Source organism: Saccopteryx leptura, chromosome 10 (genome assembly GCF_036850995.1).
Source record: "Saccopteryx leptura isolate mSacLep1 chromosome 10, mSacLep1_pri_phased_curated, whole genome shotgun sequence".
Taxonomy (NCBI): Eukaryota; Metazoa; Chordata; class Mammalia; order Chiroptera; family Emballonuridae; genus Saccopteryx; species Saccopteryx leptura.
The window spans coordinates 12,053,721-12,630,436 of NC_089512.1; the positions used below are offsets into that span (position 1 = coordinate 12,053,721).

General features: G+C 47.1%; 2 protein-coding genes and 2 non-coding genes across 9 annotated transcripts; 2 read left to right on the plus strand and 2 right to left on the minus strand.

The window, feature by feature from the left end:
- Nucleotides 1-2,238: 2,238 nt before the first annotated feature.
- TRNAP-GGG (transfer RNA proline (anticodon GGG)) lies at nt 2,239-2,314 on the minus strand. The gene has a single exon. It is a non-coding gene; the product is annotated as a tRNA-Pro (tRNA).
- A 5,314-nt stretch (nt 2,315-7,628) lies between these two features.
- Nucleotides 7,629-426,275, plus strand: ULK4 (unc-51 like kinase 4). 2 transcript variants are annotated; one of them, XM_066351269.1, is made up of 37 exons: nt 7,629-7,815; nt 11,868-12,061; nt 19,601-19,700; nt 21,747-21,886; nt 24,273-24,435; nt 32,365-32,466; nt 33,192-33,275; nt 35,566-35,641; nt 37,849-37,941; nt 40,475-40,590; nt 40,721-40,790; nt 41,566-41,662; nt 42,741-42,845; nt 45,606-45,666; nt 46,984-47,165; nt 48,438-48,484; nt 52,960-53,038; nt 74,585-74,692; nt 82,328-82,411; nt 94,816-94,977; nt 106,051-106,233; nt 116,520-116,647; nt 130,070-130,206; nt 135,143-135,264; nt 135,410-135,466; nt 144,852-144,903; nt 145,006-145,100; nt 152,333-152,384; nt 152,481-152,625; nt 171,074-171,166; nt 188,049-188,097; nt 229,513-229,618; nt 272,688-272,854; nt 278,647-278,745; nt 308,929-309,114; nt 423,864-423,949; nt 426,085-426,275. In XM_066351269.1, the coding sequence occupies exons 2-37, from the start codon at nt 11,924-11,926 to the stop codon at nt 426,143-426,145; spliced, it is 3,825 nt and encodes a 1,274-aa protein (XP_066207366.1). In that variant the 5' UTR covers nt 7,629-7,815; nt 11,868-11,923; the 3' UTR covers nt 426,146-426,275. The 2 variants fall into 2 exon arrangements, with proteins under 2 accessions (XP_066207366.1, XP_066207367.1); XM_066351270.1 differs by lacking the exons at nt 144,852-144,903; nt 145,006-145,100.
- LOC136382678 (U6 spliceosomal RNA) lies at nt 130,605-130,712 on the plus strand. The gene has a single exon (XR_010747302.1). It is a non-coding gene; the product is annotated as a U6 spliceosomal RNA (small nuclear RNA).
- A 4,280-nt stretch (nt 426,276-430,555) lies between the features above and the next one.
- On the minus strand, nt 430,556-467,805 carry CTNNB1 (catenin beta 1). Of its 5 annotated transcripts, XM_066350316.1 has the most exons (17): nt 467,622-467,805; nt 456,117-456,163; nt 455,043-455,137; nt 443,958-444,018; nt 443,287-443,517; nt 442,831-443,084; nt 442,465-442,703; nt 442,173-442,374; nt 440,917-441,061; nt 437,427-437,530; nt 437,010-437,348; nt 436,632-436,790; nt 435,169-435,288; nt 434,012-434,162; nt 433,804-433,925; nt 432,760-432,820; nt 430,556-431,837 (listed from the first exon to the last, which is right to left on the minus strand). In XM_066350316.1, the coding sequence occupies exons 4-17, from the start codon at nt 443,968-443,970 to the stop codon at nt 431,629-431,631; spliced, it is 2,349 nt and encodes a 782-aa protein (XP_066206413.1). In that variant the 5' UTR covers nt 443,971-444,018; nt 455,043-455,137; nt 456,117-456,163; nt 467,622-467,805; the 3' UTR covers nt 430,556-431,628. The 5 variants fall into 5 exon arrangements, with proteins under 5 accessions (XP_066206413.1, XP_066206411.1, XP_066206409.1 ...); XM_066350314.1 differs by lacking the exons at nt 455,043-455,137; nt 456,117-456,163 and having other exon boundaries at nt 430,556-431,153; nt 431,617-431,837; XM_066350312.1 differs by lacking the exons at nt 455,043-455,137; nt 456,117-456,163 and having other exon boundaries at nt 430,556-431,312; nt 431,617-431,837.
- Nucleotides 467,806-576,716: the final 108,911 nt, after the last annotated feature.

Below are 576,716 nucleotides of genomic sequence, written 5' to 3' on the forward strand. Positions count from 1 at the left end.
TTTGTAACAGAGAACTCTCAATTAGAATCATCTGCAGATTCTTTGCATTCATAAAGGTAAGACTCGGGAGTGGAAGACATTTCTTCAGGAAAACTCCTCAAGACCTTGCTGATGATGGAAGACTAGATTAGGTCCCAGTAGAAGGAGGTGATTAATGGAGAGAGAATCCAGGTGCTCCGTCGGGGGACATGAGGGGACTTACACAATTTCCCCCTCAAGACAAGGAAGAAAGAGGGAGAAAGTTCTAAATGGCATAGAAGAGGTAAGAAGGGAAAACCTCTCTCCCAGGGTGGAGGGTGATGCACGGTTACTTGTGGGAAGGGTGCCTCAGGGGCATGCAGAACATAGATAGGCCACCCTTGATTTTGTCCATTTAAATTACATATATATGTAAATACATATTAAATTATATGTATGTAATATATAATTTTGAAATATATTTATTTAAGTTCTATGATGTACAGATAGAATGCATAGTAGTTACATGGTTCCAAATGCAAACTACAAATCGCATGTCTTATACCTACCTCTGCACCCACCCTGCCCTCCACCGAGTCAACGGCTACTGTCTTCTTGTGCTTCCTTCAGGGGATGATGGAGCTATTCTCTGTGTATACAAATACTTACATATGTTACTGCCCCCTCTTTATCTTCCTCTTCACAAATAGTAGTATATTATACTACGTGTTATACATTTTGGTTTGTCCCTTTAATAATTAGTCTTAGACATATTTTCATTATCAATACACAAAGAGCAAATTTATTTCTAATTTAATCAGTCTCTTGCTGATGGACATTGAGTTATCAATTTTTGTTTTTACTACAAACAAGATTTTTGTGCAAAAGAATGTCATTTTGCACATAACAAAAAAAATGTCATTTTGCAAATGTATGCATATTTCTTTTGTTTTGTTTTTTTAATTTTATTTTTACTTTATGGTAAGGAAAGATTTTTATTTATATTTTTTACAGAGACAGAGAGTGAGTCAGAGAGAGGGATATAGACAGGGACAGACAGGAACGGAGAGAGATGAGAAGCATCAATCATTAGTTTTTCATTGCGCGTTGCAACACCTTAGTTGTTCATTGATTGCTTTCTCATATGTGCCTTGACTGCGGTCCTTCAGCAGACCAAGTAACCCCTTGCTCGAGCCAGCGATCTTGGGTTCAAGCTGGTGGGCTTTTGCTCAAACCAGATGAGCCCGCGCTCAAGCTGGTGACCTCTGGGTCTCGAACCTGGGTCCTCTGCATCCTAGTCCGACGCTCTATCCACTGCGCCACTGCCTGGTCAGGCTGCATATTTCTTTTGGACAGATGTTTAGAAGTGGACTTGCTGGGTCAGTGGACATGCACATTTGTCATTCTGATAGATAATGCCATGCCAAAGTGCCTGCTTTCCGACCCCCTTACTGCCACCATGTCTAACAGTCACTTTTACGTTGATTCCTTTCTGTGCTGTGACCTCCCTCTGTTGTCACATCAGTACAAGTCTGTTTCACACAGGAACATGGGCTTTGGAAATGAAGAAGAAAGGACTGTCAAGGCACGTGCAGAGCAGGGCCAGAGGCAAATAGCATGTGCTGGAGATAAGATGTGAGAATGGACCAAGAATTTAAAAATCTGATGCAAGAAGTGGCCAAAAAACAAAACAAAAAACCCATAATTTCCCTGTAAATCTAGTCCACCCAGGAGTTGCTACAATATCTGTGATGGATACTAGAGTGATTAGCTCTGCTATTAAAGGTAAAAGACATCCTAGGACGTTAGAGATTTTAAGGGCTGTGAATTAGTATTATAAGGTTGAACACCTCCCATCCCAGAGGGAGGTGGGGTCTGGCTCTTCCCGCACGTTCACACTAGCAAGCTGGTGCTGGACCCTCCCTGGCCTGCCAGACCGATGGGTGCCTCAGTTCTGAGGCTCCCAGACTCCAGCTTCTTTTTTTTTTCTTTTTTGTATTTCTCTGAAGTTGGAAACAGGGGAGGCAGTCAGACAGACTCCCGCATGTGCCCGACCAGCATCCACCCGGCACGCCCACCAGGGGGCGATGCTCTGTCCATCTTGGGGCGTCGCTCTGTTGCAACCAGAGCCATTCTAGCACCTGAGGCAGAGGCCACAGAGCCATCCTCAGCGCCCGGGAAATGCTGCTCCAATGGAGCCTTGGCTGCGGGAGGGGAAGAGAGAGACAGAGAGGGAGGAGAGGGGGAGGGGTGGAGAAGCAGATGGGCACCTCTCCTGTGTGCCCTGGCCGGGAATTGAACCCGGGACTCCCGCACCCCAGGCCAACGCTCTACCACTGAGCCAACCGGCCAGGGCCAACTCCAGCTTCTGTCTCCAGGACAACCCATTCTCTGAGTGGGTAACCTGTCAATGGAGCACACCGTATCTTAGAGAGACCTGGAGACCCAGACACCATGGCCAGCCTCTGTGTCTTGTTCTCTTGGGAACTTCCAATTTGAAGAGCACTGAGGAACCATGACCCGCCCTCTGCATTGATACACCTGGCTAGTGGATTTTTTCCCCTTTTTGTTTCATTCATCTGCTTTCATCTAGTAATGCTTTCCTTCTAATTCCACTGGGATCATTTTGTTATTTTTCTAAGTTTACTGTCCTTGAACCATACCCAACAACAAATGATTAACAAACCCACAACCATGGTGAGTAACTTCAAACCACCGTTCTCAGGAACTGGCAGAGCAAACAGGAAGGAACACAGAAAGAGGAGTTGGAAGATTTGAACATGTCAGTTAATAAGCTTGAAAATGTGAACAGGAAAATTTTAAACCCAACAAATAAAAATGTATCTTCTTTCCAACTCTTATAGAACACTTACAAATATTAAATATTAGACCACAAAAATTTCAATAAATTCCTCAAATTAAGTATCATACTGGCCAACAACAAAATCCACTCATTTGCTAATTAAAAACAAACAAAAATCCCCAACTCTTAAATATCTCTGAGGTTAAAAAATGAAAATGCAAACTATGAATTTGAAACTGTACCTTTTCATATCTTTAAAAATATTAATTTGGAAGGTTCAGTTTGCTTTCTGCATTGCTTTTGCTTCCTAGTTTTATTAGTTTATTATTTACTTATTTCATTTTTAGAGAGGAGGAAGAGAGGGAGAGAGAGACAGAAGGGGGGGGAGAGAGAGAGAGAGAGAGAGAGAGAGAGATGGGGGGAGGAGCAGAAAGCATCAACTGCCATATGTGCCTTGACCAGGCAAGCCCAGGGTTTTGAACCTGCGACCTCAGTGTTCCAGGCTGACACTTATCCACTGCACCACCACAGGTCAGGCTGGTTTATTTTAATCTCATTCATATTAACCTCTGTCCCTCATCTATATTAATAGTTCTGGCCTATGTTCATATGCAAGAGTAAGGCACTAATAGGCTCATTCAGTGTTAATTTCATGTTTCAGGGCTTACTGATTAGTGAACTTCATTTTGTGGTGATAAGGCACTGAGATAGCTCTTCTGTTGGGAGACATTCTCCTCTTGCCAGATGTGGATGTTTTGTTTTGGGCAAATCTCTTTTCCCAGCAAGGAGCCTTTCAATCTTTTCACTGAAGATTAGAAGACTAGCTGCTGCCATCGTTCTTTGTAGGAAAACCTCATGGCTCAGAAGACATGCTCCATCCTCCACTGCTCCAGGTCCTTTGCTCTGGTTGTTTCAAAAGTACTTCCAAGTTTTATCCTGAAAGCAGAAGCCACTGCAGGGAGACACTGTTCTGGGCGGTGAGGTCAGTTAGTAATGCAGGCAAAATTCCCTTCCTCTATCACCGGGATGAGGATTAAATGCTTCAGGACTCGTGCTACTGGCTGAGTTAAATCTAAATATGAATCCTCTGCTTATCTGAAGCCCAGTGCCTTCTGTCTTCCAGAAATGTCTCCAACTGCCCATCTCATGAAGGATCCTTGTTCTTAGTTATATTTTTAACCTTGATTGAGTCGTTTCAGGCTGCGGAGTGTATTTGGGAGGCTCTGTGGTAAATTCATGTGTCCAGTCCTCATTTTGATTATGAGTGCAGATTATTTTATGAGGACAGTTACAGCCTTTTGAAACCCAGTGTCCTCTTTTGGCTCCCTTCTAAGGAAGTGGAGCATCTTTCTTAGCTTCCCAGTTGTCACAGGAGTATGTGAACTCCTTCTGCGTGGGGCTTCATATTTAACTGGCTTTCTGGAAGGGCTACACCCCAGGTATTTCCCAGGGTGGATAAACCTGGATTTATAACTGTTCTACCTTTATACCCAAGTGTAGCAGTGTCTATGGAAGCTTCTCTGCCGATCTCTACTGTGAAAGTCTCCCCAGACTGAATAGGCCAGAAAGGTTGAGTGCTTCCCTGAAGCTTATCCATCCGCACAGAGCCAATGTTACTGAACCCGGCATGGTGTGATGCTATCCGCTTATATGCAGGGAACATGAAAAGGAATCACAGTGTTCACATCGGCACAGGTCTCTGCAGTGCATGGTGAAGACCCAGGGGCTGCACTTCTTTTAGGAACAGACTTTTCTTGACAGTATGGTTTGTTTTTTACCTTCTAGCCAGTGAAGATTTAAGGTTTATACTTTTCTCTTTAATAGCAACTGGACTACATAAAGCTCGTTTTAGGGGCCACCCTGCGCACCTACAGTCCTTCAGAGCCTTCAAAATATGTACTTATTTTTGTTCTAACTTCTCTCCGAAACCTCAGTGAATGTTCTTATTTAGCTCTCCTTTTCTCTAACTTTTTTGGCTAACTTTACATGTATCAGTATTATTATTTTGTACACTGCTTTGAATAATTTTTTTCTCCTTGTCAACATCTAACAGCGCTTCCCCCACTAAAAGGAACTTTCTGTGTGCCTGAATGAAGAGGTTGTGATAAGATGAAGATGAAGATGAAGGAGAAGGTATTTCTGAGAAGAGGATGTTGACAGCCTAACTCAGCATCTGGTATCCTTCACGTCAGATTCATTCTCACCATCCATAATGAGAAGGAAAATGTAAAATTGTGATGAAGGCAAAGGTCATTCACAAAACATGATGCCTCAGCTCTTATCCTGATCAAGAACCTAACTAGAATTCAGCTGTTTTCTGTTATGGAACAATGTCCAGGTTTAATCTCTGGACCAGTGGTGGTCACTGAGCCGGACCCTTGTACTGTCTTGCTTGTCTTTTGTGGTACTGTCTTAAATTTGTCTATAGCAAGAGCGCTTACATTCTTCTGGGTCATTGGCACCTTTGAGAATCTGATCAAACCCATGTAATTCTCTAGCCAGAAAAACGCACATTTGCACAGAATTTTAATTGTTTCAGCAGGTTCATGTATTGCCTAGAGGAATCCAAGGAACCTAGGCTAAGAAGTACTGGGATTTGATATTGTTTGACATTAACGCTTAGGCTGCTATCAAAACTCCCAATAAACTAGAGTTGATATCTCATTTTATGTTTTTATTAATTAGGAAGTGATTTATGAGAAAACTTGTTTTCCATATCAAAGCTGTTCAATACAGGCATATGTTGGAGAGTAGGTTCTAGATCAGTGGTAGTCAACCTGGTCCCTACTGCCCACTAGTGGGTGTTCCAGCTTTCATGGTGGGCGGTAGCGGAGCAACCAAAGTATAAATAAAAAGATAGATTTAACTATAGTGAGTTGTTTTATAAAGACTTATTCTGCCAAACTTAGCGAAAATCCGACATAAAGTACTTGGTAAGTAATTATTATTATATGCTTTAACTTGCTGTAACTCTGCTTTATAAATTTTATAAAGTTCCAGCCCTACTTTATAAATCACCATTACTGTGGAACCAGTGAGCGGTTAGAAAATTTTACTACTAACAGAGATACCAAAGTGGGCGGTAGGTTTAAAAAGGTTGACTACCCCTGTTCTAGATCAATAAAGCCAGTATCAAATAAAGCAAGTCCTGGCCCTGGCCGGTTGGCTCAGCGGTAGAGCGTCGGCCTAGCGTGCGGAGGACCCGGGTTCGATTCCCGGCCAGGGCACATAGGAGAAGCGCCCATTTGCTTCTCCACCCCTCCGCCGCACTTTCCTCTCTGTCTCTCTCTTCCCCTCCCGCAGCCAAGGCTCCATTGGAGCAAAGATGGCCCGGGCGTTGGGCATGGCTCTGTGGCCTCTGCCTCAGGCGCTAGAGTGGCTCTGGTCGCAATATGGCGACGCCCAGGATGGGCAGAGCATCCCCCCCTGGGGGGCAGAGCACCGCCCCTGGTGGGCGTGCCGGGTGGATCCCGGTTGGGCGCATGCGGGAGTCTGTCTGTCTCTCCCTGTTTCCAGCTTCAGAAAAATGAAAAAAAAAAAAAAAATAAATAAAGCAAGTCCTAATCTTTTGCTGGAGGGTCTTGCCTTGTAAAAAATGCAACACCTGTGAAACACAATCAAGAGGATCACAATAAAACGAAGTATGCCTGTATACAAAACTGACAATAATAATGTAAGATGCCTGAGAGGGCAGGAGGGTTAGACGTGAAAGAACAAGACGTGATTCACCTGAGATCAGAGGCACAGTTAGTTAATCTACATACAGGTTTGTAAAGCCTGGTCCTTGCTCAACATCCACATCACCTGGTGACTTGATAGAATTGCAAAACTGTGGGCCTCATCCAGAGCTCCAGAATCAGTAGCTCAGTGCGTGAGGCCCAGAAATGTTTCTTTAACAAGCACGCCAGGTGGTTTTGATGCTCAAGTTTGAGAAGAACTGTGCAGACTTGAATGGCAGGAAGAGAGGAGCTGGAGCTAACGTATTTGAAGGTAGGAATTTGAGGGCGCGGAGTTTTCACAGTTGTAAGCAATCAACTCGAGATCAGAGGGCAGATACAAGGAAGTAACCCTTCGCCTGCTCTTTCCTAAAGGCCGAGGAACCCGAGGAGCAGGCTTCTGAGTCCTCAGATACCCACAGGAGCTCCGGAGGGCGTCAGAAAGGAAAAGGATGGAAGGAAACGGGAAAGGGCAGTGAGGCTGTAAAGAAACGATGAGCCTGACCTCTGGTGGCACAGTGGATTAAGCGTTGACCTGGAACGCTGAGGTCGCCGGTTCAAAACCCTGGGCTTGCCTGGTCAAGGCACATATGGGGGTTGATGCTTCCTGCTCCCCCCCCCCCGGCTCTCTCTCTTCTCTAAAATGAATAAATAAATAAAATTTTAAGAAACGATGAGATCCCGGGGCTCCAGAACCCCCAACTATGTAACCAGTGTCTAGGTAAGCCCCACCACATGCCCAAGATCCCCGACTCCACACCATGTACGGATGGACTAACGGTCCGTCTCCAACGCTTACTTCCGGCCCCAGCCAATAGGAACCAAAACCGCTCAGCCAGTCAGCGTCCTGCGCTTCTTCCGGCGTTCTGCGTGCTGCCCTGGAGACGGGACGGGCGAATCCAAACGCGGAGGGGTGCTGAGCTCGCAAGGCCGGACGCTGACGCCAGCAGCCACGCTTCCCTCCAGCATTTCCTACCCTGGTTGAGGGTCGGTGGAGTCGTCCTAAGGCTGGGCGCGAGGCCGTTTGGGTTGAAAGCGGTGCCCCAGCATAACCACTTCCAGGCCTCAGCCAATAGAAACCGAAACTGTCCAGCCAATCAGTGCCCTGCGCTCTTTCCGGCGTTCTGCGTGCTGCCCTGGAGACGGGATGGGCGACTCCAAACGCGTAGGGGCGCTGGACCTGCACGGCCTGCCGCTACTTCTTTGGGTCCCACCTTACTCCTTGCTTCGCCCCCAGCCTCTGGCCAGTGGCCCCGTCCTGTGAGGATAGGGTCCGAGACGTGCGCCCTGGGGAGAGCCTCCTGGTGGGTCTGTTGCATCTACCCACCCAGGGACCAGGTGAGGGGGAGTTTTAGGGGCATGAATCTGGGTTCGCTGCTCCCTCAGCCAGCGGGATAGAGGCTGCAGGTCTAGAGGGGCGCTGCCCACTCCCTCACTCTTCTCCCCCCCCCGCCGCCCCTCCGTCCGCCGTCAGACGAAGTTTAAAACCCGCAGTTAATTCGGTCTCTACTGTGCTGCGAGGAGGCGCACCTGTTGAGTGCTTAGCAACATACCTTGCCGCTTAACAAAGTGCCTGGTCGCCTTTTAGGTCTTCGGGAAAGGGTGACTTGGCCTGCGCTTCGCAAAGTTGAGCGTGCATCCGGAGGGCGAGTTGAAACATTGCTGGGCCTGGATTCCAGAATTTCGGATTCAGTATAGGTCTGCGTTAGTTGGCGAGAATTTGCATCTCTGTCGAGTTCCCAGGTGTTGCTGATGCTGCTGGTGCGGGAGTTAAAGATTTTGTAGGTGGGAATGATTGAGAGGAGGGTTCCAGGCTTTACCTGCGTGCCCCTTATCACCTGGTCTGTTCCAGAGTCTGTTGAATGTTAGCCCTACCCCCTGGGTTTCAAATGCCTCATTTGCTTGTATGTGTGATTTGTTCTGGTTTCTGACTTCTCAGATTATCTGGGTGAATTTTTAGATTAAAAGAGGTTTAAATTATGCACCGCGTTTATAGAAAGTGTGCAAGACAAAACTGTGTCTGAAAGTTACACGCCTGGGTGAGAAAACGATGGAGAAATCCAAGAAACTAATACCGTAACTGTGGATGTAAGTCAAGGGAGTAGGAGATGTGGTTGTTACAGGTTCTTGGAGGGATTTCGGGAATGGCTGGCAAAGGGCTTTTCTGACCTGGGTTCTGAGTACAGCGGTGTACCTATTATAATAATTCATTAAACTATACATTTATTTTGTTGGGTTTTCCATGTTTGTGTTTTGTTTTATAGTTTAAGAGGTAACAAATTTTTTGAAATTGATATTGGGAAGTCTAAGGTGAGGGATATCCTGAGATTGAATAAAAAAGAATCTTAAAGTCATGGAATTTCAAATTGGAAGATAACTTAGAAGATCACCTTGTTTTCAAGAAATTAATTACTCATTTTACATAAAAACTTCAGCATCTTTTGCTGATATATTTGAAACTTTAATTAAGGTCTCATTTTTTTTTTTCTGGTGTAGTATCTTCATTTTAACAGTGTTGATTTGGTCTTATTTTAGGTTATATTACATATCATGTATTGTTTACCTTTTGCCACGTTACTCTTGTTTAGGCTGCATTTGGGTGGGTCATGAGTCAGGATTGGTTCTTATTAATGAATAGTTTTTAGGGAGGGGAGGAATGTAAAAGGAACTTAGTAAAACTGTTCATTAAAGAAAATGGATACTATCTGTGCCCTTTTTTGGTTTCTATTGATTTAAATTCAGAATTCTCCCACATACTTTCTGCTTAGAATTTTTAAAATTTTCACTATCATTAGACTGGTTTCTTCTGATTTGCTCTAGATTCTGGGTTTATAATTCAAATAACTAAATGTAATTACTAGCCTGTATATTTTTATAGTAGAATTTTCTCCATTTTACAGTAAGTTTTAGTTTCATTAGACAATGGAGTCATAGAATTTGTTATTCCTAGATTCTTAGATTACTGGTTTCCTATAATGAGACAGGGGTCAGCAAACTACTGCCTACTGGCCAAATCTGGCTCTGCTTGTTTTTGTATGGCCTACAACTGAGGATGAATAAGATCTAATGTACATCATACTGATTATAGTCAACAGTAGTACATACTTCAAAGTCACTAAGAGACTAGATCATAAATGTTTTCACCACAAAAAAGAAATGATAATGTGATGTGAAAGAGGTGTTACTATGTAAATATATCAAATCAACATGATATAATATTACATGTCAATTATATCACTAAGATATTGAGATATAATTAACACATATAAAATGTACCCTTTTAAAATGCACAATTTAGTAATTTTTGGTGTATTAACAAAGTTGTACAACCATTAGCATTATCTAATTTCAGTACATTTTCATCTATCCCCAAAGAAACTCCGTACTATTAACTTACTTCTTTCTTGCATTCTCTGTTTCTAAGGAATGTTGCTATAGATTCTGACTTAAACATAAGCTGTGTTTACAGAGGCTGTCTTACTGCTTGGATAATTTCTGGGATGTTTTCTATAGTCTAGTGTGGATAATTCTCCAAAAGAGATGCCAATTTAAAAGATATTTTTAGTTGAATAAATACTTTGATTATATAAATATTTTTAATTTTAATTTTTATTTATTTATTTATTTTTACAGGGACAGAGAGAGAGTCAGAGAGGGATAGATAGGGACAGACAGACAGGAACGGAGAGAGATGAGAAGCATCAATCATCAGTTTTTCGTTGGGACTCCTTAGTTGTTCATTGATTGCTTTCTCATATGTACCTTGACCGTGGGCCTTCAGCAGACCGAGTAACCCCTTGCTCGAGCCAGCGACCTTGGGTCCAAGCTGGTGAGCTTTTTTTGGCTCAAGCCAGATGAGCCCGCGCTCAAGCTGGCAACCTCGGGGTCTCGAACCTGGGTCCTTCCATATCCCAGTCTGACGCTCTATTCACTGCACCACCACCTGGTCAGGCATATAAATATTTTTGAGACTATGTTAAGATACCAAAATTACTATTTCACTTGACTTATAAAGAAAATCTAGTCGGATAGAAGATTACATCAAATCCTTACTCATGAAAAACGGGATTTTATTGGTCAAGAAAATGAATTCTTTTAACTGCTTATATTGTAGATCAGTGGTAGTCAACCTGGTCCCTACCGCCCACTAGTGGGTGTTCCAGCTTTCATGGTGGGCGGTAGCGGAGCAACCAAAGTATAAATAAAAAGATAGATTTAACGATAGTAACTTGTTTTATAAAGATTTATCCTGCCAAACTTAGTGAAAATCTGACATAAAGTACTTGGTAAGTAATTATCATTATAAGCTTTAACTTGCTTGTAATTCTGCTTTATAAATTTTATAAAGTAAAGTTCCTTCCCTACTTTATAAATCACTATTACTGTGGAACTGGTGGGCAGTTAGAAAATTTTACTACTAACAGAGATACAAAAGTGGGTGGTAGGTATAAAAAGGTTGACTAACCCTGTTGTAGATGATCAAGTGATTGGTTTAAAAAAATCTTCACTTAAAACAGGAGTTAGCAACAGGCCTTAAATAATATATAAATGAATTGAGCTTGGGCTATGTTCCAATTAAACTTTATTTACAAAACCAGGTAACAGGCTGAATTTGGCCTGGAAACCAGTAGTTTGCTAACTTCTGACTTCGAATAATATTGTTTTATGCAATCTCTGTGGATTAGATGGAAATACTGTCATTTGTTTAGAGAGTATTTTTACATACATTGTTTCATTTGCTTCTCCTAATTTGAGGGTTAGTGGGACATATATTGCCCATCATTATACAGGGATCATTATACAGCAACTCATTGGCAGGAGCTGCTTTCCATTGTGCACAGGTGTCAAAGAGGCATTGGCTAAAATTGCCTTCGTTTGCTGATTTTGGTACGTGTGTTGAAAACAGCTGTCATTTTCCCTATTTTTGTTTTTAGGAACAAAATTCAACTTTAGGAAGCTGAATATGGGTTAGGGAATTGTTTGTTTATTTTCACCTTAGCTTTTTATCATCCTACAAAAAGAAAGACACTGGCATCCAACACTTACTTGCAGGTGAATCTTCAGAATTTATAGAATTGTTAGATTTATTTACATATTAAATATCTTAGGGCCCCTGGTCGGCAAACCGCGGCTTGCGAGCCACATGTGGCGCTTTGGCCCCTTGAGTGTGGCTCTTCCACAAAATCCCACGTGCGGGTGCTAACTCGATAAGGAATGTACCTACCTATATAGTTTAAGTTTAAAACATTTGGCTCTCAAAAGAAATTTCAATCGTTGTGCTGTTGATATCTGGCTCTGTTGACGAATGAGTTTGCCGACCACTCTGACCTAGGCTAATTAATCATGCCATTAACTGGCCTTTATGTGTGTCACTTTTGTTTCTGATTCAGGAGCTGGCGATGCTATTAGGCTGGCATTTTGTCAGGTGTGAGAAGCCGGCCCAGAGATGGAAAACTTCATTCTGTATGAGGAGATAGGCCGGGGAGCCAAGACCATCGTCTACAAAGGGCGGCGGAAGGGAACGATCAATTTTGTAGCTATTCTTTGCACTGATAAGTGCAAAAGGCCTGAAATAACCAACTGGGTAAGTCAAGTGTGTTCCCTTCCCTCTGGCAAAGGACAGAGCTGTGACTGGGGAGAATAAGTGGCAGGAAAACAGTGTATTGCACCCACCATAGCAAGTGCCACGTTTTCAGTCTGGACGGGCCTCCTTTCGTCTGTTTAGTGCCACCAGTCCTGAATGACTGATAAACATACCCAAGTCATTAGCAGCTCGGAGTTCTGTTTGCTTCGATCAGAGTCAGGGAGAATATAGTCTATGTTAGATCATTTACTTTTTCATTGAATGTATGATTATGAAGCTTTCCAAAGGGAGGACTTGGGAGAGAGCGACTTGGGTTGAAATAGCTGGGCCACGTCACAGCCCCAGCTCCTTGGACCAAGCCTAACCCCCTCCCTTTTTTTTATTGTAGTAAAATACACACAACACAAAATTTACCACTTTAACCATTTTTAAGTGTGTAGGTTGGTGGTATTGAGTTCATGCATATTGCTGTGCAGCCATTACCATCTCCAGAACTCTTTTTTTTTTAAAGATTCTAATTATTGGCCCTGGCCGGTTGGCTCAGTGGTAGAGCGTCGGCCTGGCATGCGGAAGTCCCCGGTTCAATTCCCGGCCAGGGCACACAGGAGAAGCACCCATCTGCTTCTCCACCCCTCCCCCTCTCCTTCCTCTCTGTCTCTCTCTTCCCCTCCGTCAGCCAAAGCTCCATTGGAGCTAAGATGGCCCGGGCGCTGGGGATGGCTCCATGGCCTCTGCCCCAGGCGCTAGAATGGCTCTGGTCGCAACGGAGCGACGCCTCAGATGGGCAGAGCATCGCCCCCTGGTGGGCATGCCGGGTGGATCCCCGTCGGGCGCATGCGGGAGTCTGTCTGACTGCCTCCCCGTTTCCAGCTTCAGAAAAATACAGAAAAAAAAAAGATTCTAATTATTGATTTTTAGGGAGAGGAGAGAGAGAAAGAGAGAGAGAGAGAAGGGGAGAGGAGTAGGAAGCATCAACTCCCATATATGCCTTGACCAGGCAAGCCCAGGGTTTCGAACCGGTGACTTCAGTGTTCCAGGTCAACGCTTTATCCACTGCGCCACCACAGGTTAGGCCAAGACTTTTTTTAGAGGAAGTTTTAGGTTCACAGCAAAATTAAGAGGAAGGTAACAGAGATTTCCCATATACTCTCTGCCCCACACATTCATAACCTCCCCCATTATCAGCACCCCTGCAACAAGGGGCACATTTCTTTTTTTTGTTGTTTTTTTGTTGTTGTTGTTGTTTTTTTTTTTTCATTTTTCTGAAGCTGGAAATAGGGAGAGACAGTCAGACAGACTCTCGCATGCGCCCGACCGGGATCCACCCGGCACGCCACCCATGGGGCCATGCTCTGCCTACCAGGGGGCGATGCTCTGCCCATCCTGGGCGTCGCCATGTTGCGACCAGAGCCACTCTAGCGCCTGAGGCAGAGGCCACAGAGCCATCCCCAGCACCCGGGCCATCTTTGCTCCAATGGAGCCTTGGCTGCGGGAGGGGAAGAGAGAGACAGAGAGGAAAGCGCGGCGGAGGGGTGGAGAAGCAAATGGGCGCTTCTCCTGTGTGCCCTGGCCGGGAATCAAACCCGGGTCCTCCGCACGCTAGGCCGACGCTCTACCGCTGAGCCAACCGGCCAGGGCGGCACATTTCTACAATTGATGAAACTTACCTTGAAACATCATAATCACCCAAAGTCCGTAGCTGACATTAGGATTCACTTTTGGTGTTGGACATTCCACGGGTTTGGACCAGTGTATAATGACATGTGTCTGTCATTACGGTACCTACCACACGAAGAGTCTCATTGCCCTAAAAATTCTCTGTGCTTTCTCTACTCCCCTTTCCTCCCCCTGCCACCCCTGCCTCCCCCTACCTCCCTCTAACTCCCCCTGCCTCCCCCTGCCTCCTCCTGCCTCCCCTGCCTCCCCCTGCCTCCCCCTGCCTCCCTCTGACTCCCCCTACCTCCCCCTGCCTCCCCCTGACTCCCCCTACCTCCCCCTGCCTCCCTCTGACTCCCCCTACCTCCCCCTGCCTCCCTCTGACTCCCCCTGCCTCCCCCTGCCTCCTCCTGCCTCCCCTGCCTCCCCCTGCCTCCTCCTGCCTCCCCTGCCTCCCCCTGCCTCCCTCTGACTCCCCTGCCTCCCCCTGCCTCCCTCTGACTCCCCCTACCTCCCCCTGCCTCCCTCTGACTCCCCCTACCTCCCCCTGCCTCCCTCTGACTCCCCCTACCTCCCCCTGCCTCCCTCTGACTCCCCCTGCCTCCCCCTGCCTCCCTCTGACTCCCCCTGCCTCCCCCTGCCTCCCCTGCCTCCCCTGCCTCCCCCTGCCTCCCTCTGACTCCCCCTACCTCCCCCTGCCTCCCCCTGCCTCCCTCTGACTCCCCCTACCTCCCCCTGCCTCCCTCTGACTCCCCCTGCCTCCCCTGCCTCCTCCTGCCTCCCCTGCCTCCCCCTGCCTCCCTCTGACTCCCCTGCCTCCCCCTGCCTCCCTCTGACTCCCCCTGCCTCCCTCTGACTCCCCCTACCTCCCCCTGCCTCCCCCTGCCTCCCTCTGACTCCCCCTACCTCCCCCTGCCTCCCTCTGACTCCCCCTACCTCCCCCTGCCTCCCTCTGACTCCCCCTACCTCCCCCTGCCTCCCTCTGACTCCCCCTACCTCCCCCTGCCTCCCTCTGACTCCCCCTACCTCCCCCTGCCTCCCTCTGACTCCCCCTGCCTCCCCCTGCCTCCTCCTGCCTCCCCTGCCTCCCCCTGCCTCCCTCTGACTCCCCTGCCTCCCCCTGCCTCCCTCTGACTCCCCCTACCTCCCCCTGCCTCCCTCTGACTCCCCCTACCTCCCCTGCCTCCCTCTGACTCCCCCTACCTCCCCCTGCCTCCCTCTGACTCCCCCTGCCTCCCCCTGCCTCCCTCTGACTCCCCCTGCCTCCCCCTGCCTCCCCTGCCTCCCCTGCCTCCCCCTGCCTCCCTCTGAATCCCCCTACCTCCCCCTGCCTCCCCCTGCCTCCCTCTGACTCCCCCTGACTCCCCCTACCTCCCCCTGCCTCCCTCTGACTCCCCCTGCCTCCCCTGCCTCCTCCTGCCTCCCCTGCCTCCCCCTGCCTCCCCCTACCTCTCCCTGCCTCCCTCTGACTCCCCCTACCTCCCCCTGCCTCCCTCTGACTCCCCCTACCTCCCCCTGCCTCCCTCTGACTCCCCCTACCTCCCCCTGCCTCCCTCTGACTCCCCCTACCTCCCCCTGCCTCCTGCTGTCTCCCCCTACCTCCCCCTGCCTCCCTCTGACTCTCCCTGCCTCCCCCTGCCTCCTCCTGCCTCCCCTGCCTCCCTCTGACTCCCCCTGCCTCCCCTGCCTCCTCCTGCCTCCCCCTGCCTCCCCTGCCTCCCCCTGCCTCCCTCTGACTCCCCCTGCCTCCCCCTAACTCCCCCTGCCTCCCCCTGCCTCCCCCTGCCTCCCTCTGATTCCCCCTGCCTCCCCCTGCCTCCTCCTGCCTCTCCTGCCTCCCCCTGCCTCCCTCTGACTCCCCCTACCTCCCCCTGCCTCCCTCTGACTCCCCCTACCTCCCCCTGCCTCCCTCTGACTCCCCCTGCCTCCCCCTGCCTCCCTCTGACTCCCCCTGCCTCCCCCTGCCTCCCTCTGACTCCCCCTGCCTCCCCCTGCCTCCCTCTGACTCCCCCTGCCTCCCCCTGCCTCCCTCTGACTCCCCCTGCCTCCCCCTGCCTCCCTCTGACTCCCCCTGCCTCCCCCTGCCTCCCTCTGACTCCCCCTGCCTCCCCCTGCCTCCCGCTGTCTCCCCTGCCTCCCCCTGCCTCCTGCTGTCTCCCCCTGCCTCCCCCTGCCTCCTGCTGTCTCCCCCTACCTCCCCCTGCCTCCTGCTGTCTCCCCTGCCTCCTCTGCCTCCTCTGCCTCCCCTGCCTCCCCTGCCTCCTGCTGTCTCCCCCTACCTCCCCCTACCTCCTGCTGTCTCCCCCTGCCTCCCCCTGCCTGCCTCCCTTTGACTCCCCCTGCCTCCCCCTGCCTCCCCCTGCCTCCCTCTGTCTCCCCCTACCTCCCCCTGCCTCCTGCTGTCTCCCCCTACCTCCCCTACCTCCTGCTGTCTCCCCCTACCTCCTCCTGCCTCCTGCTGTCTCCCCCTACCTCCCCCTGCCTCCTGCTGTCTCCCCCTGCCTCCCCTGCCTCCCCCTGCCTCCCTCTTTCTTTCTTAGACTGAATAATATTCCATCATGTGTATATGCGACGTTTGGCTTATCCGTTCACCTGCATGTAGACATTTGGATTGCTTTCACGTGTCATCTGTTGTGAATAATGCTGTGGGAATATGGGTATGCAAATATTTTGAGACTCTGCTTTCACTCCGGTGTGTATATTCCCAGAAGTGGAATTGCTGGATCCCATGGTAACTCCGTTTACTTTTTTGAGGAACGTCCATACTGTTTTCCGCGGAGGCCGTATCATTTAACCTTTCCACCAACAGTGACTAAAGGATCTCGCTTCTCTACATCTTTACCAATACTTGTTACTTTCCATTTTTTGTTTTTCTTGAAAACAGGCGTTATAATGGGTGTGAGGAGATGCTGGCTTTTGAAAGGAGTGTGGACAGTTGAGGGGAGATGGGTGTGTGTGACATGATGCAGGTTAGTTGTTGGGAACACAAGGAGTCTCTTCTGGTTAGGTTTTCTCTGAGACGGAAAACGAAGCCATCCGTTAGGAGCGGCAGGGATGGGCAGGCAGTGTTCGGGAAAGCGGTGTGAACAGTTCCTTGGAGGACTGGCTGGCTGGAGCCATTTGAGACGGGATCATAAGCTGAAGGAGGATCTGTCGGCATGGTTTGTGTCTGCTTCAGCTGTGTGGGTGTCTACAGTGTGGAATTTGCCCAGAATTGGAGTCCTAGAGTGAGCGAGCTGGACAGGAAGTGAGTGTTGGTCACGCACTGGGGTGTGGGGAAGAGATGGACATAATGCAGTTATTAGTAAAAACCTTGCACTGCTGCCCAATAGAAGTATAAAAGGGGCTACAAATCTAATTTTTAAGTTCATAGTAGCCCCATTGAAAAATGAAAAATAGGTGAAATTAAATTTTTTTCCTTTTTTTCCAATTGAGAGGAGGGGGGATAGACTCCTTGCACACGCCCTGACTGGGATCCGCCCGGCAACCTGTCTGGGGCCGATGCTCTGCCCATCTGGGGCCGTGCTCACAACCGAGCATCGAGCATCGTAGCGTCTGAAGTAGAGGTTCCACAGAGCCATCCTCAGCACCTGGGGCTGATGTGCTCGAACCAGTTCATCCTTGGCTGTGGGAGGAGAAGAGGGAGAGAAAAAAAGAGAGGAGAGGGGGAAGGGTGGAGAAGCAGACAGGCGCTTCTCCTGTGTGCCCTGGCCGGGAATCGAACCCGGGGCCTCCACACGCTGGGCTGATGCTCTACCACCCAGCCAACCAGCCAGGGCCATAATTTTATTAATTTATTTTATTTACTCCAATATATCATATATAGTGTGTTATTTCAACATGTAGTTGATATAAAAGTTATTAATATTTTTCTTTTTATTTTTTTATTTTTCTGAAACTGGAAACAGGGAGGCAGTTAGACAGACTCCCGCATGTGCCCGACCGGGATCCACCCGGCATGCCCACCGGGGGCTATATTCTGCCCCTCTGGGGCATCGCTCTGTTGCATCCAGAGCCATTCTAGCGCCTGAGGCAGAGGCCAAGGAGCCATCCCCAGCACCCGGGCCATCTTTGCTCCAATGTAGCCTCGGCAGCAGTAGGGGAAGAGAGAGACAGAGAGGAAGGAGAGGGGGAGGGGTGGAGAAGCAGATGGGTGCTTCTCCTGTGTGCCCTGGCCGGGAATCAAACCCGGGACTCCTGCATGCCAGGCCGAAGCTCTACCGCTGAGCCAACCGGCCAGGGCCATATTTTTCTTTTTCGATGTGCAGTATTCAGTATCTGGTGTACATTTTACACATAGAGCTTGTCTCTGTTCAGACCAGCTGCTTCTCCAGGGCGCAGCCGCCCTTGTGGTGTGTGGCCCTGTATTGGACAGTGCAGGCCCCAGATGGGCGGTTGAGGTGGGGGCCGAGGGGCCCGGGGTCTGAAGAGGGATAGAGGGGGTGTCGGGTCGGTGTGCTGGCCTGAGTTCCGTTGGCATTTCCAAGGCTCTCCCCCTTCCCCTGCCCGAGTCAGTGGGTACCTGTGTAAACATGCTCACCAGTGGCCCCCCATTCTGTAAGGGCCATATCATCGGGGCTTGATTACAAGCTCCTCCTCAAATTCTCTCTCCATCTTTACTTTTGGTTTTCTCCTCATCTGTTTTCTAAGTTACATGGATTCATTTTTATTTATTTGTGTTGCAAATGTGAACCCGCCTCGTCCTTCCCTAGTGTACCGTATTCTATTTTAATAAGAGCTCCGTATCTCCACAAATCGTGGGTCTGTAGTCTGCGTCCAGTGAGAGTAGAATTTGGATGTGATTTTGTTTTTTTAAAGAGAACTGGAAAACAAGAATTGAGAGCGTTTTGGTAGTCATCAGCAGTTCTGGGTTTCAGCGGTTTGCTAATCACACATAGCTGTGGTTTTCCCATGAGATTTTAAAAGGAGGGAGCAAAAATCTCCCAAGCAACTTAGTACTTTTTAATGGCAGGCTTCTTTCTGCATTTTTATTGTTGAATTTTTAATTCACTCTTGACCTAATAGAAATGTACATTTTAAGATCTGTGTTCATTTTAATGATTCTTCTTTTAATAATCTAAGTGAATTGATGATATTAGGATTCCTTAAGAATGTTTTTTAAAAAAATTGTAGACTCCTGAGAGTTCTTTTATAAAGTATATTATAGAGGGACTACATTATCATTGTAGAAAGTTTGGACCATATAGAAAAATAAATAAAGGAAAACAGCATTCTTCTATTACCTGAAGACAGTGATTGTTACATTTTGGTTTGTTTCTTCTAGTCTTTTCTCCTGTTAATTAAAAAAATAATTTTCTAATGATGATATCATATAATTTTGTTTCTTGCCTTTTCACTTAGTATTATAACTATCATTTTTCCATGTTGCTCTGAAATTAAGTAAACATTTTAATGCTGGCATAATATTTTGTAAGTTGATATATAGCTTATTTTACTATATTATTGAGCGTTTAGGTTTTTTTACATAGTAAATTTTTAAATTCCTTTTATGAAAGTAGTGTGTACTTAATATAGAAAATAGAAAAAAATAGAATAAAAAAGTAATTCTGTTCATTACAACAGCTTTTTTGGATGTATACCTTTTGGCCATTTTCCTATGAATAATTTATTTTTTTGCAATATTGTATTTACCCAAACATACAAAACTATATTGCACAAGTTTTTAAAAAATCATTTTTAAAATTGCGCACTAAATTAGCATTTTTCCATGTGACCTGCCTTCATATCCATCATTTTGATGTCCGTAAACAATTTCACCAAATGAATTTCATTATTTTCCATTTCCCAATTGCATATTTACGTGTTTTTTAATGGATGCGAGAGTTTTAAGGACTTTTTTAGTGTGAATGTTGTGTCTTATAGGTTCGCCTCACCCATGAAATTAAACACCAGAATATTGTAACTTTTCATGAATGGTATGAAACCAGCAATCATTTGTGGCTAGTAGTGGAACTCTGCACAGGTAAGCCACGGTATTTGGTTTTAAAAAAACATGGGATGTAGGTTTTGTTATTTTCCTTTCTTTTGCAAATGTAAGTGTTGATATTATTGACTATGTTAACTTGAAAATCTCGTTTGATGGATATTAGGGAAGGGTAAGGAGCTAAGATGTTTGGTAAGAGGAAGATTTATTTCATTTATTTTTATTTGTTAAAATTTTTTTTAGAGAAGGGGAGGCAGAGAGACAGACTCCTGCATGCTCCCTGACTAGGATCCACCCGGCATGACCACCAGGGGGCGATGCTCTGCCCATCGGGGGCCCTTGCTCTGTTACAGCTGGAACCATTTTTTAGTGCCTGAAATGGAGGCCATGGAGCCATCCTCAGTGCCTGGGGCCAACTTGCTCTAATTGAGCCATGGCTGCAGGAGGGGAAGAGAAGACAGAGAGAGAGAGAGAAATGAGAGGGGGATGGGTGGAGAAGCAGATGGTCACTTCTCCTGTGTGCCCTGGCCAGGACATCCACATGCTGGGCCAACTCTCTACCACTGAGCCAACCAGCCAGGGTCAAGAGGAAGATTTATGTAAAGTTCAATTTGGTATTAACTTTGGCATCAAAAGTTAGTAAACCACTTACATAAAAATTTTGAAATGTTGTTTAGAGGTAATTTATCAAACCAATTTTTCCATTTAATGAAAACAAAGTAGGACAACTAGCTATTAATTAGCTCATTAGTTTATAAAGTGATTTTTTTTTTTTTTTCTGAAGCTGGAAACGGGGAGAGACAGTCAGACAGACTCCCGCATGCGCCCGACCAGGATCCACCTGGCACGCCCACCAGGGGCAACGCTCTGCCCACCAGGGGGCGTCGCTCTGCTGCAACCAGAGCCACTCCAGCGCCTGGGGCAGAGGCCAAGGAGCCATCCCCAGCGCCCGGGCCATCTTTGCTCCAATGGAGCCTTGGCTGCGGGAGGGGAAGAGAGAGACAGAGAGGAAGGAGAGGGGGAGGGGTGGAGAAGCAGATGGGCGCTTCTCCTGTGTGCCCTGGCCGGGAATCGAACCCGGGACTTCTGCACGCCAGGCCGACGCTCTACCACTGAGCCAACTGGCCAGGGCCTAAAGTGATTTTTTTTAATGAACTGAATACTTGCTGTTTATAAAAACTTAAGCAATGTGGAAACATATAAAGATGAATCAACAAATAACACCACCTAGGGATAGAGAAGTAACACTTTAGCGTTCTTGTTACAGCTTCCTAAGACTGTATACAGGGAGAAAGGTGACTGAATACATAGATACTCTCTGGCTTTTAGTTTCAGTGTCTTCAGGGAAAAAAAATCTTAACAAGTACCACAGTTAGTATACTTCTGTTTTTTCACTGAGTAAAATGAAGATTCATTGTAATTATATCTAGCTTTATGAGTCTTGCCGATTATATTGGCATTTAGATTTTGTAAAACTTTGATGGCAGAGGTGTGACGGGGACTGGGGAATGGTAGAGAGATAGAATTCCCCAGGTGTCTGCCTTTGGCCCGTTATTTCCTCAGTAGTGTGCACTAAGGGAATGATTTTCTAAGGGGTATGGAAAGGCCCCATTTTTTTTCTTTTTCTTTTTTCTTTCTTTTTTTTTTTTTTTGCTCTGCAGTAGTTTGCAGAATGTGACCTAACTTTGCACAGGAGTAAATGTGACTCTAAATTTGCGTAATATGATTTAAGTGCATTGTTTGGGTTAGTGTTTACCACAAAATTTTGCAGCTGTTCAATTCCTCAGGGCTCTGGAGCGAGGAATCCCAGCACCAGGGTGCTTCTTCCTGCATCCCACCTGCTCACGCCCGAAGCAGCCCCAGACCGCACAGCCGGCCTCCCTGGGCTGGCCCTGAGTGTGGACATGGATTTCTGATAGGGTGCTTGTCCTTCGGGTTCGTTTGCAGGTGTGTTCCCCCAGGAGACTCTCCAGGCGCACTTGACTCGATCCCTTTCTTCATCCCAGGATCTTCCAGCATGCAGCCTCGTGGAGGCACTGTGTAATGTTGGGGGGCTTAAAATGGGTGACTTGAATCCACTTGCAGGTGGTTCCTTAGAAATGGTTATTGCTCAAGACAAGAACCTCCCAGAAGATGTTGTAAGAGAATTTGGGACTGACCTGATTACTGGATTGCACCATCTTCACCAGCTTGGCATTCTCTTTTGTGACATTTCTCCTGGGAAGGTAATTCATGAAAGCTTCGATTTCCTAACTGCTTGTGTTCTTAAGGTACTGTGCTTCCTCCCAGGTCTTTTTATTGTTGGATACAATTTTAAGTATGAAACATCTTGAAATTTTAACATTTTTTAAATAAAAGGAAACTATATATATTTTAGCTATCTGTTTAGCTCCCTGTTGAAGTCCTTCCAGAATGCAGAGCCCCCCCCCCCCATTTCAGAGCCCAGGGAGTAATTATAACGGCTGAGGTGTATTGCCAACGACGAGGTCCACAGACCTGTGAATAGGGCCCTCCATTCTTAGAGTACACAGCTATGAGCCATTACTTCAGTTTGGTAGTGAGGTTTTTGGCTATTTATGTATGATTCCTGATATTATAGCTACAATGACTTTGTTGTTGTTGTTAAACTAATTATCCATAACTACCCGTGCTTCCATGTAGTTGTCAGGAACCCTGTTTGGCTTCTTAGTCACAGCTGACAGGGACATTCAGGAGCCGTGTGCCCTGGACAAGTTCTCCCCCCTCTCTCTGTCTTTGTTTCTTGTCTCTGACATGGAGACAGATGTTTCAGGGTGATTGTGACGATTACATGTTAAGTTTGGGAGAAGCTTCTAGGACACTTTCTGGTACGTAATGTGCCCTGAATCAGGGACATCAATTATCTTTGTAAGTACATGATTTTAGGGATTGTTTTATTACTGGTTTGAGTTGCTACTGTTCTTTTGGTAATGGGTATATAAAAAAGTGAAAAGTTGGATATTTCCTTGTTAAACATAATTATAAGCCATCGGTGTGAGAACACAATTAAACCTAAAAAACTCCATAAAAGCTCTTGTAATGAGTAAAAAATCCTTGTTTGAAAGTCATATACTCGTCATATAAAGTCTCTAGCCACTTCGTTGTGGTCACAGCCCTGAAAGCAGCCAGGAGTGGTACGCAAATGCATAGGTGTGGTTTGTTTCAATAGAACTTTATTCTTGGACTTTAAAATTTGAATCTCATATAATTTTCACGTGTCAAGAAATATGACCTTATTATTTTTTCAACCATTCGGAAATGTAGAAAGCACTCTTAGCCGGTGGCTGCGCAGAACCAGGTGCTGGCTGGGGTTTGAGGCTGCCCTGTACTGGCTTCTGTGTGGGAGTTGTTTAAATGGGGTCTGGCATCAGCTGTTTATAATCTAGGAAATTCAGGCTGGTTTGTGATGTAACTTTTATTCTAAAACTGGGGTTGGCAGCGTCGGGCAGGGTGCCCGTTTCTGTGAACGGTGTTCTATTGGAATACGGCCTCACCCTTTCATTTGTGTATGTTGGTGGCTGTGGTGTTGAGTAGTCGACACCAAGACTTATGGTTTGCAAAGTCGGAAAGATTTACTAACGTAAAAAAAAATCTGCTGGCCCCTCCCACTGGTTCTCAAAGTGCGTTCCGCAGACCAGCAGTGTTAGTGTTACCTGGGACTCATTGGAAATGCAGGTTCTTGGACCCACCCCTGACTTGGTGAATCATAAACTCTGGATAGGGACTAGCAGTTTTTCTTAACTATTCTCCCAAGGGATTCTGGTGCTCAAAAACATTTAAAAGTCCCTGTAGACTCTTAACAGACATCCTTAGTATTTGTGGTTAGAAGTTAAGGGCAAACTTTAAATTGCTTTTACAAACCAAAAGCCAGCTTACTCATTGAAACTTCCCATAAAGATTTTTAATGACTCTGGAGAAAAAAATTCAAAGTAGTAGAACATTGGTTTCTGGCATAGTTTCAACCATCAACATATAACTTCTAGTCACAAATGATATTAGCAGACTTGAGTACGGAGCACCTGCTAATCACTGTTCAAACTCCTTTGCATGATAACCTCAGTTAATCCTTCCAACAGTCTGAAGTTAAGTATAATTTTTTTCATTTTATAGGTTGAGAGACTGTGATTTAGAAAGGTCAAATTAAGTAAATTCTTCAGGTCAGATTGCCTGTAAGTGGCGGTGGGCCTACAGCTCACATTTAGGTGTCTAACTTCAAAACCTTTGCTTTAATTGTACATTGTAGGAACAACACCTCTGACAGGTGGGTTTTCAAATCCTTCTTCAGCTGCAGTGAGGATGAGAGAGTATAGCTTGTTCCATATACATTGTTCTTAAAAGCCTGAGGTTTCCCTGTGTGGTTATATAATGTATGCATTATATACATCTGAAAATGGACAATTTAATATTTGGTTCTATTGTTAAAATGTTGGATTTATTTTTCTTCAGCTTTTTTTTAAAGTAAGCATTTCATCTTTTGAGTTGTAATGAAATAAAAAAGCCACTGCTCACAATGTTTTATGAGGTAATAAGAGGTACTGATGGAAGAGTTTATTGAATTAGCTTCTGACCGTGTGTACCTTTTAATCTGCATAGATACTCTTGGAAGGGCCCGGCACACTGAAGTTCAGTAATTTCTGCCTGGCAAAAGTGGAAGGGGAAAATTTGGAAGAGTTCTTTGCTTTGATGGCCACTGAGGAAGCAGGAGGTGATAGTGGGGAGAATGTACTGAAGAAAAGCATGAAAAGTAGAGTCAAAGGTATGTGGAGAGTTTTAAGATCCTAACTCTAACATTGATAAGAGTGTGGTGGTTATGGGGGGAGGGGGGAGAGGGAGAGGGAAAGGGGGAGGGGGAGGGGCACAAAGAAAACTAGATAGAAGGTGACAGAGGACAATCTGACTTTGGGTGATGGGTATGCAACATAATTGAATGACAAGATAACCTGGACATGTTATCTTTGAATATATGTATCCTGATTTATTGATGTCGCCCCATTAAAAAAATAAAATTATAAAAAAAAAAAAAAAGATCCTAACTCTAGTTGTGGGCCGCCTAAGTTAAATTAGGGGATAATGCTGACCTTTCGTTAGTCAAATAATGTATGGAAAATAGTGATGACCAGAAGTCTGGATACAAGCATGGCTTTGTCGATGGCCTGAAGGTTTCCTTGTGGAACTAATACAGTGTAAGGCACGAGGAACCCCTGGCAGCCCGTCTCTTACCCTGAGCTTTCTCTGTTGCTGACTACTCATAAGAACATAGGGTTTTGTCATAGAGAGGTTTTGTCTCCCTTCTGGCCATATTGTCAGCACTTAGTACAGTGCCTGGCACACACTAGTGGTTCAGTAGCTATTTGTTCAACGTTGTTGAACAGCTGATATTTGCAATTAAGAAAGATTATCAGGGTTTCACTTTTGGGAGGTGATTTTTTTTTTTCAAGGGAGGAAGGGAGATAGAGAGACAGACTCCTGCATGCTCCCTGACCAGGATCCACCTGCAAACTCTGTTTAGGACCAGTGTTCTGTCCATCTGGGGCCATGCTTGTAACTGAGCTATTTTTAGCACCTGAGGTGTAGGCTCCACAGAGCCATCCTCAGCACCCAGGGTCAATGTGCTCGAACTAATTGAGCCATGGCTGTGGGAGAGAAAGAGAGAGAGAGAGAGAGTAAGAAGGGGGAGGAGTGTAGAAGCATATGGTCGCTTCTCCTGTGTGCTCTGACCAGGAATCGAACCTGGGACATCCACATCCTGGGCCAATGCTCTACCACTCAGCCAGCTGGCCAGGCCTGGGAGGTGATTTTAACAGTGAGCTAGGGCCTGGGGTGTTAGCTGTAATTAAGAGGAGAGTGTGAAATGCTATTTCTTGCACCAGAACTTACGAGAGCAGCAGTAAAGAGCTTTGCTCTTCAAGTTCCCTGTAAGAGGTACTTGAGATGTTGAGGCCCTTGAATCTCTAGTCTGTTCACTATTAACGAAAGGGCTTCATGAGAGAGGGCAGCATCCTTAGGCTTGATTGTTACATGGCTAAGGATGGAGGAATGAGGGAAAGGGATGGGAGCAGCAGTTAAATGTAGGCCCCACAAATATAACGAAAGGTAACTTAACTTTCGGGGCCAGTCTTGTATGTGATAAAATTTCATGCCCAAGGAGGAGGCTTGGCATGAGATTCTCAAACATTTCATATGATGACTGGTGTTCTGTGAAAATTAATATTGTGGACTATGTTAGTAGAATATTGTTTTAAGTTATTATTTATGACTTTATTGTAGAAAAAAGAAGGTGATATATTTTAGGAATGCATATTTGAAATAGTCCCTTTTAGTAAGGGGAGGATGTCTGTGTTGTGGACAGATAGGTCAGTTTCTAGCTCAGTTATTTCTGAGCTAGAATAGTTAGAACTGTCCCCATGATGGGGCAGGTTAGCTTCTTTGACCAAGGATGGGAGACACTCTTGTAGCCATTAGTCCTGATCTTCAGGTATCACCAAAGTTATTGGCTACTCACCTTCACATCCCTGTGGTATGAAAATAAAAGGAAAAATAAAACCACTGCTCTTTCTCTAGAGCCTTTGAGAACTTACACTCTTAAGTGTGGCAATGAACAAGGCACTTGAAATAAAAACCTTGCATTTGACATCTGCAAGTGATTGGGTATTGTGGTGGGATTGACAGAAGTCACAAAGGAGCTCATACTTTGTATGAGTGCAGAAGTGCTCATACGATAAAAAACTCGTGTATATAAGAAACATTTTCTGAATAATCTAATGGTAACCACCCCTGGAGAAACCAAAACTGAAACACATAGCTTAAAAAGAAGAGGAAATAGAGGAAAGAAGCATGGAATACCACCAAACCAACCAACCAATCAACCAACAAACAAGAAAACCCTGACAGAAATACAAAGGTGAAGAACCAAAGGAGACACAGAGCTACCCGAAAACAAAACATAAAATGGCTATAAGACATCGCATCGTAGGGGTTCCTAAAGGAGAAGAGAATGAACAAGCAATAGAGAACTTGTCTAAAAAAAACTATAGCTGAAAACTTCCCTAATTTGATGAAGGAAAAAGTCATGCAAGTTCAAGCACCAAGTTCCGTTGAGGATGAACCCAAGGAGGCCCACACCAAGACGCATAATTAAATAGACAAAGTTAAGAGACAAAGAATACTAAAAGCTGCAAGAGAAAAGCAATTAATTACCTACAAAGGAGCCTCAGTAAGGCTGGTATCTGACTTCTCAACAGAAACACTTTAGGCCAGAAGGGATTGGCAAGAAACATTTAAAGTGATGCAAAACAAGAATCTACAACAAAGTCTACTCTACCTAGTAAAACTATCATTTAAAATTGAAGAAGAAGCCAAACTTCTTAACATATTTTATGAAGCCCACATAACCCTGATATCAAAATCTGGCAAAGACAATACAAAAAAACAACAACTACAGACAATTGTCTATAATGAAAACAGATGCAAAAATCCTAAACAAAATACGAACAAATTAAATACAACAATACATAATGATCAAGTGGGGTTCATGCACAAGGATGGTTCAACATATGTAATTTGATCAATGTAATTACCACATCAACAAAACAAAGGACAAAAATCATATCCTATCAATAGATGCAGAAAAGGCATTTGATAAGATACAACATTCATTTATGTTTAAAACATTCAATAAAATGGGTATAGAAAGTACCTCAACATAATAAAAGCCATATATGACAAACCACCTGCCAACATCATATTAACTGGTATAAAACTGAAAGCTTTTCCTTTAAAGTCAGGAACAAGACAAGGCTACCCATTCTTTCAACTGTTATTCAACATAGTACTGGAAGTCTTAGCCAGAGTAATCCGCCAAGGGAAAGAAATAAAAGGTGCCCATATTGGGAAAGAACAAGTAAAGGTGTCACTTTTTGCAGATGAACATGATCCTGTATATAGTAAACCCCAAAAACTCCACTGAAAAACTATTAGAAACATAAATAAATATAGTAAAGTCATAGAATACAAAATCAATACACAAAACTCTACTGCTTTCCTAAATGCCAACAATGAAACTTCAGAAAATGAATTGAAAAAAGAATTTCTTTTACAATTGCTACAACAAAAAAATAAAGTACCTAGGAATAAACTTAACAATGGAGGTAAAGGACCTATATAATGAAAACTACAAAGCATTATTAAAAGAAATTGAAAAAAATGCATTGAAATGGGAAAATATTTTATGTTCATGGATTGGAAGAATCAACATAGTAAAAATGGCCATATAATCCAAAGCCATATACAAATTTAATGCAATCCCCCTTAAAATCCTAGTGTCATTTTTTAAAGAAGTAGAACAAAACCCACAAGGTTTGTATGGAACCGTAAAAGACCCTGAATAGTCAAAGCAATCCTGAGCAAAAAGAATGGAGCTGGAAGTATTATACTACCTGACTTCAAATTATACTATAGAGCCAAGATAATTAAAACAGCGTGGTATTGGCAGAAAAACAGACATACAGATCAATATGTCTGTTTGACAATAGAACAGAATAGAGAGCCCAGAAATAAAACCACATATGTATGGATAAACTGTCTTTGACAAAAGAGCCAAAATCAAACAACGGAGAAAAAGCCTCTTCAATAATAGTGGTGTTGGGAAAATTGGAAAGCCACATGCACAAGAATGAAACGATTAGAGTTTGTCCCCATGCACAAGAACTAATTCAAAATGGATCAAAGACCTAAATATAAGGTCTGAAACAATAAATTACGTAGAAGAAAATGTAAGTACCAAACTTATGGATCTTGGCCACAAAGAACATTTTATGAATTTGACCTCAAAGGCAAGGGAAGTAAAGGCAACAATAAATGAATGGGACTAAACTAAAAAGCTTTGACACAGCAAAAGAAAGAACAACAACAGAAAAGGCAGCCAACCAAATGGGAGATGATATTCATAAACAACAGCTACATTATGGGGTTAATATGCAAAATGTATAAAAACACAACAAACAAGCAAACAGTCCAATTAAAAAATGAAGAGAGGAGGGCCCTGGCCGGTTGGCTCAGTGGTAGAGCGTCAGCCTGGCATGCAGGATTCCCCGGTTCGATTCCCGACCAGGGCACACGGGAGAAGCGCCCATCTGCTTCTCCACCTCTCCCACTCTCTTTCCTCTCTCTCTCTCTCTTCCCCTCCTGCAGCCAAGGCTCCATCGGAGCAAAGTTGGCCCAGGTGCTGAGGATGGCTCCATGGCCTCTGCCTCGGGCACTAGAATGGCTTTGGTTGCAATAGAGCAAAGCCCCAGATGGGCAGAGCATCGCCCCCTGGTGGGCATGCCAGGTGGATCCCGGTCGGGCGCATGCGGGAGTCTGTCTGACTGCCTCCCCATTTCCAACTTCAGAAAAATACAAAAAATAAATGAAGAGAGGATCTGAACATACACTTCTCCCAAGAAGATGTACAAATGACCAACAGATAAATGAAAAGATGCTCATCTATGCTAGCTATTAGAGAAATGCAAATCAAAATGACAATGAGATACCACCTTACTCCTGTTAAATTGGCTGTTATCAACAAGACAGGTACTAAGTGTTGGAGAGGCTGTGGAGAAAAAGGAACCCTCATTTACTGCTGGTGGGAATGTAAACTGGAACAACCATTATAGAAGACAGTATGGTGGAACCTCAGAAAATTAAGTATAGGATTACTGTATGACCCAGCAATCCCTTTGCTGGGTATCTACCCCCAAAACTCCAAAACATTGGTATGCAAAGACACATGCACCCCCATGTTCATCGCAGTATTATTCATGGTGGCTAAGACATGGAAACAGCCAAAGTGACCCTCAACAGAGAGATAGAGAAGGTATACATATCTACAATGGAGTACTATCTCAGCCATAAGAAAGGATGACATAGTGCCATTTACATCATGGATGGACCTTGAGAACATTATACTGAGTGAAATAGTAAATCAGAAAAAGCTAGGAACTATATGATTTCATACATAGGTGGGATATAAAACTGAGACTCGTGGACATAGATAAAAGTGAAGTGGTTACCAGAGGGAGGGAGTAAAGAAGGACTGAGAAGGATTTGACTTAGGGTGATGGTCACACAAAGCAGTCAACAGTTCAAATGCTATAGATACTCGCCTGAAACCTTTGTATTCTTATTGATCAATGTTGCCCCATTAAATTTAATTTCAAAATTAGAAAATGAGAAAAAAGTTAGGGAGTTGGACTAGATCAGAGTCCCAAACTTCAGGTGCAGGGAAGTTATATAAATGAACCAAGTGGCCCAGTTTAAGGCGGAGTGGTGGGGGTTATGCTGAACTGGGCCCAGTCCTGGCCCAGTGTTGGTTTTGCCCAAGAGAAGCTGGAGATCAGGGCTGATTGATGAAATGAGTTTCAAGTTGAGAACCTCCTGCCTGCAGGTTAGATTTCAGGTTTTCAGATTTAGTTCCTGACGGCCCCCGTTCTCATGGTGGCTGTGCAGGTGCATATCACTGGTCCTCAGCTACAGGGAGTAATAAACCACGGCCCCAGCCCCTCGAGGAGGAAATCATTGCTGCTTGAGCTGAGGACCAACTTCCCACGGGCTGCACCCGGCTGACAGCCTAGCATGGCAGGGATACTAAGCGGGCCCGTTCCTGGAAGACACTGGATGGCCAGCATTGGGCTGGGAATTCCCGATGACCTTGCCAACCCTTTCGTACAGTGCGTGCCAGTCTAGGGTATTTCCATTCCGTCTTCCTTCCGTTGGGGTCCGGCATGTGATGCGGTCCGGCCAGCTCACCCCCTTTTTTCTCACAGGCATTTTCGATGATGGCCCTTACATGGTTCATCTTTCCTGGTGCCTGCTTTTCGGAGGACCCAGGCTGACCCGGTTCTTGTCTCCCGGCACCCCTGCCTCTTGCGTTGGGCTCCAGCTGCACCCCATATCTGCAGTTCCCTGTGCATGTCCAGCTCCACACCCTTGTTCCTGCTGTTCTCCTTGTTTGGGGGGCCTCCCCTTCCGATCTTCTCTCCGGGGTCAGTCTGCAGGAAACCTGCTTTGTCCCTCTGGTTGGCAGGCTTTCGTCGGCTCCATTCTAGCGTCAGTTCCCGTCTTCTATTGCTGTGATGATCTTCTGTGCATAGATCTCTCACTGAACTCGCCGTTGCAGTCATTACTTTCCTGTGTTTGCTCTTCTCCACTTGATTGTGGACCTCATATTCATGTGTTTGTTACTGCATTTACTTATTAATTGAACACTTATTTACTCAACAAGAACTTAGGCGTGTTTTAGGTACTGGGTGTATGGGTGTGAACAAACAGGCAGATCCCTGACCTTCGACCTGACCTTGGGTGGTAAATATACAAGGCAGTCAGGATACAGATAAAGTATTACAGAACTGTATACTTGAAACTAATATGATCTTATTAACCAATCTTACCCCAGTACACTTAATAAAAATAATCCGTGACCTCACTGAACTTACATTTCTATCTGGGGAAGATAGACACATTGAACAAATACTAGTGAACTGCCTGTTAAGTGTTGGGCAGGGTACCTGGGCCTCCTGGGGGTCTTATTTGTCTTTGTTTCCTCAGCATCTAGCAATGTGCAGACACACAGACCCTCCGTAAGCGTTTGTTGAGTGAGCGCATGTGGGTATGGAATGCGATAGTCCAGCAGAATGTCACCTAGGAGAACTTTAAAGCCATGCCTCAGGACACCAGCCGCTGATCTGGCTGCGATGGGCCCTGGAGATGCCGTTTGCTGGAATTAATCCAGGGGAATTTTGCGCTCTAAGTGATTCAGTTTACTCACTTCGTGGAAAGAACGTTCTTATTGGAAGATGAGAGGCATTAGGCGAGTGGAAAGATGGTGCCCCTGGGAGAGACCGGGAGCCTGGGGTCGGGCGAGTGCTCTGAACCGGCTCAGCTGTGTGACTGCAGGGACAGGAGGGGACCCCTCTGAGGTTCAGTTTCTCTCACCAGTAATAAGGGAACTTCTAGCTCTAGAATTGGGTATTTCTGTGTGATACTAACGTTTGTGCAGAGTGTGTGTGATACATGCCAGCGCTGTTCACTAATATTTCCTGTTCTCCTGGATACGGGGTCGGCTTGCGTCTGTGCCTGGCCGAAGCCAGCGAGTGTGAGCAGGAGGGACGTGAGTCACTGTGAGGTGGGGACGTTCAGGGCCATGTGCAGGGCCGTGTGCTGTCCCCTGCCTTGATGACAGGAAGCATCTGTGGGACGGAACCTCTGTCCCCCTGGGCCTTTGTCTCGGGATCAGGGCCCTGGGCTGACGTGTGGTGGGCTGGAGTTTGAATAATAAATAAGCCTTATTGTTCAGCCCTTGGGGATGTGGGCTTGTTACCGCTGCATAACTTAACACATCCTCATCAAGATATTATAATCAAAGGTTCTTTTGTTTTGACTATTTAACTTGTTAATTTAAAAAAGGATAATTATACCTGAATGTGCAACACTGCTAACTTAGCTGGATTTTTGAAATCTGTCTATATTTTTACATATCCTTGTAACATGGAACCTTCAAATTAGAAAACTGAAAAATACACATGAAATTATATTCACGGGCATACTTTCCTCCCATGTTTTTTTTACCTCATCAGGTTTCCGGTAGGTAGGTCTGTGTTGAGAACAATACGCATGCCTAACAAAGTTGTTCTTTATACTTTGTTTTTAGGGTCACTTGTATACACAGCCCCGGAAGTGGTGAAGGGGACTGACTTCTCCATCGCCAGTGACCTCTGGTCTCTGGGCTGTCTGCTTTACGAAATGTTCTCAGGTGATTACTTCCTGGTTCAGTTTAAAGTCGGAGCTGGACAGACACAAAGGTTAAATCTCTAGTTTGCAAACATTTTGCCTATGAGATGTGAAAAACCTGGTTTTTCAAAATTTTTATCTGTACTGATTTTGGCTGGATTGCTTGTTATCTAGGCATATGCAGATTCCCAGGAACTTTTTGATACATAGGTATTTTTTATTTTATTTTTTATTTTTATTTTTTGTATTTTTCTGAAGTGAGAAGTGGGGAGGCAGAGAGACAGACTCCTGCTGCATCTGACCGGGATCCACCCGGCATGCCCATCAGGGGGCGATGCTCTGTCCTTCTGGGGCATTGCTCCATTGCAACCGGAGCCATTCTAGCCCCTGAGGTGTAGGCCATAGAGCCATCCTCAGCGCTTGGGCCAACTTTGCTCCAATGGAACCTTGGCTGCAGGAGGGGAAGAGAGAGAGAGAAAGGAGAGGGGGAAGGATGGAGAAGCAGATGGGCACTTCTCCTGTGTTCCCTGACCAGGAATCGAACCTAGGACTTCTACATGCCAGGCCAGTGCTCTGCTGCTGAGCCAACTGGCCAGGGCCCATAGGTATTTTTTATGTAATCATCTGGAATGTTAAAATAAGTATTTTTATAAATTTTGTAATCTTGAACTATCTTCAGTGGAGATTTATCTGGAATTATTGGTGATAGTAAACTTGTTTAATTGACAAGTTTTCATGTAATTGCAGGAAAACCTCCATTCTTTTCAGAAAGTGTATCCACATTAATTGAAAAGATTTTTTATGAAGATCCTTTGCCACCTATTCCAAAAGGTAGGATTTTTATCATAAATGCAGATAATTTACACTGTACACTGACTAAAGATACATTTTATTGTGTATTTTTATTGATTCGTAATATCCTTAATTTATATTTTAAAAATAATCTCAAATTTATATTTTTAGAAATGTTAGCATTCCCTTTGCCGATTTGTTTTTTAAATATACTGAAACGGAGAACAAAGCACAGAATTGTGTTTTCCCTCATTTAAAAAGCAATTATTTTGTGTTCCTGTATGAAAAGATACAGGTTTAGAAAACTCAAACTATTTATTTTTTGTGTATGTACTTTTTACTTACTTTGGATTCATGTCCTTTGTAGTTATTTCTAGTTAGTGTTTGAATAATAAGAAATCAGACATTCTCAGCCCTTGTCTTGATGAATCAGAATGCTACCCCGACAAGTTTTTAAAGTCTTTCAAAAGAATACGGTTGTAGTATTTTAAGTGTTGGAATTTTAATCATATAAATTGTGATTAGTGTAACATCTATTGTTAACAATTTTAAGGAAAGAAGAACAAAAGGAGGCACAAACATAAGAAAGCACTTTGCTGTCCACCAGTGTTTTGTTGTTTTTTTTACAGAGACAGAGAGAGAGAGAGTCAGAGAGAGGGATAGACAGAGACAGACAGGAAGGGAGAGAGATGAGAAGCATCAATCATTAGTTTTTCATTGTGACACTTTAGGTGTTCATTGATTGCTTTCTCATATGTGCCTTGACTGTGGGGCTACAGCAGACCGAGTAACCCCTTGCTCGAGCCAGCGACCTTGGGTTCAAGCTGGTGAGCTTTGCTCAAACCAGATGAGCCCGCGCTCAAGCTGGCCACCTCGGGGTCTCGAACCTGGGTCCTCCACATCCCAGTCCGATGCTCCATCCACTGCGCCACCGCCTGGTCAGGCAATTCACCAGTGTTTTTTGCCCACTGGTCCGTGGATCTGTACAGAATTTCTGGTGGACTGGCAGTGGTCTGTGGACCAGTGGTTGAAAAATACTGCTGTACACCACAGAAAAAGTGCATCTTAAGACGCAGAACCGAAAATAGGACTTTACAAAAAATAATGTTGGGAGTTTGTAAAAGAAAAAAGTTTTTGGAAGTCATTAATGGAAGAAAGAGGAATACAGAATATTATCAATATTTCAGAAATCACCCTAGGTGAAAAAAACAAAACTCTGGCTATTTTGAAAGTAGTCAATATTTCTTAAAACAAAATACTGCATTTCTTTTTTTTCTTTTATTAACTTTGTCTTGGTTTTTGTATAAATCACATTGTATTTCTTATAATAGTGACTTTTTAATACAATATTGATAGTTGTTTTCTCCTATAAGTTAAAGATTTTTATGCCGGAGTGAAGTCTGAAAATGAAGGTGCCAGGAGTCCGGTCAAGATCTGGCTGGTGGCCCCAGCTTGGTTACAGTATTTTCTGGTCCCCCGCCCGGCTGTGGCCAGCGCGCCTGAGCATGCCCTCAGTTCTCACTGCCTTGTCTTTGGTGGCGATGTCTTTGGCCATTGTCTTCACGGACACTTTTTTTAACCATTACTGATCATTTGGCCATGGTATATAACTAGACATCTAATTTAAAAAGGCAAAATTTGGGAGATTAAGGAAACTGGACAATATCATAGTATTGTGATGCTTATTATTTTCTCACTAAAAATAAAGAAAAGAGGATTGAAAGTATTTTAATTCTAGTATATTATAAAGCAAAGTGGTCAAATTGATGCCTCAGAAGACGAGGCCATAATTAATAGTGGGAGACAAGGGATGAGTTTGTGAGGCTGGTAAACCTCACTGGGCTTATTCAATCAAGTCATTCCAGAGCAGTGGTTCTCAACCTGTGGGTCGCGACCCCGGCGGGGTCGCCTAAAGCCATCGGAAAATACATAATGCATATCAGGTATTTACATTCCGAATCATAACTGTAGCAAAATTACAGTTATGAAGTAGCCACCAAAATTATTTTTTGGTTTGGGGTCACCGCAACATGAGGAACTGTATTGCGGGGTCACGGCATTAGAAAGGTTGAGAACCACTGTTCTAGAGGTTAATCAACACTTAGTTTTTGAGATTTATGTTTTTTGTAGTCTAGAAAAAAATGTTCTTTAAAATTGTTTTTGTGCCTCTCTTCCTCCTATTTAAATAGAAGCTGTATTGTTATTAGTAGATTGTTTTCTTTAAATAATTTATGTGCTTAAGATACTGTGACTTTAAACGCTGATGTCGGGTATGTATTCATTGACTTACTGCTTTCCCTCCCTTTTTTGGGAATTCATTTGTGTACAGATTCTTCTCTCCCTAAAGCTTCTTCAGATTTTATTAATTTGCTTGATGGTTTACTTCAAAAGGATCCTCAGAAAAGGTATGTGTGGATGATAATTTGACTATGAATGGATAGTGGAATCTTTTTTTTTTAATTTCATGGACTTTTTACTGCTGACATAGTATTGTTCAAATTACTTGTTTTAAAAAGGAAATCTGAGTTTACGTCCAGTGTTTTCTCTTTGCATGTGTTTGTAATCATGAGGAATTTCAAGTTACTTTCTATTTTAATGTATTAAATAGTTGTACAACCCATCTGTAGCTGGATGGGTTGTCTTGTGACTCCTGAGTCCAGCCAAGCACTCTCGTTCTTCCCACTGCAGACTCCAGGCCAAAGCTGTCGTACACCTTTGAACTAGGGATGATGTGTGGAGAGAGTTAATGTCAATAACACTAACTGAATAGTATTTTAATGCAATATATTTTTATGCTACTCTTGTCTTAATGGGGATATCAAGCGACAGGGTAATAGGCACAGTGTGAATTTTCTGTGTTGTGGAATGGGGTGGGGGAGGGTGGGGGATGGGAGAGGGGAGGGTTCCCCTTCCCCCCCCCCCCCCCCGGCCTGGTCATGAGGGTCCCCCCCACCCCCAGACCTGGTCATGAGCAGCTGGTTTCTAGTTCTGGTTCTGCCACTAGGTACTAGGGGAAGGGGAATGGAGGTGGTTGTTAAGCAAGTATTTGGGTTTCTGCTTCAGGGGGTAAAATGATGAATATCTTTAGTATAACATATAAAATAATCTGTTCTCTATCTTCATTACCTGTAAGAGAGAATTTGCAGAAGGACAAACTGGTTCTCGTATAAGTTGTAGGACAGACCTCCCTAGCTCACGTAGAATGCTTTTAGGATTAGTGTTATTTTTGGTAGATAATCTTCTAGACATCTTTTGATAGGATATATATTTTATTTAGGATAACATATCTACATTTCCACATATTTATATCTTTATATTACCTGCTTTTATGCACAAGTGGAAGCACTCTCAAACCTTCTTTTTTCTCTCTATAGATCTGCTTAGTCATTTTGAATGGCTATAGTGTGGACTTGTGATGACCTATAATAGCAATAATAACAATAGACACATACAGTGTGTCTTAATTTATAACATCGTACACACTGCTAAAATAAACACCCTTTTGAGTATTTTGGTTGTTGTTCAAGTGGGCAATTACCTCTTTTGGATAGATTTCTCTAAGTGGGGTTGCTGGCCAAAGGCTAAGAATGTTAAAAAGTTTGATTGATTTGCTGCATTCTAGGAACACGTGCTAAATGGTTTACGCTTCCAGCAACATTAGAAAGCTCTTGCTCTACCGCTGTTACCTGCTGTGGGCTTTGTTGCTCTTACACATTTTTGCCAATCTGATGAATGAAAAAGAAATTCCACTTTCCTGGCAATTTTATTTCTCTGTTAGTGAATTTCAAGAGCCCTTGAGCAAAAGGGATATTATATGTGATTGCAGATTCTTTAACATTAGTGTTTTAATTTTCTTCAGTGTAGTTTTCAATACAGAAGTTTTGAATGATTAATCAAATTTAAATTACTTTGTTTTTAAATTTTAGTCAGGCTTGACCTTTCTGAGTCTGATGAGTATACCTAGAGGTATAATCTATTAGTTATAAAAGGTAATGCTTTGAAAGTGAGTCTGGGTTTTAGATAAAGCTGAAAGGCATTTTCATGTGGGTGAACTAGCTAGGTAACATTTTTGACACCTAAACAGAGGTGTGACTGTATATAGTCATGAAGTTGATATTCTTGTTTATTTCTGAATGAAGTTCTGAAAGGGAAGTTGGAAAAGTGAAATGTGTAACACAGGTAGGGTGCCTAGAATAATTATTATAATCTAACCTCACTTGGGACATAAAAGAAGACAGAATTACAGGTTGATAATATGTGATGTTTACTTTCAAATCTTAGATTACTTATAGATTTCCCCATTGGCTGTTTTGAAAACCTGAGATGTTTTCTTCAGTCTCCATGGACTGCGGGCCCGAGACTTCTCTAAGCTTAGTTGTTAGTCTCTTTCATTCTGTACCGTGGAATTATTCTGTACTCTGAATTATTTGGAAGTTAATTGCATACTAAACAGAAAGAGTAGAGTATGAAACAATCTCAGAGGTATGTTTATATGGAGAGGCTTATACTTTTTAAAATCTGACTTATACAACGGACGTATCCTTGGCATACTCCATGCTAAGTCATGCTAACTCATGCTAACGTAGAATTTTAACATTTATGTCTTACAAAGATTCACGTGGGCAGGCCTACTGCGGCATCCCTTTTGGAAGGATGCTTTTACTAGAAAAGATCAAGACTCAAGCTCCGAGGATTTCAATGTCAGGTAGGATTAACTTATATTTGTGTGTGTGGGGGGCATGATTATTAATCACTCATGCCCATTGCTCTGCTAATAATGCAGCATCAATGGCAACAACTTCTACACTTTCATAATAGGAAAGTGTTTGTTTAATGCCTTTTTAAGTCATGACATTTTTTTGTGTGTGTTCTTGATTTTGCTGATTTTTGTGTTCTTGAATTAGCCAGTTTTCTGATCCGTTGTTTAAACTGCAGTTAGTGATACAATGTCGTAGTTCTTGGTTCTGTTTACCAGCTGTGAGTGGCTTCCCACCTTGTGAGCACATGGTGGGAATCTCATTTCCCCCTTTTTAGTCAGGCGTGGTCATGTGACTTGCTTTGGCTAATGGAATATGAACAGAAGTGATGAGTATTATTTCTGGATAGAAACTTCAAGAGCCAGGATGTGATTTGCCACAGTTCTCCTTCTGGTGAGGTAATTGGGAAGACAGTGTCAAAATGGAGTTTCTGGCCCTGGCCGGTTGGCTCAGCGGTAGAGCGTCGGCCTAGCGTGCGGAGGACCCGGGTTCGATTCCCGGCCAGGGCACACAGGAGAAGCGCCCATTTGCTTCTCCACCCCTCCGCCGCACTTTCCTCTCTGTCTCTCTCTTCCCCTCCTGCAGCCAAGGCTCCATTGGAGCAAAGATGGCCCGGGCGCTGGGGATGGCTCTGTGGCCTCTGCCCCAGGCGCTAGAGTGGCTCTGGTCGCAATATGGCGACGCCCAGGATGGGCAGAGCATCGCCCCCTGGTGGGCAGAGCATCGCCCCATGGTGGGCGTGCCGGGTGGATCCCGGTCGGGCACATGCGGGAGTCTGTCTGACTGTCTCTCCCCGTTTCCAGCTTCAGAAAAATGAAAAAAAAAAAAAATTAAAAAAAAAAAAAAAAAAAAAATGGAGTTTCTGTGGGGCCCAGGTCTTTAGTGACCATGATGGGCATAGCTTTCCCACCAGCCTTCACGGCCATGTGCACGAGGGAGACATAACTGAGGAGATCCTGAGTCACTGAGGGGGTATAAGGCACCGCCGCGTAACCTGGCTCATCCTGACTGATACAATTCATTTCTGTCATAAATGTATTCTTAGCCCAGGACACTTACAAAAGGGATGGTATTTGGACAGCAGCAGGTGAGGAGTAGCTAAAGATAGAGGGAAAGTCCTGATAATTGACTCCCTCCCCCAAACCATTCCGTGGTAAATGGTTGTCTGAGTCTTAATTTCAATCTTGGCAAATTCAGTGCATTGGAGAGAGAAGTCTGAATTGTACAGTCTGTCCCAAACCGGAGTTTCTCTGGTCCAGTCAGCTGCGCTCTCACCGTTGGATTAGCTCCTACAGAAAACCAGGCTCCGGTCCAAAGTGTCAGCAAGTCACACCACCTCTGACCCTCGTTTGTCATCTTCCTTATAATCTCTAAGCCTTTCGTTTCTTTTTCCTGCCTTATTGCCCTTGATAGGGTTTTTTCTTTGTTTGTTTGTTTGTTTCAGTAGACACTGAAGTGATGAAAATGGATGTCCTCGCCTGGGTTCGGACTGTAGGTTCAAAGCCCCTTTCTCATGAAGAGCGATGAGCCGGAGGTTTTTGTAGCTGCCCCTTGTCAGTTTGAGTGAATGTTGAATTTTATCAGGTGTCTTTATGAATTAGCTGATATGATCGTGTGGTTTTTCTTCTTTAGACTCTCCTGGATTTTTTCATAAGTTGCTTCTCAAATATCGAACCAGCCTTGCATTCTTGCCGTAAGCCCCACTTAGTCATTGTTTATAGTTTTTATGTCCTGCTGGACGTGTCTGGGGCCGAGTGGCAGGAGGACAGTGGGAGGTGAGAAGGGAGAGCGGAGCAACAGGGATTGGCCTCACGTTCTTGGTATCATAGCTCTTTGGTTAGAGAAGAGGCTGCCCCTCCCTCAGAGTTCTAGGCACCGGCCGGAAGCTGCCGCTGTTCCCAACGAGCCACATGCGGCTCTTTGGCCCCTGGAGTGTGGCTCTTCCACAAAATACCACGTGCGGGCGCTACCTCGATAAGGAATGTACCTACCTATATAGTTTCAGTTTAAAAAATTTGGCTCTCAAAAGAAATTTCAATCGTTGTACAGTTGGTATCTGGCTCTGTTGACTAAGGAGTTTGCGGACCAGTGCTAGGGGATTTCCCCTGCTCTGACCTGAGGGGTTCCCTTTCCTACGCTTGGAACAGCACTAGAGGGCTTCTCTTGGGGCGGCCTGTGAGCCCAGACTGGGCGGCACCAGAAGGCGAAAGTCAAAGGGAACCTCCCTCCTGGCTTACTGGTACTTTGAGTACTGCTGTTAACTTTTCAGAGATAAGGTATATAGACTTCTCCGTACAATGCCCAGCTTATAGCGGCGCTCATTTTCACTACTCAGTGGAAAATAGTACTTTTCTAACTCCGTGGCTTTGCCAGATGTCACGTGTAATTTACTTATCTTTTCCAACCTCTTATTCTGCACAGAAACCTATATAGAAACCTTAAAAAGTAAGTTTGCGTTGACTGTCTCCTCTTGAACAACAGAAACATCACGGAGTGTTCTGGACCACGAGACTCCACGGAGCTGTTGAGGAGCCCGCAGAACGGACAGGGCGGAAGGGAGAGGAGCGGTCAGCGGCGGAGTCATGCTCTGAGGCTAGGTGGGTTTCATCTGAGCACGCTGCTTCTGGGAGCCCCGCCCACGGGGGTCTCTTTCCTTCAAGCCTGTCTGTTTGTGCCTGCTCACGACACCTTGTTCCTTTATGGGTGATGTTCTCCTTTCTGCCACAGAAAACCCAGCTGAGCTGCGACCTAACAATACCCTTGGGGGCCAGACGAGCGAGTCCATGTTTCTGCTCAGGTATGTGAGTGACAGAGCAGCGAGGAGTCACAGCGTCGGTTGTCCTGGTCTTGAACACTCAGGATTTTAAAAACCTTTGTACACTCTCTGGCAAATCTTGTGAGCTAAGTAAGTATTTGTATAATGAATGGATAAATAGATAAGTGAAGAAAGGTGAGAATCCTGTTATTTGGGAGTTTGAAGGAATTCACTAAAGACTCTGGCGATCTGAGTGAATTTCTTAAACTGTGAAAAACTCGAAATCAGAGACCCAGGGTAGTGGAGCGGCCCATTGAGAGCACGGCAGTCATTGGTAAGTGGAGGAGAAGCGTGAAAAATAGATGCAGATTGTATACAACTTGTCAGTTGGTAGCAAGATAATTTCCCATGTTGGACATTTTCTGAAATAAAATTGTAAATATTATTCACCCTTTGTGGAATATTTAATCTGTTTTATTATGTTCATCCTGCTTATATCAGCAGACATTTAAAAAATAATAAATTCAGTGTTTTAAGGGTTCTAGGAAAAACAGAAAATACCGACTAGAGCATAGAAGCTGTACACAAAAGAAACAATAAAGTAAGCAGGAAATTACTTTAAGAGCAGTTGTAAAAATAATAGGGCCATGTAAACACAAGTTAAAGTGTAAATGTTTTTTATATTATAGAATGAGGTCACATAGAATTGTCATATTCTACCATTTTTCATGAGATGTGTTTTTATTTTTCCCAAAATATATTAAACAGAGGGTAAAGTTTCTGAATCGGAATAACGTTGGCCGGTCTGTATTTTCAGCTCTCGTCCTACTCCGAGAACCAGCTCCGCGGCGGGGTTGAGTCCCGGCGAGGACGTGACTCAGAACGCTCCGCAGAGGGCTCCTCCGCCGACCAAGGTGAGCAGAGAGGGCACTTGTTCTCTTTCCCCGTGAGATACAGTTTCAGAAAAATAATTGCAAGTTGATCTCTGAACTGGGTTCGTGATTACAGAATTTACAGTTAAGTCATTTCCTTGATTGTCATTGGTTTTTCTAGTAAGTATACTTGAGAGGTGCATTATAGTTTTTTTGATAACAGCTTTATTGAGATGTAATTGACATACCCTGTAATTTACCATATAAAGCGCACAGTTCGGGGCCTCTGCCTTTTCGTAGTTCTACAACCATCACTCTCTTCCTCCCACAAATAAACCTGTGCCATTAGCAGGCCCTCTCCTCTTTCCTCAGTTTCCCTTCCCCTTGGCAACTAATCTGTTTTTTTGTCTTTATAGATTTGCCTATTCTGAACATTTTATATAAATGGAATAATGCAATGCCATCTTCTGTGACAGGCTTTTTTCACTTAACAGAATGTTTTTAAGATTGAGCCAGATTGTAGCATGGATCAGTACTATGTTTCTTTTTATTTTAAAGTAATATTTTCTTATTATATACCACACCGATTGTTTGGTGAATGAAAGATTAGAAATCATGCTGGTAATTGCAAAACTACTTTGCCTCGTCGTAGTTTAGAACATCAAACTACAGAAGATCTGTTTTCTAGTCCTAACCTCATCTGGTAAACTCAAGCAATTCATTAAACTTTCTCTGATCTTTTTGTTTTTCATCTGTAAAAATGGGAACAATGACACATACGACTCGGGATTTTTGTGACGATTAAATGAGACTGTCTGTGAAAGTGTTTGAATGGCAGCTGAGATGCCCTGATATCGATGACCTTTCTCAGTGGTGTCTTCACTCAGCACCTTCTGAATTCAGGCTCGTAAAGCTCTTCATTAGTCACAGAAACAAAGTCCAATTTTCGTTCTTTTTTTTAAAAAAATTTTATTCAGAAAATTAAATTTAATGGGGTGAAATGGATCAATAAGGGTAGATAGGTTTTAGGTAAGCATCTCTGTAGCACTTGAACTGTTGATTTTGTTGTGTGCCCATCACCCACAGTCAAATCATTTTATGATTTTCGTTCCTGTTTCAGACCGCAAGCGGACACCTGAGTCAGCAGGACATGGAATCCCAGATGAGAGAGCTTATCTACACGGACTCAGACCTGGTCGTCACCCCAATTATTGACAATCCGAAGGTGCGGAAAGACGCCGGGCCCACGGCGGGATGCGCACTAGATTTCACTGAGGACTGAAATCTGGGTGGTCGTGTCCTTTCTGTCCCTCTCATCAGCTTTGATTCCATTTGCGCAGTCTGCGTGTCTAAGCCCCGCCCTGTGTGTAACCCTCTCCTCTTCCTGCCGTGGGAGCTTTATTCCCTCTGCACCAGCTCTGCCTCCCGTCAGTCTGTGCGCTGCTGACTCATGCAGACCTGCATTTCTCCACATGGACTGAACGTGGATTCCTCCACATACTCTAGTGCCATGCTTTTCAACCGCCCGTCCGCCCGCCGACCCATGCCGGTCCGCCTTCGTGCTGGTCTGCGAAAGAGTTAACCGCCATGATATTGTATGATGAGAGACCCACCCGTCTGCGCCTGCGGACTGGCGGTTGAAAACCATTCCAGTGGAGGGTGTGCTACAAAGGCAGATGGCCGTGAGCACCACTCCCCGGGTGGGTGGGGTGGGCTGGTTGCACGGAGACCGTGCCCCCTCATGGCTGTCCGGACTCAGGCTGGACGGTGGCAGACAGTGGCAGCCTGGGGACTCATGGTTCACGATGCCCCTCTACCCCAGTGTGATTTTTGTTGCTTCATGTCCTTTGGGATGTAATACTGTATTATTAGGGGATGAGGACTCTCCTTAAAAACTGTAATTCCTCAGACTTTTTGTCTCCTATTGACTTCTCAGTCTTTTTGTCTCCTGTTGACTTCAGTCTCCGACACATTCCATCACCATTTATTCTGTATTTTAATTTTTTAAAATGTCTTTTTCTGTATTAATTCATGATGGCTTCCTCTCATCTCATTGGGGAAATATTACCATAGTTTATAAAAAATTGGTTCTTGGATGCCTGTTTATTTACTAGAAAGACAACATTTAGTTAGATTACCCAGCTGTTTTTCATAATGGAGCTACTTTTTATGAGTTTAGATATCTGGCAGAGTAATGCCCTGTATTATGCCAAATTTAATGTGTAACGGGGCATTTTCCCAGTGGACCTTCTAGAACAATTTGTCATATATATATATATATGACATATATGTCATATATTTTTTTTAAATATGACTTTTTTTAAACCAAATTCTCTATTATTTTATCCTATAACCACTTTTAATTGTTTCTGGAAAATGTTTTTTTTTTTTTTTAATTTTATGATTTTATTTTGAACTGATTTTAGACTTATAGAAAAGGTTCAAAAATATTAGAGTTCCTATCTACTTTTGACCAGTGTCTCCTCGTGGTAACGTCCTCCGGGACCAGGGTATTAACATTAGTGCAGAGCTGTTAACTGAACTACCCAGGTTACATGAACGTCACCAGTTGTACCACTGATGACCCTTTTCTGTGCCAGGATCTCACGTTTCTGTTTCCGTCCCCTTACTCTCCCACTGTCCTTGTCTTTCATGGCCTTGGGGTAACTTCTTAATCTTTCCTTGTTTTTCATGACCTGACACTTTGAAGTGGTCAGGTATTTTGTAGACTATCCCTCAATTTAGATTTGTCTAAGCGTTTGCCTAGATGAGAATGAGGTTATGCATTTCTGGCAAGAACACTACCAGCAAAGATTTTAAAAATGCACTATAGATTTTGAAGAAGTGAGACATTGAAATGATGGTTCAATTTTTTATTAAACGTCTCAAGAGGAAGCACTGCAGCTGTTCCAAACTCATGGATCCAATAATGTGTTTTCTTACAAGAAAAGCAAAGCATGCACTTTCCTGATGGGGCCGTCACGGCTTCCTGGAACTACGTCTTCTTGGATTCAGCCATCAAGTCCTATCTATTCCTAAGACTTCAGTCCACACTCTGCCTCTTCCATAGACCCTGCCCTGACCACATTAGTCTGTAGTGCTTGCTGCATTCTCTAGCGCTTAAAAATATTTCTCTCGTGAAATGTTTTGTCTGTAATTACGTCCTGCCTGTTTTGCACTGTTAATTTTTTTTTTTTTTCATTTTTCTGAAGCTGGAAACAGGGAGAGACAGTCAGACAGACTCCCGCATGCACCCGACCGGGATCCACCCGGCACGCCCACCAGGGGCGATGCTCTGCCCACCAGGGGGCGATGCTCTGCCCCTCCGGGGCGTTGCCATGTTGCAACCAGAGCCACTCTAGCGCCTGAGGCAGAGGCCACAGAGCCATCCCCAGCGCCTGGGCCATCTTTGCTCCAATGGAGCCTTGGCTGCGGGAGGGGAAGAGAGAGACAGAGAGGAAAGCGTGGCGGAGGGGTGGAGAAGCAAATGGGCGCTTCTCCTGTGTGCCCTGGCCAGGAATCGAACCCAGGTCCTCCGCACGCTAGGCTGACACTCTACCGCTGAGCCAACCGGCCAGGGCCTGTTAATTTTTTTTTAACAAATGTTTGTCTTACTAACGGGAACATCAGCTCTCTGATGGCAAGATCCTGTCTCTTCTACCTTTGTAGCTTACTCTGTCGGGTACCCAAGACAGATTCTGTTTGATGACTAAATTTCTAACCCAGAGGTAAATTAGCTTATAAATAAGCCAAGATAGGGTAACTCTTTCATGAAGCTTTATTTTCTTGCAAATAACAATTGAAATGTTTTTATTTTTATAAATGATCTGTATTTGTATATTTAATCTGAAGGGGCACTGTTGAATTATTATTGCTTATAAATTTTATAGCATGCTTTTCTTTCCTCATTGATTTATAATCTATAGGAGATTAAGCATGAATCAATGTCTGTCCCAAAAGTTATTTTTTATTTTTCCAACCGCAGATAATGAAACAACCACCACTTAAATTTGACCCCAAAATATTGCATCTCCCAGCGCATTCAGGTAGGCTCGTAAAGGGGTTTATTGAACATGTAGACGCTTTGCAGACAGAAATTTAATAGCGAATGGAATATTCTATTCACGAATAGCTAAATTTCTATGTTCTTGCCAACTGGCTGTTTTCTTGGCAGGCTATGCAAATGATAAACAACCTGCACTCCCTCTGTGCCCGCCTGCACCCTCACTCAGCCAAGTCCGGGTGTGGGAGAGTTCCTGTAAAGCTGGGTGGGATTTCCTGTGAAGTGGGCGGGCCCCTCTCCTGCCTTTGCCCTGTAGAGCCCATTGAATTTACAGCCCTGACGGGCAGCTGTGGGTGTGGAGGGTGGAGACACGGTGAAGAATGGAGATCCTACCCAAGGAAGCCTGGCCAGTTGAGGGCGGGGCCCGACGGTCTGCTCTATGGGGATGGTGGGGAAGGGAGAGACGCTCAAAGGAAGATTGTTACCTTTCCTTTCGCCCAATGGAAAGTCTGATTTAGGGTGAACATCAGACATTTTTTATACCTTAAGTTTTGATGTGTTTTGTTTGATAAAGCTGTTAAACTAGGTTTGGAAAAACTTCTTCACCGTAGCTGGAGTGGGATCCATGATTTGAAATCAAATCAAAGTAAATTAAAAAATATTTAAAGAAAGGCATGCCAAGTAGAACCACTATTTATAAAAACCTAGAGGATTATTATTAAAATAATATTCCTTCCTTTTTCCCCTTTACTCTGAGTTATTCTGGAAAATGATTATTAGTTTAAGTGGTTTGAAGGGGAGGGTCAGCCAAACCAGGGTAACTTTGGAGGGTATCTCTTTTCCCAGTTTTTGCCTTTAGTTTGGACAGGGATTTGGAGGTGGGACGCCCGGATGATTTCAGCTATCATAGTAATCTGGTTATGTTTACTAGTAGTAATGTCATTGGAACCTTTAAGAACTGTACAATGTTTGGCTTTTCTAATATTTTAAGGCTAGATTTATTTATTTACACAAAGACTCTTGCTTTTCACAATACAGTTTTGTTTAACTTTGCATTTTGTTATGTTCTTAGTTGCAGAATAGTTCTCCTTTAGGCGTCTGCTTTTTTATTTAGCTTAGCTCTCTGGTGGCATTGTTAAAAAGGTCTCCTCCAAAGGAAGAAAAGAAATGAATAGAGAAGAGTAAAATAAAAATAGTGTCAGTTTTGGAGTATTTGGGGGTTTTGACATTGTGAAGCCACCATGTATATGTTCATTGTCCTCAGCTGTTGAAATTCTGTGTTTCATTTGATTTCTCTTGTAATATTTTCGACAGTCCTTTTTCACGTGAGACCTACTTTTAATATTTTTTTTCTCTTTAGTGGATAAATTGGTATTACTAAAAGACCAGGATTGGAATGACTTTTTGCAACAAGTGTGCTCACAGATCGACTCCACCGAGAAGACCGCGGGGGCCTCCCGCGCCAAGCTGAACCTTCTCTGCTATTTGTGCGTGGTGGCCGGCCAGAGGGAGCTGGCCACCAGGCTCCTCCACTCCCCCCTGGTGGGTAGTTAAGTCGTGACACGAAGACTCCTTTCACGGCCCTTGCAGCATGCCTTCTGCTCGTGCCTTTTGTAATATATATCCAGAGAGGTTAGGACAAGTGCTGAAATATTAATTTTTTTTTTTGTTTTGTTTTTTTTGCATTTTTCTGAAGCTGGAAACAGGGAGAGACAGTCAGACAGACTCCCGCATGCGCCCGACCGGGATCCACTCAGCACGCCCACCAGGGGGCGATGCTCTGCCCACCAGGGGGCGATGCTCTGCCCATCCTGGGCGTCGCCATGTTGCGACCAGAGCCACTCTAGCGCCTGAGGCAGAGGCCACAGAGCCATCCCCAGCGCCCGGGCCATCTTTGCTCCAATGGAGCCTTGGCTGCGGGAGGGGAAGAGAGAGACAGAGGAAAGCGCGGCGGAGGGGTGGAGAAGCAAATGGGCGCTTCTCCTGTGTGCCCTGGCCGGGAATCGAACCCGGGTCCTCCGCACGCTAGGCCGACGCTCTACCGCTGAGCCAACCGGCCAGGGCTGTATTAATTTGTTTTAATCACAATGAAAAAGTGATTTGTCAACATGATCGATTTGTCAAAATTATCCCCTGTTTAATCCTGAGTTCTAAAAGCAGTTGAGTAGGCAGTGATTTTGAACTCCTCTTGTTACTACTCTGGCTTGCATTTTAAGCTAACTTGTACTAGGTGTATGATATTTTTCTTATCTGAAATCATAAGACAGATCTTTTTTTTTTATATCAGTTTCTGGAATGAGCTGCCCATGTGGAACAGAGGTTCCTTTATTGGGTCACCTGGGAAGGTTCAAGGCTTGTGATGTGACACGTAAGGGAGACACTGAGTCTTGAAGACGCTTTTCCTGTTTCCAGGACTGCAGGGTTCATCAGCAAGACCGTGGGCGCTGGGCGGAGCTTTTGAAGTCGCCCCAGGGGTCCGGGGTGTTGGCCACAGTGGGGCCTCTGGGAATGGGCTTAGAAAGAGAAGTCATTTGCTTGCAGGATAGTTTCAAGGTTACTCTTTTTTGTACTTGTGTGTTTATGGGGTGGGAGGCGGACACATTTAGGGAATGCAGCTGGGTATAAGAAACTGAAAGTGTTCTTGGGTTTTATTTGCATCTTAGTCGTGCACTCGGTGCTTCTGCATCTCTGTGCGTCAGTGCCTTCGTGCTGCGGGAGTCCTGTCCAGCTGCACGCAGGTCTGGCTTCTTAGCTCAGCGGCCACTCTCCGTGTGGTGTCGTGAATGAAGTGTACGTCTTCATTTTTCATTCCAGTTCCAGTTGCTCATCCAGCATTTGCGAATAGCTCCAAACTGGGATATGTAAGTAACATTTATATCTTAATGATTTAGTCTTCATTCTTTTATTTAGTTACAACAAATGTATTTATCAAAAGCACGTCATAATTCTAAATACTTAATCATATTCTGAAGTAATAATGACTCTGAACCATAGGCAATTTCTACAAAAAGATTTGGAAATAGCCCTTATCCTAATACGATGCGTATGGTTCTAGGATTATATAAAGCAGGTGATGACCTCTTCCTGAGTCTCAGCTTCCTGGGGAGTCTGTCTGGGACGATGAAACTGCATAGCATTCGGATTCAGACAGACCTGGATCCCAGATCTGCCCCCTGGACAAACTTGCTTTAACTGCCGTGCCTCGGTTTCCTCATCTGCAAGATAGGGAGAGTGTATCTACTTCATAGAGTTTTGGTAATAATTAAACTTTGAGTGAGATAAGTAGATGAAGTACTTGCACAGTGCCTGGCTCTTAGTGGGTGCTTAGTGTACAGGGTATGAAGGTTGTAGTTAGTAATCCTGTGTATCTCATGTTGTTGTTAGGAGAAGCCCGTGACAACGTGAGGGTGAAGGGCTTTTGTGAAACATGGTAATGGTGGGATATCAATTATTCTTCCAGGCTGGCAAAATACGGGAAACAAGTGTTCACGTGATGCTTTTTGGGATAATTATTCTTATACATTTTCTAGTTTTACTCTCGGAAGGTATAAGCTGGCATTAGAAAATAGGATTTTTAGCTAATTTCTGAGCATGTAAAATGTTGAGATGATTTGTGATATGCACATTAAGAAGAAACCAACAAAATCTAACACTTCAGCTAAAACTTAAATTATTTCTTTGAATAGGGTGCCCCCTGCTGACTTAAAATAGGCTTTCTTAGTGCTTTCAAAGTACTGCTTTAACTTAGTTTTTCCTGTTTTCTCCAATGGAAGTTTAATTGTAAAACACTTAATTTGAGGAAAACATAGACAAGCCCTCTGCTTAAAACCTTATTTTATTCTTTCTGTCTCTGCATTCAAATACCACTTCTTTGAGGGCGGCCTTCTCTGTCCCCGGTCCTATCATCCTAATAACATCTGTTAAAGGTCCTTAATTCAGCTGAGGGCTCACTGTGGCAGTATGTGTGTGTATTTCCTGGCTTCGTTCAGCATACAGAAAAACAAATAGAATAATGTAATGCAATTTACAGATTATGTTATTGGTATATGATTTACAAATATTTTCTCACATTCTGTGTGTGGGTTGACTTTTCACTGTGTTGCTAGTACCATTTAATGCATAAAAGTTTTGAATTTGTAGCTTGTAACTTTTGGTCCACTGTCCTACCAAGTCTTTTTCATACCATGCCAAGATCTTCTTTTTTTTTTAATTTTTAAATTTTTTTAATTTTTATAAATTTTTATTAATGTTAATGGGGTGACATCAATAAATCAGGGTACATATATTCAAAGAAAACATGTCCAGATTATCTTGTCATTCACTTATGTTGCATACCCATCACCCAAAGTCAGATTGTCCTCCATCACCTTTTATCCAGTTTTCTTTGTGCCCCTCCCCCTCCCATCCACGAGGTCTTCTTTAATCTGCGTGGTAAGAGATTTGAATAGCTAATTGGAGAAGGATTGGAATCCATAGGAACTGTTTCTGTGTGTCAGAGGTTGAACAACACGAGCGCCTCCCTGCGGTTCCTCTCTGAGTCCGACCTGCTTCCCTCCTGGGGCTCCGGCCTAGTTGTTTTCAGAACCTGAAGAGTGAAGGCTGCCTGGCTGGTCAGCCCCGACGGCGTGCGGGTGCCTCTGAGCAGCTCACTCTCACCCTTCTTTTCCAGCTCACTCGCACCCTTCTTTTCCAGCTCACTCTCACCCTTCTTTTCCAGCTCACTCTCACCCTTCTTTTCCATTCTTTTCCGGCTCACTCTCACCCTTCTTTTCCAGCTCACTCTCACCATTCTTTTCCAGCTCACTCTCACCCTTCTTTTCCAGCTCACCCTTACCCATTCTTTTCCAGCTCACTCTCACCCTTCTTTTCCAGCTCACCCTTACCCATTCTTTTCCAGCTCACTCTCACCCTTCTTTTCCAGCTCACCCTTACCCATTCTTTTCCAGCTCACTCTCACCCTTCTTTTCCAGCTCACTCTCACCATTCTTTTCCAGCTCACTCTCACCCTTCTTTTCCAGCTCACCCTTACCCATTCTTTTCCAGCTCACTCTCACCCTTCTTTTCCAGCTCACCCTTACCCATTCTTTTCCAGCTCACTCTCACCCTTCTTTTCCAGCTCACTCTCACCATTCTTTTCCAGCTCACTCTCACCATTCTTTTCCAGCTCACTCTCACCCTTCTTTTCCAGCTCACCCTTACCCATTCTTTTCCAGCTCACTCTCACCCTTCTTTTCCAGCTCACTCTCACCATTCTTTTCCAGCTCACTCTCACCATTCTTTTCCAGCTCACTCTCACCCTTCTTTTCCAGCTCACCCTTACCCATTCTTTTCCGGCTCACTCTCACCCTTCTTTTCCAGCTCACTCTCACCCTTCTTTTCCGGCTCACTCTCACCCTTCTTTTCCAGCTCTCTCTCACCCTTCTTTTCCGGCTCACTCTCACCCATTCTTTTCCATTCTTTTCCAGCTCACTCTCACCCATTCTTTTCCGGCTCACTCTCACCCTTCTTTTCCGGCTCACTCTCACCCTTCTTTTCCAGCTCACTCTCACCCTTCTTTTCCAGCTCACCCTTACCCATTCTTTTCCAGCTCACTCTCACCCTTCTTTTCCAGCTCACTCTCACCATTCTTTTCCAGCTCACTCTCACCCTTCTTTTCCAGCTCACCCTTACCCATTCTTTTCCGGCTCTCTCTCACCCTTCTTTTCCGGCTCACTCTCACCCTTCTTTTCCGGCTCACTCTCACCCTTCTTTTCCGGCTCACTCTCACCCTTCTTTTCCGGCTCACTCTCACCCTTCTTTTCCAGCTCACTCTCACCCTTCTTTTCCGGCTCACTCTCACCCTTCTTTTCCGGCTCTCTCTCACCCTTCTTTTCCGGCTCACTCTCACCCTTCTTTTCCGGCTCACTCTCACCCTTCTTTTCCAGCTCTCTCTCACCCTTCTTTTCCGGCTCACTCTCACCCTTCTTTTCCGGCTCACTCTCACCCTTCTTTTCCAGCTCACTCTCACCCTTCTTTTCCATTCTTTTCCGGCTCACTCTCACCCTTCTTTTCCAGCTCACTCTCACCCTTCTTTTCCATTCTTTTCCAGCTCACTCTCACCCTTCTTTTCCGGCTCACTCTCACCCTTCTTTTCCGGCTCACTCTCACCCTTCTTTTCCAGCTCTCTCTCACCCTTCTTTTCCGGCTCACTCTCACCCATTCTTTTTCAAACTAAAATAAAAGATTCTTATAAAAACTATTTTTTTTTACAACCAATAAACTTTGTCAGATCCCCTGAAGTGATATGTAATAATTTATTGGCTTTCTGTTCTTCTGGATAATGAAACAAACATCTCACTAAAACTATTATTTACTAGTATTTATTAAAATAGAACAAGATTTGTAAGACTTATGGTTGTAAAACTTTGTATTAAAGTGGATATATACATAGTGTGAGACAAAAGTAGGGCTACAGTTGTATGTGTGGAAAATAATAATACAAGAATAAACTCTGTTTCATGTACTCGTAACTGTAAACGTACTTTTGGCCTGCCCTGTATGTTTAACACTTCTGACATTATTTACCACTTATATATAAAATCACTGGTCTGCTAACAAATAGAGACCGTTAGCCAAATACCTCTTACTCAGAAGTAAAAGGGTTAGTTGGTATGTCTTTCTCTCTGGTTAAGACCTTTTGAAAATGTTGTTTTCCATTTTACTGAAAAAGCACAACTTGTTCCATTTGTCACTTTTACAAACAGGACTGCAGAGGGCCTGCTGTCCAGGTCTCCCCGATACTCAAGCGTTCCTCTGGGCTCTGTACGTGGGGGAGTACAGGCTCGCCTTGCTCATTCCATTTTTTTTTTTTTTTTTTGTATTTTTCTGAAGTTGGAAACGGGGAGTCAGACAGACTCCCGCATGCGCCCAACCGGGATCCACCCGGCACGCCCACCAGGGGGCGATGCTCTGCCCATCTGGGACGTCGCTCTGTTGCATCCAGAGCCATTCTAGCACCTGAGGCAGAGGCCACAGAGCCATCCCAGCGCCCGGGCCAACTTTGCTCCAATGGAGCCTTGGCTGCGGGAGGGGAAGAGAGAGAGAGAGAGAGAGAGGAAGGAGAGGGGGAGGGGTGGAGAAGCAGATGGGCGCTTCTCCTGTGTGCCCTGGCCGGGAATCGAACCCGGGACTCCTGCATGCCAGGCTGACGCTCTACCACTGAGCCAACTGGCCAGGGCCTGCTCATTCCATTTTTATCTCATGCTAATGCTCATAATTGGTCAGTGTAACTGTCCTGGGGGCTGGTTTCCTTCGTCCCTGGCTCTCCTTTCAAAGACTGTTTTCTCTCTGTTCATAGACGGGCCAAGGTCGCTCGCGTGATTGGTTTACTGGCCTCACACACAGCTGAACTTCAAGAAAATACACCTGTTATTGAGGTAATTACTTTTATTACTGAAATGTTATGAATGACAGAAAAGATTGTTCTTCATTTTGTAATTTATTTAGAATGTGCAGATTTCATTGACCTTCACAAACTTCTCTGTGGAATTGTGCCAGCTGTTGTAAAACGGGAAACTCATTCGACCTTTAGGCTTAAATACAGCTGAACGTATAAAACGTAGTGTTATTCAAGGTGGTGTGGCAGAGCCGCAGGCCTGTGGGCCGTGCCTGTCATATCACCGATGTTGCGTAAGGCCTGTTGCACGTCGGTAGACGTCGTGGAAGGTGGTGATGCGGGGGGTGGGGGGAGGAGCTTGTGCACAGCAGACAGTTGGCCCAGGCTGGAGCTGAGAGGCTGCGCACACCCCCTGTGGGGTCCTTGGCCTTGGCTCTCCCTGTGGCTGCGGCTGTGGGAATTCCTGCAGGTCTGGGCAGAGGGCGTCTGCGGTAACCCGGGGCTGTCAGTCGCCCTGGGCAGTGTGCCCAGAATACGCGCTCCATGCCTGTGGCCCAGTCCCCGGCAGTTGCTTTTGCCACCGCCACCCAAAGCATTTGGCCCGGCAGTTCCTGAGCCACATGCGTCCTTGTGCCCGTGGGCTAGCACTTCCCCCTCCCCAGACTGGGCGCCTGTCAAAGTGTTTCCCCACCTCCTGTGGCTGCCCCTTATTAAACATGGCACTCCCGCCACCTCCATAGAGAGAGGCAGAGGGCGTTCATCCAGACTCCAGAGCCTCCCGCATCCTTCATTCCTGCGCGGTTCCCTGTAGGACATTTGCCACATTTGCCAATGTTTGAGTAATTTGAAATGAAACTTGGGAAAAATCATACTTATTTCATTTAAAAAAGCACACATTTATATTTAGCTCTCTGGGCCACTGTTGTGAATTAAGCACACTCCATTGAGACCTGAGTCTTGTTGGGTAATGAGGAGTTTACAGAGGAATTGGAAACAGCCAGGTGTGTTACTGCGTGATGCCTTCTCTTATTCAGTTGTCTGTGATACCTGAAGCAGCCACTAGAGGGCACTCAAACACTGCAAACCAAGTTTCTCCAGTTTAAGACTTGATCTTTCAACTTCAGGAGGAAGCAGGCTTAGCATAGATATGGTACTATGTTTCATCTTTCAGGGTTTTTTTTTTTTCCTTTTTTAAAATTTGAGTTTCTGCTCTATGAAATGCAGTTGCATTCCATTGGTGATTAATACCATTTGAGATTAACGAGGGCCAAGGCATCCTCTCCAGAAAAGTGCAGTCAGACTTGGGAACCCAGTGAAGCCCGTCGGCGAGGCTGAGGTGCCGCGCGCTTGAGACCAGATTTCTGTGCAGCCCTCAGCTGCGTGGTCGTGGGTCATTTTCAATAAATTAGTAATAAAATTTCAGGTATGAGATGAGTCCTGATTTCTCCAGTATGGGCAATAAAAAATTGTATTTGAAGATCCTACAGACACTTCGGAACCTCATTTTATTATTCATTATTCATTTTTGTTTCCCACAATGCCTAGCAGCAACGTAATGTGTATTTAAAGCACCCAATTAGTGTTGAAAGATGTAGTAAATGGTTAAAAGAATGATAGGCACATGTGCCAGTGTGATTGGTTAACAAGAGGCAGGCAGGAGAGACGGGGGAGTCGTCGTACTGCCCTTAGGTGTAGCTCCGGTTCCTGTCCCCTGAGTCTGCTGGCGGCGGCTACCGGAAAGAGCTGGTCATCACCTCTTCTGTGTGTTTAGAAGCACTTACTGACTTTATCTTTTCCACAGAAAAATAGCTTGATTCTTAGGCTTTTCCTCCTGGATAACACATGTATCATGGTGGTTCGTGTATGTAATAACTTTTAAGAAATATTCCTGATATTTTGGTACATATGTGTAGTTTCAAGCATGCAGCGGATATGTTTTAGGAAATTGAATATAGAACCCAAAAATTTAGAGCTGGAAGAATATTAACAGACATTTCCAGTTGGACGCCTTCATTCAAGGTTTTTGTTAATAGAAAATGTCCACATACATGACAGTAGAGACTGGAATAACGAGCTGTCACTCATTCCCAGCAATTATTAGCACATTGCCAATCCTGTTTGTCATCTTATCTCCTGCCCCCTCCTTCCCATCTCGTCTCATCTCCCTCATTCTCTCTCCCCTCCTTCTCTCTCTCCTCCTCTCTCTCTCCTCCTGTTTCTCCTCTTCTCTCTCCTTTTCTCCTTTTCTCTCTCCTCCTCCTCTCTCTCTCCCTCTTTCTCTCCCTCCTTCTCTCTCCTCCTCTCTTTTCCTCCCTCCTTCTTTCTCTCCTCCTCCTCTCTCCCTCCTTCTCTCCCTCCTTCTCTTTCTCTCGCTATAGTTTTTTTGTTTTAATTCCAGACATATTTTACTCATAAATACTTCAGTATGTGTATCTAACAAAAAAGGATTCAAAAAAATAAACCCACAGTACCATTATCACACCCAACCAAATCAATAGTGGCCCATTGAGGGAATGTCATCAATATCTCGTCAGTGTTCAGCTTTCTTTTTTTTTTTTTTTTTTTTTAATTTTTTAAAAATTTTTATTCATTTTAGAGAGGAGAGAGAGAGAGAGACAGAGAGAGACAGAGAGGAGAGAGAGACAGGGGGGAGGAGCTGGAAGCATCAACTCCCATATGTGCCTTGACCAGGCAAGCCCAGGGTTTCGAACCGGCGACCTCAGCATTTCCAGGTCGACGCTTTATCCACTGCGCCACCACAGGTCAGGCCGTGTTCAGCTTTCTTGATGGTTCCCTGCGTGTCCTTTTCTACTTTTTCATCGGGCCACGGTTGAATTAAGTCCTGCACTGCATTGCATTTCGATAGGGTGACTCTTAACTCTCAGTTTCAAACATTTCCCTATTATTTTTTAGTGCCATTTATTTGCTAAAGACAAATTGTCCATTATAGCCACAGCTGGGATGTCAGACACTTTATTCTAAACTTTGGGGGTTCTTGAAGATGGTCCTCTATCACCTGTACTTCCCGGGAACTGCTGGTTAGGCGTGCAGCCTTGATTAGGTTCAAGTTCGGTTGTACGGAGGGCAGGTGGGAGTGCTTCACAGCTGGCATTGTGTGTTCCCCGTTCTCACAGGGACCGGCGGGCGGTGTCTGGCAGCCTCACTGTTAGTGGTGCTGCAGGTCCACTCTGGCCTGCAGGTGTTGTCAGCCTCAGCACCGTGGACTTCCCCGTCACTCTGTTACTTAATGGTTTTAGCGTCAGTGATGATCATTGCTCCGGTGCATTAGTCCTTTACGGTTGCAGAAACGATCATTTTCTCATTCTACAGTTCCTTTCTCATTTAAACTGGGGTTTTGTCTTACACAAGAACTTTCCCGTATCAACTAATTGGTTATTCTAAAATACGATTTATTTAGCAAAGGCAAGGAAAAATGATTATTTCCTTTTATAGACCAGTTTTGCGTTGGTGCCTTAGTAATCCCGTTAAGTGTTCAATGAGAATTTTTTTAAAATTAAGAACCTAATGTTTTTATATATATATATATGTGTGTGTGTGTGTATACATATATATATATTTTAGACCTACATTAATGTATGTTTTATTTATTTACATTTGTATTCACCAACATCAAGCTTACTTAACTTGGTGAGAAAGTACAATGCAGGCAGTGTAGCACAGTAGAGGCCTCATGGTCTGGGTGTCACTAGTGAAAATCCAGTTCACTTTGAAGCTGGGAAACATGGTCAGAAGGGATGAGACTGGGTGGGTATAGAGCAGCTCAGTTTGGGGAAATTGAAATGGTTTTCTTATTACTGAGCTTTGAGTATTATCTGTCTGTCTATCTATCTCTTTATCTATCTATCTGTCAATCATCTACCTGCCTGTCCATCACTGTTTAGCTGTGTATCTAAGTACCTGTCAATAGCTTAGAGTTTTTTTATATATTCTGGACGTGTCCTTTATCACATACTATGGTTTCCAGTATTTTCTCCCAGTCTGTGGCTTGTTGTTTCATCCTCTTTACAGTGTCATCCAAAGCAGAGTTCTGAATTTCATTGAAGTCCAGGGTATAAAATTTCTCTTCATGGATCATGCTTTTGATGTCATATCTTAAAAAAAAAAAAAAAAAATCTATGTCTAACCCAAGGTCAAAAAACGTTTCTCCTATGGTTCTCTCTAAAATTCTTGTAGTCTTAGATTTTATATTTAGGTTGATGATTCATCTTGTGTTAATTTTTTATGGGGTGTTAGGTATAGACCGAGATTCCGAGGTTTACGGTTTTTGCATCTAGTCAGCATATATTTCATGGGCTCTTTCTTCCAGCCAAGTAACGGGAGAGGTGCTGGAGGCACCGTGCGTGGGACAGCTGTCGTGTCTGCCCTCGGGGAGCTGCGGCACGGACACGGGCGTCCCACAGAGACGGTGGAAGTAGTAAAGGGGACCACGGAGGAACAGCGGGCACATGGGGAGGACACTCAGGAGAGCGCGTCAGTGGAGGGAGGAGAGGGTCGTGTGCTGTGGAGGAGGGAGCAGTCATTTCTTCTTCTTTTTTTTTTTTTTTTTTTTTGTATTTTTCTGAAGCTGGAAACGGGGAGAGACAGACTCCCGCATGCGCCTGACCGGGATCCACCTGGCACGCCCACCAGGGGCGATGCTCTGCCTACCAGGGGGCTATGCTCTGCCCCTCTGGGGCGTCGCTCTGCCGCGACCAGAGCCACTCTAGCGCCTGGGGCAGAGGCCAAGGAGCCATCCCCAGCGCCTGGGCCATCTTTGCTCCAATGGAGCCTCGGCTGCGGGAGGGGAAGAGAGAGACAGAGAGGAAGGAGGGGGTTGGGGTGGAGAAGCAAATGGGCGCTTCTCCTATGTGCCCTGGCCGGGAATCGAACCCGGGTCCCCCGCATGCCAGGCCGACGCTCTACCGCTGAGCCAACCGGCCAGGGCCATTTCTTCTTATTCTTTCCAGAGTTCCGTTAAGTTGAAAACAGAGATATTGATGGGATTTGGCAAGACGAGTGTTTTTAGGGACGCGTGCGACAGAAGCCAGATTGCAGTGGTTGTCCAGAACACCAGAGGCCAGCAGACGAGGTTTGGTTGTGAGGGCGAGGCACATTTCCTGCTGGTGGGAGAGGGTCCCTCCAGAGGGAGGCGTGGAAGGCAGAGGCCGGACGGGGCTAACGGAAGGTGTGTAATGGGCAGCGGGGACTCACCAGGGTAACTGGCCTTCGCTCAGGGAAGGGACACTTCATCTGCTATCACAGGAAGGGAAGATGAATAAAGGTAGCTGGGGTGGGGGGTAAGATTTGGGGGTGCGTCTGACAATGGAGCTCATCAAGGTCACCGTCAGAGGGAGGGGAACGAACGCTCAGGGGATTTGAGGCAGAGGAGAGGACAGGGGACAGGTCATGGCAGAGATGGGAGAAGCTGGTTCACTAGGGAAAGGATCGGGTTTCACAGAAACCGAGGCTGTGAGTGAGGTGGAAGAAACCGGTTTGCCTGGTTGTGTGCCGATCTCCAGAAGATGCTGGGTTTCAGTCGGAGGGTTGAGTGGGAGGGTTGAGTCAGCTGGAGGGGGAGAGCGGCTGCCTCCGTACCCTCTCCCGGCTGGAGGGGGAGAGCAGCCGCTTCCGGGCCCTCTCCTGCGTCGCCCGTGGTTTTGAGTCTAACACCCAGAACCCAGTCTGTGTGGGAAAGAAGGTGGTAGGCTCCTTGGCTTGGATGGTCTTGTTGAGTTAAAAAAATAATTATTGCTGGAGGGCTTTGAATAAGGATTTTGAAAATTTGAGAAGGAGACGCTGTCAGGGTCCCTGCGTGTGGCTGGGTGGCTGAGGTGGGCAAAGGGCAGCAGGGACCCGAGGGGTGAGTTAAGGGACTGTGTGGTCCAGGTGCCGGCCTGTCCTCACGGATGTGCGCTCTGCTGAGGTGAGCACAGGAGGACACGTGGAGAGGAAGGTGGTGAGCCAGGAGCCGATGTCCCCAGTGGACAGGAAGAGTGACAGCGGGGGGTTCAGGTGTGAAGGGCACTGAGGAGAAGGGGCTGTAATATGATACGTGAGACCCCAGGTCACAGGTCCCACAGCAAGACCGAGTTTGGGCGTGGTGGCGGGAGTAAGGAGACCGTCCTCATCTCGCTTGGCAGACACTCAAGGGAGGGGCAGGCTTACCTCCACTGCTTGGCAGGGCAGCAGGAAGCGGAGAGAGACATGGATTTTCCACCAGAATCTCAGGGAAAATGACCTCTCTCTGCTTTGGATAAAGTGCTGTTTCAACCTGGCCCGCCCTCAGGACTCGGTTAACCACGGTGTCACGTGTTTGCCAGTGTGCGTGACGCCCGGCCAGAGTGTTCCGCGGCGGGGGGGGAGGGGGACTTGCAGTACATCAGCCCACCACGTTCTCGTTAATACTTCTCTTTCTCAACCCTGCACTTGAGCAGGCTCTTCCCGTTGATGGCATTTTGTAGACGTGGTTCCAGATGTTCTCCTGAAAGCAGGACCTGTTTGCTGGGTTCCTGCTTCCCCGTTTCCATGGTGATCATGCGCTCCACGGCTATGTCGGCTGTCTCCTCCACAGCTGGGGGGCAGGACTGTAGGTGCCATCTTCACGCCAGGTGCTGTGACCGGCTCTGGCTTGTTGGCCCTGAGCCGAGACCGGTACCATTTATACACCTCACGCTGTTAGTGTCCGTGAATCTGCCCTTGTAGCTCCCTGCTGAATAAACATCCTTTCCGGTTAGTTTTTGGACGGCATGAGAAATGCATTTGTTGAGAATGATGAAATGAGTGGAACAGCATTGAGGTCTTCGTGCAGAATGGAGTGGACCCGGCCAGGCCTGTCACATTAGGCCAGGATGCTGACGAGAGTGTCATTTGGGGACCTGCCACATTCGAATCACTCTGCATACAAATGAAACATCTCACATCAAAGGATTCTTAAAAGGCATGCTTCCTAATATTTTATAATGATAGAATTCATTTAATTTCCTACCTGACATCTTGTGGAACAATTTTTAGCTTCTGTGTTTTTAGCTTTGACTAATTTTTATGCTCCTTTTATCCAAACTGTGAATATACCTTTGTTACAGTATTTTTAGGGCTGCAGTTGTGAGGCTTATGTATTTGAATGTGGTGTAATTTAGTAATCCTTGGGAACCTAGCAAAGCATCACATTTAATTTTCTATTAGATGAAGAAACATGGAAAGAGAATTGGTGAGGGAAAGAATTGCAAAAACACAGCTAATCAGAGTTGATCCCCGAAGCAGAAAAATGCAATTTAAAATGAGCCGCTTCTGTGTTTCTGTTATTTGAGGAGTGTTGAAGAGATGACTATTAAGAATATAGTAACAAGGCCCTGGCCGGTTGGCTCAGTGGTGGAGTGTCGGCCTGGCGTGCGGAGGTCCTGGGTTCGATTCCCGGCCAGGGCACACAGGAGAAGCGCTCATCTGCTTCTCCACACCTCTCCCTCTCCTTCCTCTCTCTCTCTTCCCCTCCTGCAGCCAAGGCTCCATTGGAGCAAAAGATGGCCCTGGCGCTGGGGATGGCTCCATGGCCTCTGCCCCAGGTGCTAGAGTGGCTCTGGTTGCAACAGAGCGACGCCCCGGATGGGCAGAGCATCGGCCCCGGTGGGCGTGCCGGGTGGATCTCAGTCGGGTGCATGCGGGAGTCTCTGACTGCCTCTCCGTTTTCAGCTTCAGAAAAATACAAAAAAAAAAAAAAAAAAAAAAGAGTATAGTAACAAGTAAATAGTAGTAGTTATATATAGCAAGTTCAGAACTGCCATACTGGAGTCATGTTCTTTGTGCCATAACTGTCACCTATTCCACCACGGTAAAGACTCGGTTTTAATAAAGGACAACGGACAATGGTAACTTGGTTTCTCAAGAAAACATTTATGTAGTGGGCATAATCGTGTTCTGTTCCAAAATAAAAATGTCTTTTAGTCCTCAAGATATATATATATATATATATATATATATATATATATATATATATATATATATATATGTATATATATATATATATGTATAGTTTCCCCCAGACATATCGACATAGACATAATCTCTAGCAGTAGGTGCTCACGTTAGGTACGGAAGGGGGGAGCTTCCAGCAGAGGGCGGAGGTCCTGGCGGACACGTCCTGGCGTCCATGACTGCTGTGGCTCCCTCTGCCTGAGCCAGCATCTCCCCCACCTCTGTCGGCTGCAGTCCGTGGTTGCCAGAGGGACGTGAGTTAGGTGGAAGGAGGGGTGCGTTTCATCTCTCTAGCTGCCGAGAGCACTGGCCGCAGCCCCCACTCTGGCAGAGACACTGGCCAGAACAGCACGGTCCTGTTCCCATCGTTGTAGGGAGATTGGAGAGCGAGGCCCCGCTGGCGGCACGGGTCTGGCTTTGCCCCGCCTTCCCTCAGCCACGCAGCTGCCGCCGGTGAGCACCACCACGTGGCCGGCGGTCAGGAGGCGGAGTTCGGAGGCCAGTTCTCTGATACCGAGGTGACGTCTGAATCCATTGTCCCTGGCAGTTCCAACAGTTTCTTTTCTAAATTTGAGCAAATCCCCCCCCCCCCCACTATAAAGCTAATAGTCTGTGAAGCTTAAATGGCTGCTACTCAAAATGAAACCTTATCACTTATTCATTGGTCAAAGTATACGATATTGGCATTCCAACAGCCTTCTTTTCCAAGAAAGAAAGGATGAATCCAGCTGTTGGGTGGATGCTGTCATTTCCAATATTTGCTTTCACAAGCCCTTGCAGGAAAAACTGGAAAATGAACCCTTTCAAAGGAGGTTATATAAGCCATAGTTCCTAACACATGGTGTGCTCAAGTTGGGATAATTGAGTGATGGTTTATTTACAAAGGAGTCACTGACTGTGAGGGCTGGAGCGGTCATCCAGGGTTGGTAAGATTGGACTTGTTCTTACCTCTCGGCCCACCGAGAAGGAGGGTGGGGGGGCTGTGGCTGCTGGGGCCCCGAAGGAGCTGCATTTAGGAGGCTGCTTGAGAGGGGCAGTGCCATGGGTGGTGGTGTGGGCAGGGGGCAGGGATGGCTCATCCGTACCTGGAGTAGGCCCCCGTTCCCGTGAGGATAATATGTCCCTTCTGTGATCCGAGGGTTAAAGTGGGTCAGCCCGCCAGGGATGGCCGCTGGCCCTCCAGGACACGGAGCCGCGTCGAGTCCTGGGCTGGCTTCTGTCCGTGGCCGGCTGGGCACTCAGCAGTGGCAGTAGCCACGTCAGCCCTGGTGAGTGGCGGCCCACCTTGCTGAGCCTGTGTACAGCCCTGTCCTTGCTTTTTATGATTGTTTTTCTCATCGTAGAACATGTAGTAGGAAAAGCTATACTAAGTAACGGCAAGACTCCCACAATGGAACCCTGACCACTGGGTCGTGGACTGTTTAGACCAAGCAAAAGCCCCTGGAACTGGAACACCTGCTCTGCCTGCACCCCCAGTGACAGTAACCCTGGGGTCAGTGACTAGGGATCAGGGCCACTGAGGACCGGAGGTGCAAGGACTGAGTGTCCCACCACATCCTGATACGACGTGTCTGCTTAGGTCAGCATGAAGCCGTGCGGGTCGTAGAGAATGACTACAGATTATTGCAGATTCACTCAGGCAATGATGCCTGTTGTAGCTACAGTTTCAGACCTGGCATCTTTACTGAGGCAAATCAGGACAGGCCCTGGCAGCTGGTCTACTGCCCCATTCTAGTCAGTAAGTAGAGTCAGAGGCTCTGAGGGCGGCTGACCTCAGCATCCAGGCGTTTCCCTCTCAGATAGCATCTCCATCCAGCACAGTGCCCGAGTTTCCCAGGGCGGGGGAGAGAGTATGGAGCGTTGACTCAGGGATGCGCACATCATTTCTACGGTCAGGCATTGCCTGGGACGAGTCACACTGCCCCATCCAACTCCGAGGGAGCTGGGGATTTCTGTGTGGTCTAGGGAGGGAGGCGACTGACAGTGCAGTGCTGTCCCCACTCTTCAGTCGGGCTCTGCCTTAGGAGGACACGGCAAGGTCAGAGCTGTAGAGAGGGTCGGGACCAGTCAGGGCCGGGGAGCCCCAGGAGGCCCGGGGAGCAGGCCCCTCTCGGAGTCCTCGTGGGGCCCCTGCTGGGATGAACGAGTGGACTTCAGGGCCGGGAGCCCCAGGAGGCCCGGGGAGCAGGCCCGTCTCGGAGTCCTCGTGGGGCCCCTGCTGGGATGAACGAGTGGACCAGTCAGGGCCTGGAAGCCCCAGGAGGCCCGGGGAGCAGGCCCGTCTTGGAGTCCTTGTGGGGCCCCTGCTGGGATGAACGAGTGGACCAGTCAGCGCCGGGGAGCCCCAGGAGGCCCGGGGAGCAGGCCCCTCTCGGAGTCCTCGTGGGGCCCCTGCTGGGATGAACGAGTGGACTTCAGGGCCGGGAGCCCCAGGAGGCCCGGGGAGCAGGCCCGTCTCGGAGTCCTCGTGGGGCCCCTGCTGGGATGAACGAGTGGACTTCCGCTGTCCCCTTACTCCCTGTCCCTCCACTCACTGTTCCGATTTCTGAGCCGAGAGCCTTGCTGGCGGAGTTTCGGTCATGACCCTACCTGTGACTGTGCCACACGGTGGGAGAAAAGATGTTTCCGAGGGGGCCAAGGACCCTTTCAGCTTCCATTTTTGGAGGACAGAATGCTTGTTTTGTAATCCCACAGACTAAACACAGTGCAGGAAAAGTATTTTCCCAAAAGGAGTCTGAGCAATGTTAGGAAGAGGGGCTGGATTACTGGTAACCAAAATGACAGATTTCTTTTACAGTTGAAAATTGTTGATCTCTAATTAAAACAAAACAAAACAAAACAGAACATAGAAAGTTGGTATTTTGTGTAACTAGTGCTTCCAAACTTTTTATATGACTGTAAATGGCTGGATAAGAAACCTACTGAGGCCCTGGCCGGCTGGCTCAGTGGTAGAGCATCAGCCTGGCGTGTGGAAGTCCCAGGTTCGATTCTTGGTCAGGGCACACAGGAGAAGCACCCATCTGCTTCTTCATCCCTCCTCCTCTTGCATGTGTGTGTGTGTGTCTCTCTCTCTCTCTCTTCCCCTACCTTCTGTAGCCATGGCTTGATTGGAGCAAGTTGGCCCTGGGCACTGAGGGTGGCTCCTCAGGTGCTAAGAAGAGCTCGGTTGCTGAGCAATGGAGCAACACCCTAGATGGGCAGAGCAACACCTTAGATGGGCAGAGCATTGCCCCCTAGTGGACTTGCTAGGTGGATCCTGGTCGGGATGCATGTGGGAGTCTGTCTCTCTGCCTCTCCTCCTCTTACTGAATAAAACACACACACACACACACACACACACACACACACACACACACACACACACACTGATGTATTTTATTTGCTTTTCTTGACAGTTCATTAACTTTAAGAGAAGGAATCTACCAGTTATAGGTTCTTTATTTTTAGGTCTCAACAGGGAAATGACAAGATAGCAGTCCTTTCTTCTTCCTGATTATCTAGTTTTAGGAGTTAGGTGCCAATTATAGATGCCAATTTGTGTGCGGTTACCCAATCACCAGTGCAGAGAATTAGAGATGAAAGACTGTGTTTACAGAAGATGATATTAACAGTTTGATGTCAGGATGTCACAGAGAGAGCTTCTTACAAACACTGCAGCAACACTGCAGTCCACTTTCAGTTATTAAATACGGAGCAGAATTTTATCTGGTCAAACAGGGGAGCCACCTTTCTCCTCCTGCCTCGCGGGCCTTCCTTTATGTCTCCAGAGTTTGTTCTCTCTCTTTCTCTCCGTCTCACTTTTTTAAAACCAATACTTGTGAAAATGAGGAGTCTACAGGTGTGGTTTTACCTGCCAACACTTAATCAGAGATACCGGTTCCCAAAGAATCTGAGGTTCAGTAGAAGATTTCAGAAAGGGTTCTGAGGCTTACACTGCTGCTGTTTTCTGTCCCCTGGCTGTGACTGGGGCACCGACAGTGCTGTGCTGAGGAAGAAGCCGCTTGGGACACACGTGCCTCTCGGGATTCTCTGTTCATTTGCGAGGGTGGATGCTCTTCCTTCCGGGGTTAGGCAAGAACACAGAACGGACTCGGGCTTAAGAGATTACGGTGCGATGGCTGCGGCTGTATTTCCATGGGGAGCAGTTAACTAGGGTGTTACGAATGTTCCTTTGGTCCAGTTAAATACTGACTGAATAGGCAGAGTCAGATACTTTCTGCATCTGGAATTTAATTCAGCGTCTATTTGTAGTTGTTAATGTATGCTCATTAACACGGACAAGTAAAAACTGTATTGTGAGCATAGAGAATAAGCAAATTCTATCTATGCAAGTCTTGGAATATTAGTTTTATAACTGCAGAACTTCCAAGCCCTGGCATTCCTCCTGGTTCATCATCTTCCTGCCTTCCTGCCTTCCACACTAGCGACTCAGCCCAGGGTCATGAAACTGAAGCCAGAAGGGGCGTGGCTCCACCCTGTCACCGTTGTTATAAAATGGGTTTGATTTCTAAGTAGTTTAAGAATAGTGATATAGGCCTGACCTGTGGTGGCGCAGTAGATAAAGCGTCGACCTGGAAATGCTGAGGTCGCCGGTTCGAAACCCTGGGCTTGCCTGGTCAGGGCACATATGGGAGTTGATGCTTCCTGCTCCTCCCCCTTCTCTCTCTCTGTCTCTCTCTCCTCTCCCCCTCTCTCTCCTTTCTAAAATGAATAAATTAAAAATAAAAATGAAAAAAAAAAAGTTAAAAAAAAAAAAAAAAAAAAAAAGAATAGTGATATAATTTTAAATTCTTTTTTTGTAGCAATCAGTCCCTCAGTCAGGCTTGTGGCTGCAAAAGGATTGTGTTCACTAGGGAAATAGAATGGTGTGGTTATGCCTCAAAGTGCAATAGTATAAATAAAACCTCCAAACCTCATTTTCCTTGACTTATGTTTTTCAAAAACTGCACACAACTGAAGCATCATATTTGTGTATCTATCCTATTTTTGTCTCTTTCAGTTTTAATGTTAGAAGGCCAGGCGAGCCTTTAGACTATAAGAAAACGTGCGTTAAGAACAATAGCCGTATATTACTTGGATTTCTGAGGTTGAAGAAGAACTAAACCAATATATATTACCCTCTTTGTTCTGTTTAGTATCGGAATTTTTGAGTGCCAAAAGTTTGAATTTTTCTCCTTGGTATTTGTCATTTATGTGGTACGTTTGTTTATCATGATTACAGTGTTCCTTTTTAACATTAATATTCCTTTAGAGTTTTAAAATAACAAATGGAAAATCTATCCAAATAACAGTGCAGAGAAACATTATCTGCTGTGTCCTGTGTGATGCTATCCCAGAGTTAAGCGGGATGTCGGCGTGCTGTGCCGTTGCCGGCATGGATCATATGGTGTCTGTCTGCTCACAAGGCGCCGAGCTCCTAAGCAGTTTCTCTTATGCTGGAGGCAGTCAGACAGTTTTATCTCTTTAAGGATCTGCAGCACTAAGATGTTTTTAATTTCCAGTGACGCTTACTGATCCCGAGTGCCAGTCAGTGGGTTATAAAATGGAGAAACGCTATAAATCCCTGTCACCGACTTTGTGAAGCGGAAAGCTGGATGTGGGTTTTGAATTTAGTATGAGTTTGACAAAAAAAAAAAAAATTAAACCCTTTGTTTTGAGATCATTCTAGATTCACATGAGGTTGTAGGAAGTAATACAGAGAGGTACTGTGTATGCTTCATGCAGTTTCCCCCAAAGGCAATATCCTGGAGAACTGTGCTACAATGTTACAGCCAGGATATCAGACAACATCCTGGAGAACTGTGCTACAATATTACAGCCAGGATATCAGACAGCATCCTGGAGAACTGTGCTACAATGTTACAGCCAGGATATAGGACAACATCATGGAGAACTGTGCTACAGTGTTACAGCCAGGATATGGGACAACATCCTGGAGAACTGTGCTACAGTGTTACAGCCAGGATATGGGACAACATCCTGGAGAACTGTGCTACAGTGTTACAGCCAGGATATGGGACAACATCCTGGAGAACTGTGCTACAATGTTACAGCCAGGGTATCAACTTGGAAACAGGGAACAGTTTCAATGCCCAAACCGTCACTCTGCCCTTTTTAACCATGCCCACTTTCCTCTATCACATGTCCTTCCTGTCCCCCACCCCCTGGCAACAACGAATCTGTTTTCTATTCCTATACTTTCGTCATTTCGAGAACGTGGGGTAAATGGAATCATATGGTGTGTAACCTTTTCGGATTGGCTCCTCCCCCCCCCCCCCCCCCCATGTTTAGTATAATTCTCTGGAGAGTCATCCAGGTTGCTGCGTATGACAGTATCTTGTTCCTTTTTATTGTGTAATAGTATTCCATAGCATGATTGAACCACAATTTAATTACCTGTTGATCTGTTCCTGTATGTGCCCTGACCGGGGATTGAACTGGTGATCTCTGTGCTTCAGGATGATGATCTAACCAACTGAGCTGTCCAGCCAGGGCTTAAGTCTACTTTTTATCTAAGTCTAGATTCTGAAGACTTTACCCTATTTTTTTTTTCTAGTTTTCTGTTTTACATTTAAGTGTGTGACCTATTTTTTTTTTTTTTTTTGTATTTTTCTGAAGTTGGAAATGGGGAGGCAGTCAGACAGACTCCCGCATGCACCCAACCGGGATCCACCTGGCACACCCACCAGGGGGTGATGCTCCACCCATCTGGGGCACCGCTGTGTTACAACCAGAGCCATTCTAGCACCTGAGGCAGAGGCCATAGAGCCATCCTCAGCACCCGGGCCAACTTTACTCCAATGGAGCCTTGGCTGCAGGAGGGGAAGAGAGAGACAGAGAGGAAGGAGAGGGGGAGGGGTGGAGAAGCAGATGGGCGCTTCTCCTGTGTGCCCTGGCCGGGAATAGAACCTGGGACTCCTGCATGCCAGGCGGACGCTCTACCATTGAGCCAACCAGCCAGGGCCAGTGTGTGACCTATTTTGAGTTACTTTTTGTTTTTCCTATGGATAGCGAGTTGCTCCAGCACCATTTGCGGAGACTCCATTGGATTGCTTTTGCACCTGTGTCAAAGATCAGTGGGCCATTCCTGTGCAGAGCTGTTTCTCAGTGTGTTCTGTTCCCTGGACCGATGTGTCCATCTCTGGCTATGCCGCGCAGTCTTGATTACGGTAGCTATAAAAGTCTTGAAACCAGGTAGAATAATTTCTAACACTTTATTCATCATTTTTGAAATTGTTTTGGCTCTTTTAATTCTTTTGTCTTTCCACATTTTAGAATAATCTTGTCAATATCTGCAAAAGATTCCTTCTTGTATTTGATAGGAATTGAGTTCAAGTGAGCCCAACACATTGGGGAAAATTGACATTTTCACTATGTTGTCTTCCTGTCTATGAATATTGTAGCACCTTTGTTTTGTATTCGTTTATGATATGGTCAGTCAGGGGTAACCACAAGAGGAGACAGAGGAGAGCCTCAAAAAAACGCAGTTGATTCAACTCACAGGTGCTAGAGACAGGCATGCGCCATCCAGGGCCACGTGAAAAGCCACCAAGGAGGCAGAGCCAGGAGTGCGGGGAGTGCTTAGACCTGCCTTTACTGGGATTTCCACGGGCAGGGCAAGGCGGGCGGGTGAATAGTTCAGGATTGGCTGGTCTGGATAGTTCTGACAGGGTTTGGGTTATAGATATAGACTCTAGTGGCATGGTAACTGGCCCTGGGGTGATTAAGGCAGAGCAGTACAAATATTGATGGACTTATGACCTATGCAATTTACGACCATTCGACTTTACGACCACAATCGCTAGCCATGACTGCTCTGCGTCTGGCAGCGCAAGCATTGCCCAGCTGGGTGTACGACAGTGCGGACCAGCTTCCGGCAGCACTGCCATCTCCGCGTGCACCATTTCAACTGTTATCCCAGACTCGGTACAGCAATTTGTGTTTTGTGTCTTGGATATTTTTCATCAAACCCCTCCCAAGATGTCTACCAAGAGGAAATTGTCTTTGCAAATATTAAACCAGTTGTACTGGTAATGCAGTGTTTTATTTAAACCTGACAAATGTAAAAATAAGAAACAAAATGGTGTAGAGATGATACAAATGGCATAAAATGAACAAAGAAAATTATGATATAAATAATATGATATGATATAAATAAAACAATAATAAAAGAAAATTATGATAAAATATGACTTAAAGATTTTTATAACATCATTTCACAGTACTGTACATATAGTCTACTCAACTTACTACCAAATCATGTTACGACCAGTCTGTCAGAACCAATCGTGGTTGTAAGTCGAGCACTAGCTGTATTGCTTCCTGGGGTGCATGGACCAGAGAGAGGAGGCGTGGCCCTGGATTGGTTAGTTTGTCTATCAAAGACATGCTCTTGGATGGGCCCTTCACCTTCTCCAAGACTTGCTTAGCTTCAAGAATGGCTTTCTCGCCTGACCAGGCAGTGGTGCAGTGGACAGAGCATTGGACTGGGATGCGGAGGACCCAGGTTCAAGACCCTGAGGTCGCCAGCTTGAGCACGGGCTCATCTAGTTTGAGCAAAGCTCACCAGCTTGGACCCAAGGTCGCTGGCTCGAGTGAGCAAGGAGTTACTCCGTCTGCTGAAGGCCTGCGGTCAAGGCACATATGAGAAAGCAATCAATGAACAACTAAGGTGTCTCAATGAAAAACTAATGATTGATGTGTCTCATCTCTCGCTGTTCCTGTCTGTCCCTATCTATTCCTCTCTCTGACTCTCTCTCTGTCTCTGTAAAAAAAAAAAAAAAGGCTTTCTCTCCTAGCCAGAATGTATTTTTTTTTAAGGATGGCAAAACATAATATACAGAAAATAAAATACACAAAATTCATCTCTCCATTTCTTTAGATCTTTGATTTCTTAAACAACTTTGTGTGGTTTCAGCATACAGATCCTGTATAGGTTTTGTTAGATTTACACCGGTTTTTAATTTTTTTAGTGTAAATGATATTTTTATCAGATTTTCACGTGTTCTTTGGTAATATGTAGAAATACAACTGATTTTGAATGTTGATATTATATCCTGCGGTCTTGCCAAACTCATTTATTAATTCTAGGGGTTTTTCTTAGATTCCTTGGGATTTCCTATACTGCCATCTGCAAGTAATTATCTGTTTCATACTTGGCGAGATACGATCATTGGTGTTATTTTAGTTATGTCCTTTTGTTTTCTGTTCACTTTCTGCCTAGTTGTTTTATCAGTTGTCAAGAGAGGGGTGTTGGAATCCACAATAATAATTGTGGGTTTGTTTCTTACAGTTTCTTGGTGGTTCTTGCTTCATGTATGGTATAGCTTTTTGTTTGGCATATACACATTTAGGATGATGACATGTTTTTCTTGGTGGAGTGAGCTTTTTATTATATAATGTTTCTGTTGGTCTCTGGTATTTCTTTGCTCGGAAGTCTACTTTATTAGAAATTAAGACAGCCATTCCTGCTTCCCTTTGATTATTGCTTCCAGATAGTGTTTTTTTCCTATCTCTTTACTTCCAGTCTGCCTCTACCAGTGTATTATTTAATGTGAGTTTCTTGTAGATAGCATATACTTGGGTCATATTTTTATCTTTACTAATTTGTGAGTATTTACTTGAATTTACCCTTTATTTTATTTATTTATTTTTTGGGGGGGGTATTTTTCTGAAGCTGGAAACGGGGAGAGACAGTCCGACAGACTCCCGCATGCGCCCGACCATGATCCACCCGGCACGCCCACCAGGGGTGATGCTCTGCCCCTCCGGGGTGTCGCTCTGTTGTGACCAGAGCCACTCTAGCTCCTGGGGCAGAGGCCAAGGAGCCATCCCCAGCGCCTGGGCCATCTTTGCTCCAATGGAGCCTCGCTGCGGGAGGGGAAGAGAGAGACAGAGAGGAAGGAGAGGGGGAGGGGTGGAGAGGCAGATGGGCGCCTCTCCTGTGTGCCCTGGCCGGGAATTGAACCTGGGACCCCTGCACGCCAGGCCGACGCTCTACCACTGAGCCAACCGGCCAGGGCCCTACCCTTTATTTTTTAAGTATAGTTGTTATATGATATGATAGTAGTTTCAGGTGTAAGATATATTGATTCAACACTTGCTCACCTTACCATGTCATCACTACACTCAGTCTAGTCCTCAGCTGTCACCGTGCATCTGTGTCACAGTTTTATTGACTGGCATTTGTTAGGGTGATATTTTTAATCCAAGTCTGTCTTTTCATTACTGCATTTGGATCATTAACATTTAATGTAATGATTGATGATTGATCTTAAGTCTGCCAATTTGGTTTTTTTGTTCTTGCTTTTTTTTAATTGGTTTTATATAAGTTACTAAACTATTTTTATAATTATATTTTTATTTTTAGTGTTTTTGAGTATATTTCTTTGTATAGAATTTTAGTGGCTACTCTAAGTATTATATACATACACACATGTAATACAGTGTGTCCGTAAAGTCATGGTGCACTTTTGACTGGTCACAGGAAAGCAACAAAAGACGATAGAAATGTGAAATCTGCACCAAATAAAAGGAAAACCCTCCCAGTTTCTGTAGGATGATGTGGCAGCATGTGTGCATGCGCAGATGATGACATAACACCATGTATACAGTGGAGCAGCCCATGGCCATGCCAGTCGAGATGTGGACGGTACAGAGGAAAGTTCAGTGTGTTCTGTGGCTCGCTAAATTCGAATCCGTGACCAAAGTGCAACGTGAATATTGGCGCATTTATAACGAAGTGCCACCACATAGGAATAACATTACTCGGTGGGATAAGCAGTTGAAGGAAACCGGCAGTTTGGTGGAGAAACCCCGTTCTGGTAGACCATCAGTCAGTGATGAGTCTGTAGAGGCTATACGGGATAGCTACCTAAGGAGCCCTAGAAAATCTGTGCGTGAGGCCACATCGAACTGCACTGAATAGGTATGAAACTGAGGGAAAGTTTTCCTTTTATTTGGTGCAGATTTCACGTTTCTATCGTCTTTTGTTGCTTCCCTGTGACCGGTCAAAAGTGCACCATGACTTTACGGACACACTGTATATGTAGTCTATATGTACATAATTATACTTAACTTACTACTGTCTAGTGGTGTCATGATTTATATAGTTCAAGTGAAGTATAGAAAACTTACCTTTTCAACACTGTACCTCCCTCATTTGTATGTAATTGTCTTAAGTATATTCTCTAAATACATTTAACTCATAACTAGCCATTTTTATATTTGCTTCAACCATCAAACATAACATAGGAAACTTAACAGGAGAAGTAGAGCCTATTGTATTGAGCCATTTTTGCCTATTATTTACCATAGGCTTGCTTCCTTTCTAGTATTCCAAGGTTCATTCTTTTATCATTTCCTTTTTCTTTAGCCATTTTTTTTTTTTAGGGTAGGTGTGCTGGTGATAAATTGCTATTTTTGTAGGTAAGAAGATGGCTGAACTTTATTAATTTCAGATGATTCAGTATAATGCTGGAGGATGGTCAGTGAAGGTCAGAGGGAAAGTTATATCCATAGAAGGGAATACTCCTCACTCAGCAATAAAGAGAACAAACTAGTGACACATGCTAGAGCAGGGGTCCCCAAACTACGGCCCGCGAGCCACATGCGGCCCCCTGAGGCCATTTATCCGGCCCCCGCTGCACTTCCAGAAGGGGCACCTCTTTCATTGGTGGTCAGTGAGAGGAGCATAGGTCCCATTGAAATACTGGTCAGTTTGTTGATTTAAATTTACTTGTTCTTTATTTTAAATGTTATATTTGTTCCCGTTTTGTTTTTTTACTTTAAAATAAGATATGTGCAATGTGCATAGGGATTTGTTCATAGTTTTTTTTTATAGTCTGGCCCTCCAACAGTCTGAGGGACAGTGAGCTGGCCCCCTGTGTACAAAGTTTGGGGACCCCTGTGCTAGAGCATGGGTGAATCTCAAATGTACATGCTAAGTGAACGGAGCCAGAGAAGAGAGGACGCAGTCTATGGTCCCATCTGTATAAACTCTAGAAAGTGTGAATTAATGACGGAGGTAGGTGGGCGGCTGTCCTGGGAAGAGATAAGGGAGCGGGATGCAGTGATGGATTACCAGAGGAACTCGAGGAAGCTCTGGGGCGGGCTGCTCTCTTGATTGCGGTGATGGCTCCACAAGATGTATACATGTGTCAGTTTTATCTAAGCGTACACTTCACACACGTACAGTCTACTGTATGTCAGTTGTAACTTAATAAAGCCATTTAAAAAATACCCCACATCAACAAGTGTTCCCCTGCTATGTGACTGTTGTGCATCTTCGCCCACGTGGGACCCCAACTCCTCCGTGTGCTTGTTTGCAGAGTGAGGCCAGTGCTCACGTGCTCGGATATTGTAACATTGTCAGATTGCTCTGGGAGTTTTTAAATGCTGCCTTTTCGTATTTTTGCATATATCTCTGTCAGTGATAAGAAGCAGTCTTGTCTGGGCCGCACACTGCGAGCCACATGGTTTTAGAGCGGCGCTTCCACACCGTCTTACGTACAGTATGGATATTCCCATGTTAGAATGGGCCGTTATCCATGTGCCACTCTGAAACCATTCTCCCCTATGTCCTGGTCACATTATGATTTTGATTTTAACCTGTGTTCTCGCATCTGAATTCTGGTAATGGATGTGTTTGGTTTTCTTAGCCTGACTCCTAGGAAATAAACTACATTTGATAAATGCTGCTCGATTTCCAAGTGGACTCTAATGAAACTTTGGTACAATATTTCTGTTCTCAGATTTTTTGAAGGAATCATTTAAAAGTTGAGTGCAATGTAAGAATGTTCCAAACTGGTGTGTGCTGAGTCTTACTAGGGATCTGACCTGGTGACATCCGTGTTCAGTTCCTGGCTTTGTGTGAACTGGGTGGAGAGGGGCTGGCCCTCTCATGCTGAGTGTCGTGTCTCTGAAGATAGAGCAATAATTGCCCCACAGGATCAGGGATACGGTGACAGACCCCGGTAACTGATAAGTGCTAGCCAGGTGCAAGTTTATTCTACTGGATATGTTTTTACCTTCATCAGGGTGAGTCACTATTTCTTTCAGGAATGAAGCCCATAGTTTGAAAATAATTTGGAACCTAGTTCTTTTTTTTTTTTTTTTATTTTTATTTTTTTTTTATTTTTTCCATTTTTCTGAAGCTGGAAACGGGGAGAGACAGTCAGACAGACTCCCGCATGCGCCCGACCGGGATCCACCCGGCACGCCCACCATGGGGCGACGCTCTGCCCACCAGGGGGCGATGCTCTGCCCATCCTGGGCGTCGCCATATTGCGACCAGAGCCACTCTAGCGCCTGGGGCAGAGGCCACAGAGCCATCCCCAGCGCCCGGGCCATCTTTGCTCCAATGGAGCCTTGGCTGCGGGAGGGGAAGAGAGAGACAGAGAGGAAAGTGCGGCGGAGGGGTGGAGAAGCAAATGGGCGCTTCTCCTGTGTGCCCTGGCCGGGAATCGAACCCGGGTCCTCCGCACGCTAGGCCGACGCTCTACCGGGAACCTAGTTCTTAAGGACGGAAGGTGAACTCTTGTAGCATGTCTCACCTTTTGCGTATAGATTAAAGAATTGAGAGATACATGTGAAATGACATAATTTTTTCTCTTTCCAGGCAATTACTCTCTTAACTGAATTAATTAGGGAAAACTTCAGGAACAGCAAATTAAAACAGTACCTTTTACCGACCCTCGGGGAGCTGATCTACCTTGTGGCCACCCAGGTGAGACTGTCTGATTAACTCAGTTGCTCTTTGACAGGTTCTGAGACATCCTGGCTGACAAATGTTAATGTCCTATAAAAGTCTGCAGACTTTGCCCCTCAGAGCGTGCCTCAGGAACTCGGGGGAAATCTGACTTTCGGAGGAGTGAGGGTTAGAGTCTTTCCTTCTCGCTATCTCTGTGTCTGTCTGTCTGTCTGTTATCTTTCCTCTCTTCCTGTGCCTTTTTTTTTTTTAACTTCAGAGCAGTGATTTTTCAACCACATGCCACAAGAACTTCTTAAAAAAATGCAATACCTGCCTATTTAGTCAGGGTCCCTGATCTCTTTTCCCTTATAGACTGTCAAATAACAAAAATGACAACAGTCAACACAACAATAGCCATCCAATGTGAATGAATCAAAAAGACATTTTTTAATCAGATTGTCCAAAAATTTATTTTTTGGTGTGCTGCAGAATTTTAGTAATTAATTTATGTGTGCCATAAGATGGAAAGGGTTGAGAATTGCAGCCTAGAGTGTAGGAGGTTTTCAGGTCATATTTTATTGAAGTCGGTGGACTGAAAGTCCGACAGCACTCACTCCCTGGTTGCTGCCATCTCTAACCCTTCACGATCAGAGGAGGCCATTGCTTCTTAGTATAAAACCTCCATTCAGTCTGTAACACTGCTTTGTGCTGACAGAGCTCATGGCCGTGAAGATGTGACTTACTTCTTGTTACAATACGGAAGTACTATTAAATTCAATAAGGGAGAACTTAGTTTCATTAATGTGGTTTTTCAGAGTATTCTTAAATATATTGATAAATTATGAGTTATTTATCTCATTAAAACACTCAAGAGGAGAGTTTTAAATAAGTTTAAGTTATTACGGCCGTTCTTACTGTATTTCTGATATTTTGGTTCTAGAACTTGCTTAAGTGTTATATAATCCGAGTACTCTCAGTATGTAAATTAAACTGACTTTTCTGCACAATCATCACTTTGAGGCAACCCCAGTAATTGCTGTAAAACATCAGTATTTAAAATCATTTAGCTCCGTAATTAGTATTGATAGCTGGTACAGCAAATTTTTTATTCTTCTTTCTTTTCATAAATGTCTAGGCTATTCCTGGCCCTTTGCATGTCAGAATAAATTTTGAAATCAGCTTGTCCAATTCTGCAAATTATTTTTTTTTTTTCAGAAAAAACTGCATTGAATATGCAGATCAATTTGGGAAGTACTGATATCTTTATAACTCTGAGACTTCCAGTGAATATTTGGAATTGTGTTTCAGTCCATTAGGAACATATTGGTATATTTATGGTATTTTGTCCTCCAAGGCACAAAAAATGGCATTTTCATACATTTAATTAATTAATTAGTTGATTTTTTTTTAGCATACACATGAGAGAGTGAGAGAGAGACACACAGGAAGGGAGAGAGATGAGAAGCATCAACTTGTAGTTGTGGCTCTTTAGTTCATTGATTGCTCTCTCATATGTGCATTGACTGGGGGGCTTCAGTCGAGCCAGTGACACCTTGTTCAAGCCAGTGACCTTGGGCTTAAATCAGTGACCTTGGTCTTTAAGCCACCGGCCTTTGGGCTCAAGCCAGTGACCATGAGGTCATGTCTATGATCCCACGCTCACGCCAGTGACCCTGCACGGAAGCTGGTGAGCCTGTGCTTAAGCCGGCAACCTTGGGGTTTTAAACATGGGTCCTCAGTGTCCCAGGTTGATGTTCTATCTGCTGCACTACTACCTGGTCAGACCATACATTTATATATATATTTTAAAAAATTGTATTTTGTATTTTTCTGAAGTGAGAAGTGGGGAGGCAGAGAGACAGACTCCTGCATACGCCCAACCGGGGTCCACCTGGTATGCCCACCAGGGGGCGATGCTCTACCCATCTGGAGCATTGATCCATTGCAACTGGAGCCATTCTAGTGCCTGAGGCGGAGGCCATGGAGCCATCCTCAGGTCCCCGGGCCAACTTTGCTCCAATGGAACCTTGGCTGCGGGAGGGGAAGAGAGAGACAGAGAGGAAGGAGAGGGGGAGGGGTGGAGAAGCAGATGGGTGCTTCTCCTGTGTGCCCTGGCTGGGAATCGAACCCGGGACTTCCACATGCTGGGCCAATGCTCTACTGCTGAGCTAGCTGGCCAGGGCTTTTTTTTTTTTTTTTAATTTTTTATTTATTTATTTATTCATTTTTAGAGAGGAGAGAGAGAGAGAGAGACAGAGAGGGATAGAGAGGAGAGAGAGAAGGGGGAGGAGCTGGAAGCATCAACTCCCATAGGTGCCTTGACCAGGCAAGCCCAGGGTTTCGATCCGGTGACCTCAGCATTTCCAGGTCAACGCTTTACCCACTGCGCCACCACAGGTCAGGCCTAGCCAGGGCTTTTAAAAATATTTTTAATAAAGTTAGAATGTTGTCTAAGTTTTTTGGTTCTAGTTAAAATTTTTTTCCCTTCATCTTAATTGAGCTATAACTACATGCAATAAATTGCACGTTTAAAGATTACAATTTGATCAATTTTAGTATCTGTTTATCTGCACGAAACCATCACCACATTTAAGGAAATGACATATATATCACCCCCAAAAGTTTCCCCAGCACCTTGTAATCCCTTCCTCCTGCCCCCTTCCCTGCACCCTCTCCATGCCCCCCTCCCTGGCCCCCTCCCTGCCCCCTCTCTGTGCCCCCTCCCTGCCCTCTCTCTGTGCCCCCCTCCCTGTCCCCTCTCTGTGCCCCCCTCCCTACCCTCTCTCTGTGCCCCCCTCCCTACCCTCTCTCTGTGCCCCCCTCCCTGGCCCCCACCCTGCCCCCTCTCTGTGCCCCCCTCCCTACCCTCTCTCTGTGTCCCCCTCCCTGCCCCCTCTCTGTGCCCCCCTCCCTACCCTCTCTCTGTGTCCCCCTCCCTGCCCTCTCTCTGTGCCCCCCTCCCTGCCCCCTCTCTGTGCCCCCTCCCTACCCTCTCTCTGTGCCCCCCTCCCTGCCCCCTCTCTGTGCCCCCCTCCCTACCCTCTCTCTGTGCCCCCCTCCCTACCCTCTCTCGGTGCCCCCCTCCCTACCCTCTCTCTGTGCCCCCCTCCCTGCCCCCTCTCGGTGCCCCCCCTCCCTACCCTCTCTCGGTGCCCCCCTCCCTACCCTCTCTCTGTGCCCCCCTCCCTGCCCCCTCTCTGTGCCCCCTCCCTACCCTCTCTCTGTGCCCCCCTCCCTACCCTCTCTCTGTGCCCCCTCCCTGGCCCCCTCCCTGCTCCCTCTCTGTGCCCCCCTCTCCCTGCCCCCTCTCTGTGCCCCCCTCCCTGCCCCCTCTCTGTGCCCCCTCCCTACCCTCTCTCTGTGCCCCCTCCCTGCCCCCTCTCTGTGCCCCCCTCCCTGCCCCCTCTCTGTGCCCCCTCCCTGCCCTCTCTCTGTGCCCCCCTCCCTACCCTCTCTCTGTGCCCCCCTCCCTGCCCCCTCTCTGTGCCCCCTCCCTACCCTCTCTCTGTGCCCCCTCCCTACCCTCTCTCTGTGCCCCCCTCCCTACCCTCTCTCTGTGCCCCCTCCCTGGCCCCCTCCCTGCCCCCTCTCTGTGCCCCCCTCCCTGCCCCCTCTCTGTGCCCCCCTCCCTGCCCCCTCTCCCTGCCCCCCTCCCTGCCCCCTCTCTGTGCCCCCTCCCTGTTCCTCTCTGTGCCCCCCTCCCTGCCCCCTCTCCATGCCCCCCTCCCTGGCCCCCTCCCGGCCCCCTCTCTGTGCCCCCCTCCCTGCCCCCTCTCTGTGCCCCCCTCCCTGCCCCCTCTCCCTGCCCCCCCTCCCTGCCCCCTCTCTGTGCCCCCTTCCCTGCCCCCTCTCTGTGCCCCCCTCCCTGCCCCCTCTCTGTGCCCCCTTCCTGCCCCCTCTCCCTGCCCCCCTCCCTGCCCCCTCTCTGTGCCCCCTTCCTGCCCCCTCTCCATGCCCCCCTCCCTGGCCCCCTCCCTGCCCCCTCTCCATGCCCCCCTCCCTGCCACCAAGCAGCCATTGATTTGCTTTCTGTCTTGTAGACAAGTTTGCATTTTCTAGAATCTTACATAAATGGAATGATGCCCCATCATGTTCCTACTGTTTCTAAAAGTAGATCCTGAGAGTCATTTTCCCTGGTACTTCGTCTAATTGGATAGAAACGAGGCTATTCGAATAAAGCCTATGTCTGTGACCGTGACATTTAACCACATCTTAGGTTAGCAAATCTAAAAAAGGAAATTCTGTCTCTGGGTTCACGAAAATCAACAAGTTTTCATGAGACGAGGGCTTTTGTGGACTTGTCACTTTGAATATATGTGAACCTGGAAACCTTGAGTCAGTGCTGACCTGGTGAGACTGACTCGAAGTGACGGTACTTCCCGTCTATAATGGAGACCGAGGCCTGTCCTGGTGACGCTCTGATGACACCCCAAGGTCACACGCTCGAGGGCGGAAGACCAGAGCGTGATTCTGCAGAGGAGCAGATAAGGCAACAATACAGTCACAGTTTATGTATTTTTTCCTTTCTTTTGTCCAGGATGCCTCGCACCTGAGTCCAGGTATTCTTATTTTATAATTTTTTTGTCAAGCCCATAATCACCTCTCACCTGAGCTCTTGTACAGGACTCCCAGACAGTCTCCTTGCTTCACCCTTGTGTCCATGAAAGTCTGTCTGCAGATCTCAGCCAGAGGAGCATGCTGACAACCCTGAGAGACCATGATGTCACTCCTCGAGCCCTCTGGAGCTTTTTGTCTTGCTCGTGGTCATGTGTCTCTCTGGTAGCCTGCTGGGCCCCCGTGGGCTGCCTGCCCGGTGCCTGCGTGACCTGGGCCCTCATGCACTGTTCGCGTGTACCTTCAGCCACAGTGGCCCCTGGCGCGCACGTGTGTGCTTCTGCCCGCTCACCTCTGCGCTCGCTGCCCCTCCTGCCCGCCGTGCCCCCTGGTGCTCGCGTTGTCTCTCCGTTCAGATGCAGCCCTGCAGAGAGGCGCCTGGCCAGAAGCAGTATGAGAGGGAGCCGCCCTGTCACCGTCTTCATCTAACCCAGGGGTCCCCAAACTTTTTACACAGGGGCCAGTTCACTGTCCCTCAGACCGTTGGAGGGCCGGACTATAAAAGAAACTGAACAAATCCCTATGCACACTGCACATATCTTATTTTAAAGTAAAAAAACAAAACGGGAACAAATACAATATTTAAAATAAAGAACAAGTAAATTTAAATCAACAAACTGATCAATATTTCAATGGGAACTATGGGCCTGTTTTTGGCTAATGAGATGGTCACTGTCCGGTTCCATATGTGTCACTGCTAGACGTAACAAGTGACATGATGCACTTCCGGAGCCGTGATGCGTGCGTCCCGCATCACTGTACATGAGCGACGCCGTGCTTTGAAGACCGCCACATACAGTACTCTCACTGACCACCAATGAAAGAGGTGCCCCTTTGGAAGTGCGGCGGGGGCCGGATAAATGGCCTCAGGGGGCCGCAGTTTGGGGACCCCTGCTCTAACCCCTTACCCACCATGTTCTTCCTCATTGCACTCAACGCCGTCTTGACTTGCTTGGTTTACTGCTTCTTTTTAAATCCCTGTCCCCACTAAGCACTGTTACAGCAGGAAATTTATCTATTCTGTTCATATCGGTGTGGCCCTTGTTTAGATCCTGGCACATAGTAGGTGCTTTTCTCAAGGATGAACTAGGGTGGGGCGGGAGTGAGCAAGGAGGCGGGGCTGGAGAGACCGGCTGGGGCGTGGTCATGGAGGGCTCCTTGGCCAAGATGGGTGGGATGTCTTCGTCTTGCTCCTATGAGCAAGGGGCAGTCATGAAGGCTTTCAGGAAGGGAAGTGATGTCATCTGATTTCAGTGCCAGAAGTCACTCTGGTTTACATGTGGAGAAGAGATTGGGGAAGAGCAGGTTCTGGGAACCTCGGGGGATAGTGAGAACCAGTTAGGAGAGAGGAAGGGGGGTTGCAGGGAGGAGAAAGTCCGTGGGGTTGAGTGAATACAGCTTACGGTCCGAGGGGGGACTGTAAGAGAGAGAGCACACTGGGTTGAGTGACGTGGAAGCCACTAACTCGACGAGAGCTATTTTGTACGTTTGTGCATTTTACCTGGAGTGAGGGGACCGAGGTGAGATTGCAGTGTGCTGAGGATTGAGTGGGATGTGAGGAAGCAGAGAAAGCCAGTGTGAAGCGAGATGGGCGCTCAGAGCAGCGAGGGGTGGGGCTGAAGAGGCCCTGGTTGAGTCGGAGGTGGGAGCCGGAGAGCCTGTCCGTGTGGAAGAGGAAAGGATGCTGTGGGGACAGGACGTTGCGGTTGAGGAGCAGTAAGCGCTAGTCCATAACCCAGTGGCCCCGAGGAAGGCAGGATGGGACCGGGATCCAGCCCCCACGTGGAAGGGCTGCCCGCCCGCCCCACTGCAGCCCCTGGAGAGCAGCTGGCCACGGTGTGGGAACCTTAGTTCCTTTCTCATAGCTTCCTTGATCTCTGGGAAGGAGGAAAGAGGGACTTGGTAAGAGAGAGAAGCAGGCAGTGATGTGGAAGGTCCCTGGGCTTGCTGATCCTGAGTCACTCATGGACTCCCTGTGCTCTCGCTGACACCCCTCTGTGGGCCGAGTGCAGGCCTGGGGGGAAGGAGCCGCCAGCCTCCCCCAAGGTCGAGTGGACCGGGCCAGGGAAAGGGAGAGGCGGTGGGCTGGGCGGAGTGGTTAGATGACAGACCGGGGAGCGAGAGTAGGGAGAGATGGGGGGAAAGCAGAAGGGTGGGTGGGAAGGAGGGGATGTGGAAGTTTGTGGAGGGCAGACGCTGTGTCTGGAAGTGAACTGGGGCTGAGTGAGTGGTTGAGCTGGAGCAGGTTGGCATGGTAATGTTGATTGTGAACATGAGTGGACTTGTATGACTGAAGGTACAGTTATGACGGGTCACAGTCCTCATCGTTGCTATAACATACATTTAGATCTGGAAGGCACCAGTTCTCACATCTGGACAATCTTAAAGAAATATTTTCTTTAAGCAGAACCTAATTTGTGTGGCTTCAAAATGATTCATTTTTTTCTACCTTTCTGGCCCCTGGTTCATACTGTGATTTCATTCGCTCTGCAGCATGAACGTTCTAGTGGTTATTGCTCTAATTTGGTTCTCCCGTGAGAGCGTTATCGCTGAGGTCATTAAACTGAGTGTGCCTGCTGATCACCACGGCTTAGTTTCCTTCAGCACGTTGTCCTGCGAGGTGACTTTCCGCCTTCCACTCGTGTTTGTGAGCCGTCCTGAGCTCGCACCGGACGCCGTGTGCTCTGTGCTGCCCAGTCCTTCCGAATCGTGTGCTGATTTTAGGTGGGACTTTCTGTGTCATCATCCTCCATCACCACTCGAGTGGTGTCTCTGTCAGCCAGACCACATCGCCACTCCCCAGTTCTCTTCATCTAGCTTCTGTCGAGGGGGTCGCATCAACGTCACACGTCACATAAGGAGAAATAGAAATATTGTACGTGCAATGCAGCAGGAGACCCCTCATCAGACCATAATTGTCAGGTGGTGACTGATACCTCTGCGGGAATATGAAGACGTTTTAGATAGTTTGTGTATTTGAAACTGTACCTTTCTCTTGAATGGGTTCGTGTCCTTTGTGCTGTAACCTTCATAGCCTTTTCTTGCGCTTCATTTTAGGAAGAGAGGAGAAAGCGCCCCAGAGAGTGCTGGACTGTCCCCTTGGCTGCTTACACGGTGCTAATGAGGTGCCTTCGGGAAGGGGTAAGGCTCCTTTGTTGTCCTCTGTAGCCGCCTGGGCTCTAATAGCCCTCCAGGCACTGTGCCGGGATTGTAGCCTGCAGGGGTGCGGGAGCTTGTCAACCAGCAAGCGCTCCTGAATTTAAATAATCCCGACAAGCCACCCTCGGCAGTGACCCACGGTGGAGCAGGTGGAAAAAGGAACCGGCTTTCTCGTTCACTTTTGTCAATGTCTTATTTTTTAAAAAAAGATGATAGCCAATGCAGACAACGTAAGTAGTAGCTTTTAGTTCTATGTTCTTAATCCTTCCCCGCTTTGAGAGTTACCGACACACCGGTTTGGTAAGCAAGGTATTTGCAGAAATTTTTCTGTAAGCCTCAAAAGTGCCATGATTATCTTGTCAGGTTGCCATTTTATGGTTCAGGAGCAGGGAACCTTCCACTCCTATCCACTGGTTGTCACACTAAGCAGTATTTGTTATGTAGTGTGATTTTTTTCAGTTTATTCACAGCCCTTCTGATGCTGTTATTAATGGCTGAACACCAGCCAGCTCCCCAGCCAACCAACTCATACGTGTAGCTCCTTTGTGTAACTTTTAAAGGATTTAGTAACTGACCTAAAAGGTTGGCATTTTCTGTCTGCATTAAACCGTTTGACATTGTTTCACCCAAGGCAAAGCCATAGGCTAAAAATGTTCCTTAAGGAATGAAAACGGTATGTCACAATAAACACCTTCCTTCTGAGTTCATCACTAGCTGGTAATAGAATAATGTTCCAAGTGTAAAATGCTCTGCAGCTTCCCCTCCTGGTGATCCCGAAATGAAGTTTGAACACTTTCTCGCCTGTAGGGTTGAGACGCAGTCAGTTGTCACTAAGGGATGTGAATGAAGCCAGTAAATTGTGTTTCATGTTTGTCTACAGTCAGAAGACATGTGTAGCTCACAGATGACAAAGGTGACATTTCTATTCACACTCAGATCCCATCCATTGTGGGAGATAAGATTATAAAGTGAAATACAGTGTGTCAAGTAAAGAAGTGCAGAAGAACAAAGTATAGGAACGCAAAGGAGAAAGGAATCTCCCAGGAATTATTTTCAGTGTAAAGAAGATTTTTAAACACTTTGTATCTTCAGTTTTTTAAACTTAGATTAATGCCTAGTAAAAGATGATTAATTCTAGTTCATGAGGTTGTATCCTTTATTAAATATCTTCTGTCCTCCCCATCCCATATGTTTTACTATGTATATAATATGAAGGATAATGTTTGCTATCTATGTGTATTGTTCTTAAGTTATTGTTAATAAACTGTACAGTAACATTGTTTTGTATTTCCGTAACATACTGGTATTTTTTTGTCTTGGTGTGTATGGCAAGTTTTGTGTATATTTCATAGAGTGGTGGGGTGGGGAGTCAGAACTCTGTAATTTATGAAAATTGTAGGTTGTATATTTGAAAAGCAGTAACATTTGTGCTTCAGCAGCGTGTATATTAATGTCCCTGTAACACAGATGAATTATGGGGTGATTATACCACCTAGAAAAGATTCCTATCCTCACACAAACCAACTGGAACAGTTCTTTTGCATATATTTCTAATGTATTCAGGACATAGTTAAAGGTAAATAATTTTTAAGCCTTTTTATCTTCAACAGTTGAAAAATCTTTTTCCATATTGAAAATTTTCCCCAGCACCTACTGGTGTTTCTGAATCAAGTTCTTTTCTTGTGAAATATATCTCATGTACAGAAGAGTGTATGGCACGTGAGTGTGTGTAGGTAAGAGCACGCACTCTTTGACACTCACGCTGAAAAACAAAGAGCTGGGACTCAAGGATTCTTCTCTGCTCCTCTTGGATTGCAGCTTGTTCTTTCTTTCAGGGAGTGAAAGACTTTGGTGATAAACATTCTCCAGTTACGGTTTTTTAAATTTTGTTTCCATCTTTCTTTCTTTTTTTTTTTTTTTTTTTTTCATTTTTCTGAAGCTGGAAACAGGGAGAGACAGACAGTCAGACAGACTCCCGCATGCACCCGACCGGGATCCACCCGGCACGCCCACCAGGGGCGGTGCTCTGCCCCCCAGGGGGCGATGCTCTGCCCATCCTGGGCGTCGCCATATTGCGACCAGAGCCACTCTAGCGCCTGAGGCAGAGGCCACAGAGCCATGCCCAGCGCCCGGGCCATCTTTGCTCCAATGGAGCCTTGGCTGCGGGAGGGGAAGAGAGAGACAGAGAGGAAAGCGCGGCGGAGGGGTGGAGAAGCAAATGGGCGCTTCTCCTATGTGCCCTGGCTGGGAATTGAACCCGGGTCCTCCGCATGCTAGGCCGACGCTCTACCGCTGAGCCAACCGGCCAGGGCCTGTTTCCATCTTTGACTGTATTGCTAAATATTTCATGGATTGTTTAAGGCTGAACTTTATATAAATGGAATGACATCGACCACTTTTGAAACCTAATTCTTTTGCTTCAAGTTAGGCTGAGGTTGATACAAGCTGATTGTGCAAATGATATCTCATTGATAGTACTGTATACGTGTTGTTCGGATATGTCTCAGTATACACATGCATGTGTAAGCATGTGCCAGTTTCTGTTCCCACCAGCAGGGTATAGTAGTACCCATTAACCCTTATCGTTTCCAACATTTGTATATCACATTTTTGTCCATCGCATAGGCATTAAGTGGTTTCTCACAATAGTTTTAATATGCGTTTTCCTGATTACTAATGAGGATGACCATCTTTTCCTATTTATCTTATTTATTGGGGTTTCCTCTTTAGAAAATCAATTTTTTTCATTGCTTTATAGGATTTCTGAAATTCAACACCCAGGCTATTGTTGTAAAATGTTTCAAATATTAGAAAAAGAAAACTATAATGATCACCTTTATTTCTATTACCTAGATTCAAGTTTTGGGGGCTTTGATTTGCTCTTTTGCCTTACTTATTGAGATTCTTTTCCACATCAGAACTTAGTACAGCTAGTGCTCGACTTACAACCACGATTGGTTCCAACAGACCGGTTGTAACATGATTTGGTCGTAAGTTGAGTAGGCTATATGTACAGTATTGTGAAATGATGTTATAAAAATCTTTGTCATATTTTATCATAATTTTATTTCATTATTGTTATATATCATAATTTTTTTGTTCATTTTATGCCATTTGTATCATCTCTACACCATTTTGTTTCTTATTTTTACATTCATCAGGTTTAGGTAAAACACTGCATTACCAGTACAACTGGTTTAATATTTGCAAAGACAATTTCCTCTTGGTAGACATCTTGGGAGGGGTTTGATGAAAAATATCCAAGACACAAAACACAAATTGCTGTACTGAGTCTGGGATAACAGTTGAAATGGTGCACGCGGAGATGGCAGTGCTGCCGGAAGCTGGTCCACACTGTCGTACGCCCAGGTGGGCAGTGCTTGCGCTGCCAGACGCAGAGCAGTCGTGGCTAGCGATTGTGGTCGTAAAGTCGAATGGTCGTAAGTTGCATAGGTCGTAAGTCGATCAGTATTTGTAATGTGACTTGCTGAACATGGACTGTTAACCCTGGATTTCACCCCTTTTTCACCCTCTAATCTCTGCATTGGGAAGAAAGCAGTGTAGAAATTTTACATCTTCTTCATCTTCTTTTTTTCCAGTGAGAGGAGAGGAGGCAGAAAGACAGACTCCTGCATGCACCCTGCCTGGGACCCACCCAGCAATCCACTAGGGGGCGATACTCTGCCCGTCTGGGGCATTGCTCCGTTGCTCAGCAACTGAGATTTTCTTAGCACCTGAGGTGGAGGCCATGGAGCCATCCTCAGCGCCTGGGGCCAACTCTCTCCAATAGAGCCATGGCTATAGGAGGGGAAGAGAGAAAAAGAGAGTGAGAAACAGAGAAAAGCGAGAGGGGTAGGGGTAGGGAAGCAGATGGGTGCTTCTCCTGTGTGCCCTGACCGGAAATTGAACCTGAGGACATCCACACACTGGGCCCATGCTCTACCACTGAGCCAACTGGCCAGGGCAGACATTTTACTTCTTAATTTACTTCTTACATTTTATTTTGATATATTGAGTTCCCAGAAGGCAGTTTTAGTTTTAAATGATAAATTTTTGTTTCTTATGCATAGAAAACTAGGTTTGTCGTGAGATTAATAAGTATAAAGAGTTTTCTAGTCAAATACATGGGGACACTCTGGGTTAAACAAGATTGAAGGGATTTGCGTATTTTCCACACTTTTCTGAGGTTTGAATTATGTTTCTACTTGAGGGGAAATTGTATGTGACATTTTCAAAGTTCTCTGGCCATGGAACTGGCCTCTCCTGTGGTTTAGTGGGGGATGTACTCTGGGAGAGGAAGCTGTAGTCTAACACTGAGATATTGAGACTTAATGACTTTGTTAAACTAATTTTCAGCTTTTTTTTTTCCCCAGTTTTTTTAAGGTTACCTAAGAAATTATGACATTGTTTTCCAAACACATCAACCTTCTTTGTGAACCTGATTTCTGTAACTTTAACAATGGTGGTAGAAATGTGAGTCAGATGTTTTTGTCTTCATCACAGATGTAAGTACTCATGTGGACAGACAGAATGCCTTTAGAATGAGTGACTCATGGTAGAACACACAAAAAATAGGACAATTTTGGTATAACTGTTTAAAGAAGAGGGTTGTGGTATAGAAGGACAAGTCTCCGTAGTGCAGAGTTGGGGCTGACTTTTTAGAGGCTTTGGGCTGGGAGTCGAAGGCTGCGGACTGCAGTCCCAGCTGTGCAGCTTGTGAGTGGTTTACTATTGGCCGAGCCCTGGTGCCCCTACCTGGTCATGGGTCCTATACAGAAAGGTACCTGTGCTCTGTGATCTTCCATATGATCTCTCTTGGGCCTCCACTGAGTCTGACAGTCTTCCCTTCCATAGCTTTGACCTTTGTATTTGTACACAATAGCAAATAACAGTTCCTTCCTTGGGATTCTTATTGTAGCGATGTCAGGAGTATTTGGCATTGAACTTGCATGACCTATGCTCCATATCTGTACAGAGTAGGGAGGCTGAGGAAGTTGGCTTTACTTCAAGGTATTAATTTTATCAGGGTAGGTAGCAGCCTACTGTACAATGCCCATAGAAACTGGAAATTGCTCCTGGAGAATTTGCACATGTTTAGAGGAGAAAGTTAATTTATACATTTGTATCTAATCAACCAGATTTTTATAGCCTGCCCGCATAATAGTCTGTATTTAATTAGGGGTGCTGAACTGACACCTGCAGTATGTTGTAGTTAAAAATGTGAGGTTCAAAAATAAATTGTTGGCTTTATTCTTTTCTGAACAATTGCTACTAGATGATTTCGATGTAACAGAATTCTTTAAAGAGGAAATTTAATTTTCATTTTTCAATTACAATGCTCTTCCTTTTTGTTTTTGGTAGAAAACTGGTGGTAAATAGCTTATGTATTTAATTGGAAAAGACTGGGATTGAATTAAAAAGAAGTAATAGAGATGTTAGCCATTCTATTATCTTTGGGATGTTGAGACGCTCATTACGTAAAACGAGGAGAGAAATGAGTTCAAGTTCTTGGGTTGTTGTTTTTTTTTTAAGTTCTTGGGTTTTGATAAGAGTTATAATGCACAGTCGTAGTTTCTGTTTTTATTATCGTCCCAGTCTAAGTTTAGTGTTTGTGATAAGAGGTGTGTGTGCCTCTGCGGCTGGCTGGCTCTGTGTGGGTTCTCAGTTCCCCTCACTTTATGGCGTGGAAGCGGGCAACATGGACGTCGGGTAGGAATGATGCAGGGTTTATGAAAAATTATATATTATTCTCCCTATAAACAATTACTATGTATAATATTCTGATTGCTATTATTAGTGGGCTGCAAAAGGGCTAACCAAGTGTGGAGTTGTCTAATGTGTCTTGACGTGAACCTTTGAGAAGGACAGGAGGCAGCCAGCCATCCTGAGTGAGCCCTGAGCAGGTAGACCAGAGAGCTGGTGTGTAAGCTGCACGAAGCATGGTGTTTTCACTGCAAGGTGGGGTTTTGTCCCATCTTTCCTCCTGTGCCAGGCAGCTTCACGGGTGTGTGTGTGTGAGTGTGTGTGTGTGTGTGTGCGTGTGCGTGTTCCAGGATGTGGCTTTGCTGGTGTGCTGGTGTGGACGTGTAGGAACTGATGAGATAGCAGCTGTAGTATCTTTCAAGGATTAATATCCATTGGATCTCTGTGTTAAATTTGCATATTCCTTTGACTGTTTTATCTCATTGCATGCTTTGTGCTCTTAAAATCTGTAGCTCTTCTATTTCTTTCTCATTTGATACCTGTCCTTAGGGTCTTTCTATTCATCTTTTTATTTTTATTGTTAGCTTAACAGTATTATGGTTAGAAAGAATGGAGTATGTACGATTTTAATTCCTTGGAATTTGTTGAGACTTATCTTATGACTCAGTGTGTGTATATTTAGATGGAAAAAAGGTGAGTCCTGCTATTGTTGGTTGATGTGTTTCTTTTTGCCCATGAGGTCGGGCTTGCTAATCTGATAGATGGAAATAGATATAAATCTTATGTGTCTATGTTAATTGGTTTCTGTCTGTTTTATTAGCTACTGAGATGTATGTTTAAATTGCCCTTTTTTTGGGATAGGATTGCAATTTTGTCAAATTTTGCTTTGTGTATTTTGAGTGTTAGTTATTGGACATTTAGAAATTTTAGATTGCTTTTCTCTTGGTTTATTGTAAAAATTACCATGAATGCATTTTGCCCAAAGTCTGTTCTGTCTGATGTTAATATAGTTATACCAGCTATCTTTGGGTCAGATCTGACTGGTATATCTTTTTTCATTCTCTTATTTTCAGCCTTTTTAACTGAATAACTATATTTTTGATGTTTCTTTATATAGTTGTATTTTTAAAAAAAAAAAACTTGTTTTCTGGTCATTTTCTCTTAACTATAGTATTGAGTTTGTTCAAATTTATTATAATTGTTGCTTTGGTTGGATTTATAGTTACCATTTTATTTTTTGCCTCTTGTACCATCTTTTTTGTGTTTATTTTTTTTATGTCTTTTTGTTTAAAAACTTTTTTTTTTGTATTTTTCTGAAGCTGGAAACGGGGAGAGACACTCCTGCATGCGCCCGACCGGGATCCACCCGGCATGCCCACCGGGGGCGACGCTCTGCCCACCAGGGGGCGACGCTCTGCCCCTCCGGTGCGTCGCTCTGTTGTGACCAGAGCCACTCCAGCGCCTTGGGCAGAGGCCAAAGAACCATCCCCAGCGCCCGGGCCATCTTTGCTCCAATGGAGCCTCGCTGCGGGAGGGGAAGAGAGAGACAGAGAGGAAGGAGAGGGGGAGGGGTGGAGAAGCAGATGGGCGCCTCTCCTGTGTGCCCTGGCCGGGAATCGAACCCGAGACTTCTGCATGCCAGGCTGACGCTCTACCACTGAGCCAACCGGCCAGGGCAAAAACTTTTTCTTATAATTACTATTATTCTTTAGTGGTTATGCTGTTGCTGTTTTTTTTGTTTGTTTGTTTTTTTTTGTTTTTTTTTGCATTTTTCTGAAGCTGGAAACGGGGAGGCAGTCAGACAGACTCCCGCATGCGCCCAACCGGGATCCACCCGGCACGCCCACCACGGGGCGATGCTCTGCCCATCTGGGGCATCGCTGTGTTGCAACCAGAGCCAGTCTAGCGCCTGAGGCAGAGGCCACAAAGCCATCCCCAGCGCCCGGGCCATCTTTGCTCCAATGGAGCCTTGGCTGCGGGAGGGGAAGAGAGAGACAGAGAGGAAGGAGAGGGGGAGGGGTGGAGAAGCAGATGGGCGCCTCTCCTGTGTGCCCTGGCCGGGAATCAAACCGGGGACCTCCGCAAGCCAGGCCGATGCTCTACCACTGAGCCAACCGGCCAGGGTTGTTGTTTTTGAAATACATTTTTGTCCGTGAATACAATTGTAGGTGGATGCTATCCTTAGCGAGGGAAGATACTGTTTCACCATCTTCTGGCTGCAGTTGTTGTGATTAAGAAGTCAACTGTCAGAGCAGCAGTGGCTCCTTTAGCTTCTCCTGGGCTTCCCCTCCTGTGGCTTCCTTTTCCCAGCAGGCACCTTCCGTCCTCCACTCTGATCAGGGGAGAGTCAGGACAACGGTGGAGTTGTTTCTTACTCCCATCTATCATACGAGGCTGACTCCTACTTGTGTGGGCCTCTGCCTTGCCTCGCACGCCTCTTGTTCACCATGTTGGACAATGTTCTGGGGACAAAAAATTGCTGAAGTGCCCTGGGTACCTCCCAGGGTTCTTGACTACACAGTCACTGGCCTAAGAATTTGGTGCTACTTTAAGAATTTGATGCTTTTAAGAAGGTTTGTTTATTTTCTTATTTTTTATCTAGCATATTTAATTGTTTTTAGAGGGATAGAGTTGTCCAGATAATCTAGCTCACTATATTGTAAGTAAGGCATGAAAACTCTAGTATCTTGATTGCATGAGTTACTAAAAGAATAAACTATGTAAAAATAAACTCCACGTACCTTTAGAAGAAAGATTATAGTTTTTTAAAACTAAATCTACAAATGTGAAAATAATTAATCCCAATATTTTAGATACTAATTTTGTTTATTTTTTTAGAAGTAGGCATATAGATTATAATTAATTGGCAGCAGAACTTTTTTGTTGTTAAGACTGCCTTCAATACATTAGATCTTCTTAACACCACTGAAACATAGTACAGCTACTCATTAAAAGCATAATTATCATAGGCGTATTTCATAGGATCGTTTTCTAATCATCATAGCTTTTATCCTCATTATGATGAAATAGGTCTTTGATTTAAATGACAGATATTAGTTCAGTTCAGTTATCTCTTCCGAAGAGTTAATTAAGCAGAAAATAGGCCCAATCTTAGTACTGGTGAGGTGTCCACAGGGGACCCAGAGGGACTGGGATGGCTCATTTCAGGCAGTGGAATTGGCCGGACAGTCTCCCTGAGGTTATAGAACACAGGGATGACACATGGCCCCTTTCCAACCTAGGGGCTAAAATAGTTGTGGTTTTCTAATGCCAGGAATGAGTGCTCTAGGAATAGACTGACAGTTGGGATGCAGAGCACATGTAAGATATTTGAGAGGTCCTGCATAATAGCATCCCCCCACCCCTTACTCCCGGCCACTCAGGGGGACGGTTCAGAACCTAAAGAGGAGTGAGACGGAGAGAGAGGCCTGTGGGACGAAAACGGCGTATGTGAATGTAACGAGAGCTGGGACAGAGGACATAGCTAATATCTGTGGGCACATAGGCTTCCTGATGTTGAACTCCCACATTAGGAAATCATAGCACCCCTTTCTAGCTCCCTCCAAGCAGAGTCCCTCTCCAGGGTGGTGGGGGTGGAGTATAAGAAGACCGCTCTGTGTGGTGGGCCTTTGTTCAGGGAAACGGGGGAGGAGTTGAGCTGAGCTCTGAGCATGCCCAGTTTATTCTTTCCCCTTGGGTAGAGTTGAGTCAAGGAACAGAGAGGCGTTAGAAGTGTTACATCAAGGTGTCCTAGCCCCATGGAAGGCAACATCGGGAACGGGGAGGGAGTGTTTCTCCAGCCCTCATTCCCAGAAATGACGTGTGTCAGAGTTTGAGGAATCTCAGGTGGCTTTGTAATCTCTTCTCTAGCAGCCTTACAGTTCATGCTGTCTGATACTAGTAATAGGAAGAAAAGCCAACACATTGAGAGTCCACTGCTTCTTATGACTTCGACTGAGTCTTCCTGGGTGTAGTCTCATTTAATTTTCAAACTGGGCCGTGCCCTATGACCTCAGTTTATAGTTGGTGGAGCTGAGGCTCAGAGAGGAAAACGGGTGAGGAGTGTAGCGGGTAGAGTGTCAAGTGACGGCCTGAACCTACATAGAGTTCAGTGCCTTCTCTCTTCTTAAAAAATATTCTTTTATGAAAAATATATAAATTTGGCTTGAAAAGTCATACACACATAGAGTAATAATCCAAACAATGCACAGTGTCTAAAGTAGAACTAGTGGACCCCCTGCCCACATCCCCCACTGATTGTAATCACAACAAAATACTGCGTATCTTTCTGTGCTCCTCCTTTGCTAGTATATTTGTGTATATTTTTTGTTAGCAAACATAGGATTATATCATACATATAATAACTTAACATATTTTTAAATATTTTAAGTTGATATATAACAATATAATCAGATATGCAATGTGTATGTATTGCCAATATTTTCTCCCCGTCTGAGACCCTGTGATACTTAATGGTGTCATTATGAGCAGAACTTTATAATTTTGATGAAGTTTAACTTAACCATTTTTTTCTTTATTCTCAGTGACTTTTTTTCTTTTTTCCTCTAAGAAAGCGTTGCCTATGTTCTTTGTGATCTCTGCCAGGAGGGTTTTGGTTCTAGCTTTTCCGTTAAAGTTTGTGCTTTGTCTCAAATGGATTTGTGAATATAGAGTTTACCCAGATGTGTTTTGTGGTCCAGAATATGGTCTAACATGTGATCTTGAAAAGACTGTTTTCTACTTTTGTTGCTGAGAGTTCAGTGTCAAAGTGGGGTTGGTCCTGTTCTCCTAACTGACTTTCTGACTACTTTTGTCAGTTACTTATATGTAAGGGGTTTTCTTGCCAACAGCCTACATTTGGGTCTTGCTTTAAAATAATCTAACTTGAGAATCTCTGCCTTTTAGTTAGTGTATATAGACCTTTATATTTAGTATGATTGCTATAATGCTTGGCTTTAAAGCTGTAGTTTTGCATTTGTTTTCTGTTTTGTCTGTTTTTTAATGCCTTTTTTTGATTGAAATTTTAATGATTCCATTTTATCTCCTCTATTAGATTATAATTTTTATAGTATCTATCTCTAATTTATCATAGTTGACCTCAAATTATGATATACAGATCCAGATATAATATACAAGAACCTTTGTAACAACCTTACACCAGAATGTACTGTGTATAATGATTTGCTAATTCATATATACTGTATAGAATTAAATATAAATTCTACACCATGATACATATAGTATTGTCTTTCTAGCCTCTCTATTATTGTACATTTTAATTTTTAAAATTTATTTATTTACTTTAGAGAGAGAGGAAAGAGGGGGAGAAACACTGACGTGTTGTTCCACTCATTTATGCATTCGTTGGTTGATTCTCAGTGAATTGAGACTACGCTTCGACTAACTGAGCTACCCGGCCAGGGCCGAGTGTATTTTTCTTATAGGCAGTTGTATTGTTTATTGCTAGCCTTTTGATTTGGGTTATTTTATATGTTCTACTTCTCTCTTTATCATGCTATGCTTTCTTCTTCTTTCTTGAATATACGAACTATATCTATAATCTCCATTTTAACATATTTCACTTCTAATTTCCTCCTGTGTCATTTCTATTGATTGAACTTCCTTATTCTCATGAGTCATATTTTCCTGCTCCTTTGCATGTGTGGTAATATTTAATTGGATTTCAGACATTGCGATTTTTATATTTTTGGGTGCTGGAAGTTTTTCTGAATTCTTTTAAGTACTTTTGTCCTTTTCCTTAGACTCCTTTTTTTTTTTTGTATTTTTCTGAAGCTGGAAACGGGGAGAGACAGTCAGACAGACTCCTGCATGCGCCCGACCGGGATCCACCCGGCATGCCCACCAGGGGCCACGCTCTGCCCACCAGGGGGCGATGCTCTGCCCCTCCGGGGCGTCGCTCTGCCGCGACCAGAGCCACTCTAGCGCCTGGGGCAGAGGCCTAGGAGCCATCCCCAGCGCCCCGGCCATCCTCGCTCCAATGGAGCCTTGGCTGTGGGAGGGGAAGAGAGAGACAGAGAGGAAGGAGGGGGGGGTGGAGAAGCAAATGGACGCTTCTCCTTTGTGCCCTGGCTGGGAATCGAACCCGGGTCCCCCGCATGCCAGGCCGACGCACTACCGCTGAGCCAACCGGCCAGGGCCTCCTTGGACTCCTTTGAATTACTTGTGGACAGTTTGATCCTTTTCACGGCTGGCTTTTAAGCGCAGTTAGGACAATCAGAGCAGCCCTAGGGTTGGTGTGGCCCCACCACCGGGGCTGTGCCTTCCTTAGGTGTTTCCCTGGTGGCCCATATTTAGATGGTCTTTGGCCAATTGGTCCACTGATCCTCCCCAGCCCTGAGTCATTGCTTAGGATTGCTTTTCCTGCTCCTTATGACTTTAAAATTATTTTCCAATTCTGTTAGTTTTATGTTTATTTTCCATAATATTTCAACCTTTTTATTAAAATATAATTATATTATGCTAGGTTATTGGTAATAGTTTCATAATAGCCTGAAAGAATGATCGCACCTCCTAAACTAGCTAACACATCCATGGGCAGATAATACTCTCCTGGTGTCAGACCTCTGTTTGCAGTAATTATGAATAAATGACATGTCAGTGTTTCTTATACGAAGTAACACCTTGTTGATCACCTCCTCCTCCTGTGCTCTCCGGTTCTCTAGGAAGAGCGTGTTGTGAACCACATGGCGGCCAAGGTTATTGAAAACGTCTGCACTACCTTCTCTGCTCAGGCGCAGGGCTTCATCACGGGAGAAATTGGACCTGTTTTATGGTACCTGTTCAAACATTCCACAGTGGACTCCCTCAGGATAACAGCAGTATCGGTAAGGGGAGCACCTCCCGGGCCTGTGTTTGTGTCTAATAGTGAAACCCCAAGCTTTAAAAACTATGCCAGAAAGAGAGTACATTTGACTGCTCAGGTAGGAAACAGAAATCTCAGAGTAATAGTTGCTGAGAACAACTTGATCTTCTCCTAAAGTAGAATTTTCAGAACAGAGGCTGGAAAACCTTGGCACTGACAGGAAATTCCGTCTGGTCCTTGTGGGACCGTGGCATCATGGTGTCAGAGACTATTTGGAGGTAATGCTGGGAAGCTGACAGTGGATAGGGTACAGGGTTTGTCTTGGTGTATTTCCAGTGCCCCTGACTTTTCCTGTTAGCTCCCTCTTTCAGATTTCATCCGAAATGGGTTTATCCTGTGGGTCAAATGAGTTCCTTCTCGTGCATCTGTCTTTTCAGGTTTTGTATTTTGATTCGTTGTCTACTACTTTGTTCACAGGGACATCACTTGGTATAAAGGATAATATGTATGAAGACGTGTTCACATGGTTGTATCAGTTTAATAGTCTTTTGAAGAAATGCAGCCCTCTCTCCTAGGCTTTGTTTGCATACCCTCCTTGGTCACTAACCTCACCCTCACTCTCCGCACTATGTGGCGGCCTCACCGTTTCCTTCTGCTCCTTCGGCACCTCGCACTGTGGCGCTTTCATACTCCCCTCCTTCCTGGAATCCCCAGTCTGCACTTTCCCCCCGGGCCCTCGGCACCTCTCCCCCTGTGTCCTCGGTGCCTCTCCCCCTGCGTCCTCGGTGCGTCTCCCCCTGCGTCCTCGGTGCCTCTCCCCCTGCGTCCTCGGTGCGTCTCCCCCTGCGTCCTCCGTGCGTCTCCCCCCGCGTCCTCGGTGCCTCTCCCCCTGCGTCCTCGGTGCCTCTCCCCCCGCGTCCTCGGTGCGTCTCCCCCCGCGTCCTCGGTGCCTCTCCCCCCGTGTCCTCGGTGCCTCTCCCCCTGCGTCCTCCGTGCCTCTCCCCCTGCATCCTGGGTGTGTCTCCCCCTGCGTCTTCGATGCCTCCCCCCCTGCGTCCTTGGTGCATCCTCGGTGCCTCTCCCCCTGTGTCCTCCGTGCGTCTTCCCCTGTGTCCTCGGTGCCTCTCCCCCTGCGTCCTCCGTGCGTCTCCCCCTGCGTCCTCGGTGCCTCTCCCCCTGCGTCCTCGGTGCGTCTCCCCCTGCGTCCTCCGTGCGTCTCCCCCTGTATCCTCGGTGCCTCTCCCCCTGCATCCTGGGTGCGTCTCCCCCTGCGTCCTCGGTGCCTCTCCCCCTGCGTCCTCGGTGGGTCTCCCCCTGCGTCCTCCGTGCGTCTCCCCCCGCGTCCTCGGTGCGTCTCCCCCTGCGTCCTCGGTGCCTCTCCCCCTGTGTCCTCGGTGCCTCTCCCCCTGCGTCCTCCGTGCCTCTCCCCCTGCGTCCTGGGTGTGTTTCCCCCTGCGTCTTCGATGCCTCTCCCCCTGCATCCTTGGTGCATCCTCGGTGCCTCTCCCCCTGTGTCCTCCGTGCCCCTCCCCCTACGTCCTCCGTGCGTCTCCCCCTGCGTCCTCCGTGCGTCTCCCCCTGCGTCCTCGGTGCCTCTCCCCCTGCGTCCTCGGTGCGTCTCCCCCTGCATCCTCCGTGCGTCTCCCCCTGCGTCCTCGGTGCCTCTCCCCCTGCATCCTGGGTGCGTCTCCCCCTGCGTCCTCGGTGCCTCTCCCCCCGCGTCCTCGGTGGGTCTCCCCCCGCGTCCTCGGTGCCTCTCCCCCTGTGTCCTCGGTGCCTCTCCCCCTGCGTCCTCGGTGCCTCTCCCCCTGCGTCCTCCGTGCCTCTCCCCCTGCATCCTGGGTGCGTCTCCCCCTGCGTCCTCGGTGCCTCTCCCCCTGCATCCTCGGTGCCTCTCCCCCTGCGTCCTCCGTGCGTCTCCCCCTGTGTCCTCGGTGCCTCTCCCCCTGCGTCCTCGGTGCGTCTCCCCCTGTGTCCTCGGTGCCTCTCCCCCTGCGTCCTCGGTGCGTCTCCCCCTGCGTCCTCGGTGCGTCTCCCCCTGCGTCCTCGGTGCCTCTCCCCCTGCGTCCTCGGTGCGTCTCCCCCTGCGTCCTCGGTGCCTCTCCCCCTGCGTCCTCGGTGCCTCTCCCCCTGCGTCCTTGGTGCATCCTCGGTGCCTCTCCCCCCGTGTCCTCGGTGCCTCTCCCCCTGCGTCCTCCGTGCGTCTCCCCCTGTGTCCTCGGTGCCTCTCCCCCTGCGTCCTCGGTGCGTCTCCCCCTGTGTCCTCCGTGCCTCTCCCCCTGCGTCCTCGGTGCGTCTCCCCCTGCGTCCTCGGTGCGTCTCCCCCTGCGTCCTCGGTGCCTCTCCCCCTGCGTCCTCGGTGCGTCTCCCCCTGCGTCCTCGGTGCCTCTCCCCCTGCGTCCTCGGTGCCTCTCCCCCTGCGTCCTCGGTGGGTCTCCCCCCGCGTCCTCGGTGCCTCTCCCCCTGTGTCCTCGGTGCCTCTCCCCCTGTGTCCTCGGTGCCTCTCCCCCCGCGTCCTCCGTGCGTCTCCCCCTGCGTCCTCGGTGCCTCTCCCCCTGCGTCCTCGGTGCGTCTCCCCCTGCGTCCTCGGTGCGTCTCCCCCTGCGTCCTCGGTGCCTCTCCCCCTGCGTCCTCTGTGCATCTCCCCCTGCGTCCTCGGTGCCTCTCCCCCTGCGTCCTCGGTGCCTCTCCCCCTGCGTCCTCGGTGCCTGCATCCTCGGTGCCTCTCTCCCTGCGTCCTCGGTGCGTCTTCCCCTGCGTCCTCGGTGCCTCTCTCCCTGCGTCCTCGGTGCCTCGCCCCCTGCGTCCTGGGTGTGTGTCCCCCATGCGTCCCAGAGAGGAAGGACATCCAATGGGGACGACCCTGACTCACATCTGCCGTATCAGTGAGTACATTTCTATCCGCGTGGACCTAGCCTCTCTCAGTTCTCACTCTCCTCTTAGCAATGATGGACCGTCTCTTCTGTCACAGACAAACCTCTCATGTTTCTCCAGATTCCTTCCTCTTCCTTTTTTGGGTACCTCATTCAAATGGTTATTTTTGCTCTTTCTTAACACTATTCACCTGTTATTATCTTCTAGAGCCTTCTAATCAGCATTCAGGTATTCTTTGTCCCATTACAAAAAAGAAAAAGAACGCACGTACATCAACATATCAGAAGGACTTGAGGCTGCATTCCTCTTTACAGCCATACGTCTTTTTATTTTGCCTCAACCTTTTAATACATAAAGTTCACTGATGTACAAAAATGTGAAAGTGTGACAGTGACTACATATGACATCAGACTTGGTGAATACACACCCACCCGCAGAAAGTCTGGCGTGGAAACATACAGGAACGCAGACCAATGCTTCTGAGAGAGGCCAGCAGGTGTGTGCTGCGCTCCACCAATCACAGACCGGCATCTGCTCCAACCTCGGTAACTCAAACCAGGGCCCCTGCCAGGACTGGCAGGGCAGCGTCCTCTCGGGATGAGCCAGCACAGGTAAACCCAGCACGGAGAGTACTGCATGCTTTAGTTTAGGGTAGTCATTCATGAGGCTGTCACAGTCCCAATAGCAGGAACAAATCCCCTGCTCTGCCCACGATGTCCTTTTTCTCTAGCCAGTGTTGTCCTTGTTGTAGGGGTTTCTGTCATCAACCGCATTATTGTCTCCCCTGGTCAATACATTGACACATTCATTTTCCTTTTCATGACTCTTTAAGACTCAGTGAACTATAGAACCCTCTCTTCCTTGTATGCTAAACACAACAATTTCTCCCGCTCGTATGGGGTCTTCAGCTTGGTTTGTGAGAAAGAGAAGTTCTCCCCTGTGACTGGCGGAGTCCATGCTGCCACTGAGCACCACCACAGTTGGCCTGTCACCCCCAGATATGACCATTCACCCCTTCAGATCATTAGTGCTGAGGAGGTAATTGCTCCAAAATTCAGGACTTGATGATAGAGCTGCTGCTTGTTCGTCCCTCTACATTGTTTAAAAAACCTAGACATAGTGTGGGAGGGCCAGTGAGGGGCCTGGTGAGAGGAGGGTGCGGTGGGACCGGCGGGACAGCTGGTGGGGCTGAGCTCACACTGGACGGGAGCCGGCATGTTTCTAAGGGTTATCGTCAAAAAGAAGGAAGTTAGCGTCGGAAATTATTGCTTCTTTCTAGCCCGTTTCCTTCAACCCAACATGGTGTCTGTCCTAAAAATGTCCCTGAAGCTGATCCTGTTGAGACCTGCGCTGACTTTCATGTTGCTGGGTCCTAGATATCTATGGGTATTTTTCTGTTCTTATCTTAAACTTACCTACGTAATTTTGAAGATCAAGGGTTAACTATCCTGCTCAATGAATATCATGAAGCAAAGGATATATAGCACCTCTCTCTCTCTCTCTCTCACATACACACACACACACACACACACACACACACACACACACACACACACACACAAATCTGCTTCAGGAGCCACGTGATTGCAAAATTACAAAACCTAATTGTGGTGTAACTACGGAGAAACCATCAGAGAGGTTCGTTACAAAGCGTACCAGTGAACTTCCTTGAGGCGTCTCGGAATCATATCTTAAGGCACCGTTTTAATCCTGGGCCTTAAAAAAAAACACGTCTTGCTTTAATTGGGATACTGTTCTTGTATTCATCTTGATACCAGCACGGTTTCTTTTCTTGGCAAAGTTTTTCCCAGTGGTTCCCACCCAAGTCTTGTACTTCCTAGCCCTTCCTTCCTCTGACACAGGAAGCTTCACTCGCTCGTCCTCGGTTCTTGTATTCTGTTCTTAGCATTCATCTTAATAATTAATTTTTCACTGAAATGTTCCCAGTTGTCCCCAAAATGCCCTTTTACTTTTTTGCTCCAGGATTCTATTCAGTGTCATGTGTTACATATTGTTCTTATGTTATTTTAGGGTCTTCCTTTATGTGTCAGTCTTCCTTGCTGTGTACTCATGCCATTTACAGTTTTCAGGACTGCAGGGCCTTTATTTTGTGGGGCGGGGCTCCACCTGGGCCTGCCCAGCACCATGGCGGGCGCCTACCGGTACCCCAGCCTCTCTGATGGTGGCCGTAGGATGACCACAGATTTGTATCATTCTTTCTCTAGGATAGGCTAGCAGATACTTTTTAGGAAGGGCCAGATAGTGAATATCGTGTGCTTTGTAGGGTAAGCTGCACAAGGTCTCTGTGGCATATTGTTTTTGTTAGTTTTGTGTTCTGTCTCTTTGGAAATGTAAAAACTGTTTTATTGTGCTCTCCGTAGCTGTACAGAAACAGGCCTTTGGTGCTGGCTGGTATTCTGCTATAGGAAGCTCTTCCCCTTCTCGCACACGTACGTGTGTGTGTGTGTGTGTGTGTGTGTGTGTCATTTTGGTCTTGGGTGCCTGTTTTCTGCAATGGGTTGTGGCCTGTCACTACGAGTACTATTATAATGTACTGTTTGGATGCTCAGTCACCCTAGGTTTGGCCAGTGTGACCCTTCAAGCTGGCCTCTGTATTCTGTTGATCTTCTGTCATTGAACATTTCATTCGTTTTTGACACCATGTAATGTTCTGGGCTAATTTCATACTTTCTCCCGGCTAGCCCTGGAATCCATTGTGTCTCCAAGGAGCCTTTGGTATTTAGAGAGCAAGATATGGGGCCTCTTTGTGCTTAGTGTTGTGGGGTGGCATTGTATCTAGGCCTTCTTAATAAAGAACTAGAAAAAAATCATGTATTCATAGACTGATGGACGTTTATAATTGTTCACGTATAGATATGTCACTGTACATGTTTGAAACAAGACCCGTGCGTGCACATCGGAACTTCCGGGTTTAGTCCAGTTCCTTGGGGTTCTTGCTAGCCTTTCCTTTCGTGTTGGTAAATCCCTTCTCAGACAGTATTTTCTTCTTTCTCATGGCTGAGTGATACTCTGTCGTATGTACACACCCCATCTTTTTTATCTGCCCACCCGCTGGACACTGAGGTTGTCCCCCTGCCTCGGCTCCTGTGAGTCATGCTGCAGTGACCGTGGGAGTGCAGGCGTCGGCTGAGGCGCTGTTCTCCTTTGTGACTGATTAGGAAGATAAGACGTTCCCAAGAACCCCAGATGACAAGCAGTGCCATGAGGAAAGGGGCACCTTTTGATTTTTGTTAGGGAACAGTATATATTTAGTGCTTTGCAAAAGTTTATTTTTCAGTATATTTGTTTACTCAGGAACTTGGGAAATGGTAGTAAATATGGACATTATTAATAAACTTTTCCTGTAAAGGTTTATTTCCATAAAGTAATTTAAAAAAATGTCTAATACAGTCGTGGCATTGGAATATAATCAAAATTCTTATAAAATAATATGCGTATATTTGAAAAATTTGCACAGCAGAGACACAAAAGGTGGGAGGCTCTTCCTTGTCCTTTTTCTACCTGTCACCTCTCTGTCTCACTCCCCGGGGACAGCCTGTGGAGAGGGGCCTCTCCCTCTCACTCCTGGGGACAGCCTGTGGAGAGGGACCTCTCCCTCTCATTCCCTGGGGACAGCCTGTGGGGAGGGGCCTCTCCGTCTCATTCCCTGGGGACAGCCTGTGGGGAGGGGCCTCTCCCTCTCATTCCCTGGGGACAGCCTGTGGAGAGGGACCTCTCCCTCTCACTTCCCGGGGGACAGCCTGTGGAGAGGGGCCTCTCCCTCTCACTCCCGGGGGACAGCCTGTGGGGAGGGGACTCTCCCTCTCATTCCCTGGGGACAGCCTGTGGGGAGGGGCCTCTCCCTCTCATTCCCTGGGGACAGCCTGTGGGGAGGGGCCTCTCCCTCTCATTCCCTGGGGACAGCCTGTGGAGAGGGACCTCTCCCTCTCATTCCCTGGGGACAGCCTGTGGGGAGGGGCCTCTCCCTCTCATTCCCTGGGGACAGCCTGTGGGGAGGGGCCTCTCTGTCTCACTCCTGGGGACAGCCTGTGGAGAGGGACCTCTCCCTCTCATTCCCTGGGGACAGCCTGTGGGGAGGGGCCTCTCCCTCTCATTCCCTGGGGACAGCCTGTGGGGAGGGGCCTCTCTGTCTCACTCCCCGGGGACAGCCTGTGGAGAGGGACCTGTCTCATTCCCTGGGGACAGCCTGTGGAGAGGGACCTGTCTCATTCCCTGGGGACAGCCTGTGGGGAGGGGCCTCTCTGTCTCACTCCCCGGGGACAGCCTGTGGAGAGGGACCTGTCTCATTCCCTGGGGACAGCCTGTGGAGAGGGACCTCTCCCTCTCATTCCCTGGGGACAGCCTGTGGGGAGGGGACCTCTCCCTCTCATTCCCTGGGGACAGCCTGTGGGGAGGGGCCTCTCCCTCTCATTCCCTGGGGACAGCCTGTGGGGAGGGGCCTCTCCCTCTCACTCCCGGGGGACAGCCTGTGGGGAGGGACCTCTCCCTCTCATTCCCTGGGGACAGCCTGTGGGGAGGGGCCTCTCCCTCTCACTCCCGGGGACAGCCTGTGGGGAGGGACCTCTCCCTCTCATTCCCTGGGGACAGCCTGTGGAGAGGGACCTCTCCCTCTCACTCCCGGGGGACAGCCTGTGGAGAGGGACCTCTCCCTCTCATTCCCTGGGGACAGCCTGTGGGGAGGGGCCTCTCTGTCTCACTCCCCGGGGACAGCCTGTGGAGAGGGACCTGTCTCATTCCCTGGGGACAGCCTGTGGGGAGGGACCTGTCTCATTCCCTGGGGACAGCCTGTGGAGAGGGGCCTCTCTCCGTTTCACTCCCTGGGGACAGCCTGTGGGGAGGGGACTCTCCCTCTCACTCCCGGGGGACAGCCTGTGGAGAGGGGCCTCTCCCTCTCATTCCCTGGGGACAGCCTGTGGGGAGGGGCCTCTCCCTCTCATTCCCTGGGGACAGCCTGTGGGGAGGGGACTCTGTCTCATTCCCTGGGGACAGCCTGTGGAGAGGGGCCTCTCTCCGTTTCACTCCCTGGGGACAGCCTGTGGGGAGGGGACTCTCTCCGTTTCACTCCCTGGGGACAGCCTGTGGAGAGGGGACTCTCCGTCTCACTCCCCGGGGACAGCCTGTGGAGAGGGGCCTCTCCGTCTCACTCCCCGGGGACAGCCTGTGGAGAGGGACCTCTCCCTCTCATTCCCTGGGGACAGCCTGTGGAGAGGGACCTCTCCCTCTCACTCCCCGGGGACAGCCTGTGGGGAGGGGACTCTCCCTCTCATTCCCTGGGGACAGCCTGTGGGGAGGGGCCTCTCTGTCTCACTCCCCGGGGACAGCCTGTGGAGAGGGGCCTCTCCCTCTCATTCCCCGGGGACAGCCTGTGGGGAGGGGCCTCTCCCTCTCACTCCCCGGGGACAGCCTGTGGGGAGGGGACTCTCCCTCTCACTCCCGGGGGACAGCCTGTGGAGAGGGACCTCTCCCTCTCACTCCCGGGGGACAGCCTGTGGGGAGGGACCTCTCCGTCTCACTCCTGGGGACAGCCTGTGGGGAGGGGACTCTCCCTCTCACTCCCCGGGGACAGCCTGTGGGGAGGGGACTCTCCCTCTCACTCCCCAGGGACAGCCTGTGGGGAGGGGACTCTCCCTCTCACTCCCTGGGGACAGCCTGTGGGGAGGGGCCTCTCCCTCTCACTCCCCGGGGACAGCCTGTGGGGAGGGGACTCTCCCTCTCACTCCCCGGGGACAGCCTGTGGGGAGGGGACTCTCCCTCTCACTCCCCAGGGACAGCCTGTGGAGAGGGGCCTGTCTCATTCCCTGGGGACAGCCTGTGGGGAGGGGCCTCTCCTTCTCACTCCCTGGGGACAGCCTGTGGGGAGGGGACTCTCCCTCTCACTCCCCGGGACAGCCTGTGGAGAGGGACCTCTCCCTCTCACTCCCTGGGACAGCCTGTGGGGAGGGGCCTCTAGATTTTCACTGTTCCTCTGGGCATTGCCTCTCCCTTCCTGGTTCTAATAAGGTCACATTAGCATTTTCAGAAAGATGGGAAGTGAGGTTTAGCATAAAAAATACATTTACTTTAAACATTTCATTTTGCTGGAAAATTGACTTTATACCAATCAACACTTGTTTTCCTGATTTTATCATAGCAGTAACTTTCAAGAGGAAATTCATTCTTAGAGAGAAAAAATATATTTTAATTTTTTCCTGAGGTGTTCAAGAAAATGAAAATATTTTTCAAAGTCTATCTTTTCTCTCCCTCCCTCCTGCGGGCCTTCCTTTGACATCATAATAATGCTCTTTCACTATGAAGGTTATATAGCTGTTTCAAATATAAATCAAGAGGGAGGTTATCTGACATTAATTATAATGAATGGTTTTGTGAAACTATTTCTGGCTTAAGTTTAGTTCTGTCTTTGAAGTCTCCAATGGACACACAGAATATGACCATCCCTCTCTTTTTAAATCTTTTAAGGTCACCTGACCTGTGGTGGCGCAGTGGATAAAGCGTCGACCTGGAATGCTGAGGTCGCCGGTTCAAAACCCTGGGCTTGCCTGGTCAAGGCACATATGGGAGTTGATGCTTCCTGCTCCTCCCTCCCCCTTCTCTCTCTCTCTCTCTCTCTCTCTCTCTCACTCTCTCTCTCTCCTCTCTAAAAATCTTTTAAGGTCTTCATTTTGTTTATGGAAGCGATTTTCAACCTTTGTCATCTCATGGCACAGATAAACTCATTACTATAATTCTGCCGTGCAGCACAAAAAGTAATTTTTTGCTTGTGTTGACTGTTGTCATTTTTAAATTGGACAGTTGGAGGGAAAAGAGGTCAGTGCCCTGACTAAACAGTCCAGTACATCGTGTTTTACAAGTTCTTGTGGCTTACCAGCGCGCCCACCGCAGCACACCCGGTTGAAACTCGCTGGCGAACGCCATGAAACTCAAAGGCCCTGGCTTGGGGGGCCCTGGCTTGGGGGGCCCTGGCTTGGGGGACCCTGTCTGCTCCAGCCCACTTGGTGGCTGGCTTCCTCACTCTCAGTGCGTTCTGCTTGCATCAGACTGCTGGCCTCTCCCAGGGCCGCGTTCTGCACCTGCCTGCCTGTCGCCTCTTCCTGTGGCCACGTGAATCCTTGTTCTCTCTGGCTAGAACTTCCCTGACTGTCCCGCCCATCCATTGCCCACTCACCTCTGGAAACCGGCTCAATAGCATCTTCCTTATGTAGCAGTTGCTGGTTGTTGATTTGCTTTTTCTGCATTTCCGAGTGTAATTACTGAGCTCACTTTTATTATGTACGGCACTTGTCAAATTCTATTAGTTTCTTATTTACATGTTTTATCTCTAATATTTGATGAGCAATTTAGGAAAAATTCAGGGGTCTGATGACCTCAGTTTGAACTCCAGCTTTGCTGCTTACTGGCTATATGTTTTTGGACAAATACCTAAATATTTTATGCCTTAGTTTTGCCACCAATAAAATGGTGTTAATAATAATACTTACATATTGTTGGGAGAATTAAATGAGATATTGTTCAGATGTTCTCAGTGTTCTTCATACACTAAACAATAAATGTTAGATAAAACAAACTTTTATGACTGTTTTTATTATTTCACAATTATTAGAGAGAAAAGGGGAGGGAGGGGAGAGTGAGAGAAAGAGAGAGAGAGAGAGAGAGAGAGAGAGACAGCTATTTGTTGTTGTACTTAGTTGTGCATTCAGTGGTTGATTCTTTTATGTGCCCTGACCAGGAATCGAATCCACAAGCTTGGCGTATCGGAATGACGCTCTAACCAACTGAGCTACCCGACCAGGGCCCTTTAATGATTATTTTTCCAGCCCTTAGCTTAGTGTCTGCTCAGAGAGGGCACTTGACAATATTTATCACTTCAAGGGAAGTTTTTCTGTCTAGACTTAGGAATTAATTTATCAATTTACTTAGCTCATCGTAATTTGTATGACTATTATTGTAAGAGTCTCAAATGTTGTAAAACAACTTTGGTTTTCATGTGCAGCTGGATTCTTGTTTTAGTTTTAAATGTGTTGAAATTTTCCAACTTTCTCAAGCCAGAGTAAGTGGCGGAGGAGCGAGGCAGCACCGTCTCTGTCTCTGCCCAGGAGCTGGTGCCGCCCCCCCCCCCGTGTCCCCGCCCCCCGTGTCCCCCCCCCCCCATGCTGCACGGGCGTCGGCTGACCGGTCTGACCCATCTGCTCTCCTGTCCCTGCAGGCCTTGTGCAGGATCACACGCCACTCTCCCGCTGCCTTCCAGAACGTTATTGAGAAGGTGGGCCTGACCTCGGTGATCAACTCCCTGGCCTCGGCCATCTGCAAAGTTCAGCAGTACGTGCTGACCTTGTTCTCGGCCATGCTGTCCTGTGGGATTCACCGGCAGAGACTGATCCAGGAAAAGGTTTGACACAGCTTTCACCCGTTACTCTGCTTCAAAAATTTTCTTTCCTTCCGCGGTTTAGTGGACATGTAATATCATCTCTGTAGAATTTATTTTTCATCCCAAGGGACCTTTTTGAACTTTGCCAAACCTGTGTGCCGTGGGCCATCCATCTGAAGATGTTATGAGAGTCCCTTAGTGATTAAAATGGAAGTCCAGTAAATGGCTCTGCCTGCCCATCCCGGGTCAGTAATAAAAGTTAGGAGATGAGCCCGTCCTCTGTGCTCGTGCTTCCCATGCCGCCTCCTCCTCAGCCCCCACCTCTTTGCCTGCCCTGGTGGGGGGGGGGGCTTAATATTCTGACTCATTTGTATTCCTTTCCTTGTCTGATGCTCAGTCAGTGCAAATCACCTCTAGAGCCCTTTCCTCCTTTTTTTTTTTTTTTTTTTTTTAACGTACGGTAAGTCCTCTTCTAATCCTTTGCTGTCCCGTTATTTTATGTACAGTAGTTTATAAGTCTTGAAGTCACAACAGAAAACTGCAGAGCTCGGCCCTGGCCAGTTGGCTCAGCGGTAGAGCGTCGACCCGGCGTGTGGAAGTCCCGGGTTCGATTCCCAGCCAGGGCACACAGGAGAAGCGCCTATCTGCTTCTCCACCCTTCCTTCTCTCCTTCCTCTCTGTCTCTCTCTTCCCCTCCCGCAGCCAAGGCTCCATTGGAGCAAAGTTGGCCCGGGCGTTGAGGATGGCTCCATGGCCTCTGCCTCAGGTGCTAGAATGGCTCCAGTAGAAATGGAGCAATGCCCCAGATGGGCAGAGCATCACCCCCTGGTGGGCATGCTGGGTGGATCCCAGTTGGGCACATGCAGGAGTCTGTATGTCTGCCTCCCCTCTCCTCACTTCGGAAAAATACAAAAAAAAAAAAGGAAAAAAAGAAAACTCTAGAGCTCTACAGAAGTCTATAGGGCAGGCTTCTCAAAGTGTCTTCTTCAGTCCAGAGTGTCGGCATCTTTGGGGAGTGTGGTGGAATGCAGACTCGAATCAGAGCTGACATTGTAATGAGGTCTCTGGGTGACTTGTTTTAACTATGTGCTCTGGGAAGCCCTGTCCTAGAGAATTAGTGTCCAGGGAGGTGTTCACAGGTGAGAAATGGACCGCAGTGCATTAAAGAGATCATTTCAATTGTACAGACTTTCCCATTTTTTCATATGCTCATGTGTATTGTCAGTCTTCATGGGGGGGACGCAGTGTGTACTGTTTTTTTAAACTTATTGGGCCAATTATTCTTTTCTGGCGGGCAGATCCCGGTCAGGGTGGGGTTTTGTAGAACACGCTTAGTGAGAACGGACCCACGTCAGTGTTTGCCGTGGTGCCTCTGCGTTAAATACAACACTGACTTTCAGTCTTTATCCTAAAAGTGAAAATTTCAGTAATTACTATTAATAACGGTCAGGTTTGCATAGTAAACTTGGTCTATGAAAGTCAAAACTGAGAGCAAGCCACTTATCTGCAATTAGTCTGGTTTAGACTACTGAGAAATTTGGACCACAGAGAAAGTATTTTATCCAACAGTCTGTGTATCTAATTTTTGCTACTAAATTTTCCAAGCCATTAATGTTGTCCTTGTATTAGAGAAAGTAGCACTTGAGTAGTTTTACTGTGTAAATGATGACAGTAGAGGCTATGAATTTTAGCAGTTTTTTTAAAATTTATTTTTATTTATTTATTTTTTGGTATTTTTCTGAAGCTGGAAACGGGGAGAGGCAGTCAGACAGACTCCCGCATGCGCCCGACGGGGATCCACCCGGCACGCCCACCAGGGCGATGCTCTGCCCACCAGGGGGCGATGCTCTGCCCCTCCGGGGTGTTGCTCTGCCGAGACCAGAGCCACTCCAGCGCCTGGGGCAGAGGCCAAGGAGCCATCCCAAGCGCCCAGGCCATCTTTGCTCCAATGGAGCCTCGGCTGCGGGAGGGGAAGAGAGAGACAGAGAGGAAGGAGGGGGTGGGGGGTGGAGAAGCAAATGGGCGCCTCTCCTATGTGCCCTGGCCGGGAATCGAACCCGGGTCCCCCACACGCCAGGCCGACGCTCTACCGCTGAGCCAATCGGCCAGGGCCCTTTTTTCTTTTTTTACCTGAGCCCAGGCATGGATTGATTTCGTTTCAAATACGATATTTCACAAAGCTAGTAAAACCAGAGCTTGGTAGTTGGGCTTCTCTGAGGTGTGTGAAGTTGGGGAGATCTGGGGGGAGAGGGAAGGCTGGGGGGGCCGTGCGTGGGCAGCAGGGATGCAGGGCCGTGGCGGGAGGCTGGGGAGGGGAAGAGGACCTGGATCCTGTAGGGTCGTGATGTCGGCCTTCCTTAGGGTTTTGACTCAGTGTTCATTGTTTTATTTTTCTTTAAAGAGAAGTGCATGCATTGGTATATCCTGGTGGGTTACAGGGGCAGGTATACTAGCCTTATTATTGCTAAATTGAGGTGGTCTCAGGTGTTTGGTTGTGGACAGGCTGGAATGAGTGGAAGGGGAGGGGACCCAGGAGCAAGGGCCAGGTGTGCTGCCCCCTGGTGGACAGGGAGAAAGACCTGCAAAGCTGTTTCTTTTGGGGGAACTGATGTCTGCATATCATTCAGTCCCCCAAGGAGGCCCACGCCATTCAAGTAAAAGAAATGACTATGTACTGCAGAAAACTTAGAAGAACCTGAAAAAGGGAACAAAATCAACTGTAATCTCATTACCCAGAGACAGTTGCTGTTAAGACATTGGTGTATTTTTATTTTTCAGTCCTTGTTTCTGTGTATCTGTTTTATGCTCACATTTATAAAATTAAGATCAAAATGTGTATGTTGTTCAGTATTCCCCAACAACATTTATAAATTATTATATCATTTTCACTATTTTTGGTGCTGTGATCATTTCACCCTCCCTCCCACCATTGAGTTGTTCGCCTCCATCTCTTGGTCTGTGCTCACCCTGACGCGGGCCGTCTCCTGTGGCACACACTCAGGGTTCAGCTCTGATAGGGCGGGTGTGAGGGCTGAGCCACATCTGTGCACACACTCAGGGTTCAGCTCTGATAGGGCGGGTGTGAGGGCTGAGCCACATCTGTGCACACACTCAGGGTTCAGCTCTGATAGGGCGGGTGTGAGGGCTGAGCCACATCTGTGCACACACTCAGGGTTCAGCTCTGATAGGGCAGGTGTGAGGGCTGAGCCACATCTGTGCACACACTCAGGGTTCAGCTCTGATAGGGCGGGTGTGAGGGGTGAGCCACATCTGTGCAGACACTCAGGGTTCAGCTCTGATAGGGCAGGTGTGAGGGCTGAGCCACATCTCTGCACACACTCAGGGTTCAGCTCTGATAGGGCGGGTGTGAGGGCTGAGCCACATCTGTGCACACACTCAGGGTTCAGCTCTGATAGGGCGGGTGTGAGGGCTGAGCCACATCTGTGCACACACTCAGGGTTCAGCTCTGATAGGGCGGGTGTGAGGGCTGAGCCACATCTGTGCACACACTCAGGGTTCAGCTCTGATAGGGCGGGTGCACGGGGTGAGCCACATCTGTGCACACACTCAGGGTTCAGCTCTGATAGTGCAGGTGTGAGGGCTGAGCCACATCTGTGCACACACTCAGGGTTCAGCTCTGATAGGGCAGGTGTGAGGGCTGAGCCACATCTGTGCACACACTCAGGGTTCAGCTCTGATAGGGCGGGTGTGAGGGCTGAGCCACATCTGTGCACACACTCAGGGTTCAGCTCTGATAGGGCGGGTGTGAGGGCTGAGCCACATCTGTGCACACACTCAGGGTTCAGCTCTGATAGGGCGGGTGTGAGGGCTGAGCCACATCTGTGCACACACTCAGGGTTCAGCTCTGATAGGGCAGGTGCACGGGGTGAGCCACATCTGTGCACACACTCAGGGTTCAGCTCTGATAGGGCAGGTGTGAGGGCTGAGCCACATCTGTGCACACACTCAGGGTTCAGCTCTGATAGGGCAGGTGTGAGGGCTGAGCCACATCTGTGCACACACTCAAGGTTCAGCTCTGATAGGGCAGGTGTGAGGGGTGAGCCACATCTGTGCACACACTCAGGGTTCAGCTCTGATAGTGCAGGTGTGAGGGCTGAGCCACATCTGTGCACACATCAGGGTTCAGCTCTGATAGGGCGGGTGTGAGGGGTGAGCCACATCTGTGCACACACTCAGGGTTCAGCTCTGATAGGGCAGGTGCACGGGGTGAGCCACATCTGTGCACACACTCAGGGTTCAGCTCTGATAGGGCAGGTGTGAGGGCTGAGCCACATCTGTGCACACACTCAGGGTTCAGCTCTGATAGGGCGGGTGTGAGGGGTGAGCCACATCTGTGCACACACTCAGGGTTCAGCTCTGATAGGGCGGGTGTGAGGGCTGAGCCACATCTGTGCACACACTCAGGGTTCAGCTCTGATAGGGCGGGTGTGAGGGCTGAGCCACATCTGTGCACACACTCAGGGTTCAGCTCTGATAGGGCAGGTGTGAGGGCTGAGCCACATCTGTGCACACACTCAGGGTTCTGCTCTGATAGGGCGGGTGTGAGGGCTGAGCCACATCTGTGCACACACTCAGGGTTCAGCTCTGATAGGGCAGGTGTGAGGGCTGAGCCACATCTGTGCACACACTCAGGGTTCAGCTCTGATAGGGCGGGTGTGAGGGCTGAGCCACATCTGTGCACACACTCAGGGTTCAGCTCTGATAGGACGGGTGTGAGGGGTGAGCCACATCTGTGCACACACTCAGGGTTCAGCTCTGATAGGGCAGGTGTGAGGGCTGAGCCACATCTGTGCACACACTCAGGGTTCTGCTCTGATAGGGCGGGTGTGAGGGGTGAGCCACATCTGTGCACACACTCAGGGTTCAGCTCTGATAGGGCAGGTGTGAGGGCTGAGCCACATCTGTGCACACACTCAGGGTTCAGCTCTGATAGGGCGGGTGTGAGGGCTGAGCCACATCTGTGCACACACTCAGGGTTCAGCTCTGATAGGGCGGGTGTGAGGGCTGAGCCACATCTGTGCACACACTCAGGGTTCAGCTCTGATAGGGCAGGTGTGAGGGGTGAGCCACATCTGTGCACACACTCAGGGTTCAGCTCTGATAGGGCGGGTGCACGGGGTGAGCCACATCTGTGCATACACTCAGGGTTCAGCTCTGATAGGGCGGGTACGCGGGGTGAGCCACATCTGTGCACACACTCAGGGTTCAGCTCTGATAGGGCAGGTGCGCGGGGTGAGCCACATCTGGAAGACTCTGTGTCAGTAATGCTCCATTGTTCTGTAGGAGGGTGGTACATGAGGGTACCATTTATCTGTAACTTAACCAGTGGTTATTAAGACACACGCTCTATTTCTTTTATAATAAAAGATTATTTAGTTAGTGGCATACTTTATGTTTTCATAGTTATTTGCAGTTAGTAATGAATCTCTCTGCATCTCCATTTGAAAATGTAACTGTAGCTGTATTTTCGTCTTAAACAAGAGTAACTAGGTGGTGTTATTCTCTTCTGAGTCAAGTTGTTGCTCCGGAGTGGGCATTGGCGTATTGAAGGGATCTGTGCAGTTCGCTCCATCTCCTGCATGAGCTCCGTGGGAATCATGTTCTCCGACAGGCCGTGTGCATTAGTGGGGCTTGATTTCTGTTGTGTCAGCATCATCAAAAGGCTCCGCCGCCCGTAGGTGAGCTGAGTGGCCAAAGATTCCCTTTCCAGGACACATGTTAGGCGCACGCACTGATGTGAAGAGTGAGTGTTGACAGCCATGATGATGAGGCACTTAGGTCACAGATCGTGTGGTCTGCATATTCTAGTCGTGGGAGAAACTGGGCAAAGCAAAATGTGACAAACTGTTGCCATTAACCCCAACCCCCCAACCCTTAACAGGGTACTTTTTGAATCATTCATAGATGGTGTTTTATGTATATGTTTTGCATCAGTGATAGACGCAGGGTATCGATAACAACCTTTTTGCAGTTCAGATGCTTGAATGACTGAACACCAGGCTTTATAGGAAGGCAGCCTGACCAGGTGTTAGACGGAACCCGCTAAGTTAGGTTTGAGGTTATTTACTAATCTTTGCTCTACAAAATGTTATACACACACATACAGGGAGAAGGGGAACGTTTGTGAATATTATAGTAAATGAGACAGCTGCTTTGTAAACAAATCGCTGGTGTGCCTTAACATTAAAAACTCAGTGCCCTATTCTTGGTGTTAGGAAATTGAGAGCATAATAAAACTCCTGGAATGCCATTCTGCTGCCTTTCAATTAGTTAAGCTTAAAAATCTCATATCAACTTAAGTTACATAGATTCAAACATCTGCCGCAGTCATTTTGTTCCTGGGGCAGGTGACCTTGAATGGACTTTGCAGACAGATAATCGGTAATGCATCCTTTGGACTTCGTATGCTTTGGGGGTTGCTTAGCGATTTCAACATTAATTTTTAAAGCCCTCCCTATTTCACAGGTGAGTTTGTCCAGGCTCCCTGGGAAGAGGGCTTCCTTCTGAGTGCTGGCGAATAGAGATCCTGCCTTTGAAATTTTTTGCTTATTAATTTTGACAGTAGCTCGTGTCTGTTTTTATTTGAGCAGCCTGGTTTGACTGGAGCCATGGCTCCAGGTTCAGCATTATGACCAAGTAGCACAATGGTGATTAATAATAAACCAGCAGCCACGGAGCTCCGTTATGTGGGAAGTACTCTGGAAGATCAATGAAATTTCGTGCCTGCAGAAGTTTGAAAAATTTGAATGCTGAGTCTACTAAGGTTTTATTTCTCAGAAATCACTAGGCACACGGACTCCATGCTGACTAATCCGCTTTTAAAACATGGTAATTCATATATGCATATGAATCAGATTATGAGTGCATATTAAGCATTTTGTTTGTCCACATCAGAACGTGTATCCTACTTAGGGGCGTTTTTTTTTTTTTACAGAGATAGCTGGCTGAACTTCTTGAAGGGAAGTGTCATCCCCAAACAGTTTTCGATTTAATCAGTACAATTTTCATTGCCATCAATATTAAACAGGAAAAGGTGTCAGCGTGGTTATCCACAGGCTGTCTCACTGCTTTTCCTCGAGGCTATCATCAGTGGATGGCCAAGCTGTCCTCACCGATCTTCACCTGTGACAGTTGATGGAAGCAGATCAATTTTACTGCTCGAGGTTTTTATTACAAGAGATAATTCTGAAGTTCTCGACCGCATCGTTATTTTTGTTCATCTTGTAATTGCCTCTTTGTGATATGTACTAGAGGGATGTTTCATCCTTTTGCTTACATTTGTTTGTGATGGATGCCTCAGATATTTGGGCCCACTCCTAACGCTTTGCGTATTCCGTCATCTCATCTCTGCGGGAGAGAGAGATGTCCATTCGGGGCTCACCGCCGAGGACCGTGTGAACGGCGGACGTCAGCTCGTCCAGCTGTGGTTTGGCTCCTAGACCCCAACAGCTTCTGCTGCTTTTCTCCACCCGAGATATTTAGGTATGTTGAGCTGAATGGCAAGATGAATTTAAATCAAAGCTGAGTACATAGCGGATTGCATCCCGCAGTGGCCTGAGGTCATTTTTGGTTCTCTAAAGGTCATTTTGAGTATTCATTACATGAAGTCTTTGCCTGCAGTCTGTAATCTTCCCTCCTCAAGTGTTGTAAGATTAATGCTGTTCTAGGAGTGGTGCACTTGGCTTAAGGTTAACCGTGGTGCTCTGGGCAATTAGCTGTAGGGAGTCAGTCAGTTCTGCGTGTTCTTTCTTTCTGAAGTGACTAAGTGAGACTTTATTTAGGACACAGGATGCTTCTAGGCTTCGATCCAAAATGGTAGCTGGTGATACATTACGTCTTCTTCAGGGGCTTGGAGTTAAAGTGTAACAAACAAATCTTATACTCAATTTCTTTTATTTTTTTGTATTTGCTATAGTTTGTCCAGTTTGTTTCACTTGAAATCCCAAGCATATTATTTTAATTTGCAAGATTCTTAGATTAATCTCAAGATTTGCAGCAACTATTGAGACTATCTTACAGGTAAATAATATAATCATATTGGCAGTCGTAGAAGCTCACGGTAGCTACATCTTTTAGAATAGATAGAAAGCAAAGATAGGTAAAGCCTGTATTACAGTAATTCAGGATAGACAGAATGGCGCACTGAATAAGGCAGTGATGGCGGGAGTGTTGTTCTTGAAGAAATGAGGGGTCTATTGGACTATGGGAAGGTCCATGGGTAAAAAGAGTCAAGGAAGATGCCCAGATTTTTACCTTGAGCTACTGAAAGATGATCCTTGGAGTAGAGTACCTTTTGGGCAGGTGCTAAGTGTACTGTTGGGTGTGTAATACAAAGGATTCCAGTGTGCCCTTTAGGCACATTCGCCACAGGCTAACATGTTGCCGTATTTGCTTTATAGTTCCTCTGTCCCGGTCTGTATTCTTAGCCATTCGAGGAGAGGATGCAGACCTGAGGCTCCTTTACCTTCAATTACCTCACCCAATGGCCCCTAAAAACAAGCCATGGGTTTAAAAATCAAGTTAACATTTAGCATTATTATTAGCTACTTTATAGACCTTACCCAGAGGTTGCAGTTGTCCCAGTAACGTTCTTTCGTGCAGAACAAGACTTCCAGATCTTGAATTATAGTCAGTGGTCATGTCTCTTTTAGTCTCCAATGATCTGAAACAGTTTTTCAGTCTTTGGCTAGTGGATAGTTGAATGATTTTAGAATTATGTGTGTGTATGTGTGTGGGGTCGTGTTGGTGTGGAAGACATTTGTGATCATGGTCCTTGGACCACAGAGTATGAATTAGAATGAGGAGTAGACTGTGGGGAAACAGGCTCACTACTGCCTCCATGCGAGAAGGTGGACACAGATCTGTTACTCAGGACGTCTTGGTGTCCATTCTGGTTTGAGTCAGAATGGCGATGAATTGGTTTTGATTATTTGGTTTAGCAACTAGAGATACACAGATATATCTCCATGCTTAAACAGAAGCAGGCACATGACTGTGTAAGTTAGTCCTCTTCCTGCCTGACAGTATAGCACCCAATGTAAAAGGACCGTGGTGTGGCCACACATTGAGCTGCTTACATTTGCCTTGGACACACCGTGTCACCACTACAGACTTGCCTCTGTTAAGGACCTTGGGGACTTATATTCCCGCTCTCTGCGGCCATCCTGTTGACAACACGATTTCCTATCTCTGCCTAGTTATAGTCATGAACCTTGTGTGTGTATGTGTGTCTTTGTCTGTCTGTCTGTATATCTTTTTTGCGTATCAGTGGACACCTGAAATGATGTACTCTGTCTGTTAGAAGGGAAAATAACAGTAATACTTGTCAATACTCATTCTTCTGTGTTGTACTATACCTTTAATTAAGGAATGGCATAGGAATGTATTGTCATGTATTTGTGTTGTGTATTGGGTATTGCTTTTTTTTTGGATATTTTTTCAAAGTTAGAAGCATGGAGGCAGTCAGATTCCCACATATACCTGACCAGGATCCACCTGCCATGCCCACTAGGGGGCGATGCTCTGCCCATCTGGGGCATTGCTTGGTTATGGCTGGAGCCATTCTAGCGCCAGAGGCTGAGGCCATGGAGCCATCCTCAGCGCCCGGGCCAACTTTGCTCCAATGGAGCCTTGGCTGCAGGAGGGGAAGAGAGATAAGAGAGGGGGAGGGGTGGAGAAGCAGATGGGCGCTTCTCCTGTGTGCCCTGGCCGGGAATCGAACCCGGGACTCCTGCACGCCAGGCTGATGCTTTACCACTGAGCCAACCGGCCAGGGCCGGGTATTGCTTTTATTTTCTGTCCACAGGACCTCAAATTTATAGACTAGAGATTTGAACACGTGCAGGTGTGCTCAGATTTGAACACGTGCAGGTGTGCTCAGAGGCTCATGTCAATATGCAGCCACACCTGCCAGGTGTTCTGGTTACTATTGCCACGCTAACAGTCGTGTGGCTGAGTTGTTAAGAAGCAAGCCTTGTTGTCCAACTGGCCTGGATTTGAATCCAACTTTGTGAAGTTGGGCAAATTGCTTAACCTTTCCAGATTAATTTTCCTTTTTAAAATGAGGAGAATGTTGTCAACATTTTATGGCTGATTTCCAGTTTTAAGTGAGATAATCCATATTAAAATTTTAGGATAGCATCTGGCACATATTAAAAATGCAGAAATGGTAGCTGATATTATTTTATTTCCTGCTGTCTGTTTGGTTATTATAATCTATTAACCTTGAGAGTTGACTGCCCTGTTTATTTCATGTTTTCTAAAAGCCTCTTCAATGTCTTCCACAGGATTTCGTCTCTACAGTTATCCGCTTACTTGACAGCCCCTCCACCTCCATCAGAGCGAAAGCCTTCCTGGTTCTTCTGTACGTTTTGATTCACAACCACGAGATGCTGCTGCTCAGCTGCCAAGCACGGTACGCTCCCCCTGACGGCTCTACCAGCAGCTTCAGGTGGCTGCCTGTTGGATTAGCTTCATTAGGAGTAGTTGTGGCCTCTGTGTACCTGGCATTGACTGTTTTTTTCTCGATTTTCCCAAGGGTTCCATATTTCATGTCCAGGCTCAGATTGGGAACCCTGCAGCTCAGAGAGGGCCTGTGGAATGGAAGCAGGGGTTGGGGGGCGGTTTCTGGGGTCTCCTGGGTCTGAGGACCATCCATCCAAGGCAGGTGTTCAGGCTGGTTCTGTTAGCGTCTCTGGAGGTATTCTCGGACCAGTGGTTTGGTTGTAGTTTTAGTTACTGTAGGATTCTGGAGAGAGCAGTTGGAAGCCCAGAGGGGCACCTAGCGAAGGAGAGGAGGGGGCGGGGCAGGACCGGGAGCCACCGGAGGGCAGGTCTCCCGCTCTCCCTGGGTCTCACCTCCCGGCACGGCCTGGAAGCGCTCAGGTCTCCGTCACGCGCTGATGCTTCCTGAGTCGCATCTTGAGAACTGTGCATCCGTAGGCTCTGCTCAGACCCAGAGGAACCTCAAAGATACGGTTTAATGCGTAGTTCTCAATCTACTTGCTATTTTACTTATTACAGAATGGTGAGGAGAGCCTGGAGTTGTTGTGATGGATCTAGATTAGGAATTGGTGACCTTTTTTTTTTTAATAAACAGCTAGAGAATAAGTATTTTAGGATTTCTGAAAACAAATTTTCATACTTTTTTTATTGACAAAATATACTCTAATAATTGAGTACCTTTTTTTTTTTTTTGTAAAACAGTTTTAATGAGAAGAATAGAATTTTTGGCGGGGGGGGGAAGAGGTAAGATTTTGTTTAATTAGGGGTCAAAGTTAGGGTCTCCGTCATCAAAGCAATCACTAATGTTCATGTTAGCGCTAATATCTAATGCCATTTTATGAGGCTTATCTGTGAAAATGTCTCTCACACAGCTAGGTGCTGCCATATGTATGCCAGGGTCCATTCAGGACCATGATTTTAATTGAGCGTATTCACTGCTTGGAAGGCATTTGTAGGATGAGTTAGATTCTTCCTCGATACTTCCCTTTAGGATGCCCTTACATTGCAGAAGAATGACTTCTAAGTGAAGTCAAGGTTATGTTGGAGCTCCAAGCAAGCCTCCTTTGTGTGTCACCTCCCAGGGACCAGTGTCCTTCGTTGTTTTGGGTCCAGTATCTTAAAGCTGACTTCGTATCTTTTGGTTGTTTCTGACGGGAGACTTTCCTTGGGGTGGAGGGTGCAGATATTGTGTGCAGGTGGTGTCATGTTGAGTTGTACACTTGAAAACTGTAGGGGTTTGCGAACCAATGTCATCCCAATAAATACAAATAAAAGTAAAGAAAGAAAGATATTTATTGAAGCAATAAAACCAACACTCCAAACTAAAAGAAATGTTAGCAATGGGTACCAGTTAATTTTGAAGGAGTAGGAGAATCCTTAAGGTAGTCAAAGCTCAAATATATATTTTAGACTTTGTTTATTAAACTTAGTAATATAAGTTATTCCCAGAAACACATAGGCAGCCCATACAGACTCTGGAAAGGTGGTTTCTATTTGTTTCTTTGTGCTTCACAGCCTGTGTATTACTTTAGTATGCGTATAAAATGCGAGGTTTGAATCTAAAGGTACGGAAAAGAGAGATAGACTTAAGCCAGAGAGATGGTATCAGTCGCCGTGATGAGCTTATACAGAACGGTGTTCTCCCTTCCTTCCCTGTCCCTGGAACGTCCACGAGCAGCTGGAGTTCTGAGCTCGCCAGGCGCTGCCTCTGTCTGAGCGCCGAGACCTCACACCAGAGCCCACAATAACCTTTGCGACGTTATGTAGATGTCTCTTCCTGCTTACCATCCTCACCATCAACCTTTTATGGATTAAATTTCATTACATTTTTTATGATGTTGACTCTCAAATCTTTCTAGTGTGACAGGCAGAGGAATGGAGCCGTCAGAATCAGATAAGAATGTCACGATCGCCCCCAAATGTCCACCTATTTCTGCAGATGGCTTCCTACCCGAATTGATTATGACAGGTGATAAAGTGGGGTCCTTCCTGCGTGTCTCTAGAAACGATGGCCCTTTCAGAGGTTGAATAGGCTTGTGTGTTCACTGTGGGGCTTTGCTGCGAGCCTGCGAGGTCAGCACGTCAGCGCCCCCTGCTGGATCAGGTTTGCCAGAGGTTCGTTCCCCTTCCACAGCATTGCTATTGATATGCTAATAATTAATGATGCTAAAGAAAATAAAGTCTACTTTGATCTTAAAAGAATTTTTTTTTAAAGAAATATTTACTCTGTGTAATTGGTTAACTGTGTGGGAAAAAAATTACCTTCTCAGCTTACACCATACAAAAGTCAATTCCAGATGGATTAAAGAATTATATACCCCAAAGAAACTATAAACAGCTGGAAGAAAATATGTTTAAATATGGGTAAGGACAGCTTTCCTGAGTAGAAAAGCAACAAAAAGAAACCATAAAAGGAAATTCTGATAGTTTGGCTATATGTTGATTAGATACTTTTATATTCCCCCCAAATCATAAATAATAAATCTCATGCTAACAAAATCTGTAAATATTTGCATCGTATGCAACAGTTAATTTATGTACTATAGGGATTTATAAAGATGTAAACAGATTTTCAACCTCATTAGTAATCAAAGGAATGCAAATGAAAATAACCAAATTTATTTCTACCCATCGTAATATCAAATTAAGAAAAGGTACTATCAATATCTTACCTGAGTTACAGATGGAGGGGCTACTTTTAACCAGCTGGGGAGGCTGCCTTCTCGAGGGTATTCACAAGCGTGGAGCCGGGGTCGCTGGTAGTTCCGCTGTTATAAATAAACTTGAATTATACGTTTGTGCATTGCTGGGGATGTCAAGAATCTTAAAGATCTGAAACTGCCTTTTCTTGATTACTGAGATGTTCATCAGCTTTCTCCATTAGATACAGAAGAACCTAGAGGCTGTTTGTCAGCCTCCCAGTTTGCTCTTGGGAATCATGATCACTCACTCTTTTTTTTTTTTGTGTATTTTTTTTTTCTGAAGTTGGAAACGGGGAGGCAGTCAGATAGACTCCCGCAAGCGCCCGACCGGGATCCACCCGGCATGCCCACCAGGGGCGATGCTCTGTTGCAACCAGAGCCATTCTAGCGCCTGAGGCAGAGGCCACAGAGCCATCCTCAGCGCCCAGGCCAACTTTGCTCCAATGGAGCCTTGGCTGCAGGAGGGGAAGAGAGAGACAGAGAGGAAGGAGAGGGGGAGGGGTGGAGAAGCAGATGGGCGCCTCTCCTGTGTGCCCTGGCCGGGAATCGAACCCAGGACTCCTGCACGCCAGGCCAACGCTCTACCACTGAGCCAACTGGCCAGGGCTGATCACTCACTCTTAACCAGTAGCGTCATGTTCTTCAATTCCCAGCACTGAATTGTTGTGGCCTCTGGTGGAAACTTCCCTTCCTGGAACCAGTGCAGCAGAGCTCAGGGTCACGGAGACTGGAGGAAAAGTCCTGTGAGTGGGCTATTAGGTGGAATGGTGATGGGCGGCTACTCCCACTTCCACCCCTTGACGATCAGACCTGTGTATTGACTATGAAAGAGATGCAAGCATATATATATATATATTTTTTTATTCATTTTACAGAGGAGAGGGAGAGACAGAGAGAGAGAGAGAAAGAGAAGAGAGACAGAGAGAGAGAAGGAGGGGGAGGAGCTGGAAGCATCAACTCCCATATATGCCTTGACCAGGCAAGCCCAGGGTTTTGAACTGGTGACCTCAGCATTTCTAGGTTGACGCTTTATCCACTGCGCCACCACAGGTCAGGCCGCAAGCATGTATTTTGTCTGCTGAGTCAGAACATCTGCTTCGTTGTTGAAACATAGAGCCTGATTTTTCATTGTGATTCCCAGCTGGCACTGTGCCTGAGTTCAGGAGGCCATTTCTCCTTCCATTCGAGCTGGGCTCTTCTGGGTGACGGGTACTTGCTGAGATGAGTGACTTTCATGGGCTCGCGCACGGTTCCGTACTTCTTTTGCTATTAATAAGTTCCTTGATCAGGTATATGTTTTTAAAAAAGTGTAATTTATTGGGTGACATTGGTTAATAAAATTATATAGGTTTCAGGTGCACAATTCTATAATACATCATCTGTATATTGTATGTTCACCACCCCAAGTCAGGTCTCCTTCCATCACCACTTATTGCCCCTTCCCTTCTTCTACCTTCCCTCCCCCCTTTCCTCTAGTAATCACCATCGTGTTGTCTGTGTCAGCCTTTTTCTTAATTGCTTCACCTTTTTTACCCAGCGCTGCAGCCCTCTCCTCTCTGGCAGCTGTCAGTCTGTTCTCTATGAGTCCATTTTGTTAGTTTGTTAGTTTATTTTGTTCATTAGAGTCCACATGAGTGAAATTATACGGTGCTTGTCTTCCTCTGACTGGCTTATTTCACTTAGCACAGTACTCTCCAGGTCCATCCATGCTGTTGCAGAGGGTAAGGTTCCCTGTTTTGTTTTTGTTTGTTTGTTTTTTATGACTGAGTAGTATCCCATTGTCTAAATGTACCACAGCTTTTTTATCCACTTGTCCACGAATAGACACCTGTTATCATCAATAAATCAACAAACAATAAGTATTGGCCAGGATGCGGAGAAAAGGGAATCCTTATGAACTGTTGGTGGGAGTGCAGATTGGCGCAGCCACTGCGGAAAGCAGTGTGGAGTGTCCCCCCCAAAATAAAAGCGGGACTGCCTTCGGAACCAGTGGTTCCACTTCTGGGAGTTTAATCCGAAGAAACCCCGAAACACTAATTCAAAAGAATATATGCACCCCTATGTTAATTGTAGTGTTATTTACAATAGCCAAGATCTGGATCAAGTATAGTATTAATTGATTGCCATGATAATAAGGCATTTCTTAAGTCCACACTTGGTAGTGTAGACAGTAACGGAAGCTTGTGGGTGGGGAAAGCAGATTTATGCCCAGGACAAGTAACCATTCCGGTGAGGAGAGCTGACTGCTCCTTCCCTAGGCCTGCTGTTGCTGGGTGACTCTGGTCTCCCCAGGAAGTGGGCACACTGGGACTCAGCGTTGGTTCCTTCTGCTGGCTGGAGGGGCAGTATCTAGGCGAGCAGATCCTCTGCTGAATCCATGCGTAGCCTTCATCATCGCAACCTTGGCCACTTTGTACGTGAGCCCGTAGAGCAAGCCCTGGGGTGGCTGGCAAGAGTCTGGAATGACATTTTCAGAACCCGTCATCTTGTCTGCCTGAGTCCTGAGAGCCTCCTCTGAAGTGGTTGTCCTCTGTGGGCATCCGCACGGTACCAAGTGTTTTTATGCTTCGTGCCCATTCTGAGACATCCACCCACGTACCCCTTTGCCAGAACTTCTTGTCATCAGTCTTCAGACCTTATTCTTTCTGAGTCCCTGACCATCCTGAGCGACCAGTCAGTGCCCAGGAATGAGCATGCATCTGTCCTTCTACCATATCTCCATTTAAACATAGGGAACAACAGGGTATGTTGTCTGAAGTTCCGCTAGCTGGGAGGGTTTCCTTTTCCGTAACTCCTCTGATGTGGTTTGTATTGTTGCCGCAGTCTGTTCTGATTTGGTGCCAGCACATTGCAGTGAACCGTTCACTAATCGGGCCTGGTGCTCTTCCTCCTCAGTCAGCTGGTCGTCAATTATTCTTTTTTTTTTTGTATCTTTCTGAAGTTAGAAGCAGGGAGGCAATCAGATAGCCTCCCCCATGCACCCGACAGGGATCCACCAGACATGCCCACCAGGGGGCGACGCTCTGCCCATCTGGGGTGTTGCTCCATTGTGGCCAGAGCCATTCTAGCGCCTGAGGCGGAGTCCATGGAGCCGTCCTCAGCGCTCCGGCCACCTTTCCTGCAGTGGAGCCTTGGCTGCAGGAGGGGAAGAGATAGAAAAGAGAGAGGGAAAGGTGGAGAAGTAGATGGGCACTTCTGTGTGCTCTGGCCGGGAATCTTCCACACGCCGGCCGACACTCTACCACTGAGCCAACCAGCCAGGGCTCGTAGATTGTATTTAATCGGGGTCAAGCGGGGAGATGCAGTGCTGAGGAGTGTGTGCTGAGGGACTCTGACCCACCTTCTCATGCAGCTTCCTAGTGTGTTCTGGATGTGTTTAAGCTCAGTCTCATATGGATCAGTCTACTTGACAATGGATTATTGCTGTGCCTGCCCGACCTAGTACTTGGCTTGCCAGGTTAATGATACAGGTAATGACTGGTAACTCTGATCCTGTGATCACTTGATGTCAATAGTCACATGTTCATTCTCTATCAGGAACTGTTTCTCAGAAGAATGGTAATCTGCAGATAGAATGTGGCTTTGCTCTAAAACCCTGGCTTAGTCTGTTGGAGATGCTGTAACAAAGTAGCAAAGACTGGGTGGTTCACACACAGCAGAAATTTACTCCTTATGGTCTGGAGCTGGGGTCGGGAACCTATGGCTTTCGAGCCAGATGTGGCTCTTTTGATGGCTACATCTGGCTGGCAGACAAATCTTTAATAAAAAAAAATAATGTTAAAAATATAAAACATTCTCATGTATTACATACAATCCATTCATTTCCTACCGTTCATGTTCATGGTTGCGGGTGGCTGGAGCCAATCACAGCTGTCCTCCGGGACAACACCAAATTTTTATTGGATAATGTGTAATGTACACGGGTCGTTGTATGGCGCTCACGGAATTACATTTTAAAATATGTGGCGTTCATGGCTCGCTCAGCCGAAAAGGTTCCCGACCCGTGGTCTGGAGGCTGGAAGCCGAGACCAGAGTGCCATTGCCGTTGGGGGGCGGCCCTCTTCTGGGTCACAGCCTTTTCCTTGTGTCCTTACAGGGAGGTGGGGCCATGGGAGCTCTGTGGGAGCTCTTCTATGAGGGCACTAATTTTACTCATGAGGACTATCTTCCCTTGTGACCTGGTCACCTATTTTTTTTTCCTTTTTGTATTTTTCTGAAGCTGGAAATGGTGAGGCAGTCAGACAGACTCCCGCATGCACCCGACCGGGATCCACCCGGCACGCCCACCAGGGGGCGATGCTCTGCCCATCTGGGGCGTCGCTCTGCTGCAACCAGAGCCATTCTAGCGCCTGAGGCAGAGACCATGGAGCCATCCTCAGCGCCTGGGCCAACTTTGCTCCAATGGAGCCTCGGCTGCGGGAGGGGAAGAGAGAGACAGAGAGGAAGGAGAGGGGGAGGGTGGAGAAGCAGATGGGCGCTTCTCCTGTGTGCCCTGGCCGGGAATCGAACCCGGGACTCCTGCATGCCAGGCCGACGCTCTACCACTGAGCCAACCGGCCAGGGCCCTGGTCACCTCTTAACACCATCCGGCATGTGAATTTTGGTGTGGACACAAACATTCACACCATCGCTACCCCAAAGATCTATGTTTTGATTCACTCGGTGCTCCCTGGGGCTCCCTCCATCCCCCGTATTTTCCACAGACACTCGGGGTCACTGGATCTGCTAGGCCAGAAGGCCCTTCCCCTGTAGATTGGATTGTCTCAGAGCCTTTGAAAAGCAGCTGCAGGCAAACCAGCAAGCTTATGGGTGCCTCAAAACACGAGTTCGAGGGCACAGTAAGAGGTGGTATGTATTGCCTCCTAAAGCTCACAAAGGCCCACTTTTTTGGTCATGGTCAGTAGAAGATGCAATAACTCGTCTTTGCCTTGAAGGGCTATCCCAGCATGCTCTGGACCGGTGTTTTTCAGCTACCAGTCTGTAAGTGACACTGGTCTACAAGAAATTTCGTGTGGGTCCATGAAAGAGTTAACCACCCTGCTGTTAGAAGATTATAGAGTCAGAATTGTTTCGTGGACCAGCACGAGATTTCTGGCATACTGGCCCGCTGCCAGCAGTTGGAAAACACTGCTCTTACCACTGAGCCCCCGAAACTGGACTGAGGACTGGTCGGCCCATGGGTTTTCATCGGCTTCTCCTATGTCTTACTAAGCCAACTAAAGTACTTGTTACTAACTGTCCCTCAGGTCCAATCAGCTTAATTTTGTCCAAGTAGTGTACAGGTATGACGTTTGCTGGGACATCAAGATGATCCCGATCTTCGCAGACTGTTTTATGGCCAAGAGCAGGATGTTGGCGTAGCTCAAAGGCAAGATGGTGTTTACCCTGATGAGTAAAAGCAAACACATGCTGGTGGTTTTTTCCAGTTGCTACAGAGAAAAAAAAAAGCCTCTGCCAGGTCAGTCGCTATTATGATGCCAGGGTCACGTTCATTTGCTCCAGGAGAGACACTGCGCCTTATTGCAGTGGCAATTGGAGTCACAGCCTGTTTCTATTGAATGAGTGTCATTTAAGATCCATCGTATACTCATTTTCTAAGGTTTTGCATGGGCTGAACAGATGATCTATATGGGAATGTAATAGATTGTATTGCCCCTGTGCCTTTCAGTGTTTTGCTGTTGGTGTTAATTTCTGTGGTTTGGTTTTCTGTTGAATGTGGGCTACTGTCTTGTATGAGAGGGACATGCCAGGGACTTCCACTTGTCATCACAGCCCTCATGGCACAGATCAGATAGTCAGTGTGTGGGTTCTGCTCCTTGCTAAGGATGCCTATGGCAGTTGGACATTTGGGAACTGAAGAAATAATCACAGAGCAGGTCCACAGACATGCTGAGTCACTATGATTTGAACCAGGGTGAAAACTTCATTTATCACCTGACTACCATAAGCTGGGAGACAAGAGCTTTAATTACAAACAGAAGTATTGAATTGGCTGATGAGTTTCAGAGGATTCTGACAAGGAGATGGAAGAGAGGAGAAACGCATCTCATATTTAAAGCACAAGCTTTTCCTGCATGGGGGACAACAACAATTATAGGTTGAAGATTGTGCAGTGGGTGAATTAAATCGGCATCGAGTGAAGTGAGGCAAAGGAGGGTGTGCTGTTTTGATGCTCTGGGAATAGTGGATGGCTGCAGCCAGGGACCAGCTGTGAAGCTGTCCAGGGTGGATGTGGATGGGATGGACATGCAGGTGACATCTCATTCCAGGAGCATGCTGCACATGGGCAGATCTGCGGTAGCAGCAGACAGTGAGCTCGGTAGGACTTGATGGGGAGCGGGGGGGAAATGTCCAGAGGCGAGGAATGGGGCTGTTGTAGGGGTGATGGCATCTCCAAGGAGGAGCCCAGATTGAGTTCAAGCAAGGACTGGGGCTTCTCTGTTTTTAAAACCCATATAATTGACCTCTCATAACGCGAATGAGCATTCTCTCAATGGATTATTGGAATCTCACCTCCTATTCTCACCATTTCAGGAAGTCTGTCCTATTCTCTTGAGTTCCTTTCTGTTTCTCCGCTTCACCTGCAGACTTATGACTCCTAATTGCCTGTCTGGCTTCCTCTCCCTCGTCATTTGTCTGTTCTACTCTTAATTTTCCTCACATGCCACTCAAATCAGAGTCATTTCTTTGCTTTAAAAACTTCCCTTCCCGCAATTGCCCTGTGATTACTCTCCTTTTCATTAGCGTGGCTTTGGGGCCAGGTTTCCTAGTGCGCAGTTCATTTAAAAAATTGTTCACTTTTTCTCAATTTCCTTTGCTGGCCCCTTTTCACGTGTTCGCCTGTATAGTAGTGGTTCTGAGGCTCAACCTGACACCTGTGTTCCCCAGGTGATCTCGTTTAGCTTAATGACCTTAAGTGCCATCTGCCTTGCCGATGAATGCCACCAGCCCAGAGCTCCTCTGTGAACTCAGCCCCGCATGGCAGCTGCCAACATGAAAACTATATCTCCACGTCTAACAATGCTTTTCTACCCCCGACTGGCTCTTCCAGGAGTCTGCACCCTTCTTGGTCGACAGCTGCGCTGTTCTTCCTGTTGGTTAGTATCGTGGAGTTCCTCTTGGGTTCTCTCTTTCTTTCATGTCCAATCTTAGCAAGTCTAATTACTTATCCCTTGTGAAAATCCGGCATCTCATCAATTCAGACCATTTCCACAGCCCCATCCTAATACCTCACCTGAGCGGCAGAGTGCTGACATCAGCCACAAACCAGATCATACCACTCCTTAGAGTCAAGTTCAAGGTTTCACCACGGCCTACAAGGTCTTACAAGGTCTCGAGCCTGGTTTGCTCTCTGATCTTCTCCTCATGGAGCTCCAGCCGCCAGGAACACTCCACGCGTGGGTTTGCCTTTGGGATGGTGTGTGTACCTTCCCGACTGCCGGGAATGTTTGGCTCTAGCTTTGACATCGCTTGTTTCTCTGTTCCCGACCCCGGTTGACATGGCATCCTGTCAGGAAGCCTTCTTGGACAAGTGACTAATTGTCTTACTCTTCTTTAATTTTCCCTCTGGGACTTATCACCACCCTATTTTCTAGATATTTATTTCTTAATTGTCTGTTTCTTTCCATGTGAATTTGTATTCCATGAGCTGTATACTCATCGATTAGAAAAATGCTCAGCACACAGTAGACACTGCAGATATTTATTTATTTTTTATTTTTTTGTATTTTTCTGAAGCTGGAAACGGGGATAGACAGTCAGACAGACTCCCGTGTGCGCCCGACCGGGATCCACCCGGCATGCCCACCAGGGGGCGATGCTCTGCCCCTCCGGGGCGTCGCTCTGCTGCGACCAGAGCCATTCCAGCGCCTGGGGCAGAGGCCAAGGAGCCATCCCTAGCGCCCGGGCCATCTTTGCTCCATTGGAGCCTCGCTGCGGGAGGGGAAGATAGAGACAGAGAGGAAGGAGAGGGGGAGGGGTGGAGAAGCAGATGGGTGCTTCTCCTGTGTGCCCTGGCCGGGAATCGAACCCGGGACTTCTGCACGCCAGGCTGACGCTCTACCACTGAGCTAATCGGCCAGGGCCTGCAGATATTTACTGAACGAAGGAAGGAGATGTCAGCCCTGTTCTCGTTGAGCTCATTTACTGTAGGCGCTTCATGGTGTAGGCACTGGAGAGATGAACAAGTGCAGGACACAGCAAGCTGGGCCACAGAGGCCTGGAGGCGCAGCAGGAGGACATTCCAGAAGGCAGGTGAGGGAAGCATAAAGGTGGATGAGTGCGGGAGGAGCTTAGGATTCCCATGGAGATGGGAGTGGTTCAATTAGTGGTAATGACTCCTAGAGCTAAATGGAGAAATAGACTGGGAAGCAGACAAGTCCTGGAGAGAAATGATCCTATTAAAGCTGATGGGGCAGCCTGACCTGTGGTGGCGCAGTGGATAAAGGGTCGACCTGGAACGCTAAGGTTTCCGGTTCAAAACCCTGCACTTGCCTGGTCAAGGCACATGTGGGAGTTGATGCTTCCTGCTCCCACCCCACTTCTATCTCTCTCTCTCTCTAAAATCAATAAATTAAAAATAAATAAAGCTGATGAGGGAGAACAAAAGAGGGTATCTTATTTATTTTTGGTTTACTTGGATTCCTGTTCAGATTGTTGATCTTTTTAACTTGATACCCTTGGAGAACACCACAAAGTATCATGTGTAGTTTTGTTGTCGAGCAATTGTAAAGTGTTTATGGACGCTGGGCTCAAATGTTCCCACGTTTTACTTCTCTCATAGAATGCGATTTCTTTTAGTAGCGAGTGTTCTCTTGTCAGTAAAGGGAATTTATTCCGTAGCTTGTGTAAACACAGTCTGTAATGGGGAGGCACGGGGGAGAGCATCCCAGAAGGAAGAAATGGAGCATCTTCTAGAGTTAGTTTTACATTGTTATGGATCCCATCAGTCTTGCCTTTCTCCCAGCAGAGGCAGTGGATACTGTCTTATGTGGTTGTTACAGCCTGTACAAGCGTTTGAAAGCTATTTATTTGCCTTAAAGATATTTCAAACAGCAGTAATTAAGTAGCACATTATTAAATTTTTGTCATGCATAATTTAAATTTCAGAGAAAAAATGATTCCTTGTAGACAACTGTGAATTTGCTGCTTTTCTGTTCTGCAGATTTTAGATTTCACTTATCAAAATGGTGGTGCCCTGTTCTTTGGTTTACTCATCATCAAGAAGTTTTGTGCTCTGAATTCTTTAAGCAGTATGATGTATTCTGATTTACCCATAGTGTTTCTGCATTTGACCAGTGTCATATATTTGTTAGAGTGTGGCCAGGGCTGTAATCAGCAGCTAGAGCTGAGGATGCTGCCTGGGTTTTATGGAACTTAAACTTTGATTTGGTTTTATCCCCATGTGTTCACAAACAGGGCTTCAAATAATAGTAGGCAGAAAGACAAAACCATGAATAAATTTACAGAGAGCCACATAAATTCAAAGTGTTAAGATTTCAGTATACTTTTCACGGATTTATTGTGTCTAAAACCACGCCTTGCCAGTGGCCAGCGGGGGTTGGTTGGAAGTGCTCTCCGAGAAGTCGGAGTGGGCTGGGATGAGTAGTAACAGCAGCGCTTAGAGAGGGATGATGGCCCGGGAGTCCGGCAAGGGAGGCCACTGTACAGGGGCCTCTGCCCTTTGACATCGGTGGACTCATTGCCCCGTAGAGAGGTGAGGGGAATGGGAACTTGGGAAGTGACTGATGGGTCCAGCAAAGGGGAGGGAAATGGACCTAAAACTTGTAGACAACAGCTAAGTATCTAGCAGGCATCCCCAAACTACGGCCCATGGGCTGCATGCGGCCCCCTGAGGCCATTTATCCGGCCCCCGCCGCACTTCCGGAAGGGGCACCTCTTTCATTGGTGGTCAGTGAGAGGAGCACTGTATGTGGTGGCCCTCCCAACGGTCTGAGGGACAGTGAACTGGCCCCCTGTGTAAAAAGTTTGGGGACCCCTGATAGAGTGATGATCCAGTATGATCCCTAGTTCTGGAGTGGAAACAGTTGGTTCAGAAATTGATGTTAAATGAATGTCAGTGGTTTGAAGAAGAAATAAGCTCATTAAAAAGGCAGAAAAAACTTAAAAATACCAGACAAAAAGGACATGTGACATCCAGTGTTGAAAGGAAACTCTTTGGATTCATGCACACGATTTACTAAAGGACTGGAATTCATGTAAGTGGCCCGAGGTTCCCAGCACGTGGAACACTGATGGCAGCAGTTGTGCAAACCACCTGTGGGCCCACTTTGAGTCTTTGGGACGCCAAGGGCCCTCTTCTGTCCGGATGCCCTTGCTCACCTCTCACCGTCATCTGGGGAAAGTGGTTTGATGGGCTAAGAGCAAATGACATCAAGGCACTGCTTTGTAACAAGCACACTGGCAGAGAGTCAGTTGTCTTATTTCTTTTCTGCAAAACTGTTTTGGTTTTTCCAAAGCAAAACTAGACTGTTGCCCAACAAGTTGCTATAAATCTAAATGTCAACAGGAGTGGGACTGTGCCCCCTGGACACTCGCCTCAGTGGCATTTCAGACAGTGCTCTCCACTCTGTTATCACGAGAGGTGATGAGCTGCGCTTTTCTGTGTGCAGACTGGTGATGTACATCGAGAGAGACAGCAGGAAGACCACCCCAGGCAAAGGGCAGCAGCCGAGCGGCAGCGCGCACCTGTCCAGGTGCCTGGACCTCCTCATCCGTCACATCGTGCAGGAGCTGCCGCGGATCCTGGGTAAGTGGAGCCCCGTCCTCAGGCCCCGTGCTGCTTACCTTCCCGTGACTTGGCTTTTGGGTGTCATCTCTTTTTATTCTTGCTGGTCTGTCACTGCAGGCGAGTGCAATGACACTTTTTCCTGAACATGCAGTTTCAAGATTTTCACGGGCCTTCCCTGTTCTTGTAGTGATTTGGCATCAGTGACACGATGGAGGCAGCGTGCAGGGTAAAGGTTATGTTGAGGTGTCCTCGGTGGTAAAAGCTTGCGCTGTTATTTTGGGTGTCTTTTCTCAAGATTTCTCTCTGCTTAATTCTGAATAAAAATTTTCCCCCCCTGCAGATGAGAGCCAAAAATTTATTGGTAAAAGAATTTAAGAATGCATAAGCAAATATTTAATATTAAAGACTTCTGATCTGTGCTCACTTCAGCAGCACTTAAGACTGAAATTGGAACAGTGCAGGGAGGGTTAGCACGGCCCCCGCGTGGGGATGACACACACGTTCCTGAAGCGCTCTGTGTTACTTAAAAAGAAAACAAAACACACACAAAAAGGCTTGAGTCATGACTGCAAAGTATATTTATTACAACGACAGGGGTCCTCGGGTTACGGCAGCCTCGACATCACAACGTTTTGAGTTTGTGACGCTCACTCCCATAAAAACCTGAAAAAACTGAGGTGTGAGTGTTTCAGCCGACGCCATTAGTGTCGTACTTACGGCCTATGTGGGCGAGCTACTTTGGTTGCGCACAGCGGGAGAACATGCAGTAACACAGCATATGAGGGAGGGAGCTGGCCTCCCCCAGTGCGCTGACCTGCGCCGTGTTGGACTATTAAAAGCGCAAGTGTTCCGTTTGTGTCAGGTCCCTGGGGGGTGCTTCGACTTAACACCAGAATTCGGGTTATGTCACTGTCGTAGGAACAGAACTGTGTCGTAACCTGAGGACCCCCTGTAATCCCTTTTTTCATTGTTATTTGCAGAAACTATAATAATCTTTAAGGAATGCATCCATTTAGTTTAAATTCCATTCCATGCTTTTCCAGCAGATGTAGCCTTAAACTAGAAATATTTAAAATGTTAAATTGGTCTAACCCATTATAGTAAAAGATACTTAGACTCTGAGAGTCATTACTATTAAATCAGAGTAATGAAGGTATCTTCGTGGCTGATTGACATGCCTTTTTGCTTCTTACTGATAATGTAGATTTTTTGCTTGTTAATAACTGAAAATAGAGCACTTCAAAATTTATTTTAGGCCCTGGCCGGTTGGCTCAGTGGACAGACTGTCAGCCCTGTGTGCAGATGTCCCGGGTTTGATCCCTGGTCAGGGCACACAGGAGAAGTGACCCATCTACTTCTCTCCCCCTTCCTCTCCCACAGTCAGTGGCTCGACTGGTTCAAGCGTCAGCCTGTGCGCTGAGAATAGCTCAGTTGGTCTGAACGCATCAGCCTCAGGCACTAAAAATAGCTCAGTTGATTCGAGCATGGGCCCAAGACAGGGGTTGGCCAGGTGGATTGCAGTTGGGGTGCCTGCAGGAGTCTGTCTATCTCCCCACCTCTCACTTAAAAAAAAATTTTTTTTATTTTGGATAGTAACCTTTATCTTCAATCTGAAGGCCATGATCTGTCTGGTTTAATTGGTAGTTGAGTTTCTTATTACTGGACTCATTCAGTTTAAGAATATGATGATGAGATTCAGATATCCACAACAGTTTTATTTATTATTACTTATCTGCTGAGAAGTTTTATGAATTGACATTTTTATTTCCATCTATTCTGTTACTATAAAGAGTGAACTATATAATCTGTACACTTATCATTTTTAATATTTTTTTCTTTTTAACAAAGTAATAGGTGCTTATGCTTGGAAAACACACACACACACACACACAACAAAAAAGGAAGAAAAATTATTTCTTTTTTTTTTTTGGTGGGCCATCGTCTTTAATCTGAGCTTGCACCCAGCGGGCAAGAAATACACACAATGGGCCTGACCAGGCGGTGGTGCAGTGGATAGAGCGTTGGACTGGGATATAGAGGACCCAGGTTTAAGACCTCGAGGTAGCCAGCTTGAGCACGGGCTCATCTGGTTTGAGCAAAAGCTCACCAGCTTCAACCTAAGGTCGCTGGCTCGAGCAAGGGGCCACTCAATCTGCTGAAGACCCGCAGTCAAGGCACATATGAGAAAGCAATCAATGAACAACTAAGGTGTTGCAAAGAGCAACGAAAAACTAATGATTGATGCTTCTCATCTCTCCGTTTCTGTCTGTCCCTATCTATCCCTCTCTCTGACTCACTCTCTGTCTCTGTAAAAAAAAAAAAAGAAAAAAAAAAGAAATACACACAATGGGAAAACACTTCCCTTTCTATTCAGGGCTCCCAAAGCCACTGACTTATCTGAGTTTCCTAGAATCAAAGGTTTCTAGCCCACCAGCCCCATTCACCTCTGTTCCCCATCTCCTCCTCTCTGCACAAACTGGCTTCTCCTTCAGCACTCCGCCATCTTGGCTGCTTCTTCTCTCCTACATGTGGCCCCTCTCTGCTCCCCTCTCCAATGCTAATCTCAGGAACTGAGAGAGAGAGCAAGCTCCTGGTCTGTCCCATTCCACAGTGTAAAAATCAAAACCTTCAATCCAGTATACAAACAAGGAAGTCTCTGATACAAAGTCACCCATGTGAGGCATAATGGGATTCCTCACAAGAGTGCACCACCCCCTATCATGCCACAGTCAAGGGCAGGGGTCCCCAAACTTTTTACACAGGGGCCAGTTGACTGTCCCTCAGACCGTTGGATGGCCGGACTATAAAAAAAAAACTATGAACAAATCCCCATGCACACTGCACATATCTTATTTTAAAGTAAAAAAAACAAAACGGGAACAAATACAATATTTAAAATAAATAACAAGTAAATTTAAATCAACAAACTGACCAGTATTTCAATGAGAACTATGGTCCTGCTTTTGGCTAATGAGATGGTCAATGTCTTGATCCATATTTGTCACTGCTAGCCCTAACAAGTGATAGGACACGCTTCCGGAGCCATGACGCATACGTCCCACGTCACCGGAAGTAGTACTTTACGTGAGGGACACCGTACTTTACTCCTCTCACTGACCACCAATGAAAGAGGTGCCCCTTCCGGAAGTGTGGCGGGCTGGATAAATGGTCTCGGGGGGCTGCATGTGGCCCGCGGGCCGTAGTTTAGGGACCCCTGGTCAAGGGTGTGGGGAAAAGTTTAGTTAGTCTTTTTTTTTTTTTTACAAAGCTGGAAACGGGGAAGCAGTAAGACAGACTCCTGCATGCACCCGATCGGGATCCACCCGGCATGCCCACTAGGGGGCGTTGCTCTGCCCATCTGGGGCGTCGCTCTGCCATAATCAAAGCCATTCTAGCGCCTGATGCAGAGACCACAGAGCCATCCTCAGCGCCCGGGCATACTTTGCTCCAATGGAGCCTCAGCTGTGGGAGGGGAAGAGAGAGACAGAGAGGAAGGAGAGGGGGAGGGGTGGAGAAGCAGATGGGCGCTTCTCCTGTGTGCCCTGGCTGGGAATCGAACCCGGGACTCCTGCATGCCAGGCCAACGCTCCACCACTGAGCAAACCGGCCAGGACCTAAAAGTTTAGTCTTAAAACTAAGCCTCAGGCTATAACGACCGGCCTGCCTACAGCCTGTCCCCCCCCCACACACACAATGCAAACTATAGGCGAGCAAACATATATATCATATTTACAAACTAATTTTTTTTAAACTTTATTTATTTATTTATATTTTACAGAGACAGTGAGTCAGAGAGAGGGATATACAGGGACAGACAGGAACGGAGAGAGATGAGAAGCATCAATCACCCGCTTTTCGTTGCGTGTTGCAACATCCTAGCTGCTCATTGATTGCTTTCCCATATGCGCCCTGACCGCGGGCCTTCAGCAGACCGAGCAACCTCTTGCTGGAGCCAGCGACCTTGGGTTCAAGCTGGTGGGCCCTTGTTCAAACCAGATGAGCCCGCGCTTAAGCTGGCGACATCGGGGTCTCGAACCTGGGTGCTCTGCATCCCAGTCCAGTGCCATATCCACTGCGCCACCACCTGGTCAGGTTACAAACTAATTTGAACAACAACGGACACCATCCAACACCAGATGAGTGACAGAGAAGAGGAGGTCTAGAGATTTTCAAAGTAACACTTGAAATGAGACCCAGAGGAACTGAGTCATAGATCATAGATCACCTTTAACCATTGTGCCAATTATGTCTTTGATAGAATGACAAAAAAACAAAACAAAACCATTGAAATGAAAACTACATTTTTCCAGGTAAACAAAACAGAACAGAAAAGGACTGTCAACATTCACACAAAAATATAAAGCTAATCAAACTCCATGGGGTTTAAGCGTGGCTTTTTTTTTTTTGTATTTTTCTGAAGCTGGAAACGGGGAGAGACAGTCAGACAGACTCCCGCATGCGCCCGACCGGGATCCACCCGGCACGCCCACCAGGGGTGACACTCTGCCCACCAGGGGGTGATGCTCTGCCCCTCCGGGCCGGAAAAATTATTTCTAAAACCACTACTCGATCACATTGCTTATAATTCGATGTTAGATTCCTAGATGAGAGACTGAGGTTAGACCCATTCTGTCCCCAGAAGCCACAGTTTTCGCTGTAGTCTCAATATTTGTGCGTAAATAATTATTTATGCGTAATTATTTTTCTTTCATTTTGATGACATGGGTAGCGATGGAAAACAAATCATTGTGCTATCTTTCATTCCAGTTTTTGCTCACAAAAAGTAGGCTTTTTTTTTATTCAGATCGTGGCTCGTGAGTTATGTCACCTTCTCCCTTCATTTACCTGGAGCTTCATTACCGCAGAGGTCCCACTAGTGTTCCCGTGGCGACCAGGGGTCCCTGGCACCAGCACGTCTGTAAACTTCATGCCCGCTCCGGGCTGTGCTCCGCAGGTGACGTTCTCAACGCCCTGGCTACGGTGTCTGGCCGCAAACACCCATCCACAGTGCAAGCGAAGCAGCTGAAGATGTGTCTCCCCCTGATGCCCGTCACGCTGCACCTGGTCACCTCGCAGGTACCGTCCTCTCAAGAGGACAGGAGTATCCTCGTGACTCCCTCCTCTGTAAAGTGGCGCTGAGAAACGCCAGCTCAGACAAAACGCTTTTTTTTCTTTCTGCATGGCTTTCAGGATTTAATCTGTGGAAACTCTCGTCACACAGGTATTCCGACCTCAGGTTGTAACGGAGGAGTTCCTTTTCAGTTACGGAACTATTCTTGTAAGTAATCCTGAATTTTTCACATTCCTAATAAAAAAGGTGGCTGGCTGTCTCTGCTGTTGGTGGAATTTGGTGTCAGGTGAGGTTTTAAAATTCCTGTGGTATTTATTTGTCTCTAGGGAGGTGACCTTTTTATATTCTTATCTGTTGACTGTAATAAGATTTGACATTTTAGAAAAATACATTTTCTCCTGATAAAGTATGTTGTTCACAGACAGCCCCAAGCAGGGTAAATATGTCCGTAGAAAACACTTTTTCTTGATTTTGGCATTAAACGTCATGAAAGATTTAAAAATAATAAAACTGGTGGAAACGGAATGTTGGAAACATCATTATCATTTACTTTGGCTTATGTTGTCCAATTATGTGCAATCTCTTTTTATAATGGCATTTCTCTAAATTAGGCTCAATTTAACTTTTTGTTTAATTTTGATGAGATGGGTAGCGATAGAAAACAAATCATTGTGCTATCTTTCATTCCAGTTTTTACTCACAAAAAGTAGGCTCTTTATTCAGATCGTGGCTCGTGAATATGTCACCTTCTCCCTTGCCTGGCACGGTGAGAGTATATGTCATTGCTAACGTGGGGAGACATTTTTCACAGTGTTTCCAGCCTTACTTTGATGTTTATAATGAATACTGCACTGAGGTTTTCAAGGTGCCGCAGAGGTAGCTAGTTAAAATGAAGCAAACATCTCACTGTAGTTGTTATTTTGGAATTAAAAAAAAAAATGAGTGTCACCCACAAGTGGGAAGAAGGTTTTCTAGAAGGTTCTTCATACAGTGAAGACTGATGTTTTTGAAGTACAAGCGTTGAGTGCTGGTCCCGGAGTCTTAGTATGACGTGGGTTCAGGCAATGCAGGGGGGACCCTTTTGTATTCAGTTTCAAATCATTATTGTCCCCATGCCTTGAATCCAAATTCTTCAGGGCACATAATTTTTGTTATTCACTCATAAGTTTGCAAATTATTAGAATTTTGTTTACCACCTTCTTTAATTTACTCCTCAATCTGCTTTTAAGTACTGCCTGGGTATCATTTTAGCACGACTATAATTCTGTATTTATAATTCCATTGCACTACCTATCAGTGCCCAAAAATAGTGACTTTGTTTATGGAGCCCGTCTTGGAATGTTTTGGGGTAGTGTTAGTTTGGGATCAGGATAATTGTCCTGTATTCATTCTTTTATTTTTCCTCACACGTAGTACTTTTCTCTGCTTATGTTCACTGAGCACTCTTTAGGTTTTCAAGGAACTACCAAGTGTCCCCAACATAGAGGTCTTTATGGACTTTTAGGAATTACATATATGTGTTTATTACATCTATCTGCTCCACGTAATTCACATGCAAGGGAGGAGGCCCAACGGAGGCGGGGTCTCCTCACCTTTTCCCAGGGCGTGAACTTCGTGAGGGTGGGAGAATTCTGAGGGGTTCTTCTGTGGGCCCTTGTAGGGAATGGAAAGTAACTTACCTGTTCAAAGATAATTATGATATCGGAACATTTTTTTTAATCAGTTCTTTTCCTTACAATGTCATTCAAGCAGAGGGAGTTTAAGTAAAATAGAAAAGGCCTTTTAAGCTCTCTTTGGGCTGTTTTCCTAGTTAGGATTCTCATCACAGTTGTTACTTGGCCTTAGTTGTGTGTCCATCTTTCTCACCCTCAGTGTCGATGGCACTGATGAAGGACTAGTAAAAGGGAGACAAGTATTGACTATCATGAAGGACCTGGGTCTAGTTATGCACACAGCTCTTGTGCATGTTATGATGAACTGTTGAGGGTTGGATGTTGCTTCTGTGAGTTGATAAGACCAGAAGATGCCAAAGCTATTACTCAGGTCAGTAGTGCCTGCTGATGCCACGGGGCCTGGTCAGCTCGCCCCACTTCCCGCCGTCCCCTAGAAATTCACAGCGCAGATGAGCAAGCTACTGCCTCTTGAGTTTTCTGCTTCAAGAGAGTTCTTTTTAATTTTGCTTAAACAAAAGTTTCCTAAACTTGTTTGAGAGGTTTCGTTTTGGGCTGCACAGCTATAAATGTTCTGTGGACCAGTCCCTAGAGTGACTCTGTGACTCTCTCCAGAGCACGGGGCGTCTCTGTCCTGCTGGCCTGTTCCATTCATATCTAGAAACTTAGCTCTGTGTTTGAAAGCCTTATTGGCCTACATGGAAATAAATACCATTTTCTGTATATTTCGATATTTATCTGGTGGAGAAGCTACTGTACTGTGGCAGGTCTATGGTCTCTTTGTATTTTAAAACCAGGCCTTAATTTGAGGTCTTCAAGCTTGGTCCACCTGGGGCTTCTGCTCAAGCAGCTCTGCAGGAGCCGTTGGCCTGCCCCAGGTGGGCGAGGCAGCGGCAGTCAAGGCTGGTGTGATCCCCACTCGGTGGGAGGGCCCTGGAGGAGCAGGCTGCAGGGGCCTTGGAGTTGTGCTACGTGGTGGCTTCCATTTCTATACAGGCACCGGGGAACGGTTAGCCTCACTGTCCTATAGACATCTTTTATCTTTTAGGTATAAAAATTCAGGATACTTCTTAATCCATGGAGGCATGAATGTCAGCATTCACTTTTTTTCACCCCAAGAAAAATGAAGTTTTGTCCTCTTATATTTTAAAGAGGCAGGTGTTTGGAAACAGTTAGCAGGGTACTTGTAAACCTTCATTAAGCTTTCAGAAGCTCCAGGTGAAAGAGGACCAAACAGCTGATAATTGTTATTCTCACTTCTTATTGGCAGAAGCAGTGTGTCATCACACCTGCCTTCCTCTCCAATAAAATAAGTGTCTGCGGAAGTGCAATGGGGAAATTCTGTGATGAACGCTGTGGTTCTTTCGGGCCTCCACTGAACTGGGCGGGGAAGCCTGAAGTAATGACATTGAGGAAGTATGCTCAGGAGCTCATGCTGTGTATTAACCTGATGTTCGCTGTGTTTCTTGTGCCCTTTTCAAAATGCTCTTGATTAATGAGCCAAGGAAGAAAACTTTGTTGTGTTTGTTCTTAAGTTCTGGCTTTGGTAGTTTATAAAAGTGTGATGATTATAGTTGTGTGATGGTGATAGTTTTCTACAAAAAGGCATCACAGTTCAAATATTCAAATAAAAGATGAACAGAAGAAATGATAAAATTATTCTGATTTTCATGTAAGAATATAATTACAATCTTGATCATTCATGAATCTTTATTTATCTTGGGCATTGAAATAGTTATTAAAATCTGCCCTCTGCAGATTTTTATTTTAAGTGAATGCCTCTTTGTTGATTGGTTTTTGACGTTAGTTGTAGTAAGTAAAGCAGAGAGAGTGAGTGCACTTTTACATTTAGAAAATATATACTATACAATTCACTGGGGAACAAAATGTTTGTTGCATCCACAAAAACACTTGTTCTTACCTAATTCGAGTGTACTGATGTCAAATCTGACATTAGTTTCTCTCTGTAAGCTACAGGTTTTTTTGCAATTTAAGATTTTAGGTTTTCATCTTGTAAAAATTTCAACATTTAGTTTAACATAATGAAGTAGAATGTCTTCTTGGGCATTATCTTTGTGAAAAGATAATAATTTATATAATGCAGTAAATACACTATTACACTAAAAGATATGATTGCATCAGAATTTGTCTACAATTTCAAAACAGAATATATTAAAACACTTATTTTAATCATAAATTTTGTGTAAAACTTATTTAAATTCTATTCAGGCAAAAATTTGCATTTGTAGCTCTTGCATTTTTGTACTTGTTGAGGACAATCTCGTTTGATGCTCCAGCAGTAGTCTGCTCATCACTAACAGCTCCAAGGTTTTCCAGAAACTTATCAAGATGACTGTTCAGGAAGTGAATCTTAACGCTCATGTTACATCCAATGTCACGGAAAGCCAACAGCATCCTTTGAACTAGAAGTTCATACTTTTCTGCTTTTTTGTTGCCAAGGAAGTTCCTTGTAACTGCCACAAAAGACTGCCATGCTGCTTTCTCCTCCTTATTCATCTTCTTGGCAAATTCTTCGTCACATATGAGGGTTCGAATTTGAGGCCATCGAATACACCTGCTTTTATCTTCTCGAAAGACAAGGCAGGAAAAGCAGAACTAATATGTTGAAAGCATTCACTTTCTCTATTCAAAGCCTGAACAAACTGCTTCATTAAGCCCAGTTTGATGTGAAGTGGGGGAAAAATGATCCTGTCTCGATTAACTACAGGTTCATTCACAATATTTTGCATCCCTACTTCCAGAGCTTCACGTTTCGGCCACTCCTTCTGTGTCCAGTGTTTCTCCCAAGCTCTGCTGTCCCACAAACACAGAAAGCAAGGATACTTCATGAAACCTCTCTGTTGTCCTAGCAGGAAATTTACCATTTTAAGATCCACACAAATGATCCAGTTATGCTCCTCATACTTCAGTAAGTCGAGGACAATTTTTACATCATTCTTACTAAGTCATTCAATTCAGGTTGGCTAAAGTACTAAGGGGTTAATGACTGCTTGGTATCAGAAGAAGACCCTTCAGATTCTACAACCATTTCCTCATGCATCTTATCAAAATACACTTGATCACCATGTTCACTTTCTTTGTCCTTAGTAGAAATACAACCATTGAAAACTGGAACCGGGAGTGTCTCAGAGTGTGGGATAGGTCGTATTACTGAAGGAATATTACGATATGCGATCATATGCCATTTTTTCTTGCCGATGCCCTTTGTGTGGATCAGGCAGAGATAACAGTCACTGCTGTGGTTTTTAGGTTCACACCAAACCATGGGAATACCAAAAGGCATTATTTTGCGTTTTCCTTTTGTCCACTCACGAAGCATTTTCTCACAATTATGACACACAATATAAGGAGCCCAATTCTTGTCTTGATCGCCAAGGGGAACTTGAAAATAGGCAATATATGCATGTGTCACAAATGATGAAATATTGCGCCTTTGATGTTGAAGTGCATAACAGACACATATATAACAGAAGGTGTCAGGACTATTCTTATATTTACACCTACTCGAAGAAGCCATGATTCAATATTAAGACAAAATAAGAGGGTGTTTTTTCAAATAATAATTTTTACATTTAAACAACTACAATTATGTAAAAGTGATGTTTGTAAAACATTAATTGCCTTGTGGTTATGTTCAATCCAAGAGTCGTTGCCCTTTAACTCCAATTTAAAAACCAATGCATGCCATTAACTGTAACAAAAAGAAATTACAATTGCATAAAAACTAGAGCATGCACCATAAAACAGATTTCAGATTTGGAATCAGCGATGCATAAATATATAGAAATAGTTCTAAAACCCCATGCAACAGAAAATGAAAAAAAAAATTTGTTCCCCAGTGTCATGGCCACCCAGATGTTCTTGTTATCCGGTGGTTCTCCCTCTTCAGCCACCGTTGAACGTAAACCCAGTTTGCAGAGGGACTGCTTGGGGCTTCCTTGAAGTGGTGCGGAATGGTATTGACCAGTACCGGCCTGCCCTGCAGGCACAGCTTGCCGGTTTCCCTTTAATGGGGCGGTTTCCTGCCTGCACGCCTGCACCCAGGGAGCCTGTGGGGCAGGTGTTCATCCTTCTAGATCCTCTGCAAAAACTCCCAGCTGTGAAGCCCATGCCGTCGGATGATAGCCTGTGCTACTCTGCCAGGGACTGTAATCGTCACAGGTTTCTGAGTCATTCTACGCGTTCCTCAAAGTCGTTTTCATTGGCCTCTCTCTCTGCATGCTGCTCCTGTCACCGTTCTTGGAGAATCGGGTATCCCTACGAAGGGTCCTTCCCACACCTCAGCCTCAACTCCCCACCACCTCTGTCCCCGTGAGTGCGTCCTCCCTCCTACAGCTGCCTGTCCCCGTGAGCGTGTTGTCACCACACCGGCCACCTCTCCTGGTGATCTGCTCACTTCCTCTGCTCCTCATCTCCGGCAGCTCGTTAATGCCCCGAGACTTAGACTGGCTTCCACTTTCCACTCTCCACCTGGCCTCTCATGGCCCGGCAGCTGTGCTTTGTCTTGACTCAGCTTGGAGTTCCTTAGAGTCCCTGCCCCTTTACTGCCTCGCGGTCACCTGGATGTTCCTTTCCTGTCTGTTCCTCCGCTGTCCTCCTCTGGCGGAGCCTAAGCCTGGTTTGATTTTGTTCTCTCCCTGCCCCAGCCCTGCTTGGAGTGGCTCACTGTGGCTAGAGAAAGCATGAGGAAGGTAATGGTCTCTCGTTCAACCCATTCCGGCTCATGTCAAGTGCGTCCTCTCTGCACACTCGTTCTTCTCGTCCATTTTCCTATCTCACGTGCCTTCATACTCGCCCAGATGACCATTCGCACACTCCCTCTGTCCCTGAATCTCCAAGACCGCCTACTTTTCTTTTTTTTTTTTAACAGAGACAGAGAGTCAGAGAGAGGGATAGACAAGGACAGACAGACAGGAACGGAAAGAGATGAGAAGCAACAATCAACAACTAAGGTTGTGACACCTTAGTTTTTCATTGATTGCTTTCTCATATGTGCCTTGACCATGGGCCTTCAGCAGAACGAGTGACCCCTTGCTCGAGCCAGCAACCTTGGGTCCAAGCTGCTGAGCTTTGCTCAAACCAGATGAGCCCGCGCTCAAGCTGGTGACCTCGAGGTCTCGAACCTGGGTCCTCCGCATCCCAGTCCGACGCTCTATCCACTGCGCCACCGCCTGGTCAGGCAAGGCCATCTACTTTGTCCTCACTCTCACCCGACTAATTCCTAGTACGCTAGAATGAAGAAGAAGAAATGTATCAAAAGACATTAAAATTGGTAAATCAATGAAACGTTATGTAGGGATCAAATAAAAATCAGAGAGTATAAGGAGAAAAATAAGTTAATAGAAAATAAGCCTATAGTTTCACCATCTAAATACCCCTGATTACTAATACATCATACACGCACAGGGTTAGGACTCCCAACAGTGCAGGAGGGCAGAGAGGGAAACGTTTGGAAAAGACACCACCCGGCCTCAGCGATCCTCTCCCCAACGGGAACCTCTGCTCTGGTTTCCTGTGCTTTCTTCCTCAAGAATTTTCGCTTACATCTGTATTTGTGTATTGTTTATATACTTTAAAAAAAATTTATAGCAAAGATCATGGTATAAACACTGTTCAATCTTTATCTTTCTTAGTAATCCACAGCCATTTATGTAGATTTAAGTCAAAAGCAATATCTTGATGAATTTTTTATTCAGCTTCAAATTCTTATGTATTCAGCAAAAATTATGTGCTCATTTTAAAGTTTTGTGAAATTATTTCACCCCAATTATCAGGAAAAGCTTAACAGTGCTTTTTAAAATTTACTACATTATTTTTTTTTTTTAGTCTTTTCAGTTTGTTTAGTTATAGGCTGAGAAAAAGGAACTCGAAGTGCCCCATATTTTTAGTTTTCAAAGAGTGTATGTCTTATTTCAAGATTTTCTCTTACTTTACATGCAATTGGTGCTTACTTATTAAAACTATAGAAGTGTACTTTTTAAAAGAAAATGTAGAAAACTCGAGTGAGATTTGAAGAAAATAAAATCTTAACTTCACAACTCAAAGACAACCTTGGTCAATGTACTTTTGTTTTCCTGAAGTGTTATCTATTCATAGGTGCACTGGTGTGTCGAAAGCTATGTACAGGTAATGTACTTCTATATGACATACAGTAATACATATGGTTGAGTCTATGCTGTATATATGCAAATTTGTATTATTTTTCCATTTAACATTGTATCACTTTCCTATATCTTATTATTTTTTTTTTTTTGTATTTTAATGGTTACATGTTGTCCCATTTGTTATGCAATGTACGAAGTTGGATATCGGCAAAGTTCAAGAATACCTGAACAACAAACTATTTAGGGACATATGTATGTATGGCAAAACTATTTTGAAATGTCAAGAAAATGAGAAATTATTGGTAGTGGTTCTCTGGAGGAATGACAGGCAGGTTGGGCGGTGGGAACTCATGGAGAGAATGAGGAGTGTCTTAGTTCTGACCTTGAGTGGTAGGCTTAAGGATTTTCTTTCTTCTTTAGAATGAGAAATCTGTACATACATTTTCTGGATATGTTATATATATTTCTTTATATTTACCAAATATTTTAATAAAAACCAGTGGGCCATAGGTGACCCATTGTGCACTCCAGGCTGCATATTTACTTTTTTGTTCCGGGGTCACTGTATATTTCATGTGCTGTTTGTTACCACGCAGCAGGTATTACGTGTGTATTGCTTTGTGAGCTAGGGGCAGGTGCTCCGTCTCAGCGTCACTGCACTTGGCTGATGTGGTGCTCTGCCTGTTGCAGCCCTGGCAGTGGTTTCATTCGGGTCATGTTTATGAGCACCCTTACTGCCTGCGGCACTCACTGGGCTGGGGGCTGGGGGCTGTTCAGGCTGCCTTTAAAACAGTGTTGGGGTTGCCCTGGCCGGTTGGCTCAGCGGTAGAGCGTCGGCCTGGCGTGCGGGGGACCCAGGTTCGATTCCCGGCAAGGGCACATAGGAGAAGCACCCATTTGCTTCTCCACCCCCCCCTCCTTCCTCTCTGTCTCTCTCTTCCCCTCCCGCAGCCAAGGCTCCATTGGAGCAAAGATGGCCCGGGCGCTGGGGATGGCTCCTTGGCCTCTGCCCCAGGCGCTAGAGTGGCTCTGGTCGCGGCAGAGCAATGCCCCGGAGGGGCAGAGCATCGCCCCCTGGTGGGCAGAGCGTCGCCCCTGGTGGGCGTGCCGGGTGGATCCTGGTCGGGTGCATGCGGGAGTCTGTCTGACTGTCTCTCCCCGATTCCAGCTTCAGAAAAATACAACCCCCCCCCCAAAAAAAAAAAAAACAGTGTTGGGGGTCATCCTGCAAGGAGGCGCGGACTTGGTGTGTGGGGGCACAGATATGGGAGTCGGGTTGGGCTAAGAGGTATCTAGGAGGAACTAGGAACTCTGGTAAGTTTGAGCTAAAGGGCTGCACCGTGATGCAGTTGGCACTCATGGGGGCTAAGGCTTGCCCTTCCTTTGAGACGACTTTCACCCGATTGGGTGCCGTTCTCAGTGACCTTCAGGGGCGTGCGTGCGTGAGTGCAGCTGTTGTCGGAAATGGTGTGGATCAGTTGGATTATCTTCCCTCTTGCAGGTTGTCCTTTTGGGGCTTATATTGCTAGTGAATTTATTCCAGCATTAAGTCTCATTGATAGTGATTTGTATGTTTTAAAGTGATGATAGTGTATAATGTATATACACTGTTTCATATCATATTTTTAAATGGTGATCATAGCATTCATAATATGTATAATATATAGTATATATTTAATGCCTTCCATGAGTTATTTCGTTAAGAACGGTAAGTGGTTTTGGAACAAACACGATATCTGTGTTTTATTTCAGATTTATTTTGAAATCTCCATTTACTGGTGTTTTTATTGTTTTCAGAGTCATATTAAATCAGTAGACTCAGGAGAAACTAACATAGAAGGAGCCGTAGGTGAGTAGACCATAGAACACTTTATGTCCTTGTTTGAGGCACTTTGACGTTGTGATTTTGGACATGTAAAGAAACCCCTGTAATAATGAACTGTGTTTCTAGGACCGATGGCATCGGAAGAATTTATCAGGATCACGCTGTCGGCTTTTGAAGCAATAATACAGTATCCTGTTTTATTGAAAAACTATTACTCTACGGTCAGTTCTGGCAGCTTTTTTTTTTTTTTGGTATTTTTCCGAAGCTGGAAACGGGGAGAGACAGTCAGACAGACTCCCGCATGCGCCCGACCGGGGATCCACCCGGCACGCCCACCAGGGGGCGACGCTCTGCCCACCAGGGGGCGATGCTCTGCCCCTCCGGGGCGTCACTCTGTTGCGACCAGAGCCACTCTAGCGCCTGGGGCAGAGGCCAAGGAGCCATCCCCAGCGCCCGGGCCATCTTTGCTCCAATGGAGCCTTGGCTGCGGGAGGGGAAGAGAGAGACAGAGAGGAAGGAGAGGGGGAGGGGTGGAGAAGCAGATGGGCGCTTCTCCTGTGTGCCCTGGCTGGGAATCGAACCCGGGACCCCTTGCACGCCAGGCCGACACTCTACCACTGAGCCAACCAGCCAGGGCCCTGGCAGCTTTTGAAAGATACACTTTTTCATTTATTTGGGAATACTGCATATTGTAGAAATATGAGTATATGCGTATATCACAGTTATTTACTTCTGATAGACATTGGGTTGTTTATGGTTTTTGGCATTTACAAATACTGCTATGGGTATTCTTGTTGATGTGTTTTGCTCTACTTAAGCATGCATGACTTTTAGGGTATGTATTTAGGAATGGAGTCAGCGGTTATTGGATACATGTAAACTCAGCATGTGCACAAAATACCTTAGTATTTTCCAAGGAGGTGGAACCAGCTTCACTGACCCCAGCAGGGCAGTCCCCAGCAGGGCAGTACCTGATCCCCTCATTCTTCCCAGCCCTTCTTATTTCACACGTTTTAATGGCTGGGTGGGTATATAGCAATATATATATTCACCATAGTTTTAAATTTTTATATGATCAAGACTGTTAATGAGGCTGAGTAGTTTTTCAAAAGTATTTTGGCCATTTGGGAAAACTCTTACCAAGTGCTTGTGCAAGTCTTTTTTGGATATTTTAAATCTAATCTAAAAAGTTTATTGGCATAAAGAAGTTTATAGTATTTTCTTGTCATCGTTTTTAGTGTCTTTGTAACCTAATAATATCTCCTTTAATTTTTTTTGCTATTTATTATTGTTCTTTTCTTGACCACTCTAACCAAAGGTTATTTTTAGTTTTATTAATTGTATCAAAGAACTAGTCAGTTTCTTCACAGTGTTCCTTAGCTTGGATGTGCTATGGCAAACGTTTTGATCAAGTCATTGTTTCTTGAAGGAGATTTTTTTCTGAGTGTTAAATTCTAGGTTGGCATTTATGTTTGTTATTGTTTCATACTGTGAAGATGTTATTTCATTACCCTATGTTCTGAATTGTAGCTATTGAGAGTTTAGCTGATGGTCTGTTTTTCCTGTGAAAATAATATTTGTTCCTTGTCCCCTTTTGAGATCTTTTTTTTTTTTTTTTCGGTGGGGAGGATCTTTGGATTTCTGTAGACACACTGTGATTTAACTAAATGCACATCTTTTATTTATTCTGCTTTAGATTCTCTGTGCTTCTCGAATCTGTGGATTGTCCTTTTTCATAATTTCTGGAAAGTTCTCAGCTATCATCTCTCTTTCCTTTGCTGGGTCACCTTCAGCAATTCAAATCACGAGGACATTAAACTTTCTCACTGTGTTTTCTATGTGTTCTATCTTTTTTCCCTCTCAGGGTTATATTCTGGATAATTTTGTTTATGTTCTGGATAATTCTATTTCTGTCCTCCATGTCCAGCCATTGAGTTTTTAATGTTGGTTATTTTTCATGTGTAGAAGTTTTGTTATCACTAGAAATTCTGCTTGTCCGTTTATTTCAGTCTACTGTATTGCTTTGTATAATTTTCTGTTTTCTATTTACATTTCCCAGCTTGTGAGTGACTTGTTCACATTCAGATGCAGTTGTTTTACGCTATGTCTGATAACTGCAGTCTCAGAAGACTCCAGTGTGATGTGGCGTCATATCTCATTCATGTCCACATCATCTTGCCTTCTCGGAGCCCTTGTCAGTATTTACTGCTTGTGGGGCACAGGCATTCCCTGAGCCTAGTGTGAGCGTCCCTCCCTGGCAGGCTTCAGGTGTGTTTGGGGCTCTGTCAGTCAGGGCTGCCTTAGACTGAGGTTATTTGTACCCATTTTGCAAATCCCTGAGAGTGCAGGCTGCAATCATAATAACTTCTAGGGAAGCCTTTTCAGCATTTCCCAGGAGTGTGAATGCACGTGGAGGGGTTGGTGACAAGCTCTGGTTTCCCCACCTCTGAGTGTGTAAGCCCTGCCCCTCAGTGCCCAGCTCAGTGAAGGAGACTGACACACTCCGCCCACCGGGGAGAAACGGACTGAGACCTCTGTCTCTCGCCCTGAGTGAAGGTCATGCTTTTACTCAGACATCGGTCTGGAAGTTTCCCTATTGTCTTTTCAGATCTGAAGTATTTTTAAGGCTTTGTTCTATTATCCGACATATTTTAGTTGTTTTCAGTGAGAGAGTTAAGCCAAACAATATACACTATTGGCAGAAGCCCTGTTTGTTCTGGTCACTCTCTGAGCAATGATTTCTCAGTCTTCCAGTGAGATAGCATTTGCTTAAATGTTGCTTATTGACTTTTCTCTCTAATGAGCAATCACCTGATGGCTAACTTTTTGTGATCCAGTAGTTAGCAATGTTCATACTTACATATCAATAGACATTTAATAGTTTATTTTCTAATTATGAAATGCTATCATTATAATCACTGAAACTAGTATATTATGATAGGAATGGTAGCATTGCAACTTATGGGCTTCATCAAATTATTTTTTAATGCTGTAACTCATGGGAAATCCTCTAATTACTACTTCTTGACCATGACTGGAATACATGAAATTGAAAATTCAGCACCCCAAGGAGCATAACATTGTTTGAAATGTTAGCACAAACTATGTTCAAGGCTACTGATCAATACTTTATTATGTGGAAGTGGTTACATGCATTTGTTTCTTGCTGAGCACAAGTGCTTAACTCAGATTTCCCCAGAGTTTAGACTGTTTGGTGCCTCCGAGTTGGAACTCATCAGTGTGGCCTCCAGAGCAGTTAGAAATGCCATAATGATTTGATTTGTACAGAGAATTTGTTCCATTCATGGTGCTTTCAAAATATGTTATAATAGCAAAAGGAAAAATAATAGTGATTCTTTATTAGAAAATTCTGGTAATAATATACGTAAGTCGCCTAAAATATATTTCAATCCCTTTAACTTTAGTAAGCTAAGTCATAATACCTTTTTTTTTTTTTATGAAGAGCCTATCCACTTGTAAGTTTTTTTTTTTTTTGTTTTTTTTTTCATTTTTCTGAAGCTGGAAACAGGGAGAGACAGTCAGACAGACTCCCGCATGCGCCCGACCGGGATCCACCCGGCACGCCCACCATGGGCGATGCTCTGCCCATCCTGGGCGTCGCCATGTTGGGACCAGAGCCACTCTAGCGCCTGAGGCAGAGGCCACAGAGCCATCCCCAGCGCCCAGGCCATCTTTGCTCCAATGGAGCCTCGGCTGCGGGAGGGGAAGAGAGAGACAGAGAGGAAAGAGCGACGGAGGGGTGGAGAAGCAAATGGGCGCTTCTCCTGTGTGCCCTGGCCGGGAATCGAACCCGGGTCCTCCGCACGCTAGGCCGACGCTCTACCGCTGAGCCAACTGGCCAGGGCCCACTTGTAAGTTTTTAAACCAAAGGCTGAAGGCTAATACATACTGAGCAATTTAACTTTAACCAAATTTTTGAAGTAATACTAATTGCCGGTGAGGATGTAGAGCAGGGGTCCCCAAACTTTTTACACAAGGGGCCAATTCACTGTCCCTCAGACCGTTGGAAGGCCACCACATACAGTGCTCCTCTCACTGACCACCAATGAAAGAGGTGCCCCTCTGGAAGTGCGGCCAGGGGTGGGGGTGGGGAGGGGATAAATGGCCTCAGGGGGCCACATGCGGCCTGTGGGCCGGGCCGTAGTTTGGGGACGCCTGATGTAGAGCAAATGGAGGTCTCAGAAACTTCTAGTGGGAGCATAAGTTGGCACAGCTGCTTTGGAACACTGCAGTCGTGGCTCCTGAGGCTGAGCATACGTATCCACCATGACTCGGCAGTTTCACCTCTAAATATGTATTCAGTAGAAATGTAAGTGTCTGTTCACCAGAATATGACGACGACAGAGATGCTGTTAGCCTGTAACGGGAAACTGTATAAATGCCATCCAGAACCTAATGGATATGTAAATTATGATTTAGTCATATGATGGAATATGATGCAGCAAAGAAAATGAATGATCTGCAGCTACACTTAACACGGATTAATCTCACAAATGTGATACTGAGAGAAAGACAACAGATGACAAAATATCGTAGTATCATGACCATTTGCATCAAGTTTAAAAAGAGACAAAACTGATCGATTACAAGTCAGGATAGTGGTTACCTTTTGGGCAAGTAGTGACTGGAATGGGGCTTAAGGGGCTTTGTAATGTCCTCGTAATGTCTTTTGTTATTTATTTTTTTATCTGAGTGCTGTTCATCTTGGTAAAATTGAGATATATATTTAGGATTAGTATGCTTTTGTGTATGCATGATATATTAAAAAGCTTATATAAATATGAAAATATTTTTAATAAATAAAAAAATGTTTAGAACTTGGTAAATGTAAGCCCCTCCCCCTTTTTTGGCAAAGTTAACTGATATGAATTAGCATATCTATTTATCTTCCAAGTAGTCATTGGTATAGACTCGCATTCTGTATGCGTTCTCTAGCTGCTGTGACAAATTACCACACATTTAGTGCCTTAAACAACACAGATTTATTGTCTTACTGTTCTGGAGGTCAGAAGTACAAAATGGGTCTTTGGGCCTGAAATCAGGATGTCAGCACACCTGTGTGCTCCTTTTGGAGGCTCTAAGGGGCAAATCTGTTCTCTTTTTGGGCTTCTAGGGCTGCCTTCATTCCTTGGCTTGTGGCCCCATCCTCCCTCTTCAGAACTGGCACCACAGCATCTTCAAATCTGTCTAACTTATGCTTTTGTTGTGACATCTCCTTCTCTGACTCTGGCCCTCCTGTCTCGTTCTTATTTTTTTATTTTTTTTACAGAGACAGAGTCAGAGAGAGGGATAGATAGGGATAGACAGGAACGCAGAGAGATGAGAAGCATCAATCATCAGTTTTTCGTTGTGGCACTTTAGTTGTTCATTGATTGCTTTCTCATATGTGCCTTGACCATGGGCTACAGCAGCAACCTTGGGTCCAAGCTGGTGAGCTTTGCTCAAACCAGATGAGCCCACGCTCAAACTGGTGACCTCGGGGTCTTGAACCTGGGTCCTCCGCATCCCAGTCCAACACTATCCACTGCGCCACCGCCTGGTCAGGCCCTCCTGTCTCCTTCTTATAAGGACCCTTATACTATATTGGGCCTGCTTGTATAAACCAGGACGAACAAACACATCACCTCAAAATCTTCATCACATCTGCAAAATCCCCTTTGCTGTCTGAGGTAACATGTGGACATCACACTATCAATATTCTACCACAGATTTCTATTTTTATCAATGGCCTCATTCCTATAACTATTTTGGTGCTCAAATTATATCAGATTTGATGAGTGTAAACCCTTTCAAGCTGGCTCACGTGTCCTTGTTACATACCTCATCATTTCCTGAGCTGTTCTTTACTTTCGGGTGCAAGATATTCTTGACACACCTTGGAACTTACCCTGGCCTGGCTTTGGCATCAGTTATTTCTCTGAGGAGCCCTGGTTCCTTTAGGAGGCAAACGGTATCAGAAACCACAATCAGGGAATTAAGTGTGCTCCTGTCTCCTAAGCTGTCTTAGCTTCCAGGCCCTTCCAGGAGACATAGCTTGGAAATATATACATGTATATCACACAGCACACAATATAACTCACTCATGCATACTGACATACCATGCATGTACACACAGGTATACGTACTTTGAAATCTTGAATTCACACCAGTGTCTTCAAATCTGACCCATTCCCATATAGTTCTCTCTTGCCTTCCCCCATTCCATATTTGCGTCCCTTCTTCCTCTGCAAAAATTCTGGTTTCTAACAACATCAGCACATTTTCTCATGTGCTTAATCCTAATTCATCTGAAATTGTTACAGAAATGCTTCACCTAAATCAACACAGAAACAAACCTAATGAAATGAACTGAGATAAATAATGAGCCCTTAGTGTGAAATTTTAGGTTTATCTGGCTGGCTCTCCTAAACGAGGCTGTCGACTGTTGGCTGTATCTGCAAGTTCCAGAGGCTAATATTCCCTCTGATGGCCTTGGTTTTGTGCCTCCTCTTGTCTTTGGGTTTCCATAAAAATTCCTTCTTAAATAAAGCCTGTGTGTTGCAGCTCCCGGGGTTGTAATCCTGTGTTATTGAACAGGAGCCTGTTACCATGGTGGGTGTGTGGGGAGCGTGACCCGTGCAAGGCGTCGCTTCATTGGCTTGGAGCGAGGTGGTGGTCACGGGCTGTGTTTCCTGCCTTTTCATCAGTGTGGAGAGAACACAGACACGTTGTAGGGTTAGGAATACACTCAGCTGTAAACACCGGGAACTTGGTTTATTGTTGCCAAAATACACTAGTTCATCAAATGAGATAATAGGGTTCAAAATTAGACAGTGGAAGTGTTCTGTCCTTTCCACATTGCCCATTTTTATTTGGGGGAAAAACCTTGTTATTTTGGAGGTTTCAAACCATATTTGATTGTGTGCTCTGTCTGATGGTACTAGGGAGTCACAGAGGTGGTTTGTGTAGTGGATTTACCTCTTTTGAATCTATTTCTAAAAACTACCAAGGTGAACTTGTCATAGGTCTTTGATGTATTAGATAAAACAGGAGGATTATGTGTTTGCTTTCCCCCAGCATTTTGATCGTGGTTTATCTTAAACTTGAGTAACGATCACCAGCTTATATGTATTAATTTGATGGTTTAATGTCAACCCACGCCAACCTGATTTTGCATTATATACTAAAGCTCCTTTCTCGAACCCTGAAGGTTTTGAAAAATTACTGTTTTGATGATCATAATGTCATTTTGACCTGCGAACTTTTTCAGAGTCAAGTGAGCGTGGTGGTTTATTAAATGTCAAGCAGACTTGAAATCCAGGATGAATTTAGCTGTTGATTTCCCCCCACTCCTTTGATTAGTGATTCTGTCAGTGGATGAAAGCCCAGGGAGTGGTGATCCGTTTCGTGTTTACGGAGATTTGACCCACCTCTCGAACATCTTTTCTTTCAGGTTGTTGATTGTATCCTGCCGCCCTTGGTCTCCTTGGTGCAAAGCCAGAATGGTGAGTGGCCGCACCAGCCGGCATTCCATCAGTGACACATTCCGTTTTCGTTCTGTCTCTGTGTCGTCACATTCCTGGCCTTCTTTCCCTTTCAAGTGGAGTGGAGACTCTTCAGCTTGCGGCTGCTCTCGGAGACCACGTCTCTGCTCGTGCACCGGGCGGCCGGGAACGGGGAGGCGGAGGCGCGCGCGGATCCTGACAGCGGTCTCCTGGCCCTCGTTCGGGACGTCCTGCTTCCCCAGTAAGTAGCACGTGCTGCGCTCACAGACAAGCGTGGGCTGTCCGGGCGGCTTCTGTCCGACGGGGTGCGAGGACGGCGTTGGGTCGCCGTGTCCTTACAGGCAGGTCCTCACTGTCCAAGAGGCTGGAAACTGGCAGTAACAACTACACTGCATCAACCCAGGGGACTCTCAGTCCATCTTGAAAAATATCCATTTAGAGCTTTTCCTGTTCGCCACAGGCTCATGGCTCTGAGGTTATGCCAAACTAAAGGTGTTTGTGGCTCAAGGGGTGAAGTTTCTTATTTAAGGTCAACATGCTAAGGCTGCTGGAAGATGAAATTGGGACTTTTCTGGGCTCTAATCAGAAATAATAGAGATGGAAATCTTCCTTCCCCCCTAAACTCTTGAAATGGCAATTTAGTTTACTTACAAACAGGATTATTTGGGGGGGGGGTGCGATGAAACAACTAATGTATTAATTAACAGAAAGAGGTTATCTTTTTCCTTTTTACTTCATTGCTCACATAGCGAACCCGGTCGGATGACTATGGAGATCTAGGTCATAGTGTTCTGTACAGTAACATGCGGAATGGGCTTGCAGCCCGGGAGCGAGGCTGTCCCGTGTAGCCGGGGTGTGCCGTAGGCGAGACCGTCTGGGTTTGTTCAGTGCACCCACTCTGATGTTTGCACAGCGACAAAATCCATTAACAACGTATTTCTCAGAACGTATCCCCATCACTGATGGGCACGTGACTGTATGGGACTGGGTGTGTATGGTTTGTACTTAGGTGGGTAAGTAGAAGCTGAGAACCTTGTGCCACGGGATTAATTAATGCTTTTGATGCCATCTTACACTTACTCATGTTTATATATAGTCATATGCATCTTTCTGACATTTTGGTCAGAATCACAAAAGGTGATTTTAAATTTAAAATTTTTTTTATTAAATTTATAGGGGCTACATTGGTCAGTAGGATCATAGAGTTTTCAAGTGTACATTTTTATGATACATGGTCTGTATATTGCATTGTGTGCCCACTATCCAAAGTCATACCATCTTCTGTCACCATATATTTGTCCCCCTCTACCCCCAAAATGTGATATTTAAAAGACGTATTTTGGAAGTTGGCTACCTCACAGCTTATAGAGGAGCATCTTTCAGGACCAGAGATGCCCTCCTCACCCCCTGGAGGGACTGGGTTTCCTCCGACAGGACTTCACAGCTTAGCAGTAGCTGTTAACACGCATGTCAATTTGAGATCAGATTTCTCGTATCTGAAGTTTGCCCACTTTGAAATAGTTTGTAAATAAAAAGCATTAAATCTATAGTTCAGTGTTCCTGTTTTATTTATTTGAGCTGGCATACTAGTATGTATTTTCTGTACTGTGCACCTTTTCCTTTCCTGGAGATGAGGGGTTAAAGAGGAACCACACGGCGATTCAAGAACAAAAGTAACGTGGATGACATCAGGTGTCTAGTTAGCCGTGTGAAGTGTGCTTTGGATAATGGTGTGGGATTTACTGGGATGTGGTGTGGGATGTTTTCAAAGCTGTAGGCTGCTTCTGATGTGAATATAGGGCTTGGCTCTGCATTTCATTCTCTAGGCCTCAGTTTCCTCATCTGTAGAATGGAGATAATAGTACCTAGCCCAGAAGATAATTGTGACGATTAAATGGGATACTTCTTGTAAGACAGTGTGGTGTGTGGGACATAGTTCACTCCTGACAGATGTTTAGCACTCCTGCTGTTGTTATTAGGTCCTTTATTATACTTTCCCTTATCCTTCAAAGTGGAGATTGTCACGGTACAATAAGAGTCATAGCACACACTTCAAAGAGGTAAAGTGGCCATTAAGTATGTCATGCCGAGTGTGCATACCTGGCATATATAGTAAGGGCTCAATAAGTGTTATGTAAGAATTTTTACAAATTAAGATAAATTATGCATTGATTTAACTTTAACTTTGCGAAACTAGAAACCTTGGCAAGAAGTTTGGTCTTTGAAGATAGTTATAAGTTTAGAATCCCTAATGGTGGAAGAATCATGTTCTCCGTTGAGTATGTAGATAGAATGGCTTAAAATGATTAAATTTCAAGAGTTGATAGGAACTATATAGCATCTGCTTTAATTCGGCAAATGTAGTAGGGCCCCCCCCCCCCCATCTGCAGGGGAGAGACATGTCCCAGGGCCCCCAGTAGATGCCTGGTCTGCGGACATGGCCCTGAGCCCTAACCCACCTCTTCAGCCCTGCCGGAAATGTGGCGGCAGCTCCGTCATCGGCAGAGCGGGCCCTTCTGGTGACTTCTGTGTTTCCGGTGTGAACCCGTCCCTGTCTCTGTAGGACCCCCTTCACTCGCAGAAACTGGCTTGCGTCATTCATTTCAGGGGATCCCTTGCTGACACAGGCTCAGTACTTGCTGGTGCAACACATCAGCGGGAACACGCTTGCTCTTCGTGCCTTCCACCCCCAGATGTAAGCCCTTTTCCATCTTAACTCAGCACTTACCATGCACTGTGCTCTAACTTCTGTAATTTGAGATGTGGCAGCAAAAACTAGCACGAATTTCTTTTTCCTTCCGTCCGATGTCGTGGATGGAAGCTTTTGTTCTTACTTTATATCTAAGCACCCACGGTAAACAATTTTTTCTTTCCTCATTGAGAACTTTCACCTTTTTACACTTAAAGGAAGCACTTTATGGCTTCTCTTGGGCATGCTCGATCGCCCACATCACTGCTCTCACGCTTTGAGGCCATGATTAGTAAAATAGTGTTACTTGAGCACAGCACTGTGATACTTTAACAATCTGGTAACAGATGGCTACTAAGTGACTAGCAGGTGAGTAGACTACACAGAGTGGATGTACTGGACTAAGGGTGATTCATGTCTCAGGCAGTAGGGTGGTGCAAGGTTTCATTATAGCACTCAGAAAGACACACAACTTAACGCATTGTTTCTGGAATGTTTCATTTAATATTTTCAGGCTGCAGTTGACCGCAGGTACCCGAAACCGCAGAAAGCGAAACAGTGGATAAATAAGAGGGAACTACTGTAGACATCCTAGTGTCAGCGCTTTTAATTTTGTTAATGTTTTCACCCTCTTTTTGACCTCAGTACTTTGGAGAAAGCCAAGGTGACAGTCTTCATGGCTCCTGATTTTTTACATGAAAGTTTCATATTAAGAGAGTATTATAGGCAAGTAGTAACACTCTAACTTGGAAAGTAACTACATATTTCCTCGCATAACTGACAAGTCCAGACTTGTGCTGGTGTCAGATAGAGCTGGGTGCAGGGGTTTGAGTTTATTTCTACAGACCTGTGAGCGGGAGTCTCTCCCCGTCCTCTCTGCTCTGCCTACGTCTGCATGGCTTTGTCCTCACAGGGGTTCTTTCCTGGTGGTAGTTAATGGCTTCCGGGCGCTGATCCGAGAGAAAGAGTAGGTGTCTCTTCTGTTAGCGCTGGGAAAATTTTAAGGCAGGATAATAATTTAATCTTGTTAAATACCATGTAATGCCTATGGTCCAGGAGCTTATCAGAATTGTTGTGTGACATGAATGAAAACTCTGTAAGAATAAATATCTTATTTAAAAATATTAGGTATGGTTCTCAGAGAAACAGAACAAGTAAGATGCATGTGGAAGGAGATTTATTGTAAGGAACAGGCTCACATGACGAAGGAGGCGGAGAAGCCCTCAGATCTGCGGTCCGCAGGTTGGTGACCCGGGAGAGCCGGCGGTGTGGGTCCACTCTGAGTCCTGAGGCCTGAGACCCAGGAGGGCTGCTAATGTAGGTACCAGTCTGAAAGCTGACAGGCTGGAGTCCCAAGAAGAGCTGATGTTGCAGTTCAAGTCCACAGGCAGCAAAAGACCAATGTCCCGGCTGAAGGCAGTCGGAGCAGGAGTTCCCTCTTACTCAGCCTTTTTGTTCTATTTAGATCTTCAATTTAGTTGGTGAAGACCACCCACGTTGGAGAGAGCTGTCTGCTTTACTCCGTCCACTGGCTCAACCATTAACCTCACCCAGAAGCACGGCATAGACACACCCAGAATAATGTCTGACCACATGTCTTGTTTTCCTGTGACCCAGTCAATTGACACTTAAAATTAACCACCACTGTATCTATTGTAAATATTACAAGTGACTTACTCTATAAATTATGAGTTAGTATCAAAGACCCATTACCTCTCCTCGGTGTGTATGCTTTACTTTCTAAAGAGACGACCTGTAGTTACAAGTATTTGTTCGATGCCTTTTGTATGTAGGGGATTATAATACCATTATTATGGGGAGGTGGTATTTGAGTTAGACTCTGAACCCTGGGTCTGACTGGATAGAAAAGGAGTGGGCACCGCAGGCAAGAATGGGGAAAGCCCAGGTGTGGAGGAACTCTGCATGGGAGGGAATAGTTTCTCTCTTCATCGGCCCTTCTCTTCACTGACACTCGTTGAGTGCGCCTTGTTTCATTGGCATGTTTCTCGTTGCTGGGAATAGAACAGTGACCAAGGCAGGCACAGCCTCTGCCTTCGTGGAATGGACTGTCGGGTAGAGCCAGTTGTTTCAGAAATTAATTTTTGTTTTAACTGAAGAAGTTTGGAAGTCATGCAGGTTAAAAATGTTTACTTAGATATAAATTCAATAAATATCGTCGCCACTTTTCTTAAACTGTGAGCTTGCACAATGTTCACGCACCTGCCGTGGGACACACGTGCCTTCTGAGACATTTTACAGGCTTGCTACTCCGGGGCCTGTTGAGTTTCACAATTCACTCCTTTAACTTTCTAAAGCTCAAGGTTGCTCAAAATTATACGGCCTTAGGACACTATTTCCCATGGCCTGTCTGTTAATATCTCTCAGGACTCCAGTGTTCCTTTGATCACAAAAGGGCATTTCCATTAACATCAGGAACAAGAAGAAGATGCTCACCGTCACATTTTTAACTGGCGTGTACGTGTTCACCCATGTTAACACACTTAGAGGCTTACGTCCACATCTGTGTATTAGGTCATGCTCCATAGGTCCGAAGCCTGCAGGGACCCGGTGTGGCTTGGTTCTTTGCTCAGGAGCTGTGCCACCTACATCAGGTGTCAGTCTGCTGGGATGAGTTCTTGTCTGGAGACCCTGGGAGAAATCTGCTTCCGAGCTTATGGCAGTGGTCGGCAGAATAGTTTCTTGTGGTCTGTCCTAGTTTCTCAGGGCTGCTGTCACAAGTGACCACAAACCGACTGGCTCAAAACAATGGAAATTTATTCTTTCAGAGTTCAGGAGGCCAGAAGTCTGAACTCAAGGTGTCAGAGGGTCGGTTCCTTCTGCAGACTGTGGTGTAGATCCAGGCCCCTCTCCCGGCTTCTGATGGCTGCCCGCAGTCCTTGGTCTACGGCAGCTCAGTGTCTGCTGTTGATTTTATTGAAGAGTTCGGAAGAGATGAGGGCTTATGTCTGAAATTAAATGTGACACTTTGAAGTCATCTTTTCACTTAAAAAATATGTCTTTCTGTATCTCTCTGTGTATCTATTGATTTCTTACCTGTCTATTTCTTCATTCACTGATATATATCTGTGCATTCACGTGAGACTGAAGAGAGTGATGCATAGAATTCAGGTTGCATAAAATGCAAGACAGAAAACTCCAGCATTTTGACTATTTGATTTATACCCGCTCTCATTTTATAAAATTTTGGAGTTGACTAAAGATATTATATTATCTCGTTCAAATTTTGGAGAAGATCGTACAGAAAATACCCAAAAGATTAAGTTATCTCCCCTTCTTAGCGCCATCCAGGGGCCTTCTCCTCTGTGTGTCTGTCTGAAACCAGCCTATGCCTCTTTCTCTTTGGAGGACGTCTGTCGTTATATTTAAGGCCTACCCTAAATTCAGGACGACCTCATCTTGAGATTCTTAACTACGTTCTCAGAGACTCTTTCTCCAAATAAGGTCACATTCACGGGTCCTGGGGGTTAGGACTTGGACATGCCACTTTGGAGACTATTGTCCAGCCCAGTACTTAGCTGCAGAATAAAGCCCTTTCCTGTGTTGTCTTGTGCCCCTTGAAGTGGCCACATGTCTTCTCTCATGACATCCTCAAGTCAGCACAAGTTTACCAAAACCCCCTCATGTTTGCAGTTTCTCTCCTCTGTCACTGGCTTGAGGAAACTGTGCTTGTTAAAGTTGGTGATGTTGGTCATTGTTGATCTGTGATTTGGTCCTGTGATTTGAATATATTGTCACTGACTTGGTGCCTGTGCCCTTGCCCCCCCACCCCCACCTCCCATAGTTTCTCCTCCTTCCTTCAGGACGATTGGAATGCCAGTGACTTAACTGAGCCATGTGTATGATTAATGAGAAGTTTTTTGTTTGTTTTTCTGGGAAGAAAGATAACCATACATACTTAGAAAATTACCATGGCTTTTTTTTTTTTCTGTCAGCGGAGAGACTGGATTTCATTTTAAAGGTTCATGCAGAAATGGAAGAGGCAATATTTAATGGAATTTAAGCCCGGAGTGACCTAATTAATTAAAATTGGCACCTCTCAGAAGTCTAATATCAAAGTCATTATCAATGAAGTCTTAGTACTGAAAGTAGTCTTTTGCTGACTGTCTGAACATCTTTTTTGTTTGTTTGTTTTTAGGAGATTTGTTACATGAGGTGAGGATTTTTTTAACATTTAACTGTAAATGGGATGAGGTTCTTCACTTAGGAAACAGCGTTGTTATTCTTGGGGAAGAGGAAATTTTAATATTCCTACAAATGTAAATAATATAATTTGTGCTGTGCTGTGCGATTATACACATGAGGTTTGAAACCCTTCGTTCTTCCTCTTTCCCTCCTCTCTTTCTTAATTAATTTAGTCAATAAACACATATTGAGTGGCTTGCATGTGCTGGGCATTGGCAGTAGGCTGGTGAGCAGGACTGAAATCCTGCCTTAGAGAGCTCACAGTCCAGGGGTGAGCAAGAGCTGTAAACACAGGGATACATAAGATGATGTCAGTCGTCGTGAGAGCTGTGGAGAGAAATGAAGCGTGAAACTGAGTAAGGGGAGCAGGGACGCGGCTCTGTTAGACAGGACGGCCGGGGAAGGCTTTGAGCCAGGGAGCCGCCACGGGAAACGCTTGCTGTGCAGCTTGCCTCGGGTGGACTGGAACCGCTTTGCCGACAAGGATTTTCTCTTCCATATTTTCTTTTCGCTTTGAGAGTTGTGTATTGTAAAGAGATCACGCTGATATAAATGTGCTCATAATGCTTTTTATGACAATATGGCATCCATCATTTCCCTCCCGGGGAAAATGAGTGCTGGCTTTCCTTTTTATTGCCCTCCTGTGACCCGTACAATTATCAGGGCCGTAATGACTTCATAAATTGTCAAGGCTTTGCTTTTTAGAATCTGAGGGGAGCTATGTTCCTTACAAATTAGAAATGCCTTGCCCTTTACGCGGCAACACACTGTAGAGCTGTGTGTCTGTCTTTGCAGTCATGTCCAGCAGGAGTCCTGGGTTTGGTTTCCACGCCAGTGGTGCAGGGGACATCCAGACATTTCTGTGTTGCGTCCCCGTCACCACGGGTATTCTGTGTTAAAGTAGGCGTGAACCTGGCCATTCTTCATGGCAATCACAGTAGAAAGGAGTATTTTCAGCCTTTTCTTAGAAAATTATTTTGCAGATAAAATTTAAGTCACAAATAGCTTTGCAACAGACAGAAACATTGTAATGTTCTGGAGTGGGAACCTAAGTCAATGTATTTAGGTACAGGTGTTTTTTTCCCCCCAAAGGGTACAACTTATGGGAATCTAAATTTGGATAATTTGGAGTTAGATAAGGATAAATATTCTTTCATCCCTAATCAGGATAATTCTAGCCCTCTAGTTCTTTGGATAATGTTTTGTAAACCTGGAGTGTTGCTTTTTTTTTTTTTTTGTATTTTTCTGAAGCTGGAAATGGGGAGAGACAGTCAGACAGACTCCCGCATGCGCCTGACCGGGATCCACCCGGCACGCCCACCAGGGGCGAGGGCGATGCTCTGCCCCTCCAGGGTGTCGCTCTGCCGAAACCAGAGCCACTCTAGCGCCTGGGGCAGAGGCCAAGGAGCCATCCCCAGCGCCCGGGCCATCTTTGCTCCAATGGAGCCTTGGCTGCGGGAGGGGAAGAGAGAGACAGAGAGGAAGGAGGGGGGGGTGGAGAAGCAAATGGGCGCTTCTCCTATGTGCCCTGGCCGGGAATCGAACCCAGGTCCCCCGCACACCAGGCTGACGCTCTACCACTGAGCCAACCGGCCAGGGCCAAGTGTTGATTTTTTGAAGTCATTTCTTTTAGCCTTTCAGGCTTTTATAATGAAAATTTTGCTGTTGATTTTATTGAAGAGTTCGGAAGAGATGAGGGCTTATATCTGAAATTAAATATGACACTTTGAAGTCATCTTTTCACTTAAAAAATATGTCTTTCTGTATCTCTCTGTGTATCTATTGATTTCCTATCTGTCTGTTTCTTCATTCACTGAATACTTATATATCTGTGCATTCACATGAGACTGAACAGAGTGCCACATAGAACTCAGGTTGCATAAAATGCAAGACAGAAAACTCCAGCATTTTAACTATTTGATTTATACCCGCTCTCATTTTATAAAATTTTGGAGTTGACTAAAGATATTATCTCGTTCAAATTTTGGGGAAGATCGTACAGAAAATGCCCCAAAGGTTAAGTTATCTCCCCTTCTTGGCGCCATCCAGGGGCACATCCTCAGCGCTCCCCAGAGGCAGAGTTGACCCGCACAACTTTGCTATTTGGCCGCCTTCTCTTTACCTAACCCCACACTCCTCCAGCCTCTCTGAAGACTCATAGCTATTGTGCTTTGTTAGATTTGCATTCATCACATTGCTTTCCTTGTATTGTTCACTTGCTCAGAGACCTTTCCAGGGACAGGTCATAGGAGGTACTGTGGGATCCGTACCCAGCCATTCAAAACTCTCAGTGCCTGCCCCCCTTAACTCTTGTCCACCATTTTACGCGAACATCTGCCTGCCCCCCTTAACTTTCTCCATTCCCGGTGAGGTTGATTTAGTGCAGGGGTCGGGAACCTATGGCTCACGAGCCAGATATGGCTCTTTTGATGGCTGCATCTGGCTTGCAGACAAATATTTATTTATTTATTTTTATTTATTTATTTTTTTCATTTTTCTGAAGCTGGAAACAGGGAGAGACAGTCAGACAGACTCCTGCATGCGCCTGACCGGGATCCACCCGGCACGCCCACCATGGGGCGAAGCTCTGCCCACCAGGGGGCGATGCTCTGCCCATCCTGGGCGTCGCCATGTTGCGACCAGAGCCACTCCAGCGCCTGGGGCAGAGGCCAGAGAGCCATCCCCAGCGCCCGGGCCATCTCTGCTCCAATGGAGCCTTGGCTGCGGGAGGGGAAGAGAGAGACAGAGAGGAAAGCACTGCGGAGGGGTGGAGAAGCAAATGGGCGCTTCTCCTGTGTGCCCTGGCCGGGAATCGAACCCGGGTCCTCCGCACGCTAGGCCGACGCTCTACCGCTGAGCCAACCGGCCAGGGCCTACAGACAAATATTTAATAAAAAAAAATAACGTTAAAAATATAAAACATTCTCATGTATTACAATCCATTCATTTCCTACCGCTCATGTTCATGGTTGCGGCTGTCTGGAGCCAATCACAGCTGTCCTCTGGGACAACACCAAATTTTTATTGGATAATGCATAACGTACACAGGTCGTTGTGAGGTCAGGAAGTAAACTTCCCTCCTTTTAATCAAGTAGTCAGCTAATTGCATAAACCCTTTTGACGAAGAAGATAGCTAAAAGAAAAAAAAAAGATGAGGAGTATTGTACTTTTCAGCAGGAATGGACAGAGGAATTTGCCTTTGTGGAGAGAGCGGGTTCTGCAGTGTGTCTAATATGCAATGATAAAATTGCATCGATGAAACGGTCAAATATTTATATAAAGCAGCACTTTGACACATGCCATACTACATTTGCATCAAAATATCCAGCGGGGGACAGCAGGAAGAAAGCATGTCAAGAGCTACTGTGCAGAGTGCAAGCTAGTCAGTCGCAACTCCGTGTTTGGACCCAACAAGGTGACTGGAGTTCGGCTACCTTTGCTGGTGCTTTAGCAATTGTGAGAAATGGAAAGCCATTCACAGATAGGGAGTATGCCAAAACGTTCATGCTTGATGTTGCCAATGAACTTTTTGACGACTTTTCAGATAAAGACAAGATAATCAAACGAATAAAAGACATGCCTCTGTTGGCAAGAACTGTTCACGATTGTACCATCATCATGATGGCAAATCAAATTGAGGCAACACAAGTGAAGGACATAAGTGCAGCACCATTCTTTTCTCTCGCTTTGGATGAGTCAACAGACGTAAGCCATTTATCCCAGTTCAGCGTGATTGCAAGGTATGCTGTGGTGACACACTATGTGAGGCAAGTCTTGCTGTTTTGCCTGTGAAAGAGACAATAAGAGGGGAGGATTATTCATTCAAGTCTTTCACTGAGTTCGCTAAAGAAAAAAATCTACCGATGGATAAACTTATTTCGGTGTGTACTGATGGTGCTCCGTGCATGGAGGAGGATTCGCAGCGCTTCTTCGTGAACATGAAAAGAGACCCATCCTAAGTTTTCACTGCATCCTACATCAGGAGGCACTTTGTGCTCAGATGTGTGGCGAGCAGCTTGGTGAGGTGATGTCGCTGGTCAACTTTATTGTTGCCCGAGCTTTAAATGATCGCCAGTTTAAAACACTGCTGGATGAAGTTGGGAATAATTATCCTGGGTCTGCTTCTGCACAGCAATGTGCGTTGGTTGTCAAGAGGGATGGTGTTCAGCCGTTTCACGGCTTGTCTAAGCGAAATCCAGACTTTTCTTGAAATGAAAAATGTCGAACATCCTGAGTTAGCTAACACTGAGTGGCTCCTGAAGTTCTACTATCTCATGGACATGACTGAACATCTGAACCAGCTCAATGTGAAAATGCAAGGCATTGGAAATACAGTCTTATCCCTTCAACAGTCAGTGTTTGCATTTGAAAACAAGCTGAAACTCTTCATTGCCGACATTGAAACAGGTTGTTTACTACACTTTGAAAAACTGGGAGAGTTTAAAGATGCATGCACAGCAAGTGACCCTCCTTAACGTCTTGATCTCTAGCAGCTAGCAGGCTTCACATCTAATCTCCTGCAGTCATTCAAAGCACGCTTTGGAGAATTTCTTGAACACACTCATCTTTTTAAGTTCATCACCCATCCACACGAGTGTGCAGTGGACAGTGCTGACCTGAGTTACATCCTCGGTGTCTCCATCAAAGATTTTGAGCTACAAGCTGCTGACCTGAAGGCCTCAGACATGTGGGTGAATAAGTTCAAGTCACTGAATGAAGATTTGGAAAGACTTGCATGACAGCAAACAGAGTTGATGAGCAAACACAAGTGGGGAGAAATGAAAAAACTTCAACCCGCAGACCAGCTGATTGTCAAAACTTGGAACGCGCTTCCCGTCACATACCACACACTGCAGCGTGTGAGTATTGCTGTACTGACAGTGTTTGGCTCTACGTATGCATGTGAGCAGTCTTTCTCACATCTAAAGAACGTTAAGACCAACCTACGATCACATTTAATGGGTGGAAGTCTCAACACCTGCATGAAGCTTAACCTCACCATGTATCAACCAGACTACAAAGCCATCAGCAAAACCACGCAGCACCAGAAGTCGCATTAATGGTAAGAAGTACTTTATTCATCATTGGTTAGCAACAGCATAACAACGTTATTAAAAAGAATTCAGAGACTTATTGTACTTTAAAAGTGTTGGTCTTACATAAAATACACACATTTACTTGTATTTAGTGTTAAAGATATTGTATGGCTCTCACAGAATTACATTTTAAAATATGTGGCGTTCATGGCTCTCTCAGCCTGAAAGGTTCCCGACCCCTGATTTAGTGCTTTCTGTAAGTTTCTCCTTGGACCCCGCCTACTCCCAGACATCGTACTGGGAATATCCATATATGAATGTGTGTAGATGCACGCGTGAGCACGCGCGTGCGCACGTGCACACACACACACACACACACTCATATAACACTATTTTATTGACTGTCTTATAATCCTCTTATCTCTGCCTACATTTATAAATGTACTGAAGATCCTTTAAACAACTCATCATTCCTGATCATCGAGGGTTCGCCCAGAGTCTCACTATTACACACAGTGCTGCAAAGGCCACTTTTAGGGCCACGTCTTTGCGTGCATACTCATTTCGTTGACTGTCTGGGGGGGGGGGGTAGAAGCACTGTGTAAAAAATTATGTACATTTTAAGGGCTTTTGAAAATGTTTCGGTGAGTTATTTTCAAAGGTGATGCACAGTTGACACGCACAGCTTCCCCTTGTGAGGCTCGACCTCGTGAGCTCTGACCTGCACGCCTTCAGATATCCATGCAGCTGACCGTTTCCATTTCCCGTGCTTCGTGGCCACTGTGTTCTTCTCAGGTGGATTTTGTCTTTTTTTTTTTTTTGGTGGGATGTTCATTGGTTTGCAATAATTCCCTATATATTATATTAACCCTTTGAGTAGTGAGTTTTTTTCATGCTTGCTGTGACCCCGGGGAGTGAGTTGTTTTTCAAAAAATGAAATTAGTTTCATTTACAGTTTTATTAACTTAAAATCATGTTTGTTTGATGACGAATTTATGGAAACAAGCAGAACATACATTTGCCTTTATTTATTTATTTATTTATTTATTTATTTATTTATTTATTTATTTCTGAAGTTGGAAACGGGGAGGCAGTCAGATAGACTCCCGCATGCGCCTGACCAGGATCCACCTGGCATGCCCACCAGGGGGCGATGCTCTGCCCATCTGGGGCATTGCTCTGTTGTGACCAGAGCCATTCTAGCACCTGAAGCAAAGGCCATGGAGCCATCCTCAGCGCCCGGGCCAACTTTGCTCCAATGGAGCCTCGGCTGCAGGAGGGGAAGAAAGAGAGAGGAAGGAGAGGGGGAGGGGTGGAGAAGCAGATGGGCGCTTCTCCTGTGTGCCCTGGCCGGGAATCGAACCCGGGACTCCTGCACGCCAGGCCGATGCTCTACCACTGAGCCAACCGGCCAGGGCCTACATTTGCCTTTTTTACATGTTGTCTTACACATTTTTAAAATAACTCGATCGTACTCTGGATGGTCAGGAGGCACGAGGACGTACAGGCACATTCGTACTGCTCAAAGGGTTAAGAATAGTAGCTCTTTGTTTTGCCAATGTTCTGCAAAACAATTTTTCCCACGTTTGATTTGTTTATGGTGGTGTGCCACTGAGAAATCTGTAATATTTAAAAACTTGAAAGCAGTGCTACTAGTTTTTGATTCATTTCTCATTTGTTGTCCTGTTATAGAGGCCTTCTCAACCAAGGTTATATGAAAATTTATACCTTCTTGTATTCTAGCGTAGTTAATTTTCTTTTGCTTAGATTTTTAACTTATCAGTGGTGCATGTTTTATAAGCTCTGGTGACCGTTCCGTCTGCGTCCCTGTCTAAGGCTACTTTCTGGCCCGGTGTTGTCACCTTTCTTTCCTTTTCACTTACATGTGTATTCCTGCCCCCCCCACGCCCCCTCCCCCCGCACACATAATAATTATCGCGGCTTTATAAAGTACTTTAGCTTTTTATTTGGAGTCTTCCTCAGTGTATTTCCTCTAAGGTTTCTTGGATATTCTGCAATCACATTCCCCCTAAATTCTTGCAGTCCCCTCCATGGGGTTGTGAAATGGGAGTCTGTGGCTTCACCCCAGCAGAGGGGACCGCTTTACGACCTGGTACCTCCCCTTCCCCCCGACAAAACTGGCACTTCTTCCCACATCCCTGGAATAGCTTCTCCAGAACGTAGAGTTACTTAGCTAGCCTGTTGTGACCTCCTGCCGGCCTACTTACCACGGGGGCCCTGGTTACTCCAGGTACTTGAGACGATGGGAGGACTTTATCCCTTGGGTCTCTGAATGTGATTTTTTTTTTAGGACTTTTCTCTCCTTTGGGACAGATGTGCATTTAGGATGCATGGCTTTTCCTGCCTGGGTTCCAGCTGCTTGGGACCTAGCAAAGGCCCCTTCTTTGGGAAGGATCCTTAGAAGTAGGAGAGGGTGGTCTCAGGACACCGTCTGGGCAGCATACGCTTATGTCGCTAGTGATCTCAGTCTGTGGCCGGGCACAGGGTCCCGGCGGTGCTCCTGTCCGGCCCTGTCGGTCACACTGGGCCTGTGGCTCTCTGGTCACCCTCCTCGAAGCCCTTTCAGGAGTCGGGGTTATAATTTATTTTGTTTGTTTATTGTTTTTGCTCCTCCAACTGGCATTCAGAGGAGCCCAAGATCCAGCTCCTGTCAGTTCAGCTGCTTTGGAGGCAAGCTTACTAAACCACAGCATTGTTTGGCTAGTTCTTGCTGACCATTACATACCTACCTTTGATTAAACTAAAATACATTCAAAATAGTCAGTGTTTGTATTCTAAACACGTCCTTTATGAATTTTACCCTTCTTTTTCCAAGAGGTGAAAAACATAATATTCTTTGCAAGAATTCTCATGCCCGGGCAGGGATGGGCTCCCCCCCGCCCCGTTTCCGGGGGAGCTAACCCCAGACGGCCCAAGGCATTGGTCATCCAGACAGCAACCTTTCAGCCGTGTTTTCTTTTCAGATGTAGATTCTACATGTTCTGGGAGGTTCAGTGAAAATAAAGTATTTTAAAATATATATGTTACACGTTTTAATGCTGTTTCAGATTCTGTCCAGTGTATGACGTCTCACTAGTTGTCCATATTTTGTATTTTCCACACAGGCATGTGAGCAGATCACGTGGGAAGCTTCTTACACTTTCCAGGCTTGTGGCCCCTTCCTCGGTGCCTGCGCTGGGTCTGCTGGGTCTGGGAGTGGGGCGGGGGTGGTTAGCTAGGGCATGCGGGCGACTCATCAGAAGTTTCTCCCCCCCCCCCAATTGAAGTTCTCTGGCTGGCAGTTTGTAAACATTGGTAAGCAGTGGAAGAGCTCATTTCTCCTCTTATCTCTTACAAGTGCCTCCCTTTATGCTCAACAGTGCTCAGTTTTTCTATTAAGGATGTGTGTCCTGAAGATTAATGTAGCAGGTGTGGGCCAAATCCTGCCCAATACGAAGGGCCCTGACCGCCTTCTGGGAGATGACTTCTGAGCCTGTGGAATGAGGCTGATAAGAGGGTCTCAGTACTCACGGGGCCTTGAGTCACGCCAGATAATTCACATTAACACTGCGAATTATAGTCAGGGCCTTGGGCCACACCACACCCGCCTGACCTCCGGAGGGGCTGGGGGCTGAGTGACTGGGGTTAGCCACCCAGCCACCCGCGCCTCTGCCGCCGGCCACCTGTGCTCTAGGGAGCTGCCCTGGCTGGCAGTAGTCCATTTTGCTGTCACACTTTGTGGCTGGGGGAGGAAGCCCTGTCCACACAGCTCCACTGGGAGGGGCAGCTGGACGCTTGCACCTGCTCCTCCTGGAGTCTACCTTCTGCGCCTTTCGCCCTTCTTGATTTTAATCAGCATCCTTTCCCTGTAATTAGCTGTAATCAGAGTCCTTCTGGCAGATCAGCGAACCGGAAGGTCGTCTTCAGTATTGCCAACTTGGGGTGATAAGAGCTTTTTATTTTATAAGGAAAGGAATAATGATTTCTCTCTCGGACGCTAAGAGTTGTTCTTATTTTTTTTTTAAAGTTCAAATTGGATGTAAAATTTTATGAATGCATTTTATCACTTCTAAAGATACTTTCTTGATTTTTGTTCTGTTCTTATGATAAAAGGTATTGTTTTCTTTCTTTTTTTTTTTTACAGAGAGAGAGAGAGAGAGAGAGTCAGAGAGAGGGATAGACAGGGACAGACAGATGGGAATGGAGAGATGAGAAGCATCAATCATTAGTTTTCGTTGCAAATTGCGACACCTTAGTTGTTCATTGATTGCTTTTTCATATGTGCCTTGACCGTGGGCCTTCAGCATACCGAGTAACCCCTTGCTCAAGCCAGCGACCTTGGGCTCAAGCTGGTGAGCTTTGCTCAAACCAGATGAGCCCCCGCTCAAGCTGGCGACCTCGGGGTCTTGAACCTGGGTCTTCTGCATCCCAGTCCGACGCTCTATACACTGCGCCACCGCCTGGTCAGGCAAAGGTATTGTTTTCTTATATTTGATTTATTTTTTCATTTCTATAATTACTTATGCTTGGTTGTGCTATTTAAATATACTGTTCTCTCTGATTAATTAATATTTATGATTTTGTTATCAGTGATTTAGTAGTTTGTCTTTATTTTGCATACATGGGAAAAATCTTTTAATTGCTGTAATTTAAAAATATTTTATAAGAAGACTTTCTAAAATATGGTTCTTCCCACGTCCCCAGTTTAGCATTTCCGTGACTCATCGCCCCCTTTGTGAACATCCTGGTGTGTAATGGGCCCTCGGGTCCCATTGAGGGGAGAGCCGCTGTTCGCTCTACGTTAAATGCTCCCCGGACGGCTCTCTGTCTGGAATTGTTGGGTTTGCTTTCTCTTGTTTTTCCTGTGCTTTCAGGTCCCACTTGTAACTCTCAGGGTGCCTTTCGGAAATGGTCCCTCTCCTGCCTCTGCTTGGCTCTGTTTTCATGGCTGGGGGCCTAGAGACTGCGGAATTCAGTTGTTACAGAATGATTTTCAGAACGAGAGTAAGTAGGCTCCGAATTAGAGCCCAGGGCCCTGTTCTCCAGAGAAAGAGCCTCTGCTTCACGTCACGGATTTTTAAGTATACATTTTGGATTTTTTGGAAATAGTTAGCTCCCTCTTTAGTTGTTGGCTGTTCTAAATACATAGGTAAGTCATAAGGTTGATTGGTTGGTTAGTTTGTTCATCTGTCTGTACATTTGTTCACCTGCTCGCCAGTCTGTCCATCCGTCCCCCATCCGCCTGTCCGTCCATCCACTGACCCTTAAGCACCTCTGCGGTGCTGTACCCTGCTAGCTGAACGTGACTAGGTAGACGCAGCGTGGAAACGGGCTTCTGCCTAGCAAATACGTGCGAGTGCAGTCTGAACTTGGTTGTGGGAACTTTAGAGAAAGACCTTTTCAGTTTTATTCTCTCTGGTAATAATTTTCATTTCAGATGTTTAAGTTTTAATAAGAAGAATGCTGTGGAGAAGAGTTGACATAAGGCCCGAGACCGCTGTCCTTCAAGAGGCCTGCTTGCAAGGACAGCCCTTGGCCTCTTAGAACCTGGCCCTTGGCGTGTTCTCAGTTACACTGTATCTGCCCAGGGAGGCTGCCGGCGCCCAGGCTGTTGGTGCCGACAGTACGGTTGATGTGGACACCTGCTTGCCTTCTGGGAGTCTGGGATTTTGAAACTTGTTAGACAGGGTGGCTGACATGACCAGCCCCCGGAAAAAAACCTTGGTCACTTCAGACTCTAATGGGCTTCCTTGGGCGGAAACCTCACACGCATGTGCCACGTTTTCGTGGCTGGGGGAGGGAGAGCGCTCTGTGTCACCCTACGTGGGGGAGGGAGAGACTCGGAGGTCTGCTCACAGAGCCCTCCTCCGCCTGCGGCCCCTCCCTCAGTCCCTCCCGGTTCAGCTGCGTGTCCTCGCTCCCCCGTTCTCTGTGGTTTCACTTCCCACAGTCTCAGTTACCCTTGGTCAACCATGACCCAAAATGTTAAAAGGAAAATTCCAGGAGTCAACAATTCCTAAGTTTTGAGGGGCATGCCATTGTGAGTAGTATGATGAAATCTCGCACCGTCCCACTGGGACGTGAGTCACTCTTTGTCCGGCGTGTCCGATCTGTACATGCTACCAGCCTCTTAGTCACTGAGTGGCCATCTGGGTCACCAGATTGACTGTCACCGCATCTCAGTGCTCATGTTCACGTCACCCTTATTTTACTTAATCATGACCTCAAAGGGCAAGAGTAGTAATGTTGGCAATTCGGAAATACCACAGAGAAGCCGTGACTGTATATGTGCATGGATAGGAAAAAACATAGCAGGTGCAGGATTCAGTCCTTTTTGGGGTTTCAGGCACCCATAGGGAGTTTTGGAACAAACCCCCTTGGATAAGGGGGACTACTGTACCAAACCTTCACCGTGAGGATGGCTGTATGTGAGTCTGTGAGTCCCGCAGCAAGTCTCTGAGTGTGAGGCTTGTCTTGGGGACCCCTGGCACCAGTGCCTAATGTTAAGGTTTCCTGATATGTGTGCAGCTCAGTACTAATTGCTTTACGTGGATGGTCTTTGCCTCTTCCCAGCAACACTGCGAGATAGGTCAGCGTCATCACTGCCATTGCCAAGTGCAGATTCTTAGCTCATACATTTGTTTCAGTATCTCTTTTTTCTTCAGGTATTTGCACCTTACGGTATCTTGCTCCTGTTGTTCAGAGGAGAGTTTACGTGAGGATAACCACTGAATACTTTCCCAACCACTTTGTCATTGCAGGTACAAGCACATGCTCGTGGAGCCTGACCCGGTGCCGGCGTACGCCCTGAAGCTGCTGGTCGCAATGACCGAGCACAGCCCGGCTTTTACCAGGTACCTGGCCTTCTCCTCCTCGCTTCTCATCTCTGAAATGAGTTTTATGTGTTCTGAAAATGTTAACGGTGATGAGATTCTAAACGTTTAACGTTTCGGTTACTGAAGTGGTAATTTTTCGTGTTTTATGATGGCTGTTTCGTGCTGTTTTGGGTCTTGTCATATTTTTATCCCTGGTTGGAGTTTGCGTCCTGTGGAATTTTGGATGCTTTAAAATGATAAGTTCCTTAAGGAGAAAAAAAATGAACACGTATACTTTTTAAAATGTCAATTGTTGCCTCACATTGTGCTGAAGAGTCTATTAAATCTCTATTGGATTTCTAGACTATTACTTTCTTCCGTTTTATTTAGTTGACACACTTTATTTTAAGCAGTGGCGGGCCTTTGCCTTTATTGAAGGTGCTATGCGTGATGATGTCAGATTTTTTTAGAACTAGTTTCTAGGATAGTGGCAACTGCTTTCAGTCTTGTAACGAAGTTTATCAGAGAGAAAGGCCAGGTCTGTGGAAGGGGAGGGGAGGGGGAGCGCCTCTTGAACAAGGAACAAGAGCCTGATCAAATCTGCATTGGACCTGACTTGGGGATTTTCTTAAAAAACCCTCTGGCGCTGCCGCATCCAGCTTATTATTGGGTTTAGAGCAGAAAGGTAAATTGTTTGCCATGTTGGTCTAATTTTACTGTTAGAAGGAATGTGTTCAACTCCCCCGAGCTCTGTCCTTTTCTCTCTTCTTAATTTTACAGTAGGTTGCACCAAACTATTGCTTGCACAGAGAGCGATGCCCCAGTAGCTGGTTTCCATTAAGAGATAATTAGTTTAAACAAATCTGCCTTAGCAAACAAATTAAAATTTAACTTCTTGAGTTCTTTTGGAGCAAAATTTAGCTCTTCTCCTGAGTTGCAAAACCAAACCAAAACAAAAAACAAAAAAACAACCCAAACATGTTTATGCTCTTATCTAAGAATTATCATTTTAGTTTGCTTAAGAAATCTTAGAGCTGTTTGTTTTATGGCAAGAGTCACAAATATGTATTTAGAAGAATGAAATTTTAGTGATCTCTTAAGTGAAGTTCATGGTGTATGTGAGGTGTAAGCTTTAGTGAAATACACTTCTGCCCTTACAGTCACTCATCTTCAACTGACTTTCCTCATTGGTTTTTGGTTCCACTTTCCATCCATCCATCCATCCATCCACCCATCCATCCAATCCATTTCTCCAATCCATCCCTCCCATCCATCCCTCCTTCCAATCCATTTCTCCAATCCATCCCTCCCATTCATCCATCCCTCCATCCATCCATTCATCCATCCATCCATCCATCCAGTCCATCCAATCCATCCAATCCATCCCTCCATTCCTCTATCCCTCCATCCCTCCATCCAATCCATCTATCCAATTCATCCATCTATCCAATCCATTCAATCCATCCATCCAATCCATACATCCAATCCATCCAATTCATCCATCTATTCATCCATCCAATCCATCCAATTAATCCCATCCATCCATCCATCCAATCTGTCCATCCAATCCATCCATCCATCCATCCCATCTATCCCATCCATCCCATCTATCCCTCCATCCAATTCATCCATCCAATCCATCCATTTAGTTCATCCAATCCATCCAATTCATCCATCCAGTCCATCCAATCCGTCCATCCAGTCATCCATCCAATCCATCCATCCATCCATTCATCCATCCATTCATCCATCCATTCATCCATCCCATTCATCCATCCATCCAACCCATCCCTCCATTCTTCTATCCCTCCATCCCTCCATCCAATCCATCTATCCAATTCATCCATCCAGTCCAGCCAACCCATCCATCCAACCCATTCAATCCATCTAATCCATCCCATCCATCTATCCAATCCATCCATCCAATCCATTTATTCATTCATCCCATTCATCCATCCATCCACCCATCAATCCAATCCATCCATCCGATCCATTCAATCCATCCATCCATCCATCCCATCCATCCCTCCAATACACCCATCCATCCAATCCATCCAAACCATCCATCCACCCTCCATCCACCTGATCTATCCACCCTATCCATCTACCCAATCCTGTTCACCCACCTGCCCAATCAACCAACCAACCAACCAACCATTGAATCAGTAACTACTGAGTGAAGACAAGGATAAATGGTAATTCAGAATAAGTTATCACCCTCAAGGTACTCCTCTGCTTCTCTCTGTTTCATCATTAGGTTCTAATACCCACCCTCTGATTTCCATCACTGTGGCAGCTCCTGGCACAATTCTGGTTAATAATATAATCCTGGGTCTTGGTTCAGTTCAACCTCTTCCTTCTTTTACTCTCCTACGTTTTCAAACCTCCTCAGCTCATGACTTAAATCACACACTAACAGGGTAGACATCCCTCCTCATTATGCTAATCATGATGTAACTCATCATCGTAACTCCTACAATAACTAATTTAAGCTTTTACATAATCGCTCCTAGAGTGAGTGTTAAATTGACTTGCATGGATTTAGTGACAGCTTTCCTTGCAGTGGTAACCAGCACCTGGCAGAGAGCCCACATGCTGATGTCTCTCAGGTCACGTGATGCCGTGGCTTGAGCCACTCACTGCGTGTCGTGTTGGAAACCGGCATTTAGTTAAAGTCTTTGGTCGGAGCAGCCCTGGTATTTGGGGGGGGGGGGGCTATAATCAACAGTAATTCGTAGTTCCTTCCTTCTGTATTTAAATAGAAGTTCAGAGATCATTACTTTTTTTTTTTTAAACAGAATGCTACCTTACATTTCCCCCAAAGTATTACTTTACTTGCCCACAAGAAAATTCATTTGCTGCTTTTCTCTTCTTCAGAGTCTGTTTCTACCGTAGAATCGTGGGCCTTCAGAGCAGAATCCACTTTGATATCTTTCTACCTGCAGGAAAAGTTAATACTGTCCATTCCCTCATGAATTTCTCCACCAATAGTTATATTCACCCAGGTGGACAAAATAGACATGGTCCTGGTTTTCATAATTACATGGGTGTAATAGGTAATAAACGAGGGAAGCAATTTAAAAACCACAATTCCAGCCAGTGCTAAGTAGCCGCAAAGGACAGTAAAGCTGGTTAGAGAGCGGAGAGTGATGGGCTGGGTGGCCGTTTGGAGACGGTGGTCGGAGCTGCTTTGGGAAGGGGACATAGAGGGTTGAGTTGACTGGCCGTATTAATGTTAGCTTCGTTGTGAAAGCAGCGGGCCTCCAGCCTCCAGGGACTTACAGAGGGAGGGGGTGACAACAGCGTCCTATGCTGCTGAGAGCGTCAGTACGTGAGGATGGAGAATTAGCAATCATGGTCAGCAACTGGAGTCACTGTAAGGGTTCATCTCAGTGGCATGTGGGAGACATCCCTGGTGAGAATTCATGGAGGAGGAACTGAAGGGGTAGAGACCGGGAAGACCAGTAATTCTAGAGAGAGTTTTGCTACAAAGGACAGCTGAGAAATAAGAGCTATGGGATCACAGGAGTGGTTTTTTTGTTTGTTTTTAAGATGAGCTGTATTTTAGCGATGCTTCTGTAGATGAGAATGATCTACTGAGTTTAGTTTACCGAGGTTGGTGAGCTACAGCTTATGGGCCCTGTCCGGACCACCTGTTCTTGTAAATAAAATATTACCACGAACACAGCCACTCCGACTCGGTTATTTATTTACTGTGGCTGCTTCTGCCTTTGCAACGGCAGAATTGAGGAGTTTTGAAAAAGACCATATGGCCTGCGAAGCCGAGTGTATTTAGTTCTGGTGGCTTACTAGAAGAGCTTCCCTGGCCTTGGTACTGCAGGAAGGGCAGAGCTGATGGAGAAAGAGGTATGTCCTTGCCCCCTAGCGCAGGGGTCAGGAACCTTTTTGGCTGAGAGAGCCATGAACGCAACATATTTTAAAATGTAATTCTGTGAGAGCCATACAACGACCCGTGTACATTGCACATTTTCCAATAAAAATTTGGTGTTGTCCCGGAGGACAGCTGTGATTGGCTCCAGCCACGCACAACCATGAACATGAGCGGTAGGAAATGAATGGATTATAATACATGAGAATGTTTTATATTTTTAATGTTACTATTTATTTTATTAAAGATTTGTCTGCGAGCCAGATGCAGCCATCCAAAGAGCCACATCTGGCTCGCGAGCCATAGGTTCCCGACCCCTGCCCTAGCGGATCTCCCCACAATATTTCCCCAGGGGGCAGTGTTAGGGTTCACGGCCATGTGGAGGGTCATTGAGCTGGTGAGTGAGGAAGTGGTGTCCTGCCTTTGGGATGCTGGAAAGAGAATTTTGAAGTGGTGGTACAGTCAGTAGTCACAGAACTGTCCAGAACCTGGGGACCTGAGGTGGGATAAGAACAGACTCTGATAGTGATAATGTCAGTGAATTAAGAGGTTAAGGCAGTAGTTCTCAAAATGTGCGCCCTAGAAGATTTCCATGTGCGCCCTATGGTATTCCAGAGAAATATGTGCCTGTTGGGGACCAAAAAACCAACAGGGTTTTTGGAGTTTAGATTTTGGGGAACAGAGGTGTGGGGAATTGGCTGTAAGCTGACAGTCTGCCCAACCCCCCACCTCACTTGCCTGATTAGGTTGCAAAAGGCTGTTAAGCTGTGGTGCTGGATTGTTTACACTACCCCCCATTTCCCCCAGAAAGACTGGAGGCAAGTTTCTTCTATCCTTTGTTTGGTGTAAAGTTAAGATGATATATATGGTGGGGGTTTTCTGCTCTTGGTAAAATTCTTGGGTTGCCTTGGAAACATGAACAAAGATCTCATTGATTTGCTAATGGCCCACTTTGCCCTATAAATAAAGCAAGATTCAGCTTTTGGGTGCACTTTGTTCTTGCCATCAGCAATTACAGGGCTCTTCTGACCCCGTATTTTCTTAATTCCATACTGTTTCCACTTGGGACCCGAAATTACTAGCAGCACTGGTTTGTGACATGTGCCCAGATATAAAAATAAATATAGTTACTCTATTATACCATTTCATTACAAAAATACTGCTCTTTTTGTAAATACATCATTATTATATTTATTTTTAACACATCATTATATTATCTCTAGATAAATACACCCAAATAAAATGGATAGATTTCTCAAAATGAAGTGTGATATTAAAGAATCCAATTCTGGGAGTGAGCAAAAGTTAAGTGTATATAAAATAGGACTTGAAGGCTGACAGGCAGAATTTAATTTATAGCATTTCCCATCACTTAACACTGAACAATACGATTGGATAAGAAACCCTATTCATGGAAGCTTGAAGTGATTTTGGTTTAACATTAACAGAAGAAGAAGAACTGGCAGCTATATCCACTGATCATGGATTAATGATTAAACATAAGGAATTGTCTCTTGAAGCCTTTAGCCTTTTAGATTTCTATAAAAAAAGAATATGTGGCAATATCCAAAACAGCTTTGAACATTTTACTACAATTTTTACAAATGTGAATTAGGATTTTCTACCCTCAACACAAGAGTAAAAAGAGAGGAATTCTTCAATATATTGACGAGGAAATGAGAGTTTGCCTTTCAAATATATGCCCAAACATTGAAGAAATCGCTAGGACACATCAGACTCATGTTTCTCATAAACACAAGAATGAAAATACTTAACATATTCACGCCAGGACCTGCTGAATTTACTAAATCTTACTAAGAATGTATCTATATATATATAAAGATAACTTTTTTGTCGTTTTTTTATTTTTCAACCTTTTTTTTTACAAATTCTAAAAAACATAACTCAAAAAATATAACATAAAAATGTTTTTTAGTGTCAGAATAAATTTAATTTTGTTGTATTTATTTCGTTTAATTGCCATGAAAGCATGCTTTGACTTTATTTTTTTCTTTAATATTTGACTTAATTATTATAACATTTCTCAGAAATTTGTATATAGTGCACTTACAATTATTTGTAGGATTTTAAATGCGCCCCCACTTCAAAAAGTTTGAGAACCACTGGGTTAAGGTATCACAGTCTTATTGTCCTTTGTTACTATCTTCTGTTTCCTAGTTTAAGGTAAATAATAAAAATAGTAGGTATTGTGATTATTGCAGTAATTTTTTTTTTCTTTTTCTTTTTCTTTTTTTTTTTCTGAAGTTGGAAACGGGGAGGCAGTCAGACAGACTCCCGCATGCACCTGACTGGGATCCACCTGGCATGCCCATCTGGGGCATTGCTCTGTTGCAACCAGAGCCATTCTAGTGCCTGAAGCAGAGGCCACGGAGCCATCCTCAGCGCCTGGGCCAACTTTGCTCCAATGGAGCCTTGGCTGCAGGAGGGGAAGAGAGAGACAGAGAGGAAGGAGAGGGGGAAGGGTGAAGAAGCAGATGGGCGCTTCTCCTGTGTGCCCTGGCCGGGAATCGAACCTGGGACTCCTGCATGCCAGGCCAACGCTCTACCACTGAGCCAACCAGCCAGGGCCTGCAGTAATTATTTTAATGAGTTCCTCTTTTTACAGTTGGCTTTTAAAAAAATTATTTAGGTACTTTTCCTGTGGAAAATGTTACATTTTCTCTAATAAATTGTTTAAGCATGTTCATAATTACAGTTTCCTTTTAGCTCTGTCAGGTGGGCCCGAGGGACTCGCTTGCTCAGGTCTACCATGCCGTTGGCCACACTTTATCACCTGCTCATTGTTGGCTGAGACTTACGTGTGTTGTGACACAGTTTGGCTTATGATTCTCCGGGTCTTTCCCAGTGAAGCTTGTCAGAGCCCTGGAGAGGTGGGCAGGACAGACACCCTGAGGGTCTCTGGTCATCTCCTCCTCAGCTCTGCACTGTCACAAGCCCCAAGCTTCCTGGGCCACTAGACCGAGCTGGAGACTGGTGTGTGAACTCCGTGGCCATTGTGGAGATGACAGGAAAGCATTGTGAAAGTAGCAGTGCTCAAGCACCACGGTGATTTTACCGCAGGAGGGCTAGCAGAATGTGAAGTCAGGGGCACGATTCCAGCTTCCTAAGCATTTCACCGTTGGGGGTTACAGCCAGCAAAGCCATCAGCTCACGGCGTCCTAACTGTAGAAATGCTAAAGTCTCTTTACATGATTAGTGTACCTTCTGAAGCTAGAAAGAATCAGTCCCTTGATATTATTTGGCAAGTTTCAGCATCACAGTGTAGTTTTAATGTTTGCACTTTCTTCTGGTGATTTACCAGGGCAGTTTACCATTTTAGAATTAGCAAAGTACTTGTGCTGCAAACTTCTGTTCTTGTTTATCTTCTCTTGATAAAGTCGTGCATCGTCTGGAGAGATATTCTGCACAGGCCTGTCCCTGCCAGCCAATTCTAGAACAAGTGAAGGCCAACAGGACGCAGTGTACCACGTGGCCTGAAGTGCCGAATCCCCGTCATGTCTCAACACCGCGTCCCCTCTCGTATCCCGTCTCCGATTCTACGTGATGACAGTGATTGGTCAGAACACATTACAGTGTTAGCTGTACCGACAGCGCCTTTGTCGTATAATTGAAGAGCACGAGGGCTGCCAGACTAAACGGTGGTCTGAGCTGCAGATGTTCTGTGACTTCCAGGGCACATATTTATTCCCAAGCATGTGTCACCATTTAGCATTCTCTGCCGTGGCACAGCCCATGGGAAAGAAACCCAGGCAGGGCAGTGGGCTTGCCACGTTCTGCAGTGAGGTCAGTGCCTCCGAGTCACCTGCCCCCGGCATGCACTTCCTCTGTGGGTGTGCATTTCTCCTTCCTTAACCCAGCTGGCTGCAGAGTGCACAGAATGACCAGCTTTGGGGGACAGACTTCGTTACGTATCTTGAAATTCCAAAGTAGGAGAGGCCCAAGGGGAAAATGGGCAAAGGATGAAAAGGCCATTTCTAACAGTAAACATGAAAAAAGAGTCACCTTTATTAGTAATCAAAAAGAATTCTATCAAAATAAAAAGAAAGTCAGACTGGCAGCATTAAAATTCTTTTAAAAAATTTATTGAGGTAACGTTGGATAATAGCATTACATAAATTTCAGGGGTGCATCTTTATACTACAGCATCTGCATGCTTTATTGTGTGCTCGCCATCCAAAGTCTGGTCTCCTTCTGTCCCCACATTAATTACTTTTTAAGTAGCACTCGCTCAGAGCTAGTGAGATGTACACTTTCCAAATGAGTGCATCCTTTCTGACAAGCAGACTGTCATATGTTTTAAACCTTAAATATTCTTTGATTCTACTTCCACGAATATATCCAAAGACAAATAGTAATAGAGATGCACAAATATTTATATACAAGCATGTTCATTAGAACTCTGTGGCCGTGTTTCCTTCACGCGTGCGCCTTCCAGGCCTGCACTGGGTGTCTCCCAGGGGAACAGGGAGGAAGGCGTTCTGCAGAGTCACTGATGTAACCTACCATTCTTCCGTTTCCACCTAAAATCTCCTTTCTATTTGAAAACACTTGCTGTTCACTTAACCGCAGTGTCTCTCACTGAAATTCCTATCTTCGTGCCGTTTTAGGCAAGGGGAGATTTTCGTACATCCGCGGTACATTCTGGTGTAGCCTCGTTTTCTAACTTAACTCGAAGACCTCAGCAGATGAAGCAGTAAGCTTTTTAACTTAGATGAAGTTATCTATTTTTTAAGTGAGCAAGAGACAGACAGGAAGGGAGAGAGATGAGAAGCCTCAATGTGTAGTTGAGTCACTTTCAGTTGTTCATTGATTGCTTCTCATACATGCCTTGATGGTGGGGGTGGGGTGGGGCTCAAGCCTATGACCTTGGGCTTCAAGCCAGCAATTTTTGGACTCAAGCCAGCAGTCAAGTCGAAACCTTGGGATTTCGAACCTGGGACCTCAGCATCCCAGGTCGATGCTCTATCCACTGCGCCACCATTGGTCAGGCTTGGCTTAAGTTGTTTTTATATTGCCTATGTTTTTGCCCACTAGGGTGTAAATTTCCTCAGGGAAGACGTGTGATGTCTGCCCATAAAGAGGATTCTCTGGATCTTTGTAAAATGACCAGATCTGAAAATTCTCTGTGCTGAAGCTGCTAAAACCTCAACCCTGCCACCTTCCTTTATTGTGAAAAAAAATTTTTTTTTTGTATGTATGCCTTTATTGGTAAAACTTACGCAATTCTCTTCAAGAGAATTAGCAAACATTGCAGGCGAGGACAAACATTTCAAAGAGAAATGTCACAAATATTATTGCTTTCAGGGTAGACATAATACCATGCTGTAGCTAAACGTTATGGAACTATTTCTTTTTGAAGCTGATTCACTGAACCAATAATTTGAAATTCAGCTGATGTTAGAGGTTTTTTTTTTTTTTATTTAAAAATGGCTGTTGCTGGTCTACTAGATGGGCAAATTATGTAAGTCATAAGGAATGAAAAAGCTTTGTTTTCTCTCTAGCGCTCACTTATGAACAAATGCGAACTCTGAATCTCCTAACCAGCATCGTTGGAAAATCTTTTAAAAGTCCAGCGTCTATTTGGATCTCTGTACACATTGGCCAAAGACAGATTATTTAGGGAATCAAATATGAATTACTTTTTATTTATTTATTTTTTTTCTGTATTTTTCTGAAGCCGGAAACGGGGAGAGACAGTCAGACAGGCTCCCGCATGCGCCCAACCGGGATCCACCTGGCACGCCCACCAGGGGGCGATGCTCTGCCCACCAGGGGGCGATGCTCTGCCCCTCTGGGGCGTCGCTCTGTTGCCACCAGAGCCACTCTAGCGCCTGGGGCAGAGGCCAAGGAGCCATCCCCAGCGCCCCGACCATCTTTGCTCCAGTGGAGCCTCAGCTGCGGGAGGGGAAGAGAGAGACAGAGAGGAAGGAGAGGGGGAGGGGTGGAGAAGCAGATGGGCGCTTCTCCTGTGTGCCCTGGCCGGGAATAGAATCTGGGACTTCCGCACGCCAGGCCGACGCTCTACCACTGAGCCAACCGGCCAGGGCTGAATTACTTTTTAAAAAGGCGGCGGGTGTAAGATGGAGTTGGGGTGGAAGGCAAGTTCAGGCTTGTGGTGGACAAAAGTCCAAGATGGCCTTTGAGATGCCCGTTCCTGGCATAGACACCCCTTCTCAGTCATTCAGTTAAACAGTAACTTAGAGCTGCCGTGAAGGGTTATTGCGGATGTAACGGAGGACTCAAACTAGCTGACCTTAAAATATGGAGACCATAGGTGGCCTGACGAGCGGGAGCCATTCCGGCCTGTCTGGAGGTCAGAGACGGGGTCGGAGAGGTGGGAAGCTTGAGAGTTGTACATGGAGGGGACCCGCCATCTGCTGGCACTGCTGATGGAGACCACGTGCTAAGAAACGTGAGTGACCTCTAGGATCTGAGAGGGACCCCTAGCTGACAGCCAGCAAGGGACTGGGGACATCAGTCCTACAGCTGCAGGGAACTGAACTCTGTCAACATTAAGAGTGTGGTTGGAAACCGTCCCCTTTGACCCTCACCCTCCAAATGAGAACTTAGCCCAGCCAAGACCTGGATTCCAGATATGTAACAGTCAGAGTACATAACCCAGCCACGCTGAGCTAGACTCCTGACCCAAGGACATTGAGTGAGTAAGTGGGTGTTGCTTTAAGCCACTGAGTTCATGGTCATTTGTTACGAATATGAGGCCCCCAGCCTGACTCCCCTGTAGTGGCAGCCTATTCTCTGGTCTCTCTGGTTCTAGACGAGTGTTACTGAGATGTCTGTGGTGAAGAAACAGTTGTTAAAACCTCAGTGTGTAGCAGTCCACACTGGCAGGTAGAGTCTACTGAGACGGCTGTTAAAAATGTCTCCCATCCCACCAGCTTCTCTTCCACTCCCCCATCGGGAGGTGACGCTAGTCCTCCTGCACTTGAGTCTGGGTGGCCTTGACGACTGGCTTGTCGTCATTTAGAATGCCGGGGAAGCGATACTTCCGGTCCCAGGGCTTGGTTAGAAAGGCCACGCACTTCTTCCCGGTCTCTGGGCCGCCTGCTGCCGTGCGGTGAGGCCGACCACGAGGGGGGCAGTGTTAGGTGATCCGTCACCAGGGTTACCGGGCCCTCCTGAGTCACCCCGGTCCAGGGGCCGGAGGTGTGAGTATGGAGGCCTTCAGGTGGGTACAACAGCCACCAGCTGTGCCAGTTGCCAGCCTTTGTGTCTTCCCAGCTGAGGCCTCAAACGTCAGGGAACAAGGACAAGTCATCCCCATCATGCCCCGTGCTTCCTGACACGCTGAGTCCATGAGCAGCATTTAAATGGGAGCTGTTAAAAAACAAAGCTTTTGGCCCTGGCCGGTTGTTCAGTGGTAGAGTGTCGGCCTGGTGTGCGGAAGTCCCGGGTTCGATTCCTGGCCAGGGCACACAGGAGAGGCGCCCATCTGCTTCTCCACCCCTCCCCCTCTCCTTCCTCTCTGTCTCTCTCTTCCCCTCCCGCAGCCAAGGCTCCATTGGAGCAAAAGATGGCCCGGGCGCTGGGGATGGCACCTTGGCCTCTGCCCTAGGCGCTAGAGTGGCTCTGGTTGCAGCAGTGCGACGCCCCGGATGGGCAGAGCATCGCCCCCTGGTGGGCGTGCCGGGTGGATCCCGGTTGGGTGCATGCGGGAGTCTGTCTTACTGCCTCCACGTTTCCGGCTTCAGAAAAATACAAACAAACAAACAAACAAAAAACAACAACAAAAAAACCCCAAAACTTTTAATTTTGAAATAATTTTAGCTTAACAGAAAAGTCATAAAAATGTACAGAGAGTTTCCATATGCCCTTCACCCTGCTTCCACAAATGGTAACATCTTCTAGGGTAATAGTATCATTAGCAAAACCAGGAAATTGACGTTGATGTAGCTTTCTTCACTAATCTGCATATGTTCTGATTTTGCCAGTTTTCCCTCTGATGTCCGTTGGCTGGTCCCAGGTCTAACCTGGGAGCCCACGTTGCACTTCAAGTTCATGCTGCCCTCGCCTCCTCCAGTCTGGGACAGCTGCTCACTCCTTTGTCTCTCTGGACTCTAACACGTTTTAAGTGTAGTGGGTAGTTGTTTAGTAAGATGCCCTGGACCTGGGTTTGTCTAATACTTTTTCATGTAGGACTGAGGTGACACAGTTTGGCACAAGGACCGCAAAAGGGACGACGTGCCCTCCTCCGTGCGTGAGGTCAGGCTGCACCCGCCGTGGCGAGGCCTTGCTCCTGGTGGTGGGAAACCCGCTCACCTGGTAAAGGTGGAGGCTGCGCTCTCCTCACCCTGACTGTCCTGGGGGGAGGCACGGGAAACCATGCGAATGCCCTGTTTTCATCATGTTTTGGCGGGGTTATGTCCCTAACCCTTTGAGAAGTGAGTTTTTTTCATGCTCACGGACTCCCGGGGAGTGAGTTATTTTTCAAAATATGAAATTAGTTTCAGTTCCGGTTTTATAAACTTAAAATCATGTTTGTTTGATAACTAATCTGTGGAAACAAGAAGAACATACATTTGCCTTTTTAAAATGGTGTCTTACACATTTTTAAAATAACTTGATCGTACTCTGGATGGCCAAGAGACACGAGACATACATGAACGTTCGTACTAAAAAGATTAAACTGCCACCAAATTTTTATCATTAGATCCAACAGGCAGAAACTGAATCCTTCAAATTTCTGCAGTTACCTCGTCATAGACCTGTGAGAGTTTGCAGGCTGGCTCCGGTCTGCAGACCGCACTTTGCGTCGGATGCTGTGGGCTGCACCCCTCCCCCGAGTTCACCTTCCCCGTTGGGGTGAGACTGGAGTTTGAATAGCTAAGCCTCCTGTCATTCTGCTGCTGGAACTCCTTCACAGGCTCCCCCTGACCTCGAAGGCTGTTTCTTTCTGCTCAGTCACATTGGCCTGTACCACTGGGGGGCTTTCCACCACTCCACGTGGGCATACTTGCCTCCTCCACATGGGCACACACACCTGCCTTCTCTATGTGCTTCACCTGCCTCCTCCACTTGGGCACACCTGCCTTCTCTATGTGCTTCACCTGCCTCCTCCACGTGGGCACACCTGCCTTCTCTATGTGCTTCACCTGCCTCCTCCACGTGGGCACACCTGCCTTCTCTATGTGCTTCACCTGCCTCCTCCACGTGGGCACACCTGCCTTCTCTATGTGCTTCACCTGCCTCCTCCACGTGGGCACACCTGCCTTCTCTATGTGCTTCACCTGCCTCCTCCACGTGGGCACACCTGCCTTCTCTATGTGCTTCGCCTGCCTCCTCCACGTGGGCACACCTGCCTCCTCCACTGGGCACACCTGCCTCCTCCACGTGGGCACACCTGCCTTCTCTATGTGCTTCATCTGCCTCCTCCACATGGGCACACCTGCCTCCTCCACGTGCTTCACCTGCCTCCTTCACGTGGGCACACCTGCCTCCTCCATGTGCTTCACCTGCCTCCTCCACGTGGGCACACCTGCCTCCTCCATGTGCTTCACCTGCCTCCTTCATGTGGGCACACCTGCCTCCTCCATGTGCTTCACCTGCCTCCTCCATGTGGGCACACCTGCCTCCTCCACATGGGCACACCTGCCTCCTCCACGTGCTTCACCTGCCTCCTCCACGTGCTTCACCTGCCTCCTCCACGTGGGCACACCTGCCGGTTCCCCCCGCCTTCCAAGGCTCGGAACACCTCTTATTAGCCGTCTGAGCTCATTAGTTTTTCTCCATGTCTTTAACCTTCTATTTATGCATGTATCTCATGGGAGTTAATTTGGTTTTATATTTGTTCATGTATCTGTGAAACCACTTGATTCTGAGTTTTAGGGAATGGATTTTGAGTTTCTAAGTTACGTCTAGTCATTTATATTAAATATTCCTAGATTTACTTTATGGTGAACCTTAACTATGAAATAAATTTTCTTAAGCATGAAATAAGTTTTCTAGAATGTGTCCCATCACCAGGGCAACGTTTACTATAGGCACAGGAGGGGGTTAGACTGTTGCATCATGTATCCTAAAGATTTTTGTAAGTTTACTCAAAGTTTTCTGATTTACACAGCACCTCCTTTTTAAAAAATAATATGAACTACAAGTATACAAAATCCCAGTGAATCTTCCGAAGCTACCTAGTACACAAATATATGGACACCTGTAACCGAAACAAGGATGTCACAGAACAGTACTGTGTGCGACACCCTTGGATATTCCCTATTTCATCATTTTTAATTACGTGAACGCTTGTCAGTACCCAGTAAACTCATCTCCTGGCTCAGGTCGGGAGACACACGGCTCTCCGCGGTGCTGATGTTTACAGCTGCTCTGTAGAGGTCAGGACTCTGTAGAGTTCTTCTGCAGTTAGAGTTGGGGTTAGTCCACGAATCACAGAAAACGTAATAGCATTTATTTTTTACGAGAAGTAATTTTATTTAGCTTGAATTCCTTTTTTATTTACCAGATGCGGCTCTAAATGATGTTAGTCAAGTCAGGGAACACAGCGGTGACGGCCGATGGTTTCAGAGGGCTGGAGGGGTGGGGTGTTAGGGGTCAGTGAGAAGAGACTTCAGAGGTGCCTCTGGTCAGCTGGCTGCTCTTGCAGGGGCCCGAAGAGCACTAGTTGTAATTAAATTCTTTTTTCATTTATTTTATTGATTTTAGAGAGAGAGGAAGGAAGAGAAAGAGTGAAACATTGACTTGTTATTCCACCCATTCATGCAATCATTGGCTGATTCCTGTATGTGCCCTGACTGGGGACCGAACTCGTGTCCTTGACGATGCATTGGGACGGCGTTCCAACCAGCTGAGCTACCTGGCCAGGGCAACTAGTTGTAATTTTTAAGCATGATTTCAGGTTGTTTACGTAGTCACATGTTAATAATAGAATATATACTGCTCACAAAAATTAGGGGATATTCCAAAAACGAATATGAAGCTATAAAATATTCCCTAATTTTTGTGAGCAGTGTATTTTAAAGTGCTATCATGAGAAGCATTATATTATTGTTTATTAGTTATTGTATTATTTTCCACACAAACAACTGTTACCCTTCTTCGCCCTACCCTTTATATTGAAACTAATCACTTCCAGGTTTTGCTTGAAACCAAGGTAGGGCTTTCTGAATGCCTCAGGCTTTAGGGACTCTATAGCTCACTTTCCCTTAACACATATATTTTTATAAACACTGTGATTTTTTTTTCCTTAGGAGAGAGGAGGGGATAGTGAGGCAGACTCCCACATGCACCCCCACCAGGATTCACCTGGCAACCCTGTCTGGGGCTAATGCTAGAGTACCAAGCTATTTTTAGTGCCTGGGGATGATGCGCTTGGACCAACCAAGCTATCCCAGTGCCTGGGCCATGCTTGAACCAGTCAAGCCACTGGCTGCAGGAGGGAAAGAGAGAGAGAAGGGGAGAGGGAGGAGGAAGAAGCAGATGGTCGCTTCTTCTCTGTGCCCTGACTGGGGATTAAACGTGGAACATCTGCCAGGCGTCTACGGCCATACCACCCTGAACGCGCCTGATCTCGTCTAAACCTGGAAAATCCATATTCCAGGCTGATGCTCTATCCACTGAGCCACCAGCCAGGGCCACTTTTCTTTTTTTTTTTTTTTTGTATTTTTCTGAAGTTTTAAACAGGGAGGCAGTCAGACAGACTCGCGCATGCACCCGACTGGGATCCACCCGGCATGCCCACCAGGGGGCAATGCTCTGCCCATCTGGGGCACTGCTCTGCTGCAACCAGAGCCATTCTAGCGCCTGAGGCAGAGGCCACAGAACCATCCTCAGCGCCCGGGCCATCTTTGCTCCAATGGAGCCTTGGCTGCAGGAGAGGAAGAGAGAGACAGAGAGGAAGGAGAAGGGGAGGGGTGTAGGAGCAGATGGGCGCTTCTCCTGTGTGCCCTGGCCAGGAATCGAACCCGGGACTCCTGCACGCCAGGCCGACGTTCTACCACTGAGCCAACCGGCCAGGACTTTTTTTTCTTAATCAATGTATTATCATAGACAAACATGCTCTGGGGAAGCCAGGTGATAAATTCCCCTTCCATCCCCCTGGCATACTCTGTGAAATAGACTGACTTGCCAGGGCAACGTGCTTAAGTGCTGCTGTTTATCATACAAAGTAAATTCTAATAAAATTAAGGAATCTGGTTGTTGTTTTTTTAACTGAAGCAGGATCAGTAAATTACAGCTTGTGAGCCAAATATGGCACACTGCCTGTTTTTGTAAATGCAATTCTGTTAGAACACAACCATGCCTATTCATTTACATATTATTTATGCCTGCTTTTACATTACAGGGACAGAGTTCAGTAGTTGCTATGGAGGCCATGTGGCCTGCAAAGCCTAAAATATTTACTATCTGACCCTTTATAGAAACGAGTTTACTGACCCTTGGACTAAAGGAATATTTAGAGATGAAGTATTCTTCTTCTTCTTTTTTTTTTAACTGCCACTTTTGAATCAAGATTATTTTCTCTTAAATTACATGGAAAAACTCTTCTAGTAGATGACACGTTTTAACTAGGTTTAATGAGGGAAGTGCCTACAGTCTATTGGGTGATTGGTGTCTACATTTTTTTTCAAGTTAAAGGATTATTAAAAATCACTGTACATCAAGTCATTAAGGCTGAGGAGGTGTCTGATGAGGCATCTATGAAAGATTGCAGTGTGGCATGCTTATAATTTAACTGTGCAGCGATGATTGGTTATGTGATTTAGTTGGTGTTGCTTATTTTGATAGTCTTCATAATAATTGTGAATTTTAATAAAATTTTACATTTATAAATATTCCACTACAGATCAATAAGGCTAAGCTAATAGTCATTTGCAAAGAGGCTTCGTATTTCTCGTGTTTAATAGATGCAGTCCAGTGGATTAAAATTGAGACGGATTTAATCAGGTGATTGCTCGGCTTCAGAATTGACGCAGTAACATGTGGGGCCGCCGTTTAAGCCCGAGCTGTCTAATGTGTGGTCATCTTTTTATTTTTTAACAGATTGGTGGAAGAAAGCAAACTGATCCCACTCATATTTGATGTAATTCTGGTAAGGAAATCTACATCTGAAATTTAAAAATTTTTAGAAGTGTTGACCTTGCTGTGTGGTTGGATTTTAACTCTGTCTCTGCCCCGAAGGCTTGTGTGTGTCCTTCCTGTTCCCTTATCGGACCTCAGTTTTCCTGTCTGAGTCGCCCCGCTCTGAGATTGTCTAGGGACACTCTTTTCACGGATCCTTTGCATTTTATCTGCATTGGCTTAAACCGTAGGCGAGGTGATATAGAAAGAATACTTTTCCTGAGGTTGGTTTGCGGAGGAAGGGGATACCGATCACTACGCTTTGGTAGGAGTTTTCTGATGTCCAGTGTGAAGCCCGGTGACTTTGTAGCTACCGGGTCAGATCAGTAATTGTATGCCTGCGGGCAGAAAGCTGTCGTCTTCAGAAGGTACAGTAGCCTAGCTTCCATACGCCATTTCTTCACAGAAGGCAACGTAGTCGGAAGCCCTCTGTTCAAGAAAGCTTATGGTTTCTGTGTGCCGGGAGTGAAACGGGATGCAGTGTGGACTTTTCTCAGCTTCTGATGAATTTTCCACTTACAATAAACACAGATCGGAAAATCGGGTCGAAAATGGAGCTGCTGCTTACAGCAAGGGAGTGCCCTTAACCAAAGAAATGTCCTCTTGTGCCTGGGTGGGTTCTCTCCCCCTTTACCAAAAAAATGTCCCTCCACGGCTGCCTGACAGCCTGGGGCAGAGGAGGGGACGGCTCAGCCTCACCTGCCGGGGTCATCGGGGTCATCGATGGAGCAACAGCTGGGATGGTTTGACACCCCTACACGTGGAAAACTAGCTTTCTTTAAGCATCCTAAGACGTTTGATCTGCAGGTTGTTGGCTTGTTGATGTGGCTGCGAGGTGAAAACGTTCGTGTTCTGAGCCGCGGGCCACCCTTCCCCTTTCCGAGGAGCCGGTTGGGTTTGCTGAGCTCTGTGAATTGGGTGAGGAGTGGGGGTGGGGTGGGTTAAAGCCTGGATGGAAATTGCTTCTAATAGTAAAGGGGTCACCAATATACTGTATACCTGGAACTAATAGAAAAAGTGAACGTAAACTCATTGAAAAAAATTTAAAAAATTCAAACCCAAAAACCCCCAAACAGTAAAAGGGGATTTCAGGGGCAGAAGTAGGAGAAGAAATAGGGAAAAGAGGGGGGAGTGGTGAAGAAACCTACGGATCAACAGCTTTCTAATGAGGATTTTAAAGCTTTTCCAAGTGGGCGGTGTGTCTCCCCGCCCGCAGCAGGATGTGCATTAGTGCTCATTTGTTGTGGAGTGGGCCTCGTCTCGGAGGGTGACGGGCGCAGGACGCTGCTGGGTTTGGCCACGGGGTTGGGCATGGGCAAGAGCCTGTGCTGTCAGCCTCAGCCGCCTCGGCCTTGCATTTGCAGAGACTGGTCTTGTACACAGAGAGGGACTGTAGAGCAGGGGTCCCCAAACTACGGCCCGTGGGCCACATGCGGCCCCCTGAGGCCATTTATCCGGCCCCCACCGCACTTCCGGAAGGGGCACCTCTTTCATTGATGGTCAGTGAGAGGAGCACATTGACCATCTCATTAGCCAAAAGCAGGCCCGTAGTTCCCATTGAAATACTGGTCAGTTCGTTGATTTAAATTTATTTGTTCTTTATTTTAAATATTGTATTTGTTCCCGTTTTGTTTTTTTACTTTAAAATAAGATATGTGCAGTGTGCATAGGGATTTGTTCATAGTTTTTTTTTTATAGTCCGGCCCTCCAATGGTCTGAGGGACAGTGAACTGGCCCCCTGTGTAAAAAGTTTGGGGACCCCTGCTGTAGAGCTTCAGTGGGCCTGCGGGGGAAGGGGGGGCTCCCCCGTGCTGTGGCAGGAGGGCCTCTCGGTACAGCTCCCTTGCCGACTGATAAACAGTTCTCCCTCGGCCGCCATCTCCAGGTCTGAAGTCCTCACCTAGAACATTGATTGCCTCTTGCAGGTGACAGAACCTCTCCATACTTGATTAATCTCTGTATAATGAGCACCCAGGCAGGCTGTATTAAAACTTCACAAACCACAGTAAATGTTTAGTTGATTAGTGCCATGATTTAAACCCTTGCCCCACTGTATTGTGGCTGTTGTAGCGAAGTGGGTAGACAGTGACATCCCTCCGGGTCAGGATTTCAGCCGGTCCTGAGCCCTGTGACCCCCACAGGCACGTGTGGGATGATGCTCTTCCTCTAAATGAAACAGGTTTCTGGTAGGCTAGTATTTTAAAAAGAGGTCTTGCTTCTTTTTAAAAAAGTAGAGGAAAAAAGCAGCTGGAAATCACTGCTTTTGGGGACAGGACTTTGATGACCTTGAAGAACATTGTTAAATCCCTATTCTGCTTTTGTCTTTCTTGAGTTGAATATTGCAGCTTTTTTGTCTCTATAAATGCATTTTCTAATCAATGAAATATCTTGGTAGCAGTTATGCTGTGAACTGTTACCTTGTCCTTTCTAAATTTTGTCACTGAAATAGGCATAAGATAGTATTTTATTGATTCTGTGATACACAGGTTTTTTTTCTTCAGATTTTAACGTTTCTGAAACTGGGGTGTACTTTCCAAATCAATGGCTTTTTACAATTGCTTTCAGCCAGGTGACCTGGTTGTCATTATCTTAACCCATTTATTTTACTTTTATTTTTCTTTTTATAAGTGCCTAAGAGTGATATGTTAGGTGGATATATGTCTGAATAAATCTCAAATAACACTTTCAGTAAAAATAAAATGAAAATTCTAGGTAATGTGAAAGCATGTCACAGTTTAATTGGCAGGCATTTCCCTTAGTGCTTGATAAAATAATATTGTATCTTAGAACTGTTGAATTCCGAGTTTAAGGAAACAGTGTATTTCTTTAGTTACGCTTGGTTTCTAAGTTCAAGGGCATATATGGAGTCTGGAATATATGTAGCAGCTTTTAGCAATGATTTGTTCAGAAGGAAACATAATGAAAAGACTGTGCAGGGCCCTGGCTGCCTGCCTGCTGCTTGAGTCTTCTAGCCATCCACTAAAAAGGCAGAGCAGCATTGGACTCGTTCCGCTGGTGGTCCACTGTGACCCCTTGATTACTTTCTTCTTCACTCTTATCCGGTAACTGTTTTTCCAGCTTCTTTTTGATGTATTTGAAGTTTGATTACAGGCTTTGTAACTTTTTTCTTCCTTTCTAGAATTCCTCACATGCTGTGCTCTTGCCAGCAGTGCCTCTTGTGTGTGGTTTCCACTGAGAAAGCAGACCTTTCTCTCCTGATGGGCTGGGATTGCAGGCAGCATCTGGTCTTTACCGCAGGTCTGGAGGAGAGTAAAGGTGGAGAGAGAAGAATTCTGAACCTGATGCCCCGTTTGCACAAACTAGCCGTATATGAATCCTAAGGCTTCTGAGGTTGAGTGCTAGAACCGAGAGCTCCAAGTGTAGAATGCTCTGGTTAAATTCATAACCAACTGAAAGTAGTTTTTATTACTTTTTAAAAAGATAAAAGCCATCTCCGATTGTAACTGCCAACCAGGGAGACATAGCGTGGGAGCTTCTTGGAGGGAGCTAGGGGCCACTGTGGATCCGGGACAGGGAGTGGCCGACCGCTGTGTATGCAGAGAGGAGTCGCGCAGGAGAAGTAACCTTTGAATGTGGCCTGTGAGGGAGTTGTCACGGGGAGCGGGGCGCCCCGCCGGGGCTGTGCTGAGTCTTAGCTGTGCCTGGGCAGAGACCATGGAGAGGTAGGTGTAGGGAGCGAGGCTGCAGAGCACTTGGGACCAGGTCTTTATACTGTGGTTGTTTACTGTTTGCTTAGCTTTGCAATAATTTATGTTCTTTAATATCACACAGTATCCTCTACTTAAAAAAAAAAATCTCTTAGGGCCCTTATGCTGCGGGGCCTGTGTGCAATGGGGAGGTAGGCCCCTGGGCCACGGGGCTGGGACTGGGTCACACTCGGGCTTGGGGGCCTGGGGTTACAATGGAAACTTGAAGCAGGTGGAAAGCTGACTTCTGGGAGTTCCCTGCACGTCTCCTTCGGCGAGGATTTTGAGATCGGCTAGAAGGACTGTGGAAGGGCGTGTAAGAGACAGACCGGGTCTCAGAGGTTTGACCCCAGGGCCCAGGGGTGCTAGCACCACATTCAGGGCAGAGAGCAGGTGGAATGATGTTCATCCTGTGCTCCAGCCACAAGTGGCCCGCTCTGGGCAGGCCACCCCGTGGGAAAGCCAGGCTGCTGACTGCTGGCCAAAAGGAGCCGTTGCAGCAGCTGGGCGTTGCTCTCCCGGCGGGGACCACCGGGTGAGGGCACCCCACCTTTGTGGGCAATCCAGGCAGCTGGGCTGGGCGGGGAGTGAGGCACAGGCAGCACACACTGGGTTAAGCTAACCGGCTTCCTACACAGTCTCAGGGTCTCCTGCCCCGCGGCCACCTGGGTCCACTTAATAATACCGGTTTCTGAAGAAGCAAGCCATGGGAAGAGCGCGATGGCCTGGTTGTCGAGTGTAGAGTTGCTCAGAGAGCCGGATGGCAGGCATTCTTCTCCCCTTTGGCCGCTTTCTAAAGAGTAAAAGTTGCATTTAAACGTGTCTTACATATGAATTTGGATGGATCAGCCTTTGCATTTTGCTACCACTGTAATCGCTCTTCATTTTATTTCAGTGGTTTATGTTTTGGCCGACTTCCGTAAATCACGCTAATGCCAAGTCATAGAGGCAAACTGCATTTTGTTGGGGGAAAAAAAAAATCTTTATTCACGGCAGATTTTCTAATATGTGCCAAAATATCGCTGTCATGATATTTTATATGTCTGTTCCAAAACAAACAATTAAAGAGCAATTTCGGTGGCAAATGTTAACGATAAAAATGAGATTAGCAGTGCACTAGTTTGACAATTATATTGTTTTAACAGTTCTCGAAGACGGCAGTCGGAGCCAGCGTTAGTAAATCTTTTGAGTCAACTGTATCTTTAGCAAAGAGTCTCTTTACAGGCCCTTGGAGCCTAAAGGATTTAATCACTGAGACACCAACGCCGTACGGACTGGCAGCCACAATACGTTGAAGCAGTGTTTTCAATCCATCCAGGGTTTTAAAATTACTTTGCTCCATTCTCGCTGCCACGCATCTAATGTGAATTGGTTCTTAGGGTGTGTTAAAATGACAGGTCCCCTCTAAGTTTCTGAATCTGCATGTTTGTGCCCAATATGCCCTTAATAAGATTCTGCTATGCACACGGGCATGAATTTCTAAACTGGAAAACAAGATTTGATTAAAATTTCAAAATGCTTGACTTAGAAAGATACTTTAAAAGTTGTGCAAGGAGGCCTGACCAGGTGGTGGCGCAGTGGATAGAGCGTCGGACTGGGATGTGGAGGACCCAGGTTCAAGACCCCGAGGTCTCCAGCTTGAGCGCAGGCTCATCTGGTTAGAGCAAAAAGCTCACCAGCTTGGACCCAAGGTCTCTGGCTAGAGCAAGGGGTCACTGGATCTGCTGAAGGCCCGCGGTCAAGGCACATATGAGAAAGCAATCAATGAGCAACTAAAGTGTCGCAATGCGCAATGAAAAACTAATGATTGATGCTTCTCATCTCTCCATTCCTGTCTGTCTATCCCTGTCTATCCCTCTCTCTGTAAAAAAAAAAAAAAAAAAAAAAGTTGTGCAAGGAGTAATTGGATGCAGGAGATAAATCTGGTTCTTCAAACTTTCTGTGTACCTATTCAGGGCTTCTGTAGATCGTAGAGCAGAGCTGCGTAACCAATTCCCATTGCATCCAAAGATGACTGTACACCCGGCTAACATATTGCCATTTGAGTATGTACTTTGAGGTGTTTTCTTGGGGTGGAAGGTGGGAGGGGGGAATGGATTTACATGGATCTGTTCTTGGTGGTTTGTGTCATAAATTTGTATTTGGAAATAACTCTCTAGGGCACAATCTGTTGACACTGGATTGAATGAAGTTGCCCATATAACAACCGAACAAATTATTTTAATGTAATCAATACCTGGTTAGCTGAATGCATGGGCTGAAGCTAAGTAAAATAAGTATATATCTGTAAACCTGGGCTAAAGCATAACTAGTTTGTGCATAATGAGCCTAAATGGTTTGAAAGAAGATGGACTTTATTAAGATAAAAACCACGTGCTGTACCCACTGGAAACGTGCTGAAAGAGAGGTTGGGGTGTCGTGGGCCGGTCACAGGGCACAGACTGGGCGTGCGCTGCATGGGTGTCTCCCCGGCCAGTGGGGCTTCACCGTCATTCTTGTCTCTGCTTCTGCTCCGGGTCCTGGGCTGCGCTCTGACGAAATGGTGTTCTTCCTTCCTCCTCTCTGTGGACACAGTCTGGTTAAAAAGCATAGACGTAGACAAGAGACAGGACATGAGATAATGTGAGTTTTGTTTGTTCGTCTTGGTTTCTGTTCTCGATGGTAGAATTAGGCTCGTGAAGAAGTAAGGATAAAATTGGTGCCCAGCAGGTGAGCTACAGACGAGTAGCGAGAGAGGCATGACTCAGAAAGAGGAACCAAGGCACTGGATGAAATTTGGAAGAAGGAAAAAGTTAGCGTGATACTGAAGGAGAAGGCACTGTTTTTGCTCCGTGGTCTGGGAGCCCTGGGTGCTGTGTGAGTCCATCCTGCACCCAGCTCCTTCTGGTGCTGTGGCTTAGACTTCCCCCACAGACCACACTTTCCGTGGGGCAGCCGCATAAAGCCCGCTGGGCACTTGAAACTTGGCTAGTCCGAACTAAGGTGCACTCCGAGTGTCAAATACATGTTGGTTTCCAAGGACAGAGAGAGCGTAAAGTAGCTGCTTACTTTTCTCGTATTGATTGTGTGTTAAAATGATCCTATTTGGGATATATTGGGCTAAATGCAGTATTATCAAATCAGTTTCATCTGTTTCTTTTTGCTTCTTTGCTGCAGTTTTCAGAGCGTTTACGTGTGGCGTACATTGTTTCTGGTGGGTGTTGCTGCTGTAGGTGATTCCGAGTCTCACGTCCTCAGTTATACTGTGCGTCTCCCGTAGGGCAGGAACCATGCTGTGTGCAGCCGGGTTGCCCCCCCGCCTTTCTGCCTCCCAGTGTGAGTACCTTGGTTAGTGCTCTAGCGTGGAGGCAGGGCGTGGCTCTTACACTTGGGCCCCTTCTTCCTGGACTGCATCCCCCTGATGCTGGCTTGCAGGAGACCCAGCAGCAAGGGCCAGAGCAAGGGCACACTCAGAAAAGGCCGGCTGGCTGGAGTTCCCCTGAATTCTGACCATGACTGGTGACACCCCTCGAGTTTCTTTCTTACAGTCCTGACTGGATTATCTGAGGGTGCCCACTCACTGGCCACCTGCAGGTCAGGCTTGTGTTAAAGAAATAAAACGCCTGCTGTGGGTATCAGGCACTACGTAGTCTCACTGCTCCAAACCCCTGCGTGTTCAGGGCCCTTTGAGGGACGGAACAGAGTGGAACTTGGTGGGTACGGAGAATGACTGGGAGATCCTGGGGTGAAACCAGCGATGACTCGCTCTCAGTGTGCGAGCACTGAATGCTCCTTTCCCTCAAACTTCTTCAGTAATGCAGGACCCCATAAAATTTACTCAAGAACAAAATAGTCGAGAAACCCCACTTTTTAAGAAAGTGGAAATGTCAGCAAAGAGTTCCCAGCTCCGATTGCATAAGGCGGCGAGCATCTCTGGCATTTGCTTTTGATGCTCCTTTGCATTCCTTTTCTTGGCTGAGCAAGAAGCAGCAGAATTTATGTGCTTACCCAGAGCTGCAAAGGGTTTCCAGACGGAGCCAGGAAATCTGATGCACTAAAGCAGTTTACAGATTTATGAGAAAAGAAGAGCTTTTTAAAATAGCTCCAGCAAGTGAAATTGGATTTTGGATTTATTAGAGGTACCAAATTGGAGAAAGACTGTGATGAGAAGCCAGTAAGGGCAAGTTATTGCATGGGATTTTTAGGTTTATTTTTTCTGCTAGCAAGAACAATACCTACGGTTGTGAAGATTTCAAACAGTCCAGAAGTGTCTAACTTAGAATGTGGAGGCATTCCATAATATACAACTTACAGCTTTATACAGTCTCCTCATTATTTTCACACAGGTATTACATCTTTCCTCTTTTCCCCTCGAAATGGGACCATTCAAAATGTTCTAGTTTGTATCTATCTTACTTTGTAATGTCTATGGAAGTGATGTGTGTCAGCCTGTGCACATCTATTATTTATTCTATTTAATGGCCATATAACATTGTATTGAATTAGCATAATTTATTTAGCCAACCCTCAGTAATGGAGATTTTAGTCCTCCCACCCCAGTGGTGGGATTCAGCTGGTTCATACCGGTTCGGCAGAACCAATACTTAATTTTTTGTAGAGTTCGGCGAACTGGTTGTTAAAATGGCACTTGTTATCAAGGTTCTCTCTCAGGTGGGTGCCTGGGCAGCCGCCCAATGTGGAAATAACAAATTTACATTCCCTACTTTTTTAATGTTCCCTTGCACAACAGTGTATTCTAAGCACCTGCAGCAATGTTTATTTTGTCCATAGGTGAAAAAAATTGCAAGTGAAGATGCCAATTAAGAAGCAATATGGAAATATCTTAAATAACAGTTTTATTATTTTTTTGTCAGTTTATATTTTTTCATTAATATTTTAAAACTCTTATAGCATAATCTAGTTTTGTGTACCACTTTTACTATTTTTATTTAGATATTAAATGCATGAAATAATAAACTACTTTTTTGTATATCATTTTTTATACTTAAAACGGTCATTAGGGCAAAGAACTGGTTGTTAAATTATTTGAATCCAACCACTGCCCCACCCCCTGAATTTTCTGCCACTATGAGCAGAATATCTTTATACATTTGTGTGCATTTCTATAGGGTAAGTGTTTGAAAGTTGAACTGTTACACCAAAGTATATGTATTTTTTGTATTATAATATTACTCTCCAAAATGGTAATATAGAATTTCACACCCAGCTGCCCAGCAGGGCAGCTTTGCAACACTTACAACTATTATTGGTCTTTTAAATTGTCAGTTGTTTGTCTTTTGAGCTGGGTGCTTTTTCTTATCTGAGTCACATTTATCACACTGTTTTGCTGATAGCTTCTGTGTTTTCCAGCATGGTTCAGAGAGGGCTTCTCCTAAACAAAGTTAGAAAATATTAAGCTGTCTTTTATTCTGTATGCTTTGGATTTCATGATTAAATCTGAAATCGTTGCTCCAAGATAAGTTTGTTGCTAGGAATGAGTACACAGCCAGCTTTTCTCTTCCCGCACCTTCCTCTCACTGTCCCCAAGCTGTTCCAACAGTGTGATCATCGTGGGGACTTGAAACACCATATTTATCATTCATTCACTGTATCTCCAGGCATTGTCTATTGTCCATATCGACATACAGTATGCTGCCTGTATTTATTATGTACAGTTTGGTAAATTTTTCCATATTTCCATATGTATAGTTAAGATGATGAACATATCCACCCCCCACCCCCCACCCCAAAAAAACACCCCATTTCCTTGTGTCGACCGCCCAGTCCTCTCTGTCCTTTACCAGTCCCGGGCAACTGTTCATTTGCTTTCAGCACTGGAGATTACTTTGCATTTTCTAGGATTTTATATGAACAGGTAGTAAGGTATGGATTCTTTTTTTTTTTTTTTTTTTTTTTCTTTCTCTAATGGAGCCCTGGCTGCTTTGATCATGTGTGCCTATTTTCTTCTGGGGAGAAAGCATTATGTCCAATGCTAATACCACCCTGGCACCTTCCTTTGATATGTGTGAGGAAGGCATGGTTTTCTATCTCTTAACTTTCAACCTCTCTCTGCCTTTCTACTTAAAGTTGTTTTCTTGAAGATCGACATGGCGGGAGCCTGCCTCTTCCAGGCTGACCGTATTCATCTTCTGTTTGAGTGGTCAGCACCTTTTCATTCAATGTGATTTTTAATATTAGTATATTTCAATCTACCGTCTTACTACTAGCTTTCTGGTGGACCTTCTGTTTTTGGGAGTTTTTTTTCCCCTATCACTTCAGTCTTTTGCAGCTGTCTTTCGGATCAGTTGAGTATTTTCTTTTTCAGTGACTGGTGTAGGGTTTACAATCTGCATCTTTAATTTAGCCCAGTCTCCCTGCTGTCATGTAGGTAATTACTGTGATAAAATGGTCCCCTCTTAATGTACCTCTGGCCAAGTAGCCAAGAGCTCATTGAACATAAAAAATCTCACATCACAGGATATATTGAAACAATTAAGTACACACAGTGAGAAGCAAGGGATGAGGTAAGTGAACACATTTAATAGAGGGTTCAAGCAGCGTGGAGAACACAGCACCCGACTCCCGGGGGGCAGGGGGTCCCCGTTTCTCCTCTGTCCCGCGTCAGCCTTCCGCAGAGCTGAACTGAGAAGGGGGCTCTGGACAGAAAGCATCGCAGGTCCGCCCCACAGACGTTCCCTGCACGACCACACAGGCACCTGTATGCTGGCTGTGGTTTGACAGAGCACTTCCTGAATGTCCAGGCGTTTTATTTGCATTTCTTAAGCAAAGAACTCATGGGACCTGAATAGATGTCAGCAATGTGAGACTTAATTAAAACTTCATGTAGGCTATTTGGTGCTTCCTGTTTGGTACTTAGTTTAGGACTCAGTGAGTCATGCATATTTAGGGCCCCGCTATCTCGTGTATGCATAACGACTCATGAACGCTGTGTATATTTGTATCTTTTGTTCTCTTCATTTGTGGTTATTACACATGTGCTCTAACATCTACACCTGTCACACTGTGTAGGCTTCATACATCCCCATTTATTTCCTTCCGTTTCAGACCACTGCATGCCCTGTGTGCGAACCTTACGCAGTATGCTCCTATTTTTAGTAACCCCTGTTCCACACTTTGTAAACTTGAACTCCTACCAAACCCTAATAGTCTGGCTTCCTCTCCCGCCTCATGTCTCCCTCTCTTCCCTTCCTGCTGAGGCATCCCCATGTGGACTTCTCAGCTTCCCGAATTGGCGATGCGTACGGCTACTTGCCTCCTACCTCAGGACCTTTGCTTTTACTGTTCCCTCTCCCCAGAATGTACTTCCCCCTCTTTGAACGGCTCAGTGCACCTCATCCTTGAGATTTCAGGGAGTCCTTCTCTACCTCAAATGGGCCACTCCTGCCTCTCTAGCCTCCCCTGTCACCTGGCACCAAGTAGCCTTAGGTGTTAAGTAGTTACTCATTATGTATCTATTCAATAGTTAAGGTATAGAACATTGTTTTAAATGTAGTGCTGGGTTCAACATGCAAACATTTTTTATTTTTATTTTTCCAAAGGTAGAAGCAAGTCAGACAGACTCCCACATGCACCTAACTGGGATCCAACCAGCATGCCCACCAGGGGGCAATGCCCTGCCCATCTGGGGCGTTGCTCCATTGCAGCTGGAGCCATTCTAGTGCGTGAGGCAGAGGCCATGGAGCCATCCTCAGCGTCCAGGCCAACCCTGCTCCAATGGAGCCTTGGCTGCAGGAGGGGAAGAGAGAGATAGAAAGAAAAGAGGGGGGCGCCCTGGCCGGTTGGCTCAGCGGTAGAGCGTCGGCCTGGCGTGCGGGGGACCCGGGTTCGATTCCCGGCCAGGGCACATAGGAGAAGCGCCCATTTGCTTCTTCACCCCCCTCCCCTCCTTCCTCTCTGTCTCTCTCTTCCCCTCCCGCAGCCAAGGCTCCATTGGAGCAAAGATGACCCGGGCGCTGGGGATGGCTCCTTGGCCTCTGCCCCAGGCACTAGAGTGGCTCTGGTCGCAACAGAGCGACGCCCTGGAGGGGCAGAGCATTGCCCCCTGGTGGGCAAAGCGTCGCCCCCTGGTGGGCGTGCCGGGTGGATCCCGGTCGGGCGCATGCGGGAGTCTGTCTGTCTCTCCCCATTTCCAGCTTCAGAAAAATACCAAAAAAAAGAAGGGGAAGGGTAGAGAAGCTGATGGGCACTTCTCCTGTGTGCCCTGGCTGGGAATCGAACCCAGGACTTCCACATGCTGGGCCGATGCTCTGCTGCTGAGCCAACCAGCCAGGGCCAACATGCAAACATTTTTTTAAGGTTTTCACAGATGTATTTGTAAATGAAGTTGGTATGTAGCTTTTGTGTCTGCTACAATTTTTAACTTCACCTCATGTCCTCTGAGGAGCTGTGGAAGAATATTAAGCAAGTGTTTGGCATGATTCAATTTCCTTTAGAAAGCTCTGCCTAGAAACCGTTGTTGTGGGAAGCACGTTTTAGACCATGTGAATAAAAACTGTTGAAGTAGCAACATCTTATTTTTGCAGATATTAGCCAGTAGTTGTTTTTCACTAACTTTTCCACTTTGAAAATGCCTTTTCTGAGCAGTCTTTGTGTACATTTATGTAGATTCTCTCCCATTTTACAGCTACGAATGGCTTTTAGCATTTCTACCTGTGGTCAGCAGCTGCCTTCACCCGCCCCGAGGTCCGCTGGGCTTAATACTGGAAACCTGTGATGGGGTGGGGGGGGGGGTGCTGGGCCCGGGGAGCTGAAGGCGGGAGAAGGAATCCGGGGTGCTATCAGCTGACCTTCAGGTGAGGGTAGCCCGGGTTGTCCAGGTGGGCCCAGTGCAATCACAGGCGCCCTCGAATGTGGAAGAGGGAGCTAGGAGGGGGAGCTGTGCGCAAACCCAGTTGGGCAGCGTCAGCTTGGATGCTGAGGGGGCCGCTGGCCCAGGAGGGCCCGCAGCTCTAGGGGCTGGAGGAGGGGAGACCACAGCCTCCAGGAAGGAGACGCCGCCCTGCCAGCCTCTTGAGGTTTAGCTAGTTCAGCGGGACCCATCTCGGACTCCGACCTCCAGACTGTCAGGGAATAGACTTGTGTTAAGCGACCAAGTTTGTGGGAATTTGTTCCAGTAAGAGTGGAATACTAACAGAATGCCACTCACTATAGTGTATATTAAGCCTGTTGTGGAAGAGGCCTGAGGAACGACACAAAAGAGTCTTTGTAGAAGCGGCAACTATTAACTATGAAATTTGCTTGCGTCTTCTTGCATTTGTGTATTTTGGTGGATGATAAAAATACCCACATATATTTGATGTTTTTCTTAGATTACAATTCACGTTATGATTTTTTATCTAAATTGGTCCAAGTAGAAACAGTATTTTCTTTTAGTTTGGATGCTGACCCAACATGATTTCCATGTGAATAATTCTTGCTGCGCCACATAACCATGGCGATTTCTGGGTCTCATTGTAAAAAACGACTGTTGCGCACTCCATGACAGGCTTCCCTCTGAAAGAGAGAGCACGTGGGCCCCAGGGGATGCTTGTATGTGGCTCTCTGTCTGGGCTAGGTGGGAGTACTGGGTTTTAATTTTATTTCACTGTAAAATGTTCTGTAGTCTTCCATAGCTCCAGTTGAGCTACTTTTTAACAATATTTTAGAAATTTTAGTTTAGAAAGTATGCATGTTGTGAAGCCACTGAGATAGTGCATGGGGGTGTGGGTCACAGGCTGGGCGAGGTCAGGTGTCTCCCCTCTCCCCTGCGATGGCCGGTGTCTCTCCTCTCCCCTGCGATGGCCCGTGTCTCCCCTCTCCCCTGCGATGGCCGGTGTCTCCCCTCTCCCCTGCGATGGCCCGTGTCTCCCCTCTCCCCTGCGATGGCCCGTGTCTCCCCTCTCCCCTGCGATGGCCGGTGTCTCCCCTCTCCCCTGCGATGGCCGGTGTCTCCCATCTCCCCTGCGATGGCCCATGTCTCCCCTCTCCCCTGCGATGGCCCGTGTCTCCCCTCTCCCCTGCTATGGCCGGTGTCTCCCCTCTCCCCTGCGATGGCCCCTGTCTCCCCTCTCCCCTGCGATGGCTGCTCTCTCTCCTCTCCCCTGCGATGGCCGGTGTCTCTCCTCTCCCCTGCGATGGCCCCTGTCTCCCCTCTCCCCTGCGATGGCCCGTTCCCCTCTCCCCTGCGATGGCCGGTGTCTCTCCTCTCCCCTGCGATGGCCCGTGTCTCCCCTCTCCCCTGCGATGGCCCGTTCCCCTCTCCCCTGCGATGGCCGGTGTCTCCCCTCTCCCCTGCGATGGCCGGTGTCTCCCCTCTCCCCTGCGATGGCCGGTGTCTCCCCTCTCCCCTGCGATGGCCCGTTCCCCTCTCCCCTGCGATGGCCGGTGTCTCCCCTCTCCCCTGCGATGGCCGGTGTCTCCCCTCTCCCCTGCGATGGCCGGTGTCTCCCCTCTCCCCTGCGATGGCCGGGGTCTCCCCTCTCCCCTGCGATGGCCCGTTCCCCTCTCCCCTGCGATGGCCGGTGTCTCCCCTCTCCCCTGCGATGGCCCGTGTCTCCCCTCTCCCCTGCGATGGCCGGTGTCTCCCCTCTCCCCTGCGATGGCCGGTGTCTCCCCTCTCCCCTGCGATGGCCGGTGTCTCCCCTCTCCCCTGCGATGGCCCGTGTCTCCCCTCTCCCCTGCGATGGCCGGTGTCTCCCCTCTCCCCTGCGATGGCCCGTGTCTCCCCTCTCCCCTGCGATGGCCGGTGTCTCCCCTCTCCCCTGCGATGGCCGGTGTCTCCCCTCTCCCCTGCGATGGCCCGTTCCCCTCTCCCCTGCGATGGCCGGTGTCTCCCCTCTCCCCTGCGATGGCCGGTGTCTCCCCTCTCCCCTGCGATGGCCGGTGTCTCCCCTCTCCCCTGCGATGGCCGGGGTCTCCCCTCTCCCCTGCGATGGCCCGTTCCCCTCTCCCCTGCGATGGCCGGTGTCTCCCCTCTCCCCTGCGATGGCCCGTGTCTCCCCTCTCCCCTGCGATGGCCGGTGTCTCTCCTCTCCCCTGCGATGGCCCGTGTCTCCCCTCTCCCCTGCGATGGCCGGTGTCTCCCCTCTCCCCTGCGATGGCCGGTGTCTCCCATCTCCCCTGCGATGGCCCATGTCTCCCCTCTCCCCTGCGATGGCCGGTGTCTCCCCTCTCCCCTGCGATGGCCGGTGTCTCCCATCTCCCCTGCGATGGCCCATGTCTCCCCTCTCCCCTGCGATGGCCCGTGTCTCCCCTCTCCCCTGCTATGGCCGGTGTCTCCCCTCTCCCCTGCGATGGCCCCTGTCTCCCCTCTCCCCTGCGATGGCTGCTCTCTCTCCTCTCCCCTGCGATGGCCGGTGTCTCTCCTCTCCCCTGCGATGGCCCCTGTCTCCCCTCTCCCCTGCGATGGCCCGTTCCCCTCTCCCCTGCGATGGCCGGTGTCTCTCCTCTCCCCTGCGATGGCCCGTGTCTCCCCTCTCCCCTGCGATGGCCCGTTCCCCTCTCCCCTGCGATGGCCCGTGTCTCCCCTCTCCCCTGCGATGGCCGGTGTCTCCCCTCTCCCCTGCGATGGCCGGTGTCTCCCCTCTCCCCTGCGATGGCCCGTTCCCCTCTCCCCTGCGATGGCCGGTGTCTCCCCTCTCCCCTGCGATGGCCGGTGTCTCCCCTCTCCCCTGCGATGGCCGGTGTCTCCCCTCTCCCCTGCGATGGCCGGGGTCTCCCCTCTCCCCTGCGATGGCCCGTTCCCCTCTCCCCTGCGATGGCCCGTGTCTCCCCTCTCCCCTGCGATGGCCCGTGTCTCCCCTCTCCCCTGCGATGGCCGGTGTCTCCCCTCTCCCCTGCGATGGCCGGTGTCTCCCCTCTCCCCTGCGATGGCCGGTGTCTCCCCTCTCCCCTGCGATGGCCCGTGTCTCCCCTCTCCCCTGCGATGGCCGGTGTCTCCCCTCTCCCCTGCGATGGCCCGTGTCTCCCCTCTCCCCTGCGATGGCCGGTGTCTCCCCTCTCCCCTGCGATGGCCGGTGTCTCCCCTCTCCCCTGCGATGGCCCGTGTCTCCCCTCTCCCCTGCGATGGCCGGTGTCTGCCCTCTCCCCTGCGATGGCTGCTCTCTCCCCTCTCCCCTGCGATGGCCGGTGTCTCCCCTCTCCCCTGCGATGGCCGGTGTCTCCCCTCTCCCCTGCGATGGCCGGTGTCTCCCCTCTCCCCTGCGATGGCCCGTGTCTCCCCTCTCCCCTGCGATGGCCGGTGTCTCCCCTCTCCCCTGCGATGGCCGGTGTCTCCCCTCTCCCCTGCGATGGCCGGTGTCTCCCCTCTCCCCTGCGATGGCCCGTGTCTGCCCTCTCCCCTGCGATGGCTGCTCTCTCCCCTCTCCCCTGCGATGGCCCGTGTCTCCCCTCTCCCCTGCGATGGCCGCTCTCTCCCCTCTCCCCTGCGATGGCCCGTGTCTCCCCTCTCCCCTGCGATGGCCCGTGTCTCCCCTCTCCCCTGCGATGGCCCGTGTCTGCCCTCTCCCCTGCGATGGCCCGTGTCTCCCCTCTCCCCTGCGATGGCCGGTGTCTCCCCTCTCCCCTGCGATGGCCGGTGTCTGCCCTCTCCCCTGCGATGGCCGCTCTCTCCCCTCTCCCCTGCGATGGCCCGTGTCTCCCCTCTCCCCTGCGATGGCCCGTGTCTCCCCTCTCCCCTGCGATGGCCGGTGTCTCCCCTCTCCCCTGCGATGGCCCGTGTCTCCCCTCTCCCCTGCGATGGCCCGTGTCTCCCCTTTCCCCTGCGATGGCCGGTGTCTCCCCTCTCCCCTGCGATGGCCCGTGTCTCCCCTCTCCCCTGCGATGGCCGCTCTCTCCCCTCTCCCCTGCGATGGCCCGTGTCTCCCCTTTCCCCTGTGATGGCAGGTCTCAGGGAGGGAGAGAGAAACGGTTCGCTCTCTGGCCTCGGCATCTCTGCATTGATTAATTTTGCATATTGGCGATACTACTGAGTTTAGTGGGTCTGCTCAGCCCTGGGATGTCCTTAGAAGTCTTAAAATTTATTTCGTCTTTTGGAAAGTCACCGGTTGCTGGTAATGAAAGGCATGTTTAGAGGTGAGATTTTTAAAGAAAGCTTTCATTTTTTAAATTTTAGGGAAATACATGTCCAAATGCCTCAGCATACCTGTTGTGCTTAGTTTTGTGTTTTTCCATGAGGAGTGTTATGAATTGCAGGCCTTTGAGGTTCTCCTCTTTGCAGAGGTTCCCCCCTCAAAAAAAAAAATAACACTTTAATAATCTCTAAGTTTGTGTTTTGAGGAACATATCTGTTTTTTGTTTTTTTTTTTTTAACCCAGCCGTCTCGGATGGTGATCAGAGGGAGTGAATGTGGGTGGTGCTGTCTCCTCAGGACATGCCTAGACACCTGCTCGCCCCCCAAGGGTTTTCACCTGGGGCCGAGCTCCCTCTGCATGGCCAGGCAGGGGACCCAGAGGACCACACAGGTGGTCGGTCCTACATTGAGTTCATTGTGTGGTTCACCAGAGACCCGATTAGTGGGGAGCTGGGCTACGTCTGAAAAATTCAACCTGGAATTCCCTATTGGGGTGGGGCAGGGGAATTGAGCCCGGAAAGTCCTGGCTAGTGCAAAACCCTTTAGGGCAGTGGTCCCCAACCCCTGGGCCGTGGACCAGTACCGGTCCGTGGGCCACTTGGTACTGGTCCGCAGAGAAAGAATAACTTACATTATTCCCATTTTATTTATATTTAAGTCTGAACGGTGTTTTATTTTTTAAAAATGACCAGATTCCCTCTGTTACATCCGCCTAAGACTCACTCTTGACGCTTGTCTTGGTCACGTAATACATTTATCCGTCCCACCCTAAAGGCTGGTCCGTGAAAATATTTTCTGACATTAAACCGGTCCGTGGCCCAAAAAGGGTTGGGGACCACTGCTTTAGGGTTTGAGCCTAAAGAAGGGGAGGACCAGCGTGTCTCCCTGGGGCCACAGACAGGAAAGAGCTGCTTGAACCCTGTTCAGTTCCTCCGAGAATCCTGTAGGAAAGCCCAGCTGCAGGAGAGCAAGGGACAGTTAGCCTGTGGGTGGCATGTGGGAGTGACTGAGACTTCACTATCCCCCACCACACGGTGGGGACACAGCAGAGTATCGAGGTGTCCCTTCCCAGTGACCTCAGGCTGCTGTGCGGACAGGGTCCCTAAGTGGGTTGACCCTTGACTCCTGAGGGAGAAGTTTACATGGGGTGGTTTGTTCCCAAGCCTGGCCACCAGCCCAGGGGAGCTGCAGCGGAGAGGCTGGGTGGAGTGCTGGACAATGCACAGGACCAGCTGGCCCCGTTGGTCCGGAGTGCCCATGCTGAGAAACCTACAGCACAGGACCAGCTGGCCCCGGTGGTCCGGAGTGCCCGTGCTGAGAAACCCACAGCACAGGACCAGCTGGCCCCGGTGGTCCGGAGTGCCCATGCTGAGAAACCTACAGCACAGGACTAGCTGGTCCCGTTGGTCCGGAGTGCCCAGGACAGCCCGCAGCACAGGACCAGCTGGCCCCGGTGGTCCGGAGTGCCCATGCTGAGAAACCTACAGCACAGGACCAGCTGGCCCCGGTGGTCCGGAGTGCCCATGCTGAGAAACCTACAGCACAGGACCAGCTGGCCCTGGTGGTCCGGAGTGCCCAGGACAGCCCACAGCACAGGACCAGCTGGCTCCGTTGGTCCGGAGTGCCCAGGACAGCCCACAGCACAGGACCAGCTGGCCCCTCTGGTCCGGAGTGCCCAGGACAGCCCACAGCACAGGACCAGCTGGCCCCGGTGGTCCGGAGTGCCCAGGACAGCCCACAGCACAGGACCAGCTGGCTCCGTTGGTCAGGAGTGCCCAGGACAGCCCACAGCACAGGACCAGCTGGTCCCGGTGGTCCGGAGTGCCCAGGACAGCCCACAGCACAGGACCAGCTGGCCCCGGTGGTCCGGAGTGCCCGTGCTGAGAAACCCACAGCACAGGACCAGCTGGCCCCGGTGGTCCGGAGTGCCCATGCTGAGAAACCCACAGTACAGGACCAGCTGGCCCCGTTGGTCAGGAGTGCCCAGGACAGCCCACAGCACAGGACCAGCTGCCCTGGTGGTCCAGAGTGCCCATGCTGAGAAACCCACAGCACAGAACCAGCTGGCCCCATTGGTCAGGAGTGCTCAGGACAGCCCGCAGCACAGGACCAGCTGGCCCCGTTGGTCCGGAGTGCCCATGCTGAGAAACCTACAGCACAGGACTAGCTGGTCCCGTTGGTCAGGAGTGCCCAGGACAGCCCGCAGCACAGGACCAGCTGGCCCCGGTGGTCCGGAGTGCCCATGCTGAGAAACCTACAGCACAGGACCAGCTGGCCCCGTTGGTCAGGAGTGCCCAGGACAGCCCGCAGCACAGGACCAGCTGGCCCCGGTGGTCCGGAGTGCCCATGCTGAGAAACCTACAGCACAGGACCAGCTGGCCCCGGTGGTCAGGAGTGCCCAGGACAGCCCACAGCACAGGACCAGCTGGCCCCGGTGGTCCGGAGTGCCCATGCTGAGACACCCACAGCACAGGACCAGCTGGCCTCTCTGGTCCGGAGTGCCCAGGACAGCCCGCAGCACAGGACCAGCTGGCCCCGGTGGTCCGGAGTGCCCAGGACAGCCCACAGCACAGGACCAGCTGGCCCCGGTGGTCCGGAGTGCCCAGGACAGCCCACAGCACAGGACCAGCTGGCTCCGTTGGTCAGGAGTGCCCAGGACAGCCCACAGCACAGGACCAGCTGGCCCCGGTGGTCCGGAGTGCCCAGGACAGCCCACAGCACAGGACCAGGCCAGCTGGCCCTGTTGGTCCGGAGTGCCCATGCTGAGAAACCCATAGCACAGGACCAGCTGGCCCTGTTGGTCCGGAGTGCCCATGCTGAGAAACCCACAGCACAGGACCAGCTGCCCCGGTGGTCCGGAGTGCCCAGGACAGCCCACAGCACAGGACCAGCTGGCCCCGGTGGTCCGGAGTGCCCAGGACAGCCCGCAGCACAGGACCAGCTGGCCCCGGTGGTCCAGAGTGCCCATGCTGAGAAACCTTGCACTAGAACCTGGCTCAGTTTTGTTCTTTCGATGACAACTGCTGGTATCACTCTTGGTGACTTAAGTTTTCACGTGGGTGGCCATGCCATCCTTGTACCGCCCTACTTTTTTTTTTTTAATTATTTTTATTTATTTATTCATTTTAGAGAAAAGAGATAGAGAGAAGGGGGGAGGAGCAGGAAGCATCAACTCCCATATGCGCCTCGACCAGGCAAGCCCAGGGTTTCGAACTGGCAACCTCAGCGTTCCAGGTCAACGCTTTATCCGCTGCGCCACCACAGGCCAGGCTACCGGCCTACTTTCAATGTCCTCTTCCATGCCCTGCACAAGCCTGTGGACGCAGTTCGTGGACATGTTTCTGACCTTGTCACCCGTCGTAGTGAACCCTGACTGCCCTCCTGGCCTCCCGGGTCCCCTCCTGTGCTTCCCGAGGGAGCTCTTTCTCCTCGCGGAGACGTCCAGACCATTGACCCGGCCTCTCCCTCTCTGCCACCCTCTGGCCTCTCCTCCTGTCCCCTCGCTCAGCTTCATGGCCTCGCCATCCCATGCCCTGTAAACACCCATATTCCCTTCCCCCTCCCCTCCCCTTACCACCAGAACCAACTTTCCTGAAGCCCAACTCTCCTCCTGTTCACCAGCAACTGCTAATAGCAAACCTTCTGGAGAAGATCGTAATTCTACTGGCCAGTTTCTCTTTAAGTTAATTGACCATCTGCACTGGGAATCCCAGCTGCCGCCTGGGTTCCCACTCGAGAACGACTGCCCTGCCCCCGCTGCCTTGAGCTGCACGGAGCGATTCCCCAGCCTCCTTGCACTGCCTGCCAGCCTCCCGGCAGGGGTGCCTGTCCTCCTTGTCTGTCTGTCTGTCTGTCTGATGCCTTCCCTCCCTGGTGGAAGGACTAGCCCCGCTTCCATCCAGGGCAGCCCCAGTCCCTGTCTGTGCTCTGGGCCCGCCCCTCTCGCCCTGGTGAGGGTTTCTTCCAGCAGGATTCCTCGCTCTCCTGTTAGGAGACGCCGGGCAGGCCGGAGCCCCACACTCTCCTGCCAGCCCCTGCTGGATCTCCTCAACGGCCACCGAATTCCGGTCTTAAAGGAGTTGTCTTGGGTGCCGTCCTCCCTCTTCGCCTGAACAGTGTTTCCTTGGCCACCGGTAGGTTGGGGTGTCACTCCTTTACCGACGTTGTGCTGATGATGGTCCCCAGTGACTTCACCTTGGCAGATCCCAGAGTCAGTTCTCTGTCACTTCCTTGACCTGAACACAGTTCTTATTAAAACTGCCAACCTCACTTCTTGAGACGGCCTTCCGTCTTGGCTTCTGTGCCACCACGCTCCCCGGGTGCCACCTCCAGTGACTCCGGCTCAGTCTGCTTTGTGGGCTCCTCAGCTGTACTTGCCCTTTAAGGTTCAGAGGGCCCAGTGCTCTGTCTTGGGACCTCTTTTTTTTAACTTTGTACTAAGTGAATCTATTCATGCCTATTGCTTCAAATACTGTTATTAATAATTCTTCATTAACGTCTCTTTCTGGCATTAATAAGCTGCCTTTTGACCTGCCCTGGTTCCCCAGGAGGCTGACGAAGCAGCGTGTCACCTCATCTCCTTAGCCTCCTGGCTCCCCGTGGGCTTTGCCAGTAGGAGATGCCGGCAGGGTCAGAGGCAGGAGGAGGCAGAGGTCAGGGCATTGATTCTCATGCCCTCTGGGCCTGGTGACAGGTCTGGCCGTGGCTGGACTCTATCATCATTCCTGCTCCTGTCGGGGTCCCCGCCTCCCCGGAGCCAGCCCCTCCTGGGCTCTGGCAACACCATCCTCCCTGTCAGTTCAGGCCTCGGGGTGCTAACAGCTGCTGGTCCCTGGGACCTCGCCAGGCCTTGCCGAGTGTCTCCAGCTTGCCTCCGTATCCGTTGAGTCCTTTCAGTGTGTTTTCAGTGAAACCCTCTGTCTGATCAGTGCAGTGTCTGTAATCTACAACACTATTCTATGTACGTGGCAGGCTGACAAGTCCTATGCCCAGCCTTGCTCTCTCCTTTGAACCCGAGTCTTGTGTCCAGCCGCCCACCCGGAACGTCCACAGAGGTGTGGCGGAAGTACAGCAAGGTCCTCGTTCCGGTCAAGGTCGTTTCGTTGAGGCTGTTTTATTATTAACATTGATGAGGTGTTGATGAGATGCTGTAGGAACTTTTAGTTCTTGTTTATATCAGTTAGCCTGTGGTAAAATTGGTTTGGTTCTGTGCCGTTTCGCCTACCGTCATAGAAGCTATTGGAGACGTGAAGCGGGGACTTCCTGCACCTGGACTGCAGGTGGCCTAGCGGGCCTGCCTGTGCCATGCCCCCTGCCCCTCCTCACATGCGCTCACACGGCCTCTGCCGTGGTTTTCTCCCCCTCTGAACAGTGCGCCTTTCTGCTCGTGGGTGAGGTAGTCTGGGCTCCCCCTTCCTCCTCCCCCTACGTGGCCTCATTTGTCCACATGTCCCGTCTCCGCGACCACGCCGTACCCAGGCCTTGTCATACCTCACCCGGCTGCTGCAGGGTCTCCTGACTCGTCCCCCCGCTTCCCCTTGGGTGTCTCCTGCTGTCTCCGCTCCAGAGAGCAGCCAGGTTTGACCTTCAACTGGACACGACGTCTCTCCCTCTGCAGTTGAGAGCCTGACGGGACTTACCATCCAGCTGAGAACAAAGTCCATTCTCTGTACCCAGACTTGAAAGCCCACATCGCCTGTCCCTGGGGTCTTGCCACTCACCCTTCACCTGTGTGCTCAGGCCGCGGCGGCTTCTCCAGCCTGTCAGGCCGACTTCCTCTGTGGTCTCCACGTGAAGTCCCCATTACCCAGGATGCTCTGCCCTTACTGTGCACATGTGCATTTAGGGTTGAGACGTCTCTCTGTTGGTTTGACTCCCTTATTATCCCTGGGACATGTCCTTGTTTATCTCGAGTAAAACTTCTGGCCTTCGGTCCTGCTCCGTCCGCCACCAGCAGAGCAACAGCAGCTTTCCTTTGGTTCGTGTCTCTGCTGTCCCTTTATTTGTGCCCTTTTTCAACTGCTTTATGTGTTAGTGCCAGGTGGGCACTAGACTTATTGGGCGGGGGTCACATTGTAAATTGTATAATTGTCTGACATCCATGCGGTACACCTAAAACGAACGTAAAATAATGTTGAATGCCAACTGTAATTGAAAAAGAAAAAAAAAAGAAAAGCTTGTTTGCTTTTTAAATTAACTTCTAGTGTTACTGCATCGAATACATTGTATTTAGGGGGAAGGTTGACGTTTTCTGTGTTGTATATGCTGTGATGAGCTTTCATGAATTCTGTGTGTACATTTAAATTGTTCTCTCTAGAACTCAGAGTTTGACATGTATCTGTAAGGCATGAATATCTATGGAGCATGTTGTATTTCACTAATTTTTTCTTTCTCTTAGATTGAGGGAGGGGAATGGAGTAGTACCCTGTTATTAGTGTGTGTCTGTGTATTTCTCCTCACTTCTTCTGGCTTATAAGAGTTACTAAATTTTATGATTTCTAATGAAATTTTTTGTTTTGTTTTATCTTTTACAATATTTTTTTGTTCTTTCCCTTTAGATCTCAGTAGAGTTTGGTGGAAAACAGGCAGGGATTTATGCCCGGTCCTTGTACAAAATTCTCTCAGCCTCTTCTGCCATAGGTTTCATTCCTTCTGAACGGGAGTTTTTCCTCATCGTTTTCATTCTCAATAACCTCGATCAGGATCTGGCCCAGAGACTCATTTAATTAGTGAATTGTGATTCCAGTTAAGCTTCACAACTTTTATTTCATGACATGTTTTAGAAGTAAACACGCTTTGGAAAGAGTATTTAAAACCCCACCAGCGTGTTGTGACAGGTGCTTCCGTTCTGCAGAGAGGGAGAGGCCCTTCCGGTCTCCCTGTGCGGCGCCCCGTCCGCGGGCGCCCGGTCCGCGAGCGCCCCGTCCGAGAGCGCCCCCTGCCGGCTTGATTAGAAACCCCACGCACTACGCTAGGGCTCACACCTCCAGGGCTGCGCAGGAGGGTCCTGCTGGAAGCTAACAGTCCAGCAGTTCTGGTCAATGATAGCAGAGCAGCCCAGACATGGTAAAAGTCCATCACAGACCAGGAAGAGGCAGACAGGCCGGAGGGCTCCAGCCTGAGGAGGTGAGGTGCCCAGTCGTGTTGAGACCCACCAGCACATGGAGTGGGGATGGTTGTGGCTTCCTTTCAGTGGCCTTTTATTTTTTAATTTTTATTTATTTATTTATTTTTTTACAGAGACAGAGAGAGAGTCAGATAGAGGGATAGACAGGGACAAACAGACAGGAACAGAGAGAAATGAGAAGCATCAATCATCAGTTTTTCGTTGTGACACCTTAGTTGTTCATTGATTGCTTTCTCATATGTGCCTTGACCGCGGGCCTTCAGCAGACCGAGTGACCCCTTGCTCAAGCCAGTGACCTTGGGTCCAAGCTGGTGAGCTTTTGCTCAAACCAGGTGAGCCCACGCTCAAGCTGGCGACCTCGGGGTCTCGAACCTGGGTCCTCCGCATCCCAGTCCAATGCGCTATCCACTGCACCACTGCCTGGGTCAGGCTCCATGGCCTTTTATTCTGGTTAAAATTGTTTTGTAAGTTTGCGAACTTTCTGAGGCTGCTTAGAGGTGAGGTGAGAAGCAGGGAGAGGCTGGCCGGGGGTAAGGCAGGCAGATGTAGAGCAACTGCCTGGATGAGGGGGTCTTTCTAGCAGGTGACACACTGATGTCGCATGGTTCTCTGATTATAGTGCAGCGCTTCACAGATAGAAATATAAAGGGAAGTACTCTTCTCTGAAAGGTTGTTCCTGACTGCAGAATGGGCGAAGGTTTAGACGAGCCATCTCCTCGTATTAATCCCGTAGGGTTCCATAGTGGGAAATAAATGAGACTTATTTATGCTTGCAAATCAAATGGCCATAAAAGGTTGTTTCAATAGACAGAGGCAAAATCATAATAAAATAATTTAGTGAAAATGGGAGCTAAGAGTATGCTTAATGGAACATGATTAGACTTAATTTTCTTACTATTTCTATCATTAAAGCGCCATTATCTTTCCCAAGACCTCATTTAGGCTTCTGGCCACATGGCGACTCAGAGGCGTAGGTGGGAGCGCGTGGAGGCCCTGCAAGGTCCGTGAAAATGCATAAATAGCTAATAATGTGCTGTTCCGTTCCTGCTATTTGATATCCATGTCTCACATGCAGCGTCTCATTTATTCTCTTCCTAACCCCATCTCTTGAAAGCCATAAGTATCATTATCTGAGAGCTTTCATACAAAGAAGTTTGATTCTAGAGTTGAAAACAAAACCCGGCTTACTGATGAACGTCCCTGGAGTGCAGAGGCACTGTGGGCTTTTAAGAATTTCTCTAGTGATTCCTTTGCCTTCAGGCATATTCGAGCTAAATCATATTTGTACATAAAAACAGTCAGCAATAGTGTTAGTCTTTTTACACGTCGCGGTACTTTATAGGTGGGTATAGGTAAGAATCTATCTGTGTACCTTACGCTCTCTCCCCTCCCCCCTGAGAGTGCTGCAGCCTCTGCTCGATGTTGGTAGGGAGACATTGCTGGCCTTTCTGCAGAGGTTGAGTCCAGTGACTTTAAGTTCAGTCTGAAGTCAGTGCCTGGTGGCCCCAGGGCCAAGTAAAAGCAGAGAGCAAGGTGTCGAGGTCAGGTGACAAAGGCTGGCCTGAGTGGGGGGGAGAAGCTGGCAGGGAGTGGGCGCCGTGGAGCTGATGAGGAGGGTGACATGGGGCTGCCACTCCTGTCCACTCTCTGCAGAGGCAATACAACTAATATCCGTGATTTATAATGACTGCATATTTCTAGATTGCCTTTAACTCCACTGAATTCAAAATGAATTAATATCCGAGAGCACTCATTATTAACCAAGATTTAGTGCAGATTCCAAAAATCTTAGGTGTTTAGAGTAATCGGCCTCAGCGTGCTGGTCTTCTGTGATGTCCCATTACTCTTTAAGTTCCTAAGTCCCATGGTCTGGGCTCTTCCTTAAGTTTAGACCTCTCCAAGGCTGCTGGTCCTCCTTGCCTCGGTCCAGCCCCACCTCCTTCTTCACACCAGTGATGAACGTCATTCCTCCAATGGTTTTCTTGATCGAGAGGACATTTATAAACTTCCTCTCTCTCCCTGCCTCCCAGTGTTTACGTGCTGTAGTGGGCTTCAGGGAGACTCAGCCGGGCTCTGGGGTGGAGGATTCCTTTAGGGCCCTAAAGAAAGGCAGGATTCTGAGGATTGTTTATCCACTTTATGTTGCCTTTCGGGTGATTAGTGAGCATTCTGGGAAGGGCGGTTGTGGGGGTCACCAGTCTAATGCTAAAGCTGACATTTGAGTGAGCTTTGTCACCATCTGCACATAAATATTTAAGACTGTATGGAACTGTTTTGTTTCAATATAGCCATAAACCTTTGACATTGTTTGACATTGTTTAACCTCTCATTCAAAGATTCATCTGGAAAGACGAAGCAGGGGGTTTAGCGTGAAGGGATGTTAGCGCAGAGAAGAACCTTAGCTCAAGTCTCCGGGCACAGGCCTTCTCCCCGGGCATCCGCTTCCGCTTCCGTAAGCCGCACAGCTCTTCCTCAGCTGCTGGCTTCCCGCGCGGCTCCCGCCCTGCTCCCGGGGGAGGGGGCAGCTGGGTGCTGGGCCCTCTGGAGCCGTGGGGGAAAGGCTTCCCCTCGTCATTCTGGCTTCAGACCACGTGCTCCCAGCGGCCCGAGGTTCTCTCCCCTTCTCTGCCCTTGATGGATCTGGTGACGGTGACTTGGATGCCGCGGCTCAGACTCACCGCTGTCGGCACCTGTCTCTCCGGAGCCCAGGGACCTGGTGCAGCAGAGCCTACACTTCGTGGAACTTCAGAGCATCGCGACGGGGGACGCTTGGGAATCGAAGTTGTGTTATTTCCCCCCTCAAAACAGGTTTTTGTTTGTGTGCGTGCGTTTGGTTTGGTTGTTAAACTTGTTACTTGTGCCCTGAGAGATGAGATGCTAAGATTAGTCAAAAGCGTTATAATAAAACCCAGTCCCTCGTGAATGGCATGGATATGTTCCCGAAACACAGGGGCATTTCCTCGAGGTCAGCACCCCTTCTCCCCCCACACAAACGCAAGCTCCGGACGGCGCCCGCCAATACCCCTTCATCCTTATGCACGCCGACTGCGGGGAGGATTCCAGGTCAGCCTGCCAGCCAGGGACCACACCTGCAGTCACCCGCAGCGGTCGTCCAGAATCACAGGAGAAAGGGCTGTGAACTTGCCGAGGGGCAGCGCTCATCCAGAACCACAGGAGAAAGGGCTGGGCACCACCCTCTGTGAACTCGCCAAGGGGCAGCGCTCATCCAGAATCACAGGAGGAAGGGCTGGCACCACCCTCTGTGAACTCGCCAAGGGGCAGCGCTCATCCAGAATCACAGGAGAACGGGCTGGCACCGCCCCTTTGTGAACTCGCCAAGGGGCAGCGCTCATCCAGAATCCCAGGAGGAAGGGCTGGCACCACCCTCTGTGAACTCGGAGGGGCAGCGCTCATCCAGAATCACAGGAGAACGGGCTGGGCACCACCCTCTGTGAACTCGGAGGGGCAGCGCTCATCCAGAATCACAGGAGAACGGGCTGGGCACCACCCTCTGTGAACTCGGAGGGGCAGCGCTCATCCAGAATCACAGGAGAACGGGCTGGGCACCACCCTCTGTGAACTCGGAGGGGCAGCGCTCATCCAGAATCACAGGAGAAAGGGCTGTGAACTTGCCGAGGGGCAGCGCTCATCCAGAATCACAGGAGAACGGGCTGGCATCGCCCTCTGTGAACTGGCCGAGGGGCAGCGCTCATCCAGAATCACAGGAGGAGGGGCTGGCACCGCCCTCTGTGAACTCGCCGAGGGGCAGCGCTCATCCAGAATCACAGGAGGAAGGGCTGGCACCGCCCCTCTGTGAACTGGCCGAGGGGCAGCACCCATCCAGAATCACAGGAGGAAGGGCTGGGCACCACCCTCTGTGAACTCGCCGAGGGGCAGCGCTCATCCAGAACCACAGGAGGAAGGGCTGGGCACCACCCTCTGTGAACTTGCTGAGGGGCAGCGCTCATCCAGAATCACAGGAGGAAGGGCTGGGCACCGCCCTCTGTGAACTTGCCGAGGGGCAGCGCTCATCCAGAATCACAGGAGGAAGGGCTGGGCACCGCCCTCTGTGAACTCGCCGAGGGGCAGCGCTCATCCAGAATCCCAGGAGAAAGGGCTGGCACCGCCCCTCTGTGAACTCGCCGAGGGAAGCCCTGGCGCCAGCGGGCAGCAGGAGAGCAGGCTCCACACGTGTGCTCACAGATGAAGCGGCTGAACTGCCCGTATCAGAGCCTCACTTGCTTTTCTGCTCCCTGTCTGCTGAGAGCGGCAGGGGTCACCTGGGGGCTGGCATAGGCAGTGCTGACAGCGGGCAGGGATGAGCTACTGTCTCCATGCACCCCTGTGAAGTGCTGGTCAGTGCTAGGAGGCACTCGGGGGCTGGACACGCACCAGGTCTGTTACTCACCTCTAGGTCCAGGTTGCGGGGGACAGCCGCCCAGTGGGCCGAGACCTTTGGGTGTGGTCCCTGCCGACAAGGGTCTGTGCCCTTCCTGGGGAAATCCAGCTGTTCGTCCTCCTCCCTTCCCGTCCTTTCCCCTGTCCAGTCTGTCTTCCTTCCATTCTGCCTCCCTCCTTTCATTCTCAGTCCTCATTCTGATTTCTGGTTTTCTGTTTGAGTTGCATGAGGAAAATCTAATGAAATCTAATGATGCCATCTTGACATCTAAGCTCTTAAATCTGAAGCTTGTTTATTAGTTAAAAAAATAAGCAGCCTGACCAAGCGGTGGCGCAGTGGATAGAGCGTCGGACTGGGATGCGGAAGGACCCAGGTTTGAGACCCTGAGGTCGCCAGCTTGAGCGCGGGCTCATCTGATTTGAGCAAAAGCTCACCAGCTTGGACCCAAGGTCTCTGGCTCAAGTAATGGGTCACTCGGTCTGCTGAAGGCCCACAGTCAAGGCACATGTGAGAAAGCAATCAATGAACAACTAAGGTGTTGCAGTAGAAAACTGATGATTGATGCTTCTCATCTCTCTCCGTTCCTGTCTGTCTGTCCCTGTCTATACCTCTCTCTGACTCTCTCTCTGTCTGTAAATAAATAAATAAATAAGCAAATGCCATAGCCTTCCCTTTCCTGCCCTTCCCACTCCCTTATTCCTGAGCTCAAGGGACCTCTCATGGACTGGGGGGGACAGTTGCCTTGATGCAGAAACAATGGACGTGACCATGTGGCCATGAGTTTCGGATATCCAGCCCATAGCTAAGACCTCCGCAGGTATTTATCCCAGAATAGATATTGATGAGGAGGGTCGGTTTCAGCTGCTGTCCTCAGGGCCCATAGGAGATGCCCAGCCTGGCTTGGCCCTAAGCAATCAATTTAAACTGTCAGGAGTTCCGTCCCAGACTTCAGAAATGGGGACCAGCCAGTATGTGGTCACTCTCTCCCTCGGTCGGTTTCCTGATTGTCCTGAAGTCTCATTCTTGTCTGCCCAGTATGTGCCCTGCTCACGCCCTGTGGGTTTCCCGCCCCCTCCCCCCAGACCTCTTCCCAGCACGAGACCCCCTGGCCCTCCCTGGGTTGTCCAGCGTGGCCGATATTAGCACTGCTCAGTTTATGCTTCGATTTAGGGCATCTTCTAGTTCCAGCTAATTTTTAAAAATGTCAATAAGGACGCACAATATTATCTAGGACGTGAAAAATTCCCGAGATTATTTTTCTTTCCCCATTGCAACCAATTTATTCCCCGAGACGGAATAGTTTCTATCATTATGTGGCCAAAAGGGAGCTTATTAAATGTTGCAAACTGATTGTATAAATTTAACTCATGATCTAAAAGGCTAAGCAGAGGAGAGCCGACCGCCCTGTGTTATGAAGATGGAGAACAGAAGTGTGACCGTGCATAGAGGACCGAGGGCAGCGTTTCCAGGATGAAGGACAGAGATCGGGCTGCCTCACGCTGCCGACTGTTAAAATAGCCCACATACGTGTCTGCGGGTCCCCTGGCGTCTGGTGCGTGACCTGCTCAGAATAGTTTATTGGAAAAAGATGCTCCTTGTTTAAAATTGAACTCCGTGAGCTGGCAGACTCGCCTGTCACTCCTTTAGAGACAGTTCTCTGCAACAGAAAGTGATGGAAAAATCTTGTCAGATCCAGAAAGTCTTTGGGGGGGGGGGGGTCAACAGGCATCATGTCGAGGGATTCTTACTTTTCAGGAGGAGGGGGGACCTTTTGCCGGTCAGGGAGAAGAGCTGACCTACCAGCGAAGGAGGTAGGTCACCCAGTCTGCAGCTCCAGGGAACAGGGCTTGTAGCGTGCTCCACTGGGTGCAGAACTGTGTCAGGTTTACAGTCACCTCCCTGGCTCTGCTGCCCCGGTGTGAGTTTAGAACCGTGAGGGCGGAGCAAGGCGACGGGAAGGGGATGCCCTTCTGAGTTGCAATCCTGGCTCTGCTCCTTATGTTCCTTTCTTGGGCCTCTGTTTCTTCATCTTCAAAGCGATGGAACCAGGAAGGCCTCTCAGAGTCTCCCAAAGCCTGGTAGTGGGCGAGTCTCGCTTTGCTTCCGGTTCGCCAGCAGTTTAGGGCAGGATGAGGAGCTCTTCTCCCTCCCTAGCCCAGTCTTCTTTCTGCTTACTGTACTATTTCTGTGCACGTTGAGACCTTAGGTTAGCATAGCTTCTAGCCAGATCCCACTAAGATCTTTCTCCTGCAAGATTTACTAGCCCCCCCCCCTCCTCAAGGCATGGATACCAGCACCTGGTGAACTCCCATTGCAAAAACGTTGCAGACTCCCACAGTAAAAAGGTCACGGTAATTGAAAATGTCTCGTGATAATTGTACATATTGATCTTTCCATTTGTTTTTACCATATGTAACATCTTCTTTCTTTAGCATGGGGGTATTTATATTTGTGAGCAATTATCTTTAATGGAGAGTCCCATTAAAACTGTGTCAACATCTTTCATAATTTTTGGAGAGCATATTTTCCATGCTGATGTAAGTGCTTCGTGAGTCCTTGACAAATATTTAGCATGTGAGAGATTTTAGGTCTTTAAAGTCAAAGGCTCTGGATTTACCATTTATAGCAAACATCGTTCACAAGCCAGTTTGCACCCGTGGAAGCTTGTTGAGGACCGTTTCTGTGGTTCTGCTTGACACCGTATGTAGCAGATGTTAGGGGCTCAGTAAATATTTGATTGTTTCATCGAAGGCAATTTCTAGTTACTGACAAGTTAACTTCTTTTTTTTTTTTGTATTTTTCTGAAGCTGGAAACGGGGAGAGACAGTCAGACAGACTCCCGCATGCGCCCGACCGGGATCCACCCGGCACGCCCACCAGGGGCTACGCTCTGCCCACCAGGGGGCGATGCTCTGCCCCTCAGGGGCGTCGCTCTGCTGCGACCAGAGCCACTCTAGCACCTGGGGCAGAGGCCAAGGAGCCATCCCCAGCGCCCGGGCCATCTTTGCTCCAACGGAGCCTTGGCTGCAGGAGGGGAAGAGAGAGACAGAGAGGAAGGAGGGGGGGTGGAGAAGCAAATGGGCGCTTCTCCTATGTGCCCTGGCTGGGAATCGAACCTGGGTCCCCCGCACGCCAGGCCGACGCTCTACTGCTGAGCCAACCGGCCAGGGCAAGTTAACTTCTTGAAGGAGAATCCAACAAACTGTATAATTCCTTCCCCAAGTGTATTCACCCAGGGGACTTTGAGCAAGGTTGTTCTTTTGTTCATTTACCAGAGGACCCTGTGGACCGGGCACTGTACCTAGGCACCAGGACACTGGTCAACCCTAGTTCTGCCCTCCGGGGCGCAGGTGGGGAACGGATGAACCAGCAGCTACAGTACACGGGGCAGGAGCTGTGATGAAGGCGGGCACAGGAAGGCGAGGAACACAGCCCACCACGGGAAGGACAGCCCCCGTCCCCCTGGCCTCCGGCTTCAGCAAACGACATCTGGCCTGGATTTTTTCAGAGCGAGTGTTAGTTTGCCGAGGCTTTATTTCGGTAAGGTGATGAGGACTGTTTCACTTCTGGAGAGTGTCAGGGATGCAAGGAGGAGGCGGAAGTGTGGCTGGAGGCACACTGGTTTCTGACCTGTCCCCTCTCCTGGGGGCCTGTACTGAGCTCGGGTAGCAGGTGTAGGGCAGACTGGCCTGTCTTTCAACCCTCCAGGCAGACACAGCAAAGGGGCGCAGCCCATCCCCAGGGACACTGGCCCCGGCAGCTTCCGTTTGGCTCCATTGTTTGGGTTCTCTCCAGGCATTGTGGTCCTGGCCCACAGAACCTGCTGTGAGCACAGGGCTCTGTTGGGAGCCCAGAGGATGGACACCTCCTGCTAGAAGCCTAAATACTGCAGAGGGACGGGGCTGGAAAACACGGTGCACCTGCCCAAGGGGCTCCCATGCCCCCTGCCAAGGGTGTTGCATGGGAGGGGGAGCTGGACTCTGGGGGCTGGGCTCTGCCCACTGATGGGGGGCTGGGCTCCGCCCACTGATGGGGGGCTGGGCTCTGCCCACTGATGGGGGGGCTGGACTCTGGGGGCTGGGCTCCGCCCACTGATGGGGGGCTGGACTCTGGGGGCTGGGCTCCGCCCACTGATGGGGGGCTGGACTCTGGGGGCTGGGCTCTGCCCACTGATGGGGGTCTGGACTGTGGGGGTGGGGCTCTGCCCACTGATGGGGGGGCTGGACTCTGGGGGCTGGGCTCCGCCCACTGATGGGGGAGCTGGACTCTGGGGGCTGGGCTCCGCCCACTGATGGGGGGGCTGGACTCTGGGGGCTGGGCTCTCCCCACTGATGGGGGGGCTGGACTCTGGGGGCTGGGCTCCGCCCACTGATGGGGGGGCTGGACTCTGGGGGCTGGGCTCTGCCCACTGATGGGGGGGCTGGACTCTGGGGGCTGGGCTTTGCCCACTGATGGGGGGGCTGGGCTCTGCCCACTGATGGGGGGCTGGGCTCTGGGGGCTGGGCTTTGCCCACTGATGGGGGGGCTGGACTGTGAGGGGCGGGGCTCTCCCCACTGATTGGGGGGCTGGACTCTGGGGGCTGGGCTCTGCCCATTGATGGGAGGGCTGGACTCGGGCTGGGCTCCGCCCACTGACTGGCCTGGCACGAGTTGGTCCAGACCCTCCCTCTGTGCCCGCTGGAACAGGTCACTGATAATGACTTGTATTTGCTGCTGCCAAAGGGCCTCTGCAGTATCTGTCAGTCAGATTTACAAATAATTAGACAGTTTTTCTCTTTAACCGGAAAGATGGAGGCCTTCAAATGATGACCCAGGTAGAAGGAGGAACTGAATTTTGCTCCTCCAGGCGCTTAGGGTGAGCGCACCGCACGCTGGGACTGCAGATGGGAGAAGAGCTTCAAGCCTCGTCCTTAGCCTCCTCCGAGCCCGCTGCACCCGGAAGCGCGATGGCAGGCCAGCAGGGCTGTGTGACTGCGTCACCGCTGGCAGGACAAATGTCCGGTGGCAGTTACCCCAGCCCGCACTTCATCAGACCCCAGACGTTCCCACTGTGGACCCCCACATTCTGGCCTTCCCCGGAAGTCCTTGTATATACCTGTGAGGTAGATGAGCGAACTTACATTAATCGGTGCCCTTCTGGTTTGCTGCAGCCCATTCCTCCCTTCTTCTCATCCTCAGCAGTCGGTATTTGGCTCACTGAGTCATGAGAACATTTCCCAAATCATGACGTGATATTTCTCTGGGACTGAAGGTGTTGGAGCGACAGTGTCCTTGCATCTGTTCTGCCTCCTCCTGGCTCGTGTGACCTGTACCTCGCCCCCCAGGCCTTTGAAGCCACTGGGGCTGTGGACACAAACCAAGTCGTGGGAAGCGTGGCCCCTCGGCCCTACCATAGACCCTGCTGTGCTCCCCAGGCCTGTGGCCCCGGATCTGTGTCACAGGAATGGGGAGCTTCGTCTCTGCCACTTTAGGACGAGGAGCCTGGTGAGGAGGTGAGGCTGGACACCCCCTGAGGAGATGATGGCTCCAGCCAAAGGTGACAGCCGCCTGATCTCAGGCAGAAGACAGATCCGAGAGAAGATCGGGGGGAACCAAGAGGGCTTGGTGGGGAACCGAATGTGGAGAAGAGATGCAGTGCCCAAGGTGACTGCCAGCTGAGCAGGCTGCAGGACCGTTCACAAAACAGGAACCGGACAAGGAGGGAGGGGCAAGGAGACCAGGAGTTCCGAGTCCCTGAGCCGCGCAGCCTGTGGGGGCAGCCTCGGGAAGAGACAGCACTGGGAGGGCATGCCCTGTTCCCCTCCCGTGCCCTCGTTTCATCTGAGCACGGAAGACCCTCCTCTGTGGCCTCCAGGTGTCCGGGCGTCCACCCTGCGGGCTACGGGAAGGGGAAGGCGAGGGAGCTCAGACCCCGCTGGTCCCCAGCAGCCCGCTGTGCCCAGGGCCGGCACGTGCGCCGTAGACGCCCATGTTGAATCGGATGTGCTGTGTGTTTATTTCTAAGCGTTTGTAGACCTTACGTGCACAACACTGCGAGCTCCCGCCTCCCATTCTCTCCGTGGCTCCGGACCTCCTTAGGGTGGGTGGTGGTGTCTTTTGAATTCTGGGCCGCAGCAAAGGCGGGAGAGAGCGCCTGTGCTTCATTGATACTTCTGCTCGTTAAAGGGACCTCCCGCCTTGACTGTTCAGATTTCTGCTTAACCTGCTCTGGGGACAAGTTTTCAGTGCCGTTTACACCTCCCGGTGCTGGAACAAAGCGTAACGCTCTGTTTACAGTGCGGCCGCCGCGGGAAGGCCGATCATTTTCCGGTGGCGTTTCCTTGCAGTGCCCTTGGTGTCCGAGGGCCGTCCTGTTGAAGCACGAAGCAATTAGTTTTGAGAAGGCTGATTCTTCAGGGTCCAGTGCTCGCCTGCCTTTCATTTGCTGAAGCTGCTGCACATTTTAATGAAGTTGTTTCATCTAGGTTGCCAAACACTAGAATTTTGCTGCTTCAATCCTAATTATCTCTACTGGCAAATGCTGTGTTTTATTAGAACTCTCGAGGGCTCTGTTTATTAAACGTCCACACACTATGGCGTCAGGCGCACAAATTAGGTCAGATGTGCTTCTCGAAGGCTTGTGGATGGAGTGAAATGTTTTCCTCATCTTAAAGGGCGTTGGGATGGTGGCTCTGTGGGACGTGGGCGCTGTCTTCTCCCTCGGGCCCGGCTCCCCTCCACGCCGGTCAGCGCCGGCTAACGCTGGGTGTCTGTCCGTGGCGGCTCCAGCATCATTCTCGTTCTCTGGGGTGACGTGCTCATTCTTTCTCCTCCTGTAGTTGCCTAAGACTTACATCTTGCTTCCTGGGTTGTGTGTCTTACAGCAAAGTGATACACAGAGGTGGGCAAACGTAGGTTTACAGTTTGTATGGACAATAGTAATTGCTAAATAATACGAGAATAAACTCTGTTTTGCGCACTCACACCTGTAAACTTACTTTCGCCCCGCCCTGTATACTAAGGACTCTCATGGACCAGGTGGTCCCAGGGGTGGCGGCACAGGGCAGGGAGGGCACATTGTGGCATGAAAGGAGGGAGGGGAGTGGCACAATAACAGCCCCAAACAATATTTCATGGCTTGTTTCCGGCTGAATAACCCGGTGGTTCCTCGGGCGGGCGGTGTTGGTTAAGCTGGGGGGAGGGGCGCTGGCTGGTGTGGTGACTGGCGGCCGTCCCTTCTCTGCCGCTGCGACGCAGTGGTCACCAGGCACGGGTGCATGGCCATCAGGGGCATGGCTTCTGCCACCCACACACCAGATCCCGGCTTTGCCCTCGAGGGGCTGGGAGGTCTTTTTGTAAGAAACACTTCGCCTCCGTGAGCTCAGGTTCCTCACCTGTGAGAAGGGAGAACTCCATGGCTGCTGCTGAGTTTCTGTGAGCACTGAATGATGACGCAGGTAAAGTGCCTGCATCGGTCCTCAGTTCTGTCCTGCTCCGTCTCGGGCCCTCACGGCTGCTCCACCGCTGCCCGCCCTGGTCACGCCGAGGCTGCCGGTGCCCGGGCCGCGACCCTGTGCTGAAGGCCCTGGTGAAGGTCATGACCTGCTTTTGTCTCTCCTGACCCTACTTTCCTTGCATGTGCTGGGGTGCCGCCGATGGCGTGGGGTTCTCGCCTTATTACTGAGCCACGGGGTTCAAAGCCAGGGGCCAGGGGTGCATGTAGCCTCCTGTGACAGTCCTTTCCCCAGACTCGGGCGTCACTTTGATGGGGAGGGCTGTCCTGGAGGAGCGTCTGCTGAGTTGGCCCTCGACCTTGGCCCGTGGTCTTGAGCCCAGCTGGGGCTCCCTCTTGTCTTGGTTTATATCCGCCTTCTACACGTGCCCGAGAAGTGCTCCGGCCCCACCGGGCTGCCTCGGGTTTCTCCCTTCGCACGATCGCTCCTCTGAGTTCGAGAAGTAAACGTGATGTTTTCAGTGCATAATTTATCCCCTGTAGGCTAATGTGGTTGTGAAACAGCGAGAGCAAATCTTACGAAATTGGCTCAAGAGAAATGAAATGACTCAATTTGATAGAAGGTAATAGAAGTGTACTTTTTCATGTTTACACCTTCGCAACCGCTCTTCGCGCATGGTTAGCACTCTCTCCGGGGGACTCACGATCCTGGCCACAGCGGGGGCTGCCTAGAGAACCCCGTTGTCACCTTGAGCAAGAACAGCACCTGCTCTGTGCTCTGCCCCTCCCCCGCTGGGGAAGCTGTGTACACAGAGGGAAGGGGAAGTAAATATAATAACATGCGATTTTTATAAGCTCTACTTTATCATGAGCAAAGTTGAGAGTTTATGAATGGTTTGAAAACCAATAACAAAGAAACTAAAAATGCAAGCGTTTATAAAAATGTGTTTTAATTTACTTTTTAGTTACCGTTGGCATACCATATTAGGTGTGCATACAATTTCAGGTGTACAGCATAGTGACTAGATGTTACATACCCTGCGGAGAGATTCCCCTGGTAAGTCCAGTACCCACCTGACACCGTATATAGTCATTGCAATACCGACTGTATTCCCTGTGCTGTACTTTACATCCCGCAACAATTTTTATAACCAGCAGTTTGTATTTCCTAATCCCTTCACCTTTGTCACCAAGCCCCTTGTCCCCCACCCCCTTCCGGTGACTGTCAAAGGCTATAAGAGAAAAGGAACCATGTCTCCCAGTCTGGTTACAGGGTTATCGATTGCTTCTTTCTTCTCCGCATCAAATACTTTATCCTGAGCACTCGCAGCAAGGAGGGTAGCAGGGCTTTCGATAGATGCACCTCGGCTGGATGCCCCTCTGCAGACGATGGAGCAGTGGGGCTGGCAGAGGCCTTTCTTCTGCAGAGCTGAGATCCCCAGGCCGGGAACCTCACGACCGGTTTGTCCGGGGTGCGATCCTGGGTTCTCGGTGGTGAAGGGGAGTGGAGGGTTGGAAAGTTGGCTTTTGTACAGAAGGAAGTGCCTGTGGTGATAAGTGGCACTCACCCTGTGGGCACGGGGAGAAACTGAAGCATTGGCTTCACAACGAGCCAAAAATATTGCCAAGAGCGTTGTAGGAAAGGCACACTTATTATTAAACCGTGTGCACCGGAGGGGCCGCGGCTCTGTCTCCAGGAAGACTGACCTAGATTGGCTTACAGACGGGTCTTTGAGCAAGGAGTGGTCTGTGTCATTTAACCGGATGGGATAAAAAGAAAAGATTGATTAGCTTCTTTTTTCTTCATGAAAATCGGTTTCCTATGTGTCGTTAGTTACTTTCTCATGAATAACATGTCGTGTCATGTTGGTGCTTATTAATCACCCTCACCTTCCAACTAACTGTAAGAATAATTGGAGGAAATTGGCGGCAGACCATGGCTTCCACATTAATCTTCACAAGCTGGTGTCAGTGAAACAGACACTAACATCCACTTTTAAACGCGTGTTTCTGAAGCACGTTAGAAATGTTTAGGCATCGGTGGTATTTGGGGAGCAGACGTCTTGTGTCAAGCAGAGACATAGGCGAGGGGTCCCAGGATCTCCCGTGGCTGTCATCAGGGAGGTCCACGTCTGTCGAGAGGGCATTTCAGCGCCAGGCGCAGTGCTGGTATTTTTGGTCAGATTTGGAAACCACGTGCCCCTCAAGGGACCCTGGCCGCTCTGCTGCCTGTCCTCACTCTTGGACTTGGGTTATTGGTGTCTCTATGCCAGGGGTCCCCAAACTTTTTACACAGAGGGCCAGTTCACTGTCCCTCAGACCGTTGGAGGGCCGCCACATACAGTGCTCCTCTCACTGACCACCAATGAAAGAGGTGCCCCTTCCGGAAGTGCGGCGGGGGGCCGGATAAATGGCCTCAGAGGGCCTCATGCGGCCCGCGGGCCATAGTTTGGGGATGCCTGCTATATACTATAGACCATGACCGGTCAGCGGAGCAAAGGGAAAGGTAGCATGATAAAGCCCTCACTGGCCCTTAAAGCTGCTGCCCAAAGGAGTTTAATTGTCCAAAGCAAGTGTCATGGTCATCTCTAATTACCAGCGGGCGGAGAAGTGACCTCCTGACTGCATACCCAGGAGAGAGAAGTGGCAAATTTGTATACATTTGTCATGACGAGCTCGAAGCCAGAAATGTAGCTGATCATTAAAACGGAAAGCTGGTTCCTTGGAAAGACCAGTAAAACAGGACAAAGCTTTCGTGAGCCTCAGCAACAAGGAACAGGAAAGAGACGACGTGCACAGTGACAGTAATAGGTTCGGACAGGGTTTGTGAGGCTATCAGAGCCCGCAGCGCATAACTTGGTTATGTGTGTGCAAACCTGCACGTTTCAGATGCTTTGCTAGGAAATGGATCTGAACAAAATTGGATCAAGGTGTAGATTCCTGAGAAGACGTTTTTCAAAATATGCTTAAAGACCTACCAGTAAAATTACACCAACTGCAGTTGCTTTTATTAGTGAGTTCTACCAAATCTCCCAGAAACAGACATTAGAGGTACCATTCACCCTTGGGGAATAAAATGGGTGGACAAGGCGAGCATGAAATTGGTACTAAAATCCAGCGAGGATGTCACTCATAAGCAGGTAATTTAAGAACATTGCCGCAACTATTGTAAAACAAGCTAGTTCAGGGAGCCTAGCGGCCGGTGAGCATCACTGCCGATGTGCTCCCCCGGAACTGTCCTACGGGGGTCTGCCTGCCTCGCCCCCCCCCCCCCCCCCCGGCATCGCAGCCTTCCCTGCAGCCAGACCACTCCATCAGCCGCACCGTCCTGTTCTGTTCCCGGCTGTCGCCTGACTCATCCGCCTTCCGACGCGACATACAGTCGTTTACTGTGTGTGCTACAGGGTTCACGCCACAATCCACAGGGGCAGGACAGGGCTTATTGTTGCTGGTGTGTTACTGTTGTTGTTTTCACTGATACAAGTCAAGGACCTAGAACAGTTCGCAGTCAGTAAATACAGGGCGGGGCAAAGGTAGGTGGATAGTTGTTCGTGTGGAAAATAATACAATAATTAATAAATAACGCAAGAGTAAACTTCTGCGTATTCACAACTGTAAACCTACTTTTGCCCCACCCTGTGTTTGTTGCAAAACCGAACTAATTCTACATGCAACATGGGATGCCGGATTGGATCCTGGAACAGAAAAGGGCATTGTGTGTGTGACATTTGAATGAAGCCTGTGGTTTAGTTATTTGTCTTGTTTCAGTGCTAATTCCTTAGTTCTGGTAAATGCACCGTGGTTAGGTAAGATGTTAACATGAGGGAAGACTGGGTGAAGAAGGTCTGTGGAAACTCTCCATACTATTTTTGCATTTCCTGTAAATACAAAATTATTTCAAAATAATTTTATTAAAAAGTAAATTAGTTCGAAGAATTCTGAGGTGCTTTAGCATTTAAAAAGTAAAAATAAGCCTGAGCAGGCAGTGGCGCAGTGGATAGAGTTGGGCTGGGACGCAGAGGACGCAGGTTTGAAACCCTGATGTCGCTGGCTTGAGCACCGGCTCATCCGGCCTGAGTGCGGGCTCACCAGCTTGAACGTGGGGTCACTGGCTTGAGCGTGGGATCACAGACATGACCCCATGGTCGCTGGCTTGAGCCCAAAGGTTGCTGGCTTGAAGTCCAAGGTAGCTGGCTTGAGCAAGGGGGTCACTCTCTCTGCCCCCCCATCAAGGCACATATGAGAAAGCAATCAGTGAATAACTAAGGAGCCGCAGTGAAGAATTGATGCTTCTCATCTCTCTCCCTTCCTGTCTGTCTGACCCTATCTGTCCCCCTCTCTCTCTGTTGCACACAAAAAAAGTAAAATAAAATTTCTATTCAAGTGACTCCTCCTCAGTGCGTCCCGCCTGACCACACGTGCAGTATGTGAGGGCTCACGGCGATTCCCAGTCCTGCCTGCTCTACTTGTTCTGTTCTGCCCTAGCAGTGTTGCCTGTAACGCATTATACAGTTCACTTGTTTACTATGCCTAGTGTTTGTTGTCTGTTTCCAGGAGGGCAGGGAACCTTGATTTGTTTACTAATATACTTCAAATGCCTGGAACAATGCCTGGTTCATCATAGCTGTTTGTTAATTATTTGTTTAGAGAATTAATAAATGTAATTTATGTTTTTAAATAGAGCAAACCGTCTCTCTGTGTGTGGGTGCATGTGTATGTATGTGCGTGCACGAAAATGAATAGGAAAAGGCCTGGATGGAGCCTACTAATTGATGTGTTACTTTTTAGGGTGGGACTAGTTACAGAGAGATCAAGGGGCGGGACCAGGAGCAGAGTGAGGCCCACACTTGGAGTGCGTGCGTGCGTGCGTGCATGCGTGCAAGGATCTCAGCGTGAGGGCCTCCTTTTTGCATCACCCTAATCCCAGAGTTTAAAGACTGTCTCTTTATTTTTATGTTATTTGAAATTTCATAGTTTTAATTATAAGCTGTGGTGTTGAAGTTTTTAAAAATTCAGAGGAATGAAAAAAACGATAGCTGATTATTTTTGAATTCCTTGAAAATTATGAAAAAAACTTGTTGGTCTTTAAAATGAGAAATGAAGACAGATGAATTATTCACTGTTTTCATTCTCTCCGGGACCAGAGTGACTGCTCCCTGCTGTCTGAGGTGGAGGGCTGGGAGAAGCTGACCTCACTCTCTCAGGCCCCGGTGTGGTTCACAACGCACACATTGACGCACAAGACTCACGGATTAAAGTAGCCGTACCAGTTTGCTCTTGAACTGCAGAGATAGTTCTTTGTTTAAGTAGTTTTCTTTTATGATCTCAAAATGACTTTGAGGTGTGGTCTTCTAAGTTCCAAGTACTTGACTTCTAGTCCCTCTGACTCCATTGTCACCCGACTAAGCACAGTGGGCTGTGTGGCTGTCCCTCTGCGCGTGGGCAGGGGCCCGCGTCACGGTGCCTGTGCTCTGGCTGGTTCAGGCTGCCTTCCGCTCACTGATGTCACCGATGGGGCGAGCCTTAATGTGGACACACTCGCATCGTTCCAGTGCAGAGATACTCATGGCACTTGTGCATAGAGCGAGGGGATAGAGGGCATCTGATCATTTGTTTTCATTAAGATGTCACTGTATCTCCGTACAGTGATGGTGAAAACTGTCATCTGTTGCAGGAGCATCAGGAGAACATTCTGGGTAACACCATGCAAAGTGTGATTGCACTGCTCAACAACCTGGTTGCCTGCAAGGACTCGAACATGAAGCTGCTTTTCGAACAAGGTAGGAAGTGCTCCTTAGTATTCGCCTCCACTCTGTTGAGTTTGCCTCTTTGTAAATTTCCTCATCTTACCTGGTAGGGAGTCAAGACATGCTATTTAAAGTTGATCAGTCAAGATAGATGTTTAAGGACCTATAAATAATATTACCAGCCAAAAGGAGAAGTGCAGATAGATTATGATAGTTTCTGTGTTAATTTATTTCCTATGTGGCACAAAATGCAAGTATAAGCACAGCAGTTAGACTTATTACTGCCAATCAAAATAAAAACATATATGGTCAAACGCACCTTGTGAAATGAGACCGGATGGGTTGAGGGTGGCTTTACTTTGCTTCTAATATGTATCTGCAATGTTATAATTTAAAACAATTTTTAAGCCTTTGTATTTTAAGAGCTGTTTTATGTTCAAGACAAAATTGAGGGGGAGATACAGAGACTTCCTATATAAACCTTGCCTCTCCACAGATAGGAGATATATATAAGGTCTACTGGAAAGTTATGTCCGTTTTTGGAATAAAACAAAATACAAATTTTTCTTACCGTCAATAAACTTTATTAAATAATATATTTCCACACCAATCCTATCTTCCGAATATGGTCCGAAATGGTTTGCTGAGCTGAATTAAGCCTTTCTGCGATCTCCAATGTTGTCAGAAAAGGATCTTGCTCCAACATGGTCTTAACAACATCGTCATCGATCAAAGATGGTCGCCCAGAATGTGGCTTATCAGTAAGGTCGAAATCACCTGTTTCGAATTTTTCAAACCGTCTTCTGCATGTCCTATCAGAAACTGTACCTTCACCTAACACTTTCAATAAATTTCTACATGCTTCTATAGCATTTCTTCCTTGTTGAAATTCGTATACAATACAGTGGCGTAAATGAACTTTATCAGTAGCCATGGGTACACTTATTGCTTCACACATAAGACTAACGTGAATCAACTTTGTTTTAGTTAATTTGCTACGTCAGTATGTATACATTAAGTGATAAAAATAGGCACACATGCGCCAAATAAACATGTGCTTACATGTCAAAACTTGTTGTGATAGAAACGGACAGAACTTTCCAGTAGACCTGATATATCTTGGTGTTGCCTCAGAATCTTTTATTTTCTGGTTAAGCAAGTACCCATCTATTTTAATTTTATCATTTGAAAGCAAAATAATTTTGTCATGCGCTGTTTTGGCTTATATGGAAATAATCAAATCATTTTTCCTTGAATCTATTTATATAATGGATATTTAATGTATTACATAATGTTAAACCATCCTAGCATTGAGTCAGTAACCACTCTTAGTTATGATATGATTCTTTAATGGTGCAACTTAAGTTCTTTGCTATTTCTTTTCAGGATTTTCCATTGCCATTCATAAGTGTGATTAGTCTATAGTTTCGTTTCTTGGTTTTGATGAAATACATTCTTTGCTAGATTTTGGTGTTAACCACTAAATTGCTTCTTTACAATCAGTAGAAAGTTTGTTCTCTTTCTGTGGTTCTGGGATAATTCAAGAATCACTGAAATTATCTATTCCTTAAAAGTTAGTAGAATTTCCTCTGGCTGGTGCTATTTCTCGAAGGTATGTTAGTAGTGATAGCTCTTTAACACTTTTCTTGATTTCTACAGAGATAATACATCTTATTACATTTTTCTCTCTTACAGAGTTGGTTTTTAGTAAATTGAGTTTTCCTAGAAAGTTTTCATTTCAGACACATTTTTAAATCTCTTTAAATCTATTGCCATAGAGTTGGACAAAATAGGTTTTCACACTTATTACCTTGGTCTCAGAAATTAATCTTCCTATTACCATTTTTTACATTACGTATTTGTAGTTCTGTGTTTTTAGTGAGTAGTTAATATAATGGTCACATAATTTTATTAGACCAGTTTGGAATTTACTTATTAGTCTTACTTGAGAAAAAATCAATTTCTGCTTTTATCTTAATTCATTACTTGTGCTTTTGTTGAGTTTTTCTAAGTTATTATGTAAAGATGTTTATCTCTGTTTTTTTCGGAATCAATAGAAGTATTTAAAGTTATGAATGCTTTTTGGGTATTGACGGACTTACGTGTTACTCAGGATTCCAATCTGTTGTGTGTTCGTTTTTGTTTTCTGCATACATTTTAATTTAGATTTGTGTTCCTTCGTTAAGCCAAGAATTGGTAAGGAGTGAGGGTGTGTTTTGCTTTATTAATTTTGCTATTTCTAGTTTTATTATACTATGATCAGCAAATGTTAGCAGTACTAGTTCTACTTTTTAGAATTTATTGAAGGTTTCTTGTACCTAATATATGATCAGTTTTCATGATTTATTTTGTACACTGGAAAAGGTACATACTGGCTTTGTGACAATGACAGATACTAACATGCCTTCCCACCATAAACAACAGGACAACTCAACAAAATACATGAAACAGTTGTTTTTTGTCTTTGGAAAATAGCAGAATAGGGCTATGATCCTTGTGAGAAGGGAGACACACATGAGGTAAAACCTCATGTTACTCTGGCTTTTTTTTTTTTTCCCCTTGAAGAAGGGGAAGCCGAGTTCATGTAGAACACAGAGGTCTTGCTGAGCTGGGAGGGAGGGTTCAGTGTCCGGGGATGTGAACCGCTGAGTGTTCGGAGGGCAGAATATAGGAAAAGGGTTGTGGGAAGGGCTAGAGCCCAAAGTCTCCATGGAGGCTTCGCACTGGTCCTTGGTGAGGACTGGGCTGCGCTTGCGCAGAGCAGGGTTCTGCTAGCCAGCCGAGCAGAGGAGAGAGCGTCTGTCTGTGCCACGGGCCGAGAGTTGTATTGAGAGAGCAGAAATCATGCGGTGGTGAGATGTAGGAATTCCAGCTGCACCGCTGAAGCACTACTCTACACCCGCCTGCCTTAGACTGAAGGCCATGTCCCAGGACTAAGAATGAAACCAGCTATAGACCTGTCCTGACAAAGAATAAAACTAAATCCTTCATGGTCAAAGCAAAAGTCAGTATCACTTATTACAATATAATCAATCCTGCCTCTTGACAGCATGCTATCTGCAATGACCAGTAAATATCCAAAAACTAGGAGACGTGAAAAAGAAACTGGAAAATGTGACCAATAATAAAATGTCAATTCAAGCAAAACTCAAGATTATCCAGGTGTTGGAATCAACAGACTACTTTGTAAACAATTATTATGAACATATCCAAAGCCAACAAGAAAAGGATGGACATATAATATGTGAACAGGTAGGGAATTTTATCAGAGAAATTGATTCTATAAAAAAAAACAACCAAGTCGACGTCAAGAACTGAAATGCATAATTTCTGAACCATTGTTTATTTCCTATAAGAATGGCTCATGTTTGTAGCTGAATAGGTTTCTCAGCCTGATCCCTGTCCAAAGAAATTTGGGCTCCCTAAGACCTTTGAATTCTGAAATATAATTCTCTCTGCCATTTTTAATTCAAGAGGGTGCTGTTTCTGATGTTACAGTTTGAACAAAAACTTTTGTTAGTTTTCCATAAATCTTGACGATCATTCCATTAAATGAATAAAAAACCACCCTTGAATTCCCTTCAGAACATCTCTCTGACGCGGATTGAGAATCCGATGGTGTGGGACAATGCCTGTAACAGTCTGAGTGGCTCTGTTTGCTGGCTGAGAGTGTGGATGAGGAGTCCGGTGTCTGAACTGGAGATCTCGGAGGTCGCAGCTGCCGGCCCAGGAAGTGTGGGATTGCATGGCTGAGGCGGGTTGAGGGGCAAAGTTCTAGACGACAGGAGCCCAGGGCAGTGAGAGGCCAGGCCTGGGAGGATTGTCTCTGAGGTGATGGAGTAGCTGCCAGAGTTTAGCGTCCAGTAGGCTAAGAGTCGGATCACCGAAAGCACAGGTGGACTTACCATGAAGCTGACCAAGCAAGTGTCAAGGGCCTCATTAATATAGGAGCAATTTTACATTCATAATTTATTTTTTCTTCTTAATAGTCCATTTCCATCCCCAACTGTAAAAGCCTAAGTTCTCATAATGCCCAGCCCCATTCCAAGCTTTGTGTAGTAAAGTGGAAATCACAAAAAATAACTATGGCAAAAGTAGCGTTAAGGCAGCATTGAACTTGGGGAGCATGGGGGAGAGGTTTAGTGCCCGGAGCGTGATGGCAGTCGAGGGAGAAGAACCAGGTGGTACGGGCTGTTGATCTGAGGTCTGGTAAACCAGAGCCTGTCATCTGGCCCCTGACTGTTACAAATAAGGTTGTGTCGGAACACAGAAGTGTCTATTCATTTGCATAATTCCTGTGGCCGGTTTTTGTTGTATAATAGCAGTGTTGAGTAGTTGAGATAAAGACGGCCTGGCCCACAAAGCCTAAGATAGTTACTACGTGGCCTTCTGAGAAAGTCTGCCAACTCCTGGTCTAGAAGCCGCCACATCGGACAGGGCAGCACCACCAAAGACCCACAGTGAATGCAGAGTGGGCGAAGAAGTAGCCATCACTTGAAGGGTCTGCTGAGGAGATAGCCTCTCGAAGGGGCAGGTTTCAGAGAGAGGTGGAAGGTTCATAGAGGAGAGGCTGACAGTTTGAGGGATGCTGCTGATAGCTGAGCTCCAGCCGTCAGCGGGAGGGGTGCAGAGGTTGGTAAGGGGCGGGACGTGGCTTCTGACAGGAGCTGTGCGACTCCTTGCTCTCGAGACTGCAGGGGATTATGGGTGACCGGCAGTTCTGCGCTTCCTGTGACAACAGAAGTGGAGTCAAAGGGCACGGAGAGCCCAGATGGTCTTAGGGCTGAGGTGGCGGTCAGGCTGTGAGTGTGGCGGGGTGAGGAAGGGTAGTGGGTTCTAGGAGTACAGGCGCTGGAAACTCCTTCCTGGCCCCCCCTAGTGGAGGTTACAGGGGACGGGAGGGATGAGTGGTCCATGGGGTCTGCAGAACAGTCTGATTCAGGTTCCGGAGGTGAACACTAGTCTGATTTACCATCATACTTGACTGCCCTCCAAACTCCTTCACCACTAAACATGTATGCTGATCCCCCCCACAAAAGTTGGGTAAAGATCTGACGGGTGTTTGCAAACCCAGAGCGTACTAAGGTTGAGGGGAGCATGGACACGTGGACATGAAGAGTCACTGATGCCCTGCCACTTGCATGAGCTTGAATGTCTGTGGTTGGTAAGAATGAAGTCTTCTTGTTAGTCTTTATTTTGGGTCTGTTCTGGTTCAGTTGGTGGTTTATATATTCATTACATTCACACAGAATTAGGTTTCTTATTCCAAACATACAGATCTATTTCTGATATTGATACGTTAAAGATCAGCCCCATGTAAGTGAGCTGTAAATTAGATGAAGTGGAAACGATTATTCTGCCTCGAAGTGACCCATTACTGGCCTGTCTCAGGCCAGTGTCAAGCGGAGGTCCTCCTCGGATCCCACACCCACGGTGGGAGGCTGAATCCTAAAGCCCACGCTTCCCCTCACGCATTAGCGTCTCTGAAACCAGCACGCAGACCACTGCTGTCCGTGCGGCGGTCCTGACGTAGTTCTTGCCGCCGGCCCGTGCACACTGAACCCTGCAGAGTGGTGTGCGCACCCTGGGAGTCACCCCATGGGGGGGGGGTGCAGCCATGCCCCCTGCACCAGCCGGATGGAACAGAGCATGGGGAACAGCAGGACGCTGATGATTCCGAGCTGCCAAGTGGGGAGAGTCAGCCTCCAAGAGGAAGTCTTTTTTAGAAGCCTAACCCAGTTCATTTTGCTTATATTTTCCCTATTTTATATATATAAAGGCAACATATGAGAAAAACCATATCAAAGTTTGTCTCAAAAAGCACTTTTCTTGAGTGTAGATGAAGTTCTAAGTGATAGAGCAGGAGGCAATGTAATTGGTAGAGTTCTTTCTCTCATTCTCTCTCTCTCTCTCTCTCTATTTCTTTCTTTCTTTCTTTTTTTTTTTTTGTGTGTGTGTGTTTTTCTGAAGATAAAAGCAAGGAGGCAGAGAGACAGACTCCCTCATGTGCCTAACTGGGATCCACCCGGCATGCCCACCAAGGGGCGATGCTCTGCCCATCTGGGGTGTTGCTCCAGAGCCATTCTAGAGCCTGAGGTGGAGGCCATGGAGCCATCCTCAGCGCCTGGGCCAACTTTGCTCCAGTAGAGCCTTGGCTGCGGGAGGGGAAAGAGAGATAGAGAGAGGAAGGGGGGGTGGAGAAGCAGTTGGGCACCTGTCCTGTGTGCCCTGGCCGGGAATTGAACTTGGAACTTCCACACACTGGGCCGACACTCTACCACTGAGCCAGCCGGCCAGGGCTGGTGGAGTTTTTTCTTTCTTAGCGGGACATACAGTAATGGTGTTTAGACTCGGAAGGTTGGCAGATAATACACACACAAGGGTCTTAGCATGGTGTCTGCCACCTGGTAGCTGGCCTGAGTCTGATAAGTAGTCATGACTTCGCCAGCGCCCAGCTGCATTATGTACTTCAGGCCTTTTTGTTTTAAAGTCTTCACTTTTAAATGAGCCATTTAGGGGAAGAATTCATAAAACACAGAAAGACCTTTTGTTTATATTTGAAAAATATCAGCGTTATTAACATTTTAAGGCTGGCTGCTGCTTGTCCCTGTGCACTGACCTTTCGATAATGGATGTTAATCCCAGTGCCAGTTTTACCAGCGGAGCGGGCGGAATAATGGATTTCTGTGGCACACGGCGGCGGCCAAAACACGGGGCCCCTCCACAGAAGCATATAAAGAAAATGTTTCCATTGGTTTATGGCGTGTCAGAAATCAAAATACTCATTTCTTACTTGGTTTATTATAAAAACTGCCTACATTGGTGTTTATTAAAGAGACCAGAAAATCGCTGTGAGGGTTGTTGGGGTTTGAAGTGTACTTGATAGCTAGCTTAGATGGTGTACTTGTATGAATAACATTCAAAATACTATGCAGGAGGGCGGGCTCGGCAAACACCATCCTGAAAGATCTATCGAACACGTCTTTGATTAAAGTGACGAGGTATAGGCCAGCCCGGTTGTGATGTCTCCATGGAGATAACTTGTCAGACACTCAGGGACATTATGGAAACCACGGAGTGGAGGGCCACAGGGGAAACCATGCTCATGTCCCGTTTCTGTCATCTCTGACCTTGCCTGCAAGGTCAGGACAGCACCCTCATGGGAGGAGGGACGGTGGCGGGAGTTCGTGGCTGAGCTGGCTTCGCCGCGGCACACGGGTCTCTTGAATGTTGAAGGGACCGCTTCGGGCCACGCTGACCTCAGCTGGGCCTGTCCCTCTTCCTTTCCACGCTTCTCCAGGTACCTGCTCTTTCTCAAAGACGAGGAGCAGCCCGGAAGGGACCTACCTGTCCATAAAGACGAGGGAGGAAAGTTATGTGAAAGGCAGAGAAAGGCCAGACGTGACAAGAGAAACAGAAGGAGAATCCACATTGTGTAAGCCTGAGAGATGCAGACAGGCTCACTCTAGAAACGGGCTTGCTCAGTGGGAGAGGCAGGAGCTTCCAGGAGGCCTGGGACAGAGAAGGTCGTGGGCAAACTGGGAGAGCCCGGGAAGAAACAGGGGGACCCGACTGTTGTGACACTGGACATGATGGATCAGAACCGCATGAGAAACTGCAAAAAACCCACACACAACTGAAAGCACCGGGAGGTGATGGGTAGGTTTCCAGAAGTCACACAGAACAACAGGGACGTGAACAGTGATTTAGAAATATGAAAAAAAGACAATGATGGATATCACTGGCAAAGGACGTGGAACAGAAGTGAGATCGGTGCTGCTGAAGATGAGGCCGAGAAAACTGAACAGATAAAATACTGTACTTCTAAACAGGAAAGAAGAACGTGCTCGCTAATAAGTGAATGCGGATTTACAAGGTACATTGTATCTTTGGGAAAAGGTGATACAGAGTGTCATCACCTGGTGACAGTGTTAACCATCAAGAGCAAAGGAAGGCTTATTTGTCTTTTTCATTATGACCATTCCAGTGGAGTGAGGCGATATCTCATGTGGTTTTGATTTCCATTTCTCTAATGGCTAGTGATGTCGAGCGTCTTTTCATGGACTTATCGGCTATTTGTGTATCTTTGAGAAAATGTCTCTTTAGATTGGGTTGTCTTTTGTTATCATTGAAGTTCTTTTTGCTTGCATTTTAAAAATTTTAAGTATTTTAATTGCATGGCTGCCTAGTAGGAATTTCAGAGATGATTGGTGGGGACTGACCGTGGGAACAGCAGACTATCAGAGCAGGAGAGACGAAGAGAATTCTGATTTATTTTTTTCACAGCACCAGTCAGAACGCTCATTTTAGGGTGTCAGTCTTCCATCACTCCCTGTCCTGGCTTTATACTCCTTTTGGGAGCAGGCCTGGGATCGTTAACAGCCCATAGTCCTCATTTCACCTGCCTCGTGTCAAGCCGCTCTGCCTCTGCTGTCCTGGTGAAGCCACATTCCCCTTATCTCATTTCTGTCACGTCCGTCTGGCGTGTCCTCCTGCCCCGCGCCTGCCCACGTCCCGTTCCCCTTCCCCCAGAGCGCAGCCCAAACTCCGCTTCCTCAAGGAAGCTCTTCTTGGTACCCCGCATTCTCTTCTGTTGCGCTAACCACAATTGTAATTAAATAGAAATTGTGTCCCAATGGACTTGCCTCATAAAATTTCTGTGGAAGTCTTCACAAGCCCCCAGGTTGTTTTAGAACAGCAGGTATGGAATTAGCTATTCAGGTTGCAAAACTGACTCCGTTTGTAGAGTGTGGGAATTTGCAGTCTCTCTCTGGGGAGAAGAGAGTGTAGACAGTCTGTCTATCCAATTCAACTTGTCAGAGATTCACTTATTAATTGCTACTTTATTGGGCTGGCATTTTGGTTGCGTCCCCTCATCTTGTGACTCAGATCTTTGAATCAATCGTCTTTTAAAATATGGACTCCATAAATATACCAGTTTATGAAGAAAAGAAGAATTGTCATTAATTGATTAACATCCATGTCATCTGCTTAGAAGGAAAAGCCCACGAAGTCAGGAAGCTGCCCGTCCCATTCACGCTGGAATCCCCGACACAGTTCCTGGCTCAGGGTCGTTCTCGGTCGGTGTGCCCTGGTGAATGAGTGATAGTGGGTTCCCAGGGTGGTGCTCACGTTCCGTTTCTAGAAGAAGTGCTCTGCGTCTCCGCAGCCTGCCCGTGGCCCAGCCACCGGATGCCCTGTCCCGTGTGTGCCGTCCGACTTCGGGCTCATCTCCAGGGATGTGCTTCAAATCTTCCCTCAACGGGCTTGTATTGAGAACCCGATGTACATGAGACGTTATGTATATGCTAGATTCCTGTAAGGCCGCCAAAGTGAGTAACGTGAGCTGCGGGCTGACCTGTCACCAGTGCTCACCCAGTTCCTCACTCTGGGAGCCCAGCAGGCGGATCTCCGAGGGGCAGGGGCAGGGGCAGCGCTGGCACTTGGCGCAGAAGGACCCCGGTGGAGACGGCGACCAGGATCATGACCTTGCGTGTAGCAGAGCGACTTGTCGGAGCTCCCCACTCCTAAGCAGTGATCTTACTTTTTGCTTTTCTCATTTTGTCTGACCTTAATTTTGAACTGTGGAGGGCTAGGTGTTGAACAGACAGACATGTCCACTTGTCTTTCTCTCGTGTTTCCCCGGGACGGGGTGGCCTGTGTGCGTCACCCCCCTTCCTTAGTGTCTCTTCACCCGCGCTCAGCGAGGCTTCTCGGTGGCTGAGATTCCCAGAAATATCAAAGCCCGATTATCGCTTATCAAAAGAGATTCTTCTGTGTAAGGAAAGAGGAAGACATTTAACTAGCTCTTTGAGTAGATCAGATTAAAAACATGTTAAAAATAGGAAGGAGGGCCAAGTAACAGAAGGTGTGCAATGACGGTAGTGTCGGGGAAGAGCATGGAGTGAGTTGTGTCTCCTTAAAATATTTCCAAGAGCTGCTGAAAGGACTCTGAAGCTCTGTTCCAGAAAAGACGTGAGCCGGCCATTGTGTGGGGGAGAATTTGAGCAGTTAGCACGCGAGGGAAAAGGTAACACGCTTTGTAAGCAAAACAGCTGGATTTGAAGCCCGAATCTCCAATTTGATGTACTTTTGGGTCTGAATCTCTCCAGGATAATGATACCTATTTTGTATGTTTGTTTTGAGGATTAAATGATAATATATGTAAATTTTTCATGTATAATTAATAAAGTTAGCATGAGTATTTGAAACTAAGCACTAAAAATAGCCAAGTGGTCTTCACATGGGACCATGTAAGTAGATCATTAGAGCGAGGGAAATGATAAATTGTTGAAATGGTATCGGACATTTTAACCAAGTTAAACTTGATGACCCCAGAGAGGTTATCATGCAGAATACTGAAAAACCCACAAATATGATCTCCGTCAAATAAGCAATTAAAAAATTGCTTATTTGTGAGATTCTTTCTTTCTTTCCAGCTTTATTGAGATATAGTTAACCACCGTTGTGTAAATTTGTGGCGTACAATGTGATTTGATGCACTTATTTATTGCAAAATTATATCATGCCACATAATTACAATTTCTTTTTTGTGGTAAGAACATTTAAGGACTACTTTCTCAGCAACTTTCAAGTATATATAATACAGTATTATTCACTGTAATCACCGTGCTGTGCATTAGATCCTCAGAACTTACTCATCTTATAACTGGAATAGTGTACTCAGAACCATTATTCTTAAGAAGTTACAAAGAAAGAAGGGTGCCTGAGATCTCAGGATAAAAAAAATCTCAGTTTTTTAAAAAAGAGGAACGGAGGAATTTCGGAACTATGGATCAGTACGTCTGTCTTAGCAAACTGCCGCTGCCGTTCGTTGGTGACGACTGAGAGGAGGAGGGGCCGGTCAGGGAAGGCCCGGAACCGGATCTAAGAGGCGCCGATGGGGACGAGACCTGGGCGATGCGACCGTGAACCTCCGGATCCCACAGTCGGGAAGACTGAGCGTGTGCACAGAGGACGGTTAGGTTTGTCGCGCTCGCTTGTGGCAGAAAGGAACGCGGCTTCAGTGGATTCACGCAGGAGAAGTTTGTTGGTTGTGCGATAGTAGGACACGCAGCAGCGGCTCGCCCGGGCCGTGGCGGCTCTGCGCCGCGTGGTGCCCATCGCCCATCCGCGGCTTCCTCATGTCCCCGGACAGGCAGGCAGCCCCCCGCATCCGGCAGGCGGGAGTGCGACACAGCAGCGGCCCGCCTGGTCCGTGGTGGCTCTGCGCCGCGTGGTGCCCATCGCCCATCCGCGGCTCCCTCATGTCCCCGGACAGGCAGACAGCCCCCCGCATCCGGCAGGCGGGAGTGCGACACAGCGGAGAGTCTCATCTGCTGCTCAGGAACCGTAGCGAGAAGTGAAAACGGTTGCAGGTCATCTGTCTGATAAGGGAGTGGTTTCCAGAACGCAGAAAGAGCTCCTACAAGTGAACAACAAAAACCAAAGAACCTTATTCAAAACTGGGCAACGGACTTGAACCGACATTTCTTTAAAATAATATACAAATAGCCAATAAGCCCATGAAAATATGCACAACATTATTTGTCATTAAATGCACATTAAAACCATACTGAGATACCACTTCACACCTGTTAGGATGATTATTTTTAGAGAAGGAAGATGACAGGTGTCGGTGAGGATGTGGAGAAGTGGGAGCGCTCGTGCTTTGCTGGTGGGAGAGTACCATAGTGTGGCTGTGGACCCAGCGTGGTGATTCTTCAAGAAGTTAAACCTAAAATTACTGTATGTTCCAGCAATTCCTCTTTTGGGTATGTGCCCCAAAGAACTGAAAACAGGGATATACACAGATACTTACAAATGTGCATTGCAGAATTATTCACAATAGTCAAAATGTGGAAGCAACCCATGTGTCCATCAGATGAATGGATAACAAAAGGTGGTATGGTATATACGTTCAACGAAATATTATTCAGCCATAAAAAGAAGCAAACTTCTGATTCATGCTATAACAGGGGTCGGGAACCTTTTTGGCTGAGAGAGCCATGAATATACATATTTTAAAATGTAATTCCATGAGAGCCATACAACGACCTGTGTACGTTACGCATTATCCAATAAAAATTTGGTGGTGTCCCGGAGGACAGCTGTGATTGGCTCCAGCCACGCGCAACCATGAACATGAGCGGTAGGAAATGAATGGATTGTAATACATGAGAATGTTTTATATTTTTAATGTTATTATTATTTTTATTAAAGATTTGTCTGCGAGCCAGATGCAACCATCAAAAGAGCCACATCTGGCTCGCGAGCCATAGGTTCCCGACCCCTGTGCTATAACGTGGACTTTGAAAACATTTATTAAATGAATGAAACCAGACACAAAAGGACAAATATTGTGTGATTTCGCTTATTAAAGTGCCTAGGATAGCTACATTCATGGAGACAGAAGATAGGATTGATGGTTACCAAGGGCTAGGAGGAGGGCTGAGGGGGAGATGCCGATCAGTGGGCACAGAGATTCTGTTCAGGATGATGAAAATGGTCTGCAAGCAGAGGTCACAGGTGACACAGCATTATGAAGGTACAGAATGCCACTGAATTATACACTTAAATATGATTAAGGTAGTAAATTTTATGTATTTCAATATATTTTTTTTACCACAGTTAAAGAAAAATCCCAGCTGGAAATGGCAAACATCTCTGTTGCTCACATTCCGTCGGTGAGAACTGGGCTCATGGCCTTATTGGGGTGCAGGGAGTTGGGGCGGTGGGTGCCCTGCAGAGCAGCCTGGGGGACCCCTGCGGGGAAGGAAAGCATGAATGGTTTGGAGACTGCCAGCTGTTTTAGCCACACGACCGCATTTGAAACCATTTTTGGTATAGATGCATTTTGCAAGCTAGTAAATCAAATTTAGAAGCAACTCCTTGAAACTGTAGGATTAGAAGATCCTGAAATCCCCCTTTTACTAATTTAAAATGTATGAAATGTTTGAAATGAATAAAAGTTTTCTTTACTAGTGTGTGTTCTGAATCTTTCATTCATTTACTCTGATTCTCCTGTCTGTTCTCTCCACGTGTTCATACGCGCCTCAAATTGAAATTTTCTACCACACTGCATTCCAGGAGGGGACCTGTGATGTCCCAGCTGTGGGCTATCAAATATCTTCTCTGTTGGGACGACTGTTGAGTTTCCTTCTGGGTGACGCATTAAAGAAACATTGCAGATAACAGTAGAGGCTGCCTAGTTAGCTATAAGCGCCCCCGATGATGTGGCCGGTGGCAGCTGGCTCGCCTGAAGAGAGGCAGAGACGCTGCCGTGTCGGCATATGGGCCAGATGCCTACCCACTCCCAGCACCGTCTTCAGACGTGTGTCCCCTGGCCTGCGGCGTGGACGGAGGTTCATGCTGTGAGCGGCCCCCAAGGGCGGGCCCTCATCCTAGTGAAACTTCCAGGGCACCCACTTCCTGTTCAAGAGATGAAAGACCTTTGCAGCAATTTGAAGGCGCCAGTGTGGAGAGGTCAGCTTCTGGACAGAGGGAGCGAATGCTCGGCCCGGTGCGCGACACAAGGGAGACCTAACAGCGAAGTGACCCCCCAGGCAGGGGAGAGGCTGGCTTGTGGCCTCGGAGCCCCTCACTCACTGCCCTGGAGGCTCCGTGGTGATTCTCTGGCATGCTCCCGTGGTTGCAAACGTTCCTGCCGCCTCCCAGATGAAAAGCAGAGAAGGAGGTAATGAAATGAAAGAAAGCTATTAAGATGTAAATTGTTTTGTCTGTAAGCGCTTTCACAATGTGCTGAAACGTACATTTACTTTTATTCCCGTATGTCTGGGCTGCTGACACTCGGGAACTAAGGATGGAAATGTGGAATCACGCAGGTTATACCCTCACAGAGAGAGACAGCCAGCATCTGGCCCTCTCTTTTTTCCTTTTAATGGTATAATCAGTGCTGTATCCGATCTCTAACGCCTTCTCTTTTATATCTTTAGTTTTAGTGGGGGGGGGGGGGAGGGAATCTCATGTCGGGCAGCAATTAAGGTACCACATTGCTGCTATATTCGGCAAACAGGAGGGCATTTAAAGTGAGAACAGTTCTTAATGGGACTAGAACAGTAATAAAACTTTATAGGGGAGTTTAATAACTCATTTGCAGACCATGGAACAAAGCTAATAGTCACCCTTCATGGGTGAAGTGTTCTCTATGTCCTGCGGTCCACTGCTCTGACTTTTAGTCAAATGTCAAGAGATCACTTAGATTCCGAGTTATCTTTAGTGTGCATCTTATTGTAAGAGCCTGTGGAATTTTGCACACTTAAAAAAACGAGTCCCCAAAGAGCAATGATCTAGCATTAACGTTTTTAATAGAATGTGAAGGTATCAGCTCTTTCCATTTCCCGATACATAAACGAGTGGTTGTCAGACAACAAACTGATCTCCCGTCTATATATGTAAGCACCAAACTTTGGACTTTATCCAGTCTTTTCCTCTAGGTGTCTCTTGGATATTAGTTATAAATAGCTGAATAAATCATAGGCCACTTAGCTCCCATTCTGTGAACAATTTCCACCATAATAGAGCCTTTCTGGACTTGAGAGTTTGTCCTCCCTGCCCTCCTCACAGCTCTCTTTAATTGTATCCTGCCCAGACTTCCTTTCCTGTTGGAGACGGTTCTGATTTGGGCTTTGTTTTCTTCTACTTCATTCAATAATTCCTTTTTGAGTCACAGCGTGTTTTAAGTTAGAGTATTACTAAAAATTATTTACTCCAACCCCTCGCTGTACAGATGATGAAAGCGAGGGCAGCAGGTGCAGAAACTCGTCCTGGGGCCCCCCAGCCGGAAGGAGCCAGATGACTGAGATCCAGAGGCCCTAACTTGAGCCCCCTTCCTCACGCCTTCAGAGAAGCAGGTGCCACTCCCGGCACCAGGGGGTGTTCTCTTCTGCCTCTCCTTTGGAACCAAGCTCAGCTTTTGCTTTAGTTTTGTTTGTTGTTAATGAAACAGACGGGAACACTGCCCTATCTCTTTAAGGCCACTATTGAATATTACTGGTAGGTCAAGCTTCCATCTTTATAGACGCAGTTCAGCATCTTCTCCCTTGATGTCCTTGGTGACCGATGGTGTGCATTTAATTTAAAGACATCTGGCCAGTGTTCAGAAAGGGCATCCCTGTCCAGAGAACAGAGCCATGCGATCTTCATCCTGGGCTCCCACCACGTGCACCCCCAGCCGGGCATTCCTGCTGGCCCTGGCGCTCTGACCTGCCGCCGGGCTGGAAAACCCGCCAGTTACTTCGGGGGAGAGTTTCAGAAAGGGCATCCCTGTCCAGAGAACAGAGCCATGTGGTCTTCATCCTGGGCTCCCACCACGTGCACCCCCAGCCGGGCGTTCCCGCTGGCCCTGGCGCTCTGACCTGCCGCCGGGCTGGAAAACCCGCCAGTTACTTCGGGGGAGAGTTTCAGAAAGGGCATCCCTGTCCAGAGAACAGAGCCATGCGGTCTTCATCCTGGGCTCCCGCCACGTGCACCCCCAGCCGGGCGTTCCTGCTGGCCCTGGCGCTCTGACCTGCCTCCGGGCTGGAAAACCCGCCAGTTACTTCGGGGGGGAAAGTTTCCAAGCATATTCCAGAAAGAGAGGAGTTGCTATATTTAAGATAAAGAAGAAGGGTTAAAGGGTTCATTGTTTGGGGACAGGTCCATTCCATGAAATCGAAGCCGTGAGCAGGTTGGTGCCTGGCCACGCATGCTCAGCCCTCCTCCTCACGTCTCGGCAGAGTGGTCAGTCCAAAAGGTCTTTTCTCACGCCGCCCCCTCAGTCATTTGGTATTGGATAAAGAGATGCTCATGGAGATCTTGCAGAACAGGGGGCACGTCATTTTTTGCTCAGTAAGTATTTATGAAATAAATGAGTTAGTGAAGAACGAATGAACAAACGTACTTCAAAATTAAAGATAACGGCACATGGTATGTGGCTGTGAGAGAACCAGGTGAGAAGAGAATGAAGCTGATAGTGAATAGTAATAAGGGGGTCCCAAACGGCCTGTTTTCCAAAGACCACGCTGTCTAGCGGTGAGTGAGGTTAACGGGGTCTGCCTCTGGGTCGGGCTGGCGACCAGGCGCGGTGGCTGTCCCTGAAGCAAAAGCAGTCATTGAATCCAGAGAGCCCCAGAGGGGCTTTCAGGATGGTGGCAGGGAAGTGGAAACCGCCTTTGGACTTGGGGGTTTACTTAAAAGCGATGTCTCTGAGGTGTGTTGTGAAGGATGCTGTAGACCAGGGGTCTCAAACTCAACTCAGCATGTGGGCCGCAGAGCAAGATCACAGCCCTTCGGCGGGCCGCACTAGGTCTACAAAAGGCAACTGTTACGCAACACTTTTCTCACTGCAGTTGAAAACAAAAAAAAATCAGTACAACAAGCACAATCGTACATGCAGTTTACTCAGTGTCACAAAACGACCAGAAACTGTAGTTCGCATCACAACTGCTGTTAACTAAGCTAATATCTAGCTAGGATGCTAGAGAAATGAAAAATACAAGTAGGCCCCTAGACTTACTTAATTTTATCCAAAATATTTTGAACTTTGTGGATTAGTCTGCGGGCCGCACAAAATTGTTCGGCGGGCCGCATGCGGCCCGGGGGCCGCGAGTTTGAGACCCCTGCTGTAGATGCATATATTGTCAAAGGGACAAAAATGCACACACGCACATATAATATATATATATATATATATATATATATATATATATATATATATATATATATATAAGTGTAAACATTTTTGCAGGTCCCTATTTCAATTAGCGAAAACAAAATGAAAAAAATAAAACTTAAAATTTCCTCCTCAAATGTGAACTTACCAATTAAATGCGTCTAGTTCTTTTCTGGTTTAAAACGGCCTGATGTAAGTCAGTCATCCTGCAGCCCGCTCAGCGTGCAGCTCCCTCCACGACAGTTTCTCCCCTCCTCCGGGAAACAGAGCCTGGACCTGCAGGGCTGCGTGCGTGCGTGCTGTGGGGCGGGGAAGCGAGGGATCCCTGGGCCCCTTACCATGAGATCCACGTGAAATAAACACCATTTTCAACGAATTTTATGTATTTTAATGGTAGGAAATGCCTTGTATAGTTTTTAACCAAATAAGCTTCATTGTTGTTGAAAATATGATTTAGCATTTTATGGAGCAGTTTGCAGATTTGATTTAGTTTATATTTTCTTAATTAGTAGACTTTATTTTTTGGAAGAGCCTGGTTCCTTAAACTCTTTGTATTGAGCAGTTCTGTGGGTTTAGAGAAATGCACATAGTCCGGTGTCTTCCACTGCAGTGCCCACTGAGGAGCTTACAGCCCCCAAATCCCTGTGCTCACCCAGCCCCCAAATCCCTGTGCTCACCCAGCCCCCCAATCCCTGTGCTCACCCGTTCGTCCCTCTTTCCCTCCCATGCCAAGCCCCTGACCTCTTCCATACCTCCATAGTTTTCCCTTGTCCAGAATGTCCTGTATTGGAATGACACAGTGTGTAGCCTTTTCATATTGGCTTCTTTCCTGGCTAGGGGTGCACGTGGTGCATTTAAAATTTTTCAGGGTGTGTGTGTGTGTGTGTGTGTGTGTGTGTGTGTGTGTGTGTGTGTCTTGATAGCTCATTTCTTTTTATTGCTGGATAATGTTCTAATAACATTCTATTGGATTACCACAGTTTATCCACTTACTTATTGAAAAACATCTTGGTTGCTTCCAAATTTTGGCATTATGAATAAAACTGCTCTAAATGTTTGTGCAGGGTTGTTGTGTCATTGGAATAAATACCAAAGCGCTCAATGGCTGGATTGTACAGCGTCCCTATGTTTAGATTTGTGAGAACGCGCCGAGCTGTCTTCCAAAGTGGCTGCCCCCTTGTTCATTTCCACCAGCAATGATGGGAGTTCCTGTTCGGCGCCCTCACCAGCGTTTGGTGTTGTCAGGGTTTGGGATTTTCACCCTTCCAACAAGTTTGTGGCGGTATCTTATAGTCGTTTTCATTTGCAATTCCCTAATGACACAAGATGTGGAGCATCTTTTCATATGCTTATTTGCCATCTGTGTGTCTTCTTTGATGAAGTGGGTTCAGATCTTTTGCCCGTTTTTTAATTGGGTTGTTTGTTTTCTTATTGTTGAGCTCTGAGGATTCTTTGTCTATTTTGGATACAAGTTCTTTCTCAGATAGGTGTTTTGCAAACACGCTCTCCCAGTCTGTGGCCCGTCTTTGTATTTCCTTCTGATTTAGTTTTGATACTTGGTTTTAATGGCTCTGATAGCTGAAAACTAAACCTTGTAACTGTGTAGATCTGTGCAGAGAAAATAACGTTTCTAAATGATACTTATTTTCAGAACCACATACCAGTTCTGCAAAGATTTTAAAATAACTTTCCTGTAAAATTTCACTTTTCCAAATATTGCCTATCCTTACAAACTAATTGGAACACGTTACATTCTGATATAGATTCAAGACCTACTGAGCTTGACTTGAAAAATACTTAAATGGGTGCCCAAAAATCAGAAACCATTTTCACACCCATTTAAATGTTTTTGACATATTTACTTTTTACGGAACTTTAGCATGTAGTAATAAAGTTTACTAATTTCAAGCATTCAACTTAATGAGTTTTACATATGTATAAATGTGTAAAACCAACACATAGATCTAGGAAAAGAACATTTTACCACTCCAGAAAGTTCTTTTAAATCCCTTCCCAGTCCACACTCGTCTCCAGAGCTAATTAGTATTCTGATTTCTGTCGCCTTTCATTAGTTTTCTCTGTATGAAATATACAAGAAGCAAAGTACACTTATTTTTGTGTCTGGCTACTTTCATGGAATAATTTATGTGAGTTATCCACACTGTTCTTTATAAAACTTAAAAAACTTATTTTTAATTGAGAGAGAGAAAGAGTGATTTGTTGTTCTGCTTACTTATGAATTCATTGGTTAATTCTTGCATGTACCCTCACTGGGGATTGAACCTGCAGCCTTGGAGTATTGTTTTGATGCTCCAATCAGCCAAACTATAGGGCCAGGGCTATATAACTTTTTTTTTTTTAATTTAAAATTTAAATTATTGCTACATAGCATCCCAATTTATGACTATATTAGTTTTTCTCTTTTCCTTTGGATGGACATTGGCTTATTTTCAGTTTATGGCTATCATGAATAAAGCTACTATTAACATTTGTCTATTTATATATAATATATATAATATATATATTTGTGAACATATTCCTTCATTTGGTTTGGATACATACAGAAACACACACAGACAAACACATACATATATTCACTTGCAAGCAGAAGTGCTGACTCATGGAGACTGTATATCAGTCTTATAGTAGATTTTGCAGGAACCGTTTTATGCTAATTTGCACACAAACTGGCAATATAAGGGAATTCCAGTTGCTCTACATCCTTAGCATTTCTTTTTAAATTTTAGTCTTGGTCTTGGAGTGTGGTGGCATCTCGTGTTTTCAATATGTAACGTTTTCATGTATGGATTGCCATGTCGATGTCTCTCTGGTGTCTGTGCATGTCTTTTTGTTCATTTCTAAAACTGGCTTGTTTGTGTTTTCTTGTTGATTTGTAGGTTTCTTTACATATTGTAGGTAAGATTCCTTTGTTGGATATGTATATTGCAAATATGTTCAAGTCAAAATTCAAATAATCCCTTTCATTCTAAAGTATGCCTTTAATGCCCCGCAGTGGTACACTTACTGAGCTGACGTTCAGAACGTGATAAAACCTAATTTATATTTTTATGGTTAATGCCCTTTGTACCTTGTTTAAGGAATTTTAGCCTGTGTCAAAGTCATGATGACTTTTTCTTATACTTCTAGAAGCTTTAGTATTTGCCTTTCATAGGTATGTCTGAAACTGCTCAAATTACTTTTTGTATATGATGTGATATAATGGTCGTGGCTCATTTTCATCTTCATGATTTATTTGAAGGCTTTTCCTCTTAGTCTAATCTTTCTTATGGCATAGGCTCTGAGATTTTTAGGGAATCATTTTACAGTACATTTAGCCACCCCATGGGACGATGCTAGAGACTTTCTCAAATATGCTTTTTCAAGATGTTCTCTTTAAAGTAGTTGACTTTTCTACTTAAGATGAAAACTTCTCCCTCTCCTTGAAGGGACAGGTTAAGCATGCCTGTGAGGGAGGGGTGTGCGCACGTGTGAATATCTGCTAGGTAGCAGCCTGACAGTGTGTTTGCCGTCACACGAAATCTTAGCAAGTGTCTCTTGGTAAAGAAGATGCCACATGACCGTGTGGCAAGTGTGACTGCTCTTCTAAGGTCTCAGCTGCGAGCTAAGCAGAGAATCTGGTTCTTCTGATCACTCTACATCTGATTACAAAGTAGTTTATTTAAAGATTTGCCTGTTCCCTGGCCGGTTGGCTCAGTGGTAGAGTGTCGGCCTGGTGTGCGGAAGTCCCGGGTTCGATTCCTGGCCAGGGCACACAGGAGAAGCACCCATCTGCTTCTCCACCCCTCCCCTTCTCCTTCCTCTCTATCTCTCTCTTCCCCTCCCGCAGCCAAGGCTCCATTGGAGCAAAGATGGCCCGGGCGCTGGGGATGGCTCCATGGCCTCTGCCTCAGGCGCTAGACTGGCTCTGGTCGCGACAGAGTGCTGCCCCAGATGGGCAGAGCATCGCCCCCTGGTGGGCGTGCCGGGTGGATCCCGGTCGGGCACATGCGGGAGTCTGTCTGACTGCCTCCCCGTTTCCAGCTTCAGAAAAATACAAAAAAGAAAAAAAAAAGATTTGCCTGTTTTTAAGATCTTGTTTTTATGGAAATAACGACATCACTGGCTCCGTGTTTGAGAGTGGTCCCTCTTTGACCTTGTTGCCTGCGTTTACAACCTTGGAACTACGGTCACTGTGACCTGGGGCAAGTCTTCTCCGTGTCTCAGTGGCTTCACTCGTAACAGTGAGTTTCACTGTAGTATTGAATATCCAGTGTAGGGGGTTGTCGCAACTATTCCACGGGAAAGAATGTGAAAGAGTTTTACATACGCATGCAGTCCTGTGTGTGTGTTCATTCCGTTTTATAGCTATTTCTCCTCTAGTACATTATGCATATCTGCTGTTCAAGGACCCTTCTGCAGTAATTTGCCAGGGAATGATGCAGGAACAAATCTGATTGTGGGGTTACCTTTGTAAGCTTACCCTGAGAGTAATTTTTTTAAAAAAAATCAGATCAAAGAAGGTATTCTGTGGGTGCATTCACTTACACAAGTTTTTTTTTTTTGTTTGTTTTTTGTTTTTTTTACATAGGCAGAGATAGACAGGGACAGACAGACAGGAACGGAGAGAGATGAGAAGCATCAATCATCAGTTTCTCGTTGCATGTTGCGGCTTCTTAGTTGTTCATTGATTGCTTTCTCACATGTGCCTTGACCGTGGGCCTTCAGCAGACCGAGTAACCCCCTGCTGGAGCCAGCGACCTTGGGTCCAAGCTGGTGAGCTCTTTGCTCAAGCCAGATGAGCCCGTGCTCAAGCTGGCGACCTCGGGGTCTCGAACCTGGGTCCTTCCGCATCCCAGTCCGACGCTCTATCCACTGCGCCACCACCTGGTCAGGCTTACACAAGTTTTAATAAAAACATTTCTAGTAACTTATTTACTGTTAAGAATGTATCTTCTGTAGCACATCTTTACTGACTCATAGAAAAAGTAATTATTTGAATATTTCTTGATAGAAACAAAACCTAGAAATACCATGAGTAGAGTCAATTTTGAAAAGCTATTCTGTGACCCCCCCCCACACCTCTCATAATATATCATTTATTCTAACACTTGCTGCATAAAATTTCCAGCAATATTTTTTTAAATTGCTAACAATATTTATTGATAAAGATAAAATTTCAGGGTCCTTTTTTCTTTTAGGTTGCATTTTTATCGTGGGAAGAAAAAAGTATTTCCCTGATGGCTTGTGGTTTTTAGATGTTTACTAGAAAATACGAACCTTTGAAGAGGCTTCTGTGTATTTTTCGTTATGTCTCATAAAAATGTTGAGAAAGTACCAGATGAGGATCATGTGAAATGTCGAGTTTTATTTTTCTGGTGTGGGTGCTTAGTTTTTAAATTTTCTCTCTAATTATGATGCATTCATATTTCTAGCTAAAATCTGAAGACATATCCACAGCAAGAGTCATTGCAACATAATAGCTTCATAATTTAAGTCATTTCAGCTGCTTTCTCTTCAGATTGGATTAGGTTGTCATTGTTTTTAACATCCTCCTGTGGCTCAGGAAAACTCTCGGGACTGGAATTGCTCTGACTTTTGTTTTTGTTGTTGTTTGGTTGTGTTTGTGTAATTAGTATTACCTTCAATTCCATTTTTTTCAGAACTTACTATAAGCTCCTTGTCTACATTTCTTTTTTATTGTAACTTGGTTAAAACTGGATAATATAACTGGTGCATTCATTTAACGAGACACACAGGAACTGCTATGAAGTCCCAGTTGCGGCACTTGGACACGACTCACAGGGTCACGGGCCCCGCCTCCCCGAGCCACGCTCTCCCCACTCTTTCCTCCGAATTCCCAAGCACCCCCCCATTCTGTGCCGCAAAGTGACCCATGAACCCTGTGAAAAGAGCTGTTGTTGTTGTCTTGGTGAAAAACAATATAAGGCAAGTTCAAATGTATATTATCACACCCCACTGGATCACTTTGGAGACTTGCGGTCTACAATAACAAAAACAGTCACTTAAGTAATAGACGGCTGGGAAATGGTTTATTAATAAAGGCCTCAGGGTTGAAAGGCAAGACAATTAATCTGAGGGGAAAAGTAAACAAAGGAGTTGATGATACATTTGTGGAAATAAAAAGAAAAATCTTAAAAGAGAGGAGACTTCAAAGAGGAAGCAAGACGGAGAAGGGCAGGGAGCAGCCGCAGAGAGGGAGTGACCGCCACCCGGGTCCCGCCGGGCCCTGCCACGCATCTCAGGCTCGGGGACGAACGTCAGATGAACCCCTGGCAGCTGTCACTCTTGTTCCCTCAGGGTGCACTGTTCCTACACTTAGGAGCCCTGTCTCACCGTCCGCTCAGCTTGCTGGGCCGCTGGAGCAGTGGTCCCCAGGGCCACGGGCCGGTGAGAGGCCACATACAGAAGCCTGTGGCCCCCTCTGTCTGCCCGTTTCTCTGGACTGGGAGCCTGGCATGCTGTCCTCTGGCTCTCTCCCTGCGCAGTAGTGACCACACCAGAAAACTTTCAGATCCCGTCCCAGTCCGGGGTAGGATGAAGGAACACTCATGTGGACCGGTAAAAATAAATGTTAACGTGCCCTGTGATTTCACTTTAAGATGACTGCATTAATGCATGGACTATTTATGAGGCACAGATGGTTCTAGTTTAGTTTTTCTTGCTATACGGACAATGAATAACACTACAGAAAATGCATTTGACAAAATGTAAGTCGTGTATAATTTTAAAACTGTCGGCTTACTAAGGGTAGAAGGAAATGACCTTATTCTGGTAATGAATTACTGCAAAAGAAGTAAAGCGAACGTCGTGTTAATATTGGAATATTGAGAGTCTCACCCCGAGACAAGGAACAGAGATGTCCAGCATCACGCCCTCTATTAAACCTGGTGGCGGAGGTCCCGGCCAGCGTGGTCAGGTGAGAAAGGGACGCCTCAGAACTGGTAAGAAAGAAAGAGAACGACCTGGAAAGCTCAGAAGGATCTGGGAAGCACCCGTAGCCCTCCATGACGTCGCATCTCCTACACTGACAGTCCTTCCTGAGGTACCACGCCACACCCACTGTCTACGCTGAGCCTCTCCTCTCTGTGCTCTCAGCACTTTGTCCTGACCCCTAACTCTTTGCTTAGTTTATACTGCAATGATAATGATATATTTTATGGGAGGATATCTTAAAAAAGACTCACTGAAAGAAATTCTGAAGGACACACAGTGTAGTGACAGGAATAAGCAAATTTACCAAGGTCATGAATTACAAGGTCAATATAAAAATCAAGCATGTTTCTATCAATCATAATCAAAAAAATTTTTAAGGATGATTGCATTATAGTTGCACCTCAGAATTCCATTAACTCAGAATAAATCTAATGGACAAAACGTGTAAACTGGGCCCTGGCCGGTTGGCTCAGTGGTAGAGCATCGGCCTGGCGTGCGGGAGTCCCAGGTTTGATTTCCGGCCAGGGCACACAGGAGAAGCACCCATCTGCTTCTCCACCCCTCCCCCTCTCCTTCCTCTTTGTCTCTCTCTTCCCCTCCCTCAGCCAAGGCTCCATTGGAGTGAGGTTGGCACAGGCGCTGAGGATGGCTCTGTGGCCTCTGCCTCAGGCGCTAGAATGGCTCTGGTTGCAACAGAGCAACGCCCCAGATGGGCAGAGCATCACCCCCTGGTGGGCATGCCGGGTGGATCCCGGTTGGGCGCATGCGGGAGTCTGTCTGACTGCCTCCCCGTTTCCAACTTCAGAAAAATACAAACAAAAACCCATGTAAAGTGAAAACTGTAAAATACCGAGCGGCGTGCACAAGAATATTCGCAGCCCAGTATGTAGGATGACAGTGGAAACTACTCAAATGCTCGTCAACCTTGGAATGTCTAAATATACTGTGGCGTGGTCAGTGGAGTGCTGCATACCCACACGAATAATGAACTACAACTACTGTTGGTATGAGTGGGTCTCGTGAACAGACCTATGATTCCAGTTACACAAACCGCCAAACCCGGCTGCTAATACTCGACGTTAGAAGTGAGTAGTGGCGACTTTGCAGGAGGGGTCGTGTCTGGAGGAGTACAAGAGGATGCTGGGAGCTAGTGATTTTCTCAAGCTACAGGCTATTTACGTGGTTGTGTTCAGTTTGGGAAAATTCATTTAGCCATGCACTTAAGATGTTTATACTTTTTAATTATTTTTATTTATTGATTTTTAGATAGAGGAGAGAGAGAGAGAGGGAGAGAGAGAAAGGGGGGGAGAAGTGGGAGGCATCAACTCGTAGTAGTTGCTTCCTGTATGTGCCTTGACCAGGCAAGCCCAGGGTTTCAAACCGGTGACCTCAGCATTCCAGGTCAATGCTTTATCCACTGCACCACCATAGGTCAGGCAAGATGTTTATACTTTTTATATGTCTACTACACATCAGTAAAACATTTTTCTAAAACATCTAATATTGATGCTATATGCAGATGGTATGTAAACATTCAGTGTGTGTACCCTAGGTTTGGTAAGTCAGATTGCTGTCATTGACACTGCACACGGTAGCTGTGTGACCTTGGACACCCAACTAGGGCACATGTATGAACTACTTCCTCATCTTAAAGTAGGCATAATATCATCCTTGTTTAGTCATATTGAGAATTAACATGACACATAGATGCCTTTGAGAAAATGCTTATTTCCTTCTCTATAACAATGTGTTCATATGTGTGTAAAAATTATATGTGTATAGCCCTGGCCGGTTGGCTCAGCGGTAGAGCGTCGGCCTGGCGTGTGGGGGACCCAGGTTCGATTCCCGGCCAGGGCACATAGGAGAAGCGCCCATTTGCTTCTCCACCCCCCCCCCCCCCCCGCTTCCTCTCTGTCTGTCTCTCTCTTCCCCTCCCACAGTGAGGCTCCATTGGAGCAAAGATGGCCCGGGCGCTGGGGATGGCTCCTTGGCCTCTGCCCCAGGCGCTAGAGTGGCTCTGGTTGTGGCAGAGCGACGCCCCGGAGGGGCAGAGCATTGCCCCCTGGTGGGCATGCCGGGTGGATCCCGGTTGGGCGCATGCGGGAGTCTGTCTGACTGTCTCTCCCCGTTTCCAGCTTCAGAAAAATACAAAAAAAAAAATTACATGTGTATATATGTATATACTATAAAAATAGGTGTATCTATACACACGCATACATATCTATAATACAATGCAACAACTCAGTGAATTTTATATTGCAACTTATAGTGAGACTCAAAATGAACTGTCTACCAGTGAAATGTATCTATAAACATATTTATAGTTTACATTTATAGACCGAACTAAGTATAAGTATATATTTATGTAGCTGTGGTCAAATACAGAGCAGAGTTCATTGAACTTTTTTTTTTTTTTACAGTGAGATTGTGGCCGTATATTTTTTCCCTCTCTAAAAGCTATTATGCATATTAAAACATATCATTAGTTACATTCAGGTTGTTAGAGATGATAGGTTGGGATCTAATAATGATTTTTCTCCCTTTGCAGCTTGTCAGATTTAATCAGCAGGTAATCAGACGTTGATGGAAAATGAAATTCAAAGTTATGCTCCATTCTTCCATATTTGCATGCATCATCTGAAGACCTGAGCCATTCTATAGTCCAAAATGAGAGACATGGCTTTTATTTCGTTCACTTAGTAATTCACATATTCATTTATTCAAATATTTATTGAGGACTAATTTACCCTAGATGAGACGCAGTAAATAACCTGTCAGATAAGTGTCAGATCACAGATGTGACACGGACAATGAGGGGGTAGGCCACGTGAGACGAGGGGGGCGCACACAGGATGAAGCGGGAAGGCCTCTCCTTGAAGACGACATCTACGCGGAGACAGGAAGGAAGGAAGAGAGGGAGAGTGGTGGCGATGGGAAGGGGGCGAGCATTCTCCTCCTGACCGGCGGAATCTCCCCGTCTTGATTCAAAACCAAGTGATCCAAAACAAAGAATTGAAAAGTGTCTCTCTACTCCAATGGGGCGTTTCCTGCTGTGTTTCGTTCTGTTTGCTTTGCTTGTGGATATTTGGACTCAACCACAGTGGCGTCCGTATCGCTGACATCAGAGCACCGGTTCCAATGACCGGTGCTGAGCGTTGAGGTTCTGGAACTCAGTATTTCCAGTTCTAGCTCCTCTTTTCAGAGTCCTCACTTGTAAAATGTATTTACATCACAAGTAGGCTTCAGGGTGTTTGAGAACAGTCTTGTTTTTTGTCATTGTAAAATATTCAGATGTCAGCTACTCAACATCAGGCTTCTTTCTTAAAAGACCAAAAATACCAAACGATTTATAAAGCGTATATACACATACACAATTTACACATATGTTATATTTTAAGTTAAATATAATGTGAAAAAAAGAGACATTAACATTTAGATTAATTTTTTTCAGCCAGCCAAACTTATATTTTTCGACATTCTAACCTAATTAGACAATTTAAAGAAAAATAGGTATCCTGTGAATTAGCAGGAATTTTCCTCAGAATTTTAGATGGACAGGATCCTTCAAGCTCTTTCTAATATGATTCCTTAGTTCAGTTGGAGGTCTGGGGAAGGCGGGGGTGCCCTGAAAACCAGAGTGGGCAACCGTGATCTGCGGATGCCAAGACCAAGGTCAGCTTTAGATCACAGTGTGTCTGTAGCGGGAAGAAGAGCTGATGCCATGATCATTTTGTAAGTAATCTCTGAAACGTTTTACACCGCTCCAGTTTGTTAACAGCTAAGTTTTGATCTCTTGTAGCCTTCGCCTCTGTGCTCACGGCAGGAGAGCCACAATGCAGCTGTTGACGTGTATATATTTATATATTGTTCATGGATTAGAAGACTCGATATAGCAAAGATACCAGATTACCAGTGATCTCCCAAACTGGTTTATGACCTCGGTGCGGTTAAAATAAGTCTGTGTGTGTCACGTGCCGTTGCGTGGGCTCCACTCCTGGTGACCCTGTGGGTCTGACGTCCCCCTGTGTGCTGGCCTCAGGAGCCCCGCCTTCTCCTGTGGACTCGTGCCTGTGGCTTCTCTTACTGAGTCGGTGCGCTTGCTCTTCCTTTGCTCCTGCTACCTTCTGTTTTTCCCAGCATTACTGTCTTTCACGAAGACCCCTGCCTTCTCACGATGTGCCCAAAGTGGGACAGCTTCAGTCCTTTCCTGGTGCCTCTTGCAATGTTTCTGGCTCAGTTTCCCCGAGGACCCCCTCGTTTGTCTTTCTGGTGGTCCAGGTATTGTGGAGTTCTCCTCCAACACCAAGTTCCAGATGAATCTTCTCTTTTCCCTCCCCACCCTCTCCACGGTCTGACTTTCACATCCGTACCTAGTACTTAGGAGGCCGAGGGTGTGGATGATCTTAGTCTTGGTCCCCAGTGACACATCTTTGCTCTTGGTGAGCTCCTCATTCTTCCATTTTTCACCAGAGAGGTAAAAATTTCTTCTACACTAATCACAAAAGAAAATATTGATTCGTTTGAGTACCTTACATTTAAAAAAAATCTGTTCATCACAATAAAATTTTGCCCAAGGTGTCCTGTCCTCAGCACCCTACACATAGGAAAAGAGCTGCCACTTTGCTAAGAAATATCAGGATTCCATTATGGTGCCTCTAAGGCTTTGCAAATATTGACTTTAGACTTTTCTGTTCAGTGTAGTCAACTCTTGACTGCCCAGGACACCGGAAGGTGGCTGATGGGGTGGGGGGCGTTCAAGGTCAAGGTTAGATGACCAGCAAGACACCCTTCTTTTCATTTCAACAGAGCACCTCTCCTCTCATCTGTTTCATATATGTATTGGGCTTCTTCATATTTTCTGACAGAAGAGTTACTAATAAAAATAACTGAAAACCAATGTCCTGTTGCATTTTACCTATAGGACTTGTGTTCCTAGCTCAATACAAGTATTGACAAGAAAATAACTGATGAATGACTGAAGCGTGTCCAGGGAAGGACATGTAACTTGGTCCGTTTTAACTGAGCCTGATATTTGTCACCAAATTTGATAAGTCGTAAAGTAATACAGACTCATAAGATTTAGGGCAGGTTCTTGCTGGGCCAGAGTTCCCATTTCAGCTTTCTGTCACTCTAGATTTGTCTTTTCTGGATATTTTACACGAATGGGCTCATATAGGACATGGTATTCTGCGTCTGGTAGAAGTCTTTAAAAATATAGTATACAGTATAGCTTTTACAAGAAGAACTCTTTAATAGGTTGTCTATTTTGTTTCATTGATATTTACTTTTTATTCTATTTATTTTGCACCCCTGTGATATATTATGCAAATAGTTTCTATTTTATGAGATTTTAATTACTATTTATAAAATTTTTTATGGCTTCTGAGATTTGTGTTATATTAGGAATGCTTTCTAAACTCTAAACTTTAAAAATTTCTCCTTAATTTTTTTATTACCTTTTATGGATTGAGATTTGATTATTAAATTATTGATCCACCTGGAATTTATTTGGTGTTAAGTTGTTAGAGGAGGGTTTATTATTTTATAACTACACAGGATTATCAATACTGCTAAGTGGGGGTTCCACCCTTTCTCCTTTGATATGAAATGCCATTGTATTAAATTTCTGTAGACTTTTGTGTAGATTTCAGGCCTCTTCCTTCCCCTTTGATTTTATTTACTTACGTGCTGGTGCCAGACTCTGGTATTGTTATGTACTTAAATATTTGAGTGGGGTTGTTCCCATTTTTATTTACTTTACCATTTTCAGGAGTTTTGTTGCTGTTTTTACTTCTTGATCTTGTCCATGATAACTTTGTAATTAGCCTGTCTAGTTTCAAAAACATGTTGACGGCTTATTTTTATTGTGATTATTTTGCATTGGTAGATTAATGCGGAAGGGTCAACATATTTATGGTTTTGAGCTTTTCTATCAAAAAACATGATGTGAGGGCCTGGGCGGGTAGCTCAGTTGGTTGGAGCGTCATCCCAGTACACCAAGATTGTGGGTTCGGGTCACAGACAAGAGGCAGCCGAGAAATGCAGAGATGAGTGGAACAGCAAATCAGTGTTTTAGTCTCTCTCTCAAATCAATAATAATAATAATAATAATAATAATAGAAGATGTTCCTACTATTAACAAACAAACACAGTGTGACACTCCATTTGTGTGTCTGTCTGATTCTGTGTCTCCTGATAACGTTGTAAGTGTTTCTTTATGCCGACCTCACAGTCCTTGTTATGTTTATTCTGAGGTGTCTCATCTTTGTTTGTTTATGGATGGGACTCTTTCTTTGATTCCATCCTCTCGGTGACTATGACTCTAACACACTGAATGTTTTCTTTCTGCAATAAATTCTCATCTGTGGTGTTTACAACCTTCACTTAAATCCTGTTCCCTTCCTCTGCCCACTGTCCTCACTGTCCATCACCCAGACTCTCACTGACCGCTGGTGGGCGTCAGCCACTGAGCAGGGCTCTGGGCAGAGTGACGCATGACACGGAGTCCCTGTGCCCTCAGATGCCAATGGTCTCATGGCCTCTCTTACCTAAACGAATTTATTCAATACTTTTTATTTAGTCATTCAAAAGTATTGTCAGAACGCCTTCTCTATTCCAAACATCATGATAGACATTGTAGAACTCACTGAAAGCACCCTGTTCAATTCAAATTTATAGAGTCGGTATTTTTTAAATGTGCTTTTCATTCCATTATAGTTCCTTTCTATGGGCAGCTCGCAGTCAGTTGGAGAGAAACATTTTATGTGAGAGGATAAGTAGCAATACAAGACGCTGTTACAGAATTGGATGGCATACACAGAAGCTCCTAAAGGAGAGCGGTGATTGAAAGTGGAGGCTCTGAGCGCAGGGGAGGCTGTCAGTCAGCAGAGCGGAGCCCCCCTTCGCTCCCAGCAGCCGCGGGAACGGAGCCCCGAGGCAGCGGTGGAGGCCGAGGGTGCGGGGGCTGAGCGTGCCGGCCCAGTGGGAGGCGGGGGCGGCGTTGGAGGCTGGGCTGGAGCCAGCATGGAGGGCCATGAGTGCCGTGCCGAGCTGGCCCGGCCCGGTCAGGTACGTGACGGCAGGTGCTCAGGCTCCCCCCCACCCCCCCCAGCAGAGGAGGGACATCGCGTCAGTGGTGCCGAGCGAGAGGGGGCGGCCTTACCGGTGGGGTAGCGACCGGAGGCAGAGGGCAGCCCGCAGGCTGAGACGGGAGCTCTGGGTAATGTGGCGGCACGTGTCCAAACTGGAACAGGTGAGAACCGATGTTGTATTCCGAGACGTGGCAGAAGGGCCACAGCCCGGGCTGAGGGACAGGCCTTTGGGTTTCAGGGAAGAGACGGCATTACCACCAGGGTTTCTGGTCCCGGGATTAGGAAAAGCTCGTCATGCTTGTGTCCTCCTGAGGACATCAGTCTGGCAGCCCTGTCCTCTGAATCAAGTTCCTATGTAAAGTGAGGAAAGTGAAAAGAACTCATACGTGAGGAAAATCCTGGTAACACCCTGTGTGTTAATATTAATAGCTTATGCATATTTTAGGTTGTAGCGTTAGAATGTAGCAGCTAGCATTTTGCGAGCCAAGGGTTGCTGGCAGACGGCATCTGAGGGACGGTCTTCCGCGAGTGGGTGAGCTGAGGAACTGTCCACAGTGGACCGTGTTCCTGTCTCGGGTTAGTGCTCCTGCCGGGACCTCCCCAGCCCAGCACAGCAGGTGCATTTCCAACCGTGGGAAGAATGTCTTTGCCAACAGTTCCGGAGAGACAAAGCTCAGGAGCAAAGCACCCGTTTCTGCCCCTGGGGTGGTGTTCGGGGGAGAAAAGAGCGCGCCAGGAAGGGAGGTGGTGCTGTTCTTTGGCACTTGGAGTTGTTAGTAGGGTAGAGGTTGGTTCCATGACTAGAGAAGGTCCACCTATTGGTTGTGAAAGAAACCATGCCACACTCTGTCTACTCCCAGTCTTCAGGAAGGTCCTGTGACCACCTCATTTCGCCCGGTAAAGTTTTCTGTCACCAGTGGGCTGATGATGACAGATGGAGAGCCCAGCAGGGCAGGGAGACTCAGCCAGTGTTGCGAGTGCCCGACCAAATGCCGAAGTGTTTGTAGTCGAGTGCCTGCTGCACATGCTAATGATGGCCTTCATAGCGGGAGAAGTGGACAGGAAACAGATTTGTCGCCATTGTCAGTGAAAGACAGAGGGAAGGATGGTATCTTTCAGGGGCCACCAAGGCCAATTGAAGACAGAAAAAGACAGTTGAGAGGGAGTAGCTGGAACGGGGAGGTGGGTGTCGGGATGGAAGGACGGGAGCAGGCGGAAGGGACAGGGGTGGGGCGTAGGCATGCGGTGTGGGTCCTGACAAGGAATGAGCCGTCCGGGCAGGAGGACTCGATGGAGTGTGTCAGTTCCACAGCCCCTGTGCCGAAGCCACCCCAATTAGACAGGCACCGCCAGCTCTTACATGTCTCACAAGCTGCCAAGTAGTATTTCTTTTCTTGGTATCAAGCTTTCTCCGAGCTGAGATACTCGAAACTTTCTTCGCGGTAGAATAGACCTCATAAAAGTGTCAGAGTGGAGTAGAGTTCCACTTGGTCTTACGTGGATTCACAGTGAAGTTTCAGACCAGAATTCAAAAAAAAAAAAGTACTTAAAGCACTATCAATCATCCTTCTTTTTAATTTTTTACAAGATGTAAAATATATTTTCTGATCATAAAAGCAACATGTATTCATTTAAAAAAATTAATTAATGTAGAAGTGTATGTCTGAAGTTCACAGTGAGCCCTCCCTTCCACCAGAGGTGACCGGGTGGTCGGTGTGTGTGTAGAACTTACCAAGCAGAAGTGGGTGCGAGGGAGAATCCAGGTCTGCCGTTAGCTCCCTGGGGTCCCAGCCTCGCTTTCAGTTATCTGGATGGTCCCTACTTTCTCTTCTGCAAAGAACTGGTCATAATAACTGGGTGGCCATAAAGGATTAGATGATATAACATGTGTAAAGATAATGTGTGTAGAACAACACAGTGCTTGAAAAATAGGAAGTGTGTAATAACAAAAGTACTCTTAAATGTCCGTGATGCATATGCTATGGTTTTATATGTATTTTTAACTTTTTTTTTATATCCTATGCTATACACATATTTCTAGATCAGTACATGTAGTTTTTTAATGGTTTCAGATGTCATTGTTCCCCACCCTCTCTAAATAGGCTTTTAAAGAAGCCTATTAACTATCAAAGTAATTAATAATGATCATTGCCTGGGCTAGATTATATGTTTAATAAAAACTGTGAGAGGGGGCAGGGGGCATCCTTTTCTTGTTCCTGACTTTAATGGATCTGCCTCCCCTGTCAAGAGGCTATATATATGAATGAATAATGGCCAGATCATTTATGAAAATAGAACTCTGACTCACAGCCTCTGCAGAAACAAGTCCAGGACGCCAAGCCACCCACCACCTCTGTAGCCACTGGCCCGCATCAGTCAGGACTTGGTGGTGAGTTGCCAGCTTCCTTAGTTTTTTAACTTTTTTGTTTGTTTGTTTTATTGTTTGTTTGTTTGTTTTTGCACTTTTCCGAAGCTGGAAACGGGGAGAGACAGTCAGACAGACTCCCGAATGCGCCTGACCGGGATCCACCCGGCACGCCCACCAGGGGACGACGCTCTGCCCACCAGGGGGCGATGCTCTGCCCCTCCGGGGCGTCGCTCTGTTGTGACCAGAGCCACTCCAGCGCCTGGGGCAGAGGCCAAGAAGCCATCCCCAGCGCCCGGGCCATCTTTGCTCCAATGGAGCCTCGGCTGCAGGAGGGGAAGAAAGAGACAGAGAGGAAGGAGAGGGGGAGGGGTGGAGAAGCAGATAGGCGCTTCTCCTGTGTGCCCTGGCCGGGAATCGAACCCGGTACCCCTTGCACGCCAGGCCGACGCTCTACCATTGAGCCAACCGGCCAGGGCCAGCTTCCTTAGTTTTTACTTCACTTCCAGCCACAGTTTTTACTTCACGGCTAGCCACAGAAAGCCAGCTTCGCACCCTTAACGATAACCTGTAAGTGCCCTGCTTCCAGTCACCCCGCTCCCAGCCCCCCCCATCCTAACCACCTCCTTTCAGCGCACACCTGATGCCTCCTGTGTTTTCACTATGGAGCTCCCCCTCCCCTGCCCCCCGGGGGCTGCTGCCTCACGGGAGTGATGGTGGCTACTGCCCTCGCCCTGGTGTAGCGAGCTCTGAATAGCCTCTGCTTCTCATTTGCATGATTTTTTTTTTATTTCTACACACTGTTAGGTACAATTTGCATTCACGAGCTTTTTAATGATGAATAAGCTATGCCCTTCTAGAATGAGTCTGTATTTGTTCATGTTGCGATGTCAGTTACTCTACACACGTGTCTTGAGCACCCGCTGCACGTGAGGGGCGGCGTGAAGCTCGTGCGTCAGGAACCACCGAGCGGATACGTCCCGGCCCTTGTGGAATTGATATGTCCCGGTCTAGTGGAGAAGACAGGCACCAACCAAAGTCACCTGATTTGGGGGTGAAGGAGACTGACAGGTGGACAGGGAATAAACCTGGAAGAGTAGGGGGGGGGTCCTGTAAGCTGAGAGAAGGCGGCATTTCCAGCAGGTCACGTGTGTCAAGAGCCATCAAGAAGTCAAGTTGCAAGGTGGGCAAGTCAAGAATGGGCATGATGCTCTTCTGCTTCCACCATGTTTCCCCTTTATTTCCCTGTGTGGTTTGTTTCTTCTGCTACCTTCACCTGTTAGGTCCATATTTAAGTGAGCGTTTTCCAGACCCTTTATAGCTTGAACAGATCTCCAGTGTGACTTCCAATTTTTCAGAAATTTAATATGTAAAAACTGCATATCGAAATCTTCCCAACTAGTATTTATTTCCTGCACCAGAAAGCTGGCAGTGCAGCGCGCTCCCGTGACTGTTGTCATTTACTTGACAGCGTTTGTGTTGAGTAGCTAATCCCGCTCTGCATCTCCTGCAGTGTCGGCAAGAAGAGGCTTGCTCTGTGACTGGCACCTGTTAATTAACTAATGCGGAGAGATGTCACTGGAGGAAAAGATGGCCATGTGATAATAGGCCTGCTCTGTACAAATACTAAAATAACTTTTGCAAAATGAGATTTTAATGAAGCAGGCTTATTTCCAAGGCAGAACGCCTTGGTGTCACGCGATTTTCTATCCCTTCTCTTTCCTTATTTTTGAGCCTGTTATAGGTCCCTGGTGAGGGGACAGATTCAACCTGGAATAGGAAGCCCTCCCCTTACCTCCTTTCCTACCCTTATCTATTCCTCCTTACATCTTTTTAAACAATTTTTTTTTTTTTGCATTTACTCACTAGGCAATAGTCTTGTTTTCCTTTTTTTAATTGTTAGCAGTCACTTAAATTACAGAAAAGCAGTCTTGCATGGTGGGTGGGCAATAGCTCAGACCCTGGAGGCAGATGGCCTTGGCAAGGCTGCCTAACCTTTCTGAGCCTCAGTTTCATCATCTGTGAAATGGACTTGCAGATGGGATTTTGGATAGACCCCTGTGAAAGCACTTAGACTAGTACCTGGCACATGGTAAGAGCCATATGGGTTTTTGCTATCATTACTGTTTTTCCGCACTGGCTTATTCTAGTTGTTAGCTTTAGAGTATCGGTTTATAAATAACAGTTACGGTTTATTCTCGTGCATTTTTACTGAAAGTGTATGGGATTAGTTTTCCACGAAGAGTTTTAATAGGTTTAAAGATAAATAACACTCATGTGCCACATCCTGACATGATTATAAAACATTAGCGCTAAAAGAAACCCCAGATACCACACAGAGCTCCTTCATTTTCTAATGAGGGAATTCAGGAGCCATACAATGCAGCGAGTTGACCACGGTCACCCTGTGAGCTCCTGATAATACTGAGACCAGGCGTGTGTCTCCCAGTCCAGTGAGCTTTCTCTGGTATGATTTGAATTATATTTCTGGCTAAACTGAAAGGTGCCAGTTCATAAACTTTTCTACAAAACAATGTAGTGAAGATAGTGCCTTCACCGTGATCAGACTGGGTACTCTGCCTTCTCTGTCCGTCAGTTAAGGCCGACTCAGAGATGCCTCTCGTCAGCAGGAAGGGTACTCTGCCTTCTCTGTCCGTCAGTTAAGGCCGACTCAGAGATGCCTCTCGTCAGCAGGACAGAGGCTGAGGAGCTGTAGGTAAAGATGGCAGACTAAGCCGAGAGAGTTACTGCTGCTCCTTCCTTGTACTAGCTTCTAGCTTCTTATTTTCCTAGTTACAAAGCCACGAGTTGAGTTGCTTCAAACAACACAAAAATATATTCTCTCAACAGTACTGGAGGTCAGAAACCTAAGTCAGGATGTCGGCAGGGCTTCAGTCTTTCTGGAGGCTTCCATTTGCTTGCCTTGAAAACTCAGGCTGAAAAGCTTCTAGAGGCCACTTGCATCCTTTGGCTTGTGGCTCCTTCCTTTCCTCATTCCAGCCCCTTGTTTTCGTCACCTCCCACTACTCTGGTCTCCTGCCTCCCTCGTGTAAGAACCCTTGTGATTATATCTGACCCACTTGGATAACCCAGAATCGTGTCCTCACTTCAAGATCCTTGACTTAACCATGTTTGCAGAGTCCCTCGTGTCATGTAAAGGAATACTCAGTTTCTGGGGATGTAGGATGCGGACATCTTTGAGGGAGGGCCCTTATTCATCCCACCATGTTCCCCAAAGCCATTAAAACGAGAGTCAACTCTTTTAAATAAAGCGTTTACTTGGAATAACTCAAGACAGTGGCCTCCTCTGTCTGTGGCTCTAAGTGCTCAACTGATTTCTGTGCTAAGCCGAGGAAAATCCAGGGGCCAGTGTGGGCTCAGGGGGGTGAGTTTGTTTTTAAGATACTCTCATCTACAAAATTTTCTTGGGAATGGAATTCAAAACGAGTGCTCTGTACCCAGAGTCCCTTCAGGCTCTTGGAAGAAAAAATTTAAGTAAGACGTTCGCCTCCGACCAGAGGGAAAGTGGTCAGAGAGAAGGTGGAGGAGAAGGTGGGATCAGAGAAGGGAAAGAGATGAATGAAATTATATATACACAACACAGCGTTATGAAGAACAGGACAGCAAATCCTGGAGGGAAGGGGGAAAGGCATTGGGGGGAGAGAGTATGGGGGGAGGGGGCATGGGGGGGTGGCCGAGAGGGAATAAGGGGGTGGGGGGAGATATATTCGGTGAGACACTTGAATCTATGTAAACACAAATTAAAATCATAAAAAACCCCGGGGTATTAGGCAAAGTTAAGGTGATAATGCTTAATGAGGAGGCAGACCCCTGTGCAGTCAGACAGAGAAGGCAAAGAAGCAAGTTCTAGGTGATATACCAGTGAGCCACTGGCCCATGTCTCTAGAGGAAAACTGTGCCTCCAAATAATGCATCCGAAGGAGGACTGGAGAGGAGACTTGTCTGCCAGCTCACTCGTATCTGCTGCCTCTGGCTGGTGAAAGGTCACCCCATGGAGAATTGACTGCACTGTTCTACATCTCACCCCGAGTACTGCTGGGAGTGGTGAAAGCAAACATGAAGAGGAGCACGAACAGCAAGACCCCCAGGGAGGGAGAGATAGTATGCGGGTCTGGAGGAGGACCAGGTGATGGGCCCCACTGAGAGGGTCTCTGAGGGCCTGACCCCAAACGCATTAGGGAAGACTCTGCCTTGGACACCAGAGAGAAATGGTACAAGATCACAACTATACCCTCACGTAAGAACTGTGCCTTCTCCTGCCGACTCCTCTTTCCTGGGCCTGGCCTAGCCGGAGAGGACCAGCAAGGACGAGAGGGAGAGCCAGCCTCATTCTGCTTCCCTGGTGCGGGCTTCCTAGAACGATGGAGCTGAGAGGCGGGAGGGGTTAAACAACCTGAAATGAAGGTGGCAGCTATGTGATTAGACTGGACTGGACTTTTCACCGTCTGAAAGAGAAGGAAGGACTGTATAGCTGAGCAAAAATAAAGGAAAGCAATAAAAAAAAAATTCGCCTCTGTCTTATTTGAGACGTCCCCCGCCTTATTTCAGCGGGGCACGGAATTGTGAGCTGGTTTGTCATACTCATCAGTGAAACTTGTTCAGTGTCTCTCTCCTTAGTGGGGAAAGCCAAGCTTTCTGGGCTCGTGGCACTGGGCAGGGGTGAGGGGAAGGCTGGAGCTGGGGAGTGGGAGCCAGGCGCTGGGGCAGCAGGGGCAGAGCGGGCCGGGCAGGTGCAGGAGGAAGATGAAGCCAGGGGAGGGTGTTGGCCCGGTGTGGGGCACCGTGTGGGCACCCAGGGCCTCTTATACAGGAGCTGCACTGGCAGAGGCAAAGGCCTGCCCTGACAGGAGTTATAAACCTGTAACCTGAGAGATGTTTGGACGTGTCTTTGCAGGGGTCGTTCCTGTGTGGGAATGGCTGCTCAGTAACCTCTGGCCACACGAGGGCGAGTGAGCTTGGAAGGTACTGCTCAGGACCCCGCAGTTCACCGCCACCGCCGCACACCCTGTCAGTGTGTCCGAGACCGGCACCGCCACTGTCACCCTCCACGCTTTTCTATTATAAGAGCAGACTTTTGACCCGGCTGATGTGGCGCGATTCTGGTTTTGGTGGTCAGGCGTTGATCCGTGTGGGAAAGAACGATTTCCCCACATCGAACGACCCGGAGGCTTCTCTCCTCCTCTTCCGGATTGTCTGCCGAGGTTGACTTGAACGAACCCTGGTGGGAAGGACCACATGTTCGTGTGATGTGAATGTCAAATTATCGAGAAGGAAGCCTCTAATTGGGGAGGTTACATTTGGATTGAGAGTGTTCTATTCAAATCATTAATGATAGAAATATGAAGTATTTTCAAAAGCTTGACATTTCAAAATGTACTCTCATATTATCTCTCTACTCCCAAGAGATTTTGAAACAGTAATAATATAATAAGGATACAGCGATCGGAGCTAGGAACAGCTCATCCATGTTAATATCCCCGGAACATTAAACACTTATAGTAACCTATGGGGAGGGGGACTCCTTTAGAGATTTGCTTATAATTAATATAAAATAATTCTTGGATGTTTTGATGACTTGGTTATAATTAATGCAAATAATTCTTGGATTCTCTGGCTTAATGAATGCTGGTTTGTTTTGGAGATGTTAGGATAGAGTATTAAGAAGTTGTTATGGTGGCATTGGACCGGAGGACAGGCAAATACTATAGCACTCTTCCAGATGTCTTTGTACAACATCTCTGGGGGAGGTGACAGGCAAGCGAGACACAGAAGCCCTTCTTATTATGCTGTTCTGAATGGAGGCGACTTGTAGCCTCGCTTCCTCCCTGAGGTCCACCTGCTGGTCTGGGAACAGAGTTGGGGTGGGTTTCCCTGTGTGTTGGCCTCAGTGTTGGAAGTTCAGCCTCGACACTCCCATGCAGGAATGCATCCTGTTCTTCAGGCAGGTGCAAGCCAGCCAGCTCCGGTGGAGGGGGCGGGACCACAGCCACGGTGGGGCTCTGGAGCGGTGCTGAGGGAAGCCATAGGCAGCTACTGCATCTCAGCCTGGGTCTGCTTGGAGAGAGAGAAGAGGAGGGGAAAACGGCCAAAACAACCACAAGAGCCGGGCCCAGTGGCTGGGCCTCTGCCTGGGTGCAGGCCCCTGGCCGGGCTGCATTGTCCCCAGCCTCGTCAGTAGAAGAGGAAGGTGAGAGATGGTCACCCTCCCAGGCCCACTGCCGGTCTGATCCTTTGGAAAGTTTTCACCGGAGAGAACACAGCATCCTTGAACTTCACTCTGTGTCCTGATTGGGAAGAATGAAAGTACAGACGGAGGGGAGTGTTAATTTCCTCTTTCCCTCTGGCTGCTTCTTAGATTTATTCCTTCACTCGGGTAAAACGCGTCCCGTATCAGCTCGCTCCCAGAGCTCGCCGGTCATGGCGGTCCGCGCCTGCCCCGTGGGCGAGGCGGAGAGGCGGGCAGCAGCGCCTCCCTCGCGCCCGCGGCGGACGTGGGCTCCGGTGTCGTCAGCTTATGGAAATGCAGCTTCAGGCCCTTCTCCCTGCAGAGAAACTGTGCTTCCTCCCTTCCTCTGTGGAGAAATTCTGGACACGGTGTGGAAGCCAATATGTCAGAAACCTTCAGGCCTGTGGGAAATGCAGCCAGGAAGATCTGACAGTTTGAAGCCTGACTTCAGACCCTAGGACCTAACAAGTTCTACCAATGACAGGCCTCCGTGGCCTGGAAATAACCCAACCAAATGAACTTCTCTCAGGCTCTGAGCTGTGTCAATTAGGCATCCTTGACACCCTTAAAAAAAAAATTCTCGACATTCATTGATAGTTGTGGCATTCCAGTACCATGATCCTTTCTCTCTTATGAATGTGAGCACCTCTGCCTCCATGTTCTCCAGGAATCCCTCCCCCTGTCTGGGGTTTTCTCAGCCCTCCGTCTGGAGACTGTGCCTCTCTGAGTCTCGCCTGTCCTTCGGGGGACTTTTCCCGTGTCTGATCACCTCACACCTCTCCTTGTTCCAGCCTTGACTGCTGCTTGGTTTCCAGGGCTTACTCTCCAGCTGCGTCTGGCCACTGGCTTTTGGCCGTTATCCCGATCTGAAGTGCTAACTGATAGCTCCTAGAAAACCCAGTCCCCATTTCCTCCAGCCTGGTTCAGGTCTCTTGTTTCTTCTGGGCCCCACTTCACTGTTGCCACAGTGTAATAGCGTAGCTCACGTTTCTGCTGATGTGATCGTTTTCCTCGTCCCCCACCACAGAGGCGGCCTCCTCATTGGCCTTCTGTTCTCAGCTCCCTGCTGGTTGCCCCACAGGGCTCCGTGGTCATGGGACTGGACAGTGGCCACTAGTAGATAACATTCGAGGGAACTCCCTGATGGGCGGGCCAGGCTGACCACCCTGCACCCAGAGATCAATTTTAACATCATTAAGTGGGGAACAGCCAGAGGGGACGTCCTGGCAGGTCTGATGCAACAGGACGTCCGGAGCGCCCAGCCCCTCGTGTTATTTCCAGAATAACGAACCCGAGTGAACTCTTGTCTCTAGGTCATATGACCAGTTTGCAGGAGATACAGGGATATGGGAACACCACCGCAGGGGAAAAGGTTTTCATTTCTCCAACAAATAAGTGAAAAATTGCAGGCGGGGAAGGAACTGTTAGAGGTTGGGGACACGGAAGGCCTGCAACCAGGTGGACCTTGTTTCTGTTCTGACATCAATGAATGATAAAGGACAGTTCTGAGACAGCTGATTTTTTTGAACATGAGCTATGTATTGTGTTACGCACGTTAATTTTTATTAAGTGGCAATGTCATTGTGGTTATGCTAAAAAAGAGTCTATCTGTTAGACTATATGGGAGCATTTACAGGAAAAGTCAGGGTGATGGCTGATATTTACTTTAAAATACTAAGAAAAAATAGGTGCGGGTAGATCAAGCAAGAATGGCCAACTGCGGATAACTACAAACAAGGGTAATAGGGATTCGGTTACGGAACTGCCTTGTGACTTTCTTTGTTTTCATAATAAAATTTGAACAAGAAAAACCTTTATTTTGGACCCGAAGTAAAGGCCCTAGCTACAAAGAGCTCTGACGATGCGGCTGAGATCAGCCACTTGGCATTGTGTGGAGGGGCTTTGCTGGCATTGTCACTGTCGTAGAGAAGTATTTCACGTACTGTTTCCTTACTGATCCTCTCTGAGCACCTGCCCTGGCCGCTGGTGACGTCAGTGCGTCACGTCAGAACGTGGCGCTGGTTGCCCGTCCTTCCCCGGGGAGGCTGGAGAGAACCCCGTCCCAGCCGGAATCTGATGGCGCGTCCTTCGAAGACTGGACGAAGGTCAGGAAGAGCACCGTTGCTCACCGGCTGTTTAGTCCGAATCAGGCAGCATGGACGTGGCGACCCAGGGCTCTGCCTCCACCTCGGAAGAGCTAGCTACTTACTGGTCTCGTAGCTGGACTTCACCAGTCCTCACCCCTCCCATCCGTTCACCATCTACAAGCTGCGTCACAGAGTGAGTCATCGTGGGCCCCCCAAAGGAAAACACCTTCTCTCCCAAATACTGCGTTTCTCGCCCTCCTACCCTGTCCGCAGCTCACGGACGCAGGCACCGAGTCCCAGTTCCCAGCGTGCCCCTGAGCGACGCGTCCTCCCTCCAAGGGGAGGCCTGCTGGTGTAATGCACGTCGCAGTAATTGCTTCTCTGTACCGTGTGTCACTGATGACACGTGCTATCAAACCTTGTTGCCTGATAGAGAAATTGGGCCATAATTCATTCTACTTTCCCTTCAACTGTATTTATCGTCAGCTTTGTGATGTAGGCTGGTATCTGCCACAAGGAGTAAACTTTGAATGATACCTCTGTCATTTTGGTTTCTCTCTGCCTGTAGTGACAAAATTAATTACACGTGTAGTCCAAGGATTGCTTTGCACTTGTGTAGGAAAACTAGATAAGTTTCCTGGAAATGACAATGTCCGTTGTCTGGGAGAGATACAAGAGCTTGAATGGCTGTATTTGGCAGTTTCCCTAAAATTGATCATCTGAGAGCTTGGGACAGAGGGATTGTTGGTCCAATAAAAATCCAGCTCACAGTCCTTGCCGTCCTTCCTTACTGTGTTCCCCCTCCTCCACCTGCTTGTGTAAAATATTTGTATTTGAAGATTCACTTTTTCTAGAACATTCAGTCTACCCATGCCTAAGTGCTGTTCACCGTTTAGGCTTATAACCTGATTCATGTTGTATTATTACCACATTTTACATGAATTCATGAATCGATTTCATGAATTCAGAGGTTAATTCTATGTAACAGTAACAATAGAAAAGGCCAACTTAAATGTAAGCAATACTGTGCCCAAAATGTGAAAAGGACTTCATGACAGACGACGTCAAACTTAAAGTTATTGGAGATCAGCCACAAACACAAGGCTTGCAGAGACAAAGTCATAGAAGCTGGCAATCTCTAAATTTCAAATTTCTTTAAATCATAGTTAATCTCACATTTCAAATGAACTAGCATGCCTGAGAAGAAACACGTTCCAGTGCTTTATCTTCTTGAAATGACCCAGTCACTTGTAGAGCCCTTAACAGACCCCCGGCATTCCTGATCTGGACCCTGGAGCGCTGGCTCCTTGCCAGAGGAGTTGGGGGACGGCCTGTTAACATACAACACCTTTCCTTCCGGTGTCAGGGAGCCCTCCGTCCTGGTGAAGCCTGGCCAAGGACAATGGTGTTTTCCAAAGTGTAGTTTTGGGAACCCTTGCATCAAAATCATTTGGGAGCTGTATACCAGATATATTCCTAGGCCCCCCGGCAGTCTCTCTGGGGCTGAGGCCTGGAACGCTGCGTTTAGAAAACTTCCCCGTGTGTGTCTGATACACAGTCCAGGCCATGGGACTGCTCCGCAATCCTGCCCCGTGAGGTACGAACGCCTGAGCTGCTGGGTGTATGTGACACCGTATTTTTATCATACATGATGAACGTTTCACCCTTCTCCTTTTTAACCCTCAGACCTGGTCCGTCATGTCTGTAACCTGTTCACCGAAACGGTCACACTGTGCTTGGACGTGGACAATAAAAACAACAACGAGACGGCGGCCGCGCTGCTGGCTTCCCTGCTGGACATCCTGCACGGCATGCTGACCTACATGTCCAGTGTCGTCCGGCTGGCCCTGCAGGTGAGACCCTCAGTCCCGCATCGGGGACAGCCCTGCCCCACGCCCACTTCCTCTCAGTCTCTTCTCTCTCATCTTTCTCTAATGTGCCTTTACTTTCTGGAAAGAGCTCGTGTTCTGTAGAGAGAGACTACCAAATATGCTGCCTTTGGTGACCAGTGTCAAGAACAGATAATGGGATCACAAAATCTACAAGGAAAGTGGGAGCGGCCTCGGCAGAGACTTGGCGAGAACTAGCCAGGGAACCATTCCTGACCAGGATCGTTGGCCTTACAGGCTCCCTATGGTTGGCCGAGCGGGGTGCAGTCTTTCCTGTCCAAAGATGGGGCTCCCGCCCACCCCCAACAGGAAAGGTTAGATTGCTAGGAACAGAGGAGTGAGACTTTAGGCCCACACATTCATTCCATTCTCTCTCTCTCTCTCTCTCTCTCTCTCTCTCTCTCTCTCTCTCTCACACACACACACACACACACACGTATACACACATACATAACATAAAATCTAGTAATTGCTTTCCCTTATGACCAATAACGTGGAATTGCAGGTAGTTTTGAAAATTGGAATTGTATTTAGTCAGTTTGCCCCAAACTGTATCGTGCTCTGAGGAAAGAAGGGGTGTGGTTTATTAAGTACTTTTCATGTTGGGGTCCTCCACGTGCCTACTTCATTTATGGTGCTCTAACGAGTCAGTGCTACTCACTGAGAGCACGTGAAGGCACGCAGCTGATATGAAGTCATTGTTGTATTTCCCCCTGGTAGAACTGCAAGAAATACATGTATGTCAAATGATAGTCTGTTGGCTTGAACAGATGCAGAAGCTAAAGTGAAAACCAACTGTTTTGATGACCTTGCCAAGAGTCGTAGCAGAAGAGCCAAGAGTCGTAGCAGCAGAGCCAAGAATGAATCCCTAGACTCTGGTTTAGTCTGTTACTCATCATTGTGAGAGATGGTAGCTTCTATCCACAGTGAAGCTGCTTACGTATTTTAGCTGATCTAGTGTGGTTTAATAACTGATTCCAAGGTCTCCTCAACAGACGTGGTGGCAGTAAGTGTTTAACATGAACTTGTAAAGCCAGTAGATGAAAATGACCTTTGAACTGTTGAGTTGTTTTGCTCTACTCCTCTGTAATAATTCTAAATGAACAGTAGGGCATTGTTAAGTACGTACGGAATCCTGAATTGAGGACTTTTCTTAGCTTTTTGTCTAGCCCTCTTTTCTAATGTCTCTTCAAAGAATAATTACTTCTTATTTCAGTTTCCTTAGTGATAGTTTTGTATTTCTTCAAGATGCAGCTGCTAGTGACTCTCACAAGATGCTTTGGTGATATCAGTCTGTAGAAGATAAGTTTTGTAAGTTGAGGTAAAAGGGATCAGAAGTTTAAAAATACCAGAACAATAGAAATCCTCTCTTATTTTGATTATTAGGTAGATATTCAAGGGTGTTTAAAAGAAAACTCCATAATGCAAGTATTTCCCAATTCCTCTTCATTTGCTAGCGTGCCAATAGATCACTGTTCTTCATTTCTTTCTTTTTTTTTTTTTTTTTTGTATTTTTCTGAAGCTGGAAACGGGGAGAGACAGTCAGACAGACTCCCGCATGCGCCTGACCGGGATCCACCCGGCACGCCCACCAGGGGACGACGCTCTGCCCACCAGGGGGCGATGCTCTGCCCCTCTGGGGCGTCGCTCTGTTGCGACCAGAGCCACTCCAGCGCCTGGGGCAGAGGCCAAGGAGCCATCCCCAGAGCCCGGGCCATCTTTGCTCCAATGGAGCCTTGCTGCAGGAGGGGAAGAGAGAGACAGAGAGGAAGGAGAGGGGGAGGGGTGGAGAAGCAGATGGGTGCTTCTCCTGTGTGCCCTGGCCGGGAATCGAACCCGGGACTTCTGCACGCCAGGCCGTTGCTCTACCACTGAGCTCTACCACTGAGCCAGGGCCTGTTCTTCATTTCTTTATCTCCTTTCCCACCTTTGCACGTCGTCCTGCTGTCCTCTTTCTGCGTCCTTCACTCTCACATCCACTGGTTTGCTTTGGGCTTCACTTCAGTCTTGGGTCTCCAGGGTCCCCCGGAGTCAGTCTGAAAGGGGTGGAGTCCTTGAGACTGAGCTCGGGGAAGGGTTGGGAGACGAAATGGAGTGTCACCAAGGACGCCTCTCCTAGGAGCCTGAGCCGTGTGCCCTTTCCCAGGCAGCAGCCGCCTCTTCCATGTGCAGACACCACACTGGGGATTCTTCCACATTCCAAAGCTTCTCGTAGGAGCGTCTCTGAAGGAGAAGACTTGAGGGATTGAGGGTTGCCAGTGTTTAAAATGACAGCAGTGCTCAGATTTATGAAGCCCTTTTCTTGTTCAGGGAGGAGGAAGGACGTGGTGCAGGAATGTGTACCCGGGTGGCAGGGGTCAGCATGCCCCCAGGAGTTCGGTCCCCACCCCAGCCTGCCTTGTGAGTCAGAATCGGTCCTGGCTTACATGCAGCCCCTGCGGGTTCTGAGTGGAAGGTGTGGACGCAGCGACAGGCACATGCTCCCGACTCCCTGGGCTGGTGGGGGCACGTGCCCTTGCGGCTGGAATGCCTTGGGTTCAAATCCCAGCCCCGCCACTTTCCACTGTGAGACCCTGGGCACATTTCTTCACCTCTCGGAGGGCCTGGTTCCTCAGTGTAAAGGCGGCGTGGTCCTAACCACTCGACAGTGTTGCTGTGGGACTTCAGTGAGAAAGCAGCAGAGGGCTAAGTATATTGACTGTAAACTGTCTTACCTACATCTGGCCCATGGAAGGTAAGCAATAAATGCATGCTGTATTATTAACAGCAACAAGAAGAAAGGTGCTCACCTCAACGTCCTGTTTCCAGAGGGTTTCCTGTGGGCTGTGACTTCTGTGTTTCTGTGTTCCTGGCACATAAGACTACTGAACAAACGCTAACTCCTAGTAGGCTGTTGAGATACTGACTTACGGTTTTATTTTGCACTTATGGGCCTAGCCCAGGGCGAGGCACCTGCAGTTTCACTGAGGATTACAAAAGGAAGAGGGTTCGCCCCTAGGGGCTCCAGTTTGGTGGGGAAGAGGTCAGTATACCACTAGTGATGCAAAGCATCATCTCTTTACACGCGTGAGGGTGCGGCCCCTGAGGGGTCCAGGATGCTGCAGGGGGCCTGGGAGAGGGGGCCTCACCCAGTGTGGGGCTTCGGGAAGGCGAGTATTCAGCATAAAACCCGGGTCAGCTGACTGCCCAGTCTGGACCTTGTCTCTTCTCTGAGTTGGTGGGGAACTGGATATATTACTCTCCTGGGTGTAGACCGGTTTTGTTGCTGTTGTTGATTTGTGGCTGAGTTGGATTGTCGTGAGACTGGAATGTGGTCACCGAGTCCTGCTTGGTCTCTCTCTCTCTCTCTCTCTCTCACACACACACACACACACACACACACACCCGTGGTTGTTTGTGGTGGGGGCCCTGGCCTCTCTTTTCAGCATCACTCGGAATCACTCAGTTCGACTCCTCCGTGGCTTTCCCTTGTGCTCTGTCGGCTGCCCTCTGTCTGGTTGTTGAATCAAGTGGAAGTCGTCTGCCACAGCCCACGGTCCCTCATGTCTCCCCTTCCTGTTGAAGCCTTCAGCACTTTATTGATGATGTAAGTTTCTAACTCCCTGGAGAGACACTCAGGCCTTGTATGATCCAGCCCCAGGGCGCTGCCCAGCCTCGTCCGCCCATCTTCCCTGCTGCCCATGCCGGTGCCCAGCCTGCCTTTCCTCGTGTGATTTCTGGCCCTGAAACACTGCTCTCCACACCGGTCCTGTAGACCGACCTCATCCCCACCTTCCAAACGATGAAGTTCAGTGTCTCGCTCTCCTTCTCCCAACACTTCAGCTCTTTCCCCCGCTGCGCCAGTTTTCATACTCTGCCGTCAGCAGTGACTGGGAAGCTTGTCCTCCTTTTCCGTAAGCCCTGAGCTCCTACAGCCCAGGGAATGAGTCGTGTCACCTGTGCATTGCGAGCGTGCGTGTGCCGGTGTTCGGGGAGCACGGCGCGTGTTGAGTTGGTCTGGGCCACACCATTGCACGTGGTGCTCCGCTGTGCTCTTACACCTGCTCGGACACCAGACGGTGGCTGCTTGAGGACTTGCCTGCATCATGATCCCTACAGATGCCTTACTTCCGTGTTATTTACCCTCACTGAGTACTATCCCCATGCACTAGATTCACGTAGCCGTGCTAGACGTCCAGAACTGTGTTACCCCTGGCCTTTTGGCATGCCGAGAAGTTAGCTGTATTCCATTATCTCATTTTGGATGATACTGTATTGCCAATTAGTATTACATATGGCTCAGAAGCTGACATTCTCAGGTTGTATATATTTAGAACTATTATATTTATATCTCCGGGCACAGTTCCAGAAGTACCATACTTAGCACATCCAGCAGCTTCCCCAGCTCAGCCACTGGGATGCTACAGAGCCAGCTGAGACTGAACATGTCCAGCGCTGGGCTCGGGCGGGGTTCACCTCCCCACGCCATTCTCCCACGAGCACGGAGCGCCGTCCTCAGCCTGCTGTGCCAGCTGGAAACATTCCCTTCTTTCTCTTAGTCCCCATCTAATCCGTCACAAAATAATGGAGATGTTTACCTCAAATACCTAACAGATCCAACCTCTGCTCCCACCCAGCTCAGTCTCCCATCCTCTGTTGCCTGGACTGTGACACGGGGTAGGTCAGGACTGTTGGCTGGTTAAAGTGAAGAGGCCGCTGCTCTGTCTCAAGTAGAAATGAACGGCCCGGGCTCGGGCAGGTTCAGACCTCGGGACAGTGGCTTCCTGTTGTTTTCTGGAATGAAATTCTAACATTATTTCCCTATGGTGCAAGTTGTTAAAAGGCGAGACACCTGATTTTCAATAAAGTTCTTCTGAACCAAAGAAAGCAGGCAACTCACATTCTGTCCACAGGCCTGAGGTGCAGAAGGAAACGTGGCACTTAGAAGAAGGGCCCCAGGGTCCAGGTTAAGGGCGTGAGGCCGGGCAGCCCGCTCCACAGGCTCTGGCAGAGGTCCTGACCTAGAAGTCGTTCTGTTTCTTTCTGAGTGAAATTAAAAAGAGAGGAAGTATGTGAATGCAATGTGTATATTCTACAGCAAACACAGTAAATAATCAGTGCCTTTTTCAACATGAAATTACTCATCTCGGTCTTAGAAATCCCTAGGATCAGACACTTCTGTACAACTCCCCGAAGAAGGCACGCTTAAGATGAAAGATACTCACTTCTCACTTCTTATTCTGAGCTTGGTTTAAGCCTACACTTTCTAAGCAATGTAGACTTCCTGTGCCAACTATTCGTGCAGCAGGACATCGGTCAGATATTCCGGATGTCACTGCACTTGAGCGCAGACAGCGCAGGAAGTCATAGCAGAATGCTCCGTGCGTGTCAGCGAGTGTGCAGAAGAGTGCCTGGGACGGGTGAGCGTGTGCTGTTTGGAGACACACGGCTGTGCTTCATCCTCTAGATCTGTCACCCATTAAGTGTGGGACTCCACATGAATTACTTCGCTCCTCTGAACTTCAGTCCTCTTGCCGGAAAGATGGGGACAGGGAGCCCCTTGTCTCAGGCTGGTGGGGAAGACCGCGACCGTCGCTGTCATTTCCCCGGTGGCAGCCCTTGTGTTGTCTCTCTGTGGACCACCCAGGTGTGCCTCCGCAGCCGGACCTGGGGGCAGTGGGTGCACACTTTGTCACGTTCTAGCCAAGCGTGACTTCTCTGCAGGGGCCCGAGCCTGACTAACCTCCACGCCCCCTGCCTTTCTCTTCCCCCTTAAGGCTCAGAAGTCCGGCTCGGGAGGGGACACCGAGGCCGCGGAAGGCCTGCTGCTGCTCGGCAGACCCCTGGCAGACCTCGCCGGCCTGCTCATCCCGCTGGTAAGCTTGCCTGGCCGGGCAGCTCCCGGAGCACGGCTGTGGTGCAGTCATCTTATGTGAATGTTGTGGTGTCTTGAGTCTTTGTGCTGTTTTAGTTCCTTTCAAAACTAGAGCAAGAAGAAATTTCAGAAGGTCGTGTGGCTCAGAATGACTAAATTTCTATTTTATTTTAAAACCAGGTGGGTTAGATATTTAAGTAGACTCTCAGGTCCTTCTTTTTTTTTTTTTTTTTTTTTTTTTTTTTTTTTTTTTTTGTATTTTTCTGAAGCTGGAAACAGGGAGAGACAGTCAGACAGACTCCCGCATGCGCCTGACCGGGATCCACCCGGCATGCCCACCAGGGGGTGATGCTCTGCCCCTCCGGAGCGTCGCTCTGTTGTAACCAGAGCCACTCTAGCGCCTGGGGCAGAGGCCAAGGAGCCATCCCCAGCGCCCGGGCCATCTTTGCTCCAATGGAGCCTTGGCTGTGGGGGGGGGGGGGGGAGAGACAGAGAGGAAGGAGGAGGGGAGGGGGGGAGAAGCAGATGGGCGCTTCTCCTGTGTGCCCTGGCCGGGAATCGTCAGGTCCTTCTTAATGAATGTAAGATAAAAAAGAAAACAAAATTCAAGAAGTGACATTCAGAAAGGGAAAGAATTCTCTTTGACAAGGTATTTCAAGGTTACGCTGGGCTGCAGGTCTCTCCAGAAATGAGGAAGGACAGACACAGACCTAGGGTGGGTCTCCTTGGTCTCCGCAGAAGTGCAGTGAAGTAAGTGACATTGGATAAAAACAGTCAAGATGACACAGGGCCACCGAATAGAGGAAAAGAACCCAACAGAAACTCGGAGTTTGGACCGACGTAAAGAGGACCCACCCTATCGACACATGACTCCTACCCACGGACAGAGCAATCAGTCAGAGTTGGTTGATGACATTCCACAAAACCCGGAAAACCTGTCCCAGTTGGGAGGACTAGGGTACAGGGAGCCCACGGGAATGCGCCACTTTGGCGGCCACCCTTCTCAGAGGCAGATGGCTCTTCAGTTCCCAAGGCTGCTGGGGAAAGTTTCCTTTCTGCCCACTGGCTCAAAGGAAGGCAAATGCAGTTCGGATGAATAATTCTATAGACCTAATTGTATTCATCAAATCAAGGTTTGGTTCAACTGGGGGGGGGGGGGGAGTCAGTCAGTAGTGGGTTATATCAAATAATAACATATATGGAGTAGAGAGGTCACACAGATGTGACAGTGAGCTCACAGTAAAGTGAGGGGACAGTCGGAGACCCCAGGAACTGGTCGTGCCCTGGACAGAGTGGAAGGGTCTTTGGTGCAGAACTGTGCAGGAGGCTCCCCGGCAAATAGCAGCCTGAACTAACTACCTGCTCCGGCTCAGAACCCGAGGCCTGAGCCCGGACAGCCAGCTCTCCCACGAGGGCTGGACGCAGGGGGGGCTCCAGCTCAGAGTCCGAGGACTGAGCCCGGACAGCCAGCTCTCCCACGGGGGCTGGACGCAGGTGAGGACTGAGCCCGGACAGCCAGCTCTCCCACGGGGGCTGGACGCAGGGGGGGTTCCAGCTCAGAGTCCGAGGACTGAGCCCGGACAGCCAGCTCTCCCACGAGGGCTGGACGCAGGTGAGGACTGAGCCCGGACAGCCAGCTCTCCCACGAGGGCTGGACGCAGGTGAGGACTGAGCCCGGACAGCCAGCTCTCCCACGAGGGGCTGGACGCAGGGGGGGCTCCAGCTCAGAGCCCGAGGACTGAGCCCGGACAGCCAGCTCTCCCACGAGGGCTGGACGCAGGTGAGGACTGAGCCCGGACAGCCAGCTCTCCCACGAGGGCTGGACGCAGGTGAGGACTGAGCCCGGACAGCCAGCTCTCCCACGAGGGCTGGACGCAGGTGAGGACTGAGCCCGGACAGCCAGCTCTCCCACGAGGGCTGGACGCAGGTGAGGACTGAGCCCGGACAGCCAGCTCTCCCACGAGGGCTGGACGCAGGTGAGGACTGAGCCCGGACAGCCAGCTCTCCCACGAGGGCTGGACGCAGGTGAGGACTGAGCCCGGACAGCCAGCTCTCCCACGGGGGCTGGACGCAGGGGGGGCTCCAGCTCAGAGCCCGAGGACTGAGCCCGGACAGCCAGCTCTCCCACGAGGCCTGGACGCAAGGGGGGCTCCAGCTCAGAGTCCGAGGACTGAGCCCGGACAGCCAGCTCTCCCACGGGGGCTGGACGCAGGGGGGGCTCCAGCTCAGAGCCCGAGGACTGAGCCCGGACAGCCAGCTCTCCCACGGGGGCTGGACGCAGGGGGGGCTCCAGCTCAGAGCCCGAGGACTGAGTCCGGACAGCCAGCTCTCCCACGGGGGCTGGACGCAGGTGAGGACTGAGCCCGGACAGCCAGCTCTCCCACGAGGGCTGGACGCAGGTGGGGTGCCAGCTCAGAGCCCGAGGACTGAGCCCAGACAGCCAGCTCTCCCACGAGGGCTGGGCGCAGGTGAGGACTGAGCCCGGACAGCCAGCTCTCCCACGAGGGCTGGACGCAGGTGGGGTGCCAGCTCAGAGTCCGAGGACTGAGCCCGGACAGCCAGCTCTCCCACGAGGGCTGGACGCAGGGGGGGGGTTCCAGCAAACAGAGAGAAAGGACCGACCACATGCTCTTACGTAAAAGACTCAAAGTGGCCCCATTCAATGAAAATGTATAACACGTTCTATGTGTGTACATATAGATATATATATAGGTTAGTAATTATAATCACAGCAAATAAGATTTTAAAACTAGTTGAAGAAGGACAGATGAAGACTCCATTGTAGGTAAATGTCCAGGCCACTCTGTTTCACATACTGTCTTATAGACGAAGTTTTGGTATTGGCTACATTCTGAGACTTGTTTTTTTTTTGTTGTTTGTTTGTTTTTACAAGGACAGAGAGTCAGAGAGAGGGATAGATAGGGACAGACAGAAAGGAACAGAGAGAGATGAGAAGCGTCAATCATCAGTTTTTCATTGTGACAGTTTAGTTCATTGATTGCTTTCTCATGTGTGCCTTGACCGCGGACCTTCAGCAGAGCGAGTGACCCCTTGCTCAAGCCAGCGACCTTGGGTCCAAGCTGGTGAGCTTTTTTTTTTTTTTTTTTTTTTTCCCTCAAGCCAGATGAGCCCGCGCTCAAGATGGCGACCTCAGGGTCTCGAACCTGTGTCCTTTGGCATCCCAGTCCGACGCTCTATCCACTGCACCACCACCTGGTCAGGCTTGTTTTCTTTTAATAGGTGAATTTATTCCAGTTGGGTTTATTGTTAAACTTATCTTTGGTCTTAATTTTATTGTCTCACGTTATATTTTCTTTCTAAATGTCTTCCTATATTAAATGTAAGGTTTAATGCGCACACACCGTAAAACCTTTAACAGGACAAAGAAGGATGCTACAATAGTAAGGAATAAAATCCACAGGAACTTTTTGTGCCAAATACCAGAGGTCAGAGCATGATAGACAGGACAAAATGCATGACAGGGAGGAATAAACAGCCACAACACAGTAGTGCTGAGAGATTGATACACAGACCAAGTGGATAAAACAGAGAGCAGGGGTTGACAAACTTGGGCCTGTGGACTGACGGCGTGAGGTCAGCCTATTTTTGGCAAATAAAGTTTTATTGAATACAACCATGCAAACAGTTTGTTTACACATTGTCTGTGGCTGCTTTTGCACCTCAGTGGTAGAGTTGAGGAGTTACAACAGAAACCTTATAGCCCGTACGCCTAATTATCTTCTGTCTGGCTCTTAATGGAATAAAGTTTGTTTACTTCTGTATAGAAGACATGAAAACTTTTAAGATTAATCTGATAGATATTTATCTATCTCTGTACCCTGAAAATAGAGACTGCACCTTCTTTTCACATTTTTTAAATAAGTTAACCATGCATTATGATAAAAGAATATTAGTAAATTCCACTAAGTAGGAATTCTTTGACCATAAAACAGTTAAGCTAGAAGAAAATTACAATCAAAGGTGCGCTGTCAGCAGATTTTGTGAGAACAATCAAAGAATAAGACATTGTGACTGTCAGTCTGGGTCCCAGAAGAAGACAGAGACCACCCAGTGGTTTAAACAGGAGAATTTTAATGTCAAGAACTATTAAGCTATGACTGGAGAGTAACTGTAAGGTTTTAAAAGAACCCTACAGGATACTGCCAGGCTGAGGGAGAGGACCCGAGGACGGACAGATTTGACAGGGGGACCCACCCCCCAAGGCCGCAGGCCAGACCTCACTGGAGAAGGCCTGACTGCAGCCCACAGGACCGTGGACAGGTTTGCTGGGTTGCTCAGGCCGCCATCCCTGGAAAAGCAGGAAGCAACCCTTCAGGGCACAGGTGGATCCTAACCAGTGGGCAGGTGCCCAGAGGGAAGCAGGGTGCCATTGTTGGCGAGAGGTCGGGGGCACCCAGTGTTTGTGAGGAGAGGACCACAAAGGGCACACCTATGCAGGAGGCAGGCAGCCGTGGGAGGGTGGTGGCGCTTAGGGTGCCAGTGCTCATGGGAAGCCTGGAGTGCACTGTATCCATTGGGGAGGGTGGCACACTGATCACAGGCCAGGCTGGGGTGAAGGCTGCTGAGGGCCACACATCCCGGGCCCACAGTTAGGTCAGATCTGCGCCAAACGCCATCACACCCACACCTCTGACGACAGCGCGGCTGCCAGAAACAGCGGGACAGCTCCGTCTCCCTGCGATGTGTGATCTGACAGCTCTCCCCAGCGGGACTCTGCACTCACGTGACTGACAGCGTGGTCACATTTAGGTTCTGATATATTATTGGCCCGATGCCTGCCGCACATGTGTGAGCGGGTTGTGAACCTACACGTTTATCACCAGAGTCATTCAGTTTAAAAACGGCTGCAACAACAGCTTTGCAATATATCTTCTCGGGAAAAGATGAACACATTTACGGATGTGACTAAAGTGAGGGGGAAAAGTATTGATAATACGGCTATTCAGGACCTAAACCAGAGCACATACAGGCCGAAGATAAATTTTACAGCGGTTGTTAGAAATGTAATAGGTTACAGAGCGGGCTGGGGGTGGGTGGGTGGGGGTGGGGTTGGAATCTCATTCCCACAGGGAGAAAGAAAGACTTTCCGTTTTCCTTTGACTCGGATAATTTTGGAAGTGTTTTGCCCTCAGGCAGGTGAATGAACTTGCTAGCTTTTGAGGTTCTTTCCAGAAACGAAAATAAACAGACTTATCCCTAGGAGATGAAACCCGTCAACCGATAATTGATGACCTGTATTTGTACTGTGCACTGTAGAGGAATCATAGTGACATGTAAGTATGAGAGAGTGATTCTTAGTCTGTTCTGAGTGTGAACTGATCCGAGAATCTGATGATTCCTGACCCTCTTCCCAGAAAAATGCCTAAAATCGTTTCTGTGTAAAGTTATGCACACCAGAAAAATGCCTAAAATCGTTTCTGTGTCAAGTTCTGCACACAATTCGTAATTTTAGAGGGATCTCTGAACCTCGGTTGGGAACTGTGGTGTAAGATATGGCGAATGAGAGATGTTACAGAATTGACCATGTCTTCTGAAGAAAAGATTGAGCAAGGTAATTGGCCCAAATATTACATTTCTTTTTTTTAAATAATTTTATTTATTTATTTTTTACAGAGACAGAGAGTCAGAGAGAGGGATAGACAGGGACAGACAGATGGGAACGGAGAGATGAGAAGCATCAATCAGTTTTTCATTGCGCGTTGCAACACCTTAGTTGTTCATTGATTGCTTTCTCATATGTGCCTTGACCGCGGGCCTTCAGCAGACCGAGTAGCCCCTTGCTGGAGCCAGCGACCTTGGGTTCAAGCTGGTGGGCTTTTTGCTCAAACCAGATGAGCCCGCGCTCAAGCTGGCGACCTCAGGGTCTCGAACCTGGGTCCTCTGCATCCCAGTCCGACGCTCTATCCACTGTGCCACCGCCTGGTCAGGCAATATTACATTTCTTAAGAGGAGAAAACAGGGAAGCCAGGCTGTCTCCTAGATAAGTTTTGTAACAGTTCCTGGAAGGAAATTATGCTACACTCTCCTGCTCCCTCAATTAACAAAGGTATTTTCAAATTTGTGGATATGTATATTTTTAAAATTTTTCTTTATTATATATGAGAGACCCCAGTATTTAGCCTGGTTTATATGTTGCATGTCACCCATGCCTTTTGTGCCCATTGCAAAGATGTCCCTGTGCAGAGTGGTTCGGACCACTCTAGTGGTCCTCACCGAGCATCAGGATGTGAATTCATCCTGGGCGAAACGCCCGGGAAACTGAGCTGCCTCATGTTTCAGAGATCGCTGTGCCAATTTACAAATAAATTGGGGGCCACACAGCATATGAGAAAACAATTTTCATTTTCTCATTTCCTCCTCTGAAGAGATAACCAAGTGGATTTTTCTCTTTATGTAGTGATGGGCGTGGACTTGGCTGTTCTTTCCCTGGTCTGTTGCCCTCACGGTCAGTGGCGTGAAATGTAGGTAATGCTTTATGCTGGTTATGGTCTCTGGCCACAGAGCCCGGGTCTAAGTCGTCCATTGGCATGTTAAACCCAGGAGACTGGGCGCCTTGTTAGTTCTGCGCTAAGCGGCTCTAGGGGGTCAGTCACACCCCATTTAATAGGGACGCTGCTCGTTCTGATCAGCCGCTGCCCATCTGTGAACTGGACATTCCCACTGGATGGACCGTCAACACCCCAGATTGAACAGGGTTCGAACAAACTGCTCACCTCCTTGAAACTGTTCTCCCCTCTTGGGGTTTGTCAGCGGGGGACACTCACCGCCCCCCAGCTGCCCACACCAAGAGTGCAGGCGGCATCTTTGCCTCTTCCCCTTTGCCATCCTGCCCCGTTCCGTCACGTCACCCACACTCATCAGGCCCGTTTTCTCCTCCCTCCCACGGTCCCCATCCTCTCGGGCCTGTGGGGCTGTAGACTACCACCTGGCGTTTCTGCCTGGCTTGGCCTCTCCAGTGTCGTCTTCCGGGTGGCGGCACAGTGTTCTTTCTAGAACGCAGTACTCATCACTATTGACTTAAAACCCTCTGCTGGTGCCCAACTTTGTAATGGGTGTATAAAACAAAACCAAGTGTGATCCGACACTCGATCGTGACTCTAGCGTCGTCTCTTGATTCTCCTTGTCCTGCTCTGTCTTCCACTCCCTGGGTTTTTTAGTCCTTTAAATGGGCCATAGTCACCCCTGCCCCCACCTAGAGGCTGCTCTGTCTCCCCCACGTGGCTGACTCTTCCTCAGCTCTCAGGTCTTGGCTCAGATGTCATTCCTCCCAGGAAGTCCTCTTGCTCCCACCAGGACCGGGTTAGGTCTTCCTGCACCCGCTCTGCCAGCATCCTTGGCCGCCTCCGTCCTTACACTCATTATCCCATAGTCCCAAAGTAGCTTGCTCACGTCTGCCTCTCGCACTAGACTGTCACCCTGGGGAGGCAGGAGCCCTCGTTGTGAGCTTCACTTTGGGGCCTGGTTCAGAGAAGGGATTCCGTTAATATCTGCATAGGGAAGGAGGCACATTGCTAACAGATATAGTCTGTTTTCTACCCATCCTCGCTATGGTTGAGAACGGGCTGAGTCTGCTGAGACACAGATGTGGGTACCGGTTTACCCGGAGCCTCTGCCTGCACCCGCGCCGTCCCGCCCCTCCCAGGCCAGCCCCTCCCAGGCCAGCCCCTCCCAGGCGGTGACGGTGGGCATGGTGCACCTGCTGCTTGCTTTAAAACGGCACCGTCTGGATTTCTTTCTAGAGGTGAGTTCTTCTTGGCAGGAGTTGCCCTGGCCTTCATTGGGCATCCTGTGTTCCTCAAACAACCCTCACCCTGCCTTTGATTGACAATAAGAAAAGGAAGGATGCAAAAGGGCAGGTAGCATTGCCCAGGGCCTTCTGCGTCTCTGGGACATTGTTCCGCTTGTAGTAACTGCAGTATATGAAACCCCGCCCTGGGATCCCAGCAGCAGTGGAGGCCGCTAAGCAGTCAGAACAGAAGTCACAGCCTCGTCACAGTTTCTGACGGCGGAGTGCCGGGACTCCGACCTTCGGTGTTTGGATTTGGAAAGACCCCAGAGATGCAGGTCTGTTTTCTCCTATTCCTTCTCACACCTTTGTCTTCAAGTGGTCGTAACGCCATGATATGTTCTTCAGTCACGTTTTGTGTGGGCCAGCGCTGTTAGTTCTAAGGTAAACAGGTTGGCGTTCACGTTCGTGGAGGGACGTGAGCTGTGGCAGAAAGCAGCTCTTCTGGAAGGAGGAGGGAATTCTCGCCCATCGGTGGCCCAGACGTCCACATTCTTAGAGCCCCCTTTGCGAGCCTCCTCTCAGCCAGCGGTGCTTTTAGCATGAAGGCCTTCCACCTGTCCCACAGCCAAGACCGGGGCGGCGAGCCAGGCCACGCACAGAAAGAGGAAGGGGAGTTGGAGAAACACAGGGGGTGGAGCTGTGAGACGTGGGTCACGTCTAGTTAATAAAGCCTTTTAGGGGCACTATTCTTCGCTCGTAGTACACTGCCTTGAGTTAAAAATGGCAGGTAACTTTTTCCATCCTTAATGGTTGAGTCTTTTATGTGCATTAGTGAGGAAAGTGGGTCTTCATATTTGGACTCGTACAACTAGCTCTAAAGGTTTCAGTTCATCACGTTTCAGTTCACACATCTCATGTATGTAAGATATGGACAGGACAGTAATACTAATCCAGGGTTCCTAGAGCTCCAGACCTGTTCAGTTTTGAGACACAGTGTCTGTAAGGAGGTGACACATAGAAGGAAGTGATATAAATATTGAGAAATAGCTAGCTAGCTCAAGAGAACAGTGGGCAAAGGACTTGTGCAGGGCAGTCCACAACAACGAAAATAAAAATGTAAATAACAAGTGTTCATTTCAGCAACACATTTAAACTCACTAGCAATTAAAAAAAAATCCTAGTTAGATGTATGGATGTGATGGTTGGTCAGTGGAGAAGGTTGATAGGAAAAAAAATGGATTCGTTTGAAATGTGGTGTTGGAAGAGAGCTCTCTACAGACACCCAGACAGCAGAAAGCCAAACAGGTGGGCCCTAGAGCAAATTAAGCCTGAAATATCGCTGGAGGCAAAAATGACAAAACTGAAGCTGTCCTACTTCGGACACATCGTGAGAAGGCAGGGTTTTTGGGAAAAGACAGTAATGCTGGGAAAAACAGAAGGCAGCAGGAAAGGAGGAAGACCAATTAGGGGATAGACTGACTCCATAAGAGACGCTGTAGGTATGAGTCCCCAAGAGCTGAGCAGGGCTGTTCAGGACAGTACCTTGTGGACGTCAGTCATCACAGGGTCCCCAGGAGTCAGAGCTGACTCAACAGCATGTATCACACACACAGTAATAAAGGAAAATTAACTTTTAAAAGCAATACAGTCTCAAAAGTTAGAAGAGAATATAAATTGGTAAATAAAAATATTAATTGATATGTATCAAAAGCCTTCCAATTATGTGTATACTTGAATATAGTCATTCTCTTCCAAAAATTTATGCATAGGAAATAAGAGAAGTACTGAACTGTGTAAACCAGGGGTTGGGAGACTTTTTGGCTGAGAGAGCCATGAACGCCACATATTTTAAAATGTAATTCTGTGAGAGCCACACAACGACCCGTGTACGTTATACATTATCCAATAAAAATTTGGTGTTGTCCCGGAGGACAGCTGTGATTGGCTCCAGCCACCCGCAGCTATGAACATGAGCAGTAGGAAATGAATGGATTGTAATACATGAGAATGTTTTATATTTTTAACGTTATTATTTTTTTTTTTATTAAAGATTTGTCTGTGAGCCAGATGCAGCCATCAAAAGAGCCACATCTGGCTCGCGAGCCCTAGGTTCCCGACCCCTGGTGTAAACATATTCTCGCAGCATTCTTCTTAACATCAAATACCTATATATTGTTCAGTTGAAAATGAGAGAAATGCCATTCTTAGGGTAGAAGTCTTTGATGCTCTTAAATATGTTTCCCAAGCATATATAACATTGTGAGAAAATGTAACAAGGTTAAACAAAATACCAGAATATGTATTTATTATACTGTGATGTTCATGTAAAAATGTATTATTGATAACAGCCATTTTAACAGGTGTTAGGTGGTTTCTCATTGTGCTTTTGATTTCCCTTTTCCTTATTACAGCTAGTGATGCTGAGCATCTTTTCATAGTTCCGTCTGTCTGTGTTCTTTGGAGAAGTGTTTGTTTCGGTCCTCTGCCCATTTTTAAGTGGATGGGTTTTATTGCTGACTTGCTGCTCTTCGGAGGACAAATATGCAGTGAGACGCTGGCCTGTTAACTCTGGGCGGGGGAAGAATGTGTGATTTCTATTCTCTCTACCATAGGTGTAGTTCAGGCAACAACCCTGTTAGTCACTTCTGAAACTTGCACCGTGCCTCCTGCCCATTGATTTTAACCCTTTTGTAGATTGGTCACTTTCTGTGGCTCAACTCCAAGCTTTCTGTTTCACAGAGAGCCAGCTCCTGGGTTTTGACCAGGAAACTAAGACATCATTTCTTGTCAACTGGGTCATCCGACTCAGCTGCACTTAGTTTCATTTTATATATAGACAAAATGGTGCATCATGGGAGGGTTTGAGGGAAGACTACTATCAGACTTGTGTTAGACTCTGTGAGTGGAGATAGAGCTATGAGGAGGAGCAGAATAAGGTGGCCAGAGTGCACAGGGCAGAAAGTTACCAAGGTAGAGAATTCCCGAGAATGACAGAGGGCTTCCTTCAGGAATTGAGCAGAGTATGGGTGAGAAAACAAGCCATGGTCAGGGACAGAACAGCCAACGAGGATTAGAGAACAGTGCCAGCTACTCACACAAGGCCAAGAAGAGTTCTTTTCCCCACCAGACAGGAGAATATTCTTACTCCGTGGAGCAATGGAAAGGGTACCCAGGAAGGTCTTGCCTCGGGAGTGGGGAATAATTAGTCCTAGGCTGGGCGCTGCTCCAGACCCGCCTAACTAATCATAAAAACAAGCTCCAAAAGGAGCGAACTATTTCCAAGTAACCCGACCACCTCCCAGAAAAAAATACTTCACAGCTGTTCTTAGGAATACAGAAATATTAAGCTCTCAGCAAGGTGAAATTCATGTCTCGCATCTCTTGAAACTAAAATAAAATAACCACTTAAACTAAAATAATAGCTATGTACAGTGTGTCCGTAAAGTCATGGTGCACTTTTGACTGGTCACAGGAAAGCAACAAAAGACGATAGAAATGTGAAATCTGCGCCAAATAAAAGGAAAACTTTCCCAGTTATATACCTATTCAGTGCAGTTCGATGTGGGCTCATGCACAGATGTTTTAGGGCTCCTTAGGTAGCTATCCTGTATAACCTCTACAGACTCATCACTGACTGATGGCATACCAGAACAGGGTTTCTCCACCAAACTGCCAGTTTCCTTCAGCTGCTTATCCCACCGAGTAATGTTATTCCTATGTGGTGGCGCTTCGTTATAAATGCGCCGATATTCACGTTGCACTTTGGTCACGGATACAAATTTAGCGAGCCACAGAACACACTGAACTTTCCTCTGTACCATCCACATCTCAACTGGCATGGCCGTGGGCTGCTCCGCTGTATACACAGTGTTACGTCATCATCTGTGCATGTGCACATGCTGCCACATCATCCTACAGAAACTGGGAGGGTTTTCCTTTTATTTGGTACAGATTTCACATTTCTATCATCTTTTGTTGCTTTCCTGTGACCGGTCAAAAGTGCACCATGACTTTATGGACATGGTGTATATTGTGAGGCTTACGAAAGCACATGTATGTAAAATGCTTGCCAACCATGGCAGAAAGCTGGGAGGTCAGGAAGGAAGGCTACTACTCCAAGGCTTCTGTACTAATGTGAAGCGCTATAATATCACCTGAGGGCAGGTTGTGTTGAGTTACTGATGATAACTGTTAAACTCTAAAGCAGACACCAAACAAAATGAAACAAGCAGCCATAACTAATTAATCAACTAATTAATTCTAGGAAATGAATGGAATAATAAAAATAATTCATTGAAAAGGAGACAGAGAGAAGAGAACAAAAACTTCTGGAACAAATAGACAGCAAACAGCTAGAAGACAGTAACAGTTTCAATAATCACATAAAATGTAAAGGGTCTAAATACCCCCATTAAAAGGCAGAAGTTGTCATATCGGGCAAAAAAGCAAGACCCAACTCTATACTGCCTACGAGAAATGTTAAATATGAAGACACAAAGAGGTTAAAAGAAAAATCATGAAGGAAGACAGGCCATGCAAACATGCTAGTCAAAAGAAAGCTGGAGTGACTCTGTTAATATCAGACAAAGATTTTAGGTAAAAGAATATTTCCAGAGATAAGGAAGGTCATATTTTAACAATAAAGTGATCAACTAATCAAGTAAACATCATAATCCCCGAACAAACTACATGAAACCGAAGTGTTAGACGTGCAAGAGTGTTAGGGATTTCAGTAGTCCTCCTCTGATAATTGATGGAACAAGTTGAAAGAAAACCACCAAGAGAATGATAGACTTAAGCAACGCTTTCATGCAGTTGGACCTGATGGGTATTCATGAAATAAAGAAGAAAATAATCTTCCAGGCACGCACAGAACATTTTACCAAGGTAGATCATATTCCGAGCCATATAACAAGTCTCATTCAATTTAAAAATGATTCATGTTGTATAAAGTATATTCTCCTACCACAGTAGAATTAAATTTGAAATCAGTAAAAGATATAAAAAAAAATCTCAAAGTATTTGGAACTAAACAATACATTTTTAAATATTCATGGATCATATTAAAAACAAGAATTACATGAGAAAGTCTTCTTGAACTGAATGAGAATGAAAACACTGCATACCAGGATTTTTGGATGCCTGTGAGGCAGTACTTCGGGGGAAGGGGATTTATAGCCATAATTCCTATGTTAGAAAAGAAGAATGGTCTCATATCAGTGAGCTCAGCGTCTGCCTTAAGAGATTGGAACTAGAAGAGCAAACTACTGTGAAGTTACTGTAATCAAGGAGTGAGGTATTAATGAAAAGGGACCTTTGAAGGTCTTGGATGTGTCCATGATCTTGATTGCTGTGCACTGACATATGTGCAGTCTTTTTCTTTGGCATGCCAGGTATGCTTCAAGACAACTTAAAAATGTATCATTTTGCTGTTGCTGTATTATTTTCCTTTCTTCCTGAGGCAGTTCACCTTGGGAGTCATTGTGTTTGGTGGTTCACTTTCTCCACTTCAGGCTTCCTTTCTATCCAGAGGGAGTCTAGTTACTTTGTTTCTCTCCTGGGTCCCCCAGTCCAGAAACATCGATGAAGCCCACTTTTCCGTCTCATGGTGATGCTGGGTTTGTCAGAAACCCAGACACTGAGCCGACAAGGGATTTGGCCCTGGTTCTGTGGCTGTTTTCAAAATAGAGGAGCTCCGTTTATTGGCTGGAGCTACAGCGCTGGAACCGCTTCTTCAGCCTCCTTTCTGTGCACAGGGAATCCCTATCCCCATTTCACACTCCGTGCCTGGCTTTTGCCCTTGCCCATGTCCGGTGTTGGCCAAAGTTACAGTGGTTCCTGCTGCTGACTGCTTTTGTGCATTTGGTCCATTTCCGGTACACAGATATATTAGTCTTTTTTTTTTAATTTTTATTTTTTTTATTTCAGTGAAAGACGGGGAGTGCTGACATCTAGAATGTTGTAAATCTAGTATATACACTCCCACATGTGCCCTGACTGGGATCCACCTGGCAAACCCACAAGGGGGTGATATTCTGTCCATCTGGGGCATTGCCCTGTTGCTCAGCAACTGAGATCTTCTTAGTGCCTGAGGCAGAGGCCATGGAGTCATTCTCAGTACCTGGCACCAACTCCCTCCAATTGAGCCATGGTTACAGGAGGAGGAGGAGGAGGAGGAGGAGGAGGAGAGAGAGAGAGAGAAGGAGAGAGAGAAGTGAGAGAGGGAGAGTTGGAGAAGCAGATGGGTGCTTCTCCTGTGTGCCCTGATGGGGAATCAAACCCGGGACAAACGCACACCAGGCCGATGCTCTACCACTAAACCAACCGGCCAGGGCCTAGTCTCTGTCTTTACATTTTTCTCTTAGTTATTAAGGAGGTGGCGGTACAAATTTTGAAGTCTCACACACTGTCTTGACTGGAAGTCGCATGTCTGTTCAGTTCCCAGCTTTACCTCTGGCACTTTTCAAAGCGCCTGCCCACCAGAAGTGCTCAATTAATAGTTGTGGGATGCATGAATAAGACAGTGAGTGCTGACATCTAGAATGTTGTAAATCTAGTATATACAAAACTAAATTAAAATATGAGCTGATTTACGTCATCCTCTACATATAATTATATAAAGTGTACAAAAAGAAGTGAGGGTGGAATGATTTATACAAAGGGCTTAACTGGGTATTTCTCAAAACTTTTATATTTAAAAATAAGTGGCCTCCTGTGCTGTCTCCCCTACTCTTTTCGTTATTGTTCCAACAGACATGACTTTCAGAATATGTGGTAATTTTTATCTTGAAAAAAGTAGACAGATGAACAATGATCTTACTCTTCACTCTCCTCAAGATGGGGAACTTTGGATGCCAGCCTCAGAGGGCCTGTCACCCGGCATCGGTGGGGACTGAGGGGTCCTCCTGCTCTGCCCAGAGTGCAGGATGCAAGGCACGGAGGTGAAGCCCACTGACAGCTCTTCTCCTTCTAAACTCGTCTGGCGCGCTCTCCATCAGACGGAGAGAAGTGTTTAGAACGTAATTTAGCTTTATATACTGTATACACCATATCAGTTGTTTTTTTTTGTGCACAGTGATTTTTTTTCCCCCCTAAACTTGGGGTTTGAAATCCCGGACTCAAATCGGAGAGGTAATGCCAAGCTTCTTGGACGATTCAGAAGCACATGTCCCTCCGCTCCCTGCCAGCGGCCGGCGCAGTGGGAAGACTTCATCAGTGTTCCCCAGCTCTGCAACTCGAAGTTTCTCACCGAATGGCTGTTAACAGAATGCACTCGTTAATTCTGCCAGTAAAGGTCAACACACTGTTCTGTTGAGTGGAAACTAAGAACAATTTGGTTGGATTTCCTGTGGCAATAAATTGGCTCTGTCATGCTGTCATAAACTATATTTTGGTCCTCCTAAGTACGCAGGTAGATCTGACTCAACAGAACATACAACTTGATGTTGAACTTGACAAGGTCGCTCTTCTGGGTTCAGACTCAGAGAGCTCCATGTCTCAGCACCTGTGCTACGTCCATGAAGCGATAAGGATCGCCGTTTCATTAAGGAAGAAGTGGATGCGGGGCTTTTTTGGGATCTATATTACTTGTTACAATTGCCAGTCATAATTCCTTTTCTGTAAATTGAATTTATTGGGTTGACACTAGGGTAACATAATTGCATAGGTTCAAGATGCCTGATTCTACAACCTATTTTATACACTGTGTTGTGTGCATCCCATTCCAAGTCAAGTCTTCATCCATCACCCGTTATCCCCTCTCGTGTCCCTCGGCTGCAGAGGACACGTCAGGAGCAGCGTCCCCTGAGTCTGACCTTGACTTGCAGTCAAAGAGCCTGGCTGCCTGATGCCCCTTCCCAAACGGGCCGTTTGGGGCAGTGGCTCCTGCCATGTCCTCACCCGATGACCCAGTGCAGTTGGTGGGCACAGTACGTAAAGGCATTTTTCATCCAGTTCATTTGAGAGACTTACTGGGAGTTAAAAGGACTGTTTCCTGCCCACAAGCCAGTGGTTAGACTAGGGGAGATTGGTGCTGGCCTCTTCAAACGCTGTCCTTTGAAAATCCACTGGACATAATGAAAAATCAGTTTGAAATGGTAACTGTTTTTAAAAAGTATCAACCAAAAATATTCTTAAGGAATATGGGTTGTATGCAGTTCTGTTTTTCTACTTTGAAAGTATCACTTGGGCCAAAAAGTAATTGTACTCATATTTAGTGCAGCGTTACAGTTTATTCTCACATAGAATTTTATTTAGCCATTTTTGACTTATCCTGGGTCATGCCAACATGATCTGGTGAAATAAGTTAAGAAACATCCATTTGATTGATTTGACCTCATTAGCATACTTCTTAGACATTGGTGGATCATTATTTTGGATTGGAAGCATGTGTGTGTGTATTCTCATAGGTATTTTTATTTTCACTTTGATTGGATTCCCTCGGGTCATTAGCAGTTAGGTTTCCATAGTTTCTGGCTTTGGGATTAAGCCGTCTCCAGGAACAATAGTGTGACATCACTAAAGATTTGGCATGTGGAATTCATTTCCTGGGATCACTCTACCATCGGGGACGTGCCTGTTGGCTGGACACTTTCAGATGCAGCAGAGAGACCGTCCACTTTCAGGGAGAAGGAAATTCAAGTGTAAATTGTTTGGTTAAGCTCTTCCTATCTATTTGTTAGTGTGAACTGAGTGGTAAAATTTTAAACGCATAACTTTTTTTTTGTAATTAGGATTTAGTTCATAATTAAAGATACACTTTAGGCAAGAATAGGAAACTCACATTTCATGTAAATGACACCTCAAAGCTGTTTGGAATGTGGAGACCAAGATAATTACAAAATCCGTCATGCAGAAACCCTGCAAATACAGAGAATTCAATGTTTAACCCAGCGATCGTTTCCTCTTAATTTATCACTGGAGGAAAAGAAATTCCCTATTTAAGAACTAAAATCCATTTTCCTATAGATTATTGTTTAAAAATCAGTTCAAACAGAAACACATAGACCGTGAACCCTGAGTAAATATAAAACACTGAAATATAAGACAACAATAAAATAAAGTAATATATTTTCATGCTTGAATTTTATGTACATAATTTTAAAAGGTAAAAATGAAAAATTAGCTGGCTATCCTGATATATAGGCAGACTAGGTCCCTTCTGAGCTTTTAATGTTTCTTCATGATTTGCAGTACTTGACATTTTTTCTCCAAATATTTTGCATGTTTAACAAAGAGATTCTATGTGATAGTCTTTTTTTTAAATTATAAAAATTATATATACACATTAAAAGTAATTAATTCTTCAGAAGGGTTAAAAATAAAAAGTAAACACTTTCCTTCCAGTCTAGATTCACAGGGGAAAAAAAAGTATGCTTTTATAATTATATGTATGGATATGCACATAGATATATGTGTGAATAAATGAATGTATTCCCCTTTTTTATACAATGTGATCATAATATGCATATAAATCTAAGTTGGTTTCCCCCCTTTCTCATTGTATTTGAGCAAAATTTTTATATCAGCACATATGAATACAGTATTTTTGATGAGTGTAGCACTGTAGGCATATACCGTAACCAAGTTAGTTAATTCCCGTCAGCGGAGTGTTTCTGACAAAGAGAGCTATACTGAAAATCTTTGTTAGATATACCTGTGGTTATTTATACTTTATACAATCACAGGATAAATTCCGAGAAATATATAGACTTGTTCGGGGTGACGCCTAGTTTTGGGTCTCAGTTTGACTAGTCCTCGTGTCCTTGGGCTCCGCTAGGACTCCGACCACCGGCTCCCCTGGCTCTGGGTTTGGACGGCCACTGTGCCCCCAGCGTACAAACGGCTGATTGTGCAGCTTCTCAGCCTCCTCTTTCTTGTGAGCCAGTCGTTCCTAGTAAATCTAAGCTGGCTCTGTTTCTTTGAAGAATCCTGTTTAATATGCTAGATAAAGAAAGGGGGGTACTGGTTGGGTGGCTCAGCTGGTTAGAGCATCATCCAGATGTTCCAAGGTTGCTGATTCAAGAAAGGGGGGTAAATCTGTAGTTTTGGTATACATTGCCAAATTGCCTTCCCGAGAAGGTAGAGCCCCAGCCCTCATTCTCACTGAGAGGGAAGCCCGCTTCCCTGGCGCGTTGCTTATAGTTCTATGAAATTGTGACATTTTGGCCATTCTGATACGTGAAAAGTATCTTGGATGTTTTGTATTTATTTTATTGTGAGTGAAGTTCAGCATCTTTTTCATTGCTTTAGTGTAATCTGCCTATTTTTTCCTGTTTACTTTGCCTTTTCTCTTGATTTTAAGGGCTCTTTGTATGTTAAGAAATGTATCATTTTTTCATAAGACTTTAAACTTTCTTTCCCTTTTTTTTTTCTTAAGTGAAAAGCAGAGAGGCAGAGAGACAGACACCTGCATGCACCCCAACTGGAATCCACCCAGCAAGGCCACCTACTTGGGGGTGCTCTACCCAATTGGGGCCCCTGCTTTGTTGCTCAAGCTATTTTAGAGCCTGAGGTGAGGCCATGGAGCCGTCCTCAGCACCTGGGGCCGACTTTGAACCATTCGAGCCATGGCTGAAGGAAGAAAAGAGAGAAAGAGAAAGAGATTGTGTGGGGGGTTGGGGGGAGGGAGAAGCAGATGTTTGCTTCTCCTGTGTGCCCTGGCTGGGAATTAAACCTGGGACTTCCACATGCTGGGCCGACTCTCTACCGCTGAGCCAACCGGCCAGGGCCACTTTTTATATATTTTTTTATTTATGCTTTAGCTATAAAGGTAGTTTTCATTTAGTGGTCAAATTTAGTGTTTTCCTTCATGAGTTCTGAGTTGTATGCATGTTTTAAAAGGTCTTCCTGGGCCCTGGCTAGTTGGCTCAGTGGTGGAGCGTCGGCCTGGTGTGCGGGGGACCCGGGTTCGATTCCCAGCCAGGGCACATAGGAGAGGCGCCCATTTGCTTCTCCACGCCCCCCCTTCCTCTCTCTCTCTTCCTCTCCCGCAGCCAAGGCTCCATTGGAGCAAAGATGGCCCGGGCTCTGGGGATGGCTCCTTGGCCTCTGCTCCAGGCACTAGAGTGGCTCTGGTCGCAGCAGAGCGACGCCCCGGAGGGGCATGGTGGGCAGAGCGTCGCCCCTGGTGGGCGTGCCAGTTGGATCCTGGTCGGGCGCATGCGGGAGTCTGTCTGACTGTCTCTCCCCATTTCCAGCTTCAGAAAAAAAAAAAAAAAAAAAAAAAAGGTCTTCCTGTTCCAGGATTATCAATATAGTTACCCATCTTTTCCTTCTGCTTTTTTAGATATTTGGTTTATTCAGGATTATTGTGTTTTAAGGAGCAAGGTTGCCATCTTTGTGTTCATAGATTTGTAAAAGATTTTAAACATCAAGTACTATTAAGTACTCAGCCTCGCAAAGCCTTTTATTTTGCCCTGGCCGGGTAGCTAGAGCAATGTCCCAATATACTAAGGTTGTGGGTTCAATCCCTGGGTAGGGCACATAACAAGAATCAGCAAATGTATGCATTAGTAAGTGGAACAACAAATAAATGGGTCTCTCTCTCCTACTGCGCTCTCTCCCTGCCTCTCTTGCTAAAAATCAATTTAAAAATTAAAACATTTTATTTCGTCGGCTCTATCCTTTGCCATGTAATTATTAGATAAGACGGAGTAACATCCGCATATCTTATGAAAATTCAGTTTCTTTGAATACAGTGGGCTATATTTATTCTTGGCACTATAATCTTTAAATAATTGGGTGTGGTTTGTTTCCTAGGAGATAATAGCAAAGAATACCCTATGAAAATATAGTCTCTTTGACTTGATTTGATGTCTTCTGAATAAAACTAAACAGAAGGGAATGAAACTATAGTAAATGGAGGTGAGTAGTGGTCTCTACATAGGAGAGCTGTGCTGCTATATGTCCTAAGGCAGTGGTCCCCAACCTTTTTTGGGCCACGGACCAGTTTAATGTCAGAAAATATTTTCACGGACCAGCCTTTAGGGTGGGATGGATAAATGTATCACGTGACCGAGACAAGCATCAAGAGTGAGCCTTAGATGGATGTAACAAAGGGAATCTGGTCATTTTTTAAAAATAAAACATCGTTCAGACTTAAATATAAATAAAACAAAAATAATGTAAGTTATTTATTCTTTCTCTGCGGACCGGTACCAAATGGCCCATGGACCAGTACCGGTCTGCGGCCCAGGGGTTGGGGACCACTGTCCTAAGGTTTACACAGCAGAGCCTCGCTTCTCCCTAATGCCAGCCTCCAGGGACAGCAGCATTTTAAGGCTGTTTTTCCCTGTGGAAGGACAGCTTTTCTCATGGGTTCGTCAGAGAGCAACAGTCAGTCTTAAGAACGTGTTGTTTCTCTCCGGGTGTTGAAACCCATTTAAAGCTGAGGTGTTGAGACGTAGCAAGCAACTAGCGTACCTATATATGCATTATTTTCTCTCTCCTTCAAGATCATACTGATTGCATTTTATTTTCTCAGTGCTGCTTTTTAATATCTCAGCTTCGCCAAACATATGCCAGATTTTTAAGCGGTGGGTGTTAAATGCAGCCGTAGCCCTACCCGCCTTCTCCAGGCACTGTCCTTGGTGCCGGACTTGCATTGGACTCGTGTCAGAAGGGGGAGTAGCCAAATCGCAAGGAGCTAGCATTCACAGGGTCACAGCAACGACAAGAGGAATGATGATACCTTTAAAAAGTGAGCCCTGGCAGGTTGGCTCAGTGGTAGAGCGTCGGCCTAGCGTGCGGAGGACCTGGGTTCGATTCCCGGCCAGGGCACACAGGAGAAGTGCCCATTTGCTTCTCCACCCCTCCGCCGTGGCCTCTGCTTTAGGCACTAGAGTGGCTCTGGTCGCAGCAGAGCGACGCCCGGGAGGGGCAGAGCATCGCCCCCTGGTGGGCAGAGCATCGCCCCTGGTGGGCGTGCCGGGAAATTTTGGTCGGGCGCATGCGGGAGTCTGTCAGACTGTCTCACCCTGTTTCCAGCTTCAGAAAAATGAAAAGAAAAAAAAAAAAAAAAAGTGAAAACTAAATAGTGTTATTCAATTATTGATTGGACATTTCACGTGAGGCTGTTTGGAAAGACACCGTGGCCTTTTCATGATTCGGTGGGGTCATCCCTGAACACCTGTTCATTTAACAGTGGTTGAGTTGGCTTCATTGGTCACTGGGTGGCAACTGTGGGTGAGTTAGTAAGTCTCCATTTCTATGTCCAAAAAAAGAAAAACAACTTAACAGGGTTGTTGGGAGAACTGAGAGGGCAATGTGTGAAGACCTCTCCGCACCGCACTTGGCACGTTGCCGCCCCCCCTGCTTTCTCAAGTGCTTGCTTCTCCCTCTCTGTTGTGTCAATACTGATGGTGGCATTATCTGTGTTGCTCAGTGGTACAGCATTGTGTGGTAAGAAAACCATTATTGGTTACAGTCTCGAAATACAATTCCCAGTTGTCTGTAGCAGTGCAGTATATTTAAGATGAACTCTAGACTCCCTGAGTTTGCTTTGTTTTACCCCCCCCATGCCCAAAAGCCCTTTCTCCCCATGTAAACTCAGAAAGCACGCCTGTGCGTCATTTTTTTTTTTTTTTTGTATTTTTCTGAAGCTGGAAACAGGGAGAGACAGTCAGACAGACTCCCGCATGCGCCCGACCAGGATCCACCCGGCACGCCCACCAGGGATGACGCTCTGCCCACCAGGGGGCGATGCTCTGCCCCTCCGGGGCGTCGCTCTGCTGTGACCAGAGCCACTCTAGCGCCTGGGGCAGAGGCCAAGGAGCCATCCCCAGCGCCCGGGCTATCTTTGATCCAATGGAGCCTTGGCTGCGGGAGGGGAAGAGAGAGACAGAGAGGAAGGGGGGGGTGTGGAGAAGCAAATGGGCGCTTCTCCTATGTGCCCTGGCCGGGAATCGAACCCAGGTCCCCCGCACGCCAGGCCGATGCTCTACCACTGAGCCAACCAGCCAGGGCCTGTGCGTCATTTTTGAAGCACAAAAATAATGTGTATATTTAGCAGTGTGGACACCTACCCATATCTGGGATCCAGTGAAGTTAGCAGTTTTGATAATGATGTTTGGCTTTTTTGTTTCGTTTAATGCCTGCAAGATTATCCTGTCTACGGCTCCCTGAGGCCCTTCCCATACAGTGTGCTCTAGAATCATATCACTGATCTAATAAACATCTATCTCATTGTAATAAACTCACTTTGTGAATCGCCTCATTAATGTGCTGAAATAATGTGCCCCGGGGGTGTTTCCAGCGATTTCATCGCAGCTCTGAAATTGATTGCCCTAACAGCTCTGTCGGTGGGAAAACTGCCACTCCGGTCTCCGCAGTGGGGTCCGCTGCAGTGCCTTGCAGATCGCAAAGGTTTACAAGGCCACGCTCTCAGGAAAGGTGGTTTGGAGCAACGGGGTCTCCATAGAATAAAACTTTAGTCAGACAATCGCATTTTAATTTTAATTCTGGATCAGTCTCTTGTATGTTTGAACCATTAGTCTATAAAAGCCCAGGCTGCCTTACAGAATTTACACCAAATGTACTCTAGATAATAAAGACATAACTGTGTTGAATCAATTTTAGACAGAATTTTCTTCTTCCAGTTGTAGAAATTGCCTGATCTGATAAGGTTTTTACTGTTGTGAAATGGTTTTAAATTTTTAGTAGCCTTGCAATTTTAAGTATCCATTCCTTTAGTGGAAATAACCATGTTTAGAGATCAATGTATTATCTTACTCTTTTTCCTTTGGGGTACATTCTCTACCTCCCACCTGTATTATTTAGCTATGAGCTCTTCAGAAAGGGATTATTTTAGTATGGAGAGGACTTAATGTATTTTTTCAAAATCCCGGATTCAGTACATAGTAATTTTAAAAGTTCTAAAAACTATATAACTGGGCAATACGATTTTGAACCTTACGTCCAAAGAGTAACATTTCCAAGTTTCTTTGTTAATTATTTGTCATAAGGAACCACGGCAGTCTGGTGTTGGGCTGTGACAGGCCGCCATCAGCCTGCGCATTCTCTAGCCGCTGCTGTCGCTGGTTGTAGTGATCCTGCGTTTGACTTAGGTCCCTACGTGAGGGTCACTGCAGACGGTGCCGGGAAATGTCCCCTTTAAAAAAGTTTAGGGGTAGGAAAGGCAGATTTGTTTCCTATATTTGAATTACGAAAGCTGCCATAAGCACGTGATAAGAATTCAAACCGTTTACAAGCGATTAAAGTAGAACGCCTTCCCGTGGGCGCTCCCCGAGTGGAATCGCGGTTCCTTCTGACGTGTCCTGCGTGCTGTTCACTTCGCTTATAATCACATGCATGTGTGCTGTTGATTTGCTTTTTCTTGTTTTTCCTTTCATTTCTAAAAATAGGACCATATTATGGACATCTTTCCAAGCCAGTACTTATACATTGATTTGATTGTTTTTAATAGCTGCATAGTATTTGATGGTTCCAGTGTACTGTTTATTCAGTTCAGATGTTTCCTGATGGGTGGCTGTACGGATTGTTTCCATTTACTTGCTATTATAAGCATGATACAGTGGACATCTTGGGTTTTAGCTACTTCTGCATTTCTGTCTGTCAGAGAAGTTCCCACAGGTGAGATGGCTACATTAAAAGGTGCTTTCAAAATTGTAATAAATACTGATTACCATATAACTTCTCAAAAGATGTTAGCAGTTTGTATTAAAATGAAAGGTATATAAAGGTACGTGTTTTTCTACATCTTCACTGCATTTTCTGAGGAAAAAAAATTTTTTTTTGTCCATTTGACAGGAAAAGATGGTATTTCACTGTTTAAATTTTAATTCTGTGGTTGGAGCATTAGGAAAGGGAGGAAGAGATACAGTCATTCAAATGTGACATGTGTAACAGTAAGGCATTAACTTTGGAAATAGAAGGGGAAGCTTTTATAGAAACTCATAAATGACCAAAACTGGTATCAGAGTAGATAAAAATATCAAAGTTCAGAAGTTAAAGTTTGATCACCCAATAATGTAAGTTCCTCAACCTCTTTATTTAAATTAGCATACCCTGGTCTCACCACAAGCAGGTGTTCTCACCACAAGCAGGTGGAAAAGGGGGATATGCCAATCAACATAAGTCTTATATTTATGTATACCATGAGGAAATTCAAAGATCACAAGTATCAATACCAGAGAAAACATTGTTAGGTAAGATAACCAATCAGAATTATTTATGTTTTTTTTTTTTTATTTATTATTATTTTTTTTCTGTATTTTTCTGAAGCTGGAAACAGGGAGAGACAGTCAGACAGACTCCCGCATACGCCTGACCAGGATCCACCCGGCACGCCCACCAGGGGGCGATGCTCTGCCCACCAGGGGACGATGCTCTGCCCCTCCGGGGCGTCGCCCTGTCCCGACCAGAGCCACTATAGTGCCTGGGGCAGAGGCCGAGGAGCCATCCCCAGTGCCCGGGCCATCTTTGCTCCAGTGGAGCCTCGGCTGCGGGAGGGGAAGAGAGAGACAGAGAGGAAGGAGAGGGAGAGGGGTGGAGAAGCAGATGGGCGCTTCTCCTGTGTGCCCTGGCTGGGAATCGAACCCGGGACTTCTGCACGCCAGGCCGACGCTCTACCACTGAGCCAACCGGCTAGGGCCGAATTATTTATGTTTTGAAAGTTAAAACATTGATTACACAGAACACGGTCACCCTGCCTGTCTCCTGGATGTCTTACAAGACCACTTTATTAGAAACGACACTTTCAAGGACAATTTTATGATGAAGAGTGGATTTTCTGCCGCTGCAGGGAAGGAAGGAACATCTTTGTCTCTTTCGTTCTGCTCAGGTTTCTTTCACAGCCGGTTAGAAGGGCTGACAGTTTGAAGGGTAAACACGAGAATTCCATTAGTGGCTATCAAAAGACAAAAACACTTGTAACATGAAAGAAGATATCAGACCACTGGATTGTCATCCTGGGATATTTTGCATCTACAAGATCTATCATTAGAATAGTGCAGGACTAAGCGGTTTTCCATGTGAGTTCTACATTTTCAAAGACTGGACCTCTCTTACGCTATTGAGATATTTCAGAGGATAGAAAGAGGTGGAAATCTCCCTGGTTCATTTTTCTAAAGCTGCAGTAAGCCTAATGCCATAACCTACGTTAAAATAACACAGAACAATTGAAGGTCATTTTCACTTATGAATATAGGTAAGAATGCCTGACCAGGCGGTGGCGCAGTGGATAGACCGTCGGACTGGAATGCGGAAGGACCCAGGTTCGAGACCCCGAGGTCGCCAGCTTGAGCGCAGGCTCATCTGGTTTGAGCAAAAGCTCACCAGCTTGGACCCAAGGTCGTTGGCTCGAGCAAGGGGTTACTTGGCCTACTGAAGGCCTGCGGTCAAGGCACATATGAGAAAACAATCAATGAACAACTAAGGTGTAGCAACAAAAAAACAGATAGATGATTGATGCTTCTCATCTCTCTCCATTCCTGTCTATCTGTCCCTATCTATCCCTCTCTCCGACTCTCTCTCTGTCTCTGTAAAAAAAATAAAAAAAAAAAAATAAAAAAAAATTATATATATATATATATTTATGTAAGAAGTTTTCAAAAAGTAGTAAATCCAATCTAGTAATATATTAAAGGACCAGTGTAACCAAATAGGGTTTGATCCAGGAATTCAAGAATAGTACAAGCACAGAAAAGTATAATTTAATATTTTCAGAAATTGAAAGAGACAAAAATCATGATTATAATAATCAATGCTAAAATGGTCGACTGGCCATTCTTAATTTTTTTAAAACTTCATTTAAGAGAGAGTGAATCTTCCAAACATGTTGAAAGTTATTTCCTAGAAGTTACTAGCAAACATTTAAAATAAACACTGAAAGCATTTCCATTAAAATTGAGACAAGAAGAATCCCGTCTGCTACCACTAATAGCGAAGCACGCTGAGGGGGCAGGAGGTGTTCCAGATAATGCTGTTAAGTAAGAAAAACAACTATTAAGTCTAAAAATGATTATTGCGCCTGACCTGTGGTGGCGCAGTGGGATAAAGCGTTGACCTGGAACACTGAGGTCGCCGGTTCGAAACCTTGGGCTTGCCTGGTCAAGGCACATATGGGAGTTGATGCTTCCTGCTCCTCCCCCTTCTCTCTCTCTCTCTCTGTCTCTCTCTCTCACTCCTCTCTCTCTAAAAAAAAAATCAAATATTTAAAAATAAATAAATAAATAAAAATAAAAATGATTATTGCTTGTGGTTTGATAAAAATTTTTATACCTATATAAAAGAGATTAAAACAAATCTTGTTGAAATTAAAAAACAATAGCTTTTTTTTATACTGGCATTAATCTGATAGAAATTGGGGGAAATCTGTTCATAGAAGTTACTTATATTACCCCATTTAAAAAAAAGCTAATAATAAATGTAAGAGGAAATTGCAAGTCGTGATGGAAATGGTGGAACGTTTTGCAAGACGTAAAGTCTGAGCATTTAGAGACCTGCCAGGAGCATGCGGGTGTTAACACTTAAAAATACAATTAATACCCAGATTAAAAGTCATTTTTATCATAGTTCCATTTACACCTTTCTAGTTCATGAAAAGGCTGCTGCAGAGTCGGTGTGAGATTTGGCAAGAGACGGGCAGTGACATGTGATGAGGCCACAGCTTCGACACAACACCCGGCGTCCTCGCCGTCCGCGTTGACATATATCTGTCCCTGATGCTTCCTGCCTCGTTGCCCCCTCCGCAGAACAGGTTCAGACCTCCGTCTGTATTGACTGGTGACGGCTGTGCAGCTGCGCTGCGTTTCTCCACTCTTCAGTCGCTGAGCAGGAAGATGTGAAGTTCATGACGAAAGTCAGGCCAGTGCAGGAAGCCCGCAAGTCAAGGCCGATTCCGCCTACCAGCCACTTCCAACTAGTTTTCAGATTTTTTTTTAAAAAACCCTACGACTCTGGTTTGTGATTTATAGGCTTACAACTAAATCAATAACAGTAGTGGCAGGCTTTCTTCCCTCTAAATGTCTACGTTTAATAATATATAATGTGCCTGGGGGTCACCACAGCATCTTCTCATGGCAGAGGGGCGGAGTCAAGGCTGCATGCGGGCAGTAGCGTTTCCTTGGGTGATGCCGTCTGGGACTGCTGCCGGTTCATCAGCTTACTGACAGTCTCTGCCGCCTGGTGGGCTGATTTGGGCGAGAGTGGTCTATTCAATGGAACAGGGACTGATGGCCCAGAGTGGCTTCTTGTTAAGGATGTCCTAACAACAGGGTGGGGTTCTTTCTCAAGGTGCTATTAGGATAGCACTACAAGGGTAGAAAATACTGTATCATTAAGTGGTGGTGGTTTTTTTCTTGGTTAATATAGTCTCTTCTCTGACACTAAATTTTCTTATATAAATTCTGACAAAATACTATACCAGGTGATACTTTTAAAATGGAAAATAATGGGAGAAAGATTTTGAAATACATTGAATAAAGGAAAGTAAACGCAGTACAAAAGTGATTCTCAATTGTTTTAAGCCAGTTTCATGAACTAAAAAGGTGTAAATGTTTACTTTGAGGTATTTCTAAGTTGTATGTGTATTATGTGCATTGTTATTATCTCTCCCACAAAATATTGGACTTGGCTAATAAGAATGTTGACAATAAAGTGAGGGTTGACAGATAAACTCTAAGACGCCAAGTGGACATACTTATACTTACACTCCAAAAAGATTCATTGCTTATCTGAAATTCAAACTTAACTGGGTGTTCCTCCCCCCTCCCCAAGTCTGAAAATCCTATATAAAGCAGAAAACATGAACAAATCAATGAAGATAAGATAGGATGAGGTTTCAGTTCAAATATGAGGTCTAATATAATTACAGCAGTTAGGCTGTGGTTTTACCCTTGTGAGTCCCGGTCGCTGAAGAGAAATGGAAATATAATCAGTTACAAGATGTCCATCTCCCAGAAAGCCGGGCAAGGAACCAGTTTCTGGTTTGGGGTCTGACAGAACACTTTTTTATGGTCTGTCTCCATTAAAGGCACACTTTGTGATGGGGGTGGGGGTGGCAATATCTACCTTTCATTGAGCATTTTATGAGCCAGCCAATCTTTCGAAGAGAAGTTTTTAAAATTTAGACGAAGTCCATTGTGTCTTACATTTTCTCTCCTGCATTATAGTTTTGCAGTTATAGCCAAGACATCTTTCTCTCGCCCAAGGTCAAAAAAGGTTTTGTTTCTGTTTTTTTCTGAGAAGTTTTAGATTTTATATCTAGAGCTATCAAACTCTTCCCCCCCCCCCCCAAGAACTGAATGAGTTTTAGGGATTCCTGAGGACTTGGGTTTGATCAGTGAGAGCGGCTGTTCTGGGGTGATTCTGAGCCACCTTTGAGCATATCTATGTTATCAGCCATTTCGAGTTAGTTTTGGGACGTGATGAAGTGCGTGGATTGAAGTCCACATTTTTGCATATTGTTTGGGCGCCATTTGTTGAAAATGCGTCCTCAATTGCATTGCCGTTGCGCCTTTGTCTATATAGTCAGTTGACTATTTCTGCGGGTCTATTTCTGGGCTATTTTGTTTCGTTGATTCATGTGTCGAACTTTATGCCAATACAATACTGTTCTGATTACCTTGGCATTATAATAAGCTTAAAATAAGGTAAGCTTAGTCCTTCAACATTTTTTCTTCCTTTTCAAATTTGTTTTGGCTATCTTATGTCCTTCTACGTTTCCATAGGAAACTTAGAATCAGCTTGTCAATTTATACCAAAAAAAAAAAGAAAAAAAACCCACTGGGGTTTTGATTGTGATAGCATCGAATCTGTAGATTAATTTGGGAAGAATTTGTGTTTTCAGTGAATTGAGTCATTTGTCTCATGAGCAAGCTATATCCCTCCATTTATTTGGGTCCTCGTTATTTTTGACAATAGTTTTATATTTTAATGCATGGGTCTTTCATCTTTTGTCAGGTTTATCTCTAAGTATTTTCATTTTTAGATGTTATTACACATTGTATTTGTTTTAATTCCAATTGCCAATTGTCGCTTACATATAAAAATACAGTTGCTTTTGTATGTTGCTCCTAAATCCTATAACTTTGTGAAACTCATTTAAAGGCTCTAGTAGTTTGTAAATTCCACTGGGTTTTCAGATGGAGTCATGTTTCCTACGAATAAGCGGTCACGTGTTCCTCTTCTGTCTGGAGGCCTGGTCAGCACTGGCCCGAACCTCCCATTCAGTGTTGAACGATGTGATGAGTGCAGACATCCCGTCTGTCTTCCTGACCTCAGAGCGAGGCATTCAGTGTCTGACATGCCTTTTATCAGGTTGAAGAAGTTTCTTTCTACTCCCACTTCGCCGAGTTTTTGTTAGAAATAGATGTTGCGTATTGTTGAATATGGTTTCTATTGAGATGATCATATGGTTTTTCTTTTTCAGTTATTAATATGGTGCTGTGGGTTGACTCAAAAAAGATCTGATGCAGTTCTCCCCGCCCCAGGACCTCAGAATGTGACCTTATTTGGAAATAGGATCGTTGCAGATGCAATTTGCTAAGATGAGGTCATCCTGGAGTAGCATGGGCTCCCTAATTTGATATGACTGGCGCCCCTCTGAGAAGAGGGCCACACGACCACACCCAGGAGAACACAGTGTAGAAGTTGGGGAACCTCCAGCTTACCAGTCGTGGGAAGAGGCAAGGGAGGGTTCACCCCTGGAGGCTTCGGAAGGAGCACGGCTCTGCCCACACCTTGCCTCAGACTTCCAGCCTCCAGAGCTGTGACAGAATGAGCTTTTGTTGTTCATGCCACCTAGTTCATGGGACTTTTAACGTATACAGGAACAATGCTTTCTCTCCGGCCTGTTTACTCTGTAATTATTTGGACACAGACAAGTTCAAAGTATTCCTTAATCATCTCGGAAGTGAATTTTTCTAAGTAAGCAAGATTATAAGGGACGTGCCTCAGAAAAGTCGTGGTGTTTTCAGACCCACAGACACACGTATACGCACCCCTGTATGGATATATGCATATAAAACCTCTTGGTCCTCTGTCTGTTGCAGGCCTTTCTTTACTAGGGATTAAGCAGGGGTCCCCAAACTTTTTACACAAAGGGCCAGTTCACTGTCCCTCAGACCGTTGGAGGGCCGCCACATACAGTGCTCCTCTCACTGACCACCAATGAAAGAGGTGCCCCTTCCGGAAGTGCGGTGGGGGGCTGGATAAATGGCCTCAGGGGGCCGCATGCGGCCCGCGGGCCATAGTTTGGGGACGCCTGGTAAAGAAAGGACTGCAGGATTCTCTTCTGATTTTGTGCTGTTACCTTTCTTTGAGTTGTATGCATTTTGAAAAAGATTCATTTAATGACTTCAGTTAGTCAGACTTTGTACTTAGTCTGCCGTTTTCCCCGCTAGGCAAACCTTACCGTAGTTCTTGAGGAATAACAACAACATCATTTTTGCTGTCCTGTCTGTGCATTTTCAGCTTCCTGCCGAGGATCCTGAAGTTTTTGAAGTTTCCTCCAAGTGTCTGTTTATCCTGGTTCAGCTCTACGGAGGAGAGAACCCAGACAGCCTGTCTCCTGAAAACGCAGAGAACTTCGCTGTTGTACTGACGTCCAAGGAGGACCCGAAGGAGCAGAAGCTTCTGCTGCGGATTCTCAAAAGACTGGTGAGTCCACGTGGGACCCGGGGCCGGGGTGGGTGGGTGGCTGGCGCGGCAGCCAGTGCGCAGGGAGCAGTCGTTATCCTCCACAGGTTTCAGTGAAAGAGCTCTCACTTACCTGTCCCTACAGTCACTTTTCCCCAGAGTCACCTATTGTTACCGCCCAGCAAGTTCTGCCTATCATATCTTTTCTGAACAGTTGGAGAGTTAGAGAGCATTGTGCCTCCTCACTTCTTAATACAAAGGTGTGTATTTCCTAACAAAATCGGTGTCTTTTTACTTAACTACCATAACCAAAATCAGGAAATTTAATTTGATGCCATTGTGTTCCTAACCTGCCATCCATATTCCAGTTCTGTCAACTGGATAGACATAAAAATGCCCGGTATAGCCTCTTTTTCTCTGGTATAAAATCCAGTCCAGGATCGCGTGGTTCAGTAGACATGTGTGTTTAACCCGAAATAGTCCTGTGACCTTTCTTTGTCTCTCATCACGTTTTTGAAGCATATAGGCCGGGTGTCTTGAAGAGTTGCTGTCAATCTGTGTCTGTCTGATATTGTCTATTTGGAAAACTCCTGGAGGGATACTTTGTCTCTCTCAATCCATCCATCACATCAAGAGGCTTGTGATGTCTGTTTGCCCCTTACTGGAGATGTTATTCTTGATCACTTCATTAAATTAATGTGTACTTACTCTTTTTAAATTTGTAATGGATGCAAAATGGGATTGTCTAACTTTCAGTATTCTACTCTAAGCGTAAACGTTCCCTTTTTTCTCGTTTATTTTATTTTTATAAAATATGTATAGCTGATAGTGATTTGCAGGTACACTTGAAGGCTGAATTATTTTTATTTTCACAGTAACTCTTATTTGGTTAAAAAATATTTATTGATTTTACACACACACACACACACACACACATACACACACACGGAAACATCATTTTGTTGTTTCACTTATGTATGCATTCATTGGCTGATTCTTGTATGTGCCCTGATTGGGGATCGAACCCACAACCTTGACACATTGGGATGACACTCTAACCAACTGAGCTACCCGACTAGGGCTTATTCCACTGGTTTTGAGGGTCGTTCTTTGCAGTAGCTGCTGTTGAAGTTAATAAAGGAGTAGAAGTGTTAGATTCTTCGTCAGTCTGTTTGCATCTCGATACAGTTATCTTGAGAAGCCCTTTGGCAGGTGGAGCAGTGACTCTCTCAGAGGGTTGTGCTCAGGACAGCTTTTGTGCCAGTTTGATAAATAGATGGCAGTGCATGCCCCAGCTAAGTCTACATGGTAGATGAGGGGTAACAGGACTAGGAGTGAGGTGCAGAGGGTTACCCTCCCTGCTGCTACGTCATCCTTTTGCACAGCTGGTCTCCCCCTCCCCCACCCCCACCCCCACCCCCCAACAAGACCTGCTGCCTCAGCAGAGTCATTTCCTGGGTAACAGAGTGATGATGTGGTCTGCGCGAGTCTCTCACAGTGCAGGGTAAATACTTCTGGGGCAGCAGACAGGAGACTGTCCACCAGCCCAGCACTGGATGACACTGAATCATGTAGTAAAGCAGGTATTATTTCCTTTTCAGTTTTTATTGTCATCCTGATAACTTAAGGTGAAAGTCTGCTTGGTGCTCCTGTGTCTTTAACATCTCTGGAATTCTTCAGAATCTCCTTTTAAACAGAGCGTAGACCTTTAAGAAACTCAGCTTTTACAATAGAGATATTTCTTTAAAATTATCATTGTATTCAAATTTAAAAACAGGTGAGTCACTGTGAAGACGAGTACTAAGGAATATAATAACACGAGTGATATGTGGATATGGCAAAGTGATGAATCTGGTGAGAATGACAAAGGCTTGGGAAATACTGATCTGATATCTGATATGTTTAAATTTGTAGAGATCTGTTGTCTTCTTTGAAACATTTAGAACCAGATTTGTTTTGGAATTCATAATTTTCAGATCTTTTTGGCATGGTGCTTATACTACATGTGATACGGCTATCAGATTATAGGGACCCTGGGGCGTGCCGTCGTCAAGCATGTGATATTTCTGCTGCAAGCTGTATGAATGCTCATGGCAAATGGCTCCATAACGACTGTGCATGGCCCCATTTGGGCTCAGTTAGGTTTCACCACCCAGTTTGTTTTAGATCCAGACTTAGAAAAAAGTTTGAGCTCCAGAGTTTTCCAGAATCACAGAGAGGAGATCGTGGACCTGTGAATGGCATCGTTTTCTAAAACACTGATACACTGATGAGTTCATCATGCAGCAAGCAAATGAGACCCCCAACTTGGTCAAAGTAACCGGACTACACCAGCCTTTAGTTTGTTTTACTGCCTGAAATGACTTCCTTATAGGACCAAGTAGATTTTGTTTGTGAAAGAAAAACTGAATCTAAGTGACTTTTGATCTGTTTATGTGAAAACAGGGTAGTTTCTGGTGCTACTTATATTTTTTAATTGTAAAATACTTGTAAGATTTACCATTTTATCCATTTTTAAGTGTCCAGTTCAGTGGCATTGAGTATAGTCACGTTGTTGTGCAGCCGTCACCACCATCCATTCACAGAACTTGTTTTTTTTTATCCCAAATGAGATGATCCTTTAAACAAGAACTGCCCGCTCCCCCCCCCCCCAACCCCTGGTAACCACTGTTCTAATTTCTGTTTTTGAATCTGACTACTCTGTATAAGAGTAGAATCTTACAGAGTTTGCCCCTTTGTGTCCGGCTTGTTTCACTTAACATAACGTCTTCTAGATTCGTGCATGTTGTAGTATGTATCAGAATTTCATTCCTTTTATTATTTTAACTTTAAAAATAATTTACTTAGAAATTAAATTTAATGGGGTGACATTGGTCTGTAGGAGCACATAGGTTTCAGGTGAACATCTCTATAGCGTTTGAACTGTTCACTGTGTTGTGTACCCATTACCCAAAGAGAATGTCATTCCTTTTTAAGGTTGACTAATATTCTGTTGTGTTTATATACCACATTTTGTTTCTCTGTTCATCTGTTGATGGACATTTGAGTTGTTTCTACCTGTTCTGCCCTATTCATTTTTTCTTTTCTTTCTTCCTTGCTATCAGGATTGACTTGGAGTTTTCTTTTAGTCAGTGGGTTGTAACCTACTGCTGTCTTTCTGTTTGGCCAGTGGGAACCCCTTTCAATATCTGCTGTGCCTTTTGACATTCCGTCATCATTTTATTTTTGAGCACTTTCCATCTTAACATGATATCCTAGACTCATCTTGTATCTTTTCTTTGCACGAGCCCTGGCATGAGTCATTCCTCCAAAAAACCATGGGACCTTTTCATGCGGTATTTAGAAAGCAAGATACAAAAATGTTGTGGGTTGAAATTTTGGCAACTGTTTCTTTAACAAGAAAAACAGGCTAGACAGTCCCATGAGTCAGATATGCTATGTCTTCCTATCTCACGAAGGCTAACCCTTAAGTCACCCTAATCCTTGATGTCTCTAATTTAGCTGTTCAAGAATGCCCATAATATTTGCAGGCCAGCCATCTGTGATAAGTGCTTTAAAATCTTCTGAAAGTTAAGATTCCAAGATGGTGATGTAGCAGGCAGAAGTTCCAACTGCCCCCTCCCAGGACCAAATTGGAGTTGTGGAGAGCATCGGAGCAGAACTCAACGACCCTTGCTGGTGGTGTGTCCAAAGGGAGGGCTCGACAACACCAGGCCCAGCTGAGGCGAGTCCCGCTGCCTGTGGTCAGCACTGGCTCAGTAGCTCGGGCACATTGGACAGGGTGGAACCTCACAGCCAGCCAGCCTGGGTCCTGGATACCCTGCTCTGCTGGGCTAGGTTCCACAGGGGGAAAGGAGAGAGGCTTGGAGCATGGACATTCAAGGCAGGGATTCCCTGGAGTCTATTGTTGGGACCAGTTGAGTGGTTTAGCCACTTACTGGGGGATGCATAGTCAGTCCCAGGGGAGGACTTTCTTGGTCTTCCTCCCTGAGACCAGGGGCTCCCCAGCTGGAAGAACTTATGCAGTGGGGACTGTTGGCCTCATCCAGTCTGAACCTGCTGCTCACCTTGCTGGGGAGAAATAGAATTGGAGTATCCATCAGTGTCTGAGGGATTAGGCTCTGGAGTAGGGCCACTTTCCCCCTACTGAGCTCCTGACCATGAGACCCCTGAAGTAGGGGGCCCCAATGACGTTGTGTTCCCAAATTCAGCTGCCCTAACCCACCAAGTTTGTAGCCTGTAGAGGGGTTGGTGGTGAGAGGCCAGTCTGAGCCCACACTACTGTCTTTCTACAGAAGACTCTGTGGAAAGACGAAGCAGCTGCAAAAGGAAGTGGAGTACCTGGAAAGTGGAAGCAAATCTTATGGAGCTTGGGGCTTTTACGGAGCTGTTGTCAGCTGTAAGCAGGGGGAAGCTGATCCTTATACCCAGGTTGGACCCTCCCACACCACCCAGGAACAGGAAATGCAGATATAAACAGCAAACACAACGATAGCTCCAGTTAGCCTATGGTGAGTTACAAGCAATTGCTGACACCAACTCATACCCAAACTCTGCCCAAGAGGACCCAGAACCAACACAACCAGCAGTGAGTGGCATATCGCACCAATGCTAGACTCAGCTAGCTACACATGCTTCATGCCCAAAGGAGTCCAGCAGGCACCAGACACTATGGAGAATAAACACACCCCATAGAACAGACACCGCACAGTGTCTAATACACATGATCAAGGCTGACCCTTAGAGCTAGCCAGCCTGAAGGGATAACTCCACCCACAAAAGGGCCAACTACATTCAAGACTCACATGCAACAGGAAGTTAACTATAATTCTCAAGAAGTATTCTTAGAGCAGGAATCTCAGGTATCTTGGAGGTTAGTATCACTGAGCCTATCTTCCTCATAAAGACACCACAACAAATTTGGGAGTCAGAGCAGAGCTACCTAATACACAGACAAAATGGGCAGACAAAGAAATATGACCCAAATGAATCAACAAGATAAATTTCAGAAAATGAACTAAAGGAAATGGAAATAATCAAACTGCCTGATGTAGGATTTAAAATATTGGTTATTTGGATGCATAAGGATCTTAGAGTAAGAAGGGATGATCAGAGTAAGCACTTAGTAAGCATTAAAAAGGATGTTGAGACCATAAAAAAGGAACCAGTCAGAAATGGCAAATATAATATCTAAAAAGAAGATGGCACTAGAAGGAATCAACAGCAGGCTGGGTGACGTGGAGGATTAAGCCAGCAATTTAGAGGACAAGATAAATGTAAGCACAGAAGCAGAGCAGCAAAAAAGAAAAGAGGCTCAAAAAGACTGAGGAAAGTCTAAGAGACCTCTGTGACAACATGAAGAAAACAATATTCACATTATCGGGGTTCCTGAAGGAGAAGAGAATGAACAAGGGATAGAGAACTTGTTTGAAGAAATATAGCTGAAAACTTACCTAAACAGATGAAGGAAAAAGTAACTCAAGTTTAAGAGCACAGAATTCCATTAACGATGAGCCCAGGGAGGCCCACACCAAGATACATTGTAATTAAAATACCAAAGTTAAGAGACAAAGAATGCTAAAAGCTGAAAGAAAAAGCAATTAATTACCTACAAAGGAGCCCCCTTAAGGATGACATATGACTTATTAACAGAAATACTTCAGTCCAGAAGGGATCGACAAGAAATACTCAAAGTGATGCAAAACAATCTACAACCAAGACTATTCTATCCAGCAAGGCTGTCATTTAAAATTGAAGGAGAAATAGCGAGCTTCCCAGACAAAAAAATGGCTCAAGGAGTTCATTACAACTAAACCAGTACTGCTAGAAATGTTAAAGGGCCTGCTATAAGAAGAGGAAAGAGAAAAAAAAAAAGAATGAGAATGAGGATTATACGTTTAAAAAATAAAATGACAATCAATTAGTATATATCAATAATAACCTTACATGTAAATGGATTAAATGCTCTAATCAAAAGACATAGGGTAGCTGCAGGGATAAGAAAACAGGACCCATACATATGCTGTCTACAAGAGATCCACCTCAGAACAGAAGATGCACATAGACTGAAAATGAAGAGATGAAAAAGAATATTTCATGCAAATGGAAATGAAAAGAAAGCTGGAGTAGTAATACTTTTATTTGACAAAATAACCTTTAAAACCAAGGTTATTGTAAGGGACAAAGAAGGTCACTGCATAAAGGTAAAGGGAGCAATCCAACAAGAGAATAGCACCATTGTAAATAGTTATGCCCCCAATATAGGAGCACCTAAATATAGAAAGCAGGTTTTGACATAAAGGGTGCAATTGACAGAAAATCAACAAAGAAACAGCAGCCTTAAATGACACACTGGATCAACTGGATTTGATATCTTTGGAACACTTCACCCCTAAGCAGCACAATACATTCTTTTCAGGTGCTCCTGGTACATTGCTAGGATAGATAACATGTTAGGACACAAAACAAGTCACAATAAATTTAAGAAGATTTAAATTATATCAAGCATCATTTCTGACCACAATGGCATTAAATTAAAAATCAACTCCAATAGACAAACTGAAAGACTTAAAAAAACATGGAGGCTAAATAGCATGTTATTAAATAACAGATGGGTTAACAATGAGATCAAGGAATAAATCCAAATTTGTTTCATTGAAACAAATGAAATGAACACACAGCAACCCTTAATCTATGGGACAGAGTGAAAGCAGTTCTGAAAGGGAAGTTCATAGCATTACAGGTAATACCTTAAGAAGCAAGAAAAAGCTCAAATAAATCATCTATCCCTGCACCTAAAAGAACTAGAGAAACAACAACAAATCTGAGAGGAAGCTGGAGGAAGAAAATAATAAAGATCAGAGTGGAAATAAATGACATAGAGGCAAAAAACAAACAAACAAAAAGAAAAAAAACAGCAGTTAAACCAAGAGTTAGTTCTTTGAAAAGGTAAACGATTGACAAACCCTTATCCAGACTCATCAAGAAAAAAAAGAGGGAGGACCCAAATAAATACAATTAGAAATGAAAGAGAAGTAATAACTGACATCACAGAAATACAAGGGATTGTAAAATAATACTATGAAGATGTATATGCCAAAAAATTGGACAACCAGGGTGAAATGAGTAAATCCTAGAAATGTACAATCTCCTAAAACTGAATCTGGAAGATCAGAGAACCTGAGCAGAGCTATTATTACAACAGATGAAATTGAAACAGTTATCAAAAAATCTCCTAACACAAGTCTTAGACCAGATGGCTTCACAGGTGAATGTTATCAAGCATTCAAAGAACTAACAGCTGTCCTTCTCAAGCTATTCCACAAAATTCAAGAGGAGGGAAGAATCCAAGCTTATTTTATGAGACAGGAATTATCCTAATTCCAAAACCAGGTAAAGACACTACAAAGAAAGAAAACTATAGGCTAATATCCTTGATGAACATAGATGCTAAAATTTTCAACAAAATATTAGCAAAATGGGTCCAACAATACATTAAAAAGATCATACATCATGTTCACATGGGATTTATTCTGGGGAGGCAAGGGTGGTATAATATTCATAAATCAATAAATGTGATTCATCACATAAAATGAGATATCAATAGATCCAGAAAGCATTCAGTAAAATCCAGCACCCATTTATGATTAAAACTCTAAGCAAAGTGGGAATAGGGGTGTTCCCTTCACCACTCTTATTGAACATCGTTCTGGAAGTCTTAGCCATAGCAATCAGACAAGAAGGGGAAAAAAGACATCGAAATTGGAAAAGAAGAATTGAAATAGTTATTATTTGCTGATGTCATAATACTGTATGTAGGAAACCCTGAAGCCTCAGCCAAAAAACTACTAGACACGATAAATGAATTCAGCAACATGGCTGGATATAAAATTAATATTCAGAAATCAGTGATATTTTTATACAGCAACAGTAAACTGTCAGAAAAATTAAGGAAACAATCCCCTTCAGTATTGCAACAACAAATAAAGTACCTAGGAATAAATTTAACCAAGGAGGTAAAAGCTTTGTACGTAGAAAATTATAAGACATTGAGAAAAGAATGTGAGGAAGATACAAACAAGTGGAAGCATATACCATATTCATGGATAGGAAGAATTAACATCACTAAAATGCCCGTACTACTTAAAGCAATGAATAGATTCAAGTAATTCCTATTAAAATACCAATGACATACTTCAGAGATCTAAAATATTTCAACAATTTATCTGGAATCAAAAAAGAACCTGAAAAACCTCAGTAATTTTGAAAATAAAGAACAAAGTGTGAGGTATTACAGATCCTGATATCAAGTTATACCACTCCAGTGGTCAGCAAACTCATTAGTCAGCAAAGCCAAATATCAACAGTACAACGATTGAAATTTCTTTTAAGAGCCAAATTTTTTAAACTTAAACTATATAGATAGGTACATTCCTTATCGAAGTAGCTCCCGCACATGGTATTTTGTGGAAGAGCCACACTCAAGGTGCCAAAGAGCCGCATGTGGCTCGCAAGCCAGTTTGCCGGCCAGGGCTAGGCCATTGTAATAAAAACAACTTGGTACTGACATAAGAAGAAGCGTACAGATAAATGGAACAGGACAGAAGACCCTAAACTCAGCCTATGCCTTCACAGTCAATTAATATTTGACAAAGGAGGTAAGAGTATACAATGTAGTAAAGACAGTCTCTTTAATAAATGGTGTTGGAAAAATTGGACAATACATGCAAAAAAGTGAAACTAAGACCACCAAGTTACACCATTCACAAAAACAAACTCAAAATGGATAAAAGACTTAAATGTTAAGTCACGAAACAGTAGTTATTCCCATGTCTCAGGTTAAAAAGTAAGACTCAAAGAGCTTCCGTAAAGTTCCCAAGGCCACCAGCTAGGAGATGGCAGAGCGGGAACCAGCCCACGTTGGACTGACCCTCTCTTGTGCTCTCTCCAAGGGCCCGCCGCCTTGCTGCTCTGCCTAGGGCTCACGTGGCCCCTGCGGGCGTCCAGCAAGGTGACCTGGACCGAATTTTGATTTAGAAAGCTACCTGAGAGGTTTATTCTTTCATTCACGGAAAAATAAGCATCAGAGTTATTACTGTGCACAGGCAGTGCATTGGAGACACTGAGACAGGAAGACGTGATCGCCTGCTCCCCGCTCTCCAGGTCCCCAACCCGGTTCATGGCAGAGCGGAATACAGCCAGAGCTCCAGGGGAGGGGCACCCCTGGGGAGCGGAGGTGGCGAAGACCCGGTGTTTGAGCCGAGTGTAGAAGGAGGTGTCGGCCAGCTGTGAGCACAGCAGGAAGAGGCAGAGCCTGTCTGTGCAGAGGCCCTGGAACCCATGTGGCTGGGTTGGGAGACATCAGAAATGGGCCAGGAAAGGCCAGAAGCGTGCACACATGGGTTTTTAATAGCATTTGGAGTTTGGACTCTATGCTGGAATTAGGAAATTCTGGTCTCGGCAACAAAAGGGCGGTGGCAGCATCTCAGTTGAATTTCAATTATCTTGGCTGTGAAACAAAGCTTTCTTACAGTAACTGACATGTAATAGGTTTTCAGTGAATGGCCACTGAGCTCAATAGGAAAAGACTGTAAAATCATTGCTTTTGTTATTGGCGAATTGTTCATTTTTGCTGTTTGGGGTATATAGCGAGCTCCTTTGGGTGCTTTATAGATGCATGGGTCAGGCTGACAGGGACCTTAAGAGACGTTCAGTCTCCTCCAGTTCCCTACCAGATTTCTGAGGCACGATGAGATTGGACAGGCAGATGGACAGAGGACAGGAACTGGAGAGACATAAGGAACAGGAGCAAAGATTTCCTGTGACTTCCAGGAGGCTGGCCTCGCAGGCTCGCCCACGGGGCCGGAGGAACCAAATTCAATAGAGAAGCAGGCCCTGTTCTAGACCTGTTTCTGGTGTTGGTACCTGCATGCAGGGGGGCGGGTGAGCAGCCTCCTGATCAGAAGAGGAAAAGACAGCGTCCTGAGGACCTACCATCTCCTCTGTAAGGCCCTGGTGGAGGAGCGCCCTCCTTACCCTGAGGCGAAGGGTGCTGGATGGTTTCAGTGAGGGCGACCCTGACGTGCCTGTGGCCGCGTAGTTTCCGAGGCCGGGCAGTGAGCATGTCAGCGACTCGTAAACCACGGTTGTTACAGAGCCATCTTGGGGAACAGTGTGGCAGATCCGTCCCTATGAGCCACTCAGAGGGCCCTGGATTCTTGAAACACCTGTTTAAAGTCCTAATTTTGTGACAGTATCTTTCTAAAACCACAATTTTCCCTAACAGATGAAAGACATGGAGGATGTTTAATTTGTGCTAATGGAGCTGGGATGTTTTCGCCCTGGGGTGCTCTTCCTTATTTAGTCTATATTTCAAACTTCCTGTGAATGTTGGGGAAACCTCAGATTTTAATTACCTGTTGTAATTTACCAGGAAGTTGAGAGGTTTTATAATTACGCTCTGTGTTCTAGCTTTAAAATGTGATGGAAATCCATCCAGGTGTTCCCAAGTTAACCTTCTCCTTAAACTCGGTATCAATGGGAATTTTCCCAAAGCGATGATTGCAGATTAGCGACTTGTCTTTTAATTAAAGCTAGTTTACTCCGACACTCGAGATATTGACTGTGCATAACCCACTGCAGATTTGTTCTGTAAAGCTGGCTTAAGTTTATACTACTGACTAGTCTGGGAAGGCAGAGAAGCGATTCATGGGAGGGTGAATGTAACGTGCTGATGTTGCTAACTCCTGCCGCCCGCCCGCCCGCCCGCCCAGCGACCTGGTGCAGCAAGGGTGCGATTTGGGATGGCTCTCTGAAGATGATAAGTGGGGAGGATTGTTGCAAATATCGCCCCTTGGAGACGCTTTACCCTGTGGCTCTCAGAAAGTCTTGCTGTGCTCACAATCCATTTTCCTTCCGAGTGCTCACAATCCATTTTCCTTCCGAGTGCTCACGTGGGTTCCCCCGTCCTTTTCACTCTGCCGAGAGAACCAAGATGTTTTGTTGCAGAAAATCAGTGGAACAGCATCTCTTCATGTGAAGAAGAGTCTTTAAAGCTTGAAAGAGACCAACTGAGGTAATGAGGCATTCTGCAGCCGTCCTAGGTTAGAGTCAGGATGAGCTCACGTTTGGAATCAGAAGGGACTGTTTCTATCAGAAAAGTAAAGAAACACTCCTTGAAGTATAACAAAAAGGCAGAATGATGCCTCTTCCCCCTGGTTTGTTCATCTTCTGGTTTAAGACCTTCTGTTCTTGACTTATTTTCTTAGAGGAAATAAAGATTGGGTTGGAGATTGGTGTGAAACCAGTGACATATAAAGAAGAAGTGCTGTGTACCCAGATGAGGAAAAAGTAAACATAATTAATCTTTGTGGACTCCGGTCCCTTGGAAGGGGTTCCTGACGCTCTGGGAGGAGGCTCTGAAGGGATGGGATCTTTCCCTGAGTCCAGACACATCCCTTTGTGACATGGAGAAGCACTCTGCCCGAGATCAGCACAGGATCACATGTTAACAGGGAACTGTTTTGATTTATAGTGGTACCTTGAGATACGAGCAGACCAACATATGAATTTTTTTAAAGATAAGAGCTGCGACTCAGTCCATATTTTTGTTTGAGATCCAAGCAAAATTCTGAGATACGAGTTGTGATTCGGGAAGCTGCCACTACTTGGCACTTTGGCACACAGGTCCAATATCGGCAGCACAACACCAGCATCTTGGTCCTTCTCACGTGTTACCCGCAGAATCAAGTCAAATCTTATGTGTTGTACTTATTCTTGCATCATTTTTGCATTTTTTACTATTTTTGTGTGCTATCATGGATCCAAAGAAAGTGAGTGTAAAGGACAGTGGTGAGAAGAAGAGAATGATGTCGATAGAACTAAAGCAAGAAATAACAGAAAAACATGAGTGTGGTGTACGAGTGATTGAACTGGCAAGGCTGTATGACCTCAATACATCTACAATTTGTACCATCCTTAAACAAAAGAATGCCATCAAAAGCGCAAATCCAGTGAAAGGAACTACATTCTGTCCAAATTAAGGACAAATATCCATGAAGAAATGGAGAAGCTTCTGCTGGTGTGGGTGAAAGAGAAAGAGCTGGCAGGAGATACAGTGATGGAGACTGTGATATGCGAAAAGGCACGTATTATATACGGCAACTTGAAGAAGAAAGAACCATCAACCTCAAAAGAGGCAGCAGAAGATACATTTAAGGCAAGTCATGGCTGGTTTGAAAATTTCAAGAAGAGATCTGGCATCCACTCGGTGGTGAGGCATGGTGAAGCTGCGAGTGCTGACGTTAAATCAGCTGAGGAGTACATTACACGTTTTGCTGTGCTTATCGCAAAGGGAGGCCACATCCCCCAACAAGTGTTCAACTGTGACAAAACAGGATTGTTTTGGGAAAAAATGTCCTGGAGGACTTTCATCACTGCAGAGGAGAAGAAGCTATCAGGCCATAAATCCATGAAGGACGTCTGACCCTTTCATTGTGTGCAAATGCTAGCGGTGACTGTAGAGTAAAGCCACTGCTAGTGTATCATTCCGAAAATCCTCGGGCCTTTAAGACTCACAAGATTCTTAAAGAAAAACTGCAGGTTACATGGCATGCCAATGCTAGGGCATGGGTTACGCAGCAGTTTTTTATTGAATGGGTAAATGTCGTCTTTGGTCCTGCAGTGAAGAAATATCTTCAAGAAAATAAACTCCCAGTGAAAACATTACTAATCCTTGAAAATGCTCCAGCCCACCCACCTGGTCTTGAAGATAACATTCTCAGTGAGTTCAAATTCGTGAAAGTCCTCTACCTCCCACCCAACACGACTTCAATCTTGCAACCTATGGATCAGCAGGTCATTTCCAACTTTAAAAAGCTTTACATAAGGCACTTGTTCCGCCGCTGTTTTGAGGTGACTGAGAATACAAATCTAACCCTTCAAGAGTTTTGGAAAGATCACTACAACATTGTGATATATTTACACATTATTGACTTGGCATGGCAAGAGGTTACAAGAAGAACCTTGAACTCGGCATGGAAAAGGTTATGGCCTGATGTTGTTCCAGACAGGGACTTTGAAGGATTCGAACCAGAGACCGAGACCGAGGTAGAAGCATTGGAGGAGATTGTGTCCCTCGGAAAGTCCATGGGTCTGGAGGTAGATGAGGATGACATAAACGAGCTCTTTGAGGAACATGAGGAGGAACTCTCAACTGAGGAGTTGAAGGAGCTACAGATGATGCAACATATGGAGCTTCTGCAAGAGATTAGTAGTGAGGAGGAGGTAGAGTCGGAGGAAGTGATTTCTACAAGTGAAATTAAAGACATGCTGGCAATGTGCGAGAAGCTTTCAAGTTTCATTGAAAAGAAACACCCAGAAAAAGTTTCAACTGGTTGTGCTTCAGCACTTTTTTTTTTTTTTTTTTTGTATTTTTTTGTATTTTTCTGAAGCTGGAAACGGGGAGAGACAGTCAGACAGACTCCGGCATGCGCCCGACCGGGATCCACCCGGCACGCCCACCAGGGGCGACGCTCTGCCCACCAGGGGGCGATGCTCTGCCCCTCTGGGGCGAGCCACTCTAGCGCCTGGGGCAGAGGCCAAGGAGCCATCCCCAGCGCCCGGGCCATCTTTGCTCCAATGGAGCCTTGGCTGCGGGAGGGGAAGAGAGAGACAGAGAGGAAGGAGGGGGTGGTGGTGGAGAAGCAAATGGGTGCTTCTCCTATGTGCCCTGGCCGGGAATCGAACCCGGGTCCCCCGCACACCAGGCCGACGCTCTACCGCTGAGCCAACTGGCCAGGGCCAACTTCAGCACTTTTTAATGACACTTGTTTGTCACATTTCCATAACATTTTAAAAGGCAGGCAAAAGCAAACCTCTTTGGATAGATTTTTATTCAAAAGTCTTGCAAGTGAAAGTGCCGAAAGTGCAGCCAAAAAGGCAAAAACAGGTGATGATTAAATGAAAAATACGTAATGTTAAGCTTAGGTTAAGTTTAAAGTTAAGAAAGTGCATTTTTTTACAATTAAGTTTTTGTGATTTCATTTTAAGTAAAGAAAGTGCAATTTCAGTTTTGTTTAAAGTAAAGAAAATGCAGTTTTAGTTTACATTTAGTGTTAAGAAAATGCAGTTTTAGTGTCTTCGGTGCCTGCATCCCTCCCTCCCTCCCTCCTCCTCTGCCGTTCACCTCCGTCAGCCACACTTGTCTGTCTCTAAGGTAAGAATACAGTACTAAAGAACACTTTTTTCTTTTATTTCATATATTTTGTTATGCATTGGTAAAGTATACATGTGTATTTCTTAATTAAAAACATCTTTTTTCCTAATTTAGGATGTTTTGGGGATGTTTCACAGGGCTGGTATGGATTAAATCTATTTCAGTTATTTTAAATGGGAGAAATTTGTTTGATATACGAGTTGACCGACTTATGAGCTCAGTTACAGAATGAATTAAACTCGTATCTCAAGGTACCATTATAGTTAAATCTTTCCAACAACAGAAAAAGCAACACCATGCCTGTAGTTTTTACTTACTTCCCTGAGGAAACAGTTCTGAGATTTTGAGCAAGACAGAATCGGGAAGCAGTGGCCAGAGGAATCGGGTCAGGCACTCCAGGCACTGAGGCTCAGTGTTGCCGGGAGTGACGCGGTCCGCCTCGAGCCTGCGGGAGGACATGGAGCTCGGCCCGGCTGCGCTGAGGACGTGCAGGGACCAGAGAGAGCTCCCATCAGCTCCCAGTGTGAACAGGTCTCCCTCCCCGCTTCCTACAGGCGCCTGCTGAATCCTCCCCTCCCCGCGCGGAATGGTGGGGCACCTTCCCCCCTGTCTCAGTCCGAGGCTGCTAGCCCCGGGCCCGGCGTCTTCCTTGTGTTTTGACTTCTTCTCTCAAGAGGTGCAGCTCCCCTGGCCCCTTCCTGGAATCCTTCTGTCAGATAAGATTGATCCCTGCCTTCTCTCACAAGCCTTCTGTGCCAGGTTCCCACTGCCACTGGCGACACTGTGCCCAGTTTTCTAATAGGAAAAACTTCAAAAACACAGAAAGGCTAGAAGAGTGGTATGAACACCTGAATAATTAAGAATAATCAGAATTGTTATTTCACCATATTTTTTTCAAGTGTCCATATAGTAGCTTTTTCACATAGTGTTGTCACCTTGATATTTTTTAAAACTTTAAAAATATTTTTTATTGAATGTATTTGGGTGACATTAGTTAATAAACTCATATAGATCTCAGGGATCTGTGTGTTTTATATCATATGAAAGTAAAGGCATCATGACACTTGGCCCCTAACTAAATAACATCATTATGCCCAAGGAAATTAACAACAATTTCACATCATTAATATCCAGTTCATATTTAATTTCCCTAATTGTTAAAAAAATGATTTTATAGCTTTTGTTAAAGCTATATTCCAATCCGGATTTCACTGTTGTTTTCTTAGTGTCTTTTAACCTAGAAGAGTTCCTGCCTTTTTTTCCCCCCATGACATTGACTTTGTGAAGAGCCCGAGGCTGTTGTCTGGTAGTGGAACACTCTGGGGCCGTGTGGCTGTTTCCTCACAATCTCTCATTGAGACGGCCCCTGATGTCGGGTCCCCTTAGGAAGCGCGCAATGCCAGGCCGCCCCGTTCGGGTGGCGAGTTTGAGAGTTTGGTGAAGGGGTGTTGGCCACAGGTCTCCATCGTGCAGACAGTGTCTCCCTTGGCAACGTCTGACCCATCCTCGCAGGGATATGTTGGCACCGTGTGAGTGTCCGTGTTCCCTACAACTTTTAAAGCAAACGGTAAAAACTGTAAAAATGGGCAGAGATTCACAGAGCAAAAGAAGTAGTTCATTCTTAAGCATTTGTTTTTAAAATGTGGAGAGGACCAGTCTGCTCTCCGTGCCGACCGGTAGGATATCCCTGAGGAAGAGAGACGTGCCCAGAGCACCGCTTCCTTGCAGGACATTAAGTTGGTGAGAATCCACCCTGTGTAGCTTGTAAGTGAAAAGCTGAGACTGCTTGGAATTGATGTTCTGCAGCCGCTTCGCAACCAAGGGTGTGGCGGGGTGGGGGTGGGGGTTGGGGGGTGGGGGAAGCCATCAGTGATTCGTTCAAGCCTTGAAGGTTCCCATTTACTAGAAGGACTTATTGTCTGGTTTGAATTACAGTGATTAGGGGTTACGGCCCAGCTTTCCTCCTCCTTAGCCATCATTCTGACCATCATCAACCCCACTAGGCCGCCGTTGCTCCACAGAATAGTCTAGACTCTCTTGGTAACGTGGAATTTCTTTAATGACATGCTTTCAACAAAACCACTCTCAAAATAATGAGCATTCAAAGCATGTTAAAAATTAGGATGAACATGTTTGAAAAATACTTCCTTGTGAATGTGGACAGCAAAAAAAAATGGTTTTGGAGGCCTTTTCTTTATTGAACAATCTGCATGAAATGTTTCTAATTCTTGTTTTTAAAATATTTTAAATACATTTTCCCTTTATATAACCTATATTCATTTTAATAAAACTCTATCCACTGAAAGAAACAATAGTCAATATCTACATTATATTCATCGGGTTACCTGTCTTTCCTCAAAAGAATTGCTTTGCAGTCTATATGCTATGTATAATAAAAAACCAAAGGTGAGTTTCAGGATTTTAGTTTTTAAATAATCATAGAAAAAGGTAAAGCTCGTATTTCAGTTGACATTTTAATATTTAAATGAGAGAGTATTTTAAATTCAAGCTGTTAGATCAATTGAATTTAAAGGAGTATTTTGACCTCTTGATTTTTGTAAGCTAGTGTTTTAAAATGCATCAACAGAAATACTTTCTTTCTGTTCCTTTTTGTTCCAGAATAAGTGATACTTCAAAACTAATGGCTTAATAAAAAATTCACTTAAACTGGACACTGGTGTAACAGTTGTAAATAACAAAATATTTGGTTGGGGCTTGATCTCAAGAATGAAACGAATATTTATTTAAATGAATTGGTTTTGTCTTTAACAACATTATGAAGACATTACTGTAATGTTTCTTACATTTTGCAGTGCTGCTCCTAAGTGCCTCCTTTGGGAGACAGGGCCGCCGAATGCTGGGGGGTGGGGGGAGTTGCAGTGAGCAAAGCAGATGAAATCCTTCCTCTGTGGAGCTCACTGCAGAGAGTGAGACAATAATCACATGTATTAAATAAACCCTGTTCTATTCTAAATGGTGAACGCTGTAAGAAAAATGCAAACGAAGATAGGGAGCAGAGTGGAACATTCACAACTTTAGACAATGTGGCCAGGGAAGGTGTCACGGAGCTGACATCTGAGTAAAGACCTGAGAGAAATGGAGAAAGTGCGGGGCCATGTGGAGCCGGACACAGTGGGCAGGGGCCGCAGTGGCGAAGTTGGCAAGACAGGTACTTAGCCGTTTCGTGCTGGGAACCGCTAGGGAGCCAGTGAGTCCAGAGCAGAATGAGCAAGGAGACAGGAGTGAGGGAGATTACTCCTTGGGGCGTGGTGCAGGGCGGCAGTTGTCAAGGCCCTGCGAGCCCTTGTGAAAACTGGCCTTTATCCTGACTGAGAGGGGATATGAGGGTTCTGAGTCGAGGCGTGAGATGATCTGGTTGCTGCGTTGGGAATAGTCTGAAGAGGGGAAGGGATAAGAGATGTCGTTACTGAAGTCCAGGTGAGTCCTGCTCATAGCTTGGAGCGGTCATATTTTGGATGAATCTTGAGTAAACCCAATAGAAGTTATCAACAGATGGGATATGAGCAGTGAGACAAAGAATAGTCAAAGGTGATTCCAATCTTGGACAGCCAACACTCAGGAGAAGCTGATTTGGGGGGGGGGGGAGTCAGTAGCTCCATTTTGGACATGTGAGGTTTGAAATGCTGGTCAGACATGCTAGTTGACTATTGCATCTACAGTCCTGGAATTCCAAGTGTAAGAGTTCTGGACTGGAGAGAGGAACAGTGGGAAGTGGCGATCAGAATGTGGTATGCTGGAATTGAATTCTGGAGGGCAGCCAATTCATGATAATAACCAGGTCTGGGGTGAAACCCCAGAAGTGAGTGTCAAAGAGTGGCGGTCATTGGAGGGAAAAACATGAAACTGGGTGATGCTACAAGGACCCTCTCTGTGGACATGGCTATTACCAAGTGCTGTGACCAAAGTGGAGTTGAAGAGAGTGAGCTGCGAACTGAGCAATCGTGGGTATCTGCAACAGGGAAGAGTAGCAGCTGGTATGCTCGTGGTGCAGGGAAACCAGGCCTGATCAGCCTCTTAGGGAGCTGAGCCAAACTTCGTAGACTAGCGTCCTGGTGATGCACATGCGATTGTTACTCAGATCTGCCATAACTTTTTCTTTTTCAGGGACTGACTTTTTCCAACATCATTGCTAGAGGAAATAGTTTGAAAATGTGCCTCAGAATTATTTCCTGTGGCATCTTGCTTTCTGGTTTCAGTTGAAAGCATACCATTATCATGACCCTCCTTGAAGCAAATAATGATAGCAACTATCATTTCACATTATCCTTGGCTCCCTTCCCGATTCATACACAGAACATATTTAGCCTTTCTTCAAAGAAGGTCTCAAAATTTTACAAGTATCATTTATTTTAAGATAATAAACACTTTTATTTACTATAAATGGATAGTAATTGCTTTCTTTCTAGGAAACACCCTTAGAACTATTACAGATTTTACTAATTGGGTCTCCAAAATACTTGGTTATAAGTATCACAAAAGTTTTGATGCCTTTTGCTTTTTTTTTTTAATTCCTTCATTATTATGTCAAGAAACAAAGCCCGTTTATAAACTCCACATGGACCTTTTGTGTAATGGTTATGAGCAGGTTTTAATGAAATTTGAGAGTGTCTCTAGAGATCACAGATACTGGGGCCTTTAACATTGAGCGTTGCCTAGCAACCTGGAAGTCATTACATTTCCAGGCTCTGTAATAACATGATATACTTTTCTTTGCCAGTTCCTGATGAAAATGTAATGGAAATAATCTCTTTCCAAAGATTACTCTCTATAAGGGGGCAGCAAAATAGATCCTCCCCGTCCTGATATCCTGGTCTGGGCAGGTTTTAATTCAGTTCACAAGTATTGTTTTTTGAATGTTGCATGTGATAGAATAAAAATGAAATGTGTTCTAAGATGATATTCTTAAAAGGAAGCCCTACTGTCCTGAAATAATGGTTATAGGTACCATAGAAATTGTTAACATACATCAGTGTGCCTCCACCATGTTGAGAAGATTAATTTGTTGATCATCAGTTTATGCAAGAATGTCTGCTTATTCCTGCTTAATTTATTCTATTCAGATATTTGCACATATTAGACACTTTAAAGAGTATACTAAAATTATATGTTTCAAAGTAATAGGAGCGAAGCCATTCTACATTAGCAAAAAGTTTGATTTACTGACTGTTTTTGAAAAGGTATTTTTGTACTTTCTCTAACACAGTATTTAAAAAATGTTTTAAGTAATAATTTGTACATGAAGTTCATAGCAACATTGTTCATAATAGCCAAAAATGTGGAAACAACCCAAATGTTTATCAGCTGATGACTGGAAAAATAAAATGTGGTATATCCACAGAATGAAATATTATTCGGCCCTGAAAAGGAATGAAATACTGATACATGCTACAACGTGGATGAACCTTGAGAGCATTATATTAAGTGAAAGAAGCACCACATACTTCATGATTTCATTGATATGAAATATTAAAATAGGCAAATCTATAGACAGACAGAGGGGTGGTTGCCAGGGGCCGAGAGAGAGTGGGAAACGGAGGGTAACTGCTAACTGACCCGAGGCTTTGGGGAGGAAGATTAAGGTGTTCTAAAACTGGAGTGATGTTTACACACCTTTCTGAATATACTAAAAACCACTGAATTGTACACTTTAAATGGTGAATTTTATGGTATGTGAATTTATTATTTAAAAAACTACAACATCAAGAAAAAAACCACCCAGGAATATACAGCCATGGCAGAATATGCAGTCATCCTTAAACTGTTGACTCCAACGTTGCCATAGTTAACATTATGTTTTGTTTCTTCCTAGACAGACATATGGCATATATGTGCACACGAACACATACACATGTACCGACATTTATTTCTAAATGCGTTGAGTCTTTAAATTATGATGTTTAAAAGTTCATGTCTTTGGGGAAAGTGACAATACACTCTCTGACTGAAAACAGGGAAAGTTAGCAGCACTTGCTGCCTAATTTGGGAGATTTCCAGAACATGCAATTGATTGAAGAGATCCCACCGTAGCCAAAGAAGCAGGCAGACTGAGAAGCTCCGGAAAATAGAAGAATCCCAGGCTCAGGGACAGCAGGGGTTCAGAGGGAGGACCCCGGCCTCATCCTTAGAACTGCTCAGCACAGGATCTTCCCCAAGATGTCCCTGGTGGACAAAGAGTCGCTGAGTTCCAGGCCCCCCCAGGACCACTGCCCTCCATCACAGTGGATTCTCAACTTTTTGTCCCTGCTCTTCCTCGGAACTTAAGTCTTTATTTCTCCTTCATTTCTCACCAACCCCAGGGCAGGGCTGCCCACAGCTCTCAGCAGCAACTCCTTAGGAGGAGATCCCCCAAGAAAACCAAAGTGAGGTCTCAAACGTTCCTGAGGTAGCTCATCAGGATACCACACTCACTCCTGTGGGCCTTCATTTATGGATTTGAACAGACAAGAAAAAGTCGCTGGGCATTTGAGGACAGTCTGGTGTCTAAGAGTGACCACCAGTGAATCAGAAACACCACTGGCCATGGGAACACAAATATAAGAAACAAGACCTTCAGGAGAATTCTAATTAGTCTCTTCACAAAGACTCGAAAGATTATTACATTAAAAAAACAGAGCATGACTTTCCAATTTGAAAGCCAGTAGAGGGATTCAGTAACAGTTTAAACTCTGACAAAAACTATGTGAATTAATTATAAAACCAACTTGCCAAGTTCTTCCTGAGCACAGTGAAAGAAATATTAAGAATTGTGGCAGATGGAAAAGGAAGAGGGAGTGGAGATGAAAAGCTTCACATATGAGAAGTACAAACTGGATTCCAAGGTGGTGACAAGGTAGGCTGACATTCCAACTGCCACCTCCCAGGACCAAATTGGAGGTGCAGAGAACATAGGTTCAGGAATCAACGACTCTTGCTGGCAGCATGTCTGAAGAGAGGGCTCATCGGACACTGAACCGGACTGAGGCAAGTCCCGCTGTCTGTGGTCAGCACCTGCACAGTGGATCGGGCACATTGGACAAGGTGGAGCTTCACTGTTGGCTGACCCAAGTCCCAGATAGTTTTAAGAAGATTACAATTATATCAAGCATCTTCTCAGACCACAATGGCATGAAACCAGAAAACAACTGCAATAGAAAAACTAAACACATTCAAACACTTCAAGTGTAAATAGCATGTTATTAAATAATTACTGGGTTAGTAAGGAGATCAAGGAAGAAATAAAACATTTCTTTGAACAAATGAAAATGAACACACAACCCAAAATCTACATGGGACACAGCGAAAACAGTCCTGAGAGGGAAGTTCATAGTATTACATGCGTACCGTAAGAAGCAAGAAGAAGCTCAATCTAACCCAGCACCTAAAAGAACTATAAAAAGAACAACAAAGCCCAGAGGAAATAGGAGGAAGGAAATAATAAAGATCAGAGAGGAAGTAAATGACATAGAGGCTAAAAAAAAAAAATACAAAAGATCAATGAAACCAAGAGTTGGTTCTTCAAAAAGGTAAACGACGTTGACGAATCTTCAACCAGACTCATCAAGGACAAAGGAGAGAGGACCCAAGTAAATACAATTAGAAATGAAAGAGGAGAAGTAACAACTGGTATCACAGAAATACAAAGGATTGTAAGAAAATACCATGAAGACCTATATGCCAAAAATTGAACAATGTAGGCAAAATGGATAAATTTCTAGAAACATCCAATCTTCCCAAACTAAATCTGGAATAATCAGAAATCCTGAGCAGACTGACTACAACAAATGAAATTGAAACATTTATCAAAAAAACTTCTAACAAATAAAATTCCTGGACCAGATGGCTTCACAAGTGAGTCTTACCAAACATTTAAAGAACTAACACCTATTCTTCTCAAGCATTCCAAAAAATTCAAGAGGAAGAAAGGTTTCCAAGCTCATTTTATAAGACAAGCATTATCCTAATTCCAAAACCAGGTAAAGACACTACAAAGAAAAAAAACCAAAACAGAACACTGTAGGCCAATATCCCTGATGAACATAGAGGCTAAAATTTTCAACAAAATATTAGATCCAGCAATCCATTAAAAATATCATATGTCGGGGTGACGTCACGGAAATGGCGCCGTGAGCAGCGCGTCCAACAGATCTCCCCAAAATCACAACAAATTTATCAACTAGAAACAGGAAAATTTATCTTCGGAGCAAACTGAAAGCAAAAGGACTGTTATCACTCGAATCTGAGAGACGAGGGTGTGGAGGAAGCTACCGCAGGGACGTTCATTCAAGCCGCGAGAAAGTGCGCCTGTGGTAAGTCATCCCGCACTCGGAAGCCGCCGCCGGCCGCCGCCGCCGCTGCCAGCCCGGGTCGGTTGCAGGGCGAGCGGCAAGCAGCCGCTGGCGCGCTCCCGGTCTGGTTGCAGACCGAGCATTGCAGACCGAGCACCGCTAACGTTCCCAGCGGCCCGCGCACGGGGAGCGGGAGAGGCCCCAGGGCGGTATTCCCTACTTGGGAGATTCTCTCCACGGGCGGGGCACCTCACCCAGCCATTCAAGCTAACAATCAAGCGTTGGGGGAGGGGCGCGCGCAGGCAGCCTGAAATACCTTCGGGAGCACAGCTGCGACCCAATTACTAAAATTAACTTAACCCGTAAAATCTGCGCACCCTCGGTTCTAATTGATAAGATCTCTCTCAGTTCACCGACCCAAGACAAGAGGCGTGATATTTTTTGGTGCCTCTCGCTAAAGGGGCGGGGGCAACTTCTGATTGATAGAGCCTCCATATTCAGGGATAAACGCTAACAAGAAGGACTTGGCAGATAATAAGATCTATACCACACTAGTCGCAAGCAGAGACTAGTGCCTCTTCTTACCGGCCAAAACAGGCTACAAAGAGTGGAAAGCCTGGGTTGAGAGGTCCAACGGAATGCTAGGCGCTGAACAATCACCTTGACAACAATTGACTCCCACCCCCGCCTGATTACACTGGAGGCCCTGACTGTCAGAGCCCTTCCCAGAGCCTTGCACTGAGTGGGGATAGAGTGGGGATTTCCCAGCTCTTTGAGTCTCTTACTCCCCAGGCAGAAGCAGTGGCAGCCTTGTGGCTGGATCGCCAGGCTGCTGGTTCGGGAGGGGGGGACTGGGAGAGAGAATCCACGAAGGCGAACTCTCTCGTCGTTAGACCCTGCAGACGCCGGCAGGCCTTGACTACCAACAAGACTAAAGCCAATTGTGTGACATTGCCATAGAACCCCATCAACTGCAAGTCCCTGCCTGGGTGTGGCGCAGGGGCAGGGCCTGGGGTGCAGAGTCGCCGACCGGGAAGAGGGAGAGAGGAGAAGGAGGAAGAGGTTGACATCTCAAAATCAGGAAAAATCCACAGACTTTGCAGCTTGTTCCACTGTTTGTTGGTTTTTTGTTGTTGTTGTTGTTGTTGTTGTTTGTTCCTTCTATCTTATTGCCTTTATTTCCTCCACCTCAGTCCTTCTATTCTCTGCCCATCTTATGCTTCCCTTTTCTTGAACTACACTACCCATAAGTGTTACATTTTATTTCTCTTCTTCATCCTCACCCTCCTTTGGGGTTATACTCCAGGACACTTAATTCTCACTCTCTCCTCTTTTGTTTTTTTTTGCCTTATTTTGTCTTTTTCTCTTCCTTTTTTATTTCTTCCTTCGTTTTTCTCTTTTTCTTATTTTTTCCTTTCTATTCGTTTTTTCTTTTCTCGTTTTACTTTCCTCCCATTTAATCCTCAATCACGAACAAATTATTTAATTTGGGACTCAAGGTTTTTTTTGGCTTTGTTTTTCTTTTTCGGTTTTGTTTTTGTTTTTTTCTGGTTGGTTTGTTTTTGTGGCATTTTGGGTCCTCCCAACCCAAGGTCTCCATTGTATTTGGTCTTTGCTCCACTTAATACAACGTATTTTTACTTATTATTTTTATTTTTTCTTCTTGATTATTCCTTTTTTTGTCCTTTTTTCTGGTTCCCTCTTGTCCCTCTCATTATATCTCTTGGTTGACCGTCACCCGCAGGCAGATCAACTTATGCTTGTCTAAGATTTTCTTCCTTTTTTCTTTTTTTTTTTAATTTTTTTATTTTTTTTATTTTTTATTTTTTTTATTTTTTATTTTTTGCCCCCTTGAACTCTTCACCGCAAACCAGGCCCTCCATTATAGGCACGATATTTCCCTGAGGAGGGGAGAGGAGGGAAGGAGAACAAAGAAAAAAAAAAGGGGGAAATAATAAATTATTACTGCTTTTTTTTGTGGGGTGTTTTACCCTTTGTTTTGTTTTTTTGTTGTTGTTGTTGTTGTTTTTGTTGTTGTTTTTTTGTTTTTTTTGTTTGTTGTTGTTGTTTTTTACTTTTTACTCTTTATTAATTCTAATTAGTGCTATCAACAAGACCACCCCCAGATGCCAATAAGAAAGAGGAAATCGAATATTATGGATACAAAAGAAAGAGAGGTAACACAAATAGATGTGGAAAAATCTATGGAGAAAAGACTTAACATATTGGAAGCCTTGGAGCTAAATGACAGAGAATTTAAAATAGAAATCTTAAAAATACTCAGAGATATACAAGAAAACACGGAAAGGCAATATAGGGAGATCAGAAAACAACTCAATGAACACAAAGAATATATTACCAAGGAAATTGAAACTATAAAAACAAATCAAACAGAAATGAAAAACTCAATTCACGAACTGAAAAACGAGGTAACAAGCTTAGCTAGCAGAACAACCCAGATTGAAGATAGGATTAGTGAAATAGAAGACAAACAACTTGAGGCACAACAGAGAGAAGAAGAAAGAGACTCAAAAATAATAAAAAACGAGAAAGCCCTACAGGAATTATCTGACTCCATCAGAAAGAATAACATAAGAATAATAGGTATATCAGAGGGAGAAGAGAAAGAAAATGGAATGGAGAATATACTCAAACAAATAATAGACGAGAACTTCCCAAGCCTGTGGAAAGAACTAAAGCCTCAAATTCAAGAAGCAAACAGAACGCCGAGTTTTCTTAACCCCAACAAACCCACTCCAAGGCACATCATAATAAAGATGACACAAACCAATGACAAAGAAAAAATTCTCAAGGCAGCCAGGGAAAAGAAGAGTACAACATATAAAGGAAGGCCTATTAGATTATCATCAGATTTCTCAGCAGAAACTCTACAAGCTAGAAGAGAGTGGACCCCAATATTTAAAGCCCTGAAAGAGAGGAACTTTCAGCCAAGAATACTATACCCATCAAAGCTATCCTTCAAGTATGAAGGAGATATAAAAACATTCACAAATACAGAAAAGATGAGAGAATTTATCACCAGAAAGCCCCCACTCCAGGAAATACTAAAGGGGGTTTTCCAACCAGATTCAAAGAACAAAAGAAAACAACACCACAAGTAACAGCTCCACCAAGAACACAATAAAACCAAACTTAAACTGTGACAACAAAGGAAAAAAAAAAGGGGGGGGAGAGAATGGAGATTAACAGTAGCAAAGGACGATGAAGTGCAGAAATACTTATAAGATAGGGTACTACAATGAATATGGTAGGTACCCTTTTCATTACTTAATGGTAACCACCCTAGAAAAAACCACCACAAAAACACATGACTTAAAAAAGGTAGCAACAGAGGAAAGAAGTATGGAACACAAACAAACAGAAACAAATGATAGAAAAACAAAAGAGAAGAATCAAACTAGATACAAAACTAACAGAAAGCAATTTATAAAATGGCAGTAGGGAACCCACAAGTGTCAATAATTACACTAAATGTAAATGGATTAAACTTACCAATAAAAAGACACAGAGTAGCAGAATGGATTAAAAAAGAAAATCCAACTATATGCTGCTTACAAGAAACACATCTAAGCAACAAGGATAAAAACAAATTCAAAGTGAAAGGCTGGAAAACAATACTCCAAGCAAACAACACCCCAAAAAAAGCAGGTGTAGCAATACTCATATCTGATAATGCTGACTACAAGACAGAAAAAGTACTCAGAGACAAAAATGGTCACTTCATAATGATTAAGGGGACACTGAATCAAGAAGACATAACAATCCTTAATATATATGCACCAAACCAAGGAGCACCAAAATATATAAGACAGCTACTTATTGACCTTAAAACAAAAACTAACAAAAATACAATCATACTTGGAGACCTCAATACTCCGCTGACGGCTCTAGATCGGTCATCCAAACAGAGAATCAATAAAGATATAGTGGCCTTGAACGAAATACTAGAACACCTGGATATGATAGACATCTACAGGACACTTCATCCCAAAGCGACAGAGTATACATTTTTCTCTAGTGTACATGGAACATTCTCAAGAATTGACCATATGTTGGGCCACAAAGACAATATCAGCAAATTTAGAAAAATTGAAATTGTTCCAAGCATATTTTCTGATCATAAAGCCTTGAAACTAGAATTCAACTGCAAAAAAGAGGGGGAAAAACCCACAAAAATGTGGAAACTAAACAACATACTTCTAAAAAATGAATGTGTCAAAGAAGAAATAAGCACAGAGATCAAAAGATACATACAGACAAATGAAAATGAAAATACGACATATCAGAATCTCTGGGATGCAGCAAAAGCAGTAATAAGAGGAAAGTTCATATCACTTCAGGCCTATATGAACAAACAAGAGAGAGCCGAAGTAAACCACTTAACTTCACACCTTAAGGAACTAGAAAAAGAAGAACAAAGACAACCCAAAACCAGCCGAAGAAAGGAGATAATAAAAATCAGAGCAGAAATAAATGAAATAGAGAACAGAAAAACTATAGAAAAAATCAATAAAACAAGGAGCTGGTTCTTTGAAAAGGTCAACAAAATTGACAAACCCTTGGCAAGACTCACCAAGGAAAAAAGGCACAGGACTCAAATAAATAAAATCCAAAATGAAAGAGGAGAGATCACCACAGACATCATAGATATACAAAGAATTATTGTAGAATACTATGAAAAATTATATGCCACCAAATACAACAATCTAGAAGAAATGGATAAATTCCTAGAACAATACAACCTTCCTAGACTGAGTCATGAAGAAGCAGAAAGCCTAAACAGACCAATCAGCAGGGAGGAAATAGAAAAAACTATTAAAAACCTCCCCAAAAATAAAAGTCCAGGCCCAGACGGTTATACTAGTGAATTCTATCAAACATTCAAAGAAGACTTGGTTCCTATTCTACTCAAAGTCTTCCAAAAAATTGAAGAAGAAGCAATACTTCCGAACACATTTTATGAGGCCAACATAACCCTCATACCAAAACCTGGCAAGGATGGCACAAAGAAAGAAAACTACAGACCAATATCTCTAATGAATACAGATGCTAAAATTCTAAACAAAATACTGGCAAACCGAATACAACAACATATTAAAAAAATAATACATCATGATCAAGTGGGATTCATCCCAGAATCTCAAGGATGGTTCAACATACGCAAAACGGTTAACGTAATACACCATATCAACAAAACAAAGAACAAAAACCACATGATCTTATCAATAGATGCAGAAAAGGCTTTTGATAAAATACAACACAATTTTATGTTTAAGACTCTCAACAAAATGGGTATAGAAGGAAAATATCTCAACATGATAAAGGCCATATATGATAAACCATCAGCTAACATCATATTAAATGGCACTAAACTGAAGGCTTTCCCCCTTAAATCAGGAACAAGACAGGGTTGTCCACTCTCTCCACTCTTATTTAGCGTGGTGCTAGAAGTTCTGGCCAGAGCAATCAGACAAGACAAAGAAATAAAAGGCATCCATATTGGAAAAGAAGAAGTAAAGGTATCACTTTTTGCTGATGATATGATCCTATACATCGAAAACCCGAAGGACTCCACAAAAAGATTATTAGAAACAATAAACCAATACAGTAAGGTCGCAGGATACAAAATTAACATACAGAAGTCCATAGCCTTTCTCTATGCCAACAATGAAATATTAGAAAACGAACTCAAAAAAATAATCCCCTTCACGATTGCAACAAAAAAAATAAAATACCTAGGAATAAACATAACAAAGAATGTAAAGGACCTATATAATGAAAATTACAAAGCATTGTTAAGGGAAATCGAAAAAGATACAATGAGATGGAAAAATATTCCTTGTTCTTGGATAGGAAGAATAAATATAATCAAAATGGCCATATTACCCAAAGCAATATACAAATTTAATGCAATTCCCATCAAAATTCCTATGAGATTTTTTAAAGAAATGGAACAAAAAATCATCAGATTTATATGGAACTATAAAAAACCCCGAATAGCCAAAACAATCCTAAAGAAAAAGAATGAAGCTGGGGGCATTACAATACCTGACTTTAAACTATATTATAGGGCCACAATAATCAAAACAGCATGGTATTGGCAGAAAAATAGACACTCAGACCAATGGAACAGAATAGAAAGCCCAGAAATAAAACCACATATATATGGTCAAATAATCTTTGATAAAGGGGCCAACAACACACAATGGAGAAAAGAAAGCCTCTTCAACAAATGGTGTTGGGAAAACTGGAAAGCCACATGCAAAAGAATGAAACTCGACTACAGCCTGTCCCCGTGTACTAAAATTAATTCAAAATGGATCAAAGACCTAAATATAAGACCTGAAACAATAAAGTACATAGAAGAAGACATAGGTACTAAACTCATGGACCTGGGTTTTAAAGAACATTTTATGAACTTGACTCCAATGGCAAGAGAAGTGAAGGCAAAGATAAATGAATGGGACTACATCAGAATAAAAAGTTTTTGCTCAGCAAGAGAAACTGATATAAAAATAAACAGACAGCCAACTAAATGGGAAATGATATTTTCAAACAACAGCTCAGATAAGGGCCTAATTTCCAAAATTTACAAAGAACTCATAAAACTCAACAACAAACAAACAAACAATCCAATAAAAAAATGGGAAGAAGACATGAATAGACACTTCTCCCAGGAAGAGATACAAATGGCCAACAGATATATGAAAAAATGCTCAGCTTCATTAGTTATTAGGGAAATGCAAATCAAAACTACAATGAGATACCACCTCACCCCTGTTAGATTAGCTATGATCAACAAGACGGGTAATAGCAAATGTTGGAGAGGCTGTGGAGAAAAAGGAACCCTCATTCACTGTTGGTGGGACTGTAAAGTAGTACAACCATTATGGAGGAAAGTATGGTGGTTCCTCAAAAAACTGCAAATAGAACTACCTTATGACCCAGCAATCCCTCTACTGGGTATATACCCCAAAACCTCAGAAACATTGATACGTGAAGACACATGTAGCCCCATGTTCATTGCAGCACTGTTCACAGTGGCCAAGACATGGAAACAACCAAAAAGCCCTTCAATAGAAGACTGGATAAAGAAGATGTGGCACATATACACTATGGAATACTACTCAGCCATAAGAAACGATGACATCAGATCATTTACAGCAAAATGGTGGGATCTTGATAACATTATAAGGAGTGAAATAAGTAAATCAGAAAAAAACAAGAACTACATGATTCCATACATTGGTGGAACATAAAAATGAGACTAAGAGACATGGACAAGAGTGTGGTGGTTACCAGGGGTGGGGGGAGGGAGGACAGGGGGAGAGTTAGGGGGAGGGGGAGGGGCACAGAGAACTAGATAGAGGGTGGCGAAGGACAATCTGACTTTGGGCGAGGGGTATGCAACATAATTTAATGACAAAATAACCTAGACATGTTTTCTTTGAATATATGTACCCTGATTTATTAATGTCATCCCATTACCATTAATAAAAATTTATTTAAAAAAAAAATATATCATATGTCATGATCAAGTAGGATTTATTCCAGGGAGGCAAGGTTGGTCCAGTGTTCGCAAATCAATAAATGTGATTCATGGCCTGACCTGTGGTGGCGCAGTGGATAAAGCATTGACCTAGAAATGATGAGGTCACCGGTTCAAAACCCTGGGCTTGCCTGGTCAAGGCACATATGGGAGTTGATGCTTCCAGCTCCTCCCCCCTTCTCTCTCTCTGTCCTCTCTCTCTCCCTCTGTCTCGCCCTCTCCTCTCTAAAATGAATAAAGAAAAAATTTTAAATTTAAATGTGATTCATCACATTAACAAAATGAAGGATAAAAATCACATGATTCTATCAATAGATGTGGAAAAAGCATTTGATAAAACCCAGCTCCCATTTATGATCAAAACTCTCAGCAAAGTGGGAATGCAGGGATCATACCTCATCATAATAAAGGCAATATATGACAAACCGACATTCAGAATCATACTCTATGGGCAAAAATTAAAAGCAGTTTCCTTAAGATCAGGAACAACACAGGTGTGTTCCCTTTCACCACTCTTATTCAACATAGTACTGGAATTCCTTGCCACAGCAATCAGACAAGAAGAAGAAATAAAAGACCTCCAAATTGTAAAGGAAGTGACACTGTCATTATTTGTTGATGAAATGATACAATACATAGAAAACTCTAAAGTCTCAGTAAAAAAACTACTAGACCTGATAAGTGGGTTCATCAGAGTGGCAAGATGTAAAATTAATATTTAGAAATCAGTGGCATTTTTATACCCCAATAAGAAACTGTCAGAGAAATTATGGAAACAATTCCCTTCTCTATTGCAACAACAACAACAAAAATAAAGCACCTAGGAATAAATTTAACCAAGGAGGTAAAAGACTTATATTTGGAAAATTATAAGACATTGAGAAAGGAATTCGAGGAGGACACAAACAAGTGGAAGCATATACCATGTTCATGGATAGGAAGAGTTAACATCATTAAAATGTACATACTACCCAAAGCAGTCTATACCTTCAGTGCAATTCTTATTAATATACTAATGTCATACTTCACAAATCTAGAACAAATATTCCAATTTATTTGGAACCAGAAAAGACCCTGAATTGCCTCAGCAATCTTGAAAATGAACGAGGTGGGAGATATCACACTTCCTGATATCAAGTTATAGTACAAGGCCTTTGTAATCAAAACAGGTTGGTATTGGCATAAGAACAGGCATGCAGATTAATGGAACAGAACAGAGAACCCAGAAATAAACCCACACCTTTACAGTCTATTAATATTTGACAAAGGAAGCAAGAGTATACATTGGAGTAAAGACAGTCTCTTTAATAAATGGTGTTGGAAAAATTGGACAGGTACATGCAAAAAGGTGAAACTAGACCACCAACTTACACCATTCACAAAAACAAATTCAAAATGGATAAAAGACTTAATTGTAAGTTGCAAAACCATAAAAATCTTGGAAGAAATCAGGCAGTAGACTCTACGATAGCAATATTCTGCTTATATATCTTTGCAGGCAAGTGAAATAAAGGACAAAATAAACAAATGGGAGTATATCAAACTAAAAAGCTTTGCACAGCAAAAGACAACATTAACAAAATAAAAAGACAACCCACACAATGGGGAAACATATTTGCCAATACATCTGATAAGAGGTTATTAACCAAAATTTATAAAGAACTTCTAAAACTCAATAGCAGGCAGGTAAACAACCCAGTTAAAAAATGGGCAAAGGACCTGAATAGACACTTCTGCAAAGAAGACAGACAGAGGGCCAAGAGGCATATGAAAAAATGCTCAATGTCACTAATCATCAGAGAAATGCAAATTAAAACTACAATGAGATATCACCTCACACCTACCAGAATGGCTGTCATTAACAAATCAACAAATAACAAGAGCTGGCAATGGTGTGGAGAAAAGGGAAGCCTCCTGCACTGCTGGTGGGAATGCAGACTTGTGCAGCCACTGTGGAAAACAATATGATGTTTCCTAAAAAACTTAAAAATGAAACTGCCTTATGATCCAGCTATTCCCCTTTTAGGAATATATCCTAAGAATCTCAAAACACTAACTCAAAAGAAGATACACACCCCCATGTTTATTGCAATATTGTTTACCATAACCAAGATCTGTAAACAGTCCAAATATCTACCAGTGGACAAGTAGATAAAAAAGCAGTGGTACAGTTACACAATGGAATACTACACGACCATGAAAAAGAAGGAAATCTTACCTTTTCTGATGGCATGGATGGAGGTGGAGATTATTATGCTAAGTGAAATAAGCTAGGCAAAGAATGACAAATATCATATGATGTCACTTAGGTGTTATATAGTGAGTGGGACACTTGAAACCATGTCAGCACAATCAATATAAAACATAAGAGTTGTGGCAGATGGATCTGGGAAACCCAACAGCCCTCCATGGGAATATATAATATAAACACCTTGGGTCTGGTGATCTACCCAAGCTGAAGAACCTCTTGGCATTGAAGAAAGGGATAGAACCCTCAACTGTTCTGTGCGGACATTTCCCCCACATCTTCCACAGGAGAATAATTTGATTATAGGGTATATTTATATAACACACACACACACACACAATACACTCACATTATACACACGTATTCATAAGTATATAGATAGAATTTGTGTATATTTGCAGCCAAATTTTCTAAAGATAGAGATGTTTGGGGCATTTCATTTGTAGAATCTAGTTAATTGAATGCTGTCGCATATTTATTTAAACTAAATAAATATATTTTGTACCATTCTAAAACACAAACATACAATATTACTCTCAGAAGTACGTATTTTCTAGAGAGTTACCATATATCTCCAATACTATAACATACACATAGAAGACCACCCCACCTTCCTTCCCTTTTATTTAACCTAAATGGTTCCCCCCTCTTTACTTGCTGAGCTATTAAGAACAATCAGTAAATTCAGTAGCTCAAGATTCCTTGGTTTTCCATCAGAGTAGGTCTTAAGAGGACTCCAAGAACAGAATTGTACTCATAGTGAAGTCACAAAGCCATCGGGCTGGGATTCCTTGTCTGGAGCCAAGGGCTCGCTGCTGTGGGGGCCCCAGTGCCCAGATGATGATGCCTGCTGTTTGCTCTGAGGGCATCTCTGGCCTTTTGTGGTGGTGCCCTCATCCTGGTGCGTAGGACTGTCGTCTCTTCTAGATGAGAAGCTTTAACTTGTGCAGCCTTTCAGATGTGTAAACAACAGGTCACCTTCTGTTGAGAGAAACGATCATCCCAGTGGTTCCTGAATGATTCCTTTGCAAGGTGGAGGATTTGAATTAAACCAGCTTGATCTATGTCTTTAGTCAAGGAAATCGATTGTCCTAATTTTTATTTTAAAAACTTTATTTGATATAGCCTTGTGATGTCATCTTCTCTGCACTGAGCTACGTGAAGGGTGAGCTTTACAAGGCTCTCCTGCCTTTCTGTCCTTCCCAGTGACAGGCAGCCTTGGGTTCAAGTCTCACCTGCTTCATTTGGTCAATAACTGGGCAAGTAATCTATCCTCACTGAGTCTCAGTTTCCTAATAGAGAGGTGAAGGGATTTAAGTGAAGGGGAGAAAACACTTGTAGACAGACAACAGTGAGGGGATTGAAGGAGGGCAGAGGGGTGGTCTGCCTTGGGGTGGTGAACACACCCGGCAGCGTACAGGGGGTGTGTTGGAGAATTGGACCCCTGAAACCTGTGTCATCTTATCCACCAATGTCGCCCCAATAAATTCGATAAAAAATTGTAAAAAAAAAATAGCAATAATATTTTTACCATGGTTGTTGCGAGGATCAAATGAGATACTGAAAGCAAAGTGCTTCCTTAGCACATGCCTGGAACACGACTTCCCGGAAGTGGGTCCTGTTGCTGTTGTCGTGGTCGGCCCGTCCTCCTCACCACTCGTGTCCCTGCATTGTTACATCAGTGCCCTGGCTTCATCAGCAGATGGAGTTGTCCTATTTCTTAGATGCACATTTCTTTCTGCCCACAGACCTGTGGAAGTGTCAGGATGTGAGACGATCTGCTGGTTATCGGAAGGTATGATGAGTTTGTGTCATAGGGCTCCCACCGAAGTTCAAGGTCACGAGGCCTGCCCCAGATTGTCGATTTGTTGATTCCCATCTTCCTCCTCGTACATGAGGCAGGTGTTCCCGTGTGCTGGGCCCTGAGGCAGCACTCACGCGTGGTGTGCCGGGTGAGGCCAGGCTTAAGTTTTCCGGAGCAGATACTGAGCTGACCCAGCAGGAAGCCCTTCTGGATCCAGCGTCCGGAGTGCGGCGACAATGCTGAAATAGCGCCATCTCAGGGGTCGTTTGATGGTGGGATGGAGTTAACAGGACCCCTTTCTATTCAAAACGCGTTCCCAGGCCTGCAGTGGCTTCATTGCTCGGTAGCGTATTTGCTGTACAGAATCTCAGGCTGCACCTTGTACCTGCTGACTCAGAGTTTGGGTTTTAGCATGGTCCCCGGGTGGCTCACGGGCACATCTTTTGTGAAGCTCTCGAGTCTGTTTCTGAAAAATCCAGAGCACCCTGTTACTGAAACTGTGAGAAAGAGTTGGGTCTGAGACAGGTCCTTTCCAGAGTTTCATCTGCCTCTCGCTAGTTCTGTGGCTCAGTTCCGTTCGCTGGGACGAGGACTGGAGTCTGATCTGTGTTGTTGAGTTATTTCTGCAAGTCCTGCTAACATCCACTGTTGAAAGTCTTTTTATTTCTTAATTTTTCTTACATTTGAAAATGCTAAGGACATTCCAAATTGGCATCAGTGTTTATGGTTTCTGTCTCAAAAGGCTAGTTTATCCAGTAAAGAATTCACACGGGGAGGGCTCTGAGCAGCACTAGAAGAGGAGGATAGAAATAATATTCTCAGGAAGGAAATATTGATTTGGTAAAGCTGTGAAACAGGCTAGCAGAAAGTACCAGCGTTTTCTCGTCTGGTACAGTGGTCATACCGCCTACTAGTGCATGAATTATGCAGCAGTGTGGGCAGAGGGCCCGGCTCGGGGCCTGGCGGAGGGCGGGTGGGCTGGCGTGGGTGCTGACGGGTCCAGGCAGGGGCAGAGGCCAGGAGATGGGGGTGGGCGGATGCCGAGGGAGCCGTGTTCGACAGTCAGTGAGTGCCGGGACTGGATGGAGAGAGGACGCGGGCGCCGAGGGAGCCGTGTCCGACAGTCAGGGAGTGCCGGGACTGGATGGAGAGAGGACGCGGGCGCCGAGGGAGCCGTGTTTGACAGTCAGTGAGTGCCGGGACTGGATGGAGAGAGGACGCGGGCGCCGAGGGAGCCGTGTCCGAGTGTCCGACAGTCAGTGAGTGCCGTGACTGGATGGAGAGAGGATGCGGGCGCCGAGGGAGCCATGTCCGACAGTCAGTGAGTGCCGGGACTGGATGGAGAGAGGACGCTCAGACACAGACGGCAGGTGCAGACCCGCACTAGGCTCGTCCCCTGCTGCGTGTCCTTGGACCAGTCACTCAACATTGCGCAGTGCCGGGTGCTGATTTACCTGGTTAGGGCACTTATGTAAAGATTACAGGTGATTGTTACGCCAAGGGTTTATCACGGTGCAGTGTGTGGCTTATCACAGCACAGAGAAAGCCGTCAAGACCTCCGTGCCCAGTACATACTTGGGAAATGGCAGGTGTCTTCAGATGCATCCCAGGACCCAGGCGTGTGTCCCTACCGCAGACTTCCGTGCCCCTTACTCCCTCAGTGAGGGGTGTTACTGTTTGGGAACGCACATCCTTGCTGTCGGTGACACACAGCTTCCGCCGAGGCGTTCAGTCCCGGCTACACCGGAACGCACCCTGCATAATGCTCGCGTCTTTATTGCTTGCCTCCGCAAGAATCCAGAGCTCTGAAGTCAGCTTTATTGGGGCCACAGTCAGACGCAGGGGAGCAGCCCCGGGCCAGCCGTCTCAGTGCGGAGCAGGCCTCTGTTGTTGCTTCCCCAGACCAGGGGTCGGCCTGGCCGTGTCTCTTCCAGGAGAGTTCAGGAGAGCTCCGAGCAGTCAACAGAGCTGCTCATGACTTATGCATGAAGCTAGGTGATCCCATCTGGCCTCCCTCAAGGTCTTGACCCGTCCCTGGCCCTGCCTGCTGCCAGCACATAATCCTTGGTCCCTGGGGAACCAGAGGCCTGTTGCCAATTACTGTGGGCATCTCTGCGTGCCCCCCAAGGAGCTCCTTGTGCCTTGTTAGGCTTAATTGCATGGCCACTGAGAGCCGGAGCCTCTGGAATCGGTCTCATCGGTGGCCCCGGGGCATTCTGAGGGTGGGCAGTGGCTCGGAGGGCCCCCTGTGAGGTGGGACACAGGCCGGCTGCCTCCATTACCACCACAAAGGCTGGAGGAGGGCCGGGCAGTCGGGGCCACAGCTGCAGCTAGCGACTCTGACTTGGGAACAGCGTTGGTCGCCGTTGCTGCCACCGCCCAGAACCTTCCCGGGAGCAGTGCAGCCGGAGCAGGGCTCAGTGCTCCGGTTCTCTCGGTTCCGGATCCAGATCCCCTGGGCTCCGAGCGCCCGTCAGGACAGGAGGCTCTCGGCTCCCAGGGGCGTTCTGCCGAGCGCCCGTCAGGACAGGAGGCTCTCGGCTCCTAGGGGCGTTCTGCTGAGCGCCCGTCAGGACAGGAGGCTCTCGGCTCCCAGGGGCGTTCTGCTGAGCGCCCGTCAGGACAGGAGGCTCTCGGCTCCCAGGGGCGTTCTGCTGAGCGCCCGTCAGGACAGGAGGCTCTCGGCTCCCAGGGGCGTTCTGCTGAGCGCCCGTCAGGACAGGAGGCTCTCTGCTCCCAGGGGCGTTCTGCTGAGCGCCCGTCAGGACAGGAGGCTCTCGGCTCCCAGGGGCGTTCTGCTGAGCGCCGGTCAGGACAGGAGGCTCTCTGCTCCCAGGGGCGTTCTGCTGAGCGCCGGTCAGGACAGGAGGCTCTCTGCTCCCAGGGGCGTTCTGCTGAGCACCGGTCAGGACAGGAGGCTCTCGGCTCCCAGGGGCGTTCTGCTGAGCGCCCGTCAGGACAGGAGGCTCTCGGCTCCCAGGGGCGTTCTGCTGAGCGCCGGTCAGGACAGGAGGCTCTCTGCTCCCAGGGGCGTTCTGCTGAGCGCCCGTCAGGACAGGAGGCTCTCGGCTCCCAGGGGCGTTCTGCTGAGCGCCCGTCAGGACAGGAGGCTCTCTGCTCCCAGGGGCGTTCTGCTGAGCGCCCGTCAGGACAGGAGGCTCTCGGCTCCCAGGGGCGTTCTGCTGAGCGCCCGTCAGGACAGGAGGCTCTCGGCTCCCAGGGGCGTTCTGCTGAGCGCCCGTCAGGACAGGAGGCTCTCGGCTCCCAGGGGCGTTCTGCTGAGCGCCCGTCAGGACAGGAGGCTCTCTGCTCCCAGGGGCGTTCTGCTGAGCGCCCGTCAGGACAGGAGGCTCTCGGCTCCCAGGGGCGTTCTGCTGAGCGCCCGTCAGGACAGGAGGCTCTCGGCTCCCAGGGGCGTTCTGCTGAGCGCCCGTCAGGACAGGAGGCTCTCTGCTCCCAGGGGCGTTCTGCTGAGCGCCCGTCAGGACAGGAGGCTCTCTGCTCCCAGGGGCGTTCTGCTGAGCGCCCGTCAGGACAGGAGGCTCTCTGCTCCCAGGGGCGTTCTGCTGAGCGCCGCTGAACTGTTCATCAGGTGCCTCTAACGACTGGGAAGCAGCAGTCTCCAGACTTACTCTTTGAGCAGCCTCATAATAACGGTGTGAAAGCCGACATGTATGGAGTGCTCTCTTTCTCTGGGCTGGTCACCGAGCCGAGCCACTGACCTGGGGAACATTGGAACAGGAGACATCAGTTCCCCCGTCTTCCCCAGTTGAGGAAACTGAGGCACTGAAGGGGACTGCTGACTGGGCTCACTGTCTCCCAGATACAGTTCCCGGGGAGGCACGGTTTCGGTTCCAGGTCTGGCTGTAAGCGTCAGCTCTCTCCCGGGAAACTTGGACACGATACTTACACATTCTTCTCTGCATAATCATCTAGACTCCCAGCATCAGCGTCATGAGGCACTAAGAGGACCCATTGTGGAGGCGAGCGTGCTCACATACTCCACGCTGAAACGACCCCTGTGCCGTGGGCTCCTGCAGCCTCTCCCACGGTTGTAGAGGGCGCCTGCGACGTGGGCTCCTGCAGCCTCTCCCACGGTTGTAGAGGGCGCCTGCGACGTGGGCTCCTGCAGCCTCTCCCAGGGTTGTAGAGGGCGCCTGTGCCGTGGGCTCCTGCAGCCTCTCCCAGGGTTGTAGAGGGCGCCTGCGACGTGGAGGGACCGGCACTCGGTGGTCACACGCACCCCAGGCTTCCGCTCGCTTCTCAGGATCCCAGCCTGTACCCGCGTTTCCTCTTCCTGCCCTGCCCGAAGCTGGGACCTGGAATGAGCCTCCCTCATTGAGCTCTCAAAGTTCCGGCTCCCCAGGGGTGGGTGTTCCCAGCCTGCCACCTGGACTCTCAGCCTCATTCTCCCTCGCACCCCGTGCGCAGGCTGTCCCCCTCCCTTAAGCTGTGGTGCCTTCGGCCCTGTCTCCGACCTTGCCCCGAGGCTGCCCCCAGGCTTCTGGCTCTCGTGGGCTCTGCCTGGTCTCACCTCTTTCTCCTCCCGCCCAGTGGACCCCCCTAGACCAGAGCGATAGTTGTTTCTCTCAGATGGCAAAATTAGATCTTTATTTCTATTTTCTGATTGTCTAGGTAACATACAGCCTTTAGTGAAATTGATTTAAGCATTACGGAAACGACTGAGAAAGTGAAAAGCCTCAGAAAAGGGAGTCCCACCAACCCTCCTGCCCCGCGGTGGCCAGTGTGCCGGCTCGCGTGGTGCGGAGTCGATTTAAATCCGGTTTGTCTGCAGTTCACAGGTAGGGCGGACATAGTTCCTGGCGCTGTGGCGTGGAACACCGTCAAAGCCCCAGACCTCTGCGAGAGATCGCGTCAGGAATGACCGGCCCGAGTCACCGAGGACTCGGAGGAGAGAGAGACTGTCGGGGGGAAGGGGAACAGGAGCCACACCTGACAATGACAACCAAGTGTGTTCCTGCCAGGCAGCCTCGGGTCTCTTCTGTGTGGCGGACACAGCCCAGTGGCGGCCACATATCCATCTTATATGAGTTGGACCTGGTGTTTTCTGAGTGATTCTCTTTCCTTTACAGGAAAAAAACCACCACCATGTAATGTCACAGTGGAGTCAATGAGCAGCTTTGGCCCAGAGAACATGAGGGGATAGGGCCCCTCCACGGTGGCCTTCCAGTCTGGGAAGACGTTTAGTAATGAGGGCCACGACCTACTATTTCATCTCACCAAGGTAGAAGTGGTAAATAATTTAAATTACGTATAAGGGAAAAGTACTTGGTAGTCAAATGAAATACCCAGGTTTACCTAATAGAGGCTGCAGGATACCCTTGGGGCTAGAAATCTGGTTTGCATAAAGTATTTGTTCCTAAATTTTCTGTTTTGAATTTGATGAGGTTTTAAGCTAGCTGTTTCATTTTAGCATACCCGGTGATGAAATAAACAAAGTGTGAAATATGAGACAGAGCTAGTTAAACATTTATACCAGCCCTACCCTGTCATTTCTTGAAACTATTAAAATGTAATGTTTTTATATGAAATCATTATAAATTTATAACAAGTCTAATCTGGGCTGACGCACCGTTCCATTGACTGTGAATTATTGTTCTAAATTCCGGGTGGCAGATGCTTTCTCTGAGCGGCGGTGCCGGGATGATTAGTTCCTATGATGAAGTGTAAGAAAATATCTCCTAATTTGCATAAAACACGGGTGCTGATTAGACAGTTTGATTTGAGACCTTCTAAAATATTTTTCCCCGACCAACAATCTTGACAATCAGCTCTCTTACAATAAGGCAGGGCTGATTGATTATGAATGCTGCCCCGAAGACTTTCCACCTGAAAGTCTCTATTAAGGGTGTATCCACAGAGAGGATGACACACACAGAAATCACTGTCTTCACGCCGGGCGCAGTAATTGGGCTGTAAGCAGGAGTTAGGTTCTGCGGGGCGTTTGCTGAGCCGAAGGGCATCCTTGGGTTGGGAGACGGGGATTCGACCCGGGATTGGGTCTCTCTTCCCAGGGCCCGTCTCAGATGTGGGTAGACCAAACGCCGTTCCGGGATGATGATGAGGAGGAGTACCGGGGATGCCTCTCTGCCTCAAAGTGGTTCCCTGAAACTCATCAATGGTTCTTAAAATTCCACCAACTTAGAGAGCTTTCTTTGGGGAAAAGCCCTCATTAATAGGCAGACACTCTTGGAAAGGTGATGTCTTTATCCTCAGCACAGTCGGCTCCTTGGCAGATGCGAGCTTTCTAGCTGTTTGGCGGTGAGGTAGAGAGAGCTGAGGGCAACTCGCTGGAGAGCGATGAACACACAGGAACGTGGCCGTGCTTGGATGCATGGGTTAGGGGAAGAGAGAGAAGATGACCCAGGTCACTGAGAAGCGGGGGACCCGCAGGTGGGAGAGGGGTCAGCGGGGCATTCTGAGTTTTCACAGTACAGCAGAGGAGGCGTACTTACCTGGAGAGGACAGCACAGTAGTTCTTGCCTACTGTTACATGTGTCTGTCATGAGTACACATCTGGAAAACAAGCCGTATCTAGTAGACGCAGCTGCTGGGCTGGGCTGGCCTCAACCTAGCAGAGCGTAACTGCTCTGTCCCGTTAAGGAGCATTTCCTGAGCAGCCAGGACCCTTTTATAAGCTGGCCTTTGTCAGGTTTCTGCCTGGTCCCTCACTTACAAGCAGGAGGTACAATGAAGCGTACATACTCTATTGTGTCTTGACCTCAAAGAGCTCCCGGTGTAACGGGCAAGAGGCACGTTTCCACAGTGTTTGTAATTAGAAGGCGAAATCAAGGAAAACATCGGCAAAAGAGAGAATTACCTGCGAACATGGTCCGTAGGTAACATAAATGGTTGAAAACCGTTCTCCACTGAAATCTCTGAAACAGCCCAAGAGGCGTGATCTGGGATAGATGTAATCTGTGAACACAGCAGGCAGTGCAGCTTGGGGAAGGGGAATCTTCTGCCAACCACCTGGCCTTCGAGTCTGTGGGGCACCCTTGTGGGGCAAGGTGGGGCATGACCCTTGCCGTCCTCTGTGTGTGGTGATGGTTGGGGCATTTATGGGGTGAGGAGCCAGTTTACCGTACCTGGGTGGTAACATGAACCACGTTGGAGGATGCCTTGTTCTCTGCTGTGCTAAGTTGTCTTAGGACCAAAGACTCAACTCGCAGCTTCTAAGGCGGTTTGGCAAGTGGTAATGCGGGTGTAACGTTCTCCTCGACCACTGGAGGTCTGCTGGCCTCCCAGAGACGCTCGTGGATGGCACGGCTCAGCCTCCGGCCGGAGCCCCCGAGTGGGGTGGGAAGGAAGGCCACCCTGAGCCCACCTGAGGGCAGACATTGTCGTGTGACATACGGAGACGTGGGTTCCGATGTTTGCAGCATGAATGGGGAGCTTTCATTCAAGGTCCTACAGACGCCGTGACTGGGGCTCGGGAGAAATCCTGAGCTGGCGAGGGAGCCGCCTCTGGGGGAGACGGGAGGAGGCGGCTCGTTAACTTCCCTGCAGAGGAGTCTGCTCATCTAATGCCGCCACCCCGCTCTCTGAGGGCCGTTCCCGCTCAGGGAGGAAAGGGAAAGTCAAGTCTCTGGATCTTTGCTGTGATGACAGGGGCAGCCCCCACGAGGCAGGCCTAGCCAAGCACAAAGCCACTTCTTACAAGATAAAGAGTGAACCGTGAGTTCATTGCGAAGACTACCGGACGATTCTGGAGTTGCCTGATGTTAGCCTGGCTTTGGTTAGTGTTAAAACCCCAATACCCACACCACACACACCACACATATACCACACCACACACACCACACACATGATACCACACCACACACATGATACCACACCACACACACACTACACCACATCACACACACCACACCACACACACCGTACCACACACACCGTACCCCACACACCATACCACACCACACACACCACACACATGATACCACACCACACACACCACACCACACACACACTACACCACATCACACACACCACACCACACACACCGTACTACACACACCATACCACACCACACACACCACACCACACCACACACACCACACATATACCACACCACACACACCACACACATGATACCATACCATATCACACACACCGTACCACACACACCATACCACACCATACACACCACACCACACCACACACATGATACCACACCACATCACACACACCACACCACACACACACCACACACACCACACATACCACACCACACACACCACACATACCACACCACACCACACACACCGTACCACACACACCATACCACACCACACACACCACACACACCACACATACCACACCATACCACACACACCACACATACCACACCACACCACACCACACCACACACATGATACCACACCACACACACACTACACCACACACACCACATCACACACACCGTACCACACACACCATACCACACCACACACACCACACCACACACACAGCACACACACCGCACTCACACCACACACACCACACCACACATACCACACCACACACACACCACACACCACACATACGACACCACACACACACCACACATACCACACACCACACACACACAGCACACACACCGCACTCACACCACACACACCACACCACACACACACCACACACCACACACACACCACACATACCACACCACACACACACACCACACACACCACACCACACACACATCACACACACCACACCACACACACATCACACACACCACACCACACACACCATACCACACCACATCACAAACACTACACCACATTCCACACACACCACACCACACATACATATACACCACACACACAGCACCTACATACACACCACACACACACACCTGGCTATCAAACACCATGCCATCATATCAGTTTCTTACTCAGGTTAAATAACAGCAAGCCTTCACATTGAAGTTTATTCTTAAGTAAAATTACCTTTTGGTTTCTATGCATAATAAGCACATAAAAAAGATAGTAAAAGATATAGAATTCTCTACAAAGTTGTTTCTCCGTTGTGTTTGTGTTAAGGAAATAAACTTCCAATGAGACGTAATTAGCCATAAGACAAGTTTGCACTTCTGTTCACACACGTTGTTCTGTACAAGGAATCCATAACTTTTATTCTTAAAGAGTCCCATGACCTAAAATGCACAAAGAAAATCAAAACAAGGGAAACAAAATATAAAACAAAAGCTGGAGACCACACTGACCCTCTGCAGGGGAGACAGAGACGGCCAGGTTAGAATTTCAGAAAATGACTCCTTCAGCTTACACTTCTGTCTTCGTGGGTTAAGTGTGAGTGTGCTAAGTATGATGATAGTAGGTTTGCATAAAATATGGAAAAGATCTGTGTTTGTGAAGGAATGGCTTTCACAAATCACATTTATCATAATGTATTAAGTTATAAAATATACACCTTGTGCCTGGAAATATACCCATGAAATAGCTTAGAGAATTTATGTCCATATTAATAACGACAAGGTGGATAAAATAATCTACGTCTTGTTTTTCAAAAAGACATGTGTGGTCCTGACGGTGGTGCCGTGGTGATATTTCCTTCACTCTGCAGAGGAAAAGCATCCAGAAAAATCACACTGCTTCACTGGCGGTGGGAGCACAGTGAGACCCCTCCAAGGGGCAGCTTATGTGCCCTGTCCATGTGCCGGGCGCTAGGGGAGGGGGCTACTTTTATGTTTACACTTCACAAAGGGCCAAGGGTAGAAATGGCCCCATTTCAGTTTGTCCCTTCTAAAGACTAACTTCGCCTTTCTTAGAGTTCGCTTCGCCATGAGGGGCAGGGCTTTAATAGTTGGTGCTTCTTGTTACTACTCGTACTAGTACTAGTTACTACCATTACTAGTACTCCTTCTGCTCCTTCTATCCCTGAAGGCCCCTCTCATCTGTTTGCCCATGAAATGTGGTGTTAGTGAGTGGGGCATTTCCATGCCATCCCCTGAGGAGGCCTCAGGCACAGGGGCGAGGAGTAGAGAAGTCTGGCTTAAGTCGTCCCAAATTGAGTGGGCTTAGAGGCCCGTCTCCCGGGGACCCACCTAGACCAGGCTTCCCCAGGGGACGGACCCCGGGTATGTGGGTTCTGAGCATACATTATGCAGCAGGTTCTTAACTGGCCCCTGGTCAGGTCACAAGAGTCTGTGACAGCCTTCTTGGATATGGGTGGAAGGATGGGTGGAAGGTTTTGCTGCTGTTGAGAAAAGTAAGCTCTACACATGATACTTTGGGAGTGGGGGTGTGTGGTAAGTTCAGCAGGAGTTCAGCCTTCCATCCTGTGTGACCTTTAGTAAGGCCTGACCCCTGGAGGCCCTCTAGTCCTCCAGACGTGCTCAGAGAAGCAGCCCCAGGGGCTAGAGAGCTCTGCCTCCCCGTCGCTGCTTGGACCTGCATCCTAGAGCCCGACTCAGGGGAGAGCACACTGCTGGGGGCACTGCTCCAGGAGGGCGCTGGTTCCTTGGTCTGCTGGTGAGCTTCCCGGAGCTGTTCGCTTCTCTGGAGTCCCTGAGCTTTCCGAGTGTTGGGAAGCCGAGGACGGAGGACTGTGGCCTTCTCTGCAAGGCCCACCCAGACCGTTTGTTCCTATCTTGTCGATTCAAACAATGTGGCACCGAGCAGGCGATGTGGCACGGATGGGGAAGCTCTCGGGGAAGTGTCCAACCTTATGTAGACGTAGGGACTTCTGTGGCCCTGTTTTGACTTTTCCTGCTGTGAAGGAACAATGCTCTAAGCAGTGTCACATGTGCATTCAGCCGCGTCTTCCTGGAGCTTGGCGTGCGTGTTCAGTTACAGTATCTCTCATAGGAGCTGATGTTCTTGGGGCGGCATAAGGAGTGGACATAGACTTTGGAGGCAGAAGGAAGTTTAGCTGTTTGGGCCTCTCTGAGGTCCCTTAGCCTCTCTCCCCTCTTCCCCCCATTCCTCCAAAGCAGAGATAAGAATGCATGCATTCTGAAATTGTTTTGAGAAATGAGACAGTGTGAGTAAAGCACTTGCACAAACCCTGGCGTTTAGCGGGCACGTACAATGGCGGCTCTGACCCTGTTCTCTAGGACGCCTCACGCAGGGGCCCCGGGTCACGTTGGCTGGCGGTGGATCTACGCACGTACAATGGCGGCTCCTACCCTGTTCTCCAGGACGCCTCACGTAGGGGCCCCGGATCGCGTTGGCTGGCGGCGGGTCCGCTCCTGTCCAAGGCTGCGTCCTTTCACGGTCGGGACCCTACTCCTTCTTCCTCCTCTCGGCCCATTTACTTTTTTAACTTATTAAATCAGCCAGTCTGTCTGCTTGTATCTTCCTAGTGCCGTGATGGCGAACCTATGACACGCGTGTCAGCACTGACACGTGTAGCCATTTTCGATGACATGCGGTCACATACCAGAGAAGTATGGGGCTGCATGCTGAGAAGGACATTTCATCCTCAGCTCCTGCATGGCCAGGTGTAGTAGCCGAGTATAAAACATTCTCTGCAGTGTAGACACACTGTGCCGGAGGTCTGTTGTTTTCGCCTACAGACCTGCGGTCGGGCCATTAGGGGATCTTTGACCTCACTTCCGGCCGGCGGAGCAGGGAGCAGCGGAATGCCGCGGGGGATGCATCTCTGGGGCCCTGTGATCGCCATTACCAGCAACCACATAACCACAGCAACCATCATCCAATCTACTGTTCTGGGGTGTCGTGGATTTCTAATTGACCATCATTACTGAGATAAGTGAGGGGAGGCTGGGAGAGGCGAGGGCCTGTGCTATGGGTGCCGTTTCCTGCCATTAGAAATAGCGGCAGCCATCTTAATTTACATAAGATGCAACTTGCAGGATTTCAAACAGCATCTGGGCTCAGGTCAAAGCTTGAGAATCTGGAAAGGTGCCGCTTGCAGAATCAAGAGGAGTGCCACTACGAACAGGAAATTTGGGGTGCCTGGAACCGATTACCAGACACTTTTAGCACCCTGAAAAATATAGCAATGGCTTTACTCACAATTTTTCCCTCTATGTACTTTTGTGAGACCTTATTCTCAGCGTTAAATAATATCAAAACCAACAAAAGAAACAGATTGACAGATGAAGTTAGTAGCGCTTGCTTGGGTTTGAAGTGTACAAAATACCAACCTTCAATGAAAGGTTTAGCCAATGAAATTCAGCAACAAAAAAGTCACTAATAGGCAGGTTAGTTAAAGAATTCCCCCTCCCCCTCACTTATCTTAGTTCACGGCACCCCACACAAATTAAATAATATCAAGACCAAAAAAAGAAACCGACTGACAGATGAACAAAGCAGTCACTAAGCAGGTAAGTTAAATAATTAGTTTTTGGTTTATTAAATATAGTTATATATTACAATCATACATTTTTGTTATTTAAACTATAAATATCGCAAAATTATGATTTTTTTTCTCGAAGTGACACACCACCCGAGAGTTATGCTCGGTTTTTTGGCGAATTTTGACACACCAAGCTCCAAAGATTGCCCATCACTGTCCTAGTGCCTCACTGCCCACGGAGGGGACGGGTGCTGGGGTAAACGAAGCGGCCCGCCAGGGTTCCCTCGGGTCCACTTTGCCTCTGGTGAGCCCAGGAGCAGGCGGTGCGCACAAGAGAGCACGCGCCACGGTGATGGCCCTGGGAGGAGAGGCCGCTTCTCCTGAAGCTCTTCTCCGAGATGAGGTGGGATGGCTCGGATGCGCAGGAGAGAGGGAAGGGCATCCCAGATGCAGGGAACAGCATGGTTAAGAGAGTGGAGGTGGAACAGGAGGGCCATGCGCAGGGGAGGACGGGGAAGGTCAGCGCGTGGAGGGGAACAGGAGGAAGAAATGAGGTCGGCAGGATGGATCGGCACCTGGGCTGGGCAGGGCCCGTCTGCCTCCGGATTTCTGAGGATTTCTGTCTGGTTTGCTGCAGTGCCGTGCGCTCCCGGTTCTCACTCTTTTAGACGGTGACCTCCGTCCTGGAAACAGTCCAAGCAGAGTTTTCGTCTTAGGGTTTGTCCGACAGTGAAGAGGCGTCCTGCAGGCTAAGACTTGAACGCAGCGTACACAAGGCAAGGCTAGGTAGCACGTGTGTGGCTTGGGACCGAGTCTACTTGGGAGAAACTTGAAAGCTGATACAATCCGCCTTTGAACTCAGCTAGAGCTGCAGCGACGACACTTTTATTTAGTGCCTGTTCCATTCAGAAAAAAAGTATAAATCTTTCCTTGTGAATCCTATGACTTTTTTTTTCCCCCTAAATACTTGTTCTTTGTCTAAAAAGGGGGGATTTCAGAGACTAAATTCTGTAATTGAAGTTCTTTGAAGATAAATCCTGAGTAATGACTCATGTAGTAAAGGTTTTTTAAGCCTTTAAAGCTGGAAGCTCATCAGAAAAAGCAGTGAGTCTGTACACGACAGACCCTCCCGTCCAAATGACTGACTCAGACTCCATTGCTACGTTCAGTGCCATATGGTTAAAACTGCTCGGGGATGGTTTTTAGATGAATTATTTTAGAAAAAGAGAAGGCAAAGGATGTAGTATCTCTCTGCCTGCTGTCATCTTTTTTTTTCAGCCATTTTACTGTAATTCAGATTTATTTTTCACATCACCCCAAAAATGTACTTCTTCCTTATTCATTTTTGCAGTAATTAGGAGAAGTCATTCACAGTGAAAATGAATATAATCCAAAAGCTTGAAAATGTTAAACTAAGCCTAAAAAAAATGAAACGGCGGGATTCTTCTCCTTTCCCCTTTTAGCTTCTCTCCCGCTCTCCACATCTCTCCCCTCTCTCCACACCCGCCCCCTCTCTCCACACCTGCCCTACAGGAGGGGCCCACGCTCCGGGCACTGGCAGGAGCACTGAGCTCACCTCCTGCGGAGGAGAGCCACGCCCTCAATGTACTGAAAAGTTAGGGTTGGTGCCGTTGAAGAGGAAACCTGGTGGTACTTGCAAGGCACATGCAGGAAGGAGGTGATAGGAGCTTCCGAGAGGCAGGTGCAGTTAAGTTCTGCATATCGTGATGTGTCCAGACATGGGCAGTGGGTTATGTAGGAAGTGACAAGAAAGACCGTCCCAGTGAAAGGGTGTCCCAGGCCCTCAGCGCATCAGAGAACCCGCTCAGTAAACATTCACTGAGCGCCTTGCAGAAGCACCTGGCTGCCCCGCTTAGGGCCCGCCAGCAGGTCCGCGCTGCCCTCGGGAGAAAGCCTGGAGTCTGGGATGTGGCTCTCCAAGTCCCTGCTGACGTCTGCTCCTCTCGCTGGTGTCGCCTGTCCCTCCTTCTCCCTCCTGTGCTTTCCCTGCAGGGACTGGCTGCTGCGGCTCCTTCGCTGGCTGGCCGGCCAGCCGTGTGCCCACCGCTGCCCCGTTCCCTCTGCCTGGAGCCGTTTCCCCTCCCCCCAGCCCCGCTCCTGCCTTCATCTCTTTCCCCCGCGAAGCTCTGCTCTCTCAGGCCTCAGTTTGCAGCCTTGTCCGACCGTTGGTGGCCCCCGCGCTTCCCCGTCACAGTGTCGCGTGGCAGCGCTATTTGGTTTCCGGGTGGACTGTGTGGTCTCTGAGGATGTGCACACCCCGTCAGCACCTCGCAGCGCGCGTGGAGCACACACAGGAACCAGCAGTCAGGACGCAGGGAGGACAAGGAGACCGGAGGGAAGACGGGGGGTGAGGGGGAGAGAACTGGATGCCTGCAAGAGAGTGAGCCAGGCACTGGGAATAAAACGTGAATAAAACAATCCCCTTTCCCACGAGGAGCCCACAGCCTAGTGGGGAAGAGAGGCTCAGACTAAATTATTGACCACAACACGAGAAAGTATACAACAGTGGTTCAAGCCAAGGGTCCTGGACCCCGCGGGCAGCTCTCGGGCCTGAGAGCAAGGCCTGCTGCAGCCTCAGGATTGGGCAGGGAGAGGGGCCGTGACTGCCTGGTGATGAGCTCGCCCTGGGGGGAGTGCGGCTCATGGGGTCGCCTCCTGCAGCCACCGGAGCCCATAGGACCCACCTTGCATCCCCCCATGATGGTTGGATGAAGCCTGTGCTTTGTGTCAGGGCTCTCGGAGGATCTCTGGGCTTACATGCCCTGAGTCACAGAAAAGCACCACGGCCGCCCTCACCGATTCCTGCAGGCGCTCTGCTCTCTCCTGCGGGAACAGGACGGGGCACTTGCAGCATTAGTGTTGTTCTGCTGAACCGCCTGAAGTAAGGTTGCCTCTCCCTAGAGCTAGGCCAAGTAGATACGAGCTATCAAACTTGGGCATTTACAAATGTGATCTTGTTTAAAGTGCTTAGGAAGATGCCCAAAGTGCTGAGTTGCTGCTTTCTCATGTAAATTGTAGAAAACCAAAGAGAACACATCGCAGGCCTTCTGTGGCTCCTTGTTCACAATTATGTCCCTGTCTGTAACTCCTCACAAAGCTGGGGGTGGAAAAGAGAAAGCAAATTAACCTTAGGCTGTGGGAGAAGCTTCCACGGTGATAGAGGCTTATGCATTATTATGATTACAGTGGATTCAAATTAAAACAAGACCACAGCCTGCCCCGCTGTGCTGGGTCCTCAGGGGGAAGGGCGAGAGGCTCAGAGCGTGGACACTCAAGGTGGGGGTTCCCTGGAGTCTGTTGTTGAGCTAGTTAAGAGGCTTAGCCACTTTCTGGGGGATGGACAGTCAGCCCCATGGTAGGACTCTCTTCAGTCTTCCTCCCTGAGACCAGGGGCTCCCCAGCTGGAAGAACTTCTGCAGAGGGAACTGTCGGCCCCACCCAGTCTGAACCTGCTGCTCACCTCGCTGGGGAGAAATAGAATTGGAGTATCCAGCAGTGTCTGAGAGATTAGGCTCTGGAGTAGGAGCCACTTCCCTCGTACTGCGCTCCTGATCAAGAGACCCCTGAAGTAGGTGGTCCTACTAACATTGTCATACTGAACTCGGCTGCCCTAACCTATGAAGCTTGCAACCTGTAAAGGGGTTGGTGGTGAGAGGCCAGTCTGGGCCCACACTACAGTCTTTCTACAGAAGACTTTGTGGGAAGACCAAGCAGCTGCAAGAGGAAGTGGAGTGGCTGAAAAGTGGAGGCACATCTTACGGAGCTTGGGGCTTTTATGGAGCTGCTGTCAGCTCTAAGCAGGAGGAAGCCGATCCTTATACACAGGTTGGCCCCTCCCACACTACCCAGGCATAGGAAATACAGACACAAATAGCGAACAGAGTGGTAACTCCAGTTCACCCACGGCAGGTTACAAGCAATGGCTGACGCCAAACCCTGCTCAAGAAAATCCAGAACCAATACAATCAGTATTGGGTGGCAGACTTCACCAATACCAGACTCAGCTAACTACACGGGACATGCCCAAAGGATGAGCCCAGCAGACACCAGACACTGTGGAGATTAAATATGCCCAACAGCACAGGCACTGCACAGCCTGTAATACACGTGATCAAGGTTGACCCTTACAGCCAGCCTGCCTGAAGGGATGACTCCACCCATGAAAGAAAGAGAGAGAGAGAGAAAGAGAGAAAGAAAGAAAGAGAAAAGAAGAAAAGAGAAAGAGAATTATAGGGTTAGAAAATGGCAATAACTAAGTAAATATCAATAATAACCTTAAATGTAAATGGATTAAATACTCCAATCAAAAGCCATAGGGTAGTTGTATTGATAAGAAAACAAGACCCATATATATGTTGTCTATAAGAGAGCCACCTCAGAACAGAAGATACACATAGACTGAAAGTGAAGGGATGGAAAAAATATTTTATACAAATGGAAATTAAATAAAAGTGGAGTAGCAATATTTATATCTAACAAAATAGCCTTTAAAACACAGGCTATACTAAGGGATAAAGAAGGTCACTATATAATGATAAAGGGAGCCATCTAACAGGAGAATATAGCCATTGTAAATATTTATACACCCAACATGGGAGCACCTATATATATAAATATAAAACATTTTGATGGACATAAAGGGAGAGATTGACAGCAATACAATAATAGTAGGGGATTTAAATTCCCCACTGTCATCAATGGATAGCTCCTCTTGACAGAAATCAACAAAGAAAACAGTAGCCTTAAATGACACACTGAATCAACTGGATTTAATTGGCATCTTTAGAGCATTTCACCCCAAAGCAGCAGAGTATATATTCTTTTCTAGTGTACATGGTACATTTTCTAGGATAGACCACATGTTAGGTTACAAAACAAGTCTCAATAAATTTAAGAAAATTAAAATTGTATCAGGCATCTTCTTTGACCACAAAGTGCACAAGTTGGAGTCAGCAATATGGGGTCCTAATTTTGGTTCTGTGAGTACTGAGTTTTTTTTCTCCATCAGATAGCCTAACTTTCCAACTACAATGTGTCACTGTTTTATTTAATTTTTTTTTTCCAGTGTTTAAAAAAAAAAAAATCTCTCTCCTCCATTATAGAATAAGGTCTTTGGAGCAAAGCCTGAATCACTCTGATCACTGTCGTATTCTTCAGTAGCCTAACACATGGTCTGCACCTTCTCGCTCCGTCCTCAGCACCACCTATTGAGAATCCTGCGATTGTCTTTATTTTCATAGGTGGAGCATGCGTCTTTATAGGTAAAGAAAACATGGGGGCACTGAGCAGTGCTTTCCTCCCTGGAGCCTGCAGGGCTGCCCCACCATCAGGGGTCCTGGTGTCTCCATCGCAGCCTGAGCCCCCAGCTCTTCAGGTCCCTAGACCTTCTCCCTTCTGGCCTCCACCAGAGGATGCAGCCAACCTCCTGCATGCGATGCTCAGGAGGAAAGGTCCAGGGGGCAGAGATGCGAGGCGGTGCCCACCCCATTGGGCACAGACCATGGAGTGGGCGGCGAATGAGGACAGAAGCTGTGTCTACTGTTCATGTGTGCCTTTGTCTGTCTGCCTTCCTGGGCCAGACACGGCTACGTGGTGGTGACTTGACTCCTAGGGATCTCTGATGATAAAATTGGTAGCGAAGAAAGAAAGTGAAGATTTTGGGGGATGCTATCTTTTTCAAAGTTGCTTCATGAGGATGGCGTAGGAACTTGGGCCTTTTGTGAACTCAGAATTATGATCTAAGGATGGTGATGTTTCCGAGGTATAGCTAAACTGTCACCTGTGGGGTTGTGGTTGTCCACGCTTACTGATCTGTCTTCATTATGCTTAACGTGGTGCTGCCAGGCTGGCCTCTCCAAAGAGCCCAGTTATCAAACAAAACCAGTCTCAAATTGGGGGCTCTGTCTGAGCCTGGCTGAGCCCTCCTTTGTGTCCCCGTCAGTGTGGTCAGCTGTTGGCACCGTAATGCACAGCACCCCTGCACTCGGTAGCATTGCATGAGTAAGCATGTATTTCTGATCATGTGGCTGCAGGTCCTCTGGGTTCCCCTGATCTGGGCGAGGCTCAGCTGGGCTCCGTGCAGCCCACAGGTTCGGTTTGGCTCTGCTCCATTCCTCAGGGCCAGTGGACCAGTCAGAACAAAGTCTCCTCAGGATTATAGAAGAACCACAAATGACTAAACCCAGACGGGGGGGGTGCATTCCAGGCTTCTGCCTGTGACATGTCCACTAGCATCCTGTTGGCCCAATCCGGTCACATGCCAAGCCCAAGTGAATATTTGTTGTGGCACCATGACACACAAGCACTTTACATCACGAGCGCTTTGAGAGACGAGCCATCACTCGCGGGATTTTTTGCTTTAAGTCACGGGCGGATATTTGAATCACGAGCTTCCGCCACCCTCCACCAGATGGCCTGCCAAACGTTCTGAAAGGGAGGAAGAAACAAACTTCCATGGAAAGGTTTTGGTTGAAACGGCCTCTAAGTGAAAGCGAGGAAAGTGTGGTGAAAAAGCCAAGAATCAGTGAAGACAATGATGATGATTAAGCAAAGTAAAAAAAGAGCAATTAAGTTTAGCGATAAAGTTACATATCATACTTAGTGTGTAAGTTAAATTTTGCAATTAAATGTAGTGTTAAGTGTGTAGACAGTAAGTTATGCTAAGCGATAGCGCATGAAATGAAAACCTCTGCCAGTCCCCTCCCCCTCCGCCAGCATCTCTGCCTGACCTTGAAGGTAAATATACTTCATAAACCAGTTTATTTCTTTATACTGTCTGTTATTATGTATATCTATCTATCTATCTATCTATGAATTATTTATAAAGTACATTTTCTTATTTAAAAGCATATAAAACAAAAACGTTCCTGTGGTTTTGGAGGGCCAGAACGGATTAATTACATTCCCATTAATTTAAATGGGGAAATTCAATTTGACACACAAGCAAATTGAGTCACGAGCTCGGTCATGAAACTCGTGTGCCAAGGTCCCGCTGTATAAATTATCACACCATCACAAGGCCTGGCCACTTTTCCTCTCTCGCTGCTTATGCTGAGACAAAGCCCTGCATGTGTTGAAGACTCTTAATACCTTGATGGTGTAGCCACAGCGGTTGGGGCAGAATTAAGAACCCGTGTATCGGGGGACGTTGTAGGCTTGTAATCCAGCGGGAACACCAGTTAGGACGCTGGCCTGGGATGTTGGCAGCGGGGGGATGTCTCAGCAGCGAGGCTTCCATTTAAATATTCTGGGAGGCTGGTCCTGTACTCAGCTCTGAAACCATTCTCTCATGCCCACCCCTAGGGTGCTGTTTGCGCTTGTGTGATGACAGACACACAATGATCCTCTAGGCCAGCCTGCCCAGGACTCTGTGCAGGTGGACATGTCCTGTCTCTGTGCTGTCCAGTGCAGTCGCCACTGCAAACGAGTCCAGTGGGACTGAGGAGTTATTCTCATTGTATTTAACTTTAATTAGTTTGGATATATATTTAAATAGCTATGTGCGGCTAGTCACTACTACACTTAGACAGTGTATGTCTAGTTAACCCCTTGTTGGCTCAGAGTAGACACCGGTAGATACTTCTTGAATGAATGAGAGAGACAGAGAGATGACTCCCACTCAAGGTCACACAGCAAACTCGTGGAAAAGCCAATATAAGACCCTGGGACACAGACAGGCTGGCCTGGACCCTTCAACCACCCCACCCCACCACACTCCACCCCACCACCTCTTCCGGGCCTGTATCATTTGCCTTAGTTTGGTCTTAGTTTGGTCTTACTTCTGCATTCTAACCTTTAAACAGTATCTGAACCTCTCATGGTCAAATAGGTTGGAAGGAAAAAGAGCAGTAAAACAAAACTATATTTCTGCCTTTAGTAGTTTGAAGAGTGAGCATTAAAAACTCAATCAGACATCAAATAATTTTTACCCAGTAGAAATAATATATACCTTTCCATCCAAATTAAAACACACGCTCCCAGCAATTTAATTATGCAAATGTAATATAAGCAGCTGCAAAAGGGTGTTAAAGGAGAAGAATGAAGATTGATAAGCTAGAATTTTCGGCGACATTTTCCTTTTTAATTTCCTCCTTTGGTTTAATATTATGCTGATTTTCACGCACTGTCTAGGTGGCTCCTTCACTTCTTTGTGATAAGTGCCTCTACAAATTTATGCAAATAATATTAATCACTATTGAGAGAAACAGCAGCCATTCCCGGCCCTGCGGTCCACAAGTGTGCTAGGCAGCAGTGCTGGGCGGGCCTTCAGCTCTGAACGTGGTTGAAGACCCGGGTAAGCGGAGCTGCTGTGTTCGGACAGGGCTGTTTCCCTCGAGCTGCACGGAGAATTCTCACTGCAAAGTGTCATTCCCACCTTTGCATGAAGGGAGACCCAAAGCGGAAATTGAAGAGTGGGTATAGATTTTCCCGTCCCCATCTCGCCGGAGGAACCGCTTCCACTGGCCCTGGCCAGCGTCAACCCCTGTCTTTGGTGGGTCCCTCAGAAGCAGAGCCCGCATTCAGGGTTTTGATACGAGCAGTGTATTGAGGGGGTGGGAGAGGTTGGAGGTGGACGGGGAGAAAGCCAGACGAGAGAGAGGTCTCAGGCAGAGTCCGGTGGAGGATCCCTGGCTCCCTCCCGATTCCACAGGGGACACTGGATGTAAGCTATGCCACGGGCCTTGTCCCCACTCAAGACCAGAGGACTGGACTCTTGTGTGGCAGGAGCCGTTGTGTGGGCCGTCCACCCCCCGGCACCCGTGGCTAGCTCTGGGAGCGCGGGCAGAGCGGCGGGGAGGCCGAGAGCAGTCTGTCCGGGTGCCGGGCGTGCCTGTGACGGGTTACCCAGACCTGGGCACAGAGACCGGGGGATCGGGCAGAGCGCTAGCATGCTCACCAGCTCCTCCCCCGGGCCCCTGCCCACAGCGGCACCCCAGCCCTGATGCTCTTCCTCTGACACACATGGCATCTGTCCCCTGGAGTCCCCCTGCGGCACGCGAGGACTTCCTGGTACTATGTCTAGGCAACTGGGATTTTTTTTTTCCTAGTGGCTTTTACTTCGTCAGATCACATTGGTATTTTAACAGCAGACTTCAGAGTTTTAAACAGATGGTGAGCAGTGGAGGGAATTTGTAGCAAGGCCAGTGAAGAAGGGGTTCAGATCGAGAGCTGCTCGCAGGCAGGGCTAGCTAATGACAAACCCGCAGGACCCAGAACTTAAGGTTTGGGGTTTTTCTTCGGCACCTGGGAATTTGCTTCTAAGGCCCCAAATGCTGCGGTGTTTCCAACCGGGTCACGGCCAGACGTGTGGGGCTGGGTCTCCAAGCAGCCGATCGAGTCCCCGCCATGTCTGCAGCAGCCTCCCCAGGCCCGCGTCAAGCACAGTCAGGAGGAAATGGAATCCCGGGTGGCGGTGCCCTCATGTCGAGGCACGCAGACCCTGCTGGAGACAGATCGGGGCCCCAACCACTTTCTCCCTCCTTATTTACTTCCTCTCAAAGGTGTTCTCTGAAGGGCTCTCGGCAGGGCGGAAACGCTGTTTTGAAGGTGAACATAAAAGCTGTCTGGCAAAGTAATTGCTTTGTTCCATCCGAGGCCCTCCTGCCTTTGAGAGAGAGAGAGTGTGCGGTCCGGGAGCCTGATCAGCTCTTGTCACCTTCCTCTCTGCTCTTCAGAGCTGAGTCCCTGAGCTTCGAGGGCCACCGAGTGCAGAGCTGCCTGAGGTCATGGGGTCTCTGCAAGGAAGGCCACCCCCGAAGGCCAAGCCTAGAGCCCACGCAGTGGGACAGGAGCCAGTTCGGACATGATGTCTGTAGCCAGCACAGCGCGTGACGGGTGTGTTGCGGGCTGTCAAGTGCTGTGCAGTTTTCGCCGCTGGTGGGTTCTGGGTCTCAGGCTCAGAATTCTCCGCGTGTGTGCCTACCCGCTTGCATCTGTGCGCGTAGGAACGTGCCTGTGCTTCCTCCTTTCTTAGCGAGGGTGGTTGGTGTGGACCCGCCCCACGGGAAGCAGCCCTCCCCCCACCCCGCCCACAGAGCAGCGGCTGCAGGGGGCCCCCTCCCCCCACCCCGCCCACAGAGCAGCGGCTGCAGGGGGCCCCCTCCCCCCACCCCGCCCACAGAGCAGCGGCTGCAGGGGGCCCCCTCCCCCCACCCCGCCCACAGAGCAGCGGCTGCAGGGGGCCCCCTCCTTCAGATGGACTCCTCCAGACAGCAGCGCGGACAGGGAGACGAGGGCGACTTCGGCTCCCGAGCCTCGGCACACACGGAAAGTGTGTCACAACAATGTCATGTTTTGTTTTGTTTTCTACCAAAACTAACTCCTTCTTTTCAAATAAATAGAGTAAAATATATACTGTATAGTAGTGTTTGACAGCCCAGAAATATAAAATTCCAAGTAAAAATTAAATTATCATTAGGATATTGAGCAACGGGACATGGATTGGAGACCTGAATTTGCTGTTGGCTCATGATGTGGCCTCAGTTTCCCCTCCAGAAAAATGGATCTTAGACCCATCCTAAGTAGAAGGGCTGTGTGACAGTCCAGTGTAAACTGGCTTGGAGCTGCAGGGGCCCCTCGTGTCTTACAGATGAGGAAGCAGAGCCCCAGCCTGGGTAGACTCCCCCAGGGTCCTCCGTCGAGGCTAGGCCCACAGGCCGCCACCCCACGGATTCCTGCGTGTGTATCGCGTGTGCCGTAGACCAACAGCAGGGACACCGCGGCTGCCAGGCTGTCCCGAGGCCCAGTCCTGCCGGGTGCCACACAAGGCCGGGTCCTGTAATGCAAATGCCAGAGGCCACCTGAGGGAGCTGGTGGCCCGACCGCAGAGGGACAGACATAGGCACCTGTCCACAAAGGAGGATGGGCGTGGGCGTGGGGGTGGAGCACACAACAGCTTCTCCTGCACCTGTGAGTCGGCCCCAGGCCTGCCTGGACCAGCAAGTCCTTTCCTTAAACCTTCAGCCTGCTGGCTTCTCCTTGAGAGCTGGCAAGGAGAAAGGGACATCTGTGTGTGTGCAGAAGTGACACGGGACGGAAGTCCACAGGGCACTCGTCTGACGGCTTTTTCTTTCCTCAGCCGGACGCCGGAAACACTGGAGAATGTTTCAGGAGGAGTTAGATTTCCTGCCATTTTCTGTGACATTTCCTTGCAAGCTTTAAACTTAGCGTGGAGGACCCTTTACTGCACGCTTTTTCCCTCAAGTTCTTGTAGGTGGTTTTCTTTTGTACAGAAAGTGTTTTCCTCCGAAGGTGGGTGCATCATTGTGGTTTTCCTGCGAACAGTGCAGGGGTCCTGCTGGGAGCACCCGAGGCCAGGACTCAGCAAGTTGTTGGGGACAGTGAGCTGGGCCCTGGGTCTCACACTACCCTCCCCCCCACAGCCGGGTCTCCAGGGGGAACTGAGTGAGTCCAGGTGGAGGACGGACTAGTGTCCTTCAAGGCTAGGACTGTATTGCAGTCAGCTGAGGTAGCTGGTTCCTCTCTCTCTCTCTCTCTCTCTCTCTTTTCTCTCTGTCTCTCTCTTCTCTCTCTCTTGGCTTTATTTAGAACAGGTTGGAGTTTTTTCTGTTTTCAGGTTATTTCTTGACAAGGACATTGAGCTTTTTTTTTTTTATCTGGGTCACCTCATGTTGAACTGTTTTCTTCACATTTCTTTACTATTCCTCAGCGCCTTGGGGTGGACACTTTGTCAATATGTAAAATAAGACATCATTTGAGATGAGAATGTCGGTGCTTTCCAAAGGCCAAGTGCACCCTTTCTCTCTGTCCTCCGCCCCTGATGTCCAGCTCCCGTGGGGCCCTTAGACCTCCAGGACACATCGGGTTCGTAATTACCAATTTCCGTGGCCTAGATTAGCATTATGCACAGTGTTCTTTAACAAAATAGATCTTTGCTGACACACACATCACAGGCCGTAATTTTCATAACATCTTGTGTCATTAGTGGTTGTGACATTTTTGCAAGAAGAAAAAAGTCTTTTATTTTTTATTTTATCTTACTATTTCTTGTATTTTTAGTCTGATCCCAAGAAACATCAGCTCCCACCAAAATGTATTTGCATAATTTCCAATCCCATTGTACTTGATAACATGGAGATAAAGATATCCTTACCCAATGAGGAAATTATTAAATAAATGAAAATAGAAATGATAAGTCTTCAGAGTTGCTGATGATTTCTGTCATCAGCCTGCTCAAGTCCCGGGTCATGAAACGTGATTCTTTACACTCGGATCACCTTACTGAGAAGTTAACCAGCGTTAAACGACCTGTGCTTAGTGCCTAACTCAAATTAAGCTAATGGAAAGCTCCATTCTTAATGAGTGTACTTAATACTGTGGTTTCACGACTCAATTATCCATCCTACTTGTCTTGCAAAGAACATTGTTATAAAGAGGGAGCCTTGTGCCATTGTTAAGAACACCTTTTAAAAGTCAGTTTAGGATTGTCCAAGTTTTGTTTCCTTCATTTGTATCACTGGAGGTTTTGCATGAATAGTAATTTATCTTTGTTGACCTTCCCCCCTCTTCCCCCCTTTGACCCTCACCTCTGTGTTTTCATCCCGCCCTACAGTCTCTGTCCCTAGGAAACGGGCCATCATCTTGACTGTCCCTTTCCCCTCTGGCCACGACACTCGGAGGCCTGTTCAGTTTTTCCTTCCCTCTTTGAGCCTTCCTTACCTCTGCTCCTTCGGAGGGTGAATTAAAACGTAAGTCAGTTAAACATGAAATTTACTTTGGTACTGTCTGTAGTTCATTCTTTTCCACGAGCATTCGATTCCATTCTCATGTATTCACGTACACATCTCAGGTGTCTTCCCTTGGGTGGTAAATGCCAAGACCCAGAACTCGCTCGTTGCTCGAGTGTTCTAGGGGAGAGCCCGCCCGAAAGCTCCCTCACCGCGGCTCACTGCCGGAGGTGTTTGTGACAAGCACGAAGCCTCCAAAGATGCTCACAGCAGCTGTGCTGACCTTGGGAAATGCATCTGTGTCAATAGATTTATTTATATGGAGATATGTTCATGGCCTACACAGAAGAATAGTTTTTAAAAAGTCCTCCCCAGTCATCATCACAGAGGTCCGGAAACTTAGAGCTGGGCGGAACCTGGGCTATGCAGTGGGACTCGCTCTCTCTGCAGCCAAGGCGTGGGGTGCCCCCGGCCCAGCGACAGCGGGGAACACAGAACTGAGTGGCCAGTCGAACCACGAGAGACTCAGCAGGCCTCCATCTGAGAGCAGAGCAGGTAGCCTCCCAACCAAGCTCACAGAAATGATTTTAACAGCGATGTCTGTAGGATAAGCCCTCTCCAGTTTGCAGCCCCTTTCACAAACCTCTGTGTTCAGCCCTCCTCCCATCACCATGGCAACACCCATCTCCTAACAAATGACTAGAAGGGAAGAAGCAATTCCGCAAATGTGACCTCCTCCTACTCTCAGTTTTGCCCGTGTGTGTGGGATTTTTTTCTTAGTTGTCCTACCCTATGAACTTTTGTCCTCCTCTCAAGATCTGAACATCTTAAAAATAAGACCTGGCATTAAGATATGAAAGCCCGGCCTGGAAGCGTTACCCAGATCAGTGGTCCCCAAGTGTCAGGCCGTGGCCCAGCTGTTGTGGAGTCAATTAGGCCACAGCCCAGACAGAGGGATCGGTCTCTGATCACGGTGACCAGGAATCTGAACCCTCGGACCCCTCGCTGATTCTGAGGGGCTGCCAGGTTTGCCCATCACGGTGGATTTCATACCGCCCTGTCCTGGGCCGCGAGCACCCTGACCCCGCCTGTATGTCCCACACGGCAGACGGGTGGAAAGTCAGCTCAGTCCACGCCTTGCCTGCATCATGGAGGGAGCTGCGGGAACTGTTCTAGACAGAGAAAGAGAAGATGGTCTCAGGACGGCAGTCCTCTCAGCTGCCCTCAGGCGACCCAGGAAAGGTTGGGGAATTTAGAGACCAGACACCAAGGCAAAGAAAGAGCAGTGCGGGCCGCGGTGGGGGTGAAACCCCGCGATTTCAGCTGTTGCTCCCTGCAGGTGCCGGGAGAGGTCCCCGCTTCTGAGTGTGCAGCCGGCTTCTCAGCGCTAAGTTTCTGGGGTTTACGGTGCATCTCCGGTGGAAGGGATGCGGAAGGTGTCACAGAAAGGCGTGGGACCCGTGAAGCACTGTTCCCTCTGAACACAGGCGGCTGAGGCTGTGCACCGTCGGGTTTGGCTGTTGTAACGTTAACTTGCCCAGGTCTCCCTGGCAGTCCGTTTGCGGTTTTGAATTATCCAGGTCACACTTGTCTGCATGCACACTTCGATTCAGTGACATGAGCTGAAACATCTTCAGATGTCCTCACAGTGTATTCTGACTCTGATGTAGTCTGAGATGGAACCTTCAGGAAAGATTCTCTCTCCTGCGGACGGAATTTAGCATGGCCCCACGTAAGTTATCCAGATGGGTGTTATCTTCCTAATCCTCTGGATCTCGGGGCACAAAGCTTTTCTTTGAGGAGGGGGTGAAGGATTTGTTTCAGAAGTTCCAGATGAGATGACTAGAAAATATTTTTAAAGTTTGGTTAAAGTTGGTTACAGACTGATATCAGTCCTTGGACAGAAAGGATCTTGTATGTATGTATGTATGTATGTATGTATTTATTTATTTATTTATTTATTGTATTTTTCTGAAGCTGGAAACAGGGAGGCAGTCCGACAGACTCCCGCATGCGCCTGACTGGGATCTACCCGGCACGCCCACCAGGGGGCGATGCTCTGCCCATCTGGGGCATTGCTCGTTTGCGACCAGAGCCACTCTAGCGCCTGGGCAGAGGCCGTGGAGCCATCCCCAGCGCCTGGGCCATCTTTGCTCCAGTGGAGCCTTGGCTGCGGGAGGGGAAGAGAGAGACAGAGAGGAAGGAGAGGGGGAGGGGTGGAGAAGCAGATGGGCACCTCTCCTATGTGCCCTGGCCGGGAATCGAACCTGGGACTCCTGCACGCCAGGCCGACGCTCTACCACTGAGCCAACCGGCCAGGGCCCACAAAGGATCTTAAACTACTGTATGCTGCTGGGGGCACCATCAGGCCGCTCAGGGCCGCGCCCACTTAGTCTGCTGAGCAGCTGAGATCTCTGGCTTCCGACCGAGACTGTCGTGGGGAAGATGGACAGCTCAAAATAATGTCCTTTTGTAGCACTAAGTGCCATTAATCACAATGAAATTGGGTCAGTTCTTGCTTGGACTTGGACTACTTTGTAGAATTTTTCTAAAATCATTTGAATGTTTGTTTGGAATTCCACAATGGCGACCTCCCCCCCCCCCCCCCAATCAAGCTTTGCACTTGATGCTTTTGGAGTAGATCAGCTTTGAAATGGAAATGTGGGCTTGTTGGTTTGTGAGTTATTCCCCTCCTTGGCTGGAGAATCTCTGCCTCCTGGAGCAATCAGCCCCATCCTGCAGGCCACACAGTGGTCCTGGTCAGATTGCCAACGGGCACTAAAGACAGACTCATGAGCTTTTATGACCTGACATCTAAGATCTTTACTTAATTGTGATCTTGTATGGCTACAACATATACATTTTCACTTTCTATTTTATTTTTCAAAGCTATTTATTTCAGCTTTTAAAAAACGTAAGACATTTAAGGAGAAAGAAAAGCATGCCATAGTCCCAGATAGTTGTTGGTTGAACTTCTTGTGTATTTCCCTCTAATCGTATATCCACTCCTTCCGTGGTAGCAAATACTCGTTGATCACTTGCTGTTTTTATGGCACTAAGGAAGAATCGAAGTTATTGACAGCCAGTCGAATGGAGAGTAATTGAGTTATTATGGAAATTTCATTAGATCCAAATGGACCAAACAAAGTGCTGAGAAGTTTGTCTCAAACAGCCTCAGAGACTCTTATGTGTTTGGTGAAGGTGTTGGGAGTGATGAGGGAAGTGGATTACAGAGAAAACATTCGTTTTTTACCTGAAATCTGTAAAACAGTTCATAAAATGTATCAGTCAATGTAGAAAAAGGAGACACCAAGGAATCCTGCATGACACTTTTGGTACCTGGAGTCAGGGATTATAAAAGACAGAGAGCATAGGGATAAATGGGTAGACTTTTTCTTGTGTTTTTACTTTTTCCCCCAAAGGCTGTAAAGGCATGGAGTTAGTATTAGACATCCTTGTTTCTGGCTGGGTTGGTAGAACAGTGGGAGAGGGTAGTTTGACCCAGACCAGCTGTGGTTTTGCCTCTGAGAACCGCCTGGGTAGGCACTGCCCGGAGGCGTGGGGCAGCGTGTGAGCCCTGGCCAGCCTTGTGAAATGCCCACAGGTGCTCAGATCACTTGTAAAACTCATCAGAAGAAGTCAGGATGGGGTCAGTTTCCTTGGGAAAGCTAAATCTGTCTCCCACGCTGGGGGAGGAGGGGAGCAGGTAGAAGTCGATGGAATGGAACGAGGAGGAAATAGGCGTGCAGAGATTAGAGCCGCGCGGAGTGGTCCAATCCGGAGTTGACTCCGGGGCACTGAGTCCGGAAAGCTCAGCAGCAGGGTTGTAAAATCCGTGAGAGGAAACGGCTCTTAGCTTCAGGGAGAAACCACTTAACAGTCTAGAAGAACCACTGGGCCTGTGCAGGTGAGGCCAATTAATGTGATACTAATCTGAAACATCTTCATGCTCATACAAGTTAGGGAACTTAATTTTAGTGCTTGTGTTTTAATAATCTTGTTTGTTTCTGTACTTTTATTCCCGACTGCAATCCCATTTGTCAAACTGATATGCTCTTCCTATTAAGTACCCTTTCTTCTGAAGAGCTTTATTTATTTATTTTTTGTTCAAATGGTTTAGACCCCTAAGATATATAAGCAAAGGTGTTTATTGCTACCTTGTGTTAGTGAAAACTTGGAAACAGCCTGAATGTTCATCAGGAGGGGACCTATTATTTAAATGTTGGTTCATACATATAATGGAATACAATTTAGTGCCTTAAAATAATGAGGTAGAACTAAATATATTGATAGGAAAAGATGTCATGGTCTCAGATTGTATGACTATTTATAGTAAGCTGACATTTTTTTGAATATTAAATATATATGACTATGTAAGTTTAGAAAAGTGTATAAACAATAGGCATCAGGTTACCAGAGGGAGGGGTGTGAGGGGGAAGGGAGTAAAGAGGGACAAATATTTGGTGACGGGAAATGATTTGACTTTGGTTGATGGGGTACACAACACAATCAGCAGTTTAGATGCTCTAGAGATGTTCACCTGAAACCTCTGTACTCTTATTGATCAGTGACACCCCATTAAATTTAATCTCTAAATAAATTTTAAAAATAGGCATCAAATCATTAATAAGTGTATCCCTCTAATGGTGAAAATTATAGAAAAAAATATATTTTCATATCTATGTATATATGTATTGATTTGTAGCATTTGGGTTTTTTTACAGTAAGTATTTATTTATTTTTAGAATTCAGATTTTTTAAAATACCCATAGAAAGAAGAAAAACCACCAGAGGCCCCAGATACTCTAATTTCCTTAACCCGAATTCTCCATTCTCCAGATTGAGCCAAGGTGTTTGGGGAACCTGAGGAAGCAGGCTTCTAAGTGGCCACCGTAGCCGGTGGGTGTCTCTTATAACCCTTTGTTTGAGAATTTGAATTGTTGATACATGCAGCAACTTGGAAGGATCTCAGAGGCATTGTGTTAAATGGAAGAAGCCAGTCTCAAAAGGCTACATAGAGTACCATTCCATTCGCCTCACATTCTCAAAGTTACAAAACGCTAGTGATGGAGAGATCAGTGCCTTCCCAGGGTCTGGGAAAAGGTGAAGTGGAGCGGGGGCTGGGATGGAATCGTCCTGTATCCTGACTGCGGTCGTGGTGAGCATGCTATTAACATGCTCAAATTCATAGACTCATACACAGAAAAGTCTATTTGGCAGTACATTAATTTAAAATAAAAAAATTTTTAAATGCAAAAGAATAAAGGAATAGGGAGCCAAGAGAGATTGTGTGTCTGACGCACACAAGAACATGGCTGTGGTTCTGCACCACGTGTCCACCCATTCCGCCAGGCTTGTGCTCCTGGGCGCAGTGGCTGGGTCCCAGGGGCAGCTGCAGCCTCACTCTGCCCAGGGCATCCGTGCCTCCACCCCAGAACTAGAAGGGATTGTCCAGTGTCTGTTTGAGCAAACCCCATCCCGGGAAGCTCAGCACCTTTCAAGACTTGATGTTGGATTAGCAAATATATCTTCTGTGTAACCTCCTCCCTGTGATTTCCTCCTGCGGAGGCTAATTTTGCTCACCGGCATCCTGTGAAATCAGTGCAACTCCTGCTCTGTAGTCCAGCTCCTGAACCTCTGTGCACTGCAGTCTCATCCCTGCTCTCTCAGCAGCACCCCGCTTCTTGGACCCGATCCTGCCTCCTCCTGGTGTCTAGACCCTCATGTCTCTGGTCTCGTCTGCTGTCCCGTCTGTCAGTGTCCCTCTGAACGTGCACTGGCTGGAAGTGAGCGTGCTTCTGTGGCTGTGATCTGACCACAGAGGATGGAGCCTGTCCGCTTTCTTGCTGACTGTAACACGGGGTTTTGGTTCATGGCACCGGTGGTCACGTGGCCATCTCTGGAAGCCGTATCGCTCCATGGACCTGAAGTGGGCACACACTGTTTTTTTCACTCGTGCTGCTGCGAAGCCTAATGGGCTGTCATGTTCAATAGGAGTAGGTCCTCTGTCCTTCACGGCAGAATTCCCCGCTTACCCTCCTCAGTTACGTCTCTCTAGGGTGACCGCCCCAGACTCCCCAGATCACTTTGTGTCCTGCGGGTTCTGACACCTGGCACAGCCCCCATTCCTCCCAGCCTCGGGCCCAGAGATGCTGGGGCTGCATCTTCGTGGGCGGTGTCACGACCGGGGGAGGGAGGCGGCAGAACTTCCTCTCCGCCTCACGACCTCTGACCCGCTGGGCCAGCCTGCCCACGAGACGAGAAATGCCACTGCGCCTAAGGTCCCCTCTGCCCTCTGCCGGGCTTCTTTCTGAAAAGAGTCCTCTTGCGTTCCACGTGCTGTCCCTCTTTACCTGTGACTGTTAATTGTACGCCTTGATGCCCGTCGGGTTGCCGGGCAGGACGGCGCCGCTTAAATACAACGTCTCACCCTAATTAGCATCACTGTGTACTTAAGCGGGGTTGGCACCTGGAGGCCGCCGCTGGCACTTGTAGGTGAGCGGTTATTATGGAATTACTACACCTCTGGATGTCTCATGTCCGTAATTGCTGCACTTGAAAGGTGACGACTGGCCTGTCCGGGAACGAAAAGGTGTTAATTATGTTAATAATCAGGAATTCCGAAGCAGCTTCTCTTGGTGTGGGTTCTTCTGAAGGGTGTGGGTTCCAGAAACTACAGAGGAGGCCGCTGGCCAGTGACCCGGTGCAGGGTGGGAACAGGTGGACGTTAAAGGAAGCAGAGACTCTCTAAGGAAAAGTGAGAAAAACATGTTAAGAAAAAGTAAAGGACGGACGGCCAGAGAGGCCCGCTGCTGGCGTGATTGAAAGGTGTGTGTGGTACAATGAGGTAATTTCCACAGGGCAGGGATTCAGGGTGATTTGCTCCTAAACAGCATGTCCCGTGGACTTCGTCCCGCAACACGTCTTCCAGCCGAGTCCCCGGGTGGGAGGGAGCACGGAGAAGTCCCCGGATCGTCCTTCTCCTCCTCCCCAGAGTCAGGTGGTTGGGTTTTTTTCCAAATATTTTTTTCTCACTTCACCAAAAATAAAATAAATAGCCCTAAAGCAAAAATTCTGAGCCTTATTAAAAGTCTTATCCAAAGGCTGGAAACAGCAGGGCAGGGCGCAAGCTATAAATGTAAATTCAGTGTTTTCTGACACTGACCTGCTTTATACAGGTCTTTCTAACTATATCAGCCGGTGGCTTGAGAGGCCGCGTCCAGCGCGCAGCCCTCCAGGCAGCGTCTGCCCCGTGTCCTGACGGCCCTGCGCTGGCCTGCGGGGTCAGGAGGGCTGCCTCAGGCTGGGCGTCCCCCGGACTGCTTGTCTGGGCAGTGCAGCTGCCCTCTGGGCTCTAGCTGTGCGCCTCCCCAGCATCAGGCGCCGGCAGAGGGGGCCATTCCTGAGTGACCTTGGAACAGGAAAACTGGTCCATCCGCACCAGTCTGGGTGAAGTGACTTAGGGAGAAACTTTATTAAAAACAGCTTACAGCTTTTATAAAACAGACTTTTTGTGCGACCCCCAAAATACAGATTTCGTCTGAGCTTTCTCTTCTGTTCCAGAATCCCTGAACTTGGACCTCTTTGACTGTAGCTTCCTTCGTCTGAAGCCTGCCGTCGACCTAATATATATGTATTTACTCTGTAAACAGAGGTGGAAGCATACACTGTTATTCTACTCCATGTGTTCTCGGGTGTAGGCAAGCATGTAAATGTAACTTTCTCCAACTTAAGATGATCACATTTCCAACAAATGCAGGGTAATTTAGTTGAAGAGGAGAACTGGGAATTGTAGGAGGCAGGCATTTCAATCACAGATTCTAAATTGTACCTCAGTTAATAATGAAATTCTTGCAGGAATTAGCTGCAAACTTGTATTTAAAAATCGAATTTGAAGAGTTGTCCGTATTGATTTGTGAGGTGTAATGGTGCTCCTCGTGACCAGAATGCTGTGTGTTTGCTGCCTGCGGAGGGGAGAGCAAGCCTTCTGTTGTAGGGGGGGGGCAGGCTATGCTGAAGCAGGGGGTCCCAATGTGGGGGAGGTTGCCCAGGCTGTGCTGAAGCAGCAAGTCCCAATGGCGGGGTCAGGCTGTGCTGAAGCAGGAAGTCTCAATGGAGGGGGGGGGGCTGGCAGGGGTCCCATCACTGTGAACAGTGATTTTTACTGGCGTATGATAAAGACCTGGTTTTATTTGATTCCATATATAAATGCATTATTTTGTAGATCTATATACATGTACATATATATACACATATATATTTTTACATATGCGTGTGTATATATCCATATTAATCTACATTTTATACTTAAAATAAAACCCATTCTTTCATTAAAAACACCTTCTTTAGTGACAGGAACTTCTCACACGCAATTTCAGTGTCTCAAAACCATTTTCAACTGAGACAATAAAACATTCTAGAATGTACCAGAGAAGTATTTGTATTGAAAGTATCTGCTTTACATAAAAACATAAAACCTGAATTTAAAAAAATAATTTAATTGGAGTTTAAGTCTTATATTCTAAGGAACCAGCGAATAATTGAAGCGGGAACGTTTCTTCGAGAAGCTGTTCCTGTCTCTGGTCCACCTGTGGTCCACCTTCGTTCTCCCGGCTGCCGGGACACCTCCCCCCGCCCCCACCCAGGCTTCTCTCGGACATTCTCATTTCTCCTAGTGACCAAACCGACGCTGTCACTTTTTGAAAAGAGCTTTAGCTCGGGGGGGTTTGGAGGAGAATATCGCCATTATTCTCATCTTGTAGTCACTGGGGACTGAGTGTACAGTGTCAAGCTGCACTTTCATAAAAGGCATATCATTTAAGCCATCAGGAAATTGCAGGTTAGGCTGTGAAGAAACGAGAGGCATTCTCCACAGTGTAACAAGCCCTACTGGTCCTTCCCTCTCTCCCCGCCTGCCCGGGAGGATGATCTCATGGGGCTGGTAATTACCTCCCCGGCAAGAAGGATCGTGTTTTACCTCTCCTGGTGCTAATGTTTTTCCAACCTGATATTTCAGTACATTTCCTCCACTGGAGAGTGACATGCGCACGGTCTTGGGATGCTGGTTGGCAAACAGGAACACCGAAGGAGACTGTCCTAAGGTCAGAGTCCACAGGAGGCGAGGGAGGAAGTGCCCTCAGACCGCCTTTGATGAAGTGGAGGGAGGCGTGCTGGCACGCAGAGGCCCAGGCCGAGAGGGTGCCCCTCACCTCAAACCTTTGCTGATACGGTTTCCTCTTGTTCCTTCCACTTGTCCAACCTCCCTTCCAGACCCACCACCATTGCTGCTCGCCATGGCTGTCAGCCCCCGCGGTGTGCACTGAGGGGCCGCGCCCCTGCTCGGCTTGTGTCCTCAAGACATCAGGGTGATGCCTGGCTTTCTCTGATTAAACGTTCCCTGCTGATGAGGGCGGGGGCTCCTGTGACACGCCTCTGTGTCCCTCCCTCCCTGCACTGAGTAGACACTCAGCAAGTGCACTGGATGGAAGGATCTCTCGACAACACAGCCGATGTTCACCACCCCCTCCCTCAGTTTAATTTCTTATTGCAGAGAACTGACTCATGACCGTGCAACCATAGGTGGTATGGTGACACTAACTAGATGTCCCCTCCTCAGGGGCCACACTTGCATCTTCTTCATGTCCCCGAGCAGCCCTGGCCCGAGCTGGGTGCACCAGAGCTGCTCGGAATCCGCTGGCCGGGCTGAAAGCAGAGACGGGCTGCCTTCCTGCCTGCCGTTCAGGCCCCTGCAAAGCAGCTGCACCCGGGGCTTCGGCTGGTACGGCTTCCTGCTGGGCTCGTCCCGCGGTGACCTGGGTCATAACTCCTCAAAGCAAAATACCCGAAATGCTGCAGCCCCGAGAAACAGCTCACGGTGCCCAGGTGCGGGCCTGCTGCCCGCCCCGTTTGTGAGCCCAGGGAAGTAATGAACTTACACCACCCACAGAAAAGGGGAGGCGTTTCCAATCTTTGTGTGTGTGTGTGTTTAATGCGAAAGCCTCTCTGTTCCTTGGTGCTTGAGATTGCAGTCTGTTTTGCCTGTTACTTTTTGTTGACTCGGTAAACACGCCCCTATTCCAGCATCTGCAGGTGCTCTTGAGAGTGAGATTGAGGGTAGGGGTACACTCTCAGCGACTTGGCCGGTGTCTTTGCGACCAGCCCTACCCAGTGGGCAGTGGGGAGTGGGCAAGGCGGCGTGCCAGCTGCAGGAGTCCTGGATGTCAGCTCCTGGCCAGCCAGCTGGTGAAGAATTAACTTCCTGTAGCACTGGAGTGCTGAGACCACTGGTAGTAGTCAGTCAATACTGCAGATCCTTAACAAAAATCTTCCTTCTCTTGTCTCAGAGCGGAATTTCAGGTGTCTCCCCTTAGGTAGGTGTAGTATGCCCTCTGCTCTCGGGGTTATTGTGATATTCGGCTAGGGTCCGGCTTTAATAAATTTTCTTCTCCCTTTATGTGTCTTTTTAATTTATACCCAATGTTTTCTACCACTAATCTTGTTCTTATTTTGGCTTTTCCCCTAACACTGTACTTTTAAGCTCCATTCGTGTCCCTGTGTTACATGTAGTTCTTTGCATCGAGGACACAGACCCGGGAATGGATTGCTCGCCCTGGCGTAGGCGCACGTGCTTCCGGTGGGCGCTGTGCGACTGTTCGGCAGAGTGGCTGCCCCCGTTCAGCTCCCACAGCGGGTCTGGGAGGTCCTTGGCTTCTGCACGTCCTTGTCGACCTTTGGTGTCGCCCACCTTTCTGGTTGCCAGGCATTTCTGTGCGCTCTGATTCGTGTAAGGTGGCATCTCATCGCACGTTCAGCTTGCCTTTCTCTGCAAATAAGTGCCTCTGTGATTTTCCTATTTGTATCCTTTGCCCACTCCTCTGCTGGTGTCCCTGACTTCTGGTTGATTTCCAGGTATGGCTTATATTTAAGTCTAGGGCTAAAGATGCCAAAATTTACCGCCATGCCTGTCTTGCCTGTCAGCGTTGCCTGTGTTGGCCTTGACTGACCAGAGAGCTGCCGGCTGTCTGCCTTTGGTTTGTACCGTGAGCGCCTTGCTCCGGACGTCTTTCCCTGACTCCCCAGTCATCAAGGTGGCTTCCCACAGTGTGTCCTTCTCATCTTAATTTTTGAAATGCCATCCTGCCGATACAACATTTATTTCTGTTTCTTTGAAATTTGAGTGAAGCAAAAATCTTGAACATAGTTTTAATGTGTTTGCTATGGACTCTAGCAAGCAGTACGTGCTGATCATTGGATAATTTGACTAGAAGGAAGCGGCCATCTTTTTTTTTTTTTTTTAACCACTGGCTCTCGAACTTTAGTGTTCATGAGAATCACCTGGGAACCTTGTGGAAGTGCAGATTCTCGGCCCCTGACGAAGATTCCGGCTCATTCGGTGTGGGATGGGGCTCCTGACTCCACTCTTATCCAGCTCTGGGGGTGGGGGGATTTGATGCAGGTGATCTGCAGCTGTGCTTTTAGAGATACTGTCTCAGAGAGGGGCCAGCCGTGGCAGGCATCACTTTACGGAACACCGTTTGCAGCAGTCCAGACAAGGGCCTTGGCGCAGAGGGGCTGCAGTGGAGCACTGACCTGCCGCGCCCGTCCGGCTTCGGGCTGCAGTCACCGGAGCGGGTGTCCCCGAGTACGCGGCAGCACGGCGGCTGTCTGCAAGCGTCATTAATATTTTATACGCCCAGCTCTTTCACACGGACGCAGGGTTTCTAAAGGGCGCTGGAGACCCGGAAAGGTTCTTCCGAGGCCACTGCCACCCTAATTAGCACCTCTCCTCTCCTTTTTAAGGAGCCCCCTGCAGTAGGAATGGAAATGTGAGATCTTGGGAGGAAGCAGCTTCCCAGGATCCCAGTTTGCTGCATTATCAAGGATAAAAGTTAGAACCGGAAAGACCTGATGGTTAAGATCCACAGACAGTTTCCAAGCTTAAAAAAAAAAATGACAATAAGATATAATTGCATGAAATTACTGAATCTTAAAACTCGTTCCAAAGCAGCCTCGGTGGCTTATTTAAAGGTTGGGCCTCTCGAGGTGAATTCAGGAGCATATTCAAAGTTGAGAAGGATTCTTGTCAGGGCGGGGGTGGGCGAACGCTCTTCTTCATGCTTGGCCTGGGGTGTGGGATTGGCAGGGTTCCTGGATGATTTCCTCGGGTCCCACAGAAACTGGAGGGGTTTGCACTAGGCTGTGGGACCCGACTGCTCTTCTTGTTATTAGAATATGTGTTGTGTCCGGAACTTGCCTTGTATTGTCACATTCATCGTTGTTGTTAGGGTAATAATAGTGATACCGTCTGGCTTCATATAGCAAGGTGTACACAGGACTTCCCCCGCTAAGTTATTCTCTCTTAATAATAATGGCTGCCCTTAGATAAGTGCCCACAATGCAATGGAAGCTTTACTTACATTACTCTTAATTCTCCCAAGAAATCTGTGCTTTGGGAAAACAAAGGCTCAAAACCACTAGGAGAGTGTCCTTTAGTCGCATAACCAGGAAGCAGCAGAGCTAGAATCAGAGATCAATTTGCAGATTCTCCAATCCTCTAGAGACTACTTAGAAACATAAGGAAACGACAAGTTTATTTTTGTTTAAATCCTTAAACAGTTAAAATAGAGCATATTTATATTACTGCTAAGTTTTGTTAAGTTAGGAGGAAGTTTTGTATCTATATCATTGAAGAAACCCCTATGGAATCAGTAGATTAAAGTTTGAGCTCTCCAGGTAGTAATTCAATAACTCCAGCTCCACCCCTTCTTAACGCAGTGATTTTTGGGAGAGTTGTGTAGCCTCTCTGACCTCAGTTTCTAGATCAGTTAATTGGACACAATAACAATGCCTATTATCTGTAGTCCCCTGGATGATTGTATGACCTAAGGCCCTGGTTGGCAAACTGCGGCTCGCGAGCCACATGCGGCTCTTTGGCCCCTTGAGTGTGGCTCTTCCACAAAATACCACGTGCAGGCGCTACCTCGATAAGGAATGTACCTACCTATGTAGTTTAAGTTTAAAAAATTTGGTTCTCAAAAGAAATTTTAATTGTGCTGTTGATATTTGGCTCTGTTGACGAGTGAGTTTGCTGATGACTGACCTAAGGCAGATGAAGTAGTTAGAAAAGTATCCCGCAAGTGGTGAAATACCTCATAAGTATCAGGTGTTTAAAAACTGAACATGGTGACATGATGGGACTTGCCTTGGCAGATGGACATGGACTTGCTTTGACCATGTACCAGGATGTGTTTAGTCTAAATAAGAGCAAAGGTTTCTTACTTAGCAGAACCTCAGTTTTGAGAGAGCCACAGACCTGCAGGTTCTCCCCTTTGATCTGGGCTTTCACCAGATTGACAACCCTTAAACACCTACCTCATTTTTTATTATTTTTTTTTTTTGTATTTTTCTTAAGTGAGAAGTGGAGAGGCAGAGACAGACTCCCGCATGCTCCTGACTGGGATCCACTCAGCATGCCCACCAGGGGACAATGCTCTTCCCGTCTGGGGCCATTGCTCTGTTGCAGCCGGAGCCATCCTCAGCGCCCAGGCCAACTTTGCTCCAATGGAGCCTTGGCTGCGGGAGGGAAAGTGAGAGAGAGAGGAGAAAGGGAAGGGTGGAGAAGTAGATGGTTGCCTCTCCTATGTGCCCTGGCCACAAATCAAACCCAGGACTTCCACATGTTAGGCCAACACTCTACCACTGAGCCAACTGGCCAGAGCACCTACTTCATTTTTGATGAGTAACGATAACCATGCACTACGACATTAAAAATGCTTTTAGATCTTTTGAGCCATTGAGAGTCTCTCAGTGGAGACAAGATGTCCTAACAGCTGCTGTGATGGACACTCTCTGGTTTGTAGTAGAAATTGTAGGCTTGAGGACTCCTTGTACTAGTCCACAGTGACCCACCCCAGAGGGGAGGCCTGCAGACACCAGAGAGAGAAGCAAAGTCTGCACGTCCATTGCAAAGGATGCCTCAGTCTCTGCATGGTCACGTAAACGTCTCCTGGGCCACCTTGTGCTAGCTTTAATATTGTATTTCAGTAAAAACAAGGGTCCTGCTTCTAGATATCATGTAAGAAATATATAAATATATTTTCATAGACCTGTTATAGCTAATCATACCTTTTCAGACTCAATTCTTTGTTCTTCAAAATTCACGCTAATATAAACTGTGGTACTGACTCCATAGTTCTTTTAAAACAAAATTAACATGTGCTGGAAGTAAATTTGCTCAATAGAGCTGTCTTCCACTAGATATGGGGGCATCACTGATTAAGACCTCTTGGTTCCAAATGCTGTCCATTCTCTGTGTAATCCGTGGTTGGATATGCAGTGTCAGTCAGCAGTGCCCATCGGCAGTGTCCACGCTGTTTTTCTAGATTGCTGATTGCCTGCTGCTATCACTCTGAGATGACCCAAGTGGCCGGATGACCCCGTTCGTCAGGCTTTCCCTCTGGGCCCACCTCAAGCCTGGACCTTGATCCCACCAGAACTCTGCATACTACCCTGACTGTGTGAAGGTTCTCGCTGACATGTTTTAGCATAGTGGTGGCTATAACCTACTACACCAGCAAATTTTTCTTTGTGGCATTGCTTCTAGATCTCCGCTTGCCTCTTGCTGCCATTATGTGTCTACTTAAGAAAACTAAGTACTATGTATATTGTCTCTGCCTCTTTACTGAATTCAAAGCTAAACCCCGGTTTCCATTTTGATGAAAATATGTGAACAAGCATTTTTTGTAAAACTAACCTAACAACCGAGTTCAAACCAATGTAGACTTCATAAATCAGAACATCACACTTGTTCTATAAACTGAAATTCTGTTCTGAGACCCAAATTTTTAAAAATTATTTTCTCAACTCTCTATGCCAGAGAAAACCCACCTATTAACATTTATGCCTCATAATAGTCATGGAATGGGAGAACTAAAACAATGATTTCTTTTGTCTTCTTTTTTCACCTATATTTTCTTCCATTGGAATTTCCTCAAGAGCTAAGATAAAGAGTTGAGAGTCCTTTTTGCTTTTAAACTCATTAATAATTTACCATAGCCGCTGGGACAGCAGATATGCTCACTAGTTAAAGGGTCATCAGCAGAAGGAGGGGTCAAGTAGGAAGTTCCTGCAGCATCTGTGAGTAAACAGTGAACAGCGATCATTGAAGAGTGGCAGCAAAGAGCAGAAAGTAAACCTTCCTTGTGTGTAATCACTGGAAGTCATTCTAGTGGGTTTGGGCAGCCTTTAGCTGCAAGGCAAGTCAGAACACCTTCTGGGAGATTTTGGTCAATTTATCCGTCGGAATTACAATTCTGTTCAGCATCTGCCATTTATCCTGAGACTCTCATGGTAATAAAACCAGTAATTTGTTGTTCAGAGGATGTGCATTTGACCCAGAAAAGAAATGATTGTTGTGGTTTGTTTAAAATATGTGTGGGGATGGGGACATTAGGCTGGAACTAGACTGTGTCACCTCCTTCTCTGTCAGAAGTTTAACAAATCTTTGTGTTAGATCATTAACTTTATAAGTAATCAGTGTGCTGTGTCTAAAAATTTAAAAAGTGACATTTCAGAGTTTCAAAATCAGAAGGGATGAGTTGGAATTACTGAGAAAATAGATGTAATTGCCTGTTTTACATTAAAATATGCAATCATCTCAACATTAAAATGTTTAAGGAGAGTTTTAATGTTTTAGAAAAAGATATAATAAGTTTTAAAAATCACATAGAAAAAATATATGGGCAAAGAGCAAAAAGACTAGAGGGAGATACGCCAGTATAGTGACTCATTCACTTAACAAAGATCCGAGTAACTACCGTGTGCGAGATACTGTTGTAGATTCCGCCATGTGGTGGTGAACCCAGTGAGGAAGGTCCCTGCTTAATGGAGCTTGCGCACCAGATGGAGGGAGGGGAGCAGCACGCCAGTTTTGGTTTTTTTAATAGCACCTTTGTGAAAATATAACTCACACACCATACAATTTACACATTGAAAATATAGAATTCTGTTTGGGGAGGGGGTAAATATATTCATAGAGTTGTACAACCATCACCAAAATCATTTTTCAATATTTTTGTCATCCCAAGAAGAGATCTCATCTTATACCCACTAGTAGTCACGTCCAGTATCCTCTCTCTAGTGCCTGGCAAGAGCAGATTTTTCTATTTCTATAGGTTTGTCTTTTCTGGATATTTTATATAATTGGAATCATACAATTTGTGGCCTTATATGTCTTTCTTTACTTAGTATAATGCTTTCAAAATTCACCCATGTTGCCCTGGCTGGTTGGCTCAGTGGTAGAGAATTGGCCTGGTATGTGGAAGTCCTGGGTTCGATTCCTGGTCAGGGCACACAGGAGAAGCGCCCATCTGCTTCTCTACTCTTCCCCTTCTCCTTTCTATCTCTCCCTTCCCCTTCCGCAGCCAAGGCTCCATTGGAGAAAAAAAAAAGTTGGCCTGGGAGCTGAGGATGGCTTCATGGCCTCCGCCTCAGGCACTAGAATGGCTCGGCCACAACAGAGCAACACCCCAGATGGGCAGAACATCACCCCCTGATGGGCATGCGGGGTAGATCCAATCTGGTGCATGCGGGAGTCTGTCTGACTGCCTCCTCACTTCTAACTTTGGAAAAATACAAAAAAAAAAAAGTTCTTCCGTGTTGTAGCATGTCAGTACTTCATTCTCCTCCTTCCCTCCATTCCTTCTGCTGAGTTATGTTCCATTGTCAGATATATTTATCTATTATACATTATTCATTCATCAGTTGATAGCCATTGGGCTTTCTCTACCTTTTGCTACTATTAACAATGCTGATCTGAACTTCAATGTACAAGTTTTTATGTAGACATATGTGGTTTTTTTTAATCTTTTCGGGATTTATCTAGGAATGGAATTGCTAGGTCATATGGTAATGCTTTGTTTAATCATTTGAAGGAACTCCATACTCTTTTTCCAGAGTGGTTGTACTATTTTATAGTCTTACCAACCGTGTTTGAGAGCTCTGAACTCTCCACATCCTTACCATTGTCATTATTGTCTGTTGGAGCCATTCGAGTGGTTGTGAAGAGACAGCAGAGAGGACCACTAGATTTGACCTGCGTATTTGGCCAGATGGTAACCACCGACTGAGGGGAGAAGCCATTTTAGCTTCAATTTCAGAGAAGAATTCCACCTTGTCAGTGTTAAGTTGGAGCTTCTTGGATGTCTAGATTGTTTTTCAGCAAATTTGGGAAGTTTCCAGCCACTATTTCTTTGACTTTTTTTCTGCTCCTGTTTTTCATCTCCTGGTACTCCCATTAGAAGTATGCTGGTACACTAACTGTTATCTCCATTGCTCTAAAACTCCATTCATTTTTCTTTGTTTTAGTTTTATCTCGTTATTCTCTATTGAGATAGCTCAAGCTTGCTGGCTTCATTTCCTACCCATTCAGATCTACTCTTGAGGGTTTTTAAAGAACTTTGCATTTTATTATTTCAGTTAGTGTACTTTTTAACACCAGAATTTCATTTTTTAAAATTTCTTTTTATTAATATTCTCTATTTGATGAAATATTGTTGTACTTTACTTCTTTAAAGATAATTTTCATAAGGTCTTTGGCATATTTGCAATGCTATTTTGAAGTTTATGTCTGTTAAATACAGAATCTGGGTCCTATCATAGTTAAGTTCTCTTGCCTGCTTTTTTCCCTGTCTGTAGGTCATATTTATGTGTTCTTTTGCATATTTGTCATTTCTTATTGGAAACTGGACATTTCGCTAATATATTGTAGCAACTGCGTTTACTGGTCCCCTTTCCCAGAGCTTGTCGTTGCTATCTGGTTGTTTATTTGTTCAGTGGTTGGTGAGATCATTGGAGTGGAGCCTGTACCTCCCCACCATCCCCCAGCAGGAAGCCTCTGACGTGTCTCCTTAAGGAGTGCAGCCGCGGGCACCTGCAGTCGGCCCAGGATGGCTGTGGTTTTAGCAGGCTGTCTCCTTCCTTGGTCTCTCCATTAAGTTTCCTGACTCGTTGGTATCACATCTAGCTGTGAGCCTCTACTAATTGCTGGCGGATGGCTGTGTTTGTTTTTAAGAATATTCTAGGGTAAAAATTGCTCCACAGTCTGATCCCATTAAATTTTGGCCCCTTGGTAGGGGAATTTGGGCGGCCAGTCTTGGAGGTTTGTTATGACCCCGTGAGGGCCCCTCTGAGCTGTCTCCCCTTGGCGCTCTCCGGTGAAACAGCTGGCCTGCTTAGCATGCTGCTGTGATGAGACTGCCAGGCCCCCCTTACTTGCTCACCACCAGAAGCGCCTTTGTTTGTGAGAGCATCCTTGAACTTCCTCAAACTCTGTTCCAAATATTAATGCCAGTTCCTTTGGGGAGAGCTTTGGGGTTTTGTTCTTGTGGCCTGCCTTTCCCCCTGGGGAAACTCTCGGAGCCACAAATGGGAGCTAGGAAAGGGGAGGATGGCCAGTCTCTCTCATGGTGACACACTTGCTCTATGGGCAGTGTGCAGGGTGGAGATGACATCTGGCCTTCTCAGCTTGCTATTTCCAGTGTGGAAACTTTGTCCTATGAAGAAATGGAGGTGAGAGTGATCAGGGCGCCTGTCTTTGAATGCCACATCCGACGTAGAACATCTGCTCTCTGGCTGGAGGAAGTACAGCTTCTCGGCTGGACCGTAGGTCTTCACTTAACATCATTGATAGTTTCTGTGACTTTAAACAAGACGACATACAATGGAGCCACTTTTACCATAGGCGAATTGCTATAAATAAGAGTTAAATTCCTATAGCATTGTATCAATGTTATAAATGAATGACATTGAATGAAATTATGTTCTTTGAGGACCTGCTCTACTTGCCTGGAATTTAGCCTCCGCAACACAAAGTAGGTCAGGGTGAGAAATGCTGGTGGCTCACCCTCCTGGAGGTGATTTAGAACTGGACTCTGGTGAGAGAGGGAGCGCTGTGTTCTCAGCTGTGCCGGCCGAGGGTGGAGTTTCTGCCGGGCGGAGCAGGGAAGGCTCGGGCTGCTGGCAGGAGTGGGTCATGGCTGAAATACCACAGATTTCAATATTCTCACCGAGTATTAGTGGATTTTCTTGAATAAATGTTTCTTCATTTGTTGTATGCCTTTAAGACAATTGTGTACACTGGTAGGGTTTTTAAAAAATAATTTCTACCAATTATGCTTGTTTTACTCAAAGAACAATGACTGATAGACAAACTATGATTAGACTTGAGCATTTTCTCAAAAATGAACAGAGTCTGTCAGTTAAAGGAAAACAACTGGTGGTATTTGTTGCTATAAAATGGAGTTTTCAAGCAAAAGTTAGAATTTTAGAAAACTTATAATTGCCACTGAGAGTTGACAGCTTCTCAATACTTAAAGAGTTTTCTGGTGAAATCAGTGGAGATATTAATGAATGTGGGGTTTTTTATATTAATGAAATGTGTCATTTTTATAATTCACTAATGTTTTCAAGATGACAAATATCTAAGATTATAGTGTTTTATGTAGTAAAATACCAAAATCAATAGAAGGTATGAAAAGTTTACTGATATAGTTTTCATTCTCTGTCTCAATTCTCCTTAAGAAGCTACCACTGTTGAGTTTTAGCATAATATGGAAGAAGGATCTTCACAATTAGCTGAAAATATTATTATTGATACTCCTTCATTTCCCAGATATGTATCTGTGTGAAGCTGAATTCTCTTGACATACTTCAACCAAAACAATAGATCCGGGAAGTGTGAGTGCAGAAGCAGATCTGAGATCCAGCTGTCTTCTATGAAGCCAGACAGTAAACAATTTGCAAAAATGTAAAACAAATACCACTCTTGTTTCTAATATTTCTTGTTTTGGTAAATGCATTTTTAAAGTAAAACATTTGCTAATATGCATGGCTTTATTATCTTAAAGTGAATTTATAAATATTGTTAACTGTCTCAGCTTTAAGTTCTAATACAGTAAATATTGATAAATACACATATTCTACAGAAATTAAAGATGTCTGAGGTCCTCAGATTTTAAAAATGCGGAGGGTTTTGAAAACCACTTATCTGTTGGAGGACCATATATAATCTCTATTAAATCCGTGTTTTCACATATGTAGAAAAACATCTGCCAAACAAAGATGTATTTTTCAAGGACATATGGAACAGTTACACTTATAGATTATCATAACATTTCTTAACAAATATAAAATACATTATATACTCAGACCACATTTCTAACCACAGTCAAATTGAATTAGAAATGAATGATAAAATAAACTCTCCCCATCACTGCCACCACTACGATTATTTATTTGGAAACTGTGGAATAGGCATATTTCTAAATAATTCATGGCTTTAAAACTATTTAATGTTAAAACTGAAAATATGTGTAACTCTCCCAGTTATCTATTACTGTAAAACAAACCACACTGAAACTTAGTGGCCCAATAAAATTCCATTTATTTTGCTGACAGAGCTATAGTTTGGCTTGGACTCAGTAAAGTCAGCTTGTCTCTGCTCCTCTGCTCCATGGGGCATCAGCTGGCACATCTCAGAGGCTGGGGGCGGTATCATCTGAGGTCGCTCTTAGGTCTGGCAGTCAATGCTGCTAACTCTCAGCTAGGACATGGGGCCTCTTCAGGTAGCCTGGGCTTCCCCAGAACATGGTGGTTCTAAGGATGCCCATCTCAAGAGAGGTTTGAAGAAGCTATATTGCCTTTTAGGACCTAGCTTTAGGAGTCACTCAACATGACTCCTCTCTGCTTAAGGTGAGCCACTAAAGCCAAGAGATGCAGGGAATCAGACTCCATCTTTTCACTGGAGAATTATCAACTTCTGGGCATGTTCGGAAACTACTGTAGAACTGAAGGAGCAAAACTAGATAGTTTAACTTAAGCAGAATTTTAGCACTTTAGCTAGAGGTAAACTTTTAGCATTAAACACAAATTTTAGAAACAAACATTGAAAATAAGTGTTTTGAATGTCCAACTAAAGAAGCTTGTAGAAGAAGAGCAGATTAAACCCAAAAAGCTAAAGGAAGAAAATATTAGATAGAGTAGAAATTAATGAAATAGGAAATAATTCAATAAATGAGAAGATCAGCAAGTACAAAAGACATTTTTTTTTTATGAGAGGTGGGGAGGCAGGGATGCAGAGAGACAGACTCTTGCATGCACCCCAACTGGGATCTACCTGGCAAGCTCCCTACAGGGCGATGCTCTGCCCATCTGGGGCCACTGCTTTGTTGCTTGGCAGTCAAGCTATTTCAACAACTGAGCCTTGGCCATGAAGCCATCCTCAGCACCCAAGGCCAACTTGCTTGAACCATTAGAGCCATGGCTGTGGGAAAAGGAGAGAGAGAGAGAAAGAGGGGAGGGAGAAGCAGATGATCACTTCTCCTGTGTGCCCTCATTTAGAATTGAACCCAGGACTTCCACATGCTGCGCCGACACTCTACTGCTGAGCCAACTGGCCAGGACCACAAAAGACAGTCTTAAAAAATACAAATAGGCCCTGGCTGGCTTGCTCAGTGGTAGAGCAATGGCCTGTCGTGTGGAAGTCCTGGGTTCGATTGCCGGCCAGGGCACACAGGAGAAGCGCCTATCTGCTTCTCCACCCTTCTCCTTCTCCTTTCTCTCTATCTTTCTCTTCCCCTCCCACAGCCAAGGCTTCACTGGAGCAAAGTTGGCCTGGGCACTGAGGATGGCACCATGGCCTCTGCCTCAGGCTCTAGAATGGCTCCGATTGCAATGGAGCAACATCCCAGATGGGCAGAGCATCGCCCCCTGGTGGGCATGCCGGGTGGATCCCAGTCAGGCGCATGCCAGAGTCTGTCTGTCTGCCTCCCTGCTTCTAACTTCAGAAAAATACACAAAAAAAGAAAATACAAATAAATTAGACCAACTGGCTAAGGAAAAATAGAACAAAGAAGTTACCAACAATAGTAAGCGACAGCTAACACTTAGTGAGCGTTAAATGCATTGTGTTATCCTTTAGTGCCAAGGACTGATCTAAGCATATTACATACATTAACCAATTTAATTTTCACAATAATCACATAAGATTGCTACTTAGATAACCCTAATTAACAGATGACAAAACCAAAGCATCACAGAGGTTAATTTGCCCGTGGGACACATAGCCACCAAGTGCTGTATTACCTTTCATCTGGGCTGCGTCTGTATTTATGTCCCCTCTTTCATTCCTGATGGTGTTTGTGTCTTTTCCTTTCTCTCTTCTGTTTTACCCAACCGTCTCTTTCCTTGGCTGATATTTTGTTTGTTTGTTTCTGTCTCATTCATCTTTGCTCCTATACTTTTGTTTTCTAATTTATTAATTTGCATGACACACTTGTTACTTTTCAGCCTGTCTTCTTTTCTGATAGAAGAGGCTGTAAATATCCCCCTTGCTCTCTGCATTTCACAAGGTTTAATATACGGTCTTTTTTATTATCACTCAGGTCTCAACTTTTAAACAATTTCATCAATCCTTCCTTTGAATCATGATATATTCGTAAATGGTTTCAGACTTCCAAACCTATGGGGTTTTTTGTTGTTGTTGCTGTTGACTTCTAATTGAATTGCTCTGTGGTCAGAGAACGTGATCTCTCTGGATTCTAATTCTTGAAAATATCTGAGGCTTGCTTTATGACCTAATAATACATTATCACTTTTTATAAATGTTCAGCATATGCATTAGAAGAAGACACATCTTTCAACCGTTGGTATACAGCTCTCTATATCTCCATTAAATTGATCTTGTTAATTATTTGGCTGAAATATTCTGTATCTACTTAAACTTTTGCATTTGCCCAATTATCAACCAGGTTATAAATTTGTACATTTCTCCCTATAATTCTGTCACATTGTGCTCCCTATTTTACTGGGTACGTTCAAGTTTAGAATTATTTTCTTATATTGGTGATTTGAAATCTTTTAATATCATGTAGTAACTTTGTCTTGACTAATGGTTTTTGTCTTAAGGTCTGTATTTTAGATCAATACAGTTTGAGGCCAGGCCTCCTTGATTATTACCTTCCTGGTTGGTCTCTTCCGTATCTTTCTTTTTAGCCTTTCTATGCCCTCTGTCCAGAAATGTCTCTCACAAGGAGGGTGGAGTGGACATGGCCTTGTTTGCTGTTCTGCTGGAACTTTCCCAGTTACACTTTCAGCTCAATTGTTTCCTTGGTTTAACTCTTTTATTGTGAACTATCACACAGAGTTGTATGTAAACATATTTGCATGGTTTGAAGGATAATTATGCAAATGGATGGTTAACTGATGTTGCCTAGGAAACAGCATTGCCATCCTTGGAAACCCTGTGTCCTCTCCGCACCCCACGTGCTCTCCTGGATGTCACCATGGTCCTTGCCTTATGATACTCATTCCCTTGTTTTTCTTTATAATTTTCACCATCTTGCCACATGGATTTTAAATTTTCTTCTGTGTTCTAATAAAAGCACTTAACAGCTTATCTTTTCAGTAGTCCTTTAGTTAAAAATACAAATTTTAATATGTACCCTTTTTATTCATTTTTTAGTTTTAAATATGTTCTATGTTTCATTAAAGGTATTCTGTGTTCCTGTTGTTCACTCTTACGTCATTTAAATACCCAAAATTTAGGAGGTTTTAAAAATATCTATTCTTTTTTTCTATTTAAATTGCATCATAAGTCAGAAAATATTTATATGATTTCAGTTATTAGCTATTTATTAAGATTATTGGTAGCACAATATTTGGTCAGTTTTTATAACTTTCTACACATCTGAAAAGATGTGTAATTCAGTTATAGGGTATAGGATTCTATGTGTTTTATTTTACTAATCTATTTACTAGTTGTGTTACATTTCCATCTTTATAATCTTCCCAATGTTTCGGGCTGCTGGATAGACCATCTCTCACTGTGGTTATGGATTTCAGTATCTTCCTATAATTTTTTCAGCTCTACTTTGAATATTTTAGAGTTGTGGTATTTATGTATATATAACATCAGAATTGTTAGTTTCCTGGCATATTTTCTAGAGAGCTGCTCTTTTATCAATATATTTGGACCTTTCTCATCTTCATTTCTAATAATGCTTTTTACTTTATGGTCTGCTATCTTTTTGTTGTTGTTGTATTAAACAGAGTTCTCCAGAGAAACAGAACCAACAGGAGATGTATGTATTATATATGTGGGTGGGGGAGAGAAAGTTATTTTAAGGAATGGATCCACACGATTGTGGAGGCTGCAGGGTTAGCTGGAGGCTGGAGTCCCAGGGAAGAGCTGCGGTTCAAGTCCAAAGGCAACCTGCTGGCAGAACCTCCTCTTGTGGGGAGGCCAGCCTTTTCCAACTAAGACCTCCAACTGATTGGGTGAGGTCCACCGGCAATACGGAGGGTAAATCCGCTTTACTCAGAATCCATGGATTTAAATGTTAATCTCATTTTAAAAAATGCCTTCACAGAAACATCTAGAATAGTGTTGGCAAAATATGAGGTTCCTGTGGCCTAGCCAACTTGAAACATAAAACTAATTATCACACTTGATATTTCGTTTCCTGTCCTTTTATACTCAGCCTTTCTCTGCTCTTATGCTCAAGTAAACTTTAGTTAAATAGCACAAAGTTAGAGTGTTGTTTTTTTAGATCTGATCTGACAGTCTCTGTCTCTTAACTGGCCCACTGACTCCATCTGCATCTACTGTAATCATATGTGGAGTTAGTTTTTTCGACCACTTTATTTTGTGGGTCCTTTTTTCATTCTTTCCTCTTTCTTTTTCTCCTGGCTTCTAATAAGTTGATTGTCAGGTAAATAAATATATACCTTTTTGCCTCTTCTACTGGTTTGAAATGTGTGCGTTATGTTTCTTTTATTTAGTAGTTATCTTCGAAAACTTAACAGGTATAACTGATTTAACAAATTGTAAAAGCAGTGCTGCTCAAAGCACGGGCCACAGATGGGTGCCAGTCCGAGAACTGCCTTGTACCAGTTCACAGCGAGATCAGTACAGAGACTGAGTTTCTGCGGCACTTCGGACAGAAAGGAGGACCTGGGAAAGCATGAGCAGTAAAGTGGGAACTCAGGCTTTTCGGTACCAGAACGAGCTTGTTCTGAGGCAGCCACACTAGCACCCACAGCTCCGGGTTTTAATGTCTTCCTCAAGTCCTCCCGCTGGAGAGTCCCCTTATTGTCTTGTTACTTCAGCGATATATATATTTAACGGAATGTGGGTTATATTTTATCAGCTCATCTAGGCTTCTATAACATGAGACGTTTAAGTACATATGGATCTCATTGTTCTGTTATTGGGAATAGAAGTCTCATAATGCATCTTAATCGTCAGGAAAAAATATATTTAATTTGAAAGAAACAAAAGCACCCACCATTACAGTGGGCTGGGGTTTTCTTCCCCAGGATATAAATCTTCCCCCTCCGGGCCTGGCTCTGTCATCTTGGTGGTCCAGAATGTGCCACCTTCTCTGTATTGGAGGAGTATCCCCACCTTTTAACTCTTGGTAGGAAACGAAGACCACTCTCCTAATAATACTCTGTACTTCTGTCCCCGCCTCCTTTGCAGCTAGGCTGCGGGCGGGAGATTTCATCTCTACCTGTCAGACTTCCTCACTGTACACTTTGACACAGGAGTTAGTGACATAAGGAGCAGGGTATGACGAGTTTGCTTTCTGGAGAAGTGATGAGACCCTAGTTTGTCAGATCAGATTGGCTTCCTGGCACTACTGACCAGAGGCAGGGTGGGGGCCAGTCATGGAGTCCCAGTCAGAGATGACTGGAATACGTTGTAGCAGTAGCCATGATTGGTGTGGGCTTTATCCTTGGAAGCTTAGGGTCCAGTCTTCCAGTTCCCCCCAAAGTTGTGAGCCCCCTATATCTCTCTCTGCTTAAATAGGCTAGTGTTGGTCTCTGGGGCTTGCTACTAAGAATCCACATGTTACATTGATCTTCCTTAAAGTTTCCATTTCTACTGAGCCAGCAGTCCCTGCGCTATTGCAGAAGGAACCCCCAGGCAGATGGCTCACATTTTACACCATACTGAGTATCTCCACCTCAGCTTTCCAAGCTTTCAAATGTGTCCCTTTTCTTAATATGCAAATACAAGCTATATCGCCCACCTGCCAAGAGTTCAGGATATCCAGGCCCCTCCCAGGTCTTTCTGAGAATTCTTGCGGGGGAGGGGGTCTTTGAACACCTCTTGGTTGCCACCTCTACCCTGTGGCTCCCAGATACCACCTGATGACTTCTGCAGGCCGCTATCTGGCTAGCACGGTGCACCTCAGAGCGCAGGATAGCCACAGGGCTTGCTCCCCAAGGTAACCCTGAGTCACAGTCTTGAGCACATCAGAAAGGCAACTACAGTGCAGAAGAGACGAATTTACAGCTGTGGTCTTAAAGGTTGTCACTGCTGCCTGGCCCAGAGAAGCCCTAATCTCAGAGGTCACTGCTAGACATGTGTGCAGAAACTCCCTTTCGTTCGTGAATCATTAGAAGTTGGTTTCGGTATTGTACAGTGTGAGGAAGTAAATTAGGGAGAAAGCAGGCTGTGACCTCGCTAACCACGGGCTCCCCGGAGACGCGTGAGTTGCTGCAGATGTGCTCTGATACCAACACGGGGCACGTTTCTATAGGCACCAGACCCTAATCTTAATGAATTCCCTGCTCTCGTTTTCTTTGGGAGGTGGAATTAACATTCCAACTAGAAATGCTAAGTTGTTAATAGCTTCCCTAGAGTTTCACTTCTCGCCTGACACGTTCCATGGTTTAATCTTGATTCAGGCAGAGGAAAATATCACAGTGTGGGCTCCCAAGATGGAAGCACTTTAAGTGTTCTTCAAAAATAGGAGATTCTTGTCTCCCAAACTCAGAAGACAGCAATGACAAAATTAACTAAGAGCTGATTAACTGTGATGAGGCAGTGCTACACTTTAAAATATTTTTAATAACAAGAATAATTTATGACATTTGTTCATTTGTATTTGGATGTTTGATGTTTTATGGATTTTGAATATGATACTGATTTTGTTCCAACACAAATGCACAATTCTGTCTTCCAATCTTTTGCTACAAACTGCTTTAGTATATTTCATTTTAAGAAAAATTTCACTTATTCTTCAGTAGTATAAAATGCTTGTATATCAAATTAGTATAACTTATTTAGATTTTTGAGTATTCAAGTAAACTTTTAAATCTAAAATTGGACATATATATAGCCAAAGATAGTGGCATTGCTAATAACAGATCAATGAAACATAAAATCACCTCCACTACCTTGACATTCATTGTAAATGTTTTATTGGAATCGGAGCTTTTTTATTATTTCCCTTCATTTTACGTGTGTGTGTGTGTGTGTGTGTGTGTGTGTGTGTGTGTGTGTGAGACAGAGGTACAGATAGAAACAGACAGGAAGGGAGACAGATGAGAAACATCAATTCTTCGTTGATTGCTTTCTCATATGTGCCTTGACTAGGGGGCTACAGCAGAGCAAGTGACCCCTTGCTCAATCCAGTGACCCTGGGCTTCAAGCCAGTGACCTTCGGGCTCAAGCCAGTGGCCATGGGGTCATGTCTATGATCCCACACTCAAGCCAGCGACCTTGCGCTCAGGCTGGTGAGCCTGCGCTCAAGCCAGCTGAGCCCAGGTTCATGCTGGCAACCTCGAGGTTTCTAACCTGGGTCCTCCGCGTCCCAGTCCTATGCTCTATCCACTGCGCCACCGCCTTGTCAGGTCATTTTTTTTTTTTTTTTTAAATTTATGTATTGACTTTAGAGAGAGAGAGAAAGGGAGAAAAAGAGAGAGAGAGAGACACCAATTTGTTGTTCCACTTATTTATACGTTCTTTGGTTGATTTTTGTATGTGCGCTGACTGGGGATCGAACCTGCAGCGTTGGCCTATCAGGACGATTCTCTTAACCAATGGAACTACCCGGCCAGGGCTATATCCCTGAGTTTTAAAATTATCTGTTCACTTTCAGTAAGGGCTGTCTTGCAGCTTGGAACCTGAGCTTTTGGGGGACTGTCTGGGAAGTAAACCCGTGCTGCACGGGCCTCTTCTAAGTATGTCAAGTCCTTTGAAAATAGTGGAACTAAACGGCTCATAGCAGCACGCTGGGTTTTCATAAAACTACCTCGTTAGCTCACAGACTCGATCATTCAGAGGACACTCTGTCACCGCTTTGCTCCCATAAACTATTAAGTCTTGACTCAGATTATGTTGTTTCCACTCAATGGCAAGTTGAAGAAAACTCCGTTTATCTCTGAGAGGAAAGCTAAACATAATTTTAAACCGATAGATCCTTTAAATGTGTCTGTTCAATTCACCGTTAGCCAAAAGCATGTTGATTCTTTACAGCGCTTATACAGCTCAAAGCAGTTTCCCGTGAGAACTCACGAGAGGCCCACTTTCCTCGCCAGCTGCTCCCGATGGTTGTGATTTTCCCAGGGTCTCGCTCTTGACTCTGACCTCTCAACAGGACCGGTCACGATCAGCGAGACCTGGGCAACAGTGTCCGTCTTAAATAGAAATTTGTACATTTATTGGTAGTATAAAATATTTATTAATCAAGAGTCCAGGATTGTTTTAGAACCTTAAACTAAGCTGTACAGTAGATAATCAGCATCAAATAGCTCTTAGGACTAAAGCCCCCCCTCCCCAAGGGGTTCATCGTGGATTCAAACTGGCTTATTTTTCGGACATGTTTTGTCCTTATGAGTATTTTGATTGTGAAATCATTTAGTGATGCCCTATCTGACCATGTCTATTCAATGGCAACCAAACTCTTGATTTTGTTTGTTTTTTTCACGTTCATTTTTGTATTAACAGATATAGTACTTAAAATACAAATAGAGTTGTGTTTTGCTCAAAGGTGTTCCTTTGCAGCCGTAAAAGGCGTCGGAGTTTCCGTAGAAAACAGTGATCAGCCATCCCCACCTAGTGCGTAAGCTGTTGTCTGGTTGGAAGTTACGTGAGAATTGGTGTGGACTCTTCCCAGCTGGTTAGATGCTCTTATGTAAGTTAGTGCCCATGAGTGTGACCAGTTCCTGGTGTATAACTTAGAGCTGATTAGAAGGTTCTTGGGTCCTGAGAAGATTCGGTTGGTGTATTTTGTTGTTATGTAGAAAAGGACATTTCTGCTCATCTTAAAAGATTGAATAGCATTTCATTTAAGAGTGAAATGAAATGCCAGCTGGTTAAAAGAGGAAAAACTCCAGTTAGTGTACTATTCTTTGTATCAAGGCAGCCCCCTGCAGGGTACTGATTCTGGGTTAGCTCAGCACTCAGTCTTGGCTAATGAAGGCAGCAGGAGGTGGGAATGATCCCAGAGCCAGAGATGGTGCAGAAATCCCACCTTTCATTTAGGAGTGAAATACGACAGCTTCCTCTGCCCTCCCCCCCACCCCACGTCCTGGCCTGTTCCATCCTAGGTGGCCGTCTTAGACAAGTCCCCAAGCCTGCGGAATTCTGTCACACCAAACTCTCTTTCCTGATGCTCCTTCCCTATGGTGACTTTAGGTCTCGGCTCTTCTAGATCAGAAAGAAGCCCCCCCAAATCTGTGATACGATCAAGACTTAGTTAGAGTCTATCCCAAAGTATTCAGTCAGTATGGTGAGATCTGAGCACATAAACTTTCCTTGGGACAGATGTTCATTTAAACTGTCCAGGCCCTGGCCGAGTGGCTCAGTTGGTTAGAGCATCATCCCAATAGGCCAAGGTTGTGGGTTCCATCCCCCTATCAGGGCACATAAGAATCAATCACTGAATGCATGAATGAGTGGAACAATAGATTGATATTCTTTTTCCCTCCCTCCCTTCCTCTCTCCCTCTTTCCTTCCCTCCCTCCCTCTCTCCCTTTTTCCTTCTTTCCCTCTCTCCCTCTCTTTACTTCCTCCTCCCTCTCTCTCCCTCTCTCTCCCTCTTTCCCTCTCTCTCTCTCCCTCCCTCTCTCCCTCCTTCTCTTCTTCTTTCCCCTCCTCTCTCCCTCTGTCTCCCCCTTTCTGTCTCCCCTTATCTCCTTTTCTCTCTTTCTTTCTCTCTAAAATAAATGAATAAAGTGTCCTGGTCCTTCCATCTTATCAACAGTCTAACAGAGGACAGGAATACTAGCTCTGCGTGAAGCCCTGATTTGTGACACACTAATAACATTTTCTTTCATAGTTTTATGACTCAAGATTAACACGACCTTTTTTGGAGTTAGAGGTTGTCACAGGTTTGCTCTTTCTTATCCCTGATCTCAATATCTAAAATTAAGGGGAGAAAAAAAATCCAAACACTTACTTACATATTGTGTGCTGGACTTTGTGCTAAGACCCGGGCGGATGCATCAGTGAGTCAGCGTGAGAAGCCCAGCTCCCGGGGACGCCGTGCTCGCGGGGGGAGCAGACGGTGGACAGCAAGCACACGAAAGTGACTTGTGCAGGATGTCAGAGTGTAGGAAGCCCTGGCAGTGCCAGGTGTGAAGGGGCTTGGCTGTCACCGAGTGGTGACATTTGTGCACAGACTTGCAGGAGGTGAGGGAGTGAGCTGCATCGATGTCTGGGAGCAGAACATTCCAGACAGAGGCAGCGCCGAGTACCAGGCCCTGAGATGGAGGTGTGCTTCATTTACCAAAACACAGCCAGGCCTGGCAGCGTGAGGGGCAGGAGGGCAGTGGTGTGGCCGGGGGTGGGGGAGGGAGCAGGAGAACAATAGAGGTCAGGTCGCCAACAGCGTCACTGGGACAGCGAGCCCTGGCGTGGCCCGGAGTTTTGGCAGTGGGGCCGGTGAGAACGGCTCAGACCAGATATGCTCTGGAGACACAACTAGGTTGCCCGACAGCCTAGACGTGGGGCGGGAGAGAGAAGGGCGTCAGAACGACTGCACACACAGTAGGGTTCTGAGGGCAGGGTGGGGCTATTGTTCTTTTCAGTTTAGGACGTGTGAACTCTGAGGTGCTTATTGGGTATGTCACAGACGTCCCGCTGGCATAACCTGACTTCGTTTTCCCGTCTTGGTACTGACATGCTATTGGCTAGGCCCGCCCGGGGGCTCGGGGGCTCCTGGAGGTTCCCCGCCATGGCACAGATAGGGGAGCTGAGAGTTCATCCCAGCTGCTGGAGCGTTAGCTACCTCCCCAACCCTGTGTGCACCACGCGAAGCCTGCCGGATGCAGGAGAGTGAGCAGGGCATTTCTTGAACCTAGAATCTCTCATTTGTTTTTTAAGAAGAGGAAGTATCTCTTTTATAAATGTCGGTGCTGCCCCTGTGCTTAGCCACACATCACGTGTGTCATGCCTGGGAAGGGTCATCAGCGCGTTCCCCTGGCAGGACCTGTGCAGCGAGCAGTGGAAGTGGACGAGCTTCTGTGGGCTGTCTCGTGGCTGTGCGTGACCATTGTGCGGTCTTGATTAAAATAAAGCTTTTCCCAGATGCCTTCACATTATTTGGGAAGTGTTCTTCATCTTCAGAATAACTATATTTTATTTATTTATTTTTATTCAAAGAGAGGTGGAGAGAGAGAGAGAGAGCGTGAGAGCACCAGGAACATTGAGCTGTTCCTGTACGTGCCCTGACCGGGGATCAAACCAGCAACGTCTAAGCTTCGGAACAAAACTCCAACCAAGTGAGCTATCCATCCAGGGCAACTTCAGAATAACCTTAACACAGAAATCACAGCAGATTTATTGAAACTCGTGTAGGGCTTACTTATTATCCATTTATTATTAGCTCTTCAACATGATTATGTTAAATGATGCCCATTCTAAATATACATTTAGGAGAAAGTTTCACACGGTCATAAAGTTTTATCTGTAGTAATAAAGGTTTCCCATATAAAATACTTGTTTTAGAAAAGCAAATACTCATCAGTTTTCATAATTTAGAGCTGCTCTGAATGTTCCAGAAATAAACACTGAATAACATTTACGTCTTCCTTAGTTCTCTGCGTTTTCAAAGCTTTATGCCAACCTCAATTATCCAGTGGCACATAAATCACTGTGGCTGCCCCAGGCTTTCGCCTGGCCGGAGAAATGTAACCAAAGCTCTTATTTTTCACTGTTTCACCGACTAAGTCTGTACCTCCACAAAATAAATCTGTGCTGGCAAGTGCGTGATGAGCCCAGTGTTTGTACCCTGCTGGTGTCCGTGACAACTGGCTAGGCCCTATGCACAGTGTCTCATGGTGTGTTTCAACAGCCATGTTATGGTTGATATCCCTGACTCAGTAATTCGGTCCTAAGATCTATCACAAAGACATCATCTGAAACATGAAAAAATGTCATATGCATAAAATTATCTATTTTTTTTTTTATTCAGTGAAAAGAGGGGAGGCAGAGACAGACTTCCACATGCACCCCGACTGGGATCCACCTGGCAAGCCCACTAGGGGGTGATGCTCTGCCTGTCTGGGGCATTGCTTTGTTGCTCAGCAACCAAGCTCTTCTTAGCACCTGAGGCAGAGGCCAGGGAGCCATCCTCAGCACCTGGGACCAACTCGCTCCATTCGAGTCATGGCTGCAGGACAGGAAGAGAGAGACAAAGAGAGAAAGAGAAGCGAGGGGGGTGGAGAAGCAGATGGGCGCTTCTCCTGTGTGCCCTGACTGGGAACTGAATCCGGGACATCCACACGCTGAGCCAACACTCAACCATTGAGCCAACTAGCCAGGGCTATTATTTAATATTCTTAGAAATTACAGGTAATCTAAATGTTCATCACCATGGGTATGATTAGGTAAATTAGATTATATTCCTTCACTGGAATATTTTATAGCCACTAGAAATTATTATAACAAATACAGATTAGCAATATAGAAAAATATGTGGGCTATAGCGGTTCGAAGCAACGCCACACACAAAGTCTGTTCACTGGGCTACAGATTGTTCCTCCCGAGCAGAGGGTCCCAGAGCCTGAGAACCTGCCCGTCCAGATTCCCCGGAGACCTCCAGTTGTACCAATTAAATATCGCAACGTTAACCATCGCCCCAAGCCTACTGGTTTGAAATAAGAGCAGCTTCCATGGCTCGTGATGCTACAGGCCAGTGACTGAGGCTGGGGGCCACTAGTGATTCTTTGTTGGTCTGAATTGGGCTTCCTCTTTTATCCCTGGTCAGCTGCTGGTCGGGCAGATGACTCCGCCGGGCCGCTGGGCTGTCTCACGTATCAGGGGCCTTGGCTGGGACAGTTGGGCCACTTCTGCCCCATGTAATGCCCTCTCCTTCTCCAGCAGGCTAGCCTGGGCTTTCTCATAGACAGGGGTCCCAGAGGGAGGGAGAAGATGTGCAGAAGCTATTGAATCCTGGGCTCGGAACTGGTAAATCACCTCCGTCACCTCCAGTTGCTCAGAGCAATCCGCCAGGCAGCGCAGATTCAGGGGTGGGAAATCGACTCCACCTCTCTCTAGCAGTGGCCACATGGCCGCATTTTCAGAGGTGTGGACACAGAGAGGAGGAGAACTGCAGCCATTTTTTGCAAGTGTTCCACCGCACCAACTCCCTTCTTTGAAGCACTCGGGTATTTCCAACCTGATGCTTTACCGCAGGCTGAGATCCAACCTGACTCTCCAGCGGGTGACTCGGGCTTGACCAGGGGCCCCATTCTGGCTGCTCAGTCCCGTGCCATGCCAGCGCTTGAGTATTTTAAATTGACCTTCTCTGATTGGAGGACCTCCAAAATGCATGAATGTTTACACTCTTCCCGGGGTTATCACTCTCCTAAATATATACGTTAGAGGAGAACTCGAGAATAAGTGATTTCAACAACTGGACAGAATTATGGTATGTAGGCCCCTATTTCTAAATCAGAATCTTGTTAGCTTTTTGATCTGGTAGGGGAGGGGTTTAGGAAGATCTGATATTCCCACAGAGCACTAATTCTAGATAATTTCTCTGTTCATGTTGAAGACAGGAAAGTATGAATGAACAGAGCCAGGAATGGCATTGTTGATGTTGTTATCGCTCATTTTTGAGGCTGACCAACACGGGATTGAATGGAGACCCTTAAACTCTTAGCTTTTCCATCTTTAAGCTCTTTTAGAAAGCTAATACTTTTGCCCTTTGAGTCCCAATGTTTTCTCTCCTCATTCACAGGAAAACTGAAATAGTTTATTCATCAGGAAACTCAAAAGTCAGTTTTTAAAAGTATTTCAGTAGCTTTCTGGTTTGAGTTTATCTATTAGCCTGTAAGCCAAACACAATTTTGCATCTGTCGCATTTTAAGCTGAATGTCACTTGCTGTCTGTGGCGTGGGATACTATTTAGATGTCTGATTCTATCACATATTAGACTCAAACGATAGGTGCCATATTCTCAGTAGAGCTGGACAGTTTTTTATCTGCTGCAGATCCATAAGGCCAAGAGCTGCCTAGTTCATTGTTGACGAAGGACGTGTGGACTTGTGTTACACGGACGTGGGTGTTCCGTGGCCGGGAGAGCAGCCTTCATTTCCTCTGTGTCCTGGAGTCCCCTGCTGACGTTCCTTCTCTTCCACAATGTGATGATGCATTAGCCCCGCCCAGATCTTCCGGCGGCCTTGCCGCCCTCCCCATTTGGGGTGAGAGAGGCTGTGCTTGGCGTGGCGGTTTGCTTGGGAAGGCAGCAGCGAGGTCCGTCAGAAAGCACCACAGGTGTGGGAGAAAACATCCTTCTCAGTAGGCATTTTTCTTTGGCTTCAGTTGACTTCAGTGGCTTAGAACCTAAGGAACTTTTTTATTCTTTTTGTATTTTTCTAAAGTGAGAAGCAGGAGGCAGAGAGACAGACTCCCGCATACACCTTGACTGGGTTCCACCCGGCATGCCCACCAGGGGGCGATGCTCAGCCCCTCTGAGCTATTGCTCTGTTGCAACCAGAGCCATTCTAGCACCTGAGGCAGAGGCCATGGAGCCATCCCCAGTGCCCGGGCCAACTTTGCTCCAATGGAGCCTTGGCTGTGGGAGGGGAAGAGAGAGACAGAGAGGAAGGAGAGGAGGAGGGGTGGAGAAGCAGATGGACGCTTCTCCTGTGTGCCCTGGCCGGGAATCGAACCCAGAGCTTCCACACGCTGGGCTGATGCTCTACTTCTGAGCCAACAGGCCAGGGCAACCTAAGGAACTTTTTTAAAAAGCGCTGGCCCTTGGCTCCCGAAGTTTCTGACTTGCTGGGTCTGGAGGGGCCTGGCAGTCTGTGTCCTAAACCTTCAGAGGGGATGCGATGTGTGACAGGCTTGAGGCTGTTGGAATGTTCTGAGGAAGAGGCCTCTGCTTAGGAAACGGGGGGTGGGTCTTACTGTTGAGTTCACTTTCCGTTTCCCCAATGTATCCTCCCTCCCTCCCTGGTCCGGGCCCCCCTGAACCCCAACCAGAGTGAGCCCAGTAGCCACAAATGCCACGACAAAGCTGCAAAGGGCTCATTGGGGAATGGAAGCCAGCTGGAGGTGACAGAGCCTGGAAGAGACGCAGTGCAGCCGGGAGAGGAGGAGCAGGCGCTTTGAGCCAGACTGAGGGTTCAAATCCCGGCTCCCCCACTTTCCATTGGGTGGAATTACTTAACCTCTGTCTCAGTTTTCCTATCTATTAAGGCAGGGGTAGTCAACCTTTTTATACCTACCACCCACTGTTGTATCTCTGTTAGTAGTAAAACTTTCTAACCGCCCACCGGTTCCACAGTCATGGTGATTTATCAAGTAGGGAAGTAACTTTACTTTATAAAATTTATAAAGCCAGAGTTACAGCAAGTTAAAGCATATAATAATAATTACTTACCAAGTACTTTATGTCAGATTTTCGCTAAGTTTGGCAGAATAAATCTTTATAAAACAACTTACTATAGTTAAATCTGTCTTTTTATTTATACTCTGGTTGCTCCGCTACCGCCCACCATGAAAGCTGGAACGCCTCCTAGTGGGTGGTAGGGACCAGGTTGACTACACCGTATTATCTAGAGGTTATTTAGGATACAAGATGCTGTGCGTCCAGTTGCCGTGTGGTTAAAGGAGTGTTACGACGCATAAACCCTTAACGAGCTCAGCTGTTGTCATCGTTTGCCCGGAGCAGACCTTACCAGATCTTGTACCAAAACAAAACACGGCTGCGCTAGTGGAGAAGAGGCGGTCAGGGTCCGGCGTCTGGCGTCGGACTGGCTCGCCGACTTCCTTGGACTTCTGCCCTGCTGACCTGAGCTCCGAGTGTCCTCGGGACAGTGAGGAGAGTGTGGGCGAACGTGTCCCCCGAGGCCTCCTGCCCCGTCCACCGCGGACGCCGCTGCCACGTTCAGCCTGATACTGCCCCTGGCCGTGGCCTTGGCCTTGGTCAGCATCGTATTCAACTCCCCCTGTATTAGTGTTATATTTCTGAGGGAATTGTGTGGCAGTATGTATTATTATTCCTAGTGGGTGTTGGGTCCAGACAGTTGTGAAATGTAATTAAGAATCAGAGGCTGGAGTCACCCCTGGGGACTTCATCATGTGTTCCGGTCATCTGAGGGCAGCATCTTCTCCCGCCGGCACCTGAAGCAGTAAACTCGGTAATAACCAGGACTTTAAATGGTCGGTGCACTCAGAGGGTGGTGTGTTGTTGGGAAATTAGGAACATTTTTAGTTTGTGATTTATAATTGCCATAACAACGGCAGTCACAAAGCAGTTTAAATAGGTTAACTACAGGTTTCTAAACGTGTGGACGACGCAGCTCTAAGAGAAAAGGGTAGACGAGCTGCTTCAGCCCCCTGCCCCCCGCGCTGCTCCCTGGCATGGAGCCCCCTCCACACCCACAGTGTCCCCGACAGACCGGGAGTGCCCATTGTGTTGTGAACCGGGACATAGTGGGACCCAAAAGTTTGCCGTCTTTGACCGTCACAGTATTTCGGGGCTGGTTTGGAAACTGTGGCCATAACTTGGAGGAGGGTTTCCAAGTACACATAGCCACTGGGCAGGTCCATGAGTGAGCTTGGCGAGTGTTCGGCTGAGGACGCATCAGGGTGCAATAAGTTAAGGTTCCTCAAAGCATTCTGAGGGCCATGTGTTAGTTACCAGCTACGTCATCAGCCAGTCACAAAACCTCTGACTGAAACTGGTTTGAGCGATAAGTGTATTACGTCTCGTAGAAGAGAGTCCAGACGGCGCTCACCCCTCCGTCTCTGACTGCCCTCCTCTCTGCAGGAGGTGCGTTCTCGGACTGTAGCAGGATGTGGGCATCTCTTCCAGACATCCTTCCGGAACAGACCCTGCCCAGCTGCTCCATGTCGGCCTGGGTCTCAGCGGGGGAGCCTCTCCTGGACCCCCCAGACTTCCCCTGAGGCCTCATTGTCTGGGTGCGGCTCGGCACTGCAGCTGGGGATCAGCCCAGAGCCCTTGGAAGTGACCCCCAGCGAGCGCCCCAGCCTCCCCGAGGTGAGCCCCGCAGAGGAGGCCGCACTCCCTCGCACTCCGGGGCTTGGTCAGGCAGGGAGGGGGAGACGGGCTTATGTGGTCACCCTGTCGCTGCGATGCTGCATTTCAGCACTGAGTTTTGTGAAATTTCTTGAGGTTGAGTTTTCCTACAAAACTATATACAAAGAATAACTAGACTCAAGCTGAATTTTAGTATAATTTGCATCCTCGTCCAAGAAATCGGTTTTCGCCTTAGGCCCCTTCACACCCACCCCACTCAGCAGCCTAAAAAGCTGCTCTGACGGCATCTGAGCCGATCACATCGTGTCCACGCTGGTCACAGGATCGAGATCCAGAAGCAGCTCCAGCCCACTTAAAGACAACAAGCCACGCTGGCCCTGTCCTCAGAGGTCCCCACGTGCAGCCCTGGGAAACGATGAGACTCGTGGGGCTGAACTTCAGGAACACACGTGACCTCAGCGCCCAGCAGCACTTCCGGGATGACTCCGGTTCCTGTGTCTGGACTCTGGAGAGGGTTTCCGTTGTCCCAGGAGGGTTCGAGCCTCTCCCCGCGAGGATTTGGTCCGGAGAAAAACCCAGCTTCCGCACGACCCAGGCCTCTGGCCAGAAAATCCGCTCTCTGTTTGAAGAACTCTCAGACCCCCAGGGGTCAAAGGAGGATCTGAAAGGTGTCCTTCAGTGACAGCCTCAGAGTGTTCTTTGCAAGTGCAATTACACAACCACGTTTGGCCCCACAAGGCCCCATTTGATCTGATCTTGTTTCTGAATTTTGGACCAAAAAAGATCAATATAAAGATAAGCATGGTGTTCCATTCACAGCTGAAACCCATGTCCCGGGGCAGAAAACAGGCAGCTGCGGTGCTTTCTGTCCACACCCTCTCAGCCCTGAGCCAGCCGGGACCGCCGTGGGACCCTTCCCCCTGTCCCTCGGTCCCTCCGTCCTTCCAGCAGGTTAAACGGGAAGGATTCTCTCCTCACCCTTGGAGGAAACAGCCGTAGGCCTTTTGCTGACCTAGCCTTTCCGGTGCCTGGCCCTGCCCGCCGGGGGGTCTTCCCGGCTCTGGTGTGCTGCCCTTTCTGTCCCCCAGGGTCCCTCCCGCCCTGACCTTGCCGTTGACCATGGAGATTCTGACCAGGTCCTGCCAGGCACTCCTAGACACTGCCCCGACCTTTGCCACGTGGGGAGTGCTGGCCGGGAACTTGCATGGGCTCTGCGGCTGCCCTTGGCCGTCCTCAGTGCGTCACCCGGGGCGAATCCGAGGAAGACACAGCCTGAGCTCCCGGCCTGGCTGCCCTGGGCCCTGGAGAAGCGCCCTGAGTGCGGGCAATGGACCTCCCTGGGGAGGGGTTCTGCCTCCTGGGTCGCTGTCCCTCGTAGGGTGAGGGCCTTGCGGAGGGACTGAAGGCGGAGGCAGGGAGGGATGGCGTGGAGGGAGAGGAGGGACTGAGGGCGGAGGCAGGGAAGGATGGCGTGGAGGGAGAGGAGGGACTGAAGGCGGAGGCAGGGAGGGATGGCGTGGAGGGAGAGGAGGGACTGAAGGCGGAGGCAGGGAGGGATGGCGTGGAGGGAGAGGAGGGACTGAAGGCGGAGGCAGGGAGGGGTGGCGTGGAGGGAGAGGAGGGCCTGGAGGGACTGAAGGCGGAGGCAGGGAGGGATGGTGTGGAGGGAGAGGAGGGACTGAAGGCGGAGGCAGGGAGGGATGGCGTGGAGGGAGAGGAGGGACTGAAGGCGGAGGCAGGGAGGGGGGGCGTGGAGGGAGAGGAGGGCCCGGAGGGACTGAAGGCGGAGGCAGGGAGGGATGGTGTGGAGGGAGAGGAGGGACTGAAGGCGGAGGCAGGGAGGGATGGCGTGGAGGGAAAGGGGGGCCCGGGTGTGAGCAGCCTGAGCCCGGAGCGGGGGCAGGGTGCCCTGGTGTCCACGGAAGCACAGCCCGGTCTGTGCGCCTGGGCATTCCCGAGCTGCCGGGCTCCAGTCTCCCTCCCTCCTCAGCCCTGGCTGCCACCACAGCCGGGGGTTGGCTGGGCCCTGGAGCTCACCTTCCTACTTGTACCACGTGCCCTGCCACCTCCTCCTGAAGGTCTGGGCAAGACTTGGGGCCACACCCACCAGACCTTGTGCTGGTTGTCACAGCGCCCGCCTTCCGCTCCCTCCCTCACTCCCAGGTCTGATCACCCCCGTGGCTGACGGGTCAGTGGTTTGGGCAGATTGAAAAACGCACCATCTTGTGGCTGGCGGGTTAACTGAGTGCCAAATGCAGGTGCATGAACTTCTCTCTCTAGCCCAAGAAAGCTGCCTACGAGCCTCACTAACCCCCACTCCCAACACAGAAACAAGTAATGCCCACCTCAGGGGCCGATCGCAGGGATTCGAGAAGATGCCATATGCAAGACCTTCTCAAACTGCAACACACTGATCTATTATCTTTTTTTTTTTTTTTTTTTTTTTTTTTTTTTTGGATTTTTCCGAAGATAGAAGCAGGGAGACAGACTCTCCCTGCTTCTATAGACTCTCACATGCACCCGACCCGGATCCACCTGACATGCCCACCAGGGGGCGATGCTCTGCCCATTTGGGGTGTTGTTCCCCTGAGGCTGGAGCCATTCTAGCACCTGAAGCAGAGGCCATGGAACCATCCTCAGCGCCCGGGCCAACTTTGCTCCCATGGAGCCTTGGCTGCAGGAGGGGAAGAGAGTGACAGAGAGGAAGAAGAGGGGGAGGGGTGGAGAAACAGATGGACGCCTCTCCTGTGTGTCCTGGCCGGGAATTGAACCCAGGACTTCCACATGCCAGGCCAACACTCTACCGCTGAGCCAGCCAGCCAGGGCCTAATATATTATCTTTTTAAAGGAAATTGTTATATATCCATCTCTGAAGATGCAGAGCATTGCCCTCAGCTTGGCGTATCAGCACATCCATCAAAGCGAGGTCGTCAAAAAGATCTCCCTTTGCTACATGTTGACAGAATGAGTCTGCGTTAAGGCAATCTTATGTTCAGATTTCTGTCGATAAAAAGAATATAGAATTAGTGCAGCAGTGTTCTCCCAGCCAGTCCTGTCCTCCGGCCACCAGATTCCCTCTGGAGGCGGCCAGGATTGTCACCGCTCTGGAGGTCACTCCAGAGGTGCTCCGTGCACAGACGACAAGGTGCGTGCTCTCCATTCCCGCCCCTCACACGGTGACAGCTTTCTATACCTGCCACGCCATTCTCTCCCCCCGAGTTGTCTTATCTTAGCCAAGCAGACAGGCAGAAATGGGATTTTCGGGTAGTTTTAATTTGCATTTTACTCACCCGAAGTGAGAGGAAGCACAAGTCCCTTTCTGAGAGCCATGTGACTCCTCCCTTGTGAACTGCCTGTTCGCACGTTGTGCCCGTTTCTGAGCTGACCTTCCGCATTGGTTTGGAGGGGCTCTACAAGGGACCAGGCCCCTTGGGACGCACGGTGCCACTCTTCTCAGTTGACTGTTTACTTTTTGGTTGGGTTCATACGGGTTGTTTCCATGCAGGCTCTGATTTTATGTAGTTAAATTTCTGTAGTATACTTTGGAAAGGGAGAACGAAGACCCGGGCTGTGGAGCCCTCAGGGGTGCCTTCCAGGGAGTCCGTCTTGAGCCTTGATTCTCTTTCTGTCGCCTGTTGTTATCCTCAGACCTCCGCCTCAGCCAGGTGGAGGGTATAAGGGCTGTGGCTTTGAGTGGGATGGTCCAGAGAAGCAAGGGAGGTTCCAGCACTCCGTCCTGGGGCCGATTAACATCTGAAGAGATGCAGAGATCTGAAGTGAGGGAGCTCAGGCCTGAAGGTCCAGGTGACAGGACATGGGTGCCCCCCAGGGTCCTGGGAGAGGAGTCTGCTGTTTAATTGGGACTGGGTTAATGTTGCCAAGCCTGTTCCACACTTTCTGTCGTCAGCCAACCATAGGGGAGTGAAAGAATTAACCTACTCAGTGAATTGAAACCCACGCAGTGGGAGGTCAGCCGCTGGGACAGGTGTTCGCCATTCCTAGCCACACCTTCTCTAGCTCTTCTCCCCAGAGGTGATAACCAGGCCCTGATGGGCCAGCGGGAGTCTCATCTGCTACATAGTCTGTGGAATCCTGAAAATCCATCGTGGGATTGGGAAACAGGCTGATTCTCCATTCCTTCTGCATCGGTGTGCCTTCCCGAATGCCACTACGGCAGAGCCCGTGTCCGGTGGGGACAGCTCACTGCCACCTGCTCCTCCTGGGGCCTGGCGGCAGCAGCCGCTGGGTCCGTCTCGGTCGGAGGGCATGGCAGCGCCACACACGGGGTGGATGACGTCACCCTGGCCCCTGCAGGTGTTAGAGAAGGTTCTGAGCAAGTCCGCCAGCACCTGGCTGTTCTCTCATGAGCGGCCAAACATCGGCTGGGTGCACCGGCCTGTCTGGACTGGCAGCCTGCGAGTTCGCTCTGCCTGCCCGCCCTGTATCCCTGTGCCCGGCGGCCACGCCCCCAGAGCCGGATTCTGATCTTTCTTTGAAAAGACTGTTTCTTAAAAGAAATGCTTTCTTCCTCTGTGAGGCACTCCTGTAGTAAGAGAAGTTGAACAAGAGGCTTTGATCTCATAAGCATCTTTTTAAGTTTGATCTTTTGATCTAATATTTTGTTTCTGTGTACTTAATGACTCGCTTCAAAACCACCTAAATATCAGGTCCAGTAAGACAAATAGTTTCCAAAGCAAAACCCGTACCCGTGCTTGACTGCCACCCGTGACCAAGTGCAAGTAGATTGTTCTTTGCGACTGGCAGATCGATTCTAACCCAGCAGCAGGCGAAGAGGAGGACTTCCCAGGTCGCCTTTGTAACAGCGAGTCACCGACCCGATGGTCCCCAAAGCCGAAACAGCGAGTGACACGCCCGTGACTGCTTCGTCACACCCCTGCCCCCATATTCTTCATAGGGGGTGATAGACACATTGCCTCTTCCGAGCGCCACGGGCTGTTCAGGATTGCCTGGGTCTGTCCGGCGAGGTCTGTGGGGTGACCTGGTTCATTCTTCCTCGGCCCGCGGCAGCACGGGCCCCTGAGCCAGAGAAGCGGGCAGTGGCGGGCACAGGTGCCTCGAGCACTCCCGCCGAGTCACTGGTGGACAAAACACGGCACCCGGGTGTCGGGGGGGGGGGACAGTGACGGTGACTCATCTTTCCCCTTTGCTGCCAACCACGTAGATGAGACTGTCGGTTCCAGAACACAGAGAAGTCACAATAAATTGGAATAGTACCAAACGGGAGCCTAGCTCCGTGGGACGCAACTGACTGCGCTGCTTGTGAGGTTTCAGAGATCTAAGTGAACCGAGCCACCCAGATCTTCAGCCTGCTTCAGAATAGTTATAGTCCTGTGTTCTAGGCCAAGGCCACATCTGGGCCAAAATAATCTATGAGTAAGAATTTAAGATTCTGTGGTTGCCACCCCTCTTTACATTCATGAGTCAGTCCCCGGGCCTTTAAAAAGGAAAAAAAAAAAAAAAAGATAATTAATCTATGCCTTTTGAAGAAAACTTTTACCACTGTGACTAAACATGAGTGTCATGTTGGCTGTCCACGTTGCCATGCGGCCTTAAAATACACTGCGCAGTAATGCACGTTCACAAAACGAGGAAAAACTAGAAACATGCCTGGGGTCCAACAACAGAGAAATGGCTAGGTACACATTGGACGGGTAAGCATTTCAAATTAGTACCTGAGGACTTCGCTGTGGGGCAGGACGGAGTAACAGGACACTGGCTTGCCCTCCTGCTGAAACAAACGGAGGATATTGTGTATGACAGCGGTTTTCAAGACACTGGCCCTCAGGCAGTGAGAACTAGGGACCCCGAGAGACGGTGCAGGAAGAGAGGAATGGTACGACCGGCCCAGCTTGCTGCGCTGCGAGTTTGCAGGTCACAGCACATGGAGGGCCGACTGAGACGGACCCCAGAAGACCCTCTGAGTTGAGGAGACCGTGTGAGAGAGCAGGGTGCGGAGGGGACTGGGCTGCGTGGAGAAGAACCTGGGAAGTCAGTCTGCAGATGGTCCCCTCTGAGTATCAGACACGTGCGAAAGGCCGGGGAGGGACCACCCAAAGGGATTAGAGCACAGGGCCCAGTGCTCACACAGGGCCTGGAATAGTTCCCGTTCCCCCCAGGCCGCCTGGGAGACCGGGAGATTCACGGGCACGGGGTATGGTGCACGGAGAGGTCCTGCCTCAGTCGTGGGGAACGTCAGCCATAGACGGAGCCGTGCTCCGGGCTCACCCCACAAATGGAAACACTGAGACCCAGAAGGATCAAAATGTTTCCAGTAACTCAACTGCATTCCTCCCCCTCCCTGGGAAACACCTCAGGAATACTTATAGAAACACAGAAATAACAAGCAACGAGGAAAATGTCGTCAAATCTCACATCAAAGATTACAAGGTGTGCAAAGAGGCAGAAAAACGGTCCATCGAAACAATTCCAGGAGTGACGCAGCTGTTAGACTTAGCAGACAAGGGTGTTAAAAATTATTATAGCAGAGACAAGAATATGTTAAAAAAAATAAATAGAAGTTTTGGAAATTAAAACAACAATGTCTGAAATGAAAAATACATAGATAAGATTAACATCAGATTAGCTATTTGCAGAAGGCAAATTAGTGAGCTTCAACAAAGACAATAGTTATGACCACTATCCGAAATTAAACACAGAATTGTAAAGATGGATAGAGTACCAGTGACCTTTTGGATAACTTCACGTGGCCTATAATATGTATAATTTTTGACCATATGATTGTAAATATGTAATATAATTGGAGCCTCTGGGGGGAATGAGGGAGGCAGCAAAAATATTTGAAGCAGTAATGGTGGAAATTTTTTCTAAATTTTGAAAACTGCAAGCCCACAGATCTAATATGTTTAAGCCAAGGAATATGAAGAAAACTAAGCCAAAAGCACATTACAATGAAATGGCTCAAAACCAGGGATAAAGAGAAAAATCTCTAAAGCAAGCCAGAGCAAAAAAAATATTACATAGAGAAGAACAAAGGAGAGTGTCAGTGTATTTCTCTTTAGAAACAATGAAGAGAAAAAGACAATAGGGCAACATCTTTAAAGTATTGAAGGGAAAAACTGTCAGCTTAGAACTCTAAATGCAGCTTAAAACATACTTCAAAACTGAAGGAAAGGAAGACATTTTCAGATATACAAAAAGCTGAAAGAATTTAGTATCAGCCGGAAGCCCCCCCCCCCCCGCCCCCCGCACTACAAGAAGAGCTGGCACCATCTTCCTGCAGCTGGAAGGAAGATGCCACCAGATTGACCTGTACCTACACAAAGAAGAAAGAGCAGCAGAAGCCATAATGCCATCCCCGCCGGAAGCCTGCGAGAGCTCACAACAGCTGTATTTGTTCACGGCCAGAAACAGCCCACCTGTCCGCCAACAAGTGATCGGACAGAGAAACCGGTCTGTCCGACCCGCGGAGCCCATTCAGCAATAAGAAGGGACGAATTATCGACACGTGCCGCAACACGGGTGAAACTAGACAAAAGAGTATATGCTGGAGGATTCCATTTCTGTAGAGTTTGATGAAACGCCAGGTCTCAGAAAGCAAGTGACAGAAAGCGGCTCGGTGGTGGCCTGCGGGTGGGGGTTGGGAGGAGAAGGCGGGTGACAGCCGGGCCGGAGGACACTTTGGGGGTGATGGATATGCTTCCCATTTAGATTGTGGGGTTGTTTTCACATGTGTGTGTGTGTGTGTGTGTGTGTATAGTTAGCAGATGGCACAGCGCTGGTCCGTGTAGTTTACCGGGCCAGGTAAGCAAGCCAACGCTGTACAACTTGCCAAAGCGAGTATGTGAAAGGCACATAAAATTAAAAAAAAAAAGTTTTATGAGCCTTATATCAACAAGGTGAAAATAAAAACGTGATACAGGTGGTTAAAAAGAAATAATTTAGAAATACAGTTACATATAGGGGGGGGAAAGTTACTGCAATAATTTTTACCGTTTGTTTTAATAATACAAACATGGAAAACTAGAAGACTGAAAATGCACTCTGTTCTCAGATTTCATCATTTTATGGATCTGAGTTTCAGTTGCTCTATTTAAGGTTATCAAAATGCCCTTAGAAATGTAAGCTTTCTGTGCCACCGTTTCTTTCTGTATAAATGGGGGGGGCGTGAATAAATGCTTAACCTCTAAAATCTTAAATGAGCGGATCCGTTTCTAAACGCTTAGAACGGCACCTGGCCACAGTAAGTGTCGGGCAGCTCCGACCTCGACCAGCTCCCATCAGAACGCTGCCTCCAGGCGTCTTTGGATCCTGGAATGAAAGGCAGAAGGTTGAGCTTATGAGTATTATTGATTCTTCCCCTACATTTTATACTCAGAGAAAAACAACAAAAACAAACAAACAAAAAATAAATAAAAAGAGAGAGAGAGTGAGGAAAGGGACAGGGCTCAAGATGTTTGCTTACACTCCTGACTCTGAGGACGGAGACCCTGGAGCGCTGCTCTGTGTGCTGACGGAGAGGAGGGGACGTGCGGATGTGTGGCCCAGGGTCGCGGACCCTCAAGCCTGGACTGGGGTGGGTGACGTGGGTGGCCAGTCCTGGCCCTCAGCCCTCTCTGAGTTGGGGTTCGTTCCCCTCCCTGTCGGCCTGTGCCTCATCCTCATCCTCACCTCCTCGCTCTGGGCCCCCGACGTGGGCAGGTGGTTTTAATTGTGTCTGACCGATCGTTTTTCACACTCCTGATTTCGGGCCCCTTCATCCTTCTCAGCGTCACATGATGGTTGAGATCAAGGGTTCCGAGCGAGGAGGACCTGGACAGGCCACTTTGCCTCTTGCAGTGGCAGCTTCCTCATCGGTCAGATGAGTAGCGACAGGCTCGCTGTTGCGCTGAGGTCAATGGGGTAACGCAGGTAGAGAATCGTCACTGTTATTGTAAATTCAGACCTAAAAGTCATGTAGACGTTAGTGTTGAGCCACCCAGAATTTCAATTTCTACCTTTTTCCCATCCACCATGTTCCCCCTCTCAGTGTGAGTGAGCCTGTCGAGGACTTACGGAGCCGCGCACGGTCCCCACACAGCCCCACACGCCGGCCGTGGCGGGAGGGAGACGGCTGGCTTCTCCCCTTAGACGCCCCGGAGGCCCACCTCCCGTTCGCGTCCCTTTGGGGCAGAGCGGTTCGAGGGCAGGGCGGTCAGAGGGGGCCCTCCTCCCGTTCGCGTCCCTTTGGGGCAGAGCGGTTCGAGGGCAGGGCGGTCAGAGGGGGCCCACCTCCCGTTCGCGTCCCTTCGGAGCAGAGCGGTTCGAGGGCCAGGGCGGTCAGAGGGGGCCTCCTCCCGTTCGCGTCCCTTCAGAGCAGAGCGGTTCGAGGGCCAGGGCGGTCAGAGGGGGCCTCCTCCTGTTCGCGTCCCTTTGGAGCAGAGCGGTTTGAGGGCAGGGCGGTCAGAGGGGGCCTCCTCCCGTTAGCGTCCCTTTGGGGCAGAGCGGTTCGAGGGCAGGGCGGTCAGAGGGGGCCCACCTCCCGTTCGCGTCCCTTCGGAACAGAGCGGTTTGAGGGCAGGGCGGTCAGAGGGGGCCGTCCGTCCTCCCGTTCGCGTCCCTTTGGAGCAGAGCGGTTTGAGGGCAGGGCGGTCAGAGGGGGCCCACCTCCCGTTCGCGTCCCTTTGGGGCAGAGCGGTTCGAGGGCAGGGCGGTCAGAGGGGGCCCTCCTCCCGTTCGCGTCCCTTTGGAGCAGAGCGGTTCGAGGGCCAGGGCGGTCAGAGGGGGCCGTCCGTCCTCCCGTTCGCGTCCCTTTGGGGCAGAGCGGTTTGAGGGCCAGGGCGGTCAGAGGGGGCCGTCCGTCCTCCCGTTCGCGTCCCTTTGGAGCAGAGCGGTTTGAGGGCCAGGGCGGTCAGAGGGGGCCGTCCGTCCTCCCGTTCGCGGCCCTTTGGGGCAGAGCGGTTCGAGGGCCAGGGCGGTCAGAGGGGGCCGTCCGGGGACAGGTGTGGCAGCAGCTCAGCTGGAGGGAGTCGGTCCTCCCTTGTCTCTCCAGCAAAGACCTTTCCTCGGTCTTGTTGGTCTTTCTGCCTCTGCTCGGGGACGCCTGTAAGAATATGTGTGCGTGTGAGCTGGGCTTCCTGAAGCCCCGGGACTCGCTGACACACTCTCCCTCTACAAGCCCCGAGGTTCTCCTCCATTGCACGCACGCACGCACGCGTGCCCACACTCACACACAGTGAGTGAGGCTGCTGTCGAACAGCCCCCTCAGTCGGACGCAGATGGTGTTTGTAGGGAGGCTGAGATCCGTGTGGTCCACGTCTGCACCTCTCCTCACACAGCTCCTCACTTCCTGGGCCCCGTGTGCTCACACTCACCCTGCCACACACACAGTTACTGCCGTGAGCCTCTTCCCTCGTGAGGAGGTGGTTTCAGCAGGTCCCGTGCCTGGCATCCTGGTGCCACTGCGTGGAGATCTGCTGTCTGGTGTTTGCTTTTCTAAGTCCTTGGGTCGGGCCCTCTGGGGGAATCGGCGCAGCCCCGCCCTGCATTTCCCAGAACTTCCCTTGGGCCAACCTCGGTGTAGTCTCACGTCCACAGCAGGTCCACAGTCATCATTCTCTGCCAGTTAAAACTGTTTTCTCCTCACTGCCTTTGGACCTGGCCATTGTAGTTAGCCAGATCAGGCCTAAAAGATGTCCCAACCCTGCGATGTTACATTCAGCATTTGAACTTACTGGACTTCAACGGCCAGAAACCAATGTGGTTATGAACAGTGTCTAAGCAGCAATGGATTTCCACTGCCCCGCAGAGAGCTGAGGGAACTGGCCGGCCTCAAAGGAGGAAGGGAGGTGTGGATAATTTCCTTCTAGAAAATAATCCTGTCTTAGGGGTGAAGAGGGACAACGGTCAGACGCTCAGCAGGCCACGCCCAGGGCCTCCGGGGTTACGGGGGGGGGGGACCACCAGGGAGGCTGAGTCTGGGCAGAGGGCAGGGAGGCCACCGGCTGGGTCGAGGAGCGTGCCAACCCCGGGAGGAGGATGGGAAGGTCAAGTGGAGGACGCGAGGCCGTGGGCACGGGGGGTTCCCACTGAGATCCGCGCTCCTGTACCGCCTGGCAATTCAGACTTGGCTCCCCACCCATTTTCCTTTGCAAATCCGGAATCAGGTGCCCCTCGCTTTGACCCTGGCACGGAGGCCGCCGTCTGGGCCGCGTGGGCTCGGCCATTCCCTCGGGGCCAGGCTCTGCCCGTGGCGAACGTCAGCCTCCCCTCCCCAGTCAGACCCGTCCCCCGGGCTCTGTGCGGGTGCTCCTGCAGCCAGGGCTCTGTGCGGGTGCTCCCGCAGCCAGCTCCTTGCGCCCTGTTCTCTGCCTCTCCTGCCCCAGCCTTCTCCTCCTGGAGGAGCCCCAACATTCGGATGCCGCAGCTCCGGGCCTCCATGCTGCTGGGTCTGTGGCGAGTCACAGCTGAACCGAGCTTCCGGCGGAGCGTGGCAGAACGCCTCCATCCTGGGCCACCTGGGCCGCCTGGACCAAGGACGATGCTCCTTATGCCCCAGCACATTCGGGGCGTCAGTGTGACACCTCTGTCCCCTGCGGAGAGCCTGTGTTCACAGGGGTCTGAGCCAAATCAGAGGAGCCAGGCTTTGTGACTGGGCCAGCCTCGTCTACAAAACCCCCCTTCCTTAGAGAGGCCCTGTGCAGATTCCCACGGGGACCCCCTCACTCCCTGGTGGTCAGCGGGTGTACTGACAGGAATGAGTCCTTAGGGAGCCCTCTAGATTTCTCTGAGATCAGCCCCCCGCTGCCAGCCCTGGTCAGAGCCTCACCTGATGTTGAGGAACACCAGGCCGCTCAGTGGACCAGGGAGGCGCGGACGCCGTGAGGCAGCCAGGTGTGCGGGGAGTCCCCCCCACCCCCCGTCCCGCCCGGACTGCTCAGCGCCCCGCGGAAGACGGGCTGAGCACGTGGCCCAGGAGCAGGGCAGCCCGTGTTAGCTCACTCTCGCTTCAGTCTGAATGGGCAAGGTGAGGCCTGGCAGCGGCCGAGGAGTGTCTGGAAGGACCCAGGAGGAGCCGCAGCAGGCGGGGGGGGGGGGGGGGGGGGGGTGTGTGTGTCCAGTGACAAGGACGTAGCCTGTCTCGGTCTGCAGTTGGTAGAAATGGCTTTGAAGTAGCATAAAGACCTCAGCTGAAGAGGAGACAAAGTGTATGTTAAGAGAACAAAATAAAGGGGCTGGATGGATAGGTTTATTTTTGAAATTTAAACCCTCTGAAGTAGAGTTGTCATAGTTACCTGCTTGTTTGTGCTTGTATTCGTGAGATCTGAAGGCCATGGAATGGAAATCACCCTCCCCTCTGTGGAGTGGTGTCTGCTCTGACAGGCCCCGGGCTGCCCGGCCGCTCCTCTCCCGCCCCGGTCCCTGTCCCTGTCCCTGTCCCTGTCCCCGTCCCTGTCCCTGTCCCCTGTCCCGGTCCCTGTCCCCTGGCCGGGCCTGGGCCTATCCCCTGTCCCTGTCCCGGTCCCTGTCCCGGTCCCTGTCCCCTGTCCCTGTCCCTGTCTCCTGGCCGGGCCTGGGCCTGTCCCCTGTCCCTGTCCCTGTCCCGGTCCCTGTCCCTGTCCCCTGGCCGGGCCTGGGCCTGTCCCCTGTCCCGGTCCCTGTCCCAGTCCCTGTCCCGGTCCCTGTCCCGGTCCCTGTCCCTGTCCCCTGTCCCCTGTCCCTGTCCCTGTCCCTATCCCCGTCCCGGTCCCTGTCCCCTGTCCCTGTCCCCTGGCCGGGCCTGGGCCTATCCCCTGTCCCTGTCCCTGTCCTGGTCCCGGTCCCTGTCCCTGTCCCCTGTCCCCTGTCCCCGTCCCCGTCCCTGTCCTTGTCCCCGTCCCCGTCCCTGTCCCGGTCCTGTCCCTGTCCCCTGTCCCCTGCCCCGGTCCCTGTCCCTGTCCCAGTCCCTGTCCCTGTCCCCTGTCCCTGTCCCCTGGCCAGGCCTGGGCCTGTCTGGGGGCGCACGACCACCTCTCTGCCGCACACACTCAGGATCGCGCGATGGAGACCTCTGTGACGACACGCTCCTGTACCCGGGCCCACGGCCTGCCCACCCCGACTCGGGGGGCAGCCACCTTGCTCTCCAGCCCCCAGACCGTTTCTACGTAGAGGAGCTCCCCCGGAACAGTCTCTGGGCTTCCAGGGGGCGATGGCGGGACTCCCGTTTGCGAGCGTGCTCCGTGCTGCACCACGATGGGAGGAAACAAGTGCCCGTCGAGGTGCCCGGTTCTCTGAGGCCTTACGTGAGGTCTGGAGGCACCAGGCCTGGCTCTGTCCCTCAGTGACCGCTCTGTCCCGGACACGCCACTGTCCTTTCTGTCCTTGAAGCTTTGACTGTGAGCTGAAGTTGCTGGCAGATGTTGGGTCCCTGCTGTCATCGGGGACGTGAGACACTCTTGTTCGTTCGCACTTGGGAAGCTGAGGCCCACCCGGACTGTCCCATGGGGGTCATGCGCGAAGCCACCACCCCACTGTCCGTGAGCCTGGTGGGAAGTGACCATTCTACAGGACGCGCTCAGAGTTTTGGTCATTCCAAGCGACGCGTGCGTGCCGATCGACAGGCCGCCCTGCTGAAATGACCCGGCAGAAGGCTGAGCAAAGCGACGTCGTTCCTCAAAGCACGTTGTCAGCATTTCCCTCCACCCTCCCTCGCGCAGAAGTGGAGGGACTCCCTTTCTCGGTTGATCTTAATGTTAAGCTCCAATTTCCAACTTTTAAGTCATTTTTCCTGTACAGACCCCGTGTTTTGAATGATTCCTGTCTGCCCAGGTGAGCGGCATGCATTTAGTATAATTCGCGTTTCCGTTCTGATGGATTTTAGCTGTACAGCTCCCAGTCAGATGTCTGAGCAGCAGCACGAGATAATGACTAGCCCTCCACATTCGGTTGACAGATTTTCAACATAAAGCGGAGAAATGGGAGGCAGGCTGACTGTTTGCGGGAAATGGACACCTGCCATTTGAAGTTCTGAAATAATGAAATCGACTCATGGACTCAAGAGTTCCAGGAACCTGTGCTCTAGTACCTCACTGCACAATAAAGCTGAGTTTGCTTGTCTGGGCTTACGGGGATGACCGGAGCGCTGGTAATGAAAAGGGGAGCCGCAGGCAGAGGCACTGTGTTTGTACCCCGCGCCAGCCCCGCGTTGCATTCTGTAGTTTCTGAAAGACTCCCGAGATGCTCTTTCGTGACTACTCTCATCACGGCTGCGAGAAGTTCTCCAGGAGCGGCTTAGCCACAAATCCGGTGTCACCAGGAACGCGTCACCTCTACTCCTTCGTTCCCGCGGTAGGGAGATGTGTCTGTCGAGTCGGAAGAGCAGAATCTCCGCTCTTGAGCGCCTTGAACAAGAAGGAGGTGGGTGGCTTTGGGGCAGACCCGCAGCCTGGCTTTTAGGAAAGCTTAGTTTAGACAGGAGGTCGAAGGCCACCGAGTCTGGTGGAGACCGTGGACTGTTCTAAAGGCAGGCTGGCCTCCGTCTGGGTTTATAACCTCCAGTGGCCTGACCGGAGAGACCGCACGCAGGGGCAGAGGGGATGTTCACGCCTGGGGGTCAGCCATTGCAGAGCCACTCGAAATCCGGATATTTGCAAACTCGACTAATTACAGAAAACTGTAATTGGCCATAGGACAAAATAATTGAGCAAGGCAGACGGACACTCTTATCTCTCCAGGATCACCCGCATTCCCCTTGACGCGGGGTTCACTCTAAACCCCGCGTCAGACCTGTGTGCCGGGTAACGCGCTCTCCTTACTGCTTTTCCGTTTCCCTGCGGAAGGATGTCCGGTTCCGCCCGCTGTCCAGTGATTAGGAACAAAGCTGCCGTAGACTTCTGTGGACAGGTTTTGTGTGGACGCAAGTGTTCAGTTCACTGGGGCAGGTACCTAAGAGTGGGGTCGCTGGGCTGCAGGGCGAGGTAATGTTTAATTTTACGAGAAAGAGCCAAACTGTCTTCCTGAGCGCTGCACTCCTCTGCCTTCCCACCAGCAGTAAGTGGGAGTTTCTGTCGCCCTGGCCAGCGTTTGTCACTGGCGGTTTTATGAATGTTAGCCTCGCGAACAGGTGTTAATCTGCGTTTCCCTGATGACCTGTGACACTGAGTATCACTTCGTGCGCTCGTCCACCACCCATAGACCTTCTTTGGTGAAGTGTCTGTTCAGATTTTCTGCCTATTTTAAAAATTCGGTAGGTTCTGTCATTGAGCTTTAAGAGTTCCTTCTGTTTAGAAGAACAAAGTTTGTCATACTGATAAAGTCCAATATGTCATTTTTTTTTTTTTTTCCATTCAGGGATCAGGCTTTAGTGTTGTATCTAAACACAGCAACAAACCCAATTCCACGTGGATTGTCTCCCGTATTTTCTTCCAGAAGTTTTGTGGTTTCAGGTGTTACATTCAGCTCCATCATCCACTCGGGATTATGTCTTCTGTTGGTGTAAGATAGGCGTCTAGGTTCATACATATGAGCATCGACTTGTTCTAGCACTCTTTGTCCAAAAGGCTGTCTGTCCTTCCTTCACTTGATGATCATCGCACATTTGTGTAAACATGTATTTCTGGGCTCTTGATCCTGTTCCATTGATCTCTGTGTTTATCTCTTTGCCAGTGGCACAGCATGTGGCTACTGTAGCTGTGGAGCACACCTTAAAATCGGGTACTACGGTTCCTCCAACTGTATCCCCCCTTTTCAAACATGTTTTAGCTATTTAGTTCCTAAGATTTATAGATCCTAATTTTAGAATCAGCTAGTCCATAGCTACAAAAAGTCCTGCTTGGATTTTGATAGGAACTGCTTTAAACCTAGATTTAGGGGAAATTAATATCGTTACTATACTGAATCTTTCAATCCATGAATATAGTATGTCCATCTGTTTAGGTTTATACCTTTGAATTTTGTCAGAATGTGCTTTATGACCCAGCATATGGTGTATTTTGAAAAATTTCCATATATCCTGCAGTTATTAGGTGGATTTTTATATCTAGACGTGTAAATTGGGTCAGGTTTGTTAATCTTGTTGTATAAAACTTTTCTGTCCCCTCTGACTTTTATTTGCAGGTCACTGGGAGAGATTGAAAAGTAACCCCACCATGATTATGGATTTGCCTGATTTTCACTTCGGTCCTGTCATATTTTGTTTTATGTATTTTGAGGCTATTAGGTGCACTTAGAATTTAGATTTGGCTTTTTTCCACCTAGTTGATTGATCTTTTAATAAATAGAAGATGTCCCTTTTTATCTGCAATTATGATCATTACCTTGAAGTCTACTTTGATAGCCTACTGTGGTCAAATCGCACAGTTTCCAGCGAATTCTTTGGGCTTTGTTTCTGCCTATATGTACGTCAGTTTCACATGATGCTATTTTGGTCCATTCCTTTGACCACATAATTCTCACTATGTTTTCTATTTGCACCTTCTGACTAGCCTTGTGAGTGAACGTAATCTTATGATCTCTTTGCAACCTGTTGGGTGATGTTTTTGGAGCTCACACAGTCCCACGGTGGGGCGGGTCAGCGCAGTGGGTCTGGGTGTAGCTCAGCGGACCTGCGTGAGGCCCAGTTTTGAGAAAAATCACGTGGGAATCCTCGCTGAAGACCCCTTCAATATAAGCTTGTGCTTACTTCAGACATAATTGAATTAACAGCCGACATTTTCAAACAGCAGCCGTTTGAACTGCTCCAGTGGGGTGTGATTCCAGAACAATTCACATGCAGCTCTTTTAAAACGCAGCTCTCTGCAGAAAGCACCCCCGAGGCAGCTGGACCCGCAGCGGGGCTCCGGCACACGCAGGAACTGGGACTGGGAAGGTGCAGGTTCATCAGGGTCCACGTGACGGTGTAGTCACCCGGGTGCCCTTCCTGTCGCTGTGATTTAGAAATATTCAGCCGCCTCTTGAGAGCTGGGGAGGTGACGATCTAGCCTTGGTTGCTGTGATCAAGTGCAGAGGACAGTTGAGCAGCGAGGCCACCGCGGCCAGCCTGGGCCCAGCTTCCTGGCGGGGCGGCTCAGGCTCCCTGGCCGTGCTGTGCTGGCCCCGCACCCTCACTGAGCCCCCACTGAGCCCCCGCGCCCCCTGTAGAACACGCTGCGCGCTTCCCTTGCAAGGTGAGGCTGTGAGAAGAGGGAGTGAGAAAATGCACAGGGGACTGCAGAGCCTTGGAGAGTTAGGTGCCATACAAATGTTTATTCCAAAGTATTTTTAAAATAACAATCGGAGATAAAAAAAAAATAGGATATGAGTGGTGAGTTAAGAGGAGCAAGTGGAATCCTAGAATCCAGGTTCGTTCCTAAAGCTTTCCCTGCCTGGCAGGACATGGACCCGCTTTGTGGAAGGCTGAATGGAAGTCCGGGCTCGATCAGTGCCCGTCTGCGTCCCTTCCTGCCCCAAGAGTTTATGATTCTGCACGCAGGTGCTGTGGACAGGGGTGCAGTCAGCAAGGCCCCCAGGGGAGGGGTCAGTGACCTGGTTTGGTTATGAGTGCTTCTCTCAGGCTCCCCAGATCGCCAGGTACCTAGAATCATGATTCTTTTCTCCATCAAGATGAGGTTGTGGTCCTGGCTGGTTTCTCAGTGGATAGAGCATTGGCCTGGTGTATGGACATCCTGGGTTCGATCCCTGGTCAGGGCACACAGGAGAAGTGACCATCTGCTTCTCTCTCCCTCTCCCTCCCTTTTCTGTCCCTCTCTTTCTCCTCTTCTTCCCTTTCTTTCCCTCTTTCCCTTCTTTCCCTTCTTTCCCTCTTCTCCTCCCATAGTCAGTGACTTGATTGGTTCAAGCATTGGCCCCAAGTGCTAAGGATAGTCTGATTGGTCCAAGTGCATCATCGCCAGGCACTAAAAATAGCTCAGTTGTGAGCATTGGCCCAGATGGAGGTTGCTGCCTGGATCCTGGTCAGGGTGCTTGCAAGAGTCTGTCTCACTATCTACCCTCCTGTCACTTAAAAAAAAAAAAGGAATGAGGTTGTGTTGGGCCCAGAGCCTCCAATGACACATGAGACCATTGGGTCCTGGCACTGACAACAGTGAAGTTCACTCACTTGTAACTTGGCTTTAACTAAAAAGTTTAGGCTTCCAGAGCACAAACCCTCCTGAGTGATCCACAAGGGGTACCCCAACCTGACCAGGCACAACCCCAGCCTCAAGTGACCCCCTCATGCTCACCCTCAAGGGTCACCACTGTCTGCCTTGGCCCCATGGTTAGCACCACCTGTGGGGTGGAGCTGGGGGCACGCCCCCCAGGCCCCAGGTAGCCTGAGACACAGGGTGCCCGTCCAATGGGATGAGTCAGGGGTGGGCCAGCCAACCGCTGTCTTCTGCCTCCCTTGCAGGTCACCTCCAGCGAGCAGCACCGGGAGAGCCTCAGGCACGCGGGCAGCCTCCTGCAAGCCCTGGCGCGGCTGGCCCCGGCCGAGGGGTGAGTAGGCCCCGGGGGGCCCGTGCAGCTAATGGGCTCAGAAAACCCCTCGCCCAGTGCTTCCTGTCCTCCTGCCTCCCCCACTCCCTCTGGGCAGGGGCCACCATCGTCCAGCCAGTCATCGCCCCCTGAGGCCCCTCCTTCGGTCTGTTCCTCTACCCCTAGGGGTCCCCACCATGCGAATGGGGGTCAGCAGGAGGAGGGAGAAAAGCAGAATGACTTAGCCCCACGGTGGGAAGGGCAGTGTTCCCATCTGCAGGAGTCAGAGGGGAAGCGGGGAGTGGACGATGGATGACCGGTGGGAGATGTGATAAACCCGCTACTCTAGCCAGAGAAATGTCTACACCGGGCGGCTCAGCGCTGGGCGGAGGCTGCTGCTGTGGAGTTGTCTTGTGTGGGCTTTGTTCAGACGGCTGAAGGTTCTCTAATGTTCACCAAGGAGTGGCTGGCAGCGTCCCCGGTTCTGGTGTGGCACCGCCGGAGGGTGACGTGCCCTTTGTGTCACTGGGCCTTCTGGGGCTGCTCTGGTGGGCGGGGGTGGCGGGCAGCATGGCTCCACCAGACCAGCCCGGCTCAGCGGGGAGCAGGCTGGATGCAAAGGCCCTCCCGCTGTCCCTCAGGGCCTTTGCTGCGCGGAGCGGGGACGCACAGCCCTGGCACCTGGGTCCTGCCACCTCCCACTGCGACCGCCTGTCATACAGCCCCCCTCCTCCGGTTATTTGGCAACAGCTCTGTGTCTGTGTGGTCAGGAGTGCGCCGTGAGCTGCTTTTACACTCACGGGAGAGGCAGTGCCCGGAGCGCACACGTCTCCGCCAGTGCCCTGGCCAGAGGCCTCGTTCCCACCACCTGGCCCCGGGTCTGGGAGGGGCTGGGCTCGGAACTCAGGTCAGCCGTCCTGTAGCACCGGCCTGCCTTCCTGGCCACATCTTTAGAGAGAAAACTTAGAGCCTCCAGAGCAGACTGTGTGACAGCCAGAACCTGAGAGTGTGAGGGTAGCTGGGCCTGCCAGTCCTCGGCAGCACAGTGTCTGGAACATTCTAGAACGAGGCGCGCAGACCAGGCAGCCCCGTCTCCTGGGAGGTGCTCACTCTGAAGGTGGGAGCTGGCATCCGGCGGCCCCGCCATGATGCTGATGGTCCGTGGACTGGGGCTGCAGGGGTCCACCCTCAGGGACATGCACCCCCTACCCTTGAGCAGGGTCGCCAGAGGTGCCATAGAGCTTATAGCCTTACGCTTAGTTAGTGTTAGTGCCACGATCAAAGAGAAACCACATGGAGATCAAGAGCAAGTTGTGTGCGGGTATCCGCACTTCTGTTGGCTGCTGTTGTCTGATGTCACTTCCGGTGATGGCCCAGGGGGCTTGACTAGTGACTCAGTGAGTGCAGTAGCCCCTTTTTCCTCAGGCCATGGTCCCAGAGCACACGGAGGTGGCCAGAGGTTGTGGTCACAGCCCTGAGCCCAAGCTGCTGTGCCATCCCCACCCTGGGCAGAGCAGGGACATGCGGCCCTGGCACCTGTGTCCTGGCCACCTCCCACTGCGACCCCCTTTCATGCAGCCCCCACCCCTGCTTATTTGGCAACCGCTTTCTTTCCGTGTAGTGGGGAGTGTGCCATGAACTAATTTTACGCTTCAAGGCTCTCTGCTGTGTCATTCTTTTCTTTGCCAGCGGTTGTTTCTGCACAGGTTTAAATGTGTCTCTATTTGCTCCAGTAACAAAGTTTCCATTTTATGCCTTTAACTGCACATCTACACCCATAAGAAACCCAATGCTCCTGGCTGATTGGCCAGTAAGTGGCCATATGGAGGAGTCCACCTTTGGAGTGGGTCTGGGGTCTTTGGCATTTGGTACAGGCCAGCTGCAGGCAGAGGCCAGGCAGGGCCGGGCCTAGCTGCTCTCTGACTTGCTGTCTGCCTTGCACCAGCGCACCTGGCCAAGGAGGTTCAGAGTCTGAGAGTGGCGGGCCAGCTCAGGGCTCGCTTCGGGGTGCCGGCAGGGCCAGCTCTGCGTGCACTGGGGCTGTGGCAGCCGGGTTCTCGGCGCTCAGCTGGGCCACACGGTCTGTGTCGGGTGCTGCCGAGGGGCAGCCCTGGGAAGGAGGCAGCACCTGACCCTGCCTTTGGTTCTTCTCCCAGTTCATCTGACAGTGTGGTGGCTTCTTTGGCCCTGGAAATCCTCCAAGCTGTTGGACAGTAGGCCAGAAAGCACGAAACACAGGCCTGCCTGTGGCATCGACCCTCAGCTCCGCAAACAAGGTCAGCTCCCAGGCAGGCTCGCCACCCACCTGCAGCTGTACTGGGACCTAATAAAGTCAGCTGAACCCAGACTTCCGGCTGAAGCTCTCTCACTAACTCTGGGCCCTACAAACCCGAGACGAACAGAGCTCCTCCGTTCCCGTGGGACCGTCAGAGCCCCAGGTTTGCCAGCCGGTCTGAGAACGTGCTTTCCCTCCGCGTGTGGGCCACTGTGCGTGCACTAGAGCATACAGCAGCCTCCGCCCGGCTGCCGCGTCTGGGCCTCCCCGCCTGTCCTGCGGACGTAAGGCAGGACCCAGCCTGTTCTGTCGGCCCAACTCCAGGGCGAGCCCAGGGAAGGCTGAGCCTCTTGTCTTCTCTCACTTTTGCTGCCTGGCTTTTCTTCATTCCTGGGACAAACCGATTCTAAGAACCTACTAACAGGCACAGGTTAGTTTGCCTGAAGAAAAGACAAATGCTCCAGGACACTGGCTTCCCTGACGGTCTGCCCGCCTAGATAGGTTGATGGCATTAGGGTAGACTCATCCCCAGCTTCTACCAGTTACCCCGTATCCTTGAACCCTTTCCAGTTCCGTGTACACACACACACACACGCGCGCGCTCGCCTTCAGAACCGCCTCTGAGAGAATCAAGCCCGTGGAAATATCTGGTGGCCAGTGCAGAGAGGTGTGGAACTACAGCACTGAGGAATCGGGACTGGATGGGAGGAGGGGTCCCAGGCAGCTTGGAGCAGGTGAGCAAGCTGACAGCCCCCCTTGGTTGCCGGGCCTCAGTGTCCGATCTGCACAAGGAGAGCCAGACCGGGTCTAGAGCTGCTACCCGTCCCCAGCTATGGGCCTCGTCAACCCTGCCCCAGGTCTGGGTGGGACTGTCCCATACAGAACGGGTGGGACAGGCAGAAGCGGAAGCCAGGTGGGCACACAGGTCGCCCGTCTCCGCTGCAGCTCAAGGAGCTGTCCTGCTGTCACCAGCCCCACTTTCCACAGTGAACTGGATAGTCTGCCAGGTTCATTTGACTTCATAATGAAAACAGCAACTTTGTACCCAACTCTATCTAAGCATGTATGTCAGTTGCCTTATTTAATCCCCACCACAACCTGCAGAAGCAGGGCTTCTTAGCTTCGTTTCAGAGACGACAGAGCTGAGGCTCAGCCAGCCCACTTGCACATTGACCTCAGGACTCGGGCTCCATAGCCCTGTGTCCCCAGTGGGTGTCCAGAGCCCGAGCTGTAAATAGCTGGGTGTAGGAGGGAGTCCAGCCGGCAGCAGACAGCTCCCTCTCATCTCTCTTAGCCTACTTACTGCCCACGGTGAGGCCACACACTCGGTCCACTGGGTGGCATGCCCCTGCAGCCCTGGCCTGGCTGGACGGCCTGTGCTTGGGGCAGGGGCGGGGGCGGGCACTTGCCGATGGGGCAGCCAGAGGCCGGGCCTTTAGCTCCAGCTGCTTTGTCTCCTGGGTCCAGGGAAGAGGCACAGGTCTCGTGTTTTCCCAGAAAACCTGTTCTCTCCCCTAAATTCAGTTCCTAGGGAACCACCCAAAAATTCCAGGCTTGGGAGTACTCAGGGAAGGTACTTGCCCGTTCCCAGTGAGCAGGAAGAAGTCTTTGCTGTTCAAAGTAAGACAGGCAGGATTTAACGTCCCCAAACCTTTTTGTTGAGTGGACCGTTCCTGGCCCTTGGGCCCCACAGCTCTGCCATGTGAGAGGTTCACCTGAGTGGGCAAGGGCAAAAAAATTAAGGTCCCAAACAGGGCTGCTGCCCTGCCAAGCCTCGTCCCCTGGTGTAAGGCTGTGACCTCCTGAAGTCAGGGGAACCTCGCCCTTCTCACCAGTGGTAAAGCAAGCACACAGCCCAGTGTAAGCTCAGAGGTGGGGATGGGGGCAGGCTGGCCGGGCAGGCAGGGCAAGGCCGAGCACAGTACCCTCTCCTGCCTTCCCCACGCGAGAAGCTCACAGCCTCGTGCGGCTTCCCAGGCTGGCCCCAGTTCCAAGCAGAGGGGCCCCTCGTCCCCATCAGAGCTCTCGGGATTGACCGTGGTCAGGAGGTCCAGACCCGGGCCCCTACTGGACCCCCTTCCTACCACTTCCAGGTTCCAACCATGTGCTCTCCAACTGGCCACGAGCCATTGGCCAAGCCTCCAGGATGAAGGGTGTCGCTGAAGCTAGCAGGTCGGAGGCAGGGAGGCAGCGGGGTGGCCGCCACCTTGCCCTTCACTAACAAGAGGCCTGAAGCACCAAAACCTGTCTCACTCCGGCCCCGGAACCGGAGCTCAGCGACTGGCCCTGTGAAGGACCACCTGCGGTGGCGGAGAGGGCAGCGTCCCGTCTTGTCTGTGCGCCCGGCTCCTGGTACTTCCCTTACCACCAGGAGGTTCTCCAGTCCCCGACGAGGCCCCGGGTCAGTTCTGGGAACGCAGGGCAGGCAGTCCGTGCCCAGCAGCACAGCGCCGAAAGCGGGGGCCCGGGTACCTCAGGCTCCTGTGCGCGGTGAGAGGAGCTGGGTCTCCCCCCACCCCCTTACAACGGAGAAACACGACGTAGAAACCCATGATACACGGACAGATGTGGGGAGGGCTGTGGGACTCGGCCCTCGGGGGCGTTGTCTGGAGTGGGGTGGGAGCCAGCGTAGCACAAGGTTAGGAGGCCCCATGAGCCTCCAGGTTCAGTGGGGCTGAGAGGGAAGTGTGGGAACAAAGAAGCCACGGCCTAGGACAGGGACCAGGGAGGTGTGGAGTGCCGATGTGAGCCGAAAGAGACTGGCTTTTACACCCCATTCTGGCCTCTTACTGGAGGCCGGTGGTCCCGAGCCCACCAGGGTCTCAGGGTGGGGAGAGGGTGCGACACCCCTCCCCTCCAGAGTGATGAGAAAAGGAGGCTGTACCCTCCAGCCCTTCCATCGTCCTATAACTGCCTGGGTGGTCGTGGGGTGTGTGTGTGTGTGTCTCAGGGCAAGGCAGGCAGCCGTCTCACCTGCTAGGACAAACAGCTGTCCATCCACCCAGTTCTTTGCTTATGACACCAACCAGCACAACTCAGCTCTTCTGTTTTCATCACAGTAATCAAAACAAGAATGACAAAGCTTGCTTATCTCAAGAGCTATCCCTGTCAAGGATGCCAATCGTCTGATCAAAGTCTCGTGTCTAGAACATGGACTCCAACATGAAAACGCTTCACTCCCCCGCTCACTGTGGTCATGCAGTGGAGTCCAGTGTCGGTTCCACGTCACCATCCTCAGTGAACCACTATCCTGATTCCTGCAGTAACCTGGTAACTGCCTTTTCAGTTTTACCGTCCATGGCTGATTTCCTTAAAGTGGCTGGCCCCTTCTTTGGACCAGGGAAGTCCTACAGTAGCATTTCATTCTTCTGATAGGTCTGAGACACAGCCAAACTACTCTGCGAAGCCCTAGCCCTTTACTGCGGGGTGGCCACTCGGTGTGAAGGAAGCGGTTACTGGACACATGGGCTTCCAGCGTGGGCTGTCACACAGCCTGCCAGGCCCTACCGGACCTTGAGGCAAAAGAAAAATCATTAATACTGATACTGTTTTTATTTGTTTAAAATTGATAGTTTTTTGGTCATGGTATTTTTTCTTCATTAGTTTCAGTTTTATCCAAATGGCTACCCACCGTGGGTCAGAAGCAGCCCTCCTCGAGCACAGAACACTCTTGAAAGCCAGCACAAGTGTGAACAGCTCTCCTGCGCCTGCCCGGGGGGTGAAAGTGGAGACTGCACCAGGATGACTGGCTCACCTGGCACACGGCTGGCAGGAGGCCCGTTCTGAGTCTCTCTGATTATGTTCAGATAAACATCTACACTTCAACCACCTTAATTATCAGTTCAAGGTGCAGATGAAGGAATTCCCCTCTCCAAATGAGTCACTTATGTGAAGGTGCCGCAGCTCCGAACCCAAGTAGTTCGTCGTTCATTATTACCCCGGGGAGTCTGGGGTAGGGGTGCCTATGTGGCTTTCAGTTTTGCTCTATGTCTCCCCAAGACTAGATACATGGCTTGGAACTAAAGTAGCCCTTGGTCATTTGGGCAAGATGACACACACAAGCACAGCACGAGGACAGGCTGAAGGAATCCTGGCTGTAAGGTCTGTGCTCAGGGTCCTTTAGTTGGAGGTGGTAGAATCTCTCTTATACAAGCTCAGAATTAATCAGTGTTCAAAGCTGAACCAATTTTTGATGCCATGAATGTAGGACCGAGTGCTAGGGGACTTTGGTGAACAATCCCATCTAGAGGGGAGGCTCTACCATTTACGACTTAAGTCCGTTCGCTGTGAATGTGAGTACACTTACTGCCCTCACAAACCACTTACTAACAAGGAAAACAGTGACACAGTCGAATGAATTAAAAGTTTAATTCTGAACCATTTTTATAACTGCATTTTCTCTCAAAGCATTGTATCACAGCAGGTTACACAACTTTGGGATAAAAGGCAACTGGTAAACTGTCCAAAACAAGGTTCCAATAACACCTTACTGATTACCCACCCATACATATCCCAAATAAAGTTTCCGGTCAAAAACAGGAAATAGATCCACCTGCTTATTTTGAGCATATTAAAAAGGAAACTAATTGGACCATTTCTATTTATCTATTTTATACAAAAAGGCTACACAATGTTACACTTTATTCAGATTACAATTAGAGTGATTATGAATTAGTGTTCTACACCATTACTCAATTCTTAAAAATTAGAAATTGCTGTAGCAGTATTCACTATAACTTAACACTACAAGACTTAAAAAACTAACGGTTACTGCAAAAAAAAAAAAATTAAAGAGCTACTTCAAAGCAAGCAAAGTCAGTACCATTACAGATATTAAAAAAAAAGATTTTAACAAGCAAGGCTAGAGTTTGATAAATTCCATCTTGTGATCCATTCTTGTGCATTCTTCAATTCTTGAGTCACTCCCAAAATCCATTTGTATTGTTACTCCTCGACCAAAAAGGACCAGAACAAAAAGTTTACTTCAATTGTTCCCATAGGAAACTCAGCTTGGTTAGTGTGTCAGGCACTTTCTGAGATACCAGCCCACCCCTTGAGCCCTCTCAGCAACTCTACAGGCCAATCACAATGCAAGTTCAGACAATACAGCTGTATAAAGAGAAAAAGGCTGCTATTAATGTTTAAAACAGCAAATGTTACTCATCTGAGTATTAAGTTGCAAAAGCTGTGGCAAAAAACATTAAAGTTAATAACTTCCACACATGACCACGTAACAACCAGAAATCTGAGAACATTCAAATGTTCTAAGACATCTCCTTTCAGAGTCTGTGTCTGTTTCTGTGGCAGATTTACAAACAGGCCTAACCCACTCCCACCTACCAACCAAGTCTTTCTGAAGCTCTGTAGGCAGAGTAAAAGCATTTTACCCAAACTGGCTTTTTTAACTTCTTACCTAAAGGATGATTTACAGGTCAGTATCAAACCAGGCCAGCTGATTGCTGTCACCCGGAGGCAGCCCATCCATGAGGTCCTGGGCGTGCCCCAGATCTGGGAGCCCATCAACGGGATAGTCAGCACCAGGGTGGTGGCCACCCATCTCATGCTCCATCATGGGGTCCATACCCAACGCGTCCTGGCCATACCCACCGGAGTGGAAAGAACGATAGCTGGGGTCTAGAAAGGCAGGGCGAGAGGAGAAAGACAGAAAGGTGAGCACCGAGGGCAGGGGGCTGGGGACTGCAAGCCTATCAGCGAGCGCTGCTTCCCGGCCTCTTCACCTTGTAGCTTTCTTCAGCCAAGTCATTACCCAATGCCAGGCCACCCAGGGGACTATGAAGTCTGTTTCCACAAAGCGCAGACATACAGGTTCTAGTCACACCACCAACTTGCCCTGAACATTTTGCATGTGCCCAGGCAAAGCCTCCGGAGGAACAGCAGCAGTGTGAGACCACCCAGGCACTGAGAAGTCATGAGCAGGACATGAAGGCAACAAGCAAGTCTGCAGATGTAATCTAGCTGTTGAAAAGTCTGGGTGATACCAATGAAACCTTTACATGTTTTGTCTTAAGGGATGACATCTGTATGTCTATCAAGGTAAGAAGCTATGGGCTTTAGTGGTTTAATAATCAGGAAAAGAAGATTATGAACTGAAGGTGAACAGTTATGGCTGTTTGTGGTCTATCCCATGCTCCATCTCCCTTACCAAGAGTGGTATGATCAAGGTTTTCTAAAAAACTAATTCGACTATGTAACTACCTACCCCAGACCTGAGCTTGGGGACAAAAGTTGACTCCCATTTCCTGGGTGGACTGTAGACCCAAGTGTTATGGATTCTCTGACCTCCATCTCACCACCCCAACCAACACAACGCAGGAGAAAAGGCCAGGCACCTGTGGCACCCTGCACTGCAGAGGCCCAGCAGCCATGGGGTAACCTGTGGGGCGACACCGTTGCTGACTCTGGAATTGAAGAACTGACTAATGGCTGCCACTATTTCCTGCCAACACCGACTTCCCAGACGAGCAGGTGAGCTCTCTGCTAGCGCTCTGGGACTGGAGCTCACTCTAGAGCTCACCAGGAACTAGGAGGCACGTACCATCCTGGCGATATCCGAGGGGCTCTCCCTGGGCACCGATGTCGAGGCCAAGGTCAGCAGTCTAGACAAGCAGGGGCAAGGCAGAGAAGCAAAATGGAAATTCTCAAAGTGTACTCTTTCAAACATTGCAGAAATACTTAGAAAAATACAAAGTTACTTCAAAATACAGAAGGATACAATACAGATACTTCAAACTCCACCCCTTCAAGGTTAACTAGATACCTAGAGAAACATGTTTTCCCATTATACATGGTATTTTCAAAACTCACTCATTTACCCTGTTAGTAAATACACATCAAGTACTCACTAAGTGCTGGCACTGTTCTAGGTGCCAGAGAGACACAGGACACATGACAGGCCACGTGTCCCCTCCCCCAGCAGGACGTGTTCCATGAAGGAGGGTCTGCAGCCCGTGCAGAGGCTGTAAGACTGGGACGGAGAGAACTGGCAGCAGCGGCTCTGGTGCCGGGCTGGGGGGGGGTGCAGAGCTCAAGGTGGCCCGTGGTAAGATTGCCTACTGAACCCCCAACGAACACAGTACTCACGGTTGGCAATTCTTTTCCAACTAACTATCTAGGGTTTCTTTCCATTCATCCAACAAATACAACACACTACATATTACTATGTACCCATAACTGAAGATTCTAATGTGTTAACGAGTAAATCAACTCTGTACTGAGGACAAATACTAAATTCACAGAAATTCAAGTATAAAAGTAGATGAAAACTGAGCATTAAGAAACATATCAATAAAATGATTTCCGACTAGCAGTGTTTAGTAGACTGCCTCTCCTTTCACCCTTCTGAACATCTTTCCTCTGCTCGCTTTCCCTCTCCCTCCCTCATGAATTTGAAGGAAAAGCGGTCCATCCGTCCTGAGCAGGCTTTCCAGGCTGTGGCGCCTCAGTCGCTGCACATTAGCACGAAGAATGCACCTTGGAGCCACGGCCGTCAGTCCAGACGGACGTCCCCCCAGTGCTCTGAGGGCAGCCGCAAGCGCCCTGCCCAATCCAGCAAACTGCCACCTCCGCTCCCCCTGCCTACCTCGTTCCAGGCCATGGGCTCCGTTCTGAAGAGAGAGCTGGTCAGCTCCACGGAGAGCCGCTTCTTATAGTCCTGGGGCTTGTCCTCAGACATGCGGAACAAGACAGCAGCCGCGTACGTTGCTGGGAGGAGGCAGAGAAAGGCCTTCAGGAGCAGTGCCGGCTTCGCTGTCCATCACAGCGACAGGCTCCGCTCCTGTCCTACTTACCCACACCTTCATTCCTCGAGTGGAGCAGTTCCGTCAGGGGGGCCGTGGCTCCCTCGGCCTCGATGGCTTCCGCGGCCTCCTTGTCCTGAGCGAGTTCACAGAGGACCCCCGCAGCGACTCTCTGGATATTTTCAATGGGGGAATAAAGCAGCTAAGGAGGAAACACACAAAAGAAAAGCCTAATTAAATTAAGGCACAGCCAGCACCCCACTGTGGTGCAAACACCCCCATTTGGTGTAAGCAGCCTCTGTACTACTTGTACTAAATCACAGCCACGCCCTGCTTAATGACGGGAGCAGTGGAGAGGCAGATCTCAGAGGATGGACGCCGGGCCGGGCCACCCCCGGCTGTGCGGTGCAGCCTATGCCGGGCCGGGCCACCCCGGCTGTGCGGTGCAGCCTATGCCGGGCCGGGCCACCCCGGCTGTGCGGTGCAGCCTATGCCGGGCCGGGCCACCCCGGCTGTGCGGTGCAGCCTATGGCCGGGCTCCAGGCCCGCACAGCCCGCTCCTCTACTGACCGCCATGGGGCACCGTCACAGAGAAATACAGGCCTGCTCGCGCTGGCACCGCCACGCAGGTGAGTGCTACGACGTCACAGGTGCCGGGCTCTGCAGCTCCATCGTAAATCTCGTGGGACCACCACCCCGACAGAAACACATTTATGCAGCACGTGACTGAAATTACTTTTCCGGAGTGCTTGATGCTGTGGAGCACTGGCTTTCTGGAATGTTCTTAGCCACAAACCCTTTCTTCAGAGACAGCTTTCACTGAGCTAAGACCTGGAAAGCCCAGCGTGGCTGAAGGCCTGGGCTCAGGCAGCCCCGCTCAGCTCTTGTTCCCCCAAAACTGAGTGCCCTAATGGGGGGGGCGTCCCTCCTTCTTGAGGCTCCAGGCCCCAGGGTTCCCCCACTGCCCCACAAAATGAGGGCACTGTCATAAAATTAAATGTACTCAGCATCAAGGACCTTGCATGTTGAGAGTATTTTTCATACTTTGGCAGGGGAGCATGGGCAGACTTGTCATTTTATAAATAATAGATAAAAATTAAATGTCAGTGCCCTTATTTCAGTCCCTAATTTCCTGAAAGTTTATCGCTAACATCCTGAAATATCATGGACACATTAAGCCTAGAACAGCTTGCTTAAAACCTGCCTACCTGCACGAACAGCGGAATGGTGTTGAGTCCTCGGATCACGATGCGGTTGTGGACGTCCCGAGCCAGGATGTGAAGGGCTCCGGTACAACCCTCAACGATCTCCTCCATGCGGACCCCCTCCTACCAAAAGAAACGGGCCCAATAACTAAGGCGTTTCCCCTCCTAAGTTTTAAACGTGAACTACTCTGAGAGCAATTACTGAAGCAGTGATTCCCATCATACACCCAGTTTCCCAGAATTTGCAGTTAGTTCGGGAATGGAGGGTCCTGCTGGTTGAATGTCACTGAAAGGGGCCACATGGCAGCCTGAGTCCACGCGGCACCTCCCCCACACAGAGCTTCCACGTCCCGAGCCCCCGAGAACCATGTCATGGTGAAGGCACAACGCTCTGGGCGGAAGGGAAACAGAGAGGGTGCAGAGCTGGGGAAGCCGTGCTCACTGTGGGCATCTATCTCCCTTCCGCAGGCTCCGCTCTTGTATACCTATGTACGTTTGCTGAAAACTCAGCAGCTTTATCAGCAACTACCAAACTTCTACGGAGCTTCCAGCAGAAAACCCACTCCTCACCTCCTCAAACTGTTCAACTGACAGCCTAGATCAGAGAAGGAAGTTAAGCTTTTGCAAAATTTAAGTACTATCTGCTTTCCTTGTGTTTTTTAAAAAGTTTATGATTCTACAACTCTAAAAAACATTTTTATAAGAACGTAAAAACTCTTTTCTTCCTAAAGAAGAGATTTAAAATCAAAGGTGCCCTTTGCATTTTATGAAGCCGCCTCATGGACACAGGCCAACACCAAAAATAATGGGCAGAGAAAGCCAAAGCCCTAATGAGCACACACACAAAACAACTACAGGAAGGGGTCCCACAACCGGTCTGGTAAGGTCGCCTGCCTTCTAAAGAGACCTCTTTAAAGAGAATCTGGAGAAGTTCTGAGGAGTCAGAAGTGTCTTTACTTTTAACGCAGCTAGTTTTAAGACGGCACACTTTGACATCAACGCTTTAGGCTGAGATTATGGGTAAAGGTTGCAAAAACACACTATTCTTAAAATCTCTTGGTATTTTAAAATCTCCTGGAAGAGATAGTAAAAGGCGTGTTAAACACTGGTAGGTAACTCATATTGGAAGGAGAGAAAAGAGGCTCTGAAATCAGACAGACTTGGATTCAAATTACGGCTCCATTACTTCCTAAGACGTGGACCTGGGTGTGCATTAAACCAGAAAACCCTGTATGACATGCCCAACCTCACCCCTCCCCGAGGCTGATGACGCAGAGACAGAGGTGCCACTAGGGGCCACGTCACCTTCCCTGCAGCCACAGGGGCATGTCAGTTCTGTTGGTCATTAGGAAGCAGCCCTTCAGGCAGGAAAGAACGCAGGGAGCCAATGATCAGAAAGGTTCAGGATCCTATGGGTTTACGCATCCTTTTTAAACAGTCAGGTGTCACTACTGAGATGCACCTACCACGAACTGCTGCTGTGTTCCGCCCATAGACGTGCGACGCTGGGTGTCCTGGTGTGCGCGAACCAACAACTGGACTAGTCGTGGAATGGCACCCTGTTCACGCAAAGGTGCATGATTTGCTGGGCAAAGGGCAAGATTTCGAATCAATCCAACGGTGGCCTGGAGAGAAGAAGGAAGGGGGAAGAACTGGCGTTCAACAGAGAATCGCCTTCAGCCTAAACCCCCACCACGCTAACATTACTGGCATCACCGGAAGGCAGCAGTGACCTCTGACACCGCAGAGCCCCAAGTCACCCCGGCTGTACTTCCTACTGCGGCCATCCAAAAGGTAGAGGTGGCTCGTTTTTAACTCTGCGACCTTCTACACTGACAACTTACCTTGATCAGAGGCCAGTGGGATGGTGGGTGTAGGAGTTTAACCACAACTGGCAGTCCGTAGTGAAGGCGAACGGCATTCTGGGCCATCTCTGCTTCCTGGTGTCGGCTGGTCAGATGACGAAGAGCACAGATGGCAGGCTCAGTGATGTCCTCCCTGTCACCAGCACGAAGGACAGTACGCACAAGAGCCTCTATCCCACCCACTTGACACACCATCATCTTGTTCTTATAATTGTTGCAAGTGAGATTAGAGAGGATCCCAGCTGCACAGGTGACCACATTTATATCATCTGAGCCCAGCAGCTGAACCAGGGTCCCGAGAAGACCTTCCATCCCTTCCTACGGGGATAAAAACAGGTGCTCAGTCCATGTTCATCTTGACTCTCTCACCAAGACTCTGGCTTACTCAGGATTTACCTGTTTAGTTGCAGCATCTGAAAGGTTCCTAAGAGTCCAAAGACAGTTCTGAACAAGACGTTGACTTGGATCTGTCAGGTGCAGTCCTAGAGCTTGCATTCCACCTAGAACAATAGAAAGGATCAAAGGCAGTGGCCAGGAGCTAACAGGGCTTATCAGCACTAAGTGCCTTCCCTCAGGAGCATCTGTCTTTCCTGCCAGAGCTTATCCCTTCCATCTTTTATTTTCTAGGGTACTGCTCAGTTTCCCTTTCTTTGCCAGTGCATCTCAACTTAGTCAAATATCTACTGTTCCTTTCCTCTGTGGAAAGCCATTATTTCCACTGTCCATGTAGGTAATGTTCCGTTACTTACTTCCTTTTACCTAGTCAATCAGTTCAAATATATATTATATATCCACCAGTTTTGAGCTGGAACGGATTATCCCAGTGAGCTAAACAGCCTAAAATCCCTACCCTGGTAGAGGTTTCGGTCTGGCTGGAGGCAAACAATAAACAAATATACCACCAATAAACTAAAACTATATAGCGTGTCAGATGGTATGAAGTATTACCGAAAAAAACAAAAAAAGACGAAGGGGCTACAGTTTAAAGTGGGGTAAATAGGTCACCTCAATGTGAAGGTGAGGTCTGAGCCAAGACCTGAAGGAGCCGTGTACACTCCTGGGCTAAGAACTATCCAAAAAGAATGCACTGGAATGCTTACTGCCAGGGACTGACTCCAGCACGTGTGCTCGCCCGGTTCACAGCCTCCCACACAGGACCCTACGGGAGGTCATGCACACTGGCCGGTGTCTAATGGACTCCGTGCCCACGTTAGCTTAGCTTCACCACCTCGCTCCTGCTGAAACCACTGACTGCGGTGGGACTCTTCCCTCATCTCCTTGTTCATTTTGCAGGTGTGTTTTATTTCCTCCAATTAGGTTAGCTCTGCCTGCCATTAGCCTCATGGCACCCTGTACTTTTCCTGCACAGCAGTTATCACAACTATAATTAGGCCTACCTACTCTACAAGACAAAGATCGTCCCTACCTGGTTCCTTTCTCAAGTACCCCAGCTACTAATTAGTGACCTACACAAGGCTGACACTCAGTATTTATTAAGTGACTGGATTCTCTTCTACCTTCTCCCCCTCAGAGATATCATTCCCTCCTTCTGTAACTACTGACTCTGAGAGTGGATCTTAACTCCAGGTGCCCATCAGAACAGCCTATAGAGACAAACACACACATTCCGATTCGGCAGGTCTAGGGTAAAGGCTATGCAGATGACTAAGAGGCAGCTCCCACCTCACTGATGCCTTTACCCCCGTAACTAAGGAAACCTCCATCTTTAGCCCAGTCTTCCCTGTGTTCCAGGACTGTGCATTTCAGCTACCTACTGACCTTTTAGTCACTAAGTATGTCAGCTTCCTAACTGGTTTTGTTCCCAAAACGAACACACTCCATTCTGGTAGCTCCCTGTATCTGATGGTCCCCACGTTCTCCACACAGACCACTTCTGGTTGCACCTTTACCTCCTACATTGTCACATTCTATAGATTCTTTCAGAAGTCTCGAACACTCATTCTTACCATCTATTTTTAATACCAAGCTACTTTACTCCTAGAAGCCTGTAATACATCTCAGTGGTGCTATTTGCTTGCCTCGGTCAAACTGTCATGCAGCGTAGTATTAATATTCCAAACACCCCATCATGACGCTACACCACTGCTCAACAACCATCAACAGCTCCTCGTTATCTCTAAGATAACGGCCAAATTCTTTGACAGAACTTTAAGGAACCCTTTAGACCAGGCGTCCCCAAACTACGGCCCGCGGGCCGCATGCAGCCCCCTAAGGCCATTTATCCGGGCCCCCCGCTGCACTTCCGGAAGGGGCACCTCTTTCATTGATGGTCAATGAGAGGAGCACTGTATGTGGCGGCCCTCCAGCGGTCTGAGGGACAGTGAACTGGCCCCCTGTGTAAAAAGTTTGGGGACCCCTGCTTTAGACTCTGAACCCCACCTAACATTCCAAACTGACCTAACACTCTACTCCTGTGCTTCCACAGCAGTATTAGAGCGTGAGGACACGCCTCCCGTGTGTGAAGGCCCTGTCTGGTCTGGCCCTGCCGAGCCCGTCAACCTCAGCCCGTTACCCCTAAGTTCTAGATACACAGACTCTGCAACACCTAAACCTCAGCAACCTCTTTTCCCTCGGTCCCCACGTCTCATACTGGTAACAGGTGCCTTCTCACCCTGTAATCCCATTTAACACCCCCCTTTCAGGCAAGCCCCTTCTCTCCACCCCACCCAGTTCTGAACCCCTACCTGCTGTTATAAAATCACCTATCTGTCTCCCTCACTACAATCAATACTGGGACATATATGTTTCGTTAACCAATGGAAACCACGTGTTTATTACAGTGCTTGAAACACCGGTACTCAATGTTTTCAGAATAAACTAAAACACCAGAAAAACTGGGGAACTTCTTAAAATGCAGATGCATAAGCCTCTAGGTCCAATCCATTCCCAGCTACTGACTGAGCTTATCTGTCACTTCAACATTCCAGGAATTCTGATAAGTCTAAAACTCTGTTTTCCGCAAGCACTGCAGGTATTTCTGGAATAGCTGGCAGAACTTACATCCTCTTGTTCCGTACACACCCGGCCGCACTGTCTGCCCCCGAGCCCACGGCCGCACTGCCAGCAGCTATCCTAGCTTCCTAACACCTTTCTCTCCCAGATCCTCAGTGAGACTCCTCTCAACAAGTGGGGAAGAGGCGCTGCCCCTGCCCTTCCAGTAGTCTCTGCCACATGCCTCCCCAGCTTCTCTCTTCCAGCTCTAACCTGAGGCTTGGTCCGAGTGCAGGCAGATGCTGCTCAGTGGGTTACAGAAAGGGAAAAGGACGCGGGATAGCTGAAGAGGAACTGCATCTTCATGAAGAAAAGCAAGAGGCCCTGGTGTGGACCACCCACTCCTTTCCTCTGCACTAATAGGCACACAATACAAGTTGTTTCATTAAAAATATTTAAAGGGAACAGAAACAACTGTTTTTCCTATTAGACCATTTGTTCACTAAGAACACAGAGTATGAACACAAAACACTGCTCATCAGCACCCACTACCAAACCAAGAAAACCACTCGGTAACATCCAACTACACTGTCTTATAATACGTTATCAACATAGCTTCTACATGTTCAGAGGTCTATTAGCAAAACAAATTGGGTTTACCCAAAACCAAAATTAAAAACAAATTTTACCGAGCCAAGTACTGTCATTTTCGATGGTTAATAAGAACTCTGCCTAAACTAAGCTTAAAGAGCACCAATGCAGGTGTGAAGCAGAACATATACTTTGAATGTGACCCTGGCTACAAACTGATGAACATCATCTACTTTCAGCCCGTTGAGGTCAAGTTCTGTTATCCTTTTCCTAAAGACAGGTAACCCAATTAGAACTGCAGATGCTGTACACACGAGAGCTCAGAACAGACATGTATACTTACCAGCTTCCACAATAGCTGGTTTATTACTAGAGCAGACAGACAGCACCTTCAGTACTCTGCTTGTGGTCCACAGGAGTTTCTCGTAAGTGTAGGTCCTCATTATATTTACTAAAGCTTGAGGTCCACCACTAGCCAGAATGATCAGCTAGAAAGACATGTATATATCATTAGTTATGGAATCTGGATCAAATACCTGAGAAAAGCCATATGAATACCAACCTATTTTGTTACACAAGAATTTCAGCCACCCTGCCTTTGACTTAGTGTATTTCTGGACCACATTATCTAGACTCTCATATTGGGGCCCTATTTAACTCTTCCTTCTATAGCGTTCCACTCAAATTCAGGCATCCCTACCCCCCCAAAAATATAGCAACTCTGGCCCAATTTTCTTCTTCCCAGAAATCATACCAAAGTGGGGGCGGGGAGGTAGAACCATGTTGGTATGCAACAGTAATGCCCAGATAAGGAAAGTTATATCAAAGCTAATTTGTTAAAAATTTACACCAGAATGGGCACTTAAAACTCCTTATGATTTGGCACTTTGCGTTTCCTACTTGCGTCTACCTTAAAGAGAGATATCATAGCATAGTCATCCATTCTTGCCCTCTACTCCCTTGCATACTCCCACCTCCCAAGTCGACTCCAGTTTTCTAAAGACAGATTTTAACCCTACATCTTCTGCTGAACACCACTTGACTGCTTCACAGTGCTCTCTAACATGGTCTACAAAGCCCTGTGGGGTCTGCCGGGAACTCGGCAGTCTCGCTTCAAACCTTCTTCCTTCCTCTCTGTATTTCTTGAATATCCAAAACTTGCCATGTTCCTCCCTCAGAAGGCCTTGCAAGGATGCCATTTCCTCTCCGTAACCTTCACCTAGTCAACCTCTCTCACCTTTGAGAGCCGAACTCCAAGAGGTCTGTCTCCCTGCGCCCTCAGAACAGTGAGGTTCCCCATGTGTTCTCATAGCCCCTACTTTCTCCTCACTTACGGATTAAGTAGGACAAGTGCTATCATTTCTGTGTCTATCTCCTGCCCCAGAATGAAAGCTCTAGGGGAAGCTTGCCTGCTATCACTGCCACTGCCTTGCTCAGTGCTTTACACAGACACTCAAATATATAAAGAAAGAGATGCTGTAACTTTTCAAGGATATATTCTAAGATGAGGCATACAATGAATTTGCAAGAGGCCACAGAAGGACATGACACTGGGGGCCTCCAATGTCATGACAACCACATTCACAATAATTCTTTTACCTTGCTCTCCTGATTGCCGTAAGCTAAAATCTGAAGGCAGTCTGTCGTAATAGCCAAGAATTTAACATTTGTTTTGTTGAGCAAGGCAACCATCTTCTGCAGCCCGCCAGCTAAACGCACTGCCATCTTAGCGCCTTCTTGATGCAATAAAAGGTTGTGGAGAGTTGTGATGGCATAAAACAATACAGAATCCACTGGTGAACTGGGGAGAAGAAAAAAGCCTCATCAGAAATGGTGTGATTGCGCTCTTCTTGTTAGCTCCGAGCATTCAATTCAGACCAGGTTTTCTTACCCAAGCATCTTCACCAGGGCAGGAATGCCCCCAGACTTAAAGATGGCCAGCAAGCCCTCACGATGATGAGAAAGATTGTGCAAAGTCCCAGCAGTACAGCGAGCTGTTTCCACATCATTTGTATTCTGCATGGTGCGTACAATAGCAGACACCATCTGAGGGGAACGCATGATGGCGTGTCTGGAAGCTTCCTTTTTAGAAAGCTGATGGACCATAACTGCAGCCTTATTAACCACCACCTATAATGTGCAGGAATTAAGAGACATCATTAGTTTTCAAGTACTAATATTAGGTGGACATTCTGAGACTACTTCCTTGAGCAGTTCCTTCAAACCAGATGAGGAAACTAGCCATGCCACCACTAACCTGGTCCTCATCATTTAGCAGTTTTGTCAGTTCCGGGATTGCACGTGTGGCGAGTTCTGCATCATCTTGATAGTTAATCAAATTTACAACTGCATGTTTCAGCATCTGTGATGGTTCAGCCAAACGCTGGACATTGGTGGGATGAGCGGCATCGAACTGTGTCGATGGGATCTGCATGCCCTCATCTAATGTCTCAGGGAACATGGCAGCTCGCACCCTCTGAGCTCGGGTCATCGCATACTGTCCATCAATATCTGGAAGAGGGAAGTTCAATACTCACTACCAGTGGGTCAGCATCACCCGAATATTTACTTTCCTAAACAGTGACCGTAACACTGCATCACTGCCTTTTCTTTATACCATTTTATTTCAGTTATTATCACACAATAGTTTTTGTAAGAAGAATGAATTCTCAAAGCTGCACTCTGACTTTCAGGAAGGCAGTGATCCTCTTACCAGCCACTTGCTCTTGAGTGAAGGACTGAGAGAATCCCTGTTCCCACTCGTACAGGACTTGCTGGGTGGTGTCCACATCCTCCTCCTCAGGGTTGCCTTTGCCACTCAGAGAGGGAGCGGTGGTGGTGGCACCAGAGTGGATCCCAGAGTCCAGGTAGGACTGCTGCTGCCAGTGGCTCACAGCGGCTTTTCTGTCTGGCTCCATGGCCATGTCCAGCTCCATCAAATCAGCTACAAAAATCAAATCGCATCAGCATTACTACCACAGAAATGTAATCTTAGTTAAAAAAAAAAACACCTGTGATATGACCCATTGAAATATTTTTAGAAATAAAGTTAAACTGGAAAGATAGCCAAGAGTAACGGAAAAATAGCCAGGATTTGCTTGGTGACGAAATATCTACACTCTTAGGGGACCACCTAACAGTTACTCACTGAATCAGTGGCAGAATGGTACTGCATCCAGGCTCCAGAAGCAGTCATCCAGACTAGATTCCTGCTGGTGGCTTGTTTGCTATTTCACCAAGCCATTAGGAGTGAGCAGAAAATGAAGCAAAAGGTAGCCTGATAAGTAAGCAGGGAGAGAGGAAAGCAAGGGGGATCTGAGCCAGACTGGGCTAATGGCACGCAGCAGAGCCCCAGGTCAGTAACTACAGACTTAGGATACACACCTTGGGTAGCCATTGTCCACGCAGAATTTTCAAAACGACTGAATGATGTACTTCAGATATCCTAAAAAGAGTTAATCAAGTCATTAGGACTTAAAATTAACTTGATTTTAAAACTCCTAAGTCACTAGAATTGCCTGTTAAACGTCATGGACAAGAACTGCCTGTTAGACGTCATGGACAATATTCACAAAAAGCCCCAAATCTTCTTTTGCCACGTGGCACAGTGAAACACGAACCTGTGGTCTCCCCCAGACAGCTCAACCACAGCGCCATCCATAGCTAAACTTCTAAGTGAAAACTCCTCTTTAACCTGCACCTCTTTTTAAAAGAAGTATAAATTAGATATTCAGGATGTCAAAAGCATAATTACTGAAGATGACAAGGAAAGCATAAAAGCTCTAATAACGAAAGCCGGGGGGAAGGGAAAAGAAATCCTTGAGTTCCAAAAGGCTTCTCCCATTTTACATTCTCTCACTGAAACAATCATAGATCATCTTTGGACAGAAGTCCAATGGGATTTTTGAAAACACCAAACTTTCATTACCAGTGTGCAAGTGGCCTGTGCAGTTCAAGTCCGTGTTGTTCTAGGCTTCACTGTAATGTACTCAGCAGGACCGTGTGTTTCATGGTTTGGTTCAATGGGGCTGCAGTGGGACATTAAAGCCAGCATTTTTAATGAACACCAGGAGGTTCGCTGTCCACTGATGCTGTTTTAGCTCGTATCTTTGTGACTGGCTATTTAATCATCTTCCCAATTCTCTATACTGAGCTCCTCCTTTGGCCAGCACAGGGCTCAGAAACCCACTGGTCACATTTATAGGCTGTGCAGCTGTTTAAGAAGCCCATGGTTTATCAAACTTCAAGGGAAAAAAAATAAGTATCCATGTGTTTTCAAGTTCCAAACTTACAATATCCATTTGTATATTAGGGACTTCTCAATACTATTATTTTTATAGCGCATGAACATTATTTTTGCTCTTCACTGCAACCCTATGTTGCAAGGGAGGCGAGTGTCCGTCAGTGTGGAAATGAAGCACTTTGGAAGCAACAGCATACACACCAACTCATCCCTACACTGCAGACAAGTTCACAATCAGCAAAAACCTGACAAGTATCCGCTAAGGAAATGGAATATACATACTATCCCGAGAGAGCTCAGACAGAATCTTCTCCAAACAGAGAGCCAACTCGTTCCTCCTCTAGACAGAGCTTTCTGCAAGCTCCCCCACTGCGCCCGGCCGACCACTAAGGGCCCAGTGAGCTCCCCCTCCACCCAGGCTCACCAAATACTTCCAGAAAACGTTCAACCAAGGAGAAAGTTCAAGAAACACTGACTCCTTTTTAAGACTGAGCTGAAAATAGGGGTCGGGTAGGGATAAACAGAATGTTTCAATTTATTACTCTCATAAAGCTTGGAGAGAATAAATATTTAAAAAGTTAAATACATCACTGAAGCTGAGAAAAAACTCCTAGGAGAAAGATACCAAATATGACAAAGAAAGAGAACTGATCCACGGAATCAAAGTTCCAACTAACAGGCATTCCAGAAAGAACGACAAGAAACAAGAATGGGAAAAGCCTACCAAGTACCAAAAACGATGAAGGGGGGAAATGCTTAAAAATGATGCAGCAGTCAGTGTTCCCCAGATGTGAGCGATTCCACCACCACCTGGTGCTGACAGGGAACGGAGCTGGGGACAGCCAGCCCATCCAGTCTAATGGGGCAAGTTTAAACATACACTCTTTTCCATAATGTATTTGTAAAGGAAACGTCAAGATTCATCTTGCTATTTCTGATTTAAACTCTGTAAAAGTTTAAAAATATATATCCTTTATACATAATAATTTCTATCTAAGGAGTTCATCCTGAACCATACCTTAATTCAGGATATTACTATCAGTAATATTTCCTTTAGTTTTTCTAATAGGACTAATTAAGCAAGCTATGTTTTTTTGTTATTGTGAAAATTTTCAAATATGCAGAAAAAGATACAAGAACACCCACATCACCTAAGCTAAACTGTTAATATGCCGTATCTGTGCCTTTCTACAGAATGATTTTAAAGTAAATTACATACATTAGTACCTCATGCAGCTATAAAAATTAAGGCTATTTTCGTACCACATTCTCATAAAAGACGAGCATTATTAACTGATCAATTTCACGGTGTGTGTGGGAACTTCAACTTCACCTTCTGTACTTTTGGCTCTGTCAGAGTCTACGTGATAATTCCTGACACAATCTAGAGTCATACTAAAGTTACTTCTCCAGTTCTCATCAGGACAAAATTATCTTAATTACCTTAGATTTCAAAAGTATCCTTAACTGGGAGTAACCTCACTATATAGAGATAAAGCAGCTCTATTATAAAACCAGTTCTCTACTGGCACTCCATACTAACAATTCACTTTTCCAATAATCTGCACTGGAAGAACTGAAGCCAATTATGTATTGTTTTAAAGACTATGCAACTCAATTTCAGGAGAATAATAAACTGTTGATATGTCCTCAGGGGTTAAAAATTTTTAGTAAAATTTATTTTGTAAACCAAAAAATACATATCCATTTTTATTAACTGCCACCACTAACACCTTGTCATTAAAAAGGTTTATACAGTCTTCTCAGATCTTCCTGTTCCATGCTTTTTATTCAATACTAACTTTTAAGTCATAACTCACTCTAGTTTCCTTTCTGCTGTTAATCCTCAGCTGTGTGTGTTCTGAGACTTCCTGAACTAGCCGATAGAAAGCACTCATCTAATGATGCTTCTGTTTCTCCAAAACACCTGACATCAGCGCCTTTGACATTATCTTCTAATATGTGGCTGCAAAATGGCCATTAGAAATACGAACTGTCTGCAGCTAGGAAAAATTAAGACGTTCCCCAAATGATCTATTTATTCATTTTTTCTTCTCCTCTACCCTATCCATAAAGTGAAATATATATTTAGTATAAAATTTTTCTTTGTCATTACCATAACGCAGTGGTTCTTAAACTTTTTGAAGTCGGAGCGCATTTACGATCCTACAAATAATTGTAGGCGCATAATATACAAATTTCTGAAAAATATGTTATAATAATTAAGTCAAATATTAAAAAATATATATAAAGTCCAAGCATGCTTTTATGGTAATTAATTAAAAATAAATACTACAAAATTAAATTTATTCTGACACTAAAAAAAACATTTTTATGTTACATTTTTTGTTATGCTTTTTAAATTTCATAAAAAGGAGGGGTTAAAAAATAAAAATACAACAAAAAAGCTATCTTTTTATATATATATATAGAGAGAGAGAGAGTCATTCTAAGTTAGCTTTAGTAAATTCGGCAGGTCCTGGCATGAATGTGTTAAGTTTTTTCATTCTTGTGTTTATGAGAAACATGAGCCTGATGTGTCCTAGCAATTTTTTCAATGTTTGGGCATGTTGAAAGGCAAACTCTCATTTCCTTGTCACTACGTTGAAGAATTCCTCTCTTTTTACTGTTAATTGTGTTGAGTGCAGAAAACCCCCACCATACACATCATCTTAACTTTACACCAAACAAAGGACAGAAGAAACTTGCCTCCCATCTTTCCGGGGAACATGGGGGGTAGTGTAAACAATCCAGCATCACAGCTTAACAGCCTTTTGCAACCTAATCAAGCAAGTGAGGTGGGGGGTTGGGCAGACTGTCAGCTTACAGCCAATTCCCCACACCTCTGTTCCCCCAAAATCTAAACCCTGTTGGTTTTTTGGTCCCTAACAGGCACATATTTCTCTGGAATACCATAGGGCGCACCTGGAAATCTTCTAGGGCGCACCAGTGCGCCCTGGCACACACTTTGAGAACCACTGCCAAAATGATATACAATTAATGATACTTTGATATATTTCGTATTTAAACAGGCATTCTTTTAATATAAAAATTTCCTGTGTTGTAGACCCTTATGAAATATTATCCGTAGTACAGCATTTGACATGCTTCTTGAATAGTTTGTCCTTCTCTATTTCATTTGCTATTTGAACAATGCCTAACAATATAAATAATCTCTTAATTTCTTCCACTGAGGAAATGCTTCAACTACTGAATTAAAGGGTAACAACTTTTAAGGCCTTTGATACATAGCTCAGAAATACTGATGGAGCATAAACTGATACAATTTTCACAGAAGACATTGTACTAGTGACCCGCAAAGGGCGGGCTGATCAGCATCAACTGTTATCTCAGACAACTTCAATAGCAATGTCCATCCATCTAATGTGTATACCACCACCCTACCTACAAGATTTTCTAAATTCTGGGAAAATTAAATGCTTAATTTTTTTTTACCTTGTATAGCCTTTTGGCTTCCCAGAGTTTTGATGTAGTCCCTTTATACTTTTATGGAGGATATGTACATGTTATACATATATACATAAGAAGTTCCTTGAATAATTACTAAAGTAGCACATTCAGGCCAACTGTACACACAGAGTAGCACCCAGAAACAGAGTAGCACCCAACTGTACCTAAGAATATGATTTTACTCTTTAAAATAATTATATAATGGTAATAGCCTTTACATTTATATCATCAGTCTCATCAATGACTGTGATCAGTAATACAATCTTAAAATAGTCCTGATCCTTCAGGGGAAAAAAACTCTCAACTTTCACTTTATCTACTCTAAGAACAAATTACTAGAAAAAGCAGACCCTGTTTTTCTCCAGCTTATTTTGATACTTTTAAAACACAGGTACTTCAAAATACATACTGAATAGTCTTTACCTACACAGTCATTTTATAATTTCCAAATATAATTTTGTCACTGAAAGTTAAACATCAAATACAATAAAATTACATCTGTTAATCTGAACGGTGAGTACATGGGTATTAGTGGCATTATTCTGTACACTGTGCATAGCAAAAATTACTGAATGAAAATAAGAAAATAGCTATATATTAACATTTCAGATAAAAATAATTTTAAACTCCAAATACTATTTAAAAATAAGCATTGTACTTCAATCTTTTAAAAACAATTAAAAGGAGTTACCCCAAAGAGACATGAGTATTTTATGAATACTTTTGTTTAATCAGCTAAACCTTATAAACTTAAATCTCAAATACTAGATAACACATTATCTCCTTGGAAAGGGAACAGTCATAGAAAGCTGAACAGGCTGCACATATGTATAGCCACATGGGAGGACCTGTTTCTATCACATCTTGGGACTGAGAATCCTGGTTCCCAAAATGAGTTCACAAAATGATGATTGGCTAATAAACACTGCTCAACATTTTAAGACACTTTATACCCACTTAAGTGGATTTTACAGTGTGATAAGGCTGCACAGAAAACAGCAGTTTATATTTTTAATAAAAGTGACCATTAAATGACATGCAAACTACTTTCCTATATACAATTAGGTTAGAAAAATACAATCACAAGATTTTATTCAAAATAGCAACAATAAAAACAAGGTACAAACAAGAGTAAATATACATCTTCCTAACTAAAAATTTTTTCTATATATAAAGGCTTCCATTTTCTTAGTTTATAAGTTCAGTGTACTCCCAATAATATTCTCATTTAGATTTCTTTAGGAGAACAATGATTTTTAAGTACATTTGGATGGAATTATGAAGATAATTTAAAAAATGATTCTATCAGATACTAACACAATATATACAAATCAATAACAACAGTAATTTAAAATAGTATTATTGAAGTAGGAATGGATAAAAAACTATAGTAATCAGAAAACACCCAGAGATAATGTGGCAATTTAATAAATGTAGTATTTCGGTTAGTGAGAGAAAGCTGGATTATTTGACTTAGTAGTATTATGGGAAAGGGGCTTGTCCTTCTAAAAATAATACTTTTTTCATCCTTATTTGACTATATTAAAATTAAACCTACATTTGTCAAATATTTACATGGAAAAAAAATAAAACGAGATAAAGTATGCTATAAACAAGCAGGGGGCATGCATATATATATATATTTATTATACTATATACATATACATAGTATAGTATAATGGTACCTTGAGATACGAATTTAATTCGTTCTGTAACCGAGCTTGTAAGTCAGTCAACTTATATATCAAACTGCCAATACTGGACCCGTGCAAGAACGCGCCAACTAGCGGCAGCTTCCTGAATCACAAGTTGTACCTCGAACAAAAATACGGACCGAGTCGCAGCTCGTATCTTAAAAAAAAAAATTTGTATGTTGGTCTGTTCATATCTCAAGGTACCACTGTGTGTGTGTGTGTGAATAGTATTTATATAGTATATATGAAAATAAAATCATGGTAAGAAGTCCAATATAAGAATGACTTGAAACACTGAATAATGTGTGTATAAATTTTAAGTTATAGGAGAAAAAAAATCACAAATCCAGTAAAATGTTTAAAAAATGACCTATAAGGCTAATATCCATATACACACAAAGAGCTGAGGACAAATAGAAGAGAAAACAGCCAGGAAAGGCAGAAATCATCATTTCAAAGGAAAAGTAGAAAGCAGTAAATATACACAAAAGGATTTAAACTCATTTAGTTTTTATTAGACTGGTAAAGGGCAAAATGATTTATTCTGTACATGGCTGATGATGTTAAACTTGCAGAAACTTTTTGGAGGGCAAGTTAGCACTATACATAAAATTTAAGTGTAAATACCCTTTGGCTTCAAAAACATCCTCCCCCCCCCAGGCTTATCCATTTTTTTTTTTTTTTTTTACAGGGACAGAGAGTGAGTCAGAGAGAGGGATAGATAGGGACAGACAGGAATGGAGAGAGATGAGAAGCATCAATCATCCGTTTTTCGTTGGGACTCCTTAGTTGTTCATTGACTGCTTTCTCATATGTGCCTTGACCGCAGCCTTCAGCAGACCATGTAACCCCCTGCTTGAGCCAGTGACCTTGGGGTCCAAGCTGGTGAGCTTTTTTTTGCTCAAGCCAGATGAGCCCGCACTCAAGCTGGCGACCTCAGGGTCTCGAACTGGGTCCTTCCGCATCCCAGTCCGATGCTCTATCCACTGCGCCACTGACTTGTCAGGCCCAAAACATCCATTTTTATAACAAATGCATTCTGTAGGAATATTTACAGAATCAAGTCAGGATGTCTGCACAGTAAAGCATTGATAGAGAAAAGGCTAGAAACTACTCAAATGCATATCAACAGGGAAGTGAATAAAAATAATTTATCCATTAAGTGGAATATATATTCATCCACTGAAAAAATACTTAAGCATCTTTTGTTTAAAGTGCAATACAGTAATAGTAAATAAGAGCAGAGAATCAAGGTCATGCATCTAGTAAAGCCTGTATCCTACTGTTGGGAGAGTCAGCAATACAAACAAGACAATCAAGAGTGAGAACTGCTACAAAGAAAATAGACAAGATGAGGACAGAGTGACTGACGGGCAAGAGGGCTCCTCTAGATGTGCAGGTGATGAAGGAGGGAGTGGCATGTAAGCAGAGGAGGGGGAACTAGCCAGGTAAAGACGGGGTGGGAACATTCCTCGCAGAGAACAAGTACAAAGGAAGAAATGAGCTGTTTGGTCAAGGTACTGAAAGGTGACCAGTGTAACTAGAAGTTAGGGAACCATGAAGAGAGGCGGGGAACCAGATCAATAAGGATTCAAAATAAAATCCAAAGTGCACTTGGAAGCCACTGGAGTAATATGACCTGTGATTTTAGGCTTTTTAAAGTTCACTCTACCATCTGCATGGGGAAAAAAGGACTGAGGGGCAAAAGCAAAACAGGTAGACCAGTTAGAGGCTACGGTAAATCACCCAGTGAGCAGACACAATGGGTTACTATGTAGCCATCAAAAAGAATGAAAAAGGGCACACTGAATAAATGCTCAAAATACATTTAATATATTATACAAAGAATCTGCATACTTTAAAAGACTTTTTGCATATATTTGCAGAACCAAATGAATAGAAATAATGTACTAGAGATTAGAAATTCTTGTCTAAGGAAATACATCCTTTAGCCCAGTGGTCCCCAACCTTTTTTGGGCCACGGACCGGTTTAATGTCAGAAAATATTTTCACGGATAGGCCTTTAGGGTGGGACGGATAAATGCACAAAATAAAATTATGCGACCGGCATAAAAACTGTGGTATTTTTAAATATAATTGTCAAACTTACGAGACAAGCATCAAGAGTGAGTCTTAGACGGATGTAACAGAGGGAATCTGGTCATTTTTTAAAAATAAAACATCGTTCAGACTTAAATATAAATAAAATGAAACAATGTTATTTATTCTTTCTCTGCGGACCGGTACCAAATGGCCCACGGACTGGTACCAGTCCGCAGCCCGGGGGTTGGGGACCACTGCTTTAGCCCACTATATGTTAGCCAAACACCGATAAACAGCATTAAGGAAATGTTTCTAAGCATGGAAGCCAAGTGGCCTATAAAATGGACTTTCTGCAAAAGAAATGTAAAAACTACTACTCAGCTAAGGATTAGTATGTACCTCAAAGCAAAAACAAGTTGCTAAAAGAAAATGACAACTTGTAACCCTACTTTCCCTCTCCCCACAATACCTGGCACTCTTTCTTTTCAACTTCGGCCTGGCATAATGACTCTCGCAAAGGGTAGCAGAACAATAGCCATTCTGCCACCAACGAGGTAGTGGCCAGAAAGTACACCACCAACATTCACAAGTGCATCATGGAGTGGGTTTCAAGAAGTGTGCCCCTCAGGCACTCAAAGAGATCAGAAATTTCCCATGAAGAAGAGGGGACCGTCAGATGTGCCCACTGGCACCAGCCTCAACAAAGCTGTCTGGGCCAAATGAATGAGTAATGTCCCATATCATATCCGGGTACAGCTGTCCAGAAGACGAAAGGAGGATGATTCACCAAACAGGCTCTATACATGGGTCACCTACATACCTGTCACCATTTTCAAAAGTCTACGAACAGTTAAGTGGCCGAGAACTAACTGCTAATTGTCTAATGCGAAGTTATAAAACTGCCAAAAGGAAAAAAGACCTTTGGAAAAAAACAAAAAAAAACCCAATGTCATTGTATTCAATTATATTGACAAATTTCCTACTTTCTAGTTATTTCAAAAGATTTTCATTCAGTTCTTAAAGTGGCAATATTCTAAGAATCAGCTGCATTACAAAGTAATGCCAGACTTCTGATAGATTAAATCACTTACATTGTTTTAAATAGTATCTTTTACAGCAGGGGTCTCAAACTCGCGGCCCGCCGAACAATTTTGTGCGGCCTGCAGACTAATCCACGAAGTTCAAAATATTTTGGATAAAATTAAGTAAGCCTAGGGGCCTACTTGTATTTTTCATTTCTCTAGCATCCTAGCTAGATATTAGCTTAGTTAACAGCAGTTGTGATGCGAACTACAGTTTCTGGTCGTTTTGTGACACTGAGTAAACTGCATGTACGATTGTGCTTGTTGTACTAATTTTTTTTTGTTTTCAACTGCAGTGAGAAAAGTGTTGCGTAACAGTTGCCTTTTGTAGACCTAGTGCGGCCCGCCGAACGGCTGTGATCTTGCTCTGCGGCCCACATGCTGAGTTGAGTTTGAGACCCCTGTTTTACAGCATACGTTTAGAATGTTGCCTCATAGTATATAGGTCAACATCTAACTTTTCCCTTAACATCTAGGACAGAGGTCAGCAAACTTTCTGTAAAGAGCCACACAGTAAATACCTTAGGCTTTGTACACCATAAGCTCTGTCCTGACCACTTATCTCTGCTGTTAACAGTACAAAAGCAGCCACAGACAATAAATATGCACACCAATAAAATGTTATTCATGGAAATTACAAATATTTCATATAACTTCTTTTGTCATGAGATAGTATCCTTCCTCTGATATTTTATCAGACCTTAAAAAATGTAAAAACCCTTCTTAATTCTCAGGCCACACAAAAACAGGTAGCAAACAGTAGTTGGCCTACCCCTCATTTGTTTATTACATACTGTTAACTGAGAACAAATTAAAGGCAAGTTAATTTACATTTCAAATAAGTATATTAAACCTAAATGTGAAGACTGGTAACAGAAAGGGTTTGTAAGTGGGTTGATAGGTTACTAAGGTCAAGCATTTTCTTCTATAATATCTTCAAAAACAGCTTTGTGGAAAAACAAAATGGAAACAAATGGCACATAAAAGCCACATCAGACTATGTGTTTGGGGGAAAAGGCCAGATCATTAAATCAGGACCATGCTAATAAATCAGGACCATGCTAAACCAGAATCTGGCCTCAATACAGCAGTCCCTCTTGAACCACGAAGGTACGGTCCAAGACCCCCCAGCGAGTACCTGAAACCACGGGGAGTGTTGAGCCCTAACCCACTGCCTCAGCTCTGCGGGGAACATGGCAGCCTCTCCAGGAATGTTTCTATTTCTCAGTCCAAACCCACTGGTGGCTTGTTGTCATTCATTTCAGGGGATCCCTTGCTGAGGTTTTCTTCGTATAGGCTCAATGCTTTCTGGCCCAGTGAGGTGCCATCAATTGGAACATTTTCTGTTCATGTATTCCACCTGCAAATGTTAATTAGGCACTTATCACTCACTATGGCTCTAACTTTTGCAGTTTGAGATGCAGCAAGACCAACACAAAGTTCTTTTTCCTTCTTCACAATTTCATACATATAAGATCTGTTCCTACCATCAATCTTAGCAACCTCAGCATACAATTTTTTTTCTTATTACCATTCACGTTTTTACACTTAAAGGAAGCACTTTCTGGCTTCTCTCTGACATGTCCAAATCATATCACTACTCTTGCTCTTTGAGGCTATCATTAAGTAAGTTACTTGAGCACAAGGACTGCAATACTGTGACAGTCGATCTGATAATTAGGATGGCTACTAAGTTACTAAAAATCAGGTACAGTATACAGAGTGGACACACTGGGCAAAGGGATGGTTTTCCCTCTCAGGCAGCACGGAACAGGACAATGCAAGATTATATCGCACTACTTCATAAGGGTGCATAATTTAAAACTTAATTAATTTCTTATTTCTGGAATTTACCATATCTCTGGACCATGGTTGACTGCAAGTAATAGACTGAAAAAAAAACAAAATTGCAGACAAGGGAGACTATATCACATGCCTTTGAAACTCTTTCCTTTCTGTAAAGATTTCCAAGCTTGCTTGAAGAACCCCTTAAACTGGCAACCAGATCCTTCCAATGTGTCTAACCTAAAACTTTTAAAAAATACATATGATTAGGCTCCATCCCCATGGTATTATATCAGTAGGGTGGGGGATAGGACCCTGGCATCATAGTTTTTTTTTAAAGTGTCATACATGTTGCTGACACAGGTACCCCCAGCAAAGCTGTAGACAAACCATACGATCCACTCTATATACAACATTAGTTAGTAAGCTGAGTTAAAAAAAAAAAAAGGCAAAACAAACCTGGCTCCACAGGGTAACCCCAGGACCAGCTCTTTGAGAAGCATGTATTCATTAAGACAACACAGAGTCTTAGTTAATCTTAACAACCTCTGGCCCCCCACATATATCTACTTTATGTTACTCTCACAAAGAGAAGTACATGTTGCTATCTTTGACAGCTTTACAATAGTGATGTCTCATAATTATGAGGGTCTCTTATATTTAGGAAGAATAACAATATTACAGAAAGTAGAGTGAGCTGCCTATGAAGCACTTATATATTTTCAAAATGTGACTGCTTTCGTTATCTCAAAACAAAGAACTTCAAAGAACAGCTCTGAGTCTCTTTTCTATTATGAGTTCAAAAACAAACCAATAAATGAGTCATAACCTGGAGCTATATATGAATGACCACTATGATGGTATTATGTTGTTCTCTCAATTTACCAAATCCTAACATTAATCAAGAGATTTTCTGTCCCACAAAAAACTTTCCCACGACGCCTTCACTTACTCAGTAGTTTCAGGATGCAGCAATTCCCAGAGAGTAAGTGCAACGTATGTGCAGATTTTATTCATTTATTACAGATTTTTATGCAGCTGCCACATGCCAGGATGTGTAATGGATTCTGGGTATACAGTGGTGACTAAAACAGACACGGTCCTTGTATTCTTGGTAAGAAGAGAGACAACTGAATAAACAGTTACAGAGAGTGATAAGTATTGTAACTCAGGAGCAAGTGGGAGAAGGGGGTGGGATGACACAAGAACAAGAGGAAGGTCTTACTTAGAGTGGCCACCGGCTTCCTGAGGTTGTAACCTTCAAGCTGAGACCTGAAGAAGGATACAAAAGAACCAGTATGTGGTGAGCAGAGCAGGAACATTCCAGAAACAAGAAATAACATGCACAAAAGCCCAGAGTCATGAAGGAACTGATCATCTTTTAACAACTAACCCTTGAGAGCGAGCGATTCCATTCCAGTGGGAAAGGGTGAGTGCAGTGAAATGAGGTTGAGAACAGCTGGATCATGTAGGGCTCTCGAGACCTCTGTAAGGAATGCTCTTTTTTATTCTAAGTGACACTGGGAAGTCCATGAAAGGTTCTAAGCAGGTGAATCACAAGATCCCACTTGAGTTTTTAAAAGCTGTTTTTAGCTATGTTGGAAAAAAAAGGGGGACGAAAAAGAACACAGTGACCATGTCCATAGGGTATCCATTTCAAGCTGTAAAGGGAACAGAGAAATAAATGGGGCAACAGCTGGAGGGTAACAATATTGAGCACCTAGATTTTCAGACATTGTTCTGGATTCCAGGGACACGTCATCAGGACATGTCCCTGAGAGGGCAGGCAAGTAAACAAATACTGCTTCCAAGTATGATTAAGTGCCACAAACCAAATAAAATCATAGTATGATAGAGCAAATGGGTGCGCAGGGAAGACTTCAGTGTGGAAATCATGTGTGACATGCGCATACATGACAGAAAGGAGCCACTGGAATATATCTGTATGCTGTAGGGAATGACCCACACTGAGGTGATAAGATGTCATTCACTCAACATGTATTCCACTTTATTTACTGGAAAGAAAGCAGAGAAGAGGCACAAATCTGTCCTCCTTGAATTCACATTCTAGAAGGCTAAGAGAGAAAATGAAAAAGGTAAGCTCTTGGGTTAAGGAAAAACATGAAGCAAGGGAGACAGGAAGTTGGAAAGGCCTTCGGTTTTAGGTAGGATGGCAAAAAGAAGCCCGCAGAGGTGAGGAGCGAGCCACGCGATGTCTGAGCGTGTGGGCCAGCTGGAGGGAAACCAAGCTGGCGCGGGCAGAGGGGTCGGAGGAGAAGACAGCAGGGAGCAGACAGTGGTCGGCACACACAGGCGTCTGTGCTGTTACTGTTAGACGGCAAGGCTCTAGACATTTCCGAACAGAACTTACATGACCCATTGTTTTAGAAGGACTGCTCTGGCTACAGCAATAATACGTTTTAGGGGAACAAAGGTGTGAGCCAGAGAAACCTGTTAGAAGGTTTTTGCAGTCACCTTGGCAAAAAATTAAGATAGCATGGTTATGGTTAGAACTTTTTAGATTTCAAATAACATTTTAAAAGAAGAGTAGGCACAATGTATATAGATGAGGTCTGGATATAGGGTGTGAGAGAGGCGTGTCAAGAATGGCAAGTTTTAGGTTTGAGTAACTGAAAACAGAATCTCGTTAGTCCCAGTCTCTTAGGAAAGATAAAGCAGCAGCTTTCGGGTAAACTGGGAGTTCAGTTTTTGATATGTTTAGTTTGAAGTGCTTCTTAGATATCCAAAATGTTGGGGGGAAAAATGTTGGATATTAGGATCTCTTGTCCAGGGGAGAAACCCAGGCTATGAACTGGGAAACCATCAGCGTGCAGACTGAGTACTATTTAAAGCCAGGAGACTAAAGAGTATTTAGACAATGAAAAAGGAGAGGTCCAAGGACGACACTCTGAGCCACCTCAACAAAGAGGTCAGAGAGATGACAGCAAAGGAGGCTGGGGAAGAAATGCCAGAGAGGCAGGAAGAAAACCCACTAGCAGACATGGTGGCCTAGAAGCCAAGTGAAAAAGTGTTTCAAGCAACTGTCAAACGCTGTAACAGGTTAAGTGAGAGAACAACTAGAAATTTATAACGTGGTTACTGATAGGGGCTCAAGGAACAGGGAGAGAGTGCACAACAGGCAACTGTTCTAAGGAGTTTTGCTGTAAAGAGAGCAGAGGGGGGTATGTGGGTGAAGGGGAGATGGGAAAGGAAGGAGAGATTCTTTTTTAATGGGATAAATGGCATCATTTGTGTGCTCATAGAAAAAAAACTTGTAGAGAAGGAAAACCCAACGAAGCAAGAGAAGGGAGAATAGAGTAATATTGAGAGCAAGAGGGAAGGTGATCCAGTGTGCCAGTGAACAGGGTGTCCTTATCTTAGAACACATTTCCTCCCTAGTGACAGAAGAGAAGGGAAAGGACACAGTCACAGACATAGGCGCGTGCAAGAATTCTTCCAATTATTCAGTATGCTTAGTGAAAATAGAAAGCACTGGCATTAGACAAGAGGGAAAATGAGGCAGGGGGTGTTGGAAGGTTTGAGGAGAGAAGAAAAAGTATAGTTATAAAGGAGAGCCAACAAAATCCCCAGGCCCATTGGAGGGACAGGCTGTTTAGAGTGTATATAAAGAGATTATGATTCAATGTGCAATATCAGCTGAGTAGAAGTGAGGGTGAGGGATACTGAAAGGCTTAGAAGGATAGATATCTACATCTATCCACTGTAGATCCCAGTGGATCTGATAGGCTGTTGGAATTGAAATATTTACTGAAAGAATACGAGAGCAGGGCACTTGAAATGCGAGTGGGAAGCAGAGTTATTGGTAAAAGGCAAGGTATTCTAGGATATGACAATGGGAATGTGTGGTTCAAGAGTAAATAAAAAGTAAGATGACTAGAGGAGAAGAACTCAAGAAATTAAGAGGCCAAGATGTTGGAAGCATCCTATATCAATGTTATTCAAAGTGCCAGACCATAACCACCAAATAGCTTGTGTCACATTATAAATTGACATAATGACTGACATACTAACTTTAGCTTCCTTCATCAAAAAAAGTCTTGCTACCCCGCCAAAAATAAGTAAATAAATAAATCCGATGAACTAAACAGTGAACTTAGTGACACAGGTGTTTTAAATTCTGGCACAAATTGCTTATAGCAATTCATACTGGTAACAACCAGTTCAAATGATACTTTGAGTGGTATGGCTCTACACGGACATTGATGTCACCAAGAACTAAGAATTATGACAGCAATAAAGAAGACAGTGAAGCTAGGAGCTATTAAGTGTTCAAGAAAGGAGGGGAATGGCCCAGGGAAGTTGGTCTCAGACTGAAATACTGAAGGGAGAGTTGGTGGAATAACTTGATGGTGTGAGAGTCAAAGCTTGAAATTCTGGAAAGAATGGTAAAGAAGTGACAGTGAAAAACAAAGAAGACACGCTACCTCTTGGTCCTGCAGAAAAAGATGTACGAGAAGGGAAAACCTTTACCACTTGAGAGCTGCAAGGCAACCAGCATGATTAGGACAGCGGTCAGGTTATAGGTGCAGCAAGTAAGAGAGAACATTCCCAGAATAGATTTGAGAGTAAGAGGGATCTGCTGACAACTATGAGTTCTACAACAAATGGATTCCAGGAGATGATAAAAGGTGGGAAACAGAGACCAAAAAAAGCAATAGAGATTAACATCTGCAGGGTAAGGAAAATGCAGAAGAACAAGGCAGAAAGTCCTTAAAAACACATGCACCAGGACTGGCCTCTGAGCAGAATATAATACTTCCTCCATTTTTAAGGTAGTCCTCAATGCAGACTGAGGATAAGAAACTCAGTTACTGCTTAGCTTCTGATCGGGGGAAGGGGACTAGTATGAGGAGCAAAGAGAATGTTCAAGTCTCTCTTAGAGCTTTCTAGAGAAATTTAGTGTGACCTGGGTATAATGTCAACAGGAGAAACCAGAGGCCCTTTAGTATGCTGTCAGGATGCTCTTCAAGCATGATTAATAAGCATTCTTACAAAAGAAGATCCAACTTGACTATTTCCCAGCTTCCACTAATCAGCAATACCATTTTAACTATCATTACTTTATGTCACGAGTGACCCCTGGTCTTCTGGCATTCCAGACTTGTAACCCCTTAACCTTTTTAGCCTGTTAGTTCTCATTTTGTGGGGAACAGAATGGCTGAAACTAATTCAGGATCCAGGAAAAATAACAGCAGAAGTAAGGCAAGAAACAGTGACCTACAGAGGACAAGGACCCGATAAAACAGTTGGACTTAAAAGTTAGACAAATTTTAAAATTAAGCAAAATGCCAGAAAACAAGCTAAATTTATGAGTCTATCTATAGGGTGCACAGTTTCCTACATAACATTTCCTATATAACATTGTCTACTTTCATATCTAAATGAAGTATTAGGTATAAATAATTGTTGACATTGCTACATTCTTGCAGTAACTCAAAGGAATTCAAGTGTTGCACAGTTAGCACTTTCTATGTGGGAACGGAACTCTACTTGGAAACCTCCAGTTAGTTGGGATTGAAAAATATTTCCAAAAAACCTTTATTCTTCCCTTATACATGTGGCATTCATCTAAAACATAGAAAACTTCAAAGACAGACTCACTCCATTCTCCCCAAACCACTTAATTATACTTAAAGGGGGAGGGAGGCAGTTTATAACCACTACCCCTTTGAGCAGTAAATTACTACAATCATTTAGATCATCTTCAAATTGCATTCCCAAGAAATTCTGCAGCAAATCTAATTTCTCTCATTTTATATGGATAATGAACAATAAAGTGTGTGTATACACGTACATCTTTATCACAATTATTTCAGCTATCATAAACCCTATTAATAGTTTATTAAACTAACCCGTCAGCTTTTGCACATCTTTGACTTCCCATTCAGATGAGCTATCAGCATTTAAGATAAGATTTATTCATTCTAGATATGGTTTGTCTGCCATGAGGACTGATAAATTTGAAAGAACTTAAACAGGTTCCTCCCACCCCAAACTTTTAAAACCAAATTGCTTAACATACCTGTTACACATCAGTTAAATAGAAAATTTCAGTCCAGCAACATGTAAATTATGAAATCAGCAGTAAAACCATGGGAATATTAATGAAGAAATTAAGACATGAAAAGAAATAGGGGAGCAACGGGGACGTGCTATGAAGCAGTTTCACCCCAGCATCATCCAGCTGTTCACACTTCTCAAACTATTACGGGGGAGGGGCGAGTCGTTTCAACAAGTTCAAAAGAACAAGTTCAGAGGCAGGAAATTTCTGGAATATTACAAGAGAAACTACATGGGCTCTGTAAAGTTACATGGGGATTGTATGACAGGTGAAGAGGTGAGCGTCTTTGGGATGTTTTGTAAAATCTACTCACTGGTTTTGCTTGCACCCTACAACTGCAGCCTGCAGCACTGTTTTCAGATGATGCTTTTTAAAACCAATGTTGGCCTATGGTGTGCATTTCCAGTACAGACATAGTCTCCCATTTAAACATGTAATCTGAAGACTAAACACCCAACTTTTCAAACTCTGGAAATAAAAAACTGCCCTAGCAGCAAAAAATTAAGCAAAAACCTATATATTTAATTGCATAAATTTAACCTGACCAAATACCAGTTTGTGGCTAACTTAAGTAAAACTTACATTTAATAACTTTTAATTATTTAAACTTTGCTTTTAAATTTTGGATTTAGTCTGATAATGGGTTGTTTTGAAATGCAGATTTAGGCTGAAAACCAGAACATGATTTAAAAACTAAAGACGTCAATAAAATTTCAGGCAGACATGACTGTGTATACACAGCATTTTAAGTGTCTTCACAGATTAAGTTTGAGACTACTTTTTAAAAAAATACACTTTAAAAAGACTATACTTAAGATGATCAAATAATGAACAAGTTGTTATTTCTCCTCCTTTTTCTTAACCCAAATCATCTTAATTCCTAAACTTGAAAGTTCAGTTTCCCAGTTTTCACAAACAAGTTAATAACATGAACCTGCTTGTAAATTCCTAATCTATAATCAATACATGTACAGCATTTTCCAAATGCCTGAGCATGACCCTAATATTAAAAAATGCTGCCGAAAAAGAACAATCCCAAAATCTCAGAAGCTTAAAACATTTGGTCTTGTAACATTTTATTTATATTAAATTTATTGAGGTGACACTGGTTAATAAAATTATTTAGGTTTCAAAACAACCTTATTTTTTAAATTACAGAAACCCACAGCATTGTATTATTCTGTCATTTATTAGAAACATCATCATAAAAAAAATGTACCATTACAACTACTGTAGGTGTTACAAACTGGCAGTATCCTGCCAATAGGTGTGTTTAATCTGTGCTGGATAGTATCTTAAAACATGAATTTCATTCACCAACATGTGCAAATCAAGCAATGCACACTAATGTGGATTTCCTGCTTTCTCAGGAAAAAACAAACAAACAAACAGTGAACTGTAGCAACATGAACTGTATTTCCATACAATGGCTGGGAGCTGCCAATGGTTGGCTACTTAGATGGGACATAAGCTCTCTCTAATTTGTAGTAGCAGAGTCCCAGTTACCCCATACCTGCCTGACCCTGGAGACACTGAGGAGCCATTCCCGCTGCAATTTAACATCAGTGTTAGATGGTTTGTGAAAGCAATCTTACCTTATTCCTTAACTTGAACGTCAAACTGTTGTATGCTATATTAACGAAGCTATTTCAAAAAAAAAAAGAGTAAGTCCCTAATAGGTCGAATGTTTTCAATAAGCTTTATGTAGATATATGGAATATATATTTTTCTTTTTTGTGTGTGTATTTTTCTTAAATGAGAAGTGGGGAGGTAGAGAGACTCCCGCATGCGCCGGACTAGGATCCACCCAGCAAGCCCTCCAGGGGGCAATGCTCTGCCCATCTGCAGCTGTTGCTCCACTGCAACCAGTCATTTTAGTAGTTTCAGTGCCGGGGGCCAACTTGCTCCAGTGGAGCCCTGGTTGCAGGAGTAAAAGAGAGAGAGAGAAAGGAGAGAGGGAAGGGTGGAGAAGCAGATGGGTGCTTCTCCTGTGTGCCTTGGCGGGGAACTGAACCAAAGACATCCACACGCCAGGCTGATGCTCTATCCCTGAGCCAACCAGCCCAGGCTTATGTACATAATTTTTAAAAGAATTTTCAAATATTTCCTCATATCTCATAAAAACCGTGGAAAATTAAAACAGAAGCTATTTGACTTAGAGACAGTAAATGCATCAACTTGGTCATTATTCACATATGATCCCTTTTGAAGGAACACAGTCCATTCTGAAATAACCATTTACATAAAAACTGCAACATTCTCACCTTCTTGTTAAAAAAATATACATGTCTTAGTCAAAGATCAGAATCAATGTTTTCACAAAATTATATTAAATTCCAAGAGCAAAAAAGTATAGCAGTAATACTGTAATTTTCCCTCCCTGTCAATTTTTAAATTTCATTCAACCACCCATTATGACAAAGCAAAAAGAATTTCCATAAAATGACCATCTGACTTCCAAAAGCAAATTCAGAATAGGGTTAATTCCTGTTACTAATCAAAATCTGATTTGAAATAACTATTTTCAAAAAAATAATGCTAATAGAAATAACAAAAGCTTTAACATAGAGCATGGATAAAGATTTTCACTGAAAACTTTAAAAGGCAAAATACTGGTCTTGTGCTCATAGCCCACACCTCTATACAAACGAGACCTTAGGGCATTTTCTTCTAGAGTTCACACAGACTCAACTAGCTGTTTTCATCTACAGTCTAACAGACATACTCTTCAGCAATATAAACGAGCTGAACACTTACTCATGTTTTACTGCGTAACTGATTTTAGACAAATTGGTAATTCCCTTCTTCATTAACTTTTTCTGAGAATTATAGTTTCCATAACTCATCAATATGGCTAAATATTAAAATCTTTTATACCCAAATTATTATATTGAATTTTTTGGTTTGGCATGTGGTACATTTAAGCAGAATTGCCTAGTGACAAATAAAAATGCAATCCCTAATTTTACTTTGACCTTTCCCCTGCAAATATTAGTTGAGATGATTTTACTCAAGCCAATTTAATTAGCAGTATTGATATGAATAAATTATCCTAGAATTCAAAAAGGTTTTTTACTGATGCTTTCTCATCAGAACAACTCATAAATATATTCCACACAAACTTACTAGGGGGAAAAATCACAAGCATTACATTATATCCACTGGAGGGCACTCAACATGACCAAAGCAGGCAATAAAAACATGCCCTAACTACTCTGCTGCCATCAAGTTTGAGGGCGAGTTAGGCAGTAGGGAAATGTCTCTTAAAAGAAAAAACAGCCACAATTTAAAAATCCAAAAAAGTAACTAAACTCTAAGAAAGGGTTTCTAATGTGACTCTCTTTTAAGCGCTGCTTTTCCCTTTGGGAGAAAGCAGATCATGTATGTACACACACACTTCAAGGTTAGCAGGGTTCCGGCTGGGGCCTCAACAGCCGGATAGAAGTTTCAAACTAAGTCAAGCTCAGTCTTGCATGAAACACAAAAGTAGCATTCTTAAGTTAACAAAGGAAATAAAGAAATTTCTCCTGAGTTTAAATGGTGAAAAACTATGGGTTTAACTCCTACTCATTTTCAATTCACAAAAATCACTATTTTCCTTTTGTGGAAACTAAATATGTATTTATTTTAACCCACTAGCTTAGCTATTTATCACACTCATAATTAGAACAGTATATAAACAATGATCTGTTAAAGAATGAGAACTGATTCTGCAAATCACAATCCTCCCCATGAGGGTAACCAGACGCAATAGCTACATGCCCTGGACTAAGCAGCAGCCCATAGTCTGTGTTTACTATTTACTTTTATGGTATAAAAATGTTTTTAGTCAAGATGTTTCAACAAAAAATACTGTATTCCCAATAATAAGGATACCAAAAACAAACTAGATTAATACACCCAATGTTTTTAAAAAGTGTCCCAAGTCAACATGTAGCACTACAAAAGAGTTGCCAATACTTAGTAGAAGTTTACTCTGCTCTAAAAGCATCCATCCTTTTTGCCCTAGTAAGCATGCTTACAACCACTCTCAAAGTACAACAATAAAATTTACCCCCTACTCATCTATAATTATTATCAGCAATTACTAAAAAGAAACAAATTCATGTTATGACTGGACAGCTGTATTATTTCTTTACAATAACACAAAAGTTTCAATTGGCTGAGCATACTTAAATAGTCCATTTCTGGTATTTTACTATATTTTCACTGCTATTTGTATCTTATAAAAGAGTCATAGTCAGACTTTTGAATTTCCCATGCCTCTAGTTTTAACAATACCTACACTCCTCCTCCCACCCCTCCCAACAACAAAAAAGATAACTGCATATAGTCTTCTAATTACCACATTTCAAAGTACCTTGAGAAATCTGCTGGGGGGGGAGGCTACCAATGAAAAAGAACGTCATTTACAGACAGTTTTTATTCCAATCATCACTAGTTAACAGTAGGAAGCTCAATACCAGTTCAAAATTTAATATTGGAATATACATTTTTCTACATAATAATCTTGGTAAAGGAAGTAATCAGATAATAAATTCAAAAGAGAAAACTTTTGAATGCTTCTTGACACATGAACACTGTTAAAAGCTTCATTTTTTTTTTATTCACCTTATTTTTAAAAACTTAGTTTTTCATGAAAGCTATTAAAAGTGACTGTTCTGGCCTCTGGAAGAATCTCAGGTCTGGGCTGCTACAAGGGCTCTAAATTACATGCTACACTAAACTTCCTTGTGCAGTTTTGCATTTTCCCCTCAAGGACTTCAGACTTGAACAGGCTCAGAATTCCTTTAATCCTATAGAATAGTCTTCTGCAAGTTTTTCAAGTTACTTTTACAATCACTTTAGGGCCTCGTCCTTGTAAGTGGCCTTCAAAACAAAGACTAGGTCAAAGTAATGAATATTGGGCGCAAATTAATCAAATTTCGTGAAAGAGTATTATCAAGTAAACCTTAATGGTACTTTTTAAAAATCCAGACTTCGTGGGTTTAAATGTAAAAGTAAAATAAATGTAGCAGCAGCCTTTGCTCAGACTGAAAAATAAAAGCCTCCAAAGTGTGGCACTAATTTAAGCAGATAACTAAACAGCAGCATTATGCAAATAACATTTCAAGCTATGCCTAACATTTGCTACAATGAAGACTAGTTAACATAGAGACACCTGAAGGTACTGAATGTTAGTCACTAAGTGACAATAATGAAACAGCTTTCTAAATTCCAGACAAAATACTTAATAACTTAGCGAGCCGAAAAACACTAGCCTAGACTTTATCAAAGGAGAGCCGTCTCGTCAAGTTGATGTCTAGTCTAAGCCACCACTATTCATGACACAAAGCTCTCATTTCACTAAAACCACTCCTCGATTTCCTTTCGCCGACCTCTGCATACCAGCAGGCCGGTCTCTCTCCATTCACCACTCACAAAGTCGGGGGTGGGGTGGGGGGTGAGACCACAGATGTCTGGAAGATACAAAGTATTGAGACAATGCTCTCTCCAAACGGGAACAGAAGACGGAGAAAACAACGACATCCAACTGCCAAAGCTTTCAAGTTGAGCGGATTCAGAGACGGGCTATGAGAACTTAACTTCGAAAGTCTCGGTTCAAAGTCCTCTCTCCCCAGACAAAACACTGGAAGAAGTTGCAGTGCTTGAATTTCACTTGGACCACGGCGTGGCGAGGGGAAAAATTCACTCCGCTGAAAAGCCAATTTGCTCTAAAATCAAGTTTAGCTGCCATAAAAGTATGTGAGTAATTTCCATGCACAAAATTCCCGAAGCGGTCGGAGGCTGAGCCCCGTGGTTCACTCGGTAAGAACACAGCGCGCCAGCCGCCCCCGCCCGTATTCCGGCCGGGGTCTCGCACCCAGCGCCACCGACCCGGAGGACCCCGGGGACAGGCACGCCGCTTTCGCTCACCTGCAGGCACCAGGCGGTCCGGGTGCCCAGACGGGGACTCGATCTGTGCAAACCCTACTGACGCATCGCCCCGTCTGCGCTCCCAGTTAGGCTCCTCTAAGGCTTAAAGTTGCTTCGATATAAATAAGCGCCAGTGCCAAACTCACACAGGCAGGGCATTAAAGAAAAATACTAACAATTCTTTCCAGAACTCATCCTTAATAGCGACACGGGGAATCGGGAGAGCAAGTCCACCGGCCCCATCCCCGCGGCAGACGGGACCCAGGGGGGCGTCCCGGGCCCAGCGGCCGTCCCCCCAACTCCCCGCTGGGAAGGCGGAGACCCCGGCCCCACCCCGCCCCCAACTCCGGCCCCGGCGCATCCCGAGGCGCACGGTCCCTCCCCCGAGCCCGGCCGCGGACGGAACCCGCGGCGCCCCCCCGCAGCCCCCCGCGCGCCGGCCCGGCTCCCGGACGCGCCCTCGCGCGGCGCCCCCTCCCCGCCGCCGGCGCCCCCAGGGCCCCCGCGGGGCAGCGCGGCCGGAACCCGGGCCCGGCCGCCGCCCTCCGCCCCCCGCCCCGGCGCGGCCCCTCCCCGGCGCCCCCAGCCTGCTCCCCACTCCGGGCCTCCGGGCTGCGCCGCGCCGGGCCCGGCTCTCAGCCACCGCCGGGACCGCGCGCCCGCGACGAAGTTTGGCTCCGAAGAGGGAGCGGGAGCAGCCCCGGAAGGGTAAGGGAAGGAGCGCCCAAGCACCTCAGGGGAACAGGCTCCTCCCGCCGCGGGAGTCCGACCGTCCTCGGCCTGCGGTGGCGGCTCGGCGGGGACTGGGGCAGCTCCGCCGACGTTCCTCCGTCTCCGCCTCCCCTCGCCCTGCGCTCCCGGAGCCGGTCTAACGCGGCTGCCACAGACCGAGAGGCTTAAAATGGCGCCGCACAAGGACCTCTTATAAGTCGCGCAGAAGCCGCTGTATCCTGCCGCCGCCGGCGCAGCGCGGAGCGTTCCGCCGCGCGAGGACAAGGGGCGGGGCGCGGGCGGCCGCGGAAAGTAGTCCCCACGCCGCGGAGCCGGCCGCTGCCGTCCCAACGCCCCGGGCCCGGGCGGGGTGGCCGCGCACTCCCCGGACCCGCGCTCCTCTCCGCGGAGCTCCACGGCGGCTCCGCCGTGCGGGACCCGAGGGCGGCTCGCGAGGGCGCAGAGGGATCCCGGGAAGGGGGCCGGGGTAGGGGAGGGAGAGGTGGCACCTGGATCCTCCACTGTCCCGAACCCGGCGCCCCCATCCTGCGCGTGCCCCGAACCGTGAGAGCGCACGCCGGGCTTGCTGCGCGCTTTCCGCCTCCGGGGGAAGCGGCCTCTCGGCCCCGGTCCTCGGCAGCCGCGCGGGGAAGCCGACACGAGTCCTGGGGGGGGGGGGGGGTGCGGAAATTGGGGGCCCGAGCGGCGGAGTCGCGGGCGCTGAGGTCGCGGCCCGCCCGGCTCCTGGCGCTGCCGGGTGCTGCCGCTGCCCCGCTGTCGGTCGGGGGACTCCGGCGGGGTAGTGCTTCCGCCGTCGCTGCGGCTGGGCCAACACTTCCCCGCAGGACACGGCTCCCAGCCGCGGCGCACAGGACCCAAAGCCCCCCACTGTCCGGATCGTGGGTCCTGCATCCCAGCAGGATGCTCAGCCCGAATCTGGAAGTGAACTACCGGGCGGAGCCGCTGCTCTCCCCACTCCCGAAGGCTGTGAACTCGCATTAGAATGGGCGCTTCGCCCGCAATTCAACAAGTCCTTAGGAATACCTACTGTGAATAAATGAGTGGTGGAAATGGATTCGCTCTAGAGCTCTGTCAATTAGATTAATTCTTGTAGATTCCATTTTTATCTAGTTCCACTATCCTAAGAATAAACAGGATTTTTTTTTCGTGTGTGTGTGTGTGGGGGGGGGTCCTTTGGAGGAGGTGCGTTTCTATGATACTACTTTTTTGAGAAATCTAGGTATGTTATAGAAGGAGCTATCGATTAGAAAGCTTCTAAATTTTTAAAAACTAATTTTCTGTTCTTCAAAAACATTTTCTAATTTGTCTTAATAGGCTGAAGTTGATCTTCATTTCCCTTGGAAAAGTCTCCATTGTAACCCAGCGAGATTGGCATTTGGCAAAGCTGAAACCATTATTGATTCACTTTCTCTCGTCTGTTGTTTTATGCTTGTTCTTTCTCCAAAACAATGGAGGGAGTACAAAAAGCAACAGTGAAAGTTATCTTGAGGCTTTTATCCCTGTAATTAATGCATGCAAACAATAGGTCTTTATACATAGGGACAGGCAGGAAATCTACTCATTCATTCACGGAGTAGGATATGTAGTTTTAGGCACAGCTAATGCTTCAGGACCAGCATGTTCTTTAAATAATGCTTTTCCTCTGTCTTAAAGATATTCTGCTATATACACTGGCAACGTCAACTGCTGCATATCACCGTAGCACATGTGAGCCCCTGCAATGGAAAAGAGTCCACACACTAAGGTGATGTTCAGTGAGATCCATTGTCTAGAGTGGCTTTCGCATTTGTATCTTTGCTAGTAAGTCTGTACAAGTGTGGCCACTGGTTGTGGTTAACTAGACTGGTCATAATTCAAACAGATTGAGCAGAAAAGGTATTTCATCAAAAGAGTGTTTCTAATATAAACATTTTCAAAAGTGTAAATAATGTTTCCAGGTCCTCACCCTCAATTTTAATTCTCATACACAGAATTAAGGAATATACAGTTGATTTGATTGAAGTCATCCATTTAAAATCAGATGACTAATTAATCTCAAGATTTTTTGGTATGAATGTTACCTTTTTCAGTGGTCAGTTTGTGTGTGTGTGTGTGTGTGTGTGTGTGTGTGTGTGTGTTTGGGGTTTTGTTTGTTTGTTTCCTAAATAAGGCACAGTGTTAAAATTGGTTAAGAAATATTTGTACTATTAGAACATCTACAGACTAAAAACTTCCATATTTGTATTTCTCTTCAGGTGCTAAAATAATTGAAGCATCTTTCTATTAGTTAGATATTGAAATCTAAATTTAGAATTAAGATTTTTAAATTCCTAGCAATGCTTTAAGCAAACATACGTTATTAAATGCAATGTAAAATTTGCAACAATGCAGCAAGCTGTTTTTCCCATCAAATTTAAGTGGACTGGAGAATTACTGGGTGACTAGCATTAAAACAAATCAGTTGAATTAAACAAATTGTTCAGAATTTTTATTTCCTTCTCTGAGAAAACAGAAATTGTTCCAATTATTTCACCAAAATATGAGAGGAATAACTTCTGTGAAATGAAGACAAATACTGTCATTAAACCAATGACAAATATGAACATCAAAACCAAAATACTTGATAAGTTAGTGAAACGAGTGATTTTGTGAAAATTATTCTTAAAAATTGACCTTGAGCAATACATTTCATTAAAAAAAAATTACTTAGTTATCCTTGTACGCTTTTTTTCTTGTAGAGCCAACCACTTGGGTTTGAAATAAATTAATCCACTTTGTGAAACTGGAAAAGCCAAATAGTTCTGAATTTCAGGCTGTATTCCTAGAAATTAAAAGTCTCTCCGGCTGCTTGAATAGAGGAGGTACCACTTACTTGTCGTGATATCAGACTGCTGCATTGGCTACATGGAACCTGAACATAAAGTGTCCCGTCCCTAAAACACATGCTTTCGGCTCACCTTCAGGCAGAGAAATAAATGCCCAGGTTGTGCGTGTTTGCACTTCCGACAGAAACATTCATGCGGCCAGCAGCACTTTAAGGGAGGCCCATTCACATTTTTGCGTAGTTAACTCTATCAAATCTATTCATTAAACATTTATGGAGCACTAAGACAATGAGCTTCCGACAGAGAGAGAGAAGTGAATGACTTGCTCCTTAAATTAATATGTAATTGTAATTGTTAATCGACCCTACTGGAGAGTAAACAGGAACAGTAGAAAACAGTGAAAGGAGGGTGTGGTCTCCTGTGGACTCGGTATTCCAGTCTCCTTGGGAAGAGTCCTCTCCCAGCAGAAAGGTAAAGACTCAGCAATTACTCCCTGCATTTATAAACAATAACCTGACTCCCTAAGAACGCCAGTTAAATACTTCTCTTTTGACAACCCGAGAAACACTGGACAATAATCAGGATCAGCTTTTCATTTAGCAGTTCACCAAGTGGGCTATTTATGGATTGGAACTTTTGATTTGCAATACATCATCTCAGGCTTCAGTGTTATCTTTTGATTTCTTTCCAGCTGAACAGGCTAAGTAGTTGTAAATACCTCTTGTCAGACTACGTGGTTGGCTATTCTCGCACACAGAAGTAATCTAGGAACCCACTGGGCAGATTCGGCGGAGAGCCACGGTGGAAAGCTCGCGTCTGGTGTGCGCTGCAGAGCGAGGGAGGGGCGGCGAAGGTGGTGGGAGGCGATGGCCATGGTGGTGGCGGTGGCAGCAGCAGTGACCGTGATATTCATGGCCGCTTCGGTTATGCCAGCAGCAGTCTTATGATTGGAGTTGTGCGTCCTCCAGGCCTTCATTGATTTGACACAACAGTCCTTGCCGTACTAAAGGACATTTTAATGGCTACCATAGAAAGTGTGAAGGAGAAGCAATGGAGACATCAGCCATAATATTCAAAGAACACAAAGGTATATATGTTTCTCCATGTCCCTAAGAGCTAAGACAAATACCGCTGCATTGCTAAGAAATTATGCTTTGGAGACATACCCCTCCAACATACAACACGCACGCACACACACACACACACACACACACACACACACAGCTCTCTATTAAAAATTTCAAAATGGTTGCAGATATTTCATTCACCAGAAGGTTAAAGGCGTTTCTCAACGCAAGAAGGATTAACTTACCCGAGGATTCTGGGACTGCAGATGTATACTGCGGCAAAATCCTAAATTCATCGGGAAAAAACAATCATTTCTGGACTCCAGCTGCTAAAAATAATAGAATTATAGTAAATCATGAATAAGATTAAAACAAGCCATTTTCACATTCCAAAGGGTTCAGGGGGAGAAAAAAAAATGATTCTTTTCTTTTAACTCATTTCTTAAACAATGCAAAATTTAAAGTAGCTTTTCTTTCCAGAGCACGAAGCGCCATGAAATCGATAATTTTTGATCTTTCGGTTAATAGGCAACATGGTGAGCAAAGCAGGGACTGCGGGCAGCAGACATGTTCTTGTCAGCTCAAAATTTTCATATTGTTTTTGAATCCATTGAGATTTGTCGATGTGATATCACCGGGTTTTTTTTGTTGTTGTTGTTATTGTTTGTTTTTGCTTTTTGTTTTCGTCTTAGCTGGCACTAGGCTCTAGGGACACAAACCCTCAGTTTATCAACGTAGGCATGTCTATTGCTTTCTATATATTAAAAACAGGGAGTCTTACTGGATCTTAAACAAAAAATTATGTAAAAGGAGTGGCTGGTGTGATTATAATCCCATCATGCAGGGTCCACGGTTCCCATTTAGCGAAATTTCGCAGAGGGCAACTTCTTAAGAACATCCCCGCTGTGCAGAGTGAAAAGCATGAACAAACCAAAGACAGAATTCATCTGTGTTTATATTTTACAAACAATGAAAAACCTACTCTTTGTATGCCTTTTTCCCCCCACCTTCTTATTTCAGGGAAACTGCAGCCTTTCCCCCCGCCCCCCTCCAAACACTCACCACCCCAGCACTGCAGTGTCTCGTCCCTCATGCTTCTCCTTCCTCTCCTGTCTCGCTTTCACGAATTCTGCACGCGCCATCTTTGTGTGGGGTGATTCTTTGCTAATTTCACTCACCCATTCTCTTACAAATCGCTTCAGAAATAGAAAATTATAGTGCGCTTTGGGGCTTTCATTTGTCTAAATTTCTTTCCGTCTTCCCTTCTGACATAGAAAAATGGAAACAACAGAGAAGGAGAAGCCAAAAAGGGAGATATTTCTATTATTGCCATAACCTGTTGTATACAGTGGTGGTAGTAAAAAAAAAAAATATTATTAACATAATAGCAACAGCTGCCACCTAAATAGAAGCTATGAGGTAATTAATGTGCTACAACAAATTAATTTGCTGCAGGTGCCTCTGTTGTGAACTGAGTCACCCGTGCCATATAAAGTCTAAATACGATTATGAATCCCCCCACATGCAAAAGCAAAATACAGAGCAAAATGTCTTGTTCAGTAAATATTATGCATGCCTATTGTGAAAAAATAAATCCTCCCCAGCCCCTGTACCCCTGATGCCCACCAACGTATCTCAAATGGCTTAGTCACCAGTGGGTAAGTGTGGACTTGGAGTGGGTGGTCTGTGTATGGGTCTGCATGTCCGGGGGGGTGCGTGTGACATTTTTAAACATATGGAGGTTTTATGCTATGTCTTGGGAAACAGATGGACCAGCTATAGATTACTTTTAGGAAATACAGAGATAGTTTAGAATATTTGCAAGCTCTATTGGTTTTAAAACAAAAATTAGATGTATTGATGCATATAGCTAGAAGAAAGATAACAGTGTTGAACAGTTGCCCATTTGAATTAATCTTTTTTTTTTTTAGTCATCCATCTTACAGAAGAGGGAAATGTGGAGTATGGCACTCTTCGTTGATAGGGGGAAAAAGACATTTTTACTCTCACACGCTGTCGAGTGTGGATGGAGAATGTTGCTGGTTATAACACAAGGGCGTACGTACATCAGGGTAGCATGGACAAGGCCCTGGAGAAGGTCACAGTGCCAGAAGCAAGTGTCCACTTTCAGTTTCGCATCACTCAGCAAAAAAAAAAAAAAATAACTTTGGGTCCAAAAAAGTGAGAGAACATAACAGATTGTATTTTTTAAACTACTTGACTAAAAATTCTCTTTGAGTAAGGACATAGTCATTTCAGATTTTTTTCTCCCCGGAATGCCACTGAAGGGCATGACAGTATTGTTTTCATTGCAACCTTAGTTGGTCATTTGTTTAAATAAATAAGTAAGTAAGTAAATAAATAAATAAATAAAAATCCAGATAATATAAATTTAATCACTGGCCTAAATTTTCAAGGCTATTGGTTATTAAAATTTATTTAATGAAAGATGTTAAATTTTAATTCTAAATCTTACATTACATGGGGTTAGTTCTTAGACAATGTGGGGATTTTGATTTAACTATGCAGAAATTTTAGTTCTAAGAGAAGATAGAAAATTATTCAGATAGAACACTGTTCCAGCTATACCCAGAAGGGACACGGCATTGGCACGGGTTTTCTTTCAAATATATTTTATTTCACATAATTTTTCCAGTGCTCTGAATGGCAGTGCTCCGAGCCACCACCGTTATCTAGGCAGAGGTACTTAACGTCGGTCACACCACGTCTTATGCAGTAATGGACGTGCTGTTTACTCCATTTTTCTTTTGTTTATACTAAAGCTTTCTTTTCATAATCCATTTTTTAAAACTGTTCATATTTTGAATTTATAATGATAGAATTTGAGTTGGAGGGAAAGGAAAAAGGGACAAAAACTATATTGTTTTTGTCCTTTAAAAAGGGAGAGAAAGAAATAGCCAATTCTTTAAGTTGACAGATAGGAAGATAGGCCATCTCCAGCATTTTCCCATCATTTGTATGTCAGCCAACTGTCGTTACACACAAATGGAACTCTGAAATCGTAGAGTTCTATAATTATAAAATCAATTAGGGAAAAGGAAAAAAAAAGTACTTTCATTTCTGTTGTTTCAAGGGATCATCCATTCAAAATACTTTTCTGATCACTGTAAATTGTATTAGAATCTAAGCTCTAAGAAATCAAGGTGGTAAATGTCTAATGCACACATTCCTGTTTTCTATTTATGTTCTCTTTTCGTAGCATAAGGATTTAGATTCTCTGAAGCCTTCCTCCTATGACTTAGTTTTCAGAATCCGTATTCTGAGACTGTCAGTCCAAGTGACACCGTGCTGATTCTAAACAGTAAAAAAATGGTTGTTGTAAGCCGACTTGTTTTGGGATGGTTCGTTACATGGGAAAAGCTAACTAATATGCCTAAGATGATTCCATTTTTAGATTGTTTTTTAATAATAACCTCGTACTACAAGTTTATCCTGAGCTTATCTTCAAAACAGAAAAGTTCTGAAGGTTTTTAATTATGCAGTCTTCTTGGTAAAATAATTTTGAGTAGATACCCTCGAAATGAATATTTATTTAAATTATACACATGCACTTCTGTCAGTACATATATTAAATATCCATGAAGCATGGCTTTTTTTTTTAAAGATAAAACGTCAATCTAGGAGTTGTAATATTTTATTTCCTTATCCCAGTAGATTCTTATGGGAACCTTTTGGGTTATAGTCGCTTCATTCAGGGCCATTCTTCCAAAACTCTGAAATGTTCACAAAATCTGCTTGAAAGCATTGTTTTACCCTTCTGAGTGTGTGTGATGCATTTTTTAAAAACTGAATTCAGCTTTATTTATTTACTATCACTGCCGATTGCTGCAGACTCCTTGAGTGAATTACACATTGATCTTTTCTATTAACTGACTTTAAATAAACCCCTTTGGTAAAAAAAAACAAAAAACCACCATTTGTATTTCTAGCAAATGGACCTAGAATATATACTGGTTTCTGAAGTCTCTCGCATCCCCATTTTCTCTTGATGGTTAACCCTTTGGTGTGTGTGTGTGTGTGTGTGTGTGTGTGTGTGTGTGTGTGTGTGTTATGTATCCTATGTCTTTCCTTTCTTTGATTATGTTTGAACAAGGAGATGAGAACATTTTCAACAGAGGATGAGGATGCCTTGTCAATGTCAAATGACCCTACCTAAGGTACCTCACATGATAATAGTGGTGCTTGGAGGATCCATTGCTTAAGAATCTACATAATGATAAAAAAGCGTCTATTAAAGCCAGTAGTGCTTTTAAACAAATTTATGTTTTGTTAATCCCAGTGGAATCTATACGAATTTAAATACCAATCACAAACATATAGGGCAGATTTATTTTTCAATGCCCAGATGATGCTTAGCACCGAGATGGGGTATTCGGTGAGGAAGCCACTGCAGTAACAGAAACAGGAGAAGCAGACCTCACTCCGCCGCGCACCAGCTGTGGGACCTGGCCAGGCTCCTTACCTGCTCCGAACCCTGGCACCCCCTCTACAGTGGCAGGAACAGCAACGGTTATGGGAGTCGCGGTAATCCAAGTGGTGGCTTCCATTTGTTGAGCTCTGCCAGGTGTGAAGCTTTGCCTTTCACAACCCAATGAACTTCACCTTCTACACATGAGACCTCTTTTAACCATCATCCCAGTAGAGTAAGAGAACATGATTTTCCCCATTTCACATCTGGGGAAAAAGAGACTGAGGGAAATGGAGGCGTTTACTCAGGGTGTGAACAGCTGGGATTTGAACTCTAGACCCGTGCTGTCCAGTACAGTAGCCATGAGCAGCATGTGGCTATTTAAAACTCAGTGAGTGAATTAAAATGAAATGAAATTAAAATCCAACCCCTCAGCCTCAGTAGCACCTTTGAAGCCTCAGCAGCCATGTGAGGGCTACCACATCGCACAGTGCACAGACAGAGCCATCAGCACAGGCACCTCCACGGGCACTGCTGGCCTCCACTGACCAACTGCAAAGCCTATACTCTCACCAGCGGGCTTAGTTCTTTCTCACCCATTCATTCTTTTACTTGCTCATCCGTTTAACATTTATTACCTACTACGTGCCAGGCACCACACTGGACACTGGAGAGCCATCCCACTGTGTGGTTGGCAAGATCAAGTGAAACAGACATGAAAGAGCTTCCGGAACTATAAGGTTCTAGAGAAAAATGAGATCCTTTCAGGTGGTAGTTGTTATAATGGTGGAACTATGTTATTCTTCTTGGAATCCTCTCCCTGCCCTTCCCCCCCCCCCGCCCCCGCACCTAGCACAGTGAAATACCCATTAGAAGTACATGCATAGCCTCCTGTTATAGTCCACGTTATAGTGTCTGTATACTTTTGAACCCTTAATGTATACACTAAGGTGAATATATATATTATATATTATATATATAATACTAAAGTGAATTGATCAGGTAGTATATATATATATATATCAGGTAATATATATAAAATATTACTTAATTTGATATACTGCTTAATACATTACTTAATTCAAAAATTAAATTTAGAAATGCTGATGGATATCTGGGGGCGTGGAATTATGAGGTACTTTTTCATTCTTTTAAGACCCTCCCCTGAGACCTCCCCTAGGATTCCCATGGCTAAAGAAAGATAAAAAGCCTCCAGACAAAGGGCCCGGCCACATACTCTCTTAGAGCATGCCAATACCTCTCTCCCTTACTCTAGATACAAACTAGGGAGTTAGACAACAGTCCAGGGTAATCAGAATGGAAGGTTTATTGGACCAGGTGTTGCAATGTAAACAATAGAAAACAACTGGCCACTGAGGCCGGAAGAGAACTTGATGGAAGAAGAGTGACTAGATCACAAATCACCAGGAAGCTAGAAGCAACAGGCTCAAAATGAAACTAGAAGCTCAAGGAGGCGAGGCGATGAGAGCCACACCACCATCTGAGGAGGACGCTGTAGCCATCACCCTCCACGGACCTGGTTCCCTCTGCTGTCCCTAGGGACAGAAAGTCAGACTACGAGTTTCAACTGAGGCCCCAGGATGTGACAGTTTTTAGATGTGAGAGTATGAGTCAGGTCACCGGGCAGAAATGTCAAAGCAGGTGACACTAGGCAAGTGAGGACATCTAAGGGAAAAGAGACCGAGCTTGGAGGCAGAGCCTTGAGGAAGACCCTAAGCTTGGTGGCAGGAGTCCCACCAAGGGAGTGACAGAGCATTCTGGCAGAAGAACTACCAAAGAACCCGAACACCAAAAAATGTCCACGACACTGGCTGGACCCAGACAGCAAAAGCCAGTTTCCGAAGGGAACCAGTCTATTATGGAATGCCGCACTCCTCTTATCTTAGCTCCTGAGTCCAACCCCCCAGGAGGGTCGAAACAGCAGCCAGGCGGTCGGGAGGCTGTGATGGGGAGAGAAGGCGTCAGAACTCCACCTGGGATGGGACGAGAATTTCACCTTCAGCGGAAGATAGATGTGTGGATTCATAAATGGACACCATGTATTGCAACTTAATGACCCTGGGCTTTGTTACCTGACAAACCCCAGGAAGGTCATGGGCATTTCCTTCATGTGGCATCCAGTGGTAAGGGCAGGACCGCCCCCGTGGAGGAGGCTCAGGGGGTGTCAGGGTGGGGTGGACAATAATAGAGTTACCTTTAAGAGTACCCATGACAAGTCCGGTGGTGCCAGTTGCATAGTGACCATCACTGTTACAGTCCATGAAATCATTAAGTCTGTTTGGCTTTCTATTGTCATCTGCTCCCGTTCCAAAACCCCAAGCAGAAGCAGCTGATTGGCTGAGCTGACACTTCATGCCCATACCGCAGCTGCCATGGCCCATGTTGTCCGCAATTCTCTACCCGATCAATTCCCCCAAGTGAGGAAAAGGTTCAAAGGTGTACAGACAAAGACACGTGGACTCTAATGGGAGGCTCTGCATGCACTCCTAGTGGGCATTTCACTGTGCTAGGGCATAGAAGGGCAGGGAGAAGATTCCAAGAATAACATATCGGTAGTTCCACTATTATAACAACTACCACATGAAGGATCTCATTTTTATCCAGAACCTTACAGCTTCAGAAGCTCTTTCATGTCCATTTCACTTGATCTTGCCAATAACATAATGCAATGGCTCCCTGGTGTCCAACGAGTTCCTGGCACGTAGTAGGTATTTAGCAAATGTTTGTGAAACGGATGGTAGTAATGAAAAAGATTAAGAAGGCCACGGAAAATGTTATAAATCTGTGAGATCCTTCTGCAACTGAGCACATTGCTGTATACATTTTAAATTTATTTTCATTTTGATAATTGTTTAGGCTTAGGGAGAATAGTATAAAAAATAATTAGATAGATGAAAGATAAGTAGATAAGGTAGTAAGTCTATCTATCTGAGTAAGTCATGCAAATCACATCTGCACATGAACTTGATTGAATTCTGTTGTTTTGGCCAAAGCAGACAAACTGCGAGAGTTAAATCCTTTCTGGTTTGTTGCATTCCTCTCTGTTTGGTCATCCCTTAGGCATGCTTCTCAAAATATTGCTTTTGTACTTCTGGTGCCTTTTATGACATCCTAGGCCATTTCTGCTCCCTGATGTGGGTGACTTGTGCCTACCGATCTTCGATCTTCGGGATTGCAAGAAACCCATCGTGTTCCATGGGCCTGGCCCAGGGTCCTGCATCGAGTCACAGGCCCCATTGAACGTAAGAAAAGGAAACCGGCCATCACGCCTTCCACCCGCGGGTGTTTTAAGCTCCTTTTGCCCACATAGGATACGAAGAAACGGTATCGCCTCTCTGTGTTAACTCAGCTGCCCCTGAGGGTACCAGACTCGGTGTGCTTTGCCTGGGAAGAGAATGTCCCTGCGCGCAGCGGGGCGCATAAACCAAGAGCCACTTTCATGGATACTATACTCTCCTTGGCCTTTCTGGCTTTTTTTTTTTTTTTTTTCCTTTCCCACGAGACCAGGGGAGTGAAATTGGGTGGCGAAGCGCCCACCTCCCTACCAGTCCTCGGTTCTCGCTGAGAGTTTTCCGTGTAGCCTCTGTGGAAACTTCCATCACAGACGTTTCCGTCGGGCACCCCCACCCTCCTCATCAGAATACTCCTCCCCTGAGTGTCACTAGCTGTGGGATTGTAAGGCTCCATTATAATAAAGGTGACAATGACAGATCTCAAGGAAGTGGAGCTCCAAAGTGAGGGAGGGAGGCACATCAGAGGGAACGGGCTCCGGGAGCCCGATAATGAGCATGGAGGGGACTTTTTCTGCTTATGGGTGAGAGAGACCGGGAAGTCTCTGTTTGAAGACAAAGCACATAATAATGTGATCACAGAGCTCTCCTAATGGGGCCAGTGTGATGTTCAGAAAAACGTCTTCTTTTCACTGCCTTATCTGTCTGTTCCCCGTGGAAAAGGTCTTCAAATGAGTGTTTACGTAACGTCCCTCACGCGACGCTGGCACCACAGTCTCAGCCAGCAGAAAGTTACACGAGGTGTGTGTTTAATGGACTTAATAACCCTGGGTCCCACACATGACTTTTCCTACCCTCTTTTTGACTCAGTAGGAAAAATCAAACTATGGTCAGACACAGACCCCTGAGTGGTGTTATCAATTTATTTCTAAAGGATCTTCTAACACGCTTCGCCGGGTCCTCCCTTGCCCTTTTTCTTCTTCCGCAGGGTAAGGTGGCTTTTTACAGACGGTGCAGAAATTGGTTTAAACCAGCATTGCCAGCTTCTGTTGTAAGGAATGTTCTGTTTTCCTCAAGCTTGAATGGGGAGACACAGGACCTCTGTAGGGCGTGACCTGACATCCCCTTGGTGTTCAGGAAGGAAACAGGCCACACCTCTGCCTCGCGTGCCCCCTCTCGGGACAGCCCCGTGTGCAGGCACTCCCGTGTCTCCCGTGTTGTGACACTGACGGCAGGCCATTCTTTAGCATGGCTCCGTTGAGTTGTTACAGCCTTTCTCTTTCTTCCCGTTCAGTTGCCACTCACTGAACCCGGTGATCAGAAAGGCACTTCGAAGTCATGACTCTCCTGAGCATGTGTTATACAGTGGGCGACTTTCCAGAGCTCTTTTTCCCCCCTGGGGCTTTCTGGATGGCTCTTGAATTTAGGGAACAAGAGGGATGGTCCATTGACCGTCTCTACTTTTTGCTTAGGCTGAGGGGCTCGGGGTGCCTGCGGAATGAGGAATGACTGCTGACAGAGAGGGGGCATCTTTTTGGAGTGATGAAAATCTAAAATTGATTGCGGTGACGGTTGCACAACTTTGTGAATATCCTAAAAATGACTGAGTTGTGCACTTTCAATAGGACAGTTGGGTGGCATGTGAATTATATGTCAACAAAGCTATGATGAAAATTTATTCCTATAGCTATTGCTAATAATTAGTCATATTCTTCTAGGATCCCATCCCTAATGAAGCTAATGATATGCATCTCTCAACAGCCACCTGGAGACACCTGTGACTAAGTGCAGGTGTCAAAAGATATGCGCAGAGTTTGTGCAGAGTTCATTGCTATGGCAGATTCGGAAGCTCGTACACAGTTCTTACAAACACTGTTATGCAATTTATTTATTTCCTAATAGGGAACCTGAGTTTTGTATTGCATGCATGGATAGCCCAAGATGAATTTTGAAAACATTAGGTAAATGTAAGTTCAGAAATAGATATAATCTTATTTTCACTGCTTGCCTGTCACCTGGTACTTCCTGAATCACTGGCTGGTGGGAGCAAGCAGGAACATTCTTAGTGGAACTTTGGGGTCACATACTTCAGCATTTTTACACTGCAGGCTCAGTATGATGGGTTGTCATTGCATCCAGGGTGTGTGCACTGCCTACATCTAGAACACCTGTACCATTTTGGGGTACTCCTACCCTACTCTGGTGTTCCCCTTCAAGAGCTGGCACCTGCGTTTCTTTTTTAGAAGACTGTCTTCAGTCTATTGGGGCTCATGCTGTTCCATATGCACAGGGAGGCAGCAACGCCTGGGAATTTTTGTACCTACCCACATAGGGAGTGGCCCTTCACCAATGACTAAGGGGTGCAGGCAAAGAGAATTGAGATGCCAGCTTCCTTGTCTCAGCTCCAGGAAACTTTGAGGCTTAACTCATACCCAGAGCTTCTTGTGGGATCAGGAGAGGCCATCCTCTGGAGGGTCCGTGTGGGGACCACACCCTTACTTAGCTTCTTCCTCTTCCTGTGACCCTGTTTTCTTACAGGTCTCCCCTGGGAGCATTTCTTTTAGAAATCACCTGCACCCCAATCCTCATGTCAGAGGCTGCTTGGAGGGCCTGACCTAAAACCACAGTCAACCTATCAAGCTAATAGTGTGTTTGTGGCCAGATGCCTGGACCCGTAATGCACACTGTAGGTAGGCACAGCTGCTCTGTGAGTCTCAACGGACGGTGTATGTGTGAACCCAGACAGACCTTTTCCTCTGTGATGTTGGAGTGTGTGGGCAGGCACAGGATCAGGTAGGACTTGACAGAACTAAGAGCTAGAGAGAGAAAGTCACTGAGGTCCTATTAACATTGTTTGAGAGCCCGACAGGGCCAGCCCTTTGGTCAAGCAATCTGTGCGGTCACAAAGGGCTCTGTGTTCAGAAGGACGTGCAGTTGCTCTTCAATTATCATGTTGAAATTCTTTATACTTTTGAAAAAGAACCCTGTACTTTTATTTTTGTACTGAAACCTGAAAATTAGGTAGCTGGTCCTGGCCCCTGGACCATACCTGAAGCTGCATACACCTGGATTTTGTTTGTTTGTTTCACAACCCAGCAAATTTCCTTCAGCCTTTTGTCATTTGCAGCTATGGTCACAGTCTGGGTTCCCAGTTGCTGACATCATAAATGTATGTGAGCCAATTTAAGCAGAAAAGAAACTTGTTCAGGAATATTAGATAGCTCACAGAATCTGAGAGGTCCAGAGGAACAATGCTAAAGCCCAACGGCAAAGAACAGTAGCCAGATTCCATCCCAAACAGAATATACCCCTGGGCACAGAAACTGGGTTCATGACACTGAATGTGGGGCTTGGATGCTACTTGGAATCTCTGTCGCTGGCAGCTGGACACCCTGCAGCTAGGCTCAGCAGAGTGAATTCCATGGGCTACCAACTTCATGGCACTGGTTTTCCAGGGTTGTACATGGGTGTGTCAGATTGGTGAAACCCAAATCTCCTGCCTGAGCCTCAGCAACAAGAGTTGCTGGGAAAGAGAGACCCTAGCTTCTATCTTGAGGAGGCATGGGCTCATAAACCAGGGAATTTCCCCAAAGACAGGAAGGGAGCTTAAGGAAGCTGGGAGGCATCCAGAAGTATCCAATACCCACTCCCGGGGGTCCTCGGGTTACGACACTCTCTGTGATGTTTTGAATTGACAATGCTCACTCCCATAGTAACTTTTAAAAATTGAGACATAGGTGTTTTGGCATACCCCATTAGCGTCATACTGATGGACTTATATAGACTACGTGGGTGAACTAGTTTGGTTGCATGTGGTGGAAGAATACACAGTAACACAGTGTATGAGCGAGGGAGTTGGCGTCCCTTTACCTACGCCATTTTGTACTGTTAGAAGCACACGTGTTCTATTTGTGTTGCTTTGTTTGGTGACTTTTTTGGCCCTTATCCTGGCTCCTAAACGAAAGTCAGAGTTTTCAGATGTAGTGCTTTGAAGAAGAGGAAAGCCATCACAATGGATGTCACAGAGCTACTGGCGTCACACGGAGAGGAGCTGTCTGCTGAGGACCTCATTCAGCAGGAGAAGCAGCTGATTGAAGAGGAAGCGCTAGATATCCCCGAACCCAAGAGATTTACTACCAAGGGTTTGGCAGAAGGTTTTTCTGTGGTAGAGGATGGGTTGGCAGAATTTCAGGCTGAGGACCCCAGCGATGACAGATTCAGTTAAGGTCTACAGAGCTGTTAGGGATGCCTTGCAGTGCTATAGGCAGATTTGGGAAGAGAAGAAGTCATCAACCTTCCAGACTAGCCTGGAACAATTCTTTAAGAAGAATTGCCATAGATCCTGTACCCTCTACACCAGCTGCTTCTCGAGATGAAACACCTGTAGTACAGGTAGAATCACCTCCAGCGTCTCCTGCATGTTCCTTAGGCAATCCCGATTCACCTGACCCAGTGTCTCCAGCACCTTCTGCAGGTTCTCCTGCCTCTCCAGCTTCCTCCTCCCAGTAGGTCACTCTCTCCCACCTTGCAATGCCCCTGCCAGTGTGCCAGCCAGCCACAGGAATAAAAGGAAGGAGTTTTTTTACACTCATTTTTTTTGGTCATTTTTTTCTGTTACTACAGAATAGAGTACAGGACAGTATATTTAGTCCTTACCTTTCTCTGTGGCTTAGTTGTGTTTTTATGTTCATGATTTTACAACTGTGTTAGGTAAGTGACTTAGGCTAGGGTGCATTTTGATTAACACCAAAATTCGAGGTTATGTCACTGTCATAGGAACGGAACTGTGTTGTAAATCCGAGGGGCCCCTGTATACTTACCTGCATTTGAATTCTGCTGAGGCCTGTGCACGTGGGAATGAACTCATTCCTAGTGTGCAATGAGTCCACTGATACACATACTTCCTATTGCTCTCAGTGATTTGGGGGCTTCCCAGTGTGCCCCCTAACCTAATCCTTAGGACATCCTACTCCTTGTTGCCCTTTTTTTTTTTTGAAGTTGCCCCAGGCTCCCTTTTTGACCCCCATCTTCCTGATAAACTCCTACTTTCCACCCAACTGGGATCCCAACCAGGACAAGATGGATCTATTTCCGCAGAGCAAAAAACGCAACCCGGCCCTTAGGTTACAAGGTGTTTATTTACCTGGAAGCGGGTATGGTTAGGTGGCGCTGGCCTCCACAAAGCGAATCCCACACACTAATGCGGCTGGCAGGGCTGCAGTATCTCTATGCAGAACCCTCCCTCTGTTGCTAATAATTTCTATGCCGGCCTCCAGCCCGCTCAGAAGGAGAATCCTTCAGAATCAAGTGTTAACGGAATTAGGAACAAACTCAAATGCACAGTTAGTAGTTTTCAGTTGCCAATCTGATGTGAAAATTAAACCAAAAGGGGGGGGGGGAAAGAGTGCCTTCGGGAGGGGCAATGAAATCAGAATTTAAAAGCAACAGTCTCATCCATTCTGTATCTCTATATCGAATACATTTATTTCAAAGGAGAGGCTGGAGTGTGGCAAGTGGAAACGGGGCGGAGGGCCCCGCTGTGGACGCCGCAGGCTTCCTGGCTGTTTTGCAAGAAGCTGTAGGCGTCCGACAGGTAGAACGAGCGGGTCTCGGAGAGAGGAGGTCGGACAGACGTCTGCGGGGCCGGAATCATGTCTGACGGGTATGTGGACCTGCACGGCGCCTTGGGGGTGTGCAGGGGGTTAGAACCAGCAGAGAGCCAAGAGTGGTTCCTCGTCCCTGACCCGCTTTCTTGGGCCTCGCTTTTCCAAAGCTTTCCTGCTGCTGGTCGGGGAGGGGTTGGCATGAGCTGGGGCTCGGCTAAGATGTCACTCCCTGCGCCCCGGTTGGAAGAGGGCAGGCACTGCGGGAGCCGTCGGAGTGTCCCTTACGGATAGCATAGCGGACAGCCGCCATCGGAGTGTCCCTTATGGATAGCGGACAGCCTGGCCTTGAACTCGATTTACCTGGGAATCAGCCAGAGGGGCGCGGTGGGGGCTCCGTAAACATTTGCTCAACAAGAGGCCTGTTCCCTTTAAAACTTTACATCTGTGTCATTTCCACTGCCTGGAAGAGTCCTCCCCTTTGCTCACTTTCCATCAGTCACTACAGCCGCTTGGAATTTTGACAGAAAGCATTAAAACATAAAAAGAAGCCATAAATCTGGAGGGAGCAGTGTTCTCCAGAATGCTGGGAATCCGTGTCCCAGGGGCGGAGCGGGGGGTGGGGGTGGGGTGAGGGGACTCGCGTCCACCGGGCCGAATCCAGGTCCACCGGGCGGCCCGCCACAGGCAGGGTCATTGCCACACCTCTCCTCTCCCCAGCTCGGGCTTTCGGCTGCGCAGGGAGGGGGAGACACGCGTTGGCGTCCGTGGCCCCACTTTGGAGGAAGCAGCCGCATCCTCAGAGGCAGCCCCTGAATAACCTGTGCTGCGTGTTTTCAGCGGCCTTAAAGCCAAAACAAAATAGTTGAAGAACAGCCGCGAGGATGAGAAGGCGGCCGGGGGACTCCCTCTCGAAGGGTCAGTCCTCTCCGCTCCCACGGGCAGGTCTTCACCTTGAATGCAGCTGGTCTCCCACAACGCCTCCCGAGACCCTCCTGTGTCCAGCATCCTCTGGGCAATGGTCTCACCTCCGGTCATCTGCAGGAGGTGACGAGGCTTTCTCCATGTTGGAGGGGGGGAGACACGGACCCCCACTTCAGTCAGCTGCCATCTCTGAACGGGAAGCCAGAGCGCACCCCCCACCGTCCCTCGTGGGGTCCTGGCAGCAGGTTGAAAATCACACACTCATTTCTGGGCGGGTGGCTTTGCTGTCTCTGTGACTGGCTTGTATAATTATCACTCTCCCTGGGGTGTGTGACTGGCCAGGGGTCAGTACAAGAGAAAATGAAGAACCGAACGGGACCTTCTGTCCAGCAGGCAGGAATGTGGAGTGTTCTGGAAGCTAGGGCAAGCCTTCCAAGGATCTAAGCAGGAGGGTGGTAGGATCAGAGCTGCGTTTCTGAAGAGTCACAAGGGAAGATGTTGTACACCCCCAGGTGTCTGTAAAGGTTATGTGGTCACCCAGGAGGCAGGAGGTGAAGGAGACCAGTAGGAGACTCCCCCGTCATCCGGGTCAGAAACGACCCACGTAGACCAGACAGGGCAGTGGGCGTGCAGAGGGGCCAGTGAGGAGAAGCCGCTATGAGTGAGGTCAGAGGGTAATTAATCAGTTGCACCTGGTGAATGTCTGAGCACAGGAATGGGGCAGGCTGGGCAGCCGCTCTCCAGTTTCTGACTTGAGCATAACATTGCCTGAGGGAGGCTGCCAAGCAAGTCTGGGGGTGTGGGGTACTTGTGGAAGGCCCCGTGCTGGTTTCCCCCTAGAGATATGGGCCCGGAGCTCAGTGAGATCGCACTAGGATGGTTAGTTTCAGCTGTGGAGGAGCCGTCCCAGCAGAGGGTAATTACCGCCAGCATAGAAATGGCTCTGACTTCCACCCAGCCAACCGAGTGACAAATCAGCCTGGCCTCAGCATGGCCATGTACTGCCCTCCCAGAGGGTCCTCAGGGGCTCCGGGCTGTATCTCCTTCGGCTGCTGCGTCTGGAGATCTTGCAGGAGAAGTATTGATAATTGGGACCAGAGGCTGGGGACGTCAGCGGTCTCAAAGGGGTGTGAGCCCCTCCCTCAGGTTCCCTGACCTGGAACAGGGCCGCCCCCTCCTTCCCCTGCAATGCCACCGTCAAGTGGGAGGGAAGCCGGGCCCTGCCAGCATGCTCTGCCCGCCCTGAGTCCCTGGGGATGCCTGCCAGGGAGGACTGGCCCTCTGGGGAGCTTTGCTTTCGTGCCTGAGAAGCTCTGCAGGGCCCGGTTGTCAGCCGGAGACAGGAGGGCAGCCTTCCCCGAGGCTGGGCTCTGCCGTGGAGGAAGCACGTTGGCTCTCGGGGCCTCTGCTGTGGCGAAGGAGGAGGCGGAGGTGGCAGCTGTGCCCAGTGGCAGGTCACAGGTGAGTCCTGGGAGGTGGCCTCCCCGGCAGCCAGGGACAGGGAGAAACACACCAGGCTGCGGCTGCACAGGCAAGTGAAGCAGAGATGGGTGGAGAGACTCGGCCTCCCTGAGAACCTGCTTGAGGCACAAGATTGACCACGGGTCCTCTGTAGCAAGGGATGCCATTTATTTATTCAATGTAGGTCCTGTGGACACGCCACGTCAAAGCGACATCTCATCATTGTTTTTCTATTTCCACAATGCTCTCTCTCTCTCTCTCTCTCTCTGATGTTAGGAAAGGTCTTTACCTTATTTTCAGGATTTCCTCTTCGAGCTTTTCCTGTGCTCTAGAATCAGCCACCAAACTCTCTAAGAGCCTCAGTGTTAATGATGCATCCGATTCTAGCCTGGGGAAGTGGAGCTGAGAATGTTTCTGCCCGTGTAGAATTCAGGACAGGTGCATTTACGATGCCAACTATCCACCTTTTGGCTTTGGCTGGGGCCTCTAGTTTGGGGTTGCGATTAATTGTGCCCTAAAGCAGTTTCTCGACTTTGGCGTCACTCACGTGTTGACCTGATCATCCCTCGTTGTTGGGGCTGTCCTGTGTACTGTAGGGGACTTAGCAACATCTGTGGCATCGACATGTCACAGTAGCTGTCCTGCTCTGTCAAGTTGTGACAACCAAAAGAGAAATGTCTTCAGACATTGCCAAATGCCCTTTGGCAGGCAAAATCACCCTCACTTGAGAATTACTGTTTAGAAGGAAGTCGCTTGGTTAGAACTGGTATCTGGCTCTTTAATATACAATATGCAGAGCCCGATTGTGCCCTGACATTTGTCTCATGAAAAAAAAAAAAGTGAATAGGGCTGAATGCCTGACACCAAGCACCATTCCTAATAATGGAATAGCCTCATTGCCATAGCTACTGGGTGGACCAGATTCCAAGGTTCTGTACCCTCCTTGTTGGGGACAAGGGAGGGGATTCCAGACAGGTCATGGGTACAGCATTAGAAAACTTTGACTCAAAAGCCCAAAGCTTGTATTCTTTCCAAGTGTCTTTCAGACCCATTGAAGTCTCAGATGGGTGCTGGCCTCTTCCCTAGCCAACACTTCCCTTCCCTCAGTAACACGCCCTTGCCAATTTCCTCTTCTTCTCCCGTTTTATCTCCTGTATTAGCTTTTGCATTATGCGTCTTAGTGTGACTTTTTCAGTGGTTACTCCAGAAATTACCAAATGCATCCTTACCTTATTGCAGTCTACCTTAAACTAGTACCTTCTAGCACATCCCCAACAATGCGACGCCCTTACAACAATCTAAACCCGCCGATCCCTCTCCCCTGTTGTGGCTCCTGTTGTCAGATATTTTACTTCTATGTGTGTTCTATGGGATTATGATTCTTGCTTTAAATAGTCAGCAGTGTTCTGTGTTTACCATTGTGGGTGCTCTGTGTTGCTCCTTATGCCTCCTTCCTCGCATCGCGGATCATTTGGCACAAATAAGCTCCTTCAGTGTTTCTTCTACTTTAACACAGACGGAGCAGGCCTCAGACTAAGTGCCTTTCTCAGACATTAATATCTGAATTTCGTCAAAGTGTGCTTTGTTTTTATGGTGTTTATTGCCGTTCTTTGCTATTTTATAAAAAAGCAATAGCGTTCTTCTCGTTTAATTCATCAAAGTAACACATTGGGTTGACTTAGAGAAAATTATGGAGTGCCCTGGCAGGGTGGCACAATGGAGAAAGCGTCACCCTGATGTGCCAAGATTGTGGGTTTGAAACCCCTTCAGGGCACGTATGAGAAGTGTTGGGCAGATAAAATGTATTATGCTCACTTTGTTAAAGATGGCGACACTGCCCACGTGGAGGCCGTTGCCCAGGTGATATTAATGTGTGTCTCTGTGGATTGTTGTAGCCTGGGGCTTGGTTTTGGGATTAAGCCTTTCCCACCCTTTTTGATGTGGGGTGGTACAATCCAATCATGCCTCAGAGAAGTGACTCTCCTAGAGACTTCCCTATTTTGTATATTGGATTAGAGGTTGTGAAGCTACAATATAAAATGGGGGCAGAACAGAGTTTGGGCTCTTGGTTCCTGAGGTTATCATGAGAGAGCAGAGAGAGTAGAGCCAGCAGCGGAAGGAGGCCACGTGGAGGAGGCCAGGAAAAGCAGCCAAGATGGCGGAGTGCTGAGTGAGATGCCAGTTTGTACAGAGTTTGTATCTGGGATAAGGAAGGAGATGGGGAACTGAGGAGAATAAGGCTGGTGAGCTAGAGATCTTTGATTCTAGGAAACTCGGATAAGTCAGTGGCTTTGTGAGCACTGAATGTGATTGGGTTTTGGAGCCCAGTGTGTGTTTTTACTTGCCCGCCGGGTGCAAGCTAGGATTAAAAACTATGGCCCACCAGTTTGTGGCTCCGTTGTTTCTTTACCGACTGTCCGAATCCAATGCGAACCTGCAAGGGCTGGGCTGCTCTGATGGTGGCCCTGGCCACGGCTACTGGCTTTACAAGAAGCAATCAATGAATGCACAACTAAGTGGAACAATGAGTTGATGCTTTTCTCTCTCTCTCCCTTCTTCTCTCTCTCCCAAATCAATGAAATAATTTTTTAAGAAGAGAAAATTATGAGGCAAATAAGCATCAGGCAATACAGAACATGAGAAGGTAGTATCAGAAGATTCTTCAAAGTCAGGTAGTAAGAGCTCATGCCAGATGCGATGCTATGGGGTGAAAGGGAAGAAGACAGGACGCCTCCTCTGGCTGAACACCTTTCATCAGGAGGCCCTGGGTTCCTGGGACCCAGCATCAGGGCGTGTGACTGTAGGCAAATTGCTTCACTTCTGTCACCCAAAAAAAAGAAAACAATCTTCACAGCCTTAGAGGGAAAGCTTCAGGTATCTGTATAGCTCTAGGTTATTTATAGTTATCTTAAATGAGACCTGCCCCGTAGAGTGTAAACACTATGTGACAGCAATGTGCTCCAGACCCTGCCCTAACCAGAGGGCAAGTTGTTGTCATTATTATCTATTTCTCCATTTTTCTTTAATTACAAACTTTCCCATACTTGTCAGCTTTATTTATTTACTCAATAAATAGTTACTGGGTATCTAATCTGTCCTCTGGTCCAATCATTTTCTAACTAGGTGATTTGGGGCACAAACTTCATCGTGCTGAACCTTGGGTTATCCATCCATTGAATGGGAACATTAATAGTACTTACCTCGTGGGGTCACTGACCCTGTAACCAAGCCCTTCCCTCCAATTCAATGTTTGGAATAGGAAAAATACAGTTCCGCACAGGAAGGAGAGAGAGTACTACTGGGTAGACAAAATGCTAGTGTCTTTGCAACCCCAAGTGTGCTTATTAATGTGAAGGCACCTGACATGTATTTTTCTGGAACATACTGTCATCTGTTACCACCTTAAAATACAACCACTCAGGCTGCTGCTGTCTCTGCTCGAGGATGGAACGTGGGCGGTTTCTGAGGACCGAGGCTGTGCTCCTCCTGGACAGGTGTGAATACACCATCATTTGTAGCTACAAAAATGTACTCTGGTCAGCCCATAAAATGCTTTCAGTCCTTTGAGCCCATCCAATGTCCTCATGAGAAAAAGCTACGTGTTATAAGGTTGTAATTCAAAAAAGAGGTGCTGATTTCATTCAAGAATGGCCACTCCCATCAAGAATTCTGAATAGGGTATCCCTTTGAGATGATGGATGCTAATAACTAGCCCTATTGTGGTCACCATTTCATGGTACAGTTGACCCTTGAACAACTTCGCAGTTAGGGGCGCTGACTCACTGCACAGTCAAAAATCTGTGTATAACTTCTGACTCTCCCCCCCAAATTTAACTAACTATTCATAGCCTCCTGTTGACCGTAACCGATAACACAGTCAATTCTCACATACTTTTCAGGTTAGATGCATTACAGCCTGTGTTCTTATAATAAAGTAAGCTAGAGAAAAGAAAATATTATATAAAAATCTTAAGAAAAAGAAAATAGGCCTGACCTGTGGTGGCGCAGTGGATAAAGCGTCAACCTGGAAATGCTGAGGTCACCGGTTCGAAACCCTGGGCTTGCCTGGTCAAGGCACATAGGGGAATTGATGCTTCCGGCTCCTCCCCCTTCTCTCTCTGCCTCTTCTCTCTCTCTCTCTCTCTCTCTCTCTCTCTCTCTCTCTCTCCCTCTCCTCTCTAAAATGAATAAAAAAAATTTTTTTAAAAAAAGAAAATACATTTATAGTACGTACATATTTATTGAAAAAGGATCCACATATGAGTGGAGCCCCGAAGTTCAAACCCACGTTGTTCAAGAGTCAGCTGCATACGGAAGTGAGACTATTTATTGGGCTGTCCGTCTTAAACTTATACAGGGTTGTATGTCAATTAATCCTCAATAAAACTGGAAAAACAAGAAACCATCAAGCTTAGGATAGGTAGAGGAAATATTGCTGAGTAGCCTAAGCAGGGTTATGAGAATGAGAAATAAAAATGTTAAAAAAAAAAAAAAAAGAATTTTGACACTATTTCCCAATATCCATGTTGACTTGAATTTGCAAGCAGAGGTCACTGTAGCTGGTGGGCCCTTTGACTGAACCCTTTCTGTGATTTGATCTGTAATCCCAAGTTTTAGAGGAATTCTCTAATGAAGACTTCAGTTTAAAAGACATATGAGCACCGACAATAGAACAGGTACTCAGTTTGACACCAGTGACACAGAAATGATCAGAAGTTGTAGTCCCTACCTTTGATGACTTTGCAAATAATTATAGTATTATATTAAAAGTATAGTGACAGTGATGTGCACAGGGTAAGTGAGGGGCAGCTGAGCCAAGTAAGAAGGGGCTTGCTAGTAGATCTTACAGTCATGCACCATTACGTCAAACATGAGTTGGGTATATGCTCTGTGCTTCTTGCTTATCTCTGAATATGTCCAGCATGCTTCTACCCCAGGGCCTTTGCACGTATGACCCTTTTTGTCTAGATTCTTTCCCCCATATACTCCCTTTATCTGATAACTAACATTCAAATACTATGTTATCAAAGAGGACTTACTCTGACCATCCCATATACAAGAACCTAGACATTTATTTTCTATTCCATGCCTGGCTCTGTTTTACTTCATTGTATTTATCACTATGTTTATTTGTTTGTTTTCACCTGTCAACTCTTGACCTACACACACACCATTGTTAAAATCGAGGAAGTAGGGGCATAGTTGTGTGTGTGTGTGCTGGCTTTTGTTTGTTTGTTCATTTTATTTCTATGTCCCCAGTACCTGCAGCGGTTTTTGTCATAGAGCTGATGTTCAGTAAAAGAAAAAAATTATACATGGGTAAATGTGCTAAGATACCACTTGGATGGCTCAGAGTTTGTCTCCACAACTAAAACTGTGCAGTTGGTTTGGGAAGAAGACCAGTCAAACAGAACAGAACAAAATGTGGTTGCTGGTTTAGGTGAGGTGTTTGTGAAGTGCTGACGGAGCTCGGAAGAGGAAGATACTCACTTTTTCCCTGTGGAGAGAGGGGGAGGAAGGAGGTGACATCTCAGAGGAGGTCCACATTTCACTTAGATCGTGAAAGATAAGAGTTTAATAAAAGTTTGCCAGGCCAAAAGGGAGTGAACACTTGTAGTGGTTTCTGTGGGATCTGCTATGCAGTGTATGGTACCTGTGACATGCACATATATGCAGTGTATGGTACCTGTGACATGCTCATACAGCTCTCGGCCTGAGGCTTTCGTTCCAGAGTGTGCTAGGCAGGCAGGGCATGCCGGAGAGAAGTGCCTCCCCAGGAGGCCCTCAGCCAATGGGAGGTGGGAGTTGGAGGATAAGGATCCCAATGTCTTTGACCCTCCAGTGGAACAACTTGGAATGAGTCGCATGCTGTTTGCCCAAGGTCTCCTAGGCCCTAGGACCTAGGGCAGTGGTCCCCAACCCCCGGGCCACAGACCTGTACCGGTCTGTGGGCCATTTGGTACTGGTTTACAGAGAAAGAATAAATAACTTACATTATTTCCGTTTTATTTATATTTAAGTCTGAATGATGTTTTATTTTTTTAAAATGACCAGATTCCCTCTGTTACATCTGTCTAAGACTCACTCTTGATGCTTGTCTCGGTCACGTGATACATTTATCCATCCCACCCTAAAGGCCGGTCCGTGAAAATATTTTCTGACATTAAACCGGTCCGTGGCCTAGCCCTGGCCGGTTGGCTCAGTCGTAGAGCGTTGGCCTGGCGTGCAGAGGTCCCGGGTTCGATTCCAGGCCAGGGCACACAGGAGAAGCGCCCATTTGCTTCTCCACCCCTCCCCCTCTCCTTCCTCTCTGTCTCTCTCTTCCCCTCCCGCAGTGAGGCTCCATTGGAGCAGAGATGGCCCGGGCGCTGGGGATGGCTCCTTGGCCTCTGCCCCAGGCGCTGGAGTGGCTCTGGTCGCAACAGAGCGATGCCCTGGAGGGGCAGAGCATCGCCCCCTGGTGGGCTGAGCGTCGCCCCCTGGTGGGCGTGCCGGGTGGATCCCGGTTGGGCGCATGCGGGAGTCTGTCTGACTGTCTCTCCCCGTTTCCAGCTTTAGAAAAAGAAAAGAAAAACAAAAAAAAACAAAACTGGTCCGTGGCCCAAAAAAGGTTGGGGACCACTGACCTAGAGGATAGATATAGCCTCCCTCATCCACAGCAGTAACGTGCTGTTTGTGATGACACATTTTTATCGACTTCCTTCCCTTCCCAGATGTCCCCACTCTCCTAGCAGTGTCTCCTGAGATCACTGCCCAAATAAACTTATTTCCTCTTGAATCCTTGACTCAGATCGGCTCCTGGGAGAGCCACCGATGACAGCCACGGTCCCAGAAGTAGCAGGAACATGGACAAAGGGGGCTAGACTGTGCCCGGCCAGCTTGAGGAGATGGGGAGACTGGAGCAAAAGCTCAAACCGTGGCCAGGCTGCAGCTCGATGGTGAGATGTGTCTAAACACGAGATTCAATAATAGCAAGAGCATGCTGACAAGCACAGCAGCTTGGAGCCGACATTTCCTCCTTCACAGCGTTTAGATGCTAATTTAGACTTTTAGTTTTTCATCCATCCTTCTGCTTGCTGCCCTTTCATGCCAGCCAGCTTTTTCCTTCTCTCTGTCATTGGAAGGGAAAGGATAACCCTTCTGGGGGAGCCAAAGCGGTCTTGTGTGGAGTGACACTTGGGAAATGCCACTGGGGCCATTCCCTGGGCAAAAAGTGCCCTATCATCGACGTGCTGCCAGGCAAGGACACCACAGCCCTGAAGAAGATAGACACTGGCTGGTGGGCGGGCACAGCAGTGGGTGATCTACGCACAAAGAAGGAAGAGAGACCCAGAAATGGGGGAGGGGGGGACTCTCTGTCCCTTTAGAGTTGCTCATTCAAGTCAAACATCATTGTCGGTTCATGGAAGTCTTCTCGGCTGAGTGGCCAATTGTTCTGAGAGATAATTAAACAGTACTCGAGGCAGGGACAATCAATACAGGGTTGCTTCTGAATGGAGATGACAAGAGCAACCAGTGTTCTGAGATATAAACCCATCCCCATGGGGACTGTCAGTCCGGCAGAGAGGGAGGCAGAGACCTGGCCGTGCAGGTTCCAATGGCTCCTCCCTCTGCGCTCTCCCTAAATAAGTGACCAGGGGACCTTTGTCTCCTCTGGTAGACGGAGAGGAAATTGAGCTGCCAAGCCATATGAGGCTCCCAGTAGAGATTTGGGGGAAGATGAATGGTACTTAAGGAACAAGAAGACCGTGAAATCAAACCATTAAAAAACAATTTCAAGACCAGTCAACTTCCCTCACCTTCTCTTCACTGTGATAAAGCCCCCCACCTCACTGGGCGGTTCCTTTGATCTCGCTCAGGTTGCTGTGTTGACTTTCTCAGTGTGAAGGTGCTTCTCGCCGCCTCTGGGAGAGAGCGGGGAAAGGAGGGATCGCACCCTCTTCACTCTCTCCAGTTCTTTTTCAGCCTTGGGGACAAAGCTGGGATTCTTAGGACTGGTGTCACCAAGGTTGCCTGCGGGCATGCCTGGGAGAGAGAGAGATTCACTAGGCTTACTCTTCATTGATTGTTAAAAAGTTCTTTCAGGCCCTGGCCGGTTGGCTCAGTGATGGAGCATCGGCCTGGCGTGCGGGGGACCTGGGTTCGATTCCCAGCCAGGGCACATAGGAGAAGCGCCCATTTGCTTCTCCACCCCCCCTTCCTCTCTGTCTCTCTCTTCCCCTCCCGCAGCAAGGCTCCATTGGAGCAAAGATGGCCTGGGTGCTGGGGATGGCTCCTTGGCCTCTGCCCCAGGCACTAGAGTGGCTCTGGTCGCAACAGAGCAACACCCCGGAGGGGCAGAGCATCGTCCCCTGGTGGGCAGAGCGTCGCCCCTGGTGGGCGTGCTGGGTGGATCCCGGTCGGGCGCATGCGGGAGTCTGTCTGACTGTCTCTCCCCGTCTCCAGATTCAGAAAAATACAAAAAAAAAAAAGTTCTTTCATTCAATCTGAGCTGTCTGTCACTTTATACCCCAGAACCTGAGGCCAGAACAGAGATCCAGAATGGACTTCTGTGGGGTTTTGGCCCATGGAACAGGCGCCTGGAAATCTAGTGGTGGCGGGTGTCACCTAGGATGACATAAATTTCTCTTTCTACTCCAAAGGCCCACCTTTCCATTTCTTAGTTTTCTGTTTAAAAGTCAATTTTATGAAATACAGAGAAATACAGCCCTGGCCGGTTAGCTCAGTGGTAGAGCGTTGGCCTGGCATATAGATGTCCTGGGTTCAATTCCTAGTCAGGGCACACAGGAGAAGTGACCATATCCTTCTCCACCCCTCTTCCTCTCCCTTCTCTCTCTCTCTCTCTCTCTCTCTCTCTCTCTCTCTCCCTCTCCCACAGCCATGGCTCAGTTGGAGCAAGTTGGCCCCAGGTGCTGAGGATGGCTCCATGGCACTAAAATAGCTTGGTTACTGAGCAACGGAACAATGACCCCAGATGCTCAGAGCATCGCCTGGTAGGGGGCTCACTGGATGGATCTGAGTCAGGGGGCAATGTGGGAGTCTGTCTCTGTCTCCCTGCTTCTCACTTAGGAAAAAGAAATACAGAGAAATACATTCTCCTTGTGAAAAATTAAAGCACTTTGGATAAGATTAAAGGCCACTGTGACCAACGCTGTTGGTCCCCACCCCCAAAGAGACAACAACTATTGCAGGAAGATATGTACCCCTCTGGTTCTTTTTTTTTCCCACTCATTTACATACTTGTTGTGTATTTATGTCCCTACAGAAAACATAAAGGATGTGTGTTTAAATATACTGAAGCTATCTTGTTTTACATACCATTCTGCAACTTGTTTTCCCATTCGGCAGGTCGCTCGGTCAGGACTCGGAGTCACCGCTCTGATTGCACAGCTAGGAGGGCCCGAGGGAGGCTGAAGCTCAGTCCCTGCCTGCTAGCTTAGCTCAAGGAAGGGCAGCCTTTCTCTCATTTGCTTGCTTACCCAGCGGGGACCGTCTTTTCCTCACTCGCTCTAAGATCTGGTATGTGCCGTCGTGGTCCTCAATAGATCTTCTCTGCTCTCATTGCTTTGCGGTAGCCTGTAGTGTGGATGTATTATCACATTTTATGAAACCATCCCCATGGCAGGTCACATGAGTGTTTTCTGGTTTCTTAAGCTCGTAGGCATTGCTGCCATGGGCACCCCTGTACACATCTCCGTGTGCACAGGTGCCATAGTTTCTCTGGAGAAGCATGGGGTTGCTGAGTCATAGGGTGGTGCATTCTAAATTCTAGCAGACATTGCTAAATTGTCCTTGACGGGCTCTGTCCGTCCGCAGTTCCCCTGCACTGTGCAAGCATGCCCATTGCCATCATTTTTACCAGCACACGATGCCACCAAACTTTGATTTTTCCCAGTTGCCTTCCCCTTTTCGATGTGCATCTGGTTGACCCTATTGTTCCGGGGTGGTTCCTGACCTGCTGCTGTTTTATTTTGCCCCTGGTTTCTTCATGAACTTGATCTCCACCTTGGCTCTCTAACCACCTGAGCTTCCTCCTGCTTGGTCCCTATACTCTGTCAAGGTGTGTCTGCTCCCATGCTGGTCTGCATTCCAGGCGGGCAGGAGAATAACCCTCTATCGACCTGGCTGTGCGATCATGGGTCGGTTGCTTGTCTGGGCCTCCCGACTCCCCACCTGCTGGGTTATAGGAACTCCAGGATTTTAGCACTCAAGTTGTGACCTACGCAGAACTAAAACAGTTCACTTTGAAAAAGGCGCTCTTGCCCCCATCAGCGCTGATCACGGTGGGGGCTGGTGGGAGTGCTTCCCAGCGAGTGTGCACCGTCAAACATGAGTCATTGGAGAGGTAAAGAGTGGGTACGAGTTTTATTGCTCCAATAAACTATATCACCATTCATTTCTGTGCTTCCATGGGAGGGGATGGGCGATGAAGAACAGATCTTTCGGTCTGCCCAAGCTCTCAACCAGGTAGAGAATAGTTCTTGACTAAATCAGGCCCCCCTCCACCTCCACGGCCACTTCCTCCTTGCGCTTTGCTCATTGCCACTCCTTCCCCATTCAGCCAGCAGATATTTACTGAGCGCCCACAACGCCCCCTGCTCCATGGCCCTTGTTAGAAAGGGGGAGAGTGGAAGATGGAGGGGGTGGTGGGAAAGCACTTTTATGAGCTGCCAGCTCTCCTGGCTAGGTCAGTGCTATTTCATAGAACTGTTGGAGATGATAGAACCACTCTGGAAAATCTCTGCTGTCCAATATGAGCAAACTGCACGTGCCCCGGACCACCTGCCGTCGAAGGTGTGGTTGGGATCCCTGTGCTATCGTATGATTGCAGCAGACACTCTAGAGCTCAGTCTCGCCAGTCCGCTCTTTAACCTTAGTCTCTTCCTCTGAAGAGAATTGTTTTGAGGATCAAAGGACAGAGACTATGTCAGCCTCGGCCCAGGGCCCACAGTGGGTCTCAGTTGGCGTAACCCCTTCTCCTCCGTTGTTTTCTTGACTTTCAGGACTCCTGCATCCTTCTGACAATAGAACGCTTCCACCGGGAGGAGAGCGCCAGGAGCAGAGCCTGTGTTTCTGGGCGGGGCAGGCTGAAGAGGCCACCTCCCCCTTCGAGGACTGCCAGAGCCTCTGACTCTGACTCAGGTAAGTTGCACAACTTTATAGACGCCACAAGTCATATCACTTTCATTGTGGGGAATTTCGAGGGTGGGAGTTTGCCTCCGCCACTACTGCCTACCAAGACAGGTGCTGGAACATAGTAAGTGCTCAATAAATAATTGTGGATGGACTAATCACCCTAGGTCACAGTTGAGTGGAAGCCAGGAGCCATGAGTTTCAGGCACCCGCCTCCCTCTCCCCACCTCTGCCTCTCCAGGAAAATGCAAGGACTTCAGGATGCTCAGCTTTGCTCTTGGTGGCTCTGCGATCTTGGCAAGTGCAACTCTGCTAGCTGTCTAAGTTTCCCCATCTGTCCCCTGGAGTCCTCGAATTCTGTGACCTAAATATATATGGGCTGCTTTCGCTGGGCAGGTTCTGAGGCTAGCATAGGCATTAATATACCTTTCTCTTCAGGCTGGGGTTTGTCCCGGCTGGTCACTCGTCCCCCTCCCTTCCCCGGCCCATCCCCCCACCCTTCTCCACACAGCAGGAGCTTGCTGTTGGCTTCCTGTGAGTCCAACAACAGGCAGGGGTGTTCTCCTTCCCTTCCCTGACCTCACCCAGCGAGCGCTCCAGACACCGTCAAAGCAAACAGGACTTGCACAACCTGGCCAGGAAATCAAGAACAAAGAAGGGCTTCTTTTATCAGCTGTTTCCTTTTGTCTCAGATAAGTTGTGTGAGTAACAACTTTAAAAAGAGAGAGAGAGAGAGAGAGAGAGAGAGACTGGAACAGAAGAGAAATAAGTTATATATTACTTTGATGCAACTGAGGCATTTGTTTCTTTTTCCTTCAACACATGGTGTTTACAGTGTGCGGGGTCCGGGGAGCCGTGGCTGTTGCGTGCTGGGCGAGATGTGGAGTTTGACCTCAAAGGTTCACAGGTTAGTGCAGGAGATTAGGAGTGAGAGCTTGGACAGATGAGATCACAGCCTAGTGTGACCTGGGGTCACTGATTTTGTCTTTTTTACTGTGTCCCTACTGCCTACATTTTGATTGGCATGTAGTTGGAGCTTAGTCATTGTTTGTTGAATGAGTGGGGAAAAAAAATGAGTGAATGAGGATAAGATGCAGAGGAGTGGTCCCTACTCCAGGATCCAAGGCGACCTGGAAGAAAGGACAGGCAGACCCGAAGACTTGCAGGAAGAGCAGCCTTAGCAAGGGGGAGAGGCGGAGGGAGGGAGGGAGGGAGGGAGGGAGGGAGGGAGGGAGGGAGGGGAACCCTGGGGTGGGGGAGGGGTGGGGTTTGCAGGCCACGGAAGCAGTAGCACATAGTTGAGGACCAGGGCCTTGGGAAGGTTCAACCATCTAAAGTTGCCAATAACTGACCATCTTTGCCTGAGAAAAACAACAATTTTGTACAGTTCAATCTAACCCTCAAAAAGTGACTTGTCAGGGGCCCTGGCCAGTTGGCTCAGTGGTAGAGCGTCGGCCTGGCATGCAGGAGTCCCGGGTTCGATTCCCGGCCAGAGCACACAGGAGAAGCGCCAATCTGCTTCTCCACCCCTCCCCCTCTCCTTCGTCTCTGTCTCTCTCTTCCCTTCCCGCAGCCAAGGCTCCATTGGAGCAAAGATGGCCCGGGCGCTGGGGATGGCTCCTTGGCCTCTGCCCCAGGCGCTAGAGTGGCTCTGGTCACGGCAGAGCGAAGCCCCAGAGGGGCAGAGCATTGCCCCCTGGTGGGCAGAGCGTTGCCTCTGGTGGGCGTGCTGGGTGGATCCCGGTCGGGTGCATGTGGGAGTCTGTCTGACTGCCTTCCTGTTTCCAACTTCAGAAAAATACAAAATAAAAAAAAAAAAAAACCCAAAAAACCCAAAAGACTTGTCAGGGACAAGGCGATATGAGGACTTGTGAGCTGTGTGTGTACAGACCGGGTTTTCTCCCAAGGGCATAGAGAGGCAATGATGTTTTACTTGTGTTTTTTTTTTTTTCTCTAAAATAAAACTAATTTTTTGTATGGCTAGATAATTAATATATGTAATTATTTTAAAGTTCAGATGATAATAAGAGAGTAGAGAAAAAGGAGAACAGTCACCGTCGATCTCGCCACCCAGATACCTGTCGTCAGTGTGAACTGACCGGTCTGTCGTAACCGCGTGGTGTGCCCTTTCTAGACTTTCTCTCTCCTGTCGTACATATGAAAAGGAGACCGTGAAGCTGCTATGGAAAAGTTTCCGGGGTCTCCTGTGTCTGATGGAGGAGGCTGTAGGTTACCATGGAAAAATTCACTTCTGTTTTATGGGCCATCAGAGCGGGAGAAAGGTATCGCGGGACTTTTGGGGGCTTAGCCGCCACACCTCCTCATGTGTGCCCGTGTGATGTTGCCAGGGACAAGCCAGGCACATTTGTACGGGGGCCAAAGGGCCTCCCGGGAGGCACGGCTTTGCGAGCTGACAGCTTCTCTGAGAAAACTACCCAAAGCGCAAACCAAACACATTGGGAATTGGCAAAAATAGAGACAAATTCAAAAAAGGAAAAGATGACCACGATGAATTTCATTCTTGACATATTTGGTCTAGCCTAGTGGCCCCCAACCTTTTTTGGGCCATGGACAGGTTTAATGTCAGAAAATATTTTCACGGACCGGCCTTTAGTGTGGGACGGATAAATGTATCATGTGACCGAGACAAGCGTCAAGAGTGAGTCTTAGACGGATGTAACAGAGGGAATCTGGTCATTTAAAAAAAAAATAAAACATCATTCAGACTTAAATATAAATAAAACGGAAATAATGTAAGTTATTTATTCTTTCTCTGTGGACCTGTACCAAATGGCCCACGGACCAGTATTGGTCCGCAGCCCCGGGGTTGGGGACCACTGGTCTAGCCAACTACCCAGCTAGGCTGTAGGGGACAGCCTATTCCTCCCAGGCTCCAAGCCTGTATGTATGACATGGTACTGCACAAAACATGAGATTAGCTCACACACGAGAGAAAACTGTGTAATGAAGAGGTAAATCCGAGATGTGGGAGACTGCCGCCAGGGCAGTACAGCAGCTGCGTTTAGAGAGACCTGCATTGCCCTTTGGCCCGCTCTCCCAAACCTGCTTAGATGGTCATGGGCATTGAGACGGTTTCCAAGCACTGTTCGTCCGGGGACATGGAGTGTCTTTCATCCTCCTGAAGGCTCTGCCTCAAGACCCCCTTCTGGTGGATGCTGACTCTCTCAGCGGCGCCTGCGTTTGTGGGGTCTCGGGGACACGCTTTATCGGGATTCGGGTGTCCCTCCCCCAGGCCCAGCAGCGCTCTCCAGGATGCACCCCCAATGGCCGCCCCTCCCTTGTGCTCCTGCTGCCTCGGCCCAGCTGCGGTGACTCCGTGTCTGGAGGGCAGACCTGCCAGGGGTAGACCCTCTGCCTTCAAAGCGCATCTTTGAGGCAGGCATAGCCGTCAACCTCGAGGTACCTGGGGCAGCTGTGGTGGCCCACGAACATCAGCGTCATGTTCCTGCTGGCACACCTTACTCCCCGGTGTCCCCTGGGTGCTCCCTTGAATCAGCTTGTCTGGGTTTCCTACTGCCTTTGTGACCCCAGTGGCACCAGGTGACACACTGGGACCAGACTGCTGGGATCGGTCTCCCTGAACATCTCTATCGATACTTCCACGGTTATTTTAACTCGTGTAAGTGACAATGGTCTAAAAATGACCCTCCATGCAGAATGGCTCTGGGAGGGTGGGTCTCAGTGCCAGAGGTGTGGCTCGTGGTCCGCGTGAGGCTTCATTAGAATCTATACCAACTCGGCATCCCTTTCGGGGTCCATCCAAGACCTTCTAGAAACAAGACAACTTCCTGAAGTCACAGTGTCACCCGGGGGGCTCATCTCCACCATGGGACCCCTCTTCTTTCTCTCCATCCAGAAACTGGATGAGTTAGAAGAGAATGGTGTCCCACCTGCTGGCGGCGGGCAGAGGGCGAGGACCTCCCACTGACAGCCGAGGAGGAGCTGACAGGGCTACAGTCTTGTTTGCTTAATGAAACCTGGCGGAGTCTGTACCCAGCAACCAGGGTTAGCTCCAGGTTTCTGCATGGTTTTATGATGCACGGTTTGTATTTATTTATTCCGAAGGTGGCTTTTCTCATTTCCTTTATTCAAGGTTAGACGATTAATACTTTCACACTTTCAAAAGAATTCAGACGTACATAAAGTAACAAAAGACTTCTACCCCTTGCACCCCTTGCCGATCTCCTTCTTGGAAGTAACGTCTATCCACTGGGTATATTTCTTTCCAGACCCTTTTCTCTGTTGTAAATGCATAAAAACTGTTAAAGTCATGTTCCCATCCATGGAGTCATACCATGTATGCTGTTCTATGTCTTCCTCTTTCACCGATGCTCTCTTTCGCCTCTTCCTATGGGTAAGGATGCACCTTAATCTACAATACGTAACCCTCAGTGGACATTTAAGTAATTTCTGTTTATTTACTATCTCAGACAATATGGCAAAGAACATCCTTGTGCGCGTGCCTTTGTGGACACGTATACTCATTTATGCAGAAGAGCTCTTAGTTTTGAGTTTTCTACATGAAACCTGTTATTAGAGTATTTTCAAATACGATTTAACATACTAAAAGATTCCACTAGCCTGTTTCTAACACCCTGCAGCCACTCAGTTGGCCCGCGTCCTCCCTCGGGATGACTGAGCTATTCACCAGCACCACCTTGTAAGCAAACACCACATATTTTGGGGCCACACATGTTTTTTACAGAGTCACTCTCCTTGGGAAGTGTCTGGTCCAGGGCAGCAGACGGGAGTCAGGGGAGGTGGCTGCAGTTGCCAAAGCCTCAAGGAGGTTTGGGGGCGGGCTGTCCTTGCATGACCCTTCGTATCCACTTTCCACAGAGTGTCTGGGACGCAAGGGCCTTTCCCTGCAGTCTGTGGTTGCTGCCCACTCCTGGGAAGGCTTTGATTGCTGACCTTAGGGGCTGAAGGTTTCCCACGGTGGTGGTGGTGGGGCTGGTGGGTCTCTAGAGGCAGAAAGGCTGCCGGATCCAGAGGGCAGCTCCTAAGGTGGGGAGGGCATGTTCTTGCCGGGGCCCAAGCTCTGCACTTCCAAGCCCTGTTTCTTTGGTGCTTGCAAAATCGATACTACATTGCTTCCATTTTCAGATACTCATTTTTCTTTTATAAAGTAGTGCTCTTGCAATGGGATGTGTCCCTCCCCCAGCTCTTCCTGAAGCCTGTTAATATCTAGGGGGTGCATCGTGCAGTTGGTGGGGGTCCTAGAGATGGGGAACCTCGCTGCCCCACCTTCATTCCCCTTCCCTTCCAGCGCCATCACACCTGCAGCTCAGCTGGCCCGTCAGCGCAGGGGCCAGGCAGCCCCACCCCTCCTCTGAAGGAGAGAAAGGAAAGAGTTGTCAAAAATCTCTGTGATTCGAACTGGGCTCAAGTGCAAAGCAGAAGCCGAGGTTGTCATTCCTTTTCCTGGCTGCTCGGCGCCCGTCCCTGCCTGTCATGCCAGAGCCTCCTGTGTAATTAGCGGGGACATAATTAATACATTGAGAGGAGTCTTGCTAACATCTGAGCAGGGTGTTTAAAAGGGGGTGGGAGGTAGAGCCTTACAGGCTTCTACCTGTCGACCTGAAATCTCCAGCCAGATAATCACACTGCCATCCCCAGCCTGATGCATTTATGTGCTCCTTGGACGGACCAGCCCCAGGGAGAAATGGGCTTCCGGGAAGCTCTGGCGGAACCATGAGTGGAGTCGGTTTCAGTCCAGCGCCTTCGGAAGGCAGAGCGTAAGTGGGGAGTGAAAGTAATCGGGAAAAGACACAAAGAAACAAAGGTTTATGAAGCACCTACTATGGACCACGCACTAAGGTGCTATTTCCTTTAACTCTCGAGATAGATGTCAAGAGCTCCTCATTTACAGGTGGCAACGGGGTCCCCCAGAGGTGACGGGACTAGCCAAAGGCCGCAGATAGGGACTCGGGTTCACCTGGCTCCCAAGGCTTAAAATGATTCTCATTGCAACCTGAAATTCCCGGGGCCCCTTTCTTCAGCCTTACCCCCCCAGCCCATCCAGCACGCCATGGCTAGGATAAACTCTCTAGAACCTTCTTTTACCTCATTCCTTCCACCACCTGCCTCTTTCCTATCTCTGCAGCCTCCTTGCCCGTGGATGGAAATGTGCTCCCCTTCGAGGCCTTGCTCAGACCAGACGACAGGCAGGGGTGGGCTTGCCGCGCTCTAGTCTCTTCTGGTCACGGCTTTATGTACGGCCAACTCTTCCACGCCTATTTTGTTAATTAATTTTATAAGCTTCTGACCGCCAGTAGGCACCAAGCACCGCCCCTGCCCCCAACCAAACTTGCTCTTCTTCTCCTCTCTCGCTTATCCGAGTGACCGTCCTCCCCTCGGTTGACCCAGCAGGGCCTCGGTCCCAGCTCGGGCGCTTCTGTTTTCTTCATTGGGTCCTGTCCAGTCAGTCACCAACCATGATTAGACCATCAACGCCGCCTACATATTCTCTCAACCAACCCTGTCTTTTCATTTCCGTTGTCACCAGCCTCGTTCACTTGCTCGCGGTTGTTTCTTATCCGTTGTTCGTACCCCTGTTTTCACCTGCGACGCCTTCCGCTGACCCGTTCTTCACACTGCATAGTCACACGATCTTTCTCGAACGTAAAGCTGACCTTGTCACTCTGCGATTTTGATCCCCTTCGCTCGCTCTCCCAGCCCCTCAAACCTCTTAACTTCACTTAGAAGGACTTGGTCCTCTGGCCTCAAACACCTCTCCCTTTGTCTCCCACGCCCCTCCCTTCCCACTCTATCCCGCCGTGGTGTGACCCACCTGCAGCTTTGCACAAGTATGTGTGTGTGTGTGTCGGGGGGAACGTACATAGTCACTGAACTCAGCTGTGAAAAACCGAAACTTTCTTTTCCTCTAGTCTAGCTGAACTCACATGATTACACATGTCCCTGTTTCTCCTCAGTCATGGAAAAAAAAAAAGTTATTTTGCCAATGAAAGGTCACGTGATCGATGCTGTTTATTTCACAGACTCTTTGATTGTGTGAGTTCAGTGGCATTATGTCATTCCCGTCCCCTCACCACCATCACCAGCCTCCACCCCCGAGCTCTTTCATCCTCCCCAACAGAAACTCCGTACCCAGCAAGCGAGAACTCTCCTCGGCCCCCGCCCTTGGAGATCCCAGTTTTGCTCTCTGTCTCTGGGGATCTGGCTGGCCGATAGTCAGCCTCTGGGTCAGTACCTGGCAGCCCAGAGTTCCCTCCAGTTTCCTTCTCCCCGTCTCTGGGGTGACGTCATCTCCGGGTGTTGAGGGAGGTTCCCGTCCTTGCCACCTCTGTTGGAATGGACCTAGTCTGCAGCTCCTGTCCTCGGTCCCGGTCCTGCCGTGGCCTCTCGCTGCCCATGCGATGTATGGTGCGTGTGCCCGCGGGCCTCGCCAGGCTGCTGATGCCCTCGGGGCCGCGGCACCTGCCTCCCTCTGCACCTCCCTAGGGAGCCCCAGATGCACACCCGTTCCTCACCCCGCCACCCATCCCAGTGCCCGAGTGGCCACTGCCTCTCCCGGGGCCCTTGGCTCTTCTCCAGGTCTCTTCCAGCCATCCTGGGTCCTATCTGGGAGGCAACGTGTCGGTCCTGCCTGCCCGGGAAGACATTCTTCCTGTTTGAGGCATCCACCACCTACCTCCCATCGTCAGAATTTCACAAGGTCAGGTAGTAGCGGAGCTGTGGTCACGACCCCGCTCATTCTCCTCCCACAGCCGGCTCTGAAGCCTCTCCGTTTGGGCAGAAGAACGCTCTTCGTCAGGCTTTCTCTTTCCAACTCGTGGCGTAAATTTACTCCTTCTCTTTCATGGCTCGGAACTTTTTTGGAATGCAGAGTGTTTTTTCTCTAATTCTTATGATAAAAAATATTTGTTGAGCTTTTACTACGTTCCAGGCCCCTCATAGTGAACAAAACAGAGACATCTGTCTGCGTCATGTCATCCATATAATTCGATGGGGAGAGATAGAGAATAAGCAAGTTAAGAAAAGATAAATGGCCCTGGCCGGTTGGCTCAGCGGTAGAGCGTCGGCCTGGCATGCGGGGGACCCGGGTTCGATTCCCGGCCAGGGCACATAGGAGAAGTGCCCATCTGCTTCTCCACCCCCCCCTCCTTCCTCTCTGTCTCTCTCTTCCCCTCCCATAGCCAAGGCTCCATTGGAGCAAAGATGGCCCGGGCGCTGGGGATGGCTCCTTGGCCTCTGCCCCAGGCGCTAGAGTGGCTCTGGTTGCAGCAGAGCGACGCCCGGAGGGGCAGAGCATCGCCCCCTGGTGGACAGAGCGTTGCCCCTGGTGGGCGTGCCGGGTGGATCCCGGTCGGGCGCATGCGGGAGTCTGTCTGACTGTCTCTCCCCGTTTCCAGCTTCAGAAAAATACAAAAACAAAACAAAACAAAACAAAGAAAAGATAAATGGCCAATGGTGATAGATGCTGGGGACAAAAATAAAGCTGAGAAGAGGGTTGAGGAGTATTTGTGTGGAGTAGCCATTTGGAAGAAGACAGTCGGAGAAGGTCTCACTGAGAAGGGCTATCTGAGTAAAGAAAGGGTGGAGGTGAGGACGACAGCTCTGCAGATAGTTGGAGGAAGAGTTTTCCAGGCTGAGGGCACAGGATGTGCAAAGGCCCTGAGGTTGTAGTGTGGCTGGTGTGGTTGGGGCACATCAGGAAGGTCAGTGTGTTTGCCTTGGTGTGGAAGTTTAAGAGGCAGCGGGGGTAGAGGGGTGGGCGCCCGAAGACGCAGAGTTCACAGGTCATGGTAAAGTTTGGGATTTTACTCAGAGCGAGATGAAAAGCCCTTGGGAGGTACGAACTAGAGGAGAGATGTGGTCTAACAAGTTTGAACAGGATCTGGCCAACATGAGGGGAAGACATTAAAGGAGAGACAAGGGATGAGACAATTGTATCATAATAAACCCTGCAAGAGGTCCTGGTAACAAGTGGTCAGATCTGGGAGGATTTTGGGGGGTGGAGCCAATAGGGTTTGCCAACAGGTCAGGTGTGGGATGGGAGACAAAGAGGAATCAAAGATGGCTCTGAGACCCAGGGCTGACCTGTTAGGAAGTTGGAGTTGTATTTGCTGGCGCTGGGAAGACTGCGGGAGGGACCCGGTTATGACCCAGTTGAGTCTGTGATGGCTTGCGGACATCGGCGTGGAGGCGGACTAGGCGGTGGCGTGCACACGTCCAGGGAAGCACCCTGGCCTGGAGATGCAGTACGAGAGTGGTCAGCATCCAGGCGAGCTCTTCGGCTAACTGTAGGAGTGGGAGAGTGGGAGGGGGAGAGGTCCAGGTCTGCACTCTGGATCCAGTCTCCCAGGATGGAGGGCAAAAGAGGAACCACCGAGGGGGGCAGAGAAGGAGTGGTCACGAGACAGAGAAGGAGAAAACCCAGGAAAGCGTGGGGTCTCAAGACCATGTGTAGCAAGAAGTGTTCCAAGGAGCAAGGAGTGATCAGGGATGGGAACGAAAAATAATTAAAAACCCCTGTAGAGTCTTGGTTGACCTCCTCCTTCTGCTCTGTAGCTGCCGCCCGCCAAGGGTGATGTGGGGATTGGAAAGCTGGAGTTGGGGCATTATCTCCTGGTTCCCTCCAGTTCTTTGCACGTGCTCTCACCTCCAGCCCTTTGCACGTGCTCTCACCTCCAGCCCTTTGCACGTGCTCTCACCTCCAGCCCTTTGCACGTGCTCTCACCTCCAGCCCTTTGCACGTGCTCTCACCTCCAGCCCTTTGCACGTGCTCTCACCTCCAGCGCTTTGCACGTGCTCTCACCTCCAGCGCTTTGCACGTGCTCTCACCTCCAGCCCTTTGCACGTGCTCTCACCTCCAGCCCTTTGCACGTGCTCTCACCTCCAGCCCTTTGCACGTGCTCTCACCTCCAGCCCTTTGCACGTGCTCTCACCTCCAGCCCTTTGCACGTGCTCTTACCTCCAGCCCTTTGCACGTGCTCTTCTCTTGGCCTTGAACCCTTTTCTTCCCCTTTAGGCTGGTAGATTCCTGCTCATATTTAGGGAGGTCTCACCTTGATGGCACCTCTTTTAAGATGCCTTGGAGCCATTTTGCCCCCAGGTTGGTATTGGAAGCCCCCTCGCACCACTTCCCGGGGCAGAACAACCTCGCCCACCGGATTATTCTGTGGCATTGATGAGTTAATATATGTGAAGGTGATTTTAAACTATAAAGTGACATTCACTGATTTCCCCTTCTTCCCTCCCCTTTTCTTCTTCTTGCTGTTCTTCCTTATTTTTACCCTTCTTTCTCCTCCTTATTTAGTAGGGGCCCTCAGTCTGAGGGCCAGGGCACGGTAGGCAGCGTTTCCTGGGTTTGGGCATACGTGTGTGTCTCCAGGGACACAGCCCCGAGTTTCCATCAGTGTCTCAGGTGTACTTGACCTAAGGAAGGTTAAGCATCTCTATAAATTTTCCTGACACAAAGGGGAGTGAGGATGGAGCAGCCTCCATTCCTTAGCCTTTCCTCGCTCTCTGCCCGCTGCTTTGCTTTCTAGAACGGGGACACGGATTTTAAAATGTTAAGGCAAACTTTCACATCTAGATTGAGGCAGGTTGTTTGTCCCCAGGAAGGCAGCTCCAATACACAGGGCTTCTTTCACGTGCTGGGGGGAGTGACAAGCTCCGAGCCAGGCTCCCTGGGCGGCTCCGTTCCCCTGGGGAGCGGCTGGGGCACCAGGTGCTGAGCAAAACTTGCGCCAAGGACCAGAAGCGTGGCCCCAGGGTCGCTGGGGGAGCTGCCTTCCTGCCTTGTGGGCCACTCCGCCTGGCATTGCCAACTTCTCCCTCCCAACGAGGTCTGAGCCCCTGGTGGGAAGTGGTCACTATCACTCAGTTTAATTTCTATTAATACTTAGGTCAAGATGGAGACCGGGAGTCGTGGGTTTGGCCTGTGGCGGTGCGAGGCAAACATGGGGGAAAATTAAACACCTCCCTGCGCCGCCATCAGAGACATAGATTGTGTCTATTTCTTAGGAGTGGACAGTCTAGTGGGGTTTTAGTCCTTCTTTCTTCCTTCCTCTTTCGCTTGGCTCTTGTTGTTGTAGCTCAGTGGGGCATTGCGTGGAGGGAACCGTCTGATCTGTCACAGCAGCAGCAGGAGTGTGGATGAGGGGACCTGGAGAGTCCAGGCCTAGAGTTTGGGAATAAATTGTGGTGGAGTCCCCGAGGGCGGGCTTCGGCCTCGGGCTGCCCGGAACAGAAGTGTGGGGTCACAGACACAGCGTCGTACTTGCAGAGTGCATTTTGAGGGCTTGTCTTAGTATGGGGCTCCCCAAAACAGATCCAGGAAGTGCTGGTGGGGGGCAGGTGGGCAGCGAGACAGGAAAGAAATGAAAGCGGGTCCAGGGTGAGTCAAGGATCGGATCACCTCTGTGGGCATGGGGGTGGGAGCTCATTACTGCGGGGGGAAGTGTTGAAGTACTCACGGAGTCCTGTTCCTCACTGAGGGAGGGTTGCTGCCTGCGGGTGTTTATTTGGCTTCTGTGACACACTCTCTGTGACATTTCCTTTGGTTTCCAGTCTAATTTTGGGGTCTCCTTCTACCTAGTCCATCATTAAATGGAGGAGTGCCATAGGCATAGTGTCATGCCTGTTTCCTTAGTTACTGATTCTATCACCTTTCACTCTTTTATCCGCTCCCTTGGCTTTATTTCCATCTATATACTCAGAACTCTTTTTTTAAATGTTTTTATTTTTATTTTTTTGTATTTTTCTGAAGTGAGAAGCGGAGAGGCGGAGAGACAGACTCCTGCATGCGCCCAACCAGGATCCACCCAGCATGCCCACCAGGGGGCGATGCTCTGCCCCTCTGGGGCATTGCTCCATTGCAACCGGAGCCATTCTAGTGCCTGAGGCGGAGGCCATGGAGCCATCCTCAGCACCCAGGCCAACTTTGCTCCAATGGAACCTTGGCTGTGGGAGGGGAAGAGAGAGACAGAGAGAAAGGAGAGGGGGGAGGGGAAAGAAGCAGATGGATGCTTCTCCTGTGTGCCCTGGCCCAGAATCAAACCCGGGACTTCCTCATGACTCTGTCAGCTTGCTCAGACTGCTAGTTGCCACCTGCCGCCATTTATTCTTTTTTTCTTTCATATTAATACAGTTGCAGCTAGACCCCTGGCTACCCAGCTAAACCCAGCATTCTCAGCCCATCTTGAGGCTAGGTGTACTTAGATGTGAAGGTTAGTCAAGTTTGAGCCAAACAGACACGAGCAGAAAGGGAATGGACAACTTTTGGTTAATATTAACTTAAAGACATACCACTTGCCTTGGACGTCCTGTCTTCCCTCCTTCCCACAGGATGGGGTACAGACATTGTGGTAACCTCGCTTTGCCAACCCCTGTGAGGTCACACTCTGGGGATGGTGGAGGAAAAGGTGGAACAAGCCTGGGCCCCTGAGTTACCTTGTGGAGCCGGCATAACAGTCTAATTCTATTTTATTAAAGCAGTTATATTTGAAGCTTTGTTACATTGCAGAAGTTTAACTTGTTAACTAATAAACCAGACCAGACCTCTCTTCGGCAAACCTGACCCATATATCCAAGTCTAACCTCCATGTTTCTACTTGGATGACACTCCGGCCCTTTAATGAACTGAATTTTCAATTTTCACTCTCTCTCTCCCCTAATATAATACTTCTCCAATATTGTCCTTTCCATAAATGTCATGTGGGCTGAATCACCGGGGATTTATTTTTCAATCCTTCCCATTATCTAACCTCCACATCTAATATATCACCAGATCTCATTGATTATACTTTCAAGATCTATTCCCTGTCACTGGGGTTGGTTTTCCTGTTTGGACCTCTAGAAAGAGGTCCAAAATATAACAGAGGTCATCATACACCTCTGTTATTATAAGTCCAGCCACAGTCCCTTTTTATTTTATTTTATTTTTATTTTGTACTTTTCTTTGTCTTCATTGCTTATGCCTGTGCTTATATCCCTTCTCCGCATAGTTATCCATTCTGTGATATCAGGTATGTGTCTTCGTGTTACTATATATCTCTGAAAAATGCATAGTATTTGTACGTGTAACTGTTATGGTTTGTAATGCAGTATTGTAATAGAGGCATCATCCAAACTTGTGTCATCAACACAATGCTTTTTAAGATTTATCTGTGTTACTATATGAACCTCTACTCTATTACTTCTATTTGCTTCTGTGTGCTGCATGGCAGGCTGGTATATTTTACGATTCATTCCCCCAATGATAGGTGCTATGGTTACCACAAAATCCCTTCTACAGCCTGACCTGTGGTGGTGCAGTGGATAAAGCATCGACCTGGAACGCTGAGGTCACTGGTTCAAAACCCGGGGCTTGCCTGGTCAAGGCACATATGGGAGTTGATGCTTCCTGCTCCTCCCCCCTTCTCTCTTTCTCTCTCTCTCTCTCCTCTCTAAAATAAATAAATAAATAAATAAATAAATAAGTAAAGTCTTTAAAAAAAATCCCTTCTACAAAAGACATGTGTTGCAAGAAAAAGTATCCTCACGAAGGTTCCTTCACGGACCTGGGTGTAAGTTCCTCCTGGATGGGTATGAAGAGTGGGACTCGCAGGCAGTAGGCTAGAAGCACACCTCACTTCCCTGAGGAAAGTTCCATTGGACGGCGGCACCCGGTCTCCTCTCTCACCGTTAGTGCGTAAAGGTTCCTTTACTGCCAGATGCTTGCCTGTCATGCTCAAGGTATTAGTACAAGCTGATCTTTCAGTTTTGCCAATTTCGTGGATATAGAATGGTATTTTATAATTATTTTAGTTGGTGATTTAATTAATGGTGTCCAGGTAAGGATGCGTTTTCATGCTTGTTAGTTAGACATCCAACCTCCACTTCTTTGAATTGCCTGTTCATATTCTTTGCACATCTTTTTTCCTGTTGGTTTTCCTGTCCTAACCAGGTCCTATCCCTGTTTACATTTATGTTTGTGAACTTGGTGCCAAGTGAAGTTCAAGTACACCCATAGGAACCAAACATTCATATTCGTTCGTGGTGAGAAAGGAGGTGAGAGGAGTGAGTTATCCCCCCATCCATGATGGTTGAGGCACGTGGAATTCCAAATAGCCTGTGCTGTGGCCATTGAAACAGTATTCACAGCACCGGGCTGTGCTGCCTGGACCACCTCTTTGTACAAACCAACCTTCACCAGTTCATTAACAATAAGTGCATTAGTAATTACGCACTGAAGAAGCTTCCATTGAATGGTGCTTTAAAGCTTTCAGCACTCAATTTGGGAATGCACCATTAAATTGATAGGCCCATTAAAAGTCAGTGATTAAAAATGAGTTCATTGTTAAAAAGGAAAAAATAATGATAATGATACTGACAGTGACTAACACATTGGACCATCATGCTCAATATCAAAAGAAACAGGCCATTAACATGTGAAATGTAAATCGTACAAATGAATTTTCCTACTATGAGGTCCAACATTGGCAATTTGCTTTGAACAAAACAACATCATTGATCATGCTAAAGGAATGTTGGTAGTTGAATTTGTTTTAGAGTTTTGCTTGTGTTTAATTTGCAGATTAAATTTTATTGTTTTTTTTAATGATTTTGTAACCAGGAAAATATTATAGCTATTTTTTATATTTCTAGGTTTTAAATAACATAATAAAAACAATTTTGGCAAATACTGAGGGTCTGTAATAATGTTCTATTAAAGTTTGTGAAATATTGCCTTAAGGTACTGAAATGTTCATTTGCAGGTTATAGACTATTAACTTTTGACAAAATTGGGGTGAACTGTAGTTACCAAAATGAATTCTAAAGTGTGAAGCACCACAGATAATTCAAATGTATGTGAGTGCGAGGTACAGATCAGAGGCAAAGTTAACATAGCTATAACTTTACGGTAGATATGATGAGCTGACACTTAATAGCTATTCCAATTCTTTTTTCCTATTGTTTTCCTCTTTTGCAGATGCTGAAAAGCCAAGAACTACATTTCCCAGACTCCCTTGCAGGTTGAGTTTTGGATGGAAAAGATTTCGATTTGGCCTATCAGGGACACTCACATAAATGTGGGGAGACTGGAGTGAGCAGGTGCCTAGCTTCTGCTCTTTTTGTTGCCAGGCGTGTTTGTGGAGCCATTTGTGTTGGTCCTAAGGTCCAACCACTCTCTACCTTTGAGGATGTCTAAAGGCAGGGAGGGCGTAGGTGGGGCATGCTTCTGAGGTATGGATTATGGTTGGTATGATGGTCTCCGGGTTGTGGCACTGATGGTGTCTCCAGTGGTCTTCTGACTGGAGGAGAGGCAGTAGCTCTTTCGGTGGCCCAGTTATTCCTGTGGCTTTGGGAGTCATCTTGGAAAGCTCAACCTGTTCGTTGAGTCCTTCCAGTAAACCTGTAAGCTGAGACCACTCGGAAATAATTCCTTCCTACTTAACATAGCCAGGATAGATTCTACCCTTTGCATAGGAGCCTGACTGATAAGAAATCAGATATTTGTAGAGTGCGATTTTCTGATTTATCAAAACCAATTTCTGGCCCTGGTCGGTTGGCTCAGTGGTAGAGCATAGGCCTGGCGTGCAGGAGTCCCGGGTTCGATTCCTGGCCAGGGCACACAGAAGCACCCATCTACTTCTCCACACCTCCCCCTCTCCTTCCTCTCTCTCTCTCTCTTCCCCTCCCACAGCCAAGGCTCCATTGGAGCAAAGTTGGCCCGGGTGCTGGGGATGACTCTATGGCCTCTGCCTCAGGTGCTAGAATGGCTCTGGTTGCAGCAGAGCGATGCCCCAGATGGGCAGAGCATCACCCCCTGGTGGGTGTGCCGGGTGGATCCCGGTCGGGCACATGCGGGAGTCTATCTGACTGCCTCTCCGTTTCCAACTTCAGAAAAATACAAACAACAACAACAACAACAAAACAATTTCTGCACCGACCGTGATCACATTTTGTGTGCAGGGCTCTCTCTACAGCCATGCAGGGTACAGAGCTGTTCTTCGCTTCCAGAGAACCAGCGACAAGACTTTGGTTCATGGCTCATGAGTTGCGCAAGCGGTGGTCCTTGAGTTCAGGAATGGCTGGGGCTTGTGTGTATGTGCGGGGTGAGATACCTCTGTGTGGATCGCCAGAGGAGCCTCATGGAGAAGATGGAACTGACCTGAACTGAAATTGATGAGCTGAGGCTAGAGGAGGCAGGAAGGAGGAGAAAGAACTAGGGAGGTGGGGATAGGGGTGGGCAGAGCAGGCAGAGGCGGAAGAAAAAGTTTTGGCTAGATCCTGGAAAGCCTGGAATGCTAGGAGAGGGATGTAATCACGCTTTATTCTCTAAGCCAGTGGTTCTCAAACTTTTTGAAGTCGGGGCGCACTTTAAATCCTACAGATAATTGTAGGCGCATGATATACAAATTTCTGAGAAATATGTTATAATAATTAAGTCAAATATTAAAGAAAAAAATATAAAGCCCAGTGTGCTCTTATGGCAATTAAATGAAATAAATACAACAAAATTAAATTTATTCTGACACTAAAAAACATTTTTATGTTACATTTTTTGAGTTATGCTTTTTAGAATTTGTAAAAAATGAGGGGTTAAAAAATTTTAAAGTGACAAAATGTTATCTTTTTATATATATAGATACATTCTTAGTAAGATTTAGTAAATTCTTCAGGTCCCACATGAATGCGTTAAGTTTTTTTTATTCTTGTGTTTATGAGAAACATGATTTCTTCAATGTTTGGGCATATATAATTATTTGAAAGGCAAACTTTCATGTCCTCATCAATATATTGAAAAATTTCTCTCTTTTTACTCTTAATTGTGTTGAGTGCAGAAAACCCCCACTGTACATGTCATCTTAACTTTACACCAAACAAAGGATAGAAGAAACTTGCCTCTAGTCTTTCCGGGGAACATGGGGGGTAGTGTAAACAATCCAGCACCACAGCTTAACAGCCTTTTGCAACCTAATCAGGCAAGTGAGGTGGGGGGTTGGGCAGACTGTCAGCTTACAGCCAATTCCCCACACCTCTGTCCTCCCAAAGTCTAAACTCCAAAAACCCTGTTGGTTTTTTGGTCCCCAACAGGCACATATTTCTCTGGAATACCATAGGGTGCACCTGGAAATCTTCTAGGGCGCACACTTTGAGAACCACTGCTCTAAGCCTTGGAGAGCCATTTCAGGTTATGAGGAAAGGTAATGTGATTAAAGCAGCATCTGGTCCCTCCTCATCCCCCTACTCTCTTGGGGATAAAGGAGTGTTTACATGATAAACTTTTGGAGTGAGTGAGGTTGGATATGAGATTGCAAGTGAGATATTTTTATGTGGCCTGGTAATATGGAACTTTAGAAAGTGGGACCCACGGGAGACAGCACTGAATACATCTTACCTGAAAGATATAGGAAGACCCATACCAGCCCCAGCAAGAAGCCAGCACACATTGCAGCTACCGGAGAAGAAGCTGAGATTCTGCCAGGTTCTTGAGAGCCACAGCTTAGAGCTGTGTAGAATGAAACAAACAAACAAAACCCCCCAAAACCCAGAAAGCATATTTTGCAACACTGATTTCTGTAAGTGGTGAAGTGGAGATTTGACTTTTAGGATTTGACTTTTTTTCCAAGACAACCATGAAGGACTGACTGCGTAGTTGGAACTTTTAAATTGTCTAAACACTAATTTCTGTGGGAAACTTGATAGAGGTGGTGGGGGCATCAATATTATTTTTTTTCTCTCTGGATTTGGGTTGAAATCGTTGCATCACCTTCTCTGAAGAGTGAGGTTGGATGATGTAGCTGGGATAGAGGCGGAAGCAAATTCTCCAGCCGGGGGCTTCGGAGTCCAGGGGGTGGCCTTTCTTGTCCCACTTCAGAGATCCCTGGAGGCAATCCAAGTAAGACATTATTTATCAGGCGACAGTGTCAGAAGAGGGACAGAAAGAGTGGAGGAACGGCGTCCCTGGTACTCTGTGGATTTCCCCCCGAGGCAGATAGACTGGGTTTGACTGACAGCAGGCAGACTGTCTAGCTTGATGGTTAACAAAAGCAAAAAGCTTCCAGAGGGAGACGTGCACTCTCAGTCTAGTCTCTCGCCTGTTTGCTCCTTCCCAGGGAAGGCGACACCAATCTCACGGTCAGCTGAGGGCGATGCTGTGTGGCTCAGTGGACACTGCCTCCTTGCACCCTCTTTAGATTCCAGCTGCCGTCTTTGAGGCCATCTGTGCCACCCTTGACAGTCCCGCTTGTAGGTTCAAATTAGCCCAGTGCACTCCCCTCCTGGCATGGTCATGTCGTGACAGGATGGGGAGGAGTTTGACTTCCAGGTGTTTGTTCAGTGTCTGTGCAGTTTTTTCTTGGTGACAACCTGATGACAGTTGATTTTCTTTCAAGGTGTGTACAAACCACATTAAACTTCTGTGACAGCGTCGCATAGACTAGACTTAGACTTTCCATTTTTCCTTTAGAGATGCCACTGATATTAAGCTAAACTACCTATTGTTTCACGGTCTTGTCATTTGGGTTCTGTTTTTTTTTTCTTTTTGGTGCCGGCCTATTTTGCCTCAGATGTTTGTTTCTCACATACTTTTTAAACCTGAGCCTGGAGATGCATTTCAGGGGCCTCGTCCCTCCTCTTCACCCTCTGGAATGTTCTGGGTGTAAGGAGGCCGACCTGCCTGTTTCTCCCCAGCTGTCTGCTTCATCACCCCCCCCCCAATCACTCCCCGGTTTCCAGGCAGCTGGGAGAGCGAGCACCCACCCATGCTTCTCTGGGTGCTCCTCTCCGGTCCTGGGGGTCAGGCTGTGGAGTGTTTGGTCTTGAGCTAAGGGGGAGGAAGACATCTTTCTTAGAGGTGATACCCAGCCACGCTCTCCAATCTCCTTTACTAGAAAGTTCTGCATTGGGCTTTTAAGTCTGCAAATATCAAAGCAGTCCCTGTTTCCCACTTGCCATGGCCTTTGAGTGAGACACTCATTTCAGCTGACTCCTTGGCTGGCAGGTAGGATTTGGTATTTCTGGGTTCTCCGTCCATGTGTCAGTCAAGTCCCAGCATGCATCTTAGTTACCAGATACTCTGTTAACTAAGCAGGGGATGGATTGTGGGAACAAGAAGCAGGAGACTGCTGGCCATCATGCGGTGGTGACGTCTCAGCCGAGGAGGTGGCAGTGGGGTGTGAGCGACCATAGGGAAGGAGAACAGACGGGGCTTCCGGTTGGGGATAAAAATTGGTCCCAAGAAGGATGAGCAAGCAGAAATGTCAGCTCAGTAAGGGTAACGAATAAAGACAAAGAACATGGTTAGAGGATAACAAGAATTTAAGAAAACATAAAAAATATGTCAATGACAGTTTTGCACGTAAGATTTTAGAATTCCATTTGCTCACCCAGCTTTTCTTCCTTTGTCACCACGTCCACCTGGATGCTGACAGACATTGAGGGAACATCAACGTGAGGTAGTTAGTCCGCAGGGCCTTGTGTTCCCAAAGCCTGCACCACAGCCCGGGTCAGATGCTCCAGGAAACTGGGTTCTGGGGCCTCTGTGCTCTGATCTGTCCCGAAGTCACGTGCAGCTTGAACTGCGTCTTCCCCACGGCACCATCACGGATTCTTCCTGCTTGGGGTCTGGGCTCCTGTGAATGCAGAGCCTGAGACAGGGCTCTGGGAGTGACTTCTGAAAGCAGGCGCGAGGGGCAGGGAGGGTGGGCCAGGAAAGGAAACGGCCGGTGGACGGGTGCTTTATGGAGTCTAGCTCCTGGGACCGTAAAGGCCAGGAAGCCCGCCTGGACCACCCACGGAAAGAAAGGTGTCTCGGCCCTGGCCGGTTGGCTCAGAGGTAGAGCGTCGGCCTGGCGTGCAGGAGTCCTGGGTTCGATTCCCGGCCAGGGCACACAGGAGAAGCGCCCATCTGCTTCTCCACCCCTCCCCCTCTCCTTCCTCTCTGTCTCTCTCTTCCCCTCCCGCAGCCAAGGCTCCATTGGAGCAAAGATGGCCCAGGCGCTGGGGATGGCTCCTTGGCCTCTGCCCCAGGCGCTAGCTAGAGTGGCTCTGGTCGCAACAGAGCGACGCCCCGGAGGGGCAGAGCTTCGCCCCTGGTGGGCGTGCTGGGTGGATCCGGTCAGGCGCATGCGGGAGTCTGTCTGACTGTCTCTCCCCGTTTCTGGCTTCAGAGAAATACAAAAAAATAAAAATAAATTAAAAAAAAAAAAAAAAAAAAAAAGAAAAAAGAAAAAAGAAAGAAAGGTGTCTCTCCAGCCCCCACACTGGTCCAGGGTTGACTCGGGACCCCTCGCTCCTGGCCTGAGCCAGAGGGTGATGACAGCTCCAAGGCGGCACGTGGAAGGACGGTGGTGCTGGAGGTGGGACGCTGTCAGCTTGTGGGACTGTCCACTGCACTCGTGGCTGTAGTCGCAGGTGGGATGACAGGACATGGTGGAACACCCAAGCATCTGCACAGCCAGCTGCCTCCTCCAGGCTGGCCCCTGGGTGTGCTCCCCACCCTGCGCTGTACCAACCCTGTGTCAGTCCTCCGCCTCTTTCTAGGACCTCAGGGTGGTCCCATAAGCCAGCAACGAAAGGGTTAATTCCTGATCGGTTGGGGGCCTGTGTCCCGCTGGTTGTAAAATATTCTGAGCATCGCCCTTGATTGTAATCACATGCCTGTCTTTCCCCAGATCCACATGCTTTCCGCCAGAAGCGTTCTATTTATTTTTATATTCCCGTTGCCCAGAACAGGGCGTGCCACATTTAGCAACTCAATACTAGAAACAGAAGTCATATCAAAATGAAAAGATCCATTTAATACCAAAGTTAAGCAAAGCTTGGCCAAAGTCAGATACTGACTATTGTGCGCAAGGCTGAAGACTGAATTGAACAGTGATTGTTTCAAGCCTTACTTTAACTTTGGGCGTAATCTTATTCTAAACTGTAACCTGAATCCATTATAGAGCTGAGTTCCAAAGATAATATCTCACAAACTTTGGTTCTTTGAGAGTGGATTTGATGTTAAGAAATGGCCCAGATTTGTTCAGTGATAAATCCGGCAAATTCTAGTAGTTTTTCAAAGACTGAGATTATAAATAAGGTACAGGATTCTGAAGCAAAGACTTTTTTCTTTTGTTGCTTCGAAGCTTCACTGGAATACATTTCTGAAGGATGAAGCCCAAAAATCATTTGAGCAATGGCAGATTTATTAAAACTGAATGCAGAGCCATGATAAGATACTGTCTCAAACCCATCAGAATGGCTAATATATATATAACAGAATATATATATAGTATAAGTATAGATCTAATCATATATACTATATAACAGAATATATATATATATGTCTATATATAAGAGAGAATAACCAGTGTTGGTGAGAATGTGAAGAAATTGGTACCCTTGTACATTGTTGGTGGGAACATGAAACAGTACATCCACTATGGAAAACAGTGTGGTGGTTCCTCAAAACATTAAAAATAGAACTGCCATATGATCCAGAGATTCCCTTCTGGGTACAGACCCAAAAGCAGGAACTCAAAGAGATATTTATCCACCCATGTTTCTCACAGCATGATTCACAGTAACCAAAAGGTGGAAGTAACCCAAATGTCCATCAAAGGATGAATGAACAAAATGTGGTATATCCATACAATGGACTGTTATTCACCCTCGAAAATGAAGAAAAGTTCTGACATTCTGACGCAGACGAACATTGGGGACATTATTCTAAGTGAAACAAGCCAGTCATAAAAGGACAAACCCTGTACGATTTCTCTTGTCTAAGGTATTTAAAGTAGTCATATTTATAGAGACAAAGTAGAGTGGTGGTTTGCCAGGGACTGGGGGAGAAAGGAATGAGGAATTGTTACTAATGGGGCAGAGTTTCAGTTTTACAAGATGAAATGAGCTGTATGGACAGATGGTGGTGATGGTAGCACAACACTGTACTGTACACAGACTGTACACTTAAAAACAGTTAAGGTGGTGCATTTTATATTACGCTGTGTATTTTACCACAATTTAAAGGAAAGATACACTTTAAAAAATAAGTGGACAGCTTCCCAAGGTGACTATTTTGCAAGGAAATATTTGGATATTGAGGTATGTTTAACACGTTCTGTCATAAGACATTATTCCCATGATTTATTTCTCTTTCTATCTCTGTCTCTGTCTCTTTAAATGGATTCTTTGTTTAAGGAACTATAGACCAGCACGGGAAGGATGCAGAGCATGATGACAACCTAGTCTGCTACCCATTCTCTCACTTTTCAAGTTGCTAAACATCACCTACTCCTGTTCTTCTCTCCCCTTGAGAAGGTGGTTAGGCATTTTCTGTCACAAGAATGTCACAAGTCAGTGGGTCGCCCCTGTCAGTAGCAATACCTCCCTTCCACTCCCACTTTGCAGTAACCAGAAGTGTCTCAGACATTGCTAAATATCCCGGCCCTGGCCGGTTGGCTCAGTGGTACAGCGTCGGCCAGGTATGCAGGAGTCCCGGGTTCGATTCCCGGCCAGGGCACACAGGAGAAGCGCCCATCTGCTTCTCCACCCCTCCCCCTCTCCTTCCTCTCTGTCTCTCTCTTCCCCTCCCACAGCCAAGGCTCCATTGGAGCAAAGATGGCCCAGGCGCTGAGGATGGCTCTGGTCGCAACAGAGTGACACCCGGGAGGGGCAGAGCATCGCCCCTTGGTGGGCAGAGCGTCGCCTTCTGGTGGGCGTGCCGGGTGGATCCCGGTCAGGCGCATGCGGGAGTCTGTCTGACTGCCTCCCTGTTTCCAACTTCAGAAAAATACCAAAAAAAAAAAAATGTATATCCCTGGAGGGGCAGCCCCACCCCCACCCAGGCTGAGAACCGTTGCTCTGAACGGAGGACAAAGCACTCAGCGCCTCTCTGAGAATAACTCAACTTGGCCACGTCTTCCCCAGCAGCGCAGAGCATTCTGTAAACGGTGAGGATTTGTGAGATGCCGGCGGGAAATCCAGGCCTTCTTCCCGAAGCCCGTCCCAGCGTGACTTTGTGGTGAGAGGCAGTAGGGGGCTGGAGGTTCCTGCTTCTCTGTGACTTGGGTGTGGTTTGAGGACGGGGCACAGACTTCAGGGCCGTATGGCTCTGGGCTCCACTCCTGCTCTGAGGATATGTAACCCAATCCCTCGGAGCGTGAGATTCCTCTGTAGGAAGTGGGGGGTTCCGGGACCCAGCTCAGGAGGGTGAAGTGAGCTAAGGAAGGCAGGATGATAGGCTAATGACAGTTCTTTATCTTCCCCATTTTCTCCCTGGACCACCTGAGCCAGCTGTAGCAGACAGAGCAGGGCCTCTGCTCGGATCTCTTTGAGACCCTTTAACACTTCTGTGCACTTCGTCCTCAACGCCTGTGTGCTCTTACTTTCCTGGGGAGCTCTGGTGACTCTTCAGAGCACTGCCCTGGGGCTACTGCAGCCACTTGGTCCACCTGTGGGGAGAGGGAAAAGTTCGGATGTTCACACCCCAGTGCTCTCCCGGGGTCCCTGGCCAGCTGCTGACGGCTGTAGAAGTTAAGGAGGTTCAGTTCCATCCCTCCAGCTGGATCAAGCTCTCGGGCATGGCTCACGCTCCAGCGCTCATCTCCGGATTCAGGTCGAGGCTGGAACTGTGTCTGAAATCGCCCCGGCTTGGCCTCTTCCTCTCCCCTGACCGGCTTCCCCTACTCGCTTCTCCCGTCTCGGGGAGCCCTCCCTCCGTCGAGCGCCTCCACCTGATCGGCATCTTAGGGCTCGTTCCTGGGGAACTGCGTGGTCTCCCCAAACAGCCTCCATTGATTTCTTCCTTCCCGATCACACGTGTCCTCCCTCACATCCAGCGGGGAGATTCTAACTTCTCTCCCTGAATCTGGGCTGGATGTTGTGACCGGCTCACCAAGTGGAGGGTGGCCCAGTGATGTTCCGACCACTGAGGCTGGGTCGTAAGAAGCCCAGTCGATTCCACGTGGGTCTCTTGCTCTTTCTTGGAACCCAGATTCCATGCTGTGAAAACCCAAGTCACACGGAGAGGACACTTGTAGGTGCCCCAGCCCACAGCCCCCGCTGAACTCCCAGCCTACAGCCACCACGTACCGCCAGCCGTGTGAGTGCGACATCTCGGACGTCCACCCCAGTTGAGCCTTCAGACAACTCCAGCTGCCATCTGACTGTAACCACATGATAGATGCCAGCTGGGAGCTATCCAGCTGAGCCACAGACTTGTAAGAGAATATAAAAAAATGGTTTTAGCCTGACCAGGCGGCGCAGTGGATAGAGCATCGGACTGGGATGTGGAGGACCCAGGTTCGAGACCCCAAGGTCGCCAGCTTGAGCGCGGGCTCATCTGGTTTGAGCAAAAAAGCTCACCAGCTTGAGCCCAAGGTCGCTGGTTCGAGCAAGGGTTTACTCGGTCAGCTGTAGCCCCACGGTCAAGGCACATATGAGAAAGCAATCAATGAACAACTAAGGTGTCAAAATGAGAAACTGATGATTGATGCTTCTCATCTCTCTCCATTCCTGTCTGTCTGTCCCTATCTATCCCTCTCTCTGACTCTCTCTCTCTGTCTCTGGGAAAAAAAAAGAAAACAAAAAAAAAAAATTGTTGTAGACTATTAAGTTTTGGGTATTTGTTTCACAACAATAGATACCTATAATGAGAACTGGATTAAAGATTCTGGTTACAAGGAGTCTCCCAGGAGGTGTAAGATTGATCAGAGACCCAGCTGTACTAAGAGCATTGTTAGGGTACCTCTGGGTGAGGGAAGGCAGGCAGTGGCACAGCTGCCAGCTACCTCAGGGCTATGGTAACTTGCAGGTAGGAGGGTCCCTGGTCTGCTGTGTCCCCCCTGCAAAAAGAACCGGAAAGTGAACTGCCATGCAATTTCTCTCTACTAATTCTCTCAGCAAGATGTTTATATGTGGCTCCTTCCACAGCTCGGCTAATTAGCTGGTATGTCTGATTAACTGCTCGCCTTCTAAAAATGGGTTTGTGGAGATGACACCTCCCCGCTCAAGAGCTTTATTAGCTGTCTGTGAGATGCCAGCACTTCACAGCAACCTCAGGCCCAAACCCCAGGGATGCGAATATAAACACACCCGGAAAACCAGGTGTTGCTTGATGTGCTACACAATCAGGCCAGACAAGCCACTCGCTTAAGCATCTCTGGGCCGGTGTGTCCTGGGCTGATGCAAAGTCAGCTACATTTTGAGCTGCTGTTTGCAGTGTAGTTAGTCAGTGGCCTGATCAGAATCTGTTTCTGTTTGTTTTGTTTTTAAGATGCCACATATAAGGAAAACCATGCGGTATTTGTCTTTCTCTGTCTGACTTTTTTCACTCAGCATAATGCCCTCCAGGTCCATCGATGCTGTCGTAAATAAATGGCAAGATTTCAGTCTTTTTTTTTATGGCTGCATAATATTGTATTGTATATATGTATCACATCTTCTTTATCCATTCATCTATTGATGGACGCATAAAAACAAAAGACCAAAGGGATGGTTGTGGGGGTGGGGGATGGAGGGGTGAATGCAAATGGTGAAGGGGAATGTTGTCAATAATATTGTGATAAGTTTACATAGTGACAGACGATTCCTAGCATTAGTGAAGTGACCACAGTTTAAGATATAAAAATGTCAGGTTGCTCTATTATGCACCTGAAACTGCTATGACTATACAATGCTGTATACCAACTATACTTAAATCAGTAAAAAAAAAAAAAAAAAAAAAAAAAGAGGCTCTGGCCAATTGGCTCAGTGGTAGAGCATCAGCCTGGCGTGCAGGAGTCCCGGGTTCAATTCCCGGCCAGGGCACACAGAAGAAGCGCCCATCTGCTTCTTCACCCCCTCCCCCTCTCCTTCCTGTCTCTCTCTTCCCCTCCTGCAGCCGAGGCTCCATTGGAGCAAAGTTGGCCCGGGCGCTGAGGATGGCTCTGTGGCCTCTGCCTCACGCGCTAGAATGGCTCTGGTCGCAGCAGAGCAATGCCCCAGATGGGCAGAACATCGCCCCCTGGTGGGCATGCTGGGTGGATCCCGGTCGGGCGCATGCGGGAGTCTGCCTCCCCGTTTCCAACTTCAAAAAAATACAAAAAAAAAAAAGAAGAACTGATCAGAAAAGACAGGCACATGGGGTGGAGGCAGTGGGTGTGAGAGGGGTCCAAGGTGAGGTTTCAGGGAACCAGGGAAGATGAATGAATGTAATTGTGGGCTATGTGTATCTTACCTGACCCTGACTAATCTCCAGTTTGTGTGTGTGTGTGTGTGTGTGTGTGTGTGTGTGTGTGTGTGATGTGTGAGGGGGTATATAACCAGAACAATACCAAGTAACAGAAGGAAACTATGACAGAAAGAGTCTCTGTTTACTCTTTCACACCTGTTAATGGTAAGACATATGCGAGAGGCATGGACGTGGGGGGACAGCGTGGGGACTTCATTACTTCTCTGTCTAGTCCAAAGTCATAGCCACGCATGTCTGATTTGTCATTGGTAGAGGTGGTGTTGGCTCTTGTCCTTCTTCTCCGGCTTCTAAAATTGCTGGTCTAGGGGCGAAGATGACAGGTGAGGGGATTTTTAGGTCATTATGAACTTTTCCCTCAGGTCAAGTTCTCTAGCAAAATGCATCTCAACCCCTGGACCAAACTTGTCACTAACCTGGTGAGGAATGTGAAGCCATTCCCACAGAGGACTGGAATCAGAGGTCCTGAGCTTCATTCATACACAGCAGGATGAGGTCAGGCCCAGAAGAGCCTCCAGGGCTGGGAGGTACAGTACCTACCGCACTTCGCAGCTCAAGGGGCAGGAGTCCAGTCCGTGTGACCCCGGGCAGGCAGTGCGCGCATGCGCGCAGGGGCCCTGAGAAAAAAGGACCCCGTGTGACCTTCTGTCGATAGCGCGGAGCAGGGGCCTAGATCACGGTTTCCAGTTTTCTCAAAGTCCTGACCGTGCTGCTCTCCTGCTCAGTACCATCTTAGTGGAAGCCTGTAATACTGCCCTCTGATCTGGCTTACGCCATCTGGCTCCTGACTAATTCTCGGTCTTCGTCTCCGGTCTCCGCCCCTCACTCACTCTGCTGCGGCCACACTGGCCTTCCTGCTGCTTTTCACACACACCAAGTGTCTTCCTTCCTTGAGCCTTTCCCTTTAAACCTGGCACGTTCTTCCCCTGAATACCTGCACGGCACACTTGATTATGGTCCTGTGCTCAAATGTCGCCTCCTCAAAGAAGCCTTCCTTCACCACCTTGTCTAAATCCTGTCCCTGACACTCCATTTCCGTACCTGCATGGTTTTATATCTAGCACTTATCACAGCCGGATAGTATCTCGCATTCTCTTTTGTTGATAGAGGGCCAGATCTTTGCCTGTTTTGTTTTTTCCTCCCATTTTCTCTCTAATCCCTAGAACAATGCCTAGAATATAATGGAGGTCCTCATTACATATTGGATGAATAGATGAATGCATCTCAGGTCTGCCAGCTGTGTCCTGCATGGTTTGGAAGGTGGTCCCTGTGAGTCGCCCATCTGTTCCATGAGGAGGCGACAATACCCTCTGGGCTCTGCAGTCACGGCTGGCCACGTTGCTTTCCTCTCCTTTTGGGCAAAGGGTGATAAGAAGATACTGCACCCTGCGTGGGATGTGTGGAGGGGTCTAGAAGTGGAGGAAGGAAGCAGAAAACATAAAGGATGGAGAGTGAGGAGGAGTGTAGGAAATGCTAGCTCACAGTGACTTCTAGGCCAGATGGCATAAAAACATTCTCCAAGTTGGCAGTGTCAACAAGCAGGCAGTGAGTGTGGGATCCAGTGTGGGTATGAAGGGACATTCAAAGGCTACAGAGTGGCCGATGTGGCAGCCAATTGCCCACGAGGTCCATAGACCTGGTATTGAATAACGCTGAATCACATCATAATAAAGTCACGTCCTTACCAATACTCTCGTCGGTTATATGAAAACCAAAGCCTCAGTTGAACACTAGTACCCCTTCCTCCATCACCTGAATCTCTTTTTTGCAGTCAAGAGGCAGCAGGCTCTGGGCTCAGGGGCCAAAGCAGGCAAAATTTCCAGAGGAAATTCGGTAATTTTGTTTTGCTTGTAATTATTTTTTTGTGTGTGTGATTACCTTCTATTTATGGCAAATGACCCTGCATTCTGGCTTCTCTTGCAAAGCTGGAAGGACCGGCAAGCTGAGATCATGGCCACCACTTACTGCAACGAGGAGTGGGTACTTCTCCACTCTAGGTGGGTGCTTCTCTACTCTAGGTGGGTGCTTCTCCAGAATCGTCCCCGCTCACGGTTCATGTCATGGCTGCCGCCTCACTCACCGGATGGCGAAACCAATTGGAAGAGGGACAGGGCTGGTCCCAGTCACCCATCGTAAGTCCAGAGTTAGAGCTCAGCTTTGTTTGGTCTCATCCATTGCAGGAGGGATTCTTAATCGTGCGTGCAAGGACATCAGTCGGCATTGCCAGGGAAGCTTTTAACAAACGCACATGTGAATTGTGTTAAAGCCCTTCAGATGTTTCTGATAAGCACTGCTACTCTGTTTATACTGCATTGGCTGTGGTCAGAGTTTACCTACTCACCCCCACCTTTTCTCTGTATACCTGCTAGGGTATATAGCAAAAGAAGCTGACATTTGTTCATTTAATTATACAAAGATTTGTTGGAAGGATGTTGGGTAGTTGGCAGAATCATAGAAAAAGCTGAGTGAATAGGCTACAGGAACCAGGGGAGCCACAAAAATCTTTGTCCAAAGCTGTTGAGCCGTCCTGTTTGGGGTCTTTCCATTAGCTGTCAACCCTGTGTCTCTCCACCCAAAATTCTAACTTCCAGAAGAATCCCAATGATCTCGGTTGAGCCTTATTCTTATTACTCTACCAAGTGGGGTGGTGGGACCTCTTGAACCATGAAGATCCCCAAAGGAAAAACAGTTCTGTTAGCAAGGAAAAGAGGAGAGGATGCCGGGAAGGTGTATACAATAGATGCCCACTCCATTCTGTGAGGATCAGCTCAGATACAAGTAAAACTATATAGCTGTTTCCTTTTGGGCTCGCTTTAGCAGCACTGGAGGGAGGGGTCATTTCCTACCTGCAGGTGGAAGCCCGGGTCTTTGAGATGTCAATGGATCGCCATCAGTTTCAGAGGGAACCCTGGATAGAATCCCTCTGTGAGGGAACCCACAATTCTTTCTGCTCTACAACCTTGGAACTGATTCTCTGGCAGGCTGAGGAAGAGGCACTGGTCACTCCATTTGGAAGGTCCATCTTGGTTAGATTTTTAGGTTCAGATAGAGAAAGTTTGAGTTTGAGTCTTGCCATGGGGTTAGCACCTGTGCTGAACTGGTGACAGGATTGTGTATATCAGGGGTCTCAAACTCAACTCAGCATGTGGGCCGCAGAGCAAGATCACAGCCGTTAGGCGGGCTGCACTAGGTCTACAAAAGGCAACTGTTACGCAACGCCTTTCTCACTGCAGTTGAAAACAAAAAAAAATCAGTACAACAAGCACAATCGTACATGCAGTTTACTCAGTGTCACAAAACGACCAGAAACTGTAGTTCGCATCACAACTGCTGTTAACTAAGCTAATATCTAGCTAGGATGCTAGAGAAATGAAAAATACAAGTAGGCCCCTAGGCTTACTTAATTTTATCCAAAATATTTTGAACTTCGTGGATTAGTCTGCGGGCCGCACAAAATTGTTTGGCGGGCCGCATGCGGCCCGCGGGCCGCGAGTTTGAGACCCCTGGTGTATATCAAGGGGTGAGAACTTAGCTGGTGGGCCCAGGGGGTTCCTGAGTCAGGCGGGATCAAGTAGGATACTTCCTGGGATGAGAAAATGGACCCAAGTCTTTTCTGGGATAGTTCTGTTTATAACGCTGGAGTTTAACTTTGGCTCATCATTTACAGCCAGAATTACATGGCTAATCTTGTTTCTTTCTTTGCGTAGACTGTCGGGATAACTTGAATTAGAGCAATTGCGTTGGCCTTCGTTGAGATTTTTTTTTTTCTTCCCAGCTCATGTGTCTTATCTTAATTATGACATTTTTCTGTTTGTGCTGCTTATTGCACTATTTTATTATCTGCATTCACTATTATCAACTCCGTTCCCTTTGTGGAGAAAAGCTGGGTGGAAATAATATGGCCTCGCCTCTAATAGTTATTAGCTGGACGTTCTCAGGAAAGAAATTGGAATTCTTTGCGCCTCATTTTTTCTATAAAATGCCCTGCTGACTTCACTGGGTAGTATTAAGGGTCAAATGAATGAACGCGCATGAGAGGGATTTGTTCAGCAATGCAATCTACCAAGTATTATTACACGTTGTCGCAGCCACATGGTAAGAGTAATATTTGGATGAGACGCACGCAGGTTTTCCTTTAGTTCTGAAATTCAGCCAAGCAAAAAGAGAGAGGAAACCAGGAGGCAGAGGTGATATTTCCAGAAGCAGGGAAGAGAGGCCTTCAGCACGGGGACTGTTTGCATTCACATAGCCTTTCTTTGCCTCCAGTTCCTGCAAAGCTATGTAGAGCCTCTTTCGTGGCGAGTGCTGGTCTCGTGCTAGAACTTGGGCTCTGGAGCTGAGGGATTCCATATTTCATAGCAATACACACAGTCTCACCCCGACCTGAGAGTCAGGGAGGCCTGAAGGATGGCGCCCAGGGCTCTGCACACCAGGTCAAAGCTGAGGAAGGCTGAGCCACGGAGCTGGGAGTTTGCCTGAGCCAGCACCCCTTTGTCACCCTGGTGTCCTGTTGGAGACCCGAATGCCTGGAAAAGAGAGAAGCCATTTTAAAGGCCTCTTTGCTGACATAAAAAAATCTGTCCCATTTCATCTAAGAAAGCCATCCATCTTACCATGTCATAAAATTTTAGAGAGAGACATTTTTCTCTACTTGTAAAAACTGTTTATGTTTTCCCAGGGATCAGAATATCATGTTTACTTTTTAAATTGCTTTGGGGACCCTCGGCTCCTTGAATCAGGTTTGACACAAGTGTCAGGCACCTCTCTGAAATGATACCCTCCCGTCCCGGGCCAATTTCGGAACTGTGTTCCCGCCAGGGTGGGCACTGCCCGAGACCCCCTCCAGGTCTTTGTCGGTCACAGCACATCCAAGGAGATGATGACATTCCAGGACGTGCCACTAGTGAGTTGGTCAAGGGTGGCAGCTCAGGGACAGAGGAAAGTCCAGTTTGTCCCCAAGGATAAGCCATAACTTTTCATTATTGTTATTCGTAATCGTGACCTCTCTTTTCACAGAAAACTAGCCTTTGTTGACCAACATGGAACATGACCATGGGTGCCCTGGCTGACTGGCCACTCAGCAGTCCTTTAGGGCAGTGTTCTTAAGGGTCTGCTCCGTGTTTACCTAGCAGGGGTAGGGAGAGATTGATTTCCTAATAATAAAAGTTTTACATAAAGAAAGAGGCACATATTCCCACTGGGTCGAGAGTTTAAAGAAATTCAGCAAAAATGTTTCCCACCTTTTCATGGCTGTTCTTTTTAAAGAAATTAATTTAAATTCCTTGCAAGTAAATCCCACATATTGAAAAAAATCAATAAGTAAAACAACAACAACAACAACAAAAAAAAAACCCTGTAGAACTATCAGACTTAAAATATAAAATAGAAATTTCCTCTCTGGACTCTACTTGGTCCCCAAATATCCAAAGGAAACCAATTTTACCTCATACTTGCTTTCGGCTCTAAGTAATATGCAAATTATTATTATAGGCATTATATTATTGTAGATTTTTAAAAAATTTTTTTGGTTCTTTCCTCTTTTATTTATTTATTTTATTTTATTTTTATTTTTATTTTTTTCTTTTCTGAAGCTGGAAACGGGGAGAGACAGTCAGACAGACTCCCGCATGCGCCCGACCGGGATCCACCCGGCACGCCCACCAGGGGCGAAGCTCTGCCCACCAGGGGGCGATGCTCTGCCCCTCCGGGGCGTCACTCTGTTGCGACCAGAGCACACCAGGCCGACGCTCTACCGCTGAGCCAACCGGCCAGGGCCGGTTCTTCCCCCCTTTTAAATGAGATCTAATTGGCCTGTAACATTGTATTTGTTTTAGATGTAGGTCAAGCAGATAAGAACCGCTCAGTAGATGATTATGGATTTCCTTAAGGGTTTCCTCCATCTGTCCCATGCCCATCCTTTGGCTCCTGGTGTCCTCATGCTGGCCGCGTGGTAAAGCAGCAGCACACATTTGGAATTCGGGATCGAAGAGTTTGAGCGGCTCACCGACTGTGTGACTGTGGACAAGTCACAGTGTCACCAGATGGGGACCTGGCCTAGATGGGTCTGCCTTGGGCTGGCTGGCAATGAGGGGGTTCTTGACTTTACACAGGAAGGATTTTGAGAGTCTGTTCATTAAAGCTGGGAACAGTGGGACAAAGGCAGGTGGAAGAAGCCTCAAGAGAGAGCCCGGTGCCCTGGCCGGTTGGCTCAGTGGTAGAGCATCGGCCTGGCGTGCAGAAGTCCCGGGTTTGATTCCCGGCCAGGGCACACAGGAGAAGCGCCCATTTGCTTCTCCACCCCCCCTTCTTCCTTTCTGTCTCTCTCTTCCCCTCCCACAGCCGAGGCTCCATTGGAGCAAAAAGATGGCCCGGGCGCTGGGGATGGTTCCTTGGCCTCTGCCCCAGGCACTAGAGTGGCTCTGGTCGCAACAGAGCGACGCCCCGGAGGGGCAGAGCATCGCCCCCTGATGGGCAGAGCGTCGCCCCCTGGTGGGCGTGCCGGGTGGATCCCAGTCGGGCGCATGCGGGAGTCTGTCTGACTGTCTCTCCCCGTTTCCAGCTTCAGGAAAAAAAAAAAAAGAGGGAGAGCCCGGGCGGCGCTGTGCTCTGGCTCCCTAGAAACGTTACTGGGAAGAAGTGAGCGGAGGCGGGCTGTTTTCAGCTCACTGGGACGTCCGAGAAAAGGGGGTCGCTGCAGACAAGGCTCAGGGGGTGAGCCCAGGATGGGGGGTCGCTGCAGACAGGCTCAGGGGGTGAGCCCAGGATGAGCTGCCGCCGCCTGCTCCCCCCCCCCCCACCGTTGCAAGTCTCATGAGGACCCTTAGAGCTTAGGAGGACGGAAGGAAAAAGTTCATGCCCGAGAATAGACCTGGGGGTGCTCCAGAGAGCCTGCCATGGTACCCTTTGTCTTGAGGCCTTTTATCTCTCTTCTTTGGGCGGGAATCTAAGGGGAGAGTTTCAGCAGAAAATTCCTCAGCGTTCCAGGTGCGTTTTTAATGTGCTGATGCCTCAGACTGAATGTGTAGGGGAGTTGAGGGACTATTCTCTGGTGTCAGCTTCCCTGCTTTACTTTTACCTCAGGTCTGTCTGGCTCTAATTGGGTTTTTGTTATTTGTTCCTCGGACTTCATCTGTCCTTTGGCTTGGCTGGCACAAATGGCATTAATCCGGTGTCTGTTCCCTATCTCCCTGACCAGGGTGATACAAGCTATTTACTCTCTGGTCAGAGAGGAGAGGTCTAAACCATTTGTTCTCCAGTGGCCTCCGTTAGGGAAGATAAGGTCTGGCAATTCACTGGCTGTCTGTGAGTTGTTCCAATTGTCCGCCTTGTTATTTGTCTCAGTTTCCCCATCCCACTTGCCCAGGAATTACCCTAGCGTCTTACTATCCTGCCTCAACAGGACTTCCCTGAGCCTCCATGTCCTCACCAGGAAACAGCGGCTTCTTCCCCACCTGCCCGTGCACGTTCAGGTTCAGGAGGAAGATACCAGTGATCCTTGTAGTCATCACTGCTGACTCACGGAGGGGCCTGCGCAGGCGCGCTGCAAATCCCTGCTGGTTAACCTGGTCCACCCTGCTGCGGCGCCTGCTGGCCTCATTCCCAACCACCGAGCCTGCCTGGCTTTAGCTGAAGGCTTCCTCTGGCCGCTGAAGCCCATAGGACCTGTCTGCGTAAAAGGCTGTTCATGCTGAGAATTCACACTCCCTTTCCCCCCTACCCCCCTACGCACACTTCAACCGGGACTGCCAGCGTGGGTGTAAACACGTTCCAGCTAATCTGAGAATAATCTGAGGTCTGTGTTCTACACCGGCCTCCCATTTGTCCAAGGGGGATTACACTCTGGTGACCCATAGTCCAGTGGTCAGCACTGCACCATTTATCGAATTTTTCTTCCTCTCCTGTCTAGCTCTCTCATGCTCCTTTATTCCAAAATAAACTACTTGTCCTTGAATCCTTATCTCCTGGTCTGCTTGGTGGGGATCCCCTGTCTGACAGAATTGCTAGGGGATGCTTCTCAGTCTCTCGGGGACATTTCCGTTAGGAACCGTGGCTTGAGGAAGCTCTGTGTCTCTGGGGAAAGCCTGCTCCTTCCCTGGAGGACGAAGCAAGCTTCGGGTCTGAACCTACGGCTGGGGTACTTCTGATCAAAGACAGGGTGCGGCCTCCTGTGGGAAGGTGCAGGTGACAGCCTCTCCCACGGACACGTGAGGCCTGGACCATGAGAAGAAGGGCCTTTTTCCAAGTGCTGATGAAGCTTGGCACAAGTTTGTGTCATCCCAGAGCATCTTTGCCTTCTGTCAGGGGTCCGTTTGGGCCTCCTTCTCCTGCACCTGCCCACTGGCAATCCCCTGAAAGCAGACAGGTCTGCCAGGGACTGGGGTTCTCAACTCTCTCCAGCCCGTGTCAGACCCTTCACGGGGGCCTGGAGGAGCGGCACAGCTCAGGCTCGGGGGTGGGGGTGGGGGATCTTCATTAATCAATGAATGACAAGCCGACAGGCGTATTATTCTGTATTGGCTCTTTCAGGGTTAACCATGGGGATTAACGAGAGAGTGTGCGGCTGAGAACCCCGCCGTTTATTTTAATAGCTGTCTTACGTCTTGAGGAGGAAACGGAGAAAGGGCTGAGCTAGGCTGGAATGGACCCAAACTCAGCTTCCAGCTAAGTGTGGCCTGTGGCATTCCGGGGAGCTTGGCTGGTGGCACCGAGGAGGCCCGGCACGGGGCCGGAAGGAGTCCCAGGTGAGGGACGTGGGCGGTGACTCCTGCGCGCTGAGGTGACCTGTGTCAATGAACTCCTTCCCCTGTGTGGTCTACTGCCTGTTTAGTAAGAATTCTTGATTATTATAAATATATTTTGACTGTTTTATTCCTTCTTTCTCCCCTCTCTTTCTTCTTTGTCCCAGAAGAACTCAGAGTCATTCGAATATTGGGACAGTCTGACATTCACTGAGCATTGTTGTCTGGAGACTTGTGCAGCCGGGTGGTGTGGTTCTCAGCTCCGACAGTCGGCTCTTGGAAAAGGGTCCTCGGCCCTGGCCAGTTGGCTCAGCGGTAGAGCGTCAGCCTAGCGTGCGGAGGACCCGGGTTCGATTCCCGGCCAGGGCACACAGGAGAAGCGCCCATTTGCTTCTCCACCCCTCCGCCGCACCTTCCTCTCTGTCTCTCTCTTCCCCTCCCGCAGCCAAGGCTCCATTGGAGCAAAGATGGCCCGGGCGCTGGGGATGGCTCTGTGGCCTCTGCCCCAGGCGCTAGAGTGGCTCTGGTCGCAACATGGCGACACCCAGGATGGGCAGAGCATTGCCCCCTGGTGGGCAGAGCATCGCCCCATGGTGAGCGTGCCGGGTGGATCCCGGTCGGGCGCATGCGGGAGTCTGTCTGACTGTCTCTCCCTGTTTCCAGCTTCAGAAAAAAATGAAAACAAAAAACAAAAAAAAAAGAAAGAAAGAAAAGGGTCCTCGTGTGTGCTGTGAGGGGGCAGAGCTGGGGAAGGGACAGCGGAGGCTGTTCCCTCTGAGCCCTGGGCCAGAGGGCGCTTCCTGAGGGCAAAGATGAGCTGTGGTCAGCTTGGGAAGTGTCCCCTGTGTCCCCAATAGATAAAGATAGGCAGTTCCGGTCAGCGACAGGTACCGAATCCTGACCAAAGAGACAGAAAAAAAAGTAACTATCCAGCTCTTCTCCCATACGGTTCAGGATCGGGGGCACTTCAAAGCATTAAAAATCATTAAAGGAGACGATTTAGACTTACACTTTATTGAACACTGTACGAAGAGGACAGTCTCCTTTCAGACTACAAATGGGGAAGGAGATGGAGTCTTTTCTAGGATAAAGAACAGAGAACAAGGAAGAGGGAAATAGAAAATACTAGATGGGCTGTGCCCGCCTTGTCAACCATGTTTGGGGTGAGAGGGCCCGGAGTTGGCTTGACGTCCGGGGCTCAGCTGATTGGACAGACTCCATTTCTGGCTGATCAGAACAATCTCGGGGACATGAATAGATTTTGGTTTGTTCCTGTGGCCTCCTTGGTAGGAGTGGCTCTATCTTGGGCCTAGAAAGCAATGATGGGAGCCTCCCACTGGAGAGAACAGCTGCACCATGAAGCCATCGCCATTTCTGAGCAGACACATAGCATAACCATCCGAACCTCCCTGCCCCTTGCACCATACCCACCAAGTCCCTTCTGCCGTGGAGGGGCCCAGGCACCTGAGATGGGCTGTGGTGTGCTCAAGGACATCAGCGCCTGCTGGGGTGGACCTGGAATTTTAGCTGGTTATCTCATCTCCTGGGAGTCTGGCTCATCTTGTTTCCAGCTTCTGGGAGCCACCTCCAGCTCCAGGGACCCCCTGACTGGTGCCTGCCCAGCCTACTATGGCAACCCCCCCCCCCCAGTGGCTTTGGTGCACCCTCCTACCTCACCCTTGCCAGCCCTTTGGCGGTCCATGTCTCCTCCTGCCTTCTGAAAGCCCTTTGGGGTGCATTTCTCCACTTGGATGATTTCTGTCCAGATTATCTGACTCCTCTGGGAGTTCTTCGTGTAGCCTGAGCCTCCGGAGACTGTGCTGGCCGTCCCTTGGGGAGAAGTGAGACAGATATGACGACTCAACCACCAACATCCCCCTGCCTCCTTGGCCCAGCAACTCCCCTGATGCATCAAGAGTCCCTCACTGGAAGCTGCCAACTGACCTCGATGGTGTTTTGCTTCCTCATCCAGTGGGACTGCTTTCTAGGGGTTCCTTTTCTTTTGGGGGAAGGGCCCAAATTCTTTCTGTTGAGAGAGAAGACCCCTCTGGTATTATTTTGCTGGACCTTGCTTTTGTTTAAAACAAGGTTCTGTGTCTTTGCGTTTGTCTCTCTAGGGCAAGAGAAGATAATTAGTCCCTGAGCCTAGAGCTAAAGGTGATACAAGGTATAAAGATAGAAGAATCAGCTACCTATATCAGTTACCCATTGCTGTGTAATCAATAATGCCAAGGCTTGGTGGTTTAAAACAACAATTCAACAGTTAGGACGGGGCTCAGCTGGGTGATTCTTCTGGTCTTGGCTGGGTTTACTCATGAGTCTGTGGCCAACTGGCAAGGCCACTGATCAAGTATTGTTTTGTTTACATGTCTGGTTGGTGGTTGGCTGGCTGTTGGGCTTGTCTCTGCATCATGTGACCTCTCATCTTCTAGCAGGTAGCTCGAGTTTCTTCACTGCTGGGTGGGCAGAGTTCCATAAGGATTAGCAGAAATATATACAAGGTCTCTTTTGCATAGGTTCAAAACTGGTCCAGTGTCGCTTATGCTGTCAGTAAGTACAAGATCAGCACCGATTCAAGGGAAGGGAACAGAGGACCTAGAAAGGTACAGTGCAAAGGAACATGGGTAAAAGAAGAGTGGAGAATTGTGGTCTGTTCTGCAAATAACCTACCAATCACTCTACCTCTTCATAACAAGCAAGGTGCGATTTGAGCAGCACTAAGTCCAGAATCGCCTCTACGCCTTCCTTCCCACCTCCAAGCGGTGGTCCCCAAAGTGCAAGGAGTGGGTGCTGAAGGGGGGGATGCTATGAAGCCTCAGTGTGCCAGCACCACAGGGGCCCCGAGGGGAACTAGTCCCTGGAGATGCGTACAGGCTCGTGGGGATGGGAATAAGTAAAACAAAGATTCCAAAACAATTTCCCAAGGGCTGTGATAATGTGAGGAGGTTCCCCCCCCCAATCTATTTTTGACTTATTATTTTGAAATAATTTTATACTTAGAAAAAAGTTGCCAAAATAGTACACAGAGAACCTGCATACTCACCACTCAGCTTCCCTTAGTGTTAACATCTCATATCATTTAGTGCAGGGGTCCCCAAACTTTTTACACAGGGGGCCAGTTCACTGTCCCTCAGACTGTTGGAGGGCCGGACTATAAAAAAAAAACTATGAACAAATCCCTATGCACACTGCACATATCTAATTTTAAAGTAAAAAAACAAAACGGAAACAAATACAATATTTAAAATAAAGAACAAGTAAATTTCAATCAACAAACTGACCAGTATTTCAATGGGAACTATGCTCCTCTCACTGACCACCAATGAAAGAGGTGCCCCTTCCGGAAGTGCGGCGGGGGCCGGATAAATGGCCTCAGGGGGCCACATGTGGCCCGCGGGCCGTAGTTTGGGGACCCCTGATTTAGTGCAAGGATCAAAACCAAGAAATTAACGTTAACATTGACCTATCCCCCTTAGCCAATCTACAGACTTTATTCCTCTTTCGCTAATTATCCCACTAACATCCTTTTCCAATCCAGGAGCCCGCATTGTATTTAGCTGTCTTGTCTCCCAAGCCTCATCTAATCTGGGGCACTTCCTCAGTCTCTCTTTGCCTTTTATGACCATGACACTCTTGAAGAATGCTAGCCAGTCATTTTGTAGAATGTCTCTTAATATGGGATTGTATGATTAGATCGAAGTTATGCATTTTTGGCAGAAATAGCACAGAAGTGATAATTCTGCCCTTCCTCATGCATCAAATCAGGCTGAGCATGGTGTCAGCTTGTCTTATCGTTGGCAATGTTAGCTTTGATCACTTAATTAAGGGGGCGTCTGCAAATATCCTGCTTCTGAGCATAGGTTTGTCCACTATTTTTAGCATTACCCTTTGATTGTGGCTTGCATCCATTATGAACCTGGTGGTTGATGAATGTTGATTTTCTACTTCCAGCGTTCCTTCTGTATTTATTTATTAATTAGAATTCTACTGTAAGGAAGAGCTGTCCTTTCTCTGCCATTGATTTATTTATTCAAATGTTTACTTTTATCACTATGCACTCTGGGTTATTTAATTCATGGTGTGGGTCATAATCCATGGCTATCATTGTTTATTTTCTTAGAGCAGGCCCTCTCAAATGGTCAAGGACCTCACAGTGTCTTAATGGTCTGTCATATGCTGGTCACTTCCCCGGGAGTGTGTGGCCTGGAGGTCAGGGCCTGCATCCTGCGAGTGTTGGCATCTCCCAGGTCATGGGCCTTGCACAGCGAGCTGAAAGGGTGACTGAATGGATAAAAGAATGAATGAGTTCAGTGTCTGGAAGCTGAGCCGTAATAAGGTCATTAGAGGCCCTAAACTCCAAAAGGTTCATGATGCCTTTTTTTTCCCCCTCTAAGCTTGATTGGTTAAAACAAAACAAGAACAAAAATAAAATGTCTAAGGAAGGCCAAACCAGTTCAGAGTATTCCCCGTAATGGGTACTTAGCTGTCTTTATTGCTTGTAAATGTCAAAACTGTGTGAAGGAAGCTTTTAGTTGGCTTTGTTTTCCCCCAAACACGTGCCGGGTCAGCCTATTTGATCATCTTGTACTGCTTTGAGGAGTTGAGGATAGCATCACGGAGGTGGGGACGTTTGAGGTGGGTCCCCAAGAGTTATGAGTAGCCCTTTCACAAGCAGAGAAAGGAGGAAGAGTATGCCATGCAGAGGAAATAGCACATGCAAAGCCCAAAGGACCGAAAATGGTGACATTTTTGGCCCGACAGTTAATAGCCCCACATAGAGGAATGGCAAGGCAAGAATCTTGGATGGGAAATTAGGGTAGAAAACTGGAAAGGGCCTTGAATCATCATATTAAAGGGTTTGGAGCTGATCCTATAGGTCATAGGGTACCAAAAGAATTTCTAAATTAAGCATCAATGGCACTCATTCATTGATTTAAGAAAAGCTTATTGAATATCTGCCACCTTCAGGTCCCAGTGCTACAGGTCTGGAAAGGACCCAGTGCTGGTCTTCACGGAGCCAGGAGGGAGAGGCGTACCCTATAACAATAAGTGTTTCTTCAAAAGCTGCTTGTTTTGGGAAGAAACTCCAATGAGAGAGGTGACCTGACAGGGAGGCCAGGAGGGAGTGACTCATCTCCTTCCTCTTCAAAGCTCTGCTTTGCTTGGATACAACCCTAGGCCCACAGGTGCTGGAAGAAAGGACAGAGGGTTCCTCAACGTCAGGCAGTCCTGCAGGCGATCCGGGGTGAGGATGGGCCCTACATCCAGGCAACTCTTTCTGCAGGACCAGAAAGAACCCTTCCTCGATAAAGAGCCCTTATGACTAAGGTAATGGGGCAAAGACTTCTGGGCCCCATGTGGCTGCTTGATGCCTGAAGACCCAAGAGAAACCCAACAGAAAGAGCAGGGGTGGAGTAAGGGTCATGTTCTATCTGCTAAACTTAGATAGCCACTCTTTATGTGGAAGGTCATAAACCTAAACACAAATGATTTGGGTCACTGATGTTTGCTGTGGGGACCCTGCCCACATGCCCTCTGGCTCACCATTGCAATGGACTTCCAAGAGGCAGCACCTGCATCTCCTTGCTGGAAGTGTCCTCTGCTTGTGACAGTGTGCACAAGCTCAAAATGCCAGAGAATTAACCCCTCCTTCTAGTAGCCGTCAACCAAGGAACAGTGGGAGGTGGTGGACCAATCCTGCAGCTCCCTCAGCCTTCTGGTACAGTAGGTCTGAGATGCGTGTTCTACATCGTCTCCCAGAGTTGCCCAGGAGAGGCAAACCCCTGGGGGTCCACAGCGGAGACCTGTTTGATAAGACACCCTTCATTGGCTGCCTGCTCTCCACCCCACACTCCCCTTCCCTTGGGGTGTTTCCTGGGATCCCCTCCCACATGAACTGCCCCCACCGGAACCCTGGTCTCAGGCTCCACCTCTGGACAAATCTACATTCCGATGACGTGCCACATGCGTAGTTTAGAGGAAGAATCTCGCCACTTGCCTCTACACCAGGGGTCCCCAAACTACGGCCCGTGGGCCACATGCGGCCCCCTGAGGCCATTTATCCGGCCCCCGCCACACTTCCGGAAGGGGCACCTCTTTCATTGGTGGTCAGTGAGAGAAGCACATTGACCATCTCATTAGCCAAAAGCAGGCCCATAGTTCCCATTGAAATACTGGTCAGTTTGTTGATTTAAATTTACTTGTTCTTTATTTTAAATATTGTATTTGTTCCCATTTTTTTTACTTTAAAATAAGATATGTGCAGTGTGCATAGGGATTTGTTCATAGTTTTTTTTATAGTCCGGCCCTCCAACAGTCTGAGGGACAGTGAACTGGCCCCCTGTGTAAAAAGTTTGGGGACCCCTGCTCTACACCCTGGCTCATCTAGGGTGGGAGTGAGCTGCGGTGAGTGGGGGCCTCTCTCCACTGCACTTTCTGATGCCACTTGTATGCCTTGATATTCGTCAAACACCACTCCCCTGGCTCTGGAGCCCGAGGAAGGGAGAGATCACAGCAGAGGATGAGCTTAGGCAGGGTCTGCTGAAAACAGGCAAAACTGACAGCGAAGGAACCCACGGCTCATCCTGTTCCGTCATTTCCCCGTAAATAGCAATGAGCACCTTTGCCTTCTTTTTTTTTTTTTTTTTTCCGGCAGTCTAATCACTAAGAATTCCCTTATGCTGGGTACTTTTTTTTTTTTTTTTTTTAAGAGCATAATAGGAGGTGTGATATCTTGTGAGAGGCGCCAGCATCGCTTGGAGAAAGGCAGCTCTGGGATTGAAGGAGGAGGTGACAAGTTCCTGGGAATATTAAAGATTAACACCAAATACTTTGTTGCTGTTTAACTCTCTGACTGATTCATGTCGCTGGAGCGGAAACAGAACATTTCTTTCCCTCCCTTCTGTTTATTCGTTCCCTTCTCTGTTCTGAGGATTCAGAAACTGCAGATGTCAGATGCCAACTCCTTAAGGGCTGAAATGGTTTTCTGTAATAACGGAGAAGGGGAGCCTACAAAATGAAGAAAGAATCTAATTCAGCACTTGGGCTGAAATGGGAACTGGAAACAAGGGGGGGGGGTGCGTTCTTAAAAATAGCTCTCTCAGAGGGAAGAATGCAGCTTGTCTGCAGCGGCAGGCGCAGCCCCGGTGAATTACAGGAACCTACTGTAGGCCTTGTGCGTTCGCTTTTGAAATGTGGATGGTGGCTAAAAGGAGGCGGGTGAATGGAGAGGCTGCCCGTGACTGACTGACGCTGGGAGCAGTCCTTGGCAGTGGACCAGCCTATCCGGCCTCGGGGGGATCAGCCGCCTGTGCAGGCAACGCACTGCTGGGATCCATACGCCCTGTGCCCTTCTACTGGTTGTTATGCAGCGTCCGTCGCTGGGACGCGAAGCCTTCCCAGAGGTGTGCGCAAGTCTCTGATGGAGGACAGGCAGGGAGCCTAGGGGAGGGAACCCAGGGAGAGGGAGCGACAGGGAGAGGGAAGGAAAAAGAAGACAGGAGACCCGAGATAGTAATGGGCAACTTACAGACCTGGTGGCCGAGAGAGATACAGGGGGAGCTGGGGAGAAGGAGAAGGGGTCCGGGCAGGAAGAGAAACCAAACGGGGCAGAAGCCTTCAAGGAGGAGCGGAGAGAGAAGCTGGACAGACACACGGTCAGAAGGAGGCAATGGGTGTGTTGCTGGGTGTGGAGAAGGCATGGACACAGCACTGTCCCCGAAGCGACGAGATCCGTTCTTCCCATGGCCCAGCCCCCCCTGTGTTCCGAAGAGGAGCCATGATTGATTTGGTTTTGTGGCCGTCTTTGCTTTAATGGACAGTTCCCAGGAAAAGTGTGCAAATCCCGCGATGACTGAGGGCATCGACTGCGGTCCTTCAGCTTGGCCAGTGGGCACGGGTGCCGGAGCTCCTACCTGTGCCCGGGGTGTGGAGGGTTCTCCGCGTCTGCCCTCTTTCCTCGCTGGAAGGTTGGTTGGCCTTTGATTAATGACAAGTCTCAGTGCCCCAGCGACATTCCTTTAGATGTCCCTGGTCTGAGACGGCAGAGAAGACGGCAGGCACTCTTGCTGCGGCATCTTCCCAATATAAACCCACGCGGAGGAGGACTGGAGAGAGGGCGAGCGCTCCCTCCTGCGCTCCTGGGATCTGGCACAGCGCCACCACGGGGGGGGGGGGGGGGGGCGCGCTGTGCCCATGACCCCTTGGCACTCAGGACCCCCATCCCTGCTGCCAGAGTCTGATCTTGGGTCTGGGTGTCTCTCTCTCTCTCTGCCTGAGGGCTTGTTGAACCACAGGGTGTTTGGCCTGTCTGGGAGCAGTCCTAAAGCAATGACTGGTGGATAAATGTCCTGGCTTCCTTATCCCTTGGATGGCACAACTCTGAGGTGTGTCCTACACAGTTCCCAAGAACCCCAGATGCCTGCAGGAGTGGCCTGCTTATTAACAACCCCTATGATGCCTTTCCTTCCCGGCTGTCTATGGTGTCTATGACCTTCCTGGAACTTTCTGAGCTCATATCCCCACCCCCAGCCCTGGGTAAATCCAGTGCTGTCCAATTCTACTCCGGGAGAACGTGGCCTAAGGCAGGGGCTGCTGTGGTTGCAGCAGCTTCCTCCCAGCACATGTGGATTCAGGGACTGAGCAGGGCAATGTCACCGCTGTAGAAAGCACTGCACATTATTCTTGTCTGGGCTTCCTGGAGACCACCCAGGGAATGTGCTGGAGCCAAAATATGTCTCTACAAGGTCTGTCAGGCAGGAGCTGCCTTAATTAATAAACAACAGAAACACAGCAACAAAAATAGTGGGGGGAAAAGCATAAGCACTGTGACTTCGGTTACTCTGAGAATTAATAACCCAAACCAAGTCAAATGAGCTGACCCGGCCCTTCTCAGACTCCGGCAGCCAGCGGTTCTCTGTGGGGTGGATGTGGGCAGTGGGAGCGTGGAGTGTGGCCATTGCCACCTCTGGCCTTAAGGAGAGGGTCCTGGGGACAGGGATCCTCCGAAGAGGGCTCTGGGCAAAGTCTAACCGCTGGAGGAGACAGGCTGGTGTGGAGTCCCTGTCCCACTACGTTCTACTTGTGTCACCCGTGCAAGAGATTTCACCTCTCAACCTCCGTTTCCCCATGTGTGAAACAGGGGGCCGTAACATCTCACAAGATTGTCATGGAGATTAAAAATGACAACGCGTGTCCAGCAGTCGCTATGAAGTATGGCTTCCTTCGCCTTCTCTTCGTCTCCCTCCACGGGAGCCACACCCGCGGCCCGACAGAGGGCAAGGTTAAGGATAAAAGGAAGTGTGGCCTCAGACAGCCCCGGCCACATGGTCAGGCCCTGGGACAGCTGGACACGGCCGCTCACCGCGTGCAGCCAGCCTGCCTCCGTGGGCGTGGGAAAGAGACGTGGACGCTGACGGCCATTAAACACGAGTCAGACATGCCATTCTGCACCACCAACACATTTTCAAAGTGCACATCAGAAGGCTCTTGTTGAAGCCGTGGCAGCCAGCCAGGGTCAGACCACAAAAGGAAGTTGTTTCCCCACTGGAGCTGCCGGGTGGCCGGGCGTGGCCAGGGCACTACGTCATTGCAGAGTGGGGGGCTTTGCAGGGATTTCCTGCCCTCCCTTCCGTTCTTTCTCCTGTGGGCCCTGCTGCAAACATCCCTAGTGACAATGGCCCAGCCGACAAGGAAAATCGGCGTTCAACCTGACCCTTCTTTACGTCACCAGGAAGGCCAAGTCAGTGATATTTACACTGAGCCTCTCGATGTGGCTCTGCAGCCTTCCAGAGACCCACCGTGGCTTTGTCTCCCCTTGGGGGACCAAGGAAAAGGGTTTTTGTACCCCCTGGTGGCCGAAGTCACATTCCATCTGTGGTATCAAGGACTGAAAGGCGGCCACAGGCCAAGAGGCGGCAGACCTGTGACGCAGTTGGCCTAAGTCAGGCCTCGTCCCTGCAGACAATCTGCAAATATTTACCGAGGGTCTGCTCTGAACCAGCTCTGTGCCCAGGTCTGCAGACACACAGAGATGCCCTGTGTGACACAAGGAGCTTATGTTCTGGCTGCGGAGCCCAGACTGACACATGGGAAGCCCGGGGTCCTGTTGACCTCCGAGCTATGCTTTTAATACGGGGATGTGTGGGAAGGTGCAGACTGACTATCAGGACTCGGGTCTTACTCTGGGTGACTTGGCGCACTCTGGAAGTCTGGAGGAGGCTACGGAAGTGGTCTTGTTCTGCCCATGGCCTTGCCTCCAGGTAGTACCCAATGCGTTCCGTTCTCAGATGGGCCCCTCCTGTTTCCTTTTGCAGAAGAGGACACTGAGGCTCAGGGCACTGAGAGCTGAGCTTCTGTCCTGCTTAGGGTCCTCCCGGAAGGGGTGGGACTGGATGAGTGTGTGAAAGATGCTGACAGACCCAGCTCAGTGCTTGGGTTTGCAAAATCGCTGGTCCACAGATGCAGGCTCCTCTAAATGTCACACAACTAGACTGAAGTCCTAAAAATGGAAGGTTTCCTTTCATACTTCATCCCTCTGTACTGACCCACCTGTTCTAGGTACCCGTTTGAATAAACATTTATATACTCTTTCCTATGGGTAGAAATATAATGCCTCAAATTATAGGTCAGAAGGATGTGTTTTTTCCTTTTTTTTTTTTTTTTTTTTTGTGACAGAGAGAGAGAGAGACAGAGAGAGGGACAGATGACAGATAGGGACAGACAGACAAGAAGGGAGAGAGATGAGAAGCATCAATTCTTCATTGTGGCACCTTAGTTGTTCATTGATTGCTTTCTCCTATGTGCCTTGACTGGGGGGCTCCAGCAGACCAAGTGACCCCTTGCTCAAGCCAGCGACCTTGGGTCCAAGCTGGTGAGCCTTGCTCAAACCAGATGAGCCCGCGTTCAAGCTGGCAACCTCGGGGTCTCGAACCTGGGTCCTCTGCGTCCCAGTCCAACGCTCTGTCCACTGCGCCACCGCCTGGTCAGGCTTCCCTTTTGCCTTGAGTCATTGCCCCCTCACGGGCCACACTGTACGACTGACCTTCGCTGCGTGTCTCTGTTCAGTCAAACTCTTTGAGACCCGCCCTTGGCTTGACTCGACCCCTCCACCATTCTTGCTCTGCATGAAACAACTTTTCTTGTTGGGATTTGAGGGGGGGGGGGCTCCAAAATAGCTTGTCTCTTCTGACCTGAAGTCTGAACCACTGAGGCACGTCAAGTCGTCAATAGAAGAGTAACTTCTTCACTAGCCGAGCGGATGGTGAGGAGCAGGGTTGTAAGTGTGTGGCTACTGTGGCTCTCAAACCATGGAACCCCTGATAGGACAGAGTGACCTCCCAACACAAGCTTTGCTGGACGATGACAGTTGTCGCCGCGTCGTCGGGGCCTGACCCTGTGTGGGAGAGCGGGAAAGAGTACAGATCGCCTGCAGGCAGCCCAAGCCCCACGGGGAAAGGCGTTCTCAGCAGTTCCTTCCTACCTCACCAGTCAGACCCTGAGAGACGAAAGGTGGGGGGGACGGTCGGGGTTACTAACTGGGTAGACTTCCTCTTGCCCACCAAGGCGGACCATGCCATCGCTACACAAATGGCGGGGTCCCTCTCTATAGGGGACACACTTTCCAAGCTCCATGTAACTCAGCTCTGGCTGGCTTGGAGACATAGCATGAGCTCAGGGGTTGAAGGCCAATTTACCGGTAGTTTCTTTGTTGTTCTTTGGACAGGGATTAGCGGGTGGAGGGAGAGACCTTGGGAGTTAGTTACAATGTTTTTTCTCTATGGTGAGGCTTAGTAATACGGTCACTTCACGGAGTCTGTTCTGGCTCTTTCCTTAAATTTCATCTCTATAAAACAGAGATAATACCTATACTAACTCTTTTTTGTTTTTAACGGATTAAGTGAAGTCATTTACAGCAAAGGTAAGTTTAGCACTGTCTCTAGCACCTGGTAACAGCTTAATGAATATTTACTGTAATTATGTCAAACAGGATACCTTACAATGGTATCATGCTTTTATATAACACCTTTGGCTTCATTTCTTATTTGGCTAATGGTGACTTGGCTCACACCTAGCCTTCCCCCATCCAGGGGCCCTGAGCATGGCGCTGGGTGCACCATAACTGCTGGTGTAGATTAATTCCACCAGTGAGTTTCCTCTTGGCTCAGAGCTGAGCTTCCAGTACTACGGGGAAAGAGTATTTGGCCTGGCCAGCTAGCTCAGTGGGTCAGAGCCTCGTCCTGAAGTACAGAGGTTGCCGGTTTGATCCTCAGTCAGGGCACGTACAAGAACAGATGTTCCTGTCTCTCTCCTGCTCTCTCCTTTCCTCTCTCTAAAAATCAATAAAATAAACATTAAAAAAAAATTTTTTTAAAAGAGTATTTGGATTAGGGGCAACAGAAACAGAAAGGGGGTAAACAGAGGTGTGCTCAGTCATGGGGGTAGGGAGAACCAGGCGCCTTGGAGGAAGAGGAAGGTGGTCCCCGCTGGGTAGAGGCAGACATGGCATGAAACAGGGAGGTGACCAAAATTAAGCTGCTTCTGTGCTTTTTCCCTTTACTTCCTGCAGAAGGAATTCTCTAGGATCCAGGGATTCATGGCCAGCCCTGCTCTGGCCATTGCATTGGGTAGCTCATGAGAAATCTCTCTCCTTCCTCTGTCCCTTCTCTCCCTTACCTCCCTCCCTGGGTCCCTCCTTCTTTCTCTCTTTGCCTCCCACACCCCCTGCCCTCCTGCTCTCTCTAATCCATTAGGCTTCGGCCTTGAGTCGGGCACCTGTGTTTTTCCAGGCAGTGGGAGCAAGCCCTGACTGTGTTGTGATGTTCTTCTCGACAAAACTGCCTTTTAAGTAAATACTTTTTGGGCCAATCTCACTGAATTAACTATCTGGGTCATTTGAATTTCTTCTCCAGGAAATAATTATGGCCTTTGGGAAATGTAAAGTGTACAGCAAGCCCCACAAACGGAGAGAAAATACCAGGCTCCCTCTCCCAATGCCACCTCCTTCCATTTCTATGTGACCCAGGGAACCAAATTAGCAGCGACTCCTATCTCTGGGGGTCCACTGTAGCTTTGGATCTCTCTGGGGGGAAGTCCCTTAGGCATTCAAGACAGCTCCCAACACGAGCGACATAATATTCGTGTTACCTTGCTGTGTGCGAGAGCAGTGACTTCCTTCCAGGCAGCTAAATTTATTTTTTTGAAAAATAACATTCGGTTGATTCCCTCTCCAGTTCTGGAAGGCGAACGAGAGAAGTAAGTGGTGTTGTTACCAGGCTCAAGGCTCACCGTTGGGAGGGCCAGCGCTTGCGTCACAGGCGCGAGGCAAGACCAGAAGCTCTTAGACGGGGAACCTGGAGAGCCAGTGGCTGGAGGGGGCGGGAGTGGGGGGAGCTCTGATTATGGTAATGAAACGTTGTAGCGGAAGGAGCTGCCGGGCCTCCTCGGGCAGGGGGATGAAGGAAGCTACTTTAAATACGTGAATGGTGCCTCTTCGTCATGAGGATGTAAGATGAGGAGGCACTACTGTCCCAGGGGAGGGACGGACACCCTTTGAACAAGGCTGGTTTTCCCAGCATCCCTTGGGAGGCAGAGCCAGACAGAGGATGATGGTGGGGAAGTTTTGCAAGGAGCTCTCTGCTCGTTGGCAAAGGCTTCCTCAACAAAAGAGCAGAGACTGGGAGGCTTCAGCAACAGAAACTGATTTTCTCCCGGTTCTGGAGGCCGAGGGCCCAGGATAACAGGTTGGCTGGTGTGTGCTTCCTTCTGAGGCCTCTCTCCTGGGAGAGGGCTGTCCTCTCCCTGTGTCCTCACGTGGCTGTTCCTCTCTGCAGGTCTGCCTTCTAATCTTCAGTTCTTATAGGGACACCAGGCACACTGGCCTATGATTCGCCCAGAGAACCGTGTTTTACCTCAATGACCTCTTTAAAGATCCTGTCCCCCCCAAAGGTCACACTCCGAGGTTCTGGGGACTAAGATTTCAACATCTGAGTCTTGAGGAGGACACAGTTCATATGGGCGAAGAGGAGAGATGGGAAGGTGGGAGCTGAGTGACAAGAGGATGGAGGGCACATTGCTGATTGTGCCCCAAGCTCTAAGTTCAGAGATGTGAGGGCCTCTCAGGTGCCCTGGGTCACCTGACTGAAGCGCCTTGGCCAGAGGATGCCAAGAGGCCCAAAGAGCTCACCATGGAGGAAGGGAGGCCTGGCTGTTGCCCCCGACTCCCCAGCGGGGTGTGGAGGCTGCTGTGTGTGTGGGTATACAGGACGCTGGGAAGGGGAAGGGAGGGCGGGGAGCTGGATGTGCCTCCCCCTGGACACACAACACTGGCTGAGCCTGGGAATGCAGCTCTTAAGGACTGCAGCCTAGCTGTGCAGAGCCTTGTGCAAGCGAGGCCCACTGTGCGCGCTTGTGCAAACTGCACACCGCATGTTTGCATCCTGCAGTCACGTGACCGTGTGAGAACGGCACCCCTGGAGCTGGGCTGCAACCTGCACAGAAACTGTGGCTGTGACCCCAGGGGACGAGCATACATCCAACCCCGGAGGACCAGGTTTCAGCGGCGACACTACGTGGCAGCCATTAAACCGGGTGTTTAAGAGCAGGACTGACCCTTCCCGTCCGAGGAAGGCCCAGGGACACCGGCAGATGGAGACGGACAAGGTCCAAGGAGGTGCGTTCTTGCAGATACGGCGGGCAGGAGGGAGTGGGGTGATGGGAGAACAGAGTGGCCCGGCTGGCTTGTACCACAAGCTGGTTGTCTCGTTGGGGAAAACAGACACTTTTCGGGGGTGAGGTTTTAAAAATCTGCACTTTTGAATATTGGTTCAAATTTTGACTTATCATACATCCAAATGCACACGTTCGATCAGGTTGTACTTGTTGATCGGGCAAGGATTCAGGTGCCAGGCGCTCCGGTGGGCACGGGCAAGGATTCAGGTGCCAGGCGCTCCGGTGGGCACGGGCAAGGATGCAGGTGCCAGGCGCTCCGGTGGGCACGGGCAAGGATGCAGGTGCCAGGCGCTCCGGTGGGCACGGGCAAGGATTCAGGTGCCAGGCGCTCCGGTGGGCACGGGCAAGGATTCAGGTGCCAGGCGCTCCGGTGGGCACGGGCAAGGATTCAGGGCCAGGCGCTCCGGTGGGCACGGGCAAGGATTCAGGTGCCAGGAGCTCCGGTGGGCACGGGCAAGGATTCAGGTGCCAGGTGCTCCGGTGGGCACTGGAACAGGTGTCAGCCTCAAGTAAGATTCATGAAGGGGACCTGAGCCGGTCGGTCAGCTCTGTCCCAGGCACAGGTCGTCGCCTTCGGCGAGGACATGCTCTCGGAGTGAGTTTCCCAGAAGCAGACTGTGTCAGGGGTGCGTGGGGAGCTGGTTCATTAGGGAGATGCTCCCAGAAGGGACGGGAAGGAGGTAGCCGAGCACGTGGCAGCCCAGCCCACGGTGAGCCCAGGCAGCGAGCCCCAGCCTCCGCCGGGTTCACGGGGTGCTCCGGAGGGTCCCACCTCAGAGTCTGTCCTCACTCCAGGCCATGAAGCTGGGTTCTCAAAGGCCCCAGGCGGTCAGTCCTTGGTGAAGAGCCACCTTGGAGGTCAGAGAGCCCCAGCTTTTTGCTCTTGTGAACGAGTGCTACGGGACCGCGTACAGTCCTCCGAAGGCAGAGAGGCAGGGTGGTGTTAGAAGCACAGGAAGACAGCGGCTGGGGAGAGGGAGGAGGACACAGAGAGGAGGAAAGGATGCCCCCCAGGCTGGGCAGAGCCCTGTCCATGATCCCACTTCACTCCTGGACCTTGCGCAAGGGACTCTAACCTTCACTTCCCTCCTTGGCAGGATGGGATGGTAGCTCCTCCCTTGCAGGTGGCTGAGAGGACAGAGACAGCGGGCAGTGCCTGCTCAGCATGCGGTTCCCTGCCTGGCCCCCGGCAGGGATCTGTGAAATGCCACCTCCTTCTCTACTGCTTCCCCTCCCTCTTCTTGGGGAAGGACCAGTGCACCAGGGCTGCCGAATGTCCCTGCTCGCTTTGTTTATGTACCCGTCTGCAGGAGGTAACAATTCAGATGGCAAATTGCACTGCCCGAGTCGGCGAGTCGGCGTATTAATTCCTGACTGTTTACTGTGACAGGTTTAAAATCCAGGAACTCAGGTGGCGCGGGGACTCCTGCTCCTCAGAATACAGAATTGCAAAGACACCAGCATTTCACGGGACTCTAGTTTCCATCACCTCCTCTGCTCTGGGGCTGGGAGCAAGATCCTGGGGACCCCCAAGGGGCTCGCTTCACCCTGTGTCCTCTCCCAGCAGCCCCGGTGAGCCACCCGCCCCAGGCTTGTGGGTGTTGAAAGGCCACCCTTGGAGCGGCTTCTTGGAGAGCGCTGACAAGCCCCTCCTCACGGCTGTGTCGTCTGCACCAGCTGGCCATGGAGTGTGACTGCCACCTCGTTGGCTCTGTTGGTGCCCATCTCAATCAGGTCACAAAGGCATGCATCCTAGCAGTGACAGGGGAGGTGGCACTGATGAAGCCCCTGTTTCTTCTTTGAGTGCAGGCTTATCAAGCAAATGTCCATGTTAGGTCAGACTGTTCCCATACCTCAGGTCAGAATGCTGAGGCTTGCACAAGCGCACAGCCTGTGAGAGGGAGCATGCAGCATTGAGCAGACACCAGCCCACACTGCCTCTCCTCTCTCCTTACACTGCCGTCCCCAGACCCTGTGAGTGGGGGTCTGTGAACAGGGATTGAGGAACTCCATGACCACTTCAGGCTTATAGTCTCCCGAGCCTGCCTTTTTCTGCCTTTTTCTTTTCCCTGGCAGAAAGCAAATGATTATAGAGTAATTTGATGAGTGCCTTTTGTTCCTTGGGCATGATCTCGGAGTCTCACTCTCTACCCTGAGCAGCATATTAAACAAAGCAGATCTTCCCGACAGATGACTTATCATGAATGGGAAAATTTTCTTCGCTGGTATTTCTCTTACATTTAAAATAGTCCCCCACATCTTGGGCCTGTGGCGACGTGGCTGTGTTTAGAGGCATCCAGTAAATCCTTGGTGGCTATTAGTGATTATTGTCACCGACAGCCTTGTTAGGTGGGGTGCTCCTCCATGTCTGCCATGAGTAGGAGGATGGACCTCATTCTAAATCTGAATTCATTAGTGGAAAAGTAAGATGAAACAAAGTTCCCGGTGACAGCCAAGTTCAAAGAGGAATAGTGTAGCCGGCCCTGTCCAATAGAACTCTCCGTGCTGCTGAAATATTTCTGTAATGCACACTGTTCCCCGCACTAGCTACTGGCCACACGGGGCCCCATGAGCACCTGAAGTGTGAATGCAAATGAGAACCGACATTTTAAATTTGAGTGAATTTGAATTTAGATACCCACAGGTGACAAGTGGCTACTAATTTGAACAACACGGGTTACGCCCTCCTATTGTAGTGACTCAGGGAGGCTATAAAAACTATAAGCACAGCACATATAAATGCTCTCAAATGACTTATTGCTAGAATCCACATCCTATAGTAAAGCTAAGAAATATGGTATGGGGGTAATGAAAGGATGTGATGATTATTCCTTGGTGGGGGGGTGGGGGTGACCTGCCTAAGACACAGACACTAATAAGGGGTCCCTGCCTTGCGGGCAGATGAGGGTCTCCTGCAGGGAAGACCATGCTGGTCACCTCTGTCTTACTCTTTTTTTTTTTTTTGTATTTCTCTGAAGCTGGAAACGGGGAGAGACAGTCAGACAGACTCCCACATGCGCCCGACCGGGATCCACCCGGCATGCCCACCAGGGGGCGATGCTCTGCCCCTCCGGGGAGTCGCTCTGTGGTGACCAGAGCCACTCTAGCGCCTGGGGCAGAGGCCAAGGAGCCATCTCCAGCGCCCGGGCCATCTTTGCTCCAATGGAGCCTTGGCTGCGGGAGGGGAAGAGAGAGACAGAGAGGAAGGAGAGGGGGAGGGGTGGAGAAGCAGATGGGTGCTTCCCCTGTGTGCCCTGGCTGGGAATCAAACCCGGGACTTCTGCACGCCAGGCCGACGCTCTACCACTGAGCCAACCGGCCAGGGCTGGTCACCTCTGTCTTAATTCAGCTGGTGATCTTCTCAGCTTCACACTGAAATGAGAGTGAAAGTGTTTGGGTCCCTTTGACTCCCAATATGACAGACAAGTAAGTCTCCATTGTTGTTTCTTGTAAGTATGTCCCAGGCCGTGCTTTAAACAATATACAGTGTACAGTATTCTTCTCCTTTAACTCAGTAACCCCATTTCTAGGAAGTTATCCTGAAAAAAACAAACAAACAAACAAAAAACCCTCCCAAATAAAAAAAAATAATAATGTTCTACACACAGATGTTAATTACAGTGGTATTTACATCAGTAGGCCCTTGGGAACAAGTCACATATTCATGAAGAGAAGGGCTAAAGAAATTTGTAATGCAGTCTTAGAAACAATTCAAATAGTTCATGGAGAAAAGGCTTGGAAATTACGTGATGGGATAGTTTGCAACCATTAAAATCATATTTACGTTCGAACGCAAAAAAAAGAATTGTATTATAAAAAACCCTCAAGTTTTCAAAAATGCATAGAAAAAGGATAGAAAGAAAAGGCACAAGAAGAGTTACATTGGACTTCTGTTTCTGGGCAGCAGATATGGGCAGGCTTGTACTTCACCTCCCTCTCAGTCCAGCGTTCTCTAGGAAACAAACACGAGGAGACGGAAGGCAGAGAGGAGTCGCCAGGGGCCTCAGGGCTGGAGGAATGACCTGTTGGTGATTTTTCTGGTTTTTGTTTGTTCATTTGTTATTTTGTTTTTTATTTGCGTTATATATACCAAACTTGGAGCTAAAGAAGTCAGATGCCCAGAAACTCCAATAGGTACAGGCTTGAAAAAGTCCCAATTAAAGCCTGATCTCTGTAGGAAATGGGGAGAGAGAGAGAGAGAGAATAGAAAAGAGGCAGACTAGCTAGACAGACTCCTTCTGGACAATAACCACTCTATTCTAGCCAAACACTAGAGAAAACAGTGTGGCCCACCCCCACCCATGCCAGAAAAAGGCCAAGTGGGAGCCTAAGCTTGCACCCTCAGGAGGCTGGAACAAGGCAACCCAAGACGCTCACACGGGTGGTGCCAGAGAAGGCCAAGTAGGGAGCCAGGACTTCCACCCCCAATGATCCGTAATGAGGCCCTTTTCTCTCCTAAGCCAACTAAAACAGAAGGTTTCAATGAGAACCAGAAACTTACAACATAGTATGAAATTGTCCAGTTTTCAATAGAAAATCTCTTGCAATACCAAGAACCGGGAAAATCTCAACAGAATGAAAAAGGACAATCAATAGATGCTGACACAATTAACCAGTGGGATCTAATAGACATTTATAGAACACTTCACCCAAACAATGGAATACACACACATCCTTTTCAATTGCCCATGGAACACATACCATGACAGAGCACATCCTGGGCCATGGAAGCCAACCTCAACAATTTGAAAATAATCGAAATCCTATAGAGTGTGTTCTCCAATCACAATGAGATCAAACTAGAAACCACTAACAGAAAGATAACTGAACAATATCCAAATACGCGGAAACTGAAAACACACTCCTAAATAACACGTGGGTTAAAGAGGAAGTAGCAAGAGAGATAAAATGATACATTAAACTGAATGAAAATGAAAATGCAACAGATCAAAATTGTGGGACACAGCTATAGCAGTGATGAAAAAAAAATTATGGCACCCAATAGGTACATTAGAAAAGAGAGAAATCTCAAATCGATGATATCGCCACCACTCTAAGGATCTAGAAAAAGAAAAGCAAAACAAACCCAAAGCAAGCAGTAGGAAGGAAATAATAAAGATAAGAGTAGAAATCAATAAGATGGAAAACAGAAACAACAGAGAAAAATCAATGAAACAAAGAGGTTCCTTTGAAAAGAATCAACAAAATTGATAAACCTGTAGCAAGATGGACAAAACGGAAAAGAGAGAAGACACACATTACCAGCATCAGGAAAGAAACCAGGCTACCCAAGAGGCCCTGTTGGCATCGAGAGATAATAATGGGACCCTATAAGCAACTCTACACACACGATTTTGACAACTTGGAGGAGGAAATGGGTCATCTTGTTGAAAAACAGAAACTATTACACATCCCTCAACATGAACTAGATCATTTGAATAGTCTTTTAACTCTTAAGGAAATTGAATTTATAATTTAAAAACTCCCTAAAAGAAATCTCCAGGCCCAGATGGTTTCATTGAAGAATTCTACCCAACATTTAAGACAATTCTACATAAACTAATGCTATATTTCTTCCAGAAAACAGAAAAGGTGGAAATATTTCTTAATTCATTCTATGAAGTTAGCATTTTCTTTTCTTTTCTTTTCTTTTGTGTGTGTGTGTGTGTGTGTGTGTGTGTGTGTGTGTGTGTGTTTCCAAAGTTAGAAGTGGGGAGGCAGTCAGACAGACTCCTGCATGCGCCCAACCAGGATCCACCTGGCATGCCCACCAGGGGGCAACACTCTGCCCATCTGGGACATCGCTCAGTTGTGGCCAGAGCCGTTCTAGCACCTGAGGCAGAGGACATGGAGCCATCCTTAGCACTCAGGCCAACTTTGCTCCAATGGAGCCCTGGCTGCAGGAGGGGAAGAGAGACAGAGAGAAAGGAGAGGGGGAAGAATGGAGAAGCAGATGGGTGCTTTTCCTATGTGCCCTGAACGGGAATCGAACACAGGACTTCCACACACTGGGTTGACGTTCTACTGCTGAGCCAACCGGCCAGGGATGAAGTTAGCATTTTCTTGATGTCAATAAAAAAAATTACAAGAAAAGAAACCCACAAAACAATATATCTCATGAATACAGATACAAAAATCCTAACAAAATATTAGCAAATGAAATTTAGTAATATATATAAAATTTATATAACAAGATGGGTGGAGTTTATTCTAAGAATATAGAATGGCTCAACACTCAAAAATCAATCTGTGTAATCCATTTTAACAGACTAAAAAATTGCATGATCATATTGATTAATGCAGGAAAAGAATTTGACAAGCTTCAACAGCCTATTTGTGATAAAATAAACAATTTTCAGAAAACTGAGGATAGAGAAAACTCCCTCAACTTGGAAAAGAGCATCTATGAAAATCCTACAGCTAATCTTATACTTAAAGACTAAATGCTTTACCCTTAAGTTCAGAAGCCAGTCAATGATGTTGGCTTTTACCACTCTAAACAACATTGTGTTAGAATTTCTAGCCAACACTATAAAGGAAGAAAAGGAAATAAAAGGCATCCAGATTGAGGAGGATGCAAGATAAACATACAAAAATCAATGATCAATTATATGTTTATACACAGGCAATGGCGTGTGAAATAAAAAATATAGCGTCATTTACAATCACGCACTTAATAAATGAAATAATGAAGTGGAATTCTAACAAAACACATAAAGAACATGTGTCCTGAAGTCTACAAAGCACTGATGATACAAACGAGAGAAATTAAACAAATAGACATGCCATGTTCATAGTTTGGAAGGCTCAATACAATAAAGATATCAGTTCTCCCCAAATTAATATATAGGTTTAACACATTTCCTATCAAAATCCCAGGATGATTCATTTTTAGATATAGAAGATTATTCTAAAATTTTCATGGAAATGAAAAGGCACTAGGATACCTAAAACAGTTTTGGGAAAAAAGAATAAAATGGGAAGAATAAGTCTTTATTGTTAAGACTTATTATGTAGCTGTACCCATCAAGGCTGGTAATTTTAGAAGGATAGACACAAACATCAATGGGAGAAAACAGAGAAACCAGAACTGGACTCACACACATGTGTCTGACTAATTTTTAATGAAGGGGCAGAAATGATTGCAAGGAGGATAGACAGCTTTCTCAACCAATGGTGCTAGAGCAACTGGATATACCCAGGTTAAAAAACAACAACCCCCAAAACCAAAAACCAAACCAAACCCAAACAGAACCTCTTAATTTAAGCCTCACACCTTAAACACAAATTAACTTGAAAAGGATCACAAACTTAAATATAAAAGGTAAAGTTATAACATTGATAAAACTATAAAAAATAAAAAGGAAACATAGTTTGTGTTCTGTTTCTGACCTGGTAATTTAAAGGTCCTGACTAAAATACTGGGGGAAACATTCTTGGGCATTAAGAAGGTGTGGCTTTATGGTGATGAGACTGCTTCTCTTTGGTGCCTCGTAAATGGTCCTGGGAGGTTTCTCAGAACATCTCCCGCAGTGGCATCAGCAAGGCATAGATGTGTATGGGTTTCCAGAATGATGCTCTTTGGGGACAGTTTGTTTGGGTATAAAAGTTTTGTGACCTGGCCCTGGCCGGTTGGCTCAGCGGTAGAGCGTCGGCCTGGCGTGCGGGGGACCCAGGTTCAATTCCTGGCCAGGGCACATAGGAGAAGCGCCCATTTGCTTCTCCACCCCCTCCCCCGCCTTCCTCTCTGTCTGTCTCTTCCCCTCCCGCAGCCGAGGCTCCATTGGAGCAAAGATGGCCCGGATGCTGGGGATGGCTCCTTGGTCTCTGCCCCAGGCGCTAGAGTGGCTCTGGTCGCGGCAGAGCGATGCCCCGGAGGGGCAGAGCATCGCCCCCTGGTGGGCAGAGCGTTGCCCCTGGTGGGCGTGCCGGGTGGATCCCGGTCGGGCGCATGCGGGAGTCTGTCTGACTGTCTCTCCCCATTTCCAGCTTCAGAAAAATACAAAAAAAAAAAAAGTTTTGTGACCTTGAAAGCAAGAGAGCTTTTTTCCCTTTGTAAACCTAGTTTGCACAGTTATACACATTTAGGGTGGTATTTGTCTTGCTATCCTAAGAGTCTCAGGCATTTTTACCTTTTAAAAGACCAGAAGGCAAGGAGGGTGTCTGAGTTACTGTCCTTCCTGTGGATAAGGAGGGCCCTTCCCCAGGCCAGCTCCCCAGAGAATTCCAAGACCTCATGACTCAGGCTCAGGGGACTCGTGGGCACAGGAAAGAATATCACTGTCTGTCCCCTTCAGGGGTTGATTCTCCCCTCCATGCTTGGCTGGTATCCCATAAAGTTGGTCTCTGTCCTCAGATAAGGCCCCTGTGTTCCTCCTGCAGGCCCAAGAGGCCCCCAGGTCAACTCTGCCCCCAGGCTGCAGGGAACTGAGGAGCTCCTGCCCAGCCCCAGGCCCTGTTCCATCACTCCTGCTTGTGCCCCGGGCTTACAGCGGCACGGGCATGGTTTTTACCCTGGCTGGCCCTTTCCCCGTCCTCAGATATTGCTGTCTGATCTCAGAAGCTCACTCAGAGCCAGCCAGGGGCTCAGTTCCCAACTCCAGGCTCTACTGGAGAGCAGGGCCTCTACTGGAAAGACTTGCTTCCTTCCTGCCCTGGCTGTCTCTCTATTGTCTTACCCCGTGGCTTCTTATCACACCTGGCTGACACCTGTTGCCAGGCATGCCGCTTTCGTAGCTCTGCTAGCCGGATGGCTGTGGAGTGCTCCCGGGGAAACTTGGTTTGGCACCCAGCTCCGTTCCTGGCTGGGTCCTGGGGCGCAAGGGAGAGTCAATTCCCCTCCCACACCAAAGTACTAGGCTGTAGCCTGGTTCTATTCCAGAAGAGTTTCTAGGAAGAACAACGATCCCCTAGAAAGTAGAACAGCCATGGGAGGTGAGGGAGGCCTCCTCAGGCTCTCTGTTTGACACCAGGAACCAGACCAGGACATGGAGGCTCTCTGCAAACCCCAGCTGTGAACAGGGAGCTCAGTTGATTCCAGGAACCCTAGGGAGATATTATAATTCTGGGTTTTGAGGACCAGGGCCAAAGACCCACAGCCCAGGAAGTGCTCGTAGGCCCTGGGCCAAGCCTACCTGCGGACTGGCATGCAGCTGGCTCTGTAGGTGAGTAGTGTGTTGCAGCCAGACCAGGTAAGGGAGGAATCCCTGTACCTGTCCAACGTTGTCCCTCTCCCAAGTGGAACTTGTGCCAGCAAGCAAGGTACAATTTGCAGTGCTGGAAGGTTCCTGGTGCTCAACAGGCCAGATGTGAGCTCAGTGTCCCCACAGGAGGAATGCCAGTGCTGGGACTCCCCACTCTCATTCTCAGGCAGCCCTGCTACCTTCCCCTGGAGCCCAGGAGGCAGGCCTTCCTAGGAACGTTGGCTGGGGGCTTGCTGGCTAATTTCCGGGGATGAATTAATTTAAGAGCGGTGAACCTTCTGGGGTAGACTGAAAGAGTCAATCCCGATCTCATCTCTATCAAACCCTGTGGGAATAAGGAGAAGACCAGGTCACTCTGTGTCTTCCCTAAAGTAAAATGTCAAGAGTAGCCTTTTAGAAATCTGAATTGACAGCAATGCTTTTGGAAGCCAGTGCTCAGAATGCAGTGTATTTGATGACATAGTAACAGATGACTCAGTCAAGTGACCTGCATCATAGAAACCGCTGGGCCGTGAACACTGTCCTTAATCACGTGGTCAGGGACGCTGAACCCACCAGTCTAGAAAAATGGTCCTGGCAGAAGAGGATGGGAAGGAGCAGGGATGGAGGGAAGGGAAGGGGTACTCCAGGATCCAGGGAATGAGAGATTGCAGAAGGGGCCGCGACCCAGGCAAGGACAGGAATCCGGTGGAGGGAGACCACCTGGCTGGTGAATATTCCCCAATTCTCCCAGTTTCTTGAATGAAAAACTAGTACTGATGCGTATTAGATACTAGTTTTCCCGTGAGTGGTTTAGGGAAATTGACACTTCCAGTCTGGTTGGGGTTGGGTTGCGAGTGCAAACACAGTCTTGTTCATTGGGGACACCGTCAGGACCAGTGGAAAGCCTGGCTTCAGCCAGCATTGCCTTGTCACCTGTCCCTGAGTCACTGAACACGCAGCATTCCCAGGATTCCTGAAGGACTTCTGTTATTGAGACACAGGATTACTCTGCCCAAGGCCTCAGGAATTCTCTCCATATGTTAATAGGGTTAGACTCAAGAGCCCCAAGGAAAGCAGCTGGGAAGGAGCGGGAGAGATAAGGACGAGGCAGGCGTGGCTGTCCTCTGGTGCTCTCCGCGAAGGGAATCAGGTACCGCAGCCAACGTTTATAACGCGCCACGAAAGGAGTGTTTAATGAAGCTGAACACTTGTTTGTTTTGGAGACCAAAGGAAAAGATGACTAATTGGGAGCAGGGGGCAGAAAGGTGAAATGAGGAGAAGGGAGCTGGGGAGGCGCAGCAGCCTAGCAGGCCTTGTCAAACAAGCGGAGGGAGAGGAGAGGCGGGCTTGCTAGAGAGGGTGCGGGAGGACACGGTGCGGAGAGGCGCAGAGACAGGTCTGTTTGTGGGAGGAGGGAGCACTGTGGCCCTGGGGGGTGTGGTCATCCTGGGAGCTGAGGTTGGAGAGGGAGGCAGTGGCCAGATCACAAAGGGCTTTATGTCCCAACTAGAGGAGTCTGAGCTCCATCCGGTAGGTTAGAACAGGAAGTTTTGTGATTACTTTTGTTTTTTTAGGACTGCCCCGGGAATCTTCCCTTCCTTGCAATCGTGTGGGTGTAAAAGCAGTTACATTGGTAGTCAGGTCTGTGTTTCGCTTCCCTAGTTTCACACAGCCGCACTCCGTGTAACCACAGGGAGACGCTCTGAGAAATACGTTGGTAGGTGACCTCATCGTTGTGCAAACACAGAGTGCGCCTACACAACCTGGGTGGTCTAGTCCGCTACACACCTGGGCTACGTGGTGGAGCCTCTTCCCCCGACACTGCTGGCCGGTACAGCACACTGCGGCGCAATACAACATGGAATTGAATCAAGCACAAGAGACAATGATACCATCAGGAGACACAATGAACTCGAGACGTATGAGGCTGCTGCTGGCATAACGCAGCGTGCTGCTTTACGGCAAAATTGTTTTTATAAGTAGAAAGAGTAACTCGAAAATAACTGAAATGTACTGCTCCATAAACCAGTGACAGTCACTTGCTATCGTTTTCATGTATTATGCACTACACATAATTGTACGGGCAGGGCGGGTTGTTTCCATCAGCATCACCACAAACACGGGAGGAATGCGTCGTGTTAGGACATTGGGACGGCTATGACGTCAGCACTTTACGACAGCTATGACGTCACTAGGCGATAGGAATTTTTCAGCACCATTACAATCTGTTGGACCCCCGTTGCACATGCGTATTTGCGGTCTGTCTTGGAAAGATCATGCAGCGCCTGACTAGACCGCCCTGCCACCTACCGAAGGGCTTCCTCCCCAGCTATGTATCTCAGGGGGCGCCTGCTGCTGGAAGTCCCAGCAGCTCTTGCTGCCAGGCCCCTGCACAGCTCTTCAGCCTTGGGCCGAGGTGACCTCCCTGCTGCTGATAGCTTCTCCTGTCTCCAGCCAGACCACCTGCGCTCACCTCTCCCGCAGGTAGGGATGCTACTTCTCCGTGTTCTGACCTGTTAACGGGCCACACAGCAAGGTTGCTTAGGCCCAGAAGTATCACAGGGTGTGTAGAAAAAAAAAATTTTTTTTATTAAGACTTTTTATTTAGAGAAGTTTAAGGTTCGCAGTTAAGCTTTGTTTTTAGTTTGAGACCCACCACTTTCTTTCTAGAGCATGGAGCAGGCTTTGAGGCTCACTTGGAAAGAAACCTTTGCTAGTTTGGGCTGTTGCTGGAAGCTTTTCAGCCTTCCCCTATGCGGGCCATTAGTGAGTTTATGGTTGTGTTTAAGTAAATACCCAGCAACTCAGGAATAGTTTAGAAGGCAAATTGAATTTTGGCAGCTTTTCCATTGTGAGTGCTGTGTTTCTCTTCTTCAGTGTCAATAATTATGTACAGGAAGGTAGGTACAGGTACAGGAAGGTACGAATTATGTACATAGTGGACCTGGGCTGGTCCTGAAATCAAACTAACATAGTTCAAATCCCGCTTCCTCCACGTCCTGTGGGACCTTGAACAAGTTACTTTGCTGTGTCTCAGTTTTCTCTTCTGTAAAATGGAATGATACACCAATAGCAATTTCCTAGAATTGTTGGGAAGAGTAAGTGGATGAATAAAGTTTAGTGCAGTGCCTTGCTCAACGTAAGGGCTCAGTAAACACAATGGTGATGACGGCGATGATAATTCTGACGTGCACCTATTTCCTGTTTCAGTTGACAGGAAGAAAGGGAATGTGGGTGATAAAATTGCAGTGATGCAGAAGGGAATGAAATCAGTGGGACTTGCAGACCAGTGGAGCTGGGAACACTGCTTTGCCTTTCAAATGAACATCGCTTTGGGAGGTTGGGGAATATTTTTTTGTGTGTGGATAAGATTCAGGTGAAGGCTGACAACTGTTTTTATAGGGGATTGAATATGTAGCTTTGCCCAGAGCCAGGGGAACAGATGATCTGACCTAGGTGAGTATTGTCTGTGAACGTCTATGGTTCTCATCATGGGGTATGGAGGAGTTTGAGCTATTAAACAAGACAAGTTGCAAAAGGAAGAAATTATGTCCCGTTTACACTTGCACTCTGGTGGTTCCGAGAGCAAGGGCCTGCGGGCTCAGAGACTAATTAAATAATTGCTAGAAGCCCACAGCTCTCCCCGGGCAGTAGAGGCTCGGGGGCAGCCATTCCTCAGCTGCTAACCAAGGACGACTGGTTCCTTCCCACCCTGGCCTTGGAGTCTGGGGCTGCCGCTCAGTGTTTAGCCTGGAAGGCAGGAAGTATCCTCGTGAAGTTCATTGTCTGTGGTCCTTGTGTATAGGCAGGAAATGCAGTGTGACTGCTAGAACCCCAAGAGGCCATCCAAACCCGATATCCCAGTGATTTTCTGCCCCACACCCGGTAGGCAGGACAGATGTAGCGCTCTCTGTGACCAGGCTGGGTGGCACTCCGTGCAGAAGGCGCATGTCCTCACCTTCCCCAGCGGTTCCCAGGGCTGGTGGTGGTTTTCATGGGGCAGCCGTGCTGACCAGCCACCAAGACAAGGGGTGTCTCCCTCCCACACCTCAACCCTCCATTTTGGTGTGAAAGTAATTTTTTTTATTATTAAAAGTATTAAAGTTAAAACTTTAATTATTAAAGTCGATTCTAGAAGAAGGAAAAAAATGTCCTTCCCGAACACAATTTTTTTTTGCCCATTATCCATCAGTGTCAGTCATGTGAATATAGTCTTAAAGATTTGGAGCCAATATAGTCTATGGCATGTAGTCTGGTGTTCGTTCAACGTCATGTCATGAGCATTGTTCGTGTTACTATACGATTTCATAATCACTTTCCAGAGATTTATGACAAGTATTCCATTGAGTTACTAGACTCATTTGTTTAGCCATTCCCCATTAATGAACATTGAGATAATTTTTGACTTTTGTCTAGGATGATGAGTGCTGTGTGAACATCTTTGTATTTATAGTCCATTTCTTCTGTTATAGTCTTCCTTTGGATAAAATACAAGAGATGGGCTTCCTGGGTTGAAAATGTGAACAATTTTTTTTCTTCTTCTTACTACGTATTATCTTCCAAAAGGATTGAACCGATTCACGATGTTTCCAGCTCTGTGTGGTACCGCTTCCTTCCCAGCTTCTCTCATGCTGGCTGTTGCCGTTAAACTTTGTATCACTCATTTTTATAGCGGAAACACAGGACCCCATATCTGCTTCAGGTGCGTGTCTTGGGTTATTGTTCCGTCTTCCCTCTATCTGACCCTTGCATCCAGGAAGATATTTAGTCCACCGTACCCTGGTGGCCTTAATATTCTAGAACAAGGGTCCCCAAACTACGGCCCGCGGGCCACATGCGGCCCCCTGAGGCCATTTATCCGGCCCTTGCTGCACTTCCGGAAGGGGCACCTCTTTCATTGGTGGTCAGTGAGAGGAGCATAGTTCCCATTGAAATACTGGTCAGTTTGTTGATTTAAATTTACTTGTTCTTTATTCTAAATGTTATATTTGTTCCTGTTTTGTTTTTTTACTTTAAAATAAGATATGTGCAGTGTGCATAGGGATTTTTTCATAGTTTTTTTTTATAGTCTGGCCCTCCAACGGTCTGAGGGACAGTGAACTGGCCCCCTGTGTAAAAAGTTTGGGGACCCCTGTTCTAGAACATCCCAACAGTCCCCAGCTTCGTCCTCAATCTGTTTTCGCGGATTCGTAAACCTGGGCGGAATCTCCCTGCCAGCCTCTGGCTCCGGCCAGATTTGATTCTCTTCCACGTTCGTCCAGTGGGGCACGTCTTCCGTGCGGTCAACTCCCACCGTTGTTTGCCTTGAGGAATTCCTGTTCGTGCTCTCTGGACGGCATTCCTCCCTCTCCTGGTGCGGATTCCTGGGTTAGGCAACTAGTGCAAGTGGTGAAGAACATCTTCCCATGGGTTTGATTATAATGTGTTTTCTCTTAATGGGCGTTGTCTGTGTTCTTTGCCATTTCATTCATTCATTCATTCATTCATTCATTCATTCCAGCAAATAGTACTGAGTGCCTAAGATCTTCTGCATGGTAGACATATGACAGTGAAGAGATAGGCTCTGCTCTCATCCAGTTCACGTTTTACTGGGGCACACACGCTATTAACATGCGAGTAAATGAATGAATAATAAGAAAATGTGGGCAGTGGTGTCCTGGAGCTGGCTCGTACAAGCTCTTGAAAACTGTGCATCTCTTTCTTCAACCCATGTTTAATTACCTCCCATTGGCAGCTTGAAAATCAGCCGTGGTGGAAGTATGTCCGTCACACACATAAAATACTACAGTTCAGAAAGGGCTGGTTGTTAAACTTTTATCAGCACATAACTGGATAGGGGGTGGCTATTTTGTGTGGGTCAGTCAGGGAAAGCCTCACTGACAAGGTAACAAGGGCTGTATGGGTGTCTGGGGGAAGAGCATTCCAGACAGAGGGAACAGCCATTGCAAAGTCCTGAGACGAGTGGTCGGCACGTTTTAGAAACAGCCGGGAGGCCAGTGCGGTGGAAGCAGACTTGGAAGGCGTGGGGAGCAGGAAGGGGTGGTAAGTGATGAGCTGAAGGGAAAGGGGAAACTGGGAGGTGCTAAGTCTAAGAGCAGAGGTAGGCCTTGTAGATCACTGTAAATATTCTGCCTCTTGTTCCTGATTTGAGATGGAATTCCTTGGAGGATTTTGAGCTGAGAAGTTACATGTTTTGCTTTATGTTTGAAAAGGATCACCCTGCAGAAGTCCAGTCGTTAACAAGAGGCCGCTGACACAACCCACGGAGGAGTTGGTGGTTGTGTGGACTGGTGTGGAGGTGGGGCAGTGGTTAGATGCTGAATCCACAGTCCAGGAAGAACCCACAGTATTTGCTGGTGGGTCAGACGTGCTGTGTGAGAGAAAGAAGCCAAGGATGACCCCTTTCTACTAAGGCTTTTCCTTATGTTAACTTTGGAGAAAGTGTTTTAGCTGAGGGAGGTTTGAGGCATGATGGCAGAATCTATCACTACAAGCCCTTTGCTTTATACTTCATTCTTCTACACGTATCTTATTCGGAGGAAACATGTCCTTTTAACTCTGTCTGATTCTGAGCAGTTCAGTTCTGAGGAAGCCAGCCGGGCACCACTGTGGGGCAGAGTGCTAGAGGTCCACAGAAAGTAAATTCTCCCTTATTCTATACATAGTAGCAGAAGTTATACCAGGCACGAGGCAGCTAGGGGCCCCTCTGGGACCTAACGTGGGCTAAGGGAAGTTGAGCCGGAGTACCACTTTCAGGTGATTGCCACACAAGAGAAGACAGTTTCCCTCTCTTTCTATTCCATAAACTCAAATCCTGATGTCTGATGTGCCGACGACGTGGCTTTGACCATGAGCCAGGAGCTGCGGAGCAAAAAGATACAGAAAACCGAGGTTCTGAGCTAACCACCTTCCCCACTGCTTCCCTCAGAACTGCTCTGTGAGAGAGAGAACACAATCTTTTCTAGGTCAGAGTGTCTTGGGGGCCTCTTTGGTACAGCAGCTAAACCTTTACCCTAACTAATACAAGAGCCAATTCCCGGACCAGCCAACCAACCAACCAACCAACAGAAACTCAGACAGCAGAGCATGGCATCGTCCATCCGAGGAAGGGAGCCTAAAGGCTCAGAACGCTTAGACAAGTGCACATGGAGGCAAAGCAAGCCCAGAGGGCTGTCCAGGAGCTGGGGCTCCCGGAGGCTGGCCACAGTTTCAGGTGCACATACTGGGAGCAGGTTTACACCGGTGATCGTGAGTAGAAGGACACTGGGCAAAGCAGAGGAAAGAATGCCGGGGTTCGAAGGCCGGGAGAATGTCCTGGCACATTACCAGGATGTATTTGGAAGTGGGGGCTGGGGCAGAAAGCCCACAGGGCAAGATGCTTCCCTGTGGAGGCAGCAAAAGATGAGAAACCATCCTGGGAGAAGACCCCCCCCCTCCTTGCAGTCACTGAGGAGGTGAGTGGGAATAATTCAGTAGGTTTTTGGAAAATATGTCTTTTATTGGCCACACACTAACCTTGATCTATGCTAAGGGAGGGGGAAAAAGACACCTAACAACCTTCCCCATTAAAGTTAATGGGGAGTCTCCTGTAAAGTCTAAGGGCGGAATATGGCATGATGAATTTGTATGATTATTTCATGATGCTTCCCAAAGATAAATAAGGCTCTTAAGAGACATGTTTATTGGTGAACAATTTATGTCGGTGTACATACCATCGCCTGGGCTGTAATACACAATCGCCGAGGATAAGACAGGAAACGATTACCATGTTTGGCTCCAGCTGGTGCTGCCCCCGTGGGAATGCCGTGAATAACGGCCGCACCGCAATGAAGATAAATCGGCGCGCTGGGCGAACACTTCCAGAGAGCCAGCGTATATCTCCTCGTTCCCTTTAAGGAGCTGGTATCGCCCGGCTGTTGGAGGAAGCGGCAGGGTTTGTCTTGAAGACCTCTTTGGAAGCCAGGTCACCTTGGGCAGGAGGCAGAGAGCCATGCCCCAGTACGACAGGGTCCTGTCTAGGCACCCGTGGGAGCCCAAGTGTCAGCTGAGGGACTGGACTTCTGTCTTCTTCATAGCCCTTTAGGTGTCTGCAGCTGGAAGAGCTCTGCCCACTTCCCGTCTCTCTGGATCTCCAGTGTGTCACTGAGGGGACACTCCCATAGTTCAATTCTTTACCTCCCCAGTATGTGTACCTCTTCCCTGGTTTGCTGCTCCTGCCACTGCTGCATAGCGTGGCAGTCAATAAGCACACGGTCTGTGATGCAGACCTGCACAGGTTTGAATCCTGGCCAGGCCATGCGTTAGCTCTGTGATGTTGTGCCCAGTGTCCCATTTTGTAAAACGAAGGTCGTATTTATAGGAAAGAGGCAGAATAGCACCCTGGTTCAGAGCATGGGCTCTCTAAGTGGACTGCTTGGGTTTGAATCTCATTCCCACCGTTTACCAGTCACGTGAGCTCGGGCAAGCTACTTAATCCTACGTAAAAAATGTGGATAACCCTAGAACCTGCCTCATGTGAGTGTTGTGAGGATTAAGTTAGCTGATCCGTGATACATGGTAACCACTTAATAAATGTTAGCTGTTATTAATGGAAGGGTTTTTGTAAGAATTGCTAGGAAAATACAGATACAAGGCTTAGCTTCATGTCTAGGACATGGAAGCATTGAGTAACTATTTGCTAGTCCTAATTAAAGTTGTTGATTACTTCCCATACTGCCAAATAAATTTGGCATTTTTTTTTTCAGTCTTAATCTTACTGGAATGCATTGGAAATTATGGGTCACTCCCGTAATCTTGACTATTTTATTTCCTGGGTATTCATTGACATCCACGTTCCCTGTTTCTCCTCTTACCTCTCCAGCTATTATTCCTTCTCTATTTCTTTCATGAGCTGTTCCTTTCTTTTTTTCATAAGTTCCACCTTTGCCAAGAACTGTTTACTTCTTGACACTCCCTAAGGTTCATTTTAAATAATCTTGTCTCCGTTCTGCACAGTCTCCCTGATTTACTCTCCTTTTTTGGTTTTATGCTTTTCCGTAGGTTTATAAAGTTCTAGTCCAATCACTGAAACTTAGCTCTTAATATATTCACCTGCTTCCTCACACCTTCCCCGAGAAGCTCCGTAGAAACCTCAACACTCACCATGGGTCACACTGACCACCTTTTCCTGCCACCGCCTCTTTCTCTGCATCATCCTCGAGGGCAGCCAGCGGCGGTGACGACCCTGCCACACCGACCCGCCTCAGTGCCTCTGCCATTCCTTGGAGATGTGCAGAGTGATAGGCATGCATGGGAAGGCGAAGACTGTGGCACTGACAAGACCGGACTTGAAACCTGACACCGACAAACCTCTTTTGAGTCTCGGTTTCCTCATCAATAAAATGGGAACAGCAATGCTTGCCTCCTAGGATCGTTGTTAGGATTAAAATGTCCATGGTAGGGGCTCAGCTTGCTGTAGGATTTCTGCAACAAGTGAGTCATGGAGGTGAGAGGTCCTAGTGTAACCGAGGAGCTTAGAAAAGACGTGTCTTCCCACCTGAATGAGGAGACAGTCCCGATGCCTCCTTGCCGGCTACAGGTCTAAGTTAAGATACTCTCCAGGCCGTCTGAGAAGATCTGGGGCAGGGGGAACTTTTCCTTTGCACCTGGCAGTGGGTCCTGCCTTTAAAGACTTAGCCAATGTTCTGGTCAGGACAGGGCTGTGCTCCTGGCAAACCCTCTCTGCTCTTTGTGCCGGCCACGCAGTGTTTAGTAAATTCCTTCCTGTTGTTGAGCCCAGAAGTGATTGTCTCGGTGGCCAGGGCATGTGTTTTCCTCACAGAAGAACATACGAGTGGGGACTGATTTGCTCATTTGCAGCTGGTTCTCTCCTGTCCCTTCCCCTCCTCCCCCCATCTGCACCCCAGCCCTCAACATTGCTCCGATTCCTGTGGGTCAGCAGGCTGAGCCCGGGGTGTGGATTGACGTCCATCAGAAGCCTGATTGAGGGTTAGGAAAAATCATTTGGGATGTGATGACAATCACAGGCACAGACCCTACAGTTGTGGCTGCTGTTTCTTTTCATAGACTATTCCCAGGGCGCCTCCATCCTCAGCCGTTGCCAGTAGCTGCTCAAAGCAGCGTCCTTCTCCATCGCTCTAGAAGACTCTAAAGAGAAAACACTCAAGTTTTGGGTCACCTATTCTTTTTGTCATCCCTCATTCACTCCATATTTTTTCAGAATTTTTGCGTGCACATGCATAGACACATACTGATATCCATCTATGTATCTCTTTCCATGAGCATGTATGTATATATATGAAGAGATAATATATGTGTGCCTGCACTTACATATATACATATGTGCATACATGCAAAGTGAGATCATATGGATTAAGTGGCCTTTTGTTTTCACATACTATAGTATAAACATCTTTTTCTGATTAGTAAACCTTTATTAAAATGCCACAATCTGGAGACCAAAAGCCAAATTCAGTGCACAGGCCATTTGTTTGATAGTGTCTTTTAAAGGCTTGCATTGGAATGTCTTAGGAAGGGGCATATGTCATTCCATTTCTGACTGGCCCTAGAGGCATTTGAGATTCTCATCCTGAGTTTTATGTTATTTACAATTATTATCACCCTGCTATATCAATCAGTATTTCTTAGCAATGACTGGCATTTGGGGCCAGATGATTCCTTCTTTCCTGGGGCTATTTTGTACATTGCAGGACACTTAGCATCCCTGGTTCCCACTAACTCAGTGTCAAGAGTGTCCCCAGGTCAATGTGACAAACAAAACTAACCTCATGCATGGCCAAACTGGGCCATCTGTCCTTGTCCTGGGCTAATGATGAGGCCATGATAGACTCTCCTGCCTAGATAAACTTAGGTCTGAGGAACAGGAGTCCTCGTTTACAAGACAGTCCCAGGGACGCCTGTGGTCCAGATGTCCGTATTAATAGCACCCCGTTTCACTCTCAGAAGTGTCCTTGTTTGGGTAGCAAACCATTTAGTAACCCCAAGTAAGACCCCATTTAAGGAAACGGTTCGTCTTGTCATAGTTCTGCCCAGGAGAGACCCCCTGTGCTGAAGGTGCTTGCTGGGTCCTCCCAAAGTTAGCTCCTCTGTCTGTTGGTGGCCCATTCGTCTGATGGTGAGGAGCTTCTGCTGGGGGATGCCATGCACAGACCCTGCCTGTAACCGGGGCTGACCGTCAGGGCATTCAGTGACACAGGCAGTTTTTATTAAAACGTGCAGAGAGGATTGGCTTCAGGCCAGAGCTTGGCTGGAGAAACAGGGCATCTCCTGACCCCTTGGATTCAAGAAGATCCAGAGCTTTAAAGACAGGGAGAACCTCTTTTATCCACCCTCTGTGGGGCCCAGACAATAGGATGGGCTGCATGCGGTGTTAACATCGACGTCATCTGCTGCGTATCTACACTGCACATGAGCTCACATACTGTATTGACATCTGTACACAAATAGATATGTACATAGAAAGTGTAAGCATTTTTCACACACACAGACCCCTCCCCTAAGAGCCAATACCATTCCTGCGGAGAATGCATGGCCTGCAGAGGTCTGTCTCTAGGCCCCCGTTTTATAGACCAGGCCAGAGAAAGAAAGGGAAACCGTGTCCCTGTACAGTGTTTGACGGGGGGTCAGGGCCGTCTCCCCTCCCGCCTTGAAAGCTGGCACTTCCCCCAGCAATTCCACAGCGGAGGGTTAGTCTTGCTAGAAAGCCCAGGCCGCCGCTCACAGAGATCACTCAGGCCAGAGACGGAGCCGAACTCGGGGCTCCCAGTCACAGGCCAGCGCCCTCCCCTTGGGTCTATTCTGTCTCTCCTTGGATGTCCTCTTGAGCTACTTAAGCCTCTCCTCCCCGATGCGTATGTAGAAGATGGGGTAGGTTTGGAAGACTCAGCTGCCTCTGAGAGAAGGCTCGCCGAGGCCACGGCAGGTACACGTCCAACAGTCACTTAGAAAGCAAACACAATGGAGTGAGACCCTCCTGTGGGAGCTGGAGAAGTCAGTTCCATTTTACTTGACTTTGGGGACCTGTGATGTAACCTCTCACGAAGGCAAAAATTCCCTCTGAGCCTTGGAAGGAGTTTTGCCTTCACTCTGAGCTTGGACGGAGTTTTCCACAGGAACCATACCCAGGCAGCAGCTGGTGATCCGGGACGTGGAAGCGGGTCCACCCCAGACCTACCTGCGCAGGAGCTGGGCTCTCAGCAGGGAAGGCGGCTTGGATCAACCTGGCCGCAGACCCCACTTCTGCCTAATGCCGTTTCCAGCAGGATCCTTAGCGGTCGGAGCAGGCCCCACACAGGAAATGTGTCCTGGCTTGAAAGTCAAGGTTCTTGCCATTGTTCATGCTTATTTATGGCCTTTTACGGGATTGGTGCTCCTTTAAAGAGACCTGTGAGCCGTTCCTTGTGGGCAGCTCTGTTTATCGGCACACGATTTGCTCTGTGTTGGTTATGTGTGAATCACGGCATTGCTACAATCTGGAAGACCACAGAATTTTACAGGAGGTGGTGTCCTCCCTTCCCTCCGCTTTCTCGGATGTCCCTTCTGACCTCCCTTGTTCATCTACCCTCACCTCAGATGCATGCTTTTCATCAGGAATGGTATCTTACTAGTGGGTTTCAAACATTAAAGCGATTCTGAGCAAACGATCACCTAAACGCTTTGGGGGATCAGTGCATGTTAATATCAGTATGTATCTAAATAATAATATTACCTCTTGGGCTCTTATGTGCTACACTTATGCTAAGCAGTTCTGTGAACTAACTCATTTAATACTTGTAACTACATGGGAATGTATACATTATTATTTTTTACTTTTTTATTTTTTTATTTATTTTATTTATTTTTTTTACAGAGACAGAGAGAGAGTCAGAGTGAGGGATAGACAGGGACAGACAGACAGGAACGGAGAGATGAGAAGCATCAATCATTAGTCTTTTCATTGCGCATTGCGACACCTTAGTTGTTCATTGATTGCCCTCTCATATGTACCTTGACCGCGGGCCTTCAGCAGACCGAGTAACCCCTTGCTGGAGCCAGCGACCTTGGGTCCAAGCTGGTGAATTTTTGCTCAAATCAGAGGAGCCCACGCTCAAGCTGGCGACCTCGGGGTCTCGAACCTGGGTCTTCTGCATCCCAGTCTGATGCTCTATCCACTGCACTACCACCTGGTCAGGCTGTATACATTATTAATTCCCTCATGTCACAGAGGCTACTGCTGAGGCTCAGAGCAGTTAAGTAACTTGCTCAAGAGTGCACAGCCACTGACTGGCGGAGCTAAGATTCAGACCCTGGTCTGTCTGCTGCAGAGCCACGCTCCTAACTGCAGCGTTGTACCAGCTCAGAGAACTCAGGTGAGGAGTTCCCGCTTAGCTGTTCTCTCTGAGGCATGTACACTCCCAGCGCTGCCGCTTACCAGGAATGCGGTGTGGGGTCACCAAGACGGCCCTGCCTCGATGACAGGTGATCTGAATATGAGCAGCGACACACCTGCCCTGCCTATATTAAGTTTATGATAAGGATCGAATGCTACACTGTGCATGACTAAGGTCTCTATAATTGCAGGTTGTGAGGGCTTTTCTAAAAGATGACTGTAATGTACATATATATACCTTCCTCTACATGTCTCTTCACAACACACACATACACCTACACAACATACTATGTACCTATCCATGTGTATCTAATGTTGGCAGGCTGCTCACAGTTGGACAAGGCATTCCTGGGAATTAGACTTTCTGAACCGAAGGCAGCCTAAACGGTCACCTGCACTTTACAAACGAGGACAATAAGGTTTGGTAAGAGATTCCTTTGTACTTTTCCCCAGAAACTAGCAGAATGACACTGAGGCTTAGAGACTAGTGACTGAAAGGTAGGCAGGGACCAAAAGAGTGGGGACATTTAAATACAATATTGGAAAGCTGGGGTCACCTGGTGGGAGGAGCCCAGTCAGACGGGACAAGGAGCAGACTGGAACCCCAGAGACCATCAGGGAGGCTGGGAGGAGCCCGGAGGGAAGGCGCAGGCGGCCAGACAGTGCTGTCCGCGAGGGAGGTATTCAGAGAGCTTCCCACCTGAGCTCACCGGACTCTGTTTTTCTCCATCTGTCCTCATTTTTCTTCCCACTTGCAATGCACAGTGTTGTGTGGGTTCCTACTGGGGGTGGCTGGGTTTTACTGTGTTGGAGGAGGCTGGCCTGAGAATCTGTATGTGACAACTGACCGGGAGGCTGGACTTTGGCATGTGCTGCCTGGCGGGTTGCCCGGAGGACAAGTCAGCTCCCGCGACTAGGAAGGGACCGGGCAGGGGCCCTGCACTGAGTCCACCAGTCTCGGGTGCAAAGGCCACGGAAGATGGCTTGATTCCCAAAGGGATCAGGTGCCAGTGGGCCCTTACAGAAGTAACTCTTCGAGCCAGATTCCATGCTGATCTCATCCGTGATGTCCCCAGACTCCACATCTACCTGGCATTCTTTCCTCAGAGGTCAGGTTGACCCCACACTCATCTTCTCCCCTTTTCCTGCAAATGCCTGGTCCCAGTCCAATCTAGATGAGAGAGTACCAACGAATCATCCAGGTCTGCAGCTGACAAAACAACCCACAGCACACGTCCTATGCCCCGATGGGGACCAGGGGGTCAGCTGTGTCATGTGTCTTTATGGAAGGGAGCATGTTATTATACTAATTACAGTGTACTGGGCTTTTACTGGGAACCAAAAATAGATCTATGTGGCTTCTAGGGACAGGCACCAACATTCCTTTGGCTTTCTTTGCTATGTGATTTTTTTTTTTTTTTTGAGAAATCTTTGCCTTGATTAGAAAAAGAATGGCTGCCGCAGAAAGCGGTGCTGCCTTAGGCATTTTTGGAAGGGCAGCCGCGTTTGACCTGTGCGACCGTCACATTTGCCCCGTTCACGGTGCTGTTCCCGATGGTCCTGTGTGATTTAACAGAAACAAAACAGGCGGCAGCGCTCCGTGTCCTCCACCGAGGCGTTTCGATCTCCAGACTCCTCACATCTCTTAATGAGGTGCTGCACGCCACAACCCAGCCTGGGTGGGCCCGCGAGATCTTTTCCCCCGGGGAGGAAAGCAGGAGCGCGGTTTAGGCTGACTCCGCAGCAGGATGAGAGAAGGAATTAGCATTTATTGAGCTCCCGCTGTGCGTTCCCCTGTGCCAGGGCTTTTGCTGATCGCTGCAAAATCTTGAAAGTAAATAAAGAACTGGAGGCTTGGGATAAAGAAGCCGAAGGATGGAGCTGGCATCTGGGCCCAAGCCTGTTCCTTCCAAGCCCGGCTCTTCCTGTCCTTCTCTCAGGATACAATGAACCCGCAACAGGAAGAACAAGCTTCTTAGAGCCCTTGCTGCCCACATAACTCCTCCCGGGAGGTACAGTGCGGGGCGGGCGTACCGGGAAAGGATGGGGAACACTCTTATTATTTCTGTTCTCGGGTAGGCATGAGGAACTGATGTTCACAGGTTCAGATGCTTTTGGCGGCCTGATGGGACATGTAAATGTGAGTGAAGCGTGGTGAGCAGGGAGCTGGGCTCGGTGGAGGCGAGGGGTCAGGAGGAGAGCTGTAATGGAACCAGGGAACACATGTCCCATTGAAAAGCACCAGTGCTCACATACTTAATAACCCTGTTGGCCAAACCCCATTGGCCATTTTAGGACTGAGATTTTCGGACTGCTGATTCAGATGCCCCTCTAGGTGCCAACGGCATTGCATAATGTTTGATTTCTTCATGAGAAAAAGGAAGTGTATCACCGGCACAAATTAAAAACCTGCACAGACATGTGTACACAGGTGTGCAGATGTAGAGATAGATGTTATAGATACAGATGATGTAGGAACAGATACAAATACAGGGACAGATGGGAGATATAGATACTGGCTGAGTGGAAGGAACGAGTGTGAACATTATTATTTGTACTTTCCTTCCTTCTAAATTTCTTTTGCATATTATAAGAAAATGCAGTATGTGAGCGCTGAGAGCAACCCTAGTGTCTTAAGTTAACCCATGCGTTTCGTAGGTGAAGAAACTGAGGTCCAGAGAGAAAAGGAGTCGCCTCACATTTCCTGTTATTGAAGAGCCGGACTTGGAATCAGCGTTCCTTTCACTACATTCTTATTCGTGTACAAGTGCGTGAGCTAGACAGGAGTCTGTGCATCATGTGGGGAAGTGCTTGCAGCAGCTGTTACACTAAGGTCAGGTTTAGGCAATGTGACTGTGTCCAGCTAGCAGAAAAGGACCAGACAGAATTTTCTGGCAAAGTGTCATGGCTGAGTGTCCCTTTATGAAGAAGTGACGATGCCAGGCCATGGCTCTCACCCCCCCCCCCCCACACTTGGCCTGAGCTGTGTATCTGTTGTGCAGGTCCGGGTGGGCGGTGTCCTGAGGAGGATGCTCTTGGCCTGAGAACGGAGCTGTGAAGTCTTCTCTTTGAATAAGTGGCTCTGGGTAGACAAAGTGAATGACGAGTTTCCTTTAAGCCAGGCGTCCCCAAACTACGGCCCGAGGGCTGCATGCAGCTCCCTGAGGCCATTTATCCGGCCCCCCACCGCACTTCCGGAAGGGCCACCTCTTTCATTGGTGGTCAGTGAGAGGAGCACTGTATGTGGCGGCCCTCCAACGGTCTGAGGGACAGTGAACTGGCCCTCTGTGTAAAAAGTTTGGGGACCCCTGCTTTAAGCCAAATTAAAAACCCCACATGCCCTAGAATGGACTTTCTAGATGAAACATGCTTTCAATTCCTGGAGAAAGAATTAGAAGATCGGAGCCGGAAGGAACTCTGGAGAAGCATACAGAAGCTTCATTACCAATGGGACGAGTGCAGAAGGGGCAGGCGCCATTGCCTGTAGCGTGCGCCAGCCCTGGGAAAACACCTTCTGCAGAGTCCTGCCTCTGTAAACAGTTTGATTGATAACTCTGTGAGAAAACTCATGGGCCCGTGGACGGCACAGTGATTTCTCACTGAAGGTGGAGAATAATGAGTCGAGGAATGGTACTATGTATTTATTGTCCTATCCATGCACATAAAGATTTTTCATGGAATCCAGGTGCTGTCTGTCCTCTTTTGGGTCCAAGACTCACCTCCTCCTGTTCTTTATTGTGAAATGCGGCACCCCTGGGGAAACAGTCGTGTCTGCCAGTATGAGAAAAAGTTAGCAACACTCACCTTCGGAACCTCTTTGTATGGAAACCAAATGGATCTTCTTGCCTCTGCAGTTCCTGAAGGCCATCTGTTTAGTGCTGGCTCTATCATTACTCATGACACTGAGTCACCTTCTGCACCACCTGGGAATAATTGCTCTCAGTGACTCAAGGAGTGTTACTGTGCTTCATTGAAATGACCACTGTATCAGTCAGGGTCAACTGGAGAAACAGAATCGGTGGGATATGTATATTTTAAGAGCTTTATTGCCAGGAACTGACATATGCAACTGTAGAAGCTACTAGCTAAGCAAGTTTGAAATCCATAAGGCCGGCAGCCAGGAAGGGCAGGTTGGAAGCCTTAGGCCTAAGCGAATGCTGTTGTCCGCAGGTAGAATCGTTTCTTCTTCATGAAAGCCTCAGTTCTACTTTTAAGGCCTTTCAGTTGATTGAATAAGACTCATCCAGATTGTCAAGAATGATTTCCTTTACATAAAACCAACTAATTATAGATGTTGATCACATCTACCTGGATTAGTATTTGATTGAATAATGGGGGGGGGGGACTGTAGCTTAGTCAAGATGGCACAAAAAACTCAACATCCCAACTACAGATGCAAGTCTTAACTTGGAATAGGCTGGAAAAGATAAAGGACACCTCATTTTCTGGTCATGTTACATTCCCGGTTGAGAATTTTACGTTAGAGCAACATGTCTCCCAACCACATCTTCTCTTGAGCTCTTTAGGTGGTAATCACTGCGTTTGGAAACTGGGGTTGCTCTCAGTGTTCACTGTACTCCTCCCTCCCCACAAGCGGGCAGCTGAGGCCCATGCATGGAGCCATCAGCACAAGGAACTGCCACCTCTGTCCGGCATGCCTTAACACTGACCTGAGAGAACACGATGTCACCACATTGACTGATGTGAAGAAAGGACGTTGGTCCAATGAGTCAGTTGGCTTTTGTGGCTTAACAGTTCTGAAAACTTTTGGAGGAGGTCGGTGTAGCCGAGCACAGAGGGCTGCCTGACAGGAAGCAGAGCCTGCAGAGGTGGGGTGACTGCCCTGGGGGCCCACAGCAGGGGCTGCACAGAGTGAAGTATCCCTCAGGACGTACCGACTGGAGGTAGCATTTTGGTCAGGACATTGGTGGGGTGAGAGCTGACTAAGGGGCCCATGTACAAGGCCAAGGCCAAGAGTTGATGATGAACTGTTGGGACTCTAGAGCCCTGCCCTCATCCTAAGTCTTACGTGAGAATCGTCTCAAATCAGCGTACCAGCAACATCTGGTAGCCAGAGCTTGGATGATCCCTTAAAAATAATACTATGCCAGCCTGTGGAAGCCGTCTGCTCCTCGGGTGGCCCTAGGACAACCCCATAAGTCCTGGAGCTCCTCAAGGCATCAGATCAACCCTACTCGTGGGCTAGAGGGTCAAAGAGCATTCCAAAAGGGAGGGAGTGGTTGAGGGTCCACATGGATCCCAGCCCATGCTCAAATGCCCCACTCAAATAGTGGTTCTGCTCCTGCCTGGTTCCAAGTGCCCGAGTGTTCTTGGGGGTGCCATCAGGAAGACATTCCAAAACAAGGGGATGGAGGTGGGGTGCTGGGGCGTGGGGGTTGGAGCAGGGGCTTCTCTTCGTTGCCCAGATCCCAATGTGGTACTGAGAGAAGGAAATTGGTCAGGGTCACACAGGAGGTTGGCAAACCTGTGGTGTTAGTGAGGTGTGACCGAGAAGTTTGTTACTAGTAATTAAGGAACCGAAGCTTGTAAATGCTTTATTACCAAGAAGAGCAGCCCAGGTTTGGGTGCTTCCTGTGAGAACCCACTGGTTCCTTGCACTGGTGTGCTTTCTGGAGAGGCAGAGACAAGGAAGGAATCAGAGCCAGCCCAGTGGGAACATAATCTGGCTACCTCGATGAGTTTGTTTTTTTAGAGCCAAGTTAGGAGGGAGTGGCCCGTTGGGCACACTGGGCCAGAATGCCAGTCTGCAAAAAGAACTAAGGTGCCAACCCATCACTGAAATGTAACAAAATGGAAATAGCTGTAGTTCCCAGAATTCCTGCAAGGCAAACAGTACGAGTGGTTTGGGGATGGAGGAGTTGAAGAGGGGAGACTTCTACAGGGTATGCAAAAACGAACACCCCTCCCCCCCAAAAATACCAAGTGTTGGTGAGGCTATAGAGCAGCTGGCACTCTCAAACACTGCCGATGGGAGTGTACCTGTGTGGAGTCTCCTTTTGTCTTCCTCTTTAGAGCACACAGCCTCCCATTGGACAGAACAAGGACCAAGGTAATATGGTTTCCTGCTTGTTGGTCTGCACAGTCTCACTTCTAGAGAAACGTGCTCAAGCCTCCATTTATTTTATTTTATTATTATTATTTTATATTGCTGTTCTGAGCAACCTCTAGTTAAAC

Excerpts from the sequence above, each read along its gene's own strand:
- ULK4 (XM_066351269.1), top strand. The coding sequence starts at position 11,924 with ATGGAAAACTTCATTCTGTATGAGGAGATAGGCCGGGGAGCCAAGACC. Across the intron at positions 106,234-116,519 it reads AGAGACTGATCCAGGAAAAG|GATTTCGTCTCTACAGTTAT; the intron begins GTTTGACACAGC and ends TGTCTTCCACAG. Across the intron at positions 229,619-272,687 it reads GAAGCTGCTTTTCGAACAAG|ACCTGGTCCGTCATGTCTGT; the intron begins GTAGGAAGTGCT and ends TTTAACCCTCAG.
- CTNNB1 (XM_066350314.1), bottom strand. Across the intron at positions 437,349-437,426 it reads CAGATGCTGCAACTAAACAG|GAAGGGATGGAAGGTCTTCT; the intron begins GTAAATCCTGAG and ends TTATCCCCGTAG. Across the intron at positions 431,838-432,759 it reads CCTCGGATATCGCCAGGATG|ACCCCAGCTATCGTTCTTTC; the intron begins GTACGTGCCTCC and ends CTGCCTTTCTAG.